Source organism: Cryptomeria japonica, chromosome 1, assembly GCF_030272615.1.
Source record: "Cryptomeria japonica chromosome 1, Sugi_1.0, whole genome shotgun sequence".
In the NCBI taxonomy this organism is placed as follows: Eukaryota; Viridiplantae; Streptophyta; class Pinopsida; order Cupressales; family Cupressaceae; genus Cryptomeria; species Cryptomeria japonica.
Window position 1 is genome coordinate 268391009 of NC_081405.1, and position 576716 is coordinate 268967724.

Genomic DNA, 576716 nt, shown 5'->3' on the forward strand with positions numbered 1-576716 from the left:
TTGCCTACTATAGTGTAACTTTTGGTAGCACTATTGTCCTTTTCTTTTTCTTGAAGGTGAAGTTTAACAATTGCGGCACATCCTTATCTCTTTTGCCTTCGTGGGGCATGATGTCAATAGTCACTACATGCACGTCTGACTTCTCTTCTATTTAATCTTTCTCCTCTTCTTCTGTATGGTTAGGGTCTTGGGGTGAATCAATTTGATGGGCCAGGCTATCTTGGAGAGTAGTATCAACATTCAATTGTTGCTTCTTATGTAACTCTCCTAACTTATCATTGATCTCTTCTTCAAACGTCTTGCCATCTTTATCAATTTCATCCATACGTTGTTTGGTGGATATCTCTTTCAACAAATCTTCTCGGTCCTGCAGAGTTAAGACCAACCTTTCATCCTGTGAATCTTGAGACTCAGTTCATTCCTTCTCTCCTCCAAGTGGTTGTTGTTCTATAGGTTGATCATCCTCTTGGTCTAAATCTGATTCGATGTTATGGATACTTATTGTTTTTGTGGTAGGTCTTAATACCTATGTCATGGGAGGTACTGTTGTTGTAAAACAAATATCAGTTGGTTGTGGCATATGGGTGGTAGCAGTTGAGGTCAAAATTGGAGCTTGCACTGTGGCGGTAGATGAAGGCTTGAGTGGATGCATTTGTCATATCAGGAGGAGGAGGTTGTGCACTTTCATCTACTTTGTCTTGTTCATCTTCCTCCTAAGTGCCCTCTCCTGGCATTTGTCCAATTGTCATCCTCACAGGATGTACCTCTGCTAGTGGCACAGCACCCAGCCCTTATTTTACCCTAAAATCTGCAGCCTTTTTCAAAAGTTCAGACCTCCTCACTTGTTCTTTGAATTTCTTCAATAATTACTTAGTCCTTTCTTCAGGTTTGACAGTTTCATCTATGTCAGTTGATGTGTTCTTTTGAGAGCTGGACCTTGTCTTACGGGCATACTCCTTATAACCCCTTGACTGGGGAACACCTAAAGTCGATTCCTTTTGCTTCCCTTTCGAAGCACTTGGCTTAACCCTCAAACTTAGCCACTACCTAGTTCTATCTATAATAGTTTGATTTACTTTGTCTATATCTATATCCTCCTATGCCGACCACCTTATTGGAGAGAGAGGCTTCTTGTCAATTTCTTGTTCCTTATATAGAGAATCTAATAATTCACCATCATCATTTAGTTCTTTAGTAAGATTGGTCTCTATTTCAAAATTTCTTATTTGTGGTACTGACAACCTATAATAATTCTTTTCTCTAACTTCAAAACTATCTTAAAGGTTTGCCAAAAAATCCTCAAATCTAGACTTATGTCCCTCATATGCCTTTGGCATTATTTTCTTTATCTTGTCCTAGGGATCATAGTACTCCCTTGCATAGTTAAATTCTTTAAGATTTAAATCCTGAAGTTCCTGCTCTATTGTCTTTGCTACCTGAATCTTGGAACAAGAGAAGTAACCAATAGAAACTGAAAAATCTATACCCACCTTGTGTTTTGAAGAAAAAAGTGATTGAATATCGAGCATCTGCCTGACATATACTAGCAATATAATGCGATCATTGCAATATCACGACAACAACATAGGGTTCCCTATGAATCCACTAACCCTGATATATGTAGAGCATTAGTTCTGAATGAACCAACACACCCATTCCCTGGCGATTTCCATTGCTTATGGGATTATTCTATAACCTATATCACCTGTGAGTTTGATGATGATAGGGAAAATGAAGGAATCATTTATTCTTTTAAAATGTGCCTTTGCGTTGTTTAGAGGAAGTTGTGAGTAATACTCCCACACCTTCTTTTGCCCTTCCTCATCACCTAGTTGGCCCTCTATTTGCAACCTTGGGAAATTGCCTGCTCGAGCAGCTACCCAAATAACATAGCAGGTAAAGAAGAATTTTTCATTTGATGCACTTCCTTCATCTTCTTATGTTTGTTGTCTGAAATAAATTGGGGCCAATCAAAGTATTGTTTCCCTATTAGTATAGTTGTCATAAAATGGAACATCCAAGGATGGAAGTGCCAACAATCTGACTCACCAAAGGCCTTGCTCAACATGATGATTATGTCTTTTTGTGACTCCTTGAAATCTATCCTCAAAATGTTTGTGCCCTTTAGATCTGTCTTCCTCTCCTCTTCCAGCCAATTCTCATTCGTATGCCTTTTCTTTGAAGCAATATTCTTATTCCATACTCTGATGGCTTCTTCCTTTGTAGTGAGGAGTACTTCATCCCTCACAGGAATGCCAAACACAAATCCTGGCACATCCATTGATAAATTAATCATAGTTATACCCTGATCATCTGTGCACTTTCTGGTGTCTGCATTGTAGAATTGTTCAATGGTCATAACAAATTTAGGGGCTTGGACCGATTGTGGGAAATTGGTTGCTCCCACCAAACCTGATCTCTTAATTCTCCTTAGAGGGGCCTCTAGCCTTGGTCTGTCTAATTGTGTTTTGATATCTTCTAACTCGATATGCCCCACCTCTGTATCTATCACCCATTTGATTTAGTCATCCAAATTTGAAATATAGACCTACTCTTGATATTGATATTTCATGGTTATAGGAAGCTTGTCCAACTCCTTGCCTCTCTTGTTGGAGGTTTGGTCCATCTAAATGCTCTAATCTACAAGAAAGAATCACAAATTAGTTCATTGCATACTCAAAAATATCAATAACATCATCCATCTCGGGACTCCCGGGTTGCAGGGTTCCGGGGTGGATAACTTCCTTTAAAGCAATTGACTTCAGAACTTTGAGGTTCCGTGGTTCTGAGGTTAGCATAGGCTTAAAAAACTAAGTTTGGAATTCTGGGGATCCAGGGTTCCGGGTGGATAAAACAAATGGGGTCCAAAACTCTAGATTTTTGGGGTTCTAGGATGGATGGGAAAAGCTAACTTTGAGACTTTAGGGTTTTGGTGTCCTGGGGTAGTTAAATTGAGTGCCACAAAGATGTTTCAGAACTTTGAGACTCCAAGGTTCCGAGGTTAAAACAGTGCCCAAATAGGATATAACTTTGGGACTCTGGGGTTCTGAGGTTGGGGGTAGTTCACTCATAGGTTTTGAGATGATTCAAAACTTTGGGGATCTGAAGTTTTGAGATAAAAGCACGACCCAAAAATGATCAACCTTAGGACTCCTGGATTCTAGGGTTGAGAGAACTACGAAGCCCAGAACTCTAGGGGTCTGGGGTTCCAGATTTTCAAAAATCTAGGGCACGTGAGAAGAACAAAACACGCAAAACAAGGAAATCAAAAAAGAAAATCTAAGCTAAAAACTTAAAAGATATAAACACGAAAACACAAGGAGAAAAATCTATCAACCTGGCGGGAGAAAACACGCAAAAACTCAGCAACACAAAGGTGCAAAGTCAAGAGTTCACAACTGGAAGGTTCGAAAAACTTGAGTGCACAAATGAACTTAGAAAAGTTCATTTCTCCTATTTATAACCCCCCAAATCTTCATCTGTACAGTCACCCTAAACAAGACCTAGAGAGTCCGGGGTTTTGGACTTCCGAGGTGAAAGCTAAAAATCACAAACAAACCTCAGGACTCTGGGGTTTTGGGGTTTCAAGGTGAAAAAAGAAAACCAAGAAAAACAACCTCGGGACTCCAAGGTTTCGAGGTTCCGAGGTTGCCAAGACAACACAACTTCGAGACACTGAGGTTCTGAAGTGACTAACAACAAAACATGAAGAACTCAAAATTTCACGACTCCGGAGTCCCGAGGCTTCAATGACAAAAAGAGACAAGGCACAACTTTGAGACTCCAAGGATCTGGGGTTTTGGGATCATGACAAAAATAACAAGCAAAAAACTACCTCGGAACTCTAGGGTTCTGAGGTCAAAACATAACCAAAACAAACACCTACTTTGGGACTCCGAGGTAGGACTTCAAAAACAAAAAAAGGACTCCTCGGGACTCTAGGGTGTCTAGGCAGAAACTAAAAATAATAAAGCTACAAAAAGCAAAAAGAGGGATCCATATTTTAAAGACAAAGAAACTAATGGGGTTAGGTATGTAGGGCATAACAAATGGTGACTATGTGGGAAAAAATGACTCTAGGCATTTTAGAACTTCAAAATTTGATATAACTTGACACCTAAGGCTACTATCATTCAAAAGGATGTATAAGAGTGAAAAGATGAGTGAACCAATGAACAAACAACCAAGTCCAAAACTAAACAAGATTAACTCTTAAGTGTGTGCACAAAATTTATTACTCCATCATTTTCAATAATGAAGACAAATAAAGGAAATTGAGCCCAAGCTACGTAGGTGAAATCAACCAATGTGTTTCATACAAGGTTATCCTCAGCATAGCTCTGCTGCCAGTGGGACATTCATAGCCCTGATAGAGATACCTCTGGCTCCCATCAAGGAGTGCTCCATTGCCAGCTAGGCGTCCATAGCCCCGATGGAGATTACTTGAGACACCCAAGTTTAGTTGCTTTAAGTGAATCATTTCTTTTCTCTTTCATTTTTTTAAACATCATGGAATATAAAGGGATTATTTCATTTGACCTTAAAGCAACTTTCAAACATTGAAGTCCAAACATTGGGTTGGGAGCCACGGTGGACAACGTGAAACATCCTGACTTCTGATTTTTCAGTTAGAAACAACTTCATCTGATACCTTACAATTTTTTCTTGATGTAACTTAATGTGATGGTAGTGCTAAGCAATCAAGCTATCCTTTTCCAATTGATGGTCAAAAACTCAAATCATATTTAAACCATTATATACAACCTTGGACCAGTGTAGACAAAGATTTCAAGATTAACCAAAATATAATAAAATTATAAAGAGCAAAGAGTCGAAGTCTCTCAAAATTTGGCAACCTGTCATGCAAAGAACACCTACCTTTTAGAATGTTTGAAAATAAACATGTGTCCCGATGCAACAAAATGAAACAAAATAGGCAAACAAAATAGAAAGGGAAACAAGCATGCAACAAGACAAAAATGAAAAAAAAATGCAACAAACATGCAAACTCAAACAAGCAACAAAGAAAACAAAACAAAAACAAAAACAACTAATCTACTATAGTACAATAAGTCAAACTCCTCTTAAATTTAATCAAAATAATGCTTGAGGAGCTGACCATTGATGGGCAATGGTACTAGTTCCCCAGTCAAAGAGCTTAACCTAAAAGTGTTCTCTTCTACAATTTTGGCAATCTGGTAAGGACCTAACCAGAACCTTTCAAACTTTTGGTGATCACCCTTCTTCTTCTTGGCCTTATCCCATAACAGAAATAAGTCATAAATCTGAAAGGCTTTCACCTTGGCTCTTTTGTCAAACCATCGCTTAACAACTGCTTGATGCTTAGCGTAGTATTGTAGGGTACTAATCCTTTTCTCATCAATTTGTAATAGATTTAGGAGATGAACTTCTACCTGATCCTCAATTTCAATTTCTTTCATTAGCTAGAGGATAGGTATTTGTAAATTGATTGGGAAAATAGGAGTCTGGCCATAAACAAGGTAATACAGAGAAGTTGCTAGGGAGACTTTAACTCTGGTTTGATCACCCATAAGACATATCTCAACTGATTGTGCCAATCCCTAGGATTTTTCTCAAGTAGATTTTTAATTACATCTAATATATTCTTATTCATGGATTCAACTACTCCATTACCTTGTCGATAGTAATTGGATGAGAATTTCAATATCACCTTATACTCAAACAACCATTGCATCAATTGTGCAGAAGTAAAAGCAGGGATGTTGTCACATACCAAAGCGAATGGCATACCAAACCTGGTGACGGTGCATTCTTCAATGAATTTAAGAAAAACCTCCACAGTAGCATTTCTACAAGCTATGGCCTCCATCCATTGGGTGCAGTAATCCGTTGTTGTGAGAATGAACTTATTTATTGTAGACGAATTAGGATTAATGACACCTATGAAATCCAATGCCCATTGGGAAAACGGTCTTACCTCAAACACTGTTCGGAGAGGCATGGTGGGATTCCTCTCTCTGGAAGCTGAGGTTTGGCATGTATGACAATGACAAACATGCTCATTCGTATCTTTAAAAATACTAGGCCAGCAATATCTAGCCTTCAAAATCTGATGTGCAGTGGCATTTGTTGACCCATGACTTGTACCATACTTTCCATGGAATTCCTCGATCATTTTACGGGCTTTTTGATGATCAAGACATCGAAGGTAAGTACCTTCATAGTTATTCCTATAAAGTGTCAAATTCTTGATCATATAATTGGCACTTTTGAGCCTTAAAGCTCGTCTCTGTGTGGCTATCAACCCCTTAAGACACTCGTTATTCGGCAAGATAAAAACTAAATCCATGTACCATGGGTTCTGAGTGAATGACTGCAACATATACTGTTGGCATTGGATTTGAGGGATATCAGTCGTCATAGCTTGAGACAATTTGTGACCTCTAACTAACTTCATTGGATGCATCTCTAGATCAAACTATTGTAAAATAGTCATCCATTTCCCTCAGCATTCTCCCAGCTCAGATTGCATAAGTAGTGACTTAACTGCTTTATCAGGTACAATTGCATAGATTTTACTCCTCATGATATAATGTTTGAATTTCTTGACTGCTCTTACTAAAGCAAAAGCCTATTTCTCAAGAGCAGAATATCTCACCTCAGCACTCTTGAAAGGGGAGCTCATGAATGCAATTGGTTTTTAATCCCCTGCTTGCCTCTATGTTATAATAGTAGCACTTGAATGTAGTGAGGCAAAAGAATATATATAAAAAGGTAAATTATAGTTGGGACTAGTTAATATAGGAGCTTTAACGATGGACTTCTTGATCTAGGTGAAAGCCCTTTTTATTTAGCAATTCATTCAATCTTAGCATCCTTCTTCATGATTTCATTTAGTGGCTTGACTATCTCTACAAACCCAGTGATAAATTTCCTAACAAAATTGATCTTTCTGAAGAAAGATCTCATCTCCTTTTTACTTCCAGGCATCTACAATTTTAACAATGCATCTACTCAATCTAGGTCTATAGATATCCCTCTTTCAAAGATTACATGACCAAGAAGCTTCCCTTCAGCCACACCAAATACACACTTCTTGGGGTTAAGGGATATCCCATATCTTAGGCACCTTACCAGAACTTTACGGAGGTGGTCCGGGTGATCTCCTCTGACTTTAGAAAATATAGTCAGGTCATCCATATATATAATAATACATTTGCCGATCAGTTCTTTGAAAGTCGTCTCCATTTCTCTTTGGAATGTTGCTCCAACATTAATTAACCCAAATGGCATCCTTTGGTATGCATAAGTTTCCCACTTCATAGTAAATGTTTTTTTCATGTGGTCTTCATGGTTCACCAAAACTTGGTTATATCCAAAATAACCATCTAGGAATGACATCATCTATGAACCATTAACAATTTGTAATACCTCATCTAAAGAAGGGAGTGGGTAATTATCCTTTTCTGATGCCTTATTGAGGTTGTGAAAATCAACACAAAGTTGGATTTCCCCATTCTTTTTCCTGACTGGCACTAAGTTGGCAACCCAAGAGGAGTGGCATACCAGGAAAATAATCCTAGCAACGAGAAGCTTTTGAACTTCCTTGAAAATCAAGGGTTCTATCAATGAATTAACTAATTGTTACTTCTATCTGAATGGTTTTATATTGGGTTTCAAAGGAATACCATGAGTGATGATTGATGTATCGAAAGTTTTCAAATCTTTGTATCCCCATGCTATAAAATCAATGTGCTCTTTTAAGATTTGCAAAATTTTCTCTCTTTCATTGGGAGTACAAATATTTCCAATGTACATTCTCTTCTCTTGACCTTCGGGACCAATATTATGTAGTTCATATTTCTCAGCATTTGAATCCATTGTCAATCTTTCTTTTATCCTGGGATCTGAATCAAAGAGTCTTTCAAGAGTGACCATACCTTTAGGAATAACGTTTGTAGGAAAATTTATGATTTCTTCATCACCCCCTTCATTAAGATCATCTAATCTATCCTTCTCATCAATTATTTGTTCTTCAAAAGCCCCTGAATTAGCAAGAAAAGATAGAATGTGTGTATCATCGTCGAAGACTTGAAAGTGTTTGATGTTATCAAGCACAACAAGTGTGGAGACCAATTCTACGGAAAATCTCTTCAAAGGAGATTGACTCACTAGTTCTAGTGTACTTGCTTATATAGCCAATGCATCTAATATTCCATTGACTTTCTAGGGCACCAGCTGGATATTGAAAGCATCAAAATCCTCAACCAACCCCCATGCTCTATTCCTATATGTTTCTAACCTTTTGTCATGACATGCATATTGGCTTCTTACTTGCTTAACCACCAATTCAAGATCTCCTTGCACTCTTAAGAATTTGGCTCCCTTCTTATGAGCGAAGAGCAGTCCTCTAATTAGGGCCTCATACTTAGTCATATTATTAGTGCAAGGGAATTGGAGTCAATAGGAGGCTAGAAAGGTTTTCCCTTTGGGACTTGTTAACTCAACGCCTGCTCTAGTGCTTTGCTTGGATCTAGACCTATAAAACTTTAGAAACCATATTTCATCTTTTAATTTCTTTACATTCTTCACCTTAGGATTAGTGATTACATTAGTTTCTGAAGGTGGTTGTTATCCCTTGAGTTCAAGGTCTTGCAACACCTGAGGTTGTTCAATTACATGTTCCAAGAGTACTTCAAGGGTATTGTGAGTGGACTTCTCTATTTGAAGTTGTATGAGAGACTAAGTTTCTTCATTCTCTTGCTTACCAATCTCAACCATGAAGATCTCCTTCTTGCATTGTTCTGGCTAGGAAGTTTCTATTATAACATCCATTTTTTGGGGTATTAGTTCCTCATGACTTGGAACTTCAATTTATTTCACGCTGATGACATTATCAGAGTCCTCACAAGGGACTAGGCTCATCAACTTTGTAACTTCATTTTAGCACGAGATACATGTTAATTCAGAATGTTCTTGATGATGTATCCTACACCATTGTGGAAGTAACAAATCTTTCATTTTGATATCATCTCCTAACAAGCACATCCCTTGTTTCATTCCTACGATAAAGTCTTTAATCCTTTCTTTATGCTCTACCATATCAATTTAGAGGGACTGAGAAACCAGAGGTGCAGAAAAAGAGAGAATTTTATTTACTCTATAGACTCTTGGACTCACTTTAGCATATGCTACCTCATTGGGAGCTCCATAATATGTGACCAACTTCTTCAAATTGGGTTCACTGTCAATTCGGATCTGGTTACTCACTCCCATCCATGGAAGCCATAAATATGTAAAACAGGTTGAGAAGTAGCCTCCCAAAGTTTTTGACCAATCTCTACTGAGAAGCATCCCGTATACCTCTGGAATATCAACCACTTGAATGTCGATGTAACAGGATATGTGGGGATAAGCACCCAACTAGATATACACATATTTTAATTCTCCAATTACATTAACCTCAGTCTTGTCCAATTGTACCACCTTACTGTTTGCATGCAACCGGTTGAGACCATGCTTCTGACATATAGAATAAGGCATTACATTTCCAGAAGCACCTGAATCTACCAAATAGTTATGCAGATTCTTTCCGCATATCTTCAGACTAAGTAGAAAGGGTGGGTTTTCTATAGCATCATTACTGATATTGGCATTGACTTCCATCTTAGCCTCGTTACTCTGAGACTCCAGTAGTTCCAACTTCTTAAGGAGAGCCTTCTTTTGTTCAGGGCAATATCTCAGTACCTCCATTAGGGACATAGTGGTGGAAGTCCTCTCCATCTCCTTGGTAACATCAAAAGATCCTTGCAAAACATATTCTTGCCCTTGACTTTGTCTAGGACATGCTCCTTGAAAAGCTTAAGGAAGGGGAGGATTGTTACATGCATTCACATCAGGAGGCACAAATCCACCTTTTGGGGGAGGTCGTTCTATCAAAGGAACCTTGCCTTGACTCCGTAGGTTATAATTGTTTTTGGTCTAAAAGGATTGGGCATCATAAACACACGGTTCACCTTCAAATTCTTCTTGAAACTCTTTGCATAGGAAGGTATCAACAAACATTGCGGTATGAAATTTCTTAGGTTCCTCATTAGAGAAATCCTTTGGTTGAGAATCAGCTTGAGCAATCCTAATGATCTTTTTAAACTAGGCACAATTGAATTCCGAATGTGATGTCATATCATGCAACCTACACCAATTAGTCTGTAAATTCATATCTGCTAGGTTAACACTTTGTGTATTATTTGAGTTGTCTCTTGCATCAGGATGATCATGGTTCACCCAACCATTATTTGGACTCGTGTTCCATTGCTTATTGTATGGCTTGCTGCTATACCTTTGGTTTTGGTTTTGATTGTTATAATTTCACTGATTATTGTATGATTGGGTTGGTTGTACCCTCCCAGAGGATTCATCTTCAATTGACTCAAATATGAAGTAACTTGTGAAATTGTCTTCTTTAATGCTTCTACTTTAGCGGATATGTGTGATCCTTGACTCTTAGGCATCGTAGTTGGGGGTTGGTTTGCTGCATGGGAATTACCAAATTGTTGATTTTCCCCTTATACCTAACTAGCATGTTGTGTTTGAGTAGGAGTGGTATTGGTATTAGTCTTCCAAGTTAAATCTTGAGCAGAAAATTGTCGATTAGCCTAAGCCTGAGAGGCATAGATTGGTACCGGGTTCATTGTTGGGCTCCTATAGGTAAAGGTGATGGAACCTCAGGGAGTTGGTTATAATTCCCTTGATTCACTCCTATTGGTCGGTTGTATCCAATTCCCCTTAGTGTTTGGTTCAACTCATGATTCATGTTGATTACCAATGCATAGACCTTCACCAGGGTATTTCTTTGATCTTCGAGGAAACCCTTTTTGATAAACATAGTGGTCCATGGATCAATAGCTCTCAAATATGAGTCAATTGCTACATTGGTTGCTACCTGGTAAGGAGCCTATAACCTCTTATATTCCCTTTGAAATATAGTATTAAAATTTGTCAGAGGTTCATTTTGTGACTTCTTAAGAGAGGCAAATTGATAGTAAAATATTCCAAGATCAACATACACTCGGAATTGATCAATAAAAGCTTTCTCCAAAACATCTTGGCCACTGATGGAATTTGTTGGTAGAGTCAAATACCAATTATATTCATTTTCCCCAAGTGAATATGGGAAGAGTTTACATACCACATCTTGGTGTTCAATGTTGTTACGAACGACTGCATCTTTGAATGCTTCAATATGCTCATCAGCCGTCCTAGCCCCCAAATAGTAGAATTTACTGCAAAATTTATCTGGGTTTCTAGGTAGGTCATGTATAACCCCTGGTATAGTTCCTAATGGCATGTGGTCTTGGTTAAAGTAGGCCATTGTAGGTGGTGATGGTGGACATTGAGCCACAAAAGGTACAATGATGGGCTGAGGACTAGGGATCAATTGATCTTCTACATTGGGTACAGATGACTATGCTACTGAGGATGTTGAAGGCTGTCCCTTAGCTTTATTTCTCTTTTTCCTAATTGCAGGTTCTAACTCTACTAAGTTTGATGGAGAAGAGTTACTCCTAAGAACTCTATAAAACCTTTCCAAGGAAAAAGATGATATACGATCTAGCTTAATACCTCAATTTCTTGGTTGTGGAAGTGGTTGTGGGTTTCCTTGTACAAGAAGTTGTCTTTGTGCCTCTACTTTTATACGTATACCTCTTTGCCTTTTATTGTCAAGGACTTATCGTGCTCGCAACCAATCACTATGATTCCTTGTACTATCCCAAGCAAGATCGTATAGTTGGGAAATAACGTCTTCTTGCTCGTAGTTGAGGTTAGGTTGCATGAATGGTAAAAGTTCATCTTTTGGATTTACCAGGTGCGATTAAAAACTAAGGGGACTAGTATGATCCCTCCTTCTAGTGCCAATTTATGTTGACGTTTGTTTTGACGCACCCGCCAATAGTTGGGTAGTCAATGTGAACACTCACCATCTCTCCTCAAAAGCAATAAGTTCTGGGGAACTGATCACTCCAAGCTATCTATAGTCGGCTCTCGACAGTGATGGGAAACTCAATGGTTGATGTGGTTGTACTTGTTAAGGGGCCTCCTAGTTGAAACTAAATCCCAATAATTTTTAATAACTTAACTTATTTTTTTTTGTATTTTATGATTTAAGATTCTCCTGGAAAGAAATTGCAAAATATAGGGAAACAAGAAAATAAAGATGAAACCAATTCAATAACAACTCAATGAACTACTCAATTAGTACCCTACAATCTAAAAATCATCAAATATTACCTAAATTAGCATTTAATAATGGACCTCTAATGAACATGCAAATTCATGCAACCTCAAAAAATTCATGGAAATAATATCACCACAATATCATTCTATCACATTAATTCTCATACACCACTTACGTACGTAGTATGATTCATAAAGCAATAAACAAAAGATCAGAACAAGTTGCTGATTTCAAATGATAGACATTACAAGACTGCAAAGAACAAACTCATAGAACAAATGCATAGATCAGACAATAGATAAGTTGTTTCTTGTATTAATTTCAAAGGATATATCACAAAAAACTTCTCAAATTCATAACAATCTGTAAAATTAATCTAAAATCTCTAAGTGGGCCTCAAATCATCAATTTGTGGACCCTTACAAATGAATCAAACTCCTTAATTTATAGAGTTTTCTGCCCTACTTTCTCATAAATAAACCTAATCTAAATTAAGAACTAAAAAGCAAGGAGTCGTAGTTGACTTGAAAGTCTCTACCTCTATACTCTAGTTAACTATTACAAAATGGTGACTAGGTGAGCACTACGAAGACCGTGATGCATGAGTCAGGCTTTCGCAGTCATGCAAATTTTTTCTCAAAACTAAAGCATCAGCTAGAGGCACAGTTGAAGTCCTAGTGGGGTGGTCATACAAAAGCTCCTTTTAAAAGTCATGCTATCATTAGCAACTATACATTTATCTTTCAATTCTTTTTATAGGCTTTATAATTGCTGATGATACATGCAATCACTTCGGTAGGAGGATCAGTAACATGTTTTATTCTGAACTCATACTTCTTCAAAATTTTCTCCACATTCTTTCCTTCACTTTCTAACTCCTCTATTGTCTCTGCAGCCTGTTGACATTGGGTTATCAAATATGTATACATGTCCATTAATGCAACACTAAATTGAGCCAGAGCTGCAAAATGTTGTGCCTCATATGCATCCCACTAGCGGAGTACCTAATCTTCCTCCATACCTCCCGCATTGGTTATTCCAAGCCCAAAAAGTCCTAATAACTGTCTACAAATTCTCGTACTTTTCCACTACCCCAAGGAGGGGAGACCGAATACCTGTTATATCCCCCACATACTATTGAAGCATTTCAATCTTCAACTTCAAAATTTATATGTAGGATTACAAATTTTTATAGTTGTCTCCACCCAAGAGGTCCTCCCTTATTATCTCTTCTTCCCCAAGACTCAAAACTTTATTCAAGACCCAAAACTACTTGCCAAAAGTGTTGAGCTTCCACTCCCACTATTGAGAACAAGAAGCTAATGCTCCTCCAACTTGCATGGTGTTCCTATATTCCTTCATGGTGTTTTGCAAAAATAGTCTAATTTTAGAGGCATTTATTTGTTCCCATGACTTTTTCGTGGCGGCCACCTATCTTACCTCAACCAATGCTTTTATATCTCCCTCTAGGAGTGACGAGGTTGAAGGTAAATTATCACTTACACATGTATCCAAGGGCTTTCCCATCTCTACCAACAACTGCTTATATTGTTCCAGTTGTACCTTGACCTCTGAATGGGGGGTGTGTTCTTTTTCTATTCACCCCCTGATGACACTAGTAGCCAATTCCAATGTATCTAATTCTCTCCACTTAGTCTACTTACATAGTTTCACCTGTGATACTTGGTACTTTGGAGAGGTCTGACCTTTTGCTAATGTAGGAACTGTTATATCTGCAACCACCTCACTATAACATGTTCTTGATAAATAATGTAAAGTCTTGGCCTTCTTTTTTTTCCTTGGTTCTTCTATGATTGCCTACTATAGTGTAACTTTTGGTAGAACTACTTTCCTTTTCTTTTTCTCAAAGGTGAAGTTTAACCATTGCGACACATCCTTATCTCTTTCACCTTCATGGGGCATGATGTCAGTGGTCACTATGTGCATGTCTAACTTCTCTTCTGCTTTATCTTTCTCCTCTTCTTCTATATGTTTAGGGTCTTGTGGTGAAGCAATTTGATGGGCTAGGCTAGCTTGGAGAGCAGTATCAACATTCAATTGTTGTTGCTAATGTAACTCTCCAAACTTATCATTGATCTCTTCTTCAAACATCCTGCCATCTTTATTAATTTCATCCATACCTTGCTTGGTGGATATCTCTTTCAGTAAATCTTCTTAGTATTGCAGAGTTAAGACCAACCTTTCATCATGTGAATCTTCAGACTCATTTCGTTCCTTCTCTCCTTCAAGTGGTTGTTGTTCCATAGGTTGCTTGTCATCTTGGTCAGAATCTAAGTCAATGTTATGAATACTTATTGTTTCTATGGTAGGTCTTAACACCTATGTCATGGGAGGCACTGTTGTTGTAACAAAAATATTAGTTGGTGGTGGCATAGTGGTGGCAGCAGTTGAGGTCAAAATTGGATCTTGCGCTACGGTGGTAGACAGAGACTAGGTGGATGCACTTGTCATATCTAGAGGATGAGGTTATGCATAATTATCTGCTTTCCCTTGTTCATCTTCCTCTTCAGTTCCCTCTCCTAGCATTTTTCCAATTTTCATCCTCACAAGATGTTAGGGTTTCAAGCAGATCCGAAGCAAATATGAACTAACAATTATATGCAAATTTAAATACAAAAGATAAAGAAATAAAATAGGACATAGATAACACAAAGATTTAACGTGGTTCACCCATAATGGGTTACATCCACCATACATAGCCATCCAATCTTTCTTATTATCCAACAAAAATAGTACATCAACCTTACAATGCCTTAAGCATCCCAGCCACTTATGACATGTGTTTTTAGGGCAACAAACAAAGTCGACCTTTTTAGGGTTTTATTACAATGTCGGTTTTCATCAACAAAAAAATAGCAAAATTTTTTTTTCTCGGGGGCTACTGCCCCCGAACCCCCATAGTGGGCTTCACCTGCTTTGGGGGCTGCCACCTCCAAACCCCTACCCGGCGCCTGCCCTAGCCCCGGACCCTACCAAGGATACGTGCTGAGTGTACAGTACTTTACTAATCAGTCACCATATTTCAACAATCTCCCACTTGGAGATTGATCAGGCTCCACACCAAACAATCTCCCACTTGGAGACTGATAATACATGACACCACTGTACATGCAACATCCGCTAGATAAAACACTAGGACTCGACTGGTATAAATTCCACAATTATCAATCAAGAAGACCAATAGAAACTGATGAAGAAATCATCTTCTCCTGTGGAACTGCCTTCGTGAACATATCGACAGGATTCTCACTTGTGTGAATCTTCTCAAGCCGTAACTGACCCTCCTCCAAAATAGTCCGAATGAAGTGGTACCTGAGTTGAATGTGCTTTGTCCTTGAATGAAAAGCAGAGTTCTTTGCAAGATGAATGGCACTCTAGCTATCAGTATACAGTGGGCTATCCTCTTGTGCCTGACCTAATTCCTCTAGAAAACATTGTAACCAAATCATCTCCTTGCTGGCTTCTATAGCAGCAACATACTCAACTTCAGTGGTTGAAAGTGCAACAACCTTTTGCAGCCTAGAAATCCAACTGACTGCAGTTCCCCCTATAGTAAAAACATACCCTGTAGTACTCCTCCATGAATCAATATCACCTGTCAGATTAGAGTCAACAAATCCACTCAGAGCAACATTAGATCCTTTGAAACATAATTCCTTCGTAGTAGTTCCTTTCAAATACTGAAGAATCCATTTTACAACATTCCAATGTTCCATACCCGGATTACTCATAAGCCTACTCAAAACTCCCACTACATGTGTAATATCTGGCCATGTGCATACCATTGCATACATCAAACTGCCAACAGCTGATGAATATGAAATGTTAGACATTTTATTAACCTCTTCCTGTGCCTTTGGGCACATCTCCTTAGTCATTTTGAAATGACTAGCCAAAGGTGTACTAACTACTTTTGCATCCTGCATGTTAAATCTTTTCAACACCTTCTTTATATACTCACTTTGGGACAAATTAAAGGTTCTATTTTTCCTATCTCGTGTAATCCTCATACTAAGAATTTGCTTAGCTGCACCCAAATCCTTCATAGCAAATGACCTGGATAATTTTTGTTTAAGATCATTTATATGTTGCATGTTAGACCCAACAACAAGCATGTCATCAACATAAAGCAACAAGATAATATAACTGCCATTATCAAATCTCTTAAAATATACACAATGATCAGACTGGCATCTATGATAACCGTGTTCAGCTATGAAACTATCAAATTTTAAATACCATTGTCAAGGTGCTTGCTTTAGGCCACACAAACTTTTCTTCAACCTGCACATCAAGTTCTCCTTACGTTTGACCTCATATCCCTGTGGTTGAAACATGTAAATTTCCTCCTCCAAATCTCCATGGAGAAAAGTTGTTTTGACATCTAATTGTTCAAGATGTAAATCATCTGTAGCCACAAGACTAAGTACAGTTTTAATTGAAGTCATTTTTACAACTGGAGAAAATATTTCATCATAATCTATACCCTTTTTTTGTGCAAAACCTTTTACCACAAGTCTGGCCTTATATCTTTTCTGACCTCCTTCCTCCTCCTTCAACTGATAAACCAATTTGTTAGGCAAGGCTCTTTTTTCTGCAGGTAAAGGAACTAAGTCCCAAGTCTTATTTTTCATCAAGGAGTCCATCTCCTCTTTCATGCCTAGCTCCCACTGTTGTTTGGCATCTACCTGCATTGCTTCTTTATATTCTTCTAGTTCACCAGAATCCGTTAATAAAATAGAATACAAAGAAGGAGAAAATATTTCAGGGGGTCTACTTGACCTCGTAGAACGTCTAACACTTGTAGGAGTTTGTGGGACATTCTGTTGTTGCTGAACATCAAGTACTTGTGGCATTTCATTTTCAGGAATCTCATCCAACACCACATATTCTTGTTTGTCCTGTTCATGCTTCTTTTCCTGCATCTGTTCTTTATACATGACCTTCTCATTGAATATAACATCTCTACTTTTGATTATTTTCTTATTTTCAAAATCCCATAACCGATAGCCATATTCATCTATCCCATATCCAATGAAGGTACATTTCTGAGATTTAGCATCAAGCTTGGCTCTGTTTTCTTTATCAACATGGACAAAAGCTTCACAACTAAAGGTTTTCAGAAAAGAATAATTTACCTTTTTACCAATCCATGCCTCCTCTGGAATACCACCATCCAAAGGGGTTGAAGATCCTCTATTTATCAAATAGACAGTAGTATGTACAACATCTGCTAAAAAATTTAAGGGCAATCCAGCATGCAATCTCATGCTCCTTGCGCATTCCATGATAGTCCTATTCATTCTCTCTGACACACCATTTTCCTGTGGATTTCCTGGAATTATCTTCTGCTTTCAAATCCCATTTAAGGAGTAGTAATCTTCAAATTCTTTGTTGCAATACTCACCTCTATTATCTGATCTAAGACACTTCAACTTCTTCCCTGTGTCATTCTCAACCAAAGCTTTCCATTTTTTAAAAGTTTCAAAAACATATGATTTTGTTTTTAGGAAATATACCCATGTTTTTCTGGTTGAGTCATCAATAAAAATAACATAATAACAAGAGCTACCAAGAGATGATACCTGAGCTGGTCCCCATACATCTGAATGCACAAGCTCTAACTTCTCACTCTTCTTCTCTTTCCCAACCTTGAGAAATCTGACTCTTTTCTGTTTGCCATAAACATAGTTTTCACAGAAGTCTAATTCAATCTTCTTTAGTCCTGGCAATAGATTTTTGGAGTGAAGAATTTTCATCCCTTTCTCACTTGTGCCCAAGCCTATGGTGCCACATTATCGAATCTGTTCTTGCAACATCTATTGTTGCTATCCCTGCAGTAACTTTATCTGTAGTAGCTAAGGTAGAGTAAGTGTTACCAGTACATAGATATAATGTGCCTACCTTCGCACCTTTAGCTACTACTAATGATCCTTTACTGACCTTCCACATACTATCTGAGAGGGTAACAATGCAACCTTCACTACCTTGTTGCCTAGCAGAAATTAAATTTCTTCTTAAATTAGGAACATGTCTTACCTCCTGCAGAAACCAGTCATTTCCATTCTGCAACTTGATCTTTATCTTTCATTTTCCAACAATTTGACAGGGCTCATCATCACCCAAATATACCTGTCTAAAATCACCTTGAAAATAATCTAGAAAATATTTTCTATGGGGTGTAGCATGAAATGAAGCCCCAAAATCTATTACCCAAGAATCATTAAAATTATCCAGACATAAGATTAAAGCATCTTGTAAAGTATTACTTGCAATATTAGCTTCCTTACTGTTATTTTCATTTTTGTCTCCTTTTTTGTTTTTCTGAGACCAACAGTCTTTCTTTAGATGACCAGGCTTTCCATAGTACCATTAATCTTTCTTTCCTCTAGATTGAAAGTGTCCTTTCTTTGACTTCCCCCATGACTTCTCATTCCCAGAGCCTTTTCCTCTTTCCTTTGATCTTCCTTTGTTCTCCACATTCAAAACACTACCCGATGATGTTGGAGTCTCACCTGTGCTTTTCCTTCGCATAACCCCTTGACTAGGAACACCTAAATTCGATTCCTTTTGCTTATGTTTCAAAGTACTTGGCCTAATCCTCAAACTTAGCCACTGCCTAGTTCTAACTATAACAATTTGAGTTTATCTATATCTATATCCTCCTATGTTGACCACCTTATTGGAGAGAGAGGCTTCTTGTCAATTTCTTGCTCCTTATATACAAAATCTAATAGTTCACCATCATCACTTAGTTCTTTAGGGAGATTGGTCTCTATTTCAAAATTTATTATTTTTGTTACTGACAACCTATAATAATTATTTTCTCTAACTTCAAAATTGTCTTGGAGGTTTGCCCAAAAAATCCTCCAATCTAGACTTATGTCCCTCATATGCCTTTGGCATTATTTTCTTTAGCTTGTCATAGAGATCATAGTACTCCCTTGCATAGTTAAATTCTTTAATATTTAAATCTTGAAGTTCCTGCTCTGTTGTCTTTGCTACCTGAATCTTGGAACAAGAGAATTAATCAATAGAAACTGAAAAACCTATACCCGCCTTGTGTTTTGAAGACAAAAGTGATTGAAGGCCAAGCATCTGCCTGACATGTTCTAACAATATAATGTGATTATTGCAGTATTGCGGCAACAAAATAGGGTTCCTTATGAATCCACTACCCCTGATATATGTAGAGTGCTGGTTTTGAATTAACCAACATGCCCATTCCCTAATGATTGCCATTACTTATGGGCTTATTCTATAACCTGTATCACCTGTGAGTTTAATAATGACAGGGAAAATGAAGGCATTGTTTATTCTTTTAAAATATTCATTTGCATTGTTTAGAGGGAGTTTTCAGTAATACTCCCACACCTTCTTCTGCCCTTCCTCATCACCTAGCTGGCCCTCTATTCGCAACCCTGGGAATTTTCCTGCTCGGGCAGCTACCCAGATAACATAGAATTTCTTTGTTTGATGCACCTGTTGGCATTATAATAGACAAAGAGATTGTTGGCATTATAACAGACAAAGAGAATGTTGGCATTCCAATTATAGTGAGAGATTGTTGGCATTTCAATAAGGATATTGAGAAGGTTATTGATGACTATGGATATAACTGATTAAGGATGTTCACTATCTTAATATTGTTATTTTGTCATTGATGTCAAGAAATTGATTTTCTAATTCAGTATGATGTTGCCATATCTTAAGAATTATTATTTGATGAGTATAAAGATGTCGGTGAGTGACATAGAAAGAATATGATGAATAAGGGGAGGAATAAGTTATTCGATGGGAAACTATTACTGACTTAGACAATGATGAGATCATGATGTTTAGATGGTTTTGATATGCTACATATGCTATTGTTTGTAAGGTTAATACTATACTATGTTATCGAGCAAAGAACCTAGTCGGTAAACCCTAAGGAACCTAGTCGGTAAAACCCTAAGGTTATCACTATCGATTAATGAAGGCAGAATGTCTACCGAGTGAAGTTTAGTATTTACCGAGTTGCAACTGAGTAATAACAAAATGCATTGAATGAATAAAAGCATTATTTAATGAAGGAAGCTGATGAGCTGGAGTTGATTCAATGATTGGTAAGCTGTGCATGAAGTTTGTTAAGAATCTATGGTAATGAAAGATCAGCAGGAAGATCTACAACTCAGATTGAACCGCAATACCCTAGCACAAGTTCCAAGGAGAAAATGCAAGTTCCAAGGTGGGGTAAAATGTTTTTAGATCAAAGGATACATTGAACCTAGTCAAGATTAAAGATCTGATGGCTATGATTGATCATGGGAAATGTGATCAAGGAGATTAAACAGCTGGAAGACTATTTATAAATAGGAAACTATTGATAAACAATGTATGTGAGCAAGTGTATGCACAAGGATGCTACATAGTGATTACCGAGCACAAAAGCTTGAAGACCTATTTTGATAACAGAGTATAGAGCCTAGCAGAGGGACAAGATAAGTCCTATGACTAGATTGTATTGAGCAAATAAGAATCTGCTTTAACATTTTAGATGTGAAGTTGCAGATATATTTTCATTACTATTATTTTGTGAAGTAGCAGAAAATCTCTTAGCCAAGTGGACATAACAGTCTTATTTGTAAAACCCTCTAGCAAGGTGACATTCTTATTGAGTGTTTGAAATCCTTTAACAAGGTCACTTCTAACAAAGTGAAGATCCTAACAGATCTGAGGGAAATCCCTTAACCGGGTCACATCTAGCAATGTGTTTGTAATCTTTAACAAGATTTGCTTTTAACCGAGCATACTCTAGAAGAGTATATTTCTTAGTGGGTCTGAAATCCTATAGTGGTTTTTCCCTATTTGGGTTTCCACGTTAAATCTGGTGTTATCTGTTTTGTGATCTTATCTATTTATGGTTTTGCTTGCATTACTATTTTTCTGATAAGGTTACCGAGGTTGAATCTGTTGTTTTTATTGAAGATTAAGTTTGAATGATTCACCCCCCCCCCCCCCTCATATTGTTAGTTGGGCATCTGTACTAAAAATTTAGTATCAGAACTATCAATTGGTATTAGAGCCTTGGACTCTGAAAAAAAAGTTTAAAGGTACTTGAGGCAAAGATCCAAAGATGTATAAGAGGGATGCACCAAAGCTGAACAAGTCAAGTTTCTCTACATGGCAGAAAGGGATGAAGCTGCATTTATCAGGAATTGGGGAATATGTTGTCTATTATCTGGAGAATGATTTCATCACACTGAGCACCTATCCATTGAAAATGGAAGAGATAAAGGCAAAGAAAGAACATATTCAAGCAATGATTGAAATAACATCTACATTGACCGACTCAGAGTTCAATGATCTAGAAGGTTGTATTGATGCTAAAGCAATGTGGAATAAGCTCATATCTGTGTATGGTGGAGATGAACATGCTTAAAGAGCCAAAGTGGATAGTCTAAGAGGACAACTTGAATCTATGAGGATGAATGAAGGTGAGAATATAACCCAGTACAGTACAAGACTAAAGGAGATTGTCAATCAAATCAAAGGAGCAGGAAGAACTATTGAAGAAAAGGATGTAACAAGTAAGTTGCTAAGAACCCTACTACCTGCCTATGCCATCCGAGTCTCTACAATCAATGAATTGATGTCTGTACCCAATATGCCAGTCTCTTTAGATGCTACTATTGGTAAGCTACATGCATTTGAGTTAAGTAACTTTGATAACAATGGGTCATCGGTAAATAAAGTTGAGTCTGCATTCAGTTCTTTTCATATTGATGAATCTGATGATTACAATGATAGAAAGTATAAGTACTCTGAAGGGAATCACAGTGGAGCAAGTGAAAGATTTCACAAAAACATGGAGGAGGTACACAAACTATATGAGGAAATCAGAAAGCAAGAAGAGTTTGAAGCACTATTAGCCAGAAGGCTACCGAGAGGAAAAGGTAAGTATAAAGGAAAGCTACCTTTGAAATGTTTCAATTGTGATAAGATAGAACATATGGCTTCTAACTATCCTGATAAAGAATCTAGTGAAAAGAGAGATTACTGAGATGACAGACAGAAAGATAATCATTACAAAGGACACCAAGACTTCAGGAGAAGAGATAAAAAGACATGCTTGATAGCTGATGAGGAATCTAATGATGATAAAACAGATGAAACTGATATAGAGGAAGTTGTTTATGTGGTTATTAAAGACGGATCAAATGAAGAAAGGTATGAAGAAAAAACTTTAATATCTCATATAAATATTAATGATTCTTGGATCATAGATAGTGGATGTTCACATCACATGACAGGTGATAAACACAAGTTTATTAAATTAGATGATTATGAAGGAGGCTATGTAAGATTTGGTAATGATGCACCATGTCCGGTAAGAGGTAAAGGATCCATAACACTTCTTGATGATGCTAAATGTAATAATGTTTATTAGGTTGAAGGTTTGAAATACAATTTTTTGAGTGTAACACAACTAAACAACACAGGCTACCGAATAGAGTTTCAAAAAGGAATTGTCAAAGTTCATGACAAGCATGGAAAGTTAGCTACTACCGAGACACAAAAAAAAGGTAACACATTTCACCTTGACTCAACTTGGAATAAGTGTCTATATGCAAAGATAGATGATACCTGGTTATGGCATAAAAGGTTTTGTCATGTAAATTTTGATAATCTGATCAAAATAAGTAAGAAGCACCGAGTAAGAGGTCTACCGAGTCTTGAAAAAACTAAGAATGCTATGTGTCGAGGATGCCAGATGGGAAAGATGAAAAGATCAAGCTTTACAAGTAAGTCCTACACTTCTAAGGGAATTTTAGATCTTGTGCATACTGATCTTTGTAGTCCTATGAAAGTTTAGAGTTATTATGGTGATAAATATTTCATATTATTTGTGGATGATTACTCAAGAATGATGTTAGTAATGTTTTTAAAAGAAAAATCAGAAGCTTTTCAAATGTTTAAATGGTACAAGGCAAGAGTTGAAAATGAAACAGGAAGACAACTGAAATGTCTTAGATTAGATAGAGGAGGAGAGTTTACCTCTAATGAGTTCAACTTATTCTACAATGATCATGGTATAAAAAGACAAGTCTCTGCACTGAGAACTCCACAACAAAATGGGATAGCTGAGAGAAAAAAAAATCTATTGTGGACTATGCGAGAACCCTGATGATTGAAAAGAAAGTTCCACAAACATTTTGGAGAGAAGCAATAAGCACAACAGTTTACACCCTGAACCAAGTACAACTGAAGAAAGGAACTTTGAAGACACCTTATGAAATCTGGTATGACAAGAAACCTAATGTAAGTTATTTTAAAATCTTTGGAAGTAGATGCTATGTACGCAAAGATCATAGAACTGGTAAGTTTGATCAGAAAAGTGAAGAAGGAACATTTCTAGGTTATTCTTCAAGAAACAAAGCATTTAAATGTCTAATAATATCATCTAACAAAATAGTAGAAAGTGCAAATGTGAAAATTGATGAATTTGCAGAAAGAAATGATGAAGGAAACTCCAAAGAACCAAAAGATTATGAAGAAGTTATCTATGTTCAACTAAGAACTCCTACCGAGAAGATTACTGAAGAAAATGAAGAGAATATCTAGTTACTGAGTGATGAAGAAGATCATACAGAGCCTACCGAGCCTGTATTAGCCAAGTATGTCAGAAGGAATCATGCACCAAGTTATATTATAGGAGATAAGAATGATCCAGTGATGACAAGGAATAAACTGAGACAGAACACATGTCTAATATCTGAATTTGAACCGAGAATAGTGAAAGAGGAATTTAACAATGAAGATTGGATAAATGCTATGACAGAAGAGATTGATCAAATCAAGAAGAATGACACATGGCCACTAGTCCCAAGACCTAAGGACAAAAATGTAATCGATACAAAGTGGATTTTCAAAAACAAACTAAATGAAAAAGGTGAGGTCATTCGGAACAAAGCAAGACTAGTTTGCAAGGTTATGCCCAAGAAGAAGGAATTGATTATGGGAAGACTTTTGCACCTGTGGAACGACTTGAAGGAGTAAGAAAATTGTTGGCATATGCTGCTTACAAGAATTTCAAGGTATATCAAATGGATGTCAAATCTGCATTCCTGAATGGTATATTAGAAGAAGAAGTTTTCATTGAACAACTTGAAGGATTTGTTGAAGGAGAAAATAATGATAAGGTATGTAAATTGAACAAAGCTTTATATGGTTTGAAACAAGCACCTAGAGCATGGTATGAGAGATTGCACTCATATTTGATCAAAATTGGTTTTATAAGAACAAGTGAAAACAACATTATTTACATGAAGAATGATGAAAATGGAATACTGATCTCAGCCATATTTGTTGATGATATTATCTTTTGTGGAAATGACTCTCTATGCAAGAGCTTTGCAAATGAAATGAGCAAAGAATTTGAGATGTCATTAATCGGTGAGATAAAGTATTTTATAGGTTTATAGATACTGCAAATGAAAGATGAGATTTTCATTACCCAATCCAAGTACATAAAAGAAATCTTGAAGAAATTTGGAATGAAGGATTCAAAACCAGTAAGCACTCCTATGACTACCAACTGTAAACTATCAAAGAATGATGAATCTGCATCTATTGATGAGACACTTTATCGATCCATGATTGGAAAGCTGCAATATGTTGTTCACAATAGGCCAGATATAGCACATGCAGTAGGTATAGTTGCAACATTCTCTGTAGATCCCAAGGAAACACACATGATAGCAATCAAAAGAATTTTCAGATACTTAAAAGGCACTGAAGATTATGGCTTAGTATATTGAAAAGGAAATATCTTTGATTTAAAAGTTTATACTAATGCTGATTGGGCAGGCAACATTGATGACAGAAAAAGCACAAGTGGATGAGCGTTCTTTTTAGGAGAAAGACTAGTGAGTTGGCTTAGCAAGAAACAAGGATCCGTTTCACAATAAACACTAGAAGCTAAATATGTTGCTGCAACATTGAATTGCACCAATATAGCATGGATCAAACAACTATTGGAAGGCATAAAGGAGCAAGTTACCGAGCCAGTAACTATATTCTGTGATAATACTAGTGCCATAAACATTTCAAAGAATCCTGTTATGCACTCTAAGACAAAGCACATCTCTATCAAATATCATTATCTTAGAGAAGAAGTTCAAGAGAAGAAAGTGGTTTTGGAATATGTTAGCACAAAGGAACAAATAGTAGATATCTTCACCAAGCCACTGCCAAGGGACACTTTTGAGTATCTTAGAAGTCAGTTAGGGGTCCTGCCCCTATCTTCCATTCACTGATCGAGTTCGGTGAAAGCATCAATTCGATGACTCTACAGAATATCTTTAGAAGTTGATGCTGATTTACACACTTTAGGAGGTTTTCTAAAGGTGTACAGGAAACAATACCAGGGAACAGATTGAAGACAAAATGCTCTAATCGAGATTGAGTTGATACATAACAACAAGGAATTCACTTCTCAGTGGAAGAAATTATGTTTTAGTTCTTTACTTTTTGGCATTGTTATCAAAGGGGGAGAAGACTAATGTATGGGGGAGAAGTCTACTGACCTAGGAGAAGACTAATGACAGAGGGAGAGCATTTTAGCATTGACTCAGAATCAATAAGGTCAAATCAATTGGTTTTTCCATCAATGCCAAAGGGGGAGATTGTTGGCATTATAACAGAAAAAGAGATTGTTGGCATTATAACAGACAAAGAGAATGTTGGCATTCCAATTATAGTGGGAGATTGTTGACATTTCAATAAGGATATTGAGAAGGTTGTTGATGACTATGGATATAACTGATTAAGGATGTTCACTGTCTTAATATTATTATTTTGTCATTGATGTCAAGAAATTGATTTTGTAATTCAGTATGATGTTGCCATATCTTAAGAATTATGATTTGATGAGTATAAAGATGTCGGTGAGTGACATAGAAAGAATATGATGAATAAGGGGAGGAATAAGTTATTCAATGGGTAGCTATTACCGAGTTAGACAATGATGAGATCATGATGTTTAGATTGTTTTGATATCCTACATATGCTATTGTTTGTAAGGTTAATACTATACTATGTTACCGAGCAAAGAACCTAGTCGGTAAACCCTAAGGAACCTAGTTGGTAAAACCCTAAGGTTATCCCTATCAGCTATCAGTTAATGAAGGCAGAATGTCTACCGAGTGAAGTTTAGTATTTACCAAGTTGCAACCGAGTAATAACAAAATGCATTGAATGAATAAAAACATTATTTAATGAAGGAAGCTGATGAGCTGGAGTTGATTCAATGATTGGTAAGCCGTGCATGAAGTTTGTTAAGAATCTATGGTAATGAAAGATTGGCAGGAAGATCTACAGCTCAGATTGAACTGCAATACCCTAGCACAAGTTCCAAGGAGAAAATGCAAGTTCCAAGGTGGGGTAAAATGTTTTTAGATCGAAGGATACATTGAACCTAGTCAAGATTGAAGATCTAATGGCTATGATTGATCATGGGAAATGTGATCAAGGAGATTAAGCGGCTGGAAGACTGTTTATAAATAGGAAACTATTGATAAACAATGTGTGCGGGCAAGTGTATGCACAGGGATGCTACATAGTGATTACCGAGCACAGAAGCTTGAAGACCTATTTTGATAATAGAGTATAGAGCCCAGCAGAGGGACAAGATAAGTATTATGACTAGATTGTATTGAGTAAATAAGAATCTGCTTTAACATTTTAGATGTGAAGTTGCAGATATATTTTCATTACTATTATTTTGTGAAGTAGCAGAAAATCTCTTAACCGAGTGGACTTAACAGTCTTATTTGTAAAACCCTCTAGCAAGGTGACATTCTTATTAAGTGTTTGAAATCCTTTAACAAGGTCACTTCTAACAGAGTGAAGATCCAGTCAAAGTATTGTTTCCCTATTAGTATAGTTGTCATAAAATGGAACATCCAAGGATGGAAATGTCGACAATTTGACTTGACAAAGGCCTTGCTCGGAATGATGATTAAGTATTGTTGTGGCTCCTTGAAATTTGCCCTCAAAATGTTTGTGGCCTTTAGCCCTGTCCTCCTCTCCTATTCCAACCAATTCTCATTCATATGCCTTTTGTTTGAAGCAATATTCTTATTTCATACTTCGCGTAGCTTCTTCCTTTGTTGTTAGGACTACTTCATCCCTCACGGGGATGCCAAACACAAATCCCAACATATCCACTAATAAATCAATCACATTTTTACCGTCATCATCTATGCACTTTCTAGTGTCTGCATTGTAGAATTGTGCAATGGTCATAATAAATTCAAGGGCTTGGATCGATTGCGGGAAAATATTTTCTTCCACTAGACCCGATCTCTTAATTCTCCTCAGAGGGGCTTCTGGCCTTACTCTGTCCAATTGTGTTTTGATATCTTCTAACTCAATATGCCCCACCTTTGAATCTGTCACCCATTTGATTTAGTCACCCAACTTTGAAACATAGAGCTTCACTTGATATTGATATTTTATGGTTATAGGAAGCTTGTCCAACTCCTTTCCTCTCTTTCTGGAGGTTGGGTCCATCTAAATGCTCTGATCTACAAGAAATAATCACAAATTATTTCATTGCATACTCAAAAATATCAATAACATCATCCACCTTGGGACTTCAGGGTTGTGGGGTGGATAACTTCCTTTAAAACAATTGACTTCATAACTTCGGGGTTCCAGGGTTTTGAGGTTAGCATAGGCTTAAAAAACTAAGTCCGGAACTCTGGGATTCTAGGGTTTCAGGTGGATAAAACAAATGGGGTCCAGAACTCTGAAGTTTTGAGGTTCTGAGATGGATTGAAAAAGATGACTTTGGGACTTCAGGGTTCTAGAGTCTTGGGGTAGGTCAATTGAGTGCCAAAAAGATGTTTCAGAACTCTGAGACTCTAGGTTCTAAGGTTTAAATAGTGGCCAGATAGGAGAGAACTTCGGGACTCTGAGGTTTCAGGGTTTTGAGGTTGGGGGTAGTTCACCCATAGGTTTTGAGATGATCCGAAACTCCAGGGATCTGAAGTTTCAAGATAAAAGCATGACCCAAAAAGGATCAACCTTGGTACTCCAGGATTCTAGGGTTCCAAGGTTGAGAGAACTACCAAGCCTGGAACTCTAGGGAGTCCAGGGTTCAAGGGTTTTGAAAATCTAGAGCACGTGAGAAGAACAAAACACACAAAAGCAAAAAGGAAAATCTAAGCTTGAAAACTAAAAGATCTAAACATGAAAACACAAGGAAGGAGAAAAATCTACCAACTTGGCGGGAGAAAACACGCGAAAACTTAGCAACACGGAGGTGCGAATTTGGGAGGTCACAACTTGAAGGTTTGAAAAACTTGAGTGTCCAAATGAACTTAGAAATGTTCATTTCTCCTATTTATACCCTCCCGAAACTTCATCTGTATAGTCTCCTTAAATAAGACCTTGAGAGTTTGGGGTTCTGGACTTCCAAGGTGAAAGCTAAAAAACACAAATAGACCTCGGGACTCCAAGGTTCTGAGGTGAAAAAAGAAAAGAAAGCAAAACAACCTCAGGAATCTAGGGTTTCAAAGTGACTAACAACAAAACATGAAGAACTCAGGATTTTGGGACTCCAGAGTCCTGAGACTTCAATGACAAAAAGAGACAAGGCATGACTTCAAGACTCGAAAGATTTGGGGTTCCGGGATCGTGACAATCATAACAAGCAAAAAACTACCTCGGAACTTCAGGGTTCTTGGGTCAAAACATAACCAAAACAAATGCCTACTTTGGGACTTCGAGGTTCCAGGGTAGGACTTCAAAAACAAACAAAGGACTCCTAGGGACTCCTAGGTTCCGAAGTTCTAGGGTGTCCAGGTAGAAACTAAAAAAAACAAAGCTACAAAAAGAAAAAAGAGGGACCCATATTTACAAGACAAGGAAACTAATGTGGTTAGGTATGCAGGGCATAACAAATATCATCAACAAAGACTTCAACAATCAAAATGTTATCATTCTCAGCATTGAAATATAAGTTACTATCAACAGTACCTTTACAAGAAACCAAATACTTATCCAATATTGCATACCAGGCTCTAGGGGCTTGCTTTAGTCCATATAGAGCTTTCTTCAAATTTTCATACCATATCTTCTTCATCTGATAAATAAAATTCATCTGATTGCTCAATGTAGACTTCCTCTTCCAAATCACCATTCAAAAAGGATGACTTGACATCCATTTGATATACCTTAAAAAATTTGTAAGCAACATATGCAAGCAGCAATCTAACAGCTTCAATTCTAGCTACAGAAGAAAAATCCTCCTCATAATCTATACCTTCCATCTGAGAACAACCTTTGCATACCAATCTTTCTTTTTTTTTAACAACTTCATCGACTTCATTCAGTTTATTCCGAAACACCCATTTAGTACCAATCACATTCTTTTCTTTAGGTCTCCAAACAAGCTCCCAGGTATTATTCTTTTCAATCTAATTCAGCTCTTCTTCCATTACTTTAATCCAATTCTCATCTTTACATGCTTCTGCAACATGTTTAGGCTCAATCTTGAAATCAAACATATCTCTTCAGTAGAAATCCTTGTCCTAGTCATCACACCTTTATTCTTGTCACCAATAATCTGATTTTCTGAATGATTCAATCTTACATACCTTGGAGTCTTCTAATTGTTCTGATTTTCAGGCTCTTGCACTTCTTCATCGGTAGCAGCAATATCTAGATTAATTGTCTCCACCAGATCAATCTACTTCAAGATTTTTGTTTGCACGGGCTTAGGAATGATATCTTCGTCATCAAAATCATAACTATATGCTCTGATTTTATTTCCAATACATTCATCTACCTTTACATTTGCACTCTCAACTATCTTCTTCAGTCTCTTATTATAGCACCGGTAGGCCTTTCTCTTAGTAAAATATCCAAAGAAGATTCCTTCATCACATCTTGCATCAAAATTTCCCATATCCTCATCTCTCTTGATATAACATTTACTTCCAAAAACTCAGAAATATCTAACTATAGGAACATGACCAAACCATAGCTCATAAGGAGTCTTACTAGAATCACCTTTGATATGCACCTAGTTGAATGTGTATACAACAATGCTAATAGCTTCTCTCCAAAAAGTTTTGTGCAACATTTCCTTCAATCAGCACAGTCCTTGCAACATCTAAGATAGTTATGTTTTTCCTTTCAACAACTCCATTCTGCTGAGGAGTTCTAGGAGTAGATAAATGTATTCTAAATCCATTCCTCTCATAGAATGTATCAAACTCTCTTGATGTAAATTATTCCCCTCTGTCCGATCTTAGGCACTTCAACTTCAATCTAGTCTCAATCTCCACTCTGGCTTTGAATATCTTGAATTTCTCCAATGCTTTTGATTTCTCCCTTAAGAAGGTAACCCACATCATTCTTGAATAGTCATCAATCAGCAACATGAAATATCTATCACCTTGCATGCTTCTCACTCTATTAGGACCACATAAGTCAGTCATTCATTCACTTTTGCTTTCCCATCTAACATTCCTTACATATCGGATTAGCAAGCTTCACAATCTTAGGCATATCTCTAACAACTTGAGTAGAACTTATCCTTACCATGTAGTTGAAATTAACATGACACATTTTTATATGCCATAACCAACTTTCATCAATCTAATCAATCAAACAAATTTTCTCACCAACATTTAGGTGAAAGATATTACCTTTAGTTTTAGTACCTGATGCAATCTCTATACCAGAGCTATTCGATCTTACATTTTTCATTTTTAAATTGAAAATCATATCCCTTATCAACCATCTATCTAACACTCAAAAGATTATGCTTCAATCCTTCAACATACAAGACATCGTCAGTATTATTCTTACCATTGAAAGATATAGAACCTCTACCATGAATCACACAAGCTTTGTCATCTCCAAATCTCACTATTCCACCATCACACCTTCCATAATTATAAATTTTCTTTTATCATCTATCATATGATGCGAACAACCATTGTCAATCACCCATTCATATTTCTCTTCAATGTTAGCAACTAAAGCTTTCTCCTCAACAATGCAGCTTGTAGGATTCACTCATACCAGATCATCTTCCTTGATAGTAATAAATACAAATTCATCTTCTGAATTCCCATTCTCTAAATCCTCATCAGTCACATCTTCATCAACAACATAATAGCATCTCTTTTGATTTTTGTACTTCTATCAGGGCTTATAGGGATTATCATTCTTATCATGCTTCTCATATCTATCATACTTGTCAGATCTATCAAATTTATCATGCTTATCATATCTAGACATTCTCTCAGGGAACCAAGAAGAAAAACATCCTATCTTATTACAAGAGAAGCATTTCAAAGGTAACTTTCCATCATACTTACCAACTCCTTTAGGCAATCTTTGAGCAATAAGTGTTGCAAGCTCATCTAATTCTCTTTCTTTCTCTTCCATCCCTCTCTTCTCTCTTTCAAATCTGGATACCCAACAAGAAATTTCTCTTGGATCATACTTTTTCTTCTCGGATGCAGAGACTCTGATTGCAATCTCAGATTTACCATGTGATTCTCCAAATTCGCTCAACTCAACTGTAGTAAGCTTTCCAACCAACATGTCTCTTTTCATAGTAGTTACACTCTAGATCTCATCAATAGAAGCTACCTTATGTTTTTAAGTAGGAGGCAATGATCTCAACACATTAGCAACAATCTCATCTTCTTCAAGGGTTCCACTGGCACATCTGATATTCATGAAAAGATAATTCACCTTAGCCATAAAGGTTGATATATTTTCATCTTCTCCCATCTTCAATTCTTCATACTTCCCTTTCAAACTCTGCAACTTAGCAACTTTAACTTGCGTATCTCCTTCATACAAAGTCTCTAGCTTCTTCAAGATCTCATGTGTAGTCTACAAACCTATCACATTAGTCATCTCTGAAGTAGTCAAGGCACTCAATAATGCTTCCTTAGCTCTTATGTTATGTGTAGCATCCTCGATCTCAATAGTAGTAACCAGTCCATTTTGAGGAACATTGTAAACATTCTTTGTAATCTTCTAATACTCATCTCTAAGACATTTAAAGTGAACTTCCATCTAATCCTTCCAAACAATATAATTTCTTCCATCAAATCTAGGAATCTCCTTATTGAACACATAAGTTTCCATCTAGCTCTGATACCAATTGTTAGCATCAACCAAGAAGGAAAACTGTGGGGGGGGGGGGGAGGGGGGGGTTGAATCGGTTTTCACAGGATTAGACAAATTAAATGCAATCTCAGATCTAAATAACTGAAGCAAGAATAAAGATAAATACAATAGCACCAACATACACAACGCCAAGATTTTGACGTGAAAAACCTAGTTAAGGGAAAAACCACGGTAGGAACCTACCCACAATAAGATGATACTCTATAGTAGTATGTATAAATATTACAATGGGGAATGCACATGCATTCAAGAACACTACCTAGAGCTCACTACTCAAAATAAGATTACCTAGAAGGCTCACTACCTTACAATAAGATTCAGACTACAATCCGGATTACATGAATTGCAAATATAGCATCTCCATATGCTTGATGTTAGTTCCAGTTAAGCACATTTATCTGCCCTAAAAAAAAATTTCTTAGTCCACCACACCAAAGGATAAATTCACTTAAACACACATACACCACTCTTTGATAATGCAAACACAACATCGATACCTAAATTAGATGACTATATTGCTTATATATACAATTCATCAACCTTGACTACAAGGTCGACCAAACCCTCAAACCTCAATTATAAAATTACATCACACGATACATATATGAGCTGCCAGAACAATATAATGATATGCATGACATTGCATGGACCTAGATCAAATCTCCAAACATGCATCACCACTAGAAATCTCACCAAGATCAACTACAACATGCTACACCACCAAGAATACTGTATAACATGAAGAATATCATTGGATCAGAAAAATCACCAAGAAAACGTACAAGGATCAATACGGACCACCAAAACAAAGAGTACATGATCATGAAACACCAACAAGCACATTAGAACCATCCACAATAGCTACACCAACACCACTAAAGAAAGTCTTCATTGATCAACACGCTAACTCATAGGAATACTCAACAATAGCAATTCAGACTAGAAAGATAACTTCTAAAGCACCAAATCATGAATCGTATGAACTAAAGACATACATGAACATCCAAAATATTCTCCCAAATCTGCAACCAAAGATATGATCATATTGGAGCTCACCAAATCAAACACCAAACTCTACCAACCAGAGAACAAAAAGACTGAATTATAAACCGAATCAAATAATATGATGAAGAAATTTTCTAGATCATAGAAACCAATAAGGAATGAAGTATTACAACATCCCAAACAAATAAATCAACCATATCAACTCAATGCAATTTCCAAAATACCAAACAACTCACAACAATATGGGAATATGTTGACATCAATGACAAAAACATATCCTAGCAGCAACAATATCCATCATTCTTTAACAACTTATAGAAGAGTCAAAAGTACTTACTTGATGATTAATAGCTGGGTTTTTGGGAAGAGTAGGAAAAGGAGAGCCTCTTTTTGCAAGATTAATAAGCAATTGAGGTATGTCTTTTTCTTTGGTCTTGTCACCTGACTATGGATCAAGCTGGTTTTTAACTTGTGAATGAATAAAAATTGCATATGCTTCACTTTCACGTTCAACTTTGGCTTACTGGTACTGCAAAAATTGGATACTAGAGTCACCAACTAATTCTCGTTCATCCCTTGGAAGGGAATTAACTATGTCTTCAAGTGGAATATCTTCAACAATATTTTCCTCTTGATCCATCTCAAAATAGCCTAGTGAAGCATTAATTGGAGATGCTTCAAGTGCTAATCTTTCAGGAGGAGGAGGCAACTTGTTCTGATTTCTAGCCACATAGCTAGAAGTATTATTTGGGTAGGTCCTTCACAGAACATATTTGTATGGAGAAGGGAAAGGTGACTAAGAAATTTGTTTCTTCCATGCGAAAACCTCATTCGCAAGGCTCTGCACCATTGAATTAGTAGTATTTGAAGGAGAAAGACTTGGAACTTTTGGAGTAGAAATACTTACTTTCACCTTGTTCAGATCTTTCTTAATTTTTCTAGCTAAAATTAAGTGATCTTCAATCTCCACTGCTTGAGTTTGAGCCATATCTAAATCCCTTGGTGGTGGTGTTCTTAGTAGGAAACTAACTTCAGGTAACTAAGCGTTTATAAAGAAACACTTGAGATTTTTCTCAGTTTGGTGAGAAGTAGTCAGAATTTTGTTCTTTAACTTGTTGAACTTAGCCACAAAATCCCGCATGGGTTAATGTGGTTCTTTCCTCATAGAAGTAAGCTGAGCCAGAAGAGCATGTGTATCTTCTGCTGGCTTGAAACATGCTTCAAATTGAGTTGTAAGTGCATTCCAAGTTGTGATAGTTTGAGGTTCCAAATGGTAGAACCAATCTATAACAACACCTTGTAGAGTCTCAATAAAGAGATGTATGGATATGTCCTCATATTCCACTCTAATAATTCCACATGCAATATGAAATGATGCAATGTGTTCATCTGGGTGTTGCTTATCATCTCCAAAGAATATGGGAATATTTTTCCTCGACCCTTGTGGAAGAGGATTACTTGGTGTAGTCAAATTTAGAGGACCAAAATTTTGTCCCCATGGTCCTAATGCAACTATTGCAGCAGGAGGTACTGGTAGAAATGGAGGAATAACAAACATTTGTACTTGTGGGATTACCAAAGCTCTTGGTGCACTAGAAGCCTCACTTGGAATAGGAGATCTCTGACTTGTAGGTGGAAAAATCCTTGTCCTTCGAAAAAAAGAACTTGCATTCACAGGTAAGTAATCAAAATGATGTTTCTATAAAAAATTCAAAGATAGGATCAACAACACCTTGATTTCTTCATCCTTGAGTATAAATTTGTCCAACCAAGTAGAAACTGGTTGGAGCTCGCTTCCACAGTAGAGTCGCCAAAAAAATTTTGGGTGAAAATTTTGTTAACTTGTAAAGGGTTACAAAAAGAGTGTTTCATGACATCACTTAGGATAATATCTCTCAGAAGGCAAGATACAATCCCTCCTACTTATAAGGGAAGGCTCCCCCTTTCTACAACAATTATTCTACTTTCTTCAACCTGCTAACTTTACACTAATCAAAGATACAACAACAACTTAGTTCTCTTTTTTCAGAATTAGTTCCATCTAATTCTCTTATAAGAATAGACTTTTCCCTTAATTTCAATAAATTGAAAACTTGCATTAATACTTAAACTAATTATTTTGGAAAGTAAAGTGTCCATAAAAGAACAAAGTCTCATGTTACTTTCTTCTTTTGAAAATGACTAAGGGACGGGAACTCACACACTTAAGAACTCAAAGATTCCTTTTATATATTATAACTACTATAAACTACTATAATCCAAATATATCGTTAACTCAAAGACTGATAGATATATTGAAATATATTCTACTCTAACTAGATAGACTATGCAACACAAAGACTTGAAACAATATCATCCTAACCAGATCCCAATTATTGAATATTCAAAGTAACTCAAAGATTACTTGTAAAAATCCAAAGTTCTTTAATATCTATCACCATTAACTTTCACCAATGTTAATCAATTGAGAGCATATGATACTAAATAACATAAGAACATAAATATCAAACAAATTTTGAATACCAAGCTTCAATCCTTCTTGATTAAACTGTAAATTCACAAAAAGAACACAAAGTCTCTATTTGTTCTTCACTTGGGTAGAGTTTTCTTGTATAAAATAAAGATGGAAAAAGATCCTTATTACAATAATAACCCCCATATATATGAGGGGTGCAACATGAAAATATAAAAATATAACTAAATTATGACTAAGTCAAAGAAGAGTTTGATTTGACTTAGGACTCATGCACTTAGTAGGTGCACACGAGAAATTACAAAAACACACTTGAAGTGTCATTGGATAAAACAAAAAGCCACTCTACAAAAATGAATAAGTGCCACATTCTTTAGTAGAATTCTTCTTCTGAAATTACTCAAACTTCTGGAAACCATGCTTCATCTAAACTCCATTAGGTCCCTAGGTATTAATGGTGATGATCTTGACCATAGTAATGGAATCCTCCAATTTAGTACAACATTTCTTATGCTTCCTCGAAATAGTATCCAGGAAATCCAGGACAAACTGAAGGTAAACCAACTTATCTATTGAAGATGGAGAAAAATACTCTCTGTCAACTTTAGTAGTTACAAGCAAATTGAATTCTTTAATAACCTCATTTGCAAGTAACACTTTCCCATCCTGATCAAGGAACAGACATAGAATTTATGAAACCTATGCAACAATCTCTTCCTTCTTGTCAACACATTCCTTTAAAGACTTCCTCATATCCTTTACTAGACGCTCAAGAATGTTCATTATGTGTTCTAAGGCTTCTCTTTGTTCTACATACATGCATCATGAAGGAATAACATTATTCTATATGAGTTCATCAGGATCAAAATCTTCAAATTTCAGCCAAGCCTCAAAATCTTTTTCTTGCATTTCGAGCTCTTGGGAGAAGACTTCTATGGTGCTACCTAGCTCTATCTTGATAGTATCAAGGTTGTTGAGTCAATACAATCCATCCATTCTACCACAACTCTACTATGAGATACTACTTTCTCAACTCTTTTAACAACCTGCTCATCCAAGGATGAAGTTATTGGCTCAACAGTCCCAGAAGACTTATTTACCTTGATTAGTATTGAAGTGAGTTGCTTGATCCTTTATTTGAGATGATCTTTCTTGAGCTTGTCCTCATCATATCTAGCAACAAGAGATTCCAAAGCTGATATTGTGTCACTTGAAGCAAAATAGCGTCTATTTTCCCTACACAACCTTTGTATAGTATAATTTGTATCCTGCACTTGACCAATAATTGCATCTTGGGGAGGAATAGAAACCTCAACATACTTGTTCTTATCCTTATCAACTTTAACTCTTGATAGAGTCTTATCCTTCTTGGTAGTTTTGGGTTTAATAGGGATAAGTTGACTGAAATCAAAATCTTCAGGAGAAACATCTTGCTTCTTCCTTTTCGAGGCATTGGAAAACAACCAAGGTGGCAAGGTAGAATCATCTTCCCCACGAACCACCACATCCTAGGAGGGATTGATAGAGTCTTGAATGGTTGTATTCACAAAAGGAGAGGATATGGTGATCTCATTGCTGGGATTATCTAATGAAGATTCATTTGACCTAGGAGTTAGTTCATTGATAAACTTATCAAAATCATCTAACATAGATGTAGACACTCCAAACAACATGGGAAAACCCAAGAAAACATTCTCAATATTATCACGAGGTGTGTCTAGGGCTGACTCCCTAGCACTTATGGAAGATACATGAATAACACTTGACGAAACAACACTTGAAAATACTGAAGGCTTAGGATCAGAAGTAGAGACAAGAACTAGCAAAGTAGATATAGGAGAAGAAACCTAAAGTAAAGGTTCATCTGTTTGTGGAAAATTCTACATTCAACTCATCTTGTTCCTAATCACCCTCTTTTTCATGAACTAACACTTCATTAGGAATTTCACCCTCCTCCTGTTCATTTGGTACATCCAATTTTGATATCTCCTAAACATTAGAGCTTGAAGTCTCTTCCTGAGATTTACCTTTCTTGGATCCAATTGTGAATTTCAACTTAGGAGCCTTTGCTGGAGTAGATGGATCCTATTTCTTCTTTGTTCTAATCTCTAATCTCTTTTCCATTGGGCCAATAGTGTCATCATCAGAAGCAGAAGAGAAAGGTTTTAAAGGAACACCATGCAAAGATAACCAAACATTAGTATTTGTAAGAATACTCTAGGAATGTGTCATGATAGAAGTGCACTCCTTTTGTGACTACTGAATGAGAGGCAAATGAGTAGAAGAAACCTTGTTCTTATCATACCTTAGGTCCAAGATATTATCGTCTTCCTCTAAATCTTCAAGAACATTGGCAAGAACAAAGTTCTCAATTTGTTCAGCTGTCAAGCGAGAATAATCAAGTTCACTTCTATCATGCTCATTTTGTACATCTTGTTCATTTTGCACGTTAGGTCTTGTTCTTCAGGTTTTGATCCTTTTTGGGCCAACAGGGTCTTTGGATCGATTACAAATATATATATATATATATATATATATATATATATTTGTAATCATTCTTTAGAATCAATTAGAGTATAAGATAGATAGACTATGCCTAGAAGATAGATCTTTTGATTCAAGGTCCCAGTTGTGACCTCTTTTACCAAGCCTGTGTGTTGGTATGTTGTAACCCGATTGTTACCAGTTGGATGTAATCAAATTTCATACAATAAAACTATTTGTTATACATTTCCTTCATCATATTTGTGTGTTTCCATTATGTTTACTCTTGTTGACTGGTTCGGACTAATCTCCTTGAGGTCCCTCCTCATCGGTGACTACTTCACCCATCAACACGTTAAATAAGTCAATCCATAACCTAGTAGAATAAGATAGCATTAGGTCCGATCTAAAATGCAACACCACTGATCAATAGGAATATGAACAAGATAACCAACAACATCCCAAAATACATCTAGAAGCCGTACCAACACCACATATGATGTGCATCAAAAGATCTTCAACAAAGCTTTGTCGGTAAAACCCTTATCGGTGACCAAAAGGCTTACTAGAACAAATGATAGTATATGAGTCATAAAATCCTAAACCAATTGATCGTGATACGCATTTGAATAGCAAGAATGATAGATCCAAATTAATTCCACAAACCAAAGCATACTAGAGCATACCGGATCAATATCAAAATCCAACCACTCTACTGGAACCAACCGAAAACTAGTAAACAACCAAAATAGTCGGTGTTGCCATCAATGACAAAACATCAATGCAAAAGATAATCAATTCCTCGAAATCGCTAACAATCTCCCCCTTTGGCATTGATGGCAACACTAGATGTGAAAAACATCCAAGTGCCAAGAAATTCCAAACAAGTCCCCCCTATGGAAGACAACCAACAATCTCCCACAAAATGATATAGCAATGAAGCTGTGAACCAAACTCCCCTAATGAATATATCTCTCCCTTATATTTTTCACAAGAATAACTCTCCCCCTTTGACACCAATGCCAAAGATCTAACATAAATATGAAAGAAAAATCATAAATCCTTTAATTCTTACAGCTGACTACTCCCCTTGAGTAGTAGTACCACCACATTAATCTGGATTGAGTAACAACTCTGATAATGCATACCCGACTGATGCCAATCAACATCACTTGAGTCTCTACCAGAGGGATGAAAACCCCCAATCTGTCTCTGAAGTACTCAAATGATTCTTTCGGCAAAGTTTTAGTGAAGATGTCTGCAATATGCTCTTTTGGTCGCATAAACTAATCTGACTTCATTTGCTTCCACCTTCTCCTTCAAAAAGTTATACTTCATAGATATGTGCTTTGTCTTAGAATGAAATACCAGATTCTTTGATATATCAATAGCAGTATATTTATCATAGTGAATAACTACTGTTTCATTACAATCCACCTTTATATCCTTCAACATTTGCTTCATACTTAGAACTTGTGTACAGTTAGTAGCATCAACAACATACTCAGCTTCAGCAGTAGATAAAGAGGTACATGATTGTTTTTTGTTGATCCATGAAACAAGTTTATTTCCAAGAAAGAAAGCTCCATCAGATGTGCTCTTTTGGTCATCAACATCTCCAACCCAATCTGCATCTGTATATGCACATAATGTAAAGTCACCATTTTTAGGATACCACAAACCATATTCAATTGTTCCCTGCAAATACTTGAAAACCCTTTTTACCACACTCTCATGATTTTATCTAAGATCACTCTAATATCTTGATATAATACAAATGACATTCATTATATCCATTCTAGTCTGAGTCAGATATAACAAACCTCCAATCATAGACTTGTACCTTGTAGGATTTACCAGTGCAGATGCATCTTTCTTTGTCAATTTCTCACTTGTAACCATCATAGTACCAATCGGCTTAGAATTTTTCAACCCAAACTTCTTCAATAGCTCTCTAGCATACTAGTTTGATAGATGAAAATACCTTTATCAGTTTGAGTAATCTGCAAACCCAAGAAAAATTTCATCTCCCCAATCATAGACATCTCAAATTCATTCTTCATATTGTTAGAGAATTACATACACAACTTATCTTCACCTCCAAAAATGATATCATCAACAAAGACTTCAATAATCAATATGTCATCATCGGTGATATTATAATATAAATTATTGGCATCATTACCTTTAGTGAAACCAAGCTTCAAAAGATATTTATCCAGTCTTGCATAGGGGACTTGTCTCAGTCCACATAAAGCTTTCTTTAACCTGCAAACCATTTTTTTGTCATCTCAAAGTGAAAATCCATCAGGTTTCTCAATATAAACTTCCTCTATAAGATCTCCTTTCAGAAATGCATACTAAACATCCATCTGATAAACCTTGTAGTTCTTATGTGCAACATAAGCAATTAATAATTTCACAGCTTCAACCCTAGCTACCGATGCAAAGGTTTCATCATAATCAATTCCTTCCTTTTGATAATATCCTTTACAAACCAATCTAGCTTTATTCCTCACTACTTGTCCATCTTCATACAGTTTATTCCTAAAAACCCATCTAGTTCCAATAAAATTCTTATTTTTAGGCTAGGGAGCTAAAGTCCATGTGCTATTCTTTTCTATCTGATATAATTCTTCTTCCATAGCTTTCATCTAACATTCATCTTTACAAGATTCAATTACTGATGCTGGTTCAACTTGAGAGATTAAACATACCTCATCAGTTGCCAACCTTCTTCTTGTCATCACTCCTTTGTTCTTGTCTCCAATGATCTGGTCTTCTGAATGATTCAGCCTTACATACCTAGGAGTCTTCTAATTTTCTTCTCACCCTAATCTTCAATTACTATTGAATTTTTTGATATTGCTGAAGTAACTAGTTCAACATTTCATTCTGGTTTAGGTGCTACAGGTTCAATTATGATCATTGTTTGCCCTCTTGGGTAAACGGTTAAATGCAGAACATAAATGCGCAGAACATAATGGAAATATATTAAATAACTAGCCTCTGTATTAATTCCACAGTCCATGTACAATAAGTGCTTATAACATTACATCTGACATGACTAACATGATCATACTTTGAAGAAAAGGTACACAATATATAATACCCGAAGGGGTACGGCACAACCCTCGCGACTCCAACTACCTACCCGTCGGCTAACTAACTGACTGTCATAACTCATTATTACCGACGACAACATAAACATAATATAACAACATAACATAATGATTATTCCTGTCAACATCATCCCCCCCAAGAAAATAAGTCGACTCTGACGACTTAATACAAAATAGAGATGAATGGTAGAAACTACTGATGCCAGTCAGGCCCGGATCTTATACACTTCCTGCATCCTCGCCTGAAAACCCTTTTCTGCTACCATCCGATGCTCAAGTGCGGATTTCACCAATATTGCTTCCTTTGACATCAAAGTCCTCCTGTGCCTAAACCAACTTGTCTGCAAAACACGTTTTTCAGTCTCAGCTTCCACCAACTGCTACTCAATTGATACTGTCTCCCTAGCCAATTTGTCCTCGATAGCCACCTGTGCTGCTCTCCCGGCATCCAACTCCTGGGTATGTGGAACTAAGTCTCACGCGACTATTGCCTCCAACCTGGTGGTCAGCTCCTCCCGAGCCCTCTGTGCATCCACCAAGGCAACCTCATGTCCAGTCGTGACCTACTATGAGTTCCTCAAAGCATACCAGTCATGCCTGGAGGTGGCCACAATCCGCTGGCACAAATGCTAGGAGCCACCTCAAATCCTCCATCACACTCCCCAAAGGCTAAAAACTAAACTGAATAACTCCTTGGTGTCATACAACTGCGTGAACCTGCAATGCCTTCCCTCAAACTCTGTTTGTTCCCAACCTCCAAATCCGTCTCCCTCTACAGCTTATGTCTTCCTCGCCAATGCTTAGCTACAGGCTTCTTTCTCACAATACGGACAACCACAACACTTCCCGTGGTCTTCTGTAGCTCAACATAAACTGGGGGTCTGGGGGCAACGCCCCCAACGAGGTCGAGGGGCAGCGCCCCTCGTGGGGTCTGGGGCAGTGCCCCAGCGAGGTCGAGGGGCAGTGCCCCTTGCGGGGTCCTTGCGGGGTCGAGGGGAAGCGCCCCCGCCACCAACACCAATTTACAACCCTCAGAACCATATGAAAGTCCATGGCGCACTGCATTTCTGTGATATTTTAAGATGCCAAAAACCCTTCTTTTCCACTCTGAATTTCTAGTGTCCTGGCTTCAAACTCCAGCAAATCATTTTAAATCTGGCCGTCGTCATTTTTTTTGTTTTTTTTTTTAGCACATTAATGTCCCTGATGGCACCCCGGCCATACAACCTCCCTGTATGGTCAACAACAACATTGGCACCTTCGATCGTGCGGCCAACGCCCTCCTCCGTATGACTGTGTTTGTTTGTGTGGGGGCTGCATTTATGTCTTCGTGCTCTGCGACAGTGATAGTTTCCACCGCACGGTGGTGGACGTGCTACCATACAATGGTTCCACTGCCGGTGGTCCCACCGTACGATGGTTCCACCGCACAATGGTGCCACCGTACGATGGTTCCACCATCAGTGTTGCCACCGCATGATGGTCCCACTGCGCGGTGGTTCCACCGTCGGTGTTGCCACCGCACGATGGTGCTACCGTACAGTGGTTCCATCGCCGATGGCCCCACCATCGGTGTTGCCACCGCACGATGGTGCTACCGTATGGTGGTTCCACCGCTGGTGGCCCCACCGTCGGTGTTGCCACCGCACGGTGGTGCTACCGTACGGTGGTTCCACCGTGGCTTTCTTCCTTTTTCTTTCTTTTTTTTCATTTTTTTTTTTTTCCTTTTTTTTCTTTAATTTTATATAACTTTTTCAGCCGTATGGTCAACTGCCATACGGATTCGTACGGCCATACAGTACTCTCTTTTTTTTTTTCGATTTCCTAATTTAGTTGTCTAGAGAGTCTTCGGCTCGGGTCCCCTGTCTCTGGGATCGCCCTTCACCCTTCTCGGTTTGCCTCGCCCGAGAGTCTCCCGTTTTGGTCCTGTGCCTGGCGAGTCGCCTGCCCGGCCTCTCGGGTCCCCTTCCATCCTCTCGGGTCCCCCTCCGGACTCCCGGGTGTCCTTCCGGCCTCTCGGGTCCCCTGCACGCTTCACGTGGTAGGGTTTCAATTTGGGCCTATTGGTGGCAAGTTGATTTTCCATGGCCATCCGAAGACCTGGAACCACAAATTCTACAGGGACCACGGTCTCCTTCCCGTACATAAGAAGAAGAAGAATAATAAAGATTTTGAAGACTGTGGTCTTCCACACAAGGTTCCAATCATTGCCAACACTCTTCAAATTATCTACGTCACCAGGGTTTGGGGCGTCTCCCTTCTAATATTCTTTGTATTCTGGCAAGTACACCTCTATTGGTTGCTCTGGTTCCTCTACTTCGAGCCTATAGCTTTGGAACATTTCGTAATCCTCCGTTTGCCAATGGAAGAGCCCGTTAAATGAGCATACCTCATCTTCAGAACATCCCTCTAATTCGAGCATCCCTTCACTATTCGGCTCCATCGCATTCTTGCCCTTGCTTTCATCGGGAATCCCTTCCCCTTTATTAGAGTCCTCTAAGTCCGAGTCGAAAGAGGCGAGCTCTTCGCCAACATCTTGGGTGTGTAGGTCAATGGTATATTTCCGCCCTCCCTTCTCCATGGAAAGTGTATTTTTCTTCCAATTGTGGTTTACCCTCGCGTTGATCAACCACGCTCTCCCCAGGATGGCGTCATAGCCTTTCTTCTTCGAGGGAATAACCACAAAATCTAACAAGAATGGTTGTGTACCAATTGTCACTTGTTGGGCCATCAACAGGCCGAGTGGCTTAATGCTGTGTTGGTCCGCTCCCACCAGGTTGAATGTGGGTGGCCACAGGGTGGGCTTCCCCAGCCGCTTCCATGTTTCTTCTGGTAGTACATTCACCCCAGATCCACCGTCCATAATGGTGTCCTTCAGAATGGTCCCACGGATACCCATTTCTACCATAGCTGGGTGTCTACCACTGCTCACAGCTAGTAACATCAGGTCAGTCGAAGGGCTGACGAAAACCTCCACTTGTGGTGTACTCTTCGAAGCGGTGGCGAGAACTCCTACCTGTGGTGCACTCGATGATGCGGTGGCAGGAACCCCTACCTGTGGTGCACTCGACGATGTGGTGGCGGGAACCCCTACATGTGGTGTACTCGATAATGTGGTGCTTTGCACATTGGTGAGGATGGCAGTCCTTAATTGTGGCATAGAGTCTAGAAGGTCTTTTACCTTTATCGGCACCTCCATCTACAATATTTGCCCAATGATGTTATTTTCCGCTTCCGTACGGGATGATGTACTCACCACCTCGTTGTCCCATCGTTCGGTCGTCATCTCACGTTCAATATTGGCCTTTGCCTCCCGTAATCTCTCCTTCTCCGTACGGGGGTCGGGATAAGTGGCTTTTTTTGTCTGGGCACGGGTGATCACCAGTACTTCTTTCTCACCAATCTTCTCAGCCTTCTCAATGTTGAGGAGGTTAACCCCTTCCTACGGGCAATTTGCGTCCTCATGGTCGCCTGGCCCACACCAACGGCAGAGGTGTTGAGCGGTGGTTTCCTTCGTGCAATCACAGGCGAAGTGCCCCCACTGATTACAGGCCCTACATTGGATAATTGGCCGACCCTTGGCGTCATACTGGAGACAGCTTCCGTTATTGTTATTGTTGCTATTCCTTCCGTTGCTGCGTCTATTGTCCTGATATCCTCCAGATGATGTCGTTGTGTTGGTATGTTGGCCGGTACCCACTGGTGCGGATGTTGTGGCCTACTTCATGAACAGCACCTGGTTCATTTGCGTACCTCAGGTTTTCATGTTGTATGGGCACTCCTTGGTGGAGTGTCCCATCACTTGGCAAATCTCGTAGAATGCCTTCTTTTGGCAAGTACCCTTTGTGTGCCCTTCCTCTTTGCACTCAGTGCACCATATGTCCCCTTCGTTCCGACCAGTGCTTCTCATTATTTTGAATTCCTTTCTCATTCGCTCCATGTCTTTTTGGAGCGCTTGCACCCGTTTGCCAGCCTCGTCGTCGCTGTTGCTTTCCTGTGAAGAGTCATTGTCCTCGGATGAGGATTTATTACTTTTCTTCTTCTTTGATGTTTTATGTTCGCTCTCCAGGTCCATCGCCCTATTATAAGCATCATCATATGACGTCGAGGGTACAATTTTCATCTTCCTTCGTAGGGAGGATTTCAACCCTTCAATGAACCATCGTTTCTTCAATCCATCTGCGGGTTGGCTTTCCATTTTACCCAAGAGTTCTTTTAGTCTCCTGCTGTATGCCCGTACTGTCTCCTTAGTACCTTGCTTGGTACTATATATCTCTGTTACAATTTCGTTGTCGTCACGGAGCAATCAAAACTCCTCCGTGAATTCCTTCTGTAAGTTAGCCCATGTGCCCACTTTTTGCTTATCTATATCGGAGTACCAATCTATGGCGACTCCACGTAACGTGGCTGGGAACTGCTGTACCCAGTCATCGTGGTCTGTTACTCCATTGGCAGACCAAATGGTTTCACATGTACGGCAGTGCCGTAAGGGGTCTTCCTTGCCCTCCCCTGTGAACTTTGGCAATTTTTGTTTACTCGCCATCCCACCGCTAGGTCTCACTCCTCTAATTCCTTGTGTGCTTGTACCTGGCGATCCTCCGCCTCTTGCAATTGAACCTCCACTCGTGGGTCCTCCGAAAAAAGTTACTGACACCAAACCAACCAAATTGCCTCCTGTACGGTACCCTTGTGCTCCCTCGGCACCTTCGGTCGTACCGTCACCTTCCGGTGTCTCCCTCCGGTTGGTTGTCTCCCTCCGGTTGTCCTCTGAAATGGACAAATTCTTTAGCAAGTCTCTGGTAGCGTCAATCAGGTTTAGACTTCGCCTTGTTTGTTCCACCAACTCTTTGCGTCTTCTTACCCTACGGTGGTATTCTGGCGAACTGTAGAGTTCTCCTTCGGCACCCTCCGTGACTCCTTCTGGCAGCCCTACAACAGTGTAGATAGTGTAGTTCTCTCCATCTATCTCTACCTCCACAACCTCTGTGACACCTCCTGGGTTCCCTTCGGGCAACCCCTCGGTCGGTCGTCCCTCGGCAAGCTGCTTTAGCCTACGCCTTCGTTCTATCTGTTGTCTGAGATTCAATGCGGTTTGTGCCACTTCCCATTCGTCACTCTGTATTTTTTTATTTTTGTCCTTATTTAGTCTATTGGGCATAAGTCAAAGGTTCGATTTCCTCCTGGCCTGGCGCCATCTCGTTCTGTTTCCTGTCAACTATTCTCTTCGTAGCGTTGCAGGATTTGTTGTCGTCACTCTTCCTGGGCAATCTCCTCCAGGCGGGCCTATTGTGCCAGTGATGCCTGTGCAAGCAACCGGGGGAGGTGGTTCATTAACCGGTTTACTACCGGGCTAACCTCCAGCGTTGTCCACACAGCACTTGGTGGGATTTCTGCCTCCGTTGCTTCTCGTCGAACGTATGTCTGAATGGCTACTTGGAGCAAAATTGAAAATTCTTGCGTTACCGTGTCTTCTCCTGTGTAAAGTTCTGTCCGTGTGTCGTCGGCCTCCGGGTTTACTTCACCAATGGGTAGGCCCATTGTGTCGGTGCGCCATCCGTGTCTTCCATTCCCGAGTACATCTAAGCAACGGCGCCAAATGTTTGCCCTCTCGGGTAAACGGTTAAATGCAGAACATAAATGCGTAGAACATAATGGAAATATATTAAATAACCAGCCTCTGTATTAATTCCACAGTCCATGTACAATAAGTGCTTATAACATTACATCTGACACGACTAACATGATCATACTTCGAAGAAAAGGCACACAATATATAATACCCAAAGGGGTACGACACAACCGTCGCGACTCCAACTACCTACCCGTCGGCTAACTAACTGACCGCCATAACTCATTATTACCGACGACAACATAAACATAATATAACAACATAACATAATGATTATTCCCATCAACAATCATTTCCACTGTCAGTTCTCTCATAAGTTTTGATTTGATTTCTGTTTTTCTCATCCAACTTGACATTTGTTCTCTCCACAATTCTCTGCAATCTTCTATTGTAACATCTATATGCTTTTCTTTCATTATAATAACCAATAAATATTCCTTCATCACATCTAGAATCAAACTTTCCAATGGAATCATCTCTTTTGATATAGAATTTACTACCAAAGATTATGAAATACTTAATTGTCGGTGTATGACCAAACAATAGCTCATAAGGTGTCTTACTAGTATCTCCTTTGATATGAACTCTGTTGAATGTGTATATCGTCATGCTTACAACTTCTCTCCAGTAGACATGAGGCAAATTAGCTTCCATCATCATAGTTCTAGATGCATCCAAGATAGTTTTGTTCTTCTTCCACAACTCCATTCTACTGAGGTGTCTGGGGTGCAAACAACTATCTCCTTATCCCATTCTTCTCAATTTAGTTGTTAAATTCACCAGATGTGAATTCTCCACCCTGATCTGACCTTAAGCATTTAATCTTCAATCCTATCTTTGTCTTAACTTTAGCTTTAAAGATTTTAAACTTTTCAAATGCTTCAAACTTCTCCCTTAGAAAAGTAACCCACATCATTCTTGAATAGTAATCAATGATTAGCATGAAATCTATCACCCTGAAAACTTTTAATTCTAGCAGGACCACACAAATCAGGTTCATATTTTACAGATCCAAAAGGTTCAAATTCTTCAAGTTCAAAAGAAGATAAATTCTCAACCAAGGTATCCCTATTAACAGATTTGTTTATCATAGCTCTCATCTCATTAATCGCAATATCCTTCATCTTATAAGCTGGTGAAAAATCTCTCATTACTTTAGAAATTATTTCATCTTCGATTAGAGATCGACCACAACATTGAATTCCCATAACAACCTCATTAACTCTTTCCATAAAACCAATAATCCTTTCATCTTATTCCATCTTCAGGTTATCATACCTCACCTGGTAACCATCAAGTTTAGCAATTTTAACAGTAGGGTCACCTTCATTCAAAGTCTCCAATTTATCCCATATAGCCTTTACAGTTGATTTTTCAGTTAGTCCGATTATTTTTTGATTAGAAAGTGCACACAAAAAGGCTTCTCTAGCTCTACAATCATTCTCAAGCTCCTTATCTAGGCCTTCTAGAGGAGGATTGCCAAATGCCAGATTAAAAGGTGTTATTCCTTTCTCAGTGATCTCCCAAATTTCCTTTCCAAGACATCTAGGAGTTTCTCTCTGAAAATCAGCTGCAGATATATTTGATTAACTTGAACTATTAGATGTTGTAGGATCTTCCTCAAGCGATTAAGCTTCTGTAGAGAGGACAAAACTTATATAAATTGTGAGACAACTCAGATAACCAGAGGACAACTGAGAGGGGGGGTAAATTAGTTATCAATAGATTACAGAACTTTAAGAATTCAAATCCTTATTATCGGAACACATAAACCCTATACTAGAATGCATAAACCAAATACCAGAATAACTGATATAGAAATTAAGCATAAACATAAATCAAAAAATAGTTACCATCCATCCAGAACACATGACACCAAGATTTGTACGTGGAAAACTCGGTAAAGGGAAAAACCACGATGGGAAGCCTACCCATAGTCAAAAAATACTTCTATAGTAAGTATGTGATTACAAAATGAGGGGCCTGCACATGCAAGAAGGCCAATAGCCTAGAGCACACTTGTGATCGCAAAAGGAGCCTCACTGACTATAAAATAAATATAGACTACAATCCGGAAAGAAGAGTGAACTGCAAAAATAGCATCTCCTATTCCTGAGTACAATTTCGGTTAAGCTCAATATCAGAGGTCTTAAACACCTCTTACCAATCCAATTCGATCACCTATGATCGACCAAAACTCCTGCATATGATTACAGCATTATTTGCACACATATAATCACATAACCATGATCTACAAAGAGATCTTACATCATATATATACCAACCCAAGACCTAAACAATTAGGTCGGCCACCTAAAAGATAATACAATAAATTCATAACATAAACCCACAATCCAATGATCAACCAAGTCATCCTAAGACCAAAACAACATAATTCAATCAATGAATCCATCTGGTTAATGCATCAGGATCACCCATCAATACGTTACATAAGTTGAACCATAACCTAGTAGAATAAGACAACATTAGATCCGGTCCGAAATGCAACACCACCTATCAACAGGAATACGAACAAGATAACCAACAAAATCTCAAAATCCATCTAGATGTCGTGCTAACACCACTTATCACATGCATCAAAAGATCTTCAACAAAATGTTTCCGATAAAACCCTTACCAGTGACCAAAAGGCTTACTAGAACAAATGATAGTATCTGAGTCATCAAATCCCAAACCAACTGAACATGATACACATCTAAATAGCATGAATGATAGATCCAAATAAATTCCATAAACCAAATCATACCAGAGCATACCGGATCAATATCATAATCCAACCACTCTATCGGAACCAACTGGAAACCGATAAACAACCAAAATAGATGGTGTTGCAATCAATGACAAAACAACAATGCAACACATAATTAATTCCTCCAAATCGCCAACAATCTTCCTCTCTACTGCCTTTTTACTAGTATGCACACTTCCTGTTCACACCACTATCATAATCAATGATAGTTCACTAGTCACCTTGACATCATTGGTTAAGCCTCCCTTAAACCTTGCTACCGGTTGTACCTCCACACACTCAATCATTGTTATCTTTTGTAACTTGCACTTCAACTACATGAGGCACTATCACAATCTTCTTCTCTTCTCTCCCTCCACAAGCATATGGAAGCATCATCAATCACTCTGATCTTTGGTCTTCCTATTTATCTCTCCACGTTCCCGCCAAAAAACATCACTTCAAATTTGGTGTGATAGGGTTTTCTACTAATGACCCAATTCATATCGAATCCAGACAGATCTTTCTCGGGGATTGACTGCTTGCAACAAATCAATCACTTCCACTGTATTTTTACTTCTAATACATGTTTTCTAAATATAGAAAACTATAACTTGTTTTTTGGCCTTGCTTTGTTAGTCACCATAAATGTCTCAGCTATTTCCTTCGCCAAATTAGATCTTCACCTAGATATCCTGCATCAATCGTTGCATCACAACTGTCAACCTTTCGATCTATCTTGAGCTGCAATCCTCTATCATTGACCCTTGATTCACGAGGTCTGCATTAAATATTGACCTACTTGGTAACTACCTTGTCAGTCCTTTGTTCACCATCAGCTGTAGGTACACCACTTGAAGTCTACGTGTCACTCTTAGCTTCCATTTAGCTCACCTCAATCCACTATGTCGGTTTAGGCTTAGTAACAGACCAAGACACACAACTGGTGTATACCTCATACAACAGTTCAACGTGCCTTACCAGTGATGCTCTAACCCTGTTGGTTAACCTTTATACCTACACTTTACAGTTCTGCCAATGGATCAAATTATCTGGCCATCAAAACAAGCCAATCCTTACCAGGTTTCTAGGGTGATTCATTGTGCACATCTCCATCTAGTTGAGAGCCTTTCATCTTTGCATCTTTGCTTGCTTACTGGTTGACACAAACATGTCAACAATCTCCAACACACACATTATATCACATTGATGGCATGACAACACAAACATCAATCATCAAAAGGGATCTCTATTGAGATCAACATTCAAGTAACTCCATATCTGCAACTGCTATACCTTACCTTCATCTTCATTTGTCTGGTTCTCCTCTTGACTAGTTTGTCAAAGTGACAAACTCATCAATCCTCACTCTTCCTCTTTTTTCCTAATAGCTCATCATACTTTCCCTTCTTCTAGTATAGAATTGATATGACTTAGTTGATATTGAGCAGACACATCTTCAATCAAGCACATAACCCGATAGACAACCCCTTTTTCTACCTCACTAACTTGCAGAAGGCCAAAATCTGTCAGTCATGTCTTCATCTTGTGATGACATATTCATCCGGTGGGAGTCCTACTATATGACATCCAACTGCATACCAGTTGCCTGCATTTTCTCCATTTGCTCAGCCTTTCTTTTTTACCAGTCACATGCTTTCCGATTGGCAACCATACACTACCAATACATCACTCACCAGTTGGAATTTCCATAATGCCAATTGTCTCCAATGCATATTCATTGGTCAACATCCCAACTTATGTCTCCAACACTAACTTGTGTACCAGTGACTCGAATGACCACAATATCGGTTGACATCCTCTTCTTATTGGTGAAAATATATATCGGTAACCTGCTATACCAGTTGACATCAATGACAACACAATGCAACAATCTCCCCCTTTGGCATTGATGTCAACACATGTAGTATCCGGTATACTACAAAATTTCTCTCCCCCTTTGACAACAATGGCAAAGGGTACTGATAGAACTTTCTACTGGTTGGTTCTCCCCCTTTGACCATTTCACTTTACATCCTCTCAGTCAACAACACTAGAGATAGAGGACTCAGACACCAACTTACACCAATTGTATATATCAGTTTGATACCAGTTGTAAGAAAATGTGTCAGTAAATTTTACTTACCTACCGATCAGACTGCATCTTCTCCATCTGATACTGTGAGATTTTGCCAAGATCAAGGGCACAATGAAAAGTATTAAAATAGAGACAAAAGAATGACAAGAACAAACTTAATTCTCATCAATATGAAAATGATCAACTGGATTCACCAATACAATGAATATAGGCCTTCTTATATAGGCAAGGCCATATGGATGTACGAGCACACAATCATGACATGTGGCTCAATGAGAAACAAGGGTAGGTAAGAAATACTAGGGGTAGGTAGGAGAAATAATATAATATTCCACAAGAGGTGGATGACCCACCGAATGTGGAGTGTAACAACAAAACAAGACCACAAAAGGTGGAATTTCTCCTACAAGCTCTATCCCTATGTGCACACTTCCCTAAGTGTCTCAAATCCAAACTACGAAGAGATGCATTATCCTAAGTTAACTTAAGTAAAGTGTAATAATATCCATAATGAATATTTATTTACACCAACACCCCCCCTTAAGTGCAACTTAGGGGAATGAAGACTCAAGTCAACAATGCAAGATGGGTCCTGGCTACTAGGCCATGATAGGTACCCATGTACAAAATGTAAATGCAAGCAAAACCATGCAATGCAATCTCTCACAAACGGAGAAAAGGAGAAAACCCAGTGGGAAAAAACTCCCCCCCAAAAGAGAGACGAAAGTACAAAAGACTCTCAAAGAAGAAGGACAAAACCTCAAAGAGGAAAAGGTCCCCCCCATAAGAGAGGAAGGAGAAGTCAGCTGACCCCCCCTAATGACACATCCCGCACCCCCAAGAGAGCTCGCAACTGCTGGAACTTACTCTCGGTGAAAGGTTTGGTGAATATGTCAGCAACCTGCTCCACTGTAGGACAATACTACAAATCAATGACCTGCTCCTGAATGAGCTCTCAGATATAGTGCATATGAATCTTGATGTGTTTGGTCCACTGGTGCTGGACCGGGTTCTTCGAGATTGCAATAGTACTATGATTGTCACAATGTAGAACTATCGGCCGTGGAGTGGTGAACCCAAACTCTGTGAGAATCTACTGAAGCCAAATGGTCTCAGTCGTTGCATTAGAAATGCCTCAATACTCAGCCTCAACCGAAGAGAGAGCAATAGCATGTTGCTTCTTGCTCTACCAACAAATGGGGCCTAAACCAAGGTGAAAACTGTAACCGGAAGTAGACTTGTGATCATCAAAATCGCCAACCCAATCGGAGTCTGTGTAACCAACCAGGCGAAGTCCTGTGCCTGCTGCATAGTGAATCCCATAGTGATGTGTACCCTAGATGTAATGAAGGATGCATTTGGCGGCTTTCCAATGAAGCTCATGTGGTTCCTGCATGAAGCGGGAAACCATGCCAACTACAAATGAAATATCAGGGTGTGTATGGGTCAAGTAGATGAGACTACCCACAAGCTGACGATACAAAGTGGCATCAACTGGTGTAGAAGAACACTGAGCCTCAAGCTTGACTCTTGAAAGAAAGGGAGTCGGGGTAGGCTTACAATCAACCATATGGATGCATGCAAGTAGATCAAGAGCATACTTGGGCTATGATAGTGTAATCCCAGAAGGTGACTGTGAAATCTCTATCCCAAGAAAGTAGTGCAAAAGACCCAAGTCAGTCATAGCAAATCTGTCATGCAAAGCAGATTTGACCCTGCTAATGATGGATGCGGTACTCCCTGTAATGATCAAGTCATCAACATAGAGCACTAGTATCAAGTGAGAGTCATCTTGTCACAAAATGTAGACATTCAGATCAGAATGACACCTAGTGAACCCTACGGAGAGAAGAAAGGAATCCATCTTGGCATACCAAGCCCTGACGGACTGCTTAAGGCCATAGAGAGATTTCCTTAGTCTGCAAACCAAGGAAGTATCCTAGATAAAACCTTGTGGCTGCTCCATATAAATCTCCTCATCAAGATCACCATGAAGAAAAGAACTCTTCACATCCATCTGATGCACAGCCCAACCATGAGCTGCAGCAATAGAAAGTGTCAAGCGAATGGAGTTCATCTTGGCTACGGGCACAAAGGTCTCAGTATAGTCAACACCTGCAACCTAAGAGAAACCTTTTGCAACAAGTCAAGCCTTATACTTATCCACACTACCATCCGCTGCAAACTTGGCCCAATAGATCCACTTACATCAAACCATATTTCTCCCCTTAGGGAGATGGACTAAATCCCATGTGTTGTTCCTCATCAAGGAACTATACTCTTCCTCCATAGCTTGGTCCCACTCAGGAACCCCTGATGCTTCCCGAAATGTCTGTGGATCAAAAGCAGTAGCAATGAATGCATGTGGAAGATCCTAATGTTGTGATCGAGTTCTCCATGTATCTGAAGGATCCCCAACAAGAGAACCCGCGGACTCAAGTGTCTGTCGAGCCCAATGAGGTCTAGGTGGAGGTGGAGAACAAGGCTCCTCAATTGCAAGTGGTCCCTGCGGAGGTGTAACCTTGCGAGTCAGAGTTGAAGGAGTCTCATCATCTGAATCACTAGCATCACTATCCACAATGGAGGAAGGTGGAGGAGGTAGAGAGGCTAAGATAGGAGAGCTTTCCTCAAAGTGAACACTCCTCTCAATGAACACCTCATGTGTCTCAGGATCCATCAATCTATATGCCTTAACACCCTCAGAATATCCAACAAATATGCAAGGCCGACTCTGAGGTTCCAATGCCTTGCATTTTTGCAGAGGTATGCGAGCCCATGTTGGACACCCAAAGACTCTGAAATGTCTCACAATCGGTTTCCTACCAGCCCAAGCTTCAAAAGGAGTAATACCATGCAAAGCTTTGTGAGGAACCCGATTCTGGATGTGTGTGGCACAACTGATAGCCTCAACCCAAAAAGCAAGATCAAGAGAACATGTGTGAATCATACAGCTAGCCATTTCTTTGAGAGTTCTATTCTTGCATTTTGCAACTCCGTTCTGCTGTGGAGTGTATGCTACAGAATGTTGAAGATCAATCCCCTCAAATGTACAAAAATCCTCAAGTCTTTTGTTCACATATTCCCTTCCATTATCTGTGCGAAGAATCTTCACCACTTTCCCTGATTGCTTCTCCACACGAGTTTTGAAGTCCTGAAATCTGACAAATACTTCACTCTTATGAATAAGAAAGTAGACCCAAGTGAAGTGGGAGTAGTTATCAATGAAGGTGAGGACATAGCGGGCCTTACTAAATGAAGGTGCTGGAAATGGACCTACTATATCGCTGTGAACAAGTTGAAGAACTTCCAAAGCTCTCCAAGCTTTCCCTTTATCAAACTTTTCCTCAGGATGCTTGCCCATGGAACAACCTGAACATACACCCTCTAAAAAACTGATTCGAGGTAGACCTGTGACCATGTCTTTAGTGCTGAGCTACTGAAGATAGCAGTAGTTGAGGTGACCAAACCACTCATGCCATAGCTTACTTTTAGAATTTGAATGAGTAAGCAAGGCCCTAGAAGGTGAACTTGGCACAAAGTGGGAGAATGAATAAAGCCTTGAGTTGTCATTGACTTGTCCCACTGCTACCAAGGCATCATCATCAAGTTCCTTTACCACAATGGAATCTGGTGTAAACTCAACCCTTTTCCCATTCCCATAGTGAGTGATTTGGTAGATAGAGAGAAGGTTGGTAGGCAGGTTAGGAACATAGAGAACATTCTCAAATGTTCCATCATCCATGTCAACTGAACCTTTCCCTTCAACCTCTACTTGTGTATCATCACCTATGTAAATGTGAGGTATCTTAGATGGCTCCAATGAAGAAAACTTCTCCTTTGTAGAACCCATGTGATATGAGGCACCTGAGTCAAGTATCCACTGCTATGAAGAACTTGTAGTAGCCACAAATGCTTGCCCTTTTCCCTTAGACTGTGAGGAAGAGGAAGGAGTTGAATCCTTCTTTATGTAGGCGGATGGCAAGTTGATGTTGTTTTTCTTGAGAAGATTTGTCAACTCATCAACTTGCTTGGTGTGGCATCGATGCTCATCATGACCATACTTCTTGCAATATGCAAAAGTTGGTTTATCCTTCTTAGGTGGTGTCCCCTTCTTGGAAGAGGATGAAAAATCACCTTGATATGGAGAGGATGATTGTCCTTTTTCCTACTGTGGCTTTGACTTAGATTGCTTCTTCTTCTTGTTGGAATCTTTGTCTTGACTTCCTTGATTCCCTTGATTAGCCACCAAAGCCTTGGACTTTGAAGACTTGAGAAACCCTATGTTCAACAACTTAGATTGTTCCAATATCAACATTTCTGTGAAAGCATCAAATGAAGGCATAACATAGGAACTCCCCACTATCAAATGATGAGTTTAGAAGCTAGACACAAATGTTGCATATTCTGGTGCAAGCTTGTCCAACAAGTTGAATATTAACTAAGCATCCTTTTTGTCAATTCCAAAATCCTTAAGCTTTGCTCTTAGCTCATTTGCTTTGGTGACATAATCTTGGATTGTATCAAAACTCTTGGGATCCAAGTTGGTGAGCTTATTGTCAATCTTATAACCTCTGATTTCATCAACTTGACCATACAATTTCTGAAACATATCCCAAGCATCTTTGATTGTACTACACTTTTCAATATGAAAGATGAGGTCATCTGATACATACTTGTGCAAAGTTCCAAGAGCCATGAAATTCTTAGTGATCCATTCTAACTGAGCATTAGGATCAGCCTTAGGATCAGGTGGTGTTGCTATTGTTCCATCTATGTAATGCATGAGACCTTTTTCCATTAATTTGCTCCATACTTTAATTTCCCATGATGCATAATTATGTGGAGTTAAAGGTGGAAATTTATGAGGAATCATTGCAACAAAAATGAAAGAGCACAAGGAAAGAGAGGCACAATCACACAAGACACCCCCCCAAATTCACTCAATTAAAGAACCCCCCTAAAGTGATGATTTTGCACTTTATACTTAGTGCATGTACAATGGGCCACTTGCAAAAAACGGCAAAGTGGACTTCTGATTTCAATTTTACAACTGTCTCAATAAGGCCAAAAGAGACTCAAACTAATAATGTAAGAGATCTAAACTAAGATCCAAGCAATTTACAAGTACCGAATAGGCCAAATAAGACCAATATTTGAAAGTACAATTTCTACTTAAAATATCTGAAGTTTGATCATAGATTATGAAAGTAGATGAAAAAACATAAATTTTCAAAAAAAAAAACACCTAAAAAGGAGGTCATATGAGCTCAAACAAGGCCTTTGAAGTTGCAGAATCGAGGATTGGATAGGTACAGCTGAGAGAATCAGAAAATTCTAAAACACCTGTGCACCAAAACTAGAAAATAACCACACCACTGTGAAGAGCATGAAAAATTAGCCCAAATCAAAAAAAATTGCACCCAAAAACGAGCAAAATTGAGCAAGTTATGGGCCTCCAAAGTTGACCCAAAAATCCAAACTGCTCAACGGAGAGGCGTCTAAAAATTTCCAAAGAAAATGCTGACTGGGCAGAAGGTACGGATCCCAAAAATAATTTTCAATTTTTTTTTTTTCAAAAATTCTTTTCAAACTGGAAAATAATTTTCAAAAAAAAATTTTTTTTTTTTTTTTTTGAAAAAAATCCAAAAATTCCGTACCGTACTGCTCGAATTGGGTAGAAAATTTCCTCCACACCCAAAAATCGATTTTCACCAAAATAGGTCGAATTTATACTCAATTTTTATGGAAACAACCTCCTGGATGCAATGGTGAGGTCGAAAATGCTCTAAGATGCCTCCAAAAAATGCAGTTCCTCAGATCCAAAAATAGAAGCCTTCCATGATGTCTCCAAAAACCAATCAATGAAGCCCCAATGGCTGTGATACCATGTGAGATTTTGCCAAGATCAAGGGCACAATGAAAAGTATTAAAATAGAGACAAAAGAATGACAAGAACAAACTGTATTCTCATCAATATGAAAATGATCAACTAGATTCACCAATACAATGAATATAGGCCTTCTTATATAGGCAAGGCCATATGGATGTACGAGCACACAATCATGACATGTGGCTCAATGAGAAACAAGGGTAGGTAAGAAATACTAGGGGTAGGTAGGAGAAATAACATAATATTCCATAAGAGGTGGATGACCCACCGAATGTGGAGTGTAACAACAAAACAAGACCACAAAAGGTGGAATTTCTTCTACAAGCTCTATCCCTATGTACACACTTCCCTAAGTGTCTCAAATCAAAACTACGAAGAGATGCATTATCCTAAGTTAACTTAAATAAAGTGTAATAATATCCATAATGAATATTTATTTACACCAATAGATACCAATTTTTGTTGTAGGCACTGATACCAATGTGTTGATAGCAATCAGATACCAATCTGATATATTCTCCCCTGGTGCAGGTAACTCTCCCTCTTTTTTCTCACAACCAGTTGAGTGAGGACTTTTCTCTTCCTTTTAAGGTTGTGCTACCAGCAGAACAAATTTGTGCAATTCCATTCACCCGATGATCCAATTATGACTTCTATCAGTACAAATTGAACTGACCCCACTAGAAGTCACTGGCAATACCTGATAAGAACACTATTGTCCTTTTCCATTATTCTCTTAGGCAACCATATTTGTGACTTTGATAGGTAAACAAGTTGAAATGGAAACTCCCCAAGGTCACAAACAAACCAGTACAGTTAAGAAACTACCAGATCTGCCTCTATGTTCAGCATGCTAGATACTAATCAGATGACATGACTATGAGCTCCCCTTGGACCATAGATCTCATGTCCAAAACTGAGGCTCTAATATGCACTTTGTACCAGTCATATCCATCACAACTTATGACATGATCTTATATGACCATAATGCCATGTTAGTTACCAAACCGGTTACCTCCTAATGAAGCATGCACATGAAATCAACATAATTTTCCTTCAAAGATTCTCCAACATCACTGATGACATAACTTCATCCATCTAAGCCATAGGGGCCACTGCAATGTTACCAAAATGCATTGACTCACTTATTCTGCAGTTCCGGTTAACATCCATACCAATGACACACTATACATACCGGTTTACTCTACCAGTCCCATATCTCCACCGGGACACTTTATCCATCAACCTCTGTCTTCTTGTGTCAATTTTCTCTGATCCCAATTTCAATTTAAGCCATCCATTTGACACTTACAACAATAATCCATCTTACATATGTAGATGTGAAGCGAAGGTAACAACTACACATAATCTCATATCATCTTCTTTCTTGTACCGACAACAACCTGTTCTTCCATTTGTCCTTTTCACTATGGGGGTGAATGATGTAATCAACATGTAGCTCCCCCTAAGGTCCTACATCTCCTTTAAGCCTTAGGAGATATCACCTATGTATTGAATGCACAGTGCTTGCCCATGGTCATATCCTCTTCCTTCTTTCTTCATACCTTCTTGATTTCCCTTCTCTTCTCATTTGCAGTCTCTGGAGTAATGTTGGATTTCTTTGGTTGATTGGTCCTTGCTCTATAAAATTATGCAGCATGACCAAAAGCATTGTTGTAGAAACATGATGTGTTCATGCCAACCCAATGATTGGAGGACCTTCTATCAAACCGGTTTGATCTTCTTCACCTGATCATGTTGTTGTAACCAGCAACTAGAACTGGTCGATTTCTTGATCTTATAGGGAGACTTCTCCTTTTGTTCCATGCAGCTCTTTGATTTTCATATGCTCTATAACCATTTTCATATTGAGCATGACTATTATACCTGCTACCATATGACTAAATGTTCTTCTTTCTACATTCATGACTTCTATGGCCAAGTCTGTTACATCTTTGACAAACAAAATTATTTTTACAAGGAAAATCATTTTGTCTAATCCTAGACCTCATTTTGCATTCATCTTCTCTATGGCCATATCCTTTACATGAAAAGAAATAACCAGAGAAGGATGGCTTATTACTTACAAATTTATTCATCCAAGCATGAGGTGATCTTGCAGGCTTGTTTCCTCAATTCCTTCTTCCTTTGTTGCTGATCCTGGGATGTCCATTTACAACAGACATATGTCCTGGCCTTTTCCCATTCTCAATTTTGTGTGCAACAACATCTCTTTGTCTTCTTTCGACAGAGGTCTTCTAGGTTGTCTTCTTATGTTATTCTTTCTGATGAAGCCACCTTTATTCATCTTCCTTTTTCCTTTTGGATCTGCATTATTCCTCCTTGCATCACCGGTCTTCATCCTCATATCTTCACCAGTTGTAGTTAGGTCTATCTTTCTTCTTGGATTACTCCTGACTGCAAAGGTTTATTTATCACCATTTTCACTTTTGGAGACCAACTGAATTTTTTTGTTGGAGATGTTCTTTCTTGTGGACAATTCATCGGTATCAAATCCTAATCCTCTGGTATCCTTGGAGTGCTTTTGTTTATTCAACATTCTATCCAAGACATTAGTGCTGCCACCAAACTAGATCCTCACCTTGAGCTCATCTTGGCACTTCTCAAGGTCTTTTTGAATAATCTCCATTTCTCCTTTTAGCCTCTGACATTCTTTTTCCTTTGTCTCCACTTCTAGCTCCAACTCCTCACATCTATTCTCCTTGGCATCAAAAATTGATTTCAATTCACCAGTCATACCTTTGGCCTATTCAAGTTGAGTTGTCAATATGCAGATATTTCTATTTGACTCTTCAAGGCATGTTCTCAACTGACTGCATTCTTCATGAACTGATATTCCATGATTCTTAAATTCATTTCTAACATTTTTTAGCTCATCTAGGGCACTTAGCATCTCCCCTTCAAGATCAACTTGAGCCTCAACTTATCCTTCATCATCTTCATCACTGCCAAACAATCTTGTCAGTAGGATTGATTTGCATGATCACTTTGAGATGTGTGCATCTCATTTTTTGTCTCTTGAGCCATGAACAGATGGGTTTCTTCTTCATCATTACTACTACTAACTTATCTATCTTCATCTATATACTCATGTGTTCCATTTCTCTTCTTGCTTTCACAAACCGGTTCAACAGTGCCAGGTCCATTACCATAGAGCTTCTTCAATCTATCCCATAGTATTTTTGCAAACTTACACCTATCCACCTTTGAAGAACCATCACCAGAAATCCCACTAAGTATAACTTTCATGGCTTTAGCATTGCACATAGATCTTCTTTCAGCTTCAAGACTAGTGGGAGGACTAACAGGATTGGAGTAGCCATTTACAATCAAGATCCAGACATCATACCCTAAAGAGGATAGGTAGACTTCCATCCTACAAGTCCAAATGGAAAAGTTTGACCCATAAAACATCAGAGTAGGGGTTGACACAAAATTGACCATTGTGTTCACAAACCAGAATCTACCCAAGCTAGAGAAAAATTATCTAACCAAGAACCTAGGCTCTGATACCAATTGTAGAACACAAGATGCCACTGAGAGGGGGGGTGAATCAGTGGTTTCCAATCTTGACCCTTTTAATCCTAAATGTAAATACCAGTTAGCATATCAAAGACCAAGATGACATACTAGTGAGATAAGGGAAGAGAACATTATGCAAGAACACACAAGGATTCATCACAGAAGACAGGATATATGAGGAAAACCCAATATGGGAAAAAGCTTGGTGAGAAATGTTGCTGGAGTCTACTGTTCCAATCCAGCCTCATAATAAATATTGTATTAAAAAGTTTAGGGCACCAACCCAAGGACCACCAACACCTGACTGTTTATGGGCACCAACTCAGTGATCACAATGATTACAAACAATACAATAGTTATAACCCAATTACAAGTGAGTTTTGTAACCTCTGCAAATGATTCCTCTATCGGTTTTACTCCTCCTCAACCTTATTGATTGTATTCTCTTTCTGCCACTTTGCCTCTTCTCTGCCGATTCACACTCTACTTCACTCTTTGCTGCCTCCTTTTCTCACAACTGCTAACTCCATGGTTCTAACTCTGCCAATTGGATGAACTGACATAAAATGCACCCACTATCAGTTACTCAACTTACCAGTAAAACCCTGTACTATACTCTGCCTTGCTAGATCTCCCAAACCACTCACTTTGCACCGGTTAACTATGTGTTGCCTTCTTCTCTATTGCCTTCTTACCGATACACACGCTGCCTATTCACACCACTATCATACTCAATGACAGTTCACCGATCACCTTGACATCATCAGTTAAGCCTCCCTTAAACTTGGCTACTGGTCACACCTCCACACACTCAGTTGCTATTATCTTTTACAAATTTCACTTCTACTACACGATGCACTATTATGCTCTTCTTCTCTTCTCTCTGACCTCCAACATTTGGTAGCATCTTCAATCACTGTGATCTTTGGTCTACCTATTTATATCTGCATGTTCCTGCCAAAAACATCACTCCAAATTTGGAACTGTAGGGTTTTCTTCTACCAACCCAATTCATGTCGAATCCAATCAAATCTTGCTTGGGGATTGACTGCCTACAACAAATCAATCACTTCCACCGTATTTTTACTTCCAATACATGTTTGCTAAATACAACAAACTGTAACTTGTTTTTTGGCCTTGCTCTATCAATCACCATAAATGTCTCAACCATTTCCTTCACTAAATTCAATCTTCACCTGGATATCCTACATCAATCATTGCATCACAACTATTAACCTTTCGATCCATCTTGAGCCACAATCCTTTGTCATCAATCTTTGATTCACGGGGTCTACATTAAATGTCAACCTAATTGGTAACTAACTCATCGGTCCTTTGTTCACCATCAACTGCAAGTACATCACTTGGAGTCTACATGTCACTCTTAGCTGCCATCCATCTCAGCTCAGTCCACTATGTCAGTTTAGGCTCAATCACTGACCAAGACACACAATTGATGTATACCTCATACAACTGGTTCAACTTGCCTTAACGGTGATGCTCTAATCCTATTGGTTAACCTTCATGCTTGCACTTCATAGTTTTGCTAGTGGATCACATTAACCAGTCATCAAATCAAGCAAAACCTTAGCAGGTATCTAGGGTGAGTCATTGTGCACATCTCCATCTGATTGAGAGCCTTTCACCTTTTCCTCTTTTCTCGCTTACCGGTTGACACAAACATGTCAACAGTCTCCAATGTACACACTCTATCACATTGGTGGCATGAAACCACAATCATCAATCATCAGCAGGGATCTCTGTTGATATTGACATTCTGGTAACTCCATTACTGCAACTGTTAAACCTTACCTTCATCTTCATTTGATTGGTTCTCCTCTTGACTGGTTTGTCAAAGTGACAAACTCATCACTTCTCACTCTTTCTCTTCCTGTCCTGGTAGCTCATCATACTTTCCCTCCTTCTGGTATAGAACTGATATGACTTACCTGACATTGAGCAGATACATCTTCAATTAGGCACATAACCCAGTAGACATCCCCTTTGTCTACCTCACTAACTTGCAGAAGCCCAAACTCTGTTGGTGATCATATCTTCATCCTATGATGACATCTTCATCTGGTGAGAGTCCTTCTGTATGACATCCAACTGCATACCAGTTGCCTGCACTTTCTCGATTTTCTCAACCTTTTTCCATAATGCCAACTGTCTCCAATTCCTATTCACCGGTCAACATCCCACCTTATGTCTCCAACACTAACTTGTGTACCAATGACTCCAATGACCATAATGTCGGTTGACATCCTCTTCTCACCAGTGACAAGCTATACTGGTTGAAATCAATGACAACACAATACCAACATAGTACACAACACAGTGTTGGTGGGGGTCTTTAACCTGTCATACGCCACATCGTTGTGTATGATGGACCGAATGTGCCACCAACACCACTATGAAAACAATGAGGTAACTATGATGTGGTGGGTCGATGACCCACTACACACCACACTATGGTGTATGATGGGCCATCATCCCCCCATAACTCCATAATGTTATGAATATAGCATAAGGAAAAACTTGGGGTCGTGGAAAGGTCACAGACCCACCACAGACCAATCAATGGTGTGTGGCGGCCCTACGGCCCTATCACGACACCACACTACAAAAGATAAATCGATGAAACAAACTAAAATCTAATTCAGATGAAGGATCTAATCAGGTCAAGAGCTATGGAAAATCGATTAAAAGTCACATGATTTTATCAAAAAGGAAAATAAAAAAGGGTTATAAAAACCCTAAATAAAAGGGAAGAAAATCATACATGGAAATAGAAGTTGAGAATCCTTCTCCTTCCATCCATAGAATCGATCTTTGAGATATTAAAATGAAAATTAAAGAGATAAATAAGTCTCCAAAAGAAGAAAATAGACTCCTAATCCAACACTTCAAAGATATCATAAAAGATTGAAAGTGAATTAAATAAGTGCAATTCGGGTTTATAAACCTGATTTGCACTTATGTAGTGTAATTTGGGTCTGTTGACTTGAATTGCGCCTAAAAGGGGAACTTAGCCAAAAGAGGTGTAAATTGGGTTTATAAACCTGAATTGCAGCTAAATTTTAAAACTTGTTGTAAATCAGGTCTACGGACCTGAATTGCACTTAAACTTTTACAAAAAATGTAAAAAGGGGTAAAACAAGGAAAAACGCGCTTTCGACAATAAAAATGTCTCGAAAAGCAAAACATACAGCAGGAAAATCCACAAATGAGCAAAAATTTGTGGGGTACCCTCATTTTTCGCTAATGCTAAAAACAAGGATAACATTATCCAATGTCCTTATTGACCTTTTGGATGAACATTTCAACCATTTGTGTTTGTGGAATATCACAAGAGAAACGACTAGCTAAACTTCTCCATTGTTGTACGAATGGTGCAAAGGACTCCATTTTTCTATTTGGTATTGCATAATGTAGTCACTGCTACATTTGTTTCAATGTTATCTGAGAAGTGTTATATAAAAACTTCTACTAGTTCACCCCATGACTTTATCCCAGGCAGAAGTTGTGAAAATCATTCCATGGCTTGTCCACCTAAGCTTTGTGGAAATAATCTTATCAAATATCATCCCTCTCTTTCTACCTCTACGAAAGCCATGAAGAACTCTCTAATGCGTTCCTTGGGATCTCCTTTTCCTCTATACTTGTCAAACTTTGGTGTCACAAAATGAGGAGGAAATGGAGGCATTGGTATGATTTTATCATATGGATAAGGATATATGTCTTTCATTGTGTAGTTGTTTGTTGGTGCATGCATATCCGCCATCTATTTTTGCAAATCCTTGATTTGTTGTTGCAAGTCATTAGTAGGTGGTGCCTTATCTCTTTGAGGTATTCCCATTCTTGATCCACCAAGTGGAGAAGGAGGGATATTTAATACATGTAGGGATGATATTGGTCATAAATGCTCATATGGAGGAGAAACATAACTGTAGATAATGTATGGGTCACTTGGTATGGTATTAAAATGGGGAGCACTAGGCCTAGAATGATTGTATGTGTCATGATCATGAGGATGAGGGGTATCATAAGTATGATATTGAGTATTTCCAGGCCAAATCTAACACAGGGTCTCCTTGTATCATGATCTTGAATGTTCCCTTCAGTGTATGCATTGGTATTCCTTCGCCCTTAGATAGGATGATTAGGGGGTTGTTCATGAGTATGTCTAAAAAAATTGGTATAAGCATGAGTATCTTTGGATTTTTAAAACAAGGTTGAGGGTGACCCAGGCATGAGATGTTATCGTCTATTACCACCATCATTACCAAGTTAGGATTTGCATTGGCTTTATTAACTTGACTAGGATCATCTTTCAAAATTTGTGACATATCAACGTCATGGGGTAGCCTTGCACCATTTTGAATGAAAATTTGTACAAGATATTGATGATCTCTTCTCATGATTTCCTCAATCATTCTATTAAATCACGCATCAGATATAGTGTCTTGAATTTCTGTGGAAGTAATGGACTCATTTTCATTGTCATTGTCAATCTCTGGTGGATTACTATGATTTTCAAAAGCTCATGATTTGTAAAACTCATCTCCATAAAACTCATATGTACTCATGTTGAGAGATCTTAGAGCTTCCTTAGCTTCTCTTATAGACCTTTGTGAATGGGTTTCAACCATGAACTAACCTTGGCTATAAATAGAGGATAGAAGAAAGTGTAGAGATTGTGGAAGACGAAGAGGGTTGTATGGAAAATGAAAGAATCTAGGGTTGTCTTGCAATGTCCAAAATGTAAGTCCAAAAGTAATAATCTAAAGCAAGGTGTGGCTTCCAAAGAGATGATAGACCTTTGATGAGGTAAGTTGACTTTAACTAAATATAATACCCAAGATGATAGATCTGATACGAGAACCACCTAGTGATATGATGTAATGTGTTTGCAAGATAGGATGAGGACTACTAAACAACCTTTTGACTCTAGTTGAAAAAGTATGAATGAAAGACTGCAAAGATGTCTGAAAATGTATGAAAAGCCGATACAAGTAGTTGTTGACTTAAATGACGCTCTATGGAATCAACCTTAGAAACTCTTTTGATCATAGAACACAAACACACTATGAGTTCGTAGATGTGTCAATAATCCACAAATACACAATTTCAGAGTCTAGTTACGCATTTTAATAGTTGATATGTAAATCTTAGTTTTTTCTCAAATACACAATAATAGTTGGTAGATGCGCACCAAAATGCAACACAAACGCAAAAATAATGATCACATATGTGATTTTAATTGTTGGAAATATTTTTCAATCCTGATCAAATACACATCAAAAAGATGTATAGATGCGACAAGATATGTTGTATATGCATCAAAGAGCGACACATACACAATTCTAGTGAAGTTCTATTTTCTATCCAAACTTTGCAAAAGTTGAATGTGACCAAATCTTAATGTTGATTGTTTTGTGGCAAGAAGACACATCAAACAAGAAGACACAATGTCTAAAGGTGTGTTTGTCAAAATTTTGAGTCCAATGTGTATGTTTAATAGACCAAAACAACCCAATTTCCATGGGTCTAAGCACAATCGAAAACACTTCAAATACTTTTTAGCCTAAGATCAAGGTGTCATTGCAATAACCTCAGCCCATAACCTAGAATCTCTGTTGACTCAAATGTAGGGACACCTTAAGGGGTGTATAAACTATTTTGTCTTTGTGTGAGAGGAGAACTAGGCGCCTCCAAGACTGGAAGTATGACCCAAATCACCCTCTCCTCGGAAAGCTACAAGTAGCTTATGTTAAGCCAAGGATTCTTGTCTCATCTCATGGGAGCCTTATGGTGAGTATATTGGGGGGGAAACTAGCTATCCCCTTGCACTGAAGCTACAATGATGTTTAGACAAAATAAGGGTAGGCTACTAATCTAAGTTATCTAGTTGGGGAACTTTAGTGAAACTTGGTGTCTACCATGCAGCAGTAACTCACTTAAGAGCCTATCCCAGTCCCCTTAAGAGGATTTTTATGCATCTCACATGAGTGTGGATACTAAGGGAATCTATCGGATAGCCCAACTTCACCAAGCAGTCACAAATTTCTCCTAACTTTTTTATTTATATAGTGGGCTAGAGAAGTATCGCTTGGTTCATTCCCTCTCACTTGGCCTTATGGGCTACTTGGGAGGTAGGATCCCTTCTACCTAAAAAAGAAGATAATTGTTAGATTAATCGGGTCTTTACTTGATTAATAAAACAACATTTGTTTAATTATTTAAGTTCCCTTTATCTCTTTTACACTTAAGGTAACATTAGGTGCATAATAATTAATTCTTTTATTAATTATTATGTGCAAGCCTAGGTTTTCCCTTTTAGGGTTTCTTGACCTATTAGAAGTTAATTTTCTTTTCTTTGTATGATTATCACATTACATATTTTTGTGAATATTGAGCTCTCATCTTTTTGAGCATATTTCTATGTATTTGGTTTTTCATTATTGCTTCCTTGCTTCTCCCTATAACAGGTTTATTTTAGCTTGCAGAGATCATTTGGGCTCCTGTGGTATTGTATTTCTCAACTCTCACATTGTATTAGAGCTTCAAATCTACAACTACTTGTTCTTGTTTTGAGTATTTTGCATTGGAAGCAGATCTGAGTTTTCTTAGAATTTTTTTTTGTGCACCTAGGGATAGGCCTTTTTTAGCACTTTGGGCCTAAACAGACCTCACCATCGTGCTCAGAAGACCCCAAAACCCCTATGATCATATAAAACTTGACCTATTTTGACTCCTGAGCCTCTGGGGGTATTTTTTCTTTAGTACTAGGCCGTACGACCTTGGCACTCAGTTCGAGGAAAAAATTTCAAAAAAAAATATTTTTTGCCTTTTTACAGCATGCAGGCCGAATTTTGATTTTTTACCAAAAAAAGTAAAAAATCAAAAAAATCTTTCAAAAAAAAACAAAGGCAAAAAGTTTTTAAAAAAAATTAAAAAAGGGGGTTTCTTTTTTTAGGATTCCCCTCTGGCCTGACAGTCTGGCCACCGGACCTATTAGCGCGGGCCTCGCCAACCCCCGCCGGCCCCTGCTGACTCCAACCCCCGTCGGCCCCCGTTCCTCGCCGCCAGCCACCGCCGTGCCACCTGCCAACCAACCGCCCATCACCGTTGCTTCACCACCATCGTGCCTCCGCTCACCTCTGCCACTCCGCCACTCCACCACCAGAGCGCCATTGGAGAGCCACCTCCGCCCAACCCTGCCACCCGTTAGCCCCTGTTGCCCCTCTTTCTTGCCTTTGAAGGGGGGGTTGGTTTTTTCTTCATAACTTGAGCATACGGAGTCATTTTTTTGAAAATGAATAGGCATCGAAAAGATGGTTCCGAGCTAGACCTCGTGGTGTTGGAATTTTTTTCCAATTTTTTTGTTTGACTATACTTTTTTCTAGTCAAAGTGGGGTCTCTTTTCTGCACTTTCGAGGTTGTAGAATGGGCAAACGGACTTCATTTTTTGAAAACGAATAAGCGTTGGAAAGATCTCAACATGCTCTATTCAGATATGTGATCTTGTTTCTTACATTTTTCATTAGGTATAGGTACAGAGTTTCATGGCAGATCCTTCAGTTGAGTTGTTGACATCACACCTGGAAGCCTCGCCTCACGTGGCTTCTCCAGGCACAAGGGTTGTGGTCTTGTTTGGATGAGGTTCAACCTCTATTGTAGCATGCTTATGAGCTTCTTAAACACAGAAACAAGATGGATGAGGCCTTGGGTTTTCTCTCTTTACATGTTTCTGACAGTTTTTTGTTTCACCTTGATGAGTTGCTCACTCCTCGCGCTATGTGGTTGAAGTTTGAGTCTCTCTTCGGGAGGGTTAATGAGATCTAGGCATTATAGATTGAGGCAAAGTTGGTTTCCTTGCCACCTGATTCCTTTCCCACCATTGAGGATTTTTTGAACAAATTCAAGACTACCAGATCTGTTCTCCAGGGGTGTGGCAAGATCAAGACAGACACAAAGTGCATTGAATTGATCCTTTCGAAGCTTCGGGGTCACTTTCAATTTTTTGCCTTTGCTTTCTACTCCACCATGGATGGCTTGGGTGCTTATTTCACCATGCCCACCTTTGATGTGTTTTGTGAGTGGTTGTCTCATGAGCAGTCTCACCTTTCTTAGCTGGACATGCTCTCAGGGTCCAAGAACAAAACATCGGTTGCTTAGTCCTCTAAGGAGAAGCAAAAGCAGAAACCAAAGCCAAAGAAGAATTATGCAGGCAGTGAGCATTCCCCTAAACCACCTCCTAAGTCTGATTCTAAACCACCATTTCCTCCAAAACAAGGGAAATCTTCACAATCTAGTGAGTCTTCCTCCAAGAGGAAGAAGAAATCAGGAGATACTTGCAGTTTTTGTGGCAAGGAAGGACATCCAGTTTCTAGGTGTTGGAAATTATTAGAGGCTTTAGAGGAAGCCATGCAGCAACATCACATCTTCTCACCTCAGGCGTCTTCTCCTTCTACAAGGAAAGGTCATGCTCTCACTGATCGAGCTTCGACTATGGGTCCACTTGGATTATAGATTTTGGCACTTCTCATCATATGACTCACACTCAACAATTTGTTACTTCTCTTGCCTCTTATGGTACTTCACAGATTGTAGTGGGTGACTCAATTCAGCTTTCAGTCTTCGGTTCAGATTTTGTCTCTTTGGATGGGGATACTCTACAGGATGTTCTGGTTGTTCCTGACATCTCGATGAACCTCCTATCCATTTATCAAATTTTCTAGTCTGAATCTGGTAAGATAGTTGAGTTCTCCCCACATGATGTGGTTATTCAGGACCTCCATGAATTTGATTTGGTTGTGGCTACTGGGAGTGTTGATACTACATCTCGTCTTTATAGATTTGATGGATTTGAGCCCTCTGTAGGTCCAGGTTCATCTCTTATATCACATGCAGATTTAGTGAGTAAGCTTTGGCATGAGCACTTGGGCCATGTCAATTACAAATATCTTCAGTAGATGAGTACACAGGAACTTGTTCATAGGCTTTCATAGATTTCTTGCATTGATGGTGTTTTTCATGGTTGTGTGCTTGGCAAGCATCATAGGGATCCCTTTCTGGAGGGAAGAGCCCCTCGTGCTTTGGCACCCTTGGAGTTGATTCATAGTGATCTCATGTTATTCCATACTCCTTTTTCTGGGGCCAAGTATGTACTCACTTTTATTGACGATTTCTCCAGGAGCACATGGGTGTACTTTCTTAAGTACAAGTCTGATGTCTTTGATTCATTTTGAATCTTTAAGACATTTGTAGAGAAGCAGTCTAGTTGTTCTATTCGGTGGCTACGTACAAATAATGGGGGGGAGTATGTGAATCAGGCTTTCAAAGATTTTTGCACTAAGCATGGTTTGCAACATCAATTTACTATTCCCTACACCCCTCAGCAAAATGGTGTCGTTGAGCGAAAGAACAGAACTTTATAGGAGATGGCAAATTGTATGATTCAGTCCAGGTCCATGGATTCATCTTTTTGGGCTGAGGTAGTCAATTGTACCAACTACATTCAGAATTGGATGCCTCACAAGGTGATTCAACATATGACTCCTAAGGAGGCTTGGTCTCATGACAAACCTGATGTTTTTCTTTTCCGAGTATTTGGTAGTGAGGCATGGGCATTTATTCCTGATGCTCAGAGGAAAGCAATGGAGTGGAAGAGCTGACCCCTCATTTTTGTTGGCTACTATGAGGATGTTAAGGCATATAGGTTGTTTGATCCTGATTCTAGAGAGGTCCTATTTTGATGGGATGTTCAGTTTGATAAGCGCTTTCCCACAGTGGATACCCTATCTCTAGTGTCTACTCCTCTGCCTACTCCTCCCACTGCATCTCTTTAGGATTATTGTGAGGATGATTCTAATGATGCTACTAATGATCCACCATCCCCACCTCCACTTGCTCCACCTCAAATGCCCAAGTGGGCTCGCTTTACTATTGAAGCGACAGGATCTATGGTCGATGATCCTTCAGATACTCATTGCACCCGTTCTCATACCGTGGGTTCTAGTATTTTGAGTCATTCCTTTTCAGATGATCCTCAAAAGTTTCCAATGGCTACAGGACACCCTGAGTGGGATTGTGCTATGGAGGAGGAGTATTCTTCTTTGATGAGGAATAATACTTGGGATCTCTATCCTCTTCCTAAGGGTAGAAAGATGGTCCGGTTCCGCTAGTTGTATCACACTATGTATGCTACTGATGGTTAAATTGATAAGTACAAAGAACATCTTGTTGCGAAGGGTTTCTCGTAGGTTGAGGGTATTGATTACTCCAAGACATTTGCCCCTGTCGCCAAGATGAACTGTATTCGCTTTGTACTCTCCCTTGCAGCTTCTAGGGGATGGCCCATTTTTCAGATGGATGTGAAGAGTGCTTTCTTGCATGGGGACCTACAAGAGGAAATCTATATGGAGCAGCCTCAAAGATTTGTGTAGGATAGTTCTTTAGTGTGCAAACTTCGGAGTTCATTGTATGGTCTCAAATAGGCCCCTCGGGCTTGGTATGAGAAGATGGACTCTTTCTTGCTCTCCACTGGTTTCACCCACTATCATTCCTATCACATAGTAAACATTTAGCTTCTTGAGGGTGAGATCCTAATTCTTGTGCTATATGTTGATGATCTCCTCATCACAGATAGCTCATCCTCTCTGATTCAGCATGTTCAACGAGCTTTGATGGACCAGTTTGAGATGACAGATCTCAGTCTTCTAGACTATTTTCTTGGTCTTCAGGAGATTCAGTCTTCTGATGGGATCTACATTTACCAACAAAAGCATGCTCTTGACATTCTTCAGTGCTTTGGCATGCTTGATTGCAAGTCTTCTCCCACTCCTTTTCAGTCAGGGGTTGTTTTGATTACTACTTGCTCCACTCCTTTCATAGATTCTACACTTTACAAGCAGTTGGTTGGGAGCTTGTTGTACTCGACACACACTCATCTTGATCTTTCCTTTGCGGTTGGCCTTGTCTCTTGATTATCCCATGATCCTCATGAGAGTCATTGGCAAGATGCCAAACATATTTTGTGGTACATTCAGGGCACTATTTCTCATGGCATTCACTACACATCAAGGGAACCTCACATTGTTGTCTACACTGACTCAGATTGGGCTGGTGATGTCACTGATAGGAAGTCTACTTCTGGCTTTGTTTTTTGTCTTGGCTCTGGTCCTATCACATGGTCTCGCAAGAAGCAGACTGCTCATGCATTATCATCTACAAAGGCTGAGTACTGAGCTATTGTGCTCTCCAGTCAAGAGATCTTATGGCTTCGACAGTTGATGACTGAGTTTGGTTTTTCTCCTGATAAGCCTACTATTATTTGGTGTGACAATCAGAGTGCTATTCATATTTCTTGCAACCCAATAGAGCATCAGCAGACAAAGCACATTGAGTTTCACATGCATTTCATCTGCCAGTTGATTTAGGATGGTTCTCTCATTCTGGAGTACATTCCCACTACCGCGCAGGTTGCAGACATATTCATGAAACCTTTTGCATCGTCGCGCTGTCTTCAGTTGTGCTCTATGCTTGGATTGAAGGAAGTTGTCCTTGGGGGTTCTTTATGAGGCCTTCCTTCCTTCTTATTTCTTTCAGCGTGTTCTTTTATCTCTTTTTGGAGAGGAGTTTTTTCCCACTGGGTTTTCTCCTTTTTCTCCATTTCATAGAGATTTCATTGTATTTGGGCACTTGATCAGGCCTTGTTGTTGGGACCCATCTTTCTTGCTTTCAGTAGTTGTTCTAGGTTTTAGCTTCTCCCTAAGTCTAGCTTAAGGGGGTGTTAGATTAATCTAGTCTTTACTTGATTAATTAAATATTTGTTTAATTATTTAAGTTCCCTTTATCTCTTTTACACTTAAGCTAACATTAAGTGCATAATAATTAATTCTTTTATTAATTATTATGTGCAAGCCTAGGTTTTCCCTTTTAGGATTTCTTGACCTATTAGAGGTTAATTTTCTTTTCTTTGTATGATTATCACATTACATATTTTTGTGAATATTGATCTCTCATCTTTTTGAGCATATTTTTGCGTATTTGGTTTTTCATTATTGCTTCCTTGCTTCTCCCTGTAACAAGTTTATTTCAACTTGCAGAGATCATTTGGGCTCCTGTGGTGTTGTATTTCTCAACTCTCATAATAGTAACAATTTCTCTTACAACCAAGGTCCAATGGAAGGCAAGGGGAGAGAATACTTTTGTTATCACCTTAGGGATCTAATCTAAACACAAAGTGGACCCAAAATACATGATGACAAGATTCACACGCAATGGCACAATTATCTCGAACATAACACCAATTACCGAAAATAACTCTAGTATTCTGGATCACATAATACCCAAGTGATCAACACATTAGCTGTGTTCTTCCAGAATCATTAGATATGAGACCTTGAATCTTGCACAAGAATCGACACCAGAGGTGGGAATTGCAAAGTAAGCTGCCTCAAATCATGAATCAATTGCCTTAATCACCGCAACCAAAATTGCAACACCAATATCAAGATATCCACATTGATCTCATATTCTATCGGTAACTAAGTTCCACCTTCCAGACTTATGCCTATGAGCAATATGACTTCCGGTAAGTCAAATTTGCATATAACGGATAGATTTTATTGGCTGAGTTGCCATCAATGACAACCCCTAAGAAATATCCATACATGAATCTTCACCAATACAATGTCTCTTGCGAACAATCTCCCCCTTTGGCATTGATGGCAACACTATGAAAAATGAACTATACACTCAAGATTCCAAAACACCAAAATTTCTAACTTTCCAAGAATCTGCAAGCTCCCCCTACAAACATGCATCATTTTTCACCACACTCACTCCCCCTTTGACATCAATGGCAAAGGTAGAAATCTGCCAAAACTTATATACAAAATAATATATTTATAATGATTTACATGAATTTGAAAATGTTAGCATAGGTTGTCTTTAAGGACTTTCGATACTCATTCCATCCTCTCAGAAAATAATCCAAAACATTTATCAAGGCACTGAACATGTAGGCATGTATTTCTATGACTTTAAGGTCTGAAGGGACAACCTTACCCAAAGCGCTCACTACATCCTACTTACTGCCAAGCAAAGTGTCTAACTAGGGAGCGATTAGACTCCTCAATTCACCCACTCTTCTTATTATACGCTCCTTCTCTACACTCAAGATCTTGATTTTGTCTGTTAGATCCATAACTTGAGCTTTAAGACTACTAGCAAAAATAGAAAGAGGGGCAAAAGATTGTGAGATTGCAGCTAATTTCCCTTCATATTCCTTAATCTTCTTGTCAATGTCTAAACTTCGACAAAATATGACATGACTTATATATCTTTCCACCTTCATCTAAAGCATTCTCAATACTCTTTACCATAGATTTCAAAACTACCCTGTCATCCTCAACCACTTTCAAAAAGGTTTAGAATCTCATTTCATTAAATTTGTTCAAAAAATTTATATCCGTACCTTTCTCCAAGGACACAAAATGAGAATCAACTACTTGTAACATATTTCTAAGGTTATCAGAGGACGAACCACCAAAATCTTGCTTAAAGGCAAAATTTTCTCTAGAATATTGGTTGCCAAAGATATAACCTCCTTGTCTTCTGATTGAGACTTTAATAAGTCCTCATTTGCTTTGATTTGGGAAAGGGTCGATAACTTCAATGCTTGAATAGGAGAAAGAGTGCTCAAGTCAATCGGTCCATGAGAGAAATCATCATCTGTGGAAATCTACTTCCCTTTGTTAGGTATAGTGGCTCTTGCCATGCTCATCGGTGCCTCATCAACCTTCTCTTCTTCTTTTTCTTTCTCTACACATGCACTTGCACCTGTATCACCCTTTGTTGCATCAACTTCTACTTCTTCTTTCTCACCTTCTCCTTTCTCATTTGCAATCTCCTTAACTGCTTCCTCATAATGAACTTCCATAATCGAAAGATCTTGCACAACTTCATCGGAGTCCCCAACTGCCTAATTATCAGTGGTATCATTAGCAACTTCATGCTCAACCAGATCTTTCTTCTCATGAGTAACCTCAGACTGAGTGTGAAATACCAGAATAGAAGTGTCTTTGCTCGACTGCCCTTCCATTTGGGAATCATCCTTCTCTGGATTGATTTGATAGTTATTTTCTTTCAAAATTTTCTTTAGTATACCTTATGTTTCTTTAGCCACTTCATCTACTCTTCCAAACATTATTTTATTCACTCTGTGTTTGCTCCAAAAAAATTCTTTAGCAAGTCCCAATTTTTTTCATTTCATCCTTTGTTACATCTATCCACAAATTAACTAAGGTATATTCTTTCAATCTCTCATCCTCTAAACTAGTTGCATGTCTCTGAGCATCCAAAATCTCATATAACTCCTTTAAAATTATAGATGATAGTTATGTTGTGCCTATGAAGTGTCATACCTGCAACTGCAACATAAACACTCAATAGATCATTACAAGCATGGTTAGCAAATTATAAGCAAAAGAAAGATAAAACCATGACAAAGCGACCTATCGCCTCCTAAGAGATGCGAGTATGGATTTTCTCTCAGATCTGGATAAGCAATCCTAGTGACTTGACTACACCTAGATGGAGGATTTGAAATGATAATGATATGCAAAGATGAGATTGATTAAGCTAGATTAATCCAAGAGACTAATTAAGCTAATGATGTGCATGATTAAGCTATGATGATGATGCAATTAAGCTAGGAAAGAGATTGATTAAGCTACATGATTCAACAATTATGCTAGTAAATGTTCAAATTAAACTAAATCTAAGATGCAATTGCCTATAACAACAATACTGAAATGATATGCCTATAGTAACAATGCATAAGATGAAATGAGATGGGATCCTTTGTGCTCCAAAATGGGGGATATTTATAGGATTTCCAAGGCCAGGGGTGAGGTGGCAGGAATCAACGGTCAAGATTGAATATGAAGATATCAAGGGTGAAATTGGAGGAGGTTGGAGAAGAGGTTGGAAGAAGGGACACTTGTCATCTCTGTGGTGACAAGTGTCAAGGATCCTTGCTCATAAAAGGGCAAGTGTCTAGGAGAGGAGACATGTGGCCTAAGTGCCACATGTCTCAAGGGAAGAATATCCACACCATAGGAGGTTAGGATAAGGAGGTTAGGATGTGTAAGATAGGATAGGGTTAAGCAAACCCAATGTAAGGTGGAATGGGTTAGGCTAGAGGGCTGGTTAGGTTAGGTGGTTAGAAGTTAGGAGGCATGTGGGTAATTTGAATTTAAAAATTCAAATAATAGGTAAAGACTAATTAATTTTCAACAACTTATAAATTGATTTGTTTTAATTAATTAGAGGATTAGAAGGAATCAATTTAAATGTGGGGGGGAAATTAATTAATTTGAATTAATTAATCAAAGGAGACTTTTGAAATGAACCTACTAAATAAACGCTTAGATTTATTAATAAGTAGATGAAAGGGAAAAATTAATTAAATTGCTAATGAATTCAATTAAATTGGGGAGGGGGATTAATTAAATAATTGCTTATTTAATTAATTATCTTCAGACCATTTTTTAGGTGTATACAAGTTCTATCAATGCTTTGCTAAAAATGTTCATATATTGTACAACCACTTCTTCAATAGCCCTTTGGTCTTTGTTATCAGAATTTTCATAATATAGAGGTAAATTGTTGAGATTTCCTTTACAATTTCATTAACAATTTCATCCAAGGATTTTGGGGGCACAATAGTATAAGAACCTTTAATATTTAATAGTATAATATTAAATATGGTGTATGTTGGGTCATAATCTCCAACATACACCAAAAACCAATAGTAGAACAATAATGTAAGTCTCAAGAAAAATGACAAAGAGACTTACCTAAAAGGGAGAAATGGCTTCGACCCTGTGCAGTCACTTCCAAAATTCACCAAAAGCCCTCGAGCATAAACAAACTAATGAGGGTGAAAAAAGGACTCTAAAATATATTAAAAGAGGAAGAAATCAAAACAATTTCAAAAACTTAAACCATAAATGAGCCAAATTGTGCGAATCAAATATGCACTTCAGACATATAAATCCGATATGCACATTGGTGCATAAGAACAAAAGAAAAAGGGTGCAATTCTAAGTCTGATGTGCACTAATAATGACCAAAATGGTGTAGTTTGGGCCTATAGGTCCGAATTGCACCTTAAAAGACAAGAAGGTGCAGTGTCGAAGTGAAACTCCGACTTTGCACCTAAAGACTAAAAGTGGTGCAATATCAGACTTAAAATTCGACTTTGCACCAAAAGACAAAAAAGACTTTTTAAGTTAATTTTTTGAATTAACCATATATACTAGGATTGAGATCAGACTACAAAGATTCACAAAGACTAATGAGGTGAATGAATGCATTGAAAAATGAAATTAGAGAGTTAAGGAATGAATTTGAATAAAAATTTGTAGGGGTTATCTAGTTTTTGTTTCATAATAAAAAAACAGGTGTATATGGTGAAAATGGATAACAACAATGATAATATTGAAAGACTAAATGGATTCAACCACAAAACCCTAGCCTAACAACAACAAAGATCCACCATAACATATGAAGATTACCTAAGACAATGCAAATCAAATGAAAGCACAAAGATTATACCATCACATGTCCAATAGGGTTTTGGATCTCCATTCTTCCTATCTCCATTGATCTTGCTTGATATATTTGCTCTCAGATTTTATATGTGCACAAGAGCTCAACAAAGAACGGAAATGTGGTTGCATGTAGGATCACATATGAAAGTTCAAAAGCATAGTGTAGTCAAGTAGTCCACCCAGGGTTTGATAATGAAGGAAGCATCTCCTTATATAGAAGATACTATAAGAAATGGAGGGATAAGATTGAGAGGTGTAAAAGAGGTCGGCTATGATTAGAGGGTAGGTAGAGGAAATAATAAAATAATGAAAGGGGTAGGTAGTGTATGAATTAAGAGATGAATGACATGTGTCATAGGTAGAAAAGGCTAATGAATTAATTAAATAAATAAAGATTTATTTAATTAATAGAAGAAGTGGGATCAATTAAATAAATGAAATATTTATTTAATTTAAGAAAAGGATAATTTAAATAAATAAATGTATTTATTTAAATGAGAAATAAGGCTAGAAGAGGATAAATGAATTAATTAAATAAATAAAGATTTATTCAATTAATAGAAGAATTAGGCTTAGATAATTAAATAAATAAAATATTTATTTAATTAGACATGACGATTTTAGGTGTCTACATTTTGCCTCTCTTTGAGACAATGCGGCTTGTCACATTGTTTCAAAGAAGATAAGATGAACTGATACAGAGTTGCCCCAAGATGGGAATGATATGCCCCCTCGAGAGATTGGATGAAAATGTCTAGAAAGATCGTAGACAATCTCTCGATAAGAAAGAAAGGCTAGAATGGACTGACCGGATAAAGTGACAGAATCACAGGATAAAGAAGGCTGACATGGGAAACGAGGGCTAGGGCTAGGGCTAGGGTAGTCTATAAGATAGACCACGAGGGGAAAAACATCCTCATTGTCATCCACACATCTAAGAGATCAGAGTGTAGAGAGAGAATAGAGCAGCAATAGTTAGTAGCAATGGCATTGGTTCATAGATTCGATCGCGTTCACCAATATCAGAGGCTAGCAAATGCAGGAGAGCCGGTGAGTACTGCAAAACCTCCTTGTACTTTGTTGTATTAATTGTTGTCATTAATGCATGTCAAGTAGAGCAATAAATGCGCTTTAGGTATGTCAAAAAGTGTCAAAAACACAGAGGCACGTCTGTGCTAGTGCCAGGTGTGTCTGCGTTTGTGCCAGGCGCATCTGTGCCGACAAAGGTGTCTGTGCAGGATGCGATCGCGTCTATATTTTTCAGGCATGTTTGTGCTAGGAAGGCACATTTGTGTATTTCAGGCATGTCTGTGCAGAGCAGGCACGTTTATGTAGGCTCTAAGCATATTTGTGAAATGAAAGCGCATTTATGTCATCAAGGACAAATCAGCAGTTCTGTGATGAACATACGTTGTTGATTAGATAAGTTGCTGAGAGGATTCACTCAAGCAGGTCCTCTAGGGAAGATGTAGGATAGTTCGAGGCACTTTGTGATGAACAGTGAGTACCAAGACATAGTACTTTGTGATGAACAGGGAGTACTAAAATATGAGCAACACTTTTTGATGAACAATGAGTGCAAATGTGAGTAGCACTTTGTGATAAATAGTGAGTGCAAAACACGTAGTACTTTGTGATGAATAGGGAGTACCACTAGGATAATCAACAACACTTTGTGATGAACAGTGAGTGTCACTAGAATAGAGTACCATACACAGTTAGATAAAAAGTACCATTTTGTGATGAACAGTGAATGCCACTATGACTGACATGATTGATTTGCTTGACTGTAGGAGTATTTGCCTATGCTGGAGTCACGGGAGAGATTCCCATTGACTTAGAGGTTGCGCCCAGAGTTGACATTCGAGGACAGAGCTGCCATTGAGGGTATGGGTTTACGCCACATTTTGTATGTGCCTGAGTTTCGAGCAAACATGGGTTTGCTAACTGCACTGGTTGAGAGATGGCACTCAGAGACTTGTATGTTTCATTTACTGATGGATGAGATGACAGTCACCTTGGAGGATGTATACCGGATTTTGAGGATACCGATTGATGGGGAGTTAGTACCCTATGATCAAGACGGACACAGGGATGCCCTGAGACGAGTATTTCGAGACCCAGGGCTGGATATGAGGGCAGGACATGTCGTATGGGACACGATGACAGCGACAGGACTAGCACTACCAGTAGTGCTAGGAGGAGTGTTAGTGGATTCTTGTGTCCAGATAGGGCGACATGAGGGTTGGCTGTGGGCTGGGGGAGCACCTTGGAGACACTAGTTACACAACACACCAGATATGCCTGGGGACCGTGTGTGCTGGCACACTTGTACTATGAGCTGCATCAGTTTGTGTATTATGGATCTGTAGGATTGGGTTGTGGAGTTACCTTGCTACAGGTATGGGCCTATGAGCATCTATCGGTTACCCAATCGATACACTTTAGGGGAAGGGGTCATGGATGTAGCTTCATGCATCTATATGATATGATTACCTCCCAGCCACAGATTGGCAGGTTAGAGCATTGGCATCGAGTCCTAGATGAGATCGATACTGTGATATGGAGGTCGTACCTTAGGTGCGAGCAGTGGGAGGATGATGTAGTAGTGTTACCATACACCTTTCAGAGTAGATATTTGATTGGGCGGATGCCCTATGTATTGGAGAGGTAGCTAGTGGATAGAGTGGGTAGACAGTTTGGCAGGATTCATCGGATGCCATGGGGCTCAGGTATGTATGCGCGAATAGTGCGCGACCAGGCACACTTTGGGCCACTGCTGTCATATGATCAGGCCGTGATGCAGTTGGTGGAGATGGTTCCCTTGCCCTGGGATATGTGGCTAGAGATCAAGGATGTAGGGATGGATGTAGAGTACACTGCATATTGGGCTAAGCATCCATTCCCATGCCTTACAGATCCCGGAGAGCTGATAGATGGGGATGTCAGAGGAGATGACAATGATGATGGAGATGGTGGGGGCAGAGGGTGACGGAGGAGGCGAGGTGTGGTAGGAGAGAGGAGAGTGGCTCCACGGAGGGAGGGTGGAGAGGAGAAATAAGTTCGGGTGGTGAGGGGTCGCGGTGGGTTGCTAGTACAGGTGCCAATAGCACAGGGTCCTAGATAGGTGCAGGGATAGGGACAGGAACAGAGGCAGGTATAGGTACCGAGACAGGGACAAGCACAGGCACCCGTATAGGGGGAGCCACAGGCAAAGGTACAGGGGGCCGAGGAGGAGGAGGATGAGCTACTTGAGCTAAGGGAGATCTACCAGGGACAGGCAGATGAGATTCAGGACTTGGAGAGGGAGAGGGATAGACTCAGGAGGCGGCTTAGAGATACTAAGAAGGAGCGAGATCAGGCTATACAACGCTACACTGAGGCTAAGACAACATTGAGGGTTGGGAGGCAGGAGACAAAGGACACAGGGGCTGGATGTGCCTATGTTCTACGGGAAAGGGAGGAGATAGGTTACTGGTGAGACCTATATTATGGGGCAGTGCCACCAGAGCAGCGAGCGAGGAGCTTCCGCAGACCATTGCAGATAGCGACAGCTACGGGAGGGAGCCAGAGGAGACAGGCGTCCAGTGGTGGGGTTATGGGTCCTCCACCACCACTAGATATAGGGGACAAGAGGGATGATCCTGGGGCGGGTCCTTCTAGGGCTCAGACTCCCTTGAGGCTAGGCAGCTCCGAGGGAGGGAGTTCATCATAGCTGTAGAGGGCTCCCTATGTATCAGTGTTTTGTACCATTTTGTATTATGATGTAGACACCTTCGGGTGATTGTAGCCATATGATTTTGACATCATTGTATCATGACACTTATGATTATATATATGAGATGATTCATCTTTGCGGTAGCTATATGCATGTCTACCTATGTGATGAGATGTTTCATGATGTATGTTTCTATGTGATGCTTTATGATATGGATGCAAATATGTACATGATGAAATGCAATATTTTTTTTTGTTCTTTTATGTTTTTAATGTTATGCAAATGCAAATGTGAATGTATGAAATGCAAATGATTATTTATATGATGAAAATGTAAAATGTGCTAACATGTGTTGTGTGCAGGATGTGATGCAATTGTGATATCTATATGTATGTATGAAACGATTAATATGTGGTAATGCAGGTACAACTACATGAAATGCAAATGTTTTTGGTGTGTCATTATACTCAGTCATGTGATAGAAGGCTACATGGACTCAAGAAGGATGATGGAAGTCAATCAAGAAATGGGGATGGAAGATAGAAGATATGAAAGTGAAAGAGCTTCTTGTGCTTTATCATCATTGAGCTTATTATGGCAAAATAGGTTATGACAATCGAGGCATATGTTCGACCCAAAAATTCATTGTACCTGTTTGCATGGAGATAAGATGGTTGCAGACAAGGAATGCCCTAGTTCATACTAGACTCACAGTGTCCTCATATCCTTGGACAAGTCATAGCATTACTAAGAGACAATCCACAGACAGCAAATAAAAATAGGTGACGATACCCCATCCTTGCCTTTCTAGTCAAAGAGATAGAATATCTAGCCAAAGACATCCCTAAAAAGCTAAAAGACATGTCACCAAAAGATAAAAATCAAAATAAAACCAAGACTCGACACCAACATTCACTGCAGTCCTCAAGTTTAGTGTCTCTTGTCACTTGTATAAGTCTTATTTGATTGTGGTCACAATGTTTACTTTCACAAAAAGGATAGATAGCACTGAACCATAATGTTGTCTGAGTCTGTTGAAATATTTGATTTGTTGAAACCCATTGTTGCTGTTGTGTCTCATCTGAAACTGACTGAATCCATGAAACTAATATTTTATTGCAGAGGAGATGAAACTTTATTGCAGATCTATGATGCAAATGTTGCTTTATTGCAGATTGTGCGCGGATAGACCGAAGAAAATTGGAAGAAACTGTACTCCTCAAAACAGAAGATGCTCTCAGTTCCACACCCATCACTAGACGTAGGATTTGCCTTAGCCACAAATAGGATCTGATTTATTATGGATGGAAAGAGGTGAAAAAGAATGATTATTATGAATGGCTAACCAATCTTAGGTAGATCAATAACAAGCCATGATGGGAATGGGTAAGTTTATTATGAACAAATAGGTTGTGAGTGAGTGCAAAGTGAAAGGATGAAAGTGAATCCTGAAGGAGGGAGGAGGAATGTCTCTATGCGTGGCGCTGGTGACCCAGTTTTCACCATGGTACTTGCCCAGAGTGCCACTAAAGTAGTTTTCACCGTTGGACGAAATTATTTCTCTTTACTGTTTTTTATTTTTCAATGTTTTTTGTGTCACAAGGTGCCTATTTGCCAGGTTTTCACCAAGTAACAATTTTTTGTTTTATGATTTTTTTGTATTTTTGAAATTTTTGAATTTTTTTTTTTTGTTTTTTTGTATTTTTTTTTTTTTTGTATTTTTGACATTGGGATACTCTAAAGAGCTATGTGTAAAACCTATGAAGATGTATGCTGTTGATAGGATCCTCTAAAGGTTCACCCTCTGTAGTTGAGAGCTGATATGCCCCAGATCCATATGCTGCTGTGATGATATAAGGACCAAGCTAGTTTGGTTCGAACTTGCCCTTCTTCTCTCTGTCTTGTTGATTTTTGGGGTTTTCTCTGAGAACCAAATCACCTACCTCAAATGTGTGAGGCTTGACTTTGTGATTGTAGCTACGACTCATTCGTTGTTGATAAGCCTTGAGATGATTAAAAGCAGTTTGTCTTTGTTCATCCAATAGTTCAAGTTCTTGTAAGCGAGAGACCCTATAGTCTTCATCATTGATGATGTTTTGCAAGGAGACTCATAAAGAGGGTAACTCAACCTCAATAGGAAAGATAGCTTCAACGTCGTAGACAAGTGAATAAGGTGTAGCTCCTGTAGGTGTGCGGACGCTTGTGCGGTAGGCCCAAAGTGCAAGATTTAGTTGGATATGCCAATTGCGGCCAACGTTGTCGATTGTCTTTTTTAAGATTTTAAGGATTGTTTTATTAGACGCCTCAGCTTGACCGTTACCTTGGGGGTAATATGGTGTGGAGAAATGATGAGTAATATGGAAGCGATCACAAAGTTCACAAACATCCTGATTTTTGAAGGGATGCCCATTATCAGTGATAATGGAAACAAGAATACCGTATCGACAAATGATATAGTTGAGAATGAACATAGCAATCTATTTTCCAGTGACTTGCATGAGAGGCACGGCTTCGATCCATTTTGTGAAATACTCTGTGGCAGTGATAATGAATTTATGACCATTGGAAGAAGGAGGGTGAATCTTGCCTATGAGATCGAGTCCCCACTAACAGAAGGGCCAAGGAGTTGCAATTGGTTGAAGCTCTTGTGTTGGTGCATGAATGAGGTCTCCATGAAGTTGACACTGCTTACATTTCCTGACAAACTGATATGAGTCTTTTTCCATATTGGGCCAGTAATATCCAGTCCTGATGAGTTTCTTGGCTAAGGTAGGACCACTGGAATGTGGACCACATATCCCTTCATGTACTTCACGTAATGCAATCTAAGCTTCATCACTTTCCAAACATCTAAGAAGAGTGTCAGCTAGACCTCGACAGTATAGGACATTGGCTAAAATGATGTATCGAGAAGATTGGCGAATGAAAGTGCAACGTTGGTTATTAGATAGGTCAGAAGGAAAGGTATTATCACGAAAGTATGTGAAAATGGAACCATATAACTGGGACTCAGGACCGATGACACATATTATCTCAGTAGGAGTGATTTCATATGAAGGAACCAAAAGGTTATCCACCAAGAACTCATAGTGGGTCTCATTCGGAGGTAGATCGATTAATGAAGCAATTGTAGCCATGGCATCTGCAGCTCAATTCTACTCTCTTGCTATTTGCTCAAAGTCTAACTTCATGAAATGTTGTTTCAGGTCATCCACCATTCTTTTGTAAGGCATTAATTTCTCATCTTTTGTTTAGTAATTATTAGTTGCTTGATGAATTACAAGTTGAGAGTCCCCAAAAACACGAAGTTCTTGGATCTTCCACTGAACTGCAATCCATAATCCAGTTGTTAATGTCTCATATTCTGCTATATTATTAGTGCAGGGAAATGATAATCGATATGATTTTGGTATAGAATCCCCTTGAGGAGTTATGAAGAGGATACCAGCTCTTGCCCCATGCTGTGTGTATGAACCGTCAAAGTATAATTGCCATGGTTTTGCATGTGACATTGTTAAAATGGATTCATGTGGAAATTCTGAAATTAGAGGAACATCATCTATCATGGGGGCATCTGTTAGCTGATCTGCGATAGCTTGTCCTTTTATTTCTTTTCTGTCCACATACTCGATGTCGAATTCAATCAGGAGCATCACCCATTTGGCTAGTCGCCCAGTAAGTGTTGCTTTATTGAGAAGGTATTTCAATGGATCAATCCTTGCAACCAACTTAGTCTTATGAGTTAGCATGTAATGTCGTAATTTCTGCGAAGCAAAGACCACAGCGAGACATGCACGCTCAATTGGTGTGTAGTTTAGCTCATATCCCACCAATGTGTGACTGATATAGTATACTGCCTTTTCTTTGCCCCTAACAACTTGTTGTGCTAAGAGTGCCCCCAGTGCTATTGAAGTAGTTGATATGTATAGTAATAAGGGCTGATCTGGAACTGGTGGCATCAAAACTGGTGGATTCAGAATATAATCTTTGAGTATTTGGAAAGCCTGTTGATAGTTATCATCCCATTTGAATTTGATATTTTTATGTAGCAAGTGCTGAAAGGGATTACATTTATCTGCAAGTTGTGCTATGAATCTTTGTATGGACTGGAGTCTCCCTTGTAAAGATCGAAGCTGACTGATGTTTCGTGGTGGTTGCATCTTTAGGATGGCCTTGAATTTTGTTGGATCGGCTTTAATTCCTCTTTTTGATACAATGAATTCTAGGAGCTTCCCGGAGGTTACTCCAAAGACACATTTATTGGGGTTTAATCTTACTTTGTATTTTTCCAACTGATCAAAGTTGACTGAAAGTATGTCAAAATGTGTATCTCTATCTACTGATTTGCCCAAGAGGTCGTCAACATAATCTTCCATAGTAACGTGCATGAGATCATGAAAGATAGTAGTCATGGCTCTTTGATATGTAGCCCAAAGGGCATGACATTCCAGTAGAAGGTTCCCCACGGACAAGTGAATGTTGTTTTGTGCTGGTCTTCAAATGCAATTTTTATTTTATTGTAACTAGAGAATCCATCCATCAAGGATAACATCGCATGACCTGCTATGAGATCAACAATCAGGTCAATATTTGGTAACGGAAAATCATCCTTCGGACAAGCTTTGTTGACGTCTCTGAAATCTGCACATATTTTGATGCTACGGTCTGGTTTACTGACAGGAACTAAGTTGGAGATCCATTCAGGATAATCAATTGGGCGTATGAATCCGACATCCAATAATTTCTCAAGTTCTGCTTTGACTAGTAATGCCACTCGTGGATGCATCTTTCTTAATTTTTGTTTCATTGGTTTTGCCCTCGGTTTAACTGTCAAATGGTGCATTACCAAATCCGGATCCACTCCAGGCATATCATCGTATGACCATGCAAAGTTGATTTGTCATTCCATGAAGAAACTTATGAATTTTGACCTTTCTGACTCTGTCAAAGATTGAGCCAAGAATATGTTCTGTGGAACTTCTTCTGTACCAATGTTTGTTTTGATAGTCTCCTCTACCAACATGGATGACTTTTCCTCATATGATGCTGGGAGAATGTCGAGCCTTCCATCTTTGGGTGCCTCAGAGAGGTTTTCGCCCTCAGATACGTCCTTTCTTTTTATTTTTTTGGGGTCAGACAGTGCAACAATGTGGTTTTCGCCATAAGATCCTTGGTTTGTTTTTATTTTTATATTTTTGCGACTGGAAGGTTCGACACCCTTACCAAAATATGCCACGCTATTGAGTTCTATAGTGTATCCCGCTTTATGGTCCCTAGGGGGAATATCCTCTTGTATGTCAAGGTAGTCAATAAGGGCTTCATCATTTTGGAATGTGTCAAACTGTGCAGGTCCTTCATGGTCCTAGTCAATAAGTTCGTGGTGTACAAGGGGAAGGCCTTTGATGTCTTCAAAGTTAATAGGGCTAAGAGTGAAGATGCAGTTATATTCAGGTATGTCGAGGTAGTTATCGAGGTCATCATTGGCACTCTCCTCATCAATATCGATCGTGAATGAATCCAAATTATCATCACTAGTAGCACATTCTAGGACAGGTGTTCTCATTCTATGTTATTTCAACCTAGAACCTAGAGACAAGGACTGTGTGGAATCCTCTGGGGTTGTTTCTTGACCAACTTTGAATTTCCTATTAAATTCCTCTTCTTTTGTTGGTTCACTTGGTTCTCTGAATGTCTCGATGAGCTCATAGTCACTAGAGGATTTGTCTGAACCCCATTCCCATTCATTGGAGTCTGTGGAATAGCGATTCTCTTGTTGAATTTTGGCAGCTTTGATTTGTAATGCTTCTTTTGTCTTTTGAGTATGAACCTTGGAAGTCATGAAACCAAGTCCTTTGGAACGTTCCTTTTTGAATGTCAATTCAGGTTGTAAAGGTTCAATGATGCCTTCCTTTCTTAACCGAAGAGGACTTTTTCCATCATACCCAAATTTTTGTAGAATCTTGAACCCTTTGCCATACTTCTCACATGGTAAATTGATGTGATCTTGTGTATCATTTTCAAGGTATTTGTAAAGCATTTTGTATAAGTCTTCTTCTTCCAGTTCACCCCATTTTTGGAAGATTGTAGGATCCCATTCAAGTGTAATGATAGATACCCACTTAGTAGGATGTGGTCGTCCATATTCTTTTGGTGACTTCATGACTTGTTTTAAGTACATGGTCTGATTCAAAGTGTATTCACCCATGCCCTTGTCCTGGAATTTCCCTTTAAGCTCACCTTGTTTTGATGTCGAAGGTTTTAATGATTCAAGATCAATGTATGCAAAAGAAGGAACAGCTTCGCGATTACTTGGAATGATCGTCTCAATTTTCGATCTCAAGTTATTGCAATATATGAATGGATTAGGATCACCATTAACTGTTATTTCAACTCCATTGTGGGGAAACTTAATGCATTGGTGATATGTAGATGGGACTGCCCTCATTTCATGAATCCAAGGACGTCCTAGCAATATGTTGTATGTGAGCTCTAGGTCTAGAACTTGACAAACCACATCCTTTGTAACTGGCCCAACTCTAAGAGGTAAGGTGACTGTGCCTTTGGATGAACGCTCTTCGTCATCATATGCCTTGATGGTAATTTTGTTTGTAACATTCACAACTTTATCATAATATCCCAATTGTTTAATAGTGCTCAATGTACAAATATTTAGACCTGCTCCTCCATCTATCAGGACTCATTTTATGTAGTGTTTGCGTATGAAGGTTTCAATGTGTAAAGGTGCGTTATGCGACTGACTTATGGAGGGGTCATCAACTTCTATGAATGTAAGGGAGTGTGGAATGGAAAGGTATCCCACCATGGCTTGAAACTGGTCCACATTCAAATCCATAGGAACGACAGTGTCTCTCAAAATTTTGTCAAGAATGGCTTTATGTGCGGGGGATATGCGTAGGAGCTCAAGAATGGAGATGAGCGCGGGTGTCTTCCCTAACTGTTCTACAAGATCATACTCAGGTTTGGTGGATGAGGAAGCAGTGTTCTTGGCTGGAGCACCTTGCAAAGTGAATTTACCTCGACGGGTTGTAACATGACATTCAGAGGTAGGTTCGGAAGAAGATCCAATGCCTTTTAGGACAATCTTGGGTCTTTGGGTAGAATTCTCAAGTGTTTTGTCCTTGATGATAATGGTAGAGACATAATTGTCCATCGAGATGTGATTGATAGTTGAATCATAGTTATAGGACGCTCTGGTATAGTTGGTCTGATCATCTGTGGCTGCAGCTTTTCCCTTATCATGCTTTGGGAATGGTTCCTTAAACATTTCATGTTCTTGATTGGCTGAGTGTCCTTCAATTTCAATGTCACCTCTATCAATGAGATCTTGTATGATGTTCTTCAGTCGATGGCAATTTCCTATCTTATGACCCTTGCTCTTATGAAATTCACAATATTCATCATCATTCCACCAATTTGGTTTCACCTTTGGCTCATATGGAGGAAAATCTGGAATTGTGATTACCTTGTTTGCCACTAGCTTTTTGAAAACTGACTCAAGTGGTTCTCCCAATGGAGTGTACTTCCTTCATGATTTGGAAGTTGTTTGAGTATTCACCTGATTGTTTGTAGAGCTTGATTCGGAAAAAACGATTTTGGGTCGTATTGAATTGGTGTCAACAACATCATCATTGACTATGTTCTTTTTTTATTCCAAAATCTTCGCTTATCTTTTCCTTTAAAGTCATCTTTGTTTTCCTTGAATATTTTAATGACTCCTTGTTCAATTAGGACCTTTTCTATCGCTAATCCTTTTTCAATGACATCCTTGAAGGTGGACAAACAAGCTTTCCTTAGATCATAGCCAATGTCTTTGTTAACATTTTGGGTGAACATCTCTACCATTTGTTTTTGTGGAATTTCACAAGAGCATCTGCTGGCTAGATTCCTCCATCTTTGTAAAAATGATGCAAAAGACTCTCCCTCTTTTTGCTTGGTGCTGCACAAGGTAGTGACTGATATGTCTATCTCTATGTTGTAGGAGAAATGTTGAATAAATGCCTCTGCTAAGTCACCCCATGACTTAATACCAGGTGGAAGTTGGGAGAACCATTCCATAGCTTGATCGCCTAAGCTCTGTGGGAATAATCTCATCAAATATGTCTCTTCTACTGCTACCTCAATGCAAGCTGTGAAAAATTGTCTTATGTGTGCCTTAGGATCCCCTTTTCCTCTATACTTATCAAACTTAGGCGTCACAAAGTGTGTAAGAAATGGAGGCATTGGAATAATTTTGTCAAATGGATAAGGACATATGTCTCTCATTGTGTATGTTGGCTTCGGTGTATTTATGTCCTCCATTTTCTTTTGTAAGTCCTTGATTTGTTGTTCCAAATTGCTCTTAGGTGGAGATCGAATTCTTGGACCATACCACATGCTTGAGGCACCAATTGGAGGAGGAGCATGTTGCATATATGGATGACATTGATCATACACATGTTCATATGGAGGAGGTCTATAATGATGCTACGTATATGGACCACTTGGTATAGATTCATGTTGAGGAATGAAATATCTGCTTTGTCCATGTATACCATACTCTACAGGCATGTCATGAGTTTGTTCTAGTGTGTTGCCCCCAAATTTGACACGGGGTTTCCTTGTGTCCAAATTTTGAGTATGCCTTTGAATATCCAATTGCTTTGGTGGTTGATCCTTAGCATTGATATGTGATTGAGCATATTTTTCTGCATAAGACTTCCATAATGGTCTACGAAGGTGAGTATCATATGCTTGACCATGTGTGTATGGGACCTCTGGTTTTTGAAACAAAGATGATGGTGACTCAGGCACAAGATGTGGTCCTCTATTGCCTCCACTATTAGGCCTCCTTTGATCCATGTTGAGGTGAGTTTGTTGCAAAGGTCTATGTTCCATTATTTGAGACATGTCAAAATCATGAGGGATCTTAGCTCCACTTTGTGCCATCACTTGTAAAAAGTATTGTCTATCTCTCCTCATTATTTCCTCAACCAATCGATTGAAATGGGGATTCATAATGGTGTCTTCCACTTCTGTTGAATGTACTGAAATGTTGTTCATATTGTCATTGTGTGTATCATTGTTGTTTGTAGTGTCCATGTGCTCAACATTTGGAATGTTTCTATAGGCATCCATGTTAGGTAATGTAGCATGATCAGAATTGAAAAAGATATCATTGTCATACTCATAGGAGCTCATGTTTGCGGACTCTTGAGCCTCTTTAGCTTCTCTCCTAGATTTTTGAAGATGGGTTTCAACCATGAACTAGGTATTGACCAAGATGTGTGAGACTAGATGAAAATGGAAAGAGTATGGAAGACCAAGAGTTGGATGGAATGTAAATGAATCTAAGGTTTACTTGCAATGACCAAAGTGTAAGACCAAGTATGTATGTAGTAGAGTAGGTGTGGCTTCCAAAGAGAGGATAGTTTCTCTTGATGAGGTAAGTTGACCTTAACTCTAAGTAAGACTAAATGAGACCCAAAGGTGATAGACCTTGATGAGGGACTACTTAGAAAAATGTTGTTGTATGTAGTGTGTTGACAAAGTATGATGAGGACAAGCAAGTGACCTTTTGACTCAAGTTTAGACAAATGTGAATGTAATGTAAGGTGTAAAGCAATGATGGACTTTGTGAGACCCAAAGACAGGTTGAATGCTAGATGAAACCCTGGAGAAATAACCTAGGAAGCTCAAGAATTCCGAAACTGACTGTGTTTGTTTGCTGGACTGTAAAAGTTTTTCAATTCTGAACACAGACGTTCCTGTATACTGTACAGACGCAATTTCCTGACACAGACATGGTTCTGTTTAACACAGACGTGAGTCTGAGATTTTGTAAATGCAATGTTGATTATGAGAACATAGACGCATTTCTACCCTTCACAGACGTGGTTATACGACACAGACGCTATTATGTCAGACACAGACGTGTTTCCGCAAAATTTGTGTTATTTTTTCCAATCTGTGAAATTGCTTTGTTGTGACCAAATCTAAAAGTTTGACTGTTTTTCCGTGACAAGATGACACAGTGTTGATGAGGACTCAATGTTTGCAAGTGTTTAGACAAAAATGACTCAAAGAAAAGTGTGTTGTTTGATGTAAAATTGTTTTGCATACACTTGAAGACACAAAAGACACAATGTTTTGTTGTTTGGTCTTGAATGTTTGAATGTTTAAAATAAGTCAAGCACAATTCTTATAGTTGGCCAAGACAATAGTTGTTGATCCCACATGGGGTTTTACCCCCGAGGCTACGCTATTCAGAGCGGATACTTAGATGTTTGACCCCACTAGCTCCACCCTCGACACTCACTTCTCGGGGCAGCCAAGCATCAGTCCCCACAAAAAGTCCTTGTGGCGAACTTTGTATCTCTACTAAGAACTGTATGTGTGTGGGCCACTACTAGAGGTTCAACCTCCTACCCCAACAACTAGAAGGATTTAGGCTTCTAAAACAAAAAGGTGCTAGTAAGGGCATCTGCTCGTGTGGCCATACATGTGGTACTTTCAGCTCTGTAAATACAAAAGGCTCCCAGCCGGTAGGGGTTACACCCTACAAATGATCAAATAAATTTGATCAAATGGGTTTATGGGGAGACATAGTGTCAGTATGAACTAATTAGCACACGTTATTCATAGTTTTCACCATGAATACAGTTGTTTATAGTGGTTCGGAAGAGGTGGGTTTTCCTCGCTACCACTTGGGTCGTTCTCTCCTCACTAGTAGTCCTAATGACCACACGAGGAGGCAGGCCCTCTAAAGATGAAACAAAAAGAGCCTATTGCTCAAGACACAAAAGACAATGGTTCAATTTTAGTGCACCAACTGAAGTGTTTGCTAGTCTATGAGAACAAGACACACAATAAAGATAAAAAAACCTTGCCAAGGTCCTGCAACTAAGATCTATTAGTAGTTTGGATTGTTTCAAATGATCACCCCTTCCTGCAAGCACACAAGTTAGGTAAATTTTAGATCCAAAAGACTTTGTGAAATGGGGGCCTTCGACAAATGATTTTGCTTTCAAGACAAGCTGCACCAATTTCGTTAGCTAGATCTGAATATATTAGCTCAAAATAAACCAGATCTGGAAAACCGAATGACTAAAAACTTGAATCAATGAAAATCCAAAATGCAAATAAGTGTACACAGACGCGGTTACCATAAACACAAACATGACTTTTGAACGCAGACGCGCCTGAAAATCACACAGACGCGGTTCCGGAACGTAGACGCACCTGAAAATCCCACAGATGCGATTAGGGAACACAGACACGATTTCTGGAATCTGCAAAAAAAAAAAAACTGTCGAGGGTGCAGACGCGATCCCAAATGTCGCAGATGCGGCATAAAACCAAAAATGCGATCTGAAAGCATGCAGATGCGAAAATATTGAAATGTTGTCGAAAATGTCAGATCTGCAACTTCAAAACACCAAATCTGCAACAAGGATGTTAAATGCAAAAGGGACAAGAGTCCCACCGGGCGTGCCAAAGTGTATAAGGTGAAAATGGATAACAACAATGATAATATTGAAAGACTAAATGGATTCGACCACAAAACCCTAGCCTAATAACAACAAAGATCCACCATATCATATGAAGATTACCTAAGACAATGCAAATCAAATGAAAGCACAAAGATTATACCATCACATGTCCAATAGGGTTTTGGATCTCCATTCTTCCTATCTCCATTGATCTTGCTTGATATATTTGCTCTCAGATTTTATATGTGCACAAGAGCTCAACAAAGAACGGAAATGTGGTTGCATGTAGGATCGCATATGAAAGTTCAAAAGCATAGTGTAGTCAAGTAGTCCACCCAGGGTTTGATAATGAAGGAAGCATCTCCTTATATAGAAGATACTATAAGAAATGGAGGGATAAGATTGAGAGGTGTGAAAGAGGTCGGCTATGATTAGAGGGTAGGTAGAGGAAATAATAAAATAATGAAAAGGGTTGGTAGTGTATGAATTAAGAGATGAATGACATGTGTCATAGGTAGAAAAGGTTAATGAATTAATTAAATAAATAAAGATTTATTTAATTAATAGAAGAAGTGGGATCAATTAAATAAATGAAATATTTATTTAATTTAAAAAAAGGATAATTTAAATAAATAAATGTATTTATTTAAATGAGAAATAAGGCTAGAAGAGGATAAATGAATTAATTAAATAAATAAATATTTATTCAATTAATAGAAGAATTAGGCTTAGATAATTAAATAAATAAAATGTTTATTTAATTAGACATGACAATTTTAGGTGTCTACAACAGGGATAACAAAGTAAAGTTGCATTCATCTCCCTGGAAACTAAAGACAAAATACAACTCAAAACCAAATTTACCTCATTAACAGTGGGTGGGGAATCCAGAGTAAACAAGGCAGAATAGAAGCAAGTAGCCTCCTGAGACATCTCTCTCAAGGAAGACAAAGAAGCTCCTTTGCTAGGCGGTTTGAAAGCAACCTTGTTTACATGTCACATATTTGGTTGAATTTTGGGATCATCTTGGATCGCCTCCAGTTTCAACCTCTTTTCTTCAAGTTGCTTGGGAGATTGAGCCTTCTTTCATTTTATGGCATCTTTGGTTGGAAAGGAACTGATGGATCTTTCAAGGAGCAAAATTGGTTGTTATTCAACTTTGGCAACGAGTAATTTGCACTCTTTAGGAGATGGTTCAAGATAAATGTGACCTTTCTAATCTTGTGGCCCATGGTAATTTGGATGTTTATTGGAGGTTGAGCTTCCCTATTCCAAGGGTTAGTTATCTTGGTAGGAAGAGGCATAGGCAGGTCAAGGAGAAAATTGTTAGAGATGGTAGATGGCGCCCTCCTCCTCCTAGAGTTCTCAAGATTAATACTATTGGTTCTTCTCGAGGGTATCCTAGTCCAACAGGGATAGGAGGTATTGATCGAGATAGCTATGGAGAGGTTCATTTCTTCTTTTTTGTGTATAAAGGGTTTCACACCAATAATTTTATGCAAGTTCTTGCTATTTGGTATGTGGTTTAGAGAGTTTATGCTCAAGGTTGGAGAAGGGTTATATGTGAATTTGATTCACAGGTGATGGTTTCTATGTTGATTGCGAGGCGGTTGGATGGGATTAATTGGCGGATAGCTCAAGTTCTTCGATAGATTCTTAGTTTGAGTGGGTTTTTTTATTCTCTTTTTTTCATATTCCTTGAGAATGGAATGACATAGCAGATTGTTTGGCTAAGTGGGCGTCTGATCATTTGGAGGGATGAAATATTGTTGATAGGAGTTCTTTACCTTTGGATCTTTCTAGTGTGTTAGATCAATTAATGGACGAGGATAGGGTAGTTTAATGGTTGGCCTCTACTGAGACCTCCAATCTTATTTCTTTGTATCTATTCTTTGTGATTAACAATGGAATTAACAAATTTTTACCCTTTAAAAAAATGATTATATTATTATGTTCTAATATATTCTTAGTACCAAATTATAATTATAATAATAATAATTATTATTATTATTATTATTATGTAATAATATAGCAATAACTTATTATTTTCAAATTTTATACCAATAACTTATTCTTTCTTGATATTTTATTTAATTCATGTTTTTTATATTTGATATGACATGTATGAAGAGATAAAATCATTCAAAAGTTATTGTATATAGAGATGTACATATATTTCCAAAATTAAACAATTGAAACATAAAAGAATTGTTTGAGATATAAAAACATAATATATCTTTGTTTAATTTATTTTTCTTTGGCTAGCCTATGACAATCATTTGAAGCATGTTCTTCATGCATTTGAGTGATTGAATAATAACAATAATGTTATGGGTTAATAGGTATATGGATATCCAAACTACAATGCAATAAATAAAATAAAATAATACATGATATTATTAAATACTTCTCTCCCTTTCTATAGATTAATATAATTGCGTTTTGATTATACCCAATAGTAAAATTGGAAAATTAGTTATGAAAGTCATTCAATATTTTCAATTTAGTAACTTGATGAAGTGGTATAGACTTTCCAATTTATCGAGGAGAAGATTGGCTCCATGTTTATCCAAGAGGGATCGTGAAAGGCAAATACAATAATATGATTGTTTCCTCATATAGGATTGTATACTATAGATATACAAAGCCCATGCATCTCGATATCTATATTTTTATTTCCTCTCTAAAGTGAAATAAAAAAATCTTCTATTCATAAAAAGTTCAAAAGTTTTCCCTAGGTAGCAATAGATGGAGTATACAATTCAATTGTGTTTTTGCAAGAGAGATTGTATGATACATGGTGTGTTATCTCTTATAAGGCTCACCTTAGAAAACCTTGTAATAGTTTGGTACTTCCCACTATACATTTGTATAACAATATGGAGAGGAGAGCACAAATCATGTTAAAGCAACAATATTTGTAACAATTATATCCTCAAACTTGTTCTACATGATTGACACCTAGAGGAAAAATGAAGTAAAAATTTTTGAAGAGGAATATTTTGAATAAAAAAATATTACGAAAAGTGCACAACCATTGAGATCCAACATTCACACTATCATGAAGTTCTACAACCACACAAGGATTGGAATGGTAGGAATTAAATGATAAACACATATCTAGCCAACTTCTCTTGTGTCACGTTCAATTCACCTGTGCTAAAACTAATTCTTCTTCCATTGAAATCGATTGTTGAATATTGAATGCAATGCATTTATTTATAAAAATCTACATGCAATTGTTTGAAAGTTTTTTGCTAAAACAATGATTGATATGGAAACATGGTTGTTTCAATCTTTTTTTGGAATGATATCTATATCCAAATCATTATTATACTTTTTTAATATTGATAAAATGATATAACATAGTTTTTAATACTACCTACAATTTAAAAATTAAAAAAATTAATTTAAAATAAATAGATACACCATTCTTACATGCTTTTAATATAACATAGTTTTTTTTAATATTGGTAAAATATTTAGAATTTATAAAATGAAAACTTTAATTTAAAATAAATAGATGACAAATTATTTATATATAAAAAGAAGAAAATTATCCATATTATTCTTATACTTCTTTAATATAACATAGTTTTTTATTATTGATCAAATGGTTACAATTTGAAAATTAAAAAAATAATTTAAAATAAATAAATGACTAAAATTATTTATATATAAATAGGAAACACACATCCATTTAAATTGCAAGTAGTTTTTATTGACAAGGGTTTTTCAATTCATTATGTGAGTGTAATACACCTTGGCATGATTATTATATTATAAAATTGTAATTAATATAAAATTATTATAAGATGTGTTTATATTATTATTTTTTAATATATTATTATTTTTTACCAAATTATTGTTAAATACATTTTTATTTTATATTCGTTCTGATTTAAAAAAAAGGGAAATTATATAGATTGCAATTTATTATTTAATATTAAAAAAAAATCCATTTTCTGGAAGGATATCTTTATCCATATCATCCTTATGCTTTTTAATATTATAAAACACAATGTTGTACACCTTACACAAGAAAAAATACTTTAATTATGTAAAATAAATATTTATTTGTTTTATGTCTTTGTAAATGTGTTCAACCATATTAATTATTTATTTGGGCCCACTTGTATTAGATATTTTGTGTATTGCAAATTGAAAAAAATATTTATTTTAAAAACTTAGTACTAAAAAGTAAATGTTGAAATCAATGGTTTTGTTGGTATCATAATTGTATTTGATTTTAAAAAAAAAAAGCACATGTTTAATGGTTGTTATTGTCCAACATAACTTTTGAGGTTGGTTGTCATTTGCATTGAGCTATTTGAATAGCGTATATGTGAAACATGACGAGATATGTGGTTATATGATTATCCATTATACTTAGACACATGGAGGATGCATTGGAGGAGCTTGATGTTTCACTAAATAATGTTTTATTATTGAACAAGCTTTTAATAGTTGATTTTTCCTCGAGGTATGTCTTTATTATTTACATTATTGTTATTTTGTAATCTTGTACATGCCTATTTTTCTCTCATAAGATTATATAAGAAATGGTTTGATGAGCCTAATAATTCCCAACAATGACAATAATATATCTACCATGATATAGAGGAAGTCACCATGACCAATATAGATTATATTTAGATAAGCTTTAAGACATAATTAAATAAATGAATGTTCCCATATAAGTCAAGTTGTCACCACACTATAAGGAGACGCTATAATAATTAATCCAAATTTACTCATAAACATGTTTTTCAAAAGCTTTCATCAATATGTTCCACAAATTGATGAGGGCTGTTCTCAAAATAGAATCCATACTAAATCTTAGACTATATAAACCAAGAAAACTCTTTTTAATAAAAAAGGCTATTACAAATGCAAATTTCTAAAAGAAAACAAATGATTTTTTTACCAAAATATAAATTTAATTTTAAAATATACTATACTATGTTAAAGTTCCATTTCATTGCAGATCTCCCCAGCAACATATTAACACATCATCTCACCATATATCACTTTGAACAAATATTATCAAACTTCATAATAGTGAAGTCCATGAATAGTTTGCTTTTTTAATCTCCCAAAGATTTGGGCATTTGGACCTTTGGATTTGGTTTGTGAACATAAATTCCATGTCATCAAAGCTTGTGGTTCATAAAGCTCATTAATACTATCAACACAAGAAACCGCACATCATAGAGTTATCCGCCAAAGAGTTTACGTAGCAGTTATCATCATGAGAAGAGTGTATGGAGTGCAAGGGTTAGAAGATTGACATGTCAAGTGCAAAGCTAACCAATTCATATGAGTCGCATGCAAGAAAGAATGAGCTATAAAATGGTTGGGCTTTTACATGGTTTTGTTTCACCATCTCTTACAATCCTCCATGCATAAAAACCATATTAAGAAGAAGATGAGAAGTGTAATACGCTATTATATAGAAAATTGAATAACATTCTACATTTATTTGACTCTCAAATGAACAATTCGAGTGGCATTTATTTGATAATAGTTAAAATCACTTGCATGGTTTTGCTGTGAAGACAAAGCTCATCAGGGAGCTTATTTAAATTCTCTATTTGGCTCTGAATATCTAAAAACAGACGCATACCTATCTAGCTTCCACAAATACAGATGTTGTCCTCGGTGGAATATTGAATGTGCCTGTGATTGTACCATATAATGAAGTTTTAACTCGGGCATCAGATGATGCTTCCTGCAGAATAAAAAGAAAATTCCATCAAGGCAACAGTACGTAGTTTCGATGCAAGCATTTTCAATATCATTCACTACAGAAAAAGAATATCTTGGATGACATGGCCCATAGTACAATTAGGTTACTGAATCAATGAAGAATACCTGTACTGGATGGAGAGTAAGTGATAACGCCTTAAGTGCAGAAATTGGAACTACAAGATTGCTTGGGCGGGCATTAAATATTACAACAATTCTTCGGTACCTAATAATCAAAAGAATAAATATTAATGTAGTCTAATCTGTAAACTTTAGCTCACCAAAATGAGCATAACACTCAACAGTTTTCCTATTCCATGCTTATTTGTGCAGTTTCAGATTGGCTGAATATGACATAACAAGTACTAACAAAAATCACGTACAGTGGATCAAGTTGAGCCAAACCAGGCATCCCTTTATTGCCATCTTCAATGCTCATAATAATAGAGCCAGGAACCCATGAAGGCCCAGTATTGTGAAAACGAACCCTCGCCTGCATTGTTATCATAAATTATACACAAAAATCAATCTCTATGTTGTCAATACCAATGCACGTACTTCACACTACAAATCGAACGATATTAAAAAATGGGATAGTCTCTTTTTTTATTTTGGTATACAAATTCCTTATACAAAAAATTCAAGAAAATCTCAATGCAATAAAATTCATTTCAAACCATATTATAGCGTCCTATTTAATAAACTTAGTGGCTACAAATTAATTCTATGTTACCCGGGGATGGGTCCCCAGTATTTTTTTTCAGGCGTCCCCATCCCGGAGACGTCCCAGGGACAGGGGACTCCTAGGGGACGTCCCCATAAATTCTGCATATTGACAGTGAATTTTGACAATGAATTATATAAGCAATTTGACTTTGATTCTCAATTCAACACAAATTTGGCATAAGAACTCTGCTAGTTCTTATATGTTAAGGTTCTATAATGTATATGTGCAGGTTTTATCCATGTTTTCATATGAATATTTAAATTTCCCTATAAATTTTAATTTTTCCTATTTTTATATAGCTGTCCCCTTTGCCGTCCCCTAGCCGTTCCCAAAATTGGCAAAAAAACCACCGTCCCGGAAACGCGTACCCCCATCCCCTGCCGTCCCCATCCCGAAAAACTCAGGGTAACATAGCAAATTATTAATAAAATTTCACATTAGTAATTATTTATTTCACTACTAATATGCAAGGTGGGTATTTATTTTTCTCCTCAAAACATAAAAAATAATGCTAACAATTTTTTGTTGGAGTAATGCTCTACTTTTATTTATATATTACAGTTTATGTTTGCTATTTGTGCTCACCCTTAATGAAAAGACAGTAACAAGAAAGGAGGAAGCAAGGAGAAAGCTCATACCCAAGAGTTCTTGTATTCTCTACAAATCTGCACTTTTCCATTACATAAGTAAATAGTAAATATGTGTTGTGTTGCAAACATGCACGCCCCATTGCAAATGGGGAACCCCTCTTTTTCGCTTCTTAGGTTTGTAGTTTTGCTTAGCTTGGTGTAGCTTGGCAATGTTTTGTCTCTTGGCTCTGAAAGGGAAAGTGATGTCTTGTCAATCCAAATGAATGCATAGGTTAATGCATGAGTTAAAGTGCACAATTCAATCCTTGGATGAGTAAGTTGAGTCAGGAATTTCAAGTCCAGGATAAAGACCGAGTGTGCAATCCACCATTTGGCTTAGGAAATTTCCCTACTTGAGATTAGAAATGTGCAATTGTTCCAAGGAATGAAAATAGAATTTGTCCAAATTCAAGACCAAGGGTAATCTCCGATTGGAAATCTAAGTCCAGGATCCATAGATGGGCGACTTTTAAGATGACAACTTGTGCAAAGCAAGATCAAGAGGAAATTCACAAAGTTTAGTCAACAAAGTTGTAAAATGTTGTCAATGTTATCAAAATGCACGAAATCTTGTCAAAGTTGTCCCTTTGTGATAAGACCTAAAAAATATTTCATAGAAGCAGCTGCATACACCATATATGAATTCATGTAGAATTTCAGTGTTGTGTTTACTGGAGATAGCTTCTCATAGATTGAGTCACTGATTAACTCTCCCCAATAGATCATGTCTCTGCCTTTATTGGTTATTTGGATGAAGTGACACATCCAATCTTGAAACACATTTGATGCTAGCAGACCCTTGACCCTACTTAGGAGTGTTATCATATCTCCTATTTCTTCCCTAAAATCACTTATGTTTAGAAACTTGGGCCATCTGGTTGTTGTAGCCCTGGATGCTTCCAATAGACTAGTGTTAATATTTAAAGTTTTAGCAGTCCTTTCCACAACTCGGACAAGGGTATTTAAATATTTACACTAACATTCTAATGTTATGTTATATTATATTACTTTGTTGCTATATTTTTATAAAGTAACGTTACATTCTGGAGCATAGTTTTAGAACTTTGCAAGTACTCTCCATAACTCTCCAAACTCGTCAGTCCTATCTTTGGACGAGTCCACTTGCCACTAACTCACGCAGTGACTCTAGAAGAGTTCTGTGAAGTACTCATTTGAATCTCACCCTAGAGTCCTAGACTTGAACTCCCAAGTTCTGGGCATGGACTCTCATATCTATCTGGGTGTGCTAAAACATCAAAAGATGAGTTTTTTTTCCTTCATATTTTGGCTCAAACTTGTCCATTTTCAATCATTTGCATCCTCTATTGTTGGATTTTTCTCACATCTAACACCTTGTGCAGCTTATCATTGCCACCCCTCAAAACCATTAGAGTCTCCACTCCCAAACCCCCACTAATTATTGAGTAAGAATTATTAAATTTCTTAGATTGGGTATTTGAAGATCATATGATGTGTAATGTTTGAATTAGGACAAATTGATAGTGAAATTAGGCTTCTATGTTCTCTAAATGCATTAATTTCTTCTTTTTTTTTTGGTAAAACTACAAGTTTTATTTTGCCAATTACTAGCCGAGCTTTTTGCCAAGTGTCGAGTCCGAGTCCAAATTTTGGGCTGCCAAGTCCACACCGAGTCCAAGTCCTAAAGCTTTGTTCCAGAGGATGCCCTAGCTAGGTCATACCTGTGTTTTGATGTTAGATGAGACTGAGTAAGGGTTGATTTGATTAGAAACAGTGCACAAGGCTTACAACTTGCTGGATGACTTCATTGTGAAGAGTTTAGGGGGTGTTATCTATTGGGTCACTTGGTTCAATTTTCTATGTGAGTCGCACCATGTACTTATGAGCTTGGATGATAAGTGCGAGTCTTCCTCAAACCATTTGCTGCCTTTATGACATGTATTTCATCTAATTTGTTCAGGGCACCCAGGTCTGAAAAAGCTATAACAGGGGTTAAGGTGTTGCTTTTTAGAGTTTGGTGTGAGTTTTGAAGGGTGTACTACTGTACCAGGCCACATAGGTCATCCTCTGTTGGGCCTGAGATTTTTTGGGTGTGTTTGGCAATTATTTTATTGGTCCTCCATGGCTGTTGGGAGGTGATGGGTAGTTAGTGTTAAGATATAGCCCTCATGAATCTAACTAATGGTAAATTGGTTATTATCTGGAGAGTGATATATTAACAGAGCATACAGTTTGGAAATTAAACATAAACAAACTAATTGTTATGAACGGTTGCCTCCGTAGGGACATGTCCATACGTGGCAACTGCCACGTATCGACATGTCCCTACGTAGGCAACCTTTCCTCTTGTATTTAAACCAGATTCAATGATGGAGACGATCAATAACTCACGGCAATCAGTCTTCCAGAATTGCTGTCATTATTCTTTGATCCATATTTAACAACATGGTATCAGAGCCAGCATATTAAGAGAATAAATTAGACAGCCATATTACTCATAAGCATTTATCGGAAGTAAATAACAAATCAACGTAGAGGCTATATACGCAGAGGATATATCCGACTAAGAAAATATTCAAAATGTCAAGTAATATGAGAGTGGAAGATAGACTCGAAGGAGCCTCCAAATTCGTTTTCTGGAAGATACGAATCATTGCCATTCTTGAAGAACTAGAATTAGAGTCTTACATAGAAGAAAATCTAGACATGCCAAATGATGAACCAGAGAAATCTACCTGGAAAAGGCGTAATAATAAAGCAAAGAAAATAATTATTGACTCAGTCAAAGATCATATTCTTCCATCTATAGCCAGACTGCCTAAAGCATATGAAGTATTTAAAACCATTAAAAATACATATGAAGTTAACAATGCAAGCAGAATGTTAACCTTGAAACAACAACTTTTAAACATAAAGATGAATAAAGATGATACGATATCTACATACTTTTCAAGGATATCTGAACTAAAAGACCAATTACAAACTTTTGGAAATGAGGTAGATGATCAAGAAATCTCTCTCATAGCCCTAAGAGGATTACCAATTTCATGGGAATCCTACATTCAATGTATTAGCAGAACACCCCCCTTACCCAAATTTGAACAACTTAAGAATGAGTGCATTCAAGAGGAATCTCAACTAATCTCAAGAGGATTAGGGACAAATAAAGAAGGAGAAATCCAAGCACTTAATACAAATACCTTCAACAAAAAGAAAAAGTTCTCCAAATGGAAGAGAGGAAATAAAAACCATCAGAAAAGAGATATGTCTAAAATTTAGTGTTACAAATGCGACAAATATGGGCACACTCACAGGAATTGTCCAGAAAGGAAGAAAACACAAGCTAGTCTAGCCGAAGTTGAAGGAGAAAACTCACTTTTCTTCTTAGCCCTATCAAGTGAAATAAATACAAATAAAAACACTTGGATCGTAGACAGTGGAGCATCAAGGCATATAACTGGATTCAAAAATCAGTTTGAAACACTTAACGGGCACTCAAGTGAAGAGGTTACTATTGGAGATAACTCCACATATCCCGTGAATGGAATTGGGACCTATACTATCAAACTAAGAAATGGAGTATCTCTACAATTAAAGGATGTTTTGTTTGTACCTGGAATAAAAAGAAATCTGGTCTCAATCTCAGGCCTAGCTGATCAAGGATATCGGGTTACCTTCAATGAAGATAAAGTTCTACTCTGGCCTAAAAAAACAAATATCAAAATTGCCATAACAGTAGGTTCAAGAGATGGTAGCCTATACAAACTATGCAGTGATCAAAAGGAAGCACTAAATCTTGAAGTTTCAAATAATAATGAATTATGGCACAAAAGATTAGGACACCTAAGATATAGTGCTCTATCCAACATAAAGAAGATTACTTCAGGACTGCCCCAACTAAAATCTGAACACACAAGCATTTGCAAAGGATGTGCCTTGGGAAAGAATGTGAAAGTTTCTTTTCCCTCAAGCGAGCACAAATCAAAAGTTATTTTAGAACTAATTCACTCAGACCTATGCGGTCCCATGTCAACACCATCCCTAACTGGATCCTTATACTACATAATCTTTGTTGACGACTACTCTCGAAAAACATGGATATATTTTCTAAAGTGCAAAGACTCAAATGAAGTACTATCTAAGTTCAAAGAATTCAAGGCACTAGTAGAAAACCAGTCAGGGAAGAAAATTAAGGTGTTAAGATCCGACAATGGGGAAGAATATACATCTGACAACTTCAAAGACTTTTGTAATTCTGTTTGGATTAAGAGGGAGTATACTGTACCATATAATCCACAACAGAATGGAGTAGCAGAAAGAAAGAACAAAACCATAATTGAAGCAGCAAAAGCCATGATGCATGACCAAAACTTACACACTTCATTCTGGACAGAAGCTTCAAATACAACAGTCTACATTCAAAACAAATGTCCGCACTCAGTTCTAGAAAACATAACTCCTGAAGAAGCTTTTATAGAGAACAAACCAGACTTAAGTCATTTAAGGATATTTGGCTGTCCCGTATATATAAATGTTCCTAAAGAAAAGAGGACAAAACTAGAACCATCCAGAAAAAGAGGTATCTTCATTGGCTATAGTGAAAATACTAAAGGATATCGCATTTACATTCTAGGAAAAAAATCTGTTGAGATAAGTAGAGATGTAAAGTTTGAAGAAAACATTACACTCAAAGAACCTGAGGATGATAACATTACTAAAGAAGAAGAAGATCACATAACTGAGATTGTGAGGGAGAATATCATAGAAAATTTCAAACCTTCAGACACTGAGAGGGAGGACATCATAAGAGCTTTTGAACCTCTTGTTGATGAAAATATTGAAACACTCAATAACAAGAAAAGACCTCTATGGGCAAGGAAAATGATTGAAGAGAATAATGTAGAACCAAATGAAATTTCCAAAGAAAATAAGAGAACAAGAACTCTAAAATGTTATGCTGCACTTCTAACCGAACTCACAAATTCTGAACCAACAAATGTCAGAGAAGCCTTATCAAAACAGGCTTGGAAAGATGCTATGGTTGAAGAATATAAATCTATACTAAAGAATGATGTTTGGGATATAGTGCCTAGACCAAAAGACAAATCAGTTGTCTCATCCAAGTGGTTATTCAAGATCAAATATGCATCTGATGGCAACATTGAAAAACATAAAGCTCGCGTTGTGGCCAGGGGATTCTCTCAGAAAGTAGGAATTGATTATGAAGAGACATTTGCCCCAGTTGCCCGGTATACGTCAATAAGAACAATCATTGCAATTGCAGCATCCAAAGGATGGAAAATTCACCAAATGGACGTAAAGACTACCTTCCTAAATGGTTCAATTGAAGAAGAAGTATATATAGAACAACCAAAAGGATTCACCATACGTGATAAAAATTGCTATGTTTGTAAACTAAAGAAAGCTCTCTATGGGTTAAAACAAGCACCTAGGGCTTGGTATGCAAGAATAGACAACTATCTCTCCAAACTAGGGTACTCCAAGAACCTAGCAGATCCCAACATCTACTTCAAGGCTTCAAATGGCAATATGATTATATTGGTCCTTTATGTGGATGATCTTTTGATAATAGGAGAGGATAATCTCATTGAGAAATGTAAGCAAGATCTGGCAGCAGAATTCGATATGAAGGATCTAGGGCTTCTACATTATTTTCTGGGATTAGAAGTATGGCAAAAGAAAAACTACATCTTCCTAAATCAAGGAAAGTACACCACAGATATTCTAACTAGATTTGGGATGATGGAGTGTAAGCCATTAGCTACACCGATGGAAACTAATTTGCACAAGTTGAAAATTGAGGCAGAAGATTCAGAACCTACAGATCCCACACTCTACAGACAAATCGTCGGTTCACTCATGTATTTGGTAAATATTCTTCCTAATATCTGCTATGCTACAAATGTATTAAGTCACTTCATGTGTGAACCTAAGAAGATACATCTAATGGCTGCTAAACACATTCTAAGATATTTACGAGGCACAATCGGACTTGGCTTAAAGTATGAAAATGTTGAGATTCAACTTGAAGGATATTCTGATTCTGATTGGGCCGGAAGTACCACTGATCGTAAAAGTACTACAGGGTGTTGCTTCAGTCTTGGTTCTGCTATGATATCTTGGTTTAGTAGAAAACAATCAACAGTTGCACAAAGCTCCATCGAAGCAGAATATATGGCAACCTCCATGGGAGCTCGTGAAGCGGTATGGCTAAGAAAGTTATTATTTGGATTATTTGGAAAAACTCTGAATTCAACAATAATTCACTGTGATAATCAGAGCTGTATCAAGCTCTTAGTAAATCCAGTTTTTCACAATCAATCCAAACATATTGAGATCCCTTATCACTACATAAGAGATATGGTAGATCAAAACTTCATAAAACTAGTATACATCAGTACTGAAGAACAAAATGCTGATATCTTCACCAAGCCACTTGCAAGATTGAAGATAGAATACTTCAGAAGTAAACTTGGTATGACTCGATTATAATTGAGATTATTAGGATGAAATTCCTACCATGTGTAATTTGTTCATGAATAAATAAATAAAATGTATATTGCAATATTCTAACTGTGTTCAAGAAGATGATGATCTTCTTATGTTTAAGGTTACTATTTCAAGGTGACGATCTTGAAAAATAGTTGACCAAGTGTCAAGATTGACTACATTAAGTTGTTGTCCCGGACTGTGCCGGATATCTTGATCCTAAAGTATGTGATCATCTCATGATTGACTTCTTAAGTGATTGTCCCGGACTGAGCCAGATATCATGATATTGAGTTTATTGTCATGACAAGACTATATTAAATGTTGTCCCAAATTGTGTCGGAAGTCATGACAAAATATGCTCCCAAGAAAATTACTTAGATCCACTCCTGCTAAGAGGGAGTGTTAAGATATAGCCCTCATGAATCTAACTAATGGTAAATCGGTTATTATCTGGAGAGTGATATATTAACAGAGCATACAGTTTGGAAATTAAACATAAACAAACTAATTGTTATGAACAGTTGCCTCCGTAGGGACATGTCCATACGTGGCAGTTGCCACGTATGGACATGTCCCTATGTAGGCAACCTTTCCTCTTGTATTTAAACTGGATTCAATGATGGAGACGATCAATAACTCATGGCAATCAGTCTTCCAGAATCGCTGTCATTATTCTTCAATCCATATTTAACAACAGTTAGAGGCGATTGCAGGGTTGTGAAATGGAATTGGATGCCATTGTGGGTAATCGTGAGATTGCGCAGCTTGCTGTATTTTCTGCAACAGGTGTTAGAGACCTGTATCATGACTGATAATGCATTTCCAGCTTGATACTCAATGATTCTAGTAAGTTTGATGTGCCTAGGAGTCATATTTCATGGTATTGCCTCTATTGGTGACCACTTAGGTATGTGCTCGATGAAGTTAGAGCTTGCTAGGCATTGTTCCTTGCTGTCCAGCCTGAGACAGGAACTTTGGATCATAATCAGACCTGAAATAGTCAACCTTGCCTCTGTTTTCGAGGTATCTCATGTGGTTATAGATGTTTGTGTGTGTATTTTGGTGTCTCCTTGCGAATGTTTATTAAATTATTTACCTTAAACCTTGTAACAGTAGTCAAAGTAAACATTGCAAAAAATATATCTGAACTTTGTGACACCAAATTATCCTATTTTTATGGTGCTTGTACATGTTTCGTGTTGGGTTTTACATGTTCATATATTCTATCTATTGGAGAATCAATTTTGTACATTCATCCTCTTAGAAATCTATGACAGCAGTTCATGTACATTGAAACACAAAATCAGAACTACAACAACTAGAATTCTTATTTGCATTGATCATGTTATGTTCTCCCTTTGGCAAAAGAATTGGAAAAAAATTAGGGGTGGTTTTTAGAAAGGATGACAATTTTTTGGGGGTTTGTCAGTTGTTTTGTTTTCCATTTCCTAACCTTTAATATATGCAAGAATTTGTGCTTTTGACAATGCATGTGTGATTGACCCCACAAGTTGTGGTTCCTTTGCAAAACATTGCACAAAAATTGACTTTCACCTGAATATAGGAACTCTTATACCATTCTAGCATGTGTTTCTAATGCCAAGCATAACCCCTTCCTCTAGGAAGTTGGTCAATCAATGTGACATGTCTAAAATGGTGAGAAAGGATTAATTTTGGAACTCCCAGTTGGCCCTTGGGCCAATGAGTTAGAACTTGCTGCCATTCTAGTTAATAACTATGGATGTGAATAAAAACTTATATATACTAAAAGGATTTGGAAAGGCTATCCCCTGAACAAATAACATTCAAATCAATTTTGTATAAGGCATAAGAAACAGGATACTTACTTGAATAGAATTTGCTGTCCCCAACCGAAAAAGAGGAGAAGAGCGTCTAATTTTGAGCATATTTTGAAAATGTTCAACAGCAGACAGAATATGATGCTTTTCTGGTCTAAAGGAAGGATTTGCCAGAAATGTCTTCATTCTGAAAAATTCAGACTCATCCAAATGTGATAGAGATATTGATTTGCAACCATAATAAATTTCAAGCTAAGCATAGCATTTGGCAATTGAATTTTCTTCAACCTTGTAATAAAAGAATTCTCTACTGCATTTGCATATTGACATTGTTTCAACTTGCAGGTAATGAGAAAACAAAATTAATGCTTCTCAAAATTGCATTAAAAATGAAACAATAAAAATATTGAAAGATTTTTTTTCTTCAAATAACTTTGACATTATTTCAAATGCCAAAACCAAACATAAAACTTCGAGAAATGCACTATAGAAGACACAGGATATAGATTGAATTAGCTACATATGCATAGCTATAAGTTACACAGTACTGGTGGTGCTTTCTTACACAGGCCAGTTATATCCATTCTTTTCTTTTGGAGGTAATCCAACTCCCCAGTTATTTGATTCATAGCTGAAGTCTAACCTGCATATTTCAGATCCAGCAAAAATATCATAAATCTGACAGAATAAGAAAAGAGGGAGTTGCCTAGCTTGTTTAAAATTAAGTTTTAACACCAATAGATCTTAGTCACCATATTCAAATTATTGCAGGAGAAGATGGTGTTCAATGATATAAAAGAGAAGTTATTCATTAATAAACATTGCAGTTAAAAGTTAAAACCCTTCATAAACAGATCACCTAGATCAAGATAAACTATGAAATCAAGGAGAAGCTTAAAATGGTAACATTGGCTGATATCACTTGGTCATATTGGAAACAGATACATAGATGATAGAAGTGTGTATTTTCAGAAGTTGTGGTTGGTCAGACTCTAGAGCATACTGACATTTAACATCATGGTGCAGCTCCACTTCTACCTTCCGCATTCCTATACCAATAAGTTCATCCTTCTGTGTCCACATCCTGAATTGTATTCCAGTGATCCCTAAGAATTTCATAGTCGGGCAATAGGATATTGTTTGCATTAGTAGCTTTCTTGGAGGTCATCTGTTCCTGGTTATTTGTGCAGCAGCAATGATTTCCCCTTTGGTCATTTCATTGTAGACACTTGATAGCCTCTACTTGGTTGAGTACACTTTGTTAACATCGTCTTAGGATCATTATACTTTCTCTTGTTTACCCAGACAACTGATAATTGTCATTTGGTTTTCTTTGATGCCTTCTATGTTGTAGATGAGAAGATTGATACACTTCTAAAATTGGCCTGCTCCATGTTCTTGAAGTTTGTAACACCAAGAATTAAGTCATTGTTGTTGACTACTGAAATAAGAATCGAAGTATTCTTTTGATGTGAGTTTCTTTCTGTTTGAGCTCCACTATCATATACCATATGGGGTGGATGGGTATCAGCCTGGAATTTGTTATCAAGTAGGCGAAGAGCTTACTAGCTTTCACCAAAGTAGGTTGAAAAATTGGTATTTCAGTGGATAGAGGTGAAGGCAACAAGAATCTCATCCTGGGAAGGGAAAGAAGAAAGTTTTGGATGCAAGATTTCTTTGTAATTTGTTCAGAGACAGATCTCACTTTCAGGGATTGACTATGATAAGTAATAAGACTAAAATTAGTGGTGATGAAAGCTGAAACAAAAGTGAACTTACACTTTTCAGTGGCCAAATCTTGCGTAGAAGAGATCATGGTTAGTGACATTTCTACAGCATTGATATTTTTTCTCTGCAGCACCTCACTTGCCATCATCAAGAATAACATTCTCCTTGCTGGCTTTGTTGAAGAGTTTCTCTTCGATAGCATTGGCAGTCACCATCTCCACATTCATGCTGTTGCAAGCTCTTCTTTCTCCCTGTGTATGTTTTCTAGGTTGCTTTTGAGGAGCAACACTTTGAATCATGGCATCGATGTAGTTGGATTCAGCTTCAAATTGTCTGATTTGGATTTTTGACACTTTGGGTATTAGAGATGCCAATCTCAAGTTACCATGTGAAGTTTGTGAAAGGGTCTAGTATGCCCAGACTTGTGAATTAAATTCAACTTCATGTCATATTGGATGCATTAGAAATTTGATTTAAAATTATGTTCCACAGCGTTTTGGGGGTGGTAATTGGGGGTCCATTTTCGAGGAATGGCAGGGGGACATATATGTACACACACACACATTACATACATGCATACATGATACATACATGCATATATGCATCCATCCATCCATCTATCCATCCATACATAAATACATATATCATATATGCTCACAATCTTATACATGTAGAAATTGTGTCCTAATTTAAATCCACTAGCATGCTCTCCATATGATGCCATAATTTAAATAAGAGTATTTTTGAATTTGTGAGGTTGTATCCATTGAATCCTACCCATCGTACATTGTGGGAAATAGGCATGTGAGTTTTGGGAGCCAGGTGCTACCACTCTTGGAGTGGTTTCAGGCTACCTTTTTGAACATTTCTTTATTACTCAGGCATGGTTTCCTGTGATTTTTTCAGACTTAAATTTGTTGTCAAATCCATATCAGACCTATAAGGGAATGGTGTGATAACTGGGCATCAATTCACCCATCATTTTTAGAGTTTACTGAGCTGATTTGGGGCACCAAGGGTTGATGTAGGGAGATTATGTTGTTTGGAGGTGATCTTAGCCTATCTTCATGAAGTTGTTGAATTTTCTTAGTGGTGCATTTTCTGGTACATTCATACCAACAGCATCAAAAACCCTCTATTGACTATATCAGACCTGTAATCAGTTATTTGGGATGCAAGTTGGCATTATTTGGGAGTGGTTTGAAGCATATATGGGTTGATGACTTGCTTAGGAAGCAATTTTCTCAATTTTGAGTGTTGAATCAACATGTGGGGGATATTTACTTTAGGTCGGGACTTCAGATTTAGGGCTCTACAACCAAGGACGAATGAACCGTACTTGGAAGCAGGTCGGCTCTCTGGCCGGGGGCTCCCAGGCATATTGGGAGGCCCCCGCATTCAAGTCGCCTCGTACCTCCATCAATGGAGAACCATAAAGCTAGAGAAGACAATAAACCTAACGTAGTTGCCAAAGAAGGGGAAAAAAACGCACAAAATAACGTTGAAGGGAGGAGATCTTTTCAGCAGGCGCTCGAGGGACACTCCATTTTTCCGGAAGATGCAAGGTTCGAAGCAGAGCCTTCCCATGATGCAACCACAAAACAGACCCGCGAAGAAGGTGAGGCTGCCTCAGCACCTAAAGTTGTCATTAAACCTAATGCTTCCATGGTTAATTGTATTTCTAAGGAAATAACTAGACTTAGGGATTCTGCAATTTTTTTAGCAGCCCTTGATGTAGATAGAATACCATCTAGGAAATATCTGAATAGGTGGTTTCACGATGTCTGGTTTTCAAAGCTTGGCATCCATTTTTCATTTTGCAGAATGTTGCAAAAAGGATTGTTTCTTATTTTTTTTAATGATAAAGAAACCCAGAAGAAAGTCCTAGGAAAACAATTCTAGAATGTTGGAAACTCATGTTTTAGGGCCGTCCCTTGGAATCCAGCTGCCTGTAATGAAGAAATCTTGGCACTGTCTAACCCTAAATGGGTTACTATTAAAAACATTCCTCCCTTTTTATGGAATTGTATATCTAAATTTATTGAACCCCTAGGTAAGGTAATCAAGATTGATTCCTCTGCTGCTCTGCTTCCACACATGGATGCGAGAGTGGTTATTGCTCTCAACCCAAGCTTGGCCCTTCCCTTTGTAATTGACATATGTATTGAAAATCAACTATTCTCTTGTCCTTTAGAGTATTTGGGTGGTATTAACGCCTGTCATAAGTGCAGAAGAAGTGGACACATACTTAAGAATTGCCCTTTGTTAGCAGGAAAGAATAACACTCAATCCAAGAACACCTCTGTTCGACACTCTACTCACTCTGCCTCCGAAGCCCTCTCGAACCCTAAACTAAAAGACTCTACTCCCCCCCCATTGCACACTGATCCCACGACTTCCGCCCCTTCCATCCACCCTCAGATTAACCCCTCCACTCTGCCACCCCCTCAGGCCACCGATCCCCCACCCACTAGTCACCAACTTCATGTCTACCCTAGCCCACCCAGAGCTCCTCCCTCGATAGCTGAGTCTTTGGCCAAATATCAGAAGGCCATAAAAGAGGCCAACTTGGCCAACACTACTCCTAGTTCTTTGGAACTTGAAATGGTTGGTTTCCCCACTAAAATTGGAGGACCTAGGACTCAAAATGCATAGCAAATTGTTCTTGAAAAGTTGAAAATTGCTGCAAAACTCAGAAAACAACTTGAAGAATCTTTAAGTATTCAGAAAAAGGAAATTGAGGCCAGTACCATGCCCTTCCTTCATGACTTGATTGCAGGGAAGGATGGTGATCTCCAGGATACCACCAATGCCATCTGCCCTAAAATTTTAGGGGTTGAATGTAGAGACAATTTGGACACCCTTGGGGAAACACACATCCCTCCCACTGCTGCCGATCCAAATACTCCCTTGGAGGCTACGATTGAGGGGGAGGAAACTCAAAATTCTACTACACCCCTTGAATTAGCATCAGGTGACATTAGTGAGGTAGTGGAACTGACCACCACCCCCATCCAGCCAAGCCATTGAGGTTGGTCATGGACTTGGACCCTATGGGGAACTTGATGAAGGTGAGGTTAACAACATTAGTGGAAATAAGCCAATCTCCCCAGACCTTAGAATCTTTGATTTTGGGTCTTATAATGGGGAAGGAGATTTATCATGGAGTAAGTCCAAAAAAAAAAGGAGGAAAAGATCCGCTAAAGTATCCAAAGAGCAATTAGGAAGGAATCAATGGGGCCTGAACAACTTTCTGAACTAAGGAAAAAAAGAGGTAGACCTCTCTCAACAGTGGCCTTTGATGCTAGTCACCTCTCTAACCCTGAGGAATGGCCTAAATGCTTTGAGGGGTTCAAGTCCCTGGTAGACACTATTGAACAATCATCCTAATGATAAAAGCCATCTCATGGAACATCAGAGGACTTGAGGCCCCTGATAGGAAATATGTGGTCAAAAGATTTCTAAACATGCACAAAGATGTTGTCTGTCTTATGCTCCAGGAGTTGAAATCAGTAGGGTTCACCCTGGAAGTTGGATTAAGATCTATCTGGAGGGAGGCCACCCCCTTGTATACCAACCATCCTAAAGGAAGAGGAGGGGCTGCAATAGTACTAAACCCTAACTGGGCTAGCAAGGTGGAAAAATGGGGGCAATCCCCCTGTGCTAAGGCAGTATGGGCTATCATCCAGAATGGTAACTCCACTTTTGGCATATGCTCAATTTATGCCTCTAATGATTACCAGGAAAGGGCAAATATGTGGGAATGGATTTCAAATTTAGAGGATATCCCCTGGGTCCTGGGTGGAGATTTCAATATGGTAATAAATTCCCAAGATAAATAGGGCGGGAATAAGGTAGAATGGAAAGGTACTGAGAGAATACAGTGGAAAAGGATGACTAACAAGCTGAATCTACTTGACCCTCTAGCAGGAAAGAAAGGTGAATATAAATCTATATGGTACACCTGGTGTAACCATCAACAGTATAATAAAAGAGTTTACTGCAGATTGGACAGATTTTACTTCAACAAAGACTTCTTTGAAATCAATAAAAATGATGGGGGAATCCAATATGCTGTCATACCCTATACACTCTCAGACCATCATCCTATTATGATAGGACTAAAGGTAACTGGGAATAATATATCCACAGTCAACCCTAGATCGAATTTTAAGATGAATGCCAGTCTGCTACAGGATGAGGACCTGAAATGTGCCCTGTTTCTAGTCAGAATGTTCAACAAATATAGTAACCCCCAATGGTCCAACATAGACAGGTGGAATCAGAATATCAAAACATGGACCTCACTTTGCCAAGCCGTGGGTAAAAAGAAGGCAAAAGATGCCAAAGCATCTGAATTACAGTTACACAATGACCTCCAACTTGCTGAACTGGAACTTCAAGGGGACCCTGAGAACATATCACTCACTAACCAGCTAGTTAGGCTCAAGGCTGATCTTAGAAGACTACAGAATGAGAAAATCAAAGGATGGAGAGCTAGGGCAAAATTGAACTGGTTAGATACTGGAGATCGAGGATCTAAATTCTCCTTCCATATTCTCAAAATGAAACAAGCCAGAGAAAAGATTGACACTGTATGGGATCAGAATAAGAACCTATCTGAACCTTCTGAAATCCTTGAATGTTTTGCCCAGTTCTACAAGAATCTATTCTCCACTGAACCAATTAGGGAGGAACAAGAGAATGCCAGAAGTATTATTATGTCCCTAGTCCCCAGGCTTACTGATAGAGAGGACAATAAGTTACTGGAAACGGATATTACAAAAGAAGAAATCAAGGGAGCTATCTAGGCTCTGAGCAATGACAAGTCCCCCGGCCCTAATGGGTTCCCAGTAGAATTTTATAAAGAAAACATTGGGTGGATCGTTGATGATCTGCACTCCCTTTACACTGAGGCAATAATCAGTGACTCCTTAGGCAAGAATGTTAATCAAGGGCTAATAAAGCTCATCCCCAAGGAAGGAGACAAAACCCTAATTAAAAATTGGAGACCCATCACACTGTTGAATGTGTCCTATAAAATTTTGGCGAAGTTGGTTGCAAGCACATTGGAAAAGATCTTACCTAAGATTGTCAGCAATACTCAAACAAGGTTTGTTAAAGGAAGGTACATACTGGAAAACTTAATCACATGTTGGGAGTCCTTGCACTAGGCAAAAGAATCAGGACAGAGTGGAGCCATGTTGCTTATAGACTTTGAGAAGGCATATGATAGGATAGAATGGGACTACATCATTCAGATGCTTCATTCATTAGGCTTCCCCCTTGGTTTTTGTAATATGGTCAGAACCTTACTTTGTGATGCCAATGCCATAGTTGAAGTCAATGGATTAAGATCCTCTAATTTTGAACTTACCATATCTATCAGACAGGGATGTCCTTTAGCTCCTGCCCTATTTGTGCTAGCTACTGATGAATGGGACTACATCATTCAGATGCTTCATTCATTAGGCTTCCCCCTTGGTTTTTGTAATATGGTCAGAACCTTACTTTGTGATGCCAATGCCATAGTTGAAGTCAATGGATTAAGATCCTCTAATTTTGAACTTACCAGATCTATTAGACAAGGATGTCCTTTAGCTCCTGCCCTATTTGTGCTAGCTGTTGATGCAATGTTCTACCTACTTAAGGACTCCTCTGTTACTCCCACTATTAGGGGTATTACACTACCTAACAAAGATGAAGTTTGTAATATCCAGTTTGCTGATGACACTGCACTATTAGTTAAGTTGGAGGAAGAAAACCTTACAGCCCTGATGAAAAATATTGATATCTTTTGTTTGGCATCTGGTAGCAAAATTGCTCTGCACAAATCCAATCTTCTTGGCTGGGATGACAACCCTCCGGGATGGCTTACGAAGTTCTCTCTTAACTAGTTGGGTCCAACACAGATTGTCAAATATTTAGGTATTCCTTTCTCTGTCCTCCCAAACCTAAAAGAAATGTGGGAATGGGTAAGGAACAAGATAGATAAGAAACTCTCAAAGTGGAATAAGAATTTTCTCTCCTTAGCCGGAAGATTCCAGGTCTGTCAAAAAATTTAAATCTCATATAATATTTACTTTTCTTCAGCCTGGCTATTTAAGAACTACCAATTTAATCATGTCCAAAAGCAGATTAGGGATTTCCTTTGGTCAGATGGCAAGGGGACTAAGAAACAACATGCAGTCAAGTGGGAATGGTGCACTATGAATAAACTACTTGGTGGGATGGGGTTGAAAGACCTAAAACTACAAGGTATTGCTCTTGCTTCCAAATGGATCCTTAAGGCTATGGAAGGCAATGAACCATGGAAAGTGCTTATAAGGAATAATATCAAATACTCTGTTCCTAAGAAAGCCAAGAAATGGAAGGACCTCCCACTATTGGATAGTCTTATGGGGCAGTTTGAGGTAGCTCTGACGGGGTCTGATATCTTCAAGTCCCTATGGAAGACCTGGGAACATGTGAGACACTTGGTGAATGTCAAAAGTGATGCCACTAAACAAGGGAATATTGCTGAAAGCAGATCAATATGGTGGAACTTGTTCCATAATGGAAAACCGTTGGCAACACTTCACGGCTGCTCTGCATTGAAATGGCATAATAGGGGTATTAAAAACTTTGAACACTTGTTTGCTAACAACCAACTCAGATCGTGGGAGGAGCTGCAAGCCACCTTCTCTATCCCGGAATCCCAGATCAGGACATATAACATCCTTAGATTGGCATTAACCTCTGCTCTCCCCCCCTCACCTCCCTCTCCCTCACCCCCCATGACTGCACTCTGCTGGACGGATAACACACCTCTCCCTTCCCTAAAAGCTAAATGTATTTACTCCACACTCACCGAATCCGATACCATCCTTCTGCACCTTAATGAATTCTGGGACCTAGATTGGGAACCGAAGACCTGGAAAGACTGTCTAAATAGGTTTTGGATGGCCCATAATGAGCCTAAAAAACAATTCTTTGGGTGGCGTCTTCTGTTAAATAAACTCCCCATAAAAAATAAGGAAGGTGCCCTAATAAACTGTAGCATTTGCAGAGTACCTGAGTTTGTGAAACACATATTCTTTGAATGCCGTTTTGCTAAGGAAATATGGAGAATATTTGGTTTTAACTTAGAGTCTGGTTCTCTTGAGTTCATAGATTTTGTTCTAGGCTATGTCAAGGGTTGTAAGAGGATTGCTAATGTCTTTTGGTCTTGTTTTTCTTTGGAAGTTCTATGGCTCATATGGAAGTATCGTAATGATGACATCTTTAATAGCAATACCAGGCACCTCACTGAGTCTCTTAGGAGACTCATTGCTCATTCTATTTCTATGCAGGTCACTGTTGTGCTGAAACTTGACTCGGACAAGTTTGACAGATGGATCAAGGACGGGGCCACTATTGTGTACATCCGTGAACTATCACACAGGTTCACTTGGGAAAGAGATGAACCAGACAAAGCAGCTTTTGAACAAGCCCTAGTAGCCTTCATGCGACAACTGGATCGTAGGCAAATGCATATGGAGATCATCCAAGAGGAGGCCGATCTGATCACTAAGCGTACTTCCCATCCTCATAAGAAAGAACTACTAGATGGTTGAGTGGAAGTATGGCAGGAAGGAGCTATGGGCTGGGTAGCATGGCTTCCACCTATGGGCAGTAATGAATCACCAGATGCTGAAATCCTATTTCCTTAGCAGCTGATTAATATGCTATGATGTCATTTTGTTTATAAATATGTATAACTGTTGTAATCCCCTTTTACTTGGAGGTGCACGTTAATTGTGTATTTTGTATATGCACCTTCTATTGGTGCCCCGACTACTGCTGAACTCAGTCTTTTTTGCTGAAGCTATGTAATGCTTTCTTGATATCTAATCCAAAAAAAAATCAACATGTGGGGTGTTTCCCTTTATGTTTCAGGGCTTTCAGATCTGCCTGAGCAGAGTAAACAGCAAGTACAGGACTATATTTGACTTATATCAGTTCTTGCATTTAACAAGTGAGCTGATGGGTGTTTATTATTGCTGAACCATGTTGACTTGGTGGTCAGCACCTCCTTGGGGACTCGTGACATGGCTTAACCGGCTCTCGTGGGTCGGGTTAAATCTGGTGTTTGTATCGGGCGTTGATAGTTAGATCTTTTGGCACAACGGCAAACGATTCCAACAATTGGTATTAGAGCCTTGGGTCACGGGTTTGAGTTTCCCTTCAGTGGGTGTTGAGGGGGAGATTGTTGACTTGGTGGTCAGCACGTCCTTGGGGACTTGTGACATGGCTTAACCGCCTCCCGTGCGTTAAATCTAGCGTTTGTATTGGGTGTTGATAGTTCGAGTTTTTGGCACAACAACAAACGATTCCAACAAACCACCTGTCACAACAGGCTTTCAGACTGTTTCTGACCTTCCATCCAGCCTCTCCAGACCGTCCATTCAAGGTGCCATAGCATTTTCAAGTATTAAGATATTATTATTTCCTACTTTTGTACCTCTCTATGAGTGGCTGTACAGCCAAACTCAGACTTAGGCTATGATCACTAGTCATGTAAGTTGTCTCAGTATTATGTGTGATTTATTAATATTTATATATTTTAAATATTAAAAATAGAAAAAAGGATTTTCTTTTTCTGCACTATGAAAGATTGTTTTTATTATCTAATTGATCCATTATTATTAAGATTTCAGTTTCACATTAGAAGAGTTTACGATATTAGCATTAATTGCTGCTATTTAGTACTTTGCCAAAATTCCAATTTGCAGAAGAAACACAGAAAAAATAAATAAAAATCAGAAATTGTTAAAATACCATAAGGGGGTCATTACAATGGAATGCTGCTACCTAAAACTGCATGAAAGAAAATCACTAAAATCACCAAAATGTTGGAATTACAATCTAACAAAATGCCAGGCCAATCATGTGGAACGTTTGACGGAACTGAATCAAAGATGCCTATTCTCATGCCTATATTAACCACAAATCTCCTCTTCTATAACTTCACTGAATAGCATCTTCAATGAACAAAGAAATCCCTACCCCCCCCCCCCCCCTCCCCCACGTTATAAAAATTAATCTTCACTTTTTGTTTAAGAAAAATAGTTCTCCTGACTTCTACAATCTCTATGTTTGTAATTTTGATCCAGAAGATGTTATAATGCTTAGTCCTCTTTGTATGCAATTAATGAAAAATCTGGGATAATGATTTGGTTGTACACTCTTGCAACCTTCGTTCTGCCAAGCTCACATATTTTGGTCAGGGTGACCCTTTTGCATTCTCTATTCTCTATATATAATATAATGTATTTCCCTTTTTGAAACAATATCATCAGTGCCATCATAGCACAATCATGCAATCATTACTGTTTACCAGGGTTATGTCATATGTCATGGATAATGGAAAAGACCCTTCTTAGAATTGAGTGTTTATCTTCAATTCATAAAATAATATATTTGCATGTTGAGTTTATAACCCTATAGTGCTGTACGTATGCGTATCTCTTGTCAGACAAATTTTCTATCATGTAGCAATCTATTGTGTGAAAATAAATTTTAAAAAATGGAGATTAAAAATTTGATGGGGCATAAAGTGGATGTGAGTAAATCTTACATAAATAAAGAAGAGGGAATTGGCAAAAAATTTTAGTCTGATATGGGCACAGTTGGAGCCAAATTTTTAAACATATCCATAAAGAGTATGACAATATGAGAACTCCCATGATGGACACAACAAAAAACCTATATTGAAATAAACATGTTGAGCATATGTCTATCAATATTACCTTCCTAGCTTACTATTACCCGAGTTGAAGACATGAGGTGGAGTGGATTGGCACTCTCGTGCACTATGAAAATTGAGTGAAAACTTAAATCCTATATGAAGAAGGAAGAGGGAGTTGGCAAAGAAGTTTAGTGCAATCTAGGATACATCTGCAACTGAATATATCCATTGAAACCATAGGAAAAATACCCTTGTGGACCCAATCAAAAATCTATATTGAAATAAACAAGTCAAGCAAAGCTTTATAAACCTTCCAACATTCCTAGCTTATCGCTATTTTAAAATGATGAAGAGTGATGACAAGAGTGTTGACGTGTATTTTGTACACTATCAAACACAGAATAAAATACCTAAGGGTACCTTATCCTCTCTTGAGTAAAGCCTCTGATTGCTGAAGATATCGCGGAAAGGATCAATCAGGATGACTTCAAGGTTCTTGTATGTAGGATCTCTACGTGTGGATAAGCTCTCTGTGGTATGATGTGATTTGCTGGAATCACAAGGGGACTTACACTTGATGATTGAACTTCTGATTTGCTTTGAATATTGCTGGAACACAGGCTCTTACTAGCTTTGACTTGAAAAAAGGAAAAAAGATGAGGGCTAGGAAAAGATCTAATCCTAACACTAAGAATGTAAGAGCAATGAATCATCTTTGATGAAATTCTAACTAAGTCTTGTTTTGACATCCCAAGAACATCTCCACAAGGTTAGTGCGATCTTCGAAGGAAAGCTTTATGATGTTCAAATCATCCCTGCAGGCATAGACACCATCAGGTTGATGCATATCAATGAAGAAGCGACAATTGAAGTTAAGCTTAAGCTGAATGATTCCAGTTGACTACACAAGGCAAGTCTGCAATCAACAAACTGCTAGTAGTATGGATATACGAATTCCACCATCAATCAAGCACATTTCTTCCACTCATCTAATCATAAAATCAAACATGAGAAGTATAAAGACCATGCAAATTGTTGAATCGACCCATAAATTTCACCATTTCTTCAATGAAGTTACAAGTCTTTTACAACAACATCTTGGCAACAATCTTTGCCTTCTCTCTCTACTCTACTCTAATTGCTATTCTATCAACTAGCTAATCACCTTCTAACTACTCTCTATCTGTCTTCTAACTGCTTCCAACTATATTCTAACTATCTATTCCCTTTACAAAATGAAATGCCATGGCTTATATAGTGCCCTCAATACAATTCGATGGCTTAGATCAATTCGAGATCAATGGCCAAGATTCAACAATGAAAACCCTAATTAGGGTTTGTTACAACCATTACATAACATTTAATGCTTGACCAATGATAAAATTGTATTGCTTGGACACATGTCCTCTCTAGAAAATTCCACCAATGGATAGCTGGGGTAGGTACATCGGAGTTTGTGCCACCTTCCATGAGTTAGGTACATTGAATCTGGAAATGCTGAGGTGGACCACACTGACTGGAGAAGTGATGACTAGGATGCCACCTCGTCTGACACTTGTAACTTGGTAAATATTCAACTTGATGTTGTTGAGAAGCTAGCTTTAATTAATTCATCTTGAACTATCTGCTTCTTCAACGAACCCTTGTTCTAACTTCTTGTGTCCTTGATGTGTAGGATGATTGATGTACCTCGCCTTGGAATACTGGATTGGAGAAGTCGCCCTTGATGACGTTAGTCCAAAGAAGGCCGTCCTTGTCGATGCTAGGCTGGAGGAGGTCGCCCTTGTCCTTGCTTGATCGTCCTTGATGAGAACCTGCCGACTTGTAGATCCTCCGGGCTTTGGAGTCGCCATCTTGATACCTACACAACATTTCAAAATTAGTAATATATCTTGAAATCTAAAAAATTAAACTATAAAAGGAAGATTCAAGATTTTAATTAGGAAACTTCATGATAAATCTTGAGTTATCATTTCCTAATTTAGGATTTTCACAGCAAAATTTAAATCTTCAAAAATGGTGCCAAGGTGATTACGCCATACCTCCACTTGGGAATTAATTCTAAAAAATGATGCAAAAATAGGAGAATTCGCTAGGCAAAATGTAGATCAAGACTCCCTTTAGCAAAATGCACCCCCTTTAGTCTTCACAAGCATCAACTCCACCACCTTTAGTCTTCAACACTTGAGGAAAATTCGCTCCAAATAGGCCAGCTTTCGCACTTCTTCTTTGCCCTCCAAATCGCACTTTGAAATAATGAGTGAATGATTTGGATAATAAAAAAAAACACCCAAATATATAGAGCGCTCACCATTTTACCTCCCCATAGGCCGACTTGATAAAATAGGCTCCGAAATAAATAAAATTGAAAAAAAGAAGAGGCCGACTTGATAAAATATAAAAAAATGATACCTCAAGTGCTCCATCTTTTTTAATTTTAATTTCACAAAAATTAATTTTAAATGCCTTTATAATAGAAATTCGATTTTTTTTTTTTTTTGAGGCTAAAAATTAATTTATTAAATGCCAATTTAAATTTTTTTTTTTTTTTAAATATTCCAAAGTTGATGATTTTGGCATTTCATGCGATTTGGAGGATATTAACGCCCAAGTAGAAAATAGTGAATGCCAATAACTTCGCTCTGGTCCCCTGGAGAGGGACAGGAGCGCCTTTTCACTTTTGTCCTCAATCCTTCATTTTTTAATTGCCAATTCACGTTGTGGGGCTAGCAATGATCCCTTTCGTCCCTTCAGTGCATGTTCAACTCGTTTTTTGCAAGGCAAAATTGATGTTCTAGAGATTTTCGCCCTGGTCCTTCAGTGAGGGACAGGAGCGCCTTTTGCATCCATTGCGCAAATTCTTGATCATATCAACCTCAAGGCATTTTAAACATCATTTCAAATTCGCGCCTTGGCTTAGGTTCGTCCAAACTTGGTGAGAAGGACTGGATATTAGGTTTTTCGCCCTGGTCCCTTGGAGAGGGATAGGAGCGATTTTGCAAATCCAAGCTTATCCGTCCTTTGTTAGCCTTCCAAATTATATTCAATGGATAAATCATGTTTTCCTTGGTCTCTTCAAATCATAAAATTGTCTTGGTCCTGCAAGAACAGTGCAAATTTGAAATTCAAGCTCCGGTCCTTCAGTGAGGGATAGGAGCGAATTTTGTCTTCTAGGCCAAAATGCTTCACTTTTCACCATGAAATGTCTTGGCTAAGGAAGATATCATCTTGTTACACGCCATGAATAAGAGTTCAAGTTCGAGAAAGGTCTTAAAAGGTGTGTATAAAGAAAATCGCTCTGGTCCTTCAGGGAGGGACAGGAGCGCTTTTACCTTTGTAGACAAAAACTCCATCATTTCATTGTCTTTGATCAAGTCTGGATGCTCTATCATGCTCATTTCATCCTTCACCATGCCTTTGATGTTCCAATTTGACCAAACAAGGTCAGGAATGACTCAAATAAGTCTTTTCGCCCTGGTCCCTTGGTGAGGGACAGGAGCGCTTTGCCTTGGTCCCTTGGAGAGGGACAGGAGCGAAATTCGCTCTGGATCCTCAGTGAAGGACAGGAGCGAAATTTGACTTTTTGAACTCTCTATCAGGATAATTTTTATGGAACATAACATTTAAGTATAAGAAAGAAGAAAGATAGAAGGAAATGTTAAGTTATACTTGAAGTTATATTCCATATATACTTTCAGGATGTTTGAGAGTGGTTTCAGACCTCCAAGAGTTATATAGCAAAATCTAGTTTTTGGAGGTTTTTTAGTTTCCAGACTTAGCCAAATTTCAGGATCAGGACTTTCAGACTTAGCCAAATTTTCAGGATCAGGACTTCAGACTTAGCCAAATTTTCAGGATCAGGACCTGCTATCCTATTGATCTCCCCGACAGCACTCAAAAATGCAAAAGCCAACTGACAAAACCCTAAAAGACTTAAAAAAAAAAACCCTAAAAAAAGCAAAAAAAACAGGGGTCCCCATTTGCAATGGGGCGATGTGTGAAAACATCACAACAAAGAGGAAAGGCACTCTCAAGTACTATGAAGATCAAGGGAAAAGAGAAAAAAGAAAAGAAAAGAATTGGGAATAAATGAATTTGAATTTGTTTCATACAAGCAAGAACGTCATGACCTCATTCCTACAATAGTGTGTAAAGAAAACATCTTCTTGCATACCAAATAGCAAAAGTATATATTCCCAAGGGCAAAGACAAGAAGGTAACAAGCTATACAAATAGCATTTGGCCTCAAAAGAGGGTATGATATCGAAAACCCTACTTTAGAAAATGAACAAAGTGACAAGCAAGATTTTCGAGAGACTCAACCTTAAAGATGGAAGTGTTATAAGTTGGGTAAACAATGAGGAATTTTGAGGAGATATGGAAAAAGGATCAATGAAAAGAACTCATTGAAAAGTGAATCATTTATTGAGGAGAAAAAAGTAGGCATTGAGCGAACTATCTAGGACAACATTTAGGGTGGTGAGGGAACAAAATTCATCAATGGGACAATAGGAGCATTATTGAAAGGAGGTGATGTTGAATTTTTCAACACAAGCTCCTGCAAAATCAAATGGCAAACAAAAACACCTTCCACAAGAGAGAGTTGCACAAAAGAACACTATATTACTCAAAAGCAAAGAATACAAAATTACAAGATGAATTACAATTGTACAATGAGGTGCTTATAAAGAAAGCACAGAGCTAAATTTAGAACTAAAGTACAAGCATGAGGAGCTAAATAAAGCTCAACTCTAGCTAAACTAGGTGTACAACTAAAATAAGCATTCCTAAGTGAACTTAAGAAAAAAAGTATAACTAGGTGTAAAAAAGGAACTAATAGCTAAATATGCTCTAACACCCCCCCCTGAAGTGAAACTTATGGTGAATAGAAAAAACTCTAAATGCATGAATGTGGAAATGGGTCGCAACAACAAAAAGCCTGATTAGGTACCCATGTACAAAACAATGAAGTCTCTCTAATCGGAGAAAAGGAGGAAAACCACGTGGGAAAAACCCCCTCCAAAAGCGAGAGATGCAATGCATGAAAAGAACATGAACTGCTAAAAAAGGAATGAAGGACTAAGAAGACTCCAAGAAAATGTCCCAAAAGAATAGGAACATGAAGAACATCTTCGAAGCACAAAGAAAATGCAAACAATTTTCAAATGATAACTGCTATAGTGTTGAGTGAAGAATCTCCTTTGAAACCAAGATGATGATCAAGATCAAGAAGACAACATTTTGCATGAGTGCCCCCAACGACACTACTCAAACAATTAGATGGCAAACAGAGGCAAAAACATCTGCCAGTCGAAGATATAGATGGCACATGAATCTACACGAGTGACCCAAACGACACTACTCAACCACACAACAACAAACTGCTAGTCAAAAATACAGGTGCCAATAGTCTGAAGAACATTGATCAATTGAGGATGGAAGGTCACCTCCAAGATGAAACCAAGGAAGCATTAACAACAATAGTAGAAACCCCCCCATAATGCTAACAAGGGAGAGGCATGACAGATCCACTAAAAATGTGTGTCACCATGAAGTGCATGAAGGAGAATCTGAATGTTCACAAGAAAGTACTTGCAACTAAAAAAGGGCATGCAACTAATGTACACACGAATGGGACATGAATCTCTAGGATTCAATGTTGTCATGGAGGGAGACTTCATCGAACAAAGGTGTGATGACAAAACAAAAGGCACTACACAACCCCCCATGGCACTTTATTATATAGTGTGTGTACAAAATAAGGCACAACAGAATGTGCCAAATCTCCAAAAACCATATACAAAAGTGCCATGTGTCTACAAGCAAAGAAAAACTTATAAAGGATGCTCAAAATGCCCAAATAGGGTAAAGTACTACAAAAGCCCCAGACAAGCCATCCATTGCAAACTGAAAGTTTCCAGGAGCTAGAATGACCAAGTAATTCTCCCTCTGTGCTAAAGTTGGTGAAGCCTTGCTAAAACTAGAAGGCACTAATTGCCAAAATTGAAGTGGGGGCCGCCTAGGGTGACATCACCCTACAGGCTACCTGCACAGGCCTGCATGGTACGGCCCAATGGAAAGGGGCATACCCCCCCATTTATAAAAAATCGCACAGGACTCTGCAAAAAACTATTTATAAATATTTTGAAACATTTTTTTAGCCTTCGAAAAATTTTGACCTACAATTTTTCAAACCTGCTTGCGTATCATGTACGGAGCCCGTACAGATCCATACAAGAATTTGTTTTCCTTTGGAATCAAATTTTTCGGATTTCGACGGTTGGACATGTGATTTTAGGGTTCTTGGGCCTTCTGAACATGATGGCAATGTTCGTTTTGCTCCAGACTAATCATATATTTCAGCTACCTCCAGAAATCGCCTCCTAAAACGTGCCCCCAACAAATTTGACCCCAAATTTCAACTGCTTGGATTTTGACGAATCAACAATTGATCTTAGGTGTTTTGATGTTGTGGACACGATGGTGATGCTCGTCTCACCTCAAAACTGATAAAAATTCACCCACCACCATATCCACAAAAAAGAAAATTGTGACTCTGCAATGCTTCTAAGCAATGAAAATCCTCAAAGATTGAGAAGGGGCTAGCCGAATCCGAGCTCTATTACCATGTTCAATTTTGCAACACAAGCTTTTGCAAGATCAGACGACAAACAAAAACACCTTCCACAAGAGAGAGTTGCACAAAAGAATGCTATATTACTCAAAAGAAAAGAATACAAAATTACAGGATGAATTACAATTGTACAATGAGGTGCTTATAAAGAAAGCATAGAGCTAAATATAGAACTAAAGTGTAAGCATGAGGAGCTAAATAAAGCTCAACTCTAGCTAAACTAAATGCATAAAAGATAAACTAGGTGCACAACTAAAATAAGCACTCCTAAGTGAACTTAAACAAAAAAGCATAAAAGCATAACTAGTTGTAAAAAGGCAACTAATAGCAAAATATGCTCTAACTAGGTGAAATAGAAGAATCTATTAGGGAGAAGAGTCTAATGATGGTAAAGATGAGAGAAGAAGAAAAACAAAGACTAAGGACAACATAGAATCAAAATCAAAATAAAGAATAACACACTTGTATTTTATATTATCGCATTCACACATGAAGGTTCATGTTTGAATATGCCAAAGATAAATTCACATAACATAAAAAAGCTTAAAGTCAAAAGCAACTTCTAAAACATGTAAAATGAATCATCATATGCACCTATTGAACCAATCACTAGAATTGTATGAATCACGATCAAGGGATTTGGATCGCAGCATATCTTCTCCTGCATGGAAAAATGGTATACCCTGCAACAAACATCTCAAAGATTAGAATTCCTTCCGTATAAGACCAACATGGCTAATTACTTATGAACATCTTAAAATGAGGATAATAATTGAATAAGATAAATGCACTTGTAGTATTCTTAAAATTTGTAGCAAAACAAATGTTGTTTGGGGCATGTGTAGAATGCATTGGAAGTTGACCAAAAATGATATATTTAAAGAAACTTAGCTAGAATTGTTTGCATATGACAAAAAATTAATTGTAACATATAATCTATATTTGGGAAATTATTTTGACTTTATGGAAAATAATATAAATTTGGGAACTCCTAAGCCCTAGGGCTAGGGTAGTTACTGATTCTAAAGCTCATTGCAAATGTTCATCATGATTAGTAATTCTTGCATGAAAGTGAGCTTTTAACTCTTGCTAGAGATATAAGCCACAAAAATGTTTTTATGCTCATGAGCTTGTGGTAGACACATGATTCGAGTACAACGTGACTTCAATATTACCATGATGCAGTTGTTTGAAGAAGTTGCATATGTGGACTGAACCACTAGAGAAAGGAAGACTTCTGAAGAGATCTAACAAGCTATGTTGTAAGATTCAACAACACCTATAGTTCTCGTATGGGTTTGGTTCAAGTCTTAGTTTGAATCCAGGTTGGCTTGGGGTTAGCCCAGGGTCTACCTCGGGCACCCTAAGTTCCCTGTGGATTTTGCATAGGGTACTGAGAGTGCCAGGAAAATCATAGGTGAACCTAGGTTGGACCTTTGTGAACCCATGTAGATCCATGAGGTTCCTTAATCAAAAGAGAAAAAAATAAATACATTTTTTAAAACACAACCATTGGAATTAAATTGATGTGCAGTAGCCTTGTAAAGGAGTAGATACACCTAGAGGTCTGCAAGAGATCATATTCCTAACATATTCATGCCCTAAAGTTTAAACAACAATGAAGATACTCTCATTCTAGCAATCTTCATGGGAAGCAACAACTAATCTGGAGGAGATTTAATTTGCTAGGTGACTCAAAAAAACATAGAACTAATCATAACAATGCCCTATTGAGCAGATTATTATGACTCAATGGATACATGGGATCATCTTTCTCACATACTCTTCTTTTATAACTTCAATAACAATGAGGATTACATAACAAGTTTACTACATTGTTGAACAAGTGGTTGCTAAGGGTTGAAGTCTTTGGGTTTAGTAGAGTTTTAATACTAGATGATTCAAAAAAACACAACATACACACACACACACATGTATGCATGTATCTATATGTCTATGTATGTATTAACCTATACTTGTACTACACACATACATATATATGTGTGTATTAACTTGTACTATAGAGAAAAAATATTGAATTGGCGTAGTTAAAACCCAAAACTACCAAAACCAACAACCTAGCTAAGGGGGGAAGTTAAAACTTATCATTAGAAAATAAAAGAACCAAATATTTCAAGGATAAACAACATACTACACAATACATTTTATAATATTAAAACAAATGGAACAAGTTAGAAGTATGGATTAGATGACTACAATAGATTAAAGTTCTATTAAATCTTCTATTCTATGTTGTCATTTGGATTTAGGGTTCAAGTTGGAAATTATTTTTTCTCCTAGGTTTAGTACATCTAAGTTTAGCCATAGATATATATATTTGGCTAGTGAATTGCAATCTTGAGGACCACTACTATTTATATTAGTGAATTGCAATTTTGTACACTTTATCTTTTTTTTAATATAAATAAGCTAGCAATTCCAATATATATACACACTAGGAATTGGAATTGCTAGCTTATATCATAGTGAATTCCAATATTCTTGTCCTCCTTCAACACTCTTAATTTAAAGTGTTTTTTAACACTATATACATATATATAGATAAATATAAGATATATAATATGAATCAAATATATCGATAAAAAAAAAATGATCAAATATTTAAATTTAAAATTGGGCACCAAATGTGGCCCATGGGTCCTAAGTTATGAAGGTATATCTACAAGTTTCCCTTTATTCACTAATAATTATCAAATTCTAAAATTTACCACTAACTTGCATTTAAGGCGAATATTTTTAGGGATGAGAACTCCTTGAATAGAAATTAGTGAGATGAGTACAAAACAATTCCTCTCATTGATTCCGTCAAATTCATCCTAAAATCCTAAAACTAATTCTAAATTTGCACCACTCAAGACCCACAAAGCTAAGGCATTATCAAGGATTGTAGGTGCTTTACTATGCAAGATTCAATGCTAATTCTCAGTTAAGTTTTTTTAGTCTACCAGGTCTTTGTAAACTATAACCTCTTTAGGTCTACCCCTATCTTAGCCAAAGACATCGAATCTAAGCTAATTCACCAATTAGGCATGCAATCCCAAATCGAATATAGGTGCATGATTGGGAAGGTTGTTGCAAATAGATGGACTACTTGCTGAAAACTCGGCAGTTTTTGGCTCAAGTGAGTAATTTCACCATCTACTCGCCACAAAAACTCATCGAGTTTTTTGTTAATATTTGATCAGATTTAGAGGTTTATAGTATGATTTTAAAATTATAATCATTGCTCTCCAAATATATGTAATTTCAAATGATATTATTGAGATGAGTGCAATCTGAACATATATCGATCTGCTATTATCTTGTTTTCAATGTCAATTCAATAATGCTTAGAGATAATGCAATTCTAATATTGATTCGAACTGTATATATATTCGCTGATATATTTTTCTGGAATGATTGCAGGTTATGTATATTCTATATGTCTTGCTTGGCACTTATATTTTTCTGTGTCTCACAAGAATTTGGATCGATCATAATATACGATGCTGAAGGAACATATCTCCTGTAGAGACGTGTCTCTACACGAGACATGTTAGTTAGACCGAGGCAATACACAAATGAATGCTGATTAGTTGATATTCACTATCGATTCATAATATAGGCAAAAACCACGGTTGACATACATAATCAATTTGTATAAAGGAATCGATATTAAATATCGATACTTCACAAAATCGATCTACGTTATAATGTGGTATCAACATTAGTATTAGTGTAAATCAGCATTATCAATATCAACAATAACATGACTAATATCAACATGAATGGCATAATTAATGATCATGTATATATATGTACATGATTATGAATTTCAGACATAATCATGACAGTATACAGAAGAAATATAGTAATTAAATGCTTTTGATTTCATCGATGAGAATAACCCGACCAAAGCTACAATTCATTAACACTCCCTCTTAGCTAGGGAGGATGATTACTGTCCTGAAATAAACACAATAGATCCATATGTATTGTGAGAGATATATCACCTCAATGTAATATCATGAGTAATGGCATGTCCAGGAATATCAAGTCACATGATATTCACCATACTCATGATATCCATTATGATATGTGCAATGGCATCAAGTCACATGATGCCTATCATAAGGATATCAACTCATGGCATAGCCATGGATATTAAGTCACATAATATCCACCATGAGATATCTTAGTAATATAACTCATTGTGATTATCCACATCTTAATATTACTTAAGAGATATCAACTATCATGACATGTCACATGATATCCATCATGATAGTAAGGTTAAACTGTTGTAAAGTCATCAGCTTACAACAGTAACTTGAAAAATAGATGTACATCATTGAAAGATCGTCATCTTTCAAGATGTTCACAGGAGCCCATGAGGTCACACATGACCAAAAAAAGAGTTTACGCATTAAACATCTTTAAAATATATTAGTACAAAAAATTTATATAGTTGAGACTCAATCTCAGATAACATTATTTTTCTACCATACCAAGATTACCTCTAAAGTATTCCACCTTTGTTTTGGAGAGAGGCTTGGTGAGAATGTCTGCTGTTAGTTCATCTGTACTAATATATCTCAACTGGATAACATTTCTCTCCACCATGTCTCTAACATAATGGTAAGGGATCTCAATGTGCTTTGATTTGTCATGGAATATTGGATTCACTGAAAGCTTTATACAACTCTGGTTATCACAATGGATGATCGTGGGATCTAGGGATTGTCCAAACAATCCTACAAGAAGCTTTCTTAACCCCACAGCTTCTCAAGCTCCCATAGATGCAGCAATGTACTCGGCTTCGGTGGAACTCTGTGCCTTTGAAGATTGCTTCTTGCTAATCCAGGAAATCATGGATGATCCTAAGTTGAAACAACACCCCGAAGTACTCTTACGATCAACCACACTTCTAGCCCAATCAAAGTCAGTATATCCATGTAGATTTAGGTCTACATTATTATATCTTAATCCATATCTAATTATGCCACACAAGTATCTCAGAATATGTTTCGCTGCAACTAAGTGCAACTGCCTTGGTTCACACATGAACTGACTGAGCGCATTTGTTGCATAACAAATATCTGGTCTAGTGTTGACCAAGTACATTAAGGACCCAATCATCTGTCGATAGTGGAATCTACTAATTCTAAGTTTGTTGCTACTTGTTTTAACCTATGTAGATTTGTCTCCATGGGTGTAGACATTGGTTTACAATCCATTATTCCAAACCTTTTTAGAATATCAATAGTGTACTTTCCTTGATTTAGAGTGATACCATCAGCCTGCTGCCATACTTCTAAACCAAGGAAATAGTGTAGAAGACCTAAGTCCTTCATGTCAAATTCAGATGCTAGATCTTGTTTACATTTGGTAATGAGATGGTCCTCTCCTGTAATCAATAAGTCATCAACATAAAGGATGAGAATCAACATGTCACCATTTATTACCTTGAAGTATAAGTTCGGATCAGCATCATTCTTGGAGAAACCTAATCCTAAGAGATAGTTATCTATCCTTTCATACCAGGCTCGAGGAGCCTGTTTAAGACCATATAGAGCATTCTTTAGTTTGCAAACATGAGAACCATCACCATGTACCACAAATCCTTCAGGTTGCTCTAAGTATACTTCTTCTATCATGCCATTAAGAAAAGCGGTCTTCACATCCATTTGGTGAATCTTCCATCCCTTTGATGCGGCAATAGCAATCATGGCCCTGACGGAGGTATATCGAGCAACTGGAGCAAATGTTTCTTCATAATCAATTCCCTCTTTTTGAGAGAAACCTCTGGCAACAAACCTTGCTTTATATTTTTCAATGGTCCCATCTGCAACATGTTTGATTTTGAAGAGCCATTTAGATGAAACTACTGATTTGCCTTTTGGTCTAGGTACAATGTCCCATACATCATTCTTGAGTATAGACTGCATTAGGGTCCTCACGCATGCAAACTCAAATCCTCTAGCCTGATCGGAGATCGGAGAGTGCTCGGCTTCTGAAAATTGCTTCTTCCTTGGCCTCTGCATCACTCTGTCCACACTGTCGTGGAGACAGGGGTAGGACAGGGGCGTCCCTTGTCCCTGCCCTATTTTGGGGCAGGACCTTTCTTGTGCAAGCATTGTGGGTTGTGCAGTGAGCAGGAAATCTCCCCAATGTCGGCCCATGACGAAATTCAAATCTTTCAAACATGTATTTAAGGGGCATTTGTCCTCTCATTTGCATAAGGTTGAAGTTCGATAAGTTGGATAGGTCGAAGTTGGATATGTTCAAGCATTCAAGCATTCTTTTCCAGCATTGAGCATTCTCAAGTCTCCCTTCAAGGCTAGGTGTTGCATTCAAGTCAAGGATTCAACCATTGAAGAGGAGATTGATTTCAACATTCAATTCCACACAAGCATTTCTATCAACATTGCTACTACAACCTCCCTTGAGGTGATTAACAATTCAATCTTTCATTTACATCTACTTGCAAGTACTTTCTTTCATTACTTGGTTAATTCCAAAACTGGGGTTTGACCTAAACGCAAACCCCCAATCCCAACACATTTCCCTCTCTTTTTTGTGTGTAGGTTGCAGGTGCGCAGCTGTACTTTTGGATTCGGGCTTCATTTGTAGAGACGAAAAAACTCTTTTTGTTTCGTGGATTTTTCGGAGTACCGTGTACATTCCCGCCACGGTCCGGACAACTTTTCGTCAAATTTGCAGGGCGACTTCATCTCGACATTTTACTGCCAAATCTAGGTGCACAGCTTCATCCCATATTCAGATCTCAAGTTATAATCAATTCTTTGTTACTTTTGCATTACATAATTCAATCAATTTCATTTCCTTTTCAAATCAAACAAAAAGGGAATAAGGGGATCATCAAAACATCCTTAATTCATTCAGAATTCAATCTATCATCTTTGTGTGGAGATTGGATCTAGTGAATTACCCCCTCATTTCCCTAATGTAATGGTGAAAAGTGCTTGAAGGATAATCAATAGTGAAACTCTCATCTCTCTTTGAGGGAAAGGGTCAGTTTTCCTCTTGATCTATCACTCATCATTTTCCCACCATCACATTTTGGTGAACCCGACATCTTGCATGCTTTCCTTTGAACAACATTGCATATTTTTCATTTACAAGTTTCAATTTTCTGCAAACTTAGTGGTTAATTCATTCAAAACTCTAGTTTTTAAATTTAACATTGAACTTGTGAATTGTAAAAATTGCTTGTAATTGTCTTAGATCTGAAAAATTGTTGTATTTGACAAATTCAATTTCCTCATTGTCTTGTTCAATTTGCAATTAAAATTTACAAAATTAAAAGGTTACTTGTTAAAACCCTAATTTTCAAAAATCATCTTGAACTTGTGCAAAAAATTGGATTTCAACTTAATTTTCAGATTTCTAATTATTGTTAGATTTGTCTTCAATCCCACAATTCAAATTATTAATTTCCCCCCTTTTTCCCAAAATTCAAATTTCAAAATTAAGTGGTTAGGTCATCAAACCCCAATTTTTAAAATTAATTGGATTTTGTGTGAATTTCAAATCAATTTCATTTACATTTAGATTTCTACACATTTTCCAATGTGTCCCTGTCCATTAAGTTTGACCCTTTTCAAAATTGTAATTCAATTCCTTTTTTTTTTCAAAACCCTAATAGGGTCCTATTTTCATCTTTGTGCCTTCATTTCGCTCATCTAGAGATCATAAAATTCGCTAATTTTTTGGGGTTATCTTTAAAATCATCGTAATATTCATCCCTAAAAATTTCGGAAAAAGTTGGTCGGACAATGTGTGTTCCTGCCATGGTCCTCGGTTTTTTTCCTGAAATTTCGGGAGACTGTTATGACTGTATTTATTAGCCTAAATCTGAAAGATTGGTTGATTTTATTGATTTTTGAACCCTCTAGAATCAGAAATACCTTCAAAATTCAACATTTCAACTTTCAAGAAATTTTTTAAAATTAAGAGGTTAATTATTGTTTGCCCGGGTTTTAAAAATTCTAATTTTAAAATTAAGTGGTATTTCTTTGGCCCTAATTTTAAAATTCCAAATTCCTTTCATTTTTGGAAATTGTGTCATCCCCTTCCTCCAACAAAGTTCAAATTGTGTAATCATTATTTTTTTGAATTTTGCATTACTCAATTTTGCAACGTTTGTTCTACAATTCAAAATTCAAATTTTTCCTTTAGTGCATGAGTTTTACCACCATTAGCCCTACCTATTCTATCCCCGTTAGACAAAGCATTAGAATTAAGGCTTCCCAAGGTTTAATTACCGAGGAGATGGAGCCTAATTTGGGTGACTTCTTTAATGAGGATCATACTAATTCTTCCCATCCTAATCATGTGCCTATTTACCCCATTAATGGATCCCATGATGAAGAATAAGCTTTAGCTAGGGTTTCTTTAGATCAACTTTCCACATTGGACAATCAATTTGATAGCTTTCAATAGTGGATGTCCCAAGAATACCCTAAGAGTTAAGCTCTTCCATTAATTGAAGGTCTTAAGCGCATGCTTCAAAGTGATAAGAATGGAATTGATATATTGTGTGGCATTGCACAAAGTGTTGATTCTAATGTCATACCTATTAAGCATTGCATGAGACTCGGAGTCGACGCTGACTCGGCAAGGCTGACCCGACTCGGGACTCGGCAAAAACTCGGCAGAACTCGACAAAAAAACCAATTTCTAGTGGTTTTTGCCTAGAGCAAGTCTCGGGTCAGCCTTGCCGAGTCCGAGCCACCCAAGACTCGCCGAGGGTGACTCGTCGAGTTTTGGAGAGTCATGGCGAGTCACGGAACTCTGCTTCAACACAAGTCAATTCCTCTATTCCTTTGACCAGTCCTATGACTAGTATTCCTACTTTCATATTTAACATCATGGCTACTTCAACTCAAAATGTCATTCCTACAACCATAGGTCATGGGGGCAATCCTTCTTCATTTAATCCTCCATTGTTACCTATGTCTTCCATGAGTATTCCTACTATTCCTCAACAAATCAGTGTGACACAAGGGGGCAATTCCTTCAACAACTTTATTCCTCCTTTAAGTGTCCCTTTTCCTACCCAATCATCACCAATGTCTACTTATCATAGTGTCCCACCACCTTGTTCTCAGTCCATGCCTTCTTTCCACAACATCACACCACCTTCTCAATCACCTATATCTAACATCAATTCTTCCACCGAAATGACAATCAACAATCTTGCCCAAACTGTGTCTTCCTTACAACAACAAATTGCTTCCATGAGTCAATCCAAGTTTAGTGTGCCCACCTTTGATGTTGCGAGCCCACTTTCTCTTGATATTGTTAAAGCCTTGCCACCTAAACATGTTGAGATCCATCAATTAGAACTCTATAATGGAAAACATGATCCTCTTACGCATGTCAAAACATTTCAAACCTTGTGTACTGATTTTGCTTATGATCAACGATTGCTTGTAAAACTGTTTACAAGGACACTAAGAGAAGGCTTTACAATGGTATTGTTCTCTGCCTTCTTATTCTATCACTTCCTTTCAACAACTAGCAAATGCTTTCATCCAACAATTTCAAAACAACATTGGTCCTAAAATCACTTTGACTGATTTAATGCATTGTAAACAAGGTGTTAAAGAAAAAGTGACTGATTTCATTGGTAGATATAAGCATTTGTGTGCTCAAATTTCTTTTCATGTGCCTGATAATGATATTCAAAGAATTTTCATTTCTAATTTGCAAAAAGATATCAGGGAAAAGCTTCTTTTGTCTTTGTTTACTTCATTTCCGTAGTTGTGCGCAACACTCCACAATTATCAACTGGCTGTGAGTCAAATGGAGCAATCCACTCCTATGGCTCCGAGTGATAAGGGGGAGAGTGTTCAAAAACCATTTGCGAAGTTTAAACCAACAAAAAGCTGCATCAAATTCAATGATCCAATCAACAACAACCATGTGAATGCTACAACAAGTGTGCCTCCTGTTTCTAAATTTTTCCAAAGAGAAAGACAGTTTACTCCTTTGAATGAATCTTTGCATAGTATTATGTCTCAGTTATTGCATAGAAATGTTATCAAACTTCTTCCTATAAAACAAGTTGATCCTTCCAAACTTGCATCTCCTCATTTTGATAACAATTCCTTTTGCCACTTTCATCGTCAACTTGGTCATGATACTGAGAAATGTTTTGCATTGAAACATAAGGTTCAAGACTTGATTGATAATAATACTTTATATGTGGCAAGTGTGAATGATAAAGGGAATAAATCAGTTGCTCCTCCTAATCAAAATCTTAAGATTTTCACTGATCCCTTGCCATCTTTGTTGAAACACTCATCTGTATGGCTCCAAACTTGGTTAACATGGTAGAAACACAAGATTCGCCTAAGGATCCCTATATTACATTTGACTTTAGTGAGACCATTAGAGCACCCAATGGCCCTTTATACATAGCTGCAAAGGTTAAGGATATCCCTTGCCGTGGTGCCGTGATTGATCCCTCTTGCATGGTCAATGTCATAACTGAAGAGTATCTTTTCACTTTACAATTGCATAAACCATTATATGACACTTCTAATGTAGTTGTGAAGTTATTTGATGGCTTCTCTTCTCCTACCATTGGTTCTATCACCCTTCCTGTTGAAGTCCATACTAAATCCATGGATGTTGACTTTGTTATCATACCTTCCTCTGAGAAATTATGTGTGAAGTTGGGATATCCTTGGCTATCTTCCATGAAGGCTATTGCTTCTCCAATCCATAAGTGTCTTAAATTTCCTCACAATGTAGAAATTATAACCGTGAACCATAGCTTATTTCGTCCATCCGAAGGAAGCCCCGATGTTCCTATTGATCTCTTTTGGCCTAAACAATTTCAATCTCTTCCATCAAGGAGCGATTCTCTTTTTCAATCTTATCAAAAATGGAAGAACGATATGATCTTATCCTTAAGTCAACCTAGATCCCCAATACTTGACATTCCTATTATTCTTCAAGATGAGGTTCTTTCTCTCTCGAATAGAACTAATCTCCCTCCTAAGGAAACTTGTCCACCTACTCCTATGGATGTGACTTTACCTTCTCTTAAGGAGAAACACAATATTCTTCCTAAGGTTAGACCTATACCTCCTCTTCACGATGGACTTGGTCTCCTTCCTACACCTAATATTCCTCCTTTCTATAACACAATTCCACCTCCTTCCTCTTATCGAGAGAAGAGGCCTGCTTCTCCTCTTGTTCAACCAAAAAGACCTCAACCTATACCTTCCACTATAAAGGAGAAAGCCATTCCTCCTTCAAATGCTCCTCCTCCTTCTCAGCCTTCAACTAAGACTCGATGGAATCGTTGTGCGAGAGAACGCTGACGAAGACGTGTTCAAGCTCGTGAAGCTATCCCTCAAAATACTCAATCTCCTCAAACTCCAACAATTAACATGATTCCCTTTTCTCTTAAGCAAGATGTTCAACCAACATCTCCAAATCATAAGTTGCATAAAACATGTGATGGTTTTACTCCTATTCGTGTTCTAGCTCCTCTTGCTTTAAACTTTGATGCAGAAATGAGAGAAAATGTTATTCATAATGGCAATACAACTCCTAATGCTTCTGATAGTGAGCATGAATATATTGATGTGGATAAACATTTATCGGATGAGTTTTCACAAACTTTAATCCTAGCTCCTTGAATCGAACAAAGTGACTTACCACATGAGCATAGTCCTTGTTTGGATCTTGTAATAGCTCTATCTATTGTGCTCAATATCGCTCCTTTGGCATGTTGCTCGCCTTCCCAAAATAGTGATCAGCAAGATCGGAAGGCGGATGTCGTGCTAGATTAGCAATATTAGCACAACAGATCTTCTCTCTCTCCTTTTCTTCTCTTTTGTGACCATTCTTCTATATGTATCCCTGTTCTTCTATTGTTCCCTTAAATGTCTACTTGGGGACGATGCAAAGCATTGAGATCTTTTCTAGGTCTCTTTTATGTTGACTCAAAAGATATCCTCCCTTCCCTTTCTTCTAAGGTAGTGACCTTTGGGGAATGAAGATTATTCTATGCATATACATACATGATATACATGAGTTATCATACAACATACTGACCCTGAGGAAAGCGACACTACCTCGTGTTTTGTGTTCATTATCCTTGGGTTTATACCTCGATTGGGGGCTAAATCCTTGCGATAACGTGGTCCCTCTCTTCTCCCTCTTGGGTGTATCCTACCTTAAAGCAACCACTCCCGATAAGGTGCATGCGATCACTTGTGGGGGCATACACTCCGCTCATTCTTTCCTTCTTGTGATACTTAGAATTACTTAGTGAACTTTGCTTTGCTTTGTAATCTTTTGTATCCTTGTTTTCATGACTCACAGTGAAGGGAACTTTGCTACTTGCACTACTTGCAGTCATGGTTCTCCCCTTCTCGATCTTCCCTTTTACTTTGTCAATCAAAGTCGTAAGATCCTAAGTCCACTGGGGGCTTAGCGCATCTTGCCTCCTTGACGTGGTGAAAGTCTTTTCAATCTTGTTTCCTTGTACTTTACCGGCAGTATTAGCGTACACTTATACTCCCGCTAAAGTGGAGGCTAAATGTAGTGTCATAAAATTGCGACCTTGGCAATTTACGACTGCATTAGGGTCCTCACGCATGCGAACTCGAATCCTCTAGCCTCATCTGAGACTGGAGAGTGCTCGGCTTGTGAAAACTGCTTTTTCCTTGGCCTCCGCATCACTTTGTCTACACTCTTCCCTGGAGACAGGGGTAGGACAGGGGCGTGGCGCCCCTATCCCTGCCCTATTTTGGGGCAGGACCTTTCTTGTGCAAGCATTGTGGGTTGTGCAGTGAGTGGGAAATCTCCCCGATGTCGGCCCATGACGAAATTCAAATCCTTCAAACATGTATTTAAGGGGCACTTGTCCTCTCATTTGCATAAGGCTGAAGTTCGATAAGTTGGATAGGTCAAAGTTGGATATGTTCAAGCGATCAAGCATTCAAGCATTCAAGCATGCTTTTCCAGCATTAAGCATTCTCAAGTCTCCCTTCAAGGCTAGGTGTTGCATTCAAGTCAAGGATTCAACCATTGAAGAGGAGATTGATTTCAACATTCAATTCCACACAAACATTTCTATCAACATTGCTACTACAACCTCCCTTGAGGTGATTAACAATTCAGTCTTTCATTTACATCTACTTGCAAGTACTTTCTTTCATTACTTGGTTAATTCCAAAACTGGGGTTTGACCTAAAGGGAAACCCCCAATCCCAACACATTTCCCTCTCTTTTCTGTGTGTAGGTTGCAAGTGTGTAGCTATACTTTCGGATTCGGGCTCCATTTGCAAAGGCGGAAAAACCCTATTCGTTTTGCGGATTTTTCAAAGGACCGTGTACATTCCCGCCATAGTCTGGACAACGTTTCGTCAAATTTGCAGGGCGACTTTGTCTCGACATTTTACATCCAAATCCAGGTGCACAGCTTCATCCCATATTCAAATCTCAAATTATAATCGATTCTTTGTTACTTTTGCATTACATAATTCAATCAATTTCAATTCCTTTCCAAATCAAACAAAAAGGGAATAAGGGGATCATCAAAACATCCTTAATTCATTCAGAATTCAATCTATCATCTATGTGTGGAAATTGGATCTAGTGAATTACCCCCTCATTTCCCTAATGTAATGGTGAAAAGTGCTTGAAGGATAATCAATAGTGAAACTCTCATCTCTGTTTGAGGGAAAGGGTTCGTTTTCCTCTTGATCTATCACTGATCATTTTCCCACCATCACAGTACGAAGTTCCGACGGACCAAGTCTTGGAGGGCCAATTTCTAGAGGGTTCGGGGTGAATGTATTTCCCGAGGAGACATGGCGGAAACTGGGCAAGCCAACACTATGGCCGCCGACCTTCAACCTGGTGGGTGCCAACTAGCACAGTATCAAACCCATCGGGATAGTCATGGCTCAACAGGTGACGATCGACACTCAGCCCTTCGTTGTTGACTTGGTGGTGATTCCCTTGAAGAAAAGGGGCTATGACGCAATCCTTGGAAGAGGCTGGCTGATTAAAGCCAGAGTAAATCAGAACACGCTGTCCATGGAGACGGGGGGTCGGAAATTCATCATCGACCTCCGGACACAATTTGTGAGTGAAGAAATGGCGTCTTCTTCAAATTTTGACTCCGATGGGGAATCCCGGGTGGATGAGAACAAAAGGGAGCCGAACGACGAAGGTGTTCTGGAATTATAAGACTGCTTTGAGGATGAGGGAGGCTCATTGGACTATTCCACTGGCAGATGAAAGATTATGAAGTATTCCATCCTGTGTGCCACGTTGCAAATTGAAGAAGAGCCACACGAGAAAGATGAGTTCCCACTAGAATACAGGGAATATAAGGAGGGAGACGCCAGAGTGAATGATGTTTTGGCGTACGAGTTTTCAAAGGACAAACCAATGCGATACGAAGACCCCACCATGAAGGATACGAACTTAGGAGATGCTGCCACCCCTCGAAATATCTGGGTGGGAGACGATTGGAATTTAGTGCCGAAGGCTGCAGCATCCAAAATTCTCATGGAATACAAGGAGATGTTCGCTTGGTCCTACAAAGATCTGAAAGGAGTCCCGCCCGAACTGTGCGTCCATCAAATACCATTGGTCCCTGGAGCCCAGCCAGTATGGAAGAGGCCGTACCGCATGAATAAAAACTATGCGGCCAAGGTGAACGAAGAAATCGAGCGGATGTTGGAGACCGACATCATATTTAGGGTGGAGACAAGTGAGTGGGTCTCGTCGATCGTGATTTCACTGAAGGAGGCCAACCAGATCCGCATCTGCGTGGATTTTTGGTACCTCATCGCAGTCACCATAAAATTCGATAGCCGAGGAAGACAAGTTCAAGACCACCTTTGTGGTGGAGGATGGAGTCTATGTTTATAACCGAATGTCGTTCAGTTTGTGCAATGCTTCGGCAACACTTCAGTGGATAGTTCTTCACATCTTCAACAAAATGTTTGTGGGAAACTTTAAGGCCTTCTTGGATGACTGGTCTATTTTTAGTAGCCAAGACACCCACTTGGTAGCACTGTGGGAATGTATGGAGAGATGCCGGAGGGCCAAGCTTGCCTTGAATTCGAAGAAATGCAGATTTATGGTGCCGCAAGGGAAGTTGATAGGCCACATTGTTTGTAAAAATGGATTAAAAACTGACCCGGATAAGGTATGAGTAATTGTGGAGATGGAGTCGCCCATTGATGTGACAGGAGTAAAATCCTTCCTAGGACATATAGGATACTACCACAAGTTCATTAAGAACTTTGCTCTACTTTCATTCCCATTGGACAAGCTGACACGGAAGGGCGAACGGCACATATGGAGACCGGCACAGGGGAAGCATTAGATGAACTCAAGAGGAGACTGGTGGCCGCACCCATTCTGGCCTATCCAAACTGGGACCGAGAATTCCACGTACATGTGGATGCCTTGAACTATGCCATTGGGGCTACGCTAGCACAGAAAGGGGGACATGGGTTGGACCATCCCATCTATTTTGCCAGTTGCTTACTGTCGAAAGCCAAGAAGAATTATAGTACTATCGAGAGGGAAGCCCTCGGAATGGTCTATGCTATACAAAAATTCCGACACTACTTACTGTTGACGTGTCTAAAGTCACGGAACTTACGACTTCATCCGGCCAACGCTGAATAGAAATACTAAGAAGCCTATACTCTCTTGAGATAAGGAAATCCCTAATGCTGTGTTAATTTAATCAATGGGGATTACCTCAATGTTTCGGTTGTCAGGTCTTGACTGCAAGATAGCTTAGCAGTTTGATGTGTTTTGCCGGAAACACAAAGGGGACTTAAGGTTAGACGGAATCGGTTTCGAATGGGTTCCCTAAAGTTCATCAGTCCTATATCATCTGATTTTGCCTCTGATTGATACTATTTCAGCTTGACTGTATGGTTTCTTTTTTATAAAAAATGGAAAAAAGGAAGGGAAAAGAGATAGAAAATATCCAATTAATCTATCTAAGATAGCATATTCAGGAAGATAGACGGAAACCTTAAAAAAAACCAGATTTAACATTATCAGCTAATAAAGCACAATGTTGTAAAATCTAGTGCAATCTTCGAAGGGAGTTGGATTTTCATGCTACTAAACATAAATACAGAATTTGACATCCATTCATTTGATGTTTAACAACCGAACTAAGCACATAAATGGGTTCAGACTAACCATGCAGGGGGAATGGCAATCAGCCAATCCTTAATGGTATGAACACCAAGGTTTCTATCAAATATTATCCCAAAAATACTATCTGAAAGCAAAATACATAACAAGAATATTAAATGGTGAAGAAGGAGACCATGCACTCACAAAAAAATAAGAAAACTTTAATTTCCATTAATTCTGCATAAATTTCGCCAAAGTTTTATAATGTCCCCTACCTGATCTATTTAAATATACTAAAATTGATAGATTTTCTTCAATAAGTTATTAACAAGTGCTTGTCTATTTTCCTCATTAGCTGATTAATTTCATTATTCATAGTTCTTAATATAGATATCAAACCCTACTACTACTTCAGTTTTAAGGGAGAAGGGTTTACATATGTTACCAAAGCGCTTATAGACCAACTACAATAGGTTCCCTCAAAGTTTACAGATCCAAGCCCTTACCTATCTTGGGTCTATACCCTCAAGGCTTATTGGTCGCTGATCGCCACCCTATCTTGGGACTTAACCTATTGCTTGGATTTAGACTGCCCCTCTTTGGAACATCTCAATCCCATCTTCTTAAATACGGAAAGTAATAACATGATTTAGACTATAAGTATATATATTTCTTATGTATTATGAATACGTATATGAAATTAAGTATGACTATCATACATATTGCAGTCCATATTAGTATTACTATTAATTCTGCATAAGAACATTATTGGGCTTCATATATTTAATATTAAGGATACTTATTAAACACATCCCCATGCATACCACCAAGAAGAAGGATGTTACTGCCTGTAACTTAATAACAGTTCTGATCTGATCTGATCCATGGTGCTCCTACTAGATGCTTTTGATTCCTTTCCTTTATATCTCTCAATGTGAGGGAGAGGTCACACCTCTTCATCATGTATGCCCTTTGGCAAGAGACACACCCTTTCACCATTCCCTTTGATAGAGTGCAACTCTTCATTATTTCTGCCCTTTGAAAGGGACACAACCTCTCATAATCAGATCTGCACTTATCATTTAAATCAGATCTGCACTTCTCATTTCCAAATTATTCCCCCTCTCAAATGAGGTTCTCTTCTCCCTTTTATATCTCATTGTTGAGGGAGTTACAACCTTTCCTTTCATTTCTTTTGACTTTTCATTAACTTAATTAATTTTTAATTAACCATATTTAATTATATTTAATTATTTTATTTTATATTTTAATTTAATTTTAAATATTTTAATTTTATTATTATCATTTATTATTTGAATTTTATTGAATTTACTCCGTTTGAAATTCTTAAATAATCTACCTGAGATCACAAACTAGATTGAGTGTTTATGTTTTTGCATCAAGCTGGTGTTGATTTGTGTTTCTACTCATAACAAGAAAGAAATTTCACAATGTGTGTATTCACATGTATACTCCGTGTTTGCATATATGTATGCTTCGTGTTTTCCATGTGTATGCTCTGTGCCTTCCACGTGTATGCTTCGTGTTTCCCATGTATATGCTTTGTGTTGTTTAACTCATGTTGGTAGATGACTTAGTTGAGGAAATTAAAATAAACATTTGCTTGAGGACAAGCAAATTCGGGAAGGGCGGACTGTAATGTCCCCACTTTGAAATAGAATTCAATAATAAATGATAATAATAAAATTAAAATATTTAAAATTAAATTAAAATATAAAATAAAATAATTAAATATAATTAAATATGATTAATTAAAAATTAATTAAGTTAATGAAAAGTGCAATGAGGGCATCGACATTCTCTTATTAGTAGAGCACTGTGACCGTATCCTTTGCACCCGAGGATTTTGCCAGAGTCTTTGGCATACCAGATGAGGGAAGAAAGTAGACAAGAATGCCACTAAGATGTCACTAGAGAGGAAAGAGCAACTGCTACATCTAATATGTCGAAGCGATCTCTCAAACCAGGAATGGGCAGCGATTAAGGCACCTAAGGGCAGAGGATTGAAAAAATCGTACATCGTGCCAAGAGAATGGCAATGTCTGCTAGATGTCATGAAAAGTAGACTTACTGGAACCAGCAAGGCATCCGACATGACGGTACCCATGATTGCACTTATGAATGGATTGAGGAATGGGACGATGTACAATTGGGTTGCAGTCTTGTCCGACAGAATTCATGAATTTTTGACCCTACGACACAGCTTTTTACATGCCATTCCACACCATAGGGTTGTTCCTCGATGTTGTACACACACAGGTATCTTCGGAGAAGCATGTCTGGAAACCAAGGGAGGCATTCGACTCTTCACAGGCAACCATATTTTATTGGACCCACCTGGATACCATTGCAAGTAGTGGGAAAGCCCATTCCAGCAGGAAGCAAGGGAGACCACCACATGTGGTAGTGTCAGAACATGAGCAGGAGATAGAGACAGTTGCCAAAGATGCAGAAGAAGAGGCTAAAGAAGAGGATGATAGTAGTGCAGAGAAAGGGGAAGATTCTGAGGACACTTCTTCTAGGAGTAGCCAGAGCCATGACACATTCTGCCTTACTAGCCGAAAGGAAGTAGAGAAAACCCCTCGTACAGAGGAGAGTAGTGGTCGTGCGGTGTCTTTTGGGCACGTGACGAGAGGTATTTGTGGATTGCCAGCGGGTGGAGTGCGACCTGCAAGAGTGGGCCGACTAGTGGGAGCCATACCAGCCGTGCCCATTCCAGGATTTGGGCAGTTGAGACCCCAACCTCCATTGCTGACACCCTCTAGTGTCGCCACAGCAATTCCAATAGGGGATATACCAGTGATTCAGGCACAGAATGTGGCAGAGGGAGCTCCAGCAATATCATTGGTTCACAGCAAACCTCCTTGCATTGGGTCTGTCATATGAAGAGAACATGTACATACCGAGGTGACGGCAACTGAGGGCACGGTGACCGTAATGGCCAGAGATGATGATGCCATCATGGATGCGTGGCTGGGTCGCTATGAGATGCCTCCTATGCCACCACTGGTACCCCCGCCTGCCTCACCCCAACCACGTCCATTTTCTGAGATTGTGGACCTAGATGAGAGTAGTTCTCATCAGGAGGAGGGACGGAAGGAGTTGGCGATGGACTTCCTGCAGGACATCGTTGGGTTTGGGGAGGGGATGATAGAGATGCAACAACAGATGCAGGCCACCATCGAGAGCCCCTCAGAGGTCATAGAGATGTTTTTGGCAAAGATGGGAGCCAGTACACAGAGGATGATAGTGGAGGTTGAGGCCAGTGCACAGAGATTGGCAGCCTCTATTCAAGAGCGGGCTCTTGGGCAGCCTGCCGTTGAGGCTCTCCTCGCCCTTGCCATCGGAGGATGTGCTGAGGAGTTTGGGAAATCTTTTGAGGCCAGGGGTTGGCATGTTATGGAGACTTCGAAGATGTTGGAGGAATGGAGAAGTGAGAGGACAGCTATAGCTAGTGGACTACACTTGCTTCTACAACGGGTAGAGAAAGCCTTCCAGGACGGATACTACCAGCTCAGGCGTACCCAGCATAGTGCCTCTGCAACATAGACAGAGTGGGTGGCAGCCATCACAACTCAGGAAGAGCTAGTCACTCGCCTACATACCATGACATGGAATTGGCACAATAGAGGGCCCAAGCGACCAACCTAGACGAGGAGTTGGCTCGTGTCAAGACAGAATTGGCCCAGGAGATGGTGGGGCATGCACAGGAGGTGGCAGAAGAGGCAGCCCTTGAGACCCGTCTCACATCTACCTTAGAGGAGTTGGACGAGAAGCAGAAGGAGCTTATGGAAGTAGTTTTTATGGTGAAAAGATCCAAGGAGAGGCAGTTGGTAGCTGAGTGAGATCTCCAACATTGGACACAACAGGTTCACCAACTGAGGGAGCACTTGGCAGCAAGAGCACTGCCGGCCCCTTCTTCATCAGGGATGCCCTTTGTAGCCCCTCAACTTTGATTTTTCATGTTGTGTCTTAGTGTCATTCCCCATTTTGTTTGTACGTTGTCAAGAGACGACCTTTTTTTGGGGGGGATGATGTTGTCAGGTAATTATGTCATACTGTAATTAGAATGTTAAGGAGTAGTGGTTACGTAATGGTTGCCGACAGTTGGCACCGGACAACCTGTACCGACACCTATATATATGTACTTGGGCTTCTATTTCATATATGTAATAGGCGGAAGGGAAACTATGTTTTGAATGTACTGGCATTGTGGAATCAATGAATACAGACATATGGATTCTTCTCACTTGCATCTTTGTGTATTGTTACCTTTTCCATATTCCTGTACTATTCTGCACTGAATGCACACACACATCTCAGGGGCAGCAAGTTCAACCACAGCCCCAAACCCATTTGAATCTCCTTCCCGAATCCTCAAAGAGTTTGCAAAAGGCCCATTCAACCCCAAAAAACCTCTATTACAATTTGCTACAAGAATTGACAAAGATAAGAAAAAAATTCAGGGGGTAGTAGAGTATGGGAGTGTCATTTGTGCCACAAACAATATAAGGGCAGCTATACTAGGGTCTATTCCCATCTTTTGTGGTTAGGTGGTCAAGGGGTGAGAGGTCGCAAAAAAATAACTCAAGCTCAGAAAATTGAGGTAACTAGATTGCATATGGAGGGGGAAGCATTAAGTAAAGGGACTTCAATAGAGAGTATCAGTTTGCAGCCTAGTGTGTCAAATTCAAAGGATGATGCTTGTCATGGCGGAGAGGGTGCCATTTCTGGTAAAGGAAAGGCAAAGAAGACTAAAAGAGAAACTAATGTTGCTGATTTGTTTAACATACAAGCACGAGAGAGGGTTGAAGCCTCTATAGCCAAGTTTCTTTTTGCTCATGGTATACCATTCCATTTCTCGCGTTCATCATATTATAAGCAAATGTTCAAAGATGTCATATGTGCTGGCCCCTCATCTGTTCCACCTGGAGAAACTAAGCTACACACCACCCTTCTTGATAAAGAGTACTACAAGGTGACTATTTTGATGGAGGATATGAGACAAACATGGATGAGGGATGGATGCTCCATAATTATGGATGGGTGGACTGATATCAAACATTAGCCACTCATCAATCTTATTGTCACTAGCACTGCAGGCTCATATTTTCTTAGAGTTGTAGATTGGTAAAAGGAAGGATGCAACCTTCGAATTTCAGATTTTGAGAGAGGCCATAGAAGTGATTGGAGCCTCTAATGTTGTGTAGGTAGTGACTGATTCAGCCCATGTGTGTAAGCTAGCTGGATCGATGGTGGAGTGTGATTATAAGCACATTTTTTGGACCCCATGTTGTGTGCATGCATTGAACAACACCTTGAAGGACATTGGGAAAATTGATTGGGTGAAGGCAATGGTCCTAGAGGCTAGAGATGTGCAAATGTTCATTTGCAACCATCACACTTCACTTGCATTGTTTAGGACATTTTCGAGGAAGGAATTCCTCAAGCCCGTGGAGACTAGATATGTCAGCTACTTTATTTTGTTAAAGAGGATGCTTGAGGTCCAGGAGGCTCTACAATCCATGGTGGTCAATGCAGAGTGGGTTAGATGGCATGAGGCAAGCACACCGGAGGGCAGAAGTGTGAAACAAAAAATCCTTGATGATAACTGGTGGTCCACAATGAGGCAAGAAAATTGGCATTGCTGATTTTTTTTATTTAATTTTAAAAATGTTCATTTTAATTAAATAATTTAATGATTCATTGATTATTGATTAATATAATTTTCTAACTTGTAACTTGTTTGCACTTGCAGATACATTTGCTCCTTCATTGAGCGTATTGTTCATGTGATTAGATATGTTGATACTAACACTCCTAACCTTGGAGAGAATTATGAGACCTTTGATAGCATGCTTGGGCAGTTCAAGTAAGCTATTTATAGCAAGGACCCCACTTTGGGATTTTATGAGGAGCATCTTAGGCCCATTGTGACACGGCAGTGGAACATTATGAACAACCCACTTCACATGGCAGCCTATGCTCTCAATCCCAAATGGTATGCACCGAGACCTGGGAGAGTGCCTCCATCTAGTGATGAAGAGGTGAAAGATGGCTTTTTAAGGCAATTTCAAAAATGTATAAGGAAGATGAATCTACCAAACTCCGCACACAATGGCTTAATTTTGTCAATCTTCATGGTCCAACATTTGGCAGACCTGAGGCGAGGTCGGATAGGGCTACATTATCTCAAACCAACCCTATTGGATGGTGGACATGGCATGGTAGAGATGCACCAGATCTGAGAGTGCTTGTCATTCGTCTTCTTTCACAAGTTGCCAATTCCTCTATTGCAGAGAGGAATTGGTCCACATATAGCTTCATCCAATCAGTTAAGAGGAACCACCTTACCTCTAGACGATCGGAGAAGTTAGTGGCTGTTCATAGGGCATTGCGGCTACAAGATCGCCAGACTCTTGAGTATCGTCAGACTCCAGCCTTACGTTGGGATGTCAATCCCGAAGATGCTATGCAGGTTGATGAGGAGGAGACACCTCCAGGATTGCTTGGGGTTCCATTGGTTGAGGAGGCAACCCCTCATATTGATAGTGACTCAGACAAAGACTCTAGCTCTGATCTTGATTTAGACTCTTAGTCTTAGACCTACCATGTGTTGATTATGAACAGCCATATATTTTCTTAGTTTATCTTGACATTATGATAGACAGTTGATTATGGACTTTTATGTTTTAACTTTTCTATTTACAGTTTATGTCATCTCATACTTATGGATGTTTAATATTTAATATTTATCATTTATCATTTTATGTCTATTATGGATGTTTATGACATGTTTGTTGGCAATGATTGATAAAAGCATTTGAATTTTAGTAAAATGTTTGTCAATTCTCTTGTGAAATCTCAATTCAAGTCTAATGCATTGTATTAATGTCTATGATGAATGCCTTACCATTGTTATGATATGCATATTTGAAATTTCTCTATATTTGTAAAAAACAACCTATTTTTTAACAACCATCCCTTGTCGTCCCCCTGAAAATGATCCAAAAGTACCCCTATACCGGAAACACGTCCAAGCGTCCCCTGTCATCCCCGTCCCCGAAACTCCGTGGAACATAGGTTGTTTTTCTATCTCATGCCAGTTCCCATTTAGTTTGGCCGATCTAATAGAATGTCGAATACCATTACACATATAACATGTAGCAATTTGGCTCATGATCCAATATTAACAAGGAAAGGAGATTTCATTCTCACATGCAATATATTTATTGATCATTCATAAAGTAATATAATTATTCAAATATCAGAACTTGGAATTCCTAATCATATTCACACACATGAAACCTAACCATATGTTACTAGGTGAGTGTGTGTATCAATTCCATAATAACAAGTTACCCCTTTGGCTAGAACTTTTTCTTGATGACACTCTCTTTCCAACCTAAGAGAATGTTAATAATTCCTATCATACTTGCACAATTTTTGTCAGCAAAATCAATCTTCAATAATACTTAACATAATCAAATTGTCTACCTGATTGTTTTGATTTAAACAATTAGTACAATAATCCAACAATTAAGGTAGGCGAATTAAATGGGATGTGGCAGTTTTCGACTTAGGTTTTGAGTTGAAGAAAGATGTCCAAACTTCACAATGTAGAAAAATGAAATGACCAAAAGATACTCTTTTTCCCTTTTACAACTTGTTTTATATCCCATCTACAAACATTCGCGAACTATTTTTAAATTGCATAGAGGACCCTTTTAATTTTTAATTCACTTTGGGTCCCTAAAAAGTCGCTTTAACACACATGGTCATCTTTTAAATAAAAGAATTAATTAAACTTGTCTGAAAAATAATATTGTAAGACAAATTAAGTTAAATTAATTAAAGTATTCCCTTTCCACGCCCCTCGAATTAGCCTACAAGGATAATATAGGCTAAGGGGTCCTTCCTAAAAACTTGGGTCAAAGAACTGGACATACAATCCTCCCTCCCCAAAATTGCTCGTCCTCAAGAAATTGCTGATTTTGCTGCTGAAGAATATATTCTCATTCCCAAGTAGCACCATCTAGAGGCAAATCCTTTCAATGAACTAGATACTCTGAAATTGCGACTACCATGAAACTAGTTTCTTTTCTACTAGAGTTTTACAGCATAAAAATCAGTATGTTGTGAGTAATTATTTCTTTCTACTTTCAAACAATAGTTCCTTCTCTAAAGTGCATGTCTTTTCATTTGCAAAGGAAGTAGGAAACCTATTTGATCATGGCTAGTTTTTAAATTCTAAAATTATAGTTTATAGATCATTTTGTGCTCAAAGCAAGTGAGTGAATACCAAATCATATTATCCTATTTTACTTTGCCCAAGGTTTTCCTTTGATTTATTTTATCCTCAAACTTTATCAATTTATTTAATTGTTAGATTTGATCTAATTACTTGTTTAAGTAGTGTGCTACAATTGAATGCTAATGATTCCTAAGTTTAATATTTTTGTGCTCATCTATCACAAAGTTAGGAATATGGTGACAATTGTCACCAGCTCACAATATTTTCCCCTAAGAATCGTTGTGCTTTTATTTAAAAAACAATTTTTTTATCCCTTCATCAATAAATGAAGGGACTAACATTTTACAGCTCCTTAAATTTTACATCAAATTGAGTATGAGTATGTGCCAAAAAATCTTTCCCTTATCTCCAAGTCAAGATTAAACAAAAGGATGACAAGTCTATGTTGCTTGCTCATCATTTTTTTTTTCATTCTAGAGAAGTTCCTTGTTCTCTCTTTTCTTTTCAAGTGAATATTAGCCATGCACATGGTTTAATTTCAATAACTTCACCTTAAAGCTTCTTTTGAAAACTTGTTCATTCTCCATTTGTTGCTTACCCTATTAGATCGGTACATTTTCTATTCAAGCCACTGTAGTACATCTTCTAGGTTATTGGAAAAAATACGAATAGATGGAGATAAATAGATGGCCCAAGGTTGTCATCAACAAAGTCTTGAGCCATAGAAAGAAGTCCTAGACGAAACAAAATATCAAGTGGATGAGAAAATCAAACATTTGCTTGAATGCATGTTACAGTAATAGTAAAGAAATAGGGGCTTTTATTATAGATATATTCTACAAGTCTATGTGGAAAGAGATGTTAATGAGAGAGGAAATATTACCTTGATGAATTTAACCCAACTTTTGATCATCAACAAAAAGCCTACATAGGTTAAATATCCCTTGGACAGCAAAGATTATCATAGCTCAATTAAAGACTAATTCACATTGTCTTTGGTGCAAAATAGGCAGATGTAAAAGACTAGAAGAGGAATGAGGTGACAATTTGTGTCTTTTGCACAGCTCAGGCAGTTAAATCAGAAAACACTTATTTTAGAGTCCAAAGCTTTCAATGACATATGGGCCGATTACAGTTGCATTTTAACAGCAGCTTCCTTACAAGATTTGTTCAAAGAGGAGACGGCTGAGAAAAAAGGGTAGTTTGTCATCAAATTAAATAGCAGAAGAGCATCATTTAACAAAAAAATTGTGACAAGGTCTGCTGCCCCATAGCCTATCTTTAGTCTCATGGACATTAAAAATCTTCTATTCTATTATATTCTATCCCTTAGAGTAAACAGAAGAGTAACAAATGTCATCATATTGAAATCTTTCTTTCCACCATGAAACATTTGAGTAAATGCATTGTGAAGTTAAATTGCTATAAATGGTATTTTTTATACAATTGGAGATTTGCCAAAATTAGCCTCATAAGTTTATCACCATCTTTCTTCTGAAGATTACTGACTTTCATAGAATTGAATTAGCCTCTTGTGAATTCTGCGTAGCTTCCCCCTTTGTAATTTTAGAATAGTAGAAGATCATCATTTAAAAAAAAATTGTGACAAGATCTGTTGTCCCATAGATTATCTTTAGCCTTATGGACAGTAAAAAAATTATGTTCTATTATATTCTATCCCTTAGAGTAAACAAAACAATAACAAATGTCATCATCTTGAAATCTTTCTTGCCATCATGTCCATTGTCGAGATTTTCCTCCAAGTTTAACACATACTTCCCTATGGATGTTTTTATAATGCAATGATTTGAAATCTTTTGCTCTGTGCTGAAGATGTATTTGTGTAAATGTATTGCTAAGTTAAAGTGCTACAAATGGCACTTCTGAGACAATTAGAGATTTTATAAAATTATCCCCATAAGCTTTTATTACCATCTTCCTTCTGAAGTTAACTGACTTTCAAAGAGTTGAATTGACAGCACACAAAAATTACAAAGACGAAAAGCTACACAGAATTCACAAGAGGTGATTCCCCCTTTACAACATCAACATGAGGAATCCTACTTTTTCTATTAATCAGAAAGTAATTTCAAGATATGTATAAATGAATATTGTGCGATTGATCCTACTAGTCACCAATGTCTCTCCTCATCAATGCCCTTTATTTTATACAATCCATATCAAAAGGATCCATAGTACCCCAACAAGATTGGTAGAGAACATCAAGGGATGCATATATACGAAGGATTGTGGATAGCCAATCGCTACATCAATCCTTCATGTTACATTCTTGAATATAAGTAATGAAAACATAAAATAGATTTAGTATTAAACCAAACATCAAATCTCCACCTAGGCTCAAGTGTTTGGTCTGATGTCTTGTTTTAAAGGGTTAGATCCCAGTGATATTATGCAATATTCATTACTTGGGATTTATGATTTTTTATTCTCAATACTAAATTAATTAAAGATTAAAATGTTCCTAAAGTCCAAATGGTTAGTTAAAAAATTATTCACTTTCAATTCAAACACTAGCATCCTAACTGAACTTCAAATGACCTGTGAAAGTGCTACAATACTCGTAGCCAAATGGTTTATCCTGCATCTCTCCTCCAATTGAACTTCCTTTGCAGTCTGAAAGGATTAATCATAAAATTGAATCAATAAAAAATCGTATACTACAAAAAAGTATATTATGTGAGTGGATGTTTTGCAAGGATATAAAACATTTTTAACTATTTCTTCAAAGCTATAAACAACATAACTGTTTTTGTGTTTCTTAGATTGATTTCAACTTGAGTTGCAAGAGGAGACGTTGGTCATACCTTCCACATGACCATGTCGAATAATGTTTCATTATCATGTGCTGAGACATAATTTATCTGTACAAACCAATAAAATATATAAAATTATGCTTATTTATATAGATATTGCATGCTAGATTGAAAAGAAAAAAATGGTCTAAACTGCAAACTAAATGACTTGAAACTTGTATTTGCTTCAAATTTGAATGCAACTTGTGTCATTAGAAACTATTCTGTATTTGTATCCAAGAAGAGACAGTTACATGCTGTTAAATGTTAAGAGTCCAAAATGTTAAAAGCATGTCTATAAAATAAAAAAACTGAAGAAAGAAAATATTTTTCATTTATTTGTCCATGTTTAAAAGACCAAAATAACAAGCTCACCATATACAAAAATAAGTAAAATTTCCAAAGATCCAAAAACTTGGGGAGTTCAACAGTTCAACTGCTCCCCACATAAGTTGTTTTGGACTTTTCTCAGACGATTACATCAGCACCAAAAGTGTTCTTAGTAGGAATGCCAAGGTCATTATGCAGTCTTTCATCCTCCTTGAATTCTTTTTCATGTTCGCAAATGGCAACTTGACTGCAAATTATTGTCCTTTTGAAGCTCATCAATTCCTTCAATTATTTGCTTATCTCCATAGTTCTAGCATCAGCTTCTTGCTCCTTGGGCATGGCTGCAACAAATGACCGATTTTTTATTTTGTAGAGTGAGAAGTGAGTTAAACTTTAACTATAGGTTGATTTCATCAACCTCTTTCTCCTTTTCTTTGAATGCACTAATGGTCTTCTCCAAACTTGATGGCATGATCCATGTCCTTAATTAGATACAAATATTCAGATTTCATTATTTTCATTATATGTTTGACTACAAAAAAATTGTAATCATGATAGTTTGCTCAAGTTGACCTCTTTGTGCCTTTTGCATTAATTATTCAATGAATCGTTTTGCATTATCCAATCTTGATAAGGTTTGTACTTGATTCTCATTTGTCACCAATATATGTTTCTTCCAATCTTCTTTATGAATGTCAAGATCATGCAAAGATAATGAACTACTATTAATTAGCATACAAAAACAGCAATTTATTCATTGTAATGTGTAATGTCCCCATCTTAGTCAGGGACAGTGGTTTGAGGAGTTAGCCTATTTTTGGACCCTTGTAGGCTAACAGGGTATGGATAAGGGGGTTCTAATTCAGTGTTGAGTTCAGTTCTGGCATTCGTTTCACCAGTTTCTGACATTATATGAGGATTTCCTAATTTCTAGGGAAAAACTGCTAAAAATAGACATGGTCCTATTTTCATTGGCATGGCGAACTGTGGCCCCATCTTCTGATTGATTCAATTTTTGAGCAATAATGAGGGAGATATGAATTTTTAAGTGGTTCCCATAGGCAATTAATGTTTGAATGAAATATTAAAATAAAACCACATAGTGCATCACTTAAATTTATTTAAGTGAAAATTTAATACCTCCTAAGTTGCACGTTGCTTTTAGGGTTAAGTTGGAAACCCTAAAAGCAAGTTATGATTTTTAAAAACCTAATTGCCAAAAACAGTACTTTTGGGGTATTTAGGCAGCCAAGATGAAATTAAACCTCATTCATTGATATTGAGCATTTGACATTTCTTTTGAGCACTTGGGTAAGGCGGCTAGGGTTTGGACATGTTTTCGAGATCGTGCATTCTTTAGAATTCAGTAGCTTTGAGATTGTGAAAGATCAATCGAATTGTTACAGCTTGGTTGGCTTCATTCAGAAGACAAATTGAATTAAATTGGGGCAGATTTGGCTACTTACAGGGCAGATTTGTTGTAGGTTTTCTTATTTACTGTTATTGCTATTAAATTTTTGTGGTTTGGAAGCCTCTTTTCCCAAACTCACAGCTTGCCCATTAATTGGCGCCATCTTCTTACTGTTTGGGCGTCTTATTATTAAATAAGGGCAGATCTGGATTGATTCCAAAATAAAAGTCAGAACTTTGTAAGTTGCTGATTTAATCTTTTCATTTCAATAATATTGGCTAAGGACCTACGGGTATGCTCCTAAATTCTCCAATTTATTGTTTCAGCTAATTATTTCAATTTGTGTTGCAAATTTTAAAAACCCCCTTCTGCAACTTCTGTCTATTTCTAAAAGACAATCTTAATAATCAAAAATACCAAACAGAATTACAAATTACAGCAGATTGAAGAGTTGAACCAGCAAGGGTTCATCACATAATGTCCCCTAATGGGACCCTCTTATATTCTAACCTAGAATCACAATTTTAGTGCATAGTAAATACAATAGAGGGACACTATTGTCAACTAAAGCTTAGTCTAGAACCTACACAGCAAGTTAGTCAACATTTCCATTATGCTAAGATAGATCATATATTCAACATTCTTTATATATTACCCAATTTATATGAAGGATTCAAATTCAATAACCTTTTCTCTCCTTAAACCTGTCCCCATTATGGAGCTCAAGGAGAATCACACAAGGTGCCTCAAGTCTATCCCTCTCCAACAAGCCCAAGAGCACCAAGGACCTTGTCAACTTGGCCTCTAGGCCCACACTCGAGGTTGGTGTACCTGTTGGAGCCTAGCGCTCTTGCTTCCTTGTATTCTCCCTCTATAATTGGATGGTGAGATTGAAAGGTATTATAGACTCCATCATATAATTTACTCAATCGTCATATGAACAGTTAGTGATAGAAAGGCATTATTACACTGTCATACACATTGCAGTCTATATTAATATTACTATTAAATTCTGCATAAGAACATTATTCGGCATCATATATTAAGCATACATATTAAGCACATCTCCATGCATACCACCAAGGACAAGGATGTTACTGCTTGTAACTTAATAACAGTTCTGATCTGATCTAATCCATGGTGATGTCCCTAGATGCTTTTGATAACTTTCCTTTATATCTCTCAATGGGAGAGAGAGGTCATACCTCTTCATCAGGTATGTCCTTTGTTAAGAGACACACCCTTTCACCATTAGCACCCTTTGAAAGAGTGCAACTCTTTATTATTTCTGCCATTTGAAAGGGACACAACCTTTCACAATCAGATCTGCACTTCTTATTTAAATCAGATATGCACTTTTGATTTCCAAATTATCCCCCCCTCAAATGAGGTTCTTTTCTCCCTTTTATATCTCATGTTTGAGGGAGTCACAACTTTTCGTTTTATGTCTTTTGACCATTCATTAACTTAATTAAATTTTAATTATATTTAATTGTATTCGTATTCCTTAATATTTTAATATTTTAATTTTATTATTATTATTTATCATTAAATTCTATTTCAAAGTGGGGACATTACATTCATACCTTCCAATGATGTCATCATGGAAGCCTAATTCACAAGGTTCACCAATTCTAATACTTGATATTTAGAATTCCGTGAATGTTTTAAAAACTTCAAAAATCATTAATATTAGCCCCAAAAATTGTACAAAAAGGGTCTAGGTCTTTTCTATTAAAATATATTTTTATAAAGATTTATATTGAGTTGTGGGATGTGGGAAACTATTGTCAAAGTTGTCAAATGAGTGATAGAAAAAGTGCTTGGGTTATTGACAATGGAAACACCTCTAAGTGGGCTCAATATGGTTCTTTGTGCAAGTAGTTGTGGCTATGAGAGTGGAGGCTTTGCAATCTGAGCAAGTGGGGGAATTATAATCTAATTGTTCTAGAGAAAATGATCGTTGCGCAACCCAATACCAAGTTGAAGCAAGACCCAACGCAACAAATACCACTAGCATCATTTTCCCAACGGATTAGCAAAAATAATGATAAATGGATTGAGAAGCGAGAAAACTACTATCTACAAAGTTCTCACCTATTAGCAGTCAATGAGTCCAACCGCAAAAGTAAGGCATCCCTATTCTACTATTGTTGCCAAAGCATGTAATGCATGTAATGTCCCCTACTAGGAAGCTGCCAATTCCTATAACTTAATAATAGTTCTGATCTGATCTGATCGATGATCCTGTCACTAGATGCTTTTGACTCCTTTCCTTTATATCAATGTGAGGGAGAGGTCACACCTCTTCATTATGGATGCCCTTTGACAAGAGACACACCCTTTCACCATTAGCACCCTTTGAAAGAGTGCAACTCTTCATTACTTCTGCCCTTTGAAAGGGATGCAACCTTTCACAATCAGATCTGCACTTCTTATTTAAATCAGATTTGCACTTCTGATTCCCAAATTATCCCCTTCTCAAAATGAGGTTCTCTTCTCCCCTTTTATATCCCATGTTTGAGGGAGTCACAACTTTTCCTTCCATGTCTTTTGACCATTCATTAAAATAATTAAATTTTAATTATATTTAATTATATTATTTATATTTTAATTTAAATTTTTTTTTATTCCTTTCTATTTTAATATTATTATTATTATTTATCATTAAATTCTATTCCAATGTGGGGACATTACAGTCTGCCGCACTCAAGATTGCTTGTCCTCAAGCAATGATCATGGAATGTTCAAAATGATTCCCAATATGAAATGGCTTTCAAAACACTCATAGAATAAACATGTTGCTACATTTTTTTGTAAAAACCCTAGTTCTTGCCCTAAATCACCAATTTATGTAAAACTACAAATGGAACAGGATGTGTACCTGATGGAGATCCTGCAATAGGTTAGGAAACCATTGGAACTAATAATATAAATCTCTAAAGAAAGATAATTAAGCATAGATTAACTTAACCAAGGTCTCATCCAACTCCCTATAGGAGCTCAATCATAAGAAAGTGGGACTAAGAGGAATGATGAGGTGTCCAAGAGACCCTCTACCCTAGGCCCAAGAGCGGAATGAAAGCCAGTGTAATGCCCCGCCAGGAAACCCCGAAGGGATAAAGCTAAAACACACAAATGGAGTGCAAATATTTTTTTTTTTAAAATAAGACACAACATAAAGATACAATGAGTTATCAAAAGCTTAGATAACACAGTGGAAGACTAAATAAAACCTAAGGAGTTTCCCAACGTGATTACGTAAATTAACATCTAACTCAACTCACGACATCTGACCTAGTAAAGCAAGTTAACTTAATTTCATGTTCTTACTTTAAACAAGGATATAATTTGTTCAGTAAATTAGCATTATAGATAATAGGACGCGTTCATCCATTATGGTTGAAGATGAGTCTAACATGAGGAAATTTACCGATTGAAGTTAAAACATAGATAACATATGAATTCATCCATTAAGGTTAAAATATAGTTAACTTGAAGAGATCATCCATTTTAGTTAAAATAAAGCTAATATGATGAAGTTCATTTATTAAGGTTAAAATGTAAATAACCAAATGAGTTAATCCATTATAGCCAAAGCCCTCTTGGCCTCATGGGACCATTAGTCAAACTACCATTAGGTGGGCTACCTAGTGAGGTATCCTATTACCGCTCCTCTTCATCACTTCAATCCTTATCCCCTTGTTAATAATCAATTATGATAGAGTTTGAAATACAACAGAGTGTCCTGAATGTCCTTACCCTCTAAGTCCAAGAGCGGTGGACTTCGTCTTCAACCCCTTGGCCTCATGGGACCATCGGTCAACTACCATGAGGTGGGCTACTTAGAGGAGGATCTCATTACCGTTCTCCCTCTTTGTACTTCCTTATATTACTACCATGGCAGTTCGCTCAACATATGCATCATAGGGTATTCTTCATACAAATGATAATATGAATTACATATACATTTCATAATTATGTAATTTTAAGACAAGTTTTCTCTCATCCTTGTCTCACATCACTTCTTAAATGGTTTGCACAATATCATAGATATCACTTAATGTTAAGAACTTATGATTAGAAGCATGACACACATCTATGACTTCAAATACAATGTTCCCAAATAAATATGTCTATAGTAATCATAGACACTCATGAAACAAACACATCAGATATGAATCAAACACAGAGCACACACTTGAAAACATGAATCATACACATAGATATCTACAAACATGGAGAATACATGTGAATACACATATTGTTAGATTGTTTTTCCTTAACTAGGATGATTCATTGATTCATCTTTAGATTCTTTACCCTGCAGGATGGTAGGATCATTGCTCTGATACCACTGTAATGTCCCCTACTAGGAGGCTGCCAATTCCTGTAATTTAATAATAGTTCTGATCTGATCTGATTGATGATCTTGTCACTAGATGCTTTTGACTCCTTTCCTTTATATCTCTCAATGTGAGGGAGAGGTCACACCTCTTCATTATGGATGCCCTTTGGCAAGAGACACACCCTTTCACCATTAGCACCCTTTGCAAGAGTGCAACTCTTCATTACTTCTGCCCTTTGAAAGGGACGCAACCTTTCACAATCAGATCTGCACTTCTTATTTAAATCAGATTTGTACTTCTGATTCCCAAATTATCCCCTTCTCAAAATGAGTTTCTCTTCTCCCCTTTTATATCCCATGTTTGAGGGAGTCACAACTTTTCCTTCCATGTCTTTTGACCATTCATTAAAATAATTAAATTTTAATTATATTTAATTATATTATTTATATTTTAATTTAAATTTTTTTTTATTCTTTTCTATTTTAATATTATTATTATTTATTGTTAAATTCTATTCCAAAGTGGGGACATTGCAATGTATTAAAAGATAAAGTTATTATTATTAATATATTAAATAATTAATATATAAATTCAAAAAATTGAAATTTTTTGATAATTTCTTTATATTAGATGAATTTAGTCAAAAAAAAATTATATCGCTGAATTTAATCCTTGTCGAATTCAAACATGAATGCGAACCTTTTGAAATAGATGGGAGCCATAGGTCTCATGTGCCTCTCCTTTAATTTTTGAATAAGCTTCATTGGCTTGATAGATGTGCTTATAATTATATATTAATCTAGAACTTGCATCAAATCCAATATCATCGTTGGTGACTTAATGTAGAATCCACTTCCTAAGCACTAACAGTTTGGTGACCATTAGCCTATTTAGTAGATTCCCGAAGGCTAATGTGATTTTGTTAAGGTATTCTTTGGGACTTGGAGACCTTGTAGTTCAATTTATCCGGCAATTACAGGTGTTGCATTGAGCACGGTTCAGTAAGATACGCATCATGACACTTTCTAGGATGGTTTCGAACAATTAGATCATTTTTACTATTTTTAGCGACTGTCATCCTGGGCATTGACTTGGTTAGTTGGTAGTGGTTGCACTTTGTGATAGTTGGTGATTGCATTTAATACTGTTTATTTGGTGATATTTGGCGATCTGAGAATTATTTTAAATAATGTTAATGTTATAGGTTAAAATCAATATATAACCATTATTTTAAATCTATTTAAGTGGCTTTAAGTGGACACTTTAACAAGGTGAATTTTAGTTGTGTTTTAAAAAGGGGATGGCTACATGGGAGACATAAGGGGTTTAATTTAAATAGAATATTTGCTTATTCCCCAAGGTTGGGTGGAGAAAGAGGCAGAAATAAATTGACGTTTGGAGCTCACGTTTTGGGCATCCATGCTTTGGTAATTTGATGAGAGGATATTGTTGGTTGAATAGAGCACTGCCAAGGGCTTTGTGAGGACGAAAACCATCACAGACGACATCTACTTCAAAAGTGAGATGTTTCCTGGTGGATTTGCAAGTGGTTCTATGTAGGAACTATGCAAAAGCTGATTTGTTTGAGGATTTGTAATGTCCCCTTCTTGGACCTGATTTTCTCTGCGACCGTTGGTCTTTTGTTTGGAAACTCGGAGGCCAGTCGGAAGGAATAATTAGGGTTTCCTATTTTTGAGGAGGACATTGTTCATATTGGGTGGTTTCCTTGGCGGCTTCTTTCTGGTTGCTCAGAGAGCTTCGCAACGGTATATTCATCTCTGCTTTCGAGGCAATTCTTAGAATTTACTATTTTTAGTAAGTTCTATTTTTGGCAGTATCCAGGTGGCATCAGGCAATCTCCCTTTCTTGTTCAGTCGACTCAAAAGGGCGTAGACAAATTCGAGCTCCAGAATGCAAGGTTGAGAAGTCAAGTAATTTCAATTTTAAATAACATTATAATTATAATGTTATTGTACCCCTTGGCCTAGTCAAATGACTTAATGACAACTTAAAAGGGGGTTTCTAAGGGTGGCGCTTTCATGGAGTATATTTAATATTTTTTTGTCCTAAGCCAAAGTCAAAACCAAGGCGTGACTTACCAAGGTGAAGACTTTATTATATACCTTGACTTTTGCGCTAGGAAAGATGGGACACTATGTTGAAGGTGAGATTAGGGTTTGAGGTGAAGTTGCATTTAGGGTTTCGTGGAGTCCAAGGAATCTATATATTGGAGTCTTGTGCATCATGGAGGGATCTTTTTGCAGAATTTTGTCTGGCTGCCGTCTGGCTCTGGGATTTGCTTCAAGGAATGAAGGCCTTCTAGCACAGGCATCGCTTCTTGTTTGAAAGACAACAACTAGTGGTGATTTAATCTCTATGTATTGCATTTGATAGTAGTTTATCTTCAGAGTATTGCATTATTAATCATTTAAGCATTGTAGTGTATTCAGTTTTCTGCATCCAGGAAACCGCGACTGCATGTTTTTCATTCATAAAACAGAAAACACCAAAAATATCATTCTGGGTATTAGCCCATTGCATTTGTTTGACCTAGGCGTTGCATTTCCTAAGTTTGTAGCATTTTAGAAGCTTGCATTGAATTTTGAGAGCAAATCGTACCATTCTGCTATACCATACCATTTGGGAGTGCATTGAAATTAGTGCAGGTTGTATGCATGGTTTTTGGGTTGGTTTCTTTGTCTTGTCTTAAGCATCTCCATTAATAAGGGTTATTGCATCTGATTGCTGGTCATTTGGAGGTTATATGTGAAGAATATGAGCATGTGAAGTAGTCCTATAGACTGCTGTTTATGCATTTAATGTGCAGATTTGTAACAGGAATCGGGAGATCCAGTATATTGATCTTTGAAGCTATTGGATTTTGTATTTCCACTTAAGTTCATAATGGCTCTCCATAATGTAATGTTATCTCTTAGAAATTCTACAAGATTTGAACAGAGGAATCCACTCTTTGTAAAGGCTGACAGTAGTACTGGCAGTCTTGGTATCATGCTTCATTTCTAGTTGTAATTCTCAAACTCACTTAAGTTGTTGTAATAAGTTTATCCTCCACCCTATGGTAGCTACTCTCCCTTCTTGGGTCGGAAAGCACATTCCGGGTGTTGAGTGTTTTCAGTTTCTGCATTACTAATCAAACAAGCATTATAGTTTTCACTCCGTCATATGGTCGCCCCTGTCCGTTTGGAGTGGGTAGCACATACTTGGCGTAGAGTTCCCATTCCAGTTTTAGAATAGGGGATCCTCTGACCAATGCTCGCCATCTCGGCGCCATGCTGGTTAGAGTTTTCTGCATAAGCATCTGTTTTAAAGATCCTCTGACCAATGCTCGCCATCTCGGCGCCATGCTGGTTAGAGTTTTCTGCATAAGCAACTGTTTTAAAGATCCTTTGACCAATGCTCGCCATCCACGGCGCATTCTGGGTAGAGTTGTTTCAGCACATGGAATTATATTCTAACTTAAACGTACAATCATCTAAGTTATTGCAATCCAACTTGTTTTAAAGTTTTTTCAAAAAAAAAATTGGCTAGGGATATTTCAGTGGTATCAGAGCCAAGATTCTACCATCCTGTGAGTAACTTGTCTATGAGTGACAGAGAAAAACGATATTGGGCAAGAGAAGATAAGAAGGTTGGGAAACAATTTCAGTTTCATCAGCCTCCTGAGGGTCAAACAGCCTCAGAAGTCTTGTGGGCTCACTGGGAGTCTTCTCAGGAATCCGATATGGCAGAGGGTGAAAGATCAGTTGGGGGTAATGAGAGGCACACCCACAACAGAGAAGATAGCGGAAAGGAAAGGGAAAGATCTCTGAGTCCCGGGAAGAGGTTTGAAAGAAAGATGGATGCTTTGATGGACATGGTCTCCCTCATGATGGGAAAAATGGGTCAGAACACCACTCCTCAGAATAACTCAGGCCATAGAGGAGAATATAGTGCTTCCAAACCGCATGATGAGCATGCAGGACGGATAGTGCCTAATAATACCAACATTTCTTCCAGACCCTTTAAACCCACCTTTCTGGCACCCGTAGTTAATCAGCCTGATCCCGAGGAGAATGCTTCATTTGTGGAGCAGTTGAGACTCGGTCGAGCAGAGTATGACTCTCTACCTGACGACATCAAAATGGATATGTCCTATAATGATTTCATGGATCATAAAAGGAAAAACAAAGGACAAGGGAGATACTATGATCAGAGGAGACCATTAAATCAAGGAGACTTGTACCAAGCTGTCAACAAAGTTACACTTCCCCACTTTGACGGGAGTGATTCCAATTCAGCCCGAGCTTGGATTCAAAAGCTGGATAACTATCTAGCTCTCCGACCAATGGCAGAAGAAGAAGCGATCAAGTTCGCTACGCTACACCTTGATGGGGTGGCGCACGAGTGGTGGTACCATGGCCTCATCACCTTGGGTCATAGGTCTATCACAGCATATGATGAGTTCACCACTAGGCTCATTGAGAGGTTTGAGAAGAAGGATCCTGAAATCCACTTTAGAGAACTTGCACAACTAAGACAGTATAGCACAGTCGATGCCTACATTGCAGAATTTCAACGGCTCTCAGTCATGGTGACGGGAATCACGGAAAGGAGATTGGTGATTCTTTTCAGTGAAGGGTTGACAGAACCTCTCAAGGGGTGGATTAAAGCTTTCGATCCCCCATCATTGCAAGAGGCCATGAAAAAGCAAGAAATATGGAGTGGGCCACTCCTAGGGCCAAATTTCAGTCAAATTCCCCCTTTCAGAAAAGGGATAAGGGAAAAAGGCCTCAGCATAGACCGCCCTTGAGACCTCAACACCAAGAGTTCAAGAACCGCAATCCCAATGTCACCCGATTGGATCCAGAAACCCTGAATGAACTCAGAAGAAAGGGGTTATGTTTCCGGTGTAGGGAAAAATGGTCACAAGATCACGTTTGCCAAAAGGGGGTTAAGTTCAATCAGATTGAATATTATTCTGCTGGTGAGAGTGGTTCTGAATTTTCCGACCAGCAATCTGATTTTGAAGAAAGTGAAGGAGATAGAGCCCCAGAAGAATCTGGAGATGAAAAGGAGTGTGGGGGAGTCTTGGCCCAACTCTCTAGTTTTCAAAGAAACGAATCATTCAAGGTTCGTGGGATGATAAAAGGGCAGCGAATTGTAGCCTTGATCGACACTGGAGCAACACATAACTTCATTGATGAAGTTGTGGTAGCCAAGAAGGCGCTGCAAACTGAAGAGTTTGAAGGGTTTAAGGTCATGGTTGCCGATGGATTTCATATCTCTTGCACCAAGAAGATTTCAAACATGACCATGCAGTTGGTAAACTACGAAGTCAAGGATGACTTCTACGTAGTACACATTGGGGATACTAATGCTGTCCTTGGTATTCAATGGCTGCGTTCTCTTGGGGAGATTGCCTTGAATCTGCAGACTATGGAGTTGAAGTTTCAATCAGATGGGAAGAAGATAGTTCTAAGAGGAATGTCTAATGGAGGTCCGCGAGTTGTGTCATTCAAGAGAATGGCAAGACTGATCCGCCATGATCAAGCTGAGTGGATTGCTGAATGTATAATCCTCCCTGCTAGTCCGGTTGAGACTAAACGTGACCAACCTCCTGACATCCAGTCTCTTCTCACAAAGAAAAGTGCGGTTTTTGCCGACTTGCCTCCTGGACCTCCACCTGAACGGGGTTCAGAACACATTATAGAGCTCAAGGAAGGAGCTAAACCGGTGATCACAACTCCATATCGGTATCCGAAGAGGCAGAAAGATGAAATAGAGAGGAATATTCAAGAACTCTTGGAGATGGGTTTCATCCGCCCAAGCAAGAGCCCCTTCGCTTCTGCAGTGGTTTTGGTGAAGAAGAAGGATGGGACCATGCGCATGTGCGTGGACTATCGTGCTTTGAATCAAAGCACCATCAAAAATAGATACCCCATTCCCAGAATTGATGAACTTATTGATGAGTTACATGGGGTCAAGTTCTTCTCGAAGATCGATCTGAGGTCGGGCTACCATCAGATTCGGATGAGGGGGTCTGACGTTGAGAAGACAGCTTTTAGATGCCACTATGGTCATTTTGAATTCCTAGTCATGCCCTTTGGGTTGACTAATGCTCCGGCCACCTTTCAGTCTTGCATGAACCGTGTTTTTCAGAATCAGCTAAGGAAATTTGTATTGATATTTTTTGATGATATTCTGATTTACAGCAAGACTTGGGATGATCATCTCAAGCACTTGGAAGGAGTGCTTAATATCTTGGAGTCTGAGAGTTTGTTCGCTAAAGCTTCCAAATGTGAATTTGGAATGGAGGAGTTATTGTACCTGGGTCACATAATCAGTGCTGAAGGAGTGAAGGTGGACCCGGAAAAGATAAAAGCAGTCATGGATTGGCCACCCCCTGAGAATTTGACTCAATTGAAAGGGTTTTTAGGTCTGTGTGGGTTTTATCGGAGATTTGTTAAGGGGTATTCACAAAATGCAGCTCCCCTTACTGATCTCACCAAAAAGGGGGCCTTTGTTTGGTCCGAAAAGGCTCAAGTTGTGTTTGACAAATTTAAGAAGATAATGAGCTTGTGTCCAGTTTTAGCCATTCCTGATTTTTCCAAACCATTTGAGCTGCAGTGTGATGCATCAGGTGAAGGAGTGGGGGCTGTCCTGATGCAAGACAAACACCCTATCGTGTTTGAGAGTAGAAAATTACGGGGTGTCGAAAGGACATACTCAATTTATGACAAAGAAATGCTTGCCATTATGCATGCATTAGCCAAGTTCAGGCAGTACTTGGTGGGAAACAAATTCGTGGTGAAAACTGACCACAATAGCCTCAAGCATTTCATGCATCAGAAGGATCTAAATGAGAGGCAACAGAAATGGGTAAGTAAGCTTCAAGCTTATGACTTTGACATTGAATATGTCAAAGGGAAAAATAATATTGTGGCTGATGCTCTGTCTAGAAGACCTCATCTTAGCTCATTGTGTGAGCTTACTGCAGATTGGAGAGACTTGTTGCTTGCTGATTATGCCAAAAATCAGTTTGCAACCAGCATTCTTGAAGGTACTTTTCATGATGAAAGGTACAAGGTGGTTGAGGGATTGATCCATTACAAGGGAAGGATCTTTTTGGTGTCTGATTCTAAATTGAAGAAGAAGATTCTTCTGACTTTTCATGATATTCCGGTTGCTGGTCACCAAGGGTTTTTCAAGACATATAGGCAGATCCGAGAAAGGTTTTCTTGGAAAGGGTTGAAGGGAGAAGTACAACGCTACATCCAGGAATGTCCTGTTTGTCAAGTAAATAAGAATGAGAATACTTTACCTGCCGGTTTGCTGCAACCCCTCCCCATTCCTAATCAAAAATGGGAAAGTATCTCGATGGATTTCATCACCGGGTTGCCCAAATCTCAAGGGAAGGACTGTATTTATGTAGTGGTAGATAGGCTTACCAAATTTGCTCATTTCTTCGCCATTACTAGCACTTTTTCTGCAGCACAAGTTGCAGATCTGTTCTTTCGGGAAGTGTTTAGGCTGCATGGGGTACCCAAAAACATTGTAAGTGATAGGGACAGCAAGTTCTTAAGTACTTTTTGGCAAGAAGTTTTCAGAATGAGTGGAACTGTGCTCACTCCAAGCACTAGTTATCACCCCCAAACAGATGGTCAGACTGAAGTAGTGAACAAGTGGTTGGAAGGCTACTTAAGAAATTATGTGTCAGAACAGCAAAGAGCATGGGTCAAGTGGCTGCACCTAGGGGAGTACTGCTACAATTCTTCGTTCCATATGTCGATAAAGATGTCTCCTTTCTTGGCACTTTATGGGTACGAAGCTCCTAGTTTTGCAGATTTGGTTTTTGGTGATAGCAAAGCACCCTTAGCCAAGGATATGTTGCAGAAAAATCAAGACCTAATGAAATCTTTGAAAGAAAATTTGCAGATTGCACAAAATCAGCAGAAGTTGTATGCTGATCAGAGGCGTAGTGAGCACTCATTCGAAGTTGGGGATATGGTCTATCTGCGATTGCAGCCTTATAGACAGTCTACTCTCAAAAAGAGTGGAGCTGAGAAGCTCAAACCTCGCTTCTATGGGCCATTCAAGGTCATCAGAAAGGTTGGGGCAGTAGCTTATGAATTGGAGCTACCTTCTAATAGTAGAGTCCATAATGTCTTCCATGTATCTCGTCTCAAGAAGGCCCTTGGACATAATGTGGTACCTTCGTCACAATTACACCCCCTGGATGAAGAGGGACAATTGGTTCTAATTCCCGAAGAGATACTTGATGTCAGAGAACGGTCTTTGAGGAAAAGAACCATCAGAGAATACTTAGTGAAGTGGAAGAACCTGCCTTTGGACGATGCAACTTGGGAAAGTGATGAGATATTGCAGCATCCTAGGTTGCGATTGCTTGGGGACAAGCAATCTTCGGGAGGGCGGACTGTAATGTCCCCTTCTTGGACCTGATTTTCTCTGCGACCGTTGGTCTTTTGTTTGGAAACTCGGAGGCCAGTCGGAAGGAATAATTAGGGTTTCCTATTTTTGAGGAGGACATTGTTCATATTGGGTGGTTTCCTTGGCGGCTTCTTTCTGGTTGCTCAGAGAGATTCGCAACGGTATATTCATCTCTGCTTTCGAGGCAATTCTTAGAATTTACTATTTTTAGTAAGTTCTATTTTTGGCAGTATCCAGGTGGCATCAGGCAATCTCCCTTTCTTGTTCAGTCGACTCAAAAGGGCGTAGACAGATTCGAGCTCCAGAATGCAAGGTTGAGAAGTCAAGTAATTTCAATTTTAAATAACATTATAATTATAATGTTATTGTACCCCTTGGCCTAGTCAAATGACTTAATGACAACTTAAAAGGGGGTTTCTAAGGGTGGCGCTTTCATGGAGTATATTTAATATTTTTTTGTCCTAAGCCAAAGTCAAAACCAAGGCGTGACTTACCAAGGTGAAGACTTTATTATATACCTTGACTTTTGCGCTAGGAAAGATGGGACGCTATGTTGAAGGTGAGATTAGGGTTTGAGGTGAAGTTGCATTTAGGGTTTCGTGGAGTCCAAGGAATCTATATATTGGAGTCTTGTGCATCATGGAGGGATCTTTTTGCAGAATTTTGTCTGGCTGCCGTCTGGCTCTGGGATTTGCTTCAAGGAATGAAGGCCTTCTAGCACAGGCATCGCTTCTTGTTTGAAAGACAACAACTAGTGGTGATTTAATCTCTATGTATTGCATTTGATAGTAGTTTATCTTCAGAGTATTGCATTATTAATCATTTAAGCATTGTAGTGTATTCAGTTTTCTGCATCCAGGAAACCGCGACTGCATGTTTTTCATTCATAAAACAGAAAACACCAAAAATATCATTCTGGGTATTAGCCCATTGCATTTGTTTGACCTAGGCGTTGCATTTCCTAAGTTTGTAGCATTTTAGAAGCTTGCATTGAATTTTGAGAGCAAATCGTACCATTCTGCTATACCGTACCATTTGGGAGTGCATTGAAATTAGTGCAGGTTGTATGCATGGTTTTTGGGTTGGTTTCTTTGTCTTGTCTTAAGCATCTCCATTAATAAGGGTTATTGCATCTGATTGCTGGTCATTTGGAGGTTATATGTGAAGAATATGAGCATGTGAAGTAGTCCTATAGACTGCTGTTTATGCATTTAATGTGCAGATTTGTAACAGGAATCGGGAGATCCAGTATATTGATCTTTGAAGCTATTGGATTTTGTATTTCCACTTAAGTTCATAATGGCTCTCCATAATGTAATGTTATCTCTTAGAAATTCTACAAGATTTGAACAGAGGAATCCACTCTTTGTAAAGGCTGACAGTAGTACTGGCAGTCTTGGTATCATGCTTCATTTCTAGTTGTAATTCTCAAACTCACTTAAGTTGTTGTAATAAGTTTATCCTCCACCCTATGGTAGCTACTCTCCCTTCTTGGGTCGGAAAGCACATTCCGGGTGTTGAGTGTTTTCAGTTTCTGCATTACTAATCAAACAAGCATTATAGTTTTCACTCCGTCATATGGTCGCCCCTGTCCGTTTGGAGTGGGTAGCACATACTTGGCGTAGAGTTCCCATTCCAGTTTTAGAATAGGGGATCCTCTGACCAATGCTCGCCATCTCGGCGCCATGCTGGTTAGAGTTTTCTGCATAAGCATCTGTTTTAAAGATCCTCTGACCAATGCTCGCCATCTCGGCGCCATGCTGGTTAGAGTTTTCTGCATAAGCAACTGTTTTAAAGATCCTCTGACCAATGCTCGCCATCCACGGCGCATTCTGGGTAGAGTTGTTTCAGCACATGGAATTATATTCTAACTTAAACGTACAATCATCTAAGTTATTGCAATCCAACTTGTTTTAAAGTTTTTTCAAAAAAAAAATTGGCTAGGGATATTTCAGGATTCACATTATTAGTGTCAAAATAGTAAGGAAATGGTGGACAGATTTATCAAAGACTAGCAGGCAGATTTGTGAGACATTAATTGCTGATTAATCCATCCTTGGCTGGTTGTACACCATCCATTGCTTGTCGTATACCTCTTAGTGGGAGGTGAGGTTTCTGTGGGCTATGCACCTAGGGTTTGGGAGGTTTATTCATATTGGCTTGTATTGAGGCATTCAGGGGTGCTGATCTATAATGAACCTTTGCTGTACCTGCCTCGCCTTCCTGATAATTAGGGCCTGATCTATCCACCAAAGGTTGGATTTAGGGCCACAAAAGGAGAATACGGTTTCCTGCAACATTTAGATATTTTATTTTATATGTCAGCGGTAATATTAGATGAATGGCATAATTATTGCAGCACAAAATACATACACGACCCATTCTAGATTTTGAGGATTTTCCAGGTTGGCTGGGCTACCCATCCCGACCCATCCCATCTCTTAGGGCTAATCGGGCCACGTGAGGATGGGCCCAGCATACCCCTAGCTTGCACTCATTATCTTGAATGTACTAACAAACAGAGGATATCAAGAAGATAACAAATGTATACAGAAAACATAGATTCATGACTATATTACTTGGTTAACATTTATCCATTATATATAAATTTGTAGGGATTAATTCATTATATTTGTGCCTAGTTGCAGAAACATGACTATCATTAATTAGCATTCCTCTTCTTTACTTATTAGTTGTGTCTGAGAATGAATGAATTATTTTTATTCTTCTATCTTTCACTAAAGTGTATTTTAATGCAGCATACTAAACCTGATATTGCAGGTTACCTATGTGGTATGAAGATTAAGTTCATTTTACCCTTTTGTACATTACAAATGTGCTTAGTTCATTTGGCAAGACATTTTTTTAGGCATGGAACCAATTTAGCAATTAATCTAGTGGAACCAATTTAGCAACTAATCTAGGCCACTAGTTAAATTATATTCATTACTGTTATATGACGAATGAAAGCAAATTTAATACAACTTGCACAAAGACATACTTCATCATTTCGACATTTAAGCGGATTGGCCTGGGGACATACCAGCCTGCTGGCGATGGGGAGGGATGCTTACTAGGCGCTGGTTCTTCATCGCTGGGAAGAACCAGCGACTAGCCCTTTCACATCATCTGCTGACTAATGCATTCCTTGGGCAGTCCTCATGGTTGTCTAGGCATCATAAATTATGAAAACTGAAATAAATATTATTACTGAGTAACGAAGTTCCCTGCTGGATGCTTCTCCTTGCCCTTCTCTCCTTGTCACCTCCCCTTCCATGTTTCCTTGGGGTATGGGTTTATACCCCTTTGAAACCATGTGATTCCCCTTGAAACATGGCGTCTATTCCGAAGGTGGCTTGGGAATGGACACGTCCTTTCATTACTCCCACTAGTTAAAATAAAACGTATTTTAAGCGGTAAAAATAATTTATGTATTGAAAATATATATATTTATGTACATGTATTGTTTAATGTTTCTAATCATTGCCTGCTCTCTACCCGGGCATATGACAGTCCTCCCCCCTTACATTGCTTGTCCTCAAGCAATGTGGAGATTTGGGTGGTTGAAGATCTCTTCACCCTCCCCGGTTGCATCCTCCTTCGGCAACCCTTTCCATAAGATCAAGTATTCTACAATGTTTTTACTCTTTGTTCTCCTTTCTCTTACGTCTAGAAGGGCTTCTGGCTCCAGTGTTAATTTTCCCTCGTCATCTAACGGAGGTAACTCCTTGCATGGGGATATCTGCTGCCCTAATGCTCTTTTTAATCTAGACACATGGAATACATTGTGGATGCGGCTGCTTGGAGGAAGCTCAAGTTCATATGCTACCTCTCCTACCTTCCTTGATATTGGGTAGGGTCCGTAGAACCGTGGCTTCAGCTTCTCTGCCCCACTATATTTCAATGAAGACTGTTTGTAAGGCTGCAACCATAAGAAGACTAAGTCTCCTATCTCAAATGATCTTTCAATACGATTACGATCAGCGTATATCTTTTGCTGATTTTGGGCTTGATGTATGTGATCTTTTAGAGCCCTTAGGATGTCTATGCTTTCCTGAATAAAATCCCTGGCTCGTGGTACTTGACTTTCTAGAGTAATTAGTGATCCAAAAGAGGTGGGTTCATAACCATAAAGTGCTTTGAATGGGCTCATTTGGATCGACATATGATGTGTAGTGTTATAACAGTATTCTCCTAAATGTAACCATTTGATCCAATCTTTTTGCTGCCCAGTGACATAATTTCTTAGATATCCTTCAATCCATTTGTTGACAATTTCAGTTTGTCCATCGGTTTGGCGATGATAGCTAGTACTCGGAGTGAGACTAGTCCCTGCCATCCTGAAGATTTCTTGCCAAAATTGCCCCATAAATCGATTGTCTCGGTCACTTATGATATTTTGGAGAAGCCCATGAAGTCTGAAGATTCCCTTAAAAAACACTTCTGCTACTTGAGATGCTTGGAATTTGTTTGTTATAGCAAAGAAGTGTGCATATTTGGTGAGACGGTCCACAACCACATATATACAATCTTTTCCTTCGGCCTTGGGTAGGCTGGTGATAAAATCCATCAAAATGCTTTCTCACTTCTATTCGGGAATGAGCAATGGAAGTAGCAACCCGGCTGGGTGGTTGAGTTTTGCTTTGTTCTTCTGGCACTGTGTACATTCTTGTACATATTTTTGGACTTCCTTCTTAAGTCCTTTCCAAGAATACCGTTCTCTGATTTGTTTATATGTCTTATAGAACCCTGGGTGTCCTGCCAATGGATTATCATGGTACTCTTTAACTATTACTTCCTTGAGTTTAGAGTTGGGCACCAAGTACAATCTGTCCTTATATAGGATAAGCTCCTCCACAACTTTGTATTCTGCATGACTTGATGGGTCCCTCAAGATCTCGCTAGCAAAAGGGTCTTTAGCGTATTCTGCCAAAAGATCATATTTCCAATCAGCATTTATAGAAGTTATGGTATTTATTTGTGGCTTCCTTGATAAGGCATCTGCTACCACATTGGTTGTTACTTTAACGTATTCAATATCAAATTCATAAGCTTGTATCCTACTGACCCATTTTTGTTGCCTATCATTTAGATCCCTTTGGTTTAAAAAGAATCTTAGGCTATTATGATCTATCTTTACATGGAATTTGGTGCAAACCAGATATTGGCGGAATTTGGCTAGGGCATGCATGATGGCTAACATCTCTTTATCATAGACGGGGTAATGCTTTTCTGTTTCTACCAGCTTACGACTTTCGAAGGCTATGGGGTGTTGTTTTACATGAGGACAGCTCCAATCCCTTCTCCAGAGGCATCACATTGTAGTTCAAAAGGAAGGGAAAAATCAGGAATAGCTAGGACAGGGCATGAGCTCATAGCTTCTTTCAGACTTTCAAAATCTCTTTGGGCTGCTTCGCTCCAAGCGAAAACCCCTTTCTTAGTTAGATCGGTGAGAGGGGCTGCCACTTTGGAGAAACCCCATACAAACCTTCTGTAGTAACTGCATAACCCCAACAACCCCCTTAATTGTGTGAGGGACTTAAGTCTAGGCCATTCTTTGATAGTGGCTATCTTCTCCTCATCCACGCTAACCCCCTCCGCATTAATCTTATGCCCTACATATAGGATTTCCTCCATTCCAAACTCGCATTTGGATGCCTTAGCATAAAGTGACTCTTGCTCTAGGATCCTCAATGTGTCCTCAATGTGTTTGAGGTGCTCCTCCCAGGTTTTGTTGTAGATCAAAATGTCGTCAAAAAAAACTAGTAGAAATTGCCTTAGTTGCTTGCGGAAAGTATGATTCATACATGACTGAAATGTTGCTAGTGCATTGGTTAGACCGAAAGGTAGAACCAAGAATTCAAAATGTCCATAGTGACACCGAAAAGCTGTTTTGTGGATGTCCTCTTCCCTCATCCTGATTTGATGATATCCTGATCAAAGATCGATCTTGGAGAAATATCTGGCTCCGTGTAGTTCATCAATCAACTCATCTATCCTTGGGATTGGGTACCTACTTTTGATAGTTTTCATATTCAGTGCTCTGTAGTCAATACACATTCTTAGAGTGCCATCTTTCTTTTTAACAAGTACCACCGATAATGCGAAAGGGCTGGAACTAGGTTGGATGTGTCTCATAGCAAGTAGTTCCTTAATGGTTTTCTCAATTTCTTCCTTACATTTGTGAGGGTGGCGATAAGGGGTAGTGATGACTGATTTTGCCCCCTCTTCCAATTCTATAGTGTGTTCAAACCCCCGTTTGGGAGGCAAACCTTAGGGAATTTACCCAAACACCCCTTTATATTTCTCCATGATGGGTTTGATGTCCATATGCGTGGATTTCTCATGAGTATTGCTCTTATCTAGTATCATGCATTGGGCCACCCATTCTCCTCGCCCCTTTCTAAAAATTTGCTCCAATTTCTTACAAGAAACCACTTTAGGGCTACCATCGGGTAAACCCTTGAGAGTAACTTCCTTCCCTTCATGCTGAAATCTAATTATTTGGTTTGGGAGATCAAACATGAAACATCCCAGTGAATAAATCCATGGAGTCCCCAATATGATATATGTGTCCAATGGTACCACGTAGAGATCTTCCCTTACCGGATGGCTACCTATTATGAACTCCAACTTAGGTACCAACTTAGTGCATTGGACCCTTGCCCCTGTTGCTGTTGTTGCTTCGAACAACTTAAAAGTCTGTGTGGGTAATTTATGCTGCTTGACAACCCTTTCATCGATGAAGTTATGGGAGGCTCCGCTGTCCACAAGTGTGACTACTTTCTTCCCTCTAAGTGAACTCTTGATTCTAAACAGGTTGTGTTTAGCAGAATGGGTGATAGTGGCAACTATAGCTTGATCTTCCTCCCCCAGTCTCATCCTTTTGCTAGGTGGCTCTTCCTCATCCTCATATGGTGAGGCTTCTATTCTGTGAGCCCGGCCTTGACATTTATGGCTCCTTCATTCATAGGGTTTTAGGCATGTGAAACAAAGTACCTTCTTTTTAAGGTCCTCCAAGGCTGAACACATATGTCCCTTTTCTCTCTTTCCCTTGCAATAGGTGCAAGACCTTACAATCCCTTCTTGATTGTGTTTATTGTCCTTGGGTCGAGGTTTGGACGAGTTGCCAAAGGGACTGGTCTTGTCCTTGGGTGAGCTTTCTTCAAATTTCATAGCTTATTGTATAGCCTCATCTAATGTTTGCGGTTCATGGGCACTTACTGTGCTTTTGATTGATCCCCTCAAGCCTTCTATGAATAGGTAAGTAAGCCTTTCTTGTGTTAGACCCGATACCATCACTGCTAATTTTTGGAATTCTGTGGCATATTTTTCAATAGTCCCCTGCTGCCTTAGTTGGGTGAGCTCTCGAAAGTACCACTCAGGATGCTTTTGGTCAAATCTTTTTATGAGCTTTTGGGTGAACTCCTCATATGTGTTTATAAGTTGATGTCCTTGAGTGATGAGGCCATGGTGCCACCACTCATGGGCAACTCCAGATAGATGAAGTATAGCAAATTTCATGGCATTGGATTGAGTCATGGGGCTGAGGGATAAATAGGTATCCAATTTTTGGACCCATGACCTAGCCGATACCTTTCCTTCCCCATCATAGTTGGGGATAGTCACCTTACTGAGCTTGTTTTGAAGCTCTTTGTGGGCTGGAGGATGTCTTTCATTACGGCCAAGTGTCTTTAGTTTGGCATCACAATAGTCTTTGAAGGTTACAAGATCTCGTAGTTTGGGATCCAACCCGCGGTAGTCTGCAAGGATTTGGTCTACATTTCCCATGGGTCTATCATGGTTATCATCACTTATTGGCACTTCCTCAGGTAGGAATGAAGGTCGAGTGGGCCTTGAGCTAGTCTCCTTTGACAGGGTGGGGTGGTGGTTTTCAGAATAATTTGATTGGGCTTCTTTGGTGTTATGGTTGCTCATGTTTTGGAGGGCCTAAAGGACTAGTTGGTTATTCCTCTCATTCTGTTCAATAAAGGCCTGCATGGTTCTTTCAGTTTGTTCCCTCAGTGCTTGAGCGGTTTGCTCCATGAAGGCCCTAAGTTCATTACTAGCTTGTTCACTCATGTTGTTAGCTCCTTTTTTTCTCTCTCTTTCTAAGGCCCTACGGGATCTTTGGCTTTGTTGCATCAACTATTTCCACAGGGTGGCAAGAAGGAGGCTTTGATACCACTGTAATGAACCTTTGCTGTACCTGCCTCGCCTTCCTAATAATTAGGGCCTGATCTATCCACCAAAGGTTGGATTTAGGGCCACAAAAAGAAATTACGGTTTCCTGCAACATTTAGATATTTTATTTTATATGTCAGCAGTAATATTAGATGAATGGCATAATTATTGCAGCACAAAATACATACACGACCCATTCTAGATTTTGAGGATTTTCCAGGTTGGCTGGGCTACCCATCCCGACCCATCCCATCTCTTAGGGCTAATCGGGCCACGTGAGGATGGGCCCAGCATACCCCTAGCTTGCACTCATTATCTTGAATGTACTAACAAACAGAGGATATCAAGAAGATAACAAATGTATACAGAAAACATAGATTCATGACTATATTACTTGGTTAACATTTATCCATTATATATAAATTTGTAGGGATTAATTCATTATATTTGTGCCTAGTTGTAGAAACATGACTATCATTAATTAGCATTCCTCTTCTTTACTTATTAGTTGTGTCTGAGAATGAATGAATTATTTTTATTCTTCTATCTTTCACTAAAGTGTATTTTAATGCAGCATACTAAACCTGATATTGCAGGTTACCTATTTGGTATGAAGATTAAGTTCATTTTACCCTTTTGTACATTACAAATGTGCTTAGTTCATTTGGCAAGACATTTTTTTAGGCATGGAACCAATTTAGCAATTAATCTAGGCCACTAGTTAAATTATATTCATTACTGTTATATGAGGAATGAAAGCAGATTTAATACAACTTGCACAAAGATATACTTCATCATTTCGACATTTAAGCGGATTGGCCTGGGGACATACCAGCCTGCTGGCGAATGGGAGGGATGCTTACTAGGCGCTGGTTCTTCATCGCTGGGAAGAACCAGCGACTAGCCCTTTCACATCATCTACTGACTGATGCGTTCCCTGGGCAGTCCTCATGGTTGTCTAGGCATCATAAATTATGAAAACTGAAATAAATATTATTACTGAGTAACGAAGTTACTTGCTGGATGCTTCTCCTTGCCCTTCTCTCCTTGTCACCTCCCCTTCCATGTTTCCTTGGGGTATGGGTTTATACCTCTTTGAAACCATGTGATTCCCCTTGAAACATGGCGTCTATTCCGGAGGTGGCTTGGGAATGGACGCGTCCTTTCATTACTCCCACTAGTTAAAATAAAACGTATTTTAAGCAGTAAAAATAATTTATGTATTGAAAATATATATATTTATGTACATGTATTGTTTAATGTTTCTAATCATTGCCTGCTGTCTACCCGGGAATATGACATGATCACAAAGGGAATATTTTTTGTTGAAAAGGTGCAGATTTGAAGAAGATTGGAATCATTTTCAGAACCCTAGCTTGCTGATCCAGAGTTTGCTTCAGACCTATGATGTATTGCAGCTTCTACGTATGTTTGTATTATCATTTAGAGGTTATTTGGCCATCTGGGTATTGTTACTTTCATTCTTATTCTGTTGTCCCAACTCTGTAATAAAATTTGAAAGTTATTTTGAGTTGTTGGTATTTCAAATATTGAGCATTTGGGCGTTCATTCTCTGTAATAATTCTCAATGAATTTCAGCCAAATTTCCTTCGTTCACTACTCAATCATTTCATCAAACAGTTTGCTTGAACTTATGAATGCATACTCTCAGTTGCAAAGGTATTACTGAGGTGAGTAATTTAAACATATACACTAATGGAAAACTATAACAGAACCAACTGAGTACTTTCATAACTGCAAGATTGGAAATAACATGTAAAGAAGAATTCTTTGTCCTTTCAACATAGTATCTTCTATATATTGCATCATTCATAAAAAGTATTCTAACCTGAATCCTCTTTTTAGACTTCTGAGATAGAACTAATCCTTGTCCTCATAATCAATCATCACAAACTGATATTGCATGCAGGAAACTTATTATAAATTCTTAGTTATTCATAGGAACTTATTTTATTTACAAATCAAGTGTCTACATATATCCAAACTTAGAGGAATAAAATACCATACATATATGCACCTATGTTTCTCAAGAATTTCATTTGGCTATTTAGTTCTTTGATGATTTGGAAAGGGCCCGATATGCTTACTCCTTCAGCATGTATGACTTTGTGAGAGCAATGTTGTTTATCCCGATAACAGGAATGTTCCTTCACATTACCAACAACAAAAGAATATGATTGTCGATAGATAACCGAAGTTGGAAGATTTATTTCATGCCATCACAGATATTTCCCATCCCTTATTTCAGGAAGCCTACAAAATACTCTAAATTTGACAGAAGGTGTAGAGGACCCGCAAAGAAGAAATTCCAGTAGAATCAAGCCTTGACTTCACTTCTGCTGCCCTTTTCAAGGATAGACATCACCTATTTGCAAACTACGATTGTAAAATACTCCAACTCTAAATAGCAGAGTTTGTGTTTTGAAAGGAGAATCCCATGCAGAAATAAGTCCGAATTATTACAAAAGCCACGTGCACAACACATTTAACACTGAAGATGCAAAAAAAAATACTTCTATTTTAAGTTGATAAGGTAGGAGACACTTTCGATAGATATATAATCAGATAGGAGTAGACTCGAACTTGATAACCTTAGCGTGAACATTACTCGGTGCGAATAAGCCTGAAGCAAACCATCACCCTTCCACTCTAAATCCAGATTTTAATGATTGACCCGTTAATCTAAGAGTTAAACAATCTCTGAAGACTAAACTCACACAAGACTTCAATGTTAATGAATCTCGATGCTCACGACAGACTAATATTGCTCGGAGGTTTGAATATTCACATTATGGAAATAAAAATCTGTCCCAATAAAGCCTACTTAATTATTACTAAGAGCCAATATAATACAACAAGAAGATCAAATTGAGATCACCTTGATATATCATATATGGCTTCAGGGTGCTGGAAAGTTGGAAACAATCCATCAAACTATTCAGCATATTTGCCCCATAGATTGCGTACAAATGATAATTAATGCATCGATCCTCCACATTCACCATTACATAGAATTTGTCTTCTCAGAAGACATCACAAATTCTGCAAAATTCTCCCATTATTAGCACCACTGAGAAACTTGTAATGATTTCTCCAAGAATCATCTAGGGCAAGTAGTTGCACTACCAAAAATGATTTTTTCCAAAGCTTCAATCTCGAGAAACAAATTTAACAAACCTCTCAAATCAACTAACCAAAATTATAAACTATTCCCCCTTTCATCAATTCCTGAAATCTCCATTTATAATATTATTTTCAGTTTCATTCAATTCTTGTGCAATTATCATTTAGTGACTTTTATTTAGTCTAAAGTCATTGTAATTATTTAATTCACATTACCTTTAAAATAAATACTAGGCAATAATACTTATTAATTAATTAATTTTAATTCCCTTTTTGATACATTTTAGTCTTGGGAATTAAATAATATTTAATTTCTCAAGTCAGCCGAAGATGGGACATTACATTTTCTTTAAGTACTATTGCAAAAATTATCTATTGTTGCATTACTAAATTATCTTCAAAAAATTCCATTCAGCATTCAAAAAACAAATACAAACCAAAAACACGAAAAAAAAGGATGGTGCATATTACACTTCAAAAACTTTATCATTTGTATACCTTTCAACCAGATCTTCAAAGATTTTACACAAGTCTCTCTTTCAATTCAGGCTCTTCAAATTTACTAATGGCAAGAGATCTCTTGTTCTGATTTACACTTAATCAAAACACCTTGAAATGTTCTTTCCAATTCATCACAACTTTTCCTAAGAGATGCAAGCTGAAAATAATTTGTTGTTCTTCTATCTCCCATGATTCAATTGATAACAAGATGAAATACTCAACACTCTGAAATCCAAGAATCAAAGTGTTGAGCTGACCATTAGCACATATAGCCACTAACAATATTGTGCAAACAGTTGATCACTGATCACAACTGTTAAAATTGTAATGTGACCAATTGAACACCAATATACAACTATTGAATGTTGACATGCAAACAATATTGACTACCTAGCAAGCTTGCAAGAAATGTCACTCTAATACCACTATAATGTCCCTACTTGTAAGGTTCCTTGCTAGTCACACAAATGAAAAATTCCATGTCACAGGAGTAGGTAAGTTAGGTCACACGAGCTTGAAAGCAATAGAAACGGCCTAGAAAAACCCTCGACCAGAAGCAACTGAAAAGCCTCGACCAAAAAACGTGAACCAAAAAACCACGATTCTTATCAAAAAATCGTTCAAAAACTTTGTTGGTAAAAACTCTTGATCTCCAACAGAAAAAACCACAAATTTTCTACTATAAAAAAGTCCGCCAAAAAACTCCACGATTTTTGTTTTAAAAAAACTGATCAAAAAACTTCTAGAAATTTCTTCTAGGTAAATAGACCACAAATTTTTTTATTAAAAAAACAGCCAAAAAAGAACCTATGCTCTGATACAATGAAATAATAATTTATTGCTATATTAACAAGGGGAGGGATACTCCTTATATAAGCAATTACAGAAGATCTTTCCATAATAGAAATGATACAAAAATAAAGACAGAATAGAAAGATTCTATATACTAACTGACTGACAAATAGAAAGTTACTAAAAACTATCCAAAACAACTTAAATAACCATTATAAGCTAAATATTACAATATTACTTGAATGCTTACACCATGGATGCTCCTACATCACATACTTTCAAAAGTTGAATGAAAGAAAGTTATTAAACATTTAAATGACAACACCTTCCTACTGGCAAAAGCAGAATATTCATTCCAAACAAGATTTTGAGAGGGATCACAATTGTAACTCAAGACAGCACACGATTTCATAAAACAAACAACTAAGTTGAATACAAGGCTACCCATTAGCTGAATAAATAACTTTTGTACAAAGCTTGTTACTAGTATGCAGTTTAAATTTAATCAATAAAACCACAAATAGAAAAATATAGACACAAAGATAACACACGAAACCATATTTCATTAGTAAGAATTTTTGTGTTCAAAGCACTTATTTATAAAATTATAAATGCCCAATTTTTAGGATTTTAGAATAATCATATTTTATAACAAAACTTACTATTTTAAAGCACAAATACATAAATTTCTTGAAAAGCAAGAAAGAAAGACACTTTAAAACTACTCGTAAACAAATAGTAATCAAACTTATTGTTAAGTTTTTTTTAAGGAAATAAAGACAAATTTGATCATGTATACATATAGGAAGGGCAATTGTTTCCAAGTATTTTTCTTGTTTCAAGCAAAGCAGGTCAGCCCTAACCATCAAGCCTTCATGGTTTCCATCTTTCATTGTGGCTTTGCCAACAAAGCAAGAAACAGAGTTGAAATCATAACATTACCTCTATATATGCATGGCAATTTGATAGATGAACATGACAAAGCATGCAAGAAAATGGTTTACTATTGAAATTTTCATAGGGGTGCAACACACTGTCAGCCCCAAATTTGGGTCTCCACATTCCCCATCCCCCTATTCAGAAACTCCTTGGAAATAAAAAATATCACATGCTCATACAACTATGATTGATGGATGGAATCATAAGTAACAAAATGCCAAAAATGGAGTAGCAAGAAATTTATGTCATGTCAATTACTAGGATGGTCATATTGTTTCTTTGCAGGTATAGCCCTAAATAGTGATCCAAATACATTAATTATTAGTCATATGTTCCCCAACATGAGTAGAGCTTCATGGGCTAACTTTAATTATTCCTAGCTTTAGTTCTGTTTTGTATTAAATACTTCCCAATGCTTTTTGCTTCAGGTATAAAATGTTACATCCCTCTTTTCAATAATGATTTTATATTGGAATGCATTTGTGAGTAGTGTATCATCGATATTTTATTACCCTCATATGTGGATGAGTAATCTTTAATGAGCTGGTATATGGACATGAGTGATTTTATTTTGTTAAGAGGTATGTCTTGCTAACATCTCAGTTGATATGAACATCAAAGAGACGACATTATTGGCATGAATATATGTATTGTTGTTGACAATAATGTTTTATTTAAGAAACCTTGGAAGGCTAAGATTCGGCCTAATTACCTTTTCGTGTCGAAGTAGATGTAGGATATCTAACGCTCTTGAAAAGGAGGGAGAGTATCATCAAGGAGAGGAATGTAGACCTTGGAAGAGGATGAAATTACCATTGAGCCATCTTAGAGATAGTAACCTTGGGGATTTGTTGTTGTCTTGGGTAGTATTTTTGTGACCTCGTCAATTAGGGGCTCAGGGTCTCTCTTTTAATGTCTTTTACAAATTCAAAATAAGAGATGGAACAATAACTTCATTACTGGAAGAAAATGAACTAAAAAATGCATACCAAATAAATTCAATCTAACCTTTAATTTCAGTTAAAATTCCTATATGAGAATAAAAATTTATAAATATACATAACGAATATATACATAAATATAAATATGATGATTCAAGAATCAATATACTTATATATTAACTACAGCTGTTATGGCCGAGAGGTCTCATGTTATGCAATTATTAACTTGAGAGGGGGGACGTAATGTCCACCTCACCACTCTTGCAATAACACCTCCAAGAACGTATGTATAATTGGCACCCCAAGATTTCATTTATGAAGGAAAAACATCATCGTATGGTGGGGTTCTACTGGAGAGTTCTTAACTGCATTCTATTGAGAAGACTTTGGAAGGAATATCTTTGCATAAACTGGTAATAGCAGACCAGATTTAAAACGTTTGAAAGATGGTGTCTTTTATATTAGTAATGGTGTAACTAGTGGAGTATTACTATCTTTGTATGCTGTAAACCCGAATCATTTTGGACGGGGCATGCTCAGAATCATTGACCATAATGGTATTCAGATTTCTTTCAGGCATGATCAAACTCTCTTCAATCTGAGATAATGTTTTGAATAAATAATGTTGCAATCTTAGAATATAAAGGCTGACTTGTCTTCAATTTCTGATAAAGATTGAATATCCATCCATTTTTTGTATCTAATATAATACTATGTATTTTGAAAAGTCAGATAACCAGTGATACAAATGTATCTATTACTAAGTTATGTTCATGCATAGAACCCATGTGTTCCCACTCTTCCATATAGGAATAGAAGTCAAAGGCTTGGAAGATTAACATCTGTAGTCTTGAATCTTGGAATGGAAACTTTATTGATTTGTCCAGTATACAACCATTAGCCTTGTGATGCCCAAAACAGATTCCAAGATATTGGTAAATCGTGACTAAAACCTTAAGGGTTGCACTTTAAATATATCGACTCAGTTTACTATATATTATATATCGTCATTAATGAGTTTAAGGGCCTAGCTTGTAGGAGTAGCATTCATTTCAGTTTGCCGATAAGGCTATTTGTCTTGATCAAATTATTATTCGCTGAATCTGTTAACTATGTATTGATCTACATATTAATATCGAGGTGAATAGCGATAACCAATGTGGAGTTAGGAAGGAAGATTGTCCATGTTCAACTGATAAAGCTTGAAAGATAAGATATATTTTGTTGTCCTCATTTTTGAAAAAAAAAATGAAGGACCATTACATAAAAAATTTGTCAAAAAATGAAAATTTTACTCTATGGCACATTTCCCGAGGCTGAATTTTGCTTCGCCCTTGGACTGGCTTAATCCTCAGTACATCCTCGAACCACGTTTCAAATTTCGTCACATTCTGGATTCGTTCGCTATGTCTTTCCTTCAATTTCGGGTTTTTTCTCCCTGACTGCAGGTGGGAAATTTTCCTTGAATTGCAAGTTTTAATGATTTTCTTTGTTTTAGTCTTTGTAGGGAAATTTTTGGCTAATTAGAAGTGCACTTTATTGAAAAAAGAACTTGTAACTTACTTTTTATTTCCCCCTTGATTTTTTTGGCTTTTTAAGCCATAATAGGGATTTTTTCGATAAGTTACAAGTTAATTTTAAAGTGCATATTTAAAAGTCAGTTGTAATTCTTTTGTAAAACCCCTATTTTAATGTCTTTTGCTTGTAATGGTGATTTTAATCCCCTATTGCATGTGTTGAATTATTAAAACTTGTTGTAGGAATTTTATTTTCCTTTTACAATTTATTTATAACTTGCATATCTCTCTCCAAAACCCGATTTTGCTTAGAAATGGAATAAAGTGACATTTTAAACTTGCTATTGTGTCCAAAAAACCCGATTTGCTCCATAAAGTGTAAATAGAGGAATTTAAACTTGCAATTGGATTTCTAAAACCCGATTTTGCCTTGTTGAGAGAAAAGTAACATTTTAAACTTGTAATATGGGAATTAAAACCCGATTTTCTCTATTGCATGTAAAATGTAACTTGTATTTCTTTCCCAAGAACCTGATTTTCCTCTCCTAAGACAATTTTACCACAAATTCTTCCTAATTTTTGTGGAGAGATTCATAGAGCAAGGAGGCGATATTGTTGCAAGACAATTTTTGTGATTTGAAGAACATGTTGCATTTGTTCTGGAGAACGGTTTAACCCTTGTTTTCTACAAAAACCGTTTTCACGTGATCCTTCCAACGCTGCGTTTTGGGGGGTTTTTGTGCCACGTTTTCATCTCTCCCTTAGGCGTTTTGCTTTGGGACTCTTAAGCGTGATTCCTCTTTGGCAATTTGGCTCTACAAACTTGCATTTGGTGCCACATTTTGCTGCCTATGGAGTTTTGGTAAAAATGTGGCTAGGGTTTTGGAATGCGGTTAGTCTCTATTTAAGAGTTTTCCTCCCTTCTTTCAAAGATCGATCATCTTTTGAAGAGGCATTTCAGTTTGAAACAAGGTATGATTTCTTTTCTTTTCTTGTTTCATTTTCTTGTTTTCTTGTCTTCTTGTTTTTCCTTTCTAGTTGTAAAATTTTGTATATGTTTATTTTGCCCCCAAAAATTGGTTTTGCATGAGAGATTTTCCCCTTTGCAAGGCAATTTGTGAATTGCATTGTTCTTCCCTATTTTCCCTCTTTACTTGTATTTGGGATTTTAAATCCCGATTACAAGTTGGATGAAAATAATTGTTCTTCCCTTATGGTTATAAGAATTTAACCATCTTTTGTTGAAATTCAATTTGCAAAGATGAAAAATACCCATCCTTCCAAAATCGGGTTTTTAGAACCGGATTGCATGTCCAAAGTTCTTCCCATTTTCTTAGAAATAACTTTCCTAAAATCTTCCCATTTTTATCCATCCATAATGCCTATATCTGTACTTTCCGCTCACGTAATTTCCCTCAAGTCTAATCCTCATTTTTCACTCATTTCTCCATTTTCCATTTCACAAGTATACTTGCATTCGGGTTTTAAAAATCCGATCGCATGTTCATTCTTCCCAACTTGTATACTTGTAAAATTTTCCCCAAGATCCAAAATTGGTCAAAGTCAAGATTCCCAACATTCCCATCTTTCTCTCACAAAATCGTGAAGCGCAAGGGTTGGAATTCTTCCCATTTGAAGAAGGAAAAATGTTAGTTGCAGCTGATTATGATGTTGCCTTAACACTTTTAAGTCTTCATTGCAGTATACCAGGTTGTCCTTCAATGTCAGATTTGTCGTCATCTCTAGTTCCGAAGAAGATAAAGTATAAATATGACAAGTACCAGAATGAGGTTTCACCTTCGCAAGTTTCCTCCCCTTTGGATTGCATCAAAGACACAGACATAGGGCATGTGGACATGTCAGAATTCATTAAGAGGGTGGAGGATCCACAGGATAGCAATATGCAGTGGTTGTTGGACAGTCACATTCATCATGCGTCTTCTTTCCCAGTGGCTGCCCTAGAACCTGAATTTGTTTTTGCTTGTGCTCATCACTTTGACAAGGAGATGAGAATCATTAGAAATAATGATGGTGAGGCAAATATCCGCCTTGATGCAGATACCATTGAGAAAGTCTTCAGAATACCGCCAGCACCTGTTTATATGGAGATTTCCAAAAGTAGTGCAACCGAGTACTATGTCAAGAGGGAAAGGGACTGCAAACGTCATATTAACAGGTGGATTCATGAGCCACGAGCCACTTTCTCAAGGTGGGCTAAGTTGTACCGTTGTGACTTCTAGTGGGAAATTGGAGACATCATTACGCTCCTCAGCAAGATGATGGGTCTTGAATACTCTAATGTTTTTGAGCCCTGGATGTACCAGTTTATCATGTTCATAAGGCAGTCCCATCATATATCATGGGGAGAGGTCATCAGTGATGCTTTGTGCGAGCAACTTGCAGCAGTCCCTATCACCATGACTTTCTACATGAATTCATACTTAGTGTATTTGGCAGCATCACTTAGACATTTCCCTAGTCTTTTTACCAAGGGTGATCGCTCGCTTATATCTGTGTGGGAATATTATGATCAGCTGCCTTTAAGACCCAATAGATTACATTTCAGAAGAGTTCAAGATGCATTCTTTGGTTACTTCATGTGCCAGTTTGACAAGACTCTAAAGAACAAAAGGTTGTCAAAATGAGGCATGGGAAAGAGTGAATGAGTATGGGTGCTTGTTTCTTCAATTCCCGACCTTTGCCTATATGAGATTCGGATGCTATAGTGGGTAGCCATACATGCTCCCTAGATACCCAACCGATAAGATCATTCTTATGGAGTTGGGAAGACAAATCATGGCTGTGCACGCTCATCAATCTGTCAAACATAAGGTCGGAATGGGGATTTCTACAACAATCCATTGAAAATTGGCCGATATTCTCTTGTCACATCCGTCAAAGCCAAAGCTATGGAGACTGAGATGCAAGAGATTAAACTCAAAAGGTTTAAGTCCAGGGCAAATTTTGACTACTGGGGTATGAAGGAAAAGATCAAAAAGTCCTTCATGCATGTGCATCGTATTGAGGATATCTGTGTAGATCTCCATACAGAAGTGGAAGTTCTCAAGATGGACTACTGCAGGCTTACTGTTGAGCAGGTAATTGATTTGAACTTGGTGGGCATTCCTCAAGGAATGATTGATGATGGGAATGTGCTTGATCCAGAGTATATTTCACGAAGGGTTGAGGAAGCTCCACTTCCTCTAATCCAATGGTCACACAAAGAGTGCACTTCCATTCTTGAAAGGTTTCAGCCTATCTTGTCTAACACCAATACTTGGCTTAAAGGTAATGGTGTTAGACTCATCAAAATCAAGGTTGGAAAAGAAGATGACTCTACGGGGCCTCTTGGACGTAAGTCTGAGATTCAGGTTGACAACAAGGAAGATGCATCATCTTCAGGCACTAGGATCAAATTGCGAGTTAGTCGGGCAACAGTACTTCCTCTTGAGGAGGCGACAGTTCATGGGAAAGAGAAGTCTCGGTTTCACATTCATGTGATTGATCCTGATGAAGGACAACAATCAGACGATGCTCCTAGATCACTAGCTTCAGAGTCACCTCATGAGATTCCCTCCTCAATTTCCATGGAGCTGCCTCTATCTCCTCCTAACATAGTAGTGGAGGAGTCTCCTCAGAATGCCGTCCCTATTTCAGCAGTTGAGCCTCCTATTGATCATCAACAAGAGAGTCTGCTGGAAAGTTTTGAGGATGCTCCTGCATGCATTCATCTCTCAGAGATCGATACCTCTACTTCTAGTTTTGAGGAGTTTATGAAACAGACTTCATGTCCTTTGGTTACCAAGAAAACCATGGTTGCTATCCAGACAGATACTTCCCCCAGGATGACCGTGGTTGCTCAAACAGAAACAGCTTCTCCTTTGCTTGCAACTGCTACTGAAGGAGAGTTGATGGCTTTACCTCCATGGCTTAGTTCTTTTACCCCAAAGAGGAAGAAGCAGGAAATCTCTCCTGATGCCTTCGATTATTAGCAACTTAAGCATCTAGGCCCAAGATAAGCCACTTGAAGAGATGTCTGCTGCTGATTACAAAGTCACAAGGGTAGAATTGGGTAAGCAAACGCATGAGGTAGTAAAGCATGATGCCCAGTATTCTGTAGCTTCACTAGTACAGCAGTATGATGAGCTTCTAGGCAAGATAGACAAGCTAGAAGAGGACAATAGGCAACTTGTTGCAGCTGTTCGTAAAATCACAAAACCTACTGGTGAAGTGAGTAATCCTTCAAGTTCTACCGAGGCACAAGAATCGATCTAGGGAATTGAGAGAGCTGTTCAAAAGGTACAAGCATTGGAATCTTGGGTTGATCAGCTTCATAATCTACGTGCGCAAATCTTGAAGGAGGTTTTCCAAATGATGACCAAGTTGAAAACCATTGAAGAACAATTGAACCAAGTTTCTAATACTTTCGAACGGAACTTGGAAAAGGTAGAAGACAGCTTGACTATTTAGCTTAAAATTCCTCAGCAAAAGTTAAGTGTTCTTCTAGAACGTCAGGTAAATTCCTTCAAGAGTTGTGTACTTGGATTATCAGGAGCTCTTGGAGAACAAAGCCCTTGTTCTTAAGTCACTTATTGAAGACATTGATGATGCTATGAGGCTATGAATGAAAGTTTTTCAGGATATGGTCTCTCATTGTCAAAAAGCTTCTTGCACCATCATGGGTCATGATGGAGAATTGTTGGTAGAAGAAAATGTTCTTTCTGATCTGCTGTTGAAGATCCGTCAAGAGTGGAAAAGTGAACCATTTTTAGCAGCATCCATTCAAGCCTTAGTGACTTATCAGGTTTACTTGCGGGAAATTCAGTTTTCTTTTGAGAGAAATAATGCCACAATCCCTCGTTGAAGCAATGTTATCATGAAAACCATGATCGTGGCCAAAAATACCAATGAACCGGATCTTGATGAGCTGCAAATGATCATCCAGAAGTTCAAAGGATTCATATCTTCACATGCTGCAGCTTAAGTGTTTCTCAACACTTAGTTGTATTTTTCTAGAATTGTAATTTCTTAGTGATAGTTTTTCTTTTGACAAGTTACATGTAAAAACCTTTTGTAAATTGCAAGTTAAGTCTCTACTTGCACTTTTGTAATTACATGTAAGGCAACTACAAGTTGTGTTTGGTTAGGACTGTAGTTGTAATAAGTCATAGTTAGTTATTGAATAAGTCTTGGTGGTTGAAAGAATTTCTCAAGTTAGTTGGGATCCTCCCACCTTTTTCTCACGACTCCTCTCCTATAAATACTTCAGCGGTCTATTGTAATCTGGATCTTTTTGGAAAGCAAGCAAAAACTTTGCCAAATTTACAGCAAATAAGTCTTTGATCTTTCCTGAGTGAATTTAAGAATTGAAAGAAATAGAAGGAAATTGCTCAAGCTTTGAGTCTTTGCGCTACATTCTTGAGTTTGTGTTCTATATTATCTTTCTTGCAAGTGTTTCTTCAAAGAACTTATTCGAATTTGATTTGCAGTTTTTGTGCTGTAAGTATTTGAGGTTAATATAAATTAGAATAAATATTCTTTTGAGAGGAGCTGTAAGTCTTTGTGCTTGCACTTGTTTTTAAGAGAATCTAGAAGCAGATTTTGTGAGAAATAGCTGAGTCTTTGAGCTTATACTACTTCCCACTGTTTTATGTAGAAAAGAATAAGATATTGCAATCTTTGAGCTGTTATAATTTGTTCTTGATAGCGTTAGTATAGAAAAGGGTAGATAGGACTTCATATAATCAAGACTTTGAGCTTGATATTGCTATCCCGTCCTGAAGGAAGTGACGGAAGTCTTTGAGCTTTCAGGAAACTTCATTTCCTTTCTCTCATTTCATTTGAAAAAGTTGTTACTGCTATTTTATGATTGCTATCACTTTTCTATGAAGAGAAAAGGATATTGGCTTTCTTGAAAGAAGAAGAAAGACTGTTGTCCCATCCCATTTTATTTTTACAGTTGTAGTTAGATAGGGGGAGCCTTCCATTAATTAGGAGAGTTTTACTCACACACTGTGGTTGAAACCACAAATTTTGTATATTTCCCCAAGTGTACAAAATTTTCAACCAACATGTTTATACAGCAGAACCAGTTGCCTTAAATCTTGATTGAAAACTTGTTTGTTCTTTTCGATATATCATTATTAACAATGAAGAGTCTAAAACGGATTCCAGGATATTGGCAACCCGAAAGTTACCATAAGGCTCAAGCTGAAAATAAAATAACATTGTTTCTTGATTTTACATATTTCTTCATTAAGAGGTCGAAAGACCCAATACAGCAAGATCAGTAGTTGTAAAAAAGTCAATATGGTATCATGTCTTTCACATTAATAAAAATGCTTGAACCAATGTAATGAAAAATAAAGGTTGGATCATACCGCCATAGAAGTATAGTAGGAACCTTCGGGATGTCAGGTGGGTAGGAAGTCCTTGTTCAGCTGAAAAGGAAACTACCTGGGGTTAAGAAATTTGTTTACAATCTATTACAGATATTTTCATATAGTCGTTAAATGATCGTTAATGTCAGTAGACATTAAGCAATTGGCTTGTTAGTTGGTCAGTGAACTAGAGAGTCAAATGGGCTCAGGTATATGTTACTATCTTATGATGGTCATTAATGACCATTATTGTCAATAGACAAGAAGTAGATGACTAGTTAGTTGGGATAGTTAACCAGAGAGTCAATTGGGCTCAGGTGTATGTTACTATCTTATGATGGTCGTTATGACTGTTGGTGTTAGTAGACATTAAATAGTTGGCTTGTCTAGATGGTTGGCAACCAATAAGTCAGTTAGACTCAAGAATTGATTATACAAGTAAATCAAGGGTGGTGAATACTAACAATATGTAAACCATGCTTGCAACTCTTAAAACCTTGGCCAAGGGGGTGCAGTGCTTTGCATGCGACCGTCAAATCACATGAATCAAATAGACCTCTAGTCAGAACGGTCATACTAGTTAGGATGTACCTATAGTGGGTGACCGACTAGTGTGGTGTAGATTTGTTGATGTGTTTTTTATGCACATGCGAACACAGAATAAAATACCTAAAAGGTACCTTATCCTCTCTTGAACAAAGTTCCCGACTGCTGAAGATCTCGCCAAAGGATCAGTCGGAGTAACTCCAAGGTTCTGTTATGTAAGATCTCTACGTGTGGATAAGCTCTCCACGGTATGATGTGATTTGCTGGAATCACAAGGGGACTTACACTTGATGACCTGAACGTCTGATTTGCTGGAATCACAAGTCCTATTTACTAACTGGAAGACAAACAAATGGCAAAAGATGTAGGGTTCAGGAAGTCTACTCTACTACCTAGAATGCGAGAAGATGGATGCATGACTAGGTGGAGTCCTACTGGGCTGGGTCTCACCATCAGGCTTGAACAATCTGACACCAACTCAGTGCGATCTTCTAAGGGATGCTTCCAATATGTTCAAATCGTACACCATTAGACACTGATCAGCATTCAAGATAATGCATGAACAATAAATGTGTAACGACTTAAGATTAAGCTCATTTTATGCCAGTTGACCACGCAAGGCGCACTTACCATCAGCAAGAGGTTAGTGGTTTGGATTAGGCAGCCTCCACGCGAGTGCATTCAACATTTTTTCTCCATTCAATCTAATTATCTACCATCTAGAATTAAAGATTCAACAAAAAACCATGCATATTGCAAGAAAGAACACATTTCACCTTAACTTCAATGAAAATGGAGTTCATTTACAATCTAGGCAACAATCTCTTGCCTTCTCCTAATCTACTCTAACTATTTCCTACTCTCTGACTATTCTGGCCTCTATTTACTAACTAATGACTATTAGCTAACTATTAGCTATTATTGACTAACTATTAACCCCCTATGAACTATTGACTAACTAATAGCCTTTACAAATGAGGAGCCAGGGCTTATATAGTGCCCACAATACAATTCAATGGCTTAGATCAATTTGAGATCAATGGCCAAGATTTTACAATAAACCCTAATTAGGGTTTGTTACAACAAACTTAATTCTGACCAATGAAATAATTGCATTATTTGGACACATGTCTTCTCTGGAATATTCGACCAATGGATAGTCAGGGTAGGTACATCGAAGTTAGTGCCATCTTTGAGGAGTCAGGTACATTGAATCTGGACATGCTGAAGTGGACCAACCCGACTGGAGGAGTGATGACTGGGATGTCACCTTGTCTGACACTTGGTTGATGCTCAATTTGGTGATGTTGAGAAGCTAACTTTAATTAACTCTTCTGAAACTATCTGCTTCTTCAACAGACCCTTGCTTTAACCTCATTTGTATTTGATGTACAGGATGGATGGTGTACCTTCCCTTCAAATGTTGGACTGGAAGAGGTCGTCCTTGTTGATGCTGGGCTGGAAAAGGTCGTCGTTGTCCTGGCTTGGTCTTCTTTCATAAAACAAACCAAAAGATGATTAAGGACACATGATAAATTCATTTCAACATAGCATTTTCTACTCAAATCATCAACAAAGAGATATTAACATGAAACTTGCCCAAGATTTCCTCCAGGAACAGACCCTATAAGAATTTCGCCCTGGACCCTTTGGAAGGGTCAGGAGCGAATTTTGCATTCCTGGCTCAAATTCTTCTCACCTTGTGATCATACTTGCTTAGATACATGCCCAAGGACGTCTTCATTCTCAACCAACACCAAGCTTGATGTAAATTTGGGGCAAAAATGGAGATTTTAAGAATTTCGCTCTTGACCCTTCGGAAGGGTCAGGAGCGAAATTCACCTTTCAAGACAAATTTCCAATCTTCTTCACCTCAATTCATCAAAACTCCTTCAGTTTGAATCTATTTCTCAACTTGCCAGCATTGGTTTGATCCTCACAAGGCGAAAAAAGGTCAATTTTGCTCAACAACATAGCCAGGGACAGGACCTATCCAGAATTTCGCTCTGGACCCTTTGGAAGGGTCAGGAGCAAAATTCTCTCTTGAGCTCAAAATTCACATTTTTTGAAGGTCCAAATCTCTCCAAGGCATTCCAAATAGCTTCTTTCACTGTAGTCCAGGCCTAGTTTTACTCAAATCTTGAAGGAAAAGGTGACTTTAGTGTTTTTCTCTCTAGACCCTTTGGAAGGGTCAGGAGCGAATTTCTTTGCTTGTAGCTCATTTTTCATCATTCCAACTTCAATCCAACTCACAAGGCTAGGAAATAGTTCTCTTCTTTCACCCAATCCAAGTTTGGTTTGATTTTGCAAGGCAAAATAGGAGATTTTAGGATTTTCGCTCTGGAAGGGTCAGGAGCGAAAATCTTATTTTAGGGCTATTTTGCCATCCTTTCAACTTCAAATCACCTCCAAGGCATAGAACATCTTGTCTCACTCCTCTCCAGGGTATAAAAAACAAAATCTTGTCTTGAATTGCAAGGAAAAGGGGGAATCTTAGAAATTTCGCTCTGGACCCTTTGGAAGGGTCAGGAGCAAAATTTTCATTAGGCTTCAAAAATTGCATTCTTGGCAACCAAAATCCACTCTAAGGTAAGCCAAATGCCTTCTTGCACCCTTGTCCAAGCTTGGCTTTGCTCAAAATTTGGAAGAAAAGATGATTTTAAAGATTTTCGCTCTGGACCCTTTGGAAGGGTCAGGGGTGAAAATCACTTCTAGGCTCAATTCCTACATCTTTCATGATTTATAGCAACTCAAAGTCACTCTTAAGGGCAATTTTCTCTTGATTTTACCTTATCCCACACTTGATCTAGCAAAAACTTGATAGCAAAAGAAGTTTTGAGAAAATTCGCTCTGGACCCTTTGGAAGGGTTAGGAGCGAAATTCTCATTCTTGACCAAAAATCATCATTTTTTTAACTTGAAATTTCTTTGCAAGGTAGAATTTCATCTTTTATTGCCCTAGGAACAAGGTTTCATGTCCAAGAAAGGTCAAAAGTAGGTTTATGAGGAATTTCGCTCTGGACCCTTTGGAAGGGTCAGGAGCGAAATTTCCTTTCCTGGCTAGAATCCTTCATTTTCACAACTTCTAAATATCCCCAAGGATGTCAACATGTTCATTCTTCTTCTCATCATGTCTTGGATACCAAAATTTGGCCAAATAAGGCAAGAAATGTCTCTTAGAGAGATTTTTGCTCTGGACCCTTTGGAAGGGTCAGGAGCAAAACTTCCCTTTTTGGTCCAAAATTCTTCATTTTCACATGCTTTCAAATCTTTCAAAGGCAACAAGAATGCCCAACCTTCCTTCCAAGATACCCTGCAAATCAAAAATTAGCCAAACTTAGGAGGAAATGAGCTTTAAGAGGATTTTCGCTCTAGACCCTTTGGAAGGGTCAGGAGCGAAATTTCCATTCCAGGCTAGATTGCTCACTTTTCAAGCTTCAAACCACCTCATAAGGCAAAATTAGATCATTTTCCAAGTTAGGGACAAGGTCTCTAGTCCACTCAAGGCAAGAAACAAGGTTTATGATGAACTTCACTCTGGACCCTTTGGAAGGGTCAGGAGCGAAATTCTCCTTTAGGCCAAAATCTTGTTCTTCAAAATCAATCAACTCCATCTCCAGGCAAAAACATACCCATTCATCCTCCATCAAGCCAACGCCTAGCCAAAATAAGGAAGAAAACAAGAGTTATAAGGATTTTCGCTCTGGACCCTTTGGAAGGGTCAGGAGCGAAAATCATAGTTTGAGCTTGATTCTTGACCTTTTGAACTCCATTTTTCTTCGAGAGGCAAACATAGACCTTCCTTCACGCATCTCCACCTTGGTCCTGATTCTTGCTAAAGGAAAAGTGAATGTTTTCAAGAATTTCGCTCTGGACCCTTTGGAAGGGTCAGGAGCGAAATTCTCCTTCTTGGCTAAAATCTTCACCTCATCCACCTTTACTCACCTCCTAAGGTTAGAACATGTCAAGACACCCCCAAACATGCCTAAGGAACTATGAAATCGGTCTTGACAAGTGATAAATTGAGGTGCATAAGGATTTTCTCTCTGGACCCTTTGGAAGGGTCAGGAGCGAAATTCCTAATCTTGGCCAAAATCCTGACTTCATTTTCACATTTCTCCATCCAAACAAGTGTTTTGCCCTCAAAAATGCCTAGGAACGAGTTGGTTCTCTAAGTTTGGGTCAAACTAGAATGTCTTATGGAGAATTTCGCTCTGGACCCTTTGGAAGGGTGAAGAGTGAAAATTCGGTTTGGACCCTTTGGAAGGGTCAGGAGCGAAATTTGACATTTTGGTCTCTCCGTCAGGATCATTTTATGGAATATAACATTTAAGTATAAGTCTTATACTTTAAGTTATATTCCATATATACTGTCAGGATGTTTGAGAGTGGTTTCGGACCTCCAGGAGTTTATTGCAAAATCCAGTTTTTGGAGGATTCTTCAGTTTTCCAGACTTAGTCAAATTTCAGGATCAGGACATTCCAGACTTAGCCAAATTTCAGGGCATTTAAAGATCAGGATGACATTCCAGACTTCATCACTCACCAACTTGACCTAGCTCATACCTTCAAAAGACAAAATTCCCTCATCAAGATTCAATGACCTCCTGACATCATAAGCAACAAGAGCAAAACCAGGCCCTAAGGAAGAATTTCAAAGAAAACCTAATTTTGGGGCCCCTTGGACTCACCCTGGCTCAAGCAAAGCCTGCCATCCTAGTGATCCCCTTGGTGACACTCATCCTGCAAAGGCAAACAGACAAAACCCTAAAAGACCTAGAAAGCAAAAAACAGGGGTCCCCATTTGCAATGGGGCGATGTGTGAATACGTCACAACAAGATTCTAAACACCAAGCTCAGATGGCAACTAGCCCTAGACCTTGGTGTGCCCCCTCATGAAGGGTAGGGCCACTTCTAAAAGGAAGGTGTGCGGGAGAATGCCAGGTCTATGGTTGGGAGGTTGTTTGCTGCTATATCTGGTAATTAAATAGCGGAAGTACTAATATAGATGACAATGCATACCAAACACAACAATAAAATATATCTTTATTCACACATGAAATTATTACAGAGAGGAAGACCAAAGATGGTCTACCAAGGATTACAATTGATCCGACTATACCATACTACCTTCCTTGGCACTACACAACATATTTAAAGGACCTGACGGTTGCCAAGAGGAACACAACTGTCAACCAACAGACACATAACTACCTGAGAGTGACAACCAACTTAATACAAATAATTAATACATTGTCAGGAAAGCAATATTATCAAACATAATAATTGGCATTTTATGCCAACTACATCATCCCTCCCAAAACAAAAAGTCGTCTTCCAGACGACAAGTAAACATCAAGTAATATTCGAGAAGACTAATGACAGGATTGTGGACAATGACCTATACAGGCGACCCCAAACTTGTAGTGCACTTGACAAATCAAACGGAGGTTTGCGGGAACTGCCCCCAGTGGAATCAAGGTGCAACCCCCCTTGTAGGGGTGTGGGGACAAGGCCTCGAGCAGGGTCAAGGAGCAACGCCCCCATCGCCAACACCAAATTAAGACCTTCAAAGCCACACAAAACTCCATGGCACACATCATTGTTTCTAATTTTTTAAGACACCAAAAACAATGCTAATGAAGCAAGAAAATAATGATTTCATATCAAAATTATGTTCAATTCATACTCTCCATTGAGATTCCAAGACAACGTGTTGGTCCACTCTGTGTTGAAGAGGTATGTGTTAAAGACGTATGTGTTGTGACGTTTTCACACATCGCCCCATTGCAAATGGGGACCCCTAATTTTTGGCTTAGATTAGGTCTCTTAGTTTGCTTAGCTTGGTAATAGTTTCTTTAGTTGTTAACCTTTATTAGTGAGTAAGAGATGTCAGGTTGAGGTCATGTTGTAAAATTGCTAGAGGTTGTAGGAAGTTGTCAATAATGTCAATATGTTGCAAGAATTGCCAAGGTTGTCAGGAAGGAGTCAAGGTGAATGAACTGGGAAATTCCCTTCTAGGCTTTGATTTTGGGAAAATAATGATTTTGAAGGAAATAAAATCTCCCTTGTATAATGAAGTCCCTCTCTTGTGCATTTGAATTTTCATCTTCAAGAAAGCAAAATTCTTAGGTAATGGACTTGGACAATTTATCTCCTCAAACAAAGAAGTCAATCAACTTTAGAGATCGAAAAAAATATTAAAGATCAATCAACCAGGTAAAAACAAAAAAATTTAACCTCCAACATCAAGCAAGAGCCTATGCATCAACTTAAGTTAATAAGGAAGGGGCATGCACAACAACTTCGGATCAACCCTCAAAATCAAGAAAGTCTTGCGGATCAACTTAGGTTGATAGGAAGCAAAATTTTCTAAGTGAAGACCTGTGGATCAGCTTAGGTTGATAGGAACTAAAATTTTCTAAGTGAAGGCCTATGGATCAACTTAGGTTGATAGGAAGAGAAAATTTCCTTAATAAAATGTTAAGCTTCCAAATCAAGGAAGACCTACGGATCAACTTAGCTTGATAGGGAGAAAAAGTTTCCTTAGTAAAATATTAAGCCTCAAAATCGAGGGCCTGCGGATCAACTTAGGTTGATGGGAAAGTGAAATTTGCTTAAACAAAATATCAACCATCAAAGAGAAGAAAGGAGATGTAGATCAACCTAGGTTAATAGGAAGCAAAAAATCACCTTAGTCAAATTTTAACCTCCTAAAACAAAGAAGAGGATACGCACCAACTTAAGTTAACAAGAAGGAAGATGCACACCAATTTGAGTTAGTAAAGAAGAGTACAGATCAACTTAGGTTGACATGGAAGGTGGAGAAAATTAAACCACATAAACAAGGAATTAAATGCCTTTGCAAGCTGGAAATGACCAATTTGGTGGACTAAATAAGGAAGGCAATTTTATTAAAGGATTAAAGGAAGGCGAATTTAATCAAATGTTTGTTTATAGTCGGCTGAAAGAAGGGTGAAGGAGTGTGAATTTAGTTACAACTGAACAAACGTTTTTTTTAAAGCCAAGTCGGCCTTATTTGGAAGTGAAAAGGTGAAACCATTAGGGATGCAGCATGTTAGTGATATACCATCAGTCGGTCTCCTTCTAACCGACTATGCAGATCAAAATTGTGAATGGCCTGTCGGCCTTACACATTTTGTATTTTGATTAGGCATGATTAATCATAACTATACCTTAACGTATGTGTATGCTTAATAAGGAATTAGTAAATAAGCAATATTGTGTTAAATTAGTATATATCCAGTTAATCATTAGTTAGTAATATTTGATAAGTGACAAACTAATGATTACCCATCATCCTATTGGAAGCGTGCGATTACAAACTACAGTCACATCCTTCCAAGGACAGTCGACTCCCTTCGGGGAATACTTATGGACAGTCTCGGCTTCATTTGCTGACTAAGGAAAACACTAAGGTTGGCGAGTAGCATACATTGAGAATAATATCAGATCGAATAGGATACAACAATATAACAAAATATGCAGATCAATAAAAATTAGAGTGCTCGGGGGAGAAGAATATATCGTCTATGGTTGGGAGGGCAATAAGAGTTATTGCCCATGGTTAATCGAGCATACTAGAAAAATAACATGGTATCAGAGCAGGTTCCCTACCAGCCTGTGAGGATTCATGAATAAATAGAATGTTTGATATTCTCTGTTAATAATATCTCTCAGGAGTTCCTCAGATTTACTAGCTCTGGATGAAAACTTGGGAGCATCACTTTCAGCAGTGGAAGATCTGTTATACGTGATACTTGGAGAAACTATTCAAGTTTCTAAATCTGGACGGTCATGGAGAACAAGTTCGTGCCGGTTGAAAGGTTTTCTATATTTATTTGAAAATTAGTGGGAGTTCTTCTATGTGTAGCATTGCGTTGGAATTTTGTGTACGAATGTGAAGAGACTTTAACTTATGACAGGATTTCATTTGGTGTACCAATATATTATTCGGCGGTGATGAAATGTTTATCGGGCAAGTTTGTGGAAGTTTAATAGGAAAAAGTTTGAATCAAATATTTCATAAATATTAGGACTCAGAGTATAGGTTGAGCCACGATGTGTAAATCGCCCTCTCCCATTGGATGAGCATTTGTACGCTTTGTGGCTGTGCCTGTGTGAATACTTGTTCAATTCATTGAGTTGCATCGAGGATCTGGTATCATACCGAGACTGCGGTAACAACAGCATTTGAGAAGCAATGGATTGGAACGTGGTATGAGTGTCGTAAATTCTGAACCTTAATATATTTAGTGTCGGAGCCTGTTGTGACCATTTCACACATTGCCCCATTAAAATGGGGACCCCCTCTTTTTGCTCGTTTTGCTCGCCTTTCTCTTCGTTTTTTAGGGTTTTGGTTTAGTGTGTCAGTTGTCTGGATTAGGGTCAAGCCTTAGGGTTCCCGTTTTGACATTTTCAGGCCAGAGTCCAGTCCGTCTTGAGAGTTTTTGAGCTTCCTCCCGTAGGATGCAGTTTTGAAATGAAGTGAATTCGCCAGAGGTCCAGTAAATTTGCCTAAGTTCAGTCGGAATTTTGAGTGCAAGTCTAAATTTGTCTAAGTGTTAATGATGAGATTTTTGATTTTGTTTGATTGAATGATTTTGACTAAATTTTGGAATTTTGATGATTGATTCTGGGCATTGGAAAGGTCTTGTTGTTGCCTTGTGGAGTGACTAAACCCTTGAAATCATGATATTTTGGCCTGTGGAAGCAAAATCGCTCCTGTCCCTCAGTGAAGGACCGGAGCTTGTTTCTCAAAATTTTACTGTCTCTGCAGGATCAAGACGAATTTCGGATTGGAAGTGATAAAGGGAGGCATGTTCTTTCCGTTGAATATAATTTGAAGAATTTCACAAGCATGGAAATGTGCCAGGAGCAAAAATCGCTCCTGTCCCTCAGTGAGGGACCGGAGCTTAAAATCCAGCATTGCCTTGTCCTTGCAAGATTTCTACAATTTCGCGATTTGAGGAGAACCAAGGAAGTGCATTTTATCAGTTGAATATAATTTGAAAGCACTAACATGAGGAAAACTTGGCCTAGAAACTAATTCGCTCCTGTCCCTCAGTCAGGGACCAGGGCGAAATTTCATGATAGCTCCTATCCCTCTCCCAGGGACCAGAGCGATTTTCCTCATAGGGCAAAATTCGAGTGAAGATCAAGTAAGTTTTGAGTTTGAAGCAAGTAAAGGAGGTATAATGAACCTGTTGAAGCCAAATTGAAGATTGAAAGATGCCTGATGAACTCCATATTGGCCTATTCGCTCCTGTCCCTCAGTCAGGGACCAGAGCGATTTCCTCCTTAGATCAATTTCTTGCCAAGTTAAAACGAACTCCAGGCCAAAGATGAATGAAAGGGGGCACAACGAGTCCATTGAAGATAATTTTGGAAGTTGGCAAAGTGTGATTGAGCTTGAAAATGAAAATTCGCTCCTATCCCTCAGCCAGGGACCAGGGCGAAATATTAGTTATATGGCTTTTCCTCCAAGTTTTAAATCACTCCAAGTCAGGGTACAAGGAAGCATTGATGTCTGGAGTGCCTCGACAAAGAATGAAGTTACAAAGATCGCCAAAGATGAAGGAATTGCACTATATGCTCAAGTTCGCTCCTGTCCCTCAGTCAAGGACCAGAGCGAAATTTCTAAACATGCTTAAGTTTTGAATGATAATCACGTTTCAAGTGTTCAAGAGGGATCAAAGGACACCGTTTTACATTGTGAAGGCGATTGCAAGTTGATAGAAACAAAGATGAGCCCAGGATACCAAGAATCGCTCCTGTCCTTCAGGCAAGGACCAGGGCGATATTCATTATACTAGCCAATTCTTTCAAAAATCACGCTAAGTCAAGGACGTACAAGGTTGCACAAAGTCTAAGGTGTCTTGAGAAGATGATATGCGAGGGAGTTAAACGTCAAAAGGTGATCAACTAGAGCAAGGAGACAAAATCGCTCCTGTCCTTCAGGCAAGGACCAGGGCTATATTTACAAAATCACTCATTTTCTTCCAAAGATCACGTCAAAGCAAGATTATATAAGGATGAAAGCGTCATTTGGAAGGCGATGAACAAGAAGCTAAGGTTAAAAATGATGAGTTTTGGCTAGAATACAAGGATCGCTCCTGTCCCTCACCAAGGGACCAAGGCGAAAATCATTCAAACATCAAATGTGCCTCGTAAAAGCCAAGTAAAGCAAGCGTGGAATGGAGGGATGGCGTTGTTGCTTGCCTCATGATGAAGATTGGTGATCGAAGAAACAAAGATCAAGGAGAACACAAAGTTCGCCCCTGTCCCTCACCAAGGGACCAGGGCGATATTGACCTTAAGAGGCATTTATCCACAAAATTGAATCGATCAAGTTCGAGTTTCCCAACGAAGGTGTCAGTTTCAACGAAAAGAAGGTGATTTTGAACGTAAAAGGCAAAAGGATCAAGGTTAAAGTGCTAATTCGCTCCTGTCCCTCTCCCAGGGACCAGAGCGATGTGGTTTGTACCCTTACCTCTCCCAAATTTTGGCGCTAACACAATTCTTAAGTTTTATTAAATGCTAAAAAATGGATAAAATTTGAACATTTAATTAATAGCATTTAAAATTTGCGCATGAGCATTTATTAATTAATTTTGCCTATTTAAAAAATCGAATTAATTAAAAAACGAAGGCATTTAATTAATTAATTATTATTTTAAATAAAATCAAATTGGGGCGCTTGGATTTTAAATTTTATATTTTTACAAAGTCGGCCCCTAATTTTATTTAAAATTTGTTTTTTAAATTGCTTTATTTACAAAGTCGGCCTATGGGGATTGATGAGGTAAGCGCCTATAAAGGGGAGAGGTGATATTGCATTTCAAATCACCATTTTATCATCTTTTCATATGCGATTTTGGAGAATAAAGGAGAAGTGCGAAACATCATCAAGGGGAGTGTGAGTTTGGTTGAAGTTGAGTGAACTTGCCAAGATCACGCCAAAGACCCCCCAAAGGTAGCGAAATTGTTAAGGAGGTGTTCGCTTGAGGAAGATCACGTTGAAATCTTCAAAACTCCAATTTTTGTCTAGACAAATCGCCTTATTTTGCATTTTTAGGGTTAGCTCGCAAGAGAGGTATGGCGAAGATCCCTTGTCTTAACTTTGAATTTTGAAATTTTGAAATTCCATTAGCTCAATCGAGTTTAGGAAATGATAACTCAAAGACTTATCATGAAGTTTCCTAAATTCAATCTCTAATCTAATCTATGTTAGACATTGCAAAATCTATTACTTATTATGAAATGTTGTGTAGGTATCAAGATGGCGACTCCCAGGCTCGAAAGATCTACAAGTCGAAAGACTCTTCTCAAGGAAAATCAAGCCAGATCAAGGACGGTCTCATCAAGGACGATCAAGCAAAGATAAGGGCAACCTCCTCCAGCCTAGCGTTGACAAGGCAACCTCTTCCAATCCAGCATTCCAAGGTGAGGTACATCAATCATCCTGCGAATCAAGGACAGAAGGAGTTAGAACAAGAGCTAATTAAAGATAGCTTCTCAACGACATCAAATTGAATATCTACCAAGCTACAAGTGTCAGACGAGGTGGCATCCTAGTCATCACTCCTCCAGTCGGATTGGTCCACCTCAACAATGTCCAGGATCAATGTACCTAATTCATAGAAGGTGGCACGAACTCCAATGTACCTACCCTAGCTATCCATTGGTGGAAATTTCTAGAGAGGACATGTGTCCAAGCAATACAATTTTATCATTGGTCAAGCATTAAATGTTATGTAATGGTTGTAACAAACCCTAATTAGGGTTTAGGTGTCATAATCTTGGCCATTGATCTTATTTTGATCTGGACCGTTCATGGTAATTGAGGATGCTATTTATACCCTCATTTCTTTCATTTTTGTAACTAGAAAATTAGAAGATCAGATTATTGATGTATTAGGGAGAGATTAAAGTGTAGAAGCAATTTACTTTTGTAGTTAGATTGAGCTTTGAGAAAGGAATTCAAACAATTGTTGTACATGATGGCTTTGAGATCAATAAAGTATTGAAGTTATGGTATTTTGTTGCAACTCTCTTGGTTATCTTCATGGTTGTTCAATTTTCTTGAATCATTCTCAATCAAAGTAGTGTGTTAATTCAAAGGACAAAGTGTTGGACTTGACCTCTGGTAGGATTCGCTTTCCAAACCACTAGCTTCTTGCTGATTGTAGGAACGCCTTGCGTGGTCGACTGGAGATATTTGAATCGCTTAAACCTTCAATCATTGTTGTATCTTGGATATGTAACTTTGTGATAGTGTCCTTGATCTTTGATGTATTGAAAAATCATTTGTTACCTTAGAAGATCGCATCAATTTCAATTGAGTTGTTAATTTATGGCAATATTGAAGTTGGTAGAATCTCACCAAGTCTTGTCCACATTGAGTCATTCTTAGGGTTAGACTAGATTAGACCTCTTGCAAACCCTATCCTTTTGATTTTTTTTTTGAAAGCTTGTTTAGTTTAGAAAAATCTTCGGCAACGTAAGGCCCCTTGATGACACAACAATCACAACGACCACTGGTGCTTATCCACACGTAGAGACCCTACTAAAAAGAACATTGGAGTCATCCTAACTGATCCTTCTTGCGATATCTTCAGCAGTTAGCGACTTTATTCAAGAGAGGATAAGATGCCTTTGGGTATTTTATTCTGTGTATGATTGTGTACAAAATACACGTCAACAGAGCCTTAATCAATTCCTGGAGCATTATTTCTTGTGATTGAATTGACCATTAACAGCGGCCTGGCATTATTGGAGACCGGCTAATAAATACAGAATGGCAGAAAAAATGGTATGTGTGGTTCCTTGACTTAATGTGCGGCGTGGTAATGGAAGTTTCGATGCCTGAAGATAGAACCTGTTATATTGTTGTCGGACGGTAAATATGACAACGACAGTGACATGATTTTTCCAGTTGACGGTAGACTCTATGAATCCAATATGAGCATAGGGAAAGTCTCGATGAACTGAATTTGCAAGGGGGGTGTTCTGAATTGTATCTTATTGAAAGCAATTACGAACCTGAAGGAACGTATTGAATCATCCTCAAACGCCATTCTGTCTGTGTGCTGAAGTCAACTAGCATTATCAGGCTGTTTGTGAAGTTACTTAGCAGTCAAGGACGTTGTCCTTTATATGAATCAGATTCTGTCAACCGCCACAGAAACTAAAACTGAAACTGGGAGTGAACTGTTTGTCAAAATGTCAATTGCAAAACAAACTAAGATTTGGTAAGTGATTGTCGGAAACTGGTCAAAACTTAGCTAGGGTTATTACACTATCATAACAGATATCCCTTGAGCCATTACTTTGAAAACTATCGTCCTGGGCATTTCCGTGTGGTAATCATCTACATCAGAACGAGTTTTTGCCTATTGTGCCCCTACCTGAAAAATTGTTAACGTGAAGTTTTGAGACTTGGAGATACTGAAAGAGATCAAGCACATATATGTGAACTTGCCGAAGAGTGTTGACGAGTTGCACTGAGGCTTTCTGACTCCACCTCGTGAGGCTTCTTATAGAAAGTCAACTCCTCTTGAGTTGAGGACATTGGGAAAACAGAGGATTCCAAGTTTTGGCACAGCTATACGAGGTAAAGTGTCAACTGAACAAAGATCAGGATAATCAATTCATTGGCGCCAGCTCTCAGCTGGATAATTTGCGTGAAGACTCTCCTAGTTGTCATGGAGTCTCTCAGCTTCGTGGTTGGGGAATAGGTGAACAAAATTACAATAAATTACAACATGGTCTATGGTTCGAGATCATTATCTATTCGGCGATTTTATCATTGAGGTTGTGGTACTTATGGATGTCAGCATCCACTGTGATAGTGCCTTGCTGCAGATAGCATTGTGGATCAGTTTCATATCATTAGAATTTGGCTCATGTGTTGGCACAGTGTATCCACTTCTTTGGCCTGCAGTAGTTCTCCTTTATTGGTTGTGGAGTTTACAAAGATTGTGTGTTCCATCCTTATGGCTAGCGATCTGATTGGCAGAAGGGCTTCACTGATGGCCCAGTGACTTCATGGCCATGCTACTTAGTAAATTATCGGTGGCTACAGTCTTTATTGGAGATTACAGCACCTGGATCATGGTGATTCTTGGCTTGCGCTTTGCTTCTACAGGTCTAGTCATTCTAAGAGGAGGAGATTTGACCTGGAAGCGCATTAGTCTCTTATCTAAACGTGTGAGATTTGTGTTGGCCTACTGTCACTACTTTGTTCCAGCACATATCCTCTGTGACCTGCACCTACGTTATTCCTAGTGGGGATCAGTAGTGTTTGGTATTTTTTATCAGCAAATGGCTGCTCGTCATTGCATCGTGAATTTTTGCAGATTGAGAGGTGTGGACCTGCGTATCTAACACTTGGATACTTGTTCGATGCATTGAAGCTTGCAGTCATGGGACTGAGTTGGTGGCACATAATTGGAGACGGTTCTTCGAAGAGTTGGAATTAACATTCAGAGGGAGTCTGACAAACCTACAAAAGCAACCTTGGACAAGAAGGTCAAGAGGTTGATGTTAGTACTTGAAGCTTCAGAGGGAGCAGCTAGAGGATCTGCTTTATTTGATTTCCAAGGATCTTGGTCATATTGGTTCAGAAGGAGTGGACCATGTCAAGATGGTTTCTCTAATGATCAACAATCAGAGGACTATGATCCATGGGATGGAGTCCTATGTATGTAGGCTGAAAGGCCTTTATGCTAGCACCTAGGTCATAATATTCCTAAATAGTTGGATACTTGATGAGGTTGAGGTTCACCAAGAGTGATGCAGACTCCAACCTTGTATTTCATGATAGAACAAAGCATGTTGAGATCAACTATCACTCTATTAGAGATATGGTGCAAAAGAATGTTATTCAGTTGAACTACAATATCACTTAAGAACGGACAGCCAATATTCTCACCAAGCCTCTTGCCAAAGTGAAGTTTGTGCCATAGTTTGAAGACTCATGGACTTGCCAAGGACTCGCGAGGTGAGTCCTAGCGAGTCCATCTGAAAGACTCGTGAGTCTTTTGCAAGGACTCGCGCGAGTTTTTTGCACGGACTCGCGGGTCTTTCAGATGGACTCGCGCGACCCAAAAATACATCATTTAAGCTTTAAAAGTGAGTTTTTTAAAAAAAAATTGCCTTCATTTGGCATAACTAAGGGAGTGTAAAATAAAAGAAAAATAACACCTGACGCCTTTATAAAATAATAAAATGACCTAGGTGCCCCTTGACCCCAACTTGGGGGCGCTGCCCCCAGACCCCGTCGAAAAATATAGGGGGAAACTGCGCTGATGGAAGTAGGGAAAATTTAACCTCCAAGTTTGATTAGGCTCCATATAACAACATAATTAGCATTGAAGAAATCTTGGTATTATACATTTTAGAGTTGAAAGTTTGAAACTATGAGTATGAATGATGAAATTTCAAATATTGTGCGTTTGTAGATCATATGACATGTGTAATGTTTCAATTATGGCTCTTATGTTCTCTAAATGCATTAATTTCTTTATGTTTTTTTGTAAAACTGCGGTTTTTTTTTTGTCGAGTCCTTGCCGTGTCTTTCACGAGTCTGAGTCCGAGTCCAAATTTTTGGTTTTCCAAGTCCGTGGCGAGTCCGAGTTTTAAAACTTTGGTTTGTTCATTTTTGAGACAATCTTGGAGTTGTGGAGAATGTACCCCTTGATGAGAGGGTCTCAGCATCAGAGATTTCTTGAGATGTATGCATTCTTCTCTGTGGGAGAAGTTTGAGGTGTCGACCCTTGTTCCACCCTTCGGGAGTAGCCATGGTGGATCCAACCTCTGAGATGAGTCATGGTGGATGTCATGTGTGTGATGCCATGACAACATCACGTGATAGAGTCTGTGATGATTTTCTTGTACTTGTGTGTTTACCCTCTGGATAAGCCATGGTGAATATCATTGTGAGGTGACGATCTCACAATGATGAACACTTGTGCATCTTACCATCATTGTGAGGTGACGATCTCACGATAATGGTTGATATCACGTGAGGTGATATCTATGGATGAGCCAAAATGGTGGATATCACGTGAAGTGATATCTATCGATAAGCCATAATGGTTGATATCACGGTGAGGTGATATTTTTCCTTCCCACATATGGATGTAGCCATTGTGGTCAAATATTACAATGAGCTAATGTGACTTGTAGAGATCAAGAAGGATTCCCCCCTAGCTAAGAGGGAGTGTTAGTGATATAGGGTAAATCGGTCTCCTTCTAACCGACTATGCAGATCAAAATGTGTGAATGGCCTATCGGCCTTACACATTTTGTATTTTGATTAGTCATGATTAATCATAACTATACCTTAACGTATGTGTATGCTTAATAAGGAATTAGTAAATAAGCAATATTGTGTTAAATCGGTATACACCCAGTTGATCATTAGTTAGTAATATTTGATAAGTGACAAACTAATGATCACCCGTCATCCTATTGGAAGGGTGTGATTACTAACTACAGTCACATCCTTCCAAGGACAGTCAACTCCCTTCGGGGAATACTTATGACCAGTCTCGACTTCATTTGCTGACTAAGGAAAACACTAAGGTTGACGAATAGCATACACTGAGAATAATATCAGATCGAATAGGATATAACAATATAACAAAATATGCAGATCAGTAAAAATTAGACTGCTTGGGGGAGACAAATATATCGTCTATGGTTGGGAGGGCAATAAGAGTTATTGCCCATGGTTAATTGAGCATACCAGAAAAATAACAAAGCATATAAAATGGAGGAAGAAAGCGCCAGTTCTTGCAAATCAAACTCAGAATTCTCAAAGAAAATTCGTATTAAAATATTCTCAAGTTCGCACACAGCCAGCAGGTGGTAGAAGTCGAAATTCAATCAAGTCTCCAGCATTGAAAGGAAAAACTGAAGGGAAAAAAATATCGGAAGAAGAAGCAACATAGAAATCAGATCTAGGGTTATAAAGTCAGCCTTAGGGTTATGAAGATCAGACCTAAAACGCAGAGCGAATTGGAGGCAGACCTAGGAAAATAATAAGCGAGTGCGGACTTGAGTGAACTAAAGAGACAAAGATTGGACAAAACAATAATCAGAGATAGTGCGAATTTGTCAAGACCAGTTTTGGTGTAATTTTGGGTTGTTTTCATCGCTTTTACGAGACCTGATTTGAAGGACATTTTAGTGACTTCGGAGCAGATCTTAGATGCAGAATTCATCAGATTCTGGAGTAATTTCCTTATACTTGGAAGCGAATTTGAGTATCAAACATCAGTGCAAATTTATAAGGTCTGATTTGAACGGAATCTGGGAAACATTTGTATCTGCTTTGATGTTGATTGAAGCAGAATTATCAGCAGCCCTAATGCGAGTTAAGAAGACCTGATTCTGATTTCCAGAATCAAACCTGCATCATATCAAAGTCGGCCCTAATAAGCAGATTGATGGTGATTTTAAAGAAAACCAGATCACAAGCTAATCAATTCAAAATGAATCAATTTCACACCAGGAACAAATCAGACCAGAAGTCTTTCATTTTCAGGCCTGTGTTAGCATTTGCAGTCCTAAAGTGATCATTTCCAGATTTTATAAGGTCTTTGAGAAGTCAAAATCATGATTTAATGTTGTAATTTTAAATGCCATTTAATTAATTTCTACTTTCCTTCTTTCAGGTTTGATGCAAGCAAGAAATGGGAAACATGAAGCACTGAATGAAGAACTTTTCCACCACATGGCAGGGGCAACACTTACAAGATTCATTCTTCAACATGGCGATTCAAGAGGAAGATCACCAGCAAAGAGCACAAGAATAAGGTTTTACAATATAGGGAGGATGAGGAAGTCTACAACTTCAAGAAAAAGGTCAAGACGCACATTCAAGGCTACATCAAGGAAGATGAGGAACTTCAGCCATTATAATGCAAGATCAAGATCCAAGCTAGGGAAAATGAACATTCAAAGTGACATGAAGACTAAATATTCATCAAAGTCTACTTTTCAAGACAACAACATATCACAAATCCAAGGCAAGGAATCCCAAGATCAAAGAAGGTTAAGGAAGAAAATACTTCATGATTCAAAGGCTGAGATTGTGAATGCATCACAAGGAGGAAAATTTCCAAGTTAGAGTAAAGAAGAGTGAACATGATCAAGGAACGGAGATAGTTTCAAAAGAGGCCAATGCGGCATCCTATTTGCATTCAAGCCAATCAAGTTACTTCCACATCAGCAAGTCCAAGTTCAATGAACCTAATTCATCTCATGGTGGAGCAAGTGACACATGGCACCTCATCAAATACTATTTTATGTACCTGACCTCAATTCTCATTGGTTAGAAATCAAGATGGACATGTGTCCAAATTATTGTAATTATTTTATTGGCCAAAAGGAAGTTTGTCGTAACAAACCCTAATTAGGGTTTTATTGTAAAATCTTGGCCATTGATCTCAAATCAATCTAAGCCTTTGAATTGTAATGAGCTCACTATAAAAGCCTTGAATCACTCATTTTTAAAAGGTTAACAAGAGTAGAATAATAGTGGAGTAATAGATAATAGTTCATAGATAGCAATTAGAATAGAAGTTAGATTAGGAGAAGGCAAAGATTGTTGCCAAGACTTTGTTGTAAAGAGCATATGATTTCATTGAAGCTATGATGAATTTGATCTGTTATTTCATTAAGTTGCATGGTCTCTACTTCTCAATTCATTTTCATGTTGTTTAGATGAATGAAAGATCTTTGTGCATAATCAATGGTGAAAGTCATATATATATATATATATACCACTAGCAATTTGCTGATTGTAAGTTTGCCTTGTGTGGTCAACTGGAATCGTTAAATGAGCTTAACTTCAATTGCTATTCACATTTTGATATGCATTGCCTTGATGGTATCCTTCTTGTTAATAGTGGTTAGAAGATTCCACTAAGCTTTGTGGAGTTGTTCCTTTGCATGTCGAAGCAAGGCTTAGTTGAAGTTCACCAAAGATTGTCCATTGTTCCTACATTCTTAGGATTAGATTAGACTTCTTAAACCCTATTCTTTTGCCCCTTTTTAATCAAGTTAATTTCCATGTTCCAGCAACTTCCAAACATTCAACATTCAAGTATTCAACGTAAGTCCCCTTGGATTACCAACAAACACATCAAACCATTGAGCTATCCATACATCATGACCTGACAATTGAAACCTTGGAGTCGTCTCAGTTGATCACATTATTTAGCATCCAAGAAGATTTTGATCAAGAGAGGATAGAGTGCCTTCGGTATTTTATTGTGTTGCATTGTGCATAAAAACACATCAATAGTATGGAAGGATGGCAATGAAATAACCGTACGGTGTATGCCCAAAAATTATACCACATTCTGTTTGGTAGGGTCTACCCCATAGGGCCCAAGTGGCACATCCATGTACAAATTGTAACATTTCCTCACGTACGGCTCACTCATGTACGGTAAAGTTTGTACGACTAGACTCCCCCTACATACAAAATCTTCAGCTTGTTTCTTTTGTAATAACCACCCCTTCCACCACGACAATTTTTTTTTTTTTAATTACACTTAGCATCCATTACAAAATTGATCAAATAATCATCTTGCATTTATTATAGCGTCAATTCTAAAACTCCTCTAGTCACCACAGTGGTGGAAACCCAATGACACAACATTGTTATATACTTTTGATCAAAGTATTAGCCTTCCATAATTAGGGTCATTCCCAAACCCAAGCCTAAGCCTCGAGTATTCACTCCTGATGATCGAACCTACATATCTTCTTAGAGGGAGTCGGAGGCTTTGTAGTTAGCATTCAGAGAGAGTTTTCTTTCTTCCCTTGATGAGATCTTGATCCCTCTCTAAAACTTGACAACTAATTAAGTGAACCTATTAACTTAGTATCATTGCAAGAAGAGATACACATTGCCATCAAGTGTCGGTTCCATAACCAAGAGTACCTGATAATTGGTGTTCAATGTGGACATATACACACATGGGTCATATCACATCATCTACACTTGGTGATTATCACAATCACATATACACAAGGAAATATTTCTTAGACATTACAAGTTCACATGATGGCTAGCTCCAACATACATCACATAAACATTAGTGACTTTCTTATACAAACATTACAAATGATGGTGGTTGTCTCATATATATACATCACAAGATATAAGTGATTGGCTCATTTACAAGCTTCACGGATAAGTGTCTGGTTCATATTCATGCATCACAAGTTAATAGTGATTGGCCCATGTACATGCAACAATAGATAATAGTGATTGACTCAAGTACAAGCATCACATATAATAACAATTGCCTCATATAGGCATCGCAGAAACAACATGACTGACTCATCCTCAATGCCTAACTATCTCCTGTCCATAGTGCATCCTAGATAGAGAAGGAATGTCGATGCACTGTGCACTACACCGTGGGTCCCATTCTTCTCCCTGGTCATTTGCACCAACGGATTTGGGTAGAGGACTCAGTGCATCCCATACTACATCGTGGGTCCATCCTCAACCCAATAGGGTCAAGTATACCATCAAACAACCGAGAAGAGGATTTAATGCATCCCATACTACACCACAGGTCCGTCCTCAATCCCAAGGATTTTCACAAGTAGTGAACCAACATAGCCCGATGGATTTTGACTTCAGTCACCTAAAGGCCACTAATGACAAGTCTATCCATCTAGGAAGAAGTAGCTTCCGACATATACCACTTAGTGACCTTAGTGATATTGTCAACTATCTTCTTCACAATCTCGGGTAACACTTGGCATCGATCACCCCCATGCTAGGTGACTGCCAATGAACCCTCCTGATACGACGATTAGCTTTGGTTACCGCTACCTGCATGGTAAGGTAACTACTCGTGCAACCATTACCATATCAAATCTCGGATAGCCCTTAGCAATCCTCCACTTCCGTGAACCCAGTGAGTGTTCGCTGATCCAACAATACAACAGTAGCTCTAGGCCTTTGCCATTGGCACGATCCAATGACTCGACCTACTAACTATTACCGTATCATGTCCAGGGTAGTCTAAGCAACATCACCTCCGTGAACCAGGTGATTCCCGACTAATCACTTGCAGTAGCCCAAACATCGATCATTGGCACAGTCCAATGATTACCTATCTCTGCATAAATATCCAGCGGTTCACACTTGTGGGGGGGTCATACACATCAAGATTCACAATACTAGACAAATAGATAAGTACAACACAATCAAGTTACTAAGGAGCCTATAACTCTAGGTTTAACTTCACAAACACATGATACAATTATAAAGAACCAACACAAGATGGCCTCATCTCATCCTATACCCTTAAGCAATTATTGACTGTATGGTAGTCAACCCATGTTCACTTCCTTGAACTTGCTATTCGATGTCACATTACATAATATTACACTTATTTGATTTAATAAAATCTTTCATAATCTTTTAATGCCTAATCAGCCTCATTTGAAGCCTACTAAAGAGGATAGGTCGATAGGTTAGGAACAACCTCGAACCTTGGAGTTATTCCCCCCTAGACCCTACCCCTACGGACTTGAGGTCATAAGGGCATCCTTCACCCAAGGACCGCCTACGTTCCCGCTTCCAAACGGGTCAGAGTCGCACGTAGTTCTCCTTACAAAATTTCTCTCAAAGGATGCCTAAGCACAAGTTCCCCTAAGCATAGTTTCATTTTCATGCAATAACGTTCGTTTTAGAGACTTCAATTGTTAATAACACTTAAGAATATAGAGAGGAAGCCAACCCTATTTTTATAGAATGTAATATTCCCACAATTTTTTTTTTATTTTTACAGCAAGATCACAATCCCACCAATCACTCGTTAGGGTTAGAATAATGTAATCCAAACAACCGAAAGGAACCCTACACCTTTTGATCACCAAGAGCCCAAACTAGGAGGGTGAGAGCATACAGGTAGGAGGGGATTGTTAGTAGCAAACTGCTGAAAGTACTGATTACAATAATGGGCAGCAAGCCAGCCCCTTCTGCTTAACCAGCAGGTAAACAAGATACTTGGCAATAAACCAACCAAGGCAATAAGAGCACACTCAGCACTAATCACTCTACCACAATGTTTCAGTGGGAGGACTGAACACGACAACAAATCTCAACTCGACCGCTTATGCAGCGGGAGGACCATTACAAACAAATATCACTCAACCACTTATGCAACGGGAGAATAGAATTACAATTATCCAATGAAGGCGGCATGCCAGCCTCTTCCACTTTTCAGCGGGAAATACAAGTATAAAGTAGGAATAATTGACTATTCAGTACTACTAAAATCAGCCTTACAATAAGTGTACCTACATTACACTGTTAGCATCCAAGAAGCATTACATTCTCAATGTTATCAAAGAAATGATCTCAATCAGCTACAATGAGAACTACGGAGATGACAAGTGAAAACCACTACTAACACCAATTCTAAAATTTGGGAAATGCCTAGAAAATTCACCAAACCAGCAAGCTAAGGACACACTAAAATGCTTACAAATCATTCAAAACAACTCCGAATTGCATGAGAACGGAAGCAAACATATGGGAAAAAATAGACGATGAGATCCAAACCTCAAACCAAGCACACGAACACCACAAACACTCAGCACGTAACCTGAGGTGTCACCAAAATGGTACGGCCAAGCTGAAAATTTTGATTTGCAACTAAAAATCTGAATCTCCAAATCTCAATTTGCAAATTTGTGAACCTTATCGCCCAGGGAGTACAGATAGTTAGAGTGGATGCCCAGAATGATGCTCTCAGCACATAGGCAGCTACGAATAAGACTCACTTCCAGCCAAAAATGCACCAGCAACACCAAAAACACAGCAGCAACAAAGAAACTCCAAAACACACACTGGAACTGAATCAAGCACTCCAAAAAACTTCACCCAAAATCAACTTTCCAGCTAAGTAGTGTGTCTCAAGTACAAAATTGAAGCAACTAGGAAGCTCTTCTAACTTCAAAGTTCGGTCACTCACCATTCCGGCACCATAACGATGTAAATTCTCAAGATCATCAAATGAGAAGCCCATACCTTGTACTTATAGATATCTCCCTCTAAGATTCAAATGCAAATGGCGCCCAAATTCATCTAAAACTCACTTCATTTCATTTCATGTCAACTCAAGACATGGCATCCCCATTCCAGCCTCCCTAGTCGAACTTTATCAAGGTGCACAAGTTCGAACTTTGAGAAAATAACATTAAGTGTTAAAATGACTTCATTTGGACGCCCACCTGACTTAGGAAAATAGAATGGGATTTTGGATAAATAACATAATTTTCCTTCCTAAGTCATTCCTCCAAAATATAATCAGTAGAAATAATTAAATATTAAACTTTCGAATAAAGTAATAATATTTAATTACAATTAAAATCAACCACTGATTGCTGCCAAATCAACCATGTGAATGGAGGTGCAAAAAAACACTAATCTGAACTGGATTGGAGCTCTGCTCATGACTACCAAAAATAGCACTGCTTGAACTGACACTTACTAAAAATAGTAAGTCATGAAAACACCTCCAAAAGACATGCTTGTTAGACCCTATGAGAGCGCTTGAAAACCGAGAAAACTTTACTATCCAGTCAGCCCAACACCCACTTACTAAAAATAGTAAGTTCAGACATCTCAAAACTGAATGCATGTTATACCACCGTGAAACTCTCGAAAAACCCAAAAGGAATCCACGAACAAAAACGTAGAATTCCCACCGGACAGTTCTCAAATAGCTTGTGCAGAACTCCACAAAAATAGGAAACCCTAATTCTCCATTCCAAACAGCCTACAGGTCTTTGAAATAGGCCAATGGACCACTGATTACTCCTCACTGAGAAGGGGACATTACATAGAAAGCACTTCTATTTGGAATCTACATAATAGATTCTATATTGAGGTTTTATACTCATAAGGTCAATAGATATTCTGTATTAATATAAGCCTTTACTTCAATACCCAAATACCATTCTAGAATCATATAGCCTGTCTAATTGTTCCATTAAGCAAGGAGGGTGAAGCAACACTGAACGAATGTATTTTGTCTATTGCTGCTACAATAGAAAGTTCCCAAAATGGTCACATAATTGTGAATATCTTGATATCCTCTCATTATAACTCTACATCAGATATTTTCAATATCATAAAGTATCTAAAATCTCAATAGTTACTGAAATAAAAGATACATTGATGATGACTTTAGGAAGAATGAGTAATAACTAATTGATATTGTCATAATTTCTAAAATAATGGCATCATATTGCCACTTAATATTTAACTTAAGGCCAAGCTTGCTAGGAACCCTTTTACAATATGACATTCTAATTTCAAGATGGAGGTTAAGGTCCATGATACTTTTCTTAGCCAACGACTAATATCATAATGATTACTTAAACCTTTGAAGCCACTACTTGCTATACTATTTAAAGTTGTGTTGATGTGTCTTTTGTACACGACCAAACACAGAATAAAATACCTAAAGGTACCTTATCCTCTCTTGAACAAAGTTTCCCGACTACTGAAGATCTCGCCGAAGGATCAGTTGGAGTAACTCCAAGGTTTTGATATGTAGGTTCTCTACGTGTGGATAAGCTCTTTGCAGTACGATGTGATTTTGCTGGAATCACAAGGAGACTTACTTTCAATGACTTGAACGTCTAATTTGCTGGAATCATAAGTCCTATTTACTAACTGGAAGATAAAGAAATAGCAAAAGATACAAGGTTTAGGAAGTCTACTCTAAGACCTACAAATGCGAGAAAAAGGATGAATGACTAGGTGGAGTCCTACTGGGCTGGGTCTCACCATCAAGTTGAACAATTCAACACCAACTCAGTGCAATCTTCTAAGGGATGTTTCAAATATGTCCAACTCGTACACCATCAGATACTGATCACCATTCAAGATAATGCGTGAACAACAGAGGTGTTATGACTCGGGATTAAGCTCATTCTATGCCAGTTGACCACGCAAGGCGCTCTTACAGTCAACAAAAGGCTAGTGGTTTGGACTAGGTAGATTCCACTCGAGTGCATTCAATAACTTCTTTCATTCAATTTAATTATCTATCATCTGAAATGAAGATTCAACAAGAGACCATGCATATTGCAAAGAAACAACACACTTCACCATAACTTCAATGAAAATGGAGTTTATTTACAATCAATGGCAACAATTTCTTGCCTTGTCCTCCTAATCTACTCTAATTGTTATTCTATCAGCTGACTATCACTATTTCTAACTATTCACCAACTATTAACTATTAACCCTTACAAATGAGGAGTCAGGGTTTTATATAGAGAACCCTTTACAAACAGATGGCTCTGATTGACTTAGAACCAATGGCTAGGATTGCAAGATAGAAACCCTAATTAGGGTTTGTTACAACAAACTTCCTTAGCCAATTAGAAAATTGCATTTAAGAAGTGAGGACCAATAAGAAGCAGGGGTAGGTACATCAAAGTTTGTGCCGCCTCCAGTAAATTAGGTACATTGAATCTGGTCATGCTGAGGTGGACCAATCCGACTGGAAGAATGATGACTGGGATGCCCCCTTGCCTACTGCTTGTGACTTGGTTGATCCTCCTCTGTCTTTGATATGATGAATGATGTACTTCCTTTGCTCCCAAGTGCTTGATGAGGCTTTCTTATCGTCAAGTCTTCCTTCTCTGGTAGCATATCTCGCCTTGAAGTGCTGGCGAAGCCTTTCTTTGTCATCTTGTGGTAGAATGAGGTCTTGAGGCTGACTTGAACTCCTTGAACACCCCTGGTCTTCCAACGCTTCAAAGCACCTTGAATCCTCCCTTTTTTCATGTGGAACGTCCTTGATGATGATGGACTAGAAGAGGTCATCCTTGTCCCAGCCTGGTCTTCTTTCATCTGCAAAACAAACCATAAGATGATTAAGGACACATAATATATTCATTCTAACATAGCGTTTTCCACCTTAAATCATCAATAAGAGTTATCAAAATGAAGTTCTCTTGAAATCCTTCCTAGGGATAGGCCCCATAAAATTTCGCCCTGGACCCTGGCCAAGGGCAGGACCTATTTGGGATTTTCACCCTGGACCCTCTAGAAGGGTCAGGAGCGAAATTCAAGTTTTAGCTCAAAATCTACATTTCTAGCGGCCAAAATCTATTCAAGGGCAATCCTAAGGGCTTATCTCACCTTGTTCTAGGCTTGTCTTGGCACAAGTTTTGGAAGATAAGATGGGTTTTAGGATTTTCGCTTTGGATCCTTTGGAAGGGTCAGGAGCGAAAATCTTGTTTTGAGCTTATTTCTTCATTCTTTCAACCTCAATCAACTTCAAAAGGCAAGGACACACCTTATCACTCCCATCCACCATAAGAAAAAAACCAAGAGTTTGACTTGATTTGCAAAGGAAATAGGTGATCTTAGGAATTTCGCTCTGGACCCTTTGGAAGGGTCAGGAGCGAAATTCTCGGTTTTGCTCAATTCCTTTAAATTCATTGATTACTAGCAACTCGAAATCATTCCTAAGGACATCCCCAATCTCAATTCATCTTGGTCCACACTTACCTTGGCATAAAATTGAGAGAAAAGAGAGGTTTTGGGGAATTTCGCTCTGGACCCTTTGGAAGGGTCAGGAGCAAAATTCCCATTCTAGGCTTGATATTTCATCTTTTCAACTCCAATCTTCTCTAGAAGGCAAAAAAACATCACTCTCCTTGCATCCACACCATAAGAACCAAGGTCTTGACCTTATCTAAGGTGAGAATGGGTGTTTTCAAGAATTTCGCTCTGGACCCTTTGGAAGGGTCAAGAGCGAAATTCATAAATTAGGTTGATTTCACACTCCATTGCCTCAATTCACCTTCTTTCAAAGGCTAGAACACCTCAAGGTCATTCCAACCATGCCTTAGAAGTCCAAAACTTGGTCATATCAAGGAAGATAATGAAGGTTATGTGAATTTCGCTCTGGACCCTTTAGAAGGGTCAGGAGTGAAATTCCTCCTTGGGCTCATTTCTCACCTTATTCCTCCCTTTCTTGGCTTGAATATGACTTCTTAGGCCTCCTCGTACCATCATCAAGTAAAATTGCTCTCAAAGTGGCATTTATTACAAGGTCTAAGTGAGAAAATAAGGTCATTCAAGAATTTAGCTCTAGACCCTTTGGAAGGGTCAAGAGCGAAATTCATATTTAGCCTCAAATCTTGACTTCATTTCTCACATTTATTCATCCAAACAAGTGTTTTGCCCTCAATAATGCCTGGGAATGAGTTAGTTCTAAGTTTGGGTCAAAGTACAATGTCTTATGGAGAATTTCGCTCTGGACCCTTTGGAAGGGTCAGGAGCGAAATTAAAATTCTCTTTGGACCCTTTGGGAGGGTCAAGAGCGAAATTTGACATTTTGGTCTCTCCGTCAGGATTCATATATGGAATATAACATTTAAGTATAAGAAAGAAGAAAGATATTCTTTCTTATACTTTAAGTTATATTCCATATATATTGTCAGGATGTTTGAGAGTGGTTTCGGACCTCCATGAGTTATAATGCGAAATCTAGTTTTTGGAGGATTCTTCAATTTTCCAGACTTAGTCAAATTTTAGGATCAGGAAGACATTCCAGACATAGCCAAATTTCAGGGCATTTGAAGATCAGGATGACATTCCAGATTTCATCACTCACCAACTTGACCTAACTCAGACCTTCAAAGAGGATATTCACTCACCAAGCAAGACACAATTAGCAACAAGAGCAAAACCAGGCCCTAAGGAAGACTTTCAAAGAAACCCTAACCCGGAGAATCCACTGACTCACCTTAGCTCAAGCAGAGCCTGCTATCTTAGTGATCCCTCTGGCAACACTCAGCATGCAAGGCTAATAGACAAAACCCTAAAAGACCTAGAAAAACAAACCCCAGAAAGCAAAAAAGTAGGGGTCCCCATTTGCAATGGGGCGATGTGTGAATACGTCACAAGTTGGCAACACCCAAATGTATTAATTACCCCACATTATGGAAGATGGTCACCAAAAAAGAATCTATTAAAGCAATGCCATGATTATGGTTGTGGATACATACTCAATGGGACCAAGTTCCCTATAGCTAAGGTTGGATTAAAGTTTCCTCTCAATCAATAACACTTAACATTGAATTAAGGAAACCATAACTAGCTCACAATTTAGTAACCAATACTATAGCACCTTCGTTAAAGATATGGTGGTCTCTAATCATCTCGACCCATTATTATTGTTCTTAAATTAGCTTGAACATCCTAAAGTTTGTCTTATCCACATCGGTTTAGGCCCATAACTCAAGGCATAATTACCTTGATGCCCAAAACCCACTTTATTTATTGGTTGGTATAACTCAGCTTAACCAGCACCTTTTATTTATCACAGCCTTGTATGATGTTAATAATCGACATTGCACTCTTTTGATTTAACTTTTGACCATCAAATGTTTATGAGGGTTTGTTGACACCCGTCTCACCAAATTATTAGCTTCGGATCTTTAACTATATGATGTTCACAATTGCCATTTAAAACTAATTGTGATCTTAATTACCAACAATAAGACATTTGAAGATGCCATATAACCAGATTACCAATAGTTTGTCTCTTAACTTATTCTCATCAAATTAAATGATAGTTTACTTCTATTTAATCATGTAGTAATTTGGTATACTTTTATTTAATCATGTAGTAATTTGATATAACTATAGTACCCTTCCCTTAGTCTCTTGTTAGTTAAAATATTAGGATCCTCAAACCTGGAAGGTCTATAGTTATCATGTAGTCACATAAATCATTTATCCACTAGTGGAAGCAATTAGTGAGAGTATCATCATGAAATTTTGAATATGATTGCAATATAGTTTTAGTTCCAATAGTGAAGACATTGTTAATTACCCAGAGCATAAGCTCATACTAAATAAATATTGAAGAAGTAGAGTATGTGTCTTCCAGTTTTGCTGCAACTAAGGCTTGAACATAAGGCTATGTTTTCTAGTTTGAATGCTTTTCACATTTATACATGAGGAGACCATAAGTTTTGGTAGTATAGTGAAGGAGAAGAACTAAGGCTTGGAAATACGACCTCCAACAAAGAAAATATAACTACTTATATATTATCGATGGCAAGATAATTTGCACTACCATATACTAACACTATATCTTCATGCCCATCAAGAGAAAACACAAATTTTATACGCATACCTCATAGTAGGCCTCCTTCAGCAAGTATGCTACTGCTCCCAAATCCTAGAAGAATTTGCATTGCGTGTAGAATGAGTAGATCCAACATCCATTGTGACCAAGGATTCTATTGCCCTCTGGTTATCATATGGATTTGTTGAAAGGCTTAGAAAATCTCAAGCAAATGCACTCGCAAGCATCAAGCCAAGTTCTTTGCCCGTGTCCTCACAACCTATGCCAAAATGGGACCTTGGAATTGGGTTTTGATACCCATCATTGCTCAATCGATAGAAGAATTTCATCATATGTTGTCATTGCAACAACCTTGGTAGATTTAGCGCACAAATTGCTATCACACAAACCAAGCATGTGAGCTTTTATCAAAATGCCTAAAAGAAATGTGAACTCATGGAATGCAATGATTGTTAAATTCATCCCAAAATGGAACTATTGGGATATCTTTATTGTCTTCTCTCCAGCATTCCCTCACGCTCATCTTTGATACTTAAATATGAGTCTATTCCCTATTTCAAAGCTCCCATTTTATGCTCTTTACTTTCATCATCTCCCATATCTGCAATTTCCACCTTTCTTCCCACCAATCAACCTGCACTTCTTTTCTCCTCTTCTCGCTCACGTTCTCCCAATTTCTATCTAAAAGCTCCCTTCTTGCAAGCTGAAGGAATTTTGGTATAGGATATGGAGTCCCATACCCTCACGTGGTGCCCATGCTAGCAACTTATTCCAATTAATGCATGCCCAATAGGCCTATATCTGTAAATGTTATTGCAATTTCCAATTTAACGAACAAGTTATATGCTAGATGGTATATTTAAGATTTTGGTATTATTATTATGACAATAATATTATCATTTTTCTTTTCTGCGAGTATGGAGAAATGAACATGTATCAATTTCAATGTCATTCCACTTCTTTTGAATGATGTATATATAGTAAAGCAATCACGATCAAGTGGCACCTTGATCGGACATGTCTTTTACACATGTCCGACCAAGATGTCACTTGGTCGTGACTGTCTACCGATTCATTCGGTGTTTATGATAACTTAATCGGTGCCATTTGTAAATGTTAACAGATCGATATAACCACACTCGATAATGAATCGGTGTCAAAGCAAATGTTAACAGATCGATATAACCACACCCGATAATGAATCGGTGTCAAAGCAAACGTTAACAGATCGATATAACCACACCCGATAATGAATCGGTGTCAAAGCAAAAAAGCCCGATAACTAATAGCATTAATGTGCTATCGGGTTACTAGCCCGATAGCATTAGATCGACGCTTAACTTTGTTAAGCAAGTCGTCAATCTAATCCATCTTTATCAATGTCAATATTATAATCATGATCAATGTTATAATCTGATAAACATATTCAGTTCGGAAAGCATAAATCAGATAATCTAATAGCATAGATGAGTAAACCAAAACAGAATAGAGGAGATTAACGGGTAAGGAAAGTCTTATCTTGCAGAAGCTACTAATGCATTAACAATATCGTTGTTGTCCACAGGCGGGGATGCCATGCACTCTAACTACCTTTACCATACTTGCACCATTCTTCATTAATGCTTGGCAATATCCTTTGGTTTGGTCATTGGTAAATGTAACAAATTAAAAAATATTTCTTTTCTTTTATTATTTTTATTCATATTGTTGATTTGACCACACACATCTACGTGATGGTCCTTCACGGGATGTGACATCTTTGTACAGTGTTCTTGTTTGTACGATATCTTTCCATACAACTCAAGGACCTCCTACATGTACGACTTTACTTCCTCCCTCGGTCCTACAACGTATGGCTGGTGATGCCCATACGGTGTGTTCCTCTCTTCTTCATACACTATCTTGGCAAACTTCCCTTTGTGCCAAGTCTCCGCCATGTATGGACCTGAGTGCAACCCATATTAATCTATTGTTGTCACATATGGCCACATCTTCACCATGTACAGATGCCCTTGTACCTTGTACAATTTATCTCCATCCTCGAACAGGTCTCTATGTGTATTGTACGGATTCTGGTGTACTTCAATTGTTGTACAGATTTGTCACTTGTGCTTCCTTCATAAGGTGTGCTCAACTTCAAAGCATATAGTTCCATCAAATTTACTTCCCCCCTCTATACGGTTCTTGTACATAGCTCGTATATGGTCCTTTCCTTAACCGCATACGCCTCAACCCCATGGGGCGCCTCAATGCTACTTTGGCCCATGTGCAAGCTCACTCGTCTGTACGGATCACCTCCACTCCCATACAACTTCCTCTGATTTTTCTTCTCCTTTATGTACAATGCTCTTGAGTCTAACCTCGTACAAAATGTTAGGACTTGGCCTACGTATGAACTTTACAGTGAGAGTGAAAGGCTAGCTCTAGGAATCAAGCTTACCTGCATCTTGCCCCTTGCAACTTCCTCAATTTTGTCAATTTGTAGCATGCTACACTCGGGGTGGACGACATTGTAGTCCTCCATCTGCCAGTGAAAAAATCCATTCAAGGAACTTGTCTCATCTTCACAACAGTCTTCCAACTCGAGCACCCCTTCATCATCATGTTCCATTGTTTTCCCTCCTTCATCCATGGCTGACTCTCTATCTTCGAACTCTGATTTGGATGGCAACTCCTCACCGATCGCTTGATTTCTCAGGTCAATGATGTACTTCCTTTACTCTCGATCGCGAGCGTGTTCCTCTTCCAATTGTGATCCGCCTTGGCAACAATCAACCATCCCCTACCAAGTAGTGTGTCATACGCCTTCTTCTGCAATGGGATAATGATTAAGTCCAAGAGAAATTGTCGTATCCCAATCGTTACTTTCTGCACCATTAGTGTCCCCATTGGCTTGATTCCATGCTGGTTGGCACCTACCAAGTCAAAGGTAGGTGGTCAGAGTGTTGGTCTTCCAAGGCATTTCCAAGTGTCTTTTGCTAGTACGTTAACTCCCAAGCCCCCATCAACGATATTGTTTGTCAACTTCTTCCCCATTATTTCCATCTTGACGACGGTCGGCTTCCTCCCCATGCTAACCGTCAACAACATTGGATCACTAGCTTTATTCCCTTCACGTGGTGGTTTCCCTATCGGTTCCTATTGCGGCTTACATTCTTTCTAGCTAACTGTGTTGAGATTGGCCATGTTGGTAATGGCCACCCTCAGTTGTGGCATAGTTTTAAGATCTCTCACCTTCATCAATATAGTTGTGTCACAACCCTCCTTTATCACTTTTCATTTCATACAATTTCTATTATATCTTTTTGTGTGGTTGAGCTATTGAAAATGGTTGAATAAATATTATAAAAGTTTAAATAATGGACCTACATACACACTTGGAGAATATAATTTAAATAGACATTATTTATTTATTCTTTTTCCCATTCCCAATTATGGCACATGTTGTAGGAGAAATTAGAAGCTTCTACAGGAATCGTCATTCTTTAATTCCCTTGCATGTAACTCCCCCCACTAGGATATTAATCAATTTTGCATGGATCCAATATTGGAAAAAGAATCTCATTCTCAATTAATTTCTCTAGATAGTGGAATTAAGGGGTTTTTCCTATATATTGTATGCAAATATTCAAAAGAGGGAGTTGATTATTTCTATTGAAGAAAAGTTTTCTCAAGCAATAGTTTTTTTTTTTGTAGTCACATTTCATTGTAGGATTGTTAAGTAGTTGTTTGAAGAAATTCAAAGAAAAGTTGCAAGGAAGGATCAAGGGAGACTAGTTGAAGAATTCAGAGGGGATTCTACATCAAGCTGCAAGTATCCAGGTTCTCTGTTTTTTTAATTGAATCATCCATCTTGTTTTTGTTGTGAATTGGATTAAATAAATGAAATCTTGTTTTAAATACTTGATGTGAATTAGATTAAATAAATGAAATCTTGTTTTAAATTCTTGCTGTGAATTAGAATGAATAAATGAAATCATGTTTTCCTGTGAATGAAACTATTTGAGATTAAAGATTAATTTCAATCTTGTTTTTCTTGTTTTTCTTGTTTTCTTTCCTGTGAACAAAACTTACTGTGAATGGAAATTAATTTCTCATATAAGAATCTTGTGTTGAATTTAAATTTGTTCATGTGTACCAAAACTTATATAATTCCTGAGACTAAATCCATTTTTTCTTCCCTCTCTTCATATCGATTTGATCTTCTTAAAACCTTTAATTAATTTCTTCCTCTCTGTAGATGAACATGGCTGTCATGAGAGAAATTTTATAAAATCTCCTCTCTGCTGTATTTGCTTGTCTCAATTTCCAGCATAATGTTTTTTTTTTTTTGCGCTCCTGTGAAATCATCTGAAATAATTTCTCTCCATTATTCCTGTGATTAAATTCTTATTTTATTTTTATAATAACATTTTTAGATATACCCCTCTTAATCTATTAATAAAACTGGAATAAAACCATATATATATATAGATATGGGCATTATGAATTCACAGTAGTACCTTTTGGTGTAACCAATGCCCCAGCGGCGTTTATGAACCTAATGAATAGTGTACTCCATGACTACTTGGACAAATTTGTTTTGGTACATCTTGATTTACTCTAGGAATGAGGAGGAACATTTAGTACACCTACAAATTGTTTTGCAAAGGTTGAGGGAACATAAGTTATATGGGAAACTGTCAAAATGTGCCTTCTTCGAGGAAAGGATTCACTACCTTGGGCATATAATATCAAAGGAAGGAATAGCGGTTGATCCAGATAAGATAAAGGCAATAGTAGAATGGCCGATCCCTAAAAACGTTCAGAGGTAAGAGCTTTATGGGGCTAGCAGGGTACTATAGGAGATTTGTGGAAGGATTCTCTAAGATAGCAAATCCCATCACCTCATTACAGAGGAAGGGTAAAAAGTTTGTGTGGACAGAGCAAAGTGATAAGGCATTTCAAATTTTGAAGGGGAAACTAACTTCGGCACCCATTCTAAAAGTACCAGATCCGAATGGACACTTCACAGTCGTAACTGACGCTTCTATCGAAGGTTTAGGAGGAGTACTTGTCCAAGATGAAGGGGTAAGTAGCTTACGAATCCAGGAAGCTGAAGACTCATGAAGTTAATTATGCACCCCACGACTTAGAGTTAGCAGCGATTGTGCATGCCCTACAGAAATGGAGACACTTCTTACTAGGGAAGCCCTTTGAGTTAAAGTCAGATAACCAAGGACTAAAGTACATCTTTACCCAACCCCACTTAAATGCTAGACAAAGAAGGTGGTTAGAGCTTCTAAGTGAATATGATTTTGAAATTGAATATATTAAGGGGAAGGAAAATAGGGTAGCAGATCCTTTAAGTAGGAGGAGACACTTGATGACTATAGCAACATTCAAAACTTCTTTCAAAAGGCAAGTAATGGATGAGCAGGGACATGACCCATGGTATGAGCAAGTCAAATTGACTTTAGAATACGATCCAACCGATCCTAAAGTTGAAGGGTATACATTAGATGAAGATGGGTTGCTCACATACAATAATAGAATCTATGTTCCTAGTTCAGGGGACTTAAGGATGGTAGTCTTGTCAGAGGCTCATAATGCCCCTTACTCAGGGCACCCGGGGGTTAACAAACTTTATGCAGATCTAAAGAAGCTATACTTTTGGCAAGGGATGAAGAATGACATAGTCAAGTATGTGGCTAAATGTTTGGAGTGTCAAAGGGTAAAGGCAGAGCATAGACATCCAACTGGATTATTACAGTTACATGATGTACCTCAACACAAGTGGCAAGTTATTAGCATGGATTTTGTGCAAGGGTTGCCCATGTCACCTTCTAGGCATGATACAATAATGGTGGTAATTGACAAACTCACTAAGGTGGCACACTTTATACCAGGGAATCTGACGGATGATGCACCTACCTTGGCAAGGTGCTTTGTTAAGGAAATATTTAGGTTGCATGGAATGCCAGAGAAAATCATATCAGATAGAGATGCTAGATTCACTTCAAGGGTTTGGACAACTCTTCAATCAGCTCTGGGAACTCAACTAAATTTTAGTACTACATACCATCCTGAAACTGACGGTCAAACAAAGAGGACAAATCAGATTTTGGAAGACCTACTTCGCATGTACTGCATGGACCAACAGAAGAAATGGGAAGATTACCTACCTCTGGTAGAGTTTGCTTACAATAATACATATCAAACATCTTTGGGAATGGCACCTTTCGAAGCATTGTATGGTAGGCCATGTCGAACACCTTTGAGTTGGGATAGTCTTGAACATAGAGTAATTGTTGGACCAGATATGTTGAAGGAAATGGAAAGGAAAACTAAGGAAATTAGGCAAAGATTGAAGGAAGCCTCAGATAGGCAGAAAAGTTATGTAGACAACAACAGGACACCAAGGGAGTTTGAGGTGGGAGAGAAAGTCTTCCTGAGGGTTAGGCCACACAAGAGTTCCATAAGGTTTGGGAAGAAGACTAAGCTTGCACCCCGTTATGTTGGACCTTTTGAAATATTGGGCCTTTTGAAATTTTGGAAAGGATTAATCCAGCTGCATATTGGTTGGCCTTACCTCCCCAATTGAGCCGAATCCATGATGTCTTCCATGTATCTCTTCTTAAAAAGTATGTACCTGATGAGAAACATATTTTGAATTGGGATGCTTTACAGGTCTAGGAAATAGGGGGAATAATGATAGAGCCATTCAGAATCTTGGAGAGGCGCCAGTGCCAATTGCGCAACAGAGTGGTTGATCAATGCAAAGTACAATGGAAGTAGTATGATGAAAAGAATGCCACCTGGGAAGATACCAGGGAAATGCAACAATTGTTTCCTTTTTTGTTTTAAACTAACCATGAACTATAGGCTCTGTTTGGATACATTCAATAAGTGCATCGGGACGATGCACAATTTAAGGGGGGGAGGATGTCACAACCCTCCTTTATCACTTTTGATTTGATACAATTTCTATTATATCTTTTTGTGTGGTTGAGCTATTGAATATGGTTGAATAAATATTATAAAAGGTTAAATAATGGACCCACATACACACTTGGAGAATATAATTTAAATAGACATTATTTATTTATTCTTTTTCCCATTCCCAATTATGGCACATTTTGTAGGAGAAATTAGAAGCTTCTATAGGAATCTTCATTCTTTAATTCCCTTGCATGTAACTCCCCCCACTAGGATATTAATCAATTTTGCATGGATCCAATATTGGAAAAAGAATCTCATTCTCAATTAATTTCTCTAGATAGTGGAATTAAGGGGTTTTTCCTATATATTCTATGCAAATTTTCAAAAGAGGGAGTTGATTATTTTTATTGAAGAAAAGTTTTCTCAAGCAGTAGTTTTATTCTTGTAGTCACATTTCATTGTAGGATTGTTAAGTAGTTGTTTGAAGAAATTCAAAGAAAAGTTACAAGGAAGGATCCAGGGAGGCTAGTTGAAGAATTCAGAGAGGATTCTACATCAAGCTGCAAGTATCTAGGTTCTTTTTTTTTTTTAATTGAATCATGCATCTTGTTCTTGCTGTGAATTAGATTAAATAAATGAAATCTTGTTTCAAATTCTTGCTGTGAATTAGATTAAATAAATGAAATCTTGTTTCAAATTCTTGTTGTGAATTAGATTAAATAAATGAAATCTTGTTTTAAATACTTGCTGTGAATTAGATTAAATAAATGAAATCTTGTTTCAAATTCTTGTTGTGAATTAGAATAAATAAATGAAATCTTGTTTTCCTATGAATGAAACTATTTGGGATTAAAGATTAATTTCAATCTTGTTTTTCTTGTTTTCTTTCCTGTGAACAGAACTTAGTATGAATGGAAATTAATTTCTCATATAAGAATCTTGTGTTGAATTTAAATTTGTTCATGTGTACCAAAACTTATTTAATTGCTGAGACTAAATCCATTTTTTCTTCCCTCTCTTCATATCGATTTGATCTTCTTAAAACCTTTAATTAATTTCTTCCTCTTTGTAGATGAATATGGCTATCATGAGAGAAATTTTATAAAATCTCCTCTCTGCTGTATTTGCTTGTCTCAAATTCCAGCATAATGTATTTTTTTTTTTTGTGCTCCTGTGAAATCATCTAAAATAATTTCTCCATTATTCCTGTGATTAAATTCTTATTTTATTTTTATAACAACATTTTTAGATATACCCCTCTTAATCTATTAATAAAACTGGAATAAAACCATATATATATATATATATATATATATATATATATATATATATATATATATATATATATATATATATATATATATATATATTAAATTTATATGATAAAAAAAAAGAATAAAATAAATAGAGTTTCAAAAATTTTTGCTTGCATAAAATAAGTTAAACGGTCAACGCATAGGGGGGAGGCAGAGTTAATGCAACCATCGGGGAGTGGTACCATCCACTACCCTTGCGGTCACTGTTACGGCAATGGCCGCAGAGGGAGCGGAGGGGCCCACGGTGTCCCCTCATCCCTGCGGGCCTGCAGACATAGGGGGGAGGCGGAGTTAATGCAACCGTCGAGGAGTGGTACCATCCACTACCCTTGTGGTCACTGTTACGGCAGTGGCCGCAAAGGGAGCGGAGGGGCCCACGGTGTCCCCTCATCCCTGCGGGCCTGCACCTGCAGGTCCGCAGGGGTGAGGGGACCCGTGGCCCCCACTCCCCATTTGCCAATTAAAACTTAAATTCGTATTCTTTTTTTATTTATTTAGTTTTTTTTTTATATATTAATTTGCAAAGGAAATTGCTAATATTTTCTTTAATTTAAATTTTAGTTAGTAAAATTAAGCTTAGAAAAATTTATAAATAATCGGGATCATTGTTTAGTAAAATTATAATTGTAAATTAAAGTATATCAAATTATATGATTGGAATCTCTCAATCTATTTGAGATTTATTGGGTTACTTAGTCGGTATTTTAGATTCATTAAAAGCAATTAACTTATATTATTATGATTTGATCCAAAATTTGTCTAATGTCTAAACTAACTTCTATTTTTGAAATAGTGACTATAATTAATTATTCTCGTGGTAGGAATAAAACATTGCTTAATCTTGCATGTAAGTTACACTATTCTTGCATCATGCGAATTACTTATACATTATTTGCATTTATTGATGAGTGAGTTACATTTCCATCATCTTCATGCAAGATACATGTTTTAATTATCAATATGCAAGTTCCATAATTGTCATTATTGTGCAAGTTATAATTCAAGTTTGTAATATTAAATAGTTTAGTTGTAGAGGGATGGTATTTTTATCAAGTGGTGCATGAATCCCATAGAAGTAGTTATTTCAATTAATTAAACTTTGCAAAGTCTAATTATGCACATTCATTTCATAATTGTTTCAAGCATGATGCTAATTAAAAAGTTTTCATAGCTTCTTAGTTAGAAAACTAAACAAAGGAAGTCGGAAAACCAAAACCTAGTAGCGTTCAGTATTTACGGTGCCTCTGGGTCACGCTTACGGGTAATGTCGTCGTGTTGAACTACTGCATTTAACACCTACTAAAGCTGCATCAACGACGTTTGTGGCATCGTCCCTATAAATCGTCGAGGAGTAATAAGGGACAATTGGAAGTTAAAATCCAAGGGGCGGGTAATCCCCCTTGGATCGATAATCTAATAAGATAATCCTTAAATGATTTTACATCCGCTAAGTTAAACCATAGTAAACCCCCTTTAGGGTTGATTGAGTGAAATGCTTTTATGAAATTGATTTAATCTCGAAGAGTTGTTGACGATTGACAATTGGGTCAAGGGTGACGCTTATGATAGGTATTAGGATCTACTTGTTTTAGGCCACAAGCAATAGGCCATCTTGAGCCTTTGCTTAAGTGCTACCACCGTGGGTAGCAACCGCAGAGAAATTGTCTGGGACATTGACCCTAGAAAGGGTTGCGTACCCACCAAATAGTTTACATTAAACCATAGATTAGAAAACAGAACTACATACTTTACGCCTTGATCCCGTGCGGAAACGGATATGTAGGCAGTCTAGGGACGGAGTTGTCCCTAGTACTCAGGCGTTCGTGGATGGGGTCTAGGTTTTGGTAAGAAGGATTGCGAAGAATCCTAATTTGAAAGATAAGTGTAATAAAAGAAAAAATAATTCAATACATACTCAAAAGGAATCCCGTATGGATTCGCTTGACTTCCTGAGGCTTTAAGCCAAATTTTGAGGCGGAATTCAAGCTTGCATTATGTTATTTTGATTTCTCCTAAGGACGCCGACCTCAGTGCACTCCTATTAGAGGAGTGTAGTACTTAGTGAGTGACTCAGGACCCGAATGGTCCCGATGAGTCTAAGTCTCTGACCAGAGCACCTCCTATCCCAATTGGATAGATGCCTACCGCGTATGGGTAGATGCCTATCCCGTATTGGATAGATGAAACCTTTTGTTCCGTATGGCCAGATGCCTAACCCGTATGGTTAGATGCTCATCCCGGATGGATGAATGCCTAATCCAAATGGATGGATGCCCAAAGTATGCGATTGAATCATACACAAATGATTAAATTAAACAAAAAAAAAAAAGTGGTCAAATTTTGTTGGATTAAGTAAAGTGGGTTATTACAAGTTGTCTGTAGCAACTATCGAAGTATGTTCTTTAACTCAAATCGCAATAACGTACCTGTAGTTCTGTTGGAAATTATTTGTTCCTTCGCCAGCACTTGTTCTACTTCTACTTTAGCTTCTCAAAGTCGTTCCTTCTCTGTACATTGGTTCAAGTACACCACCTTCTTCATTTGTGCTCCCGTGATTGCCAACACTACCTTGTCTTGTTCCTCCACATTCAACATATTGATACTTTTTTTGCTTCGGGCAGTTGGTGTCTTCATGGTCACCTAGTCCACACCATTTGCACAATAATTGTGCGTTGTTTTTCTTATTCTAGCAATCTCTTACAAAATGTCCAGCTACACTAGTTGCACTGTATGATAGGAGGTCCTTCGGAGTCGTACTATATTTGATTTCACACTAGTTGGTTTTGATATCTGCATATTGATGCATTTTGTGGTTTCGATGGAGTGGACTCTCCATGTGGGAAGAGTTCTTGTGTACTTCGCATCTTCAAATTGTATGGGCACTCCTTGATTGAATGACACATCACTTGGCAAATCTCACAAAACATCTTTTTAGGACAATTACTTTTCGTGTGCCCCTCAATTTTGCACTTAGTACACCATAGTACATTAATTTCTTTATTGGTTCCTTTCTTGGATTTCAATTCTTTCATCATTCCTCAACATATCCCATCGAAGGGCCCAAACCGTTTTGAATTCTTTGTCACTATTGTCATTAGTGCTCTTGTCATTGTTAGTCTTCCTCTTCCCTCTAGAAGATGTTTTGTATTCACTCTCAATGTACATCACCAAATTGTAAGCATCAAGATACGAGGACAAAGGCACTACTTTCATCTTCTTGCATAGAGAGGGGATCAATCCCTTGATGAACCACCTATCCTTCAATCCTTCGGCTGGTTGGTTCTCCATCTTGTTCAACAATTCCTTGAGCCTACGATTGTATGCTCGAACATTTTCATTTTTCCTTTGCCTAGTGTTGTAAATTTCTGCAACAATTTCATTGTCGTCTCTCAGCAATTTAAACTCTTTCTGAAATGCATTCTTCAGTTCGTTCGATGACACCTTATGTTGATTTGTCAGGTCTGTATACCAGTTGATGGCAATTCCTCATAGCGTGGCGGGAAATGCCTTCAACCAATAATAATTGTCATCCTGACCATCCGCCTCCCAAATTGGTATGCAAGTCTTACAATGGCATATGGGATCTTCTAATCCGTCCCTTGTGAATTTAGATAGATTTTGCTTCTTCGAGGTGTTCAACATTGTTTTCACTCAATAGGTACCATGTGTATTCGACCAGAATGGACTCTTTTGCTCTCATCCACATTCTTGTGCCTCTGTTGCACCCTCAGCCACACGCAAGCTCTCTACATGTCCACCTTTTGTGTCTTCTACACCTTGGTCACCCTCTTCGTTTCTATGATGCCTCCTCCTCAAAGTCTTCAACTCAGGCCCCCCTATTCTCGATTCCTCGACGAGGGACAAGTTCCCAATACAGTGCAAATTGGTTTAAAAAATTTCAGCAACTTCAGTCTGGAGGTTCCTTTCTTCCTCTTCGTCATGCACCGATTGTATGGACGAGTTGTTGGTACTATCTATAGACTCGGAGTCTTCACTTGAAGCAAGGTGTAAGGTTTGGTTACTTGCCTGGTCAATGAGGTCTTCGCTTACTTCATCGTCCAAGATTGGCAAGTTTTTGGCAAACTCTTCCAACTCACTCCCTATACACGGGCTTTCTCTCTACCAACTATGGCTTCAGCTAACACCCTGACTCCTACTTCTTGCTGGACTCTACAAACCTTTGACAATTCCCCATAATCACCATCTCCTCTCACTTTGCCCTCTCAGGCAGAGATCTCCTCACTAATCCCTCCCCCTCCTCTCCAGTGTCTCTGGTACATCAGTCCTTATTTGGTTGTAGGAGTATTAATTGTTGGGGGTATGGTGTCTGCCAGTATCCCACTCTTCCTCCTCCTTATGGGTCTTTTCTTTATATCGTTGCAGTACTTGCTCCCAACGCTACTCTTGGTTCCTTTCCTCCTGCTAGTCCTCCAATTCAATCAAATTTTGTGCCAAGAGCCTTGGAATTCTCTTGACAAGATCGAAGACCACGTAATTACTAAGAGTTCATCGCGTACCGTGCTCTTAGGGACCACTCTCTCCCAAGCTTCCCTTGCATGTACTGATTGACCGAAATTTCCAACAGATTTGCCAACTCTTGTGTCAATCGGTCTTCCAATGTTTCTTCATCGCCGTCACTTTCTCTTACTAGTACTTGTTCAAATGATTGGCCCATTACTCTACCATGCCTTTCGCCACTCTCAGTGTAATGTACCCTTCTCTGCAGTGATTAGTTCAGTTGCCCGTTAGCCTATTTCGGAGGCCCGTAGGCTAGTCAGGAGCACAAATTAGGGTTTCCTATTTTCTAGGAGGATTCTTTAGTGTTTTCAGGGGGTGTATGTGGGAGTTTAACAGTTTGGATCCTGGATTCCTTTTGGGTTTTCAGAGAGCTTTAAGATAGTTCGACATGCATCTGCATTGGATGACTTTTTCCGGACTTACTAGTTTTAGTAAGTGCGACGACTACTCAGAATGTAGTTAAAATCACCTTGGAAACACTTACTATTTTTAGCAGTATGCTATTTTTAGTAAGTACTATTTTTAGCAATTCTATTTTTAGCAAGATGTCAACAAGCCTGTTCAGATGGTTATTTCCAGCAGGTCAGTTTGAGCAGTTGGTCTTCCAAGCAATTTTTGGTGCTATTCTTGGCAAGGGTTCTTTAGCTCAGTTCAGTGACTTTCTGGCAGGGCAATTCTCTCAGCTTGTTCCCCCATATCCTTGGAGCTTGTTTTGGCAGGTTCAATATTTGATGAAAAATGGTGTTTTAAATTAAATTTTAACTTAAGACAAAGGTTGGACGATTTATTTTAAAGGGATTGCTTAAGTTATATTGATATCTAAGTCATTTCCTCAATTATATATTGGGCGATTTATTGTTGAGGAAAAATACTTTATAAAGTGAAATATTAATAAGGCAAGATGGACAACTTATGGAGAAATAAGTTAATTTTATAATATATTTCACTTATCTACCTTAGATACCACATTATGATTTTATTGTCATTTTTATAAAGTATATTTGCTCCTATGAGAAGGTCGATTTGGAGAAAGGAGAAATGAAATGTAATTTCAAAATAATGTGAAGTGAATGTGCATTTGGGTTTGGTGTTCATTTGGAGGGAATGTGAATTTGAATTTGGAGACACAAAGTCTATAAATAAGAGTGTTGGGCTCTTGTTTTTGGTATCCAAGAATTTTTATAATGAAATGCTGCTGAAATGCAGAGTGAAAGCTTTGGGTAACGCTTACCTCCTAGCCATAGCTTGATTTCTTGCTTGCAATACAGCAACTAGTCGAGTCAGAGACTGCTCTTCATTCAGAGGAGTGGATTGAAGATAATGTTGCAAATTTATATATTAGACTTCTGATTTTTGGGAGTGCTGTAGTGTGTTCGTGTTGCTAGTCGCGGAGTGTGATGAAGTGGATTTTGGGTCGCAAGTCTCAGTGTGTCATTCTCCTTGTACTAAGTATTTCATCTATCTTTCTTTTTGGTTTAGGCGATTCATTTTACAAGTTTATAGAGCTTAAAATGGTGTTTTGGATTTTATTTTTGCAAAATCATACCTTAGTTGGCCATACCATGTGGCTGAGCGCTTTGGAATCCATGCAGAAATTATTGGGGTCGGTTTGCCATGTTTTGTTATCCTAGGAATGATCGCCTACCTCCTAGTGATCATTTGCTTTCAGTTTCGTGTCATTTGGTTAAGAATTGGGTGAGTTGTGAGTGTTTTAGTGGGATTTGGTATTGCTGGTCTGTGTGTTTTCAGCGTGCTGGGAGTCTATCAGAATTAGAGGTTTGGTGTTTGGAATTGATTTTGGGGTGTGTGAGTTCATTTGCAATTGTTGGTCATGTTATTGCACTTGGTTCATCACTCTTATATGCTATGATTCATATTGTAATGCTGGTAGTAGTACTAACAACAATTTCTATTGTTTTTTCTTGTCCCATTGCATAAGTGGAAGAGGCTAGCCTTGCCACCTATCTTTGGAATAATGATTTCCCTTAAATTGTAATCTATATTGTGCATTGTAAAGCTGGTTAGTAGTACTAAAAGCTATCTAATTGGATTATTGCTCTTAGTTCCACGGCATAAGTGGAAGAGGTTGGCTTTGCCGCCTATTATGAATATTGTAATACTGTCCTCCGGCTGCATAAGCGGTAGAGTTGATTTGTAATCTCATTTTCAGTCCTCCCACTGAATAAGCAGTGGAGTTGATTGCTATTTCATTTCTAGTCCTCCCGCTGAATAAGCGGTCGAGTCATTGTTGTTCTTACAATTTGTAGTCTTCTAATTGGCTGGTTGCACCGCCACACTACTGTAGAAGTTCTTACACCCGCTGGATAAGGGGAAGGGGCTGGCTTGCCACCCAGTATTGTATTTGAGATTTCATTTCCAACAATTATTTGAGCTAACGATCCCCTTGACACTGTATGCTCTCACCCTCCCATGCTAGGCTCTCAGTGATCAGAAAGTGAAAGGGTTACATTCAACATTCCCTTTCTACACAAGTTTGATTATTCTAACCTTAACAGGTGAATCTTGTTGTGTTAAAAATAAAAAAAAATAAGGGGGATATTACACTCAGGCACTTTCAGATCTCTTGGTTTGAATTGGCAACGACGCCAAAATGTTTACTACTATATCTGGTAATTAAGTAGGGGAAATAATAATACAAATGGCATTGCATACTAGACACAACAATAAAATATATCTTTATTTGCACATGAAATTATTACATAGAGAAAGACTAGAGATGGTCAGCCAAGGATTACAATTGATCTAACTATACCATACTACCTTTCTTGGCAGTACACAGCATATTTAAAGGACTCAACAATTGCCAAGAGGAACACAATCGTCAACCAACAAACACATAACTACCCAAAAGTGACAACCCACTTAATACAAATAATTAATACATTGTCGAATAACCAATATTATCAAACATAACAATAGGCATTTTATGCCCACTATAGAGGTAAAGCCCTTGATGATGCTCTCCCTCTTCCAGACTATGTCGAGGCTTGATACAGAAAGTTCCAATTAGAAAGCTAAATGAATTGTAATCTTTGAACCTTTATCTCTTCCTTTGCAAATGAAAGTTATCATATTGAATAGCATAATGATATATATTCCATGTTATTGTTCAATAAAAGATTAACTTCTTTTCACATGAATCAATTAGATTCTTAGTATGTTGTAAAAGAAAGAAATTAGTTTTCAATTTCAGCTGAAGTAGTTATGGTTTACTTCGAAATGCTCAAAGTATTATCTTAATATAGATAGCAATCTATTTTCTTTAAAGTAGAGAATTAGTGTCCCGTTACAAAAAAGATCCAATTGATCCCAAAGGTACCATTCCTGTAAGGCCAAGTGGTTCAAAAAGTTACATTCCAACAGCAGAAAAAATTTCTTTAGGAACAAATATATTAATGTACTTAAAATTAAATACTATGCATAATTATACACACTGAATCTGAGTTTTAAAATAAAAGATAGAAAGTACCCAGATAAATAAAATATAATAAAAGAACAAAAATGTGTCTTGATAAACTGATTAAGATCAATGGAAAAAACGGTTTGTGTGAAAGGAAATACACTTTTCACAATACATCTATTATATATTAAGACAAATATCTTTATATTTGTTAAAACTCACAGTTTCTATTGGGCTCAATGCATATCCAACAGGCACTCCATCATCTTTCTTAACTTCAGACCCTTTTACCTGCAAATAAATGCCTCATTCTTTATCCTATAGTTCCATTTAAAAAGGAAAATGAATGAGATTAAACCTTAATCCAAATAAACTTAACCAAAGTATTGCTTAACTAAACATCAACTACACAATCAGTATGTTATCCCATCTACTGAAGCTCAAACGTCTTAAGTTATGCTCGGCTTCTAATGAATATAATTGTGGTATTATATAAATGTATGATTAATACATTATGTATCACTAAGTGTCATATGCTCAGTTTGTTTATTTGAAATTAGCTACCAAAACCTTTCTGACAAACTACTTATTTTCTTAAAAAAATTAAGAAATATTCACAAGTTTTCTTCTATAACATTTCCCGAAAAACATTGAGCAAGAAAACTGCTTTCAATAATTTTACACGTGTAAAATTTGAGCTACCTGGATCTACGAGACTCAAAATGGCTTTGAAATAATCATAATGAAAAAAAGAGAATAAGGTCTTTTAGCACCAATGCTTTCAATTCGCATTCATACCTATCCATCTATAAGTGTGAAATACATGATAATGAGCTTGAGCTTGGTAAACAGTAATCAAGTTCATGTATTTCTCATGAATATAAAGCCTAATAAATTGAATACAGCTTAATAGTTGCTTTAACTCAGTCATGATGAATTCATTAATTAATTAGATATTCCTAATGTAACACACCAAGTATCTAACTTGACATTTGAAAACAATGAAGATTCTAGGGCTGTTCTTGCCACAATTTGCTATTGCCCTATCTTATTATTTTCCCTGAAACTCTCGATATTACCAATTCTGATAATATGAAAGCATAAATCTGTTGTATTCATACAAAACTTTCCATACAATGTTGAGTTTTGAGTCAAAAATTTGCTTTGTAGAGGTCATTGCAGGGTTAACAGCAAGATCTCGGGCTTGTTTGCCAATGCTTAAATCTTCTTTTGAGGCCCATCGGCAGCAGCAATGGTGGTTCATCCAAGCATGTCTATAGGTTCTGAACAAGGTTAGACCAAAAGTCTGAATTTTTAAGATTTGATCATGTAACACTCATGAGCACGCTAATCTGAAGAAACCGTCAAAGTTCTGACAAGTTCAAAAGCATTTCTTTGAATGGAATCCGTACTTTTCAGTCATTCTCATCTTCAGCAAGTTCAGTTATTTCGTTTGCATGGATTTCAAGATTACTTCTTCAATTGACATCATTTACAGCAACTTTTTCAAGTGGAACAGTAATCTTCTGATGCATAGGATCAATAAAGGCATTTTCAGCAATCTCCTCGCACTTTGAAGGACTGATTTCAATCAAGAAAGGACTGTAATAATTGTGTGATAAATTTGGTGCCTTCTAATTTCAAAAACTCAATTTGCAGGCTTGCAAACACAGCTAGGGATTTGAGATATTTTTCAGTAATAATAAACAAAAGCAGCAGGTACACACCCTAACAAGATAGCTGAAATTTGTAAAAGGTGAGAAAATGTTCAAAACCCACAAACACTTAAGTTCAAAATCCTCAGTGCACCCCACAAACACTTCTGTCCAAAATTTAGTGTCATAAAATTGTCGACAAGAACATCCAGTAGCTGCCCTATTCAGATTTAAAGATTAAAAATCATAAAAACAGGTCTTCAAACCACTCTGATGCACACCATGAGGGTGATGCACTATTTGTTTTAAACTTTGAAACATCATAAAATGGCCATTTTTTAATGTAAAAATGCCCCCCAATTTTTTAAAAAATTTGCCCATCAATAGGTTGCCATGACAATGATTAATAAGAACTCTCTGACGATATTAATTTTCTGATTTCAATTTGTTCAATATTTCTTGCAATGTGCTTTACATTGCTCATGAAGAATTTGACATTTTAATGAAGCATAACAATAGGAAATGATACCATAATGAAACTAGCAACTAAACCGATCAAAATACCCCAATAATGAAGTCCTACAGAGTAATTCAGATTTGTTGCAAAAGGTCAAAGAAATGGAAAGTCTTCACAAGCGCTGGAGATGAATCTCCATAGCCAATTTGCCAACCTCAACTTCCACTATGCTGTTAAAGGACCATAATTTGAAGAGAACAGGTCTGCTACAACTATGTTTCAGTCTGCAAACAGCCTTGAAAAGCTCCAAAACCACTCTCAAGTCTTCACCTGGCTTACTCTCCAAGAACCACCAAATGAAGGAGAAACTCCGACCATTATACCACTGCAAAAAATGATAGGAAAGGCCCTCCAAGTGATGTCAGAACACTCCAGCAAAGGTGCAAGTCGGATTTTAGGCACCAAAGATGGGTGGCTGACAAGATACTCCCCATAACCCCTCCAAATCAACCAAAGACAAACTGAAATTTGTTTCAATGTCTTCCCAACCGCTGAGCATCCTCAATCAGCTAATAAACTGCCCCAAAACCAACGTATTTAGCCTCTTAGGCTCGCTTGCCCCAACAAATGAATGGTATGGCCTACTGTAGGGAATCAGGGATTACACCTCTTTTAAAAAATTCAAACCGTGCTATTTGCTGCCTCGAATCTAGTTCAGTCTGGTCACCTGGCAGTCAAGAAACTTTTAGAAATGTACCCACAAAAAGTTATCACCTCACCTAACCCTATCGTGCAAAAAGAAGGGTTCAACCAGCTCACTAAAGGTGTACGGCTAGGCCAAGAAAGACACCTGCAACTTCTGAAAACACAAGACCGAAACCCCAAAAATCAATGCCAATAAATACCAAAAACTCACTAATCAGTTGACCTCAAAGATCTTCATTGCACAAAAACACCTAAATCCGAAATCTTCATTTAAACTATTGTGTTTCGTGAGTCAAAACACCAGACCAGCTAGGGTGGGCCTCTCATTGATAAGGTTTTTCATCCTCAACAATGCCTAGAAGAACATTTTTGTTCATTCTAACATCTCCTTAAGAGTGCAACTCTAAATAAATAAAATGAGTCAAAACTCCAATTAATATAGTTTGTAGGAAATAGGGCATTTTAAAATTCAAGTATTTTATTTCCCTTGAAAAGCCCCCCTTATCATTTTAAAAAACAACTTAAGTCCTTTATAACAGTTAGGCATCCAACTTTAGGGACCAAACATAACACTTTAATATTTAAACACTAAATTGAATAATTAAAAGTCACTTTATTAATTTAGTGTATATATTAAATAGTACCATTCTGCTGAAAGTTGTCATTGATGTCAAAGGTATATAGATGATTGGTGTTAACGTTTGTAGCTTCAGTCGAATGATCATTTAGAATACATATAATATATGTTGATTAATAATAATATATTATTATGTTATATTATATTATTATTAATCATATAAAATTTATTATTCAATATTAATCTATTATATTATTCTAAATTAATAATTAATTGATGAAACATTATAATATTGATTAAATTATTATAATTAAAGGACAGACATATCCGTTCAAGGACATGCCTCTCCAAAGGAATATATATAGTATAATGTTATTCAATTTGAGAACACATAGAATTCCAAAAATGCAAGTATCAAATTGAATCAGATATATACATTAAAATACATCCAATAAAACCTGGGAAAATCAACATGGTATCAGAGCTTAGGCCTGTGAAGTTTAATTTGGAGGTTGGAGAGGGTTGGAGAATTCAGTTTTTTCTAGAATTTTCAGTCTGAAATATGCCATTGTACGGCCTTTGGATGCCCTCAAAATGAAGACTATAATTTATGGATGGAAAGATCTGTGTTTCTAGTTTTCAAATATGTTTATCTCCAAATTTGATTCAGTTTTGTGCAAGATATGACGACTTTGGTGCAGGTCACTTGAAACCCTACCTAGGGTTAGCAGTTTTGGGAAAAATGTCATAACTTTTGTTTTAACCGTTGGATCTGGCTATAACTTGGAGGAAATGTTTGTAATTAGATTTTCTAACATCTCACCAAAGAGATTGGATAAATTTGGTAAATTACAAAAGTTATTAACGACTGTGTGTGGCAAATCATAATGAAAGTTTTGATCAAAATTATGAAAATGATCTACATCATTCAAAGGGAATTATGATGAGAGATGACTCATGCGTGATATTTCCTATATGGGCTCACCTTATTAAAGGAAATGTTTTAAACTTAAGATAAGTATTCCATGTTTTATTAAGGCACATGAATTATTGAGTTTGTAATTTATGCTATAATATTGGCTAGTAAAATTTTGTATGCTTCTATCATTGGTATTTCTATTCGAGATAATTTAGTTTATGAGCTATTTGTAATCTCTCTCTGACATACCTTCAAGACGAAAGCACAATAAAATTGAATTAAAGGGAGAAATAAATTGATGCTTGTAAACGAATTGATGATTGAGACCAGATGCAGAGGGAGTCTGACATTTCAAAAGAGGACAAGACGTTGATACAAGAACTTGAGCTTCAGGGGGAGCAGATGGTTCAGTCAACTTGTGACAATTTCGATCATACTGATTGAGAGGGATTTTCACTATTGAAGGTGAAACACTTATGAGGTAAAACTTGATTCAATTGATTATTATACTAATGAAATCATTTAATGCCTTATGGGCCCTGTGTAAATCATAAGGAAGTGACGACTTCCAAATGATTTCCACTTGTATTTTTGAGGTTATTGGAAGGTGACGATCTTACAATAACTTGAGCTTGTGGATAGAATCGCCGATAGAGGCAATCCACATGAGAGCTCGTGGATAGAATCGCCGACTGAGTCAATCCACCTAAGAGCTTGTGGATAGAATCGCCGACTGAGGCAATCCACGTGAGAGCTCATGGATAGAATCGCCGACTGAGGCAATCCACGTGAGAGCTCATGGATAGAATCGCCGACTGAGGCAATCCACATGAGAGCTCGTGGATAGAATCGCCGACTGAGGCAATCCACGTGAGAGCTCATGGATAGAATCGCCGACTGAGGTAATCCACATAAGAGCTTGTGGATAGAATCGCCAACTGAGGCAATCCATGTGAGAGCTCATGGATAGACTCACTGACTGAGGCAATCCACATAAGAGCTTGTGGATAGAATCGTCGACCGAGGCAATCCACGTGAGAGATCATGGATAGAATCGCCGAGTGAGGCAATCCACGTAAGAGCTTGTGGATAGAATCACCGACGGAGGCAAATTCACACCTTGAGACTATGGTCCCCTGTGATGAGCATCATATGGTTGATGAAATTACTCCCAATATCATGAGATGATATTTTTGAGTTATGGTGAATATCATGTGCCTTGATATTCTTGTTTATACCATACTTCCTGATATCATAGTGAGATAATATTTTCTCTATTCCATAATTAATCTAGACTTAATGCATTTGCATTGATTTTATCTTCCCTAGCTAAGAGGGAGTGTTAATTATGTTTTGTGTAGCTATGGTGAGGGCCATAAGTGTTGACATGGGAGATCACTACACATTCTGTCTAATCATCCTCCCTAGCTAAGAGGGAGTGTTAATGTTTGTAGCTTTAGTGGAATGATCATTTAGAATACATATAATATATGTTGATTAATAATAATATATTATTATGTTATATTATATTATTATTAATCATATAAAATTTAATATTCAATATTAATCTATTATATTATTCTAAATTAATAATTGATTGATGAAACATTATAATATTGATTAAATTATTATAATTAAAGGAGAGACATGTCCGTTCAAGGACATGCCTCTCCAAAGGAATATATATAGTATGATGTTATTCAATTTGAGAACACATAGAATTCCAAGAATGCAAGTATCAAATTGAATCAGATATATACATTAAAATACATCCAATAAAACCTAGGAAAATCAACAAGTGGCAATTATTGTCATTGATATCAAAGGTGTATGAAGTATGAACACAATTGATAATGGCCAAAGGCCAATAATCGCAGTCCAAAGGCTAAATCAGTTTTAGATCTCATTCAAGGCAAGTTTATTAATGTCATATTCATATGGCATTTAGTTTATGCAAGATGGCTGACCACCTTTTGTTTTGCATATAATCACCCAAGTTAATATAAATATAATTGCCCAACTTGCTTCAATGATATGGAGGACGAGGAATCTAATTAATGGAGTGGCTGTTAACTTTAAAGACGGTGACCATGTTAAGGCAGAGATTAGGATAACAAATTAAAAAAGAAGGCAGCAATTCGTTAACAAAGGATGTCTCCCTTGAAGAATTGCCTCACACATGAATGGTACACCTCTTGTCATAAGACCATGCAATGATGGTATAAAGAGAAGATGAATGGGAAATAAAAGAAGTTTTGCAATGAAGATTATTCGAATCTAAGAAGATATAAAATCCGATTGATTTAAAGATAAATAAAAGAATTTTTAAAAGGGCAATCAACATAAAGGAACAAAAGGTGATGTCTCTCTTCATGAAGTGGCATAAGCATATGTAGATATAAAAGATGATTGTAAAATCGACAGAAGTGTTGAATGTGGATTAATAAGATATATCATATATACACTAGCAGAATTGTGATGCAAAGAATATATATATAAAGATCACAATAAATGTTTGACGGTAAATAAAATGTTCAAAGGCAACGATTAGTATTTTAAAGTTTGTTATTAAAGAACATACCCATTCAAAGGGCTCTCTATTTCCTAAGAGTTGCATTTTTTATGAAAAGATAGAGTTATAAGATGTGGGTATGACTTGTGAAGGAGAAAAGTGTGTGGAGATTAGAAGATTATATCATATGTAGACGAGCGGCCTTGTATGAATATATATATATATATATATATATATATATATATATATATATATAAACTTATGAGAAAGGTACATTTATCTATGGCAGAATTGTAAGAAAGTATATGCAGATATAATAGAGATGTATGTGCAAATATAGGAGAATGAAGTGAATTGAATATCTAGTCAAGAGACATGTTGAAGTGCTATGACCACTGAAGAACTAATCAAAATGAAATAAGAGCTCTGAGCGGAAAATAAAGATATATCATTCAAACATAATCAGATTTATTAATGAAGAGATGTGATTAGCATATGGAATAAAGAGATATATTTTTAAAGGTGAAAGGAGATGTCTCTAAATGAAATTGTCTGTCTTGAAAAGATATAAAGAGAACATTTAGTGAGGGATAGAATGTATGGGTTGAGCAAGAGTTTTATTATTAATACACCAACAGATCCAAGTTTATGAAGCACAAATCTTAAGTAGAATATTTGAAGATTTTATGAAGGAATTGTGAGGAGCGTTATAGTGAGTTTAAAGGCCGATATTATAACAGATATATGCGTGATATTGTAGCAGATTTGTAAATAGACTTATAGCAGAATTTTGAGAAATTTATGCAAGAGGTTTGTGCCTATCATTTATAGGAGAGATCGGTGTCTCTCACTAAGTTGGTGCTTAGCTATGGGGGTTGTTGCCTCCAGTAGGTTGGTGCTTATGAACTAAGGAGATTGGTATCTCATATGGGTTGGTGCCTACAAAGTTCTAAGAGGATTTTATATATAGGCAATATTTTACCATGGATTTCTCCCATAAGGGTTTCCACGTAAATCTTGTGTTCTCCTTGCATTGCATAATTGTTACATCTTATGTTGTTGTAATTGTACAATTAATATTCTTATGGTATTAAGTTTTGAAAAAGTAAAATATAATTGTTATACTAATTCACCCCCCCAGCCCTCAATATAACCGTGTGCTCATCACATTCACCTTGCGGAAAAACTCACCAAGACACTGGAAAAGGAAACCAACCATGCCAAAACATAACTAATGAAGGATAATGGTTGGATTCAAAACAAGAACTAACTCTAGATAGTAGTGTTCTCCAAGAATTGAGGAGAACAAACCCAAAAAAACCCAAAAAGACTAGTGCCGAAATGAAAACTTGCTATAAATAGCAATGCTCTCTAAGGACTAACAAGAGCCAAACCAGAATAACCTAGAACAGTTGATGCCAAAACGAGCACTTACTATAAATAATAGTGTTTTCCAAAGGCTAAGGAGACAAACCCAGAAAAATGAGTCATGTCACCAACTACACTCCAAACCATTATCAAATGCCACAAAATACCCAAAACTGAGCCAACGCTCACAAAACAAGAAGGCCTAAAAATGGGGACATTACAATAAACCCTAGAGTACACTTACAGGTAAGATATGCTAAAATTTTTACAACTAAACAAATGGACAAATCTTGTCTTAGCACATCCCAAAAGGCCTCATGGCCAAAAAGGTGAAAAAATAAATTTGGGCAAGATTGCTTTAGGCATGCACCATAGGGGTTTAGCCCAAAACTCAAAAAAAAAAAAAGAACCAAGCTACTCATGCACGCTCCAAATGGTGTTTGGTTTAAAAGTTCAAATATAAAAATAATTGTGTACATTACCATCTCGAGTGTGAGCCATTAGTTGTTTTACCCAAAAGTTTGAAACAATAAAAGGATGGCTTAAAGAGTATGAAATGTGCACTATGAAGTTCTTTGTCTCTAGTCTGAAATGTTCAACAAACATGCAAGTTGCAGCAGGTTTTTGGTTTAGTTTCATGGGTGATTGTTGCAAACTTTAGACAGAATTACAGCAATTTTATCCAATTTTGATTAATCAAGATCATAAAACAGCATCATATAGTATATTTGTGTTAGGAAGATGTTGATGTGCTTTTTAAAATTTTATGCACCTCGAACACAGAATAAAATACCAAGGTATTCTATCCTCTCTTGAACAAAAAAACTTTGAATGCTAAACAAAGAGATCAATCTAAGCAACTCCAAGGTTTACAATGCGAACTATGTGGATCAATTGTTGTGGATAGACTCAGTGAAATTGATGTGATATTGCTGGAATCACAAGGAGACTTACTTTTATGAACTCCTGGAACGTGGAAACTAACTCAACTTGGAAAATAAAAGACAAAAGGGGAACAAGGGTTTAGAGATCTTATACTATCCTTAAGAACAATGATGACAATGGATGATACTTAGACAAATTCCCTCAAATCAAGTCTTGCTTCATCATGATGACAACAACTACACAAGACTGATGCAATCTTCTAAGGAAATGGGAGATTTGCACACTGCAAATACATCACTCAAATACCCAATGCTGGCACAACTTGAACAAGTATCCACAATCGTACTTAGCACAATTATGAGGTTTAGGCTAACTTTACATTGTGACTTACAATCAGTAAACCACAAAAAAGTATGAACCAAGGAATTCATCACAAAATCCTCATAAGCATCCACCATGATCAATGAACTCTCATTAGACTCTAATAAGTAGAGACCATGCAACATGTTGAAATAACACACCAAAAGCCACCATATTTCCAATGAAAAGTATGTTGATTACAACAAGCCTTGGCAACAATCTCTTTTCCTCCTACTCTACTCTAGCTACTTGCTATCTAATGTCTATAACATTTACAAATGAAAAGGCTAGGCCTTTTATAGAGATCCCATTACAATTCAAGGGCCGGAATTCATTCTCAAATCAATGGCCAAGATTCAAACATAAAACCCTAATTAGGGTTTGTTACAACAAAATAATTTCTTAACCAATGAGATCATTACAAGATTTGGGATGCATGCCCATCTTGAATTCTAACCAATGAGAATTGAGGTTAGGTATATGAAACAATATTTGCTAAAGTGCCATGCGCCACTAGCTCCACCCTTGATACATTGAATTTGGACATCTTGACATGGAAAAACCTGAATGGTTGATGATGAGTAGGACGCCACCTCAATGTGCACAACATGTAGATTATCACAAGGAAGTGTTTGTGATGGGGTAATATCTCTTGATACTCAACATTTCCAATTGTCGGATGTGATAAGGGTTGGAAATATTCCCAAATTGCATAATCTTTTGATGATCAAGAAAATTCTCTAACTTTGCTTAACTCTTCTAAAACTCTATGCTTCCTTGATCACGCTCACATCTCAATCCACTAACTTGGAAATCATGACCGTCGGTTGCACCATCTTGAATTTGTTGTCTTAGATTGTTTCCTTGTTGTACTAGCAACGATTCCTGGAATTCTAAAGGAAATTCAAGATGCAAATTTCCTTCAATACCTTGATGTTTGTAGGGTGTAGAATAATGTTGCCTCTTCCTTGCATGTATGAGTGTGATCTCTCCTTTATGCCTAGAAGTCTTGACTTCTTTGTGTCACCATGATGAAATGAAAGATTTGTATTGAGCTCCTCATGTTGCAATGCTAGCCTTGAATGTCTTGAATCCCTTGGTGTTGATCCCTATACTTGCTTTGTAGTGTCTTTCCTTTAATGCCCCTATGTGATTAAAGTTGTGATGATCTTTATGTAAAGCAATGTTGCCTTCATCTTGCGTCATTGAGTCATCCTCTTGCACATGTAAATATTGTCCTTGTGTAGCCTTCTCCAAGTTGCATCTTTGAAAATATGATGATGTTGATTCTTGACTTCTTTACTTGTGTTGTCCTTGTTGTAGTTGCACTTTCTTCATCTAGTAAAGTTCTTCATGTTGTTGAGCCTTGATGTCAATCTTTCATGCTGTTGATGAATCTCCCCTTCACGCCTCTAAAGTGTTCTATGTTGAATTCTTCATTTGATTCACCTCCTTGGATCACTCGATCTCCAACCCAAGTTTTGAAACCTTCCTTGCTCATACTGCCATGATGTTGTAGGGTTCCTCATGATGCTGACTTGATTTCTCCATTTGCCTCTTTGCACAAATTGAAACTTGACTCCATATTGCCATTGTTGTAAAATCCTTGTATCATTGAGGTTGTGAAGTCCCCCTTCTTATGCATCTCTCCTTGTATCAATTCTGAAAGACAAAGAAGACATGGCTTAAATTATGATTGTGGATGAATCATGAAAATAATTATGACAAGAACTGAGAGTTTGCACTCAAATTCATATTGATAATTATTGTGAAACACTTGAACAAACCCCCTGAAAATGTTTATACAGGTCTAAAAATGATATTTCAACCTCAGCATTTTCTTGTTTCAAATCTGGAAATGAGGCTTTAAATCTAGAAATTGATTTTGAAAATTATTCTGAAACACTTTCACTTCGTACCTGGAAATGACCTTTTCCATTTGGAAAATAAAATTTCAATCCTGATTTCCTGATGTTTTAAGTCTGAATTTAGGATTGATTGGCATTTTCTTTTAGGACTGTTTCCTCTGATCTCCCTTTCTCCTCTACACTCTGCCTCTAATCTGCCTGCATCCTGATAATGGTTCATATCTCCTTGCCTGGAAATGAATGGCTTGCCTTTAAGCTAGACCTCCTTACTTGTAATCACTGATTCTTGTTCTGCAACTGATTTCGTTCTTGTTCTGCTCTTAATTTTGCACCCCAATTCGCTTTGAATCAGAAACAAGTTCTCGTGTCATCCTTTATACCAAAGTTTTAAAACTCGGACTCACCACGAACTCGGCAAACCAAAAATTTGGACTCGGACTCGGACTCGTGAAAGACTCTGCAAGGACTCGGCAAAAAAAAAACCGTAGTTTTACAAAAAAACATAAAGAAATTAATGCATTTAGAGAGCATAAGAGCCATAATTGAAAGTTTGAAACATTACACATGTCATGTGATCTACAAATGCGCAATATTTGAAATTTGAAATGCTAAATCTAAATACCCAGATTTCTTCAATGCTAATTATGTTGTTATATGGAGCCTAATTAGACTCGGAGGTTAAATTTTCACTACTTCCATTAGCGCAATTTCCCCCTATATTTTGCAACGGGGGTTTGGAGGCAACGCCCTCAAGTTGGGGTCAAGGGGCATCACCCCTTGCCGTGTCAAGGGGCAGCGCCCCTTGCGAGGCCAAAAATACTTTTATTATTTTATAAAGGCGTCGGGTGTTATTTTTCTATTGGCCCACGTCCAATTAGGGTTACACTGTGAAAAACAACCCTTCATGACATATTTCACTCCCTCAGTTGAGTTTTAAAGCTTGCATGACGTTTTTTTTTGGGTCGCGCAAGTCCATCTGAAAGACTCGCGAGTCCGTGGAAAAGACTTGCGCGAGTCCTTGCAAAAGAATCGAGAGTCTTTCAAATGGACTAGCCAGGACTCGCCTCGCGAGTCCTTGGCGAGTCGACTCGTGGCTCCCATGGACTCGCAAGTCCATGGCGAGTCCACGAATTTTAAAACTATGCTTTATACACATCCCCTTCAAGAGTTATGCCCATTAGTTAGGTCGGCTAGGTCTATTAAAGGGTCTTGGTCTTCAAATGTGGTTGGCTGGCTCAGACTATAAATTTCATCCTTTGTTAGCAATTTGAAAAAAAAAAAAAAAAAATCTTCCTAGGTCGATTGTCTCTAAATGCACCCTTTGCCTTGTAAAAATAAGAGTTAAATGCTCCCCCTCAACACACCATTCAATCCGCACTTCGACATTATTTACTTTCTGCTCTAATATTCAATATTCATGCAATTAGGGTTTGACTCAAACCCTAGACAGGTTTTAATTGGCGGAGTTTAGCTCAATTTTGCAATATATCCTTGATCGGAGATTGTATGAGTTGTGTATTATATAAGGTCGGACTTCTTGAATATTTTACAATGTGGCAAGTCGGACTTTTAAAAATTTTTGCAATGATATTCATTAGATGTTGGAATTCCAAGTGTTTTTGCAATAATCCAAGTCGGAATTTGATTTAGTTTTGCACAAAAGAAAGGTTTAGGTTGGACCTCTGAGCAAGTTGTGCATAAATAGGATCGGAATTTTACAAGCTTTTGCACAAGATGGATCGAAGTTTGAATGGAATGTGCAATGATCAACATTATGCTAAGTCGGACTTTTTCAAACATTTGCATTGGATGGAAATTGGAGTTTTTCAAGGTTATGCACTAGTGCTGATCGGACTTCCATTAAGTTTTGCAATGATAAAGCCAGGTTGGAGTTTCAAAATATTTTGCATTCTTGAAAGGTCGGAGTGAAACAAGTTTTGCATTGATACAACTACATGAGGTCAGACTTTACTACTGATTTGCACTAATGAAAAGTCCAGGTCAGACTTTCAACACAATTTACAATGAAACCAAATTGCAGTTTCCCAAGTATTTCCAATGAAATCAGGTCAGAGTTTCAACTTATTTCACATTGTGTATTGATCCAAGTCGGAGTTGAAACAAATTTTGCATTATACTCGAGCCAAGTCGGAGTTTTACTGAATTTTGCAATATGTCAAGAGAGGGCGGACTATTGTTTAGTTTTGCATTCTTTCCGAAGGCTACCAGAATTCTTCATTACTTATGCAATCTTCCAAGTGAAGGTGGACTTTGCTAAAGATAAATAATATTGCAATCCACAAAGGAAAACTTTCATGAAGATTGACACTATTTGCAAGGCAAAGTTTTATCATGATTTGCAAGCCTCAAGTTAGCCATGTCGGACTTTAGGAAAACTTTGCAATCAAACACAAAGGCAGAGTTCCAAAATATTTTGCAATGCCTTCCACCCTAGATCGGAGTTTGAACAAAATTTACAATTTGCAAAGGCTAGTCATATTTTGATGAAGACTTGCAGTCTTCTTGCCCAAGGTCGAGGTTTATGAAGACTTTGCAAAAAATCATGATCGGACTTCTCAAAAAATTTGCATTTTCCCCATTTTGTGCAAGATTGAACTTTGGGTCAATGGTATAATTTGTATACCAAGGTCAAACTTTAAGAAGTATTTCATTGATTCAAATTCCCATTCATGCGAAATCTCCTAATTTGCTCAATCACTTAGCCTCAAATGCAACACTAAAGCCTTATAACCTCGACACTACACCATCACTAAGTATTTTGACAATCTCATTTGTTGCTCTTGACAATTCTAATGTTGATCCTTGACATTGTAGAGCAAGATCGACAAGAGAGACTTACAATTCCTAATGGATCGCAAGTTGATTTTCCACTCAACACTTGAGCAACAACTTTGCAATATTGCAATATTAACAAGCCTTCGTGATTTCATCATCAAACATCATTAATTGATTCAAACATACCCTAAGGACGAACCTACACTCTTAAACTTACTCCATCTCGAGCTGCCCAGACCCAACCCTTTCATAAGCAAAGGATAAAAACTCGAACTACTACCAAGCAAAGCAAACTAAGAAAAAAAACTACGCTAAAAAGCAGAAAAAACATCACAACAAAAGTGAGGGTTAATAAGTACAACAAAGAATTTTCAACCTACTCAGATTCTGATTCAACTCCAATAAAGCCCTTGCTATTTCTGACATAGACTCCATCATGGAATTTTGGACCTAACTAATTCCTTTTGAGTTCAATTAATAGTTTCCCACAAGTTCATTTATTCTCTCTTGCCTTGTAATCTCCCACCCTCTCTTGAACACTGAATATTTGAAAAATAGAATAAGAACACCTACTTGTTCTTTAATTAGATTAATATTACTATGTCTTTTTGAATGTGATCTTTTAGAACTAGACAGAAGTTGCAGAAGATGCATGTTTTTTTGTTTTGAAGAGTCCATCTTAGTTATGGTTTTGCAGCATATATAGAATGAATAACCAGCTTAAAATCAACTTGTGTGCAAGTCACTGAACTAATGATTTGTCTGATTTTAAAAGATTTACAACATATAGGTACTATTGAAAAGGGTGGCCAGCTTGTAGTTTGAGCCTTCCAAAGAATTCAATTAACCATACCCGATTTTGGAATGACTATAGGTTGTTGGTGGAGGTGTCCAAGCGCTTGCTGATGACCAGCTTGGAACTGAGTTAGCAGCCAACCAAGTCACTCAGAAAATGATTTGCAGCAGCTCCTTCAGTGATGACTTTCCACTCTTTTGATGTTCCCTTGTTTTGCCACAAGTAGTTCACTAGCTCACACCAAATAAAATATGTATTTCTCCCAGAGAAACGAGACTCGCCCGAAATCGCCCAAACTCGGCGAGTCCGAGTCCGAGTCAGGCCAAACGTGTCCCAGGGGCTCGGACTCGGACTCGGCCGAGTTTGGAGAGTAAACTCGCCAGACTCGCCGAGTTGGCAATTTTGGCCCAAAATCGCCAGACTCGGCGAGTCCTGAGCCCCAGACTCGGCTACTAGCTGGGTTAATAAAATGACAAAAAAAAAAAACATTTTAAAAAGTAATAAGTTTTTTTGGAAGGGCGAAATTTGACATTTTGGTCTCTCCATCAGGATTATTTTATGGAATAACATTTAAGTATAAGTGACATTTCCTTATATCTTTCTTCTTTCTTATACTTTAAGTTATATTCCATATATACTGTCAGGATGTTTGAGAGTGGTTTCGGGCCTCTAGGAGTTATATTGCAAAATCTAGTTTTTGGAGGATTCTTCAGTTTTCCAAACTTAGTCAAATTTCAGGATCAGGACATTCCAGACTTAGCCAAATTTCAGGGCATTTGAAGATCAGGATGACATTCCAGACTTTATCACTCACCAACTTGACCTAGCTTGGACCTTATAGAATGATACTCACTCACCAAGCAAGACCCAATCAGCAACAAGAGCAAAACCAGGTCCTAAGGAAGACTCTCAAAGAAACCCTAATTCAGACTTGTAATAAGTTTTTTTGGCCTCACGGGGCGCTGCCCCTCGACCTCGCCCTGTATCGCGACAAGGAGCGCGCAAGGGGCGCTGCCCCTTGACCCCACCTTGGGGGTGCTGCCCCCAAACCCCCGTCGAAAAATATGGGGGAAACTGCGTCGATAGAAGTAGAGAAAATTTAACCTTCGAGTCTGACATTGATTGGATCGACTAGGTAGATATAGAGGTTGAGACTGTAGCCATGGCAGAGGAGGAGCAGAGAGCACGAGCACAGACAGGAGATTTAGAGGCAGATAGTGACACGGATGTTCTTGATGTTGGTGAGCATGGCATGGTGTCACGGGGAGCGGCTATGGCAGTCGAATCATCCAGGACCTACCTTAGACGCCTTCGTAGGGGGCTGGGGCCGGAGGGTGCAGGCTCCTCTGAGCCATAGACTTGTAGTTGTATTTACCTTTGGTATTTGTATGAAACATTTGATGATGATCATATGATGACATGGATTTTTTATTCCATGAGTTTTGTAATATTGTATACATTTGACAATATTTATATATCTATGTTTGTTATTTTCTTCAACTACAATTTGCGTTTATGCTTATGTGATTGATGTATACTTGTGTATGTAATCAAATGAGCCGAGTTTGATGATGTTATTGTGTCTTTAAGGTGTATTCAATAAAGGGTGTCTGAAACAAGTTTTAAATATTTAAAAATCTCTAAATTTCTTGAGTTTTTCACTATCCCGAGTCCAGCCGAGTCTGGAGCCGAGTCTGACGCCGAGTCCCGAGTCCGAGTCCGAGTTGGCCTTGCCGAGTCCGAGCCGAGTCCGAGTCCCGTTTCTTTGATTTCTCCTCTTACTATTTCAAAATTTATCTTTAATGGTATGGCCAGCCAAGCAAGCTGCTTAGAAAATTGATTATAAATCACTTGAAACTCCCAAATCCCAACGCTGAAACCTCTTAAAGATTTCTTCTTGGACAGCCAATTCTTTTGCAACTTGAGCATAGCCAATTTGAACTCTTAAAAACCTTCAAAATGCCTAGGAAGGGGTCAGCTAGGCAAGCATTCAGGTCAATCAGAAAATACGTTCCAAACACCTTCAAAACTTGAGTCTTTGTTGTTGCACATTACAAAACCTCTTCTCTGCAGCCCTAACCCACCATGTGCACTTTGGAACTCTTTGGATTCTTAGTTTGACAAGAAAGGGAGCAGTTCATAGCAAGCACCTCACTCAGATTTTCTGTACCAGCAACATCTTCCCAACTCTTTTCAAGCACGATGAGACTCCTATATTGGAATCTCTCACACACACCCTAAACTGATCTCTCACAGTTGCAGATATGAAGTTTATGAGGGGCTACATCCTCACAAACTTGGAAAAACCCTAAGGTTGTATAAGCTCCTCAATGAAGAAGAAGTAAAATCAGCAAGCATAGAGAACAAATGAGTCTTCAATGATCTTTTAAAACCTTTCCTCAAGTCACCCTAATTAGGGTTCCCAAAAGGACTGCCCACTTATGTTTCTTAGTTGGGATTAATTAGATTTTAATCCACTCTTAGCTGTCCTGAGCCTATTTGGTCTTTTTTCCCTTTGATCTTTTCCTCATACGTGTCCTCTTCCTCTTTCTAACTTACTCTCTCACTAGAGTTTGGAGTAGACTTGGAGAATAAGATATTGTTAGGATATAATCCACGTGGCTACCAACCAAACCTCCATTGCCTTGACTCGCCCAATTGATGTCCTCCATCCCTTCTATCAGCCTACAAGGACCCGTTGATAGGCTAACACTTAACTAAAATGGCCTAAGTAGAAGGGGACATTACACCTTGGTCACCCACAAATTCTTCTTCCTTTCTTATTTTTCCTCTAATGATATTTGAATTCTCTTGCACTAACTTGCATCAAAAGATTAGACCTTCCCACATAGGCAAGAAGATCCCTACTCTAATACCATTTTAATGTTGCCATCTAGAATTTCTAGAAATATGTGATTATTTTTGTATTTTTATGATATTATTTAAACTAAATTAAATACAACTGAAAAAATAGAAAACTCAAAAACAAGTACTCCAAATCCTCAACTTATCGGATAACTTTTTAATTAGACTTGAATTGTATTACATTAAATCAAGAGTTGATTTACAAACCCTAGCTTCTACCAAAAAAAGCGTAATTCTGCACCTATAATAGATCAACAAATTTACAAACCCTAGCTTCCGCAAAAACAAATGTAATTCTACACTTATATTCAATATCAAAATCATAAGCTTTTAGGCCTGTTAAAGGGCCTAAGGGGGTTCATCATTTGATTGACGAAACTAGGAGAATTAAGTGGAGTCCTCTGAAGCAAGATTGGATAAAGGTGAATTTTGACAGCGCTACAAAGGGAAACCCAGGTCCTACTAGTGTAGGTTGCGTGCCTAAGGATTGTGAGGGCAGAATTATAACTAGTTGTTGCCGAAGGCCAGGATGGGGATCTAATAATGAAGCTGAAGTGCATGTGGCCTTCCTTGCAGTTTGTATGGCAAAAAAGTTGAATGTGAACAACCTTCACCTGGAAGGTGATTCTCAAATCATAGTGAATGCAATGTTGAGCAGGTGTGCAATTAAGTAGAAGATTGATAAAATCATACAAATTACAAAGAATCTATTACAAAGTTTTAATAAGTTCAAAATCTCCCACGTGTTGAGAGAAGGTAATTCTGATGCTAATGCCCAAGCCAACTTGGCATTCTCCCTTCAAATCGGGGAAACAAAGTGGTCTGATTTGGCCTAGTAGTACCATTTGATGTACAATGGGCAAGTAGAGATTCAAATTTGAAAGGCAATTACTATCCGTTAGGTCGCGGATGTTTGCCATATTTGGTGAAGATAGTGTGAAGTGTAGTTAATACATCAATCATATTCATAGGATCACATTTATAAATTGTCATGATGGGGTGGTAATGGTGGCGCTTAGAGTTTTGTCATGACCCTACCTCATGCGACTGGTCATAGGGGGATGCCCGAGGTTGAGTTGTTGTACGCATTTTGCATGGATTGGCCAAGGTGATGGTGAGTTATAAGTGCAATTAACAATTTCAAATTGTTACGGGTGGTGGATGTGGTCTATGTGATCGCATAAAAATTGCATTGTTTCATGCGATAAGGCAAGTTCCTAATCGCAACGAGTAGTCTGTATCTACTCAACAATAAAGATGACTAACAAGTCTCAAGCGAATTTATTGCATGGCAAACAACAGGTTGGCACCAACTTTTAAGGATATTGGAGCCGAATAGTGTCTTACTTGTCTATGCTAAGGCGCCAGACTTACCAAATATCGTCTACGAGAATATTGAAATTTGAATCCTAGGTGGGAAGTATAGGGGCATTATCTAGGCAAATTTTTCATTGTAGACCACCAAACCCATGGTGGCCTTTTGGGGGAGGATAATGGATGAGCATTTATCTCATGTGTTTAAAATTGCAAACCAAACCTTTCTGAACAATGTTAAAATTGTGCAAGGGGGTGAATATCTAAAGGCCCAATATCGATATCAGACAATATCGATATTGCCTTCCTGTTTATGGCCTGGTATATAGAGCTTTAGTCGAGTGAGAGTGTCTTCAGGCTCATTAACTACGTGAAGGATGATTGGTGTTGGGGCCTTGCAAACCTTATCAGTATGGCTCGTCAAAGTGAAGGATTTGTATGTTCGAGAGGTGACTGACTTCATGTCGATGAATTCATTCCACCATTGCGGCCCTTCCTCCTTTGGAGTGCCAATGGCAACAAGGAGGTGAGGCAAGCCTCTGCTCAAATAGGATTACAAGGTGTGAAGGACTTCCTCAAGGCCAGGGAGGCCCAAATGGTGCGTGAAGAGGTGGCGAAGTGGTTGCCAAGGGACGAGAACCAGGTGCAAGCAGAGGAGGCTTCCCCTCCTAGAAAGAAGCATGGAAAACCGGTGGGTTCTTACAGTGCGAAGCGTCATCAACTTCTAGTTGGGGGCTCTTCCTCGAGGGTGGAGAAACCGAGTACGAAACCTGGGGAGTTGGTGAAGGTTGGAGCGACAAAGGGCAAGGGGAAAGGCATTGTACTATAGAATTTGAGCTCCTAAATTGATAAGTGTCTTCTTGATGTTACTATGTTTGTAAAGGGGCTGCATGCCCATTTTGTATAGACTGATATGTAGAATATGGATGGCTAGGGCTAGATGGTTAGGATTTCGAGTAGATGGTTAGGATTTAGAATATAGGAAAAACATTACTTCTACCTTCTTAACTCATTCTTTGCCTCATCTGACAAACTTGGCTTCTTAGGCCGCTCCATCTAGAAAGGTCTTTTGTCTTTTTTTGATGGAGGGAACTTATACTGAAATTTTTATTTTGGAGTAGAAAACTTCATGTTCCTAGCCCTCTAAATGGCAACCTAAAGAATGGTAGGCCTTAACCCAACCATGGAGAGGTTTAGATAATCTCTCATTGAAGAGCATCATTAACCTCCTCCATGATACATCTAGAACCATAACACCTAGTCTCTAGAACTCTGAAATGTATGCATCAAAGGTGCCACTCTTCTTTATCTATGCTAATTCTCGAAAATGGAGCTTTGGATCCTTATTGAACCTATCTATAAGCCTTTGACCAAAATCAGCATAGGAAGTGATAATGATGTTCCCCTGTGTCAAAAACCCATGATACTACTCTTCATATGCTTCTCCTTCCAAATGTAAGATGCAGTATTTGATGGCCTCTTTCTCGAACATGGGATTCAATGATAGATAAGTATCCAACTTCTGAATCCAATATCTAGTTGTGCATTTACTTGAACCATCAAAAGCAGGAATAGACAGCATACCCAACCTCCTCCCCAAGTCCTAGCTTTGAGGACCTCTATCTCCCATGGGCCTATTTCTTGGCTTAAGTTGGAAAAAATCCGATAACGACATGGTGGCATGGAATTCCCCACCTAACAACCAGTACTCATGTAACCAATCCACATTACCCTCTTCTGTATTTTATTAGTTTCCCCCTGCCACAACGTCATTTTGCGAAAAAAGTAGGCATCAAGGGTCTAGAAGTTGCTCCACTAGCAACCTTGAAGGATTATTAACAAGCATGTTTATGTTACTAACTTCATCATTGTTTCCCTCAGTGCCATTATTGCCTCCATTGTTCTGATTTGTGTTCATATTTTGCATTGTGTCATTAGCTGCACTAACTTCTGCTATCAACTAGCAAAATCACTTAAAATCTGCATTGTACTACCCCCACTTTGGTCTCTTATGTCAACCATATTTCATCTAGCTCCTTCAAAAAAATCTGCCTCTAATCGCTCTATTGGATCATTTGCCATTCTTCTAAAATAATATCTGTGAGAACCCCCTGGCTGCATAAGAAATTTCTACTAACATAAACTTTCTCAAATTGCCACAGGCTGGCAAGATACACTACTCTAATACCACTGTTTATTCAAACCCAAAATTTGACCACAATTTGAATCTTTCACACCTTTTTTATAATGCAAACTTTTTGTCAAATAGTTTCTTGTAACAGAAATGAAGAATAATTTCAATTTTGTTTGAACAGAAATCATAAACAAAAATAATAAAACTAATGCCTCAATCTCAAATGTTAATAACATGTTTTTCCCCAACTAAATTACTGAAAATTGTGTGCATCAAATATTTTCTAACAAGTATATATGTTGTTGTAGCAAACTGGTAAATACAATAATAACATACAAAATTTATTAAATTAATACATTACAAATATATTAATTTGTGACCTTTTTGTAGACCTCATTTCAATCCAAACAGCCACTACCAATGATCCCAAACTCCCTCTCTATACTATACGGCACCCAAGACTTTCTATGGCTCCTCCAATGTATGGTACAGTAGCCTTATTATATGTTGCAACTCCCTTTCAAGTGCTACACTAGCCTTAACCTTCACTATGCGCTGCATTGGAATTAACTAAGCCTTAATGCCTTCCTCATGAATCAATTCCTCCATGCTAAGGAATTTAAAAAGTGTATGAACCCTTTTTTGCGAGCTTCATGAAAGGTATGGCTTGGGAAAGCCCAGCTGATACAAAATTTGATATTTTTACTTTATTTATACCATAGCACACACCTCACTGCAATCTCTTGTATAAATCTTCACTCGCACACGCAATAGTGACAATTTATTATTTGCAGGCAAATCTCAAAAAATTTGTACCTACGATTCCAAAGCTGGCAACTGTAAATAAAATCCTTGTTTCTCCGTTTAAGCACAATTGTGAATCAACCATGTATTTGACTAGGAATAAATTTTTAATCTCTGAAACCAAATAGCTATAGGGTTTTCGCCTTAGGATTCAAAATTGAACTCACAATCCAAACTTTAAAAAAGACAAATAGAATGACCAAGATGTGTAATTTCGCTTTTTCTCTTATTTTTATACCCTGCCTATGAACTTTTGAGAAATTTTAGTTTTAAATTGCATAAAGTGGCCTTTTTAAATTTATAATTAACTTTGGCCCTTGAAAAGTCACTTCAACACACAAGATCATCTTTTAAATAAAATAATTAATTAAATTACGTTGTGCAAAATATAGCAAAGTTAGATTACTTAAATTTAACTAATTAAAATATTCCCTTTGCAAACCCCAGATTCAGCCTACGGCAATAAAATAGGCTATGGGATCCCGAACGCCCATGTCGAGGAAGGGGACATAACAATGGGACCACTATGTGAGGATGTCCTATACGGAAATAAGGCATTTCATCCACAATTCTAAAAATGAAGTCCATGAGGGTTTTAATTGGTTTCAATTTTCCAAGACCTTTGAACAACCAAGGGTTTTCATCCTCAATTGTGAATTCAAACACATGCTCCAAATGAAGAAAGCCAAATAAAGCCAAAACCCACTTTTCTAAAACTTTCCAAAAAAAAACCTAGGGTTAAAAAATTTCCCTCCATATTATTTTAAAATACTTTCTGACAAATAAGTGTTTAAAAACATTTTTAAATTAACAATAATAATTAATAATATTATTAAGTGGCCCTTTAAATATAAAATAGTCAGACCCAACTTAAAACAATATTATAAATCCTTTAGTTCTAAAAAGGCGACATTGCACACTTGATTAATATATGAGAGCAAGACCCTACATTAGAGCTAATCATGTTGGACCAAGTGATTCAAACTCCTCCCTACCATAGTTCATGACTCCATGTTGTGATATTTGTCTTTGATGTTGGGTTTTGTACAACTAAAACACTTGAAAAAATTTATATGTTTAAAAATTTTGTTTTCTTTAGTTAAAATCTAAGTTACCGAATCAGAATTGGGTACGTGTGTACGGTACGTTATTACGCTGAATTATTTTGCAGATGGTTGGGTGCGTTTCGATACGTCCGTACAAAATATAAAAATTATATATATATATATATATATATATATATATAATTTTAATATATGACTTTTTATTTTATATCATTTTTTGTTTTTAATTTATTATATAAGTATTAACATGATGTTTGATAAATGATATATTATATAATAGTTTAAATTTTAAGACTATTTTATAATTTTAGTTATTAAATTATTTTAAATTATATATTAAATATATACTAAATTAGGATGTTAAAAATAAAAACCATTAATATAGATGTATTAAATTAGAAATTTAGAATGTTAAAAACAAATTTTGCAGCAAACACAGAAGCGACATTAAAAATGACTATAAAAAATTGTGGTCTGCTTTGCAAACGGATCCAGACGCACCACTCCTGAGTTGTGACCGAGCGCTGAAATTGCGCGTGGATCTCCCTAAACTCCCAGTGAATTATCCTTGCTATGTCCACTCGCGACTTCCAAATTAAGATGACGACAAATGCATCAATGAACAAGAGACCTGCAACCAAGCACAACCTAATCACTAATGCCCTCGTCTCCTAAGCAGATCGCGAGTTTTACAAACATTGTGGTCGTTTATGGAGAAGAATCGAAAAAAATGCATTAAAAATTTCACACGCTAACCTAGATTCAAGCTAAAATCGGTGCCCAAAATAACCTTAACGAATCCTAGCTGATTCCACTGGCGATTCCAGTTGGTATCCGATTCAAGTACAGCTCGTACCTAGAAACAGGCTAATATTCAAACGATTTGGTAACTTAGGTTAAAATCTATTTTAATACTCGTGATCAATGTATACTCAAGTGTGCAACTAAAGTAGCTTATGTTTTATTAGTTTATTATGTCTTTAACGTTTATTTATTGAAGGGTATGTAATTAAAGCTTTAAATCTTTTAAAATCTCTATATTTCATGGTTTTTTCAATTTGCCAAATATTTGTTTCGTCTTTGCCATGTACAAGTACTCTTTAGTTAAAGCTGACACTATCAAATTCATTTGGTTTACTCACAATCATTATTTATTAGCTATATGATATTTCATGCAAATGTTCTTCTCTTTTGTATTTCTTCAGGCTGAAATACTCTTTTGTTTACGGACGCACGGAGAAATATATAAAGCCATGATGACAAACAGTTATAGCAAAGAATCTGCAAGTTAATAACACTGATGAATTCAAGTAGAAAACATCTCATCTTTTGTGCTCAACTCATATTACATTGCGTTCTCACATCTTTGTTGTAAAGAAAGAATTTTCATGAATGTAAAAGATAATGGTGATGTTAGTTTGATGACATCTAATAATGTGATCTAAATATATTTGTGAAAATTATCACCATAATTAGAATCAAACTCATATGTGCATGTGCATGTGTATGTAGACACACACACACACATAAACCATGGTGAACGGTTCAAATATTCCTATCTCATCCCATAACATGACTAAAGAACGCATACCTCTATTCCTTCATAGTTAATGGTCACAAAATCTCTTAAGTTGCCTGCCAACCCAACCTGCAAGAAATTCAATTTTCAAATTAAATTGCAGAAATCTATATATGCATAAAAGGAAATGACAGAGAACCAATAAGAAGGAAGCGATAGGCCAGTCTTTTAAATATTTGTTGGAAGCCAGATACTTAAAGTCAAAACGAATAATTAACTTGCTAATAATGTGACGCTGAAAAAGATTTAGGGGATAACTCTAATGTAATCTTCACTAAATATGTCTTAGCCTCTTAACCAACAACCCTATTCCAGTTATGATTGGAGAGGCCTAAGAATATAAAGTATTTTCCTAGTTATATAAAAGCCTTTCTATTGCCATCATCATGTTGTCTAAAGTGATGTGTGGTGCGCAGATAATCTTATGTTTTTTGGCAACACTTTAAATTTATAGTTGATGACTCCGATCAGTGGAAGTCAGAGTGGATGGCCAAAAAACTTAAGATCGGAGGGCAGAATAGATTTCAAGCAGATATTTCTTCATTGGCATTATTAGAATGATAACAGATAAGAATGAAAAATAATAATTCATTTCATACCTATGATATGATTTTTATTTTTTAGAAAGAACAGAATACTACATTACATAAGATTTTGTTTTGAATTACAATTGCCAATCCCTAGTCCACATTGGATACAGGGACATCGACCATTGAGTCATAGAAGTATGTTTACATCGATATTCCCAAATGCCAGAAAACACCAAAAAGAGAGAAGTGAATACACAGTACTTGGCCTACAACTTTAAATCCAAGGATCATAATCCAATTTCATGGATATCATACTAACAATTTCATGCTACTAATATTCACACCACAGAAATTGCATGAATTTCTGTTTGACTACATACAGTAGTACATACTACAGAGAGCAAATGTATACAAGAGACTTCACAGCTGTTCAATTACTGTATACAGCTACAGAAAGAAAGAAAATAGTTTCTGAATAACAGTGTACCATTGTTCACAAACTCAGACAGAGCAAGTACTCATAAAGCCAAAAAAATCGACCTCGGCAACTTAAAAAGGCACTTAAATTTCTTTAAAGAACAATTTATTTGCAAAATTTAATTACAAAATGTATCAAATAAATCTAAAAAACCATGGGAAAGTGTTTTCTATTAGATTCGATTGTTGAATACACATGGATTACAAACTTACATCATCATGTGAGTCAGACACAATGGCTAGTTGCTAACTGATAACTATTATGAATTTATAATGATTGCCTTTGAAAATCATCACCATAAATTGCATATCTAGGCAAATAAAAAATTATACAGGCTTTTATAATTTCTTCTTCCCTGTTCTAGTGAAAAGTTGCATGACAGATGGTCCTCGCACTCAATTCTAGCTCCTGACTTGTCCTAGTAGACTATGCTTGTGGTCCCAACTTGCCACTAGATGGCAATGACTCCTCCTTTGCAATATCAATGCCATCCAATGACAGTCCAATCTACCATGCTTCTACTACAACCACATCCTCCATAGCCTACCTCTCAAAATCAGCAATTGCATCCCCTATAAACAAGGAGGGCTCATCATCTTGCATGGTCCAATCACTTTAGGGATCAATCTCATCCAAATCAATAGGCTTCTCTATTTTGTCCTCCACCTTTCTTGTGCAAAGTCAAAAGTTGCATTGCACAAAAACTAGGTTATTGAAGTGTTATTGAATCAACTTATCAAGTTTGTTTGTGTGAATGTTGTCAAACCCCTGTTGCACTCACAGCTTGAAGCATTATAAGGTTGTGAAAAATTTCAAAGGGCTAGCTTTTGGAGCTTAGGGGTATTATGGACTAATTCTTTTCTATTTTCAATACCTTCTTAATTGCAACTGTTGAATTTTGTTGTGTAAAATTTCAATTGAATTTACCACATCTATTATCAAGGATTAATGTTACTAGATATGTGTGTGGCTTGGTGAAAAAAGGAAAGCCAAAAACACGCAAACATGCATGCAAATCCATACAAAATATATCATTGGCAACTGTGATACACAAGTTCATGAGCTTGTGTGATGAATGGTGTGGATCTACATTAAAAAGTTATCAATGCTTCTTAAAAAGGAGCTGAATTAATTAAATCATTAAAGAGTACAAGAAATTACTTACAGAGATCCAATCAGCTTGTGATGCCAGATACTTTGCTACAGCATCCTTCCGACCATGGTCATGTTCATTAGGCTACAATATGGAGAAATAAATAACATTAAAGCTACACCTTCAAACATTATAATAGCATTGTTGCTCATACACAAACATCTTTGTCATTAGAATTTTCTTCTTACTGATTTTTACAAATTAGTCCTTTAAAAGCAATAATTTCACAAGCAAGTGACATGCATGAGAATAAAAACCAAGAAACACTTTATTGCTGTTGATTGTGCTTTCCTCAAAACCAGCATATTTTTCAAAATCTGCCAAGGATTCATCGCTTATGAGGAGAGAAGTAACACTTATCAAAAAGCATCAGCTTTGGTTACACCAGCTTTGTTAAGCCTAAAGAATCTGACCTGATAGAAATGACTTTAGACAAGAAAGGATTCCAAAAATATCATATTAAATGGCCCCCAAGTTACGATACATATGACAATGACATTTTCCTAATGTCCCCCACTAGAGAGGATTTTCTATTGCATTTAGCAGGGTAAGAAAGGAAACATGGTTGGCCACAATAATTGCAAATAAAATATACATCTAATGCAACAATTATGATAATCACACATAGGCTAATTTTAAACTCTTCATACAAGCAAAGTTCTAAAATAAAAACTAACATGCTCTCATTAAATCCCTTTCTTTCTCATAGAGAACTCGCAACATTTATGATTTTTATTCTTACATCATCTGATACCAAGACTAGTGCAGACATAAAAAGTTACAAAATCCAAACTTAAACCAAAATCTATTGCGATTTCCTCAATTGTTTCAATTTCAGATTGGAAAATGTTTAGTTATTACATTCTGAAAATATTGTAACCTTTGACGATAAATTGATTAAATTTTATAGTTTTTTCCAATATCTAAATATAGGAAATATTACTAACAAAAAAGCATATATTACTAACAAAAATGAATAGGCATCATAAAGGTTACTTTGGTGTGCTTAGTAGATAATTAAGCACCAAGTGCTCTAATTCCGATTGGGTCACTGCCTTATTCTAGTTATGTATATTTACTACACTGAAAATATACAAATCTTCAAGAAAAGTGAAAGAGAAGAGGATGGCTCAAGCTATCAATGAGAGAACCCCTTACAATGAGGCTTAACAGCCTATTAATGGCAAACGAGTCACAGAGAAGAAACCAACAATCAAAGATGGGAAACCCTTACTCATGCGTCTACAGGTGGATGTAAGTTGAAGAAGACAGGGAAGCGATTGGATCTGACATGATTGTGCGTGCAAGAAACCTAGCCATACCCTAACAAAGCAATCCCAAGAAGGAAAGTACATCGAGAAGGTGGATTGCTTAAAAATCCAAGGTCGGAGCACACAGACTTGACATGAAGACCATCAAGCAACCATAAATAGGCATGGCCTTGGACTCAACTTGATGGCAACCTGCAAAACACATTAAATGCGCCCCTATAGCTCCACGAATCGAAATGGACAAGTTACAAGAAGGGATGAAGCACTAAGATCTTTGAGTGTCGATCACGCCATATGGAAGTTTTGTTGATCATCGGAGATCGGGCATCGGGCCCTTGAGAAACCATCGCTAAGGATGAGGGGTTGGGAACTCTGGAGACTGAAAGACCAAAGGGACAAGAGGGAGGCGAGAGAAGGATTTAGTGTTTCGGGGTTCAAGGAGACATGCTAACGCTTATCCTTTGTGTAAAGGTTAGACTATTTCACCGAACCCCGAAATCTAACAAAGGAAAGGATTTGATGTTTTGGGGTTCGAGGAGACAGGATAATGCTTACCCTTTTGGTAAGTGTTAGATTGGTTTCCCTAACCCCAAAATCTGACAAAGGGATTTCAGGTTTTGCTCAGCCCACCAATGGACCCGCGAGTCCGTGGCAAGTCCACGAGTTTTAAAACTATGCTTTAGACATCATTCCTCATCGTATATTTAGACGATACAATTCATTCCAAGAAGAGGTTGATTGTGTTTTAATATAATTTCTTATTCCAGTTTGGAAGACCTCGAAGTGAGCAAGGCCAAAGCCCCATAATTGGATGCATATACCAATCAGATTTATATTAGAGACAACCCCATCATCATTGCAATGACTCACTGCCAAGATCAGAAACCCCATATCATATAATTGTTGCAAGTGATTATTCCATATCAAAAACAGAAAAAACATCGCTTCAAGCGATATTACATACTAGACATTGCATATTTCCCAAGTCATAATCAGAAACAGAAATCATCCTTCATCACTATAAGTGATAGGAGAAGATCATCAGCATATTATCATTGCCATATCAGACACAGCTCTTTAAAGCATCACTGCTATCGTCAAGAAGCAGATCTCTATTTGCACGTACATAAAGAATCTATTCAGACACAGCAATATTCAAGATTATCATACTCAAACATTGAGTTTCCTTTTGCTTATTTATTCATATTTACATCTGAAATAGCAATTAATCATTGCACTAGGTGCAAGACATTCCAATTCACTTTGGCATAATCAAATTGCATATATCAGAAATAGGCAGTGGAATTGTTAATTGTTATTTTATACATATTTATAGATTTAATTCAAATTCAGATATTGTAAGTTAAAGAATTGAAGTAATTGCCCCAATATTCCTAGTTATCCTAAAATGGGACATTACATAAGAACACATACACAAAATGTGCAAGTTGAAGAGAGGCAAGAATGATGATTTCAATTCACTCAAAAGCCAACAGCAAAACTTAGAATTTACAAAAATGCAAGAAAACGTACAAATCTTCAAGAGAAGTGAAAGCACAAAGGATAGCTCAGGCTAGCAAGGAGAGAACCCCTTACAATGACACTTAACAGCCTATTTATAGAAAACTGGTCACAAAAAAGAAACCAACAGTCAAAGAGGGGAAACCTTGACTCATGCGTGTACAGGTGGATGTCAATTTGATAAGATAGACAAGCGGCCGAATCTAACATGATTGTGCACGAAAGAAACCTAGCCATACCCTGACAAAGCAATCCCAAGAAGAAAAGTACATCTCGAAGGTGGATTGCCTGACAATCCAAGGTCAGAGCATGCAGACATGACATGAAGACCATCAAGCAACCATAAATAGGCATGGCCTCAGACTCAATTTGATGGCAACAGGCAAAACGTGTTAAATGCACCCCTGTAGCTCCATGAATTGAGATAGAAAATTTATAGGAGTTGATGAAGCATTAACATCTTTGACTGTCGATCACGCATATGGAAGTTTTGTTGGTCATCAAAGATCACACATTGAGCCTTCAAGAAACTATCACTAAGGACGAGAAGTTCGGAACTCTGAAGTCCAAAATACTAAAGGGACAAGAGGGAAGCAAGAGAAGGATTTCAAGTTTTGGGGTTCGGGGAGACAGGCTAACGCTTACCATTTGGGTAAGGGTTAGTGAAAGATGCCAACTAGGAATTGGCCCGATCTAATAGGTTTTTCTATTGAATTTCTTTGACCAGTGAGAAATTGTTTCAAGTGTTTACTAAATTTTTGAGGTTTCGATGTTTTAGGGTTTTGGAAGATGCAATAATGAACAAAATTGCAAATAGCAAGCTAAACAAATACAGAAAAATAAATTCGGAATTCTGATTTATTTATTGCAGCAAACAATATGACAAAAAATGACTAATTTATTCCACACCAGGCCCAAATTGCATACAAGGTGTCCAGCGATTGCCTTGTTGAGCTTCTTTATTAGACTGAATTGAAAGAAATGTTGATATAGGAGCTTCCACAATGAGACAACAGCTCCAATATGTCTTATTAATCCTAATATGAATTACCAAAATCAAATGACGAAGAATTATGCAGACCCAATATAATTTCCAATTCCTTGCTAGGAGAAGTCACCAAATTTGGCCACTTTTCCCCACAAAAATGCATATGTAGACCAGATGTGCTATGGATTCACTGAAGGAGCCATTAATCTGCCCTAATCATATCCCAACGATGAATTCTCAAGCAATTGCTGATTCCAAAACCCGCTTGATTATTTATTAGGTTCCACAGGCTAGCTAGAAGGGTACGGCCTGCCTTGGAATGGTACGGCTGGTCATAAATGTCCTCCAAATTGCAATGTTGGGCCTCAAATTGCAATGTTGGTGCCAAAGTGCTGCAAATGGATGGGTTATCGTCCAACCACAACAAAATTGAGAGTTTATGTTCTCAATTTTGAGTTCCCATTGTTGTACCTGCTGTTGTAGAGTGCTGCAAAGAAAAATAAAAGTAAAAAATGAATCACAATATATCAAAATGAATGCCCGTGTCTCTCCTTTAATCTCCTCTAACCCTAGACGCCACTTTTGGGAGATGGATGCTTGGAACCAAAAGAATATTCCCCTCATAAGCTACGCCCAGCTTGCGGGCCTCCTCTTCATGCTCAATGAACATCTTTTAAAAATAAATTAACTTATTTCCTAGGGGGGTGTGCAAGGTGGGGTCCAACCACTTAAATAATTAACTTTATATAATGCACTTTTATAAAGTTACTTTATTGACATTTATAAAGTTGCTTTTTCTTTCCACATAAAGTAACTTTATAACATTTTAATATAAAATTCACTCTAATTAGAGCGACCTGTTAAAGTTTGTAGCTTCAATCAAATGATCATTTAGAATACATATAATATATGTTGATTAATAATAATATATTATTATTAATCATATAAAATTTAATATTCAATATTAATCTATTATATTATTCTAAATTAATAATTGATTGATGAAACATTATAATATTGATTAAATTATTATAATTAAAGGAGAGACATGTCCGTTCAAGGACATGCCATTCCAAAGGAATATATATAGTATAATGTTATTCAATTTGAGAACACACAGAATTCCAAGAATGCAAGTATCAGATTGAATCAGATATATACATTAAAATACATCCAATAAAACCTGGAAAAATCAACATGGTATCAGAGCTCAGGCCTGTGAAGTTTAATTTGGAGGTTCGAGAGGGTTGGAGAATTCAGTTTTTTTTTCTAGAATTTTTAGTCTAAAATATGCCATTGTATGGCCTTTGGTTGGCCTCAAAATAAGGACTATAATATATGGATGGAAAGATCTGTGTTTCTAGTTTTCAAATATGTTTATCTCATCAAATTTGATTCAGTTTTGTGCAAGATATGACGACTTTGGTGCAGGTCACTTGAAACCCTACCTAGGGTTAGCAGTTTTGGGGAAAATGTCATAACTTTTGTTTTAACCGTTGGAACTGGCTATAACTTGGAGGAAATGTTTGTAATTATATTTTCTAACATCTCACCGAAGAGATTGTATAAATTTGGTAAATTGCAAAAGTTATTAACAACTGTGTGTGGCAGATCATAATGAAAGTGTTGATCAAAATTATGAAAATGTTCTACATCATTCAAAGGGAATTATGATGAGAGATGATTCATGCGTGATATTTCTTATATGGGCTCGCCTTACGAAAGGAAATGTTTTAAACTTAAGATAAGTATTCCATGTTTTATTAAGGCACATGAATTATTGAGTTTGTAATTTATGCTATAATATTGGCTAGTAAAATCTTGTATGCTTCTATCATTGGTATTTCTGTTCGAGATAATTTAGTTTATGAGCTATTTGCAATCTCTCTCTGACATAACTTCAGGACGAAACCAAAATAAAATTGAATTAAAGGGAGAAATAAATTGATGCTTATCAATGAATTGATGATTGAGACCAGATGCAGAGGGAGTCTGACATTTCAAAAGAGGACAAGAGGTTGATACAAGAACTTGAGCTTCAGAGGGAGCAGATGGTTCAATCAACTTGTGACAATTTCGATCATAGTGATTGAGAGGGATTTTCACTATTGAAGGTGAAACACTTTTGAGGTAAAACTTGATTTAATTGATTATTATACTAATGAAATTATTTAATGCCTTATGGGCCCTATGTAAACCATAAGGAAGTGACGACTTCCAAATGATTTCCACTTTTATTTTTGAGGTTATTGGAAGGTGACGATCTTACAATAACTTGAGCTTGTGGATAGAATCATCGACAGAGGCAATCCACATGAGAGCTCGTGGATAGAATCATCGACTGAGGCAATCCACGTAAGAGCTTGTGGATAGAATCGCCGACTGAGGCAATCCACATGAGAGCTCATGGATAGAATCGCCGACTGAGGCAATCCACGTAAGAGCTTGTGGATAGAATCGCCGACTGAGGCAATCCACTTAAGAGCTCATGGATAGAATCGACGACTGAGGCAATCCAAATAAGAGCTTGTGGATAGAATCGCCGACTGAGGCAATCCACGTGAGAGCTCATGGATAGAATCACCGACTGAGGCAATCCATGTGAGAGCTCATGGATAGAATCGCCGACTGAGGCAATCCACGTGAGAGCTCATGGATAGAATCGCCGACTGAGGCAATCCACGAGAGAGCTCATGGATAGAATCGCCGACTGAGGCAATCCATACAAGAGCTTATGGATAGAATCGCTGACAGAGGCAGTCCACGCAAGAGCTTGTGAATAGAATCGCCAACGGAGGCAAATTCACACCTTGAGACTATGGTCCCCTGTAATGAGCATCATATGGTTGATGCAAATACTCCCAATATCATGAGATGATATTTTTTGAGTAATGGTGAATATCATGTGCCTTGATATTCTTCTTTATACCATACTTCCTGATATCATAGTGAGATAATATTTTCTCTATTCCATAATTAATCTAGACTTAATGCATTTGCATTGATTTTATCTTCCCTAGCTAAGAGGGAGTGTTAATTATGTTTTGTGTAGCTATGGTGAGGGCCATAAGTGTTGACATGGGAGATCACTACACATTCTGTCTGATCATCCTCCCTAGCTAAGAGGGAGTGTTAATGTTTGTAGCTTCAGTCGAATGATCATTTAGAATACATATAATATATGTTGATTAATAATAATATATTATTATGTTATATTATTATATTATTATTAATCATATAAAATTTAATATTCAATATTAATCTATTATATTATTCTAAATTAATAATTGATTGATGAAACATTATAATATTGATTAAATTATTATAATTAAAGGAGAGACATGTTCGTTCAAGGACATGCCTCTCCAAAGGAATATATGTAGTATAATGTTATTCAATTTGAGAACACATAGAATTCCAAGAATGCAAGTATCAGATTGAATCAGATATATAGATTAAAATACATCCAATAAAACCTGGTAAAATCAACACGACCAAGCCAAAATTGGCTAAGTATGGGCCTCCTTGCACTCTCCATCACCTCCTAACCATTGGATTCACTTGCGAAGGAAGCTAACAGGTGAAACTGTGCATCTGGATGATGTCCTAGAAAGTGGGGACATTACAATCCTCCCTTCCCGGGATTGCTTGCCCTCAAGCAAACATAAACTATCTACTGTTCCACAGAGATTAAGTGATTCAAATTCCACAAACCATGAAGTAACATCCTGAAACTCTTGCAGAATGACGTACCAAGCACATCAATACCCGGATTCAATACCAAAATGAAGAATCCATTGTAGGAGCTGAAGTAGGAGAGTGCGATATCAAACAAACCATCATATAGCAAGGATAATGCTGCCACATTATGTGTAACGGGTAGCAACCTCAACAGTGAAGTATATATGCCATCATAAGAAGAGTCAAAGCATGCATCATGTTTATCCAACACTACAGAATTAATATGGCTCACGGCCCCATGATTATATGCATCAATGCCATGACAAAAGAACAATGAATCACTGTTGTTATAATCTGAAAATCAAGACTGAATATTTCCCTTGTATCCATTCCTTTGGAGCCATTCAAGTTGGTGCTAACAAACATGCTCTTCACTACCCTTCCTTTAGTCTCATATTCAACATTATATAGGGACTGACCAACTTCATCTGAAAAATCAGAATTAGATAACTCTTGTTTCTCTTTACTAATATGATGTTGAGTATCATGAATGTGTTGAAGTTGAAACTTAGCCTGATGAGCTATCAACTTGGCTTGTCTGGCTCTTGCCAACCATCCTTCATTCATCCTCTAGGACTGTTCTATATCAGCTACCCCAAAATGTCTCAAGTTTGTTCTACTAGAAGATGTACCATTACTGGCTTCCAATCGGTATGTTGTCATTCCCTTAGGCTTGCCATACAATGAAGCTCTCAACACCACTTCCTTCCCATCCACCAAGAACTCCAACTGCATCTTGTGATAATCAAATGTGCACCTACCAATAGATTGAATCCACTACATGCCTAGAACCACATCGCATTGCTCTAACTTGATCACATAAAAATCATCAGTCAAAAGATAGGCCTCCAATTGAAGGCTGAGTTTTGGAACTCTTGTAGTACAGCTCAAGGTTCCACCACTAGCAACTGTCACTCTAAAGCCTGCAAATTTTTCAACCTGTAATCCAAACTTCTCAATTGACTGCTCACTAGGGAAATTATATGTAGCGCCAATATCTACCAAACAATCCACTAGTTGTCCCCTATGTGTTTGCTTCAATCGGAAGGGATGATACCAAGGTACCTCAAACAATGAAGTAATCGTAATGTTGGCAATGACCAATGCATTCTCATCACCGCCACCCTCAGAACCTGTATCTTATATCTACTCACCCTCACCATCAGAGAAGACCTCTATAAGATGTGCCTTGCCTTTCCCAAGGCATCTACGACCTAGTTCCCATGGCTCCTTGCAAGAAAAATACAATTTCTTCCTCCTTAATTCATTCCGTGATTCTTGATCCATCCAAGGACGGGGTGGTGCACTCGGTAGTTGTGTAGAAGAACTCTAAGGAGGTTTGGTATCAAGGTCCAATGTAATTTGTATGGCCTCTTGGAGAGTCTTAGGCTTTAAAGCCTTAACCAAACCTCGGAGTCTCTCATGTAGACCCTCAATAAAGAGCATCACTACTTGTCTATAGGGCATCTCTGGTACCATGACTGCTATGCATTGGAACTCGTTAATATAGGTATCCACATGTCTTGTCTGCCTCAAAAGTGCTAAGTCCCTATAATAGAGTTCCAAATCCTTGCGGTCAAACCTAGCTATCAATCGCTCTGTAAACTCAGTATCTGAGTGTATAAGTGCATGGTTCTAGGTCACAAGTCCGTGATGCCACCACTCATAAGCCTCACCCTCTAGATGCAAGACAACAAACTGAATGGCTTCCTCCTATGGCATAGGCTTGAGTGATAAGTAGATGTCCAACTTATGCACCCAAGCACGTGCACTTATCTTGCCACTACCATCAAATGTAGACATGGTGATCTTACTGGTAGCCCTATTCAACTCAGTATTTTGCTATTGTCTGCGCCACCTATCATTGCGATTCCTCATGGTACCCCGTGATGCATACAATACTGGTGCAGCAGAAAAGCATCTCTAACATGTGCTGGTAAGCGCGCCCACTCATCACTAGCCACCATAACTGTGTCCTGAAATGCAATACCATCTTGCGGGTCAGCCAATGATGGTTCATCTCTAGGAGTGAACCGAGGAAGCATAGGTCTATCAGTTGTCTTGGTCTGAGCTCTGTCATGCCTAGGTGAGATAGATGCACTACCCAGAGATGAAGGACCCCTACTGCTACCACGACTCCCTGCAACTGATACTGACCTGCTGTGCCTTCCACGCCTATCCCTATGGCGTCCCAAATCCATTCTATCGAATGTGTCATGTAACATGTCAAGAGCCCGCACAATTCTCAATTGTGTTGTCCGTAATTTTGAGATCATAAAATTGGACAACCCCTTTAAAAAATTTATTCAGAAGTTAAGATTTTACTTTAAAGAATGCTTTTCGAGGCAAAATTCTTGCTTCTCTCTAAATTGGACTGATTTTCAGTTCATCCTTGATCCACGTTTCAAATTTCATCGCATCCTAAGTTCGTTTGCTTGGTCTTTCCTCCAAAATCAAGTTTTGATCTCTGAACTACGAGTGGGAAATTTTCCTTCTTTTGCAAGTAAAAGAGACTTTTGCTTTTAAAAGTAATAGGAACTTTTTCAAACAATTACAAGTGAAATCTTATAAAGATGTGTAAATTGTAACTTGTTTCTTTTCCATTCCTATTATTTGTCTTTTAAGTTGCTTTGTAGGGACTTTTTGATCATATTGCAAGTGAATTTAAAATTACAAGTTTATAAGAACTTGTAATTACCCCTTAAAGCCCCTACTCTTTCCTTTATTTTTCTTTACTTTAAAACTTGTAATCGGAATTTTAAAACCCTGTTACAAGTCTTTTAATGTTTTTTTGCTTTGGTGTTTTTGAAACCCAAATTTGGAGGTTTTTCAATGGTTTTTGAGGAAGAAAGTTTTGAATTAAAAACATATAGTAGGATTTTTATAACCCGACTACATCTTTCCCTATCTTCCTTTTCATACATTGAAACTTGTATGAAGTTTAAAACATATGCCCATCGCTTGAAGTCAGATTTTTATAGCCCGATTACACATTTCTATTCCCCATTGTTATCGAACTTGTTGTTCTTAGCATAGAATTTGACTCATAGTATTAGTGCATTATGTGAATATCAGCGATTTGGGTTTATTGATTCCATTTTGCATTCTTGATGTTCACTGTTCGTTGTGTATATACTCCAAGTTTTTGGGGGCTTTGCCCATGGATTCTACCACATTTGGCATTTGTTGCATTCAATATTGAATGCTAAGCTAAGTCACCAGCTTCGAATTCGAATTCAAACTTCGACAGCTTTGAAATTCGAATGAAGTTCGATGTGGAAAAAATTTGAAATGTATAAAATTCGAATTAAATTCGCCATATGTAATTTTTAAAAAATTTTAATAAATATATGTAATATATCTATAAATTTGTGTAAATAGTTTAACATTGATAAATAGATTTGAAATCATTACAAAAAGATGACACATTTATAAAATATAAACCGTAGGAAACATATGCTTTCACTATTGCAAAGATGTTCTTTTGTCAAAAAGGTACAATAACAGTCAAAAACTTTAGAACTTTAAAATAACTCTAAGTCATCAAGAGCACTTGGCTGGGATGCCAAATCATCATCATCTGTATCACTACTCAACTCATCATCTGCAAAGTCAGGCTCATCTACATCTGGCATTGCTATGCCTTCAAGAGTTTGTTCTAAAGAAGTGTTCTTTGCTGATTTGTTCATCAGCAATTTCAAATTGCTGCGAACATAGACAAGATCTCCCAGCTTTCCAGTCACCAATTTGTTCCTCTTTTTGGAATGGATGTGGTCAAAGCAACTCCAGTTTCTCTCACAAGCTGATGAACTTGCTCCCTGACTCAAAATTCGAATAGCAAACTCTTGCAGTTCAGGAGCTGATGATCCATAAGAGATCCACCATCTATATCCAGGCATACGTGGCGAGTCATATTTGGCTTTTGCCCCTCCAAACATCCCTTCTCCTCTCTTGTATTGCCAACTTTGATCTCTGATTAGTGCTGCAATTTCTAGATTTGGTACATACCTGCTAATGGCTTCGTAAAGCCCTGCCATGATTTCATTATCACCCCTTCTATCAATAGAAAACAACTTAGGCTCCAAAAAGCAAGCTGCTGCATGTAAAGGTGTGTGCATCATTTTCCATCTGCAATCAACTGTCTCCCATATCTGCATATATTCTGCTTCTTCATTATTTAGTGCTTTTTGAATAGATTCCTTACACCGGTCCATGCTTTCATAAAGCATGCCAAGGCAAGGAGTGTCACCATCAACCAGACGAAGCACATCAACAATTGGTTCACATACAAGCAAAACTTTTGCTGCACTTTCCCAGAAATTGCTGTTTAGGATGATCTGCTCTATCTTCTTCCCCTTGGGGCCTTTAGAAAGCACTGAACTTTCCCACTGATTGGAACAAATAACAGACCTCAAAGCTGCTTTTTCTTCAACCACTCTTTTCAAAGTGATATAATATGAAGCAAATCTTGTTTCACAAGGCCTCAACAATTCCTTTGATGCATGTTGCCTATAAATACTCAATGTGAGACGATGATTCCGTATGAAATTTGCAATTGCTCTCCCTCTATGAATAGCTTCATTTACCCATGGGAATTTAGCCAAGTCATGAAGCAACAAATCGAGACAATGGGCTGCACATGGGCTCCAATATATCTGTGGGTACTTCTCTACAATCAGCCTCCCAACTCCCACACAATTTGCTGCACTATCGGTTACCACTTGAACCACATTTTCCACCCCTACTTCAAGAATGGCTTCCTTTAATATTTGAAAAATATACTCTGAAGTTTTCTTGTGGTTCATGGTGTCAATGACTTTCAAAAACACAACACCTTCAGGACAAGACACCCAAACATTAATCAATGGCCTTTGACACATATCTGACCATCCATCACTCAATATAGTGCAACCTGTTTCCTTCCAAGTGGCTTTGACATCAGCTAATTTTTCAGTCACTCTATCTTTTGACCTCTGCAAAAGAGTTGTCCTGATAGCCTCTGAACCTGGGGGTGTGTACCCTTTGCCAAACTCTACAATTTTCTGAACTGCATTACAGAAATGAGGATTTCTCGCAACATTGAATGGAATAGCACTTGTGTAAAACAAATCACCAACTGCATCATCCACCTGTTGTTTCTCTACTGGTTTCCAAAATTTGTTCAGTGTTCCACTCTGTTTTGGTACACTCACCGCTTCGGATTGCACAGAAGAGGAAGACATGGCAGATGTGAATCTAGATATATCTCCTTCAATTCTCTGTTTCTTTTGTGCCTTCTTCATTTTGCCTACCATTGAAGCAGCCAACTCTTTCTCTAGAATAGCTTTAAGTTCTGGAGTCGCACCTATGCATGCTTGAACACCTCCACCTGGACCCCCTGTATTAGCAAGGAAGTGGTCCCTAAGCCTTGTTAAAATTCCAATAATATTTGCCTGACATATGTTACATTTGATGTGAGTTCCATTTCGGGTCACATGCTTCCATGTCTCAGAAGTTGATTTGGGAGGAGCCATTAAATGAAAATCTGCATGTTTGGAAAGAAAAATTAAAAAACACACTACATTTATTTCAACCTTTTAAAAATATATAATGAAAATATATAATATAAAACAATATAATAAAAAACCATTAACATAAAATTACAAATTATATAATAATAATATTAAACAACATTATAAAAAATAAACATTATAAATTTATAAATAAACATTATAAAGTATAAACTATTAATTAACCTAAAAAAATATTAAATAAACAACATTATTAAATAATAAACCTAAAAAAATATTAAATAAACAACATTATTAAATAAATAATAATAAAATTTATAATAAACATTATTAAATTGTTTATAAAAATATTAAACCTAAAAAAAATTTAAAAAATATAAAAATATATAATATATTATTACAAACTATTAATATAAAATCATAAATTTTTAAACATTACAAACAATGAACATTATAAACATTATAAATAAATAAAACAAATAATAAACCTAAAAAAAATGGCAGCCTACCTGTGCAGGTCGCAGACAGGTCGGTGGCGTCGCGGATTGCAGGTGGCGTCGCGGACTGGTGGCGACACGAGCTGGTGGCGTCGCGGACTGGTGGTGGCATCGCCGACTGGTGGCGGCCGAGCAACTCCTGTGGCCGAGCAGACTAGGGTCCGTTGGCAACTCGCGTGGCGGTCGGGCAGACTGCAACTCCTGCGGCCGCCCTATTTATAAAATCCGCGACGAAACCGTAAAACGCAAGCCAAAAAAAATTAAACACTTTATCACAAACCCTAATTTTTTTTTCGAATTTAATCAAATTTAATCGATTTTTTGCATAGTTTTTCAAGTTCGCCGAATTTCGAACTTCAAGGTTCAAATTCGGCTGACCCTGGTCACTTAGATGCTAAGTGTTTGGCGTCAAATAGGAGACGTGTTCTTTAGCGTTTTTTGGGCATTTCACTGATCGCCCAAGCCGCTTTTCCTGCTATAAACACTGCAACGTGGAGGCATTGTTGTCTATTTATAAAGCATTTTGAGGCATCTCTTCTCCATTTCTTTTCGCCTAGGGCATTTGATCAAGCAAGCTATGTGTTTTCAATTTTATTTTGATTTCTAGTGGGTGTTTTTGTTTTTCTTTATGTTCTTGTTTGATCAAACAACTCGATAGATAAATCATGATCTTACTCAGATTTCGGGTTTTCATATAATCTTTCCAAGTTGTTTTGCCCTTCTAAATACAACTTGTGAATTTGTATGTTTTCCCTCTCTTGCAAAATTTTCCACATTTACTTCAATTCAAGCTTTTGAAATCCGATTACAAGTAACAGTTGTAACATTGTCCTTCCCATTTGGTAAAAAGAGTAAACATTCTCTTTTACAAAGTACAAATGTTGAGTTTTCAACTCACATACTTGATTTCGGGTTTTATAAATCTGATTACAAGTAAAAAAAATTCCCTCTATACAAGTTGTCAAGCTGAAAACGCCTTTTTTCATGCTTGCACGTGGTCTCACAAGTTTGTCAACATCGGTCAAAATCCTTATTTCCAACATCTCATTCATGTCAAAATCCCTATTGCCACCATTACATTCGTTCGTCCCACTTTCATTGATTTTTATCTTCCATTATGTTTTTTCCATTCTAAGTCTACTCGCAATCGGAATTTTAAAACCCGATTGCAGTTATGTCTTCACAAGAGTTTTTCCCCATTTTCACACTTGCAATATGCCTTTCAAGATCCGAAATTGGCCAAAAGCCATATCTTTAAAGCCTCTTGTTCATTCATTACTCCTTTGAAAGGTTTAGAGCTTGGGTCAGAGTTCAAGTTTTTCCCATTTGAAAAAGATAATATGGCTTCTTTCGTAGATCATGTTGTTGCTTTGACACTTCTGGATTTTCATCGCAGCATTACATATTCTTGTTCGATGACAGATTTGCCAACATGATCTTCCCACAAGAAGATGAAGTACAAGTACGACAAATACCAGAACGAGATTTCACCTTCTCAAGTTTCTTCTTCGTTAGAGGAGATTAAAGATATAGAAATCAGACGTAGACATGTCAGAGTTCCTTAAAAGGGTTGAAAAACCCAAGGATCACAATATACAGCACTTATTGGACAGCCACATCCATCTTGTTTCCTCTATCCCAATGGCTGCCCTAGAGCTGGAATTTATTCTTGCTTGTGCTGCTCATTTTGATCAGGAAACCAAAACTATCAGAGATGATGATGGTGATGTTATTCGCCTGGATGCTAAAACAATTGAGAAGATTTTCAAAGTACCTAGTGTTGGCAAGAAACACTGGATTGATGTTCAGATATTGTCATTGATGGCAACTAATGTCACATATCCAATCCGCAGTTCGTGATTCATTCATACCGAAAGATTGATTGAGGTCCGGTGAGGTCCGGTGAGAAGAACAAGACATCCGACAGAGTGTACAGTGTTTTGGCTGGCAGAACATTTGTGTTCAATATTTGGTGTTGTGGATCTCGAAGAAGCATTGTGGATGTGTAATATGCCTTATTCCAGGTTTATGGCCTTCGTTGTTTAGTATTGACTGAGTTGGAAGGTCCAGTAGACAAGTTTTCTGGTTAGAACAATGTTTATCTGCAGTAACGTGTGGAAATTCATTGAGGAAATCTCGTGGATCAATTTTGGCGGTTGTTTGTGTGTTCGAGGATAGTAAGCCGACATATGGAAAGTGTGTGGACAATTTGCTTTGGTCCGCACGGTTGTTTTGGATCGGATTGAACCAACTTGGGTAAAATGTTTCATTTGCATGTTATGCGTTTTTGGGCCGACAAGAAGAAGACCTAAATTGAGGTTGCGGATATATAAGACCGATTAATTTAATCACATTTGATATTGGTAGATGTATGTTAAGTGTATATGAGTGATTGTACGCAGTTTCACGTGCACAGTTGAAGGATTTGTGCTCCGGAATACAACAGAATATCATAACAGAGCAATGTTGTAGATAAAGTATTTTGTGCTTAACCGGAATTGTTTTTGGCATTTGTAGATGTTGTTTATCAGTTCAGACATTCCAATTATTATCTGTAATCATTTGTAAGGATGTGAGCCTTTCAAGGTTGTAGCCCTTATTGTAATTTGAGCAATGAGCTCTAGGCAGTGTGCCTGAATGCATGTGCATTCCTCTCATGTAATATTATGATACTTCTAACAAGGTATATTAATATTGTGGGTCTCAATCCCACCATGGTTTTTCCCTTAACCGGGTTTCCACGTAAAAAACTTGGTGTTATGTTGTTATTTGTTTTGTGTTTTTGCATTCTACTTTTATTCATTTGCATTAAGTGGTTTAAAGGACAGATCAAGAATGTTAAAAATTGCAAAACACTAATTCACCCCCCCCTCCTCTCCCCCCCCCTCAGTGTTCCTTGATTCCAACACCTACAGCTTCTGTTTATGTGGAAATCTCAAAGGAAAGTGCAGCAGAGTACTATGTACAGAGGGAGAAGGAATGCAAGTGTCATATTAATAAATGGATTCATGAACCTAGGACTTGTCTCACCCAATGGGCCAAGCTGTTTCGCTGTGATTTCAAGGGAGAGATTGGTGACACAATTACTCTCTTAAGCAGAATCATGGGTTTGGAGAATTCTAATATCTTCGAACCATGGATGTATCAATTCATTGTGTTCATTAGGCAATCCCAGCACATCTTTTGGGGTGAGATTATCAATGATGCTTTGTGTGAACAGCTTGCCAAAGTTCCTACCAATTTGTCCTTCTACATGAATTCATACTTGGTATATATAGCAGCATCACTCAGACATTTTCTTGGTCTTTCTACCAAGGGTGATCGCTCGCTTATAACTGTGTGGGAATATTATGATCCGCTGCCTTTGAGACCCAACAGGATCCATTACAAAAGAGTTCAAGATACTTTCTCTGGCCACTACATGTGTTTATTTGATAAAACACTGAAGAATAGAAGAGTGTTTGATACCGCATGGGAAAGAGTAAATGAATATGGCTGCTTATTCCTTCAATTCCCAACTTTTACCTATATGAGAGTTGGATGCTACAGCGAACAGCCATATATGCTTCCAAGGTACCCAACTGGCAAGATCATCCTTATGGAGTTGGAAAGACAGATTATGGCAGTTCATGCACAACAATCAATTCAACACAAGGTTGGAAGGGGAGTATCATCAAGTAACCCATTGCAGATTGGTCGATATTCTCTCATGACGTCTACGAAAGCCATGGCCATGGAGACTGAGCTGCGAGGAACAATCCATAATTTTGAAGAATACATGGCTAAGCATGCTACAACACTCCTGACACTTAGTTTTTATTTCAGAATTGTTAAATTTGTAGTTTTCATTTTGACAAGTTTACATGTAAAAACAATTTTGTAATTGCAAGTAAACTCATTACTTGCACTTTTGTAATTACAAGTAAACCAATTACAAGTCAATTTAGAATAGGACTTGTAATTTTGAATAAATCTTAGTTAGTTGTTGAATATGTCCAAGTTAGTTGGAATCCTCCCTTCTTTTTCTCAAGCCTTCTCTCCTATAAATACTTGAGGAGGCCTATTGTAATTTTTATCTTTTGAAAGCAAGCAAGTAAACTCTGCCAAAATTTACAGCAAGGAAGACTTTGAGCTTTTGTGTGTAAATTGAAGTTGAAAGGAATAGAAGAAAATCATTCAAAGATTTAGACTTTGTGGTAAATTTCTTGAGTTTTGAGTTCATTATTGCACTTCTTACATATTAATCTTGAGAGCTTAATCAAATTTTCTTTGCAGACTTTGTGCTACAAATATCAAAGATTAATATAGATTAAAGTGAAGTTCTTGTCAAGGGACGCTGTAAGACTTTGTGTTTACACTTGTTCCTAAAATAAATTAGAGTAGACATTTATTTGTGCCCAAGAAGAGATGTGAGACTTTGAGAAATATGCCAACTAGGAATTGGCCCAATCTGATAGGTATTTCTATTGAATTTCTTTGACCAGAGAGAGATTGTATCAAGTGTTTGCTGAATATTTGAGGCTTTGATGTTTTAGGGTTTTGGAAGATGCAATAATGAATAGAATTGCAAATAGCAAGCTAAACAAATACTGAAAATTAAATTCAGAATTCTGATTTCTTTATTGCAGCAAACAATATGACAAGAAAAGACTAATTTAATCCACACGGGGCCCAAATTGCATACCTAGTGTCCAGAGCTTGCCTAATTGAGCTTCTTTATTAGACTGAATTGAAAGAAAAGTTGATATAGGGGCTTCCACAATGAGACAACAGCTCCAATATGTCTTATTAATCCTAATATGAATTACCAAAAACAAATAGTGAATAATTATGCAGACCCAATATAATTTCCAATTCCTTGCCAAGAGAAGTCACCAAATTTGACCACTTTTCCCCACAAAAAAGCATATGTAGACCAGATGTGCTATGGATTCACTCAAGGAGCCATTAATCTGCCCTAATCATATCCCAACAATGAATTCTTAAGCAATTCCTGATTCTAAAACCCTCTTGATTATTTATTTGGTTCCACAAGCTAGCTACAATGGTGCGGCCTGCCTTGGAATGGTGCGGCTGGTCATAAATGTCCTCCAAATTGCAATGTTGAGCCTCAAAACTGCCCAGATCTACCTTAAACCTCATATCCTTGCTTACTGTAGCATAATTCCTTAGATTCGATCCTCCAATGATCAGATATATGTCCTTTTTTGGTACCAAAGTGCTGCAAATGGCTGGGGTATCGTCCAACCACAACAAAATTGAGAGTTTACGTTCTCAATTCTGAGTTCCCATTGCTTTACCTGCTGTTGCAAAGTTTTGCAAATAAAAAATAGAAGTAAAAAATGAATCACAATATGTCAAAATGAATGCCCGTGTGTCTCCTTTAATCTCCTCTAACGCTAGACGCCACTTTTGGGAGATGGATACTTGGAACCAAAAGAATATTCCCCTCATCAGCTACTCACAGCTTGAGGGTCTCCTCTTCATGCTTAATGAACATCTTTTAAAAATAAATTAACTTATTTCCTAGGGGGTGTGCAAGGTGGGGTCCTGTTGATGTGTATTTTGTACACGACCAAACACAAAATAAAATACCTAAAGGTACCTTATCCTCTCTTGAGCAAAGTTTCTCGACTGCTGAAGATCTCGCTGAAGGATCAGTCGAAGCAACTCCAAGGTTCTTGTATGTAGGTTCTCTACTCGTGGATAAGCTCTCTGTGGTATCATGTGATTTTGCTGGAATCACAAGGGGACTTACACTTGATGACTAAACGTCTGATTTGCTTTGAATATTGCTGGAACACAGGATTTCACTAATCTAGAATTTTCTGAAAAAAGGAAAAAAAAGGACGAGGGCGAGGGAAGGATCTAATTCTAACACTAAGAATGTAGGAGCAATGAATGACCTTTGATGAAATTCTAACTAAGTCTTGTTTTGACATCCCAGGACCATCTCCACAAGGTTAGTGCGATCTTCGGAGGAAAGCTTTATGATGTTCAGATCATCACTACAGGCATAGACACCATCAAGTTGATGCATGTCAATGAAGAAGCGACAATTGAAGTTAAGCTTAAGCTGAATGATTCTAGTTGACTACACAGGGCAAGTCTGCAATCAACAAACTGCTAGTAGTATGGATATACAAATTTCACCATCAGTCAAACACATTTCTTCCACTCATCTAATAACATGAAATCAAATCTGAGAAGTATAGAGACCATGCAAATTGTTGAATCGACCCATAAATTTCACCATTTCTTCAATGAAGTTTTTACAAGTCTTTTACAACATCTTGGCAACAATCTTTGCCTTCTCTTTCTATTCTACTTTAATTGCTACTCTATCAACTGACTATTCACTATTAGCTAATTATTCACCTTCTAACTATTGACTAACTATTAGCCTTTACAAATGAGGAGCCAGGGCTTATATAGTGCCCACAATACAATTCAATGGCTTAGATCAATTTGAGATCAATGGCCGAGATTTTACAATGAAAACCCTAATTAGGGTTTGTTACAACAAACTTAATTCTGACCAATGAAATAATTGCATTATTTGGACACATGTCTTCTCTGGAATATTCGACCAATGGATAGCCAGGGTAGGTACATCGAAGTTTGTGCCATCTTTGATGAGTTAGGTACATTGAATCTAGACATGCTAAGGTGGACCAACCCGACTAGAGGAGTGATGACTGGGATGCCACCTTGTCTGACACTTGGTTGATGCTCAATTTGGTGATGCTTTCCTTCAAATGCTGGACTAGAAGGGGTCGTCCTTGATGATGCTAGACCGAAAAGGTCGTCCCTATTGATGCTGGACTGGAGAAGGTCGTCCTTGTCTTGGCCTGGTCTACTTTTAACTGCAAGACAAACCAAAAGATGATTAAGGACACATAATAAATTCATTTCAAAAAAGTATTTCCTACTTTAAATCATCAACAAAAGATATTAAAATGAAGTTAGTTCAAGACTTTTTCCAGGGACAGGCTCCATAAGAATTTCGCCTTGGACCCTTTGGAAGGGTCAGGAGCGAATTTTGCATTCCTGGCTCAAATTCTTCTCACCTTGTGATCATACTTGCTTAGATACATGCCTAAGGACATCCTCATTCTCAACCAACACCAAGCTCGATGTAAATTTGGGCCAAAATTGGAGGTTTTAAGAATTTCGCTTTGGACCCTTTGGAAGGGTTAGGAGCGAATTTTGCATTTTTGGACAAATTCCATCATGTCTCTACTCCAAAATGCCTTCTAAGGCAAGCATACGCTATCCTTCTCCTCACCAAAGGCTAGGAATCCACAAGTTAACCTTCCCCATGGGCAAACTAGGTGATTTTGGGAATTTCGCTTTGGACCCTTTGGAAGGGTCAGGAGCGAAATTCACCTTTTAGGTCACAACTCTTCATTTCCTTCACTTTAATTCATCTTGCAGGGCAAAGTAACATCATTTCAACCTCAACTACGCCTTAGGACTCCAAGTATTGACTTGACACAAGGAGGAAATAGGTGGATGAAGAATTTCGCTCTGGACCCTTTGGAAGGGTTAGGAGCGAAATTCACCTTTTAGCTCAAAATTTGCATTTTTAATGATCAAAAATCTTTCCAAGGCATTCCAAATAGTTTCTCCCACCCTATTCTAGGCCTGACTTCACTCAAAATTTGGAGAAAAGGATGGTTTTAGGGTTTTTCGCACTGGACCCTTTGGAAGGGTCAGGAGCGAAAAACTTGTTTTGAGCTTATTCCTCCATCTTTCAACCTTAATCAACTTCAAAAGGGCAAGGATATGTCTCCTCGAACTCATCCAAGCTATACAAACCTAAAGTTTGACTTGTCTTACAAGGAAAGTAGGTGATTGTAGGATTTTCACTCTGGACCCTTTGGAAGGGTCAGGAGCGAATTTCCTATTTTGAGCTTGTTTTGGGTACTCCATCGCCTCAATCCAATATTCAAACGCAAGAACACATCAAAGTCCTTCTAACCATGCCATAAAAATCAAGAATTAGACCCTCTCCAAGAAGAAAATATGAGTTTCCAAGAATTTCGCTTTGGACCCTTTGGAAGGGTCAGGAGCGAAATCCATATTCTTGATTGATTTCTCACCTCTTTCATCCAATCCATCTTCAAAATTGATCTAACTCAACTCTCCTCTCCACAATCAAGCTCACTCACCACCAAATTAGCTTGGAAACTTCACCTCTCAATGTCTAGGCAAAAAAAAGGGGGGTAAATGAGGATTTTGCTCTGGACCCTTTGGAAGGGTCAGGAGCGAAATCCATGTTCTGAGTTGATTTCCACCACTTCTCAAGGAAAGAAGACATAAATTTACCTTTCAACGCGCCTTAGAAACCAACACTTGGCCAAAACTAGGAAGAAAATAAGAGCTATAGAGATTTTCACTCTGGACCCTTTGGAAGGGTCAGGAGCGAAAATTACTTTTAGTTTTCTTCCTCTATCCTTTCAACTCTAATCCTTTCTAGAAGGTAGCTAAACGTCATTCTTCACCCAAGGGACAAGGTTTGTGGTCTAAGCAAGGTCAAAAAATAGGTGTGTAAGGAATTTCGCTTTGGACCCTTTGGAAGGGTCAGGAGGGAAATTCATGTTGTTGGCTAAAATCCTACATTTTTTCAATGCTTTCAAACATTTCCAAAGGCCAAACACGTCCATTCTTCCTTTCAAGATACCTTCCAAATCAAAATTTGGTCAAACAAGGAAGAGAGTGAGGTCCAAGAAGATTTTCGCTCTGGACCCTTTGGAAGGGTCAAGAGCGAAAATCTTGATTTAGGCTTTGATTGCTCATTTTTCAAACTTCAATCTTCTCTGGAGGCAAACATAGATCATTTTCCACCTAAGGAACAAGGTTTCAAGCTCAAACAAGGTAGCAAATGAGGTTTATAGTGAATTTCGCTCTGGACCCTTTGGAAGGGTCAGGAGCGAAAATTCGCTTTGAACCCTTTGGAAGGGTCAGGAGCGAAATTTGACATTTTGGTCTCTCCATCAGGATCATTTTATGGAATATAACATTTAAGTATAAGAAAGAAGAAATAAGTTATATTCCATATATACTGTCAGGATGTTTGAGAGTGGTTTTGGACCTCGAGGAGTTATATTGCAAAATCTAGTTTTTGGAGGATTCTTCAGTTTTCCAAACTTAGTTAAATTTCAGGACCAGGACATTCCAAACTTAGCCAAATTTCAGGATCAAGACATTCCAGACTTAGCCAAATTTCAAGGCATTTGAAGATCAGGATGACATTCCAGACTTCATCCCTCACCAACTTGACCTAGCTCGGACCTTCAAGAATGATACTCACTCACCAAGCAAGACACAATTAGCAATAAGAGAAAAACCAAGCCCTAAGGAAGACTTTCAAATAAACCCTAATTCTGGGGCCCCTTGGACTCACCCTGGCTCAAGCAGAGCCTGCCATCCTAGTGATCCCTCTAGCGACACTCGAAAAGCAAAGGCTAATAGACAAAACTCTAAAACCTAGAAAGCAAAACCCCACAAAGCAAAAAAAGTAGGGGCCCCCATTTGCAATGGGGCGATGTGTGAATACGTCACAACAAGTCCAACCACTTAAATAATTAACTTTATATAATGCACTTTTAAAAAGTTACTTTATTGACATTTATAAAGTTGCTTTTTCTTTCCACATAAAGTAACTTTATAACATTTTAATATAAAGTTCACTCTAATTAGAGCGACCAAGGCCAATTTTGGCTAAGTATGCGCCTCCTTGCACTCTCCATCACCTCCTAACCACTGGATTCACCTGCGGAGGCGGCTAACGGGTGAAAATGTGCATCTGGATGACGTCCTAGAAATTGGGGACATTATAGTTAGACTTGTTCCCAGAATCCCGAAATCTGACACAGGAAAGGATTTTGGGTTTCAGGGTTCATGAAGATAGGCTAACGCTTACCCTTTGCGTAAGTGTTACACTTGTTCCCTAAATCCCAAAATCCGACAAAGGAAGGGATTTCGAGTTACAAGGTTTGAGAAGATAGGCTAATGCTTACCCTTTGGTTAAGAGTTAAATTGGTTCCCCAAATACCGAAATCTGACAAAGGAAGGGATTTCGGCTTTCAAATTTTGGGAGATAGGCTAACGCTTACCCTTTGGGTAAGGGGTAGATTGGTTCTCCATATCCTGAAACCTAACAAAGGAAGCGATTTCGGGTTTTCAGGTTCAAGGAGACAAGCTAATGCTTACCCTTTGGGTAAGGGTTAAACTAGTTCCCTGAATCCCGAAATCTGACAAAGGAAGGGATTTCGGATTTTAGGGTTCAGGGAGACAATCTAATGATTACCCTTTGCGTAAGTGTTAGACTGGTTCCCTGAATACTGAAATCCACAAAGCAAGGGATTTTAGGTTTTGGGGTTCTGGGAGACAGGCTAACGCTTACCCTTAAGGTAAGGGTTAGACTGGTTCCCCAAATTTTGAAATCTGATTATCCTTTAGGAAAAGGGAAGAAGAGTGGGCCAATGGACCCCAAGGGACTGAAGGCAAGATGCAAGGATGAAGGGAGAAAGCCCGAAGTCCCACCCATGACAAAGGAATACTTAAGCATTTTCTTTATTCTTGGACTTGGCGTTTTATCAACTAGGACAAAACTGATCGATGGAACATATCTCTGATCAGTTCTCACTAATGGGCCAAGGGTGTCATAAAATGACAACGGGTACAACAAGATGTATCTAAATCTGGCCTCAACACATTTACTAATATCAAATGTTCAACTCCTAATTTTTCAATTTTACTGTGAGTAGCTCTTGGGGGCAATGTGGAGGAATCAAACTTCATTAGCAAGTCCATTATGTCTTTTACTGAAGACACCTCTTGAGGTACTCAAAGAAGATGTCCAAGATTGTCAATGAATCTTCCAAGTCCAAATTTGATCACCACTTGAATTTGAAACTCCATTGTTCCAAAAATGAGTAGATTGTGTTTCATCCAATTGTGCTTCATCCAATTGGGTGCTTGAATGAATATCTACAGTCTGAAAATCCTTTATTCCTTTGGAGCTAGCACTATTCCTATGGATTTGTGAGTGTATCTTTTGCCAAGCAGGGATTAGTTTGTGTGAAATCTGCCTACCCACTGCACCAACTCTTATCATCATTATCCTTAGGATTCCTAAACCCTATCCCATTTGTTATTTGTTTCCCCAATCGGAGAATCAAAGCATCATCAAATGCAAACCAGCTTGTAGCATTTGTAAGCCCCATCATGTTTACCAACAAAACAACATCACCGCCGAGTTATCTTGAGCAGTCAAGACCTAACAGTTGGAACCTTGAGGTTATCCCCTTTGATCAGTCCGAACAGCATTAGAGATTTCCTTATTCAAGAAAGGATAGGATACTTAGCATTCTATTTTGTGTTGACCGAAAGAGAAGCATACTTTTCCCACATCAACAAGTACCTACAAGCCATGTAAAGAAAAATCCACCAAGTATTCCACTTGTTGATATTGTTATTCATTGAGTGTTGTACTTTTTATTTACACTTGTCTTGTGTTAAATATTTGAGAATTTATGCAAGCCTTGTATTGCAGATTTTACCAATGTAAGTCTTGTCATTTTTTATTAAACTCTTCCATAATTAATTCTTAGTTTATGTTTATTTTTTAGCTAGGTGCACTCTATATCAGTCACCATGTATAGAGTATAACAATAGAAATACTTGCAGACATGGAACTGCTTTAGAAATCAATCTCCAAGATTGAAAGGTCAACTATTTATCTACCCTAGCCTAAGCCTAAATTGTAAAGAGGAAAATGAGAGTGATGCACAAAGCAAATGATAGGAAATAAAAGGCTCAAACTAAATAGATATCTTAGTGCCATCTTTCTTAGGGCTTTGCAAGTCACCAAATTATAGGCAACAAAACAACAAAAATACATTCATAAGAATGAATCAATTTTATCCATAAAAAATAAGCATCAAGATTGTTAGAATTTCAACTACTTATATTAATTATTTCAAAATACATTGTTCGACAACATACAATATGAAAGAATAAATGTTCAAGACACATATAAAAGGTTCTCCTTGAGCCTAATCACAAAGAAAATGAAATCTCGTGCTACATACAAAACAAAATTAACCTACAAATTGGCACAAGAACTCTTATTTATAGAAAAATCCCAACCACAATAGAATTTGCCTACAATATCTAAGAATTTTAGTTTCAAAGGTTGGAGGCAAAGAGAAACCCTATTGGTGTTGGGCAGTATAAGCAGCTAAGACAAAGATCAATGACCATAAAGGACCATTATCACTGGTTGCCCTTGAATTTTGACTCTTAAGTTTGCACACATGACTACCAAGTTGAAACTGACAGGTCCAGGCAGCACTAGAGAGGTGGGTGAAATTTGATTTACCCTATACCTCAGTCCATGAAGGAACTTTGACATAGTGTTTGTGTTTCTTGCTCGATGTGATGCCTTAGCTCTAAATGATGTTAGATCAGTAAGGAAAGGTACTTCTTGCCAATCAACTCAAAAACACCCTTTAATCATGCTTAGAAGGCCTCATGCAACAAAAATTGACTGTTGAAAGTCTTCGGAAGTGAAAGCTCTAAAGAATGGGATCCATTCCTCACAAGCCAACAGAAGGGATGCAATGTGACTAATTAGACAACTTGTGCTACTTTGTGGGAGAAGATTGCTATCTTTTTACCTTGAACCCCCAGGAGCATGCCACATGGCATTTGTTGCCAAACCCCATGAACAAAGCTGTAAAAAATGGCCCCTAACATTTGCAAAACTTAGATGCTAAAGGAAAAGTGATGGGCCTAGTAGGCTAATGTGAATCAATGGTGGGGATCACCCATAGAATTTGTCTACTGTTGCAGTCTAAATCCCTACATGTTGTTAGATGCGAGATGATGGGATGCAGGGATGATACACACTGCTGAAAACCTCAAAAACTTACTTAACTGACACCCATGCATCACAAAACTACAAAAAAAGTTAAGACGATGAACTTTTGCCTTAAGCATCAACCACACTGACCAGAAATTTGAATGCAATAAAAGGATTTTACCCCTTATAGTGAAAAATCACTACAATCCCTATTCAGTCTTGTTTTACCTGTGGTGCTTAGTCTCTGCCTTTAACTAAAGATTGCAAGCCTTCATAACTGTGTTACATCTTTTTCTATAGCAGTTCGTGATAAAATATAAAATCTCTCGTGTAGATGTGCTGAATCATCTTGTGCCCTAACCTGAGAACAAAAAACTAAAAGTAATAGGTTTTTAATTAATGTGTATTTGTATTGCATGCTTAAGATCCTATACGTTCTAGCTTTTACAAATTGTATTGTAAGTAATCTTAACTTTTCTTTCAGTTTTTGAAAAGGGAGATTTTACTTATTATTTGAAAAACAATTTTACTATAAATGTTTTTCTGTTTTGAGTTACACTGAAAGATGCGAATCAAATTGCTAGCAAGTGCCATTGACTAATCTTATGATTTTAAGATCAACAGAAAAATTTCAAGCAATTTAGGGCCAGTCTAGCTGATTAGATCAAGTCATAAAATAAATGCAGTTGGCAAAGTAAAGAAGTATGCAAGAATGGCCATTCAGAACTAAAAATAAAAATGTAGGATGATTACATTAAACATTAAGAAGATATAAGTACATATTTGATGTTACTTCCAATAAATTAGTCTTGAAAATAAGATAAGAGAGAAGCATTTGATATTTCATGTTCCCTTACGATTAGAAGTATATTAATTTATGAATTTCCATATTTTTCTCTACAAAGAGGTAAAGTATTGTTTACAATGCAGTAGATTGACAGTACAGAACTAACTATGGGCTTGACCAAATGCAAATAATTTACCTGCAAATACAAGCCTGTGACAAAACCTTGTTGAAGATGAGGACCAAATGGAGAACCTCCAATGACTGAGTCACGTATGCGATCATTGAAACTGCATCATGAAGTCACCCATGACATTCAGTTGCCTTATGCTATGTATTTGAACCTTTCTGATAAAATAAGTACTTCCATCCTCAATTAGGAAATTTGCAAAAATAAGGGTTTTAGAACATTTACTAACAAGGATTTCCTTGCATGGTTTTGGTTCTATCTATTTTGAATTTAATATAAAAAATTGGAAAACATTTGAACGTTATTTCTCTTCTCACTGGAGTCTTTTACCAAGACGAGTGAGAAAAGCAAAGGTTCAAGTACTTCAAAAGTAAAAGATGTAAACACTATATTAAAAGCTTGGCAAAAAAGTTTGAACTCGACCTTAATGATATGACAAATAAATCTTGATAAACCATCATCAGGAATGACAAATAAATTGGTACTAAAGATGGTATAAGATAAAATTATATTATACATCTGAACAGATAATATAAATTCACAGAAAAAACACACTTGATCTGCAACACTGAAAATAATATTAACAAGGAAAAAATAAGAGTAACTATAAAAATTGTAAAAGCTTACCTCCCAATCCCTGTCCCTGCAAGATTTGATTGGGATGCATTTATTCCACGCCCATTATGTGCAACCTCGCCAAAATCCCATCCTTCTCCATAACTGTTAAGAAAAACTTAGTGACAAACATCCTATTGTACGGTACAAATAAATATGCATTTAATGATGCTAATAAAACATAGCGAGTAATACATGCTACTCTTCAATAGCAAAAAAAAACATAGAATTACAAATCTAATATTATTGCATGACAATTTTTGGGCAATTATTTAATCTGTATGCAAGAACGAACTTCACTTAGCATCCTAAATTTCTTGCACTCACATGTATATCTTAGAACCATCTACACCATTTTCATGCTTCAACAACCTATCAAGTGTGTTTCTTGCACTCACCTGCATGAACAAACATAAGTTTTTAATAGTCTAAAATTATAAAAAAAACTCTATTAAATTGCACTGCTAAAAGCCAATTATTCAACAAGAATAAATGTTTTCCCTTACAGCTAAAGGCCCTGAAATGTAATGTAAAGTTTATCAAAGCACTTTTGAAGAAAACATATGTAGAATGAGTATTTGATTTTAATAAATGTTAAGGCAATTCGAAGCAAGCTGAAGAACTATAATATGAGCTGCTACCATAATGGTACAGAATCAACTTCAAAACAAGCATAGCATGAGTCTAAAAGGGTTGCTGTATAATTTTGAAAATAAAGTTGAATTTTATACATATAAACAAAAGCCATTTAGTCATCTGTTCAGCACCTTTTAATTTGCATTTACAGGTTCAGCCTGAAATCAAGCTTCAGTCTTCCTATTATTATCAGTCTCAGTTATGGGAGCAGAGGCTGCAGAAAAGGTAACCTCCAGAACCAAGGCTATTGCATGCAGTTAATAAACTGTTAGATATAGCCAGTTGATTCTCAAACTTTGCTTTGTTGTACGAAAATGATTGAGTGGTGAGCTCCTCTAAGAAACCAAGAATTGCTGTACAAACTTTACCATGATTTAATCTCTAGAGACTAAAGGAGCCCTCCCAATGTAATGCAAGGAAACAAAACTCTATTCAAATTTTAACACTAAAAATTATAGAAACGAGACTCAGACTCGGACTCGGTGCGAACTCGGTGAGGGTGACTCAACTCGGGACTTAGAACTCGGCAAAAAAACTCAGTGCAAACTCAGCAAAGACTTGACAAGTGAAAAACCCAAGAAATTTAGAGATTTCAAGGATTTAAAACTCGTTTCATGCACCCTTTATTAAATAAACCTTAAAGACACAATAACATCATCAAGTAGAAGCTAATTTGATCACATACACTGGGATACATCGATCACATAATTATAAAGGCAAATTATAGTTGAAGGAAATAGCACACCTAGATAAATAAATATTGTCAAATATATACAATATTCATGGAATATGAAATCCATGAGATCAAATGCTCCAAACAAATATAAAAACAATAACTAGAAATCTATGGCTCAAAGGAGTCTGCATCCCTCCTATGAAGGCATCTAAGGTAGGTCCCATTAACTAGTGGGGGTTTGGGAATGGAGGCGCTAATGGTTTTGAGGGGTAGCAATGATAAGTTGCACAAGGTGTTAGATGTGAGAAAAACCCAACTATACAGAGAAAAACATCAAAAAAAGACCGTTTTTGTCATTTTTTGAGATTTAAAAACAAATTGAGTATGGCCAAGTCCAGGCATCAGGATTTGCTGGGTTCAAGCTAAGTTTGCAAGTCTCGAGACTCACCAGAACTCACCCAAGACTAGGATGAGCCCTAGTCCAAATCCCTAAGACTCATCCAGGGTCACCCAGCTCAGGACTCGCCGAGTCCTATCGGGCTCTGGAAAGTCTCGAAACTCTGCTAAAAACACAATTTAACATTCAAACAGAGATGAAAAAAACCATCAGTTGAATAAATTTTTCTTAAATTTTATAAAATGATATGTCTTGAGAGACTGGTCAAAAGAAAAATTATTTGGTGATACATGGTGCACAGCAAAAGAGAGAAAATCTGAGGCCAATGTGGAAGCCAACACCCCATTAAACCATACAAAGCTCTAATACACCAAATTTCTAGGACTAGGATGGTAGGAAATGGGGAGGTGCATTTCTTGTATGGTAGGGGAAATTTAAGTATTCATAATATACTTTATAGAGTAATATTAGGAAATAATAGAGCTGAATTAAGAATTCATGAGTCGATAGGTAAATTACAAATTTTCAATGTCCAATCATTTTGAGTTTTCATTGCCAATGTGCATATACATAATACAGTGAAATGAAAGGTCGCAATGCAAGTAAATAAATGACGAAATTTACACAATCTAAGATCTTTAATATGCCTTTGCCTCATCTCCACCTAAATCAAAATCCAACTCTAAATCTAATTCACTGCCAATATTAGGGGCTGTCTAATTCAATAAAACACCCACCAATCCCTCTTGTCCCTTCTCCTCAACAATCTATGTGGCATCATTGGGATCAACATCCCTCTTGTGGCTTCTCAACAATTTGTGTGGTATGATCAAGATCAACATTTGTCTTCAAAGCTTGAGTCTACTGATCCTTGAGATTTTTTCGATCCTAAAGTCTCAAGGCACTATGCTACCACCAACTTCTTCATTTGTCCAAAGGTAGCCTTGATCCTATTGAAGAGTAGATGAAGATGTATGTGGACCAATTCCTCTCTATAGAAAAGGAACTAGCAACCTATGAAAACAGGCAAATGGCAAGCATCCTCAACTCTAGTGTATCCTTGCCATGCCATGTCCACCATCCAATAAAGTCGAATTGAGTTAATGTATCTTTGTCTTTCATCACCTTTGGTTTGTTGAAAGTTGGACTACAAAGATTAACAAAGGCAAGCCATTGCATTTGAAGTAAAGTTGCCTCATCATTTGAATACACCTTTTGAAGGGCCTTCATTAAACCTTTTTCACCTCTTCATCATCATAAAGAAGCACTCTCCATGTCCTTGGTGCATACCATTTGGGATTTAGAACAAGGCTACCTTATAAAGAAAGGTCTTCATATTGTTCCACTACCACATCACAATGGACCTCTTAGGCTCCTCATATAATCCTCGATTAGGATCCATGTTAAGAATTGCTTGGTTTTATCTACCAACACATGTTGTCAAACATCACATAAATCTCTTCAAAACTAGGAGACTCTATATCAGCATATCTAATGGCATCTAGAACATCTAAGGTGAAGGAGCAAATATATCTACAAAACAAGAATTTTGAAAAAAAAAAAAATTGTAAGACTCAAATGGCAAAGTGAATGTTGATACCAAATTTTACTTGGAAGGCAGCTTGCCTTTATATTTGCCAGAACCCTTATTTAGCTTCCTCATAAAGTGTGCCTCCTCAAAATTAGATTCTCCATCAAAACTTTCACTAGACACGTGTTCCTTATTTGTTCCTTTCTTCAAGGCTTTCAAAGTTGTCTCCATTTTGGATGATGAATCAGAATTTGTCCTTATATCATAGGCTGTTAAAATACCATGAAGCTTTTCAATAGTCATCCTATCAAGATTTGCCATCTCTTCAATTGCTAAAACTTTTGCATCAAACTTTAAAGGTAGAGACCTTAAGATTTTCTGAACAACAACATTGTCTTCAATCTTTTCACCTAGACCCTTAAGAGAGTTCACAACTTCATCAACTTTCAAGAAATAAGCAACAACATTCTCTTCTTGCATCCTAAGACTTTGGAACTACATCCTATGAGTCTGTAGTTTGGCCTTTTTAACCTTATCATCTCCTTCATATGCATTTTAGATTAACTCACACATGGCATGTGTTGTATCACAATGCATGACTTTCACAATTTTTTTCTCTGATGAACAACATAAGATTGCATTCATTGCTTTAGCATTGCTTTCAAAAGCCCTCTTCCAATCAGCATTTGTTGGAGGATTTGAAGGAATTGTATAACCGGATACTATGTTGTTCCAAACATCAAAACCAGGAGACATAAGATAGGCTTGTATTCAAACACACAAAAATGAATAATTAGAGCCATCGAATAAGAGTGCTCTGTTTGTAGCAAGACTTTCAAGAGCACTCATGTCTGCTATTAGGATCAACCTCCAAGCTTTTAAGCTCTATTTACAAAGGTATCTGGCTCTAAAACCAATTGAGGAACACACTGAAAATACTGAGAGGTGGGGGTGAATCAGTATTTTGAACTTTCAAAACTGCAACCACATACAATAAACTGCATAAAGAAGGCATGAACACAAGAACAAAAATTTTCATGTGGAAAACCCTTTCAGGTAAAAACCACAACACTTCAAATGCTTTTTATTAACAAATGTGCACCAACCCAAATTGCAAATATGAGCACCAACCCACTAAGAGCTCCTACTCCCCTTCAAGCACCAACTTCAAACTATTGAAGCACCAACTCTAGTTACAACCAAACTAAAAAGAATTTAATTTGCAGAAATCTGCAACAAGCTTTGTTGAACTATATAACATTGATCTTTCAACGCCAAGACACAATATATAACTTGTTATCACAAGATGTCCAAACCACACTACATCCACAATCAACCCAATAAGAGAGTCTGTTTGACCTTCCACTGAAGCAGAGTATTGTCCGAACTTTCACATCGTTAAACACAATAGAATCGAACCATCCAAAAACTAGAAACAAAGAAAATATGTCATTCTACAAAAACACATCCTGAAAGTGGCACTTTTGCTGAAGAAATAATGGCCAGCAAACAACATAAAATATTTCACACAAAGGTCACTTCCAAATCATATGCAAACACCAAAAAATCTATTTCGTTTTAGGTCACCTTGTCTACAGTACCCGTGTTGCCCTTTTTCATTCATTTACAAAGGTAGTTGCAGTCTTCACTTCATATCGCATATAATCCAGCTCAAAATATATTTTGCATGTGTATTATCCAGCCACCTTATTTTTGCAAACCACACCAAAAAAAAAAACAACTTCAACAATGTGTCAATTAAGACACACTTCGCAACCCACATTCTCTAAAGGAAAAGAAAGAAAACATGACTCAATAAAGATACAACCCAACCAATTCAAGAATTCAAAAACACCAAGTTACCCGACAACTGTCACATAGTCCATCATGCGCTACTTTATTTCATGCCAAACTTCTAAGAAAGATGTTACAAAAATTGAAGCCGCCAACCTTGGTATAGGTGAACAAATTAATAAAATTTTGTTCTAAGAACAAAACGCCAAACATTTTAGGTTCCCTTAAAGCAAACGTTGAATATATGTGATGCATACTTTAAATTAGCTGCCACATTTAAAATCAAGACCATCAAAAAAATTAAATATATCATTGATGAATTGTCACTCTGACTTGGCACAAAAAAAGGCAAACAAGCAGCTGACCAACCCCTGAGGTAGACAAATAGTCAGCTTAAGCTGACACCCAACTAGCTTTGCCACACACACATGTTGCTCAACCATACAGTTAGGTAGCTAAGACACACAGACAAGTAGCTCAAGTACACACCCAAGTAGCTCAAGTAGACACCCAAGTAGCTCAAGCAAGTAGGCAAGTAGCTCAAGTAGCTTAAGCACCCAACCACGTAGCTCAATTGATGAAAATCTAATGAATAAACAGCAACTTCACAAGTACTCATACAACCTTAATCATCAACATTTGACATCAATGACAAAATATCCAACAATCTCCCGCTTTGTCATTGATGGCAACCCAACTTGAAACCAAAATAGCTCTGAAACAATATTCCTCCCCTTTAGTTACTACTCCCCTTTTGACACTGTAATGTCCCCTTTTTGGGATGATATGGTTTATGATTGGATTAGCCTATTATTGGCCCTCGCAGGCTTTGACTGATGGTTAGAGGGTCCCAGTTGGCAATGCAAGAGGCTTATTCCCATTCCGGAGGTCAGAAGTGTTTAGGACTGCTCTTCGTTTGGTTCAGTTTGGCCTTCGTTTGACTCTGTTTCACATACTTACTATTTATTGTAAGTTAGTAATTGATCGAGAGGGACCCTTACTACTTTTAGTAAGGCAATTTGATGCGTAGTGGGAATAATGGTTGACCTCCAGGTTCAGAAGAGACAAAGAGAAAATGAGTAATTAATGAGATATTAAAATTATAATGGCATTGAATGATATTATTTACGAATGATTATATTATGAAGTTATTATTTAACAATATAAAATGTCATTAAGAGTGGAGCCATTATAGCATTAAATGACTTTGTGATATGTTGACATAAGGTGGGGGTTAAAATGTATTTAAATCATTTTCATAAAGTGACTTTATAAATTGACAATATAAAGTTACTTTAATTCATAAAGCTCTCCAGCTTGTTTGAGGAGCTACTTCATAAGGAGGAATTAAAGGTAAAGAATGTTTTATCCCACATTGCTAAAAGTACAAGCATTCACTGACTTAAGAAGCTATATAAGCAAGGCTATCCTTTCATTTGAGAGTAGTTATGAGAATTGGATATTGAAACTATTTCTCCATTGTTGCTCAAAATCAGTGACTGGATATTCTGATGCAGGAGCATCCCCAGTCGATGAGCAATCTTGCATCAACCAAAAAATATATATATATTTTTTTAGTGGTTCTTGTTTTGTGTTGCAGTTTCTATGTTACTTCCGGAATTGTTCAGTAGTTGTTCCTTTTCCATTGTGGATTAGATTCTTGGCTTCCCGACTTGTTCTTGTTCCTTTTTCCAGATTTAGAGTTCCTTTGGACTCTTTTCTAGCAACTTATCACTTCTACAGTGTCTGTTTCTTGGTTTCTAGAGTAGTTTGAGCTTATCGGCTAGGTTGGAGACTTCTTCTCGTGCGAAGTGATTCCTTGACATGCGGATCTAATTGGCACCTTGCACGATGTTCCTAGGCCCTTGGCCGACCTTCCTTGGTGGTCTGCACTTCATTATTGTCTTTGACGGAGCAGATCTTCACGCTTTGGTTCCGACCTACATTACTCGTTTCGTTTTCTTGTCTTGGGGAATTTGATCTTTTGTGGCTGACCCGAATGTGTTCAAGATGCTATATATATTGTTGTAATTGATCCTTTAGGAGACAGCGAGGGATTGTAGGAGAATGATTTCATGTTATGTAATTTGGATACCTCTTGGAGGTCCAGATGGATTGTAATCTGAAATGTAAGTTGTTCTAGGCCTGTAAGCATGTATGCACACCGGATGTTGCCGGTTGGTTTATGGTGAATCTATGATAATGCGGATGTCTGAATTAACATTTTCTCTATATTTTGTTGTTCTTCCATTGTGTTACTCTTGCTGCATGATCTGGATTGTCTTCTTTGAGGACCCTCCAGACCATGCCTGCATCATATTCTAAGGACAAAAACCCTTGGAATTAGTGAAGGCTGGACGGAAACCTATTCCTTCAAGATTGGTGGATTCAAACGAAGTTCACATCTAGATTTAATGGTGGATTTTGGAAAAGAATAGGCAGACCAAGAACTTACTCTTGCAATAAGTGAAAATTATCTATTGCTGATAAGAGTTCAAGGTATAAAATCAGAACTAGATGTCCCGTTGTGCCTTGCACACACTCCCTATCGCCAACAAGGACCCCTTTTTTTAATTTCTTGGTCGCGTCCTTGCTAAGGTCCTTAGTAGGAAAATTTTGGTTGATTCGCAAAGAGAAGATGCAACATTGAAGAGGTTGGAGTGTTAAAGAGATGATCCTACCCAAGATTGCGCTAGGTCTAAGTCCTGGAGAGTCGATTGCGATTCCGCTCATGAAGGGAAGATGAATAAGGAGCCTTAAGGTAAAAGATTGCAAATATTGGCAAGGCAACAAGACTTGTGAGCAAGTTAATTGAAACTAATCTCTCAAGATTCGGCCTCTTAAGCTAAACTCGGCCTAAAAGGCTAAAATGAGAGACAAAAAATAGGAGATTCGGCCTCTAAAACTAAAATTCGGCCTAAAAGCCCAAAAGGAGAGACAAAAAAAGGGAGATTCGGCCTCTAAAGCTGAAATTCGGCCTAAAAGGCCAAAGTGACAGACAAAAGGGGAAATCCAAGTCAGAATGCCATTTGAAGGCTAAAATCGGCCTAAAAGGCCAAATTGCGAGCCCAAATTGACAAAATCGGCCTTGAGACCCGAAATTCAAACATAGAGGCCCAAAATCAAATTCTTAACCCAAAATGCAAAGTCATAAAACTCTCAAATTGGCCTAAAGGGTCGAAGAGAAGTAAGAGTGCCCAAATCGGCCTTTCAGCCCGAAATTTAAAATCATTAAAAAACTCTCAAATCGGCCTCCTAAGTCGAAATGAGAGAAAGTAAGTCCAAAATTGTGCAAAAGGTCCTAACAAGACAAGAATCACCAAATTCGCGCGCATAATCCTCATTTAGCCGAAACTGAACAAGACCATGTAAAAGATCGCACAAATGATCATTTAGGCCAAAAAAGGAAGAAAACACTTAAAGTTGCAAAATCGGCTTTCAAGCCAAAATTGCCAAAAAGGAGCAAACTCGCAAAATCAGCCAATAAGCCGAAAATAAAATGAAAAGTTAAAATCACACAATGAACCAAAACTCACCAATAGAGAGTTTATCAAAGCAGGCTACCACCCTGATTTGGAAATACGGTGCATGGTTCATTCAGTTCCCTAGATTCTCCTATATCAGAATATCATGCTTTGAGGGAACACCGTATTGGTTTCCCTGTTACCCATCAAACAGATTGGTCCTCATGGAGGTTGCACGACAGGCACACCCAGCAAGCAGCATACTTAGGGACAAAAAGCAGTCGGGATTCACATTCCCTATGATCATAGGCAACCTTGATGTGCACTTCAAGAATTCTATGCAAGCTGAGGAATCATTCGACGAGCTGGCATCATATTATTTGCAGGAGCACTACCTCGGGAAGTACTTTGATCCTGCTGTATTAGGAAAGAAGGCCTATGGTAGGCATTACAGGGCTAAGGCGTCCATAGAGGACCACTGGAGAAATTGTTCAAATGATTTTGAGGTCCGCCGGTGGGAATACTCAAGGTAGAGTGTTCAACAAATGCGACTTTTTGAGTACTGCTAGGTCCCAGATCAGGTCACGGACTATGGGAATTGCTTGCAAGTTCAGGAGTTTGAGGTAGTCAAAGACCTCCCACCAGCCATTGATTGGGCTTAGGACCCAATCACAAACTTTGAAGTCGTCATGGAGGGCCCAAGAAGATATACAGACTACTGGCTAGCCCAGCAAATAGAGAGGCTAGCCCACGAGGGAACCCAATTTACATATAATATGATGGGTAGTCTAGATTCCCATTCTTTAGAAGACGAGGGAACATCAAGCGCACCAATGGAGGAGGTTGAAAAACCTGAAAAGAAAAGAAAGAAGGCAGGGGCCGGTAGGGGAACTTGGACGTCAAAAAGGACAAGACGGGGAAAGATACCAATCAGGCGGCCGGAAGTTTTTTTTACTACCTCATCCAAGGACCCCAGTTCGAAGGATGATGTGGTCGAGCTTGATCACCTACCAACTCCACCTCCACAAAATGATCTGATTGCATCAGAGGCAAATGATCCGCAAACACAAAGTGAGCATGAAATAAAGACACGGATCATTGGTTTGGAGGGACCTGAAAATCCGGTGGAGGATGGAGAGATTACACTAGATCAAGGGATTGACTAACAAGAGTCCACGCAAGGAAGCAGACATGAGTAGCCGCAAGAGGAAGGTGGCAACAAGGATGATACCACAGTTGAGGGAGAAAAGGAAGAATATAGAACCCAAGAACCTAGTAGAACTGAGGAGCAGCCACTACTAGAAGCTACCCAACAGTTGCTCAGTGAGGTGGGAGAAAACTCAACTGTGAGTAAAGGATTGGATACTATGCCCATTCCTCTTTCTATGTCCGATCAGTTGCAGATAGGCAGTGAATCGGCAGGAGCATCCAAAGAACAGAGTGGGGATTTGGTAGTCACGTCTGGACATACCATCCCTCATGACTGGTTGATAGCTTGGGCAGAGCGGAAAGCGACCGTCAAATCACCGATTAACCTGGAGGATCTCTTCTCTCAGATAGGATAAATAAAATCTAAAGGAAAGAAAAAGCCAAAGACTTACTCTAGGATTACCAAGGATGAGTAAAGGAATCAGACGATTCATATCGCTGCCCCACCTGCAGACAAACCGGCAAATCAGGATGCATTGGCTAACTATAGCATCATGTCCATCCCAATAGAGTGACCAACCAAAGAGCAGGAGAGGGAAGAATTCAAGGATTCTATGCAGAACGTGCTCAAACAGCTAGATGAAATAACTGCTGAAAGGGATATGTACCGAGCTCGTGCTAAGCAAGCCGAGGGACACATAGATCACCTGTTAAGACAGCTGCAACATACTACTGAGTCCCACATTCCTCCATTGGTTTTGGCACAAAAGACTACTGCTGAATTCGAGGGAGTGCGTGACACCGCCAAGGCCATCAAAAAGTGGACCCAGGACATTAAAAGAAAAGGAGAGAAAATCCTTATAGATGTGCGAGAAATGGCTGGCAACCAAGAGTACTATTGAGCATTGATTTTAAATCAATAGAATTCCATGGTTTCAATTGAAGCTACAGAAATTTTCTTAAAAAAAAAATGAAATCAACCATGCCCTTAAGAATTTCGATAGAACCCTTGGCATTTTCATCGACATTAGAATCCAAAAACTTATCGCTCAAACCAAAGCCATCAAGTATACATACTAATCCTTCACCGAAATATCTAATTTGACCGAAATGGTACATCTGTTGTATCAAAGAAATCCATCGGTGTTTCATCGACACTTATCGAACAGAATTCGGCCACGATGAGTTCCAAAAGTGGCTCATCGAAAATATCATTTCATCAACAGATGGTATGTCGACGAAACCGCAGGAAGATCTCATCAATAAGACTTTTCGAGGAAAAGAGCGTATCGAAGAAACACAAAAGATGCTGACCGAAGATAGCTTTCTCGTCGAAGAATAAGGAATCGATGAAACACGAGAGATTACCATCGATGACTTGTTATCGGCCAAACATAAATAGTTGAAGGAGAGTATTTTTCTTTTACCGAAAGGGGAGATTTCATCGACGCCAGTGCAGGTGTAACACGTGAGGTAAAGCCTTTCAATGAAAGTGAAGAGGTTGATGAAATCACAAATCTCCTTGACGATGATGGTAGTTTTATCGAAACTAAGGAGACATCGATGAAACATGACATTTCGAGGGAAGATAAAGTTAAGCTACCGAAGTACATGATTCCATCGAAAAAGTGTACAGCCATAAAACTGATGAGCATCAATGGCCAATATGAAGTGCTGCTAGACGAATGATTACTTTCTGCCGCGAGGATCAATACAAGTCTTAATAAAGTCACTTCATCGTGAATTCAAATAAATGCCTCTGTGACCGTTGTGCAACTAGTAATGCTAACCAATATTGGAAAGAATGCATAGGGACTGTGAAAGCTCTGAAGGAGCATGAGAGATTAAAGGAGAGATTGCAAGATGTATTAAAGGACAATGAGGCCATGATTGCAAGATGTATTAAAGGACAATGAGGCCATGCCTGTAGAAGAAAGAGCTCAAGGGGACCAATACTTGATGGAGCATGACAAATACACAGACACATTGAATAAAGATCTCCAGCTATTGAACGAAGACTGCGTTGCAACGATACCGGCTATCTACAAGGATGGTGAACTGACTCCATTAGAGCAATGGCAAAAGGAATTTGCACAGATTAAGGAGAAAGTCGTGGCTAGAGTTAACTAGAATGAAGATATAGCCCCACATGTCAACCAGGCAGTGTTTGATCTCTTTTCACTAGAGACAGATATGAAAAGAAAGAGCGTGGCCATTAGATGCTATAAGAGTGACAGTTATATTAATTATCTTGCCATGCTTAATCTCTTTATCTTTCACTTTGTTAAGCAACTGTAATCAAGTTGTTAATGATGAAGGGATGTAACTTTTCATAGAATAGGTGTTGCTCACTTATTTATATGGGCAAGTTTTGTAAAATGAAAGAGGAATTAGAAGATAGGATACCAGATAGATATTGTAGCCTCTGGCATACTATTGTACCATTTTGAAACTTTAATAGAATCATTCGTTTTTCTCTGCATATGTGCCGTGAGTTATTCCATTTCCTGTCGGCAGTGGTTTGTGATATTATCTAAAGGAGATAAGGTTATTTGTATTCTTACAGTGAAGTTTATGTTTCTATGTTATAAACTTGGATTAATAGGATCTACTTGCGAATTGTAATTGTTCCTTGTAGTTCTTCCTTGAATGGTCCTTTAAGGTTAAGGTTAAATTCATTCAAGCGGTTTATGATATAAACATTTAGCAGATCTCATAAGAAACGGTAACTGACATATACCAAAGGGGGTAGGTTTAAAAATTGTCTCACAAATCATACATTCAGTCCTAGGGAAATATAACACTCTGTAGCCCAAATAACAGGAAAGACACTGGTCATTCACAAATCACAACATTACCATATCAATCACCTACTTCAAAGCAATAGGAGTAGTTGAGTAGGATATATAGAATCAATTAGCAATAGTGTATACATATAAATTTCAAGCACAAAGATCGAATAGCTTCCACAACAACAATCTTGATCTCATCTAAATGCCACCCATCCTAGGAACCTATGCCATTCTGAGATAGGAGGAAGTTAGATTAAGATAAACAATCTGCTATAAAAAGCATTAGTCATCGAAAGCCACTAGTGAATAGGTATACCCACCTAGGTCTTGCAAAGCCTGAAGTAAGGGAGTTAGTAACCACATAGGTTCACTCTATAAGTTGGCCAAGTCAATTGTAGGGTTTGATTATAGGAGTTGGCATTTCCTTATAACCTATCCAATCTGTAGATATTATCTAAAGAAGATAAGGTTATTTGTATTCTTATAGTGAAGTTTATATTTCTATGTTATAAACTTGGATTAATAGGATCTACTTGCGAATTGTAATTGTTCCTTGTAGTTCTTCCCTAAAGATTTGTGATATTATCTAAAGAAGATAAGGTTATTTGTATTCTTATAATGAAGTTTATGTTTCTATGTTATAAACTTGGATTAATAGGATCTACTTGCGAATTGTAATTGTTCCTTGTAGTTCTTCCTTGAATGGTCCTTTAAGGTTAAGGTTAAATTCATTCAAGCGGTTTATGATATAAACATTTAGCAGATCTCATAAGAAACAGTAACTAACAGATTTACCAAAGGGGGTAGGTCTAAAAATTGTCTCACAAATCATACATTCAGTCCTAGGGAAATATAAGATTTTGTAGCCCAAATAACAAGAGACACTAGTCATTCACAAATCACAACTTTTACCATATCAATCACCTTTGCTTTAAAGCAATAGGAGTAGTTGAGTAGGATATATAGAATCAATTAGCAATAGTGTATACATATAAATTTCAAGCACAAAGATCGAATAGCTTCCACAACAACAATCTTGAACTCATCTAAAAGCCACCCATCCTAGGAACCTATGCCATTTTGAGATAGGAGGAAGTTAGATTAAGATAAACAATCTGCTATAAAAAGAATTAGTCATCGAAAGCCACTAGTGAATAGGTATACCCGCCTAGGTCTTGCAGAGCCTGAAGTGACGGAGTTAGTAACCACATAGGTTCACTCTATAAGTTGGCCAAGTCAATTGGAGGGTTTGATTATAGGAGTTGGCATTTCCTTAGAACCTATCCAATCTGTTGATTTGGGATCCTACAAGTACATTCACGTCAAAGTGGTTTAGGTAAAGAAAGAATGTTTCAATGTCCAGGAGATGGTTGGCATGGTTTTGCCCATCATGAGGGCCCTATTTTAGACCCGCACTCAGATTCCCACACTGCATACTATCCTAAATCCCCACAACATCAGCACTTTCAAGGAGTGGTTCTGGATTGTCAACATGAAAAATGATATGAGGGACACCATAAAGAAAGTGCAGGAGTGTGATGATGCTTTGGCTGGCATTGAGAGTATTGGTAAAAAGATCCTTAGTGCGTTGGTTCCTGGTTCGAATAGTGGCATGAAAGATAACGATGTCAGATCACGGTGGGAGGATAGATAGAGAATTGATAAAACCACGTACTGCATAGAGGACCTGGAATTTGCCAGTGAGCTGCATGCAGACATACTAGGTTTAGAGGCTCGTCGATCAATCTGGAGCGAAGAGCTGAAGAATGTGGATCGCCACCGAGATGATATGCAGTACAAAATATGTAATCCTCCTATGCCTCCCAGTAAGGAATTGTTCCAATTATGCATAGGATTCCAAGATTATGTTCGAGTAGAACATCCAGCAAGTCGAGACATCTGGAAGGACTACTTGCAGGGGGAAGTTGAATTTTTGGAGATAGAGTATGCCTCGGGGAAAGAAAAAGTGCTTTCTTAAAAAGCAATTGTTTCCTTAAAATTTTAAATGCAGTTTTTCAGGATAAAGTTTCTTTCCAACTACCTGTTGACGTGTATTTTGTACACTATCAAACACAGAATAAAATACCTAAAAGTACCTTATCCTCTCTTGAGCAAAGCCTCTGATTGCTGAAGATATCGCGAAAAAGGATCAATCAGGATGACTCCAAGGTTCTTGTATGTAGGATCTCTACGTGTGGATAAGCTCTCTGTGGTATGATGTGATTTGCTGGAATCACAAGGGGACTTACATTTGATGATTGAACGTCTGATCTGCTTTGAATATTGCTGGAACATAGGCTCTTACTAGCTTTGATTTGAAAAAAAGGAAAAAAGATGAGGGCGTGGAAAGGATCTAATCCTAACACTAAGAATGTAAGAGTAATGAATGATCTTTGATGAAATTCTAACTAAGTATTGTTTTGACATCTCAGGACCATCTCCACAAGGTTAGTGCGATCTTCGAAGGAAAGCTTTATGATGTTCAAATCATCACTGCAGGCATAGACACCATCACGCTGATGCATATCAATGAAGAAGCGATAATTGAAGTTAAGCTTGAGCTGAATGATTCCAGTTTGACTACGCAAGGCAAGTTTGCAATCAACAAACTGCTAGTAGTATGGATATACGAATTTCACCATCAATCAAGCATATTTCTTCCACTCATCTAATAACATGAAATCAAATATGAGAAGTATAGAGACCATGCAAACTGTTGAATCGACCCATAGATTTCACCATTTCTTCAATGAAGTTTTACAAGTCTTTTACAACAACATCTTGGCAACAATCTTTGCCTTCTCTTTCTATTCTACTCTAATTGCTATTCTATCTTATTACTTCTCTCTATTCACTAACTCTATTCTAACTTTCAACTGTTTACTGCCTTTACAAATGAAATGCCAGGGCTTATATAGTGCCCTCAATACAATTTGATGGCTTCGATCAATTTGAGATCAATGGCCAAGATTCAACAATGAAAACCCTAATTAGGGTTTGTTACAACCATTACATAACATTTAATGCTTGACCAATGATAAAATTGTATTGCTTGGACACATGTCCTCTCTAGAAAATTCCACCAATGGATAGCTGGGGTAGGTACATCGGAGTTTGTGCCACCTTCCATGAGTTAGGTACATTGAATTTGGAAATGCTGAGGTGGACCACACTGACTGGAGAAGTGATGACTAGGATGCCACCTCGTCTGACACTTGTAACTTGGTAGATATTCAACTTGATGTTGTCGAGAAGCTAGCTTTAATTAATTCATCTGGAACTATCTGCTTCTTCAACGAACCCTTGTTCTAACTTCTTGTGTCCTTGATGTGCAGGATGATTGTTGTACCTCGCCTTGGAATACTGGATTGGAGAAGTCGCCCTTGATGACGTTAGTCCAAAGAAGGTCGTCCTTGTCGATGCTAGGCTGGAGGAGGTCGCCCTTGTCCTTGCTTGATCGTCCTTGATCTGGCTTGATTTTCCTTGAGGAGAGTCTTTTGACTTGTAGATCTTTCGAGCTTGGGAGTCGCCATCTTGACACCTACACAACATTCAAAATTAGTAATATATCTTGAAATCTAAAAATTAAACTTTAAAAGGAAGATTCAAGATTTTAATTTAGGAAACCTCATGATAAATCTTGATTTATCATTTCCTAACTAACCATGTAATACTTAGATTTTTTCCAAAAAAATGTCTAAAAAATCAAACCTTGAATAAGGGTGTCAAGATGATTTCGCCATACCTCCTCTTGAGTTTTAAACTCTAAGAAATGATGTAAAAATAGATGAATTTTGCTAGGCAAAGTGTAGATCAAAGCTCTCCCTTGGATAAAATGCACCTCCTTTAGCTTGGAAAAGAACTCCACCTTCCTCTTCAAAAATCTGGAAATTCGCCTTCAAATGTCTTCAAAAATCTGGAAATTATCCTCCAAACTAGCAAGAAATACGCCTTTCCAATAGCTTTCAAGATGAATTTCACCCTCCACTAGCTTCTTCCACACTTGGTAGAAATTCACTCCACTCCTCTAGATTTCGCTCCTCAAATTGCTCTCCAATTTCGCACTTGAAAGGATGATTGAATGATTTGAATTGTGAAACAACACCTCCAATATATAGAGTGCTCACCTTCTACATCTCTCCATAGGCCGACTTGGTGGAAAAAATAAACAAAGATTAATAAAAGGAGAAGGCCGACTTAATTAAGCAATAAAAAATGATACCTCAAGCGCTCTTCTTTTTAAATTTTAATTTAATAATAATTAATTTCGAAATGCCTCAATTAATAAAAAAAAAAACGATTTTCCAAGGCTCAAAATTAATTATTAAATGCTATGCGCTTTTCATTAAATGCCAATTTAATTAAATTTTTTTAAAAATATTTCGAAGTTTTGGGCGAACTTGGCATCTAGTGCGATTTGCTAAAATAAGGCAAAAAATAATGAATGTTGATAACTTCAATCTGGTCCCTTGGAGAGGGACAGGAGCGCCTATTGCCATTTGGGTTGATTCTCTTCTTTGTAGCCTACTCAAGTTATATTCAACGGGCAAAACATACTTCCCTTGACCTCTTCAAATCGCGAAATCACTTAAATCTTGCAAGGATAATGCAAATTTGGAATTCAAACCCTTGTCCTTCAGTGAGGGACAGGAGCGATTTTGCAAATCCAAGCTTATCCGTCCTTTATTAGCCTTCCAAATTATATTCAATAGATAAATCATGTTTTCCTTGGTCTCTTCAAATCATAAAATTGCAGTGTTCCACGGGCGTTGGGGACGGGGGGACGGGGGGACGGGGGGGACGCATTTCCGGGACGGGGGGACCAAGGGCCTAAATTTGGGGACGGCGGGGGGGACGGCAGGGGGACGGCGGCGGGGGGGTGGCGGGGTGGTGGTGCTCATATACTTGTACATATGCATATAGTACTTGAAAAACTAGTTTTGAAAAGATGTATGACAGTATTACAGTGTAAGAATTACATTTGAAATGAGACTATAGGAAATTTGAAATACTAAATCTAAATACCAAGATTTCTAAGTTGTGTTGTTATATGGAGCCTAATCAAACTCGAAGGTTAGATTTTCCCTACTTCTATCGGCGCGGTTTCCCCCTATATTTTTCAACGGGGGTTTGGGGGCAGCGCCCCCAAGTTGGGGTCAAGGGGCATCGCCCCTTGCGGGGTCAAGGGGCAGCGCCCCTTGCGCGTCGAGGGGCAGCGCCCCGCGAGGCCAAAAATACTTTTATTATTTTCTAAAGGCGTCGGATGTTATTTTTCTATTGGCCCACGTCCAATTAGAGTTACCCCTTAACCCTCCAAAAACTTAAAAACTCACTTTTTTTTTAAATTTTAATTTTAAACATTGCATATAAGTGGGGGCGACAGGAGACGTCTGGGCGTCTCCCCGTCCTTGGAGAGACGTCTGCACGTCTCTTGAAGGACGGGGAGACGCCCAAACGTCTCCCAAGGAGACGTCTCCACGTCTCCACATCTCCCTGGGAGACGCGGGGACGCGGGGACGTCTCCGCGTCCCGGCAGCGTTTGGGTGGCGGTGGCGGGACGGCGGGGGACGTCGCGTCCCCGTCCCCCCGTCCCCAAGACGTTTCTGACGGGGGGACGCGCCCAAAAAGGGGGGGGACGCGTCCCCGTGGTTCACTGTAAAATTGTCTTGATCTTGCAAGAACAGTGCAAATTTGAAATTCAAGCTCCGGTCCTTCAGTGAGGGACAAGAGCGAATTTTGTCTTCTAGGCCACAATGCTTCACTTTTCACCATGAAATGTCTTGGCCAAGGAAGATATCATCTTGTTACACGCCATGAATAAGAGTTGAAGTCTAAGAAAGGTCTAAAAATGTGTATATAAAGAAAATCGCTCTGGTCCCTTGGTGAGGGACAGGAGCGCTTTTACCTTTGTAAACAAAAACTCCATCATTTCATTGTCTTTGATCAAGTCTGGATGCTCTATCATGCTCATTTCGTCCTTCACCATGCCTTTGATGTTTCAATCTGACCAAACAAGGCCAGGAATGGCTCAAATAAGTATTTTCGCCCTGGACCCTTGGAGAGGGACAGGAGCGCTTTGCCTTGGTCCCTTAGAGAGGGACAGGAGCGAAATTCGCTCTGGATCCTCAGTGAAGGACAGGAGCGAAATTTGACTTTTTGAACTCTCTATCAGGATAATTTTTATGGAATATAACATTTAAGTATAAGTGACATTTCCTTAAAGATAGAAGGAAATGTCACTTATACTTTAAGTTATATTCCATATATACTTTCAAGATGTTTGAGAGTGGTTTCAAACCTCCAGGAGTTATATTGAAAAATCTAGTTTTTTGAGGTTTTTCAGTTTCCAGACTCAGTCAAATTTCAGGATCAGGACATTCCAGACTTAGCCAAATTTCAGGATCAGGACATTCCAGACTTAGCCAAATTTTAGGATCAGGGCTTTCAGACTTAGCCAAATTTCAAGATCAGGACATCACTCAAGCCGGACTTGCTATCCTATTGATCTCCCCGACAGCACTCAAAATGCAAAGGCTAACTAACAAAACCCTAAAGGACCTAGAAAACAAACCCTAAAAAGCAAAAAGCAAGGGTCCCCATTTGCAATGGGGCAATGTGTGAAAACATCACAACACTACCCAAAGTCATTGCAGATTCTGAGCTCCGTGCAGGTGCAGTTTTTGGGCAGCAGCTTTATGTTGGGTACTTCATAGTTATTAGTTAGTTGATAGTTGGTGGGGGATATTTTGTTCCTCATTACTAGGTGTGGGCAGCCATATTTTGTAGGATGAATATGGGCCACTTGTAAGAATAGATCTTGGCCATTCATCCATTTTTGTAGCATTAGTAGCTTCTGCAAGATAAGACTTTCCTAACCCGTTAATCTCCTCTATTCTATTTTGGTTTACTCATCTATGCTATTAGATTATCTGATTTATGCTTTCTGAACTGAACATGTTTATTAGACTGTAACATTGATCATAATTATGATATTGACATTGGATAAAGATGGATTAGATCGACGACTTGCTTAACATAGTTAAGCGTCAATCTAAATGCTATCGGACTAGTAACTCGATAGCATAATACTCCGATAGCATATGTAATGCTGATTCATAAATGAATCGACATTAATATGCTATCGAGTTACTAGTCCAATAGCATTTAGATTGACGCTTAACTATGTTAAGCAAGTCGTCGATCTAATCCATCTTTATCCAATGTCAATATCATAATTATGATCAATGTTACAATCTAATAAACATGTTCAGTTCGGAAATAATGCTATTAGTTATCGGGCTTGTTTGCTTTGATACCGATTCATTATCGGGTGTGTTTATATCGATCTGTTATCATTTACAATGGCACCGATTAGTTATCATAGGCACCGAGTGGATCGGTTGACATTTGTAAGAGTCACGACCAAGTGACATCTTGGTCGGACATGTCTAAAAGACATGTCCGATCAAGGTGCCACTTGATTGTGACTACCTTACTATATATGCATCATTCAAAAGAAAGGGGATGGCATTGAAATCAATACATGTTCATCCTCCTACCTGCAGAAAAAGAAAGACAACAATACTATTGTCATAGTCATAATACCAAAATCTTAAATACACCATCCTGCATTTAACTTGTTCTTTAAATTGGAAATTGCAATAACATTTACATGGTATCAGAGCCATGTTGATCGAACTTGAGGCTATTCAATTTTGTGAATAATTTAAGAACAAGGTTATATACTACATCACATTTCTCCAATGGCCAGCGCTATCAGATTTAAAGACAGACTCCGAGGTGGCGATGATTTTTCAGCCTGGAAGTTCAAAATCCAGATGATCTTAAAGGAGAACAAAGTGGATTCATTTGTTCAAACTAAAAATGACCAACCTGAAAATGAACCTAACAAAACAGCATGGATTGAGGGAAATGAAAAGGCCATAAAAATAATAGTTGATTGGGTGAGAAACAACATAATGCCCATCATAAGAAAACATCAAACAACCTATAAAATGGTCAAAGCACTTGAATGCACATTTGAGATATCAAATGCAAGTCGAACTCTGGCATTAAAACGAGAAATAAATCATATCACCATGAACAAGGGGGACACAATCAATGCCTACTTTATGCGGATATCAATTCTAAGAAATGAACTAACAACTCTGGATTACGAGATCCAAAGCAAAGAGTTAACACTCATTTCTCTAGATGGGTTGCCTAGTGGATGGAGTACATTCGTCCAAGGCATCAGTGCAAGGTCCAAGTATCCTAAGTTTGAAAGATTAAGGGAAGATTGTCTCCAAGAAGAATCAAGATTGAACAAGATGGGAATAAAACAAAAGAACATAGACGAAGACCTTCAAGTTCTAAATACTAACACAAATAAGACAACCAAGAAGAAGCAATTTAGGAAGAGGAAGGGTCATCAAGGCAAGAACACTTCAAAGAGACACCTATCACATATTCAATACTACCAAACTAAAGCCAGATATCAGCCACCTTAGGATATTTGGGTGTCCTGTCTATATACATGTACCTAAAGAGAAAAGGGTAAAACTAGAACCTTCTGGAAAAAGGGGAATACTTGTAGGATATAGTGAAACATCCAAGGCCTATAGAATATATATACATGGTCAAAGAAATATTGAACTTAGTAGGGATGTAATCTTTGAAGAAGATTTAGCCTTCAAAAGAGCCCTAAGTACAACAGAGCCTGAAATCTATATCCCCACTCCTAACATAGAAGAAGATCCTACTCCTGAGCTTCAGAGGGAGAATCTTGAGGAAACTATAGGTGAAACTCCAATCCTACCTAGAGAAAACCTCAAGAAAAGACCTCTATGGGCCATCAAGACTGTAGCAGAAGCTCAAAAGTTTGCTGCTCCTTCAGGAACCTTCAGGGAAAGCAAAAGACCTAATAAATTCACTAGCTATGTTGCTCTTCTGAATGATCTCTCTAAAGTTGAACCAAACAATGTATCAGATGCACTCAAACATCAAGTATGGATGTGCCATGATGGTGTTGTGATAAAACATTTGTATAAAATGTTTGTGCACATATCACAACCTGGATAAGATGAGAATCTAACCATCCTCATATGTTTATCCTTAGTATTGCATGTTTAGGCAATACTGATATCACGTGTTCAGGTGATATCTTGTCATAATGAAATGATGAATCTTTTATATCACATGGTTAGGTGACACTCTATGTCACATACTTAGAGTGATGTTTTATATTTGTATCTTATGTCCTGATAGTACTTCATATCATATGTATAGATGATATATATTCATGGAGACTGACATTATGGAAAAGAAATGTGATGCAAGTTACTTTATCTATCTTCCAAAGCTAAGAGGGAGTGTTAATGCATTAGTAGCTTCTGCAAGATAAGACTTTCCTAACCCGTTAATCTCCTCTGTTATGTTTTGGTTTACTCATCTATGCTGTTAGATTATCTGATTTATGCTTTCCGAACTGAATATGTTTATCAGACTGTAACATTGATCATAATTATGATATTGACATTGGATAAAGATGGATTAGATCGATGACTTTCTTAACATAGTTAAGCGTCGATCTAAATGCTATTGGGCTAGTAACTCGATAGCATATTAATGTCAATTCATTTATGAATCGGCATTAATATGCTATCGAGTTACTAATCCGATAGCATATGTAATGCTATTAGTTATCGGGCTTGTTTGCTTTGATACCAATTCATTATCGAGTGTGTTTATATCGATCTGTTATCATTTACATAGTTAAGCGTCGATCTAAATGCTATTGGGCTAGTAACTCGATAGCATATTAATGTCGATTCATTTATGAATCGGCATTAATATGCTATCGAGTTACTAATCCGATAGCATATGTAATGCTATTAGTTATCGGGCTTGTTTGCTTTGATACCGATTCATTATCGAGTGTGTTTATATCGATCTGTTATCATTTACAATGGCACCGATTAGTTATCATAGACACCGAGTGGATCGGTTGACATTTGTAAGAGTCACGACCAAGTGACATCTTGGTCGGACATGTCTAAAAGACATGTCCGATCAAGGTGCCACTTGATTGTGACTACCTTACTATATATGCATCATTCAAAAGAAAGGGGATGACATTGAAATCGATACATGTTCATCCTCCTACCTGCAGCAAAAGAAAGACAACAATATTATTGTCATAGTCATAATACCAAAATCTTAAATACACCATCCTGCATATAACTTGTTCTTTAAATTGGAAATTGCAATAACATTTACAGTTTAAAATTCTTGCTAAAACTCTAGCGAAATTTATGCAAAATTAATGGATATTAAAGTTGTCTTGTTTCCTTGTAAGTGCATGGTCTCCTTCTTCACCTTTCAGTTTTCCTGTTATGTATTTTGATTTCAGATAGTATTTTTTTTTAGGATCATATTTGATAGAAACCTTAGTCTTCATACCATTAAGGATTGGCTGATTGCCATTTCCTCTTGCATGGTTAGACTAAACCAATTTTTATGCTCTTGTTCGGTTGTTAAACATCAAATGAATGGATGTCCGATGCTGTATTTATGTTTAATAACATGAAAATCCAACTCCCTTCGAAGATTGCAGTAGATATTACAAAATTGTGCTTTATTAGCTGATAATGTTTAATCTAGTTTTTTCAAGGTTTCTGTCTATTTTTCTGAATATGCTATCTTAGGTAGATTAATTAGATATTCTCTCTCTTTCCCTTTCCTTCTTTTTTCTTTTTTTATCAAAATTGGAGTTTAAACAGTGTCATGTTAAGGTAAAAATCTAATGGAATCAAAACCGTAGAGCCCTAGGGAACCCATACGAACAAAACCGATTCTGCCTAATCATAAGTCCCCTTTGTGTATCCAACAAAGCACATCATACCATTGAGTTATCCTACAGTCATGATCTGACAACCGAAACATTGAGGTCACGCCCAAATGATCAATCCAAACAGCATTAGGAATCTCCTTATTTCAAGAGAGGATAGGATACTTGGCGAGTAAATTCTATTCTACGTTGGCCGGATAGAGTCGTAGTAACACGACTTTAGCCACGCCAAGACATCCATCTACAAGCAGAGCTTGAACTTCTATCATTCACATTTGACAAGGCTAGTCTCTTTGCTGGTTGTGAGCATTAGAGAGCATTAGACATGGGCAGAAATTAGAGAATATAATCAAATCTGTACAGGTGCATTCACTTCATCAATCGTCTATCCATTCATTATCATGAAAACTTTGCTGGGTGTGAATCATTTGACTGGACTAATCATTTAGAAGTTATTGTGTTGAAGTTTTGACACAAAAATCTGGAAACTTATGAAGATTGAAACTGGTTGAAATTGTTACAAATCTGCACTTATATGGTAGACCGAATAATCTGGTTACTTAAGCTCTGTGTCTGAAAAGAAGACTGCTATATGTTTGATGAAATGCCTCAATTAAGGATAAAGTTTTGAAAGTAGTTTTCCATGCCAATTGTTTGTCATAATGCCTCTTGTTGTAGATGATCTTATTGCATAATTAGATTGCATTGAAAATGTTTGACTAAATGACTAGCAGCTGTAGGTGCTTTTTCAGTCAATATACTCTTTGAGTAGTCTCTAAGAGTGCATGCCAAATGTTCGTAGAAGTGTCTATCATCTGTAGATGCATATTTCATGCAATTTTAGTCACTCATTGTCATTGAAAGGTTAGTGGTAAGTGTTTCATTACATTCTCATTTAGTTTCAGACTTTGATATAAGTCCATTTGAGTTCAACGAATACATATTATCATCTCATACATCATAATACAAAAAAGAAACCACAATTAGAAAGTACAGAAGTTTTATGACAAGTGTTTGATGATATTCCTTGAGCATTTAAACAGAAATCTCCGAATCAGATTTAGCAAGGGATACTACAGACATCAATGACCGATTTCAATCTGCAAGATTGAAATGGAGCATAACATGTGACAATAAACACTCTCCCTGAGTTAGAATGGCACTTCAAAAATGGAGTGAAATCACTCCCAACTTCTTCCTCAAACATTCAAAAGTATCCCTTGGAAAAAGCTTAGTGAACAAATCGGCAATTCGCTCTTTAGTAGAAACATATTCCAACTTAACTTCTTGATCAAAGTTTTAAAACTCAGACTCGCCATGGACTCGACAAACCAAAAAATTGGACTCGGACTCGTACTCGTGAAAGACTCAGCAAGGACTTGGCAAAAAAAAACCGTAGTTTTACAAAAAAACAAAAAGAAATTAATGCATTTAGAGAACATAAGAGCCATGATTGAAAGATTACACATGTCATATGATCTCCAAACACTCAATATTTGAAATTTCATCATTCATACTCATAGTTTCAAACTCTAAATGTATAATAGCAGCATAAGTTTATAAATGTTTACAAACTTACATATAATGATATATCCAAATGTGAAAAACAACAATGAACAAACTAAAGAGAAGACTACATCTTCCTCTTCCCAGCTCTAGAGGGTCTGGTTCTAGGAGTCTTATGTGGCTTCTCCAGCTCACCAAAATTAGGTCGAGGATAGCACCACTTGCTGGGGTCTGAGGGTGAGAGAGAGAGGGGTAGAGAGATAGGTCTAGATCTTGGGGGAGAGAGGAGAGAGTGAGATAGAGAGTGGTAGATAGAGGGAATAGAGGAAGAGTGATAGGGAGATAGATAGGTCTAAAATTCAGGGCAGATAAAATGAGTGAGATAGAGAGAGAGAGAGAGAGAATGCTAATAAGAGCCTACTGATTACTGAAATTTGACTTAGTCAGAAAATTTAAAAGATCTTCTAAAACCTATAATTTGCATTATAACTCTTAGAGATCTAAAACCACTCTCAAACATCCTGCCAATATATACAAGAAATATAACTTAAAGTATAAGAAGTCTGCTTTTTACTTAACCATGAAACAAGATAGCCACCTAGAAAGAATGCACCTCCACTTGTACTCTTTCTATCACCAACTGAGCCACCACAATCTGCATCTGCATAAGCTGTGAGTGTAAATCATTACTTTTTGGATACCATAACCCCTAATCCATAGTACCCTTAAGATACTAAAGATCCTTTTAACGACATGAACATGAGTATCCTTAGGAGTAGCCTGAAACCTAGCAACATAACCCACAGCTTGCATAATGTTAGGTCTAGTAGCTATAACATACAATAAACTTCCTATCATAGACTTGCACAATGTTTGATTAGCATCTAGAGACTCATCATTTTTATTGAGTTTACATCTTGTCACCATAAGAGTGCTTATTGGATTGCAATCCTTCATTTTAAACCTTTTTAGCATTTCTCTAATATACTTTGTTTGAGAAATAAAAATACCTTTATCTGATTGATGAATTTGAAGGCCAAGGAAGAATGACAACTCTCCCAACATGGACATTACAAACTCCTCCTTCATATTGGTAGCAAACACTTGACACATCTCTTCACAATCACTACCAACAATCAAATCATCAACATAAACTACAACAATCAGCATATGATTACCTTCTTCCTTAACATATAGATTGTTGTCCGCTATTCCTCTTCTGAATCTTTGCTGCTGTAGATAACTGTCAAGTCTATCATACAAAGCACGTAGTGCTTGTTTAAGGCCATAAAGAGCCGTTTTCAGCTTACAAACATAGTTCTGATTTTTTGATAGAATAAACCCATCAAGCTGTTCTATGTACACTTTTTCACTCAAATTCCCATTGAGAAATGCAGATTCAACATCCATTTGAAAAATATTAAAACCTTTGAAAGAAGCAAAAGCTAAGAACATTCTAACTGCTTCTAAACGTGCAACAGGAGCAAAGGTTTCATCAAAGTCAATACCTTCTACCCGTGCATAACCTCTGCACAAAAGTCTTGCCTTGTTTCTCACCACTTGACCATCTTCATTCAACTTGTTCTGTAGACCCACTTTGTACCTATTACATTCTTGTCTTTGGGCATTGGACAAGTTTCATTATTTTGGATTTGATCAAGCTCCTCTTTCATGGCTGCCACCCAATATTTGTCTTCTACTGCCTCCTCAAAACTCTTAGGCTCAATCATGGGCAGCAAAGAAATGTCATTTTCAAGGTAATTTACATTTATTATCATAGCTCTAGGTTTGTCTTCTTGCAAAAACTAATTAATTGGATTATTCTTTTGAACAAATTTGGATGAAGTCTCCAAGGATGTTCTGAATGTGGTCTTATTTTGATAAATTGTGGGTGTATTTTCAGTTGAGACAACTACTGTCCAAAACTGAATATTTGAAGGAGCATTATGAGGAAGTGCATTTGTTGCCTCATGTTGAACACTTTCAGCTGTATTTTCAGAGTTTCCACTTGTTGTCTGTAATGTCCCCATTTTTAGGTGAAAATAATTCATTTCTAAGTTGTCCAGAAGAGTAATTTAAAGACAACTTTAAATTAATTATTTATAAAGTGACTTAAGTGTTAAAATATTTAATATTTTAAAAATAAAGTCATTTTGGGTGTCATAATGATAAATTAATTTATAAAGTGATTTTAATTAATTATTTTCCAGAAGTTTCTTAGGCATGTCATAAAAGGAGGCAAGGGGTCTCATTTGAAGGAGATATAGAAGATTGAGAAATTATTTACTTCTTTGCAAAGAGATCTAAAGTTTGTGCCAGAGAGCCAAATCTTTGCCCGTGGGACGAAAACCCCAAAGGTTTCTAGAGCTGAGGACGGAAACCCTCGTGCTTCACCAAAGCGGTTCCACGGGATTCATCATTGAGATATCAAGTTTGCAATCCAGATTTACGGTGTTTTATAAGTTGTGTGCTTGCTGAAAGGTAAAGAACAATTTATTGCTTATTCGCAAGTTGCTGAGTATTGTTGTTACTTGTTTCTAAAATATTTCAGTGTTGAAATTAGTAAGGCAGAGAAATCCTTTATTCTAAGGCTGGAAACACGTTGGTTTGTGGAAACAATTTTAATATTGTTGAAATAAATTCTATAGCCTGCGTTAAAAATTCCAGATGAAGTCAGATTTCATATATGACAAAATTGCAGATGAGACAAATTTACAGGAAAGTCAACTCGTGGGAAACGGCTTGGTTGGGTAAATAAGTGTTTGGTATTAGCCACTTTGTAAGGAATTCATGGATGATTGAAGGAGAATTTTAGCCAATTCTGGACACAATTCTACCTGTAGCAGTAAAATCAGTGCTACCTGTAGCAGTAAAATCAGTGCTGACTTGTGAATAAGACAAATCCTTTTGTCTTTAGCAGAAAATCGAACCTAGTCTTGTTTATTGGGAGAAATCAACTTGTATGCTGCAAAAAGAAATAATATTTCTGGGCAGCACTAAGGTTGGGAATATGATATTCATATTTTATAAGCCAATCTTGTGAGGTGTTAGCTTAAATCTCTTGGCCGCTTCACTTTGGTTTTGGGCATAAGTTGAATAAGACAAATTTGCTTCGTCTTCAGTGCTAGAAGATTGAATCTCTCTTTTTAACGGCCAATAGTTTTTCTGGAAGTTTTTGGGTCTGGCATGGGCAAAAGACAAAAGGTTTCAGAAAAGACAATTTACAGAAAAAGACAAAACAAGAAAGAGACGAGTTAAAAAGAAAAGGAAGATTAAAGGGAAAATCGAAGCTGTCTAGGAACCATATAAAGGCTAAATGTAAAGTAGCAGCATCTTTGAAAAGCATATGCTGGGTTCTTCAAGTAGTTTTAATGCAAGTAGAAATCTAATATTAGTGACCTGTCTTTTGGGATTTGAGTGTTCTGAAGTATATATGGTGACAGCTGGAAAATAGTCTTCTACAATTGCTATTGTCGTTTCTCTAGCAGCCTAGCTTGAGGACAGTTTTTGTATGTATTTCTCATTTCATCAGCATACATTTTATACTAGTTTGGATAGTGACTTGAAGCAGCTGGGTAATGTTATTCAATCAGAATTGGAACATGTAATGTCCTTAGTCAATGAAAGTAGTGAACAATAGTCTTCTTCAATTCATTGAAGGTCAATGATTGATTTTAAATTGTAGATTTAAGTACATTTTGTTGATTGATTTATAACAGCCAGCCATTAGTCAATGTTCAGAATGATGTCAATTTGTTATGCATGTAATTTTGAAACTATGTCAGTAGTACAAGTTGTTTACCTCCCTGGGTAAACAGGAAGAATACAGAAACTGAATAGCAATGCACAATGCAATTACAAAGGAAGTACCAGAATAAGCTTTCCATTAATGTCAAAAGATGTTCATATTATAATCCGTCGTCCCTATTACATGTCCTCCAACACCCGGAGGTGGTACAATATATGACAGCCGAAGGGGTGCGACACAACCGTCGTGACTCCAACTACCTACCCGTCGGCTAACTAACTGACCGCCGTAACTCATTATTACCGACGACAACATAAACATAATATACCAACATAACATAATGATTATTCCCGGCAACATCATCCCCCCCAAGAAAAGAAGTCGACTCCGACGACTTAATACAAATTAGAGATGAACGGCAGGAACTACTGACGCCAGTCGGGCCCGGATCTTATACACTGGCTGCGTCCTCGCCTGCAAACCCTTTTCTGCTACCATCCGATGCTCAAGTGCGGATTTCACCAATATTGCTTCCTTTGCCATCACAGTCCTCCTGTACCTAACCCAAACTTGTCTGCAAAACACATTTTTCAGTCTTAGCTGCCACCAACTGCTACTCAAATGATACTGTCTCCCGAGCCACTTTGCACTGTAATATCCCCGATGGCACCCCGGCCATACAACCTCCCTGATCGGGCCGTGCGGTGCGTCTTCCTCCTCCTTTATCCCTTGCTGTGCGGTGATGTGCCTTCGACGGTGTTTGGCGTTGTGTGGCTTCTATGTTGCGCGGGGGTGTTTTATCCTTCGTCGGCGGTGTTTTAATCTTTCGCGGCTGCTTGCGATGACCACCTTCAGTGGCCCCACCGTCAGTGTGATCACCGCATGATGGTTCCACCGCACGGTGGTTCCACCGTCGATGGCTCCACCGCACGATGGTTCCACCGCACAGTGGTGTCACTGTCGGTGGCTCCACCGCACGATGGTTCCACCGCACGGTGGTGTCACCGTCGGTGGTCCTACCGCACGGTGGTTCCACCATCGGTGGTGCCATCGTCGGTGGTCCCACCGCACAGTGGTTCCACCGTACGGTGATGCCACCTTCGGTGGTCCCACCGTATGGTGGCCACTTTCTTTTTTTTAAAAAAATTTATATAACTTTTCAACCATACGGTCACCTGCCGTACGGATTCGTACGGCCATACGGTACTCTTCTTTTTTTTTTCTTTTTTTTTCTTCTTTTTTTTTTTCTTTTCAATTTCCTAATTTAGTTGTCTAGAGAGTCTTTAGCTCGGGTCCCCTGTCTCTGGGATCGCCCTTCATCCTTCTTGGTTTTCCTCGCCCAAAAGTCTCCTGCTTTTGTCCTGTGCCTCTCAAGTCGCTTGCCCGGCCTCTTAGGTCCCCTTCCATCCTCTTGGGTCCCCCTTCGGGCTCTCGGGTGTCCGTCCGGCCTCTCGGGTCCCCTGCGCGCTTTGCGTGATAGGGTTTCAATTTAAACCTATTGGTGGCAAGTTTATTTTCCATGGCCATCCGAAGACCTGGAACCACAAATTCTATAGGGACCACGGTCTCCTTCCCGTACATAAGAAGAAGAAGGATAATAAAGATTTTGAAGGCTGCGGCCTTCCACACAGGGTTCCAATCGTTGCCGACACTCTTCGGATTATTTACGTCGCCAGGGTTTGGGGCGTCTCCCTTCCAATATTCTCTGTATTCTGGAGGATATTGATCTGGCTCCTCTCCTTCGATGCTTAATACGTTACAGGAGGGTGAGAACATCTCATAGTCCTCCTGCTACCAATGGAACAATCCATTTAGTGAATCTGTGTCATCCTCCGAACAGCAACCTCCGATTTTTAATATGCCTTCGGCATCTGGGTCCATCCCCTCTCTCCCTTCGTCTCGTGGGTCATTTTCCCTCTCGGATTCAGATCCCGAGGAAGAGGCAAGTTCCTCGCCCACCAACTACGTCCGGAGATCAATAGTGAATTTCTTGCCTCCGCTCTCCATCGAGAGTGTATTTCGTTTCCAGTTGTGGTTTGCTTTCGCTGCCACCAACCATCCTCTTCCAAGTATGGCGTCATACCCTTTCTGTTTCAATGGAATGACCACGAAGTCGAGTACAAAAGGTTGTGCACCCACGGTGACTTGCTGTGCCATCAACATGCCGAGGGGTTTAATCCCGTGCTGGTCTGCACCTAGCAGATTAAACGTAGGTGGCCACAGAGTGGGCTTTCCTAGCTTTTTCCATGTGTCCTCCGGAAGGACATTTACTCCGGAACCGCCGTCTACTATAGTATCTGTCAGGATGGTGCCCAGGATGCCCATCTCCACCACGGCTGGGTGTCGGCCATTGTTGACGATAAGTACAACTGGATTTGTTGCCGAGCTTCCTAGTATGGGAGCGTCCATGTCTCTCGGTTTGGGTTTATCAACCTTTGTGCCCAACAACATTGTCCCCAATGGCGGTATGGTGTGTAGGAGGTCTTCCAGTTTCACAGGTACCTCCATTTGGAGCATCTGCCATACAATGTTCCTCTCCGCGTCTGTGCAGTAGGGTCCAGATGACTCGTGTGTCTCTCCCCGTTGGGCTTTCATGGCCCTTTATATTTCCTCCCTTGCCTCCGTCATTCTCTGCTTCTCCATGCGGGGATGGGGGTATCGGGCTTCCTTTGCCCGCCCTCGGGTAAGAGCAAGGATGGCTTCTTTACCCCGTGTGTTGCCTTCGATATCAATCAGATTGGCCCCTACGCCAGACTTCGGACAATCGGCATCTTCATGGTCACCGGGGCCACACCACCGACATAGCTTTTGAGCGGTGTCATTGTTAATACACTCTCGTGCGTAATGACCCCATTGATTGCAAGCCCTACATTGAATCATCGGGCGTCCCTTCGCATCGTATTGGACCCTGTTTCTGGTGGAATTATTATTATTCCCCCGTCCGCCTCGTCGGTTTCCTCGGTAGCCTCCGGAAGATGCATTATTGTTTGAATCCGATGTGGAGGGCTGCTCATGTGCAAAGAGCACTTGCTGGTTACGTGCCTTCAGATTGTATGGGCATTCCTTCGTAGAATGTCCCATGATCTGGCAGATGTCACAGAATGCCTTCTTGGGACAAGCACCCTTTATGTGGCCGCTCTCCTTACAATCCGTGCACCACAGTTCATCATCCTTGCTTGTGGTCCCCTTCATTGTCTTAAACTCTTTTAACATACGTTCCATATCCTTCTGAAGGGCCGTGACTTTCTTCTTCGGCTTCTCATCACTGCTACTCTCTTCTTCCGACGTATCATCTTCAGAGGATGACGAAGATCTATTCTTCTTCTTTTTGGCCGTCTTATTTTCACTTTCCAAGTCCATGGCCCGGTTGTATGCATCATCGTAGGATGTCGGAGGCACAATTTTCATCTTTCATCGTAGCTTAGGGTTCAGACCCTCGACAAACCACCGCTTCTTTAAGCCATCAGCCGGTTGGCTTTCCATCTTTCCGACTAATTCCTTTAGCCGGCGGCCATATGCCCGTACGGTCTCCTTCTTTCCTTGCTTTGTTCCATAGATTTCCGAGACTATCTCATTATCATCTCGGAGAAGCCGAAATTCCTTCTCGAATGCTTTCTTCAATTCATCCCACGTAGTTACCCCGGTTTTATCCAAGTCTGAATACCAGTCAATAGCCACTCCTCTCAGTGTGGCGGGGAACTGCTTCATCCATTCATCCTGGTCAGTCACCCCGTTGGCTGTCCAGATGGTTTTGCAGGTACGGCAATGCCGTGCGGGATCATCTTTGCTATCCCCGTTGAATTTGGGCAACTTCTGTTTGGTCGCCATTGATGGAAGTCGTCCACTTGGAGGTGGTTGTGGCCGTGTCTGCCCTCTGGCGCTGCTCCCTCCGATGCCGCTGATGTCTCTTGTGGTGGTGACCAAAGGTACGGTGTTCTACCTTGTACCTACCGTGCGGTTAGCTTCCCCTTCGCCATCACCCGTGCCCGGCTCCCTTCGGTGATCCTCCCTTTGTGGCATGAGAGATAAGTTTTTGAACCAATCTCGAGTCTCTTCAACTAGTTCTCTCCGTAACCTAGTTTCCTCCAGAAACTCTTCGAGGCTTCTCGCTCTACAGTAGTCTGGCGACGCGTAGAAATTCCCCTCAGCTTCTGCACCTTCCGTGACACCTCCTTGGTTCCCTTCGGGCAACCCTTCGGCAGGTCGTCCTTCGGCAAGTTGCCTCAGCCTCCGTCTACATTCTACACGTTGTTCCAAAATCAAAGCCTTCTGCGCAGCCTCCCACTCGTCGGTTTCTAATTTCTTATTTCTGTCTTTATTCAATAAATTGGGCATTAATTGTGATACAATTTCATGTTTCACAACACATAAACCAAAACACAACACGTCTTTATTAATTCATTCTTTTGTATACAATCAACATAATTCTTCTGCTTCTAACAGTGTTCTTTATTTCTCTCCCTTCACGATTTAAGGATTATTTGTCCTTCGTCGGTCTTCCCTACATCCGTCATCCTGGCGCTCATGAAATTCTCATAAGATTTGCTGTCGTCGGTTCTCACGGTAGGTGTCTTCTCTGCGGTTTTGAAGAGCCAAAAATGCTTGAGCCAGAAGGTTAGGCAAATTGCTCATTAACCGATTCACTGTCGGGCTTACACCAAGCGCGCTCCACACAGCATCCTCTGGAACAGCCTCAATGGTGGCTTCCCTCCATACGTATGTTTCGATGGCTGCTTGAAGGATGCAAGAGAAATCTTTTGTGAGTGCTCATTCTCCTTCGAACAGTTCTTGGTGATCCTCGTCAGGTTTACTGCTCGTCCCCTCGGGCAATGGTTGTCCCATTATCCCTATGCCATGTAGTATATTCCCGTCCCTCCCGAAATAATTTCGGCAGCGGCGCCAAATGTTTACCTCCCTGGGTAAACAGGAAGAATACAGAAACTAAACAGCAATGCAAAATGCAATTACAAAGGAAGTACCAGAATAAGCTTTCCATTAATGTCAAAAGATGTTCATATTATAATCCGTCGTCCCTATTACATGTCCTCCAACACCCGGAGGTGGTACAATATATGATAGCCGAAGGGGTGCGACACAACCGTTGCGACTCCAACTACCTACCCGTTGGCTAACTAACTGACCGCCGTAACTCATTATTACCGACAACAACATAAACATAATATACCAACATAACATAATGATTATTCCCGGCAACACAAGTACCATTGTTTACACATAGTTGTTCACTATATTGCATTCATCCAAATCTGTCTTGAAAAATCGTTACAAACAATTCATGAGTGGAAGTGTGCGAAAAATTTGGTAGAAAGAGGGGTGGCTTTTTACATTGTCCCAACTTGTATATTTGAGGAAAATTGTTGAACAGCACAATCTACTTCATCTCTTTGAGAGCTATCATCACCATTTTGCAACTTATCACAAGTGTTAGTATTGTCATGAACTTTCACATTAGCACTATCAACAATCTTATGTAATCTTTTGTTAAAACATATATAAGTTTTACTTTTGGAAGAATATCCTAAGAAGATACCTTCATCAACCCTAGGATCAAATTTGCCAAGATTGTCTTCATCCCTCTTTGAACAGCACAAGAATATAATGAGAGAGGGGGCGGGGCGGGGCGGGGCGGAGGGGGGGAGGGGGGGGGCGTGAATCAGTATATTAACAAACTTTTACTTTTAATCACAATCATATAACTTATCTCATAAGCATATTCATTGTATATTATCATTCACATGAGATCTAACTGCTATGAACACAAATAGAACACAAGATATATATGTGGAAACCCTTACGAGAGAAAACCACAGCAAATCAATGCTTTTATATAATTCTTCTTTTACAATTTTTGTAGGCACCAACCCCTACATTTGTGAGCACCAACCCCCACAATTTGTAGGCACCAAGCCCCACTGCTAAGCACCAACTTAGCAAGAGACACCAATCTCTCCTTTAGAAAGCACCAACTTCCAAAATATGATTCCACCTTCAATATTTTGCTTCTTCAACGGATGATGGACATTACAATTTCTTCAACTTCCTTCTTGTATTTTACTCCTTCAATGAATTATGATATTCTCACAAATCTGCCTTGATCACATACTTTCCTTATAAATCTGAATATATTCTTTATCAAATCTGCATATAATTTTTCACACATATTCTGCACTTATTTCTCATATATGAACTGCATATATTTATCAATACAAATCTGAAACATTCTTCATACTTATCTGTCCTATATATATATATTCTTTTATTTCCTAACATTCTTCCTTATCACACACAACTCACACTCAACACACATCAACAACTCTTCTCCTCTCCTCTATCTTTATATATACAGTTTTCTTGTACAAGTCACCCCCTTTCATAAGAGGTGTGAACTCTTTTCAACGAGTCACCCTTATCAAAAACATATCACACTTTATTTACTTCTCTTAAACAAATTACAGCGTTGACTTTTCATTAATCACACCTAATGATAAGTTACCACTTTAATATAAATCGCTACTTTGTCTTAATCAAAACACATCTCCTTCTTAGAAAAGTTCGCTGCCTTTCATGACTTATTGTTTATAGCAAAGTAATCATTTGTTTATTAATTAAAACTGCCACCTTGCAAATCACTCGCTGCTTGTTTGTCATCATCCAGATCATTTTCTTAACATAAAGTTATTTGCTTGGTTAATGACTTCATGACTATAACATAAGATCGGTCACTTTTGAAGACACTAAATTTATTTATCATGTTGAAGAGAATCGGCCACTATAATTATTACTTCATAATCGTTTCTCTATGTTCATCGTTTAAATTGTTCTTCTTCTATTGTAGTCAGTTGTTCAAGAGAGTCGACAAGAGCTTTTAATTAAGTCTGCTCTACCACCTTGGCTGTATAAAGAGATCACCTTTTTAATTGTTTACAGATCATGAAGTGGGCTGTTCATTGTTCTGTCTTTTGTAGTAAGGGATCGCTTTTCTTCAATCAAACAATCCACTGTCCTGTTATTCTCTTCAACACTGATCGCTACATATTGAGATCTCTGCATATTGATACTGATCAAAGCTTTAATCATTCTTCATTGGTTCATAAGCATTTTTCTAGAGAATAGATAATACTGATTTAAATTTATGAAATGGCTTTGATATCATAGTTGTTTTCCTTCAATCGGCTGTCTCAATAGACCATAGGCTTATTGCAACCTTTGTCTTCATCAATCGCTGCCCTTGATTAATCGCTGTCTTCTATCTACCGTTGTTGTTTATTAAGAAAATCGACTGCTACCTTTGCTTATTATTATTAAGGCACCATTCTGCACATATCATTATCTCCAATAGAATCGTTGCATTAAGACATTAATTTGCTGATGATTAAGTTATTGTTTGTTCTATGGACTGCTTACAAGATCACTGCCTTTGATCAATCTCTCCCTTCTTAATATTATTTCAGATATGAATCCTTTTTCTAAATTTCCTTTAGCATATGCGATTCTTTATCATCTTGTATTTGATCATGACATCCACCATAATGAAATACTTCGGCCAGAATATAAATCGGTTTGCCATCTTTATACAAGTCACACCATATTTATTATTGTTTCTTATGAACGTCACTTCCATCTTCTACCACTTTACACAGTAGTGGTGATAGAATTCACCAATGTAGTTCGAGCCATTTAAGCCATGGAGAACTGCATCTTGCCAGCGGGAGAAGCCTTATTGAGAAATCGATTCATAATATGCTATCTCTGAAATCTTCTTACATCATCGCTATCCATAACAAAGCCTCCATGCTGAATTCCCCATCACTGTATAACCCTCACAATAAATCGTCTTATTTGTATCAATTGCAGCTCCTTGTATCTCCATCACTACCCAAAAATGGATCATTGTATTCTTTAAACGATATAAGCAGTTTCATTCCTTTTCTTTTATCATTTTGTTCTTTATATTTCACAATAGTTGACCATCATTGATCATTTCTCGCTAATATCAAATGCCATAGTTCTTATTAATCTGCCGCCATTGCTGTATGATAATTGATGTCTATAAGAGAGTCAGCCATCCTTTATCGGTCAACCCTTTATCATTACTACGAAGTCGACCACCATGCCGTGTATTCTTCATAAAGTCAACAAATACCAAAAAATTATTTTTATGAGTTCACTGTCTGGTACTCTAATCTCTGTGTACCAATCATTGTAATGCAGATCACTGTCAATCAATCACAGTCATATTGTCTTTACAAACTTGATCAGTTTATTCCTCCTCATTAAGTCATTTGCATCATTGGTAATTTTGGCTCATAATATCCATTCGCATGTTTCCTAAAAGATCCCAAATGGATCCTTTTGCTGTTGCTGCTGTAAATTCTTAATTAAACATACTATTTTTTTGTAATTTTCCGGTGATCTTATAGAATAAACAGAAGTTGTTGAAAGGGATTGTTTCTTTTTGGGTTTTGATGTTATAAGTAAAGTAATAGATAAATAGCAACAACTGTGAAATAAACAATAAACAATGTTCATATGTAAGAACACTTAAGCAATCTGAAAATACTGCAAATCATACCAGGCAAATAACCTAGTTTTGTATTCAGCAAGAATCCATACATTTATTTGGAGCTATTCTCAATCTGGATTGATGCCAGATGGAGGAATATTACTGGCAACGAACAAGGAAGACCAAATAAGCTGAATACAACCCTTCAAGCCAACATACAAACAAGGCATGGTTGCAAAGGAGGCATGGAAGCTGCTGCAAATCACGTGCCAGCTGAAATAGACCAGCCACCCTGTTGAAACCCCCAATATGCACGCTGAATCTTCAGGCCAAGAAGATGTGTCTTCTACCTCTGACAATCACTATGCAATCCTGGATAAATCCACTGTCAACTCCTGCTGAAGGCTAGGTCCCAGCAAGCTCAGACTTGGGGTTTGGGTCCCAGACCAAAATCACTCTTCCAGAGCAATTCCCAAACTCGCAAGTTTCAAAATGATCAAAGATGCTATCAATTAGGTTTTCATCTCCTTATAACTCCTTTCACTTTGCAAGTCGAACCCTAAAGAATAATAAAGCTTGCGCTTTATAATTAAAGTGACACTTTCCCAATTATGGCGTCAAACTATAGAAAAATATCACTTTATTGAGAATAAATAGCTTCAAGCATCCAAAAAGACTCCGGGAGGTGAGAATCATGTAGCAAAGTTCAAGACCTTTCCAATGAGCTATAACACATAGGCATATCAAACCAAATGAAGCCAAAAACCCCTTATTACTCTGAAATGGCTATATACATAGCCTTATTTTAATTTATTTAATCACTAACTTGGGAAATATTTAAATATATTAAAATATTTCCATAGATCCAATAATAGCCCAAAATAACCAACCAAACATGAATCTGACTTTGTCACCTATCTGTGACTGATGCCGGACAAGATGGGCCAACTGGCAGTCCCATCCCTAAAATCTAGGGATGCTCCTAGAAACTAGGAAACACACCCAATCTTTCTGAAACTGAAACCATGGTATGGTCCCGTGGAACCTCAAATATGGAAACTGCTACAAACTCCTAAAAAGTAGGGAATCTCCCTAAAATCAAGGAACTGCTCCCAACGGCCCACAAACTGCCTGAAACACCAACTCCGGATATTGAATACCCTGTGTGAGTCTCTATCCACCACTACCAGCCTACGAGACCCCCATAATAGGCTAACTCACATGTCTCAACTAGACAAACTAAAGAGGGGACATGACAGTCCTCCCCTCTCGGAGATGCTTGCCCACAAGCAACTGCAATGATGGATGCTGCAAAATAGCCTCTCCCTCCCAAGTGGCATAAATCAGTATATCATCAAAAAATACTAGAACCGATTTCCTTAACTGCTTGTTGAAGATATGGTTCATGCATGACTGAAAAGTAGCCGGTGCATTGGTAAGGCCAAAAGGCATCACCAATAACTCATAATGCCCATGATGACAGCGGAAGGCAGTCTTGTGTACGTCCTCAGCTCGTACACGAATTTGATGATACCCTGAACAAAGATCAATCTTGGAGAAGTAGATGGCTCCATGAAGCTCATCCAACAACTCATCAATGCGTGGAATAGGATATCTGTTCTTGATTGTCTTCTTGTTCAATGCCCTGTAATCTATACACATCCGCAGTGTCCCATCCTTCTTCTTCACAAGCACCACAGAAGAAGCAAAGGGACTAGAGCTAGGGCGAATGAAGCCCATGTCCAACAGCTCATGAATAGTCTTCTCAATCTCATCCTTATATGCTCTAGGATGACGATATGGAGTGGCAATTACTGGCTTAGCTCTGTCCTCCATCTCTATCCCATGCTCAAACCCTCTATTCGGAGGTACACAAGGAGGTATGTCACCAAAAACTTTGCCATGCCGGTCCATAATCGACAGAATATCAACATGAAATGCCCTGCCATCCTGAGGTGTAGGTGTCTTGGACTCCACAAAAAAACGTGTAGCCCAAATCACATCATCATGTCTAATGATAGACTCCATCCTGCGTGAAGACACCTCTTTAGGCCCACCATCTGAAGCTGCCCTCAGAATGACCTTCTTCCCTCCAGATGGGAACTCTAACTGCATGTGATGGTGATCAATAATATATCTCCCAATACCCTATAACCACTGCATGCCCAAAATCACATCATAGTCCTCCAAGGGTAGCACATAGAAGTCATCTGTCAAGGTATAATCCCCCATCTGAATGCTAAGCTGTGGAATCCGCTTAGTACAGCCCAAAACTACACCATCCACAACCTTCACTCCAAAACCATCAAACACCTCAGACTGTAACCCATGCCTCTCAACTAACTTCTGATCAATAAAGTTGTGCGTGGCCCCTATATCTACTAAGCTCATGACTCGCTGGCCCTACACTGCACCTTTCAATCGAAAGGCATGAAATCTAGGATAACTGGAAAGGGTGGCCATAGTCACTTTGGTTGCCGCCAATGGCTATGAGATGTCTATCTCCAACTGCGGCTGCTCCTAGCTAGTCTCCTCCGTACTGTCCTCAGTGTCAGTGTCTGGTATCTCCTCATCCCCAAACTCGGATGTTACCTCAATCAAATGAACCTTGCCCTTGCCCATACAACGGTGCCCGGGCTCCCAAGGCTCTTTGCAAGAGAAGCATAGTTTCCTCCTCAAATCATTCGGTGTCTCCTAGTCCATCCTGGGAGGTCTAGCTATCTGTCCATCTCTAAACTGTGAGGTATTGGCCTTCTATGGAGGTCGTGAGTCCCTGAACAGCTTCTTATTTGTCTGATAAGAAGCAGGAGTGGTGTCCAGTCTCAATGTCACATCTATGGCGTCCTTAAGAGTGGTCGGCTTGAAAGCACGTACCCATCCCTTAAGCCTGTCCTGTAGTCCCTCAATGAATAACATCACACTGCGCCTCTGAGGCATATCAGGTACCATAACTACAATATGTTGGAACTCATTAACATATGCCTCTGCATGCCCAGTCTGTCTCAGATGTGCCAACTCCCTATAATAGAGCTCTGTGTCCTTACGGTCAAACCTAGAAATAAGGCGCTCAGTGAACTCTGCATAGGAGTGGATCATGGCGTGGTCCTGGGTGACCAACCCATGGTGCAACCAATCATAGGCAACCCCATCTAAATGCAAGACAGCAAACTGAATAGCATCACCCTCAGGGACGGGTTTCAGTGATAGATATATATCCAGCTTGTGCACCCACGCTCGTGCACTCGCACCACTAGTCCCATCATATGTAGCCAATGTGATCTTCCTAGAAGCTCTACTGAGGTCATAATTTTGCTACTGAGGCCTATAGCCCCAGTCTCCTATGAATCTAGCGGTATCTCTACGTTGTGCACAATATTGAGGAAAAGGAAAAACATCCCTAACCTCTGGGGGTAGGGCTCTACACTCAGCTGTAGCCACCCTGACTGAATCCTGAAATTCCACCTCTGGTGGCTCTATCTGTACCGGCTGCTCACCTGGTATAAACCGAGGAAGTAATGGTCTATCTCTAACTGGTGTATGATGTCTCTCATGCCTAGGGGAATGATGAGAGCTCCCAGCTGATGTATGAGATCCTTGACTATGCTAGCTTCCAACCACAGACACTGATCTACTCCATTCGTCTCTGTGTCTATCAACTTCCAACCGCTCCAGGCTAACCGGTATTCTGTCTAAGGTCTAAACAATCCTGGGCTGGGTAGTGATGAGGGTCCTCATCAGCTCTCTCTCTTGTCTGTCTTCCTCAGCCTGATTTACTCCGACGCCCACCTATTCATCTGCCATAATAGGTTCCTGTTCTCTTCCACACTCATACTTGTACTGAGCTCTTCTGCGGGTATAATATCTGTATATGTCACTTCTTACCAAATGCATAGAAAAAAGAAAGCTTAACCCCACAGGCTGGCAGGCAAATAGCTCTGATACCATTAAAAGATCCCAAATGGATCCTTTTGTTGTTGCTTCTGTAAATTCTTAATTAAACATACTATATTTTTGTAATTTTCTGGTGATCTTATAGAATAGACAAAATTTGCAGAAAGGGATTGTTTCTTTTTGGGTTTTGATGTTATAAGTAAAGTAATAGATAAATAGCAACAACTGTGAAATAAACAGTAAACAATGTTCATATGTAAGAACACTTAAGTAATCTGAAAATATTGCAAATCATACCAGGCAAATAACCTAGTTTTGTATTCAACAAGAATCCATACATTTATTTGGAGTTGTTCTCAATTTGGATTGATACTAGATGGAGGAATATTACTGGCAACGAACAAGGAAGACCAAATAAGCTGAATACAACCCTTCAAGCCAACATACAAACAAGGCGTGGTTGCAAAGGAGGCGTGGAAGCTGCTGCAAATCACGTGCCAGCTGAAATAGACAAGCCACCCTGTTGAAACCCCCAATATGCACGCTGAATCTTCAAGCCAAGAAGATGTGTCTTCTACCTCTAACAATCTCTGTGCAATCCTGGATAAATCCACTGTCAACTCCTGTTGAGGGCTACGTCCCAGCAAGCTCAGACCTGGGGTTTGCGTCCCAGACCAAAATCACTCTTCCAGAGCAATTCCCAAACTCGCAAGTTTCAAAATGATCAAAGATGCTATCAATTAGGTTTTCATCTCCTTATAACTCCTTTCCCTTTGCAAGTCGAACCCTAAAGTATAATAAAGCTTGCGCTTTATAATTAAAGTGACACTTTCCCAATTATGGCATCAAACTATAGAAAAATATCACTTTATTGCAAATAAATAGCTTCAAGCATACAAAAAGACTCTGGGAGGTGAGAATCATGTAGCAAAGTTCAAGACCTTTCCAACGAGCTATAACACATAGGCATATCAAACCAGATGAAGCCAAAAACCCCTTATTACTCTGAAATGGCTATATACATAGCCTTATTTTAATTTATTTAATCGCTAACTTAGGAAATATTTAAATATATTAAAATATTTCCATAGATCCAATAATAGCCCAAAATAACCAACCAAACATGAATCTGACTTTGTCACCTGTCTGTGACTGATGCCGGACAAGATGGGCCAACTGACAGTCCCATCCCTAAAATCTAGGGATGCTCCTAGAAACTAGGAAACACACCCAATCTTCCTGAAACTGAAACCATGGTATGGTCCTGTGGAACCTCAAATATGGAAACTGCTACAACCTCCTAAAAAGTAGGGAATCTCCCTAAAATCAAGGAACTACTCCCAATAGTCCACAAACTGCCTGAAACACCAACTCCGGATATTGAATACCCTTTGTGAGTCTCTATCCACCACTGGCAGCCTACGAGACCCCCATAATAGGCTAACTCACATCTCTCTACTAGACAAACTAAAGAGGGGACATGACATTTCCGGCCTGTACTCATTAACTGTCGCTATCTTTGATTTTATGCAGGCGACAATATAAAGTACATCAGTCGATGTTTTAAATTACTACATGAACTTTTGCATACAACTGCTGAAAACTTTATTCAATTCATATCGTTTATATTTGAAAGTATAATCGCTATCTTAAACATTCAATTGGAATCGCTGTCTTCAACAAGTTGAGCCTACATCACCGATCCTTCATCGCCACAGTTTTATGTCTTCGATCTTCAACTAATTCGCTGGAAGCAATCTCAACGCCCAATATAATGAGTCGACAATAATAGTTTGATGAACAAACACCTCTCATCACTGTGCATTACAACTTTCATTTGTGTTACTTCATTGTCTTTAATTGAGTCATTGCTTTCGATTCATTCAAATCGGCCTTTGCTATGAAGTCGGTCATTATGAGATCATCTAACAAATGAATCTTCTGTGTCATTCATCGCTGCTCCCTAAATATGCCACCTCATATGTATGGCTGGGTCCACATGAGGCCAAAGGGGGCGAAGGTGCGCTGCCTTTGGGCTTAGGAGGGTTAGACTTAGGGCACCCGATTGGGTTAAATCCTTATCATCTCTACCATGGTGATTGATGGAATCATGTGAGTTGGAGAAGGTGGCATGATTCAGGGGGAATGGTTATAAGGATGCCTCACTAGGTATGCCACCTCATATGTATGGCATGCGCCACATGAGACCAAAGGGGGGCATAGGTACATTGCATTTCGGCCTAGGGTAGAGGGTCACAAGGTCACCCTATCATTTTACCCATCCTAGCTTACTATGATTAGAGGTTGCTTTAATTAGCACAGAGAATCTTACAATCAAATAGCAAGTTCTGATTTGTGTTCATGATTTCTACATGTATAGTTTAATTTGTAAATGTTATTTACTTTTATAATATGACTGTATGTTGTTTTCTAACTTATTGCAAGATTTTCTTTTTAGAAGATAAAGGTAACCTCTCTGTAACCCTCCCTTATTGACTAAGAATAGTAATCTAAGACAAAAACTACGATAATTAAAAAAGGGGACATTACAAATGGTATCAGAGCTTTGATCCTGCCATCCTACAGGGTAAACAAGAATCAATGAATAATTCTAGTCAATGATAGGGAATCTAATAATACATGTATTTTCATGTATGCTCCGTGTTTGCATATATCCATGTGTATGCTTTGTGTTTTTATGTGTATTCTCCATGTTTGGTATGTTTCCAACATGCTTATTCCATGTGTGTTTCCAAAGACATTTCACATTGGGAACCATTTTGAACACTCCATGATCATTGCTTAAGGACAAGCAATCTTGAGTGGGGCGGACTGTAATGTCCCCACTTCGAAATAGAATTTAATGGTAAATAATAATAAAAAAATTAAAGTTTAAAAGAATAAAAATTAAATTAAAATTAAATATAATTAAAATTTAATTAAGTTAAAGAATGGTCAAAAGACATGGAATGAAAAGTTGTGACTCTGTCAAACATGAGATATAAAACGGAGAAGAGAACCTCATTTGAGAGGGGATAATTTTGGGAATCAGAAGTGCAGATCTGACTTAAATAAGAAGTGCAGATGTGATTGTGAAAGGTTGTGTCCCTTTCAAAGGACAGAAATAATGAAGACGTGCACTTTTTCAAAGGGTGTTAATGGCGAACAGGTGTGTCTCTTGCCAAAGGGCATACATAAAGAAGAGGTGTGACCTCTCCCTCACATTTAGAGATATAAAGGAAAGGAATCAAAAGCCTTCAGTGAGATCATCATCGATTAGATCAGATCAGAACTGTTATTAAGTTACAAGCAATGACATCCTTGTCCTTGGTGGTATGCATGGGGATGTACTTAACATGTATGCTTAATATATGAAGGCTGACAATATTCTTATGCAGATATTAATATAGACTGCAATATGTATGATATTCATGTTTAATTGTAAGCAACCAATAAAGATTGCCGCCAAAAAGTAATAACGTTAGAGGAAGGGCAGCAACCTTTCAAAGGGGTTGTTACCACTAAAGGCTGCGACTGTTGTTTGTGGCCTTCCACCACAGGTGGAGAGGGGGGATAAAGAGCCACCGGATTTTGAAGAGAAAATAGACTAGGAGGATCTACACTCAGGTCTGAATAAAAGAATAGAATCACAAGCAAAATACTTTAGTAGATCAAGGACCGGCAAAAACTGTAAGAACTTTCCATTATCTGCTTTAACCAGAGATTAGAAAATCGCCCAAAAATCACCAAACTCGGTGAGTCCGAGTCCGAGACATGCTCGCCGATTCTCTGGAACTCGGACTCGGGCTCGACCGAGTTTGTTGAGAAAACTCGCCAAACTCGCCGAGTTGGCGAGTTTGGCATAAACTCGTCAAACTCTGCGAGTCCAGTGCCTGAAACTTGGCTACTGGCTGGGTTATGTAAAATGACAAAAAAAAAACATTTTTAAAAGTTTTTTTTTAAATGAATGGTCTCGTCTTTGTTCACTACAACCTCCGCCTGAGAATGAGAAAAATTAGAGTTACAACATGTCAGCCAATAGAAAAATAACACCCAACGTCTTTGTTCACTACAACCTCCACCTGAGAATGAGAAAAAATAGAGTTAGAACATGTCAGCCAATAGAAAAATAACACCCAACGCCTTTATTAAATAATAAGTTTTTTTGGCCTCGCGAGGCGCTGCACCTTGACCCCATGGGAGCGCGCAAGGGGCGATGCCCCTTGACCCCACCTTGGTGGCGCTACCCCCAAACCCTCATCGAAAAATATGGGGGGAAACTGCGTCGATAGAAGTAGTGAAAATTTAACCTCCGAGTCTGACACTGATTGGATTGACCAGGTAGATATAGAGCTTAAGACTGTAGCCATGGCAAAGGAGGAGTGAAGAGCACGAGCACAGATAGGAGATTCAGAGGCAAATAGTGACACGGATGTTCTTGATGTTGGTGAGCATGGCATGGTGTCACGGGGAGCGGCTATGGCTGTCGAATCATCTAGGACCTACCTTAGACGCCTTCGCAGGGGGTCGGGGCTGGAGGGTGCACCCATGCTGGCACCTCTGAGCCATAGGCTTGTAGTTGTATTTACCTTTGGTATTTGTATGAAACATTTGATGATGATCATATGATGACATGGATTTTTTATTCCATGAGTTTTGTAATATTGTATACATTTGACAATATTTATATATTTATGTTTGTTATTTCCTTCAGCTACAATTTGCGTTTATGCTTATGTGGTCGATGTATACTTCTGTATGTAATCAAATGAGCCGAGTTTGATGATGTTATTGTGTCTTTAAGGTGTATTCAATAAAGGGTGCCTGAAACAAGTTTTAAATCTTTAAAAATCTCTAAATTTCTTTAGTTTTTCACTTTCCCGAGTCCAACCGAGTCTGACTCCGAGTCCTGAGTCTGAGTCCGATTCCGATTCAGCCTTGCCGAATCCGAGTCTCATTTCTTTGGCTTTAACAAACATAGGCCAATCAAGCACATTTCTTTGTTATGCAAAGCATCTGATCTTTAGAGTAATCAACTATAGTTAGATAATTAATCACTGAACAATGGTTGAGCAGTGCATCGATATTAAAGATCAATAATACATTTCTATAATTATTAGCACACGGCTGCCAATAATTGTAACGAGTAAAGATAGAAAGCTCTCTATAATTTGTATATATATTCAATCATGGTAAGAGAAGGGAGAAATCCTAAATAGGGGGAACAGTGTTGGGGTCACCCTTAAGTATGCCACCTTATATGTATGGCTAGGTCCACATGAGGTCAAAGGGGGGCGAAGGTGCTCTGCCTTTGGGCTTAGGAGGGTTAGACTTAGGGCACCCGATTGGGGTAAATCCTTATCATCTCTACCGTGGTGATGGATGGAATCATGTGAGTAGGAGAAGGTGACATGATTCAGGGGGAACGGTTATAAGTGTTAGAATATTTAATCTTTACTTAGCTTAGGTTTATTTGTATTTAGTTTAGGATATTCCTTTCAAATTCCTACATGTAATTTGTCCTCTAGTACATGTGTGAGGACAAGTCATTTCTTTTATTTTCCTTTATTAAGGAATATTAGATTTCCACCATAAGAGGATGTGGACACATGGCACACACATTTTATGAATGGTGGCATTCATAGATTTGGGAGTTACTTGTAACTCCTCTCCTCATCTCTATTTAAGAGATGTCTCCTCTCTCATTTCTTCTTAATGACATTATTTTAAAGAGCTTCTTGCTCTCTCTCTCTCTCTCTCATTTTAGGCATTGCCTCATTCATAATATCACAAGGGGTTTTTCTTTGTTTTTCCTCTTTCAAAAGTTCTTGTGCCTCCTTCTTCACATTTGGGTGATTGCTCCAAGGTTTTTGCATTTCTCTTGGTAACATTTACTTCATCAATAAACTTACTTGGATTTCATTTTTCTTTCCTTGCTCTTGTATTTCCTTTCATGGTATCAGAGCAGGTTTCTAATCCTTGTTTTAAGTTGACATAGATGAAGGTTACCATTCTGTGGAGCTCACCTTCTTGGAGGCATTCTTGAGAGGAGAAGAAGTTATTTTTCTAATATTTTCTAGTGTGCAGGTCTTTTATTTCAAATTATAAATTTTTTTTCAAACTTGTTAACAAGGTTGCCTGCAAGTTTAATCTTCTATTCTAGTTTTTTTTTATATACAAAAACTTTGGAAGGCTTGCCGCCAAAGTTTCTTCTTTCTGCTTTTAAGTTGTAGTTTTGGAAGGCTTGCCACCAAAACTCCATTTCTAACCTTTTTTCCTGCATTCGATAAGTTATATTTATCGGTTTGGAGGGCTTGCCACCAAAACATTTTGCATTATTCAGTTGTTTCTCTGTTTATTTGCAAGTTCTAACATCTTATTTCACTTGCAGATTATTATTGATTTGTTTTTCTAACTTTTTATGTTTGCAGATGTTTTTTTAAAAAAACTATTTTTAGTGTCTCTCTGCTTAAATCCTTTTGTTTTTCAATATTATTTCAATCTTTCTGTTTAAATCTATTCAAAATATTTCTGTCTAAATCTAAATGAAACTTATTACAGTTTACATCTGAAACTGTCTATTTTAGCTTTTGGTCAAGAAGAAATCAGTTTGAAGATTAAGCTCTTCCATTCACATTTATTTTATTTTATTTTTTCCCAGCGAATTTTGTGCTTTTCCTTGCTTTCATCTTTTCCAGATTGAAAGTTTAATCTATAAAAAGTTAGCCTTTGTATCTTCCTGTATATTCAAGTTTTAAAAGTTTAAACATTTTAACATTACCGTATAAACTCTCTAAGAAGTTTTCTATGCATCATGTTCCTGCCTCCATTTACGTTTCTGCTCCTTCGGTTTCTTCTGCAATGCAAGTCTGAATCATCTACATGTCGAAACGTCTTTGCTCTTTTATTTCTGCAACCTATTGCTCTAAAACCTACGACCTTCTGAATTCTCTGCTAAATAGCATATTTGTTCTTTGTCATTTTGTAACGTACTTACTTTTCATTATTACATTCAAGTTTTACCTTTATATTCTTCCATTCATAACGTATATATTGCTGCCTTGCTGCCTGAACCATTCTTTAATCATTCATTTCATGTGATAAGCTTTAGTTTTTGGTCTTTTCTTATTTATACATGTAAGAAAGTTTATAAAGTTTATATATCTTTCTTAATAATAAAGTTTACTTAACCTACAAAGTGTTTTTAAAAAAAATTAATAAAGATTTAAAAGCTTTACTTTAAATAGTGTTATTTTAAAGATTAATTTTCTTTTTATAAAGTTTATTTAATTAAAATAGTTTGTTTTTTTAAAAGCTTTAAATTTGTTATTTGAAATTAATATTTTTGATAAATAGTCTCTTTAACATTTTTAATCAAAGAAGTTATTTTTTTAATCTAAGGGGGTAATTTTTTATTTTTATTTTCAATTTTAACCATTATTTGTTCACATTTATTTTGCTATCATGTCTACATTAATTCCGGAAATTAAATTAAATAGTTCCAATTATCATTCATGGAAAACACATCTCATTTATTTTTCATTTCAAACACCTTTTAGATGTTGCTACTGATAAAACCTTTGAGCCCGCTACAACAGCTCCTCAAGTCGACCAAGATAGATGGAAGGCTCAAAATGAGGAAGCACTTGGTTTAATTGGTATTTAAATGGTTCCTGATTTGTATGTTTTAATTGGAAATTGCACAAAAGCGTATGAAGCTTGGGAAATTTTTTAAACAACTTATGATAGCTCAAATGAATCCCGAAAAATTCAGCTTCAAGATCAACTTGAAGATCTCAGGTATACGGATTTTAAAATCATGGATGAATTCTTATTAAAGTTTGATTCTATTAATGTTAGAGTAAAGTAATTAATTAACTTTACTCTCCTCTTAAGATTTCTCTTTATGCATACATTAGTCATTTAATAATTATTAAATGCTCTCACCTTAGGGTTAGGTTTTCCTTTCGGTGTTGATCTCCTTTATAAGGATTGATCTCTTGTATTATTGTTATTCTCTTGATTCATTTTTCTCTGATAATAAATCTTTTCTCTTTGTCAGAGCCAAAACCCTTGTATTCGTTCTCTCTCTTTCTCTGTGACAGGTTTCTTGCATGCAGGTTTCTTTGGGTTCTGTGGATTTGTATTTCTCAAATCCTACATGGTATCAGAGCCATATCTGCTGCAGCTTGTTAAGACTTTTGAAAGATTTTGAGATCAAGGTTTTGGTTGCATCAGATCTGTGTTTGTCTTCTGTTTTTTATTTTGGAATAGGAGGGTATTTTTTTTGGTGCACTTTGAGCCCAAACGGACCTCACCGTTGTGCTCGCAGTGCCCAAAAACCCCTATTTTCATATAAAATTCGTCCGATTTGGACATAGTTGCTCCAGAAGGCAAAAAAATTTATGCCCCTCGTCCGATTTGGACATAGTTGCTCCAGAAGGCAAAAAAATTTATGCCCCAAGGCCGTACGGCCCTAGGGCACGCAGCACGAGGCGGAAATTCAAAAAAAATTTAAAAAACGCAGTTTTTTTAAATTTCTACGAGCACAGCCAATTTTAAGGCCCGCGCCGCCGGTGCGCCACCTGGCGGCCACTGCCCCGCCGCGGCCAGGCAGCCACCGCCACGCCGCCGCCGCCGCCCGCCGCCCGCTCGCCGCCCACTCTCCACCGCCGCCCCTGCGCCGCCCGCAGCCCCTGCGCTAGCTCCTGGTCGCCCAGCGGACCAGGGGCTTTTTTTTTTAAAGCCCTTGAGGGCTTAAAGGCCCATCTGGGTCCTTTTTTGAAGCAGTTTTACAAAATCGGGCGTAAATCGGGCGTCCGATCTCCGTTTTTCGAAAACGAATAGGCGTTGGAAAGCTGACTCCGAGCCCGTTCTAATGGTGCAGGAATTTTTTCATATTTCTCCAGTTTGATTGCATTTTTTCGCAGTCAAAGTCCGATGGGCCTTTTTGCACTCCGAGGGGCATAACTTGCTCGTTTTTGCTCCGTTTTTCGAAAGCAAATAGGCGTCGGAAAGGTGGTTCTGTGCTCTTTCCAGATCTACAGTCTATTTCATCAGTAAATTCTTCAGGTGCTCAAAATTTTGTCTCACCCCGTTACTGCTTTCTATCATTTTTTGGCTTTCAGTTTGTACTGGGGATTAGTTTTTTGCATTGTGGGGGGGTGTTTTTTCTTGCTTTCTGTTATTTACATCAGAAAACCAGAATCTACAAACACCAAACCAAAACAATCAAACCCCTTCTGCATCTTCTGTCTAGTTCTGAAAGACCACTTAATAATAATTCAAAAAATTCAGAGCAGTTGAGGCACAGTTCCCAGGATGGCAGACAGACCTATTGAATCTCTCACGCCGCATAATTACCACACTTGGAAGGGTCACATGATGACTCTTCTCCAGTCTAGAAGGTTATGGTCCTATTTGGATGAGATTCAACCTCAGTCGACACGTCCCTTTGAGGTTATGCAGCACAGGAACAATATGGATCAGGCTATGGGATTGATGGCTTTACACATTTCCGACAGTCTCCAGTTTCATCTTGAGGGTTGTCTCACTCCTCGAGCCATTTGGACCAAGTTTGAAGGACTTTTTGGTACTGTCAACGAGTTCAGAGCTTTGCAGCTTGAGGCAGAGTTAACTTCCTTGATACCTGATTCGTTTCCCTCTGTTGAGGACTTTCTGATGAAGTTCAAACAGCAAAGATCTATCTTGCAGGGTTGTGGTAAGACTAAGACTGATACAGAGTGCATTTTCCTGATTCTCTCCAAGCTTCGGGGTCCATTTCAGATCTTCTCTTCGACCTTCTATTCCACCATGGATGCCTTGGGTGCTCGACATGTCGTGCCTTCTTTTGAGGTCTTTTGTGATCGTCTGACTCGTGAGCAAGCTAAGCTTAAGCAGTTGGATTCACTTTCAGGTTCACAGAACCAAGCATTGGTAGCCCAGTCCTCCAAAGGAAAACAGAAGCAGAAACCGAAGCCTAAGAAAGATTCAGAGGCTAGTGAGAATCCCTCCAAGCCACCACCTAAGTCTGATTCAAAACCACAGTTCAATTCTAAAAAGGGAAAATCTTCAAAGTGTGGTGAGTCTTCCTCCAAGACTAAGAAGAACTCTGGTGATCCTTGCAGTTTTTGTGGCAAGGAAGGACATCCCGTTTCCAGGTGTTGGAAACGTTTAGAGGCTTTGGAGGAAGCCATGCAGCAGCATAATATCAATGCACCTCAGCCTCCTTCACAGCCCACAGGGAAAGGACATGCTCTTTCTGCACGAGCATTGTCCTCCGCATCCACTTGGATTCTAGATTCTGGTGCCTCTCACCATATGACACACACAGAGGATTTGGTCACCGCTCTTGCCCCTACAGGCACTAGACATATTGCAGTTGGTGACTCAGCACAACTTTCCGTTCAGGGTTCCGGAACTGTTTCATTGGATGGTGGTTGTCTACAGGATGTGCTTTTGGTTCCTGACATTTCGACAAACCTTCTATCCGTTTATCAGATTTGCCACTCTGGCTCTGATAAGACAGTTGAGTTCTCACCTCATGATGTGGTTATTCGAGATCTTCATGATCCTGACTTGGTTGTGGCTACTCGGAGTGTGGATTCTGCATCTCACTTATATAGTTTTGATGGCTTTGAGAGTTCAGACACTGTTGGTTCCTCTCTTATAGCACATGCAGATTCAGTGAGCAGGCTTTGGCATGAGCATTTTGGCCATGTCAATTACAGTTATCTACAGCAGATGAGTACACAGGCACTTGTGATTGGGCTTCCACAGATTTCTTGTATGGATGGTGTATGTCGTGGTTGTGTCCTTGGCAAACATCATCGAGATCCTTTTCCTAAGGGTCGAGCCTCTCGTGCTAGGGCAGCCCTAGAGTTGGTACACAGTGATCTTATGTCCTTTCCAACTCTTTCTTTTTCAGGGGCCCGTTATGTGCTCACTTTTATTGATGACTTCTCCAGACGTACATGGGTGTACTTTCTTAAGTACAAGTCTGATGTCTTTGACTCCTTCAGGATTTTTAAGACATTTGTGGAGAAGCAATCTGGACTTTCTATCAGGAGGATACGCACCGACAATGGGGGGGAGTATGTTAATCAGGCTTTCAGAGATTTTTGCACTGAGCATGGTTTACAGCATCAATTTACCGTTCCTTACACCCCTCAGCAGAATGGTGTTGCTAAGAGAAAGAACAGAACCTTACGGGAGATGGCAAATTGTATGATACAGTCTCGAGCTATGAGTTCTTCATTTTGGGCTGAGGCAGTCAATTGTGCCAATTATATTCAGAATCGGATGCCTCATAAGGCATTGCAACATATGACTCCTGAGGAGGCTTGGACCCATGTCAAGCCTGATGTTTCTACATTCTGAGTTTTTGGTAGTGAGGCTTGGGCATTTATTCCTGATGCTCAGCGGAAAGCCATGGAGAGGAAGAGCCGACCACTCATATTTGTTGGCTACTGTGAGGATGTTAAGGCATACAGGTTGTTTGATCCTGATTCCAGATAGGTCCTGTTTCGGCGGGATATCCAGTTTGATGAGCTCTATCCTTAGATGGATTCTCCATCACCAACTTCTCCCTCATTGCCTACTCCTTCCTCTTCATCTCGAGGATTACTTATCTCTTGAGGATGATGTAGATGATGATCCACCTTCTCCACCACCACCAGTTGCTCCGTCTTTGCCGAAGTGGGCCCGTGATACTGTTGATGCAGCTGGTTCTTTGGTAGGTTATCCTTCAGATACTCGTCGCACTCGTGCTCAAACATCTGGTTCTAGTCTTTTGAGTCATGCCCTTTCAGATGATCCTCAAAAGTTTTCAGAGGCGACAGGACACCTTGAGTGGGATAGGGCCATGGATGAGGAGTATTCTTCTTTGATGAATAATCATACTTGGGATCTTTGTCCTCTTCCTAAGGGAAGAAAGTTGGTTCGGTGCAAGTGGGTGTATCGTACCAAGTATGCTGCAGATGGTTCTATTGACAAGTATAAGGCACGTCTTGTTGCGAAGGGGTTTTCTCAGTTAGAGGGTATTGACTACTCTGAGACCTTTGCTCCTGTCGCCAAGATGAATTCTATTCGCCTGGTACTTTCACTTGCAGCTTCACAGGGATGGACAGTGTTTCAGATGGATGTGAAGAGTGCCTTCTTGCATGGAGACCTACATGAGGAGATCTATATGGAGCAGCCTCAGGGTTTTGTGCAGGACACTTCTTTGGTTTGCAGACTTCGACGTTCATTGTATGGTCTCAAACAAGCCCCCAGGGCTTGGTATGAGAAGATGGACTCTTTCCTGCTTTCCTCTCACTTCACACGCTGTCATTCCGATCACACAGTGTATATTCAGCGTCAAGAGGGTGATCTTTTGATTCTTGTGCTATATGTCGATGATCTCATCCTTACAGGTAGCTCATCCTCCATGATTCAGAGTGTTCAGAGAGCTTTGATGGAGCAGTTTGAGATGACAGATCTTGGTCTCTTGCACTTCTTTCTGGGTCTACAGGTTATTCAGTCTTCGGATGGGATTTCCAAATTTCAGGAGAAGTATGCTCTTGATATGCTTCAGCGATTTGGCATGCTTGATTGCAAGTCTGCCCCCACTCCATTTCAGTCAGGTGTTGTTTTGTCTTCCACTTGCTCTACTCCTTCAGTAGACCCCACTTTATACAGGCAGTTGGTTGGCAGTTTGTTGTACCTGACACATTCTCGTCCTGATCTTTCCTTTGCGGTTGGCCTTGTCTCTCGGTTCTCCCATGATCCTCATGAGAGCCATTGGCAAGCAGCCAAACGTATTTTGAGGTACATTAGGGGCACCACTCATTATGGCATTCACTACACTTCAGGATCCCCTCACATCATTGGCTTCACTGACTCTGATTGGGCTGGTGATGTCAATGATCGGAAGTCTACTTCTGGCTTCGTTTTTTGCCTTGGTTCTGGTCCTATTACATGGTCTTGCAAGAAGCAGTCTGCTATTGCATTATCATCTACAGAGGCTGAGTATCGTGTAGCAGTGTTAGCCAGTCAGGAGGTTTTATGGCTTCGGTAGTTGATGCTTGAGTTTGGGTTTCCTCCAGATTGTCCCACTACTCTTTGGTGTGATAATCAGAGTGCCATTCATATTTCTCGCAACCCAGTGGAGCATCAGCGGACAAAGCACATTGAAATCCACATGCACTTCATCAGACAATTGATTCAGGATGGTTCTCTCATCTTGGAGTATATTCCTACAGAGGAGCAGGTTGGAGACATCTTCACTAAACCTTTGGCATCTCCGCGCTATCTTCAGTTGCGCTCCATGCTTGGGGTGAAGGAAGTTGTCCTTGGGGGGTCTCAGTGAGGCCTTCCTTCCTTCATGTTTTCTTTTCAGCATGATTCTTTATCTCTTTTTGGAGAGGAGTTTTTTCCCACTGGGTTTTCTCCTTTACTCCGCTTTATAGAGATTTTCTTGTATTAAGGTACCTGATCAGGCCTTGTTGCCGGGACCCTCTTTTGCATTGTAGTTCCTTTGCTTTCTTCTGCATTGTTTGTAGCTGCATTGTAGCTCATCTTAAGGGGGGGTGTTAGAGTAAAGTAATTAATTAACTTTACTCTCCTCTTAAGATTTCTCTTTATGCATACATTAGTCATTTAATAATTAATATTTAATTATTAAATGCTCTCACCTTAGGGTTAGGTTTTCATTTCGGTGTTGATCTCCTTTATAAGGATTGATCTCTTGTATTATTGTTATTCTCTTGATTCATTTTTCTCTGATAATAAATCTTTTCTCTTTGTCAGAGCCAAAACCCTTGTATTCGTTCTCTCTCTTTCTCTGTGACAGGTTTCTTGCATGCAGGTTTCTTTGGGTTCTGTGGATTTGTATTTCTCAAATCCTACAATTAAAAGTCAATTAACTGGTTTAGGAGTTACGCTAGCTGATTTACGTTTAATTCATCTTATTCTTAAGAAATGTCTTCCTTGTCAATTTCAACAATTTATTACTAATATTCATGCTCAACTTGCTATTTATAGCTTAGCTACTCAATTAACTTATGATATTTTTCGTAATTTATTACGTCAAGAGGAAGATAAATTAATTCAATTTGGTAATCTTAAAAGTAGTGAACATGCTTTTATGTCTAAGAATCAAAATCATAATAATAATTTTAAATCTAATAATAATAATTATAATCATAATCATAATGATAATCACAAATCTTCTAGTTATCAATCTCATTCTAAATCCTATCATAACAATTCTCATAATAATAATCATAATAATACATACAATAATCAAAGGAATAATTCTCAAACAAGACCCATTGCACATATTGTGGGAAAGATGGACATATTACTAATAATTGTTTTAAGAAGCAAAATGGTAAAAAGCCCATGAACCAAAATAATCAAAACAATCAACAACATAAACCTCATTATAAAAAAGGTAATAATAATGGTAATTCATCTCGTCATGCATTTACATGTACTTATAAAGTTTCTCAACCACTTGAGTGGATTATTGATTCTGGTGCATCTCAGCATGTTACTTCTCATAAAGAATGTTTTGAATCTTTGCATCCTGATACTTCTAATATTCTTGTTCAATTAGCTAATAATCATAGTTGCAAAGTTGAAGCTATTGGTGATGTGAATGTTCCTAATGGGAAATTACATGATGTTCTTTATGTTCCTGAATTAAAATCAAATTTGATTTTAGTTCCTAAACTTTGTCAAGATTATAAAATTAACTTTTATAGGGGCATATGTTATATCATTGATCCAAAAACTAATCATGTTATTGCTACTGCTAAAATGGATAGTGATAACTTATTCAAGTTCTATGAATTTGCTCCTCCAAAGTATTCTTTGCTTACTACTATTGATTTTATCATATGGCATGAAAGACTTGGCCATCTCAATTCTGATTATATTTCATTGATGCAAAAAGAAAATATGGTTGATGGATTGCCTAATATTGTTCCTTCTCAAATTGTTTGCAATGGTTGCATGAGTGGTAAGATGCATAGGGAACCTTTTCCTCATGGTCAATCTTGAAGGGCATATACTAAATTACATCTAGTTCATAGTAATCTCTTGGGTCCCATGGAGAATCCCTCCATCCAAGGTTCAAGGTATGCACTTACCTTTGTTAATGATTTTTCAAGGAGAACATGGATATATTTCCTTCATAGTAAGGATCAAGTGCTTGATGTGTTTACTGAATTTCATATGTTTGTAGAAAGGCAATCTGGTTCTAAAATTAAGATTCTTCCTACTAACAATGGAAGGGAATATGTCAATAATGCATTTAATTCTTATTTGAAATCTTTTGGAATTAAACATGAGCTTACCATTCCTTATACACCACAACAAAATGGTGTGGCAGAACGGAAGCATAGGACAATTGTTGAAATGGCTAGATGTTTATTGCATGCAAAAAATATGGATTACAAGTTTTGGGCTGAAGCTATGGCTTGTGCAAATTATTTAATTAATAGAACACCTACCAAAGCCTTAAAGGATAAAACTCTTGAACAAGCTTGGTCTGGTAGAAAGCCCAATTTGCAGAATTTAAGAATTTTTGGTTCTATAGCTTATGTTCACAAACCTAAAGAAAAAAGAAAAAAAATTAGATGCTAAATCTTCTCCTTTTATTTTTGTTGGTTATGATGAAAATACTAAAGGTTATAGAGTCTACAATCCTATTACTAACAAGGTAAAAGTTGCAAGAGATGTTTGTATTGCAGAAAAAGGCATTCATGATTGTTCTAAAGTGGAGGATGATGAACTTTCTCAAAGCAAAGTTGTGCTTGTGGAGGACCAACCTCCTTCTCTTAACCCTACTCCTAATGCATCTCTTTCTATTCCTTCTAGTGATAGTGATGATGATAATAATAACTCTACTCCTCATGAATCTTCTTCTAGTGATGAATCCATTACTTATAAAAGAAGACCTAAATGGTTTAAATCTTTAATTCAAGATAGTGATGAATACTTAGCTAGAATGGATAGAACTCAAGCTAGAAGAGTTAATTATTGTAATTATGCTTTAATGACTAATATTATGAATTCTAAGGATCCTAAAACATTTGATCAAGCTAAAAATCAACCACATTGGCAAAAAGCAATGAAGGAAGAATATGATACTTTAATTCCTAACCAAACTTGGGATTTAGTTCCCTTGCCTCATGGTAAAAATCTTGTTTCTTGCAAGTGGCTTTATAAAACCAAATTGAATGCTAATAATCAAGTTAGTAAATTTAAAGCTAGATTAGTTGCTAGAGGTTTTTCTCAAATTGAAGGCTTAGATTATACTGAAACTTTTGCTCCTGTTGCTAAAATGCCTACAATTAAACTTGTGCTTGCTTTAGCTTCTAGAATGAATTGGCCTATTCACCAAATGGATGTTAAAAGTGTTTTTTTTAATGGTGATTTACATGAGGAAATTTATATGTCCCAACCTCCTGGCTTTATTAAAGAAGGTAATGCACACTTAGTTTGTAAATTAAAGAAATCAATTTATGGATTAAAGCAATCTCCTAGGGAGTGGTATTCAAAGATTAATGCATTCTTTCTTTCTCAAGGCTTTATTAGAAGTAAAAATGATCCTAACTTGTATATTAAACATAGTGAAGATGATATTATCATCATTATCTTGTATGTAGATGATTTGATTCTTACTTCAAGTTCGAATACTTTGATTTCTGATATTAAGTTTCAACTTAATCAAAAATTTCAAATGACTGATTTAGGTCTTTTACATTATTTCTTAGGCATGCAAATTTGGCAAACCTCTAAAGGAATTTTCTTATCTCAAAGTAAATATGCTCAAGATCTCATAGATAAGTTTAAAATGAATGATTCTCACCACATTTCAATTCCTATTGAATTAGGCACTAAGTTAATGCTTGATATGCAAACTCCTGTTGTTGATCCTACTTTGTATAGACAATTAGTTGGAAGTTTGAATTATTTAACTCATACTAGGCCAGATATTGCTTATAGTGTTGGTTTGGTTTCAAGATTCATGTCTAAACCTCAACAAACACACTTTAAAGTTGCTAAGAGAATTTTAAGATATATTAAAGGAACTATTAATGTAGGTTTGTTTTATGATGCAAATTCTGATTTTACTTTAAACGGTTTTACTGATTCCGATCTAGGTGGAGATCCCAATGATGGGAAATCTACTTGTGGTTATTGTTTTTTTGTTGGTTCAAGAGCAATTTCTTGGAATAGTAAAAAGCAACAATCTACCTCTCTTGGATCCACTGAAGCTGAGTACAAAGGATGCACTAATGCTTCCAAAGAAGTCTTGTGGCTTAGAAGACTACTTGAAGAATTGGGTCTACCTCAACATGAACCAACTCCATTGTATTGTGACAACCAAAGTGCCATTGCATTGGCTAAAAATCTAGTTTTCCATGCAAGGACAAAACACATTTCTCTCCAACACCACTTTATTAGAGAACAAACTGAAGACAAGCAAGTTTCACTCCTCTATTGCAAGGGGGAAGACCAAGTTGCAGATATTTTGACCAAGCCACTTTGTAAAGAAAAGTTCCAATTTCATTGTAAAAATCTTGGATTGCAACCCATTGAAGGGTTTGATGTAAACTCCCCAAGTAAAGCTTAAGGGGGGGTGTTAGAATATTTAATCTTTACTTGGCTTAGGTTTATTTGTATTTAATTTAAGATATTCCTTTGGAATTCCTATATGTAATTTGTCCTCTAGTACATGTGTGAGGACAAGTTATTTCTTTTATTTTCCTTTATTAAGGAATATTAGATTTCCTCCATAAGAGGATGTGGACACATGGCACACACATTTTATGAATGGTGCCATTCATAGATTTGAGAGTTACTTTGTAACTCCTCTCCTCATGTCTATTTAAGAGATGTCTCCTCTCTCATTTCTTCTTAATGACATTATTGTGAAGAGCTTCTCTCTCTCTCTCTCTCTCTCACACACACATTTTAGGCATTGCCTCATTCATAATATCACAAGGGGGTTTTCTTTGCTTTTCCCCTTTCAAAAGTTCTTGTGCCTCCTTCTTCACATTTGGGTGATTGCTCCAAGGCTTTTGCATTTCTCTTGGTAACATTTACTTCATCAGTAAACTTACTTGGATTTCATTTTTCTTTCCTTTCTCTTGTATTTACTTTCAATAAGGATGCCTCACTAGGTATGTGTTGACATGTATTTTATACACCATCATACACAGAATAAAATACCAATAGGCATCTTATCCTCTCTTGAATAAAGTCTCTAACTGCTGAAGATTCGCATGAAGGATCAGTTAGGATGACTCCAATGTTCTTTTGGTAGGGTCTCTACGTGTGGATAAACTCCAGTGGTATGATGTAATTTGCTGGAATCACAAGGGGACTTACATTTGATGATTGAACTTCCGATCGGCTTTGCTGGAACACAGGCTCTGACTAACTTGGATTTGAAAAAATGGAAAAAGGATAAGGGCGAAGAGAGGATCTAATCCTAATACTAAGAATGTAGGAGCAATGATTGATCTTTGACAAAACTCTAACTAGGTCTTGTTTTGACATCAATGGAACATCTACACAAGGCTAGTGTGATCTTCTAAGGGAAGCTTTATGATGTTCAAATCATCACCGCAGGCATAGACACCATCAAGTTGATGCATATCAATGAAGAAGCGACAAATTGAAATTGAGCTTAGGCTGAACGATTCCAGTTGACTACACAAGGCAAGTCTGCAATCAACAAACTGCTAGTAGTATGGATATACGAATTCCACCATCAATCAATCACATTTCTTCCATTCATCTAATCATCTACCATCTAGGATTAAAGACTCAACAAGAAACCATGCAAATTGCAAGAAACGACACGCTTCACCATTACTTCAATGAAAATGGAGTTTGTTTACAATCAATGGCAACAATTTCTTGCCTTGTCCTCCTATTCTACTCTAATTGCTATTCTATCAACTTCTAACTACTCTCTATCTACTAACTGCTTTCTATTATTTACAACTCTCTCTCCTTATTTCTAATTAGCCTTTACAAATGAAATGCCTGGGCTTATATAGTGCCCACAATACAATTTGATGGCTTAGATCAATTCGAGATCAATGGCCAAGATTCAACAATGAAAACCCTAATTAGGGTTTGTTACAGCCATTACATAACATTTAATGCTTGACCAATGATAAAATTGTATTGCTTGGACACATGTCCTCTCTGGAAAAATCGACCAATGGATAGCCAGGGTAGGTACATCGGAGTTTGTGTCACCTTCCATGAAATAAGTACATTGAATCTGGACATGCTGAGGTGGACCACACTGACTGGAGGAGTGATGACTAGGATGCCACCTCATCTGACACTTGTAGCTTGCTAGATATTCAATTTGATGTCGTTGAGAGGCCTGCTTTAATTAACTCTTGTTCTAACTCCTTTTGTCCTTGATTTGCAAGATGATGATGTACCTCGCCTTGGAACGTTGGATTGAAAGAGGTCGCCCCTGTCCTGGCTTGATCGTCCCGGCGAAGATCGTCCTTGATTCGGCTTGATTTTCCTTGATGAGATCTCCATTTGATGCCTACACAACATTTCAAAATTAGCAACATGATTTTGCAATGAATAACTAGATTAGAGATTAAATTTAGGAAACTTCATAATAAATCCTTGAGTTATTATTTCCTAAAAAACGATTGAGCTATTACAATTCAAAATTCAAAATTCAAAATTTAAGCTATGACGATCAATGTTCAAAATCAAAACAATAAATCCATATCGCCATACCTCTCTTGAGAGCTAACTCTAGAATGCAAAATGAAGAAAATTCGCCTAGGCAAAATTGATATTAGATGGCTTCAACGTGATCTCTTGTTCAAATTAGGAACTTCGCCACCTTTGATATGTCCTTGACGTGATCTTCAATGTCCTTGGCAAGTTCGCTCAAGTGGAAACTAAGTTCGCACTCCTTTGATGATATTAGCGCCTTCCTTTGCTTGAAATGAAATTCGCACCTCTAACACACAATTCGCACTACTCCTTTGTCTTCCTCAAATCGCACTTGAATGATAAAATGGTAATGTGAAAATAACAATCTACACCACCCTTTATAAGCGCTTACACCACCAATTCACTTAGGCCGACTTTTATAAAATAAGACAATTTAAATGATTTTTAACAAATAATAAAGGCCGACTTTCATAAACCAAGCGCTCCATTTAATTTTTTAATTAATTAATAATTAATTATTAAATGCCATCGTTTTTTAATTAATAAATTCGATCTTTTTTTTGCAAGGCAAAAATAATTAATTAATGATCAAGCGCAATATTTAAATGCCATTTTTAATTAAATTTTCAAATTATCGAATTTTCTAGCATTTAAATAAATTCAAAATGTTTGTTTAGCGCAAAAATTGGAAAAGTGGGAAGATTCAAACCTCATCGCCCTGGTCCCTGACTGAGGGACAGGAGCGATCTACCATTTTAGTCTCGATCCTTGTACTTTTGACGTTCAAAATCTTCATTCCTACGTTGAAATTGCCATTTTTGCTAGGGATTTCGAGCTTGATTGACTTGTTTTTGCAAACGAATACCCTTTAGATGTGATATCGCCCTGGTCCCTTGGAGAGGGACAGGAGCGATCTTCATGCTTTCTCCTTGATTTTGCATCTTCGATCTCCAATCTTCATCATAAGGCGAATAATGACATCATTTCTCCACTCCACGCTTGTTTCATTTGACTTCTACGAGGCATATTTGATGTTTAGAGGATCATCGCCCTGGTCCCTTGGAGAGGGACAGGAGTCCCTTGGAGAGGGACAGGAGCGATCTTGATGTTTTCTCCATTTCAAGCTCAAATTGGTAACATTTCAACGTTCTCCTCCTTTGTATCGCCTTCCAAATGATGTTTTAAACTTTGTGCAACTTTGCTTTGACGTGATCTTCAAAGGATAACAAGTGTTCTAGCAAATATCGCCCTGGTCCCTTGGTGAGGGACAGGAGCGATCCTGGTGTCCTGGCTCAAATTTGCAAACTTCCAATCATTGCTTCTTGTTCATCGCTTTCCAAATGGCGTCCTTGATCTTGCCTATCCTTGCCTTGTCTTGGTTTTGACGGGACATGAGTGTTTTAGTAAAAATCGCTTTGGTTCTTGTCCAAAGGACAGGAGCGATATAGGCCTTTTGTACAAATTGGTAGCATTTTAACGTGCAACACTTTGGTATATAACCTTCAAAAGACGCCTTGAGCCTTTTACGACCTTGTAAAGTCTTGACTTAACGTGATTTTTGCATGAATTGGTCAATATATTCAATATCGCTCTGGTCCCTTCCTGAGGGACAGGAGCGAACTTCAAGTTTTTGGGTTCATGCTTGCATTCTCCAACTTGCAATCGTCTTCCTTGGGTAAAACGTAGTCCCTTGATCCTTCTTGGTCACTTGATGCTTGTTTAACTTTCGAAATCTATGCCTTTATGCAAATTTCGCTCTGGTCCCTTCCTGAGGGACAGGAGCGAACTAGGGTATTTTGTACAAATCTTTCAATGTTGACGACCCTCGATGCTTTGTGCTAGATGGAGATGCCTTAAGACGTCCTTGCCACCTTGTTCTCCATCTTGAAGTGGTTTGAACTTGGAGGAATAGCAATATAATCATTATATCGCCCTGGTCCCTTGGAGAGGGACAGGAGCGATCCTGGCCTTGTGGGCTTCATTTCACTTTATCATCTTTGAAAACTATCTTCAACGGATTCGTAATGTTTCATTCCATTCACCCATGCCTTGAGACCCTTTCAAACTTGGCAAGAAAATCATCTAAGACAAAAATCGCTCTGGTCCCTTCCTGAGGGATAGGAGCGAACTTGAGCATTTAGGTCCCTTGTTGATGTTTGATAATCTTCAATTTATCTTCAACGGGTTCAACTCACCTCCTTTCTTGCCTTTGAACATAAAACTGACTTGATCTTTGCCCAGTGCGTGCCCTATGAAGAACTTCGCTCTGGTCCCTTGGAGAGGGACGGGAGCTACAATAGACTTCGCCCTGGTCCCTGACTGAGGGACAGGAGCGATTTTTGCATTTTGGTTCATTTTTCTTCACGACGGCACTTCAAGTTATATTCATTTGGTAAAATGCATCTCCTTGGACCTCTTCAAATCGTCAAGTCGTTAAAATCCTGCGAGGACAAAGCAATGTCAGATTTTAAGCTCCGGTCCTTCACTGAGGGACAGGAGCGAAATTTGCTCTCTAGGCCAAATCGTTACAATTTTCATCAAAAAAAGTCTTGGCTAAGGAAGATATCATCTTACTTAATTCTATGAATAAAAGTTAATGTCCAAAAAAGGTCTAAAATTGTGCATATAAAGAAAATCGCTCTGGTCCTTAAGTGAGGGACAGGAGCGAATTTGACCTTCTAGGCAAAAACTTCATCATTTCATCGTTTTTGATCAAGTCTGGATGCTCTATCATGCTCATTTCGTCCTTCACCATGCCTTTGATGTCTCAATTCGTCCAAACACGGTCAGGAATGGGTCCACTAAGCTTTTTCGCTCTGGACCCTTGGTGAGGGACACGAGCGATTCGCCTTGGTCCTCCTGAGAGGGACAGGAGCGAAGTTCGCTCTGGATCCTCAGTGAAGGACAGGAGCGAAATTTGACTTTTCGAACTCTCTATCAGGATAAATTTTATGGAATATAACATTTAAGTATAAGAAATTTCTTTCTTATACTTTAAGTTATATTCCATATATACTTTCAGGATGTTTGAGAGTGGTTTCAGACCTCCAGGAGTTATATTGCAAAATCTAGTTTTTTGAGGTTTTTCAGTTTCCAGACTTAGTCAAATTTCAGGATCAGGACATTCCAGACTTAGCCAAATTTCAGGATCAGGACCTCACTCAAGCCGGACTTGCTACCCTATTGATCTCCCTGACAACACTCAAAATGCAAAGGCCAACTAACAAAACCCTAAAAAACCTAAAGAACAAACCCTAAAAAGCAAAAAAACATGGGTCCCCATTTGCAATGGGGCGATGTGTGAAAACGTCACAACAGTATGCCACCTCATATGTATGGCATGTGCCACATGAGACCAAAGGGGGGCATAGGTGCATTGTATTGGGCCTAGGGTAGAGGGTCACAAGGTCACCCTATCATATTACACATCCTAGCTTACTATGATTAGAGGTTGCTTTAATTAGCATAGAGAATCTTAAAATCAAATAGCAAGTTGTGATTTGTGTTCATGATTTTTGCATGTATAGTTTAATTTGTAAATGTTATTTACTTTTAGATTATGACTGTATGCTGCTTTCTAATTTATTGCAGGATTTTCCTTTCAGAAGATAAAGGTACCCTCTCTGTAACCCTCCCTTGTTGACTAAGAATAGTAATATAAGGCAAAAACTAGATTAATTAAAAAGGGGGACATTACAAATAGGTACATGTCCACAAACTAAAATGAAAAAACCAACAAAAACTAGAGTTCATTTCAATTTGTTAAAAAAATGTATGGAATAATTTGAAAAAAAACAAAAAATCTTCCTCTACAATGTCTTTGAGAACAAATCAACACTTGCAAGTTGCAACCACATAGGAATAGAACAAGAACCAACTTCAAGCATACAACAATCAATTTTCAACTCTCTTTGTACAATGGCAAGCAAAAAAGTAAGTTTAGCAATGGAGCAAAATGTTTTTATTTTTTCATTATATTGAGCATAAATGAAATAAGTTTTAACTTTGTGTTGTTTTCAATTTTCAGATTAGGGTTGGGAGGGTTGAAATTACCTTTTAGGCAGTAAAAAACACTCAAAAAAAAATTTAAAATTGGCAAATTCTCCTTGGGTTCACCACAGAAGTATTTTGAGGACCAAATTCTTGTCAAGTTCGCCCGGGTTTGGTAGGACGGAACCCACAATCTGTGGGCCGGATCCTGGCTTGAACCACAGTGAATTGGCCCCAAACTCGAGCCTATTTTGAACAGCAGCAGGTCCCGGAGGGTCTAAGGCAGGGACCCAGTAACGTAAGAAATTTTTAATAAAATATCAAATTTCTTTCTTCATTGAATCTAATTTTTTTAGCTCACAATCTTCCTCACCCTTGTAGATGGCTACATTACTTCTAGAAACTAAGCTTAGTTCTAGTAATTATTCCTACTTGGAAACATCATGTATTGCTTATATTTAGATTTAAGCATCTTGTGAGTATAGCCACACATAACACATCTATTTCTGGACAGTGTTCTTTTAATGAGGATATACAAAGGCGGAACACTTGAAATTGTGAAGGATTGGGCATCATATGTAACCTGAATTGCATCTTCATAATAAATCTTGTAAAACAGCATTTGTGTGAGAAAAACTAAAAACTATGTATGTCAATACTAACAAAGCTAGAAGTGTTCAGATCAGAGAAATGGAAATCGCCCAAACTCGGCGAGTCCGAGTCCGAGTCCCCCCCACGAGTCCAGGAAACTCGGACTCGGACTCGGCCGAGTCCAGGGGTCAAACTCGCCCAACTTGCCAACTCAGCGATTTTGGGGCAAAATCGCCCAAACTCGTGAGTCCCATCGTGCAAACTCGGTCAGCGCTGGGCATGAAAAAAGGCATTCAAAAAACTCATTTTTAAAAGTTTTTTAAGTTGTTTTTTTTTTCTTTATTATCCTATACCCCTAAGAGTGAATTTCATTTCATTCATTTGGCAAAATAGGAGGAGAAAAGTAAGTTGAGAAAAGAAACAAAGGTTCATTGAAGAAAAAACAGCAAGGAGGAAGCTCAAGATTTCATCCATTCATCACATTGGGGCTGCACTATACTTTGATTTGGTGCATCAAGAGTTGGAAAGGAAGAGTTCGATGATGTTATTGTGTCTTTAAGGTATATTTAATAAAGGGTGCATGAAACAAGTTTTAAATCTTTAAAAATCTCTAAATTTCTCGAGTTTTTCACTTTGCCAAGTCTAGCCGAGTCTGACTTCGAGTCTCGAGTCCGAGTCCGAGTCCACGTCAGCCGAGCCGAGTCCGAGCCGAGTCCGAGTCCCATTTCTTTGGTTCAGATTCAAGATCAGTTACAACATTTAAAGTATAATAATTGAGATCTATGGATGAATTTATTATTAGTTCTAACTATCTTGATCATCAATTAGCAGGTTTAGGAACTAAAATTGCACCTCTAAGACTTATCTGTATAATTTTAAAACAAAAAAATCTTCCAAATCCATTCCAACTAATTTATTATTAATGTCCATTTTCAACTTTCTCTTCACATCTTTAGCTAAGTAATTATATTTTGATGATTTTTACAATTTACTTCAACTAGAAGATGCAAAGCTAATTCAATAAGATTGTCTAAAAAATGAAGAGCATGCTTTTATTTCTATAACTATAGGTATAGTTATCATCAACCTAGGGTTCTCGCAATAATGGTCCAAGAAAATTCACTTGCAATTATTGTGGAAAGAATGAACATTAGTTTTCTTCAAATAGGAGGATTTCCAATTCATCATTGTTGCCCATGAATTTACCCTGGTATGCAGAAAGCTTCTAGACAAAGGAAAACTTCTAAGAGAAAGCACATGTACAAAAACTTCTAGAACAAGGAAGCTTCTAGAGGAAGATAGAGATATGTGCAACTGCAAATAACAAAAGTATGCAATAAAATACAGTATAGCCCATGTGACTATGTCTCATCATTCTACTTATATCATAACCAGTAGCCCTAAAACAAAAACAATTGTTCTTGCCTACAAGCTTTCCCATTAAAGGTTACCAAATGTGTATGTACATTAAATATAGAAGTTATGTAAGGTAATACCATGGTACTTTTCATTAGATGTCCCATGAGATCAAAGCGAAATCCATCAACCTGCACATCTCACAATTATTATTAATTTTTAGATTAAATTGTGCTTCAAGCTGCAGTTACATTGAATGCCAATGATAATACATGCAGACTTGGACTTCTATACAAAGAAAATTGTGACAAGATGGATAATTGATTCCTTTGAAACATTACAAACTAATTATCTTGAACGATAACACATACCTGTAAGGAAGAGGAAAAAACAATAGTGCATATTATATTAAGGCATTCGCTATAAGTGGATTATGTTAAATTGAAATTCCGTTTTCTTTCACCTTTTAAAAAGAATATGTAGAGAAAAACAACTATATAATCCACTAAGACAATCAATCTATCCAAATTAATTTGGAATTGAAAACACATTCCTTGATTATGTAAGACCTTTCTTGTGGAATTCTTTATTTATGCTGAGGGATGTTCTCAATAGCAGCAAGGTACAGAGCTTCACATCGTGACCATGTACATAAAAACTAAAACACAATAGACACATTTATTAAGAAAACTATAACTAATAACTCTTAAGTAAATAATAATAATTTAATTCTTAAATAGTTCTAAAGTAAAATAAAATAAATTTTAAGTAAATAAAAGAAATCTTAAATAAATAAAAATAGCTCTCCAAGTATAGCTAAAATAAACAATGTAAATGGATTATAATTCTTAAATAGTTCTGAAATAAAAGTTTAAAACACAATAATTCTTTAATAAATAAAACGACTCTTTAAATATATATATATAGCTCTTGAAATAAAAATAAAATAAATAATTTAAATTAAAATAAAATAATTCTAAAAGAGTTCTAGAACAAAATAAAATTAATCAAGTAAATAAATTAACTCAAGGCTGATATCTCTCAGCATTTTTTATATGCAAGTATTTAAGATATCTATACTAATTCAATATCTACAACCAGCATTTGTGCATGATTTGGATACTGTCAAATACGCTAGTATTGACATAAATTTTATTGTATGGTGTAAAGCACAAAAATCTATAATACAAAGGATGCCTCCAACTAATAAAATGATTTAAATATTGCCAAAAGTTCCATATACAACCACCCTACCAGTTAATGTACATAGACATTGTTAAAAACCTCTGATGTTTTCATAAAACAACACCTATAAAAGATAGAAATTTAATTACATCTTATAAATAGTAATTGAAAAATTTTGAAAATAGAAGTTTACTATACCATAAAATCTGCAATTTATATATTATTACTCACTAGTAATTAAATTTTGTTAATGAGGCTGCATGAAAATAAATTTTAAATAAAAGTTTGTAACGAAAATTAAGATAAATTATAATTCACAGTAAGTTCACTTGTGACTTTGAAATAGAGGTTCAAGAAAGAAAAAATTATAATTCACAGTAAGTTCACTTGTGTCTTTGAAATAGAGGTTCAAGAAAGAAATTCAAAGGTGACCATTAAGATAGAGTGGTGTTAATGACTCTTAAGAATGCAAACTGTATGTTAAGTCATCTCTTTATGAATAGAGCTATACATCTTTGATCCTCATAATGAGTAAAATCTTGTAGGGAGCTGTTGACGTGTATTTTGTACACCATCATACACAGAATAAAATACCTAAAGGCATCTTATCCTCTCTTGAATAAAGTCTCTAACTGCTGAAGATTCGCATGAAGGATCAGTTAGGATGACTCCAATGTTCTGGTTAGTAGGGTCTCTACGTGTGGATAAGCACCAGTTGGTATGATGTGATTTGCTGTGTCCTCAAGGGGATCTTACACTCCGAAATTCCGAAATCTTACTAAACTAAGAAGCTTTTCAAAAAATAACAAAAGGGATAGGGTTTCGAAAGAATTTTAATCTAGTCTAACCCTAAGAATGACTTCGTGTGAACAAGACTTGGCAAGATTCAACCAACTTCAATTTTGCCATAAGATAACAACTCAATTGAAATTGATGCGATCTTCTAAGGTAACAAAATGATTTTCAATGCATTAAAGATCAAAGACACTACCACGAAGGTACATATCCAAGATACAATAATGTTTGAAGGTTAAATGATTCAAATATCTCCAGTTGACCATGCAGGGCGTTCCTACAATCAGCAAGAAGCTAGTGGTTTGGATTACGAATCCTACCAAAGATCAAGTCTCACACTATGTCCTTCAAATTAACACACTACTTTGATTGAGCATGATTCAAGTAAATTTGACAACCATGAAGATAACCAAGAAAGTTGCAACAAAACACCATAACTTCAATATTTCATTGATTTCAAAGTCATCATGTACAACAATTGCTTGAATTCCTCTCCTCAAACTCAATCTTGCTACAAAAGTAAAATTGCTTCTAATTTTAATCTCTCTAATCTCTCAACTATCTCTATTTTCTATTACTCTAGTTACAAATGAAATGAAAAATGAGGGTATAAATAGCATCCTCAATTACAATGAATGGTCCAGATTGAAAGTAGATCAACGGTCAAGATCATGACACCTAAACCCTAATTAGGGTTTGTTACAAATGGCCTCCTTTTTACTGAACAATATTAAATGCATAGCCAAATATTAAATTTGGCACAAAAACCTAGGAGACATAAACCAATGACAAATAAGATGCCATGTCATCTATAACAACCTCTCATCTAGAATCTTATTCCCTTTCCAATTCTCTTTTTTAGCATATGCAATGAATCTTGATACGATTCCTTCAATCTCTGCAATTGGAATCTCGCGAAGATTCTTCATACTTTCTTCCAAATGGATGACTTGATTGAATGCATCTAGAAGAGCTGCGTCCCACGAAGATTCAAGTTCCTTTGTTCTTTCAATCAAGAGCATGGTGTCAAACATCTGATCATATTGCTCATCTGTAACATTAGCGTCCTTGCAAAAGATGACCTTGATTCTATCCTCTAATTCCTGCATATCCACATCTGTCTCGACCTCGATCCTTCTGCCAAGAATGGTACGAAGTACCTCAAATACTCTGTCCTGGATAGGATTGATCACCTCCTCAACTTGGCTACATTTAGTACTAATGTCCTTGAAGAGAACACTCTTCATATGGAGTAAGGTTGACCACTGAAGCAAACTGTGAGGTCCTCCATCCATGATCTTTTCTTGCGCTAAGACCTTCCTTGATGTGTGTCTAATTACTTTCAAGACAGGAATGATAACATCTTTGGTATGGGAAAATGCGGCTACTGTTATCATCAAATTGTGGATTATCTCAAGAACCTGGATAGCTTGATGAATAATCTTCATCATCCTTGTTACAAACTCTATGGCCACTGTATGAGATTTATCCATCCAAGTACTTGTACGCTGGACCATATTCCTGAATCTTTCTGCCTCATTGATTGATTGAAGTGGAAGTGCCTGCACTGGTGATCTAGCTGGATCCTGACGTCCCAAAGGTTCATTGATGTGACTGAAATATGTCCTCCATGCACCGACCTCTCTCTCAATCTTTCTATTCTTCTCCATTTCTTCTCTAAGCTTGTCCTTCAATGCTTCAAATGAATCGGTGGCATCATCCAACGTCTGCTCTGCTGTGGATGGTCCTAGCTCAAAAGTCTGTATATCATATTCCTCTGCTAGGATCTCACCTTCATATTTGTCTACTGCCGGTGTAGCTATCTGCAGTTTTCTGGATCCAGTCTCATCTCGAATCATCTTGGACATCTTGGTAGCCTTTCTCTTCTCTGTTACTTCGTGAGAACGTCCAACAAGGCTCTCTAAATCAATTGCATTGTCCTCGTCCTCTACTACGATCACCTTGGTTAATCTTTCCTTCAACCAATCTGGGATAGCCGATCTTGTCTCTTGAACTTGAATTTCTTTATGCACTATTTCCTCTTGTCTGGGAGGAGATGTCATTTCATTGTCTTCTTTATCTTCATCAAACTCATAATCTTGGAGAGATCCATCTGGTGACCCTTGCTGTGCCTATCCTTCCTCCTGCCTGTCGTTGTGTACCATCGACTCTATGGATTCTTCCACTTGAAGTGTCCTTTTCTCCTGTTGAGAAGATGTGCCGGATGAACGATCTCGGTGGGCCTCTTGTTTCTTCTTGGAAGATTCTCTCTTTCCAGGTCTCTCTTTCCTCTTCGAACCTCTTGGATGGAGATTACCCTCACTGGCACATCGAAGGTTACCTTCACCTGAATTTCTAGGATTAGGATTACCTTCACTTACACTAGCTCCACCTTCGGCTGGTTTCTCTTCCAAAGTGAAAGTCATAGCTATGCCTTGCTCTCTCAATTTCTGATGCTGTACGTCAACCCATCTGCGAGTACAAGACAAGACTGGAGCCATTAAAGCATCTAAATCCACGACCTCGGGCTCATCCCAATCTAACCTTATTGATTTGCTTTCTCGATCATAGGATGACTGGATATGTCTGCCACTGTCCTGTGCTTGGTCGGCCACTCTGTAAATCCTGCATTTCCTGATGAAATCCAAAGGCAATCTAGAATGCATTTTTCATTTCACTTCAAGATCATCTAAGAGATTCATCATAAAATCTTCAATTTGGTACTCATGCTTAAACTTCCTACCGACTGTCTCCTCTAAATGTCCATGTGGATCAAAGCTTTCCCTCAAAGCAAAGGTTGAAAAAGAATACATGGCTAACTCCTTCTCTGCGTCATCCATAGCTAAAGCATTAGGACATACCTCAACTGAATTGCCCAAAATGATAGGTACTGGAACTCCATTCCCATGTCTGTGTCTGAATGCCTTCGCAAATGTTGCCAACTGTCTTGTTACTTCAAGTAACACAATTCTGTCTGTCGGATATCTCGGCAACATGTATGGAGGTAAAGGACATCCATGAACTCTGATATAAGTAAACTTCGGAAATTGGATAAACTAAGCACCGTACCTCTTCACCAATTCTTGTGCATCCTGAGATAATCTGTTGTGAATCCCACCTTGCAACGTCCTTGTGATGTTCATCGTGAAGGTATCATTAACTAGCTTGTAGTTGCTCCCTGGCGGATGATGCAAGTAGGCATAGGAATCACAAGCTCTGACCTCGCCGGGTCCTCTTCCAATCACTCCTCTGTGAGGTAGTCCTGCGTACTCAAAACTCCTGATCAAGGCATAGATGACGTATGAACTCATGTGGAAGGACTTGGTAGCCTTGAGTCTCCTCAACTGTACGTCTAAGCAATGGCTAATCATTCTAGCCCAATGTATGGTACCTTTTCCCTGAACTATCACTTGGATGAAGTAGAACATCCACCTTTCAAAGTAGAAGGCGTGAGGGGCTCCTGTAACTCGGTTGAGCATTGTAATCAAATCTTTGTACTCCTCCTGGAAGTCAATCCTGTGTGGTGTGTTCGGCACCTTGCTTAGACGGGGACGGCTCTTAAGTAACCAGTTCTTATTGATAATGCTTAGACAAGCATCTGGATCATCTTCGTACATTGACCTGGCTCCTTCTATGCTCTTGTATATCATGTCCTTGTGCTCTGGAAGATGGAAAGCTTCACTTATAGCTTCCTCTGAAAGGTACGCCAAAGTGTTTCCCTCATTGGACACGATCGTTCTGGACTGTGGATCATAGTGACGAGCACACTCGATCATCAACTCATGGCACTGAACAGCTGGAGGAAAGCCGGCCGCCTTAATGATGCCACTCTCGATTATTCTCCGGGCGACAGGTGATGGCTTGCCAATGTAAGGGACCTATCGAAACTTCCTCGTGCTGAAGTTACCTAAGTTAGTATCTCCAATGTTGCTCCACTTCAACACGATCTTAGTCTCCACTTCTTCGGTCTTCTGATCTTCTTTCATGAGAGCTGAACGACTGGTGGATGCTCCCGCCTTCGGGGTTGCCATACCTACACAACATTTCATAATGAGAAACTAGATCTTGCAATATATAACATAGATTAGAGAAAATTTTAGAAAACTTCATGATAAGTCTTAGAGTTATCATTTCCTAAAAAACGATTGAGCTAGGAATTCAAAATTCAAAATTCAAAATTTAAGCTATGACGATCTAAAACTTAAAACAATAAAACCAAATCGCCATACCTCACGAGAGAGCTAACTCTAGAATGCAAATGAATAAAATCGCCTGGGCAAAATTGATGTTAGATGATCTTCAACGTGATCTCTTGTTCAAATTAGGAACTTTGCCACCTTTGATATATCCTTGACGTGATCTTCAATGCTTGACAGGTTCGCACAATTTAAACTTCAAGTTCGCACCTCCTTGGATAATATTTGCGCCTTCTCCCTTTGTCTTCCTTAAATCGCACTTGAGATGATAAAATGATAATGTGAAATAAAAATCTTCACCACCCTTTATAGCGCTCACCTCATATTCACCTTGAGGCCGACTTGGTAATTAAATAAGGCAATTTAAACGATTTTTAAATAAATACAAGGGCCGACCTCCATAAAACAAATAAATACCAAGCGCTATATTTAATTTTTTATTAAAATAATTAATTAATTATTTGCCAACGTTTTTTAATTTAACAATTTCGATTTTTACAAGGCAAAAACAATTAATTAATACCAAGCGCAAATATTAAATGCCATTTTAATTGGATTTTCAAACTTATCGAATTTTCTAGCATTTAAATAATTTCAAAAATGTGTTTGAGCGCCAAAATTTGAAAATGAAATATACAAACCTCATCGCCCTGGTCCCTGACTGAGGGACAGGAGCGATCCATCATCTTGGTCTCGATCTTTGCACTTTTGATGTTCAAAGTCTTCATCTTCACGTTGAAGTTGGCATTTTCGTTGGGTCCTTCGATCTTAATTGACTTGCTTGTGCGAATGAATGCATCTCATGACGATTATCGCCCTGGTCCCTTGGAGAGGGACAGGAGCGATCCCTATTCTTTTACGTGAGATTCTTCGTTCTTGATATCAATTCCTCGTTCATTATCCTTCAAACAACGTTTTCAACCCTTTGCAAGTTTGTTTTGTCATGATCTTCAAAGGATGATAAGTGCTTTAGCAAATATCGCCCTGGTCCCTTGGAGAGGGACAGGAGCGATCCTCATAATTTCTCCTTGACCTTTGTAATTTTGAATTTCAATCTTTGTTGTGAAGGATAAACAATGCTATTCTTTCATTCCACTTTCGTTTTGCTTGAATTCCACAAGACACCTTGATGTTTTAGAAGATCATCGCCCTGGTCCCTTGGAGAGGGACAGGAGCGATCTTGAAGCTCTAGCTAGAATTTGCCACCTTTCAACCTTTGTACTTCGATCATCATCTTTCAAATGGCGTTCTCGATCTTGCCCATCCTTGTCTTGCCTTGATTTTAAAGGAATATGAGTGTTTTAATGAAAATCGCTTTGGTCCTTGTCCAAAGGACAGGAGCGATATAACTTTCTTATTCAAATTGGTATACTTTGACGTTCGACACCTTTGCATATCACCTTGTTAAGACGCCTTAGACCTTGTGTGATCCTACAAAACCTTGACTCGGCATGAATTTTACATGAATTGGCAAGTATAATAGATATCGCTCTGGTCCCTTGGAGAGGGACAGGAGCGAACTTTAAGATTTTGAGCTTGTCTTTGTTTTCATCCACTTGCCATCGCTTTCATAATGTAAGATGAAGTCCCTTGATCCTTCTTAGTCGCTTGATACTTGTTTGACTTTTGAAATCTATGCCTTTATGGAAATATCGCTCTGGTCCCTGCCTGAGGGACAGGAGCGAACCTAGGTGTCTTGGTGTAAATCCTTTAATGTTGCGACCTTTGATGCCTTGTGTTTGATTGAGATGCCTCGAAACGCCCTTTGCCACCTTGTTCTTCATCTTGGAGTGTCTTGAACTTAAAGAAAAGGCAACATTACCATTATATCGCCCTGGTCCCTTGGAGAGGGACAGGAGCGATCTTGCTCTTGTGGGCTTCATCTCACCTTGTTAACTTCAAAAATTATCTTCAACGTATTCATAATGTTCCTTTCCACTCATCCATGCCTTGGGATCCATTGTAACTTGGCAAGAAAATCATCTAAGACAAAAATCGCTCTGGTCCCTGCCTGAGGGACAGGAGCGAACTTGGGCATTTGGGTCCCTTGTTGATGTTTCATAATCTTCAATTTATCTTCAACGGGTTTAACTCATATCTTTTCTTGCCTTCAAAACAAAAACTTGGTTGATCTTTGTCCAGAACATGCCCTATGAAGGACTTCGCTCTGGTCCCTGGGAGAGGGACAGGAGCTACAAAGAACTTCGCCCTGGTCCCTGACTGAGGGACAGGAGCGATTTTTACATTTTGAGTCATTCTCCTTCACGACGGCACTTCAAGTTATATTCATTTGGTAGAACACATCTCCTTGGACCTCTTCAAATCATCAAGTCGTTAAAATCCTGCAAGGACAAAGCAATATTTGATTTTAAGCTCCGGTCCTTCACTGAGGGACAGGAGCGATTTTCTTCCCTGAGGCATTTCCGTGTTCGTGAAATTCTTCAATTTATATTCAACGGAAAGATCACGCCTTCCTTCATCACTTTTAATTCGAAATTCATCTTGACTCTGCAGGGACAGTAAGATATTTGAAAACGAGCTTCGGTCCTTCACTGAGGGACAGTGGCGATTTTGCTCCTACAGGCCAAAATAACATGATTTCACAAGTTTAATCAATTCACAAGGCAAAAACAAATCATTTCCAATGCCCGGGATCAAATATCAAAAAGGTCAAAATTTGGTCAAAATTACTCAATTGGACAAAAATTCACATTTCATCATCAACACTTAGACAAATTTAAGCTCTGCACTCAAAATTTCCAATTGAAAATAGACCATTTTGGCGAATTCATTGCATTCAAAATTGCATCCTACGAAAGGAGGCTCAAAAGCTCTCGAAACTGACTGGATTCTGGCCTGAAAAGACGGCAATTAAAACCCTAAGGCTTGACCCTAAATCCAGACAATTGACTGACTAACAAAACCCTAAAAAAAAACGAAGCGAAAGGCGAGCGAAAAACGAGCAAAAAGAGGGGGTCCCCATTTCAAATGGGGCGATGTGTGAAATGGTCACAACAGGAGCCATGGCTTTTCGCAAAGAGAGAGTAATAATTGGCACAGATCTCATAATATAATGGACACCTGAAAACACAATGCTCTTTTGATTCTTGTTCATTGTTGCCAAGTCTGCAAATGCATTGATCTCTTAGAATAAAGTGCCCAAACTCCATACAAAGCTGATGAGAGCTTAACCACAATTGACTCAAACAAAATCTCAAACCAAAAATAAGTCTATCGTGTTTGCAGGAATAATGTGTACAACTTCTATATGGATGAAGTGCTTCAAACAATGTTGCAATTTGATTGACAACGTCTAAGTTGACTTTATGTAGGCTTTGTAGATCTCACTCCTAATGCCTCTATGAATATATCTTTTCAACATGTGGGGGTAAATTGATAGAAAAGGCCTTGGGAGGAAAACAATTGATATCAATACCTAAAAACTACAAGAAACCCATACATTGGGCATACCAAGTTTTCTTAATCCCTTGTTCACATAGCTTCATAGATGACAGAAAAACATTGAAAGGAGATTTATTATGCCCACTTATTATCCACAAAGCATTTTAATCTATGAAGCAACATCACCACATGAAAAATGGCTGAAATACGAGGATGACTGACAAATCCAACCAAAAAGATTGCATGTGGAACTACAGAAAAGTAATTGTTGAGAGCATTCCCACAAATATTCCTTTGCTTAGCTCAGGAATAAAATGATAATGTCATGGCCCCTTTTTAAAACTAAAAGAAGATGGGTCCAATCACTTTACGTTCAAATGAGCAACTTAAATATTACTATAAGGCTGATATAATATTTAAATAAGTATTTTAACACTGATTCAAAACATATTTCAAAAAAAGGATGGGTGTTATTCAAAAGTATTTTAAATACTTGGAGGGTAAAAACAAAGTAAATAAAAATTTAAAACTAGAGGACCCAAAGCAAAGTGCCTATAAAAGAGAAGTTGAGGCTCACATCATAGGATCTGTTATCCATTATCATCAATTTCAAATTCGAATTTCCAATTTGCAATCAAGGATGAAAATCCTTGGTTCACAATTTTGGAGGATGGAAACAAACTTGAAATCTCTTCAGATATGAAGGCAATTCAACTCATCTCCAGCTGGGGATTCTATACAAAGATTGTGATTGTGCTTCAGCTAGAGAATGATTTAAACTTACCAGCAATTCCATACCAAGGGCATTATTGAGAGTTTGAATTCATTTATATTATGCTGATTTTTCAATATCATTCACGTGGTTTTCAATATTTATAAATATATCAATATAAGTTTAAAATTTTAATGATATTTTGGCTGGATATGATATTATATTATTATGACGAGTTCGCAGTATTTTTTAACTTTTTTTGGTGGGGGTGGTGACTTTCATTCTTTGAACTACTAGAAGTCCTAGCACAGCCTTACTTTTTATAAGGGCTATATCAAATTTATTGCCCAAGCAAGAAGGCAAAAGTTAATATTTAAAGACTGCTGTTAAACGTAGCCTATTAAAAGGGGAAATTAATATTAAGGCTGCCATATATATTTTGGGAGGGCAGCACCAATATTCCCAACAGCCATCTAGCATATTGAGGTTAGTCTCCTTGGAAAGGAATGTTTGACAATTATTATTTAACTTTGCTGGTTAATCCTTGTAACTTAATCAGATTTGAATTTTTTTTATTTTTTTTTGTAAGTACAACCATTATGGAGGTAGCTTCCTTATATTATATAATAACAAAAAATAGTTACATTAGGTATGCTTCTTCACAAAGAAGCAAATTCCTGCCAATAGTTAAGTTAGGTATACTTGTTCACACAGAGGTAAATTCCTGCACCATAGTCATAAATTCTCAGCTTGTCTTCCTTGGAGAATAAGTCCTTGTTTGTAGCAAAAACCAGATTCATTGGTGCAAAGTCATTGTTCTTAACACATGATTTAATGTTGCCCAATCTTTCTTCATTTCCCCTTTCTTACCCTTCTTGTCCATATCAAATATTGCACCCAAAAGGCCAAAAACTTGACCAACATCAATTTTGTCCAGTGTCTTGGAGACACTTGGCCAATTGTAGTTAACTACCAGTTGGCTTCCAACTTGACAGACCCAATCACTGGATCCAATTGTCTGTAACATAGGGCCAAAGAAGTGCTTGTAGATCATCCATCGTGAATGTGCGAGCCTCCCCAATAACATCTCCTCAGCACCAAGAGTATGCCCAACCTTACCTCTTTTACCTCACATTGAAACAACCTTCTGAACTGTGCTTTGGGTGTCTCCTCTTCACAGTTACAGTTTGAATCAAAAATGAAAACCAATTTATCTTAACTTTGTTCCTGTCGCAGCATAGCAGCACTATGCTGACTTTAGTGGCCTTCCCCTCTGTTGTGACCTTTTTCACACATCGCCCCATTGCAAATGGGGACCCTCTCTTTTCCTACTTTCTAGAGTTTCTGCTAGTGCCTGTGATCTTTCGCTTCAAGTTCACCAAACCTTACCCAGTTTCGAGCAGTTCAAGCCCGGACTCTGAAAAATTAGTTTTTGCAAATCATGTGATTCCAGAGTACAAGCACCTTCAAAGCGCTTAGGGACACCAAAGAATGAAAATCGCAATCGATTTGGATCAATTTGGACAACTTTCTATTTTTAGAAAGTTTGCTTTTTTTGCTTTTTCTATTTTTAGAAAGTTTTGTTTTTGGCATTTCCAGCCCAATCCCTGATATGTCTATTTTTAGAAAGTTTTCTTTCTATTTTTAGAAAGTCCACCTTTTAACTTTTTCAGAATGGGTACTCAAGGTCTACACTGCTACTATTGACCTGCCTCGACCGGGATCCCAAAATTCCAAGTTTTGACCTAAAAGGCTTAATCCCTAGATTTTAGGCTTTTTGCTTTTTCAAGATGCAAACCTAGGGTTCACACTTGTGCCATCGACCAGCTACGACCAGATCTCGAAAATTCCAAGTTTGGACTTAAAAAGCCAAATCCCTAAATTTTAGGAGGCGGGATGCCTCAGATGATCCACCTAAGCACAGATTTCAAATTTCAAGTTAATTCAGTTAAAATTAGATTAAACTGTGAAATTTTGAAATTTCTCCAAAAATTCTTCTAAGTCTGGCTAACAAGGGTTTTGAAGTGTTTCTGCAGGTTCAAACCCCATCACGAAGGTTGAAGAGGCCATGAAGGAGCCTTGCATTTAGTCTGCCATGCCTTAGGAGGTTGTGTGGGTGCTCTCATCAAAGTCCGCCATGCCTAAGGAAGGCCATGTGGGTGCCTTGCCTAAAGTCCGCCATGAGTTTGTTGTCACATGGGTGCCCACTCCAAAGTCCACCCCACCTAAAGAGGTCAAGGAGGAGCAAGGGTTGAAGTCCGCCCAAGGTTAAGGAGACCATGTAGAAGTCAACACTCAAGTCCGCCATGCTGATGGAGGTCACATGGGTGCTAAGGCCCAAGTCCGCCAAGGTTGAAGGGGGCTATGAAGGAGACCAAGGTGGAGCTAAGCCTAAAGTCCGCCCTACCTTGATGGAGGTCATGTGGGAGCAAGGGTCAAAGTCCGCCCCAATGCCTTAGCCAAATTTTCACCATAATGGAGGCCAAGGAGGAGCTCTAGCCAAAGTCTGCCATACCTTGGAGGAAAATATCTAAAGTGCGCCAAAATTCAAGAAAATTTGAAATTCAAAATTCAAAAATTTCACCAAGGCATTGAAAGTCAAACACAATCAATATGATGTCATAAAAACTTATTCGAAATTTCGAATTCAAAGACCCAAATAGAAAGTTTTTCAAAATGGAATATTGGAAGATTAACAAGGATTTCGAACTTCAAAGCCAGAATAGAAAGTTTCTAAATAGAAAATTCAAGGATCAACAGATATTTTCGAACCTCAACCAAAATAGAAAGTTTTCTATTTGAAGATTAAAAGATATTTTGAATTTATAAACCAAAATAGAAACTTTTGGAAGATATTTTCAAAATTAGAAACATCGCGAAAAACTTTCCGAAAGAACTGGAGACGAAATTAGACGTATATTTTAAAAGTTTCTACTTGAAAATTCAACCTTGCCTACAAATACTTCATTTTTAACTTCATTATTACATCAACAACTTCGAAATTACTAAGGGAAGCTTGGTAAAAGTTCAGTTCAAAGATCATCTGGACAAGGATTTTGACATTTTTGGAAGCTGGATAATCGTTTTAGACCAGATTTTTCGCAGAATTTTGGAAAGCAATCAAGCGCGAGAAGATTATTTAACCTTCGTTAAATTTTTTGAATATTTTCGAGAGGATTTCTAGCCCTATTTCTGCACATTCGAAGGTGAAATCCAATTCAAAATGCAGATTTAATGGATTTTTCTGAATATTTTCAAGAACTTGAGAAATATTTTTTCAAAATTTTATGAAAAAAAATATTTTTTTTTGGTTAAGTATGAAATTTTTTGAAAGTTTTAAAACTTGATGACGACTTCAACCATCCTCAAGACTGAGGGTTTTTAGGCGAAAATTCTATTTTTATGGCTAAGTATAAAAGTAAAAAAATGGAAAATTTTCCAACACTGAGCCATTTCGCAGCCCCAATATTTTTTTCTAAATTTTGTAGAAATTTTCTAACTTAAATTTTTCATCGTTCATTTGCAGGTCTTAGGCACCATGAAATTCCAAGTAGATAAAGATGCTCCTCCAAAGTCAAGGATGACGTCAAAATGGAAAAACGTCGGCGACACCAACCTCGGACACATCAATTTGAGGGAGTTCAAGAAGCAAATGTTTGGTCTGGACAACCTTGTGCCTACCATCATTGCGCGAAAGATGATGAAGAGCGGTATTGTACATGCTGCTGGCTTCCTTCCCACCATGCAGTGTAATGAACTAGTGGTCAAGTGTACCAAGCATTACAACCCTATCAGCAAGGACATCATCGCACCTGATGGAAGGATACTAGCGAACATTAGCGATGAGGCCATCAGAGAGGCCTTCAGGATCCTAGAATACCACAACGCAGTATATAAGGCTAAGGACGAAGTAGACAGTCTGTATCAAGACCACCTGGAAGAGTATGACGCTATAGTCAACCATTCCTGGTTAGACAAGCCAAGGAAGGGCGCCTCCAAACTTCAGAGGAAGAGTCTAGTGCGGGCATACTTCAAGGAAGACATCAGAGATATGATCGTCTTACTCAACAGAATAATGGGAAGCCCTCAGGGAGCCCCATTCGAACCATGGATGTATTATTTCATTAATGAAATAATCAATGGAGTAAAGATGATAGACTGGGCCAGGATAATCAGCGAGAACCTGGACAGCCAACTGAGGAACCTGGAGGCGAATAAAACTTTCTTCATGAGTTCTTACTTGTTCTATTCCCTAGCCAGGACCTACAGGTATAGAGGTCTCACTTGTAGAGGAGAGGTGGGGAGCTAGGAGAATTAGTTTCCGATATATGACTGCTACCCTCAACTTCACATGGACGAGAAGTTCCATTACAAGAGAGTGAATGATACTTTCCTTATGCATATCACTCGAACACTGCAAAGCGGGCTTCACCAGAGACTCTCTCAAGAGTCTATGGACTTCATCAATCGCTTTGGATGTTGGTACATCCAGTACCCGAAGTTCACTTACCTCTAAATCCAAGGATTCTCCGGACCTCTGTACAAGCTCCCAGCTTATCCTACCAACCGAGTAGTGTTGCTCGAAGTTGTGAGACAGTTGGAGGAGTACATAGTAATTCAAAGGGATAGGTAGAAGAAGGCAGGGACGTCTTCACTCACCATAGGCAATGGGCTGGAAACATGTCCATCATCTCAAGCTTCTGCCACCGCTGAGAAGGAGTTATCCTGGTATGCCTTCTATCAATACAAGACGAGGAGGAATTTTGATCCATTCCACAGAATAAAGAAGATAGAAGGAACGACCTTTGAGCACAGACCAAACCTAGAAGACTACTGGGCTAATGCAACCGATAGCTTCGAAGTCAGGAAAAGATTCTGGTCGAGAATACATTTGAACATGGTGAGAGCAACAGAAATATTCAAAGTTGCAGATCAAGTGGAAGAAAGCTTAGAGCTTCATCAGCCGAGTTTCGAGAAAATGAAGAGCGAACCCCTAGCTTTGATAGATTGGACAGAAGGGGAGAAGTCAGATTTGGCAGACCTCATGAGGTCAGTAGTTGAGTATTCAAGATGGTGGACGTCTGAAAAGACAAAGCAATTGAAAGCCAAAGGCATGACCCTGACCTATGAATCAATGGGAGTGGATGATACGTTATCTATTGGTCCTTGTACCCCTACCGGTGATGCTCAAAATCCAGAAAGTGTTGGATCTTGGAAGAGAAAGGAGTTAGCGGGGAGCTCAGTGAAGATCGCAGGAAAGAAGATCATAGGAGAAAGGAAGGAGTCCAGCGAAGGTCAATCCATCCTAAGTGCCTCCTCTATCAGGCCTGATCATAATGCAGCTAAGGAACGAGAGCTGGACATCTGCATAGTTGATGATGAAGGGAGAATGCCTTCTCCTTCAGTTGAAGAGGTAATGAGAGAAGCTATCCAAGGTCCAGACAAAGAGCAAATGGAAACACCTATATTGTTCTTGGACGGCATACCAGCGAACCCAAGAGAGGCAGATGATGGGTTTGACCATAATACTGTCGAGCAATCAACTGTCCCAGATTGGCTCAGGGATAGAATCAAGGCTAAAGCTCCCAAGGAAGCTTGTTCCGAAGAGGTCACTGCAACATTCCTAGAGAGGGTGAACAAACCAATCATGATCAAACCATCCAAGCTAGCTAGGAAGCTCTCCTTGATCTAGAGAGACATGGCAGGCTTCAGAACAGTCCAAATAGCAGTACCCAAAGAAGGAAAGACTAGAGACAATATCGCTGCAGAGGATTACAAGGTTACTACAATAGACCTTGGTAAGCCTACCCAGGAGCAGGAAGTCCAGTACTTTGACGACTCTTGCAGTATTCTGAAGGCAAGTCTCGCTCATGAGAAGGAACAGAGGAAGAGGGTTGAAGAAGAGAATCAGCAGTGGAAGAAGTATGTCCTGCACCTTACTAAGCCACTCAACCATGAGGTCCCCATCACCCCTCCACAGCCTCTTCAGCAGGAATCAATGAGATATTATGATGACATGAAGGGTTCATACATTCAAGCAAGGGAATGGATGTCAAATGTTTCAGTACGAGTTGACACATTAGTAGAAAACCTGTATCAGCTCATGAATCTGCTACTTCATTAATCAGCCGTATCCAGGACTTGGCCATAAATTGGGAAGATATCAGTGAGATTCAGGATGAGATACTTCCGCACCTCAAAGTTATTCGAGGCTTGACGAAGAGAAGCCTAGTAGAAGCAAGCATCATACAGACTGGAGACAGGTACGACTTTAACACATGGTACTATGCCTTGGTCACTCGGATTGAAATTCTAAAGAAATCCGAAACCAAGTGCTCAGAGACAGAAGGAAGTGTTAAAGAGATCCTGGGCAAGGTATTCAATGTGGCGTCAGAGACTTGGAAGAAGGAAAGCATAAGGGAGAAGCATCTGCAAGCAGAAAGCCTAAGAGCTAGAATCAAATCTAGCTTCTTCAAAGATTCAAGGATGATGGACAAAGGCGATTTCTCAAGAATTGCAAGTCTTCTTTCCATCGATGAAAATTTCCTCACCCAAGCCATTGAGTGGGAAAACATCCTTGCTGCCTGTACCGATGATGTGGATGTCATCGACTTCCAAATTAGCAGCTCGCCAAGTGTCGCCATGGAGGAGGTCAAGCTCATAGTGTCCAGATACGTTGAATCTCTAAAAGAGGAAAGTGGACACTTACCTCAGTCAGATTAGCAGCTTTGCCACTTGGCGCCTCGTCATCTTTTCCAACCAATCAGATCACTCCAAGTCAGCATGTCCAGATTCAATGAACCTGACTCATCCAGAAGCTTCTAGAAGGGCACACGTCACAATGTAACAACCTTCTATTTCCATAAAAGATTTATTTTTAGCAAGAAGGACAAGTGTCCCAAATGTAATTGGTCAAAAGTAGTATTTTGGGGAAACCCTAATTAGGGTTTGTGATTATCGATCTTGGCCCTTGATCATTGTTCGATCTCGGCCATTCATTGATTTTCAAGAAACTATATAAGGTTGCCTCCTCTCATTTGGAGAGTGTGAGGTTTTTGATATATTGTTGCTTAAGATCATTTCAGATAATATATTGCATGTGCGCTGCTTTGTAATCACTATTGTTTGAATGGTTGTATGGTTTCAGATTCCTCAACACCTAGTTAAAATTAATATAGATTTACTTCCATTGTTGTTAATTTGAGTGAAGGATCTGATAAGTATCAATTGATTGTGCATCTCCGCTCATACTTTTGGTAAATGGATGATTTCCATTCTACCGTGTAAAGTTAGTCTGAGCTTATCCCATGTGCATCCCAATATCTCAATCATAAGCACAACCCATTGAAGATTGCACCGGCTTTGTGTAGTTGTCCCTAGTGTGGCGAAGCGAAGTTTGGTTTCTCGAGAGCACAAAGTTGACACCGTCTCCAGCATTCGTAGGAGTAGATTAGCCTTTCTAAACCCTATCTCTTTCCCCTTTCTTTGAACGTCTAAATCCCCGAAAATACAAAAAAGAAAAAGAGCCTAAAATTGCCAATCCTAAGTCCAAATTGTTCAAGATACTTGTCAAACGTAAGTCCCCCTTTAAATTTCAGCATACACTACCGAAGAAGCTATTCCACTAAAGTCGCTTGTTCGCACATATAGACCTTGGAATCAGTAGTGATTTTTCAGGAGAGGATAGAATGCCTTCGGGTATCCTATCCTAATGTTTGGTAGATGATAAAACAGACACCAACACCCTCCTAACTTATTGACCTTCTAATCGATTTCCTCTCTCTATCATTCAAACACAGAACCTCAACTTAAATTCTCTCTAGAATATAGACCAGATTTGCTGCCTGGGATTGGTCATGAATCACCCTTATATACATGGCATCTTCCAACAGACCGTCTACTTCCTTATTGTTTTTAGCAACATATCCTGCAAAATCTTGCTAATCTAGTCCTTTTGTAGATTCTGCAATCAATGTGGTGAATTAGCATCTGCTGAAATCTCTACTAGAATCTCTGCAAAAAGCTCTGTTTTGTACCATAGATCTCTTTCTATCTATTGTTCTTAAACATCAATTGTCTCAACACTGGCCACATAGTCTTTCATTCCTACTGTGATCTGTATCATATCTTATCTCTGGAATTTTGTGTACTCTTTTATATCTTTTATGGGTTTCAACTCCTCTTGTCAATCAAGCATGTTTGTACTCTGCATTTATCTTTTTTCTCAACTACTCATTACCTTGCCGTCTCTCTCTCCTTATCCGTCCTCATTGCATCCAATTCCTTCTCTATGCTCTACATGACCGGAAGCATAATTTTTCATATCAATCAACCATATCTTTACTGTGCTTCTGCTTGCTTTCTTTTCACCATCTAGTGCTTTTCATTATCTGACTAACGCTATCATGTCTGTGTCTATCCATTCCTCTTTTTATCTTCTATTTTATGTGTTCATACCCCTTATTGCAAATTCGTCTTTGATCCTTATTGATAAGCTCTTACAATCCATCCCATCTCTTGGGATTCGAATCGATTGCAATTTCATCATCCTAGTTGACACCATGATTTGCCAACTGATCTACAACCTCATTTGCTTCTCTGTAAATATGTATCAATGTAAAGTTCCCGATGGTTGTCCAAATATCACCAAACTTCTTGTACCCACACTGCTAGTTTCCAACTTGGTGTGTCTTTTTTAGACACTGCTTGTATGCACAGTAATGAATCTCCTTCAATTTTAACGTTTTTGATATTTTTCTTCGTGCACATCCATAATCCTAAACTAATGCAAGCGCTTCCATTTCCGCTTCATTATTTGTAGCTTGACCAAGCATTTTGGATAATGCCCATATGCACCATCCATCATTATCCCTGATAATACACCTAGCACCTGCAAGTCCCTGATTTCCATTCACAGCTCCATCAAAATTAATCTTGAATCTTCCTGGTGTAGGACTTTTCCAGATGACCTCACTTTTGTCTTTCTTTTCCTTTGTTAATTTGGACCTTATAAACTTACCCCATTGTTTTTGTAGGTCTTCATCCCACCTTGTGAAAATTGTACCCAATTTGATCTTTCTTTCGAGCTGTGTTTTCTGCATAAATATCTCCTCGTGCATTTTTCTTGGAATATTCTTCTATTACTTTCTTTCCAAATGTGACATACAATCATGGATGGCACTGCTATCCATAAATCTGCCCGCAAAGTATCTTTCTTTCCTCTTGGCCAACTTGTCAGCCATTCTTCAAGATCACTTTGCCTTGCACCCTTCCATTTAATCACATTTTGTATCCAATTCCAGCACTTACTTGCATATGTGCACAACAGAAAATGATTTATCTTTTTCCTCCTTTGTATAAATCCTGTTTTCTATCACAAGGATTAATGCTGGTAATTGGGATAAATTAAAAAATATAAAAAAATATAGAATATTATTTGGCATTTGGAATATTGCTAACGATAAAGAACAAAACTGATTTTTGATAATTGCTAATAATATTTAAAATTCTAATTTTACTATCATAAGGAAATACTGGGAATGTGTTGATAACAATATTGTATGGATCAGATATGAGCAAAATACTTGTCATAGTAATTTATATCAGTTGTTCATGTAATTATTAGTTATATTTCTGATTTTTAATTGTTATAAATTAGATATGAACATGGTCGTTGGCATAGTGTTTAAATTCAAATCTTGAATTCAATTTTAGCATTTAAAATAAGTTATATTCTAAAAATATCAGTACCATAATTTATTTTTTGCATTCATAAATAAGTACTTTAGATATTATCATAGAAGATCAGCATTTGCATATTTTACTTTTAGTTGCATTTTCACAGAATAGTATTAAAAAAAATTGTGATTTAAGACCCTGATTTGGGGACATTGCAGTAGTATCAAAGCCTTAACCCTACCAGCCTATGAATCATAGCATTAATAAGTGAAAACGATGTGGGGAGGAGGCTTTACAAAGTAGGTTAAAAACTCAAGCATAAACCTTGTTTGCCCTCTCGGGTGAATAACTTAAGACATAAAGGACATAACGCAGAATAATGCCGTAAGTATCAGACAAGTGTAGCAGATGTTCTATTCATAATAAGTGTGTTTTACAAGTTACATTCCGGAGTATAAAAGGGTACCGAGGGGGTGCGAGCGCCAACCATCGCACCGCAACTTCCACCCCTCGGTTGCCAACTAACCAAAACAATTACACATAATTAACTAATGTTATTCCCGTGTACAATAATGCCACCAACAAACCTTAGTCAAAAGATGAACTACTTAGAATTTTGGAGTGTCATGCCCTCCTTGATCATCATATTTTTTCGCTAATCAATGAATATAACTTAAATGTAGCAATTAAATTATTGTTAATTAATGAAAATTTATTTATTAATTTAATATATTTAATTTGAATATGAAATAAATGTAACAATTATTATTAATTAATTAATATTTATTAATGAATGTTTATTTACTATGTAACCTCCCCGGCCTGAAAACACCCGTCCCAGTCTCGGGGACGTTTTGGGGACTTGGGGACGGCCTGGGGACATTACCCCCCGTCCCCAAATTGCCAAGAATTTAGAGGGGATGTCCCCGAAACGGGGGGACATCTGCCCTAGCTGTGGGGGACGTCCGTATGTCCCGAGGACAGTTGGGGATGGCTGGGACGTCCCCAATCTATCCCCGGGACGGCGAGACGTCCCCCACATCTAAGACTATTAAAAAATATTTAAAAAATAAAAAATGTCATATTTTCAAAAAAAAAAAAAAATTCTAATATGGGCTCCTATTAATTCAAATTGTTATTAAAAAATTTAAAAGGCAACATTAGTTAAATTTTAAATTTATTAAAATTTAATTCATATCAAACCTTTAAATTAATTCATATTATAAATAGAAAATATTAAATTGTTAAATTAATTGTTAAACATTTAAAAATTTAAAATTAATAAATAATAAATTATAAATAGGAAATCAAAATAATAAAATATTAATTCATTAGTACTATTTTGATTTTCATATCGTAATTGTTAATGAAACTATATGGCAGCAGTGTAGCCTTTGGGCATTTTGATATTTTGTATGTTATTTCTTTAATATCTATTATGATATGCATATTGACAATGTGAATGAATTGAAATTCTGAATTATGAATGCATAATTGCATATCGAGTATTGACAATGTTGTATGTTCAAAATTTACATTCTAAAATGTTTTCATAGTATCATACACATGCTATATCCATGTTTTCATATAAATATAATGTATATATGCATGCTTTATCCATGTTTTCATATGAACATTTAAGACTTTCCTATATATTTTAGATTTTCCCTATATATTATATAGCCATCCCCTTTGCCATCCCTCCGCCATCCCCAAATTTGGCAAAAAAAATTGTCATCCCGAAAACACGTCCCCTATCGTCCCTGTCCCGGAAACTCAAGGTAACATAGTTTATTTAATATTATTATTAATTAATTAATATTCATTAATTTATTAGTATCTGAAATTATTATTAATTGATCAATATTTATTAATATTATTATTAATTAATTAATATTCATTAATTTATTAATATCTGAAATTATTATTAATTGATCAATATTTATTAATATTATTATTAATTAATTTTTATTTTATTTTTTAAGATAAGTGCTATCATTTAAGGGGATAGCTCCCTATATTGCCTGAAATTATGGGAATTACATATGATTGTAGACAAAAAAGACCCACACATCTATCCCTCTATGCACATATACCCAACATTACATCAAAAAACCAAAAAGTTATCAGCCCACATTTATCCATATATACCCCACTACTATTCCGACACTACCCAGAGATTACACCTGCCCTCCGATGGCTTGATAGATTACAGCAGCAAATTCACCAATACCGATTGCATTGCAGGTGGAGTTCTCCGGAAGCCACCAATCATCCGACTCGGTTACCCTTCGAAAGGGTTCCAAGTTTCCATTAAATACCGGGCACCTAAAAATCTCCCACGCCTCTTCCCCGAAAGTCTTCAATCTCTCCCGCTCTTCCTTCCATACTTCTCTGCGGGCCATCTCACGAACAGTGTCACTGTCCACAGATTCCTCCTCTTCTGCATACTCCTCACTGTCTTCCCCTTCCTCATTGCCAACTTCATCACCCTCGCCATCATCCTCCAAGTCCGAGGGTTAGTTCTCAAACTAAAAGTATATCTTCAGATTGCTCACTTTGACTTCTTCCTCCATACTCAGAATGGCATCAGCAATTGTGTCTGCGATGAATGGTTTTATGAATCCTACTAATAGTTTAGCCACACGCTCCTTCGATTCAATGATATCCACCAGTGGCAGGAGAACGGCTTCCAACACCATAGCATCACACCAATGTCTATCATAATTTAGAGTGATGCCCACGAGCCCCCTCACAGAGTCATACACATACTCATCAGTGCAAAACAGGTTTCTCAACTGCACATTCAATGCATTCTCACAGTTTACACAACTGACCCTTCCAAAGTAAGCCATTGCCAAAAAAATTTCTCTGCAACACTCCCAAAACAGCCCTCGCACTTTCCTGTTTTGCCTTTGCCCAGTGAATTCGCCATATAAAGTTGTGATCTATGATGTCAATCAAGTGCATTTTGTCCATACCCTATTAGAATCTTTCTTTCTGCAAACATATCATTTTCGATGAGTAGCAATTTCTAGGCATCATGATGAACTACTCGAGTGCCATGTGTTCCTGCCGCCAAAGAGTCAATTTCCTGTTTGTAGCCTCCAATTCGTACTTCGCCAGTGTTTATCAGATTGCCACCACAATACCCTGGCAGCCGATAGGGACCAAAAGGTCGTAGACATGATATCCGATCCCCTGTCGAGGATATCTTCTGCAGTCCTTCAGGCATTGTCCTTTGATACCCTCTATTGCAGATGTCTAGCAAAAGTAAACAGGAACATCATATTCTCCCACCCCGAGGTTCGCAAGGTAATTAGCCACCTGATTCCCTTCTCTGTAGACATGCCCAATCTCATAGCTCCCAATTCTCCTCAGATGTTCTTTTATCATAGGGACCCATTTATTCAATTTCCAATTATGAAAACTTGGTCGACTAATCCCGTAATTTATGAGTCGCCCTCAATCATGATTCTAGAAATTCCCTGCCTGACACAAAGACGTGAACTTGCCTCTAGTGCACATATCTCGGCTTCATTGTTTGTGGCAACTCCAATGCCACCAAACAACCCATGAAGGATTTTACCCCGTTCATCCCGGATTATGGCTCCAATACCAGAAACCCCCGGGTTCCCCTTACTGGCACTGTCAAAATTTAATTTTGCCCAACTCCTCAGAGGAGTTGCCCATGTGATGGTACTTCTATCCTGGCACTCTACTGGGGTCGCATTTATCTATGGCTCTTTGAGGAACCATTTTTTCTCCATCTGTGCATCCCAATTAGTATATATCTTGGCACTTCCTATTGTTTTCTTCCCATTCATTACTTCTTCTATTGTTGTTTTGATCTTTTCCACCAACATGCCCTGTGATAATGATGTCTCCTTGAAAATCCTCCTGTTCCTTTCTTTCCAAATGTGCCATGTAATTAAGGAAGGTCCTATTAACCATATATCACCCTATTTTGTCTTCTGATTGTCTGGCCATGATAAAATGAATTCGAATAATCTTTCGTTTTTGACCGCCACCCAATTGATACTTTCAAGGAACCAGTTCCAACAAAACTCTGCAACCGGACACCAAAAAAAGTAGATGATTTGCTGACTCTTCCTCCGCACAGCACATCACACAACGACTAGGTCTGAGATGCCTATATTTTTGAGTCTGTCTCCAGTTAGAATTTTGTTATGCAATGCAATCCACAAGAAAGCCCCGGCTTTTGGGAGCACTTTACAATTCCAACACAATTTATGTGGCCAACTATTGATGGATCCTCTTTGTCTTTGGACTTCATACCCGAGTTTGACGCTGAACCTTCCGGATTTTGCTGCACACCACATTATGGTATCTTCTTCCATAGTCTCTGGAATTTTCCTATCTTTAATTGCTTTCCATAGTTGTTCACATAATGAGAGACTCCCAATGTCTACTTTCCTCCATATTCTTATTCCATTCTGATCTGCCTGCCTTTCCATGTAATCACACACATGCCGTCCTATACAATTCTCCACCATGTCCACCCATCCCTTATCTTCAAAAGCATCTGCTAATGCAGGAAACCCATCCTATGAGTCTCTCCAAAACAGCGCGGTGCAGCCATTCCCAATTTGCCATGAGATATGATCTATGATTATGTGTCTACTATCCCATATAAAATTCCAGGGTGCCGACCCCTTCTCCAAATTTCCCATTGTGAGGATTCTATTGGTGTTGTCTGTATCCAGATACTTCTTTTGGAATAGTCTGCACCACAACTTCTGAGGTTCCTTACACATTTTCCAAGCCAGCTTCGCCCCAAGGGCACAATTCTGCACTTCCATTTTTCTAAGACCAACACCCCCCTCTTCCTTGACAAGGCACAAAGTGTCCCAATTGATCAGTGGAATTTTCCTGTTGTCTTTTGCTCCAACCCGCACAAATTTCTTTAGTAAATTATTCAGATTTTTGCCAGCCGCAAACGACATTTTGAAACATGACATGCTATATATGGGTATTGCGGATAGAACTAACTTAATCATAGTGATTCGGCCAGCTTGAGTCAGCCACCTATTTTTCCAATTTTCCGCTTTGGCTTGACAAGATTTGGTTACATCTTCCCAAATTTGTGTTTGCCTGCTCCCTTTGTTAATCCGCACCCCAAAGTACTTGATTGGAAGCTCCACTATGTTTATGTCCAGAAGTTGTGCTATTCTGCCCTGCATTTGTTTGGTATTAAAAAAGAACAAATGTGGTTTCCCTCTGTTCATAACTTGTCCAGAAGCCAGAGTGTATTCCTCCAATGTGTTCCTAATGCCCAAAGCTTCCCGTACAGTGGCCTCACCGAAAATGATAGTGTCATCTACAAACTGTGAGTGTGTGATTGCCTCAAACTGATCATGAACTTTAATTCCTTTCCAAATGCCTTTGTGGTGCCTCCTTTTGATTAATCTCCCCAATACCTCAACCATAAGCACAAACAATGAAGGAGACAATGGATCTCCTTGTCGTAGGCCATTCGTGGCATCAAAGAACCCACTTACATTCCATTGATTAGTATTGAGAATTTAACAGTACTAATGCAAAATTTTATGCATTCAATCCATTTATCAGGGAACCCAAATTTGATAAGAACTTGGCACAAAACGCTCCAGATTACTTTATCATAAGCTTTAGCTACATCAAGTTTAACGATCATACCTCTTAGTCTTCCTTTATGCATTGAATGAATGACTTCCGACACCAATATTAAGCTGTCCGCGATTTCTCTATTTGGGGTAAACCCATTCTGGTTTTCTGAGATCAGCTTAGGGAGTACTTTCTTCAATCTTTCAGTCATAGCCTTAGAGATTATCTTGTAAATAGTATTGCACAAAGATATTGGCCTATAATCAGACATGGAAACGCAGTCTACCTTTTTGGGAATGAGGCAAATAATGGTATGATTCATTTCCTTAACAAACTTGTGTCTTTTCCGAAATTCTTCCACCACCGCCCATATATCTTTTCCCAATTATTATTAATTAATTAATATTCATTTATTTATTAATATTTGAAATTATTATTAATTGATTAATATTTATTAATGAATGATATTCATGAAATGTTTAATGAAATAAATTAATATTAATATTAAATAATAGTGGGCCCCAATTCCTCTAAGGGTCCCACGTAAGGGAGCAGTTCTTTGGAAAAGGGTCACCCCACTTTGAATGGTGGCGACTCTTCCTTGAGTCCACCGCTCCCCCCTTACTCATATAAAGCATCGTGGGGAAAATCAGCATGGGATGGGAGCATTACACACCACACGCATATAAAGTAGGAGAGGAGAATATGGGAGAAAGAGGAGGTCAGCATTTATGTTGACTGAGAAATTTACGGGTATGAATATAAGGGCTACTAATAATATTATTTGATGCTATTTAATAATGTTAATACAATTTAGCATTGTTAATACAATCAATACTATGAATACAATTTAAATATTGTTAATGCAATTTAATAAAATTAATAAGACAATTTAATATTGTTATTAATACAACCAATACAATCATTTATTAACAACCAATTTTAAATTCATGTAAGACATAAGAATATAAAAGAAATCTGAATGTATTACGATAACAAGAAAACATAAAGGGAAAACATAAGGAAAGACGTCAGCAGTCACTGCCTGAGAAATACGTATGGTATGAATATGGGAATATAAGATTGCTGTCAATACAATATGATATTATTAATGCAATAGGCTGCTATTAATATAATATTAATAGATTGCAATGATCTGATTCTTCATCTTTCTCTAGTACTTTCAAAGATAGGGAGTGTGTGGGGGAAAGGCAGAGTAAATCGGTCACATGGCGAAAATGTCCCAAGACAGGTAGGAAACCTTGAGGGAGCCACATGTAGACTGTGTCATGCGCCCTTGGCACAGTAAATCTTCCATCTTGTAAGGATTAGCAGAATAGGGAAGAGGACTCTCATGCAATCTAAGGGAAGTAAATCATACAGCAAACTAACAATCTATTCATCTTAATTGAAAATATTTTAATTTTTCATTATTGGCATAAGTATGCGTAATATTAGCTATTGATAGGTATGCGTAATATTAGCTATTGATAGGTATGCGTAATATTAGCTATGGTTGGATAATATGGAAAAAAGTCAATTTGCATAAAGGATGAGCTCCTATTCCTAAATCCTAAAACTATTGTTAGTTTATGTTTTTAGGGTGAATTTAGGAATGGGTCATCACATGGAGTGAGTGGAACATCACACGTCTATGGTAAAACAATCACATTCTCAAAGGATGCAACTTGCCATGATTCCATCAATGACTTCTTTGGGTTAAGCCCAAGATTTTGGAACATCTAGACAAAGATGTAAGTCTTGTAGTTATCGCTTGTGTTAGAGAAATTACAAGAATAACAACACCTAATTTTGTTACAATAACAACACAATTGTCAATGACGGAGATATTTGGCTGATTGTTGAAAGTTTTCAAGGTTTAGATGAGATCAAAATTCCTTAGGAAATGAGGTTCAGGATCCTTGAAATTGATGCAAAAGTAAGGTCATGTGTTGTGATGCTAGATCTTGAGTGTGATGAACTCATTCTTGAAATGTTTCAACATTTCTTTGCAACTGCCAATAAAAATCACGAAAAAAATGTACTAGCCTCAATGCAGGCAATTATGATATTGGCAATTTGGCTCTAAATGAAAGTGACAATATTTGTCAACAACTATTATCTATTTTATTGGCTGGTTTGAGAAAAAAGGAGTAGGAGATTTTATCAACTACACATACGGTAGCTAAAATGTTGTTAAATAGTGTGAAGAAAAGTTGAAGCCATATTTAACAATAAAAATATAAGATCATAGAAGAGATAGAAGAAAGGAGATGATGAAGAAAAAAGAGCAATTAAAACTACAGTTGCAAGAAATTGGGGAGTAGACCATAGAAGAGAAATTGTCATGCAAGTTGAAGGTAAGGAACTTTTACCAAAAGACAATGTTTTATTGACTTTTAACAACCGTCTATGTCAGCAAATATTGATGAAGTCAAAAAGGAAAAGGAATCACTTGTTGACTACGAAGAGCCCAAGATGGAAGAGGACACACCAATCCATGAGCCACCCATTGATCTTCCAAAAGGTGAGCCATTCCCACCTAAGTCTGAAAATCATGTTGCTACAATTTGCTGGGTGGAGAAAGAGTGGTTGAGGGAAACACTTCGAACAATAAAGATTACTGTTGCTCACAATTTTTGCAGTGAACTTGTATGAATGTAGTCTTATATATGCTCCAAAATTGAGCATACAATGTCATGATGATTATTTTAAATATTCCTTCAAACAATTTCAAAATGCAAACCAGATTGGTTGATTGCAAACTGTTTGACGATATGTACATGACAATTTTACTAATTTATGAGGGATTTATGACTTAAAATTTTAGTAGCAAAAACTTTAATGATTGGTACTCAGAAATCCTTCAAATCTGATTACCTGTAAAGTGTTTGATGAAATGTCTGCACATAATAACTGTTAAAAATTGCAATATTTTGGTATAAAAGATTTAGTCAGTATAGGGTAGTTTTTACAATCATTATCATTATCACCACTTGAGCTACCAAGAAATGAGGCCTAGTGAATTGGGGTAAAAAATCAAAATATGTAGCATTAAAAATAATTTATTTTGAGATTTTTTTCTTTCTGTGAATAGAAAGAGAAAATTTGCTCAAACATGTTCATATTGAAATATTTGTTTGCCCAATTACAAAAATCATAAATAGCCAGTCAATTTCACACGTAATGTCTATAGGATATGTTATTCAACAATACATATTTCATAATTTTGTGCCAAATCAATAAGTAATAAACAGTAGTTACTTCATTCATATTACCTTATATTCCATTGCCCAGAGAAGGAGATCGTCAATAATCAGCCGATTTACCATATAGTGTTCACTGGCAGTGTTATTTGCACATGCACTGTTCTCTATGAATCCATCTACATTTCTTCTCAGATAATAGCCAGGAACAACCTACAATATTTCCCCCATTAAATTAAAAATCACCAAATAGTCTAGATAATATTTTTTTTTATCCTTATACGAAAGCATGATAGGAGCTTTCTTTTAATAGTTCCATCCATACTTCTTCAAATAATAGGTTACAAACTTTCACAATAAATTTTACTTTAAGACAAGTGACAACAAGACAAAGCTAAATGGTTCGCTGTCCTCAATTCTACTGAAATGACTTCTTGAACTCTTATTGTAACAGACTAATAGCAAAAGATGTAGATGTTTATAAAAAAATAATAAACTTTTGAACAGCCACTCACAAGGCTCAGTTAGATTGTTTGGTTGGTTCAAAAGTAATCTCATAATTGTGAAGAAGCCCCACATAAGCGAGAGACTACATCACGTTGTCATGTACAGCTTATTAAATCCATCAAATAATGAAATATGTGGAAGTTAATTGGTTAAATGCATAGATTGGAGGAACCAAGACACCCCAAAAAAAACTTGTTTTGAGATAAGCCACAAAGAAAGGTATTAAAAGGTATGACAATTATTCCGAACACATCAGCAGGTTTATCTTCTCTTCTATTAGTAGCAGAACAGCATAATATGGGATTTAAAATTAACCATTTTCAGAGTCTTTAGGTATAACGACTTGGTCCAAAGGCTAGTGATTTGGTGGGAAACCTTCTAGATTGCCTCCATTACTTCAGAATGTATGTTTCAAGTTTTCAACTACTTTTCTATGTGTTCCATTCTGTTGCAGTCAGTTGAAGGCCATGTGTACATACTGTGATGATTATGATGCATTTATGAGGCTGTCATACTGCACTTATAGTTAACTGTTATTTTAACTTCTACTCATGATACAATGACTCTGTCATAACCCCTCTTTGGACATTGGATTAAATAAATACGATAATTAAAACATTTATTAATTAACATTTAATAATATTGGAAAATCGTCTCATTTATGAGACTTCACGATTTTCCTTTAATATATGATTATTAATATTTATTATTTGTTATGAGTATTATTTATTATTATTGTTTTGTTTTAATGTAACGTTCATATTTCAATTATTACTATTATATTAACCATTAAAGAAGTTTTACCATTAAAACATAAAATAGATATATTGAATATATTACACAATACATATAGAGCCGATGAAAGCAAACTATAATCTTGATTCATGAATTCGCATGATCGCTGATCTTAATAATATGGTCGATGCAATATTCAAGTGGAACTACAAGTGCTAACAAAGGTGTTGCAGTCAGAAAAGCATGGTTAGAGCTAATGTGCATTGTTGCCACCTCCGTGGTCATGTTCTACATGGAATTTCGATGACCAATATCTTGTTGAGTCGTAAGGATGGCATAAATAATGTCAAGTAAATACGTTGATTACAAACAGTGATTGTATTTACACAAGAAGCAATTAAACAAATACGATTTGCACAAATAACAAACATTAGTGGGAAAGCTGCGATTAGAACATCAAGCCGATTATGGAGAGCTATGATTAAGTAAAGTATTGTGTCCATTCCTAAGCAACGGCTGCAACCATTCAATTTGCATCCTCTTGAAACATATTAAAGAGACACCAACCTCATTCTAGGGGGGGAAAAAGGAGGAGTATCATTACGACATTCATTGATTGCCTTGAATATCACAAAGACATTACATCGATCGGTAGATGCCATGCCACAAAGAAGTTACCTTCCATAAACCGACGGACTGGTTGGGAATAATCATTAACAAACAAGTCTCTATCCAGCGATCATCATGAAGAAATAACAATTAATTGTTCACTAAGGACCATTGGTCTTAATCAAGGAAGAAGTTACCATAATAACATGAGGAGGTGTGATTAAGGGAATCAGTTTTATTTTCTTATTTCTCATATGGATTGGATTGCTCCAGTTGGGCATTTGACCAAGTATCAATAAACAAGTGGGAAGTAAAGGAGAAGCAAGTCGCAGGTTTGATTACCACCATTGTAGAAGGGAGCACGGAAAGGAATAGTGGCAGGGAAAGGTGGTAGCAAAGGACGCAGATTGTGGATTTGGGGACATTACAGACTCCCAAATCAGGACAAACATGCACAATGAATTATCTTAAACAATACAAATTTTTCTCAATATATAAAGCTATTATATTTATCCTATAGTTACATAAACTTCTGTTATAGAAGAATGACAAGTACATGATGCACAGTCAATGCATTGATATGTTGGCATGGTTAGTTACAAAGACTACACTATAACTGAAACTGTAAAAATTGAGTATGACAGAATGATGATTATCTGTGAATGATGAGATGTGATAATGTGTAATACATCCATATGTGATAGGTGGGGTTTTATTGCGGAAGCATGTTGATCACATTGACATTCGTAACCAGTGAGTCTGTGGTACCTTATGAGGCAACCCATATTATGACTACTGTTTTGATCTATGCGTCTCAACTAAGAGCAATATTCTATCTCCTTTGGGGTTGTACCTTGTAGCTGCCCCCTTTTCTATGCTCCAAGAACACCCTAGATGTCAAAAACTTTGATGATTTGGATTGAAATGATGGCCCTTTTGAATGCATGCAAGATAATAGATATTTGTAAGTCAAAAGACATTTGGACAGCAGATTAACTCCAGTAAAAGAATCTGAAGAAAGCTTCAGACCACTAGGAATGAAGCATGGTACTAGAGTGCACAACAAATCTCTTTGCTCTTAGGCACCCCACTGAAAACATAAGGTTTGTGAAGGTGTAAAATGAGCCACATTCTTTGCGAATTCCATGATAGTAAAATGACATAGGCCATTGTCCAACAAATTGTTGACTATCCTCTTAAACTTCTTCACTAGAAAGTTTGAAATGATCCATTCCACTTTCACTTAATCACACGCAAGTTCACAAGTTTACAAAGAATTGGATTACTGTGTTGCCCTAGCGTTGAATAGGATTTCACCCATATGGTAGTTGCATTATTGATGTTTCCCTTTTGCCACTTTTTTGGGGGCACAAAATGAGCAATAATCATATATACTTTGAATGGATCTTTTGAATCATATCATATAATTTTACTTTGAAAAAAATCTTACAAGTAGTCCACAACTAAGAAAGGTACTTGATGATAAAAAAAGCATATAATATGTGAAACCACTAAAAATTTCATAAATAAGAGTTTATAAAAAAGAAGAGGAGGTTACAGGTAAAACCTTGTCAAGGACAGACCCTTTGTCATTTGGTCCACTTGCATGTAAATGGTTGTAAACAGTATCCAATACAACCCTTAGACCAATACGATTTAAGGCCTGCAATAAGACAAGTATGTCAGAATACAAGATCCATGGACAAATCTATTTCAGTTCAAGATATATAATATTAAACGGTTTGGTATTATATTATTAGCAGAAACTTGCTCTACTGTGGCAGGTTCTATTTTATCCAGTCACACACCTGCACCATTTTTCTAAACTCCAATGTACGACATGAACCATTTGGATTTGTTGCATAACTTCCTTTTGGTACACCCCAAAGGACAGGATCATAACTGCAATATACAAACAAGGAAAATTTGGTTGTCATGTGCAACAAAATGCAAAACTTTGTGTTCACTTTACATTCCAAAGGGATGACACACATACCCCCAATTGAAGCCATCTTCATTTTGAATACTGACAATTTGAGCTTGTTGTTCTTCTGAATCTGGTGGCAGTGATGCCAACGTGTCCTCATCTAAGGTAATGAAAGTAAAACAATAAATATAATGTATACTTCAAATTATAAGTGAGCTTGTTAGAGATATACCAATTTTTCTTCAAAAAGTACATTTGAGCTGATGGACTTTATGAAGACTAAATCTATTCAAGGTCTTAGAAGAAAACAAAAAAAACCTTTCACTTATGATAAGGATTACTTAGGGATGCCATTGTTAAAACTAGGCCAAGTTCAGCAATTTATCCTTTCAAATATTCATTGTTTAGGTTCCTTATGCAACATGTACATTGCAAAGAGAGGGTACATAGGCTCAAATCTCAACCAAAGCATACATACACGGATTAATCATTCACCATTACCATTTTCTTGAAGCACCACTTTTGTAGTGACAATCTGTCAACAGATACTCAAGCAGCAAGATAATACCTTTTAAGGGGTAACAAATTGGCATTTTTTAGTAGGTTACCCTACAATTTTAGGTAGCAGGCCTCTATCAAAACAGTCTACCTTTGTAGAATTAAGCATCATGGACTAGTAAGAATGTACTTCATGGGATGCCACTTCTCAAAATGGTTCTTTTATCCTTTTCTTAGTCATACCACAATAGCATTTACTCAAGAATTTTTAATAAAGACAAACTAAAGACTATTATGAATTAACCATTAATGTGGTGGACTAATTTTCCTTAATGAAGTTTCCTAGGTAACCACTATTAAAGTATGACTAAGCATAGGATAAAGAAGCCATCTTCATGAATGACATTACATGAAGCACACCTCTACAAGTCCACTGTGCTAACCCAAAAAATATAGGTCATTGAAGCTGTTTACCTTACTTTAAAGGGGTGATGAGTTGCATTTTTTTTATTAAGTTACCTTACTATTGGGGTGGAAAGGATAATTTCAATACGGACATAAGAAGAAAATATACATTGAGAAAAGATAATAAACAATTTGGAACCCATAAAAATGTGTCTTTTGCTATGATACACAAGGATGCATCCCCTATCATTTTGCAAGTGTTCCCATAACAAGGATATTTTGAGGTTGTAGGGACACCTCAAAAACATCACCTTATTATCCCCTAAACCTCAAATTTAATTGGAAATGTCCTAGAAATGTTTCAAAAATTTGGGGATGGCTCGGAACGCCAATGACATCCCTCGACCATCCAAACAACAATCAAGCATCCCCACTTAAAAACAATCAAAAAAAATTTTAAAATTTTCTAATAAACAATTTTCATTTTTTTATTTCAACCATACTATTATAGTATGATACTAATATTAAATAACACAACAATCAAGTTGAGAAAAATGGCATGCACCTTGAAGTTCTATGCGGTCTAAAAGGATTTAATTTGGGCTTGGTGGCAAGGGCTTCGCCCCTCAAATCTGCCCTGTATTTGACAGGCAGTATTCCAGGGGTACTACACCTCCACCCCACAAGAGGCACTACCCACAAACCCCCACAAGGGGTCCTACTTGTTGTGACCTTTTCACACATCACCCCATTGCAAACAAGGACCCCCTCTTTCCTGCCTTCGCATCTTGTTAGTTTAGGGTTTTGGTAGTGGACAGCAATTTTGTGCTTTTGGTGCCTGAGTCTCGAGTTTTGAAGTGTGATCATGCCTAGTGCTATTAGGGTTTTCGAGTTTTGAATAGGATCAAGTGCGTGTAAAATGTAAGATGTCTAGGTGATCCTAATTTTGTCTAAGTGTAGAATTTTGAGCATGATTGAGTTTAATGTGTCCAAGTCGAAGATATTTTCATGCCTAAGCAACAAGAGGTCCTATAGGGGTTATTTTCTTGCTCCTAGGAGGTAATTCAAAGTCGAATTTGCACTTAATCCTGATGGAATCCCTATTTTCTCACTCAAATTTTGATAAATTTAGATAAGTCCTGATGTGTTATAATGAAATTTGAAGTGTCCAGATGTTTTTGAGTGGAGAAATCATTGAATTCCCGATGAAGATCTATGTTTTAGTGGTCTAAAGGTCAAAATCCTGATGGGAGGTGCATTTCCCCCCCACATTTCCAATGACACATGATTTTCCCCCATTCAAAATCCTAATGGGAGATGAATTCCCCCCACATTTCCGATGGACCCTGTTTTTCCCCCATTCAAGTTCATGATGGAGGACGATTTTCCACCAGGATGGTAAAATTTTGATTGCGGGAAATTATCCTAATGACCCACAACTTTCCCCTAGAATGCAGATGATTTTGATGCGGATGAAATTCCTTATCCTCATGAAGATCAATTTTCCCCAAGACAATTTGTGAATAAAATTTGATGGATTTTTATGCAGATGATTGTCCTGATGGATGGCGAATTTCCCCAAGTGTGATGTTTGGTGAATTTTTTATCTGGATTTTCCAGATAGGGAACGATTTTCTCCCAAGGTGAATTTTTGGTCTTAATGAATAAAAGGGTCTAGATGAAGATCGATTTTCCCCAAGCGCTATAAAGAGGTTTAATGATGATTTTTATCTGGATTTTTATCTAGATATGGGGCGATTTTCCCCCAAGTTGCCAAATTTGGTGAAAGTTAAGTAAATTTAATGCAAGTGGACCCCAAATTTAATTGCTTTTGCATTTGACAACGATTATTTAATTATCAAAAACAATTATTAATGATCTGCAATGATTATTATTTTTCTAGATGCAAATCAATTTTCCCAGGCAGGCTATAAAGGCAATGTTTTATCCTACGTTGCTTGTGTGGTGAAAACCAAGGTAAAAACATGTTTAAAAAGAGCCCAAACAGCAATATAATATTATTGTATTTGCTGATGTGATTGATTGAAGGTGGCTAAGTGGCTGATTGGAGAAATTTTTCCAGCTAGGCGATTTTATTGTGTCCATTAGACACCATTTGTGAGCTGAAAGTGTAAGTTTGAAGGTGATTTCTGCCCAATCAGACCTGGGCGCCATTTTTCGGGGCCATTGCAGCAAGCTTTGGTGGCTATTTGTGCCACATTGGAGGAATTTGGGAAGTGGCGCCACCTTTGGAGAAGCCACGATTTTGTTAGAGAGACCACGATTTTGATATTTGGTGCATACTTCAGACTTTGGGGTGGTTCTGGGCAACATTGTGAGCTCCATTGATGGTAGAGGGCTGTCATTTTATTCAGATCAGAGGTGGGCACCATTGCCGGAAGTTATCTTGACCCCATGGTTGGCTGGAAACTCTATTTTCAATTTTTCAGACTTGATTCTTCATTCCCAGCCAACTCTCACTTAGGCAATTTTACTTGGGGATCATTTTGGGACCATTTTAGGGAGGTTTGGAGGCATTTTCTGAGTACACCATTGTTGGTGTAAGGTCTGCAACTTCATCTCCAGATTGTCTTCAAACCAATTCATCATTTCCAGCGACCCTTACACCTGGGCAATTTCATTAAAGAAACACTTTTGAGACAATTTTAGGTCATTTTTTGCGTGTGCTATCATTCCTTGAGGTGCTGGTAAGGTCTAAAACTTTATTTTCAGACCTACCTTCAGACTGATCTATTTTTACCAGCCCTTTATTCTTGCCCAGATTTGATCATTTTGACATTGGAGAGGTAAATTTCCATCAAACATGAGCATTTTGCATGGCTGAAAGCTCGTTAAGTGACTGATTTATGAATGTTGCAGGTTGTCTTCAGACATTGGGCAGCCATTATTGAGTTTGGAAGGGTGTCTTCAGACATCTAAGAGTGCAAAATCAGACTTTTTACACCCTTTCAAAGCATTTCCAGATTTTGGTATACTCTTTTAACTTCATTTTCGATAAATTTTCTGAGTATACAAAGTGTCTTCAGACTTAATTTTTATATCAGACCTCATTTAAGTCTGAAAATGAGGATTTTATGAGGGTTTTAGACCAGTGTTACAAGACTCTACGAGTCTTGGAGTCCAGAGGCGGGTCACCCTTGCCGAGGCCCATGGCCTCTGGACTCGGACTCCACCGAGTCTGGCCGAGTTTTGGCAGACTCGCCGAGTCTGTCAAACTCGGCAAACTCGCTGAGTCCTGTGGGTCAGACTCTATCGTGCAGGCAGAAAATAATAAGGTAAAAAAAAATGACATTAGTTTTAAATGTAAAGAAGGGTTAATATCTTTTTGTTCCCCACCCTAAATAGTCAATTTTGTTGTTTGCAAACACATCTCCTATCACTTTAGATGAGGTTGATCTGCATGGAGAGTGGAACACTGAGCTTGATGATCCTGTCTTCAGTGATGAAGACTTAGAGTGGGTTGGTCAGGTGGATCGAGAGGCAGAGGTAGTGGCGATGGCAGAGGAGAAGGCTAGAGCACGAGGAGACCCATTGGAGGACCTCGAGGATGATGTGGATGAGGATATGGATGTCACTGAGCGTGAACCTGAGTCTCAGACACAGGCAAAGATCATGACTACAGAACGTTTGAGGACCTATCTTAGGCACACACGTAGGATAGTTGCGGGGTCGACTAATATTGGCTCCTCTGAGCCTTAGACTTCTAGCTTTTATGTTGAACTTGATATATGTTTTGAACTTTTGATGACATGGATTTCATATTCCATGAATTTTGTATGACATTTTACACTATCTATATTTCTAATGTGTTATTTAGTTTAGCTTATTTCCTTCAGCACAAGCCTAAAATTTGCATTTATACTTATGTGATCAATGTAAACTTGTATATGTGCTTCTATTTGATGAGATTATTGAGTCTTTAATGTTTATTTATTAAAAAATGTATGAAAGAAGTTTAAAATCGTTAAAAATATTTGAATTTCTTGGTCTGTTCAGTTTGCCGAGTCTCGGCTGAGTCTGGGCATCGAGTCCAAGTTTGAGTCAAAAATCAGCTTGCCAAGTCTGAGACGAGTACGAGGCTTGTAACTACGTTTTAGACCCTATTCATGTCAATTTCATTCTATTTTCGGAAATTGTAAAGCAGCGAGGAAAGCATCAAAGATAGAGGAGATAGAATTTCTGATTTTCATTCCTAAATTTGTCTAGATTACACAAAAGGAGAACTTATTCAATTCTGAAAATAGGTTGTTTCGATAATTTTTCAAGTTATTGACTTCGAGTTTCATACAGGTGCCATGTCTCAATCCGGGATTGGAATTCCAAAGGAGCAGTTGAAGATAGTTCAAGAACAATTTTATCTAGATTCCAAATTGTCCTCCTGATGGAAAGGAATCACAGACACGAACATGGAGTACCTGAATATGGAGCAGATGCAACAAAGGATGTTCGGACTGAAGAACTAGCTTCCTTCTCCTACATATGCAAATATCATGAAGAGTGGCATTTACCAGGCCATTGGATCTCCTCAATCCATACAATGTAGCGAGTTTATTCTAGAATGCGCAAGACATTATGATCCTCTCTCCAGGATGATCGGGACTCCCAAAGGGATAATTATTGCCTACCTTGTTGAGGATGCAGTTACTGAAGTGTTTAGAATTCCTCGTAGTGCAGATATGAAGGAAAGAACAAAGGATGAATATGAAGCAAATATAAATTGAAGGCGGATGCATGCAAGACTATTGTGAACAAGGAGTGGATGATTGAGCCAAGGCCTCATCATTCCAAGGTGCTAAAGACATTCATGTGCATAGATTTCAAAGAGAAATATAGTGATTTGGTATTCCTACTCAAACGAGTGATGGGGATGCCACAGGGTGCCTTGTTCGAAGGATGGATGTTCTATTTTATCCAAGATTGTATAAGAGGAATGATGATCAATTGGGCGAAGATTATCAGTGATAATCTGGATTTTCAATTAAGGAATGTGGAGAAGACTAAGTCATTCAGCATGACTTCTTAACTTGTGTATATACTTGCAAGATTTGTCACATACAAGGGATTGATATGCAAAGATGAAATCAGGAATGGACCAAGACAGTATAGAAGTTATGAATGTTATCCACAACTTGATATGCATAGAATTGAAGATTATAGGAGGGTGAATGATGCTTTCACCATGTATATTACAAGGATGTTGCAAGGCGGAATCCACAAGAGGTTGTCCAAGGTGACAACAGAATTATTTGAACAATATGGATCGTGGTACGTACAGTTTCCCACCTTCACATACCTAAGGATTCAGGGATTTAGATCCGAACCATACAAGCTTCCTAGATATCCTACAGACAAAATGATCCTACTTGAGGTGGTGAGACAACTTCTAGAATTCAATTTCATCCAGAAGGAGAAGCATAGAACAGGGATGACTTTTTCAATTGCTATAGGAAAAACTTTGGAAGTGTGTCACACTGCAGCAGCTAGTACAGTGATTGATGAGATTGCATTCTATCGCCTTGGAACTTACAAGAGCATAGACAAATTTGATCCGCATAAAAATGTTGAAAGGGTCAGAGGAGAAAGATTCATACACAAGGTTGACATTGAGGATGTGGTCCAGGATGTTTGTAGATTTCATAAGGAAATGTGAACTCTTTCTCATTCTGGATCAAATTGTGGATGATAGTGATCATACTCATCCGCAATATGAGAATGAAATGAAGAAATTTATCCTTTTGCCTAATTGGTCACAGCCGAAAGTAACAGATTTGAATGTACTTATGAGACATGTCATCGATTTCTTGAGAGAGTGGGTAGACAAGCAAATGAACAGATTGATAGATATGGGTATTGTCTTCACTTATGAGAAAATGAAACAAGAGGAGTCCTCTCTTGAAGATGATCAAAGAACAATCAATGATGTCAGTGATGTGACAATTCATGCAGATGAGGAGAGTCAAGCTCCTAAGCGAAGGAAGAGTGTTCCTGGAGAATCCAAGACAAAGGGGAAGGAGATAGTTGGTCAGGAGAAAAAGAAGAAGCATAACCTAGCACTCCTTTGTCTCCCCTTAGTTCCCCATCAGTGAAGGAGGTAGATGTGTCGGAAACGAACAAGGTATTTGAACAATGCTCCAACACAGTTTTTTTGCCAGAGAATATTCAGCAGCTACATGCTACGACAACATCAGCATTGTGGCATGAAGATGATAAGTAGTCGGGATCTCCCACTGTCCAGTTGGAGGTTAGTTTGAGCAATAATGTTTATGATTTGACCAAGGACAATGATGATGATGTTATTTCAACATTAAGGGGAATTGATCGGGAAATGTGTCTTGACAATGGTATGGAAATGTCCACCATTCCTGATTGCTTGCTGCGAAGCATGGAGAAAAGTAAGAAGATTGGTAGAGACACAGCCTATCGATGACATTTGTGACTACTTACCAAGGAGTAATAAGGATAAAGCACCTAAGAAGGCTAAGATACTTTCCAATATAGCAAGAGATGAGATAGGAATGTGGATTGCACAGGTGGTTGTCCCAATTAGTGACGTGACTAGAGATGCGGCTACTCCTATGGATTTCCAAATCACTTCGATTGCCCTTGGACGAACTACAAAAGAACGGGAATTCCAGGAACTTGGTGATACAATCAGGGTAATCAATGCAAGGTTGGATGGGGAGATAGAAAAGAAGAATATGTATCAGGAAGAGAATATCAAGCTTAAGGAGTATATTGCAAGGATGAGGCATGAAGATCCCATCTTTGTCTCGCCTATTGCAATTGACTGTGGACTTCATTTTGATCATGAAGCAGCAAGGAATACACATGCAGAGTTGGGTAAATGGATTGAAGAAGTGACTGAACAAGCAAATGATTTCCTTACTTAGTTTGTCCAGACATTCAACAAGACATCAATGCTTACATTCAGGATGCAAGATTTGGAGGGAGTTTGTGAGGACTTCTAGCCTATACAAGAGAAGACCATTCCCCACCTCAGAGTGTTGAAGAAAATTTTGATGTCCACGTTGGTCTAGGAGAGAGTTGTGCATGAGGGAGATAGATATGATTTCCATGGTTGGTATTGTTCATTGGCCATGCGGAAATCGACTTATAAGCATGCACAAAGAGATTGTGCAGAATGGAAGGATTAATTCAAGAGATACAATCAAAGAACCTTACATCAATTGAATAATTGTTAGGGGTAGATGTTAGTGCTTCCAGCAGTCTACACTTAGAAGAATTGAGAGATAAGATGAAGTTCATGTACTTCAGCCAGTTAAATTCTTTAAAGAAGAATCAAATTGATGATTTAGTTTCCCTGCTGATCCATGTCCATAATTCGCAGAAGCTTATGCTAGATTGGGAGAATACTTTGGATGCCTGTTCCGATGCGTTGGATGTGATTGATGCACAACCCAACATTACCATGGAGGATTTAGATTCAGTATTGGCTAGATTCCCGAAATATGCTGTGAGAGAGAGGAATGTAGGTCGGAATCATCTAAAAGATTCCATACTTGATGACTAAGCATCATTCCATTGGTTCAAATGTTGGTGGCTCTCTTTTTGATGTAAATCCTAATTAGGGCAACTTTAGGGTTGTGTTGGCATAATCTTGGCCCTTGATTTTGAATGAATCTTGGCCATTCGTTTCTTTTGAGTCTCTATATAAACTCCATTGCCTCTCATTTGTAAGAGAGAGATTTTTGAAAATTGTCATCTACATGCTACATATTTGAATCTAAATCATTGAAGTTTGGCATTGATTTTGTTAAAGTGTTGTATGCATTTGTGGTTCTCATTGCCTCCAAGTTAGATTAGAATTTTAGATTGGAATTTATTTCAAGTATTTTAGATTGAATGAAGGAATTTGTGTGGAATCCATTTAATTCATACCACTAGCCTCTTGTTGATTGTAAATGTGCCTTGCGTAGTCAACTGGAATGTTATGCAAACTTAACTTTAATTGTTATACGTCCATTGATTATGCATTGCTTTGATGGTATCAATGTTTGATGGTAATGATTTGAACATCTATGAAATATACCTTAGATGATTGCACTAAGCTTGTGTCAAATTGTTCATTTGATGGTGAGACCTTGCCTAGTAGGATTCCATTTGAGTCATTCACCCTTTTCTTACATTCTAGGAATTCCTAAACCCTATTCCTTTTGTCCTTTTTTTCAAAAAATCCTTGTTAGATTAGATCAAGAGCTTAATTGCAAAATCTTAAGTCATCGACATACCTACTCCAATTCCAAATCTATGAAAGATTCCCAAATTGAACAATTACATAAGTCCCCAAGTGAAAACAGCATTATCACATCAAGCCATTGAGTTACCCATATGTCAAGAACTAACTATAGATACCTTGGAATTGTCTTAGTTGATCAGATATTTAGCATCTGAGGTGATTTTGTTCAAGAGAGGGTAAAATACTTTGGTATTTTATTTTGTGTTCGTATGTACATGAAACACACATCAACACTACCCCTTGACCGTATTGGGAGTGTTGCCCACAAATCCTTGTAAGGGGTATAGCTCCTCAACCCCACTAGAGATTACCACCCCCAAAACCCCATGCTAGTTTTGAAAAGCAAAAATAACCCCTGAACCCCACTAAAGACTACTATCCTCAAACCCCTATGCTAGTTTTAAAAAAGAAAAAGAAAAAACATTTTGGCTATACTAGATGGACAAGCAATGGTTTTTTATACATCATACATAACTACATCCTTTGGGCATTTTTTTGTAAAATTTATATAGTATATATATCTACACTAACAATGAAAGCAATGAAACATTGGCATTTGTTAATATGTGTGCCAACTCTCATTTGAAATCCCAATTCAGCTCTAGTCATATATACTATGAATCTACAATGTATATGATGAATGGATTATGAATGTTACCATATGAATATTTGATATTTCCTTTTTTTTTTAATTTTCCCTTCTTTTCAATAATCATCACTTGTCACCCCCTCAAATGGCTTCCGAAAAATTTCATCCTCAAAACAAATCCCCCCATCCCCTACCACCACTATCCCAAGAACTTGGTGACATGGATTTTTTTGGCAAAGCACCAATAATGTCCAAAGTTCCATCAAGGGCTTTTTGACAAACCATAATGTCAATATTGTGAAAAAAAATACACCTACATACAAAATTTGATTATATTCAATCGAGCTAGTGTAAGTCACAACAAAAATATTAAAATAAGTTAATTGACAACAATGTGAATCATTATAAAACAATAACAAGTGAAACTTTTGATGGTAATGATTCACTACTTATCAAAGGAAAAAACTTAACAGCCCTTAAATCAGCTGTGTAGAATTATCATTTTCATGGTTTAAGATTATGTAACGTCCCCAATTTTTAGGTTGGCCTACATATTTTAATTAAACAAATAAATTAATAAATAATAAATTAAATTAAATATCAATCCTATGTAAGGCTGACCTTTGCAAGGTTTATTTTTTATTTTTCTTGGGCCGACTTGTGCAAGGTATATTTTATTTCTTTTGGGCTGCCTATGGGAGTTTTATTTGGTGGTGCCTATATATATGAACTATGGGAGACTCTTTTGGATCGTCACAAAATTACTTAAAATGCCTTGAGCACGATTTTTCTACCTAGGACAAAATCCCCAAGTGGAATCCTACAGGTAGGACGAAATCCCTACCTAATCATCCATTTGTAGCAATAGCTTTCCATTTGCCATCTACCTATCTGATCAATGTGGCACCCTACAAGTGACCCAACACACCTACACAGTACCTAGGTCGGGAGAAGTGAAGCAGTTTTGTAATGTCCCCTACTAAGTTTAGGCCTATTATAACAGTAATTAATTTATTTCAATATACTTATGACTTAAACTAAATTGATTAGGAGACAACTCTATTTTTAGCTCTTTCCTTAACATAATTGAAATCTGTGATATTCCATAGTTTTAAAATATTTATCAATTATTCAAGAAAAAATTGTCAAACCACCATACTAGGCAATTAATTCTACTATTAGATAATTAATTGTATCATCCATAATTCTTAATGCAAAGTTCAATCCTTGTTACTACTCCAGTTTTAAGGAAGGACGAGATGACTATGTTGCCAAGCGCTTAGGTACCAAACTCAATTGACTCCCTCAAAGTTTACAAATCCAAGCCCTTACCCTATCTTGGGACTATGCCCTCAAGGTTTACGAGACGATGATCCCTACCCTATCTCGGGAATCATCCTATTGGCTGGATTTAGACCGCACATCTTGGAAACAACTCAATCCCATCTTCTTAAAAACTGACAGTAATAACATCATTCAAACTATAAGTATACTAACGTCTCATGTATTATGAATATTTTTGAAAATAAGTATGACCATCATATGAACTCTTGTCACTTGGGAGAATGGCGCTCCGGACTATCAAGATGCGAACTAGGGTTCTTTCGGTTGCAAGCCCTCGATATGGTCGGCAAGCAATGCAAGGTGCCCCGAGTTGGGCAAGTGTGGTGTATAAGGGGAGTTGAGGACGGATTGGTATGCCCTTATGAGTATCTCATAAAGCGCAGAGTGGTGGAGCCTTAGCAGTTTCTAGCGGTGGACCTGGGGGAATGTATGGCGGAAACCCTAGTTCACGGTACCAACAAAGCAAGGGGCGTTATGGTTTAGATGAGGCGTTATGGTTTAGATGATAGGAGTTTCGACGGGGGTGGCTTTGGCTGCCATAACAAGCAGAGAAGCAATATTGCTTATTGGATGGCGGATGGAAGGCAGAAGTTTGGGCTGTATGGAAGTAGTGGGGCTGTGAAACGAGGGGATACCCTTTACAGGGATTTTCTGCCTTCTGATACGGTGTTACTGAGTCCTCATGACAAGGCGGTAGCTTCAAAAGCTAGGCAGGTTACTATGAACCTAACATGGGAACTAGAGAAGGAAGTTGAGCACAATGAAATAGTGTTCGCTAGTTTAGGGTTGATTGGGCGGTTTAGGGGTATATGGCCAAGCCTTGGGGAATTACATAAATGGATTTCTGATGACTGGGAACCTTTGGTTGATGATTGTGTGCAGATTTACCCTCATGCTAGAGGGTTTTTTGTTGTGGATTTTCAAATGCAAGCGGATAGGAACAAGGTTCTTGGGGGTGGACAATGGTGCTAGGAGGACAGCCAACCGCTGATGTTGAAACCTTGGCATCTAGCTTTCAACCCATTGACAGAGTCTTTTGATCACTCACCCCTTTGGGTCAGACTTCCGAATCTCCCTATGCAGTTGTGGTTTGATTCCTGTTTTGAGGTTATGGGGAATTCGATTGGCAAATTTATTTTGACTGATGAAGGTTCTTTAAATTTGATGCACACTACTTTTGCACAAATCTTGGTCTAGGTGGATATGTCCCTGGATCTTCCTTCAGAGATTTCTATTTCTACCTCAAAAGGGTGTTGGGTTCAGCTTGTGGACTATGAGGGGATCCCATTCAGGTGTCGGAGATGTTTTAACATTGGACATAATGCGGATTCATGCAAGAGGGGAAAAATAGAGAGATCAGCCTCTTGGTGGAAAGAGGCTTCTCCTAGTTTGTATACAGTGGGAAAGATTGAGGAAAATCAGGAAGCTTTGGTGGGGTTGGAGGGCAATGGTAAGATAGCCTTTAGCACTCAGGATTTGGAGACTAACTCAGCTTCAAAGCATGATAAATGTCAGAGTAGAGATGTTAAGGAGAAAAGGGAAACTAACTCAAAAGGTTGTTTAAATCGGGGTGTTTGTATGGCTAATCCCTTACTGGAAGTTGGCTCTTCTAGAGATGGCACAGATCGGGTGGATGGGTGGCAATGTCAGCAGATTTGTTGTGACCCTAGGCATCTAGACCTAGTGGAAAAGACTAATTTGAATATTTTGAAGGCGGCAAAGGAGGATGGTTGGGTCAAAGTTAAGCGGAAGAAGGATAAGAGGGGGAAAGGGGGGAGCAGCAGTACTTGTGTACCTCCTCTTGATGGAGATGATGACTGTGGGGAGGTGGCTCCCTTATTGTAGCCCCAAATGGTTCAAACCAGGATAAAAACCGGCTTATGAATTAAAAAAATCACTTATTACCGATCAAAAAAAAAAAGTATGACTGTCATACATATTGCAGTCTATATTGATATTACTACTAAATTCTGCATAACAACATTATCAGGCTTCATATATTAAGCACACATATTCAGCACATCCCCATGGATACCACCAAGAACAAAGATGCTACTGCATGTATCTTAATAACAGTTCTGATCTGATCCAATCCATGGTGATGTTGCTGGATGCTTTGATTCCTTTCCTTTATATCTCTCAATGTGAGGGAGAGGTCACACCTCTTCATCATGAATGCCCTTTGGCAAGAGACACACCCTTTCACCATTAACACCTTTTGAAAGAGTGCAACTCTTCATTATTTCTACCCTTTGAAAGGGACATAACCTTTCATAATCAGATCTGTACTTCTTCTTTAAATCAGATGTGCACTTGTGACTTCCAAATTATCCCCCCCCCCTCAAATGAGGTTCTCTTCTCCCTTTTATATCTCATTGTTGAGGGAGTCGCAACTTTTCCTTCCATGTCTTTTGAACATTCATTAACTTAATTAAATTTTAATTAGTTATATTCTTTTATATTTTAATTAAATTTTTAATATTTTTATTTATCATTAAATTCTATTACAAAGTGGGGATATTACAGTCCACCCTTCCCGAAATTACTTGTCCTCAAGCAATGATTGTTTTAACTAAATCTCCTCAATGTGTGAATCCTTAACTAACCCTAGCAATGGTGATCGTAAAACGATTTTGGTTATTCCTACGGATATCTCTTTGAGACAAGGCAAGGAATGAACTTCTTATATTCATCAAGTTCTTATACTAACATTGCACGGTTTGAGCAATTTTACTCTCACACATTCTTCCTTCCTATAGGTTTCAACAGTCCCTATGTTGTCCTTCATGTTTGCAAAAAATGGGCTTTGGGTAATTTAAAACATGCGCCCCATTTAGAGTATAGTCCTTAAACATTTATAAGTACTCATAAGGCATACCAAGCATATTCAAGGAAGAAACACACACAAATGACGCATCAAAAAAAAAAAACCTTCATACTGAAAATACATGAAGCATGGTCATAAACACATGGAAAGCATAAAGCACTGCAGTTCATAGCAGTGCTATAGATGTGCCTTTTCCAAGGCGCATCATCATCTATTGACCTCCAGGTCACACAAAGAAGCAGCCTTTGGGATCTAATAAAGTCAGTATGATATCCTGAACAAACGCTATTGTATCTGCATGATTGGAGAAAGTATGTTGTTTATGGTCTGGGATAATATATTTGTAAGGTCTGATCGAGGTGCTTGAACAGACTTCTGGAATTGCAAATTTTAATGAGCACTATGCTAATGATATTTTGAAACTATGAAATGATTGTTGCCTGAACCTATAACAATTTAATGTTATTATTATTATGAGCCTTCTATTTCCAGGTGTATATTTTGCAATCAGTTTGGGCAGTAACAGTATAAAATAGAAGGAAGGATTAAAATCTGTAGAACTCAAGATCTTTACAGATGGTTGATAATGTTTCCTCACAAAAGCAGCTTTATTTCACCAATCTGAAGAATCCTTCCCAAGGAAGCTAAACATATCAAGCCAATTCTTACTATGAATGAGGGTACTTGAGTGCAACAAATTATCTATCAAACAAACAAGGTAAAATTATTTTCTTAATCACATACCCAATATGACAACAGCAGCTTTAGAGAAAATTGGAGATTAGAGAAACTTCTCTATCAAAAAATGACCAGATCTCCTTTAATCCAAGGAACACATTGAGCTGACCAACAGAAAGTTTGTAAACAAGAACAGTGGCATAAAACATGGAGAAAATAATCAAGGCGTAAGATTATATGTAGCCCTTGTCTAGGTTCTTGTTCAAAGAATAGCTTTAATGTGGAGTGACTTTAGCAAAAGAAGATACAATGTCCTACAACATACATTTTTTGGCTACATATGAGAAAGACATGTCCAAAAAATGCATAATAGACGAGATACACACACTTGGGCCAAAGTCAAAGGATCATAGATAAGGCTAGACACAACTGAGGATTTGTCTTCCAAATGGTTTTGTCATGTCCCCTTCTCAAGAATGAGGAAATTAATCAAGATCAGGCTAAGAGGCGAAATAATGAAATAATTTAATAATAGTATTGTAAATTGGGCCCAATCATCTTTACAAAAGAGAAATTTAAATGTTATGTTAGACTAGCCGTCTAAGTGAGACATTAGGAGGTTGGTAGAGTGATTTCACACAAGGATCACATGGGTTTCAAAAAGTTTGGTTTCTGGAGTTTCAAAAAAAAATGAGGATTTTCATGGTGTTTTGATTCCCAGTTTTTTAGGGTTTCTTGGACTGATTGTTTGCAGAGATTTGTTGAGAGCTTGGTGATGTTTTTACAGGTGTTTTCTATGCTAGCCGCACAGCTGCTTAGCGCTGGGCATACCATTTTTGCTTGAGCATAGTTGACAGAGTTGTTCTTTCAACTAAAGCCATCTGGGTTATTCCCACCATGACTGGGTGACTCAGTTTGGACAGATTTGCAGACCTTGGCAGCAAGAAAATATTTAATGGAGGTGTAGTACCAGGTATGGGGCCATACCAAATGTCTGGGTGAATTTTCTGAGGTTTGGCCACTTGGTATTTGAATTTGGAGTGCTTTCTGTCATTTTTGACAGCAATCAGTCTTGTGTTCAAGTTTGCTGCTGTTCAGAAGTGTTTTAGCTCAGAATAAGGTAAATAGAATTTGTTTGAAGAACCACCCATATGCCCTAGCGCCTTGCAGTACCTTACTGTCCAGATCTGAGTCAAATTTCAGTCCATTTGTCACTCTTCAATTCAACGCCTGGGCGTAATTATGTTGTTGGGTATGAAGGAAGACCATTGGCAAGGTGGGATGGGATTCCAAGCTTAAAGGAATGAATGTTAAACAGGTTTCATACTGCTGTCATGCATCCTCAGCTTCTTAACAGTGGTTTTTCACCAGTTATCACTGCTGTAGCAGACTTACCATGCTCACAAATGACAGTCTACATCATGAACTCCAGCCTTGACCACAAACAAGAAGCCTGTCATGATAAGGCATTTGATGTTATATCAGCATGTTAATCCAAAACATTATTTGAATAATAGAGAAATTTGTTCTGTTTATGTTTATCATGACCTCATATATTGTTTAAAGCTTTCCAAACAAAAAAAAATTGGGGGTGGACAAAAAAACATTGGGGGTGGACAAAAAAACATTGGGGGTGGTTAATACAGCTCCAAGAATACCCAATGGAAGCAGGAGTGGGGATTGAGCTTTGAAAATACTCATGCAAGGAGCAATGATCGAGGTTTTGGCATATCCAATGCGAACAAGACAGAGGATAGGGGATACAAGATAGCTGCACACAAAATACTAGAATGATGAGGGAAAGGAAAATCCAAAAGACTATAACCGAAAGTAACTAAGAAGCAAGGGGTTCAAGTTCAAGGTTCCGAGATAGTAGATACCCTTAAGGTATGTCACCAGGGAAAATTCAGGGGGCCCGCAATATAGCAGTGGTGAGGACCCAAGAATATCCAATACCACAGTGATTGTGATGTCCACATCCAAATTCTAATAGGAGACAAGACAATGTTAAGTACTGTGTGGCTAACTCGAGAAAGCTCCTTGTATTATCTTTACAAATAAAGATAGCTTACAATTCATTAGGCAACAATGAAGCATTGCATACATGAAGGATATCTGGAGATCTAAAATCAGAAGACCATTGTATCTAGATTATGGAAAGGTCCAAGTTACCCCAGTTCCATTCACAGTGATAAAGCAATTAGGATTATGATATCAAAGACATGCAGCGACTAAGGCAATGTTGTGCAGGATATGGTTAATTTATGAAGGCAATTGTGAAGACTCGTTAACAGCGATTAAAAAAATAGCAGTAAGTCCTTAGAACAAGCTGACTACATAAGATAGACTAAGAATTGCAATTATATTGAAGTGCCAATCGAATTAATTGGCCAATGTTCAATTGATTAAACAACAATAAGCGATTACAAGGGAATGCAACCTGTGTTAAGCAGTGATAATAGTTGTTAATATAAAAACTAAGTGATAAGGTAATAAAGGGTTTATAAGCAAAATGCAAAAGGTGCAATTAAGACAAGTGATGTTTTATCATCAAAGGCTGAGAAGATGTGACTATTGATGATGATACGATTTGCCAAAAAAGTGTGATTACATTAAATGAAAGGACACCATTAATTGGTATTGTATGGTTAGCAAAACAAACAATCATTACAATCTCTATGTCAGCGATTAGACAAATAACAAATGTTCATGAAGAGATACGATCAAGGCAGAGATGTATCCATTCCCAAGCAAAGGGATGCAACTATTCAATGACCAAGATATTTAATATGGATCAGTATTCATTGCCAGTAAATCATCAGATTTGCATTTACCCTCATCATATACATTTTGGATCGGTATGAAGGAAAAGCATGACAGTATGAAAAAGTCTAAAACCCTGCCCAATGCTAGGAAGTGAACCAAACACCCTCAAACTTAAATTAAATAAAGAAGGGGGCATTACACCTGCTATGAACTATATCACACTTCATAATCCAACCGCAACCTCACACTCACTATAACTATGCCTACTCAAACTGTGAGACATAGTTTATGGCTTTATATATCTTTAAATAAGTAAAACACATATTAATGAAGCGAGGCTATCTTTTCTTGCATATTTATGTTAAACTCTATATTTTGAGCATTTAGAGCACAATATTAAACTGCAAAAGGGTCCTTTTAAAAGTATTTCACAGAAGTTTTAAAATTTTGCAAATAGCTACACTACGATTTTATTCTGATGTATCGCATATCTGCCATACCATATTATTTCTACAGCAATATACCAAGTAACCATGAAATGCAAAGACATGCAGATAGAGATAGATGGTGAAAGCAATAGCCATTATTCCAGTTCCTTACTCAATTTAAATCACCCATAAATATAAACTTAACCCACCAATAAACTTCCAGTTCTCTTTATTGTCATCAACAGTTGCAAAGTGAAAGCTGGGTAACAAGTGTAAATGTGTAAGACCAGATTCGGACAACTTCTTCAAATGGCACATGCCTGCAGAATCCTATGGAGCACAAATCATAGACAATAATAACAAATTTTCAGTATTTTTCTGTATTTAAATATAATTAATGGTTATATAGTAATGCATACAATTGTAGGAGATTAAATTTTTTGCAAATAATTGAAGACATTAGATTGTTGAAAAGAAATCATAAATGAACAAAGATACATGTTTTTGAACCACTAAGAAATTGATGAATGAATATTGCTTCTTACATTGAATAATGTAGATCTAGATTTCATAATATGATAAGAAGAGTTTTTTAGCTTGGCAACTTCAGAGAAGGCTTGCTACAACAGTTGACTGCTGCATAAATTTTGTAGACTGACTATTGTTTTGACTGATTGATTGGTTTTTGACCAGATGGGTGATGTATTTACCAGATCTACGGTTGTTTTAACCATTTGACTGTCGTACTGGTTGGATTGACTCCTTTCACATCAGGCCAAGGTATATTTACTTGATTTTGTGGTAGATTTGACAGCTGTAAATTTTGACCAGAATTTGAATTATTGAATTGAAAATATCTACATTGATTATAATACTAGTAGCTATGTTTGTAAAAGACAATACAAGATGTTCAATAAAACATACAATTAGGTTTGAGCAGCAGCACACAGATTTTCTACAATCTAAACATTTGGAAGTGTGTATTATCTATACAACTTTTTTCTATAGAAATAATAATTTAGGGCAGTAAAGTCAAAAATCAGAGTAATTAAATTTAGAGAGAGTTGGTCAACATTGTGTTGATATATGTAGCTAGGTCGGAGCCCTTCTAGGGCCGACCTAGCACTCCTAGCATGTTTTGATGACTAATGGGCCCGTGGCCTTAGTCATGTCCCATAATCTTTATCTTGATGTAACGTGTTGGGGTCTTGTGTAACGTGTGGACCTAATTTGGCGCCACCTTAATGCATTTGGTTGTAATTAAATGTGTTCCTTATGCTAGCCGACTTGGAGAATCAAAAGGCTAAGTCGCCTATATATACAAGTCAGCATTCATTGTTCAAACAGATAATCATCACTTAGCAAATCTATCCTATCAATGAACTACCTCGGTGATCAGCGAATTATAATCAGAGGTTAGCGAACTGCATTTAGAGGACAGCGAACTCCCTTGAAGGACTGCGAACTGGTCTGAAGGAGGCAGCGAACATCATCTGAGGGTCAGCAGATCAACCTTGTAGACAGCAACCTCAATCTGCCTTCCTCCTTGTTACAGCAACAGTTGTATTGCAGATAAGTTTATAATTGCTATCTGCCCTAGGGTTCTGTGCATATTTACTGACAGCTTCATGTGTTGAAGCTCATTGTAAACTCAATTGGTTATTGCCTAATCTAGATCTTCTGGTTGCTGGGTTTTTCCTCCAAGAGGGAGGTTTTCCCAGGGTACATGTGTGTTATATGCATGATTTACTTAGCATTCTGATTTTCGTTCTACATTGCTAATCTGATTACTTAAAATCAACACATTGAACCATTCTGCCAAAAAACCCAAGTACTCTGATCATGTGTCTGAAAAAAATGACGACATCGGCAGTCTTAAATCACACATCATGTAGGCATCAACCCCTTTGTTGGAGACAAGGCAGCTTTTAAGGATATAGTCTGATAGCTGATAGTGCTTACTCCATTGCTCTAGTGACCACTCTCATTCACTTCCATCAACCAGAATCCCATGGACTTGACGAATGGGAAAAGTAGTCATCAATCCTTTCTTTATCTCTGCTCCCTGTTCCTGTTTTGTTTTTCTATTCGGAGATTCCCCCCCTCCCCCCAAACCTCCCAGGTTTCTGATGGAGTTCCCCATGGCAAACTGCTTCAGCTCCATCTACTCAGTTTGGTTGACGGAAAGTAACAGTTTTAATTATGCAGTATGGGGCAGTGTGCTTCTCGCCTTCTCAGAAGATGTGTCCCTGAGAGAGCTGGACTATGAGACATCATCCATCAAAAGCAGATGAATCACATCAAACACATTCACAATTGTTAACTCAACACTACCAAAAGACTTTGCACTTTCCTGGAACACATAGCATTTTTAAAAAGGTGATGGACAGTTGAGGCACCTACCTCCTGCACCTTTACCATTGCCTGGCAGGGGAGATAGAATACCAAGTGTCAGGGCAGGTGAAGGGCAGCATAAAAACAACAAAAGAAATTAATGAAAGAAAAAATCAAATCCTTGAAATTAATGGAAAAGGGGAAATCTAATCTTTGATTTACAGAAAGATAGAAATCTGATATTTTGCCAGCGGAAGAATTTAACAGAAAGAAATCTAATTTGGAAGAGAAAAAGAAAATTATATGCAGATCTAGTTGTGCCCCTATTTATGCATGTTTAGAATAGAAATTTGAGGAGATTTTCCTGCTGAAAAACTTCTGAGAGGCACGAGGTGCTAAGGCCTGTACAAAGGGCATGTGAGTCGAGCATTTGAGAGCTAGGTGCAAGGGGTTTGTCCATTGAGACAGTTTTGGGGATGTGTAGTGCCCTAGCACATGGCACTGAAGGCTTTTCAGTGCCAAAGTGTAGCTTGGTAGCACTTGGAGGAGAAAGATGGCAGCAAAGAGAAATCCAACCAGTTGTGGCTTGTCTTTCAACATTTTTGAGTTATCTGGAAGCATTAGCAGGTAGGCTTTCAGGCTTTTGAAAAAATTAGAAATCGGAAAATTCATTTTCAGAAAGGTGTCCGAATGAAATGTTGTTCATAATTCTGTGTGTTGAATGTTATGATCTATACAAAATGTGTTCTGTTGTGTTTGGGTCAAATTATAAATCTGTATATCCCTAGTGTTGACTCTTCCAAGTTGGAAGCCAGGTCAAGTTTGTATCTATGAGGGCTGAGGAAGAGTGAAATCTCAAATCTCGTTGTTGACAAGATAAGAAGTTGAAATCTGATACATTTTATATGCATGATTATGAATCTGAAATTTTCCATGAAATTGGAAATTTTGTCTGATTTCTGTGTTCCCTAGAAGGAGGATTTGAGAGGAAATTAGTATAACACACTTTAAGTGCCCTGAAAGGGTGAAAGAGATTGTATGATACTGTGAGTGTCTTGTGATGGTGAAAGGTGTCACAATAACTTTGGGTGCCCTGAAAGGTTGAAAGGAATTTATTAAGGAAGTTCTAAGTATCTTGCAAGGGTGAAAGGAACAGGGTAGATAACTAAGTGGTATGAGAGGATTAAAGGAGTGGTAAAACAAACTCTCCTAACTTCCCCTCCCACCTTTGTCCATCCCTCCAATGCCTCCCCCACCCTGTACAAGTGAAATCTTGGAAAAAGTTTTTAGTGAAATCCAAATAATGGCCTTGAAAATGTATGCACTATGTATTCTGCCTGTGACTGTTGTTGATGTGAATTCCCTGTGTGTGTTTGTTCATCCTATGGCACATAGTTATCCTCTTGGCTTGGGGATTGGATAGAGTGCTGGGATATAGGATCAAAAAACTCCAGCAAGTTTCTTAAAGATTCAAGGGACGTCTTGACATCCTTTTAATGTCCCCATCAGGTGAGGATGCCCCAAAAATATTCCCTCTCTGAGGGAGATGTCCTGGGGGCATCTCTTGCCTTCTGGTGGAAACGGAGGCACAACAAGGGTGCATCCCTCTAGCATTGTAATGTCCTAGGGGTATCATCATTCCAGAAACAATAGGCTGGAGGACGGGGATCCCTAAGAAACATTGAAATATAAGTAAGAAAACCAAGAGCAAAGAAATAGACACACAAGGGTTAACCAAAGATCCTACAACTCTTAATTTTCTTATGTAAGTGGCTTATGTGAGAAGCTACTAGAATATCTATTGAACCTAGTCAATGTGGCTGTCTAGTATTTTGTGTTAGATGTTAGCCCCTTTTTTATAAATGGGGACTTGCAATTCCTACAATTGTTCTCCTCTTATCGTGCCCTTTCATTGAATTCTTATTCCACCTCATGCTTGCCTCTATTAATGCTTAAACCATAGTTACAGAAATCTTTGGAAAATCATAATTTACTCCAAGAAATTGATGCTCAAGCCCAGATACCAATTCATGCTGAAATTTTTTTGGTTTTTTCAATTTTGCAGTTAATCAGTCAAACTGGATTTTTTAGTTTTTTGACCAAAAAGAATGATTTTTTCCTTGGTTTTTTTTCTCATTTCAGCTGTGATTCTTTCCCTGTTTCTTTACTGATTAGTTGAAAAAAAAATTATCTTTTGGTTTGTCGAGTTATTCCCAAGAAAGAATTTGGCTCCAGCAATGCTCTTTGCCTCCAACTGCCTTTCAATATCATCCTCTCTTTGATGTCTTCAAGAAATTTCAAGCAAAATTTGCCCCCTCTTTTCCCCGCATGCATCAAAACTAGAACATTCAATAGAAAAGCTATATGCAGTTCACCAACAGCTCTGCTCTTCCCAATAATTCCCAACACATTCCAACCTTGGTCGCATTTCTCCTCATCCTTTTCATTGGTTCTTCAAGTTTTTCGTAATTCTTTTTGCATTTTTATCTTATAAAAATCAAATGGACTAAACAAGAGTTGATTTAAATTCCAATGACAAATCAATTGGAGAAGAAATTGTAAGCCTAGAAATCAAAGCATGCTTCAAAAAAAAAAACCTTGTAATGTCCCCTTCTCAAGCATAAGCTATTGGTGACCCTTACCCTATTTTCCTAAGTTTTTCCCATAGGCTATTGGGTGTTGGTAAAGCGAAAATAAATCAAATGATTAAATTAAGTTGTCAAATAATCAAATTGAGTGTTGGGTTACTACATACCTGCTTCCTTTACTTTCATAATCAACCACCTTTCTATAGCATTCCCAAAACCCTTAACTTCTAAATATATTAACTTTCTTTATCCATATCTTATCCAATTGGGTCTTACTCTAGCTCTGCCCTTTGTGACTCAAAATATCTTTCTCCCACCCTCCTTCCCCATTTCAGCCCTTAATATCCTCCCCATCAACTCTTCCTTTCATCAACTCATGTCTTTGATGGTAACCCTCTTGGACCTTGAATCCTTAACTCCAAAGATGATCAAACCTTTGTACTATTGTTGGCATGAGTTTTCCACACTTAAAGAAGTTATTTAAGAGTGCTTTTGGATTCAATTGTCTCTATTGCTCTGTCACGGAATTCTTACTATTCTTAATTGAGATCTCTATAAAGCAAAACGAGTTAATAGAAACAAACCTCTTACAACTTCTTCGCGGGGTAGGTAAGCAGTAGCATTGCACAAAACAATTAATAAGCTGAAGACAAGGGTTGAAAACCATGGACATATGCTGCAGGAAATCAATCCCTTGCTTCTTTCAAAGATCACTTGGCACTGGATTATAGAGAGTATCCAAGACCAGGCTGTCTACCTCTCTCCATCCGCAACAAAGAACCAAGCATCCCATGGAGAAAATTCCATCTTGTCATAATCCAATAACGCACAGAGCAAACCTGCAGCAGGTCGTTGTTCATGCTCAACTGCATCTCAACCCTTCACAAATGTACACCATGAATGAGGAAAGTCAGCCACATAACGATCATCATTTCTATGGAAAATAAATGTTTTCCGTATCTTACCATTGAAATTGCTTGTGCACACACTCTAGTTGTTCATTATCCAATGTTTAGCTGCATACAATGGTTCTTCTCTCTCATATGATTAAATTTGTATCTAACAGCAGCCTTTTTCATCTCTATAGCTGGCTGTTATCCTAGGATTACTCCTTTTGTAATCATCTGCAGAAATTGCCTACCAATCATCCTAGTATCAGCTAATGGCTGAATTCTTCAATCTGGTCTGATTTTGTTTGTAGCCCCTTGCCTCTATTTACATTTTATTGTAAATAGTAATTTTCTTTATCAAAAATAAAAATGTCCTTTTGAATCCCACTAACGGACTTTGGTCACTTGTGAACATTATTATAATTCTTTCTTTCTTTGGAAACAAAAATCACTTGCATTGGCCGGTCCATAATGACTGTAAACTAAATTCCAAGGATATACTTAAATTATATCTAAAATGAAATGAAAATCCAAGTGACACAACATGGTTTCAGCAACTTGTTGACGTGTCTAAAATCGCTGAATTTACGACTTCATCTGGCCAACACAGAATAGAAATGTACTCGCTGAGTATCCTATCCTCTCTTGAGATAAGGAAATCCCTAATGTTGTTTCAGTTTGATCAATGGGGACGACCTCAAGGTTTTGATTGTTAGGTCTTGACTGCGGGATTACTCAGTGATCGATGTGCTTTGTTGGGAGCACAAGGTGACTTACGTTTTGCAACAAGATGTTCCGTTGTGATTCTCGAACTACGAAATAAAATCAAAAGGGAAGGGATAAGAGATCTCAAACTAACAAGACTAGTATGCGGGTAGACGGATTCAACATAACCAATCCCTGCTTGGCCAGAATAGCTCACAACCTTGCCGGAACGATGCAATCTTCAAAGGGCTTGGAAGATTTTCAGACTGTAGACGCACGGCTAAGCACCCAGTTCTAGCGCAACCTAGATAGACACCTACAATTGAACCAAGCACAATTAAAGGCTCAGGTTAACCATACAAAAGGATACATAATCAATATATCCTCAATGGTATGAGCCTGAATCTATCAAATACATGCACACCCAAAACAAAAAGATCTATCTAAAATGCTAAAAGAAACCACGCAAACAGGATGAAAACAAGACAATAAACACCAAATCAATGTTTATATATTTGATTTCAGCTACCTATTACAACAATTTCTACAGCATCTCTATGCTACTGCTAAGGTCTAACCTATTCTAACTTCTAAAATCTAACTATAGAACTCTAACTACAAAATTCTCTCTAACGGTCTAACTGTCTAACCCTTTACAAAAGAAAGGCCTATGCCTTTTATAGAATTTACAATTTTGAATCAAAGGCTAGGATGGACTACATCCAAGGGTCCTAACCTGCCTTCTAGAAGCTGGCAGCTTTAACCCATGCCTATTAAGCTCTCAGTCATCCACCCAACCACTATCTCAACTACCTGCCACTATTTGGCTTTAATTCGGTCAATTTGGCAGTTGGACATAATTGTCCACAACTGACTTGTTTTCCCTTTCTTTCAAAATATCTTAAGTGGGGCCCACAAGCAGTTTTACAATAAAACAGTTTCAGTTTAAAAATGAATTCCTGGAATTAAATCCAACTGTGCACCTTTCCTGAGAACGCATGATTGTTGTACTCAGAGTGTTCTTTGGTCTTTGGTCCTGGTGGTGGACTTCAGCTTTGTGGTCTGGTGGCACAGTGGCACGCTTCCTAATGCTTCATCGCTTTGATCCTGCATTGCATCTTTTTCTCCTCCAACTTCCTGTGCCTGGCCTTGATCGTCAATTTAGCTCCTCCTGATGTCGTTTTCCTGCGAACAATCAATTTCATAAAATAAATTAAAATTAATTTAACAAATATTTAATTTTATTTACGACGCCCGGCTCGAGAAGCTCTTTGTGAGATGTATCTTTTGAATGTTTTTCGATTGATAGAGGTGAGATGATCTTAAGTTTTACAAAAACTTCGGGCCGCTTGGAGCTGGCATGAGAGATGTTTCTAAGTTATAAAATGTCCTTGCCTTCACTTTCGACCAACTTTGACAATTCACAAAAAACTCCTGAGCGAAATTCGATGACTTAGACGTAGAGGCACAACTTGGACTTTCCTTTTCCTCTCAGCTCATAAGTTTATTTTCGCAATTTAGCCTTTTGGCAATTTCGAGCTAAATGCCGATTTTGCAAGCTTTGTTTTGGGTCTAATGGACATTTTGTGTTGCTATCATTTTCGGCCTGAGTGCATAAAATGCGAACTTGGGTGCTATGCGCGATTTTACCCTTTCACCTCTCCTCACTTTCGGCCTATTGAGCCTCTTTGAGAGATAGGGTTTACATTTTCGGCCTCAATGACTATTTCGCGAAAATGGTCCTTTCTTCCAATTTCGGCCTGGGTGTGGTGTTTGCAAACTCGATTTAGTGACGCCCTGCCTCATGTATTGCGCGATTCTCCTAATTTCGGGGTGAAGAATCCTCTTGCAAACGTTAAAGTTTAACACTTCATCATTCTGGCGATTTTCGGGTTGGGGGCGATTTTGGAAAGGTTTACTGTTATAACGCTTTATAACTTTCACACTTCTTGCAAAATTCGGCCGAATAGGTGATTTTGAAAACTTTTATCAAGTTTAATGTTTTACCCCTATGCCCCAAAAACCAGGTCAAATGGCACTTTTGCAAACTTCGAAAAAGGCGCCTTTCCTATTTTCGCATTTTCGAGCTAAGGAGGGCATTTGAAAAGTTTATAAATTTAACGCTCTCTTGCATTTCATGATTTTCGAACCAAGAGGGGCTTTTGTAAGGTTTATAAGTTAAAACGTTTCCATCACGCGATTTTCACCCTATTTTCGGGCTCTGAAGCCTCTTTTTGAAAGTCGGTATGAAAGGTATTTTGAGAGATTTTGAAGTTTTTGGCTCCCTAGGTTATTTTGCAAACTTCGGCCTGGAGGGCCATTTTGCAAGGTTTTAAACTTAAACGTCTTCACTTGACTTTGCGAAATTCGGCCTATAAGCTCCTTTTGCGAACTTTTCTTATTTTCGGCTATAAAACCTATTTCGCGCGATTCTGAACACCATTTGAAGATTTTCGGCTTACTTGAGGAAAATGTGAGACCTTATCATTTGCTATTCTCGGCTTACCTAGCCAATATTTGAACTTTATATGTGTTTCTCCCAACTCGGCCTACTTAGCCGAATTTGTGAACTTGTAATCGCATTTCACCCTTTTCGGCAAATTGGAGGGTTTTGAAATTTTAAATTCTTTCTCACTTTTCGGCTTAGAGAGACTTTTTTCATGTTTCACCGGCGATTTCAAACACGGGCTCAAATAGCAAATCGTGATGACCCTCTTCAACAAACTTCGGGCATCTGTGCGATTCTCATATATTAACCTTATCGGCCATATTATTCAAAATGCGTGACTTTCAACTTAAATGGACTTCGGGAATTTCTTGGTCCGACCTGAAAGTCGGGATTCCAAACGAACACCAAGGGAGGAACTTCTCTCTTTTAGAGACCGGCAGACTACTACCACGGGGGTCCCTGTCAACTGACGGGGTGTGTGCGCAAGCACAACACAGCTTAATTCCTGTTTTCCACATACGGTAAACGATTAAATGCAGAAAGTAAATGCACAGAACATAATGGAAATATATTAAATAACCAGTCTCTGTATTAATTCAACAGTCCATGTACATCAAGTGCTTATAACATTAAACCCAGATACCACTATCATGATGATAATAAGAAGGAACGGTATGCAATATATAATACCCGAAGGGGTGCGACCAACCATCGCGTCCAACTGCCCTTCGGGACGACTAACTAACTGACTGCCGTAACTCATTATTACTAACGACAACATAAACATAATATGACAACATAACATAATGATTATTCCCGGCAACAATTCCCAAGATTTGCCTTGTTCTACCTTTAATCCCCTTCACTGGTCCTTCAGCAAATTTACTGTTTCGCCAATTTCTGTCTGCCTTATTCTGCCTCAAATCCATTTCACCAGTCAATCAGAGCATTTACTGTTTCTCATATTAGCAATCAATAAGGCCATATAATAAAATTTATAGATTTCATTTGCAATTTGATCTTGTCGGCATGCTACTAGTCAACCCAGTCTGCAATATATGTTGTGTTGGTGCAATATAAATCCCAGTTCAGTCAGCAGAGATAAAATGACCAGTTAATCTTAAGAAAACAAAGATCTAAAATGAAGTTAGAAACTTAGGTGATGATGTCATAAGGTTTAATGATGCTATAAGTGAGTTATAATGTCAAGGACAATGCAATTGCAATATTTTGGTCATTTTGGATATTTCATGTCATCTCTACACTTATGCTTTCCTTTATTAGTTTGAATGCTTAGTCAATGGCTTCTCTGCCTGTCTTGTAGAGCTTCTTAGGGCATAACAGTTTTAAATTTTAATGATAACTATGGAATGATTGTAAGCTTTAAGTGGAAATTTTTCCATATCTCTTGGAAAACTCATGTGCTATTAATAAACCTAATAAAAGGGATAGGTTCATTAAAAAAGTTTTCATATTGGAAGTTTATACAATAAAAAGATGGCAGATGAAAAAACCTATTAATTTATTAAAACCATTGCAACTTGTAGACCTTCTTGGGGCCATATCAATTTTAATGATAAATAAGGACTGATTATTAGCTTTATGTGGGAATTTTTCCATGTCTCTGAGAAACGAATGTGCTATAATGCATATTAATAAACCTAATTAGAGGGTTAGGTGAAGGTCCATTAAATATGTTCAAAAATAGAATTTATCCTATTACAATGTGATCTATGAAGAAAGCTAGTAATTTAATAAGTATATTGCATCTTTTCAATAGAAAGAACTACAACAATTTTCTACTTATCACTTTGATGAACTTGTATGAGAAAGCATACATGTGATGTAAAACCAAGATATGTCCCTCTTAAGTTTGGATCCACACTTTCATCATTCACGCTGCAATACATGTAAGAAAAGGCCCAAATTAAACATTGCAATCATTATGATAACCTGACTTACAGAGGTTACAAAAATGAAATAAAATAACATAACAGTAACTAACTAAGACAAGCTTTCTTAATTATAGATGACCATTAGCCTTCAAATATGGTATTAAAAAATGTGCCCTTTCTCTTCTCAAGACCGTGCTCCATAAGCATATTCAATTATTTATAGTCTGTTTACTCTTGTTGGCTTTGATTTGAAGGGCTAGTAATTTAATTTTACATAAAGATGGGATTATAGCATTAGAAATGAGTAAGTAATGATACCAAATCAGCAAGACAAACCTGAAATCCCTGATATGTAATTCATAAATAACAATGTCAGCAAATGATTCTAACTGCGGCTTTTCATCAGCCAAGCTTTCCCATCCTTCTGGTTTCAACAATGGGTCTTGGAGATTGACAAACAAAGATCTTTCTCCATTTGCTGAAAGTCTTTTTGCCACATTATAAAATTGAACAAGAATATATTAATAACGTTGAAATCAAAAAAAACCAAGACATTAAGTCCAAATCAAAAGTTAAGAATGAAACAACAAAAGATTTTCCAACCATCAAATAGTTGCAGAGAATTACCCTCGTGAATAAGGATCATTTACCATACAAATTTCAACACGTTGGCTACCAGGATGGAATACTGTAACTTCACACAAGTAATATTTTCCCTCCCAACTTCTTGGCCCACAAGTGCTCCAAACACCACCCTCTTCTTTGAGGTGGATTGTTTCTAAAGGTGAACCACCTGAAGGACTAGAATAAACGAAGACACGCACACACTGCTAAAACATATTAGATTATTTCCATGCCACGAGAAGCATTCAAAAAGTAAAAGGATGTGGAAAAGAAATGAATACATGATTATCTCAATAAGGATATGCATGAATGTTTCTTAGTCATATAACTAGAATAAAGATAAAACAGAAAAAAATGAATACTTGAGCTGTCGGTGCCCAAAGATGAACCATCACAGCATCCTCAGTAAATGTGGCTCCAAGTGGACCATCGTAGGAAAAGAGATCATCCAAAACACCCTGTAACTGTATACTAGTAGTATCCATCAAAGTTCCATAAGCTGCAAGAGAAGTTTGCATCAATGCACACTTATGATGATCTATTAATTTTTTTAGCCTTGATGCATTAAGCACTCCACTCTGAAATTATATTATAAATTGATACAACCAGTAGTCTGATTGCCATAACTTATTGTCTATAAACCCTGATATATTTTTCTTCTTTTCTTGTTGGCATTCATACTTTGGCTTCTCAATAATCTAAAACTGTGACAAAATGGAAAGAAAAAAGTATGAGAGATGCTTATCTTTACCATCAATGCAAGCAATTGCTAATTGGGATTTGACAAGCTCTTTAACATTGACACCAGCCGGCAATTTAAAAGCCTTGTAATGTGCAATGTGAGGAAACTTCCCAATAATCTGAACGATCAATAGAGAACTCTAATTAAGAAGCTACAGAAATCATGGAATCCTTGTTCCCAACATACAGCATTAAAGACGAAACTCAACATAGGCTATGAGAAGAAAATGTTGCTTATTTCACCACATAAGCATACATAACAGGGTTTACCTCTCCTGGAAGACTGCCAGATTCCCTTTCAAGTGGAACCACCAAATCCTCTCCTGTAAAAACAAGAGAATCTGAATTTTTTAGGTAGTTAAGAGCATATTTAACTAAGGTTTGGTCTGGCTCAACACAGGATAAACGATGCATTCAGGACTCAAGCATTGAGTCACTGCAACCTGAGACATCAAGTGCCTCCAATCTAGTGTTTATAGATTATCTGTTATCACATACGAAGAATGCCAGTGTTTATTAAATATTTCTTTCTATCTTGTATCACATGGTTGAAATATTTATTTTGACATAACTAAGTTTATAAGAAAATTTGAGACCCCAGACAAACAAAAATACAATCATCTTCAACAAAGGGCCTTGTCCAATCTGCAGACAGATAATTTTCAACACACACTTGATTCTCATTCTAATAGATAAAAGAGTGTGAACCATGTTATAAGGAAAAGTTGCTCTCAGCATAATAAGGCTACTAAAACATCAGAAATGCATTTAAATAACACAGCTGAAAGCTCAACTACACTAAATATGGAGGTTTATGCAATGGCATGATACCAGTGGGGATATGAAATAATAGAAAACAATGTGCATGTTCTAACCTTTTATCCCTCCAGAAGTAATATCCAACTTTGCACTTTTGCTGGCAAAAAGCTGGAATTGAACATTTTCTACATCCAAATTCCATGCAAGTAAGAGCTCACTCACCCAATAGGCTCTTGACATTGAAAGATTGCCCTACAAAATGAATCCAAATCCAAATAGAAAAGCAATAATTAATCTTTCTAGTCATATTTTTTAGAATCATGATATTTTCAGGTTAAGGTTCTTGTCAATTATCCTATATAAAACATATCTTGAAGAGAGGATTAACCAAGAGCAACGATAAAATGTATCACATTTCAGAGAAATTTGTAGGAAGCCATAGAATTCGTTTATTTAAAGTTAATATAAAACACAAATGCAACTCAACACAAAAAGGGAAGCAATAATGTGTTGATCCTGCCATATGAATACTAGCTACTCTTAATCTTTGTGACGATTAGTTTTTGATTAAGGTAAAAGCAGGTTTTGAAGGGGCCCCGAAACCCTTTACAAGCAGAACTTAAACAGCAAAGCTATGAGAAACAGAAAAGAACAAAACCACAAAAAAACCAGCAGCAAACCAGAGAAAACCCAGAAAAGCCCCATAAGGCCAGCAGGCCTTCCAGCATTCTTTTGTGACGATTAGTTGCAACCTAAAGTATAATTGATACAAAATTCCTGGCCATGACTCCATGGGCTACTTAAATGGAAAAAGAAGAAAGAGATAAAAAATGCCCTTGGAAGACCCAAAAATGTTTAATATGAGCAGCCCTGTTGGACACAGACAAATGGGAAAGTAAATTTTGGCTAGTGCTTTGAGTTTGGATGGCATCAAGTATTGAAGCTTCTGCATTTAGCCAAAAGATGTTGCTTGCCCCAAGGTTGAGGAACCAGCCCAAAACTAAGAATGCCAATATGAGGCTCCGCTGATTATGCCAAATAAGTGACTACGGGAGTAGGAATGTAGCTGAACTTTGGAAATTTTAGTAGGCTGAGAAAAGTTTACCCAGATGTGTACACACACATGCACTTATGTCTGATTGCAAATGGAATAGTATGAACCTATCAATCTAATAAAAAATTGAAAGATCTAGAAAATGACCAAATAATGTTGTGTTGTAAATCTATTACCATGAAAGTCAACATAAACCAAAAAGTACTCGATTGTGCATTACATGATGCCAACCTGGGAGAACAAAGAAGTTGCAGTTATGGGTGAGATGAAGAGCTTATTATTGGAGGAGAATTAACATTGAATGGTAAATATAAACATCTATATTAGCACATATGTTATATGGCAGCATGAAAAGTATCACAAGAGGAACAACCTATGGTTCAGGAAAAACCTAGTCAGTGAAAACAACAAAATTTTGTCCAAATAACATGTAAATTAAGGAGATTTGAAAGCAACAATAAAGCTTCAAAAAACAGTTTGCTAGTTTTTTTTCTCTATTTGATGTCTGTTCTTTTTGTTTTTCTATAACATATCAAAATTTGCAAAACTACTAACACAGTTGAATTGCCTCACCTTGACAAACCACATGGAGTAGAAACATGTCATAAAAGGAACCTATTGCCATTTTATGACACCTTTGGTCCATCAGTGAGAACAGATCAGAGATATGTTCCATGGACCAGTTATGCCTCAATTGATCAAACGGCAAGTCAGGGAATCATGAAAATGCTCAAGTGTCATTTCATCATGAGGTGGGTTTCGGGCCTTCCCCTTTTCCCTTGCATATTGCCTTCGTGCCTTGCAGTCCTTTGGTCCTTTACTTCCCTTTCCTTCTGGATTACAAAATGCAGGGAACCAATCTACCCCTTCCCTCTTTAGGAAGAGGTATGTCATCTCCCTGGACTCTGTAACCATGACTTCCTTGTCCTTTTGGATTATAGGATGTAGGGAACCGATCTACCCCTTCCCTCTTTGGAAAGAGGTATGTCATCTCCCCGGACTTCGTAACCCAGACCTTCCTTTCCTTCCGGATTATGAAATGCGGGGAACCACTCTACCCCTTCCCTCTTTGGGAAGAGGTATGCCATCTCCCCGGACTCCGTAAATTGGACTTCCCTTTCCTTCCGGATTACAGAATGCAGGGAACCGGTCTACCCCTTCCCTCTTTGGGAAGAGGTATGTTGTCTCCCCAAACTCTGTAACCCGAACTTCCCTTTCCTTCCGAATTATGGAATGCGGGGAACCAATCTACCTCTTCCCTTTTGGGAAGAGGTATACTATCTCCCCGAACCCCGGAATGCAAGGTCCTCCTTCCTCCTTCCTCTCCTCCCTTTGGACTCTGGGGTTCCCCCTTCCTCTCCCCTTGTAGTGTTTTCCTGAAGGCTTAGCGCCCGTCCTCCACTAACTACAACACTTCCAGATGGTGTGATCAACACTCAAGGCTCTTAATGCTCCACCAACTCCTGCAACTTGTCTAGTTTCATTCATGGACCTATAAGGGTGCATTTAATTTTTTTTTGCAAGATTGCCATCATGTGGAATCCAAAGCCATGCTTATTTATGGTTACTTGACGGACTTCATGTCAGGTCTATGCACTCTGACTTTGGAATGTCTGGCAATCTACCTTCTAGAAGTACTTTGCTTCTTGGGATTGCCTTGTCAAGGTATGGATGGGTTTCTTGCACACACAACCATGTCAAATCCATGCACTTCCCTACCTTCCGAACTGACATTCCTCTATGTACTATTAGAATAATATTTTTCTCTATGTCATTAATGGTCATTTAAGTTGTTTCTAATTTCGACTCTAGTTAACGATTGTTTCTTTTAGAAACATTGTCTTTGTAACTCTATTTAAAGGAGCTTTGTCTCCTTGATTAATTGAACAACATCGATTCTTTGAAATCCATATGCTTTTGCATCTATATTATGGTATCAAAGCAGAAAGAAAAATTTTGTTTTTTCTAAAAATTTTCGAATGAAATTTTTCATCACTGAAAAAACAAATCTAGGGCCTGTGATTTTTTCAGAATTCGAAATTCAAATTTTTTTTCTTAAGGGTTTTCTTTTAGACGGATTTTTCTACTGTTCTTCGTGTTTTCTGTGGCTGATTTCTTTTTAACCAGACCTTCGTCCCGCGACGCCATTAATCCTCTGCACATGACGCAATTTTTTCCACTTGCAAATTTTTTTTTCTGCCATTTTTGGACGGAAATCTGCATTTTTGATTAGGGTTTTTACCCTTCAAATCAAGTCAAAAAAAATTTCTGATTGCAGATTCTTGGTGGGTTTTTCGAGATCTCAACTAGGTTGTTTTCAAAATTTTGTGGGTGCATCGTTTTCCGTGCCTCAAATTTCATGCCAGCGGATTTCAATTCTGACTTCAGATTCTTTCTGGGTTTTTTGCAAGGATTTCTGGGTTGTCTTCATATTTTTTCAGGTCAGCCGTAAAATTTTCTCGAAATTTGTGCCAATCGTACTTCATCTATTTTTTGAAGTTTGTACTTGTATCTCCTCTATTTTCTACATTGAAATTTGTGCTTGGACTTGTCTCAGTGCATTGAACCTCGTACCTCAGGTTTTGTGCACTTAGCATCTTCTCAGTGCCTCGTTTTTCGTGCCTCGAAAAGCGTGAAGATGGCTTATGGGCATCCATGTTTGTTTCGGTTTAACATTTTTTTACCTGAAAAAAATTTTGATGGGTTTTAATTTTTTTTCCCTTAAAAAAAGTCTCTGGGTTTTTAAATATTTTCTATCCCTATAAAAAAAAATCATGGGAGGGTTTATGATTTTTTCCTCAAATTGTACTTTGCTACAGTCTGTTTTTAGTCACACCTGGAGTTGTTGCGTGAACATCTGCACTGGTCTCTTGTTTGCAGTCTATTTTTGGGCATCTTGCTCATCTGCAATAGTTTGGAGGGTTTGCCGATTTTTTCCACAAAATCGTGACAACTGTTCTTGGTGTGTCTCTAGTTACAAGGAGGAACAATTCTCTAACATCAGGTTGGACGGTTGGTATTGTTTTGGGTATCTCCATAAGTTCTGCAGTTTCTGGAAGGGTTGGTGGCAGACTCATCTCAAGTGGCAGAGTTAGTGGCAGGCTCTTGTCTTCTGTTGCAGCGTGTTTTGAGAAGAAGGGGGCAACCTTCTTTGTTATTTCTCTTGGTAGTTAGAATGATGACCATTAAGGGAGGGTATTAGAATAATATCTTTCTCTTTGTGTTATTAATGGTTATTTAAGTTGTTTCTAATTTCGCCTCTAGTTAACGATTGTTTCTTTTAGAAATATCATCTTTGTAACTCTATTTAAAGGAGCTTTGTCTCCTTGATTAATTGAACAACATCGATTCTTTGAAATCCATATGCTTTTGAATTTGTATTATGTACACCAATGTACACCAAGGTCAAGGCTTCCCCTCATTGACCATTGTGTTAGTCACTCCAGGTGAATGGAGCTAACTCAACAAGGTTTTCATAACCTTCTTCACTTCGAACTCCACCGTACTCAGGAGGGTATTCCTTATATAGACCCGTATGTCTAATGGTCCTATGACAAATAATAGCATACGGGTTCGCATATGGTGTATAGTTCTCAGACTATTTAGGGATCCTTCACATAATTCCTTAATTGACCCTAATCCCATCCATTTTACACTCCTTTGAGAACAATAAATTATGCATCTCCCAAAACAATAAAAGGGAATAACGGAAATATGCTTTTAGATTTACCCACTATGACCTTTAACACCCACAGAGATGCATCACTCAAAATTAAGCAAGAAGAAAAGAACAGGAAAGGAAATAACATCATGATCATCTTTGAATGTTTTAATACAAATCCTAGGCAACTTAAACAGACCAGTGCTTGTTCCTAGGGCACAGAGTCATATATTAGATTAAGAATGCAAAACCCCAAACAGCAAATTATTTCAATTAGTGAGCCTCTCGAATATTAATGCCTAACATTAACAAAACTCCTCATATTGTTGCACAAACCATTCTTATTAATCCATTATGCATTTCCAAAATTGTTGTAACCTACAAATAGACTTTAGTTCCTTGAAGGAAACCCATATACACAATTACACATTGACATGAAGACTACCAAGACAAATCAAAATATCCTTAATATTATGATTCATGTAAAACTTGTAAATACAAATGTAGGCAATTTCTGCAACCATTTAACAATTTACCCATAAACTAATTCAGCACTACTAAAAGAAATTCATACATTCTATTTCCATGAGATTACTTAACCCAAGCCTATATAGAGCCCTGCTTTTACTTGCCCAGAAAATGAAAATTCAGAATCCCTTTTTACGTCCATGGTATTCCTTTTATAACAATAAGGAATGCAACCAGCTACTGGTCGTTTACATGTGGCATTATTATTTGCCAATGATCCCGTTTTAAGAGAATATTCCCTTGTAAGAAACCTATTATCTCTATTTTGTCAAGTAAAACCGTCGACCTACTGTGGAAGGATACATGAAAGCTTTGGTCCAGAAACCAAAAAGATTTCAAAGGGACAAACTACCTTTTGAGCCATGCCACTATCACACATTTGTAGTTGTTTGTGCAGAGAGTTACCAGGATGCAAGATTCTCATTGAACCTCCTAGTAGGGGAGAACTTTAAGAGTCTCAATCAAGTAGGCACTCTTGACTCCAAACCCACATATTTTGTGTTCTCACCCACTACTCTCTTCATATTCCACCTATTTGAGGGGAGGATGGCGGTTGGCAGAGAGATTGGAATTATTTGCAAGCCATAGTCGAAGCTTGTAGCTGCACTCAAGCCTTTTAATATCCCTTTGGTTACCACTGGCAATTTTAATACCCCTCTGGCTACATGGTAGAGTGTCTATCGGCTTCATTTCAAAGCCTCTGCACATCTTCTGCAACTATCTTTTCAAACCACCTATCCTTTTGCCAATCCTCAGCTTGATCCATCATACACTTCATCTCGCAACTTCTGCAGACAGAAACAGGAACACTTCCTACCAGCAATGACCTATCTCTGAGAATGCATTCACTTCTCCAGGCTTCTGTGATGCAACTTATACGTAATATAACTGCCTCGTCTAGGAATAATGACCAAAAGTGATTGATTTTCCCTCTCATTCAATTGCTTTACTTTTTGAATTTCGAGATGGCAGCAAATGGATGACAAGTTTGCATACTATTATAATTTCAATTTGTTCACATATTGCATTAGGCTATGCGAATTGTACCTTCTTGTTATTACAACTGTGAAATCCTTCACACCGGCATTCTTGGAGTTTTAAAAATTTACTGGGACACTTGAAATTTTAATAGCAGGGTTAATGATCATGGCTTGCATCAATTATTGGGACCTGTTGTGACCATTTCACACATCGCCCCATTAGAATGGGGACCCCCTCTTTTCGCTTTTGTTTTTGCTTTCTCTCTGCTTGTTCTTCTCTCTGTTTTTAGGGTTTTGAGTGAGTGAGTTGTCTGCCTGGGCTAGGGCCAAACCTTAGGGGTTCTTTTGGATGTCATTCAGGCTGAGTCCAGTCAAATTTTGAAGAGTTGTTAAGTGTCCTCCCGAAGAATTGAGATGATTGAAATAAGGTAAGCCTTTCAGGGGAGTCAAATAGGTCATAGGTTAGGTCTAATAGGGGTTTTTAGGGTAAAATCCAAATTTTGACTAAGTGTTAGCATTTTTGAAGGAGAAATTGTGTGTTCTTGTCTGGGTAGGTTTTGATCAACTTTTTGAAAGTAAGATAATGCCTGAAACAGAGAAATCGCTCCTGACCCTTGCTGAAGGCCCAGGGCGAATTTTATCCTAAGTGCAATTTCTTATTTTTGATGGACTTGCTAACTAGTTCTTGGCCTTGAAAATGACCTGACTTTACCTTGTGAAGTGATTTGAGACTTAAAAGTGAAGCAGTTTAGCCTAAAGGGGTAAAATCGCTCCTGACCCTTACTGAGGGTCCAGGGCGAAAATATTGTTTAAGTCATATTTGTCATTGACTTTTCTAATTTGTTTTGTGCAAGGTCTCCCGGAAGGATGATTGAACATCACGAAAAACGATTGAAGTTTTGAAGGCAAGAAAAGTGATGATTTTTGGCCTAAGAGGGAAAAGTCGCTCCTGACCCTCAGCGAGGGCCCAAGGCGAGATTTTGATTTCCTTCATTTTGAAATGGAAAGAGACCAAGTTTTGATCATGAATGGAAAATAAATGCCTTTCTCCACCCACCTGAAGAAGTTTTGACTTGAAATAATGAAGGACCTTGTTGAAAACAGAAAAATCGCTCTTGACCCTCAAAGAGGGCCCATAGCGAAAAATCTTATAGAGGTCATTTCTAGCCTTATTTGATCGATTTGAGATGTCAAAGGCATGGGGGTGGATGAAGTGAGCATGATAAAGTATCCAGACTTGATTGAATGTGATGAATTGAAGGAGTTTTGCCCAGGAAAGGTAAAATCGCTCCTGACCCTCAGAGAAGGTCCATAGCGATTTTCTTTGTGTGCACATTTTTTGACCTTTCTTGGACATAAATTTATATTCATAGCGTGAAGCAAGGCGACATCTTCCTTAGCAAAGAAATTTTGAGATGAAAAGTGAAGCATTTTGGTCCAAGTAGCAAAAATCGCTCCTGACCCTCAGAGAGGGTCCAGAGCGAGATTTTCAAATATGCATTATTCTTGCAAGATCAAAGTGATTTTTATGATTGGAAGGGATGAAGGAAAGCATGTTCTATCCGTTGAATATAATTTGGATGATCAACAAAAGGAGAAATCAACCCAAAATCAAAAAATCGCTCCTGACCCTCAAAGAGGGCCCAGGGCGAAAAACCTAATATGGGAACTTTACATCCAAGTTTGAGGAAAGCCAAGGTTAGGCATTGGTTTGAAAAAATGTTTAAATTGCCTTGAAGTGAAAAGAGATTGTTGAAAGTCAGTATTTTGAAGGTTAATACAAAAATCGCTCCTGACCCTCAGAGAGGGCCCATAGCGATTTTCATGATTCTCTCCTTTGTTTGTGGAATTGAGACAAAATCTTGTGTGGATAGGAAGAGGATGTGATGTTTTGTGCCTTAGGGGAGATTTGGAATCCAAAAGATGAAGGAATATGTCTAGAATGAAAAAGTCACTCCTGACCCTTGCTGAGGGCCCAGGGCGAAAATCACAAAAAATGCATATTTTCTTGAAAATGGTGCTAAGGCAAGGTTAGGATAAAGCAAAGAGACCTCCAAAAGCATGATGAATATTGTTTTGCCTTTGAAACTTGATGATTTTGGTCACAAAATGAAAAATCGCTCCTGACCCTCAAAGAGGGCCCAGAGCGAAAATGTTGAAAATCCTCATTCTTCCTTGCAACAACGAAGCAAAATTGGATGGAATGGATAAAGGAAAGATGTTGCTTAATGACGAACGAGGTTTCAATGAGAAATGATGGAGAATTAAGCCCAGTTTGCAAAAATCGCTCCTGACCCTTGCTGAGGGTCCAGGGCGAAAAACCTCAAAATCACACCTTTTCTCCAAAATTTGATAAAGCTAAGTTTGCAAATCAGTGAAGAGGCCTAGTTGAAATGTCTTGAAGAGGTTTTGGACGTTGAAAAATGCTAATCTTGAGCAAAAAATAGAAAATCGCTCCTGACCCTTGCTGAGGGTCCAGGGCGAAATTTACACTTCCACCTATTTTTCCTCACGCAAAATGTCAAGTTTGAAGTGCAACACATTAACTAGATATCAATTTACCCTCCAGGAGATTTTCAAGTCAAGATGCAAAGTATTCAGAGCTAAAATTGAAAAATCGCTCCCGACCCTCAAAGAGGGCCAGGGCGAAATCATCATGGAGTTTAATCAAGCCTTGTTTTAAAAATTAATATTCTCCAAATTGCACTTGATCGCCAACATTGCTCATTTTGAGGCATTTGGAAAATTAAAATTAAATTAGCATTAAATTAAGGCATTTTGGCATTTAATAAATTGATTTTAAGCCTTAGAAAATCGAACTTTTATTTTGGAGGCATTTAAAATTAATTTTTATTAAATTAAAATTAAAATGAAACGCTCAAGGCACTATTTTGATTTATTTTGCCAAGTCGGCCCCCCTTTTTTTGGAATTTTATTTATTTTTAACCTCCTTTTTTGCAAAGTCGGCCTAGAGGGAGCAAAGGGGTGAGCGCTCTATATATTGGAGGAGTTTTTTCAAATTTCAAATCATTCAATCATTGCCTTAAGTGGAAAATTGGAGAGCTAATTGGAGGTGCGAAATCTGATTTGCTTGGAGCGAATTTCTTTCAATTGTTGAAGCCTAGAAGGAGGTGGAGTTTATTCTTTTCCAAGAGGTGCAATTCATCCAAGGGAGGACTTTGATCTACACTTTGCCTATCAAAATTCATATTTTTGCATCATTTCTTAAAGTTTAATACTCAAGAGGAGGTATGGCGAAATCACCTTAACACCCTTGTTGAAGATTTGATTTTTGAACATTTGTTTTGGAAAAATCTAAATATAGCATGGTTAATTAGGAAATGATAACTCAAGACTTATCATGAAGTTTCCTAATTAAAAATCTTAGGTCTTCCTTTTAAGTCTAGATTTCTACACTTCAAGATATATTACTAATTGTGAAATGTTGTGTAGGTGTCAAGATGGCGACTCCAAAGGCGGGAGCATCCACTAGTCGTCCGGCTCTCATCAAAGAAGATCAGAAGAACGACGAATTGGAGACCAGGATCGTGTCCAAATGGAGCAATATCGGAGATACCAACTTGGGAAACTTCAATGTGAAGAAGTTTCGAGAGGTCCCCTACATTGGCAAGCCATCACCTGTTGCGAAGAAGATAATTGAAAGTGGCATCATCAAGGCGACAGGTTTTCCTCCAGCAGTCCAGTGTCATGAGTTAATGATCGAGTGTGCCCGCCATTATGACTCACAATCAAGATCGATCGTATCCAAGGAAGGGAACACCTTAGCTTACCTTTCAGAGGAGGCTATAAGTGAGGCTCTTCATCTTCCAGAGCATAAAGATATGATTTACAAAAGTTTAGAAGGAGCCAAGTCAATGTATGAAGATGATCCTGACACCTGTTTGAACCTCATCAACAAGAATTGGTTGCTCAAAATTCGTCCTCGCCTGAACAAGATTCCCAACACACCGCATAGGATCGACTTCCAGGAGAAGTACAAAGAATTGATAACTTTGCTCAATCGAGTTACAGGAGCTCCTCAAGCCTTCTACTTCGAAAAGTGGATGTTCTTCTTCATTCAAGTGATAGTCCAAGGAAAAGGAACGCTTCATTGGGCCAGAATTATTAGCAATAGCCTGGACGTGCAGTTAAGAAGACTAAGGCCTACCAAGTCATTCCACATGAGCTCATATGTCATATATGCCTTGATCAGGAGTTTTGAGTATGCAAGGCTACCTCACAGAGGAGTGATCGGAAGAGGACTCGGAGAAGTGAGAGTTTGTGACTCTTATGTTCATCTGCATCATCCACCTGGAAGTGACTACAAGTTAGTCAATGATACCTTCACGATGAACATCACTCGGATATTGCAAGGCGGGATTCACAATCGACTATCTCTGGATGCACAAGAGCTTGTGAAGAGGTATGGTGCATGGTTCATCCAGTTTCAAACGTTTACATACATCAGAGTTCATGGGTGTCCTTCACCTCCCTACATGTTGCTGAGATATCCGACAGACAGAATAGTGTTACTTGAGGTAACCAGACAGTTGGCAGCTTGTGCAAAGGTATCCAAACACAAGCATGGAAATGGAGTTCCCGTACCTATCATATTGGGGAATTCAGTTGAGGTATGTCCTAATACTCAAGCTTCGAAGGATGCAGAGAAGGAATTAGCCTTGTATTCATTCACCTTCTTTGCCCCATGGGAGAATTTTGATCCTTATGGTTATATGGAGGAGGCAGTTGCTAGGAAGTATGGACATGAGTTTCAGGTGGAAGACTTTTGGATGAATCTCTCAAGTGATTTAGAAGTTAAAAGGAAGATGCATTCCAGATTGCCTTTAGATTTTATCAGAAAATGCAAGGTTTACAGAGTAGCCGATCAGGCCCAAGACAATGGCAGATACCTCCAGTCATCCTATGACAAAGAAGATAAGAGAGTGAAGATAGATTGGAACAAGCCTGAGATTTTGGACTTGAGAGCTTTGATGGCTCCAGTTTTATCATGTACTCGCAGATGGGTGGACGTACAACATCAGAAGTTGAGAGAGCAAAACGTACCAATGACTTTTACTTTGGAGGAAAGACCAGAAGAAGGAGGAGCAAGCGTGAGTGAGGAGACTTCTCATCCCAGAGGCACAAAGAGGAAAGAAAGACCTGAGAAAAGAGAATCTTCCAAGAAGAAGCAGGAGGCCAATCGAGATCGCCCATCAGGCACATCTTCTCAACATGGAAAGAAGGCAAGTCAAGCTGAAGGTCAAGAGAAGATGCTACCCGAGGTTGATGAATCTATGGAATCCATGGTACAAAATGATAAGCCAGAGAGGGGACGGACATCTCAATATTCATCAAGTCAATCTCTCCAAATTGATGAGCTACAGGAAGATCAGAGAAATGATGATGAAGAGACATCTCCTCTCCGAGAAGATGAACCACTGCCTCAGGAAATACAAGTTAGAGAGACAAGATCCGCCATCCCAGATTGGCTGAAAGAGAGACTGACAAGGGTGATTGTGGTTGAAGAAGAAGAAAATGTGATTGATTTGGAGAGCCTTATAGGAAATTCTCAAGAGACAACAGAAAAGAAGAAGGCCACCAACATGTCCAAGGTGATAAGAGATGAAGCAGGATCCAGGAAATTGCAGATAGCTACACCAATAGTGGACAAGTATGAAGGTGAAATTCTTGCAGATGAGTATGACTTAGAAACATTTGAGCTTGGTCCACTCACTACTGAACAGGCAATGGATGAGGCAACCGATTCGTTTGAAGCGCTTAAGGACAAACTCAAGGAAGAAGTGGAAAAGAATAAGAGGCTTGAGAGAGAGGTCGGTGCTTGGAGAGGTTACTTTAGTCATCTCAATCAGCCCTTGAGACATCAGGATCCAGCAGTATCTCCTATGCAAGCACTTCCCCTTGAATCAGTTGGCGAAGCAGAAAGGGTCAAAAGCTTGGTTCAGCTTATGAGCTCTTGGATTGATAAATCCCACACGGTAGCCATTGAATTTGCAACAAGGATGATGAAGACAATTCATCGAGCTATTCAGGTCCTTGAGATTATTCATAATCTGTTGATAACTGTAGCCGCTTTTGCTCACACTAGAGATGTTATCATTCCTGTCCTGCAAGTAATAAGGCAAACACCAAGATGGATCCTGGCACAAGAAAAGATAATGGATGGAGGAACTCATAACCTACTACAATGGTCTGCTCTGCTCCAGATGAAAGAGGTCCTTTTTGAAGACATCAGCACCAAATGCAGTCAAGTTGAAGGTGTCATCCATCCAATTCAGGATAAAGTGTTTGAAGTGTTGTGTACCATCCTTGGCCGACGAATCGAGATTGAGACAGATGTGGACATCCAAGAGTTGGAGGATAGGATCAAGGTCATCTTTTGCAAAGAGGAAAATGTCATCACAGATGAGCAACGAGACCTGATGTTCACTACCATGCTCCTGATTGAGAAGATCAAAGAACTCGAACCTGGATGGGAAACAACTCTTCTCACTGCTTTCGATTAGGTCATTCACTTGGAGGAACGAATGAAGAATCTTCCCGAGATTCCTATTGCTGAGATTGAAGGAATTGTGTTCAGATTCGTTGGATATGCTAAGAAAGAGTATAGGAAAGGGAACAAGGTTCTAGAAGAAAGGTTGTTATAGGATGATGTGGCATCTTAATTGTCATTGGTCTATGTTTCCTCGACTTTTGTGCCAATTAAATATTTGGCTATGCATTTAATAATGTTCATCTAAAAGGGGAACTTTTGTAATAAACCCTAATTAGGGTTTAGGTGTCGAAATCTTAGCCATTGATCTTCTTTCGATCTGGGTCGTTCATTGTAATTGAGGATGCTATATATACCCTCACTCATTTTCATTTTGTCATTAGATGAGATCAGATTAGAAATTAGAGATTAGAAGAGTTTAGAGAGAAAGTTATTGTGTAGCAAGATTGAGTAGTGAAGAAGGAATTTTGAACAATTGTTGTCCATTTGGCTTTTGAGATCAATAAAATATTGAAGTTATGGTGTTTTATTGCAATACTTGTGGCTATCTTCATGGTTGTTTATCTTCTTGAATCATTCTCAGTCGAAGTAGTATTTAAGTTTGAAGGACTAAGTGTTGTGCTTGATCTTTGGTGAGATTCATATCCAAACCACTAGCTTCTTACTGATTGTAAGGACGCCTTGTGTGGTCGACTGGAGATATTGAGATTGCTTGAACATTCAATCATTATTGAAATATTGATATGTATCTTAATGATAGTATCTATAATCCTTGATGATTTGAAAATCACTAATCACCTTAGAAGATCGCATCAATTCCAGTAAAGTTGTAATCCCTTGGCAATACTAAAATTGGTAGAATCTTACCAAGTCCAGCTTACATTGAGTCATTCTTAGGATTAGATTAGAATTCATCTCTTAAAAACCCTATCTTTTGATCTTTTTTGGAATTTGTTAGTGTTAGGAAATTCCTGTTCCTGCAGTCAAGTAAGAGCAACACGGACCAGCTTTCAAAGTGCGTAAGACCCCTTGAAGAAACAGCATTCACAACGACCACTGGTGCTTATCCACACGTAGAGATCCTACAGCGAAGAATCTTGAAGTCACCCTGATTGATCCTTTTCGTGATATCTTCAGCATTCAGAGGCTTTACTCAAGAGAGGATAAGGTACCCTTGGGTATTTTATTCTGTGTTTGATAGTGTACAAAATACACGTCAACAGGACCCTAGACAGGTTCTGATTGCATATTAAACTTAAGTTATCTTCTATATTCTTGTCTATCCATCTTTCTCTTTACTAAGCAAAGTCAAAAGATCTTGATCTGTCCCTATTGGCATTTCCTTGTCCAGCATGGTTCCACATGCTTGCAAACAACTCATCTAACCCTTCAATTATGGCATGAAATCTGAATTGGAACCCTTTCTTGGTCAATTTACGTGCCAAATCACTTAGTAGAGACCACCTTATGTCACTCCCCATCGCCCCCGCATACCCGCACAATGTTTTACCCTTCTTATATGACTCCCTCAGGATCACAAGGTTAACGTCTTCCTCGACCTCTTCCTTCACACTTTCCTCTCATATACCTGCGACATACTTTTGGTTCTTTGTCATTACGATGCGGGAATACAAGGTCGACATTCTCTTAGGCTTCTTTCATCTTTCCCTCCTGTATAAGCGCATGCTACTTAATCCTCTTCGTGTGACCTACGCGAGAATGCGAGTACACACCCATTCGTATATTTTCCCTTAATTTCTCCCTGCAAACCCACAAACTTAACCCGGCAATGTACTGACGCACGACTTGATTACGGGGTTAACATCTCTTTTATCACCTTCCTTTCCTTTGCTCTTGCATACTTGCACTTCAACATCAGAGGTATAAGGAATACCGAGGGAAAAAAGGATGGACTTACAGGATGCCTTTCGGCCACATGAAAAAATAAGTTATAACAAAGGGGTAGCGGGGTTGTGTAGCTTGAACTTAAGGGAACAAAACAAGGCCCTAGGGATAAACCTAATCAACCAGTTCAAGTATTCCAAGGAACATGGAAGGGGCCGGTCATATTACGAACCTAAACCCATGGGATGGGGCCCCTTTTAAAAGATATAACCAGCTCAACGGGTCAACAACAAAATAGAAAAAAGGGCCAATGCAATTCGCATAGAGCTAAAACACAACCAAATTTTCAAAATTGCTACACTTTAAAAGGCCTGCCAAGGATAAATGAATCTGAGGAATACATAAAATTTACAGTCCTTACACATTGGTCTCTTCTCTGTGACCAGTTTGCTATATATTGGCTATTAAGCCTCATTGTAAAGGGTTCTCTCCTTACTAACTTGAGCTACTCTTTGCTCTCTCACTTATCTTGAAGATTTGTATATTTTCTTGCATTTTTGCAACTGTAAGTTTGGCCATTGGCCTAAGAATGAATTGAAATCATCATTCTTTCCCCTCTTCAACTTATGCATGTTGTGTATGTTTCCTTACCTTCATTATAACTGTATGTTTTGTGGCTTTCTCTCATGTATATGTTATGTCATTCAGCAAATTCTAACCTCCATACATGCGTTTGGGGTCATTCATGAAATTGAAGTTTGTGCATCTCCAGGGTATTTCGATTGATTCTTGTGCCATTTCGAGGTGGGGAGAAGAACATCTCTTATCTTGGTGCATCACCTCCTTTCATTTAAGCATTTCCTTCTTCCCTTTCCTCTACAAGTTGTTAGGATAGGTTTAGAAGTACAATTTGGAGTGTTAAGTTATTTCAACACTTGCACTTGGATTGAGAAGGAAGTCGACCTTCTCCAGAGATTCAACCCCTTTGCGCAAGGTCCTGTTGATTTTCCCATGTTTTATTGCATGTATTTTAATGTATATATCTGATTCAATCCGATACTTGCAATCTTGGAATTCTATGTGTTCTCAAATTGAATAACATTATACTATATATATTCCTTTGGAGAGGCATGTCCTTGAACGGACATGTCTCTCCTTTAATTATAATAATTTAATCAATATTATAATGTTTCATCAATCAATTATTAATTTAGAATAATATAATAGATTAATATTGAATATTAAATTTTATATGATTAATAATAATATATTATTATTAATCAACATATATTATATGTATTCTAAATGATCATTCGACTGAAGCTACAAACATTAACACTCCCTTTTAGCTAGGGAGGATGATCAGACAGAATGTGTAGTGATCTCCCATGTCAACACTTATGGCCCTCACCATAGCTACACAAAACATAATTAACACTCCCTCTTAGCTAGGGAAGATAAAATCAATGGAAATGCATTAAGTTTAGATTAATTATGGAATAGAGAAAATATTATCTCACTATGATATCAAGAAGTATGGTATAAACAAGAATATCAAGGCACATGATATTCACCATAACTCAAAAATATCATCTCATGATATTGGGAGTATTTGCATCAACCATATGATGCTCATCACAGGGGACCATAGTCTCAAGGTGTGAATTTGCCTCCATCGGCGATTCTATTCACAAGCTCTTGTGTGGATTGCCTCTGTCGGCGATTCTATCCATAAGCTCTCACGTGGATTGCCTCAGTCGGCGATTCTATCCATGAGCTCTCACGTGGATTGCCTCAGTCGGCAATTCTATCCACGAGCTCTCATGTGGATTGCCTCTGTTAGTGATTCTATCCACAAGCTCAAGTTATTGTAAGATCGTCACCTTCCAATAACCTCAAAAATACAAGTGGAAATCATTTGGAAGTCGTCACTTCCTTATGATTTACACAGGGCCCATAAGGCATTAAATGATTTCATTAGTATAATAATCAATTGAATCAAGTTTTACCTCATATGTGTTTCACCTTCAATAGTGAAAAACCCTCTCAATCACTATGATCGAAATTGTCGCAAGTTGACTGAACCATCTACTCCCTCTGAAGCTCAAGTTCTTGCATCAACCTCTTGTCCTCTTTTGAAATGTCAAACTCCCTCTGCATCTGGTCTCAATCATCAATTCGTTTATAAGCATCAATTTATTTCTCCCTTTAATTCAATTTTATTGTGCTTTCGTCCTGAAGGTATGTCAGAAAGAGATTACAAATAGTTCATAAACTAAATTATCTCAAACAGAAATACCAATGATAGAAGCATACAAGATTTTACTAGCCAATATTATAGCATAAATTACAAACTCAATAATTCATGTGCCTTAATAAAACATGGAATACTTATCTTAAGTTTAAAACATTTCCTTTCATAAGGTGAGCCCATATAAAAAATATCACGCATGAATCATCTCTCATCATAATTCCCTTTGAATGATGTAGAACATTTTCATAATTTTGATCAACACTTTCATTATGATCTGCCACACACAGTCGTTAATAACTTTTGCAATTTACCAAATTTATCCAATCTCTTCGGTGAGATGTTAGAAAATCTAATTACAAACATTTCCTCCAAGTTATAGCCAGATCCAACGGTTAAAACAAAAGTTATGACATTTTTCCCAAAACTGCTAACCCTAGGTAGGGTTTCAAGTGACCTGCACCAAAGTCGTCATATCTTGCACAAAACTGAATCAAATTTGATGAGATAAACATATTTGAAAACTAGAAAGACAGATCTTTCCATCCATATATTATAGTCCTCATTTTGAGGCCAACCAAAGGCCATACAATGGCATATTTCAGACTGAAAATTCTAGAAAAAACTGAATTCTCCAACCCTCTCCAACCTCCAAATTAAACTTCACAGGCCTGAGCTCTGATACCATGTTGATTTTCCCAGGTTTTATTGGATGTATTTTAATGTATATATCTGATTCAATCTAATACTTGCATTCTTGGAATTCTATGTGTTCTCAAATTGAATAACATTATACTATATATATTCCTTTGGAGAGGCATGTCCTTGAACGGACATGTCTCTCCTTTAATTATAATAATTTAATCAATATTATAATGTTTCATCAATCAATTATTAATTTAGAATAATATAATAGATTAATATTGAATATTAAATTTTATATGATTAATAATAATATATTGTTATTAATCAACATATATTATATGTATTCTAAATGATCATTCGACTGAAGCTACAAACATTAACAGGTCCCACACTTCGGGGTTCTTTCCATGTTTCAGAAGCTTGCTAAGTTGATAGCTCGGCAAGGGTGCAAACTTTTGTGACAACAGAACCTTAATCTTTATTTTTTGTGTAGCCTAGTAGGAAACAAAATAATCACATTTCAACTCAAAAATCAAAAAGCTTTGACCATAATTTAATGTTCATGTGGATCTAAAACCTATGTCCATGTTGTTTCATTCAAAAATAGTTGGGAACTTGTCATACATGAGTGACTTGTGCATGACTTGTATAACAAACAATCACAGTGTTTAAATTCGTGCCCTAGATCAGTAATCAGATTTGTAACATTTAATCATGCCCTAGTTTATTAATCAAATTTGTATCATTTGATTATGCCCTAGTTTATTAATCAGATTTGTAATTTAGTAAACTATAATCAAGTAAATTCAAGAATGAAACAAGGAACCAAGAGACAAACACAAATACCCTGGGAAAACCTCCAAGGAGGAAAAACCCAGCATTAAAGACCCACAGGTCAGATTATGTATTCACTCTTATTGCACAAATACAATACTTAGCTTGCTTTTCTGAATCTGATCTTTATATATCAGATCTGCCCTTTTGCATGCTTCAAAACTGCACCAAAATGCCCTATATCCTCTTGAATAAGTTCGCCCAATCCTTGGACAAATTCGCACAACCTTCTTTGGTGATTTCGCACCTCTTGTTTGCAGAGCTAATTCGCTGATTTCATGGATAACTGAATATGTGTTTGTATTTGCATTTTAACCTTTATTTATATGAGTCCTTAGCCTTTATTAAATCCAAGTCGGCCTCCCTCTTTTGGCACCAATTTATTTATTGTGGCGTGAAGTATTTAGGGTGGCATGGAGGTATAGGGCTGGGCCCAACTTGGGGGCACGTTACCCCTTTAGGATAGGACCCAGTCCTATATGGGTTCGGATGTTGCCTTAAGGCAATCCGAACCTATTTTTACCTAGTTACAAACAACACTCCCTCTTAACTAGGGAAGAAGAGAATACATAATCTGAACCTTTAGAGTTCCATCTAGCACACAAGCATAGAATGGATCTAGCACACAAGCATAGAATTACATCTTCCACCTAGCACACAAGCATAGGATGGTTCTAGCACACAAGCATAGAAAGTGTAATACACAAGTGGGTCTTTACATAATTACAATTTTCCATCTAGCACACAAGCATAGATTGGACACAATTCATTCTTGCACACAAGCAAAGAATGATCAAAGTGCTGCAAATAGAGTCACTGAGATTGGAGCTCCCTCTCAATCAGAGTTCCGTTTTCCACAATACCAAGTCTGTCTTTGAAGTATTCGAACTTCACTCTGGATAAGGGTTTGGTAAGGATGTCCGCAACCTGTTCATCCGTGCTAATGTACTTTAGTTGAATGGCGCCTCTTTGTACCATATCCCAAATGAGGTGATAGTGGGTTTCCACATGTTTGGACCGGTCATGGAACACAGGATTTACTAACATCTTTATACAGCTTTGATTATCACAATGAATGGTGGTAGGACCACTAGCTTGACCGAATAATCCAACGAGGAGTTTGCGAAGCCACATTGCTTCTCTGGATGCAACAGATGCTGCAATGTACTCAGCTTTTGCAGTGCTCAATGCTACGGAAGATTGCTTTCTACATGCCCAAGAGATCACTGCAGAGCCCAAGTTGCAGCAGATACCCAAAGTACTTTTCCTGATACATTCATTGTGCAATCTGTAATCTGAACTCAACCAACACTCCTTAGAGAGGATCACAACAAGTAGCCAGTAACCATAAGTAATAAGTAGCCAAATCACATAATGGTAACTCATCATGGATCCTTTTATAATATTCATCTTGCCTTGCCTTTAGAGGATGAATCCAGAACTTTATCATGTACACCTGCAAGACATGAATACAAACACAAGTATATATATGCACATCATGGACTCTTTCCATGATATCTATCACGCATATACACCATTCATTGCCTGACAAGAATGATGAAGAGCTTCCATTTCAATCTTCTCTCAGAGAAGATTGCAGCACCAACTTTATTTGCACACGAGTATTCTCCTTAATCTTCTCCCAGAGAAGAATGCATTACCTTTACCTCAATCTTCTCCCAGAGAAGAATGTAACATCAGAAAGTCATAATCTTTCATCTTGCTCACAAGCATAGAATGAAGTTACATAAACCATAGTCCTCCATTTTGCACACAAGCAAATAATGAATAAACATAATCTTCTATCTAGTACACTTTCCATCCAACACACAAGCATAGGATGAAATCCATCTTTTCTACCATCTTACATTGCCCGCAGAGGATGGTAACAATTACTCTTCTCCTTGAGAAGATTACACTACCACCTTACATTACCCGCAAAGGGTGGTTGATGAAACACAATGCATCACTGAAGTTGAGACTCCTTCTCAATCAAGACGGTGTTCTCCACAGCTCCAAGTCTATCTTCTGAAGTACTCAAGCTTCAAAAGACTTGGTGAGAACATTTGCAACACAAGATTATCCTGCCATAAAACACTGAATTTTCAGGTATCTCTATACGACTTTGATAATAAATAATTATAAGAAACCATTCAACAAGAATTTGAAAAACCACACAATTTCCTTGATAGTTCATGCTCCAATGAATTTAGCTTCAGCAGTACTCAGTGTGACTGAGGACTGTTTTCTGTAGTCCTAAGAGATCATAGGGTATCCAAGTTACAACAAGAGATTGAAGTGACTCTCCTTATCCGAGACACTTCAGAATCTGAGTTAGCCTTCTGAGGTGATTACAGTCTTCTGCTCACAATCATTTGAGATTTTCAAAATGCAACAAGATACGCTTGGCAGCAACAACATGCTTCAACCTTGATCATGAATTAGTTGAGGCATCCACCAATCAGCTGCTCATGAGGCATCCACCAATCAGCTGCTTGTCTTCAGATGAATCTGCAAAATCAGACTTTGCTACAAACATCCTCAATCTTTATGTTAGTTTTCATAAAGGTTTACAATCCATTATTCTAAATATCAAAAGTATACTTGACTTGGAATAATTTGGTTAGATCCTTGACATATAATAATTCCTTATATTCCAATGATGAGAATAGAGTTAAATCATCACATCAAAATCCAAAATACTTTAAGAAAGGAAGTTAGAACTTTACAAAACCCTAGACTTAACAAATGATTGTCAATTCTTTAAATACTAAGTCTTTATTGAAGATAGGACTCCCTCTTAATCCTTAATCAAATAAGAATCAATAAAGGAACCAGAAATCATATAACACTGAAGATGCTACTTGCTTTTCTCTTACTTTCACCTTCTGCAAGGTGAATTTTCAGAAAACATTCATCTTTAACCCCGAGAGGCTGAGATACAACCTAGTTCCCATCCGAATAACCATGCCTGAAAGGATCCTTATATACTTATTCAAGCAAGCAAAATACATAAGCCAAATCATCTTTCAAACTGAACAATTGAAATTGAGATTTCTTAGAAACCCAATCACAAGATATAGTATGACTACATACATATGATTGATAAATATCAAGTAGAACAGAATCTTCATACTTTGCTGAACAAGATCCTAATTATATTCAGCTTTGGTGGAAGTAGAAGAAATTAACGAGTAAAATGCTTACCTCAGCCTGAAGAGATCTCAATGCTAATCACAGAAGGACACCACTGACTTGATCATCTTTCACTCTTCCTACATATGCTATTTACAACAATAAATTCTAACTTCTACTATGTAGGAAAGAGCATCATCACAACCAATTAACTGAAAGCAACCTGTCATGCAGTTATTTTAACAGATAACTAACACATAATAAAATTGCATTTGTCACAACATTTAATGACATGAGCTCGAATGCAACAGGGATGATATAAGGATGGTAACTTGGGATAACACAGGTACAAACTTGCTTGTAGACCTACAAGGATAAACACCTGACACAGGGAACCTCCAAACATGATTGGCCCAACACGGGTTAATTCAAAGAGAATATCATTTTCCTTTCACACAACCCAATAGGGGTTTTACAAAACTAAGTAAGCACAAACCCATAAGAAGCAAGTATTGATAATGAAACCCTTATTATTACAGCTTGACAAAGAAACCCCATATAAACAAATCGACAAACTTATTCAACAGGAATACTTAACCTTCAATTATCATAAAGTCTCTCATCACAAGGTTAATAAAGAATTAAGAAAAATACACCTGTTGATGTTTAGATAACACTGACACTGGAACCGAAAGCTTCCCCAATAGAAACTAACTTTGCAGTCTATCTTCAAAAGCCATAATTCGCAATCTCCTCTTGATGTGCCTTAGCACAGTCAGCTAGGGTTTGAAGATTGGTGGGAATACAACTGATTTTGTTAGCAATACAAAATAGTAGTTGCATGTCTAGTAGCAAAACAAATCTACCATACCATCAAAGATTCAATCATTATTAAAATTGGATCAGATCACATCAAGGGTTAAGAATCATGAAATATATACCAATCTAGGGTTTAGACCAATTCTGAAAATCAACAACTCTGAAGGTCTAAATAAGGTAATAACTCCACAGTATACCCTTTGCATTCCACAGATCTGAAAATCTAAAAGGAGAAATATCAGTTACTTCCTTCTTTGGTTCTTCACTCGAATCTCCACAATCTTTAATGAATTAAAGAATGACTCCTTGATGAGGACCCGATGATGCCCTCTAACTTCACCCCTGTCATTATCTTAATAAAAGACGAACAACAACCTGAAGGTAAGAGCTTACTGAAATCTGAGGGTTAGTATAACCTTAGCTCTGATACCATGTTTAAATTCGTGCCCTAGATCAGTAATCAGATTTGTAACATTTAATCATGCCCTAGTTTATTAATCAGATTTGTATCATTTGATTATGCCCTAGTTTATTAATCAGATTTGTAATTTAGTAAACTATAATCAAGTAAATTCAAGAATGAAACAAGGAACCAAGAGACAAACACAAATACCCTAGGAAAACCTCCAAGGAGGAAAAACCCAGCATTAAAGACCCACAAGTCAGATTATGTATTCACTCTTATTGCACAAATACAATACTTAGCTTTCTTTTCTGAATCTGATCTTTATATATCAGATCTGCCCTTTTGCATGCTTCAAAACTGCACCAAAATGCCCTATATCCTCTTGAATAAGTTCGCCCAATCCTTGGACAAATTCGCACAACCTTCTTTGGTGATTTCGCACCTCTTGTTTGCAGAGCTAATTCGCTAATTTCATGGATAACTGAATATGTGTTTGTATTTGCATTTTAACCTTTATTTATATGAGTCCTTAGCCTTTATTAAATCCAAGTCGGCCTCCCTCTTTTGGCGCCAATTTATTTATTGTGGCGTGGAGTATTTAGGGTGGTGTGGAGGTATAGGGCTGGGCCCAACTTGGGGGCACGTTACCCCTTTAGGATAGGACCCAGTCCTATATGGGTTCAGATGTTGCCTTAAGGCAATCCGAACCCATTTTTACCTAGTTACAAACAACACACAATACAAACAAATAGACATGATGTTGTGACTCTATGATCAGAAGTTGTTTGACAGTGGAGAGATAAGTATTTGTCAAAATGAAAAACATTAGATCATAGATAGTAAAGTTTCAAAATGTTCAATTTTAAGCCAAGGTTATGGCAAAATTTTCCGATATGTAGTGGATGAGAATTTGACTTCAAAAAAGTATTGATGTGCATATTTAAAACCAAAGGGTATATTTTGATTTTTGAAATTTCAATTTTATAATTGGGGAAAGAAATTAAACATTCATCAAATTTGTTGGAGATGCATCGGAAAATAAATTTGAATTTTTCCAAATTTGGAATGATTTTTGAGAAATTAATTGGGGAAGAAATGAGACTCCCTTTTGGCTTTTTATCTAAATTAATGTGGGACTACAACCAAATATTTTGTAACCCTACTTTTGTGCATTGTTTTCCATGCCATGCCCAAATGGCTATTTGGAGTGTGAGGAACCTAGAATTGAGCTGTAGTAAGTTATATATTTGAGAGGTCTCAGTCACTGTTCCCCTCAACTTCAGAAAGCAGTATCTTCGATTTCAAGGTTTGGATAGTTTTACCTATTTCTAACATATTACTATTTATAGTAAGTCAGATTTTGGATAACTAGTCTGCCTCATCTTTAGAGTGCAGACTCTTCAGTTTCAGAGCTTGGTGAATTGCAGGTCGGCAAGTATTATTCTGTTATTTCACTTAAATACTTTATTAAGTGGCTTTATTATTTAACTGAAATACAATGTTCATAAAGTGACCCCTTGGAACATGTGTAGGGAAGGGGACGTAACTTATGTTTTAACAACTTATTTTATATTCCAAAAAAGTGGACACCAAGGCTTAGGTGGGAGAAATAATATTTTAATATCTCTAAAAAGGGCCACCAAAAGGAGACGTCAAGTTTGAAGGAGGCTTAAGTTTAAAAAGTAAAAGATTTAAATGTTATTTTAGTTTTCAAAAGTGATCCCAAGCTTGGGAGGAGAAATGCAAAATTAACAACGGCTAAAGTTTATTATTTTATTATGTGAGATTACCTATTCAGGTGTTGCCCTAACTTTTTATTTAAACTCTATGAAATATAGTTTTGGATTTCATTATGTCTATGTTGAATATTGTGAAGATAGAGAAATGCTGCTAGAATGAATTTAGATGTTCTTCTGAATACTGTTGAGGATGAAATCACTCATCAGTTAGCCTAGTTTCAATGGTGAAAGATCCACCCTAGCTGATTGTGTTCTACAGTTCAAGTGTTTAAGGTTTTGACTTGAGTTTGGTGTTTTCAATCTGATTTGAAATGAAGGTTTTCGAAGTATTTTTATTTGGGTTTGCAGATTGCATTGGGTTTTCAGATTTTGATGGGATATATGCTTATTCTAAGTGATGTTCGAGTTTCAAAGGTTTTGGTGACCATTTCCAGAGCTGGCCGTACCATTCCATTCCAGCTACAAAGAGAAGTACATTTTGGATCATATCTTCATAAAAGATCATTTTATGTTTGTGGGTATTGTTTCCTTGATCTCCTAGCAGCCCATCTTGATTTTATGATCAAACTGATAACAAAGAACATAAAACAATAAACGCAATACACATAACACAGTAGTACCCTGGGAAAACCTCCCTCTTGGAGGTGAAAAACCCAGCAACAATTATCTCAGTTTATATTAGATCAAACACAGTAGCACAATTACAACATTCCCATGCTAGGGCAGACTTATCTGAAATGCTATGACCTTGACAATCCTTAAAATGCAGATCGTTGTCACTGTAACTTCATTCGGCAGCACTGAAGGATGTTCGCTCAGCTTGGAATACAAGTTCGCCAGCCTTTAGACAGATTCAGGAACCCTCGATTATTTGCTGATTGCAGAGATAGGAAATTTGCTGATTGTATTGATGTTAGAATGATCACAAATCATCTTGTATATATATGAATTAAAACCTTCCAATAGATCATAGTCGGCCTTGTAGTTTTGGCGCCAAGAATAGGATCAGACCTTTAATTACAAGTTACATATAGGTCGGCCCTAATTACAAGTTACATAATTGCACAAGGGGTTCGCCCATTTAGGGTCGAACCTAAATGCTTTACAAGTTAGACAAATAACATGCTGCCACCCATGATTACATAAATAACTTAAACTAGAATCCAATTCTAGCTACATATTTCAACAGCCCAATGATGCAAACCCATATGTCATTTGCCATTTAAATGCTTATTTTATTTATAAGTTAAAATGACCCCTAGGGAAGGCCGTACACATTGTCTAAGTCGGCTGCTAGGCACTTAGATTTCTTTTTAACTTGCTCTAGATCAATTCAGCCAGTTTGGTGAATCAATGATTGAACTCATGTAAATATAAGGCCACCTTTCTCCTTCAAACACTATTCACACATGACTAGTCATTGTTCTGCTCTGCATATTAGGATTAGGTATGAGTTTTGTCTCATTTGTTTTAATTTTTCAAGGTCTGGTTTTCATCTGTAGGTCTGATCTTTACATCTAATCACTCCTCCTCCCTTGGGCACAAATTAGACCCATGCTTGCATTGGCAGGTTTTAGATACTTGCATGCACAAATTTAAGTAGGCGGATATGGGGGTGTACATGCACAATAGACCTTGGGCAGATTCAAGATGTATGCATGCACAACTTTGTGATGAGCAGATTTGGGTTGTGTTCTAGCACAACCAAAGGTGGAGTGGGTTTGAGATGTGCGCTTGCACAACTTTGTGCAGGCACTTATGCACTAATGAAGTAGAGTGCTATGACCTTGCACAAACAGACCTTGGTGCACTTAGGTAACATTTTGGTACAACTTTTGTCCTTGAGCGCATATAGAAGGTGGGTCTTGCACAACATAAGGTAGGAGCTCATAAAGGTGGGTGCTTGAACAAAATAAGGTGGAGCGGGATTTCATGTATGAGGTGCATTGCTCTTGCAAGGTCGGACTTTAAGGACATTTGTGATTTGATCATCAAGGGTAGGTTACCTGTATGTGCATGCATTGGAGATCAATGACAAGGTCAGGTTTGAGGTAGGTAACTGCACAAAGTAGAGCGCATTTCTCATGTGCACATGCAAAACTTAGTGCAAGGGTAGGTTGGAGATAGTTAGGTGCACCAAATGTATGCTTGATCGCATATGAGACCTAGACTTGCACTAATGCCTGTGGAGACCACCCTAAGACAACAGTTAGCCGATTTTTGAATGATAACTTGTATCATGAGGTCGGGTTTGAGGTGGACAATTGCACAAAGTAGAGTGCATTTGAACCCTTGTCTGCACAATATTGTGGACAAACTTGATTGATTTGCAAGGTGAGGGGGAATTTGCTCAAACCTTAGAAAATTTTTAAGTTCCTTTTCCTCATTTACCCTAAGTGCATTTATGCTAGGCTCTTGCACAAATTTGAGTGCATGTACATAGTGCAAGGGGATTGACTCTTGACTTAGTCAAAATTTCATACTTGTTCCCCCACCTAGGCCTACACAAATATGAACTTGAAGTTCATGACCTTAAGGTATTGAGCTTACGATTCCTGACAGAATTATAAGAAAACTTACCACTTCTCCCTCTTATGTCCATTCCTAAGAACAAACCCCATGCACCTTGACAACTATGACCAAATTGACAACATTAACAACTTTGACAAGATTTTGCAACATTTGACAATATTGACAACTTTGATTAATTTTAGCAATTTGACCTCAATTCTCCATCCTAACGCCTACACAGGAGTCCGGGACTCGACAGTTAAGTTCCTAACTGACTTACCCTAACGAAAAGACATTGCATACCTAAGACATACCAAGGGTTACACCTAACCCAGACCAACAAGACAAACCCTCTCACAAGCAAAGGTTAAAGATTACAACTATTGCCAAGCTAAGACGAATCAACTAAAACACTTAAGCTAAAAGCGAAAGTGGGGATCCCCATTTGCAATGGGGCAATGTGTGAAAACGTCACAACAGTACTCCTCAATCAAACAAGGCCACAGCTAAAATCTCTTGGAGCTTACTTGCTGCCTTTTAAAACAAGCGTTGAGTGTCTTCACTTGTTGCATCATTTTTCAAAGCCTCCAAACAGAGATCTATACCCATTGTTTACAAATCCATATCTGATTCAAGGTCTATAGCAAGATGTGTCCTAAGCAACTATGCAAATTCATATATCCATTTATCCAACTCAACTTCATTGCCTACTGTACCACATTTTCTCTTTTGACATCAATGACAACTGTAATATTTCCAACAGAATGGACCTTTCAGACTTAAAACAAGCCATTCTCATTCAAGGTACAGAAATTCAAGTCTCTTAATAGACTCAATTTAATTTGAAAGCTCCTATTCGAGGGTTTTGGAAACTATAATTTGAGCTGAATCAATGAGGAAATAAAAATTGGGAAATCTGGGCAGAAGCAAATAGCAATTTCACAAAAAGCTCGTACAGCTTTCTGGTAAGTCAAAATAGAGTTATGCCTAGGAAATATTTATTATGTTGGTAAACAAGATGCATAAGCATGGGACCAACTTCCAAGTATGGGATCTAGCTAATTATTAATAAAAGATGATGAAATGAAATTGAGTCCAATCATTTAATGATATTAAAAGGTATTAGACCACATTCTTCTGCACTGTAATTATGGATAGAGAAAAGTAGAATAGAAAACGGGTTGCACTGGAAAGGATGAAAATTTACAATGAAATTTTCAGATAGGGAAACCTCTGAAGCAGAAAAGCATGGTAGAAGAGAAATGGAGCTTTTGTGGTGGTAATTCTGAGCAAATGAGCAATGAAAATAAAAATAACAATTTAGTGATAAGAAGAGGAATAGAAACTCAACTGAACCAAATTCAACTTTAGGAAGAAGAAATGTGTCCACCTTGGAATCCTCATTCAGATTGAAAATGAAGGATATGAGCATCAGATTTCATATGATTTTGGAAAAGAAAATTGACGATATATAGAAAAAAAAGTTCAGATAGAGGACAATAAAGCACCTCATGTTACATGCATGAGAGAAGTGAGCATCACAACATAGAGCTACTGGAAATCTTTAAGTTGATCCAGTGGAAATTTGGGGGGGGCTGCAACCTTGGAACACTCTCAAAATATTAAAGAAATCAAATATCATCTTTAAGGATAGCTTGTGATTTTTCCAGCCCTGATGATTTCACATATTATCTGTCAGACTTTATTTGCAAAATTTAAAAATTGATAGCAGTGCAAATTATAGTAAATGGTTTTGCTAGAGAAATTAGTCAAATGGGACTTCTTTAAGAAATCAAACTTGCATTCATTATTTCATGTATTTGATTCTAGTCTTTGATTCATTTGTTTTATTTCATTATGTTTCAATTTTTCTTTTCGAAGTTTCAAGGTTACTAAGAATGTCCATCTGTCCCTGGAATTTCCCTTGTGTCTTCTTGTTTTGTAAAGCATTTCTAAAGGAGTAAAGCAAGTTCAAATGATTCGAAGCAAACATGTTAAAGGAAAACCAAGGTAGGAGACTATGACAAATATAATAAACAATGACTTCAAGGAGAAACAAAAGATATTCAAGGCTTGAAATATGACATGTTTTATTCATGTACCTTAAGCACTGAAGTAAGATCTGGTTTCACTTTAAACACTGATGAACACTCTGAAATCACCCAGATATCAGTATCCTCGGCCAATATAGATCCAGAGAAATCCTGCATGAACAGAGAGATATCATCTTCATTTGCCAGTGATCCATGAGAAACTCTACCCTAAGGATACAACAGAAATGTAAATTGTGCATTCATCCCCTCTTCTTTGTTATAATCGATATGAAACCCTAATTAGAAGTTCCCACAACAAGAAGGCCTTAAGCTGAAAGCTAGACATCTCCTTACTAACCTTAGTTTCCCCTTTATGAATAATAAAGTTCAAAACTCCACCGGGCTTCACCCTAATATCCCAATACACACCAAAATCATCAGATCCTGTGACAGTTAAAGGTTTCTCCCACAGTGTCTGGACATTTATATCTCCCCAAGCATGAAGCCCCCAGTTCTCATAGACATGATCTTTCCTGTCAAAACAATTTCTATTAAGTGAGTTGCGATATGGTATACCAACAAAGGGTTATCCTTATGGCACAACCTTAAACCCCTCGAAACAGCTTGAAAACAATTAGGTTTTGAATGGCCAGCAATTTCGTGGCAATACATGTACAACAAAAGTATATAGAAGCATTTTACACCAAGATGATGCACAGAACTTCAACATAAGTTTTAATTTTTTCTTACCTAGATAAATTTCAAAAAATGTTATTCACAAGATAAATCTAGAGAAAAATGAATCTAACTAGAAGTGACTGACACGGAGAAACCACAGTCCATAAACTGATAATAGTTGGTAAAATTCCGAGACTGATAAATACAAAACATATCCTTACTAGCTATCAACTTAACTAACATGCATTATCTCAAACACACGTTATTCTATGCCATTAGACCTTTACCCCCACTCCTTGTTCAATTTTATCACTTATTTAGTTTCCTCACAACACTTACATTAAAATTATGAAAAGCTGCAAAGTTTTCCCATAAGTACATGCTGGAGATCATCCTCCCAATTAATACTCCAGAATAGCAGAATATCATCCAAATAGGTAACTATAAATTTCCCCGAACATGGACAATAATTTTCATTAATGTGGATATAGGTTTTTTATTTCTTTTGTAATGTCCACTTCTTCGATCTAGGTGTGTGGAAAAGACCCTTTAGCCTATTTCATTCCCATAAGCTAATTCAGGGAATTGGAAAGGGAATAATTTATTTTATTAAATAAAATTGTCTCAATTAATCATCTTTCAGGCAACTTGTATTTAACTATTTGTGTTGCGATGAAAACTCTAAGGGTAATTGGCCTCCGAGATTAAAGTTTCTTCCTAGTTAATCATGCTGGATACACGCAAGGTTCACAATTGTGCTCAATATTCAAAAGACAATAGTTTGTTAGGAAGAGAAATATCTTTCCTGGAACCAGAGATTTAAAAATAAAAATTTATTGAGGTTTTGCAAGCAAAAAGAAATTTGCGAGTGAGTTTTATTGTGATTGGTTATTTCTCTATAACTTGGGCTTTTGAAGGTACAAATTTGGAAGAAAATATTATACATGACTAGAGATAGGGCATGTATTATACATGACTGGAGATAGGGCATGCATGTTCAGTACGGGTGGCCATTCCAAAAGTTGACAAAACAAAAGAGGACATCGCTCCTGAAGATTATGAACTAATGACTATGGACTTAGGTCCTACTACAAAGGAACAAGAAGTCCAGGAGTTAGATGATTCAGTCAAGGCCATCAAGGAAAGGCTAAGGAAAGAGGAAGAAAAGAAGGACAAACTCAAAGTGGAGAATGAGCAATTGAAGGATTGTATCCAACATTTTGTAAATCCAATTAGAAGAGACAAGGCAGCAGTCGCTCCACTATTAGCTCTTCCACAAGAATCAGTTGAGAGCTTTGAAGGAATGAATATGGCAGCCCAAGAGGCCAAGGAATGGATTAAAGAAGTTGCAGAGAAGGCCATCAAATTCATGGAAGAATTGGCACGGGTCTACGGTCAGATCTCTTCATTCTGTTGAGACATAGACCAGCTAGGACTCAAACCTAGGACCTTCCATCGCTGCTGGAGTGCTCTACCACTGAGCTACTGGCCCCTCTTGGACCAGTCCATCGTCGGTCCGGGTGTGGCTTATTTCCAACACCAACACCCCCCCTTAAGCCACACCTCTCGTGTGCTTGGGGCTCCTAGCCTGGACCTAGCTCTGATACCATGTTGAGACATGGACCAGCTAGGACTCGAACCTAGGACCTTCCATCGCTGCTGGAGTGCTCTACCACTGAGCTACTGACCCCTCTTGGACCAGTCCATCGTCGGTCCGGGTGTGGCTTATTTCCAACACCAACACATTCATAATATATAATCTAGAGCATAGCTGAGTTTTGGGAAGATTTTTAAACTGTTCAAGAAAAGACAATTCCATGTTTAAAAGTGCTGAAAGGAATCCCTGAACAAGACTTAGTCAATGGAAATGTAATTGATGTCGGAACAAGAAGCATGGAACAAGAAGCAATGAGAAAGATTTTTCAAATCAAACTCACTCAAGAAGGAAAAAACTTGGTTTGCAAACTTACAAACATCAACATTGGAACATCCATATAAAATGTACACTAGTTGGGTCAAAGGTGAAGAAAGGTGTAGAGATTCAAGTGACCAAGAAATGCAAGGTCAAGTTAATCAACAATTTAGAATATATTGATGAGTTTGAAGCAAATGTTATTCCTCTTGATGTGTTTGATCTTGTGTTTGGAAATCCTTATTTATCTCAATGAGGCATATTCTCCAGATGCAATTTTTTGGGGAGAAATATCAGCATTCGAACACACAAAGACAAGGTGTTGAAGAAAAAATTGAATTTTATCTCAGCAACGGGCTACTCTACAAGTTGGAGATGCTAGGTTCGCTCAAGGAGGAAACATTTATACTCATAAGAAAAGCACATTCTTCATAAGTTTCAAGTCATTTTGGTGTTGGCTAAACCAAGGCTCAATTCCAGATGTAAATATATTTGCCCAAGATGTAAAAAGAGGTCTCAAAAATTCATTACAGGATGTTTAACATGCGAACCTGAGATTAAGAAAGAAAGGTTGTGCATACACTGTATTATGGATTTTATGGGAACTTTTCCTATGTCAAAGCATGGGCATGACTACCCGTATGCTATGGTAGATAGATCCAGCAATATGGGTTATTTAATTCCATGTAAAAACTCACAAAAAGAGCATGAAGCAGATGAGTTATTCTTTCCAATATTCGGTTTCATTTGGATTGCCTGACTCCATTGTGTCGTACAAGGCTCAAGATTTTTGGGGAAATTTTTGAACTACTTTGTGAAGTGAGATGGAGTGAAAAGGCCAAAAGATTACATCACAATCTAAAACAAAAAGAGTTGCCTAGCAAGGTATTCGGGCGGGGAGCTCAAGGGTTATTACAAGTCAAAGAGCTGGACAAGTCCAGGGTTATTATATATAGCTTGAACTTAGTTTTAACCACAGTTTTGAGACTGAATTGAGTGCTGATGAATACTCGGAGGGGCACGGGCCAAGGAAGGCTCAACGAAGTTTAGCCGAGTCCGCTTAAAGAATCAAGAAATAGAACAAAAAACTACAAAAAAATAAGAAGAGAGAACCACTAAAAAAAATTCTTATATATTATAATTTTAAAAACCTCCAAGTTTTGGCCACGGGGCCAAGAATCAGGTTGCCAACTTCTCCCGAGTCTGAGATTAAACAATCAGATAACTCTACAGCTCCAGGCTACTTTACATATTTAAAAATGCAAATTCATTTAAATCCTGTCTGAAAATTATTCCGTGCATTTCAAGGATTCCAGATTAAGCAACAAACAGTGATTGCTACAGTGTACTCTATTGTAAGCAACAAACCATGATTACTACAGTGTACTCTATTTGTAAGCAACAAGCAGTAATTAATACGGTGTCCTCTATTTGAACTGCAAGGATCAAATTGCCGAAAAACGCGCCTCAAATAGATTTACAACTTTGATGCAAATACAATTATTAAACAAGAGCTGTCGAAAAATGCAGCTCTAACAAATTTACATTAATGTACAATCCTTTAGCCAAACCTGTAGTAATGAATTCGTCGAACAGTGAATTCTAGCTGTTCTTCGAGAGACGCTTCGTTCTCCTCGACTTTACAGCAAAATATTCCTCCCATCCGACCTTCAAAAGCTGATATAGAAAATGATTCTCTCGTGCGCAGAGTTTTCTTAAATGCAGTTGATTTGTGCAGCTTGTCCGAACGAAAACCTGAGAAAACACACCCGCCTGGTATTATTAATTGATTTTGTCGGGGAACTAGAGCGAGCGAACTTGAAAATACAACGGCTGCCATGCCTGACCATCAACACAAATGAAGAGCTCAAATGTTGCTGCGATTCAAACTTGGGACTTCAAGAGCAACATTAGCTTCATACACTGCTTTGGTTTCTTGAATTGAAAGCCAGCGTTTTGCCTAAGCTTACATTTGTCGATGAAATTGCACATTAATTTCAGACGGTAAATATTTTTTAAGACGTGAAAGTTAAAAAAAAAGGAAAAACATAGATTTCCAATAAAGAGTAGATATGCGAATAAAGGGTTCACAATTGCTTGGTAGATAACCAAAGGCACGGGAAGTACTCGTGAGAGGATGTGGGATAGAAATCGGAGATATTTCTTTATTCATTAACAGTAGTTTATGTTTTGGGCCTTTACTAGATTTATGAAGTACACTCAATTTATATTATGTGAATGAATGAAAGAAAGGAATTTTGTTTTGATAAAGTGATAATGGTAGTTACCTTCATTTGTATTAAAAGAAAGGAATTTTGTTTTGATAAAGTGATAATGGTAGTTACCTTCATTTGTATTAAAAGTTAAAGTGTACAAGATTTTTGATGTCAGGGTGAGTAAGGATAAAATCATCTTTTGTATATTGTTTTACAAGATTTTGAGAATATTAGAATGTTTAAATAAAAAAATTTGTGATTATTTTTGTTTTTTTGTTGGTTGTAATGTATAATTGTGTGGTAAAGGAGGAATTGAATAGACTAAATTAAGTTTCCATCTTTTTTTTAAATCATTTTTATTATTATTTTTCTTGATCTTTCAAGTAAGCAATGAAATACTTCCAACACACCTCTAACCAATCCTTCCTTGCCTAAAATAAGAATGTTATTTGTCATTCTTGAAGATGTCAAAAATGCTAGTGGAAAAGTTGAAGAGCACACACTTATATTGAGAGGGAGGGGGAATTAGTATAAGGTGTTTTTCACTTATGTAAACTTTAACAACCATAACGGCAATAATAACACTCAGTTAAACCATATTTGTAAATTTGAAATTGAGTTAAACATCCAAACATTCACATGATACATGTTATCTAAACAATGGAAATATCACAAAACTACAACACCAAACAACAGAAAACAAAAGATCATTGCAATCCAACAGAGGAGGAAATTTGTCTAAGAGCTTAAACCATATGAAACATATCAACACCACAACTCACAAAAAGGCCAGTGGCTTATCTTCCAGTGCTTTCATGTAACCATGCGCTAAAACACATGCACCCAACATAAGCACTCCATTGTATAGTCCAAATAGCTAGTGTATCTCCATGTGACTAGGATGTCAAAACCCATCCAACATCAACACCTTCGCATTGCCTATGACCACAAGATAAAGGAACAAAACCACCAAAGAAGAAGATACGCACATATTATTGAATAAGAGATCTAGGTTACCAAACCATAACCAACACCTTGAAGATCCACAAACATGAGCCTCAAATGCCCCACGTAGATCACATTGATAGCATCCATGGTTTATAATCTAATAAATATGAAAAACAAATTCAACTCACATAACATTCATTGAAGCTCCAAAAGCCTTCCAACAACCTGTAATTCCTTCTAAAGATTCTCACAAGCTTGCCAAGCTAGGGAATCAAAAATAGAGGAAGACCCAAAACCAGTAACCTTTAGGTCTGATACCAAATGTTGGGAAATAAACTGGTTCAACACCAAAAATTGTGAAGATCAATCTCTATCCAATAAACTAATAAAGGATGAGATACAAGACTTGAATAGCTACAACATGAAAATCTGAAAATTAAGTTGCACCAATTGTGGAAAACCAAGATTAGATCCTTCTTAATTATTTCAAAAATTAACCTGTTTATCATCCTTAATAAACCTATCTTGCATGAACTTATAACAACATTAAATAATTATTAACATCAACATAAGATAGCATAAATAAAGCATAAATCAACAACATTAGATCAACACAAGACGTGCTAGGATTTATGTTGAGAAACCCTTGTAGGCAAAAACTCCACCAAGAAGAGAGGACAAGCTTGCATTATCAACAATAAATGTGCTTGCAATATAATCACTTCCATTCTCCTCTTTTCCTCAACCATAGCAACACCTGTGTATATTTGAACAACCCCCTCATGCATCCTAACTATCCTTTATTCCTATAGAGAACCATTTCATATTATTCTACACCCAAAAGGCTAAATGTATAGAATGGAAAGAGCTTTCAAACCACCAATAAAGATGCCCAAAGAAGCCTCTTCATTCCTCATGACCACAACCCTTGGAATGTCTACACAAAACTTGAAAAAGATATTGGTTTTGGCTCAAATACTTTCTCTCCAACTTAGGTGCCCATTCTTGTAAGATAAACATTACATTGAATGCAATAAATGATGAGATGCCTCTTCCATGCTCCCACTTGGAGAAGCCCAAAGGTCACTCATTTTCCACTTCCTTAAGTCATTAAATATCATATTCTAAACTTCCATAATTAGGAAAAACAATATTAAATAATTTTGTTCACAACACACTTTTACAATTGCTAGCAAAACACATCGCCCCTTATGAATATATTACAAATAATGGTGAAAATTAAATATTACAAATTGTTTTCCCATTACATCTTGTAGTGTCATAAATTGTATACCTTTGCTAGGGTGGTACAATTTCACACATAGGTTAGCACCCGCCTTAGTGTGTCTTGCATCTTGCATTTCTAATTTCCCTTTAAGCATTTAATTAATTAATTTAATTAAATATAAAGTCATGTTTCGTCACTTTACATGTTATAAAGTTGGGCCCTTTACCCTAAGTGTTCCCCTTTCCATTTTATTCCTCCAATAAATCATTTAATCATAAACCCTAATCATGTCCTATTTTGATCTTTTAGGCCTGATCTCTCATATCAAAATAGCTCGGAATCAACTATAACTTTGGGGTTTGCTCTAATATTATCATATCTAACAATCTTGAAAATTTGGTAAAAAGTTGGTTAGACCGTGGCAGGAATGCACATGGTCCTCGACTTTTTTCCCAAAATTTCAGGAGCATAATCCTATGATATAATAATGCTTAACCCTAAAATATTGGTGGGAAATTCAAATCCTAGGTCGGCTTAAGTATGAAATTAAGATCTAGGGTTTCATACTTAAGAGCTCTCTTTCTTCATTTGAAGGGGTCTTCTTCTAAGAATATAAGAGAAGGTTTTTGGAGCATAAAGAGCCTTCTTTGTAGCAAATGAGTAGATCTTTGAAGTCTTCAACAACATTCAACATTCATCAAGCATCATTTCATCAATTGGGGGCTTTTGGAGATATAGAAGAACAATAGGAGATCACTGATTGATGATTGGCTTGTACCTCTCCCTTGGGGTTGGGTATGTTTTCATGTTGTTTTCATGTCTTTGCATAAGCTTCATTTTGATTCATATTCATGCTTTAGATCACTTTGCATCATGGATTTAGAGCATTTGCTTTGTCAATTATAAGCAATTAGGGTTTACTCTTTAGGGTTGCTCTAGATTGTTTGCACTCATTAGGATCTTGCACACACACAAGGTTCTTGCACACACACATTTTTAGTATATTATTAGCTATTTGTGGAGGTGGAAATCACCAAAACAGGGGTTTGACTAAGGAAAAACCCTATATATCCACCTAAAACCCTATTTTGCAGCTTCAGGTACACGTTCGGATCCGAGCGTTACTGGAAGTTTCGAGACCAGAGGAGCACACAAGATAGTTTTTGGGTACAAATTTCATCAAAAACCCTAAGGGCAGGGGCGTGGCACCCTATTCTTGCCCCAAGGATAGGGGCGTGGTGCCCTGGTCCTGCCCTCTATCAGTAGGATCTGGTAGAACAAAGTCTTGCAGGCTTCAAAACCCATCCTGTCAGTTGCAGCTCCAGACTTGCAGAATCAGGACAGTGGCATGGCACCCTGGTACCAGACATTTCTACTCAAATTTCAAACACAGGTGCACCTTTGATTTTACCTACTAATCTGTACTTTTTAGTAGTATATCAGTTGACCTTTGATCTGCATTTCCATATTACAGTTTGCTTGCTTACTTGCATCCTAGGTTAGATTGCATTTTTTAATCATTCCTCTCTCTCATTTACAACAGAGGAATAGAAAACCTAAGAGGTGATCCTCGACTCTCTCTTCCACACAATAATTATCTTGAAGGGTGTCACCTCCCTAGGCTCTTTCTTATTCCATGAGTGTGTATGAGAGTGGGATTAGGGTTTCCATACTTAGTCTCACTTTTTTCCCTACACACATCCTAGGTGCCTTGAGACACTTTCCAAGGATATTGGAACCATGTCATGGGATTTACAAGGTAAATGGCATCTTAATCCTAACAAAAATCAAAGGTCAAAGCAATGTACTCATAAATGTTGGAAATAAGGTTCACAAGTTTATGCATGCAAACTAGGAATAAAACCTACTTCCAAGAATTACATTTAAGGAGATGGATGAATTCAATTAGCTCAACCTCTAATTTGATGGGAAAGGGGGCTGAGCACAAATTGAATTTAGTTCTCCTTGATTAAGTTAAAAATAATCTATAGAAATGATGTAAATTGAATCCAAGATCTAGGGTTAAAGATGTGAAATTGACAATAATCAACATGCATAGACAATTTCAGATTAGTACTAAAACATAAAGTACAGATCTAGAAATAGGAAGCAAATAGGAACCCATGTATGAGATTTAGAAATGCGGGACAATGATGTTTGGGCATCCTTGTACAACTGTGACGAATGTGGACAACAAATATATTTTCTAGATCAAGATGTTGTTCTGAGTGTTTCCCTAAAGTTTCATCTGAAAAGTGTTAGACAATGGTGTGTGTGCAACCTTGTCCTCACTTTTTCATATCTACAAAAAGCTAGTTTTGTGTGTCTTTGTCTACTCTTTTTGGGTCTATATTTGTTGTCTTTTGAATCTATCACATGCACATAATAAAGGAAAAAATGTTGTTGGGTTGATAGGGGTTTTCCTAGGTCAAACCTCGGGTTTGGAATTAATCCTATAATTGAATTAAAATTAAAATGAAAAAGGCTAGATCTGAAATTGAAATGTTGAATTGGAATGTTATACCTTTATGAATATTTCTTTAAAGTTATCATGGAAGGATGATGTTGTCATGTAGGAATGCATAGTTATCTTCATAAGAAATTGATCATGGATGCCATCTTGAATGCTTGAAATCTGAATACCTAATCTCTCTCGTGTTGCCTTGACAATGCTTGATTACTTGCTCACCTAAATTCAAATAATTGAATGGAAAAATTATGGAGAGATATAATATGGATGTCTCAAATGAGGGGGTAAGGCTTTCTTTTATGTCTCACCTCATGAAACATGCTTGAAATTAAAAATTAGGCTGACATGAAAAGGGAATTCCCACCAACATTTTTCGACCCTTAAAGGGTCCAAAATTGGGCCCTTTTGTCCTAGACAAGGGCGCTTGGGTGCCACTATCCAAAGGACAAGTGTGTTTGAGCGCCACTGTCCAATTCATCAAGGTTGAACAAAAGACTAGAGAGCAAGGTGGAAAATGAGGATTGTCAATTTGAAGCTTGTGTGAGCACAATTAGGCACAATCAAATCAGAAAAGGCCAACATGCTAAAGTGAGGCATAAGTGAGTATCAAATTGTATAGGAATACAATTTACAATGCTACATTTAGTCCCCACTTTAGTAGGAGTATGAACCTACTCTCATACTCTTGGTCAAGTACAAAGTAGGATTGAAAATTTCATCAAGATATTAAAGAGGCAAGAAACACCAAGCCCCGAGAGACTTAGGATCTTATGAATCTAATATCAAGATAAATGAAGCACCACATGAAGAGAGAGAGAGAGAAAAAAGACACATGACTTATTGGCCTAGTAAGGCTATGCTTACTATACTTCATGTAGAGAACTAGTGCAAAAGATTACAAAGCAATAGGCTCAGTCTGTAAAGTAATTTGAAAAGAATTTACTACAAAATGGGTTTTGCAGTGTGCTCCAAAAATGTTGTGGTGTGTGATCAAAGTATACAAAGAGAAAAGTGTATGCCCCCATGTTAAAGCAATTTTGTATGCCTTACAAGGAGCAATTGCTTGGATAGTATACATGCATCCAAAAGACAAGCATGTCGTCACAATGACATATCCCCAAGTAAAGATGAATCAAGGGAAATGAAGCACAAAATGAAAAGAGAGCACATAAGGGATCCACTAACTAGGTTCAATATGCACATTTGATAAGTTGTGTATATCAAGTATGATTGTAATGAATTGACCTCGTCCCCCAAAGGTAGTGGAACTACGTGCACAATGGAAGAAGAGAACTTAAGATAAACAACAAAAGTCTTTTTGGGTCAAAATGGTAGAGAACAAAAAGAGAGATCTCAACACTTTGCATTGTCGCCAAGTAGACAACACAAAAGCACATTTACAACGATAACACAAATTTATGAATTAACATGAATATGACATATAGAAGAATTGAGATACAAATGAAAAAATGTCACAATAGGTTTGGTCCCTTCGTTTTCTTGTGCCAAGTGAGCAACAAGTGTCATCCAAAGATATCCTAACATAGCATGAAGACATATCAAACAAAAAATTACTTGGGAACACATCACATGCAAGAAAACACATAAAAGAGTCCACAATAAAAGTGAGGCTAATCTAGCAAATCGTTTGCCTCCCAATCTTGGTCAACATATTTTAGGGATGGAGAACAAGATGCAAGAGGATCCACAAAAATCATGGTAGATGGAGCTACTACAAGTTCCAAACAGGACCATGCTCTAATGATGAATCATTGTGTTTGTCACTAGGAGCTAGGATTAATACTTTTGAAAATCTCGATGGTAGCTCATGATTTGTCTCAATAATAATAAAAAAGCATTAGAATCATTAGTATCCGCATTGTTAGCATCGATATCATCATACAAATTAATCATAATAGGATCTATAATTCGTAAAGGAAATGAATCATCATTTTTCATAGACAAATTTAACTTTTGGCATGGTTGATTAAGATGCAGTTCCTCCCAAGGGTTAGAAAAATTTAACTTTTGTCAAAAGAATAGGATATCAAATCACTACTAAAATGTCAAACCTATGGGTAAAAATGACCCACGAGTGGGTACAATCTAGGTATTTAAAATATCCACAACTATCGGATACTCGATACCTTTTTTTATGTTTTCTATTGTATATTAATAAGATACGTTAAATTAATATACAATAATATATATTAATAATACATATTATTAATATATATAATATATTATATACTATGTGGAGAAACCCTTGTAGAAAAAACTCCACCAAGAAGAGAGGCCAAGTATGCATTATCAACGTAGATAAAATAAGATATAATAATATTAGAAAAAATGGTGAGCACGAGATTCGGGGGGAGGAGCAAAGGACAATTTGGCGGTAGGAGAGAAGTGTAAGTTAGAGATTGCTAGCAATATCAGCAAGGTTGTGACCAGCAGGGCGAGCTTCAAACCAGTCAAGAAGGAAGGGGTGGATGGAAGAAGGTGCCAAAATGGAGCAAGGAAATGGATCAAGAAATCCCAATGTTGACATTCAAAGAAAAAATCAATAACGGATGGCAGGCGTATAGTAATGCAAGATCTAGATCGAAGAATGGTGGCAAAAATCTATGAGCTCCCCCTTCAATTCGACATGGGCAATATAAACTACAATGGGTCTTTGAGAGAAGTTGATGGGTTGATAAGATATATCATCCTTGTGCGAAGGAACAGCTTTCATATTATAGACAGAGTAGGGTTCTAGGACCAAGGGAGTGTAATAAGTTGTTTAGGAAACCCTAAAACAAAGGACCCCCATGGTCCAGGACTTGGATAAATCAAGGATCTCAATCACAGTGGCATCTCCAAAATTAATGGTTGACCTCCTTGAAGGAATGGAGAGATAAAGGCTTTCATGAGGGAAATAATGGATGGTTAAGGAAAACAATGATTCTGGAAGCAGATGCTTCACTCAATTGGAGATCAAAGCATCAGAAGGAGGCGATGCCAAAGTGGATCAATGCGAAAGGGTAGGACAACAAAGGCAAATGTGTGTTGGATGAAGGAGAGGAACCTTCTCGAGGGCCTAAGCTAATCACCAGTAAGATTTCAAAAAAATCCTCTTTCACAATTCTCACTGAAGATGAAGTAGTTAAGCAAAATAAAGAATTTTTGGACAAAGTAGGGTTTTTCATTAAATGGGGAGGGGTTACTAGGAAAAGAGGGGAAGACATTAGGGTTTGGTGCTATGATCAGTGGGGGAAGAACTTAATGATCAAATTGGTAGCAAATAGATTTTACTTGGTCTCCTTTGCTTCCCATGAGGATAAAATGAATGCACAAAGAACCGATCGTCTACTTTTGGATGGGGCTCAAATGCATCTCTTTGAATGGAGGCCAAACTTCAATCCCTGGGTAGTCACAATTGCAAAAACCTCTTTATGGTTCTGATGTTACAATCTTCCATTGGAATATTCATGAGATGAGATTATTAGAGGCATTGGAACAAAACTGGGCAAATTCCTCTTTTTGGATAGGCCGCTAGTGGATCAAAAATTGGATCTGTACTTCAGAATATGCATGAGCATCACATATAATACAGAGATCCCATATGAGATTGAACTAATATCTAAAGTGAGAAGTTGGAAACAAGCAATTGAAAGGGAATACAAGTTAAATTTGTTCCCCACGTTTAAATTTGTGGCCCATGATACAGATAGATCCTTCTCCTTTGTTGCAATAAATATCCTCCAAAGATTTGATCAAACATAAATAAGCATCAAGAAGATAGGTACTCCACTCGGAGCCCCTTTATTAGATATGGAAAATAAATTTATCGACTTGATCTGGCCAGATACAAATAAATTGGATGAAGAATAGATATTGGTAGATAGGGGATCTAGGTCAAAAAGTAGTGGTCAGATAGGGAATGAGAAAAGAAAAGAGATATAGGCAGAGGAAGGTGTGATCAACGAGGAAGATGAGATCAACAATTTGGAACAGGAAGTTGTAGACTTCCCAAATCTATCAAAAATATCCATTCTAGGACAAGGATATCAATTAGAAGTGACAACCCCTTTACATAATGATGGAGACAAGGACTATGAGAGTGATGAGAAGGAAATTGTGGAGGATGAGGAGAAGCAAGGAACAAAAGTTCATAAAGAAAAGACCATTGATGAAGAAGAAAGTATCAATTCAGACTCTGAGTTGGAGGATAGTTTTGAGGAGTTTCAAGTAGGAATCATAGAGGAAAGAGGCCTTGAACAAATTCAATCAGAAGACCCCAAAAATCAGATCAAATAAGAAAAGGGGCGTCAATCTAACAAGGCCAAATTGCCAATGGTCGATTGTGCAAAAGGGAAAACTAAGCTCTTGCAAACAATTCTTAGAAATGGGAAGGAGTTACCACTTCTCGAGGAAACATGAAAATCATAAGTTTGAATGCTAGGGGGCAAATGGCACCTTTTCAAGCATTAAATCGATTCAAGCAAGGATGATATAATTTTGAGTCAGGAGACAAAATGGAGCAAGGAGGAACAAGTGGGCAAGATGAAATTTTGGAGATAGTGGGAAGGTCTATTTGTACAGTCAATTGGGGCCTCAAGAGGTATCAGAGTACTCTGGAACCCTGCTAATGCAAGGTGTACTCTAGAGTCAGTGCATAATAATTGGATGATGATAAATTATCAAAGTTACCAGGACAACAAAATCTGGAAGGTGATAAATGTGTATGGACCTATAGCTACAATAGCTAAGAGGGAGATATGGAAAGAAATCACTCAGGAGCTTAGTGCAAATAGGGATGAGAAAGTCATAATAGAATGAGATTTCAATGAATGCTTAACAATTCAGAGAAACAAGCAGATATTAATTCACTGAACATAATACAACAAGATTTTCAGGAATTTGTGGACTCTAATAAATTGAGAGAAGTAGTATCAAAAAATGGTAAATTCACATGGACTAATAGAAGGCAAGGCTTCACTTGCATTGCAGAAAAATTGGACTGACGAGTCAATATTAGTAGAGACTTAAATTTTGCCCTATAGTGGGTCGGACCACTTTCCAATTCAAGTTATTTTTGTTGAGGATGCATACTCTGGAGGGTCTCCTTCAATATTTGAGAAGATGTGGATCAGAGACTCATAGTTGTATGACCTATTTGTAGCGTCGTAAATTGTACGCACTTGCTAGGGTGGTACAATTTCACACCTAGTTTAGCACCCGCCTTGGCGCATTTTGCATTTTCCATTGCATTTCCCCTTTAGCACTTAATTAGTCAAATTAATTAGGTCTAAGGTTCTATTTCATCATCTCCCACATCATAAAGTTGGGCCCTTTCATTAAAGTGTGCCCCTTTCATTTTATTCTTTCAATACATCATTTAATGAAAAACCCTAATTAGGTCCTATTTTGAACTTGGGGGCTTGATTTTGGGGGTCAAAACATCTCGAAATCAGCTGTAACTTCGGGATTCGCTCTAAAATCATCATATCCGACGACCCTGAAAATTTGGTGAAAAGTTGTCGGGACCATGGCGCCCGGAGTGCAACATGGTCCCGGACATTTTTCCCGAAATTTTAGGAGCGCGATCCAATCATAAAATAAAGTCTAACCCCAAGAAATTGGCGGGAGATTCAATCTCTAGGTCGGCCAAAAGTTGGAATTAAGACCTAGGGTTTCATATATAAGAGCTCTCTTTCTTCATTTGAAAGGATTCGATTTTCGTTTTCAGGACCTCATATGTAGCGAAAGAGCAGATCTTTGAAGACTTCAACAACATTCAACATCCTTCTATCAAGAATTTATCAATTTCATTCATCCATTTAGGGCTTTGAAGACATTGAAGAACAATAGGAGATTACCGACTGAAGATTGGCTTGTACCCCTCCCTTGGGGTTGGGTATGATTTCATATTGTTTTCATGTCTTTTCATGAGCTTCAATATATCCTTTATTCATGCTTTAGATCACTTTGCATCTTGATTTAGAGCATTTACATTATCATTCACAAGCAATTAGGGTTTACTTTCTAGGTTGCTCTAGTTTGCTTTCTTGCATTTAAGGACCTTGCACACACACTAGGTCTGCACACACAATACATTTTACAATACAACTTGGCTATTCGTGGAGGTGGAAATCACCGAAGCGGGGGTTTGACTAAGGCAAAACCCTATATAGCCGCCCAAACACCTTTTCAGATATAAGTGCAGGTTTTAGGACTCGGACGACGCCACAGGTTGCAGATCCGGGAGAAGCAGACTGAGACCGACCTTCCCACCAAATTTCAGAGCAAAAGACCAGGACAGGGGCGTGGGGCACCCTGGTCCTGCCTGGACAGGGGCGCTGGGCACCCTGGTCCCAGGGACAGGGGCGCTAGGCGCCCTGGTCCTCCTGACAGACAGCATTTTCAACATTTTTGATAGCTTTTCCAGAGTGCAAAAACAGCAGTTTCCGGAGCAGTTTCAGGGGCAGAATCAAGACAGTGGCGCCCGCGCCCCCGTCCCGAACATTTTCAGTTAGATTTTAACTCCGGGTATGCATTTACATTCTTGTCTTATCCTTGTGTTTACAGCTTTCCATTGTTTAAGTTCAATTCTGCAATCTTGTTATTAGTTCATACTTGCACTTTGGGGTTAGGGATTGAACTTGCATCATTTTATCTATCATTTGCAACAAAGGAATAGAAATCCTAATAGGTAGCCCGTGGCTCTCTCTTCCACAAGAAGAAGTAGCCAATTGTGTGATACCTCTAGGCTCTTTCGTATTCCACAAGTGTGTGGTTGAAAGTGAGATTAGGGCATGTTTGCTTAGTGTCACTTTTTCTCCCACACATTTTGGTGAACCCGACGTGAATTCCAATCTTCTCTAATTCTGATTTATGTTTTCAAATTTGAGTGTTTTCAAATTCAAATTTGTATTTAAAAGTTTTAATTTCTTGCAAGATTCAAAAATTTAGAGGAAATTTTTGCTAAAACCCTAATTTTTCAATTCAAAGTTGAACTTGTGGATAGCTTAATTTGGATCAATAATTTTAAATCTAATTTAGGAACTCATTTGAATCATAAGTTTCATTTTCTAAATCTACATTCTAAGTGCTTGCATTGGTTAAAATTGAACATTTTCTTCTATTTTGCATGTGTTATCATTTGAAAGAGGAAAATTGTTGTCATGATGCATTCATCTCATAGATGTGATAATGGGTTAGCTTCCCTTGTTTCAATTTTTCCTTCTCCTAAGGAACCTCCCCCCGTCTATAACAACATTTTAGTGCCTAAAATAATTGCTACCAATCCCTTTGAGACTCTCCCATTCTCCAAGGATGTAGACTTTAAGAGTGATCTTGACAATTCTCCTAAAATGTGCCCTTCCTATTTAGCTATCCCAGAGGAAGAGAATGATATCATAAACACCTTTCTTAATGTTACTTCACCTTCCCTCCATGATGCCTCTCTAAGTGAAAAGGTATTGATGGACATTGAATTATTTTCTCCTAAAGTTGGTCCTTCCAATGGGGGCAGGTTAGTGCAACAAGAGGTTATGAACACTTCTTTCAAAGATCTCCTTCCTAAGCATGAATCTTTGGAGAAATATGTTCATGTTCCTCCTAAAAAACACTCCCTTCATGAGGATCCTTTTGTGCAAGAAGATGACATTATCCCTACATTTCCTAGTGATGGCATTTCCTTTTCCAACAAAATTCCCACTAGAGATGATGAATTAATAATAAATGCTTACCCTTCTCCTAAAGTTTGTCTTACCCATAAGCATCCCTTAGAGAAAGAAGATGAAATAATAAGTAATTTCCTTAATTCTCTCTCCCCTAAAGATCATATTGAACATATTTTGAGGAAAGAGGATGAGTTTAACACATCTATTGATGCTCTCCCTCCTAAGGGTGAGGAATTAATAAACAATGTTATCTCCTCTCCCGAAATTGACAATACTTCAAACATTCCTTTCAACAACCTCACTATTTGGGATGAACCATTAGAAGAAGGTGTAGATTATTCTCTCTCCCTTGATAGTTTCTCACCTTCCTTGAATATCAATTATTCTCCCTCTAAAAACAAAGCATCTCCCTCTCCTCAACTTGGTTCTACTCATAAGGAAACCCTAGTTCAAAGCAAGATGGTTAACATCTCTTTCAAAGATCTCCCTCTCAAAAGTGAGACTTTAGAGAGTAATGTTGATCCTTCTCCTAGAGAGTTTATTCCCCATGTATATCCTTTGATGATAGAGGATGATATGACCTTTCCTAGTATTACCCTTCCTACTAGAACATCAATGCCTATCCCTTGTCTCTCTCCTAAAATTGATCTAATCCATGATAATATTTTAGTGCAAGAGAAGACTATCAATAATTCTTCCAACACTTTTGTTCATTCCTCTAAACCATCCTCAATCAATTTGATACATGTGAATGAAACACCTAACAAACCTCTCTTCACTGTCCAAGGTGCTTGTCCTTCTCAAAATTCTCAACCTTTAAATAAGCCTATCTTAGTGGTTCAAGGTGGTTATGCTAATTATTCTTTTTGCACTCCTAAGAAACCTATTATTACTGTGCAAGGAGGTTATTCTTCTAAGAGCCCTTATGAGTATGCTAAGCAACTGACTAGAGAGAGTTATCATGCGGTTGCTCATACCTATAACACAAGAAATAATAGGCAACCTAATCCTCCTCCAGTTATCCCAACTTCACTTCCTCCTTCTCAACCAATTCTTCCGCAAGCTCCACATATTTCACAAGTTCTTGGTAAGGAATATGATCTCATAGAACAACTTAAAGCTACCCCTGCTAAGATATCCCTTTGGGATTTGATCCAAACTTCTTCCGCTCATCATGGAATGTTACAAGATGCCTTGAAAGATTTGAATGTTCCTCCACTGAATACATCTAGTAATATAGCATCTTTAGTTAACTCTGTGATGAATCCTAAAGCTCAAATTGTGTTTACCCAAGATGAGTTGCCTACTAGTGAAATTCAACAACAATATGATCCCTTGATGATTGTGGTTATCATAAATGACACGGCTATAAGACGAACACTAGTAGATAATGGCTCTGGCCTTAATGTATGTAGCATTAATCTATTGCATAGGATGAATGTGGATACATCCCTTATTGAGCCTGACTCTTGTCCCATTCGAGGCTTTGATAATGTGGCTAAGTCTTCATTAGGTATTATCACCTTACCCATCACAGTGGGACCTGTTACTTTGCCTACTCCTATCCATGTTATGTCAGGAAATCTAACATACAACTTGTTATTAGGGAGACCTTGGATTCACAGTATGCAAGTTGTCCCCTCTACATTGCATAGACAAGTTAAATTTATTTATAACAATAAGACATATACCTTGATAGGTGATACTAATCTTCAGGCTTGTTTGCAAACATCTACTTCCAAAGGGAGTTCTTCTAAGCCTTCCTCTTCTAGTGATGACTCGTTAAACAAGATACCTATGGATGAATCATCACCCTCTAATAATCAAAATTCTTTGGATGAGTCTAAAGCTCCTGAAGAAGATCCTTCTCAACTTGAGTTTACACATGAAAAGGCTTTTGATCCTGAGAAGGTTCTCGCAGAAGACGATTGGGGATCCCTTGACTTTAATCCCACCTTTGTAGGTGAGTATAGGGTTCCTCCTAGAGATCTTAAAGGTAAAAAGAAGGAAGAAACTGGAGATCAATCAGTCTTACTTGAACCTATGAGCAATAATTTTGTGGCCGCTTCTCAAACTTCTTCTCCTCATACCTCTAATTATGAAGAGTTTGATTCTTTGTCTTATGAAAAACCACCTTCTCTTCCTGAAATGGCTGATCGTTATGGTCGTGGTTTTCGCATTTTTGCTAAGCATGGGTATCATGGAAATGGTTGTGGCGCTCATGAACAAGGGATAAAAGTTCCTCTAGAGACTAATTTTCACAATTATGCCTTTGGACTCGGCTATAATCCCTGCAAACGTACCAAAGCATCTAAAAGACCATCTCTCAATGTGAATGCTATATTTAGTGATGATGATCTCACTTCAACTAAATCATCTTCTACTTCTATCATCTCTCATTCCCCTCATAAAGAAATCTTGGCGATGAACAAATCTCTTTATGATTCCCCTCAAATTTCTAGATCCACTTATGAATCTTTATCTCCTATTCATCACAAAGTCCTTTCCTCCAGGGATAAGGCTCTAATAAATTACACTCATCTTTCTTCTAAGATTTCTCATAACTGTCCTTCTTCAATTTTTATCATTTTATACATGTTCTTGATCTCACTTATAATTGAGCATTTAACATGTCATATTCAAATACCTCATTCAATCTATCATGTCTTTAAATAACATTAATGGCTATTATGTTGCTCATCATTATGTGACATTGGTAGCTCATTTACTAGGGGCTCATTGTCATTCATGATAGTACAATTTCAAGTGCAATCATATTTTTGAAGCAACATAATAGCCTAATTTTCTATGTTATTTCTTGTTCCTATGGGGACAAGAGTGATTTCATACATCTCTTCTTTCGCTTATGTCCAAATATCTCCCTAGAAGATTGTGTAAGTCCTTCTCATTGTCCTTATCCTGGGGAGGCAATGATCTTTCCTTATTTTTATCTAAGGATCCACTTTTTCCTATTTCGTGGATGGTGTGAACTTCATTACTTGATGTTATTCCTTGTATGCATTTGTTGTTGTTTGTTCAGGGATTCTCTCTTACAAGAGGTGTAAGTCCTTTACTACAACCTCTTTTGCACTTGGTAAAATACATCCATAATGAATTCACTCTCCCTATTGGGTTAAAAAGAGCATCATCTTTCATTAAGAATCACTTTCACCTCGCAAAAGAAGGAAGTATTGCATTCTTATTCTCTTCTTTGTCTTATTCTAGAAGATGTTATATTTGTCTAAGACAATTCCTCTCGGGGATAGGTGTCTTTTGTACAAAGATCTCTTCTCCTCTAAGGATCTCCTTTACACATACTACAAGATATCCCTTTTCAACTATCTTATCCTTGCTTAAAGAGTGCAAAACTCTCTTGCTTGGATCTATGACATTGTTGCATTTTTGGGGTATCTTCTTTTGTGATGAAGGTAGGTATCCTTGTTCTAATTTTCTTATGACATAAACATTACACTTTTTGAGCAATGGGTCATTCTCGGAACTAGAGCACAGACTCTTAGAGCGAGATGTCACGCTTTTGTACTATACATATATAGGTTGTAGCATACTTGGGCATAGACTCCTATGAGGTGCTTCCAACCTCACTTACACACACATGCACGAGGTTGAGTGGCACTAGCGGCATAAGGCTAGACTTTCTCACTCTCCTCCCTTACATGGATCACCTAGACAGACTCTAGGGGCTAGTTTTCCCTGTCCTTTTTCCCATGGATCACCTAGACAAGATCTAGGGGCGAGAAGTCCATGTTTACATCCTTCATCTTGTGTTAGAGAACTCTCAAATCCTCACACTCTTTGTTGTGTTGGAATTGAGATTTAGTCCTCTTTCTTACCAAATGATTCTCCATTAGTTTTTGATCTCATATCAAATCTTCTTGTGAGCATTTGTCATCAATATTCTTTAACAATTCAAAGTGGTAAACATGATACCCTGTTTCAACTCACTAAAATTAGCAAGCCGAAATAGGGGGGGGCATATAGCTACCCTCGAATTTTCATCACCTTCCTTAGTAAGCATTAGGTGATTTTGTGATCTAACGTGTGTTTTGTAGGGTGCGGTTCCTAACTGTGTACTGCAGATGCCGCTGGGGGCTTCGTTCGACAAACTTATGGATATATCCTTTTTCAAATAATGTTTACTTTTCTGTACTTTAGCTTGCATATGGATGTAGTGTTCATATGACCGCTAAAGTGGGGGCTAAATGTAGCGTCGTAAATTGTACGCACTTGCTAGGGTGGTACAATTTCACACCTAGTTTAGCACCCGCCTTGGCGCATTTTGCATTTTGCATTGCATTTCCCCTTTAGCACTTAATTAGTCAAATTAATTAGGTCTAAGGTTCTATTTCATCATCTCCCACATCATAAAGTTGGGCCCTTTCATTAAAGTGTGCCCCTTTCATTTTATTCTTTCAATACATCATTTAATCAAAAACCCTAATTAGGTCCTATTTTGAACTTGGGGGCTTGATTTTGGGGGTCAAAACATCTCGAAATCAGCTGTAACTTCGGGATTCGCTCTAAAATCATCATATCCGACGACCCTGAAAATTTGGTGAAAAGTTGTCGGGACCATGGCGCCCGGAGTGCAACATGGTCCCGGACATTTTTCCTGAAATTTTAGGAGCGCGATCCAATCATAAAATAAAGTCTAACCCCAAGAAATTGGCGGGAGATTCAATCTCTAGGTCGGCCAAAAGTTGGAATTAAGACCTAGGGTTTCATATATAAGAGCTCTCTTTCTTCATTTGAAAGGATCCGATTTTCGTTTTCAAGACCTCATATGCAGCGAAAGAGCAGATCTTTGAAGACTTCAACAACATTCAACATCCTTCTATCAAGCATTTATCAATTTCATTCATCCATTTAGGGCTTTGAAGACATTGAAGAACAATAGGAGATTACCGACTGAAGATTGGCTTGTACCCCTCCCTTGGGGTTGGGTATGATTTCATATTGTTTTCATGTCTTTTCATGAGCTTCAATATATCCTTTATTCATGCTTTAGATCACTTTGCATCTTGATTTAGAGCATTTACATTATCATTCACAAGAAATTAGGGTTTACTTTCTAGGTTGCTCTAGTTTGCTTTCTTGCATTTAAGGACCTTGCACACACACTAGGTCTGCACACACAATACATTTTACAATACAACTTGGCTATTCGTGGAGGTGGAAATCACCGAAGCGGGGGTTTGACTAAGGCAAAATCCTATATAGCCGCCCAAACACCTTTTCAGATATAAGTGCAGGTTTCAGGACTCGGACGACGCCATAGGTTGCAGATCCGGGAGAAGCAGACTGAGACCGACCTTCCCACCAAATTTTAGAGCAAAAGACCAGGACAGGGGCATGGGGCACCCTGGTCCTGCCAGGACAGGGGCGCTGGGTGCCCTGGTCCCAGGGACAGGGGCGCTGGGCGCCCTGGTCCTCCTGACAGACAACATTTTCAGCATTTTCGACAGCTTTTCCAGAGTGCAAAAACAACAGTTTCCGGAGCAGTTTCAGGGGCAGAATCAAGACAGTGGCACCCGCGCCCCCGTCCCGAACATTTTCAGTCAGATTTTAACTCCGGGTATGCATTTACATTCTTGTCTTATCCTTGTGTTTATAGCTTCCCATTGTTTAAGTTCAATTCTGCAATCTTGTTATTAGTTCATACTTGCACTTTGGGGTTAGGGATTGAACTTGCATCATTTTATCTATCATTTGCAACAAAGGAATAGAAATCCTAATAGGTAGCCCGTGGCTCTCTCTTCCACAAGAAGAAGTAGCCAATTGTGTGATACCTCTAGGCTCTTTCGTATTCCACAAGTGTGTGGTTGAAAGTGAGATTAGGGCATGTTTGCTTAGTGTCACTTTTTCTCCCACACACTATTGTCTCAGTGGTGGAAGGAATGATGGCTTAGAAACCACTCTAAGATGTTCAAGTATTTCACAAAAAGTTGTCGACATCAAAAATAAATAAAAGGAATGGAACAAAATTTATTTTAAGAATATATTCAAAGAATGTGCAAGAGTTTAAGGCGAATTGAGGGTCCTGAATGAATTAGTAATCGCCAATGGCATGAGAGATGAAAATTTCAAGAAGGAACAAGCCCTCAAAGCTGAACAAGATAAACTTATAGCTAGAGAAGAGAAGTATTGGAGGCAGAAATCTAGAGAGATATGGCTCAAGGAAGGGGATAAAAATACTTTTTTCACAATTCAACAATAGTAAAATTGAACTAGTTAGAGAGGATGGGTCAATAGCTCAATCCAAAGAGGAGATTAGCCAAGAAGTGGTTAGGTATTTTCAAACCCTATTGAACTAGAATAATCAAAACAATAATTAGAGAACAGTTAGATACGATTTCCTTAGTTAGATTCCCAACCTCATTTCAAAAGAAAAAAACAAGGTCCTAAAAAGACCCATTGATTTAGAAGAACTCGGGAAAGCTACCTTTCAAATGGCACCACATAAAGCCCCTGGGCTGGATGGCTTCCTAGCTTGTTTCTACCAAACATATTGGGAAATCATCAAGGAAGAAAGCCACTATCCTTGGGGTAGTCAACCATACTTTTGTCGCCCTCATACCTAAGAAAAAAGATGCCACATGTATAAATGAATATCATTGAATTTCTCTGTGCAACACCTACTATAAGATCATTACCAAAATAATAGAAAACAGACTCAAGAAGGTCATTGGAAAGATCATATTAGAAGAATAGAGTGGCTTTGCACCAGGAAAATCTATAACAAAAGGCATCATTGTTGCTCACAAAGCAGTCCACATAGCTGGGAAACTAAGGGATCCTAGCATGGTAATCAAGCTAGATATTCTAACAACTTATGATATGGTGGAAAAAAGATTCTTACTAGAGGTTCTATCTAGGTTTGGGTTTGACAGATCTTAGGTTGAGTGGGTGAAAGGATGGATTGAAACACCAAAATTCTCTATCTTAGTCAATGGGGTGGCTAGTGGTTTTTTTAGTTTAGCTAGAGGGATAAGGAAAGGTGATCCTCTCTCACCATATCTATTCATTATCACGACAGAGGCTCTAGGTAGAAGTATTACACAAGCCAGATTGGAGGGGAAATGAATAGGAATAGAGATCACACCGTGAGTAGAACTAGTCACTCATCAACAATTTGTTGTTGACACATCTTATTTGGAGAGGCATCAAGGGGAGAAGCTAGGGGTATTAGATCGATTATAGACAATTATAGTAGGGCCTCAGGACAAGCCATAATTTGGAGGAAATTAGAGGTCTTTTTCCTCAATGTGCAACCGGGTCTTTAGAGAGATATTGCTAGGATTTTGGGTTTGAGAGTAGCAAACTTCCCAGGGAGATTCTTGGGCTTCCCTTTATTTGAGGGAGTCAATTAAAGATGTTATTGGGATAGGTTGTTAGAGAATTGCAAGAAAAAAATGGATCTCTGGAAAGGTAAATGGCTCACTTCAGCAGGAAGGCTATTGACGGTCAAAGTCATTCTTTCTGCAATCCCTTTTATTCAATGGATTGTTTGCAATTTGCAACATCGATAGAAGATAGTCTTAATCAAATTATGCATAAATTCTTTTGGAATGGGCCACATGAGACCCAAAAACATTCATTAATGGCTTGGGAGAAGGTGTGTAGACCGCAAGATGCTGGAGGTGCTAGGATTATGCAAATCAACAACATGAACATGGCATTAGGAGCAAAATTCACGTGGACAATGACTAAGACCAATCTAAAATGGGTTAGGATTATTAGAAAGAAATACTTAGATTCAGAAGACCCCATTAGTATTTAAAGGATCATAGAGCCCCCAAGAGGGTCTGTCATATGGAATTTTATCTATGACAATAAGGAGATTATAACCAAACACACTACTTGGAAAGACTCATGGGATGGGCCACCAAAACTGTGCACCAATCCAAATCTAAGCCAGTAAACATCCTTAATCAGTTATATCCATAATCAACAACAACCTTCTCAATATCCTTATTGAAATGCCAACAATCTCTCATTGTAATTGGAATGCCAACACAGGGAAGAAACAACCAGGGTATGGGGGAAAGAGGAATGCAACTATAGAGAAGTTGTAAGGATTGATGGAATCAAGAAATGGTGTTGGAAATCATTGGAGGACATTGTTGTCACAAAAGTTTGCACCCTTGGTGATCAAACTTGATCACCGACCTTGTGAAACATGGAAACAACCTCCTAAGTGTGGGACTTGTAGAGTGAGTTTGACACTCTAGAGAAGGTTGAATTCCTTTCCAATCTGAGTGCAAGTGTTGGACTGACCCAACACTAAAATATCTATTCTACTGGTCTGACAGGGAAAAGGGAGAAAGAGGGGATGCTTGAAAGGGGGGAAATAAGGTTTTCACCTAGATTGAAAGTGATCTTCCCTGCCTATGACTGCACAAGACATCAATAAAACTACCCCAAATATGCATAGATTTCTAACCTAATTAGCCACCTAAGTGTGAGTGAAGGTTGGAATTATATGAAATGAGGAGAGGAACTGAGCTTAGTTCACAATCAACATCCACAGAGCGATCAACACAAACACCTAAAGGTAAGGAAAATAAACAAGAATGCATTCAAACAAAAAGGTAAAATCATTACATAGGTTGTAAGAACTGAAAGGAGGCAAGTAAGACTAATTTTCTTAATGAAAAGGCAAGCCAAAATTTACAAGTGCATAGAAACATAAGTTTTTTGTAGAAGAAAAGAAAGAAGATCCTTAAACAGGGCTACAAAATTATCTTTAAAGCTCAGGCATAACTCAGATCGAGTTGTAGTTAAGAAACCTTAACCCCAGGTAGGGTTAGGTTACAAAATATTTGAGAGGAGAAAGATCAAGTCGAGGAATTGATGGCGTGTTGAAACAACCTTTGAAGGTAGTCCTCTACAGCACGAGGAAAAGAAAAATGTGTAGATGAGCGGAAAACCCTGCGCACAAGGCATTACTATGGCGTCTACAGGCCAAGAAAGTCTCCATTCTACATTTAACATGTATGGGTGATGACTAGAATCAGCTGCAGGAGTCACCTTTGGAGTTATGACGGAGTCCTTTGGCAGCTGGAACAAAATTGGATTTGATTCGGGGCACCGACCAAGACAAAATTCAGATTTGACCACCTATCGGCAACCACCATGCATAAAGGCTTAAATTTTCACTTGCTCTACAAGTTTGAATTCTGGCCCTTAGGTCCTCTAGATCACTCAAAAAATCAACACGTGAGATCTGACGACATAGCCTTCAAAAGGCTCAATTTAGGTTTAAAACATGGTTGTCCAATCGGGCCATAATAAAGATATGACGTTTGTGGATGTTTGACGTGGCACATCGGGTCCATGTCTCCCTTGGCTCTGTGATCATCGAATTGGTCCAACTATCCATGCGGGATGGCGGGGAACATCCTATCCTTGTGTATTTCTTACCTTGCACACCATTCTAATGTGTCTTTTTCTTGGTGCGTGGTAATAAAGAATCAAATATTTATCACCTTTAGATACCCCGCATGACATTCTGATGTGCAACTCAACCTAACTTGTTGTAGGATAGCGGGAAAAAGAGATATTTCCCATCACTTCTATCCCGAGCTCATATCTTTGATCTTTGACTCTCCTCGTGGGATAGCGAGGAAAGTCCCTTCCTAGGTGCCTTTCGCTTTGTGAGGTGGTGGGGAACGTCACTTGCATCCTCTTTTATTACCCCGCAAGCATCATTTGGGCCTTCACTTACCTTGCGGGATAGCTGGGAAAGCCATCTGTCCTTATCTTTTGTTGCCCCGCAACACTCTTCCCTTAACACTTTTTGCCTTGCTGGATGGTAGGGAGATCCAAACTGCTTCACTTTTATTTACCTCGCACTACGATTGCCTGTTGTGTTTTCCTTCGTGGGGTAACGGGGAGAGATTGAGTCTCTCTCTCTCTTGCTATCTCGTGTCACATTTGCCTTTTCTCCTCTGACCAAGCAGGGGAAAAAGAAACAAGTTTATTTCTTTCCCCCGTCATCTCGCATGATACACATATACTTTTGGTTTACAAACTTGTGCAGCCAAAACCTTAGCCCATCATAGCCAAATAACACGTAGTGTCTAACACAATATGACGAATAACATGATGTGTTATTTGTATGAGATGCTGGTGTATCTATAAGGCACAGGTCAATAACCCTCATATTATGCACCTTCACATAACCTTTGTGTTATGCACTTTTTGAAAAATAAAGAAGCAGCTAACTCTGCTGAGTACGATAACACGACGTGTTAGTCATACTGAATTCTTGGATCTGATACCTACAAGGGTTGGCACAAAGATTGCCAAAATTTATGGCAACTCAAAGGGGGGCCTAAGCCTGCTCAGGGCAAGAACAAAAGTCTTAGATATCCATTGGGCATAGAGTCAATGCCTGATACATAATAGATAATCTTTGCCCCTACAATCTGGATTACAAAATTTTCTACTATGCTAAAAGGATAGAGTGTGCACATGCACTTTTTGGAAGGGAAATGACTAAAAATAAAACCTAACTAACTATGTATATTGCTTCTCAGTGAAGGAATTAAACAAAGCCATTGACTGGCTTGTCAAAGTAGTTGTCTTTCCTAACCATGCTTTGATTCTCTTCATTCTTGTTGAAAATTAGCTAAAGAAAGAAAATTGACAAGCATCCAACAGTCTATTGGAATGCCTCCCAAAACCTGAGAGAAATGAAACTCACCCATGTTTGATATTTATCCTCCTTAGGTGGATGGGTGAAAAAAATTTGCTCTCCTTCATGATGCTCAACTTCATGCTCATAAATAAGCATGACAAGGGGTAACTGCAAGTCTAAGCACAAAAGGAAACACTTGCATATATTCTAAAAGATAGGCCTATCTCGGTGTCACATGAGGGAGACAAGATTAGGTGGTGTGCTTCAAGGGATAAGGAGTATAAAGTAAAACTAGGATACATAATTAAGGAAGCAACATAAAGCATCAACCAATGGATAGTAAAGCTCCTTTGGGGGAAAGATCTGCTACCCAAAGTTGGATTTTTCTCTTGGTTGGTCATCCAAAGCAGAATTTTGACATTAGAAATATTAAAAAAAATTGGCATTAGTGGGCCCAATAGATGCATTCCCGCAAAAAGAACCTGGAAACAGCAGATCATCTATTATGGTCTTGGCCATATACAAAATTTTGTTGGAAAAGACTTATGAGGAAATAAGATTTCCAGTATGTGGAACCCTTAAACTTGAAGGAGTGGTTCATATCTTGGCTTGGGATCATGTACAAGGGAATGTTTAACTGCATATGACAAGTTCTTCCATCAACAATAGTTTGGGAACTCTGGAAGGAGAGGAACCAAAGGATCTTTAAGGATCAAGCAATGCCAAGGGAGGTGTTAGTGTCAAAAATAGAAGCCTCAATTGTTGCACTTGTAAACAAAGCGACCAAAAGAAAATAAGAAGAACAATGTTTTCACAAACAAGGATAGCAAGCTAATGAAAAAATTCTCGAGGATGGCAGTTCCAATGGGTCATGAATTTTCTGAAAAAGACAATAATGTTGAATAACGAAAAGCCACAGTTTGGTAGGCTTCTAAAAAAGGGTGGACCAAGATAAACTTTGATGGGGCCTTGTTGGGAAATCTAGGGCGTGCAGGTATAGCTTGTGTAGCTCAAAATGATTAGGGAGTAATCATAGGAAAATTGGCTAAATATATTGGAGAAACAACATATATTATAGCTAAATTCAGGGATGCCCTAAAATGAATTGAAATGGGAAAAAACTGGGGGTAGAACAAACTCACTTGGAAGGAGACTCACTCCTAGTAGTGAATGCTATCAGAAATAAATGGACAGTAAACTGGCCACTTGAGAGGTGGCTTATTCCTATTGTGGAGGCACTAAATGGTTTTTTTTTAATTCAAATTAAGTCACATCTTTTAGGAGGGAAATGTGGTCGTGGATGAGTTGGCAAAGCAAGTTGCTGGGAAGAAGGAAAGTATTGAATTATATCACATTGTTGCTTGAATATGAGCAACTAGATATTGGTGTACTTAGAAAGATCATGATAATGATGAAAGGGTAGCAGGTACAATCTTCCCAAACAACTCAACAAATCCTAATGTAACTAGTGAAGTCGCATTGATTGAGGAATCACATGGCATTTAAGTCAAATGATAGGAGAATTATGCAACCAAAATCATAAATAAATCAAGTTCATGATATGAAAGGTATGATTGCAAGGTGGCAAAGTCATGGGCTTCCAAGTCATTAGGTGGTGATTATGAGAAGTTTTGGTAACAACTAGGCCTTATATGAAGTACAATTTGGGAATAGCGACCATTATGGCATGAACTCATTTCAGCATGCAGTCTTTTCAGTTAGTGGTTATTTATTCATGAAAGGATGGATGAAGGGATAATTCTTTCCCTTTCAATTTTGAGAGAGCTGGGAGCAGTAGAGATGGACACCCCTATCTTACTAGAAGTGACCAAGCAACAAATGACATTTCTAGGAGAAATCTCAAAGAGAAAACTGTTGATGGTTTTGGAATCAAGCCATCCTTTGGTTCTTCATGTTGTAAAGAAGGTTATGGGGGTCAAATTCGTCAAAGTAACCCACAAATACAGGGTGAACTTGAATATCCTAGCAATGTTCATCGCGCTTTGCATACAAATGGGTATCTGCAAACTAAAATGAAGAAAGTCTACTAGATGGTTTTTCGACACTCTTTTCTAGGTGAGATAGATGCAGTTATGGACAACATCGACGAGAAGAAGCACATCACGTTGGCACATCAATATTACATGTCACTGAATGGAGGCAAGGATGTCAAGAAATTCTCTGTGGTGCAAACTATGGATTTAAAGAAGTTCAATCATAGTCGTGCAGAAAGGAATTGAAATTCGGCCTTCTTACTCTTTATGACTAATAGCTTGGCAAGGCTTCAAAAATAAAATTTGGGGAGATTTGTGAGGGAGGAGGGACTTTAAGGCCGCATGGACATTGGTGTAGATGAAAATGGGGTGGAAGAGGAGGGGAACAAATGGGGAGTTGGAACCGATGAGTTGTGGATATTGGAGGATGGGAGGATCATTGAAGAAATTGTTGCAACGGAGGCACATGTTGGATGTGGCCAGGACTGCCTAGTGATAACAAAGGCAATTGCAAGGTAATGGATGCATGAACATGAACATAGATCATCTGAGGGAGATCATCTGAGGGTGACTGAACAAGACTGCCCTCCATGTGATGTTCCAAATATCTTTTTTATTTTTTGTTTCATATAATATGCTAGTAATAGATATAATAGAAGCAGTTGGGTAAGTGCACAAATATGGTGTGCAGAAAAGTGGACACACACCTTAAAAAACTCAAAAAAAATAGGCACCACGATTAGGGTACTTCAAATTTAAATTAGCTCGTACGCCCTAAGGTTCGCTGTCCCCAAGCCTAAAGGGACAAAAGTGCGTAGGGGGTTCCTTTAAAAAAATGACCGCGTACGCGGTACTTGTCAATAAAATTTTTTTTTGGCCGACTGTGTCTTATTTTTCACGTGACTGCGAGTTGATAATTTGTGTTTTTTCTCACTAAACTGTGCACAGGCTCCCTCTTTTCTCACCCAAATGCCATGGATCAAGGTTGGTTTTGCTTGATTTTTGTTTTTCTTTCGCATTTGTTAAATTTTTTTTATGTTTTGAATTTAAATTCGTTTATTTTGATTAGGTTTTTTTATTTTTTGTTACACAAACCATATTCTAAAAATCCACAACAACAACAACAACAAGATGCACCTCCTCAAAACCCCGAACAAAACCCACAGAATACACCTCCAACTCCTCCTTTTGACTATACACCTGATACACATGAGCAATTGTTTAATTAGTTAGGGCAACACATAGCTAAAATAAATAGATTGATTAATAAATTGAAAATATTTGAGCTTGAGCATCATAAATCCCTCGCCACTAGCCTAGAAACATTAGATAGTGGTGCCATTACAGTTTCCACTCAAATTACAAAATGGGCAAACAATAGGGATAGGTGTCATCAATACTATGCTAGTGAGTTATCATATGAGGGAGTGAAAAACAAAAACATTAGTAAACAGCAAATATGTGCCCTTTTTGTTGATCCTAGAACTGGTGAGTCATTACCTCTTAATGCAAAGAGGTTTCCCATACATTGGTGTACCAATGTGTAGATGAAGAATCTTTTTTGGCAGAGGTGTTGGATGGTCTTTGATGAACCACCTTGTAATAATTTTGAGGTGCCATTGTATTTTTTGAGGAAAGTATACTGTGAGTTTGTCCTCAATGTGCTGCCTAATTATTTTGACATGAGAGATTTCCATGGTAGAGGTGGCGGCTCTACCCAAGATAGACCTAGAGCCCATAGGCGAGCAGCCCAGGAGAGTCGTTGCCCCCTAGCACCCAAACCCAAGGTGCATTTGAGTGTCCTAGTAGACCTGAAAGAGTCGATGGAGCTACAAACTCTTTCGAAAGTCACAACATTGACTGATGCGATCATCCAACATGGGACACAGTTAGCACACCCTCTTGTACCGGATGATGATCCATTAGTTGTTGCAAGTGGCGCTATTGAGCCCATTTAGCATGTGTGTGTCGCTTGCTCAGGGATATGCATAGTGACAGATGACAAGGCCACTGCAGATGGATCCACATCCCATTTGTGCATGATTTGCGGGAGTAGATGTCAAACTTGCACGACTGAAGATGTGGCACTAACGAATGAGTTGATCGACATGTTGTTTGGCAGTCATCCGCAGACACAGGTGTGTTGATTTGAATTCATAGCATTTTATTTATGAGTCACTTAAAATTTGTAATTGTAAATGAATTTTCATTTATAGATCAATTTAAATTGATAAAAATAATATGCATTTGAGGATGCAACAACGATATCTGATATTCCTCCCACAATTACTGTAGCGGCAACTTCGACGTTTGAGGTATAAATTTTGTAACATGTTAAAATAGAATAGTACACTTTGAATTCAAAAAAATTACAAGATATACCAACTCTCTTTAATTCTTGACATTTTTTTGTTTGTAGGCGTTGTTAGGGGACCAAATGTCCTAGATTGATGACGTCACACTCTCAGCGATCGATTTTGGCCTACAAGGCTATACGGTATCATATTTTGTACACCTTATTTTATGTATTCTTTTGATGGAATATGCAAGTCATTTTATTTTAGATTTGTTAAATTATGTTTAATATTATTTGTACTATTATCTCATGTTAATTTTATTTTTTTAGGGTACCCCCTCCATGTCTAGGCCTCGTCCTTAGCAAAAGAAATACTCGAGGATGCCAAAATGTGGGAAGGAGGTAATTGAACACACTTTTAGTTGTACAATTGTTTGAAAAGGTTGAAATTTTATTAGTTGGGATTCGTAGATTGATTAGAGTTTTTTACCTGTTTTATATTTACAACAACCATTGAGCTATGTAGATATGTTGAATGCACCTGATACGCCCAAGGATCGAGAGAGGGCAAAGGTATGTATCTCTACTTTATTTTCTTGATTTGATGATTATACGCATGTGTACATGTGAACTTGTGATAAATTATAATCTGATTTTTTACATATAGGAAATATCCATAGTTGCTTCATCAATGGCGAGCCCTCCTCCGTGTACTGGAGAAGCATCTTAAGCTTCAATACACTTTTGTTTGATATATTACATTAATTGTTTTTAACCTACAATACTCATCATTATAATAATTGTATTTAATATTTGATCATTTTTTGTATAGATAATAACGACAACTTCTCCATCAATGGTGAGCCCTCCTCGGTCTATTAGAGAATCATCTCAGGCTCCGATACACTTTTGTTCTCTATATTATAGATTTTTTGTTTTTTTTATGTATATATGTTAGTGCATTGTATTAATTGTATTTAATCGATAATAGCCCCCTTCGTCATTCTACCATAACTTGGAGCCTTTGAAGAAGGTATTCAAGAGAACTCCTAAGGCTGACAAGGAGAAGATAGAGAAGATAAAGAAGACAAAGAAGACAAAGAAGACAAGGAAGATATGATCCATGGTAATGATTAGTGGATGCTTTTGATTCCTTTCATTTATATTTGTCAATGTGCGTGGTACAAGAGCACCCTCATGCTCACAATGGTCAAATTTTGGTTCTCGTCTTGTTTTACCATTGTTTTATCTAAATAAGGTAATTTGGGACCATTAATGACCATTTGAAGCCATTTGTGGAAGTTGGAGTCATTTGGATAAAAGATATAAAATTTGCTCAATTATTGTCAAAGTTGCTTTGGTGTTGTCAAAGTTGTCAAAGTTTGGGTTCATTTGGATAAAAGATGTAAAAGTTGCTTAGTTGTTGTCAAATTTTCTCACTTATTGTCAAACTTCCTCACTTGTTGTCAAAGTTGCAAGATAGGCTAGAATTGATTATGTTTGTCATGTGCACAAACCAACATCATGAGCACATCCAGGTAGGTAGGTTTATGCTAGGCATTCTCCTATTGTGCCTCTCAAAGTGTCGGAATGTCAAGAGCCATACCTTACCGATGAAATCTCTCAAGTGCGCTGAGTCCAAAAAAATTTCAAACTTTGACGAACTATTTCTCCCAATCTAGGACACATATGTTTGATCCATTTGAACCTGTAGGGTCATGTGAGGATTGTCTACAATTTCCTATCTCGGTTTCTGATGACTCAAAGCCATTTTCAATGGTAGCATTTTTCACCTGCTGCAAAAACTGTCAGTTGCATGCAATGCAAACTTGCAAGATAGGCTAGAATTGATTTCGTTTGTCATGTACACAAACCAACATCATGAGCGCTTTCGGGTGGGCAGGTTTATGCTAGGCATGCTCTTGTCATTCTTCCAAAAGAGCCAGAACGTCAAGAACCATACCCTACTGACGTGATCTCTCAAGTGCCTTGAGTCCAAAAAATTGTCAAACTTTGACATACTATTTCTCCCAATCCAGGACACATATGTTCAATCCGTTTGAACTTGTAGGGTGATGGAATCCAAGAACACTGAGAGGGGGGGGGGTGAATCAATTTTCTACCAGTGAGATCAATTTTAACCTTATTAACAAAGTATTTCAGTAACCAGTAACCATAAAAGAATATAACAACAAGTAGAAATGAAGCAACCATAAGAACATACACCATAACACAGAGATTTATACGTGGAAAACCTCAAAGAGAAAAAACCACGGTGGCATTGGTGACCCACAATATCTATCCATTGGCCAAATGAATAAATATTACAATAGGGAGCCTGCACATGCAGGAAGGCCAACAACCTAGAGCGCATTGCTCATCACAAAAGGATCCTCACTAACTACAAACATCAAATATGGAGTTACAAACAAAATTTTGAACTCAAAGAATGCATCTACTATGTTGGATGAGTTCCGGTTCAAGAACTGTCTGTACCGGTTTTCACTATGTCCTCCTTTACTAGTAACTTACTTCACATCCCAAACCTCTAAACCAATAACCAAGACCGACTACAGAATATTATATTCGCATTTAGTCAATCAACATCGCTCACACAATATCACATCACTATACATTCCATACATGTTCAAAATAACCTAACCAGGTTGGCTTAAATACCCTTCCCAATCATAAACATAAATGCCTTATGTCGGCTTATAAAGATATTACAATTTATTTACACGTCAGCCTAGACAAAGATAAATGCATTAAACTTTGTGACTGATGCTGTTGATTGCTGCCGTGTACACCTACTGGATCAATCTCCTATGTCGGCCTCATATACCAGTTCCTAGTTTGCTGGTTTGTCTTGTCTATCGGTTGTCGGTTCCTTTGTATGCCAGATGACTTGAATGCTGGTTGCCAACCAATGAATACCGGTGAGTACTAGTTAAGTGTCCAATCCAAAATGATGTGTGTTGCCATTAATGACAACATAACTAAACCAGATGAGTATCAATTTCCAACAATCTCCCCCTTTGGAATTGATGGCAAAACTCATGTAAAAAATGGATCGCCGAAGTGTTGTCCCCATTCCTCCCAAAAATGATGACCAAAACTGACCCTACTCCCCTTGAGCTATATATTACTTCTTATGTCCCTTAACATTTTTCACATCAACCTCTCCCCCTTTGATATCAATGATAAAGGCCAGGGCAAATGAATAAAAGAATGAAATCAAAATGTGTTTACTAGATCTAGATGTACTTGAATATATCTAGGTAAGCAGCCTTCAAAAATCCTAAGTATCCCAACTAGTTTTCAATGTTCCCAAAATAGATACAAACCCATTAAGAATGTATGCATGTATTTCTTCTTTTGTTTGATCTATCGGTGTGGGTTTATTCATCAATTCTATACTTTCCTGCTTATGGAGTAACAAAGTGTTCGACCGGGGACTAACCAATCCTCTCAACTCTCTAGCTCGCCAGATTAATCTGTCCATATCTTTCTCCAAGGCTGATATCTCAGATTCTGTAACCAAAATTTGGCTATCAATAGCTTTGGTCAATGATTGATTGCCATCAAAATTGTTAGCCAGATGTTCCAATCGAGCCTTTGCCGCTTTTATTTTCACCTCCAGGTTAGCTATAAGTTTGTCGGTGTTAATACAAGACCTATATATACAACTGCATTGATTAAGAGCCTCATCAATCTTTGTTAGTTCCTCTATCATCTTGGCCTTGTCTGATGTGATCATATTGTCACAGGTGACCTTCCTAGCTCCATTGTACCTACCTATTAACTGTCGGTTTGATATATGTTGAAGAGTTTGAAACTGTTTTGCAATGTGTTAAGTCAAACACTCAAGCTTACCAGAGGGGCTAGCTATTGGACTAGTGTATCCTGGAACTAGCTGCTGTAGAATCAGAATGGCCTACTCAATGACTTGCTTGTCTTCTAATCCTTCCTTCCTTAACTTTTGAGTTGCAACAAACATCAATTCAAAACTTCTTAGTTGCTCAATATTCCTCTATCCAAAATCAACTTGACCGGATGAGCCAAGTGGCAACAATGAATGACTAGACTCTCCAACCTGCTAACTAGCACCGATGGCTTCACCACTTGGTGCAGTAACCTGCTCAACCTTAGCCTCTTCTCTATGTACATTTGTTACCAGAGGTTCAATATCCTCAACCTTTTTATTGTCTATATTTACATCAATTCCCTCTACATCTTGAATGTTTTGTTCCGGTGTATCCTGCTTATCCTGTACAGTTTCAATGTTATCTACCAGTTTCTCTATATTATGTACAGGTGGTTCTGCCAGAGGAATATCCTTTGTTAGTTTTTTTTCCAAGAATGGTGGATCCATACCTAATATACCCTTTCCCTTGCCATCAACTGATATGTCTTGAATACTAGACTTAGGAGGTAATATCGATGGAGTAAAGAAATCAAGTTTATCTACAAATAATTTTACCCATGCCTCGTGGGTCTCCTTAACTATTTCATTCACTCTACCTACCATGAGACTCACATGTCGGTGTCTACTCCAGAAAATTGTTTTATTTGCATATTCCAGACACTATTGTATCTCCTCATCAGTTATAGCACCACAAATAGTCAATAACTCTTGCATCTTTATATGTTTATCCTCTTCAACTACAGACAATCTCCTAGCATCCAATATGTTATATAATTCTATCGGTATTTATTTTTCAATCTCAATTAATGTTTTCTTATATATATCTAAGTATAACAAAACTGCTTCCTCAATCTCCATTTGTTCCTTATCATCCATATGTACATAGTAATGTTGGATATTGCTCAAAATTTCATCTTTAGTTATTTGATCAATCAATTCAACAACGGAAAGAGGAGGAATAACCTCAACACTCTTACTAGATTAGAGAGCTATATCTATATCTTATTTCTTCATCTTCTTGGGAGTAGAAGTAAACTCCTTAACCAATTTCCTCTTCTCTGTGGGTTTCCTCTCCTTCAAAATTTTCTTTGGTGCTGCCCGAGGGGTGACCTTTACTTTCTATTTATTTCCTTCCTCAGGCTTCTTCCTCTGTATCCTAATGTATGCTTTGGGGATCTTAGAGGGTTCTTCTTCTATATCAGATCCAAAAGCAATAGGGGCAATAAATGTTTCCAGTTTCTTCCTCTTCAATACACCCTTATCGGTTTTTGTTGTCGGTGAGACCTGAACTACTGTCGAAGAAGATCCTTTTGCTAGGCCAATGATCTGCTTGATTTCAAAAGACATCTTTTGTATAGCTTCCCCACCCTTCTTGATTTTTCCTTCCCTTTTCTTCTTGATGAAACCTATCTGAACTTCAAATTCCTTTTGCTTTGTTGTCCCAAAGGTTTTCTCAACTTCATCAAATGGGGCATCAATAAGAATCTTGGCATATAAGTCCAAGATTTCAGCATCAACCTCATATCCCATCTCAGTGATCCAGACCTTTCGTGGTTGCATTGCCTCCATCAATGTTTCATCCTTCTTCACCATAAAGTAGATTTTTGTAGAGTCTTTATCAACAATATGTTTAGGCACTCTTTCTCTCTTCTTCATTGTCTTCTAAAATGATTTGAAATAACCCCATAAAATGGAGTCTCTCTCCTTGTCCTGTCCCAAACCTCTTATAACATTTTTTATTTATTTCCCTATTGGTATATCAAATGCCCATTATGTTTTACCAGATCCAGATAATTCATTTAAAATTAAAAGAATCAAGCAAACAACAAGGTTTCCATATTGGAAAACACCTTTCTTCTCACCCTTAATCTTTCCTAGGTTTAAAATTATCTCATCACACATCCATTGATAGAGATCATACTTATCATTTTCTTTGACCATCTTATGAGCACAATAAATGCATGAATTGGAAAAAGATTTCAACCAGTTTGATTGGGTTAGCTTGTAACCGATGATCATGCTTGCAAATTGAACAAGTTTGTCTCTGATAGTGCTTATCCACATTGACTGGTTGTCAAAAGTTGCACCAGTTGACTTCTCCACCTCATTGTTAGATATTTTCTTCTTTCCAGGAGTGTGACCAATCTGGGGCAAACCGGTGATTGCACAAATAGCCTCCTTGGTGATTTTTTAAGGCCAATATATCCACATGAATTCCCCATGGACATGGCTCAGCACATACAAGATCATTTCATCTTTGAATTCTGACATCTCCAAAATGTCTATGAAACCCTGATCCTTCAGAATTTGGAATTCTGGTTTCATCGATCCCTTCCTGTCTAATAGATTTATCATTTACATTGTTTTAATTTCAGTAGAACCTAAATCCTCCATAGTACAATGGATATATGCATGAACATCTTCAATATACAGAATTCTGTTTGGAACCCTAGAAAACACGTCGATCGAATCATCAACCTTCACAATCTGAGGGCATTGCTTGAAAAATGGGTGTGGACGATCCTTGATGTCAACAAAAATAGGGGTAGCCACACCTACCCGAGCGAGAGTTGATCCAGAAGCCATTGCAAAGAAAAGATAGCTTAGAAACTGATAAAATACCTCACAACCTTCACCGGTGAAAGCTCTTGAAAATCCACTCTAAGTGCACTAGAATTCACTTAAAAATGATCTTGATCACCTTGAATCACCTTAAGCTTGCTTTTCTTCACTCTTCTTCACTCTGAATATTGTGTGATTAGAAATGAACCAACATTTCCCTTTTATTATACGGAAACCCTAATTTCACATTGACATAAATGCATGTCGACCTAACATACCAGATTCAAAATCCACAATCTCAGTACCGAAAAACCTTCAAACTGACTTCTCCAAGATCTGAAACAAGCTTTCAGACTGCTACCAGGGGTAATGTAGGATCTATCATTAATTTTCCTTCCCCTAAGGCTAATGCCTTAGTTACCAGATGAGTTTCTTGCCGGTGCAGGAACATTCTGCTTTGCCAGTTGAGTAACCAGGTTGTTTGTCTCTGTCGGTTGATCTTTAGATTTCCTAACCCATTTCTTCTCATGCTCCTTCTAGCTATCATCAACCTTATGTCTTCCTTTCTCATTATTTCCTACTGGATTGTTCTTGCTTCTGCAGAATTTAGCAATATGTCCTATTTTGTTGCATCCATAGCAAGTGACATTATTTTTCTGAATTTCTTTATTGTATACTTGATCATTCCTTGACCTACATTGATTATCCATATGTCCAAACTTTCCACATGCATGACATCTCACATTTATTCTACAATCTTCTGTTCTATGACCATACTTCTTATAGTTTGAATATTAATCAGGAACTACATTATTATCCCGATTTGCTCTATTTCTGCAATGTCTTGCCATTTGACCAAATTTATTGCAAACGAAGCATCTACCATTAAATTTATGTGCATTGGGTTTCCTTACCAGTGATTTTTGGTTTCGGTTGATAGGTGGATTCTCCTTCTGACCGGTTGCTTCAACTTCATTTGCAGTATCCAAATCTCCCCTTAGGATTGTTATCAATCTTTCCAACTCCTGCTCATTATTCTGGGATTGTACCAGTTCAGTTCTCAACATATCATTCTCATGTACCAACCTAATGCATTCCTGAGATTTGTCTTTTAGAGATTTACCAAGATTTTCTTCATTCTTCTTCCGGTCTTCAATCTCTTTGGACATCCTCATAGATAGGGCTTGCATTTCATTCTTCATGACACTATTCTCCTGACTCATCTTCTGGCATTGTTCGTTAAGGGAATTCTTCTCTTCATCATCCTGATTTTGTAAAAGTTCCTTCCTTCTATCTTGAATAGATGACAACCTCTCCTATAGGATAAGAATGAATTCCTTTGCAGAGTTCAACTCATCTTGCAACTTCAAGTTCTTCATCCTTTCAACATCATAGTCTTCAAGTGCTACTCCAAGTTGTTTCTCCATACTCATCTCCATGGATTCTGAATTCAGGATCTTCCTTAAGCTGATAGACTTACTCCAAGGCACCAAGCTCTGATACCAATTATTGAAATCCAAGAACACTGAGAGGGGGGGGAGGGGGGGGGGGGTGAATCAGTGTTCTGTCGGTGAGATCAATTTTAACATTATTAACAAAGCATTTCAGTAACCGGTAACCATAAAAGAATACAACAACAAGTAGAAATGAAGCAACCACAAGAACATACACCATAACATAGAGATTTATACATGGAAAACCTCAAAGAGGAAAAAGCACAGTGGGATTGGTGACCCACAATATCTATCCATTGGCTAAATGAATAAATATTACAATAGGGGGCCTGCACATGCAAGAAGGCCAATAGCCTAGAGTGCACTACTCATCACAAGAGGAGCCTCATTGACTACAAACACCAAATATGGAGTTACAAATAAAATTCTGAACTTAGAGAATGCATCTACTATGCTGGATGAGTTCTAGTTCAAGCACTATCTATATCGGTTTTCACCGTGTCCTCCCTTACCAGTGACTTACTTCGCATCCGAAACCTATAAACCAATAACCAAGACCGACTACAGAATATTATATTCGTATTTAGTTGATCAACATCGCTCGCACAATATCACATCACTATACATTCCATACATGTTCAAAATAACCTAACTAGAATGACTTAACTACCCTTCCTAATCATAAACATAAATCCCTTATGTCGGGTTACAAAGATATTATAATTTATTTACATGTCAGCCTAGACAAAGATAAATGCATTAAACTTCATGACTGATGTCGTTGATTGCTGCTGTGCAAACTTGTTGGATCAATCTCCTATGTCGGCCTCATATACTAGTTCCTAGTTTGTCAATTTGTCTTGTTTGCCAGTTGTCGGTTCCTTTGTATGTTAGATGAATTGAATGCCGGTTGCCAAACAACGAATACCGGTGAGTACTGGTTAAGTGTCCAACCCAAAATGATGTTTGTTTCCATCAATGACAACACAACTAAATAAGATGAGTGTCAATTGCCAACATAGGGTCACGTGAGGCTCATCTACAATGGCCTATCTCAGTTTCTGATGACTCAGAGCCCTTTTCAATTGGTAGCATTTTTTTGCCTGCTGCAAAAACTGTCAGTTGCATGCAATGCAAATTTACAAGATAGGCTAGAATTGATTCTATTCATCGTGTGAAGAAAACAACATCACGAGCACATCTGGGTGGGTAGGTTTATGCTAGGCATGCTCTTGTCGTGCCTCCCAAAGCGTCGAAACGTTGAGAGCCATACCCTACTGGCGCGATCTCTCAAGTGCCCTGAGTCCAAAAAATTATCAAACTTTGACAGACTATTTCTCACAATACAAGATACATATGATTGATCCATTTGAACCTATAGTGTCATGTGAGGGTCCTCTACAATGACCTATCTTGATTTTTGATGACTCAGAGCCATTTTCAAATGGTAGTGTTTTTTCACCTGCTACAAAAACTGTTAGTGGCATGCAATGCAAAGTTGCAAGATAGGCTAGATTTGATTTCGTTCATCATGGGCACAAACCAACATCACGAGTGCATCCGAGTGGGAAGGTTTACATTAGGCATGCTCCTATTTTGCCTCCCAATGCGCCGGAACGTCGAGAGCCATACCCTACCAGTGTGATCTCTGAAGTGCCCTGAGTCCAAAAAAATGTCAAACTTTGACGGACTATTTCTCGCAATCCAAGAGGCATATGATTGATCTATTTGAGCCTATAGGGTCACATGAGGCTCTTCTACAATGACCTATCTCAATTTTTGATGACTCGAAGCCATTTTCAAATGGTAGTATTTTTCACCTGTTGCAAAAACCGTCAGTGGCGTGCAATGCAAAGTTGCAACATACGCTAGATTTGATCTCGTTCATCGTGGGCACAAACCAACATCATGAGTGTGTCTGGGTGGGTAGGTTTACGCTAGGAATGCTCCTATTGTGCCTCCCAATGCATCAGAACGTCGAGAGTTATACCCTACCGACGCTATGTAGAAGTTGCTTGACAATTTTTTTGACAACGTTTTTGACAATAATGACATTTTTTTCTTAAATTGTATCTAGAATCAATCTTTGACTCCCATGACCCAATAATGACTCAAATAATTCTCCATGATTATACAATAATCAAGAATGCTCATGATTTACTTTATCAAGAATGGTCATGATTTACCTTATCACATCACATAAACTCAAAACATAGTCACAAAACATAGTCACAAAAAATAGTCAGAAAATATTGTCACATATTATTGAAAAATTTGCCTCTAAATATCAACAAATAAGCTCTTGGCTATTTAAATATACAAAAAAATGTGTTACAAATCATCTCATGGGCTTTTATACAAAATTTGGCATTTAAATATGTGCGATTCAACTTATCACCATTCTAATATACGAAATTTGGCATCTAAATATGTACAAATCAACTCATGGCCATTTAAATATACAAAATTATGCCCCTAAACATGTACAAATCAGCTCATGGGCATTTATATATACAAAAAATGAATATAGAACAATTCACTGATGATATATACAAAATTCTCAAAATCATTCTACTCTGAACCGTAGAATCAATCAAGTGAGCCTTCAGGATCGACTCTAACCCGTATTGTGTCAAGTATTGCCTCGTGGTTAGATTCATGAACTTTCCATAAAATCTTGTTATGAGGTCTACCATGATACTTCATCAAATGAATATTTGTTGCAATAACAAGGTTAGAGAAATGAAGAATACGTCTATGTGTTTCAAAGTCCTCAAACAACCAAACATCAGAATTATTGATAGGGTATCTCCTAAGCCATGTTCCTGTCATGACAACAAACCTTATTGGGTACTCAATACCCTCTCTGTCAATGATTGTGGTTGCCAATTTTCTTTTAGGCTCAACACAATGACACAAAAAGTAATTTGTTCCTTCTTCATTGTTCTCTTCTGCAACAATTGCATACACATGACCTGCATTTTATAAAGTGATAATTAATACCAAAAATAAAGTTTGATGTACAACAAAATGAACCAAAAACAATACTTGCAAAAAAATTAACTCAAAAAATCATTTGAATCCCCTAGGTCAGATACATGGTCAAAATCCACTGATGTCTCCATCTAGCTCAATTGTAGTACTTTGGGAATTTGATGTCTCCATAAATTTGAGAATTATCATTGTTTTTTTTTAATCAAAACTATTAAACAATCACAATAACATTGACAAAACTAATAAGAACAACAATTCAATCATTTGAAATCATGCAAAAATAAAAAATTCACTTACTTCTATGTATAAAATAGTCACAGAAGCGTAGACACAACTGCAATGGGGCCTTCAACGACCTCAAAAACTTATTTTGAGGTTGTGAAGACGGTTGGGCAACTAAAGTATATGTCCCAGTATCACATACATGGTCTTTTAGTAACCTTGTACGTGCTATTAGGCCCTAAAAATGTTTGCAGACCAACGTTAATATTCTCGGTACCCTGTACGCGCTTTTTGTAGTAAAGAAAATGTGAAGGAAAAGGGAGGGAGGGAGAGGGAGAGGGGAAGGGAGTGGGAGAGAGAGAGAGAGAGAGAGAGAGAGAGAGAGAGAGAGAGAGAGAGAGAGAGAGAGAGAGAGGATGGAAAAGGGAGAGAGGGAGAGAGAGGATGAAAAAGGGGGGAGAGACGAAAAGAGAGATAGATTAAAGTTTAATTATCATTAATAAAATATTTATACACATATCTTTTAAAGAACTCTTATTTATTTGACATGACTACAAAATGTGAGAATATTTATTTGACGTGATTGCAAAAATGTGAGAATATTTATTTGAGACCGTTAGCTAGACCGTCAGCTTGGAAACAACTTTGTCGTGTGGCTCTTAGTATTATGAGAATTGCAAGGGAACAAATTGGAAAGAAAAAATGTGCATAACCAAAGATTTCCCAAAACCCAACAACAGGAGGAGTGTGGTTGTGGGATGATGAATAATGGGTTTTGTATACTGATTCATGTTTGACACAATGTACCACTGAGAAGGGGGGTGAATCAGTGGTTCTCAAACTTTTCCCTTTATCTATTCTATGTGAGTATATCGGTTAACAAATCTAACTAAATGAAGACTTACTGGTTAGATGGGAGACTAACACAAATGCACTCATACATAAAGGGGAAATCACATAACACCAACATATACGAGGAAAACCTAAGATGGGAAAAACCTCAGTGAGAAATGTTGTTGGAGTCTACTGCTCCAATCCAGCCTCACAATGAATCTCTGATTACAATGTTTAGGGCACCAACCCAAGGAGCACCAACCCCTGATTTAGGGCACCAACCCAAGGAGCACCAACCCCTGATTTAGGGCACCAACCCAAGGAGCTACAACCCTTGATTTAGGGCACCAACCCAAGGAGCACCAACCCCGACACCAAGCTCCAACTCGGTGATTACAAAATCATATTTTTATACCAAAGTTATCTTCTTGTTACAAAAGAATTTTATAACTCTCAAGTATGTCTCTCCACTAGTTCTCCTCTCTACAGATCTTTGTCGGTTCTCTATTCACCTTTTCTCTATTGCACCCTGCTCTCTGTTGCACTCTGCTCTCTACTGCACTCTTGCCAGTTCAATCTCTTCTCCTTCTCTATCAGTTCAACACTCTATCGGTTCTTCTCTATGCCTACTACACTGCTTCTCTATACCAGTACTACTCTCTGCCGGTTCTCTGGTTGCCTTCTTTGCAATCTTCTGCAACTCTCTTGTGCCGACATGGTCACTACCGGTTTACACCTCTGTCAGACTCATTGGCTGAGTACCAGTTGCCTCACTGTTTCTGGTTGAACACTTCAACCCGATTCTCTCTCACACTCAGTCTCTCCTCTGATATTCATTGATCACTTGACTAATTTCTTCTCAAATGCAGCAACACTCTCTCATTCAGTGGCAAACTTCATCGATTTTGGTTTGCATATTTATGAACTAGTTTTCCCAACAAAAGCCAATTCAAATTTCGGGTAGTTAGGGTTTCCTCATCGACCTCAAGGCAAACCAAATCCAATTAGATCTCATCAGATCTGATCGCCTTGATTGATGAACTCTAACTCATCAATCAATCCTACCATTGTTGTGCCTTCCTGATCACACCTTCTATTTTTAGCAACCTATATTTAACCTGTTGGCGGATCTCTTGATCAATCACCAAGAATGGCTTCACAGTTCCCTTCACCTACCTCGATCTGCTCAACCAATCTGTGTTGGATCTCTACTATCCGTTTGACCTCCAACTACAAACCTCTGTTGTGCATCCCATGAATCTCACACTCAACATAAATGTCGACTTGTCACCTTCTTCCTTGTCGCCTAACACTTAAGCAACTTAACACACTGACCTGTGCATGCATTCCACTTCAGCTCCACGTGGCTCCTATTTCAGCATCCATCTTTTCTAGATCATCTGTGTTGGTATGGATTGGATCACTGAGCAACTCCATTACCGGGTTCATCTACTAGCTTACTAACCCTTCCGGTTAAACCCTTAACCAGTTTGCTTTCAACATTGCACTTTGTTTCTCTTCCGATGGAACACTCAATCGGTTAACAGTCTTGCTAACCTACCTTATGCACATCTTCATCAGATGGGAGTCTTTGTATCTGCACTTTGTTGTATTACCGATGGACTTACATACCGGTAAACCCCTTGATGACATCATGTCATCAACCTTGAACTATTTCCATTTGAGGCATTTGCATGCCGGTTGCACACTCTATCTGCAATTGCTCAGCTTTGCCTACATCTTATCAAACCAAACATCATCTCAACATTTTGTCAAAGTAACAAACCCATCACTCTTTATCTATCCTGAGAACTCATCATGCCTTCTCTATCAGTCCAGTACATATCCCTGATTTCCTACACTTGAGGCATCTTTGTAATTCACCAATAGATCCGATGTGAACCTTAAAACACCTACATTTAACACTTATGTCTTATCTCACAAAACTATGATGCATACATTGCATAATAGGAGATAAGCTCCACTTACCGGTGGTAGTGGATCCTTGTCATCTGTATCCTGCAATGCACTCATGTGGCTTCCCTGTTTGTGCAGCATATCTTCAAATAGGCACATGTGATCATGTGTGGGGCACACTCACTGCCAGTCTTCTCTTTGACTATTGACTTCATCTTTATCCAGTGGGAATCCTGGTGTTCTGCATCCACACAGTGTACCGGTGGCCTGTACATCCTTCTCCTCCAGCATTGATGTGATTTAGATAAAATTTTGCCTCTTCATCACAAACAACATCCAAGTATCTTTCTCACTCTGCTTGTACACCAAACATAAGCTTGTCGGTAGGCAACTACTCACTATCAACACATCACTTACCAGTTGACACCCTTTCCTTATCGGTGATAGACTGTACTGGTAACCTGTCCATTTCATCCACACAAGTCAAACACTAACTTGTGTACCAGTGACTCCACTGGTCATTGTACAAAATGGCATTCTCCCCCTTACTAGTGACCAACAAGACTAGTTGATATCAATGACTGTACAGATCAACTAAACTCCCATATCGGTTATCCTTCTATACCGGTTGACATCAATGACAACACAATGCCAACAATATCCCCCTTTGGCATTGATGTCAACACATGTAGTATCTGGCATACTACATAATCTCTCTCCCCCTTTGTGTGATCCAACTCCCCCCCTTTATATAATCCATGGATTCTCACACATGTAGTATGGAGTATACTACAAAATCTTTCTCCCCCTTTGATAATAATGGCAAAGGGCACTGTCAGGGTCTCACTCCTCCTTGTATCTACTGGGAACTCACATAAATCTTTTTCCCTTTTTGTTTGACTGGATGCATCCCCTCCTTTGACCTTCATACTTTGTTACATCTTCTCAAGTCACAACACTTGAGAGGGAGGACTCAACTATCAACTGACACCAATTGAGCATACTACATTGCTACTAATTGTTAAAGCACTCAATTTCAAAAGGATGTGTCAGTGAATACTGCTTACCTGCCAGTTAGACTACATCATCCCCTGTTTGATCCCAATTTAATTTTAGAATCTAATGTGATTGTGCTATGAACACAACCAATTGGGAAAGTAGATACCCTTAATCATGAACTTCTCTTGGGTATTCCTACAACAATTTCTATCTTCTGCAGTCAGTGTAGTCAATACCCTCATAAGTTCAAGCATGTCAGCTCTGCTTCATAAGCACTTGAACTCCCCCTAAGTCATACATCTCAGGTCCTCATTGTTTGTTAGGTCCTATACGAGAACTCCAATCATCTCCACATACCGATTGAGTCATACATATATGATCAATTGTTGATCTATTAGCTCCATTATATCCACCACAACCTATGACATGAACTAGGATGTACACAATTCCATACAATGTCATCATCATGCCATGAATCAAACCGGTTAACCCAAAAACATGCATTCCTGCATGATCAACAACCGAGCCAACATATGTCATTTAGATCTTCATCAACACCACCCAAGACATAAACTCCTCATTCCATGCTACTGGGGCTAATGCAATGATCTCGAACCTCATTGTCTTAAATAACCCGCAAGTACCTGTCAGTATTCATACCGGTAACATCCTGCACATACGGGTTTCTTGTACTGGTCCATCATCATTACTGAAGCACCTTCCTGTAAATCCTGTCATTTTGTGCCTCTTTGCATCTGATGCCAATTTTTAATTTGTCATCCATTGACACATGCAGTAGTGATCCATCTGTCATCTATAGGTTGTAGCCAAGGCAACCACTACACACATGACTTGTTATTCCATGTGTCCTTCTTCACTGGGGGGGTGAATGATAAGTTCTATATACTACTCCCCCTAAGGTCGTGCATCTTTTGTAAGCATTAGGAGATATAACTTATGCATTGAATGCACAGTGCTGGTTCATGGATGCATCGTCTTGCTTCTTCCTCCATTCCTGCTTGATCTCATTTTTCTTCCCATTTTCAATCTTGGGAGCAGGTCTTACCTTCTTGTGTAGATAGGTCCTTACATTTCTGGATTCTGCATCACAATTGAAAGCAATGCTATAGTATCACACAACATCCATCCCAACTTCATGATTGGGGAACCTTCTGACATACCAGTTTGACCATCTTCTTCTGGTCATGTTGCTATGACTGGCAACCAAAATCGGTGGACCTCTTGATCTTGCAGGAACATTTCTCCGTGGTTCCATGCAGGTCCCTGACTTCCATATGCTCTATATCCATCTCTATGTTGAGCATAGTTGTTGTACCAGCTTCCATATGACTACAAGTACTTCTTCCTGCATTCAAAATCTCTATGCCCAAGACCATTGTAGTTATAACAAGCATAGTTCACATTTCTTGCAGCAGCAAATGGACTCATTTTATTATGCATAGGAGCAGATCTATGCATGTTTCTACATCTTGACATATTATGGTCATGTGTATTAGTTTTTGGATAGATAACATTATTATTTCTAAACCTTTTTATGCATTCATCTACCCTATGACCATAATCTTTGCAAGAGAAGTAGTAACTGGTAAAGGATGGCATAGGACTTACAAATTTGTTTTGCCATGTATGGGGAGATATTACCAATTTGGTAACTCCACGTCTACTTCGGGGATGGACCCTGGGATGTTCACCTTCTGCAGTTCTTCCATCTGGTTCCTTCTTCTTCCACACTTTCCTTGACTAGAGGGCATTAGCATTTCCTTGTCTTCTTTTGGTAGGAGGCCTTCTTTGTTGTCTTCTTATGTTCTGCCTTCTGGTGAAGCTGTCTTCTCCCATATTCCCTTTTCCTTTGGGATCTGCATTGTTCCTAAATCTTGTAGCACTTGACTTCATCATTTTCTGCATGTCTTCACTGGTTATGGTTAGATCAACCTTCTTTCGGGGAGCATTTCTAACCTTGAAGGTTTGTCCCTTGTTCTCTCTATTTGAGGAGACAAATAGAATGTCAATGTGAGGGACATTCTTGCTGGTGGAGCATTCACCGACACCACTTCCTAATCCTTCAGTGTCCTTGGCATGATTTTGCTTTTTCAACATCTTGTCCAAGGCATCACTATTGCCATTAAACCAAATTCTTACCTTGAGCTCATCCTGACATTTCTCAAGGTCATTTTGGATAATCTCCACTTCTCCAAGAAACTGCTGATATTATTTATCTTTTACTTCTAGCTCAGATGCTAGATCTTTACACCAACACTCCTTGGTGTCATCTTCTTGAGTCTTCAACTCTGAGATACATTTCTCAGATTCTTCAAGGCATTTGATCAACTGATTCTACTCCACAACTACAACATTCTTGAATAACTTGTATTCATTCCTTACTCTACTGAGTTCTTCAAGTGAATTTAGCAGTTCACCTTCAAGATCAACTAATGCTTCATCTTCTTCTTCACCTTTACTATCACTACCAAACACATCTTTCTGGTAGGAGTGATTTGCATGAACATTCTCTGATGTGTGCCTCTCATCTTCTGATTCTTGAGCCATGAAGAGGTGGGTTCCTTCATCATCAATGATGCGGCTGCTAGCTGATCTGCCTTCATCATCTGCAGATACATGAGAAACATTTCTCATCATATCATCAGAAGCCGGTTCTACAGTAGTGGCTCATTTCCATAGAGCTTCTTCAATCTCTCCCATAAGATTTTTATTGATTTGCATCTATCCACCTGTGAGGATATATCATCTAGTAACCCACAGAGTATGGCCTTCATTGCTGCTTCATTGCACAAGTTTGTTCTTTCTACATCAGAATCGGTGGGAGGACTGAATTTACTAGAGCAGCCATTTACAACAGACACCCACACATCAAACCCTAGAGAGGACAAGTAGACTTCCATTCTAGAAATCCAAATGGAATAGTTTGGACCATCAAAAAATTGAGCAAGGATTGACACTAAATAGACCATTGTGTCCTTAAGACAGAATCTACCCAAGCTAGAGAAACCTTATCAACCGAGAACCTAGAGCTCTGATACCAATTGTTAGATACAATGTACTACTAAGAGGGGGGGTGAATCAATGGTTCTCAAACTTTTCCCTTTAACTATCCTATGTGAGTGTACATGTTAATAGATCTAACTGAATGCAAACTTACTGGTAAGATGGGAGACTAACACAAATGCACTCACACATAAAGGGGACATCACATAACACCACCATATATGAGGAAAACCCAAGATGGGAAAAACCTCAGTGAGAAATGTTGCTGGAGTCTACTGCTCCAATCTAACCTCACAATGAATCTTTGATTTCAATGTTTAGGGCACCAACCGCTGATTTAGGGCACCAACCCAAGGAGCTACAACCCCTGATTTAGGGCACCAACCCAAGGAGCACCAACCCCTGCACCGAGCTCCAACTTAGTGATTACAAAATCATATTTTTATACCAAAGTTATCTTCTTGTTACAAAAGAATTTTGTAACTCTCAAGTATGTCTCTCCTTCGGTTCTCCTCTCTATAGATCTATGTCAGTTCTTTATTCACCTTTTCTTTGCTACATGTTGCTCTCTGCTATACTCTACTCTCTACTGCACTCTTGTCGGTTCAGTCTCTTCTCCTTCTCTATCGGTTCTTCTCTCTTCTTGCTACACTACTACTCTCTACCGGTAATACTCTCTTCTGGTTCTTTGCTTGCCTTCTCTGCAATCTTATGCAACTCTTCTATGTGGGTATGGTCACTACCGGTTTACACCTCTGTTAGAATCAATGGCTGACTGTTAGTTGCCTCACTGTTGTTAGTTGAACACTTCAATCTAATTCTCTCTCACACTCGATCTCTCCTCTGATACTCGTTGGGCACTTGACTAATTTCTTCTCACATGTAGCAACAATCTCTCATTCAACGACAACCTTCATCGATTTTGGCTTGCATATTTATGAACTGGTTTTCCCACCAAAATCCAATTCAAATTTTGGGTGGTTAGGGTTTCCTCATCGACCTTAAGGCAAACCAAATCCAATCAGATCTCATTAGATCTAATCGCCTTGATTAATGAACTGTAACTCGTCAATCAATCCTGCCATTTTCGTGCCTTCTTGATCATGCCTTCTATTTTTAGCAACCTGCATTTAACCTGTCGACAGATCTCTTGATCGATCACCAAGAATGGCTTTGCGGTTCCCTTCACCTGCCTTGATTTGATCAACCAGTATGTGCTGGATCTTTGTTGTTTATTTGACCTTGAGCCGCAAACCTCTACTATGCATCCTGTGAATCTCGCAGTCAACATAAATGTTAAGTTGTCACCTTCTTCCTCGCCCCCTGACACTTTACTAACTTAACACACTGACCTATGCATTCATGCCACTTTAGCTCCATGTGGCCCCTGTGTTAGCATCCACCTTTACTAGGTCATCTGTGTTGGTATGGATGGGATCACCGACCAACTCCATCACCAGGTTCATCTATCGACTTACTAACCTTGCCGGTTAAACCCTTAACTGGTTTGCTTTCAACCTTGCACTTTATTTCTCTTCCGGTGGAACACTCAACTAGTCAGCACTCTTGCTAACCTACCTTATGGACATCTTCATTAGATGGGAGTCATCTGCATCTTCACTTTGTTGTATTACCAGTGGACTTACATATCGGTAAACCCCTTGATGACATCATGTCATCAACCTTGAACTATTTCTATCTGAGGCATCTACAGTTGCTCAACTTTGCCTACATATTATCAAACCAGACATCATCTCAACTGGTTTGTCAAAGTAATAAACCCATCACTCTTTATCTATCCCAACAACTCATCATACCTTCTATGTCAATCTAGTGCATATCCCTGATTTCATGCACTTGAGGCATCTTTGTTTTTTACCGATAGATCCGATGTGAGCCTTCAAACACTTGCCTTTAACACTTCTATCTTATCTCATAAAACTATGATGCATACTTTGCATATTAGGAGATAAGCTCCACTTACCTGTGGTAGTGGATCCTTGTCATCTGCATCTTGCAATGCACTCATGTGGCTTCCCTATTTGTGCAACATATCTTTAAATAGGCACATGTGATTTGGTGTGGGGCACACTCATTGTCAGTCTTCTCTTCGATTGGTGACTGCATCTTTATCTGGTGGGAGTCCTCTTGTTCTACATCCACACAGTGTATTGGTGGCCTCTACATCCTTCTCGTCTGGTGTTGATGTGATTTATATAACATTCTTCCTCTTCATCACAAACAACATCCAAGCATCTTTCTCATCCTTCTTGTACATCAGACATAAGCTTGCCGCTAGGCAACTACTCACTGTCAACACATCACTTACTAGTTGGCACACTTTCCTTACGAGTGATAGAATTTACCGGTAACCTGTCCATTTCATCCACACAAGTCAAACACTAACTTATGTACTGCTAACTCCACTTGTCATTGTATTGAATGACATTCTCTCCCTTACCGGTGACCAACAAGACTAGTTGACATCAATGACTGCACATCAACTAAACTCCCATACCGGTTGTCCTTCTATACTGGTTGACATCAATGACAACACAATGCCAAAAATTCAAATGCTAAGAATATCAAGGAAAGCATAGCCTCTGCTACTCAAATTATAGACCTTGGGCTTATTAGGTCTACTGTTCATCCAAATGGTGTCCACTGCATGGCAGACCTAATTGCAATACAACCATATAAAGTATGGGAGATAAAGGGAGTAGGGCGAGGGAAAGAGTGGGGAGGGAGAGAGAGAGAGAGAGAGAGGGAGGGAGAATGGGAGAGAGAGAGAGAGGGGGAGAGGGAGGGAGAGAGAGAATGGAAAAGGGAGAGAGAGAGTGGAAAAGGGAGGGAGAGAGAGAGAGAGAGAGAGAGAGAGAGAGAGAGAGAGAGAGAGAGAGAGAGAGAGAGAGAGAGAGAGAGAGAGAGAGGATGGAAAAAAATGTGCATTACACAAAGCCTAACAACAGGAGGAGTGTGGTTAAGGGATGATGCACAATGGGTTTTTTACATTGATTAAAATGCTAAGAATATGAAGGAAAGCATAGCCTTTGCTGCTCAAACTGTGGACCTTGGGATTATTAGGTCTACTGTCTATCCAAATGGTGACCACTACATGGAAGACCTAATTGAAATACAATAATATAAAGTAAAGGAGATAAAGGGGGTAGGGAGAGAGAAAGAGTGGGGAGGGAGAGAAGAAGGGAGAGAGGGATGGGGTATGGAGGAAGGGAGAGAGGGGGAGCATGTTGGTTTGTTATTCTTTTAAGCAGTATTGGTACTATTTTTTATATTATAATAATGGTTCATCTTTCCACCTTAGGATATCATATGACCCCTTAGGATTTCATATGCTCCTAAAGGGTCATGTGGTGTTATGTGGGGTCATACAATTTCCTATGACCCCTTAGGTGTTGTTATGGGTCATGTAATGTGTCCTTAGGGGTCATATTGTGTCCTACCACCCTTTAAGACACCATATGACCCCTTAAGACACTATATGGTGTCGTTATGGGTTGTATGGTGTTCTAAGGGGTCATATGGTGTCCTATAACCCCTTAGGACACCGTATGACCCCTTAGGTGTCGAATTTTGTAAGCAATATTGGCACTACTTTTTATATGATAATAATGGTTCATCTTGCCACCTTGGGATACCGTATGACCCCTTAGGACATCATATGCTCCTAAAGGGTCATGTTGTGTCATGTGGGGTCCAGAGGGAGGGAGGGAGGGAGGGAGATGGGGCGAGAGGAAGACATGTAACATGATGTCATTAGGGGGTCACGTGGGGTCCTAATTAAGCCACACACGTTACAACACCATATCACCCCTTAAGACACCATTTGACCCCTTGAGATATCATACATGGTCCAAAGAGGTCATTAGGTGTTATGTGGGGTCCTGAGAGAGAGCGAGTGAGTGAGAGAGAGGAATACAATATAGTACAATAAGATATCAAAAGACAATATATATCAATATACATACATACATACATACACATATACATATAATACACATAAAATATCAAAAGGCAATACACATACACACACACATATGTGTGTGTATATATACATAATATATTATATATTATTATATATATTATATACATACATATATATACATATATATATACATATATATAAATATATGTATATATATATGTATGTATATATATATGTATATATATATGTATATATTTATATACATAATAATACACATTATATATACATATATATACATGAAATATCATATTTTACATATTATACATAGACATATTGTAGTGTCATAAAATTGTGACCCTAGCAATTTACGACTGCATTAGGGTCCTCACGCATGCGAGCTCAAATCCTCTAGCCTGATCGGAGACTAGAGAGTGCTCGACTTGTGAAAACAACTTCTTCCTTAGCCTCTACATCACTCTGTCATCACTCTGCCCTGGAGAAGGGGTAGGATAGGGGCATGGCACCCTTTTCCCCCCTTGAACAGGGGCATGGCACCCTTGTCCTCCCAGGATAAGGGCGTGGTTCCCCTATCCCTGCCCTATTTTGGGGCAGGACCTTTCTAGAGCATGCATTGTGGGTTGTGCAGTGAACAGGAAAATTCTCCCGATGTCGGCCCGTGAGGAAATTCAAATCCTTCAAACATGTATTTAAGGGGGCATTCACTCTCTCATTTGGATAAGTTGGATAGGTCAAAGTTGGAGAGATTCAAGTTGCATAGGTGATCAAGCATCCAAGCATTTTACTCCTTTGAATGAATCTTTGCATAGTATTATGTCTCAGTTATTGCATAGAAATGTTATTAGACTTCCTCCTATAAAACAAGTTTATCGTTCCAAACTTGCATCTCCTCATTTTCATAACAATTCCTTTTGCCAATTTCATCATCAACCTGGTCATGATACTGAGAACTGTTTTGCACTGAAACATAAGGCTCAAGACTTGATTGATAATAATACTATATCTATGGTAGGTGTGAATGATAAAGGGAATAAATTAGTTGCTCATCCTAGTCAAAATCTTAAGATTTTCATTGATCCCTTGCCATCTCATACCTCTAACGTTATTGAGATTGTGCCTAATTCTCTCTCTTCTGAAGTATTCATCTGTATGGCTCCAAACTTGGTTAATATGGTAGAAATAAGATTCTCCTAAGGATCCTTGTATTACATTTTACCCTAGTGAGACCATTAGAGCACCCGGTGGCCCTTTATACATAGTTGTAAAGGTTAAGGATATCCCTTGCTGTGGTGCCTTGATTGATCCTTCTTGCATGGTTAATGTCATAACTGAAGAGTATCTTTTCACTTTACGATTGCATAAACCATTATATGATGCTTCTAATGTAGTTATGAAGTTATTCGATGGTTTCTCTTGTCCTACCATTGGTTCTATCACCCTTCCTATTGAAGCCCATACTAAATCCATGGATGTTGACTTTGTTGTCATACCTTCCTCTAAGCAATTCCATGTGAAGTTGGACTATCCTTGGCTATCTTCCATGAAGGCTATTGCTTCTCCAATCCACAAGTGTCTTAAATTTCCTCACAATGGAAAAATCATAACCGTGAACCATAGCTTATTTCGTCCATCTGAAAGAAGCCCCGATGTTCCTATTTATCTCTTTTGGCCTCAACAATTTCAATCTCTTCCATCAAGGAGCGATGCTCTTTTTCAATCTTATAAAAAATGAAAGAATGATATGATCTTATCTTTAAGTCAACCTAGATCGCCAACACTTGACATTCCTATTATTCTTCAAGGTGAGGTTCTTCCCCTCTCAGATATAACTAATCTTTCTCCTAAGGAAAATTATCAACCTACTCCTATGGATGTGACTTTACCTTCTCTTAAGGAGAACCCCAATATTTTTCCTAAGGTTAGACCTATCCCTTCCCCCCATGATGGACTTTGTCTCGTTCCTACACCTAATATTCTTCCTTTCTATGGTGCAGTTCCACCTCCTTCCTCTTATCGAGAGAATAGGTTTGCTTCTCCTATTGTTCAACCAAAAAGACCTCAACCTAAACCTTTTGCTATTAAGGGGAACACCATTCCTACTTCTTCAAGTGTTCCTCCTCCTTCTTAGCCTCCCACTAAGACTCGATGAAATCATTATCCAAGAGAATGTCGACAAAGATGTCATGTTCGAGCTCGTGATTCTATCCCTCAAAATACTCAATCTCCTCAGACTCCAATAGTTGACATGATTCCCTTTTCTCCTAAGCAAGATGTTCAACCAACATTTCCAAATCATAAGTTTCATAAAACATGTAATGGTTTTACTTCTATTTGTGTTCTTGCTCCTCTTTCTCTAAACTTTGATGAAGAAATGGGTGAAAATGTTATTCATAATGGCAGTACAACTCCTAATGCTTCTGATGGCAAGTATGAGTATTTTGATGTGGGCAAGCATTTATTGGATGAGTTTTCACAAACCCTAATCCTAGCTCCTAGAATCAAGAAAAGTGACTTACAACATAAGCATAGTCCTTGTTTGGATCTTGTGATAGCTCCATCTGCTATGCTTGATATCGCTCCTCTAGCATGTTGCTCGCCTTCCCGAAATAGTGATCAACAAGATCGGGAGGCAGATGTCATGCTAGATTAGCAATATTAGCACTGCAGATCTTCTCTCCCCTTTCTCTCTCTTTTGTGACCATTCTTCTATGTGTATCCTTGTTCTTCTATTGTTCCCTTAATGTCTACTTGGGGATGACGCAAAGTATTGAGATATTCTCTTGATTTCTTCCATGTTGACTCAAAAGACATCCTCTCTTCCCTTTCTTCTAAGGTAGTGTCCTTCTTTGGGGAATGAAGATTATTATATGCATATACATGCATGGTATACATGAGTTATCATACAACATACTGACCCCGAGGAAAGTGACACTACCTCATGTTTTGTGTTCATTATCCTTGGGTTTATACCTCTATTGGGGGCTAAATCCTTGCGATAATATGCTCCCTCTCCTCTCTTTCTTTTGGGTGTATCCTACCTTAAAGCAATCACTCCCGATAAGGTGTGCGCAATTGCTTTAACGTGGGGACATACACTCTGCTCATACTTTCCTTCTTGTGATACTTAGAATTACTTAGTGAAACTTTATTTTCCTTTGTAATCTTTGTATCCTTGCTTTCATGACTCATAGTGAAGGGAACTTTGCTACTTGCGGTCATGGTTTCCCCTTCTTGATCTTCCCTTTTACTTTGTCAATCGAAGTCGTAAGATCCTAATTCCACTGGGGGCTTGGTGCATCTTGTCTCCTTGATGTTATGAAATTATTTGAATCTTGTTTCCTTGTACTTTACTGGCAGTATCGACATACACTTATACTCCCACTAAAGTGGGGGCTAAATGTAGTGTCATTAAATTGCAAACCTAGCAATTTATGACTGTATTAGGGTCATCAAGCATGCAAACTCGAATCCTCTAGCATGATCGGAGACCAGAGAGTACTCAGCTTGCAAAAAAAACTTCTTCCTTGGCCTTCGCATCACTCTCTCCGCACTATGCCCTGGAGAAAGGGGTAGGACAGGGGCATTGCACCCCTGTCCCTGCCCTATTTTGGGGCAGGACCTTTCTAGAGCATGCATTGTGGGTTGTGCAGTAAGCAGGAAAATTCTCCCAATGTCATCCCATGACGAAATTCAAATCCTTCAAGCATGTATTTAAGGGAGCATTCACTCTCTCATTTAGATAAGTCGGATAGGTCGAAGTTGGAGAGATTCAAGTTGCATTAGCGATCAAGCATCCAAGCATTCAAGCATTCTTTTCTAGCATTGAGCATTCTCAAGTCTCCCTTCAAGGCTAGGTGTTGCATTCAAGTCAAGGATTCAACCATTGAAGAGGAGACCCCTTTAAACATTCAATTCCCCATAAGAATTTCTATCAACATTGCTACTACAACCTCCCTTGAGGTGATTTACAACTCAGTCTTTCATTTACATCTACTTGCAAGTACTTTCTTTCATTACTTGGTTAATTCCAAAACTGGGGTTTGACCTAAAGGCAAACCCCCAATCCCAACACATTTTCCTCTCTTTTATGTGTGTAGGTTGTAAGTGCACAACTGTACTTTCAGATTTGGGCTTCATTTGTAGAGGCGTAAAAACCCTTTTCGTTTCACAAATTTTTCAGAGGACGGTGTACATTTCTGCCACGGTCCAGACAACTTTTCGTCAAATTTGTAGGGCGACTCCGTCTCAACATTTTACTGCCAAATCTAGGTGCACAAATTCATTCCATATTCAGATCTCAAGTTATAGTCGATTCTTTGTCACTTTTGCACTACATAATTCAATCAATTTCCTTTCTAAATCAAACAAAGGAAGAAGGGATCATCCTAACATTTTTAATTCATCCAGAATCCAATCTATCATCTTTGTGTGGAGATTGAATCTAGTGAATTATCCCTTATCTTCCTAATGTAATGGTGAAAAGTGCTCGAAGGATAATCAATAATGAAAGTCTCATCTCTCTTTGAGGGAAAGGGTTAGTTTTTCCTCTTGATCTATCACTCATTATTTTACCACCATTACACATATATGTATGCACATACCCACATTTTAAACACAGGCAGAAGCGCGTATGAGTTGTTTTAGATTTAACACTGTGTATGCACTGCTTATTGTAAAGACACCCCGTACACAATTTTGTTTTAAAAATACCCCGTACGCACTATTTATAGTACAGGGAGCCCATACGCACTTTTGACTATTTAGGCTTGTGAATAGGTCTGGATGACAATGTTGCGGGTTGGAAGTTTGATGTCCCTCCATTTCCCTTCTTTTTGACGTGTTTTGTTTTGATTAATAAGAAAAATAGGTTTGTAGGACCCGAAACCTTTAACAAAGGAGAATTAAAAGATCATCAAAGAGTATCCAAACCATATAAAAATGGCTTACAAAATGACTGGCAAAAAGACCAGTAAACAGAAAGGACAACAAAAGATAGAAACAACAAAACAACAGAGACCAAGAAAACACTGCATAGTTATAAAGTCTTCAGGAGGTCCTCCACCTTGATCACCAGCTGGTTGTAGTTGGCCGCAACAGCTTTGAGCTCATCCAGGTCCTTATTTGGCTTCTTCTCCTTCTTTTTACCTCTGGTTCTTGCTCTGGGACCTTGAACATCTCCTGTGCCTTCAATGTCAGGGTCAATTTCCAGAGTGTCCTTCTCCTCATCCAATTTGCTAATAAGGGTTTCGGTATTGCTAGAAGAGACCTTCAGAATGTTTAAGCTTTGCTTTGTGATACTTTTAAGACATTCCTCAATTTTGCTGACTTTACTGACAGTTTCCCCCATTGTTTGATCCATAGCATTAGCATTTTTTTTCCTCTCAAGAAGGTCCTTCTTGATTTGCTCAAATTTTGGGTTGAAGGAGTCTCTTATATCTTCGGCTTTAGCAACAGTTTTGGTCAAATCCTTCACATAATCTGCCATTGTCTTCCCTTCGCCAATGCTGATAGTTTCGAGAATATGGATTTTGACGTGTTTTGTTTTATCAACTTAGTTTCTCGACTTTGTCATCATCAGGTTTACACTTCATCAAGTGGGTATTTCTAAAATTTCCACCATATTTTCACCCATCTTCTGAGCTTTCTAACCATATAATTTTTTTTAAATTTGAAAAACAATAACATTATTATTGAATTTCTTTTACCAGTGTCTCCATAGTTCTCAGAGACATGCGTGTACCATTTTTTTTAATAACTTTTGATCTAATTATCCAAATTAAAAACAAATTATATATTATTGTAGTGCACTTGATTCTTTACAATTAAAAAAATAAATTATTTTTTTAATTATTTTGGTGCAAGTTATGCTTCGCACACAAACAGGTACCTAATTTTCAGGATGTGCTCGATTGGAAATATCATAAAAAAATACTCAACAAAAAATTACAAAAAAATACACAACTTCTAGTGCTCACTCTTAACTATCTTTTTGCCAAAGGATTTGTAAAAATACTAAATCTAACTATGACTTTTTGATGCGCACGTCAGACACTATGTTATGTTTTTCAGAAAAAACCAGGGTCTATTTTTTGTGCACGAAGGATTTGACCCCCTTAATCTTATAAAATTTTGAAAATTTTTAGTGGTTTGGAAACTAGATTCAGAGTACTATAATATTTTTTTTTTGATTATCTTCATATATTGAGTAGAAGACTTTCAACTTTTGCCTCCAAGTTCAGGTTCACCCAATTTTAGAAAAAAAGTGTCCACTTATACCCCCCTTTTTGCACACCATCTTTGTGCACTTACCCAGTTGTGGGGGGTTAGTTGTTTTAGTAGTAATGATAATGGTAGATTAGAGTATGTATAGGAGGTCAACAACTCTTTGAACCCAGTTTTGTTAGTCTTTGGACAAAGAGAAAAAGTTAATATGTAGCCCTTTTAGGTTTTTGGCATATATTATGAAGTATATTGGATAATATATGTAAAGGAGAAAATTTGATATGGCAATTTGAAACATAGGAGGGAGAAATCACCAAATCAATTTCACTTGGACAACCTTTACATTGAAAAGAGGGAAGGGAATCCACTAAATTCAATCCTAAATGAGACAAGGACTAAATACTAAGTGGGTTGGATTGAATTGGGTTTTCCTCTTTTGTAAATTGCATTGTTTAAATAAGTAGAATGCTGAAATTGAAGACAAAATATGCAGAAGCAATGAGATACAGGTTCAAGATTTTGTCATGCACCAGGATCCAAGTAATATGATTTGATTCGGAACTACCCCGCAAAAACTGGCAAAAATTGCAAGGATCGAGTGTAGGGACTAGGATGCCCCTCTTGGTCCTCCAAAATTTCCAATCGTCGAAAAGGGTTTTTCCGTCTTTGTGTCTGAAGCTTATTTCCAGAAGTACAACTGCACACCTATTTCCTACACACATAAGGAAAGGGAAATATGTTGGGAATAGGGGTTTTCCTAAGTCAAACCCCGGTTGAGGAATCAACCTTGAATGAAATATTGCAAATACTGAAGTCAATAATGGAAAGGTATGCCTTAGATCTATAATGATTGATGATGATGCTTTGCTTCTTCAATGTAATCACATATGTTGTATGAAATGGCATGAACATGACAATACCCTAACACGCACACATGCTTTCAAATGAATGATGTAATGTTGCTCCAATGAAGAATATGTGACCTTGAAGAATGCTTGAATGCTTGATGTAGTCTCCTTGCCTTATCCACCTTGCTCACCTATATTATCCTTATGCATGTTATGATGCTATATCAAAATGAGAGGGGGAGACCTCCTTATATACTTGTCTGTCATCAAACATTCTAATTTTCTGACATGGGCCGACATGAGGAATTGTTTTCCCACTCAAATTTGAGATAGGACCTAGGGGCCAAAATGGGTCCCAATTAGGGAGGACTAGGGCATGGAACCCTAGTCCTACCCCAAATTGGGTTAGGAACAAGGGGCTATGCAAGGTTCAAGATGGAAAAAATGAAGCTTGGTTGCATGGGGGAGGCATAAATAGATCCCGATCAAGCATGTGGATGAGACCACTAAGGTGAGGGCCCAAAATACAGTCAAAATTGCAAGGGGTGAAATTTTAGGATGCTACATTTAGCCCCCACTTTAGGGGGAGTATGAGCTTATGCAAATACTCACTGTAAAGTAGAAGAAAGAGAGATGAAGAAGATGAGGAATGCAAAGCAAAATCATAAGGAGTATAGGATATCACTAATTTCGAGAAACTAAGCCCCCAATCTTAGGATCTTAACTCACTCAAAAATATGCAAGGGAATAAAAAAAAAGACAAAAAAAAAATGGAAAGCAAAGACAAAAAGACAAACAAAGGCAAAAGACACAAAAAGATACACAACAAAAGCTAAGAACCAAAAACAAACAAGACCTCAAGTCAACTAGCCAAAGAGACCTCGATATTACAATATCTCAACAACTAATATCATTCTTGAAAAAAAAATGCCATCTCACAAACACAAATGATCACATAAAAGAGAAAATCAAGAATCATATTCAAATTATCAATAGCAAAACTATGAGTCCATGAGAGGAAGAAGAGAGAACATGAATACACTCTAGAGGTGTTTATCCAAGTGATCCATGAGAAGAATGATGAGAGAGGACATGGACTAATTGCCCCTAGATGTTTTTATCTAGGTGATCCATGGTGGGAAAGGACATGGATAACTCGCCCCTAGATGTTTTTATCTAGGCTATCCATGTGAGTAGGAGAGTAAGAATAGTCTAGTTATTTTTAGCTAGTTCCACCCATCCTTGTGCATGTGTGCAAGTGATGTCTGGTTTCAAGTGTATAGCACCCTATGTAAGAGTCTTTGCTCTATTTTTTAGTGTGCGTCAACCTATTTAAGACATGTAATGTAAATACAAATGCCAAGTGGCGAATGCCAGATACATACCTGGTTTCAAAGCCATCATGTTTAAGAGTCTTTGCTCTAGTGTCAATGATGTGTAAACACATCTAAGGCATATATCAAAACATGCATCTAGTTTTGAGTGTGAGGCATCTTGATCTAAGAGTTTTTACTTCGGTTCCAAGAATAAAAACCTGATTTAAGACATGTAAAAATGATATGCAAGAGTATAGTACAATATAGTAAAAAGGGAGCGAAATGGGTGCCCCCCCTTAACATGTCAATGTAACACTATGTTTATGTCTTAAGGAAGATAGATACAGGGATACCTTGATGGTATGATGAAATAATAAGTATCCAATAGAATACTGAGAGGGGGGGTGAATCAATATACTGAAAAATTGATAATAAGTTCCCAAATGCAAATTCACTCACACATAGTAAACATATCTCAGTCAAGATCAATATTCATAAGAATACTTGACATCAACTGATTTGACTGTTACGACAACTTAACAGTAAACAACTTCAATCTTGTAAACATCAACAATGCTTAATCATAACCCAACATTTTCATCTCTCAATGCTTCTAGTTATCATGCCTTATCAGAAGTTAATCAAATCAACAAATAAGATCATAACCACAAAAACATTCACCACTTGACACAAATGTTTATACGTGGAAAACCCAAATAGGTAAAAACCACGATGAGATGGGAATCACAAGGATAGCTATCTGAACTATTCTAAAGTTCGCCCTGTTAGGAGCCAAGCCTGTTAAAGCTTTACAATAAGTCCCATTAAGAACTAATTCTGGTTAGGAATCACCTGGTTAAGGGATTTACAAATATGCCTTGATGAAAAGTGCAATACCCTGTTAGGAGTAACCTCGCTGGAGGATTTAAGAATCCAAGCTAGTGGACCACCTTGTTAGAGGATTTAATGAGTAACCAAGCTTGTTAGAGCTTAACTGGTTAAGGGATTTAACTTCTACTGTAATTGTTAGAAAATAATAGGTTTTCTTGATCTATGTGAATAACACTACATTTTCTTGATCAAATCCTTTAAAGCTTGAATCTTCCTTCACTCAAAGTGTAGATCCATTCACTAGTTAGGCAACTACACACTCAACAGGTTTTCTACCAATCTTGCCAACAACATTTACAAACAACTTCATCGACCTTAAATACAAATCAATTAGGTTGGTGACACAACAAAAACCTAATTCTCATCATCAAGATTACAAACAAGTCGGTACAATCTTGACCGTTAGAAATCATGACAATCTCTTCACATTCTTCAAGAAAATTTCAATAGCTCCATGATCACTGCTCCATTGGACTTTGTAACTCATCACGCACTATGGATTAAATGCAATCCACTTTGCTCCTTCCCTAGACAATAAACAAACATGCCAAAACAATTTGAATTTATCCTCATACAATGATCACATGTGTCTCCATCATTACCGCTCATCAGATAATAAACCAACAAACTTGATCGGTTAGGGTTTAACAATTGATAGGGTTTACCAGTTACAATGGATAGAAAGGTTTAACTCTTTACACTGGTTTACCGGTTCATCTTACAAACTTAACACACCGGTTTACAACATCTTCCACAAAGCTCTTCTTACCGGTTACTAGCCAATATCAGAAACAACAATATCAACAATAACATGAATACCATTACTGGTTCAATTGACATCAATGACAACATATCATTAATGAAATCTATATGCAAAATGCCAACAAACTCAAAATGCCAACATACCTTACCAGCTTCAACACCAAGGAGATATCCTTTAGGCAACAATGTCATAAATCCAAGATAGAGAGGGAATACTCTTCAAGCAAGAATAAGATAGTTGAAAAAGAGATATAACAAGTGTGAAGGGGATCCTTGGAGGAGAAGAGATCTTTGCTCAAAAGACATCCACCTTGAAGAGGAGCTATCTTGAAAAAACATAACATCTTCTACCAAAAGAAAGGAAAGAGAATAAGAATTCCTACCTTCCTCCTATTTCTAGGTGCAAGGGATTCTTGATGAAGGATGACACACTTTTGACCCAATGTGAGGGGTAAGTTTATGGTAGATGTACATTGCCAAGTGATGAAAAGGTTGTAGCCAAGAACTTACACCTATTGTATAAGAGAGAATCCTTGAGCGAACAATAACTTCACACAAGGGATGACACCAAATTATGAACAAACACCATTCCACAAAGTAAACATATATCCTTAGAGAGAAGAGGGAGAAATAAATCATTTCCCCCCAAGTGTAAGGACAATGAGAAGAATTACACAATTTTCTAAGGAGAGATTAGGCATAAGGAAATGCACAACATACTCACATGAATGAATATACAATGCAGGAAAAGACATTAGTTTATGTAAAATGCATGTCAAAAGAAGCAGTAATCTTCAAAGAGGGAGAGAAAGAAAGAAAGATCACACATTCTCCTAAGGGATTAGTTATAAGAGACATACCATTGCAAAAGAGGATATCAACACATGAAAAATGCAGCCCCTAAAGGGAATAATGATTGTCTAGAGAGAAAGAGAGAGATAGAAAAAGTCATCCTTGCCCCCCCAAGCAAGAGGACAAGAGGAAGAATTACATATCTTCTAAAGAGAGGTTATTCAGAAACAAAACATCACCATAACACAACATACATGATACATGAAAGCTTTGAGATCTAATTTATGGAAAGGAATCAACTTGGAAATCCGAAGAATGCAATATGTCCAAGTGCTATGAATGAAAACAAGTAACATGAAGTGAAAGAAGCCATTATCCAACACATGATTATAATAAATGTACGTAAATAGCAATGTATTCATATGTGAAATAGCAAGTAGATCAAATCCATTAATTGCCATGATGAATATTGAAATTTAAATCCAATCAAATTAATTAAAATAAATTAGGATTTTATAAATAAAACCACTTTATTTATGTAAATTGATGAGATTCAAATTTGATTTGATTTTTTTTTTTATATTTAAATTTTGAAAAATATGAAATGAAATTTGAAAATGAGAATTTGAAAGTTGTGATTTGGAAATTGGAATTTGCAAAATAATTGAATAATGCACAATTTTAGAAAAATGATTATTCAATTTTGGAAAATTATGTAACCTCGTAGGAAATTTAAATTTATAATTAGGGCTTTGAAAATAACCTCTCAATTTAAATTCTAAATTACCCACTAGAAGATTTAAATTTGAACTTAAAATTAGCGCTTTGTTAAATAGCCTCTTAATTTTAAATTTTAAAATTAAAGTTACGCACAAGAAAATTCAATTTAAAATTAGGGCCTTGTAAAAAGAACCTGTTAGTTTAAAAATTTAAAAATTAGATCAAGGGTTGAAAATTGAAAAGGTTGGAAATGCACAAAATTAATTCAAATTTAAAAATTAGGGGCTTTTTAATTAACCACTTAATTTGAAAATTTAAATTTGAACTTGAAATTTGATCCAAGATTGTAAATTTGAATTTGAAGCAATTTTGAAATGGAAAATTCAAAATTTAAACAACCCACAAGCTTAATTAGGGTTTTTGAAATAAACACTTAATTTTAAAATTTAAATGTGAAATTTGACTTGCAAGTGAAAATTGTTGTATTATTGGGGAGATTGTTGGATTTGGTTGCTCATTGTTGCTGCTAGGATATGTTGTTGTCATTGATGTCAACATATTCCTGTGAGTTATTCTGGTGAGTTTGGGAAGAGTTTTTGGTCTGGTTTTGTAGTTTGGTTGTGCTGATCACTGTTTTGCAAAATCCGGTATTTCCTCCAGTATATTCCTGTGTGATAAGATCTTGTGCCAAGACTTTGGATTATTTATTGGGATGATCTTGTGTATCTTCATTTTAGATGGTTCGTGATTTGGTGCTCCACAATTTATCTTTCCTCATGATAGTTGTTGATTGGTTGTGTTCTTGAGCTTTGAGACGTTAACAAATGAAGATTTGAAAAGTATTGGTGCAATTATTCTGGATGGTTCTAACATGCTTGCTGGTGTTTCCTAGTCGTGTCCTCTTTGTTTTGGCAATCTGCATTGATCGTTGTGTGATTTTTTGGTGATTTCTATGAACCGGTCATGATTTGCATGTTATGCATATTTCTGGTGGTGTAGCGTGTTGCAGTTGATCTTGGCAAGAGTTCCGGTGGATGTAATCATTTGGGAATTTGAATTAGGTCCATGCTATGTAATTTAAATCATAATATTGGCCCAATGGTCGATATTTATATCGTGTAACATATTTTTTATAATTATGAGTTGAGGGTTGAGGGTTTAGCTGACCTTGTTATCAAGGTTGATGATTTGTATATATAGGTGATATGCTTATGTAATCTAGGTGTCAGTATCGTGTCTGCATTTTTCAGAGAGAGGTAAATGTGCGAACAAGGATATATCATTTAGCAAAGTGTTGAGATGTGTTTGGTGTTGCAGAGAAGACAACTATGCTTAACCAGAACTATCATCAGGCATTTGTAAATGCTATCATTGCAGTTCATTCCTTTTGGATTGTAGTCCGAATCATATTGTAAGTCAGTGAGACTTCCCTAAGGCTTGTAGCCTTTCGGACATACATCTTTTAAGGAGTGAGCTCTAGGCAGTGTTCCTGAATGCATGTGCATTCCCCATTGTAATATTTTCACATACTATTGCAGAGTATCATCTTACTGTGGGTAGGTTCCCACCATGGTTTTTCCCTTAACTGGGTTTTCCACTTCAAAATCTTGGTGTTATGTGTTGTGCTATTAATTTGCTTATCTATCTATTACTACAGTTTATCAGTTTATGTTTTGAAGTTTAATCTGCTGAGATCCGGTGAAGACTGATTCACCCCCCCCCCCCACCCCCTCCCAGTCTTCCTTCTTGATTGCTGCTAACAGAAAATTTAAATTTTTGAAATTGAAAAATACTCAAATTTGAGGAAATTAATCCAAATTATGGAATTCCAAATTATGGAATTCACAAGCTCAATTTTGAAATTGAGAATTAGGATTTTAGTAAAATGAACCTCTAAATTTTTAAAATTTGCAAGGAAATCAAACTTGTAAATGAAAACTTGAATTTTTAATTGCATAAACAATCATATATGAGAACATAAATCAGAAATAAGGGTGTAAGGGGTCGGGTTCACCAAAATGCAAAGGGGAAAATTTGATTTGGCAATTTGCAACATAGGAGGGAGAAACCACCAAATTACTTTCGCTTGGACAACCTTTACATTCAAAAGAGGGAAGGGAATCCACTAGATCCAATCCTAAATGAGAGAAGGACTGAATACTAAGTGAATTGGATTGATTTGGGTTTTCCTCTTTTGTAAATTGAATTGTTAAAATAAGTAGAATGTTGAAATTGAAGATAAAATATGTGGAAACAATGAGCTACAGGTTTAGGATTCCATTGTACACTTGGATCTGAGTAATATGAGCTGATTTTGAACTACCCTGCAAAAATTGCCAAAAATAGCAGGGACGGACTACAAGGACCAGGATGCCCCCTATTGGTCCTTCAAAATTTTTGATTGTCGAAAAGGGTTTTTCCATCTCTGTGTCTAAAGCTTATTTCTAGAAGTACAACTATGCACCTGTTTCCTGCACATAGAAGGAAAGAGAAATGTGTTCGGAATAGGGGTTTGCCTAAGTCAAACCCCGGTTAAGGAATCAACCTTGAATGAAATATTGCAAATACTAAAGTAATTAATGGAAAGGTATACCTTAGATCTGCAATGATTGATAATGATGCTTTGATTCTTCAATGTAATCACATATGTTGTATGAAATGGCATGAATGAACATGACAAAACCCTAACACACACACATGCTTTCAAATTAATGATGTAAAGCTGCTCCAATGAAGAATATGCAACCTTGAATAATGCTTGAATTCTTGATGTAGTCTCCTCCCTTTCTCAACCTTGCTCGCCTATATGCTCCTTATGCTTCTTATGATGGTATATCTAAATGAGAGGAGGAGACCTCCTTATATACTTGTGTGTGGTCAAACATTCAAATTTTCAGACATGAGCCGACATGAGGAATTGTTTTCCAACTCAAATTTGAGATAGGGCCTTGGGGCCAAAATGGGTCCCAATTAGGGAGGACTTGGGCGTGGCACCCTGGTCCTACCCCAAATTGGGTTAGGAACAAGGGGATATGCAAGGTGCAAGATGGAAAAAATGAAGCTTGGTTGAATGGGGGAGGCACAAATAGGTCCTGATGAAGCATGAGGATGAGACCGCTAAGGTGAGGGCCCCAAATGCATTCAAATTTGCAAGGGGTGCAATTTTAAGATGCTACAAGCTCTATAATTAGATTTCCCCTTTTTGGTCGGGAGGTCAACAGTGTACAGACACCTCCCTGATATGTAACTCTTTTCATAATCAATACATAGGTGTTGGCCTACCCATCTATTAACTGATCAAAAAAAATAAAATATTATATATTATTTTATATTACATATAATATATTATATACTATATAATATATAAGTTTGATAATATTGGATATCCAACATTTTTGAATATTTGTTATGCTTTGGCTTTTGCCATGGCTACATGTATTGACATCCAAGCCAAGCAAGAAGTCAACATGGATTGTTTTTGTGTTTTTGGGCAAATGGAAATGACATTTTTTTTCATATCACCACTTTTTGGCCCCTCATGATCGTACACATACCCTAGAACTTCTCATTGTCATGGAAAACTTGATGATGGTATTGGAAAATGGCTTTAGGATCAAAGGATTTTGGCAAAGGCTTGGAGGTATCTATGGGTTTGATGAGATGAAGCTTCATCACATTAGCATTAATTAATCTAAGCATGATGCTATGAAATGATTTAGAAAGCATAAAATTACAAGGTGTAAAGATTCATGATAAAAGGGGCCACACCTGATGTTGTAGCTGCCACTTGTGCATCAATATGATTGAAAAAGTTGTTATTGATCTTGATGAATTTTTTTTTTGTTTTTGAAAATTTAGAAATGATCAATGTTGAGGTTCTTCATTCTTATCAATCAAAGCTATTGATGAAGAGGATTCAAATTGAATCTCTTGAAGCTACTAATTATGAATTAATGTGCATAAATGTGTGAAAGAAGCATAATCAGAAAACAAAAGCTTATATCTAATATCCTTTTGTAAATTATTAATAAATTTGTTTTGAACATCAACATCAAGCACATGACAAGCAATTTGTGAATGCAAATCTTTGTATCTACCAATGAAATTGGTCATTTTTTCTTGAACTCCTTGTTTACAATGCATCAAATTAAGTAAAGTTATTTGAAGACCAATATTTTTTTGAAAATGTTACACAAATGCATTATAAAATTTATGAAAAAAATCAATTAATTGAGGAGGCAAGGAAAAAAACCATTGCAAAGCTTTATCTCTTAATGTCAAGCGAATAGTTCTATCATGAGTTTATGATGATGATATTAGTCACTACATAATGTTTGAAATGTTATCACATGAATTTTGAGGCCACTTTTCAATTGTATAACTCCAAATGGGGAACCCCCATGTATTATGGGACAAGAGTAGGAACAATGTCATCAAAAAGTGGGCTAGCCGTATCTATTGTAGGAACATTGAATTTGGATTGGGTTAAAGAAGTAAATTGTTGTTGTAAGGTGTTGGTTAGCATATTGGTATTTTCTCAAATTTTATAAAAACATAGACTCTTTGCCTCAAAACAAGACTTAATTTTTTTACAACATTTGGATAAACTAAAGGTAGTTTCCCTCTAAATTTTGAAGTAAAGGTATAACTCCCTTCAAATTTTTTTATTTTTGAATATATAGAAACTTTTGTATACTTTTAACCAAAAAGTAGGAAAGGTGTCTAACATTTCCCATCACTATGGAACAAATATGATCTCTAGAATTAAGAAAAAAAAGGAAATAACCCTTGATTATCGAATTTCATAAAAATAAGCTTCAACATAAATACCAACTCAAAGATTGGCAATTGATTACTAACAAAGAAATAGTTGATTCAGATATTAATGGAATTCTAAAAGAGATGAAACATTACTTATGTGAAAATCGCATCTCAACCCATGTGTTGCAAGGTGTGTCTTTGGCTGGGATTATCTTTTCGAAAACAACCAAATCAAAACCCATTCCAATAATTTCTTGAAGTCCCTTGACAACTTACAAGTGTGTAGACTCTTCCATTTTAGAATTTCTTATTTCAATAGATCCATTGTCTCTTTCTAACAAAAGATCATTATAAGATTTTCTCAAATTATCAATGAATAGAGTACCATTATCCTTCAATTTCTTTATCCATTCTTGTTTAATTCGGCCAAAATGGCTATCTGTTTGCAACTTTAGCACTAACTTTGTTTACTATCTAATTTTGGATCTAGTAATGCTTCTAAAGAGCTAGAGGCTTATGATGATGGACTCAGTAGTGAACTTAGGCATTCTAACAATGCCTCAACCAATGCTTTCAGACCATTATGTCATTTTCTATTCTCTCAATTACTTTAGTGGTTGTGACCTAAAAATTGTGCAGGTCTTCATCCCTACTTGGAGGTCCCATATAAATGCGAGTGAGATTAAATTCAATTTTAGTAGCCTAGCTTGGGTCTTTTTGGGATGTAGGTTGACCTATTTCTAAGAAAAGGTGATCAGAGGTTTCATACTCAACCAAACATGAAGTGATCAAAATCTCTTTACTTCTAGGAATAGGGGAAGACTGGAGCAATTGTGAGACAATATCCTTGGGTGATTCCCCAATGGACTCAATTTTCCTCTTTTTGGATAAGGATACTTCTAGCCCTGTAGAAGAGGATAGAGTTTTAGTAGCACTTTGCATGGCATCAAGGCTGATAAAAAGAGTCATCTTAATAGGAGGGGTTTTATCTATATTTTGTAAATCACAAGGAAAAGGAGACTTAGGCTTATCACCAATGACACCCATCGAATATGTTTCTCCAACAATCTCTTTTCCTTCATCATAATCATTTTGAAGCCCTTTTGCTTTCTTATATTCTTCTTTCTTTTTCTCATGTTCCCATGTTCCAATGTATGGTGTTGAGTCATCTTCACATGTCTTCTTGGGAGCTTGATCTTTCTCTAATGGTTCTCCATCTTCATTTCCTCCCAGATTGGTTGTGGGTGCTATCTATGTAGGTGAGTTGTGGAAGAAGGGTTTATATTACCAATGCTGCTCTACCCAATTAATTTATTTGTCTTTGTTAGGGTGGTCTTAAAGACATCACCTTTCTTCTTAGCCACCCAAGATTGAGTTCCTTTTAATAGTGCTACAATCCTTCTATCCAAATCCTCTTCCTTAGGTTGATTCCACTCAATAGGGTTTAGGGGTTGCATTTATATATGAGAAACATATGTACGGTCAACCATATAAGACCCATTGTCAATGACACGATGAAAATACCACCCAAGCTAATAATCTATTATTTGCTTCAAGGTCATTCTTTACCAATCCCTCTTTCTCACCTTGAAATAATTTGTGCAATGTTCCCAATAATCCTTGAGATGAGGACATGATGGAATGCAGAGTCCAAGTGCAAATTATTTATAACAAAATCTTTACTATTAAATTTTAGTCTAAGGACATCATAAGTATCCATAGTATATTTATTTGTTGCCTTTAATATATTTAAGGCATTGGACTGTATCTTGCAAGTATATGTTGTCCTCATTTTTGAATTTTAAAAAATGTGACAACCCCTACACATTTTTGCTTAAAATGCATCATTTTTGTTTCTAAGGAATGTTTTACAAGGTGTAAAACTCACATTTGTTAGTCTCAAATCATCAGGGGTTGTCTTTGCCATCGTTGTCCAGGTTTGGGTGAGTTTTGGCCTTCATTTTCTGAGCTTTTTGTGCAATTTCGGGTTTCAGAGTAGTAACTGCAAGTTGGAGATATTATTGCTTCTTTCTGAACTGGATTGATCTTTGGTTCATCCTTGATCCACATTTCAAATTTAATCACATTCTGAGTTCGTTTGCTTGGTCTTTCCTCCAAAATTGGGTTTTGATCTTTCGAATTGCGAGTGGGAAATTTTCCTTCTTTTGCAAGTTAAAGAGACTTTTTCTTTTAATATAATAGGAAATTTTTCAAACAATTACAAGTGAAATCTTATAAAGATACGTACCTTGTAACTTGTTGTTTCTTTTCCATTCCTATTATTTGTCTTTTAAGTTTTTTTTGTAGGGACTTTTTTATCATATTACGAGTGAATTTAAAATTACAAGTTTATAAGAACTTGTAATTACCCTTTAAAGTTTCTACTTTTTCCTTTATTTTTGTTTTGTTTTGTGATTTTTAAAACTTGTAATCAAATTTTTAAAACCCGATTAGAAGTCTTTTGGTGAATTTTATGTGTTTTTGCTATTGCATTTTTGAAACCCGAAATTAGTCTTACAAGTGTTTTTATGGATTTTTAACTTGCTCTTGCTCATATGTACCCCGATTGGAGAGATTTTTGGCATGAAGAACACTTGGCGGATCTGAAACTTCAATGAATCCTTGTTTCTAAGCCTATTCATGCCCACATTTTTACAGATTTTTAGTCAATTTTCTCCTCTTCTTTCATGACCATGTGTGAAGAGGAGGAATTTTGGTTTGTGTTTTCATCTTCTCTTCACATTTTAAGGAAGAGCCAAATCTTTGTTGCTAAGTCACATGGGCATATTTCCTAAGACATGGTACAAATTTTTGTTCCTTTGTTATTGTTTATTGATACATTTCTTTCTTTACCCAAATGGTTAGGGTTTGCTGAAAATATTTTCTATCCATAAGTAAAAGTAAGTAAAATGATTTTCCAAAGAAGATTTTGTATCTTCCCTCCATGGTCGGATCTCCACAAGGCGGCTACAAGATTCTTTTATTCCAAATGTCAAAGTTCTTCATCTCCATTGTTTTACTCCCATTATGGATGTTTTGCAAAGTTTTTCCCATTGCATTACAAGTTAAATTTTCCTCTCATACGAATCATGGTCATGACTATCAGAGATGTCTATGTGCATTCCCAATAAGACAATCTTGTGTTCTTCCCTCCAAATAAATTTGTATTTTACTTGTAATTGGGATTTTGAAACTTGATTACAAGTAGTGATATTTGACAAGTCTACGCTTTTCCCATGAAGAAAATGCTTGATTTCGGGTTTGTATGGCCTGTCACCATGTCGAAGTTAGCCTCATGTGAATACTTGCATTTGCACTCAACCTTCCAAAACCTAAAATTGGTCCAAAATACAGTAAAAAACACTTGAAAATGAGTCTTTAGGGTCTAATTACAAGTGCAAACTTGTATTTTTCCATTACACTTATGAAGTTGCATGTTTGTTCTCCACAATTGCAAGTCAATGCTCTTATTTTTCACACATGTAATGCAGTCCTCAAAACCCAAAATTCACTTGTGAGCCCATTTTTGCATCAAATTATCCCTTCCCTTATCGGTCTTGTTTGCACACATGATCTATCAAACCAAAAAATTAAGGTATGGGCCTTAATTTTCAAGCAGATTCCAAGATTGGAGGATGATACAAAGAAAGAACAACAACATGATGGAGCCACACAAGGAGATGGATAAGTGATATGAATGATTGAGAGCATAGAATGCTTTCAAGACATAGATAGGCTTCTTATTTTAGCCTTGCAAAGAACTTCCCTCTTGAAAAGCCAGTACTACCCCAAGCAAGAAGATAAGATTGAAGTTTGTTGGCCAAGGACACAAAGATCATTAATGATGCAAATTCTCATTTTGATTCAAGATGTCTTCACCAGTCCTAAATACTTCAAGTTCTAGCATCTTGGAGAAACATGAAGATAATCATAGACAAAGGATGACGTAGTTAGAGTCGTGCCTTCATACATATAGAATAATTTTAGTTATGCATTTGTAATTTTGTTTTGATAAGTTACACGTAAAAACAAGTTTTGTAATTACAAGTGTCACTTATACTTGCATTTATGTAAAATGTAATTACATGTAAAGCAACTACAAGTTGAGTTAGATTAGGACTGTAGTTAGAATAAGCCATGGTGGTTGAGAGAATTTCTCAAGTTAGTTAGGATCCTCCCACCCTTTTCTCAAGGCTTCTCTCCTATAAATACTTGAGGGGGTCTATTGTAATCTATATCTTTTGGCAATGCAACAAGAGTCTGCTAGTTTGCATGTACACTCTAAGACTTTGAGATTAGTTGTAAATCGGATTACAGTCAATTAAAAGAGGCAAATTTCTTTCAAACTTTGTGTTGATTCAAGGTGTTACGTGACAACATTATCTGGAGATCGATTGTGAGTTTTGAGGTGTTATACAAGAGGGATTCAAGCTCAATCTTGCAAAATTTGAGCTACTTATTGTGTTTGGTGTTTTAGAATGGTTTTAAGATTTGATATTGCAGACTTTGAGCTGCTTGTCACATTTGAAACTATTGTAGGACGCTCAAGCAAAGGGGTAACTTGCAGACTTTGTGCTACTTTTATTTTTTATGTTTGTTCATAAGAGGTGCATCATGTAGTTAGACTTTGAGCTAGTACATAATGTGCTTAGTTACCAAAAAATCATCTAAAAAGGTTGATAGGAGAGTAGAAAGTTGAAGACTTTGAGCTTTCTTTCTATTTTCCAATCCCAGAGAAGAAATGGAGGACTTTGCGACTTTATGGAAACTTTTCTTCTTTATTTAGTTTACTTCATTAATCATTTGTGCTTTCAGCAGTGATTCTTTTTTGAATGAAGAGAAAAGAATAAGTGTCTTTTCTAAAAAAAGAGAACAAGCCGGAGTTTCACCCAGATTTAGAATAGATTTAGAGTTAGATTTTATTTTTGAATTGTTGAAGTAGAAAGCAAAGGGGGAGCCTTCTCTAAATTAGGAGAGTTTAATACTCACACACTGTGGCCGAAACCATAATTTTGCACATCTTCCCAGGTGTACAAAATTTTCAACCAACACTATACATTCCTAGGCTAATGGGAAGTTGAATGCTTATTTTCCTTCTTTCACCACACCTCTTATTGACTTCACAAATATGTCTGCATAATTCAATCAAAATGAACTTATCTTCCATATACCTAGGTAGTTTTAGAGGGAAATCATCATAGCCTCCTACCCTTATATACATGAAGGTAGGGAACTATGGAAAATAACTGTCCTATACCTTTATTAGTGTGAATTTTTCAGGTGAGATCCTCCCCTCTAGATGTCCTTGTAACTCCCTTACCAACCCCATTGCAAATACATCATTAACTCTTCTAAAATTTACATAACTATTTTGCAACTATAAATCTGGATAAAAATTGTAAATTTGGATATTGTCATCAAATTCCTCCACATAATCCAAACCTGGCTAATACCGAGTGCAAGATAGAACATAAAAAGGTAGGATGACATATACAAAAACTTGTTCAATCTAAAATGAGATCATATACTACAACTTTTCAGTAATCAAGCTCATCCAATCCAAGTACAATTCTCCAACATAAATGGCTTGAATGAAGAAACATCAATTCATCTAGGTTAAATGAATTTTCATCTTCTTTGAGTCTTTGTAACAAAATAATTGTCTAAAATTTCTCCTTTCAGAAAAGATTTGTGGATGGTTTTTGGCAATTTGGATTGCCATTCCTAGGCATATCCAACCATTCTTTTGAAATCATATTCTTGTAAACAACCTTCCTTATATTGAATTCACATTGAGACAATATGAAATCCCAATGAGTATATTTTTCTAAATTCAAGAGCTAGAATTTTTTTGAATTATGTCCAGATCAAGGGTTATAAGAACCTTGTTATCTTGTGTTTTGATTTCTCTAGTGTTAGGGTCATATTTGTTCATGCATTCTAACACTAAATCCATACATTGAACAATGAATAGAAATGCGACCACTTCAAGCAACCCACTTTCTGCTAGCTTTTGCGTAATTGGGTACTTGTTAGGGTTTTCTATTCTTAGCCAAAATTAATTCAAATTTATGTGACCTAATTTGTATCTTTAATTTTTGGTTGTAAACACTCGAGCCAATTCGGGTGATCTTGCCCTAGGTATTTGAATTTCATGTTTTCCATTTTTTAATGAAAATTACAACAATAACTCAACTAAAACTTTTTTAGTCTTAGTCACTTCTTGAATCTCAAGAATAAAAACCCTTAAGTAGGACTAGTTGTTCAACAATTCTAAATAAATACCCCCCACTACAACGATGGTGGAAAGACTCTTTTGCATGTTGTGCTTGTGCCTTCTCTCATACTCCTTTTATCAATGTAATGAGTCTTTTGGTGGAATCTCTTGAGTAATAAAAGAGGGATTTAAGAAGATTATTTTGGTGCATTCAATTCTCACCCATTGTCATCCTATGTAATTAATGGCCAATGCCTTTCGTAGTTCATACCATCATGTCATCTTCATATGGGTTTGATTGTTCTATTGGATTATTCCATTAGTTCTATAACTCACTTTTTATTCCTTTTTAGAGTAGCCCACTTTTGTTTTAATTCCCCCCCCCCCCCCCTCTTTTTTTTGAAGAGCATCATACTATTTGACAGTCATTAACGACCCTTTAATTCTTGAACTCTCCTTCAAACTTAAAACATATAATGAATCACTTTGAAATGATCATCAGGTCCCAAACATAGTTTTAAAACTCAACAATCACAACGTTGGACTTTCCTTTTTCCTTCATGTGCTTAGTGCCAACTGGATAGTCAAGATCCAAAATAGTTCAAAAACCATATCAAAGTCTAACGACTAACTTAAAACTTTAAAAATTGACAATCTCAAACAAAGATATCTAAATATAGAACAAAATTGGTTCAAGTTTACATGTCAAGCTTTGACACAGAAATTAGAACTCTTTATTTAGTATCAGACGAGTCTTTGAGGACTAACACAACTTCTTGAACTAAGACAAAAGGCCACTAAAACTTAAATACAAGGAACACGATTTTTTAAGTTAGTGCAAAAAAGTGTGTCGAACTCCGAAAGGAATTCTTGAACCAAAGTGAAATCTCAACATGTTAAAAAAATGACTAAGTGCTATAACTTTTGAAATTGTATGAATACCACAAAACATGAATATCATACCAAAGTTTCAAAACATAGGGATGAGATTGAAAATTGATGAGAATAAGGAATCTTGGGCAACTGTTGGCTTTGAATAGGGACAAGGATTGATAAGGATGAAGCCATGGACCTAGAATCTTTGATTTTGCAAAATAGATGACTAAAAATAAACTTGAAAATGGACATTGTATGCGGGAAAAGCGGTTCAATGAAATACAATATGTGAAAATATTTCAAGGACTTGACCACACACCCATGGGACTCTTGGTGCAAGTTATGGAGCCTTGAAGGATAACTCAACTCCCCAAGGTGTGTTCCATGGTTCTCTATCTCACAAGGTCCCTCAAGCCAATGCCTTTGCTCTTAGATAACTGAGAAAAGTGACTTAGGGATGACTAATGCAAGATTGAGGGATGCTTTAGATTAAGTTTAGCATGAATGCATCCTATTTATGCATGATTCTATTAAATGAGTTAAAATAGATGATAAGATAACAAGGTTAGTAACAATACTATCCTAACATGATGCACTAGTTATATGATTTAAGCTAATGATAATAGAAATACTCAAAAAAGTTTATTAGATTAATTCCTATTGCAAAGAGAGGCTAAATGCTTGTTAAAATTGAGTATAAGTATGATGCTAAAGACTTGGATGATGAAAATGAGGAAATGAGGGCTCTATTTATAGAAGAAATGGGGCAATGGATGGTCATGATTGAAGGATGTAATCAAGGGCCAGGATTGAAAGTTATCAATCCATGTTTGCAATTCTCACCAATGAAATGGTGACAATTGTTAGCATAAGACTGGTTGAGAGGGGATGTAAGAAGCATTAAATGTTTGAGAAGACCTCATGGTTACCTTAGGAGGTAAGGGTTAAGGTTAGGTTAAGGTTAGGTTAAGGATATCCATTGGATAAAGCTTTTACCCAAAGGGTAAACTCTTGTGCAAGGGTTAAAGGAATAACCATGGTCAAAGCAATGAATGCTTGATGAGACCCCTGGGTTAGATGAGGGTTGAGTTAGGCAAAAATTATCTAACCATGCCACAAAGGGTTAGTTAACCATTAATGGTTTGAAGAATTTGGGCACAAATTTGTAAGAGTCCTTCCAAATTTGGGGGTATTCAACAAGTTAGCTTGTTGAAGGCATAAATGCTTTAATACCTTTGGAAGACTTTACTCCAAATTTGAGAAGTGACCTCCTCAAATTTAGGGAAAAGGGATAAATGAAGGGTTTAGCTTAATTGATTAGGATTAGATGGATTCTAGAAGAGTCTAGAAGGAGGGTTAGGAGGCAATTGGGATATGTAGGAAAATGCAAGTGGGTGAGGTATAATAGGATTTAATTGCTTTATTTCAATTTGGTTGCAAGTTGGGGATTTAAATAAATTAGATTTATTTAATTGGGGTGAACTATTTAATTAAATGTAAATTTAATTAAAAGTAGAGAGAAGGGATTTAATTAAATAAAATGATTTATGGTATAAAGGGCTTAAGTGAATTTAAATAAATAAATAGAATAATTTATTTAATTAAATAGAGGAATGTGGATGATTTAATTACGTTAGATTTAACTAAATAGAGGAATGAGAATAAAATGAACATTAAATATTCATTTAGGAATATGGTCATTTTTATACGTCTACATTTTTCCCCTCTTTGAAGTGACGTGTGTGCACATGTTGATTCAAAGAAAAATGATGCGTCGTCAAAATTTGATTATGATTAGTGTGATGTCGTGTCGAGATGTTCATGTCACGCCCCAGATTTGATAAATGATGCTGATAATGCCCCCTTAGGAGATGAATAAAAAAATGTTAAAATTGAATTTGATTTGATAATGTTTGATAAATTGCATCGCATTTAAAATTTTTGTCAATGTTGAATGCATTAATTTGATTCATCTCCCAATAATGATGTTTGATAGGGTTAAATGGGATACCATGAGCAATTTACGTGTTCCACCACGTAACCCTAATTTTGATTTACTCTATAAAAGGTAAAAAGTGATTTCTTTTGTCTCATTTGTGCTTGTTGACTTTGGAGAAAGTGACACTTGGAGAGAAAGTCAAGATGTCGGTTCCCTATTCTTCTCATCGATTCAAGCGCATTCAGAGGTATTGGAGGCCTGCCATGTATGGACCATCGGTAAGTCAGCATTTTTGACTCCTTTTTTATTTTTATTTTGTCATTTTTAGGCATGTTTTTCAATTTTTGCTTGAGAAATTAACGGTTTAGCGCGTCGGGTGAAAACCGTAGCACATACGAAAAAAATTGTAGTGCGTAGAAATTTAGGAATGAGGGTAGCATCTGGGTAGGTTATGATAGCGTAGAGGGGGGGGGTAAGATAGTGCATCAATGTTGTTTAGCGCAGTGGGTTCGCCGGCTAGCGCGTAGGGCAAAAAGGGTAGCACATCACTTAGACCTAGCACATAGGGTTAGCAGGGGGTCACATGGGTAGGTTAGGCTAGCGTGTAGGGTTAGGTTTACAACGCAGGGCTAGAGTAGGATAGTGCATAGATGAGGGTTAGCACTTAGGGTATTTTAGGTGGCGCATTGATAGAGTAGAGTAGCGCATAGATGTAAATTAGCACTTAGGGTTAATTGTGTAGCGCATAGAGAATTTTGGATGGCGCATGTCTAGCAGTGTAGCACGTAAGTAAAAAAGTTTAGCGCATCGGTGGAAAAATAGGATTTAATGAGATGAAGAAAGAGAGGTAGGTGTTTGCCAGTTTTTCCGGGATAGGTGTGAATGTCAGTCTGTGTGTCTGCTGTCATTGTTTTGATATTTTGTCTGATATGAGTTCTGATATGGCTTTTGATATGGATTTTTGATATGATTGTTAGAAATAACTTGATTTGATTTTCAATGTTTCAAGTTGATGTTGATCTGATGTTGATCTGGATTCAATATGATGTGGATTTTGATATGGATGATTGATACGAACTTGATTTGATATTCATTATTTCAAGTTGATATGAATGTGGGACTTGAGTTGTTTTTCAAGTTGATATGGGTTTGAAACTTGAGTTGTTTTACAAGTTGATATGAATGTGGAGCTTGAGTTGTTTTTCAAGTTGATATGGGTTTTAAAATTGAGTTGTTTTACAAGTTGATATGAATGTGAAACTTGAGTTGTTTTTTGAGTTGATATGGGTGTTGGAAACTTGAGTTGTTTTTCAAGTTGATAGATAACCTGATTTGATTTGCATTGTTTCAAGTTGTTTTGATCTGATATGGATTTGATATGATGTGAAACTTGATGTGTTTTACAAGTTGATATGAATATGATGTTTTTGATATGGTTGTTTTGATATGATGGTGGAACTGATATTGGACATCTTTTACTTGCGATAGGAGCGACTTGGAGTTGTTCAGTTGCGGGAGTGATTTCTGAGACCGTGGTCTTTGATACCATGATTGACACAGGTTGACAAGGATATTATTGAGAGATGTGGCCTATCCTCTTTGTTAGAGATGCCCCAGTATATCATTAACCGGGGTTTGTCAATAGCGTTGGCCGAGAGGTGCCATAGTGACACAAACACCTTTCATTTGGCGACAGGTGAGATTACAATGACGCTTGAGGATTGGTACTAGATTTTATGGGTTCCTGTGGTAGGTGCACTGTTACCCTATGAGCAGACCGAGGAGAGTGGTATAGAGGCTCTTTGCCGGATTCTGCAGGATGATATGATTTGTGGATATGAGATCCCATGGCAGGAGTTTATTGATTTGGATTACGCTCCTCTACCATCAGTACTGGCAGGTTTCATAGGTGGTTTCTTATGTCTTGACCGTAGGTCGAAGGGACTAGCAGTGGGATGGGGATTGGTTCTGGAGGACATGGTGACATAGGGTCGCTGAATTGCATGGGGGTCTACTATGTTGGCCCACTTATATAGGGACCTACATCAGGTGGTTTACTTGGGCTACAACAGTCTATTAGCGGGGGTCACACTACTACAGGTATGGGCGTGGGAGCATATTCTTGCTGCTAGGCCACTTGCAGATAGAGACCGACCTGTTGGATGTGCGTATGCTTATGGATACAGAGGGATATTTGTCTAGCGTAGTGTAAGCTGGGAAAGCTAGAGCATTGGAGGCGAGTGTTAGATGATATCGATATGGTCATCTGGAGACTGTATATGGAGTGTGAGGTGTGGGCAGAGGATGGGATGGAGATTCCATACATCTATATGTCCAGATATTTGATAGGGTGGACGCCCTTTGTTATAGAGAGATTCCTGCATAGCCGAGTTCATCAGCAGTTTGGACACCAGCAGGGGATTCCATAGGGAGCATGCTTGTATGCTCGACGGAGGTAGGATGTGCCAGAGTGGGGACCTACTATTGATAGTGCGACAGCGGTGGAGGAGTTCTTTTAGCTAGCCGGCCAGATCTGGGACTATGCTTACGAGATAGTAGATGTAGGGATGACAAAGGAGTTCTTAGTACTCCTTGTGGTGCATGTTGTGGCTAGGATATCAGATCCAACAAAGATGATTCCCATTTTTGATGATGACGAGGATGAGCAACCTGAGAGGTTAGGGAGATGAGGGGAGGATGGAGAGGAGCTGGAAGAGGGAGGTGGGAATGGTGGAGGTGATGACAATGGAGATGGTGGAGGAGGTGGCCGAGGTTAGTGTGGGGATAGGGGGAGAGTTAATCAGGGGAGGAGAGGAGATAGAGGCAGAGTTGGTGGTGACAAAGGGATATGAGTGGCGAGAGTAGTGTGGTGGGCTGTGGAGGATAGAGGGAGGGGAGGTTTGGCTATTGGAGCTGGTGGAGAGGGGAGGACTGGAGAGGTGCTAGCAGCAGTGGGAGGGACTAATGAGTTTAGACAGCTAGCTCAGAGGAGGAGGTCAGATGTTTTACCCCCACCAGCACCAAGGATAGGTAGAGGGACAGGGGGTACCACTACATAGGTACCCCTGCAGATTCAGATTCTGATGCACCATGAGGATGCTCAGATTAGGTTCTTACAGTTGTCAGTGTAACATTTGTAGACACAACTATTGGCACATCAGCGATAGATTACACAGCTGACTACTGAGTAGGATACTGCTTTGGAGAAGTTGGGTCGAGCTGAGGCTCGAGCAAAAACTTTTGACAGAGTGGTTGCAGGTGGTTTGATGAGAGACACCCTGAGGGAGTTGGCTTATACAGCCAAGGAGGTAGAGTATTACTAGAGGCATTATGAGGATGTGGTGCCCGGAGAGCACAGAGTTCCTAGTTTCATAGCTACGAGATCTAGTCGATCTAGGAAGACTGGGTCGAGGACAGAGAGCAGAGGTGTGACAGGGCCTGTTCATCAGGATCCACCTGGGGATCCCGATACTGGGACATCTGATGCGAGACCATCACCCTCAGGAGATAGTCATACCTAAGAGACGTTGTCTCTCTCTCTCTCTCTCTTTATATATATATATATATATATATATATATATATATATATATATATATATATACATACACAACACCATTTTCCTCGATCTTTATGTGATGCTTTTATGGATGATTCTTTCTATATGAGTGTGGTGTTTCTATGATGATGATGCAATGTTGATTATGATATGCATAGATAGATGCATGTGATTTGATATTTGATGAATATGATGTGATAATGCATGATGTTGTGAGATGTATCTTGAAAATGAGATGTATGATATTGATATGATATTTTGATAATGATGTTCAACTAAGTGAAAATGATATGCAACTAATTGTAAAACGATATGCAACTAATTGTAGAATGATATGCGACTAATTTGAGCATCCTCATTTTGCGTTTTGTCATCCCTATATAGTCACATGTTTTTGCTTTCTTTGTGTTTATCATTATTGAACATTGATTTGTTTGGGATATGTTGAAAATTTATACAAGCATAATGGTATAATTGAATCAAGATGACCTGAGTGCAGTTTGCGTATAAACAGACAAGATTAAACCATTTGTATGCGTAAAGTGGAACCATGTATTCAGTGATTATGCTTTGAATCACATCTTGAGACAAGTATTTGCACAGTACAAGTGATCGCCTCACAGACAGAAAACTAAAAAGATATTGGAGTCTTAATGACTTTCTCTAGCTCTATGCATTGTTGAGAAAATGTATAAGAGCCAATAATGCAAAAAAGTTTAAGTGCAAAAATAGTCAAAACTTTATGTAAGATGCAAACATTTGATACTTTAGAAAATCATCCATCATGTGTTGTGAATCCTTTTAAGTGATCAATGTTGTGTTCTTGTGATTGTTGATTTGTTTGTTGGATATGATGTTCTGAGTGTGCTGCAAGTTTTGACTTAGGACAAATTCTTGATTAGTGTCACCCCTAGCTAAATTTACCTCTTGATGTGGATATGTACAGTGATTACCAAGCCATGGTAGGATATGACGAAATGATATTTCACATAAACAAGGACAGTGACTACGTTAAGTATGTCCTGAATAATGCTTATTTTGATAAAGTGTTGGGTGATATCCAGTAGTGTTGTGATTGTGGATATATAAGTTTGAGAAGAAAGATAGATAGAGGAGTTGTCCTCTCACAATAGCACTTGTTGCCAGGTTTTCACCAGTTGTTTTTATTGCACCTCGTTGTTTTCTTTTTCTTTATTTTTTTGATTTTTTTGTATTTTTGACTTTTTCGTGCATTAGACTGCTCAAGTGTAGTATTTCTTCAAATGGATGTTGTTGGTTGGTTCATCGAGCACATCTCCTTTTGAAGTTGTTAGCTGATAGGAACCTGTTCCATAGGCTGGCATGATAACATAGGGACCTAACCAGTTAGGTTCAAATTTCCTTTTCTTTTCTTGATCCTGCTGATTTCTGGGATTTTCTTTGAGTACTAGATCTCTAATTTTATAAATTCTAGGGATGACCTTGTGATTGTAGATTTAGCACATGCGTTGCTGATATGCTTTTAGGTGAGTATAGGTATGTTGACATTTTTCATCTGGAAATTCTAGCTCTTGTAGTCGGTTTACTCAATACTCTTCATCTGGATTGAGGCCTTTCAAAGATACTTTGAGAGATGGAATCTCTACCTCCAGGGGTAAAATTGCCTTTGATCCATACACCAATGAATATGGCATAGCTCTTATAGGTGTACGGATGCTAGTTCTATATGCCCAAAGTGCTGGATTGAGTTGTATGTGCCAATCTTTTCCTGCATCATTTACTATTTTCTTGAGGATTTTCAATATGGTTTTATTGGATGCTTCGACCTGACCATTCTCCTGTGGGTAGTAAGGTGTAGAGAAACGATGTTGGATTTTGAATCGTTGACATAGTTCTTGCACATCTTGGTTCTTGAAAGGTCATCCATTATCTGTGATGATGGAACTTGGAATGCCATATCTGTAGATTAGATAATTAAGAATAAAAGAGGCAATTTGTTTCCCAGTCACTGTGGTCATGGGGACCGCTTCAATCCACTTGGTAAAGTATTCTGTTGCAGTGATAATGAACTTGTGTCCATTTGAAGATGAAGAGTGTATTTTGCCGACTAAGTCCAGTCCCCACTGGCAAAAGGGCCAGGATGTTGTGAATGGCTGTAGTTCCTGTGCTAGTGCATGTATAAGATTGCCATGGATTTGGCATCTAGGACATTTCTTTGCAAAATGATAAGAATATTTTTCCATTGTTGGCCACCAATATCCCATTCTTAGAAGTTTTTTAGCAAGAGTAGGACCACTTGAATGTGTGCCACAGATACCTTTGCGAAGCTCTTGTAAAGTCGAGTTAGATTCATTACGATCAAGGCAACGAAGAAGAGTACCATCTAGATCTCGACGGTAAAGAGTATCAGTAGTTAGGGTGTAACGGGCGGCTTGTCGGATAAAGTTACGTTTTTGGTTTCGAGATAGGTCAATGGGTAGGATATTGTTTTTAAGATAGTCATATATGGGCCCATATAACAAAGAGTCGGAACTGGTTAAGGCATAGATAACATGGGATGTAGAATGGTCATAGGCTGGGGAGAACAGTTGCTCTACCAGAAACTCATAATGACTTTGTTGTTCTGAAATTTGTAGTAGTGAAGCAATAGTAGCCATTGCATCGGCTGCTCTGTTGTCCAACCTTGGTATTTGTTCAAAGGTGATGTGTACAAAATACTATTTGAAATCATCTACCATTCGTTTGTATGGTAGAAACTTGTCATCTTTCGTCTAATAGTTATTTTTGATCTGATTTATGACTAGTTGTGAATCTCCATAGACTTTCAATTATGTGATTCTCCATTCTATGACCATTTTGATACCTGCCACCAGTGCCTCATATTCAACAATGTTATTTGTGCATGGAAACATTAGTCTATATGATCTTAGTATGGTGTATCTGTCAGGAGTGATGAACAGAATGCCAGCACCAGAGCCATGTTGAGTATAGGAACCATCAAAGTAGAGGGTCCATTGCTTGGTGTTTATAGTAAGAACATCCCTATCGAGAAATTCGATCTCCATTGGTTGTTTATCTGGTAATGGTGTATTAGCCAACTGATCTACAATTACTTGTCCTTTGATAGCTTGACACTCTGTGTAGTGGATATCAAATTCATTGAGAATCATTACCCATTTAGCCAATCTGCCAGTAAGAGTTGCTTTGTTGAGCAAGTACTTTAGAGGGTCAATTTTTGCTACTAGCTTGATTGTATGAGCTAGCATGTAGTGTCAGAACTTTTGAGAAGTGAATACCACTATGAGACAAGCATTCTCAATGAATGTATAATTGAGCTCATATCCATTCAAAGTTCTACTGATGTAATAGATAGCTCTTTCTTTTCCTTCTTGATTTTCTTGTGCTAATAGTGCCCCCAGTGATATGTTTGTTGTTGATATATAGAGAATAAGTGGCTTCCCTGCTATTGGTGGTACCAGAACTGGTGGGTTCATTAGATATTCCTTGATTTGATAGAATGATTCTGCAGATTTGGCTTCCCATTTGAATGGTACATTTTTTTATGTAGTAAATGGTTGAATGGTAGACTTTTCTCTGCTAGTTGAGCGATGAATCGCCTGATTGATTGGAGCCATCCTTGCAATGATCTGAGTTGGCTGATATTCTTAGGTAGTGGCATCTCCATGATGGCTTGTACCTTTGTTGGATATACTTCAATGCCCTTTTCTGAGACTATGTAGCCTAATAATTTGCCTGATGTTACCCTGAAGACACACTTCTTAGGGTTGAGTCTGACTTGGAATTTCTCCAATCTTTCAAAAAATTTCTCTAAGATGCCCAGATGTTTTGTTCGAGTAAATGATTTAGCTAGTAGATCATCTACATAATCCTCCATGAAGGTATGCATCATGTCATGAAAGATCATTGTCATTGCTCGTTGATAAGTTTGCCCTGCATTCTTTAAGCCAAATGGTATGATATTCCAACAATACGTTTCCCAAGGAAAGGTAAACGTAGTTTTATCTTGATCCTTTGGAGCTATCTTGATTTGATTATATCCAGAAAAACTGTCCATTAGTGATAACATTGCATGGCCTGCTGTGAGGTCTATAATTATGTCGATATTGGGCAAAGGAAAGTCATCCTTTGGACAAGCTTTGTTGACATCTCTAAAATCTGTGCATATCCTGATACTGCCATCTAGTTTTGATACTGGCACAATGTTGAAAATCCATTTAGCATAGTCGATAGGTCGAATAAATCCAACGTCTAATAGTTTCTTTAGCTCAGCTTTGACCATGAGTGCTACATGTGGATTCATTTTTCTCAGTTTTTGCTTAACTGGTTTGGCTCCTGGATCAATAGACAAGTGATGCATGATTAGATGTGGATCAATCCCGAGCATATCTGCGTATGACCAAGCAAAGTTGATTTGCTTTGCTTTGAAGAATTTGATAAACTCTTGTTTTTCTTCCTCTGTCAGAGATTCTGCTAGGTGTATGTTTTTGGCTGCTTCTGTTGTACCAATGTTGATGGATTGAGTGGGATCAATCAATATGGGTGACTGCTCCTGATAATGTTCAGGAAGAGTGTCAAGTCTCTCATCTTTGGGTGCCTCAAGAAGGTTTTCACCCATAGATGCCTCCTTTATTTTTACTTTTTTGTGATCTATTGCTACCATTGACTGGTTTTCAGTAGTAGATCCTTTATTTCTTTCATTTTTATGATTGAGAGACTTGGCACTCCCCTGATTGCAGATGTCGTTACTTTGTTCATTGGTAGAATTTGTTTCCGGGTTAACGGTACATAAGTAGTGGATAATGGATTCATCATTTGGGAATACTGGTATGTCATGATTTTTAGGTTCATCCCAATCTATAAGGTCAGGAAAAATGAGTGGTAAAGAGTCATTGGGTGGGTCAAGTTCAACTGTTGTAAGTGTCATGATGGAGGTATCATCAAGGTTGGCTTGGATATTGAATAAGTTAATGATGTTATCAAGGTCTTCGATGGTATCATCTTTTGTGTAGACTTGCTGGTAATGTTTCTGTTCATTTTCCATGACATCATAGATATTCTGTGGACCAAATTCAAGTATTCTAGGCTCTATGCCGTGTCCTTCTTGAGAAAGGGTTGTATGACCGGTGCCTTTAGCAATATCTTCAGTAACATTAGAATAGCTTCTCCATTCATACTCATTTGAATTAGTCTCAAAGGTATTATGCCAGATTCTTTTAGTGCTATGGATTGGTATGTTATAGGGTGAAAATAGGTCTTTGATGATTGAGACCAATATGATAGTCTTTTCGGATTTGGTATAAGATCCTGCTTCTACTCGTTGCATCTGCTCATACACTATCTCTCCTTGGGGAGTAATGATGTTTCCTGGGGGTGATTTGTCTTTGTGTGAAACAGGTTCCTGAACATAATGTACCTCTGCACAGGGTGCCTCTGCTGTTTGAATGATTGATTTCTCGTGATGTTTCTCTTTTTCCTGATATTCACGTTCTTTTCGGATTGTTTCTGCTGATTCAAATAATGCTTGTTACCATGAGTCTTCTTTGTATTTCTTCTTTGCCCTCCACTAAGGTTTCTGATATTTGCTTGGTGTCTTCTTTTGTGGTAGAGTGTGTTCATAGCCCAATCCTGTTTTGTCTTTAGAAAACTGTGAAGGAGGATCTATTGGTTCTGTGACGCCTTCCTGATGCTTGCCAATAGGTCCTTTGCCATTGTATCCCATCTGTTGCATGATTAGGTAGCCTTTTCCATATAGTTGTGTTGGCATAGCGACTTCTATAGTAGCTGCTATGGCTATCTCTTCATCCTTATATAGCCAAATAAGGATGTCCTTTTCTTCTGACTCATGTGCTAGTGTGCCTAGTTGAATAAACTTGCCATCAAACTTGGTGATGGGCTGTGTTTCTTGATGTGTTGATGCTGTAGGTAGCACATGAGATTTAGGTGATGCTGGTAAGTTGACTAAAATCAAGGGTTCCAAAGAGTACTCTCCCATGCCTTGTTCTTTGATTTTTATTTTTTGTTTGAAATCTATAGATAAAGATTTAGGCTTTTCTTGTTGAGGATCTGGTGCTGAGGAAAGTTGCTTTTCCTTGTTATGTGGAACCAAACTATCTTGGGTTGCCCCCATAGCATTACAATGTTGAAAAGGATTATGATATGCTGAAATAGAGATCTCTTGTCCATTGTATGGGAACTTAACACACTTGTGATAAGTTGACGGTACTGCTTGCATTTCATGTATCCAAGGTCGACCTAATAAGATATTATATGTGAGGTCTATGTTTAAGACTTGGCACATAGTGTCCTTTTGCATTGGTCCCACCTATATTGGCAACATTATTGTTCCTTTGGATGATCTTTCATCATCATCATATGCTTTGATAGTGATCTTTTTGCATGGATCAATAGACTCCTTAGAGAAGCCTAATGCATAGATAAGTTTTAAGGTACATATATTGACTCAAGCTCCTCAATCTATTAGTACTCTTTTGACTTGGTGTTTGTAAACCAAGGCTTCAATATGGAGTGGAGTATTGTGTAGATGGCTTAATGAGATACTATCATACTCAGAAAATGTGAGGTTACGAGGCCCTATCATGTGAGCCACCATGGCTTGGAATTTGTTAGCATCCAGATCTTGAGGTACGTTTGTTTCCAATAGTGCTAGTTCCGAGATGTCTTTGTGTTTTGGCAAAAGTTTCAGCAACTCAAGTATAAATATTTGAGCAGGAGTTTTGCGTAGTTGACTGACTAGATCATATTGAATTTTGGGTGTGGTGTTTGTTGTTGACGTATGTCCCTTCAAGATATATTTTTGAGCTCTGGTGGTTACATTGACTGATTCATGTTTACGCTTGTCTTTTATTGTAATGATGTTTACCTAATTGCCATTGGTTGATATATGATTGATGGTATTATTGTATATGTGATTGATACGAGCTCCCGTGTATCGTTTGAGGTGGAAGCTCCATCTTTATTGTAGTTTGGAAGAGGATTCTTAAAGGCCCCATGGTCACCATTTGTTTTAAGACCATCGACTATTAAATCGCCCCCATCAATCATGTCTTGAACAATGTTCTTCAGTCTCATGCAACCATTCGTTTGATGTCCTTTGTTTCGGTGAAAATCACAAAAGTGTGAGTCATTCCACCAAGGTGGTTTGATTTGTGGCTCAAAGTTGTTAATTTCATGTAAAGAGATGATTTTGTTTACCAATAGCTCTCTGAATGCAGACTCCAATGATTGTCCTAATGGTGTATAAACCCGTTTAGGAAAGTTACTGGTGTTACCTCGTGAGTTCATGTTTGGTCCTCGATTGGTGTTGTTGCTTTGAGCATTGTTGGTATTGCTTGTGTTGTTTGTGTTAAGATGATCGTGATTGGTATTGGGTGTATAAGTGTTAGTGCCTTGGTTAGCACCCTTTTGATTTTTGGTAGCCTGAGGATTACCTGATAAAGCCAACACTGGCTATTTGGACTTCACATCATTAGCTTCGTTTCCTCCTTCAGTTCCTGTGTTTTTGTTTTGGGTCCAGAACCTGGATTTGTCTAAGTTATTGTTGTTTTGATTATTGTAGTTGGATGAATTTGTTCCTTCTTTGAATAATTTTAACGTTCCTTTCTTGACACATGCTTGCTCTAGTTGGATTCCATTTTCAATCAATTTGGCAAAGGATGGTATACATTGGAGTTTGAGTATGTAACTCATCTTGCTATTCAATTTGTCGATGAAAATTTCCATCTTTTCCTTTTCAAGCACTTCTCGAGGATATCTTGAGACCATTCATCGCCAACGTTGAAGGAATACCATGAATATTTTGTTGTTTTTCTATTTGGTATTGCAGACATCTAGCATGGTGATGGCATGCTGAATGTTGTAGGAATATTGAGTGATGAATTTGTTGACTAATTCATCAAAGGATTTGATAGGAGGTGTGATTTTGGATAACCATTCCATTATTTGCTCTCCCAAGCTTCTTGGGAATAATCTCATTAAATAAGTATCATCATGAGAAAATTCCAGGCTCATGGTACAAAATTCCCAGACGTGATCACGCGGATCACTTTTCCCATCATACTTGTCAAATTTGGGAATGTCTGAATTTGGGGGAAAAGGCACCATGTTTAACCTTTTGTCAAAAGGATAAGGATAAATTTCATTCAAGGAATACCGTATTGTTGACCCTTGTTGCATGTCTTGCATTTATTTTTGTAGCAATTGCATTTGCTATGTGAGAGCAACCAAGGGTGCTTTTGTTTGCCAAGGGAAGAGTTCTTCCTTCTCATGATTTTTAGTTTGGATGGGAGTGTGAAATGGTATATTTTGCTCAGGGATGTTTTGCTTGGGTATGTTTTTCTCAGGAATGTTTTGTTCAAGGTTACCTAGGTCTTCTTCTCTTTGTTGTTCTTGATAAGTATAGAGTTGAGAACTTATTCTAAACGTGTTGGAATCAAAATCTTTAGGAATCCTTACTCCTTTGCTTGCAAGCATGAGTAGATATTTTTCTTTGTCAGCCTCTATGAGTCTTTCCATGAGTCTTTGGAACAAGGTTCTTTCTTGGCATTCCTGAAGGAGTTCTTCAGTGATCTCCGTGTCTTCTAGATTGGGATAGTCAAAGGGATTTGATAATCTTCGCCCCATACTGGATTCTGGTTGTGTTTCTCTTTGTTTGTTTCGTTAAGAGCGAGTGATAGCGGGCATCTAATAGAAGTTTTTGGTAATAAAAGGAACAAATTCCTCTTTTGTGTCTTATTCAGGTGTTGGTGGTTCTACTTGAGGTGTGTTGTAAGTGATGCAGACTTCTGGGAAGAAAGAAGGATTGATTTTCCTCCGTGATTCAAGCATTGGCTAAATGTTGCTTTTTGACAAAATTCTCTATTCCTCAATGGTTCCTCGTCAAATTTGTTTGTTTTGTCTTAAAGATACAAGTGCATATGACAGAGGAATGTTCGATGAGATTTGAAGAGTTGGCAATTGATGTACAAAAATCTATTCCATTTGGCAAGTTTCAGAGAACTGGGTTGTTGTTTCCTCAACTTAGTGTTATGATAAATACTCTTTCTTCTCAGAATATGAGGATTAGTCATGCACAAGCGATCAATGGTTTCCTTTGTTTTGTTTTGGATTTGGATGTCTTGTTTTGAAGACTTAAGTTTTACTTTTATCAAATGAAGGTTTATATGCCCCCTCACGACAAAGTGTGTCAAATGATATGGAATACAAGCTTTCTCGATATGGAAACTTGATTTGACAACTTGAAGTTTGAAACAAGTATGTTTTGGGAAAAAATCTGTTTGATTGAAGGACCTTTTGATGCATGTGATGGTGTTACCTGATTTTGATAGGAGAGATGTGTTTTATCTTGAGACTAGTTTTTAGATTCTGACAACTTTGTTTTTAAGGAGAATTTGCCTTGGGAGTAGTTTTGATATTCTGATTTTGATTTTCTGCTTGATGGAGTTCAAGATGAGGAAAGAAGGCTTTCTAAACTGTTTTCAGATTTTTCAAAAATAGCTTCTATTTTGCCCCCCCGTTTTCTTAGTTTAGGCTATGCACTAAGCCAGAAACCCAATGCACTACCGAATTTTCGCAACGTGATAGAGAATGGTCTATATGCGCTAAGTTGCCTTTCTGATGCGCTAACTAGATTGTTTGAGTTTGTTTTCGTCTGAAAGGTTATGCGCTAATATGGGCTACTAATGCACCAACTATTAGGATCCCCAAAGATACTCAGAGGGGTGGTGAATCAGTATCTTGCCGGTTAATGGATTTTCTGAACTTATTAAATGAAATGCATTCCAAAATAGTGTACCGGTAAACCAAAATTAATGCAGTAAATAAGAGCAATAAACACAACATAGAAAGCACACCATAACACAATATTTTTGGCGAGGAAACCTGGTGTGGGAAAAACCTCGGTGGGATTTGTGACCCATAATATTCGCTCACTAGCCAATAAGTGAATATTACTTACAAAAATGGGGGCTTGCACATGCAGGAAGGTCAAGTGCCTAGAGCTCACTGCTCAAATACAAAAGAAGTCTCACTGACTTACAAAAATGGATTATAAAAATCCAAGATGATGTATTGCTACAAAAAGCATCTGCTATGCCAGATCTAGTATCGGTTTAAGCTCTTGCAATAATAAAAACCTTCTTCAAAGTCTGCCTTAATATTCACACATAATATCCATCTCGCATATCCTATTGTAGATGTATAAAAATGACCATATTCCTAAATGAATATTTTATGTTCATTTCTCTATTTAATTAAATCCAGTTTAAGTAAATTACCCATATTCCTCTATTTAATTAAATAAATTACTCAATTTATTTAAATTAAATTCACTAGACTTCTTTTTGCCATTTAATGAATAAATCATTTTATTCAATTAAATCCCCCCTATCCACTTTTAATTAAATTCAAATTTAATTAAATAGTTATCCTAAATTGAATAAATCTAATTTATTTAATTTCCCCAATTACAACCAAATTGAATGAAATTCATATTATTCAATTAAATCCTATTATCCCTCCATCCACTTGCATTTTCCTACATCTCCCACTTGCATTCTAAAACCTATTTCTAATCCCTTCCAGACTCTTCTAATCGCTTCTAATTATCCTAACCCATCTTCTAAACTTTGTCACATCCCTAAGCAAGGGGAGGTCACTTCTCAAAACCTTAAAGTCTTTGATAACCATTAAAGGCTTCAAGTCTTCAACCACTTAATTTCCCAAAGTCTCCCAAACCATTAATGGTTAATTCAACCCTCTTACATGGTTAGAGACTTTTTGCCTAACTTAACCTTCATCCAACCCAAGGGTCTCATCAAGCCTTTAATGCTTTGACCATGATTATCTCTTAATCATTTGCACAAGGGTTTATCCTTGGATTAACTCAATCCAATGGGCAAGCCTAACTTAAACTTAACCCTTATCTCTAGATAACCATAAGGTCTTCTTAGGCATTTAATGCCTCCAACCCCTTCTCTCAACCCAACCCTATGTTGACACTTGTCACCATTTCATTGGTGCAAATTGCAAACATGGATCCCCAACTTTCAAACTCAACCCTTGATCAACTCTTTTAATCCTGACCATCCATTGCCCTATTTTTGCTATAAATAGAGCTCTCATTCCTCCATTTTGAGATATCTTCCAAATTTGTAGTATCACACTTATGCTCAAATACATTCAAGCTTTTATATATATCATTTTTATGCTCATCATTTTAGCCTCTCTTTAACTAGGAATTAGTCTAAATATGCATGTTTAGAATACTTTCTTTATCATTTAGCTCAATCATAGATTAATATATCATGTTAGGATAGTATTTATACTAACCTTGTCATCTTATAATCTAGCTTATTGCATTTTAAGATCATGCATTGCTTAAGATGCATTTCATTCTAAAATCTATCAAAGCATCCCTCATTCTTGCATTTGCCATCCCTAAACCATTTTGCTCAGTGATCTGAGAGCAAAAACATTGGTTTGAGGGACATTGTAAGATAGAGAACCATGGGACCCACCTTGGGAAGCTGAGTGAAACTTCATTACTCCATAGCTTGCACCAAGAAGTCCTATTTGTATGTAAGCAAGGCTCCATAGAGCTCCGTTTTCCACATATTGAGTTCTATCGACCCGCTTTTCCCGCATACACCTATTACAAATGTTCTACAAGATCTCATACTTATATATGAGCTTTATTACAATATGCCTTGTCGGATTTCAAAAAGCTATTACAATTAATTACATTTTATGATAAATAAAATCCTGTCGGCCAGGGTGCCGGTAATCAATCTTTTCGGTGCTGGTGAATTATATGCCGGTGTAGAGTTTGCCGGTGCCGGTGCCTGCCGGTATCATATGATTATAAGGTTGTCATCAATGACAATATCTTCAATCACCTACAATTTCTCATTAGAGTGTGCATTTGCCAACAATCTCCCCCTTTGGCATTGATGGCAACACTCATGAGAAAAAGCCAAAAAGTATATCCAAAAGTGTTGTTCAAAATTTGTCTTACCAAAACTGTGTTACCAAAACTGTCTACTTCAAAATTGAGTGCTCCCCCTGAGCAGATGATCTCTTATGTTATCCTTTTTCTTTTCTCATCCTCAACTACTACCCCTTTGGCATCAATGACAAAGGTTGTCATTCAATGTCAATTGAGTAGAGTTCTTGTCTGGTTCCCTATAACCGATGGGTTACAATCTGATAAATGTCCGCCAATGCAAGATTTAGACTGTTGCTAAAGCTTTTACTGTCCTTTATTGCTACTTCTGTTCTCTGAATTGTACCGATGAGTATGTGCATTTACTCTTCTAGTGTCTTAAGTCCTAGAACAAGAGCCTCAGAAATCTCTTTTCTCAAAGAGATGAGGATATCCAGTTTAGGACCTAGTTTGCACTTTAAATCTTTTGCCTTAGACTTGATCTTTTCTTTATCTTTTTCCAGTTTTTCAATTTTCTCCTCAAAAACTGTAATTTCCTTTTCAACTACCAATAATGAATTCGATGAACCTATTAAATTGTCAGCAATATTATTTATTTCCTTCTATCCTTTGCTGATCTCTGAATCTATGTCCTTTGTCAAAAGGTTAGTCTTACATGTATCTCTGTACAGTTTCTTGAAATCCAAAATTGTTTTGCCAAGTACCGGTAATAAGGTTTCCATGTGTTCCTTATTCTTCTTGACTGTTTCCTCAAAGAATTTTTCCTTTTCCTTATTCATTTTCTCTCTGAAGGTGTCTTCATTTATTTGATCGAGTGTTATTAGGTTGCCGGTTATATACTTAGACAATGTGTCTAATTGGCTCAAAGAATCGTTATTTTCTATGTTACACTTTGGAGCAATCATCTTCAAAATTGGTAAAGTGTCATCTATAGCCTTATATGCCTGTGTATTAGACTCTGTTATTTTCTTTATTGAATCTAATAGTACCTTTGTTACATTTGTTGGCCTAAATTCAGTCATGGATGTTCCAGATGACTGTCCAACTGTCTTCACAATCTGCAATCCATCGGTGGTAGTGATAGCTTTTCTTTCCTCTTTCTCTGGAGGGTCAGTTTGTGTTTGCATTTCAGCTACTAGAGGTTTAGGCTTGTTAGATGTAGCTGGTGGCACTGTCTGTGAAGGAGCTTGTTGCTCTACTTGCTTCTCTATGTCTTTCTCAGTATGAACCTATTGCTCTGCCAGTTTCTCTGTGCTCTCTCTTGATGGTTTCTCTGATGATGCCTTTGATGATTTTACAGTGGTATCCACTACTGATTTTTCTTTGTTTACCTCTGTACTGTCTACTACCAGTGCCTCAATAGGTTTTTCAGTCTTAGTAGTTGTCGGTGGCTCAATAGATGCATTAGTGTGTGTAGCTATAGTATCTGCGTTTCCTGTATCCAGGGGATCATTTGATGTTTCAGTTTGTTGCTCTACCCCAATTGCAATATTTTCAACTACAACATTTCCTACCGGTGGCTCTGTTGCCACATCTCTCTTCATAGTTTTTTCCTTATCTACCACAATATTGACTTCCTATGTGTCAATGTTCATTGTGTATAACACCTCAGAATCAGGATTTGTATCCTCATGTGGTGTTTCCATACTCTTTATTGCCAATGGTGTGTCAACAGTTTGTACCGGTGGAGTATCAGAAGGAGGTGGGGGCAAGTTATCCGTTATCTTTAGGCTTGGAGGTCCACCTACCTTACCTTTCCCCTTATCCTTATCTTTTTGGTAGACTCTGATAGTCTTTGGTCTCTTAAGCTCTTCTTGTTTTTCTTTCTCAACAAAGAAAATGTCCCATTTATCTACAGTTTCTTCTGATATCTCATTTACTCTTCCTGCCATTAGTGCTACATGATGGTGATCGATTGTAAATACTATTCGGTTGGCCTCACTGATTAGCTCATCAATCTCTGCTATAGAGTTCACTGGGTGAACTGCAAGTAGTTTCTCTATTTTTATCTTTTTATCTAATTCCACAATAGCTACCCTTCTAGCTTCTAGTCTTCTGTACAAGTCATTTGGTATCTCATCAACAATCTCCATCAAAAATTTCTTATAGATATCTAAGTGTAAGATAACACTATTTTCTATGCTCTCTTTCTCATCATCGCTGAAATTTTTGTACAATTTGTTGATGTTTGTCAATTTCCCATCCTCAGTTATCTCATTCAAAAGTTTGTCCAAAGGAGGAATAACCTATTTTTCTTTTCTTTTCTTTGGAGTCAACTTCTTAGCCGAAGGCCTAATTGCCTGTTGTTTTTGTCTTGTTCTTCTGGGTGTAGGTGAGGGTATTGGTGAGGGTTTTCTTTTTTATTTCTACCCTTTTGAACTCAGCCGGTATATCACTGTCAGAAGAGGTAGCAACCGGTGAAAGATGTGCTTTCGGTTGTAGTCCTTCCAACTCACTCTCCTTGATACCAATTTTGTTTAATACATCCTCTTTTATAGATTTTGCCTATCTTGTTCCCTTCCTAACTATCTAATCAGTTTTCTTGATCCTCTTCTCTGATTGGATTTTACTTTCAATTGTCTCTACATTGCCAAATACTTTCTCAATTGGTTCCTTAGGTGCTTCTAAGAGGGCTTTTGCATAGGTTTCAATTATATTTTCATTAGCTTCATATCCCATCTATGTGACCCAAATAGTCCTTGGGACAACTGCTTCCATCCAAATTTCATCTTTCTTTATCACAAAGCATATCTCCTTTTGATACTTGTCAACAATTGCTTGAGATAGCCTTATTCTTGTCTTCATCCTAGCCTTCAGTGCTTGAAAATATTCATTTATATTCTTTTCCCTATCATCTCCCATGTTGTTCAGTATGTCTAACAGTTGTTTTCCTACAGGTATATCAAAACCAAAATCTTTCCTACCAATACCAAGTACTTCCTTGGTAATGTACAACATCAAACACACAAGCAGGTTGTGAAATCTAAAAGTTCCTTTGTTATCACCTTTAATTTTCTTCAAATTGTCTATAAGTTCATCTTTTAGCCACTCACATACATCAATCCTTGCATTGTTGTTCACCATGTCATATGCACTTTTGATACACATGCTAGAAACTAAGTTTAGTCTATTTGCATGTGTAGCCTTGTATCCAAGAATCATGCTAACAAATCTAACATTTATGTCCTTTACATCGTTGACTCTCAAGGATCTCTTATCAAAGGTTGCATCGGTTAGGGTCATCACAGTGTCATTTGGAACCTTTTTAGTTTTATCAGGCCTGCTATCGATGGAAGGTAAGCCTGTCACTGCCCTAACTGCCTCTTTGGTAATCTTATGGATGGAATCCAGCCAAAAGAACTCCCCGTGTACTCTTCTTAGCACAATCCTTAGGAAAATCAGGGATATTGAGAATGTCCACAAAGCCTAGGGTTTCCACTATCTTATGTTCCAGTTTAGCATTTCCATTTTCATCACAAATTATAGTCCTATACATGTTCATTATTTCTTCAGCTCCTAATTCTTCAATATGACAATGTATATACATTGTAGGATCTTTTGTATAAACTACTCCCTTAGGTATTTTTGAAAATGCTCCTAGGGTATCATCTTTCTTCACAATTTCAGGAATAAGTTTGAACACGGGTCTAGGGCGCTTAATAACTTCAATCATAGTAGGGTTTGCAATGAATCCAGGTGCAGAGGAGGAAGCCATTGTTATAAATACCTTAATCTTCCTTTAGGATGGTTTGCTTGGATGATTTGCTTCACTTCTTGCTGTGGATGCCTTCGCTTGGGATTTTGCACTCTCAGAAATTTTAATGCTCGGTGAATAAAAAAGAGCCAAAACACTTGCTTTATAATGTTATTTCCTTCAACTACCACATTTAATTCCTGTCCGTTAAGTCAAACTTAACTCATCTGCCGGTAAAGAAGTAATCCAACTTCTCACCATCAATCGAGGGTAAATTAACATGTTTTTCAATTTGTTGCCATACCCCCAAAAGGGTTTTCTTCAGTTAGATGAAGAATCTCCTGTCGGTGGAGTGATACTCTGTTCTATTGGTGAAGGAATAGCTTCACTAACATTCTGATCCGACTTTCTAATCCATTGTTCTGAAAATTCTTGCTTTACTTCATCAACCTTCTCTTTACCTTTCAAGCTGGGTCCTTTGTTATTTGCCGGTGATGCCTTACTTCTACAAAATTTTGTAATATGTCCAATCTTGTTACAAGCATAACAAGCTACATTATTTTTCTAAATAGCTTTTCCATATCCTATGCCGGTATGTGTTTTGAATTGATTAGATAAGTGTCCAAATCTTCCACAAATATAACATCTCACATTCATTCTGCAATTTTCTGAGTTATGACTAATTTTGTTGCATTTAGAACATTGACCGGTGGGTGCATTATTATTTTGATAGTTTCTAGATCTACATTGATTTGCTCTATGACCATATTTGTTACAGTTAAAGCATTTCCCATTGAATTTGTAAGCATTAGGTTGTCTTATCGGTTTACTATGATCATGCTTGTTTGCAGTACCAGAGCTTTCACCAACTTCAAAGCCAAGGCCATTTGTATCTCCATTAGGTTTTTGATTTTTCAGCATATTATCAAGTTCCTCTGAGCTTTTCTTGAATTTCTCTTTGTGTTGATTTGCAGCAGCCAATTCATTTTCCAAAATTCCTTTCTGTCTCATGAGTTCATTTGTGTCATTTTGTGTATGCATCAAATCTGTCTTCAACATATCATTTTCATGACTGAGTCTTGTGTTTTCATTTCCAGCATCATTCAGTCTTCTAACCAAGTCATCTTCATTCTTCTTTCTATCTTCAATTTCTTTACAAAACCTCATAGTCATATCTTGCATCTCATTCTTCATTGTACTATTTTCTTGTCTCGGTTTGTTCACAAGGTCATTAAGGGTTTCTTTCTCATCATCATTACTCTGCATCTTTTAAGAAAGTTCTCTTCTTTTGTTCCTAGCAATAGTGAGATTTTCTTGAAGTCCTTGAATGATTTCCTATGCAGCCTTCAGATCATCTTCAAGTTTCATATTCTTCAACTTTTTAGCATCATAGTCTGAAAGAGTTGTTTCCAATTGCTTTCTCAAGTTTTCCATCTCTACCGGTATCAGAATCTTCCTCAAGCTGTTAGGCTTTTGAAAATAGAGGACCAAGCTTTGATACCAATTGTTAGGATTCCCAAAGATATTGAGAGGGGGGGGTGAATCAGTATCTTTCCGGTTAATAGATTTTCTGAACTTATTAAATGAAATGCATTCCAAAATAGTGTACCGGTAAACCAGAATTAATGCAGTAAATAAGAGCAATAAACAAAACATAAAAAGAACACCATAACACAATATCTTTGGTGAGGAAACCTGGTGTGGGAAAAACCTCAATGAGATTTGTGACCCACAATATTCGCTCACTGGCCAATAAGTGAATATTACTTATAAAAATGGGGGCCTGCACATGCAGTAAGGCCAAGTGCCTAGAGCTCACTGCTCAAATACAAAAGAAGTCTCACCGACTTAAAAAAATGGTTTATAGAAATCCAAGATGATGTACTTCTACAAAAAGCATCTACTATGCCAGATCTAGTACCGGTTTAAGCTCTTGCAATAATAAAAACCTTCTTCAAAGTCTGCCTTAATATTCACACATAATATCCATCTCACATATGCTATTACAAATGTTCTACAAGATCTCATACTTATATATGAGCTTTATTACAACATGCCTTGTCAGCTTTCAAAAAGATATTACAATTAATTACATTTTGCAATAAATAAAATGCTATCGGCCAAGGTGCTGGTAATCAATCTTTTCGGTGTTGGTAAACTATATGTCGGTGTAGAGTCTGCCGGTGCCGGTGCTTGCCGGTATCACATGATTGTAAGGTTGCCATCAATGACAGTACCTTCAATCACCTACAATTTCTCATTGGAGTGTGTATTTGCCAACACTAACTGCTGGTCTAAACGTGCTAATGTTTGATCCCTACGCACTAAGCTATTGCTTCAATGCGCTAGAATGTTTTTAGAAAGCACTAAGTTTTAAACTGCTAACTTTGGATTTGATGATGTGCTAAAGTTCAAAATCAATGCGTTATGTTGAAGCTTGCAAGCGCTAGAAAATGGTTCCGAAGCACTAAGATGTTTCTCTTACGCCCTAAACTACCCTGGTAATTTGATTTGGTGGTTTTCTTGTGATTTTTGATTTTTTTCTTCAACTGTGATAGATGATTTTCTGAAGTAAGAAATGAATGCACAACACAAAAAGAGATAACCATTTTTCCTAATCTAAACAAATGAGTGTATGTTCTGTGAGGATGTGTTCAAATCCCTAGTGTTTCAATAGGTTTGGATATAGATAAAATAATTCAGTCAGACTCTTTACTCAAGGGTCATCGGCAATACCATAGCTCACTAGTCTCGATACTCCGTTAGCTCAAACAACCTTGTCACCCCCTAGGGGGCGCACATTTTTTTACCTTTTGCCAGAAATTAACTCAAAGTGAATTTCTCCACAAATGAGTAGTTATCTTGGGAGATATATGGTGAGTAATCTTGGGGGCAGATTCTTCCCTACCCTTGCACTATGATACTACAAATGTTTGGATACCAACTCGGCTCAAGGTTTCTATTTCTAAGGTTCGTAATCAGGCTTCCTGTTCGGCCGTCAGTGATAAACTCCCTCAAGAGGCTTTCCAACCTTTAGAACAAAGGCTTTACGTATTGTAAAGATACTGGGAGAAGGATAATTGTCGCGCGTAACCATTGAAAAGGACTTTCATCACTTTCCACTTTTGATTATAGTGGGTTGGAAAACTTGGCTTCAAAGTTGTTTCCCACTTAGGTCGTTCCCCTCACACCGGCCAAAGAATGGCTTTAAGAGTTTGTTGACTCCTCAGGAGGGCAAGCCTACTAAAGGATTTAATGCAATAAACACTGAAAGCGTAAGAGTGGTCTAGCTTTTTGATCACCTAGTTAAGGGGAGAGCATATTCCTTCCACTTTTGAATCAAAGCACACAAGTGTTCTTTTTAACCTTTTATTGCAATGATTTGGTAAACTCTCTATGGAGATATTGCTCCAAAAAAACATGGTGTTCATTTTATCCCATCAAATCAATGATTGTTTGATCTAGTAAAGGAACCTGGTCAACAAAGCAAAATTTTGATTTTGCATCAACAAAATAAATCGATAAAAGGGGAAGAACTTCCCTCTTTAACTTGAAATAAGATTTGGACAAGTGTAATTCTTTTACCTTGCAAAATTTTTAAAGATTTATCCTTTTATACACCAAAGGATGGTGGGGTTCTTTTCAAAGCTCTTTTTGCAAAAATAGAAAGTTTGTCTTGTTCTCTTTAGCAACCCAAATGAAAGTTTTCTCCTAAGAAAGATTTTTGTTGTGGTTCTTTTTAAGTTCCCAAATGAGGTGTGAGTTCAATTTTAGCTTTAAACAAGAATTTAAAAAGAATTCAAATTTTTAACTAACTTAGCTAAATTAGTAAAAACTTCAAACTAGTTTAAATTCTAACTTAAAATAAAATGGGTTCCCAAACCTGCAATGAAACTGTCAAAAATCCTGCAAAAACAACAATTAAATCCGTTAGAAAAACATTGGCTTTGTGGCCTTTCACAAGTCTAAATCTGATCTCCGTTACAAATTAATTTTTCTTCTCTGCTTGTGATGCACTACAGAATATACTGTATGTGCTATAGAGTTTCCCGAATGCGCTATCAGACAAACTCTACACACTGCGCTATTTTCCAAATGCGCTATATTGTTAGGTTCCCATGCCAAAATCTACAGGAATTTTTTTTAAAAATCCATGCGCTAAGGGAGGGTTGCTAAGCACTAGGAAATCAGTCCAATGTGTCGAATAGTGTACCGGATGTACTATAATGTTAACTGGATGTACTAAGGAAGATTCCTCATGCGCTAACCCTCTTTTCCCACGTACCTACAAAGATGGTCAGATTCAAAAACTGATTTGATTAATGGGGTTAAGCGCCACGGTGGGCGCCAGAAATTTATGCAGGAAAAATGGTTCAATGAAATCCAATATGTGAAAATATTTCAAGGACTTTCCCACACACCCATGGGACTCTTGGTGCAAGTTATGGAGCTATGAAGGATAGATCAACTCACCAAGGTGTGTTCCATGGTTCTCTATCTCACAAGGTCCCTCAAGCCAATGCCTTTGCTCTCAGATCACTGAGCAAAGTGACTTAGGGATGACTAATGCAAGAATGAGGGATGCTTTAGATCAAGTTTAGCATGAATGCATCGTATTTATGCATGATTCTATTAAATGAGTTAAACTAGATGATAAGATAACAAGGTTAGTAACAATATTATCCTAACATGATGCACTAGTTATATGATTTAAGCTAATGATAATAGAAATACTCTAAAATGTTTATTAGATTAATTCCTATTGTAAAGAGAGGCTAAAATGCTTGTTAAAATTGAGTATAAGTATGATGCTAAAGACTTGGATGATGAAAATGAGGAAATGAGGGCTCTATTTATAGAAGAAACATGGCAATGGATGGTCAGGATTGAAGAATGTAATCAAGGGTCAGGATTGAAAGTTATCAATCCATGTTTATAATTCTCACTAATGAAATGGTGACAATTGTCAGCATAAGACTGGTTGAGAGGGGATGCAAGAAGCATTAAATTCTTGAGAAGACCTCATGGTTACCTTAGGAGGTAAGGGTTAAGGTTAGGTTAAGGGTAAGGATATCCATTGGATAAAGCTTTTACCCAAAGGGTAAACTCTTGTGCAAGGGTTAAAGGAATAACCATGGTCAAAGCAATGAATGCTTGATGAGACCCTTGGGTTAGATGAGGGTTGAGTTAGGCAAAAAATCTCTAACCATGCCACAAAGGGTTAGTTAACCATTAATGGTTTGAAGAATTTGGGCACAAATTTGCAAGAGTCCTTCCAAATTTGGGGATATTCAACAAGTTATCTTGTTGAAGGCATAAATGCTTTAATGCCTTTGGAAGACTTTACTCCAAATTTGAGAAGTGACCTCCTCAAATTTAGGGAAAAGGGATAAATGAAGGGTTTAGCTTAATTGATTAGGATTAGATGGATTCTAGAAGAGTCTAGAAGGAGGGTTAGGAGGCAATTGGGATATGTAGGAAAATGCAAGTGGGTGAAGTATAATAGGATTTAATTGCTTTATTTCAATTTGGTTGCAAGTTGGGGATTTAAATAAATTAGATTTATTTAATTGGTGTGAACTATTTAATTAAATGTAAATTTAATTAAAAGTAGAGAGAAGGGATTTAATTAAATAAAATGATTTATGGTATAAAGGGCTTAAGTGAATTTAAATAAATAAATTGAATAATTTATTTAATTAAATAGAGGAATGTGGATGATTTAATTAAATTAGATTTAACTCAATAGAGGAATGAGAATAAAATGAACATTAAATATTCATTTAGGAATATGGTCATTTTTATACATCTACAGACATATAAAAAGGTACAAATGTACAACAAAAATGAATCACAAAAACAAAATAGATAACACCTAAACTACTATAATACAAGACAAGGGTTTCCTATTTTACATCTAGTACAATTCGATGGCTTGCCTATTGAAAGGGAGGGGAAAGACTGTTCCATCAGGATACACCAAATTAAATGTGTTGCTCCTACAAACTTGATGAAACTTGAATGGGCCCTTCCATAATGAGTCAAATTTATCATGAGCTCCTCTTGGTTCCCTTCTTTTATCCCACAGTAGCACCAAATCCCCTCCCATGAAATTTTAGAGTCTTTTCTTCCTATAAAAAAATTTCTTCACGCTTGCCTAATATAAAGTGATCTTATCCACCATGTCACCCCTCCGTTATTCAATTTTAGCCAAGTACAAGATCCTTTTCTCTAATGGTTCTCTAAATTTTTGATCTTCAATTGTAGTTTGGAGGGTGAAAGTTCAAGTGTGAGTGGTAAGGTAGAGTTGATGCCATACACAAATTCAAAATAAGACATTCCTATAGACCTTTTTGGAGTGTTCCTATCAACCCAAAGGGCCTAGTACAAATTATTATGACAATTCCTTTGGTTCTCATCAACCAAATTCTTCATTATGGTTATCAGATTCTTGTTACTAGACTCTACATGTCCATTCCCTTGTTGATAATAATCAGAAGGTTCTCTTTAATAAAATGACAAACTACTTTTGAGCTAGTTTGTTTCATTGTGATTGAGTCCACCCACTTTGTAAAATAGTCTCTTGTCATTAATATGTGTGTATAGCTTGCACTAGATGAGGGATTGATTGGACCTATAAAATATAGGCCCCACTATTGGAAGGGTCCCTTGATCGCCATTGGTTTCAAGGGTAGAGCTGCTAACTATGGTTTACTAGTGAATTGTTTACATTTTTCACACCTAGACACCTAATGATATGAAACTTTGAATATATATGGTTAGTAGTGACATTGCCTTAAAATCTTAAAGGATGTTACTGTTGGCATTTTGCATAGAGATTGCATTAATGATATGTTATCATTGATGTCAATTGAACCGGCAAATGGTATTCATGTTATTACTGATATTGTTGTTTTTGATATTGGCTAGTAACCGGTATGTAAAGTTTGTGAGTTGAATCGGTGAACCGGTGTAAAGGGTTAAACCTTTCTATGTAATGTAACTGGTAAACCCTATCAGCTGTTAGACCCTAATTGATCAATTTTGTTGGTTTATTATCTGATGAGCGGTAATGATGGAGACAAGTGTGATCATTGTATGAGGATAAATTCAAATTGGTTTGGCACGTTTGCTTATTGTCTAGGGAAGGAGCAAAGTGAATTGCATTTAATGCACAACGTGTGATGAGTTACAAAGTCCAATGGAGCGGTGATCATGGAGTGGTTGGAATTGTCTTGAATAATGTGAAGAGATTGTCATAATTTCTAACAGTCAAGATTGAATGGACTTGTTTATAATCTCAGTGATGAGAATTAGGTTTTTGTTGTGTTACTGACCTAATTGATTTGTATTTAAGGTCGGCGAAGTTGTTTGTAAAGGTTGTTGGAAAGATTGGTAGAAAACCTGTTGAGTGTGCAGTTGCCCAACCAGTGAATGGATTTGTAGTTTTAGTGAAGGTAGATTGAATCTTAGAAGGATCTGATCAAGCAAATGTAGTGCTACTCAGACAAATCAAGAAAATCTGTTGTTTTCTAAAAATTACAGAAGTAAAATCCCTTAACCAGGTAAGCTCTAACAAGCTTGGTTACTCATTAAATCCTCTAACAAGGTGTTTCATTAGCTTGGATTCTTAAATCCTCCAGCGAGGTTACTCCTAACATGGTATTGTGCTTCTAACAAGGCATATTGGTAAATCCCTTAACTGGGTGATTCCTAATCAGAATTAGTTCTTAACAGGACTTATTGTAAAGCTCTAACAAGCTTTGGCTCCTAACACGGTGAACTTCGAAAGAGTTTAGATAGCTATCCTTGTGAGTCCCATCTCACCGTGGTTTTTACCTATTTGGGTTTTCCACGAATAATCATTTGTGTCAAGTGGTGAATGCTTTTTTGGTTGTGCTCTTATTTTCTGATTTGATTAACTTCTGATAAGGCATGTTAAGTAAAAGCATTGAGAGATGAATATGTTGAGCTATGATTAAGCATTGTTGATGTTTACAAGATTTAAGGTGTTTACTGTTAAAGTTGTCATAAGAGTTAAACCGATTAATGTCAAGTTATCAGTTTTTCAATATACTGATTCACCCCCCTCTCAGTATTCTACCAGATACTTATTCTTTCATCATACCATCAGTTACAAGAGATGAGTAGTGACTATTGCAAGCCTCATCATGGAAATCTCTTAAATTTTTTTGTTGCTATTCTTTATTGACGCATCTCAAAAATGTCCCATCTAAGCCTCTCTTATATAGGGCATCATTCTAAATCAAATACTAAGCTACCTTTAGTTTTAATTGTCTTCTTTCTCTAGGTGACAAACAAAAAGGGCATTCCCCATAAGTAAGGTATAAGCAATATTAGAGAACCATGAGTCTTGTAGACTAAGCAAGAACACTTGAAAGGTTTCTTCTTCTGCTATAAGCTCATTATTCACTACTAACTTGAATAATACTTCATATCTAACTAATTTAGTTGATTTAGACTCAAATTCATATTCTTGTACCTTGGCTACACATGTGTCTCTCTTATTACAACCAATTTCTTGTTGGGTAAGGACACTCTTGATAGTTGGGTTCGGCACAAACTCTACGGTATTGTTATCCTCAATTTTCATATTGAGAAAATAAAGGGTAACCCACAATTTTTTTGCCCATTTGTGGTCTTTAAATCTCTATGAATTCTTTTCAAGACATCATTGTTTTCGTGAGTGTGTTTTCCCCTTTTTTGTCCCTTTTTCACTTAAGTGTCAAATTTAGGTGTAAATCGAGCTTATAAACCCGATTTACACCATGTATGTTAGGTGCAAATTGGGTTTATAAACCCAATTTACACCTTCTTGCAGTTGTTTTACCCCTCTATGTGTAAATCAAGTTTATAAACCCGACTTACACCTTCCAAGTGTAAATTGGGCTTATAAACCCAATTTACACTTATTAATGGCACTTCTTGTTATTAAATTATCATTTGTACAAATCAAAATAGGAGTGTTTCTCTTTGATTTTTAAGTATTTTTTTTCATCATTTTAGTCTTCATTTTTATCCATTTGAATTCACTTGAGGTCAGGAGCGAAAGATTTCCACAAATTCCCATTTGAGTATGTGTTTCCATCTCCGGTTATTTAGGGATTTTAAAAATCATTTTATTTTTGAATGCATTCTTTTTATCATTGAATTTGAATGAAATATCAACATCCTTTTAATTCTAATTTTATTTATCACACTTCCTATATTGTGGTGTTGTACGGGGCCATAGGACTGCGACACATCACAATTCATTGTGGTGCATGGCAGGTCGACGACCTCACCTCGCACCAAAGTATACCCTTTGCAGTGGTGCATCATGGGTCTATGACGCTGCCCTACACCATATTCACTATTGTTTTTTCCATGTTATACCAAGATTTTGGTGTTTGGTGGGGCCGTAGACCCGGCATGCATCAAACATGGTGTATGGCGAGTCTACCACCCCGCTAAACACCGACACTTTTCCATGGCCATCCTTTCATGCGAGGCGGGGTACAAACCCACCCTCCACCAAAAAAATGTTAACTTTTAAGAGGAGTTAGGCAGGTTTATAACCTTGCCTTGCACCCTTGATTTTCAAGTTGCTTTTTACTATAGCATAATTTAGGGTTATAAACCCATCTTACACCATAATGTTTTTTTGCTTCTAACAAGTGTAATTGGGTTTTATAAACCTGAATTACACCTTATTTTTGCATCTCCTCAAGTGTGATTCAGGTTTCTAAACCTGAATGACACTTGTTATCCACACTCTCATAAGTGATTTTTTTGAGCTTAAACACTCAAATATCACTTATCACACACGTAAATTGGGATTTTACACCCAATTTACCTCAAAGACATCAAGTTTCTATGAGGGTTTCAAAAACCCTAACGTATGCAAGTGCATCATTTCTTGAAGATTGTTCAATTCAAATGAACCAAACTATTGATCAATTATATTACTATAATACCAATGATTTTCCTTATCTCAGAGTTACTATCATACAAATTACAAAAGCTTCTCTAAGTAAGAGGGCAATGAAGTTCAAGAAGCATGACCCCCATCTGGTCTTCACACCTTTTTCAGTCACATCAAACATTAATAATATAAGAGATATAGAAATATGTCATGTTGACCTATCTAAGTTCCTAAAAAGGGTTGAGCAACATTCTTCCTACCGCCAGAAGGAATCCATCATCAATAGTAGCATCCACCTAGTGGCGACTTTCTCCATGTCTACTCAGGACCTCGAGTTCCTGATGGCAGTTGCGACCCACTTTCATCCAGTCAGTAGAAGTGTAAAAGATGAAACTAGAAAAAATTCATCAAGCTTGATGAGGACTTATTTGACACTATCTTTAAGTGTCCTAGTATTGAGAAGTATTATGTCGTTACAATGCAATCAGCTATAGCCTATGTTGATAGAAACTCTGACAAATGTAGGTGGAATATGTATGATAACTAGCTCAAGAGCCCAAGGCCTACTATTGCTAGATGGCCAGAGGCTCTTCCAAGAAGTGACTTCATTGAAGATGTCAATGATATGATAAATTTTTTGAGTAGGGTGAAAGGTCTTCCCACCTCCAACACCCACTATAAATGGATGTATCAATACATTCATGTGATCAGGCAAAAAAAGGAGAAGATATTTTGGGGAAAACAAATTAGTGATGTCATTTGTAAGCAGCTCACCAAGATACCTACCATACTTGAGTTCTATATGACTTCATACTTTGTATATTTTGTGGCTTCAATGAGACACTTTCTTGGACTATCTACATTAGGTGATATGAGGAAAGTTGAGGTACATAAACATTACTACTAGTTGGTTCTTCAAAATAGTCTTAATAATTTTCAGAGAGTAAATTATATGCTTTCCTCAGGTATTATATGCTTACGTTGAATAAGAATTGGTATAATAAGATAGTATATGATCATGCTTGGGAGGCGGTCAACCAATATGGATGCATGTTTTTGGAATTTCTGACCTTCAGATACCTCAGGGTTGGTGGAGCTATATCGTCAAATGAATGCAGTACATGAGGCCCAATCTGGTTCTCATAAAATAGGTTTAAAATTCTCTCTTACCATTCGTAGATATTCCATCAGGTAACTAAGTCCTCAAAATCTATTGAGCCAGTAACCTCATCTTTGGATGATTAGGTTGTTAAAAGAGATGAGAAAACAACATCATGAAGCAAAGCTATAGGGGAATGGATGGATATAATATTGAGTCAAGGTACATGACTCATACATTCAGCCTGCACCATTGTTAATAACCTTGATGTTATGAGAACAGAGGTGGATAACACCATAGAGGCTTTCTTCTAGGAACTTGAAACATAAGAAAAAGATTTTGAATCCTGGTTGAAGTTCGAAGACTAAGATCCAGATGATCTCATCTAAAATGGTGTTATCCCTTCACAATGCATGTACATTGAGCAACATGAAACATTGTATCATCAAATGAATATCCGAGAGCGCCTAGTCAAGGATATGAGGAAGGCCCAAAAATATTTTGTAGATAAAAAAAAAGAGATTGTTGCTAAAATCTCTTAAATTCCCTATGCTTTGCTCGATGAGAATGAAAAGGTTCATGATGTGGATGAAATCATCAAATAATTCAACTTGCTTATTACTGCTGAGGTAGATAGAGAGGACTTTTCTTTATCCTAAATTGATAGATTACTTGATCTTCATTTTATCTTGGAGTTTTTTGGATACGCTTCTGAAAAAACATAAGAAGTGTTTCACTGACTTGGAAGATTCCATCATTAAGGTCAAAGTCATCACTGGAAATACTCAGGGACCTGATGGAGTTAAAATAAAGAATGCCTTACAAAAGTTTGAGTAATTACATAAGTGAGATTCATCTTGAGGAAAATGACACTTATTCATTTTCATTTTTTTCTTAGTGGCATTTGGTTATGTCAATCGACACCTTAGGTGTCACTTTGTAGTTGCACAACTGCACCTATTGAGTGCACAAGTCCTAAGTCAAATCGAGCTCTTCTTTTGACTTAGTTTTTTTTTAGTGAGTGACTGGTAAAAAATTTAATGTGACTAGCGATGCTGGCATGACACACCCTCTGGGTCCACATGAAACACTTTTGACCTAGAGCTATGAATCGATGAGGCCACAAATGGGGGAACTCATCCCCACACTTCACTTGTTCAAACCCGTGAGTACAACAACCCCTTTTGACTTAGTCTTAAAATTAGTTGTAATTTCCTATTTTCATGCTATATCCCTCATTTATATATATGAGGGTTATTATTATAATAAGGATCTTTTTTCCATCATTGTTTATGCAATGAAACTTTGCCAAAATGAAGAACAAATTGAGACTTGGTGTTCATTTTGTAAATTTTGAATTTAATCAATAAGGAGATAAGCTTGAGATTCAAACTTTGTTTTGAGCACAATCTTATATGTGGTATGAATGTTCTTATGTCATTGGTATCATATGTTCTTGAATGATTAAAGTTGGATATAGTTTTTGGTGCTAAATATTGAAGAGACTTTGGGTTTTTGCAAGTAATATTTGAGTTACTTTGTAAATTCAAGAATTGGAAATTGGTTGAGAGAAGCTGTCTTTAATTCTTTGAGCTTTTACAAGTTATCTCTAGAAATTGTACTTGAAATATAAAAAGTAGAGTCTTTGTGCTATACAATTTATTTGGTTAGAGTAGAAGGTCTTCTAAATGTATTTGTAAGTCTTTGAGTTGACAATATATTTGGGTTACAGTGGTTGATAAGAGTTTAGTATACAAAATAATCTTTGAGTTCTTAGGTGTACATAATTCCCGTTTGTAGGTCATTTTAAAAAAAAAAGGGGAGTAACGAAAGACTTTGTTCTTTCACAGACACTTTACTTCCTAGTCAATTTATTTTTAATATTACTGTAAGTTTTGAGTTGTTTAAGTTAAAGGAAACATGTTCTTAAAAGAGAATTAGATAAAAATGGTTGTGAAAAAAGAGAACTAAGTTATTATTGTACCTTGGATTAGTATAAAGTTACCAAGTAGATAAAATAGAAAGCAATTGCAATAGAAAGGGGGAGCCTTCCCTTATAATTAAGAGGGATCATATCTTTCCTTTTGAGAGATATCATTCCATGTGCTATCGTGAAACACAAATTTTATGAACCTTCATCAGTTTACAAAATTTTCACCCAATAGTTCTTTGGCGACTCTGCTGGGAATACAAGCTATAACTAGTTTCTACTCTGGTCGGTCAAAGTTACACCCATGGGTGTAGAAATCAATGTGTTGTTTATCCTATGTTTGAACTCCTTCAAAAACATCATTTTGATTACTTACTTGTGCATGCAAGTTCTTCCTTTCAAAGAACAAGGATTTTTCCACCTACAAGTTGGAGTTCAACTATTCCAAGTGAAGCTTCAAGTGCACCAAGGCCTTTGGTAATTCCACAAGTACAAAGGTTCACAATCCCTCCATTTCAACTAGTATAACCTGTTCCAATGGCCGCGCAAGTACCTTGGGGATAAAATTTTGGTCCCCTAAATTTGACTCCACCACTTCATCCTCTTCTGCAAGGGTTGAGTAAAAATATTCTCAAGTTCTTTGGAGATGGTAAGACACACCTGGATGAACATATTGTAGCATTCCATATTTCTTGTGGGATTCTTGGTGTGGAATTTCAAGATGTAGCGATACGTCTTTTTATTGAGACTTTACAAGGTGTTGCTGCTGATTGGTTCTATCATTTGGCACCTCAAAGTATTACAACTTGGAATGTGCTTAAGACTCAGTTTGAAGCATGTTTTAAGCCAATAGAAGATGCACACACTCTTTTGGCTCAATTGAATTCTATGAGGAAAGAGCGAGATGAACCTATGAGGGATTTTGTGGCTAAGTTCAACAAGTTGAGGAATAGAATTCCCATTGCTTCTTGGCCTACTAAGGAGAATCTAAAATGTTTCTTTATAAATGCACAATTTCCAGAAGTTAGCTTCTTGTTAAGAAGAACACCTCCGTCATATTTGTCAATAGCTCAGTCTCAAGCGGTGGAGATAGAAGATCACTTAATCTTAGCTGGAAAGATTAAGAAATATCCAAACAAGGCTAATGTAAGTTTTTCTACTCCAGAAGCCTTAAGTTTTTCTCCTGTGGATACTACTGATTCTATGGTGCAAAGGCTTGCAAATGAAGTTCTTTCTTTGAAAAAGAAATTTTCTCAGACATCTTTCCTTGATCCATACAAAGATGTTCCACGAAGAACCTAGGCAAACAATGCTTCTAGCTATGCAGCTAGAAACCAGAATAAGTTTCCTCCTCCTCTTGAAAAAGTGGCTTTTGAAGAACCTCCTATTAATGCTTTAGTGGGGTATTATGAGACCAAGCAAGGAGACAATATTGTTGAAGATCTTCTGCTCGAAGGCATAGTTAATTCCTTTCAAAAGAAGAAGGATAATTAACTAGCGAATCTAGTATTTGGTTTATGTAGTGCTAGGAAGCCTAAGATGAAGGTAGGAGTGAAGCATTTGCAATTTTTATTTGTTCACAAGCTCCTAACTAGCTTGATCAATAGTCTAGTGATAAGTCCAAAGCAAAAGCTGCACCTCAGTTGCCAGTAACCCTTGCAAAGAGAGGTACTCCTTTGACTACTTTACCCAAAGATCTAGTTGCAAATAATCAAGTGAGTATACCTGACCCTTCTTCATCTAATGTGCTGAGGAATGTGTCAGTTAATCCAAAACCTATAAGTGTTGTGTCTACTCACTCACTTAATTTGCAATATCAACAATTTTAAATTATAGATCATATAAAGAAAACCAAAATCCAATGTCAGAAGTTGAATATCTCAAGGCTAACCCTGAACAATTTGATAGGTTGGCTCAATTTGTTAAAGAAAAAGAAAGTCCTCAAGTTTCTGTAGCTTCTCAGAATAACCTATTTGTTGTCCCATCCACCGTGTCAAGTAGGATTGAACCCTTTTATATTTCCCTTCTCATATATGGGTACAAACTTAGCAACTATGCGATAGATTCTGGAGCTTTAGATAATGTAATGCCCACTAATGTATCCAATGCCTTAGGACTTACCCTCACCAAAACTTTTGGTAAATTATTTTCAGTGGAAAACAAGCAAGTACCCTTGATTGGTCAAATCAAGGATGCTCAATTTTCTTTCACTGCATATCTTGACAAGAGAATTAAGATGACAGTCTTAGTAGCTGATGTTCCTGCCTCCTAAAGTGTGCTTTTGGGAATAAATTTTTATAAGGATGTCAAAGGTGAGTGTAAAGGGGAAAATTTTATTTGGTAATTTGCAAGATAGGAGGGAGAAATTACCAAATCAATTTCAGTTGGACAACATTTACATTCAAAGGAGGGAAGGGAATCCACTAGATCCAATCCTAAATGAGACAATGACTGAATACTAAGTGGATTGGATTGATTCGGGTTTTCATCCTTTGTAAATTGATATGTTAAAATAAGTAGAATGCTGAAATTGAAGACAATATATGTGGAAACAGTGAGCTACAGGTTTGGCACTCTGTCATGCACTTGGATCTGAATAATATGAGCTGATTTGGAACTGCCCCGCGAAAATTGCCAAAAATAGTAGGGACGGAGTGCAAGGACTAGGACGCCCCCTCTTGATCCTCCAAAATTTTTGATCGTCGACAAGTGTTTTTTAGTCTTTGTGTTTGAAGCTTATTTCTAGAAGTACAACTGGACACCTATTTCCTACACACATGAGGAAAGGGAAATATGTTGGGAATCCTTGAGTGAACAATAACTTCACACAAGGGATGACACAAAATCATGAATAAAATCACTCCTCAAAGGAAAAGTAGATCCTTAGAGAGGAGAGAGATAAATAAATCATTTCCCCTGAAGTGTAAGGACAATGACAAGAATTACACAATATTATAAGGAGAGATTAGGCATAAGGAAATGTGCAATATATTCACATGAATGAATATCCAATGCAAGGAAAGATATTAGTTTATGTAAAATGCATCTGAAAAGAAGGGGTAATATTTAAAAAGGGGGAGAAAGAAAGAAAGATCACATATTCCCCTAAGGAGGGATTAATCATAAAAGACATACCATTGCAAGAAAGGATATCAACACATGAAAAATGCAGCCCCTAAACAAAATAGTGATAGTTTAGAGAGAAAGAGAGAGATAGAAAAAGCTATCGTTGCCCTCCTCAAGTAAGAGGACAAGAGGAAGAATTACACATCTTTTAAAGAGAGGTTATTCAGAAGAGACGTGGCATTTAAAGCAAGGAATAGATTGTAACCAAGGAACAAACATGTGCTCACATGAAGGATAACTCTATGCAAGAAAGGACATCAAATTATGAATAACACAACACAAAAGAAGGGGTGATTTTCAAAGAGAAAGAAAGAGGAAGAAGAAGGTTCACAAAAGTTCTCTAAGGATACATTATTCATAATAGATGCACCATTTCAAGCAAAGAATAGGTCTCATCCAAGGAAAAAACATGTGCTCGCATGAAGGATAACTCTATGCAAGAAAGGACATCAAGTTATGAATAATGCGATCCATAAAGGGAATAGTGAAACTTTAGAAAGAGGAAAGATAGAGGAGAAATCATGTTGTTACCTCAATATATTTGATGTTGAAGAAGAACCACCTCTAATGACAAAGAGTCCCCAATTAAGTTCACTACTTGTGTCATAGGGTGATCAACAACATGAGGTTAGAGGAGTGCTAAGGCACTACCTTTTCACCTAGAAAGAGAGCAAGATTTGTTGAAAGACATATATGTGCATGATCATATTGTTCTTGAACAAATTTCTTAAACATTTTACACTTTCCGAGAGAATGAGAATAACTACTATAAAAAAGACAATGTGTATCACCTTTCTTATTCTTATAATTGTAATTGTCTAATGAAATGAAAAAACAATATTCTTATCATACTTCAATCTCCAAAAGATTCTAGTAGCTAATTTTTCTTGATCATCAATAGGTGTAAGCTTATTCTTTTGAGATTGAGGAAAAGTGTTGTTATTAGAAGAAAAAGGATTGTCATCAATGATTTTAACTTTGACACTATCAATAATCTCTTTCATTAAATTTTTAAAATTGGGACAATCATTAGCATGATGATCATGAGTTTGATGAAATAAAAAAAAAGGAGCTTTTGAAGAAGAAGCACTTTTATGGGAGCGAATGGCTTGTTGTCTTGCAAGATGATCTTTGAAGTCTTCAATCCTAAGAAGGTGTCCTAAGACTTCTATACTAATTTGTGTAGGAGGGTTTATAGGGACTCAAATAATTCCTTGTTCAAATTTTCCAAGTCCTTGTCCTCTAAAACCTTATTTTGATATTATGCTAAAGCCACTCCTATAAGAATCCTTTAATTGAGAAGGCGGGGGAACATTATAATAAATTTCTTTGAAGTTTGTAGTGTAAGAATGTTTGGAAGGAATTAAAGTATTAGTAGATGAAGAAGGAATATCTTGCAGAGGAGGATTTTATTTTCTTTCATCATGCATATCTTCTTTGGTAGATTGGGAAAGAAGATCCTTATTGAATATAAGGCCTCATCTTTTCTTAATGTTATATGGGGAGAGAGATCAAGAGTCAAATGCATGGCATCATCTTCTCTACAAATGTTTTGATGTTTAAGATAGGCTCTAGGAGAATAAGGAGGATCTATAGAGATAGAAACACCAATGTTTTGATCTTGCCCCCCTTGCGCAAGGGTATGTGTATGAGAAGAAGTTAAGGTCATGTTTCTCTTCAATTCTTGCTTTCTATTAGAGAGATCATTGATAGCAGTATTGGCTCTTACTTCATTCACATTAGATACCCTAGGAGAGGTACAAGTATTAGGTTTCTCATTGTCATCTCTAGGATTACGATCTACAAAAGCTTTTAGGTGATCTAAGTATGAAATGCATTTACCCAAAAACATCACCAATAACACAATGTACATGATAAATGAAAGCTTTGAGATCTAATTTAAAAAAATAAATCATCTTGGAAATCAGAAGAATGCAATATGTCCAAGTGCTATGAATGAAAAGAAGTAACATGAAGTGAAAGAAGCCATTATCCAACACATGATTATAATAAATGTACATAAATAGCAGTGTAATCATATGTGAAATAGCAAATAGATCAAATCCATTAATTTCTATGATGAATATTGAAATTTAAATCCAAGCAAATTAATTGAAATAAATTATTATTTTATAAATAAAACCACTTAATTTATGTAAATTGATGAGATTCAAATTTGATTTGATTTTTATTTTAGATTTAAATTTTGAAAATTGTGAAATGAAATTTGAAAATGAGAATTTGAAAGTTGAGATTTGGAAATTGGAAATTTCAAAATAATTGAATAATGCAAAATTTTAGAAAAATTATTACTCAATTTTTGAAAAATTATGTAACCTCCTAGGAAATTTAAATTTATAATTAGGGCTTTGAAAATAACCTCTTAATTTAAATTTAAATTTACCCACTAGAAGATTTGAATTTACCCCAAAAAATTTAAACTTAAAATAAGGGCTTTGTTAAATAACCAATTTTAAAATTAAAGTTATCCACAAGAAAATTAAATTTAAAATTAGGGCCTTGTAAAAAAAACGTATTAATTTTAAAATTTTAAAATTAGATCAAGGGTTGAAAATTGAAAAGTAGGGAAATGCACAAAATTAATTTAAATTTAAAAATTAGGGGCTTTTCAATTAACCACTTAATTTTGAAATTTAAATTTGATCCAAGATTGTAAATTTGAATTTGAAGCAAATTTGAAATGGGAAATTCAAAGTTTAAGCAACCCACAAGCTTAATTAGGGTTTTTGAAATAAACCACTTAATTTTAAAATTTAAATGTGAAAGTTGACTTGCAAGTGAAAATTTGAATTTTTGAAAATGAAGAATACTCAAATTTGAGACAATTAATCAGAATTATGCAATTCACAAGCTCAAATTTGAAATTACAAATTAGGGTTTTAGTGAAATGAACCTCTAAGTTTTTAAAATTTGCAAGGAAATCAAACTTGTAAATGAAAACTTGAATTTTAAATTGCATAAATAATTAGATTTGGGAACATAAATCAGAAATAAGGGTGTAAGTAGTCGGGTTCACCAAAATGTAATGGGGAAAATTTGATTTGGCAGTTTACAACATAGGAGGGACAAATCACCAAATCAATTTCACTGGAACAAACCTTTACATTCAAAAGAAGGGAATCCACTAGATTTAATCCTAAATGAGACAAGGATTGAATACTAAGTGGATTGGATTGATTTGGGTTTTCCTCTTTTGTAAATTGAATTGTTAAAATAAGTAGAATGCTTAAATTGAAGACAAAATATGCAAAAAATGTGAGCTACAAGTTTGAGATTCCATCATGCACCTAGATCTAAGTAATATGAGATGATTCGGAACTGCCCTGCAAAAACTACCAAAAATAGCAGCGATCGAGTGTAAGGACCAAGACACCCCCTCTTGGTCCTCTGAAATTTTTGATAGTTGAAAAGGGTTTTTTTGTCTCTGTGTTTGAAGCTTATTTCCAGAAGTATAGCGCACACTTGTTTCCTGCACATAGAAGGAAAGGGAAATGTGTTGGGAATAGGGGTTTGCCTAAGTCAAACCCTAGTTGAGGAATCAACCTTGAATGAAATATTGCAAATACTTAAGTAAATAATGGAAAGGTGTACCGTATATCTGCAATGATTGATAATGATGCTTTGCTTCTTGAATGTAATCAGATATGTTGTATGAAATGACATGAAAATGACAAAACCCTAACACACACATGCTTTCAAATAAATGATGTAATGTTACTCCAATGAAGAATATGCAGCCTTGAAGAATGCTTGATGAAGAATGCTTGATGTAGTCTCCTTGATTTCTCCACCTTGCTCACCTATATTCTCCTTATGCTTGTTATGATGATATATCAAAATGAGAGGGGGAGACCTCCTTATATACTTTCCCGTCGTCAAACATTCTAATTTTTTTCCATGGGCTGACATGAGGGATTGTTATCCTACTCGAATTTGAGATAGGGCCTAGGGGCCAAAATGGGTCCCAATTAGGGAGGACCAGGGTGTGGCGCCTTGGTCCTACCCCAAATTGGGTCAGGAATAAGGGGATATACAAGGTGCAAGATGGAAAAAATGAAGCTTGGTTGCATGGGGGAGGCACAAATAGGTCCCGATCAAGCATGGGGATGAGATTGCTAAGGTGAGGGCCCCGATTGCGGTCAAAATTGTAAGGGGTGCAATTTTAGGACACTACAATGAGATTAACATGGATTGGTCAGAAACAAGGATACCTGTCAAAGGTGAGATGCATAAATTACTTCTTCAAAAGGAAGCAAAGTATTTATTGGTCAAACCAGATGATCACAAAGCTCAAATTTTGTTTGATCGTCTGGAATGGATACTTATTTTTTTCAAGAAGAAGGAATTTCAAGTTATTCAAGTAACTTCAGTAATAATGATATGTCAACAGAGGACTTTATGTCTATCTCTTCTTCCATTGAAAATTCAGAGCTTATCTCAATATTTTCTAATGATGAAACTTCCAATTCACAACTTGTCGTTGCAGAAAGTGATAACGAGGTATGGCTAATGGAATTTGATGGAAGTTGTACCATTGACAATTATGGCATTGAGGTTGTTCTAATTTCCCCAGAAGGTGAAATTTTTCCATACTCTTTCAAGCTTCAATTCTCTAATGCTAATAATACTGCTGAGTATGAATCTTTGTTGCTAGGTATGGAGGTGGTTCAAAAGAAAGTTATTAGAAATTTAAATACTTAAGGAGATGTTGAATTGACAGTTTTCCAAATTACAAACATCTACCAAACTATAAATGATCGATTGAAACATTACTAAAATTTAGTTTGGGAAAATTTTGAAAGTTTTGATTCCTTTAATATTTCAGTGTTATTATGGGATTTTAACTCTAGAGTAGATTCACTTGCTCAGTCAACATTCCTCACGGTGATTTTTCCCATGATGTTTATTCTATTGAATTGATTTGTAGGCCAAGTGTACCAGAAAACTGGGATTACTCACAAATTTTCAATGATGATAAGAAAATTTTGAACTTCTTTTAAACTAGTGATGGTTTCAATAACTTGTACTTCAAAGGGAGTAGTTGCTCTGAATCTGTGGCATGTGATGATTCCTCACATAATAAAGGTTTCCTATAGTTGAAGGGAAACAAGATCCCAAAAGGCCTAGTGTCATTGGATAAGTTATTTGATAAACATGATAGGTATATCAAACAACAAAAATAGGTGTCATAAGATGATGTCATGGGATATGATAAATACAATATCAGATCAAAAAGTGATCCAAAATATGTGAATATTGGTAACAGTTGTACCCCAGCTAAAAGAGAGCAGTTCATACAATTGCTATGCCAGTGCATTGATGTGTTGGCATATTCTTATGATGATTTAAAACCTTTCACACCTAAGGAGGTATAATATGATATTCCACTCAAGTTTGGGATAGTTCCTTTCAAGCACAAGCAAAGACAGTAAAATCTCAAGATCTCATGTACTATTCTCTCAAAAATTCAGAATATGTTGAATGCAAAGATAATATTTCCAATTCATCATTCATCCTGGATTGCTAATATTGTACCTATAATAAAGAAGAATGGTAAAATTCACATTTGTGTGGATTTCCAAAATTTGAACCAGTCCTCTTTAAAGGATAACTATCCTTTAACAGTGATGGATCAAGTCTTGCAAATAGTCATTGGTTCATAGATGTTCTCCATGCTTGATGGTTAACCAGATGGAGGTCAACGAGGAAGATCAACATAAAACCACCTTCATAACTCCTTGGGGTACCTTTGCTTGTCAAAGGATGCCTTTTGGTTTTATCAATGTAGGGGAAACCTTCCAGAGAGCTATGGACATGGCTTTCTGAGGTATCATTGGAAGACATCTTGTTGTGTATCTTGACGACTTAAAAATTCTATCAAAAGATCGTGACAATCATCTTTTTCATTTGGAGAATGTTTTAAGAAGATATCAAGAACATGGAATCTCTTTGAATCCCAAGAAATCAATATTTGGGGTTACAAAAGGTAAGATTCTTGGACATATAGTGTCCAAAGAAGGTATCAAGATTGATTTGAAAAGGGTTAAAGCTATCCAAGGTTTATCCTTACCTTCAAGTAAATTAGTTGTTCACTCTTTATTTGGAAAAGTTAACTTCTCGAGAACGTTTGTTCCAGATTTTGCTGAGAAAAGACATCATATTGTCAATATGATGAAAGGGAATACAATTTTTGTTGGACTCAGGAAGGCAAAGTAGCCTTTTAAGAAATAAAGGAAGCAATAGCTCATGCTCCAGTGTTGGTATGTCCTGATTATACCAAAGATTTCATAATGTATAGTTATGCTTCAGATCATACACTTTTTGCAATTCTAGTTTAGAAGAATTCAGAAGGTATTGAGTCTCCAATTGTGTTTGTGAGTTTTCCTCTCAAAACTCATGAGATTAAGTACTCTTAGATGGATAAACATGATTATGTCATGGTCAAAGTAGTGAAGCAATTCCGGTTTTACATCCTAAATTCACATGTCACATGTCTTGTTCTGAATAATGCAGTCAAGTCAATTTTCACACAACAATATTTTGGGACTAAAAGAGGTAAATGAATAGCTAAAACCTAGGAATATGGCTTGGAAATTCAGCTTAACAAGTTGGTTCAGGGTAAAGATTTTGTTGGACATTGCTGCTGCTAGGATAAGTTGTTGTCATTGATGTCAACATATTCCTCCTCTAGTGATTGTATATTGGTTTATTGGGATCATGGTTTGGTGTATGGAGTATTTCTTATATCATTATATTCTTCTGTATTGGTTTTGGTGTTATGGGAAGCATATTTGATCATATTAGATGATCCAGTTTTGCAGTTTGTTTTTCTGATTAGTGCTTTGCAGAGTTCAATATTTCCTCCGATATATTTTGAGGTGATCAGATCTTGAGCTGAGTCTTTGGGATACTGTTTGGGATGGTCTCGTGTATCTTTGTTTTAGATGGTTCATGATTTGGTGCTCCACATGTTATCTTTCTTCATGACAGTTGCTGTTGTTTGAGTGTTCTTGAGTTTTAGATGTTGATCAATGAAGATTTGATGAGTGGTGTTGGTGCATCTGTTGCTGATGATTCTAAAATGCTTGCTAGTGTTTCCTAATCGTGTCCTATTTATTTTGACAATCGGCATTGATCATTGTGCAAGTTGATGGTGATTTTTCTAAACCGGTGATGTTCTACATGTTATGTTGTTTTCTTGGTGGTTAGCATGTTGCGGTTGATCTTGGCGTGATTTTTGTTGGTGTTGCATGTTTAGATATTTGAATTAGGTCCATGTTATGAAATTTATATCATTGTATTGGTCCGGTGGTCGATCTTTGTATCATGTGATATAATTTTATAATTGTGAGTTGAGGGTTTAGCAGACCTTGTTTTCAAGGTTGATGAATTGTATAAATAGGTGATATTGTCATGTAAATTAGGTGTCGTGCTTGTGTCTACATTATCAAAGAGTAGTGTATGTGCGAACAAGTGATTCATATTTTGATATCGTGATTGAGCAGAGATTGGTGTTGTAGGGAAGACAATTATGCTTAACCAGAACTATCATCAGGTATTTGAAGATGCTATTATTGCAGTTCATTCCTTCTGGAAGGTAGTCTGAATCTTGTTGTAAGTTAATGAGACTTCTCTGAGGGTTGTAGCCTTCTGGGTCATTATATTTTGAGAAGTGATCTCTAGGCAGTGTGCCTAAATGCATGTGCATTCTCCATTGTAATATTTTCACATACTACTGCAGAGTATCATCTTATTGTGGGTAGGTTCCCATAGTGGTTTTTCCCTTAACTAGGTTTTCCATGTCAAAATCTTGGTGGTGTGTGTTGTGCTATCTATTTTCTTATCTTTTTTATAGTTGTAGTTTATCAGATCTATATTTGTGGTTAAGTTTGTAGATTTGGTGAAAACTGATTCACCCCCCCTCTCTGTTTTCCTTCATTGTTGTTGCCAACAATTGGTATCAGAGCTAGATCCTCTGGAAGAAGCCTAACTGCTTGAGGAGATTCGAGATGGCAACTGGAACTGGAAGTGTTATCTTTAAGAAGGAGAGTTTGAGATTTGATGGAAGCAACTATGCTATATGGAAGAACTGGATGGAAGTGCACTTGAGATGTCTTGGAGAAGATTACTGGAAGATTACAAAGAATGCCTATTTTGCTCCTCTAAATGGACTGGTTATTGCTGATGAGATCAAGGAAGCTGAACATAACATTAGAGTGAAGGAAGCATTGTTGAGTGACCTAACTGATTCATAGATGACAAATGTAATGGGACTTCAGACCACACATGAGATCTGGGAGAAGCTTGAAACCCTTGAAGAAGGTGAAATTGTTGCTAAGGTGCTGAGATCTTTGCCTCTTGCTTATAAACACAAGGTAGCTGCTATAGATGAGATCCAAAGTGTGACTACAGTGACAAGAGACATGTTGGTTGGAAAGATTATTGCATTTGAGTTGAGTGAATTTGGTGAATCACATCAGAAGTCTGAGACAATATTTAGAGGACCTGCATCCGGAAAGCATAAGTATGAACCTGAAGAATGCAAAATATCTAGATATGAAAGAGAAAGAAGAGAGATGGAAGAGAAAGAAAGAGAACTGGATGAACCTAAAGCATTGATTGCCCAAAGATTGCCTAAGGGAGCTGGTAAGTATGATGAAAAATTTCCCTTGAAATGTTTCTCTTGCAATAAGGTAGGACATTTTGCTTCCAAGTGCCCGGAGAGAATGGCTAAGTATGACAGCCATGATAAAGTTGATAAGCATGATAGAAATGATAGATATGAGAAGCATGAGAAGTATGATAAGCTTTACAAGTCTCACCGAAAGTATAAGAATCAAAAGAACAACTATTATGATGCTGATGAAGGTGTTATAGATGAAGAATGAGAAGGAGATGAAGTTGTATTTCTTTCCATTAAAGAAGATGGATCAATACCTATTGATTCCACTAGCTGCACAATTGAGGAGAAAGCTTTAGCTGCTAAAGTTGAAGAGAAAGATGAATGGGTGATTAACAATGGTTGTTCACATCATATGATTGGTGATAAAAGAAAATTTGTGAGTATGGAAAGGTATGATGGTGGAATAGTGAGATTTGGAGATGACAAAGCTTGTGTGATCCATGGTAGAGGTTCTATTTCCTTTCATGGTAGGCATAATACTGATGATGTTCTATATGTTGAAGGTTTGAAGCATAATCTTTTGAGTGTTGGACAGATGGTTGACAAAGGTTATGATTTACAATTCAAGAATGGTAAATGTAAGATCTTAAATGCCTCTGGTATAGAGATTGCATCTGGAACTAAGACAAAAGGTTACATTTTTCATTTGAATGCTGGTGAGAAAAGTTGCTTGATTGCTTAGATTGATGAAAGTTGGTTGTGGCATAGGAGAATGTGTCATGTTAATTTTGATTTAATGATTAAGATCGGTTCTATTCAAACTGTTAGAGATTTGCCTAAGATTGTTAAGCTTGTTGATCTTGTATGTAAGGAATGTCAATTGGGTAAGTAAACAAGAATTTATTTCAAGAGAAAAGAATATATATCTGATGGATTGTTAGATCTTGTGCATACTGACCTATGTGGACCTACAAATGTTAGAAGTGTGCAAGGTGATAGATATTTTATGTTGCTAATTGATGATTATTCCAGGATGATATGGGTTGTCTTTTTGAAGGAGAAATATGAACCATTAGACAAATTCAAGATATTTAAAGCAAAGGTTGAGACAAAGTCAGGATTGAAGGTGAAATGTCTGAGAACTAATAGAGGTGGAGAATTTTGTTCCGGTGAGTTTAATTCATTCTCTGAGAAGCATGGGATTATAAGACAATTATTTGCTCCTAGAACCACTCATCAGAATGGAGTTGTTGAAAGAAAGAACGAGACTGTCTTGGATGCTGCAAGGACTATGCTGATTGAAAGAAATGTTTTGAAGATCTATTGGAAAGAAGCTATTAGCATTATTGTTTACAAATTTAACAAAATTCATAATAAAGGTGATACCGGTAAGACTCCTTATGAGCTATGGTTTGGTCATGTTCCTACTGTGAGATATTTCAAAATATTTGGTAGCAAATGTTATATCAAGAGAGATGACGACATAGGAAAGTTTGATGCAAGAAGTGATCAAGGAATTTTCTTGGGATATTATACAAAGAGAAAATCCCACTGGTGCTACAATAAGAGATTGAGAAAGATAGTGGAAAGTGCAAATGTGAAGGTGGATGATAACCTTAGAAAATAAATTAGAGCTTGCGGATATGATGATGGTCAATATGTTGTTATGACACCTATTCAAACTGAAGAATTGAAGCAGAATGATCCGGTAGAGAAAATTAATCTGGATGTTGCTGCTACCGATGGAGAGGTGAAAGAACCTAAAAATCAGAATAATTAGAAGACTCTGAGGTATGTAAGACTAAATCATTTAGAAAATCAGATTATTGGTGATAAAAATAAAGGCGTGATGACTAGAAGAAGGCTAGTTGTTGAAGAGGAAGAATTAGATTAGATTGAGAAGAATAACACATGGGAGCTTGTGCCTAGACTTAAGGATAAGAATGTTATTGGTACTAAATGGGTATTCAAGAATAAATTGAATGAAGTCAGTGAAGTTGTCAAAAATAAAGCAAGATTGGTGTACAAAGGATTCTCACAGAAAGAAGGGATTGATTATGAAGAGACTTTTTCTCTGGTAGCTATACTTGAAGCTGTTAGACTATTGCTTGCATATGCTGCCTATAAAGATTTCAAGGTATATCAGATGGATGTCAAGTCAACTTTTCTGAATGGTGATCTTGAGGAAGAAGTCTACAATGAGCAACCTGATGGATTTTCATTATCAAATGGTGGAGACATGGTATGTAAATTGAAGAAAGATCTTTATGGATTGAAACAAGCCCCTAGAGCCTAATATGCTAGATTGGATAAGTACTTGTTGAAATTGGGATTTAACAAAGGAACTGCTAATAGTAATTTGTACTTTAAGATTGAGAATAATAACATTTTGATTGTTTAAGTATTTGTTGATGATATTATCTTTGGAGGTGATGATAACTTGAGCATAAAGTTTATTGGTGATATGTAAAAAGAATTTGAGATGTCTATGATAGGTGAGATGAAATTTTTCTTAGGTTTGCAAAATTCACAAACTAAATATGTGAAATAATTGCTGAAGAAGTTTGGGTTAGATGAATCCAAACTGGTTGAAACTTTAATGGTGACTGGTTGCAAATTATTTAAAAATGATAATTATTCGGAAGATAATCAGAGTTTGTACAGATCTATGGTTGGTGCACTGCTATATCTTACTCAGACTAGGCCAAACATTATGCATGTTGTGTGGATGGTTGCTAGATATCAAGCTGATTCGAAAGAGAGTAATGTCACCGATGTTAAGAGAATATTTAGATACTTGAAGGGGATTGTGGATTATGATTTGTGGTATACGAGGAATGTTGATTTTATGTTATGTGCTTACACTGACGCTGATTGGGCTGGTGATGTTGATGA

At 37.7% G+C, this 576716-nt stretch overlaps 1 protein-coding gene and 1 non-coding gene across 5 annotated transcripts; both read right to left on the minus strand.

Annotated features, from left to right (window-relative positions):
* Nucleotides 1-98570: 98570 nt before the first annotated feature.
* LOC131075735 (pullulanase 1, chloroplastic) lies at nt 98571-455338 on the minus strand. Of its 4 annotated transcripts, none has more exons than XM_058012613.2 (31): nt 455017-455266; nt 454741-454924; nt 450938-451112; nt 450649-450750; nt 421744-421879; nt 421139-421191; nt 420879-420987; nt 420490-420626; nt 420131-420330; nt 419840-419989; nt 419447-419507; nt 408852-408972; nt 390899-390989; nt 390711-390804; nt 390470-390565; nt 387124-387264; nt 358411-358461; nt 291985-292055; nt 291670-291762; nt 291052-291142; nt 263679-263750; nt 261518-261574; nt 237070-237138; nt 154008-154064; nt 153742-153816; nt 127332-127420; nt 109232-109309; nt 108715-108853; nt 99403-99512; nt 99146-99245; nt 98571-99002 (listed from the first exon to the last, which is right to left on the minus strand). In XM_058012613.2, exons 2-31 carry the CDS (start codon nt 454830-454832, stop codon nt 98898-98900), a joined length of 3015 nt encoding a protein of 1004 aa, XP_057868596.1. In that variant the 5' UTR covers nt 454833-454924; nt 455017-455266; the 3' UTR covers nt 98571-98897. The 4 variants fall into 4 exon arrangements, 3 of the variants coding, with proteins under 3 accessions (XP_057868596.1, XP_057868597.1, XP_057868595.1); XM_058012614.2 differs by having other exon boundaries at nt 455012-455266; XM_058012612.1 differs by having other exon boundaries at nt 454741-455338.
* On the minus strand, nt 452877-452947 carry TRNAA-AGC (transfer RNA alanine (anticodon AGC)). The gene has a single exon. It is a non-coding gene; the product is annotated as a tRNA-Ala (tRNA).
* Nucleotides 455339-576716: the final 121378 nt, after the last annotated feature.

What these genes read in the sequence shown, in the direction of transcription:
- LOC131075735 (XM_058012612.1), bottom strand. Translation starts at nt 455,009, where the DNA reads ATGGCAGCCGTTGTATTTTCAAGTTCGCTCGCTCTAGTTCCCCGACAA. An exon ending in TACTTCTGGAGGGATAAAAG is followed by an intron (nt 421,192 to 421,743) that starts GTTAGAACATGC and finishes TTGTTTTTACAG; the next exon opens with GAGAGGATTTGGTGGTTCCA. An exon ending in TTTGGGCACCGACAGCTCAA is followed by an intron (nt 420,331 to 420,489) that starts GTATTCATTTTT and finishes ATGTTTTAGCAG; the next exon opens with TGTGTGCGTGTCTTCGTTTA.